Below are 576,716 nucleotides of genomic sequence, written 5' to 3'. Positions count from 1 at the left end.
GATTGAATTCAACAGTCACCATGCACACTTGCCTCCATGGGAGTAATGTCTCAAAGAGTATACGCTTTGATCGTTCCCTGGAAGGCCAGTAGTGGTTTCCGATGCACATCTGGAGGCATTCTGTAATCTGTGGACTATCAGAGTGTTGATGAAACACAGAAATTGCTTCGGGATTGAATACAACAGTCACCATGCGCACTTTCCTTCATGGGAGTAATGTCTCAAACAGTCTATGCTTTGATCGTTCCCTGGAAGGCCAGTAGTAGTTTCTGATGAACATCTGGAGGCATTCTGTTGTCTGTGGACTATCAGAGTGTTGATGATACAGAGAAATTGCATCGGGATTGAATACAACAGTCGCCATGCGCACTTTCCTCCACGGGAGTAATGTCTCACACAGTCTACGCTTTGATCGTTCCCTGGAAGACCAATAGTAGTTTCCCATTAGCATCTGGAGGCATTCGGTAGTCTGTGGACTATCAGAGTGTTGATGAAACACAGATATTGCATCGGGATTGAATACAACAGTCACCATGCGCACTTTCCTCCATGGGAGTAATGTCTCAAACAGTCTACGCTTTGATCGTTCCCTGGAAGACCAGTAGTAGTTTCCGATGCACATCTTTAGGCATTCTGTAATCTGTTTACTATCAGAGTGTTGATGAAACACAGAAATTGCATCGGGATTGAATACAACAGTCACCATGCGCATTTTCCTCCATGGGAGTAAGGTCTCAAGCAGTCTACTATTTTATCGTTCCCTGGAAGTCCAGTAGTAGTTTCCGATGCACATCTGGTGGCATTCTGTAATATGTAGACTATCGGAGTGTTGATGAAACAAAGATATTGCATAGGGATTGAGTACAACAGTCACCATACGCACTTTCAACCATGGGAGTAATGTCTCTAACAGTCTACGCTTTCATCGTTCCCTGGAAGACCAGTAGTAGTTTCCAATGCACATCTGGTGGCATTCGGTGATCTGTGGCGTATCAGAGTGTTGATTAAACACAGAAATTGCATCGGAATAGAATACAACAGTCACCATGCGCACTTTCCTCCACGGGAGTAATGTCTCAAACAGTCTACGCTTTGATCGTTCCTGGTAGACCAGTAGTAGTTTCCGAATCACGTCTGGTGGCATTCTGTAATCTGTGGACTATCAGAGTGTTGATGAAACACAGAGATTGCCTCGGGATTGAATACAACAGTCACAATGCGCACATTCCTTCATGGGAATAATGTCTCAAACAGTCTACGCTTTAATCGTTCCCAGTAAGACCGGTAGTAGTAGTTCCAATGCACATCTGAAAGCATTCTGTAATCTGTGGACTATAAGAGTGCTGATGAAACACAGAAATTGCATCGGGATTGAATATAACAGTCACCATGCGCACTTTCCTCCATGGGAGTAAGGTCTCAAACAGTCTACTCATTGATCGTTCCCTGGAAGACCAGTAGTAGTTTCCGATGCACATCTGGTGGCATTCTGTAATATGTGGACTATCAGATTGTTGATGAAACACAGAAATTGCATCGGGATTGAATACAACAGTCACCATGCGCACTTTCCTCCACGGGACTAATGTCACAAACAGTATACGCTTTGATCGTTCCCCGGAAGACCAGTAGTAGTTTTCGTTGCACATATGGTGGCATTCTGTAATCTGTGGACTATCAGAGTGTTGATGAAACACAGAAATTGCATCGGGATTGAATACAACAGTCACCATGCGCACTTTCCTCCATGGGAGTAATATCTCAAACAGTATACGCTTTGATCGTTCCCTAGAAGACCAGTATTGGTTTCCGATGCACATCTGGAGGCATTCTGTAATCTGTGGACTATCAGAGTGTTGATGAAACACTGAAATTGCATCGGGATTGAATACAACAGTCACCTTGAGCACTTTCCTCAATGGGAGTAATGTCTCTAAGAGTCTACGTTTTGATCGTTCCCTGGAAGACCAGTAGTAATTTCCGATGCACATCTGGTGGCATTTTGTAATCTGTGGAGTATCAGGGTGTTGATTAAACACAGAAATTGCATCGGAATTGAATACAACAGTCACCATGCGCAATCTCCTACACGGGAGTAATGTCTCAAACAGTCTACGCTTTGATCGGTCCCTGGAAGACCAGTAGTAGTTTCCGATGCACATCTGGTGGCATTCTGTAATCTGTGGACAATCAGAGTGTTGATGAAACACCGAAATTGAATGGGAATTGAATACAACAGTCACCATGCGCACTTTCCTCCACGGGAGTAATGTCTCAAACAGTCTACGCTTTGATCGTTCCCTGGAAGACCAGTAGTTGTTTCCGATGCACGTCTGGTGGCATTCTGTAATCTGTGGACTATCAGAGTGTTGATGAAACACAGAAATTGCCTCGGGAGTGAATACAACAGCCACAATGCGCACATTCCTTCATGAGAATAATGTCTCAAATAGTCTACGCTTTGATCGTTCCCTGGAAGACCAGTAGTAGTTTCCGATGCACATCTGGAGGCATTATGTAATCTGTGGACTATACGAGTGCAGATGAAACACAGAATTTGCATCGGGATTGAATACAACAGTCACCATGCGCACTTCCCTCCATGGGAGTCATGTCTCAAAGAGTTTACGCTTTGATCGTTCCCTGGAAGACCAGTAGTAGTTTCCGATGCACATCTGGAGGCATTCTGTAATCTGTGGACTATCAGAATGTTGATGAAGCACAGAAATTGCATCGGGATAGAATACAACAGTCACCATGCGCACTTTTCTCCATGGGAGTAAGGTCTCAAACAGTCTACTCATTGATCGTTCCCTGGAATACCAGTAGTAGTTTCCGATGCACATCTGGTGGCATTCTCTAATATCTGGACTATCAGAGTGTTGACGAAACACAGAAACTGCATCGGGATTGAATACAACAGTCACCATGCGCACTTTCCTCCACGGGACTAATGTCTCAAACAGTCTACGCTTTGATCGTTCCCCGGAAGACCAGTAGTAGTTTTCGTTGCACATCTGGTGGCATTCTGTAATCTGTGGACTATCAGAGTGTTGATGAAACACCGAAATTGAATGGGAATTGAATACAACAGTCACCATGCGCACTTTCCTCCATGGGAGTAATATCTCAAACAGTATACGCTTTGATCGTTCCCTAGAAGACCAGTATTGGTTTCCGATGCACATCTGGAGGCATTCTGTAATCTGTGGACTATCAGAGTGTTGATGAAACACAGAAATTGCATCGGGATTGAATACATCAGTCACCATGCGCACTTTCCTTCATGGGAGTAATGTCTCAAACAGTCTATGCTTTGATCGTTCCCTGGAAGACCAGTAGTAGTTTCTGATGAACATGTGGAGGCATTCTGTTGTCTGTGGACTCTCAGAGTGTTGATGATACAGAGAAATTTCATCGGGATTGAATACAACAGTCACCATGCGCACTTTCCTCCACGGGACTAATGTCTCAAACAGTCTACGCTTTGATCGTTCCCTGGAAGACCAGTAGTAGTTTCCGATGCACATCTTGTGGCATTCTGTAATAAGTAGACTATCAGAGTGTTGATGAAACAAAGATATTGCATCGGGATTGAATACAACAGTCACCATGCGCACTTTCCTTCATGGGAGTAATGTCTCTAACAGCCTACGATTTGATCGTTCCCTGGAAGACCAGTGATAGTTTCCGCTGAACATCTGGATGCTTTCTGTAATCTGTGGACTTTCAGAGTGTTGATGAAACACAGAAATTGCATCGGGATTAAATACAACAGTCTTGATGCGCAGTTTCCTCCATGGGAGTAATGTCTCAAACAGTCTACGCTTTGATCGTTCCCTGGAAGACCACTAGTAGTTTCCGATGCACATCTGGTGGCATTCTGTAATATGTAGACTATCAGAGTGTTGATGAAACAAAGATACTGCATAGGGATTGAGTACAACAGTCACCATGCGAACTTTCAACCATGTGAGTAATGTCTCTAACAGCCTACGATTTGATGGTTCCCTGGAAGACCAGTAGTAGTTTCTGATGCACATCTGTATGCTTTCTGTAATCTGTGGACTATCAGAGTGTTGATGAAACACAGAAATTGCATCGGGATTGATTACAACAGTCACCATGCGCACTTTCCTCCACGGGAGTAATGTCTCAAACAGTCTACGCTTTGATCAGTCCCTGGAAGACCAGTAGTAGTTTCCGATGCACATCTGGTGGCATTCTGTAATCTGTGGACAATCAGAGTGTTGATGAAACACAGAAATTGAATGGGAATTGAATACAACAGTCACCATGCGCACTTTCCTCCACGGGAGTAATGTCACAAACTGTCTACGCTTTGATCGTTCCCTGGAAGACCAGTAGTAGTTTCCGATGCACATCTGGTGGCATTCTGTAATCTGTGGAGTATCAGAGTGTTGATTAAACACAGAAATTGCATCGGGATAGAATACAACAGTCACCATGCGCAATCTCCTACACGGGAGTAATGTCTCAAACAGTCTACGCTTTGATCGGTCCCAGGAAGACCAGTAGTAGTTTCCGATGCACATCTGGTGGCATTCTGTAATCTGTGGACAATCAGAGTGTTGATGAAACACAGAAATTTAATGGGAATTGAATACAACAGTCACCATGCGCACTTTCCTCCACGGGAGTAATGTCTCAAACAGTCTACGCTTTGATCGTTCCCTGGAAGATCAGTAGTAGTTTCCGATGCACGTCTGGTGGCATTCTGTAATCTGTGGACTATCAGAGTGTTGATGTAACACAGAAATTCCCTCGGGATTGAATACAACAGCCACAATGCGCACATTCCTTCATGAGAATAATGTCTCAAATAGTCTACGCTTTGATCGTTCCCAGGAAGACCAGTAGTAGTTTCCGATGCACATCTGGAAGCATTCTGTAATCTGTGGACTATACGAGTGCTGATGAAACACAGAAATTGCATCGGGATTGAATACAACAGTCACCATGCGCACTTTCCTCCACGGGACTAATGTCTCAAACAGTCTACGCTTTGATCGTTCCCCGGAGGACCAGTAGTAGTTTTCGTTGCACATCTGGTGGCATTCTGTAATCTGTGGACTATCAGAGTCTTGATGAAACACAGAAATTGCATCGGGATTGAATTCAACAGTCACCATGCACACTTGCCTCCATGGGAGTAATGTCTCAAAGAGTATACGCTTTGATCGTTCCCTGGAAGGCCAGTAGTGGTTTCCGATGCACATCTGGAGGCATTCTGTAATCTGTGGACTATCAGAGTGTTGATGAAACACAGAAATTGCTTCGGGATTGAATACAACAGTCACCATGCGCACTTTCCTTCATGGGAGTAATGTCTCAAACAGTCTATGCTTTGATCGTTCCCTGGAAGACCAGTAGTAGTTTCTGATGAACATCTGGAGGCATTCTGTTGTCTGTGGACTATCAGAGTGTTGATGATACAGAGAAATTGCATCGGGATTGAATACAACAGTCGCCATGCGCACTTTCCTCCACGGGAGTAATGTCTCACACAGTCTACGCTTTGATCGTTCCCTGGAAGACCAATAGTAGTTTCCCATTAGCATCTGGAGGCATTCGGTAGTCTGTGGACTATCAGAGTGTTGATGAAACACAGATATTGCATCGGGATTGAATACAACAGTCACCATGCGCACTTTCCTCCATGGGAGTAATGTCTCAAACAGTCTACGCTTTGATCGTTCCCTGGAAGACCAGTAGTAGTTTCCGATGCACATCTTTAGGCATTCTGTAATCTGTTTACTATCAGAGTGTTGATGAAACACAGAAATTGCATCGGGATTGAATACAACAGTCACCATGCGCATTTTCCTCCATGGGAGTAAGGTCTCAAGCAGTCTACTATTTTATCGTTCCCTGGAAGTCCAGTAGTAGTTTCCGATGCACATCTGGTGGCATTCTGTAATATGTAGACTATCGGAGTGTTGATGAAACAAAGATATTGCATAGGGATTGAGTACAACAGTCACCATACGCACTTTCAACCATGGGAGTAATGTCTCTAACAGTCTACGCTTTCATCGTTCCCTGGAAGACCAGTAGTAGTTTCCAATGCACATCTGGTGGCATTCGGTGATCTGTGGCGTATCAGAGTGTTGATTAAACACAGAAATTGCATCGGAATAGAATACAACAGTCACCATGCGCACTTTCCTCCACGGGAGTAATGTCTCAAACAGTCTACGCTTTGATCGTTCCTGGTAGACCAGTAGTAGTTTCCGAATCACGTCTGGTGGCATTCTGTAATCTGTGGACTATCAGAGTGTTGATGAAACACAGAGATTGCCTCGGGATTGAATACAACAGTCACAATGCGCACATTCCTTCATGGGAATAATGTCTCAAACAGTCTACGCTTTAATCGTTCCCAGTAAGACCGGTAGTAGTAGTTCCAATGCACATCTGAAAGCATTCTGTAATCTGTGGACTATAAGAGTGCTGATGAAACACAGAAATTGCATCGGGATTGAATATAACAGTCACCATGCGCACTTTCCTCCATGGGAGTAAGGTCTCAAACAGTCTACTCATTGATCGTTCCCTGGAAGACCAGTAGTAGTTTCCGATGCACATCTGGTGGCATTCTGTAATATGTGGACTATCAGATTGTTGATGAAACACAGAAATTGCATCGGGATTGAATACAACAGTCACCATGCGCACTTTCCTCCACGGGACTAATGTCACAAACAGTATACGCTTTGATCGTTCCCCGGAAGACCAGTAGTAGTTTTCGTTGCACATATGGTGGCATTCTGTAATCTGTGGACTATCAGAGTGTTGATGAAACACAGAAATTGCATCGGGATTGAATACAACAGTCACCATGCGCACTTTCCTCCATGGGAGTAATATCTCAAACAGTATACGCTTTGATCGTTCCCTAGAAGACCAGTATTGGTTTCCGATGCACATCTGGAGGCATTCTGTAATCTGTGGACTATCAGAGTGTTGATGAAACACTGAAATTGCATCGGGATTGAATACAACAGTCACCTTGAGCACTTTCCTCAATGGGAGTAATGTCTCTAAGAGTCTACGTTTTGATCGTTCCCTGGAAGACCAGTAGTAATTTCCGATGCACATCTGGTGGCATTTTGTAATCTGTGGAGTATCAGGGTGTTGATTAAACACAGAAATTGCATCGGAATTGAATACAACAGTCACCATGCGCAATCTCCTACACGGGAGTAATGTCTCAAACAGTCTACGCTTTGATCGGTCCCTGGAAGACCAGTAGTAGTTTCCGATGCACATCTGGTGGCATTCTGTAATCTGTGGACAATCAGAGTGTTGATGAAACACCGAAATTGAATGGGAATTGAATACAACAGTCACCATGCGCACTTTCCTCCACGGGAGTAATGTCTCAAACAGTCTACGCTTTGATCGTTCCCTGGAAGACCAGTAGTTGTTTCCGATGCACGTCTGGTGGCATTCTGTAATCTGTGGACTATCAGAGTGTTGATGAAACACAGAAATTGCCTCGGGAGTGAATACAACAGCCACAATGCGCACATTCCTTCATGAGAATAATGTCTCAAATAGTCTACGCTTTGATCGTTCCCTGGAAGACCAGTAGTAGTTTCCGATGCACATCTGGAGGCATTATGTAATCTGTGGACTATACGAGTGCAGATGAAACACAGAATTTGCATCGGGATTGAATACAACAGTCACCATGCGCACTTCCCTCCATGGGAGTCATGTCTCAAAGAGTTTACGCTTTGATCGTTCCCTGGAAGACCAGTAGTAGTTTCCGATGCACATCTGGAGGCATTCTGTAATCTGTGGACTATCAGAATGTTGATGAAGCACAGAAATTGCATCGGGATAGAATACAACAGTCACCATGCGCACTTTTCTCCATGGGAGTAAGGTCTCAAACAGTCTACTCATTGATCGTTCCCTGGAATACCAGTAGTAGTTTCCGATGCACATCTGGTGGCATTCTCTAATATCTGGACTATCAGAGTGTTGACGAAACACAGAAACTGCATCGGGATTGAATACAACAGTCACCATGCGCACTTTCCTCCACGGGACTAATGTCTCAAACAGTCTACGCTTTGATCGTTCCCCGGAAGACCAGTAGTAGTTTTCGTTGCACATCTGGTGGCATTCTGTAATCTGTGGACTATCAGAGTGTTGATGAAACACCGAAATTGAATGGGAATTGAATACAACAGTCACCATGCGCACTTTCCTCCATGGGAGTAATATCTCAAACAGTATACGCTTTGATCGTTCCCTAGAAGACCAGTATTGGTTTCCGATGCACATCTGGAGGCATTCTGTAATCTGTGGACTATCAGAGTGTTGATGAAACACAGAAATTGCATCGGGATTGAATACATCAGTCACCATGCGCACTTTCCTTCATGGGAGTAATGTCTCAAACAGTCTATGCTTTGATCGTTCCCTGGAAGACCAGTAGTAGTTTCTGATGAACATGTGGAGGCATTCTGTTGTCTGTGGACTCTCAGAGTGTTGATGATACAGAGAAATTTCATCGGGATTGAATACAACAGTCACCATGCGCACTTTCCTCCACGGGACTAATGTCTCAAACAGTCTACGCTTTGATCGTTCCCTGGAAGACCAGTAGTAGTTTCCGATGCACATCTTGTGGCATTCTGTAATAAGTAGACTATCAGAGTGTTGATGAAACAAAGATATTGCATCGGGATTGAATACAACAGTCACCATGCGCACTTTCCTTCATGGGAGTAATGTCTCTAACAGCCTACGATTTGATCGTTCCCTGGAAGACCAGTAGTAGTTTCCGATGCACATCTTTAGGCATTCTGTAATCTGTTTACTATCAGAGTGTTGATGAAACACAGAAATTGCATCGGGATTGAATACAACAGTCACCATGCGCATTTTCCTCCATGGGAGTAAGGTCTCAAGCAGTCTACTATTTTATCGTTCCCTGGAAGACCAGTAGTAGTTTCCGATGCACATCTGGTGGCATTCTGTAATATGTAGACTATCAGAGTGTTGATGAAACAAAGATATTGCATAGGGATTGAGTACAACAGTCACCATACGCACTTTCAACCATGGGAGTAATGTCTCTAACAGTCTACGCTTTCATCGTTCCCTGGAAGACCAGTAGTAGTTTCCAATGCACATCTGGTGGCATTCGGTGATCTGTGGCGTATCAGAGTGTTGATTAAACACAGAAATTGCATCGGAATAGAATACAACAGTCACCATGCGCACTTTCCTCCACGGAAGTAATGTCTCAAACAGTCTACGCTTTGATCGTTCCTGGTAGACCAGTAGTAGTTTCCGATGCACGTCTGGTGGCATTCTGTAATCTGTGGACTATCAGAGTGTTGATGAAACACAGAGATTGCCTCGGGATTGAATACAACAGTCACAAAGCGCACATTCCTTCATGGGAATAATGTCTCAAACAGTCTACGCTTTAATCGTTCCCAGGAAGACCAGTAGTAGTAGTTCCAATGCACATCTGAAAGCATTCTGTAATCTGTGGACTATAAGAGTGCTGATGAAACACAGAAATTGCATCGGGATTGAATATAACAGTCACCATGCGCACTTTCCTCCATGGGAGTAAGGTCTCAAACAGTCTACTCATTGATCGTTCCCTGGAAGACCAGTAGTAGTTTCCGATGCACATCTGGTGGCATTCTGTAATATGTGGACTATCAGAGTGTTGATGAAACACAGAAATTGCATCGGGATTGAATACAACAGTCACCATGCGCACTTTCCTCCACGAGACTAATGTCACAAACAGTATACGCTTTGATCGTTCCCCGGAAGACCAGTAGTAGTTTTCGTTGCACATCTGGTGGCATTCTGTAATCTGTGGACTATCAGAGTGTTGATGAAACACAGAAATTGCATCGGGATTGAATACAACAGTCACCATGCGCACTTTCCTTCATGGGAGTAATATCTCAAACAGTATACGCTTTGATCGTTCCCTAGAAGACCAGTATTGGTTTCCGATGCACATCTGGAGGCATTCTGTAATCTGTGGACTATCAGAGTGTTGATGAAACACTGAAATTGCATCGGGATTGAATACAACAGTCACCTTGAGCACTTTCCTCAATGGGAGTAATGTCTCTAAGAGTCTACGCTTTGATCGTTCCCTGGAAGACCAGTAGTAATTTCCGATGCACATCTGGTGGCATTCTGTAATCTGTGGAGTATCAGGGTGTTGATTAAACACAGAAATTGCATCGGAATTGAATACAACAGTCACCATGCGCAATCTCCTACACGGGAGTAATGTCTCAAACAGTCTACGCTTTGATCGGTCCCTGGAAGACCAGTAGTAGTTTCCGATGCACATCTGGTGGCATTCTGTAATCTGTGGACAATCAGAGTGTTGATGAAACACCGAAATTGAATGGGAATTGAATACAACAGTCACCATGCGCACTTTCCTCCACGGGAGTAATGTCTCAAACAGTCTACGCTTTGATCGTTCCCTGGAAGACCAGTAGTTGTTTCCGATGCACGTCTGGTGGCATTCTGTAATCTGTGGACTATCAGAGTGTTGATGAAACACAGAAATTGCCTCGGGAGTGAATACAACAGCCACAATGCGCACATTCCTTCATGAGAATAATGCCTCAAATAGTCTACGCTTTGATCGTTCCCAGGAAGACCAGTAGTAGTTTCCGATGCACATCTGGAAGCATTCTGTAATCTGTGGACTATACGAGTGCAGATGAAACACAGAATTTGCATCGGGATTGAATACAACAATCACCATGCGCACTTCCCTCCATGGGTGTCATGTCTCAAAGAGTTTACGCTTTGATCGTTCCCTGGAAGACCAGTAGTAGTTTCCGATGCATATCTGGAGGCATTCTGTAATCTGTGGACTATACGAGTGCAGATGAAACACAGAAATTGCATCGGGATTGAATACAACAGTCACCATGCGCACTTCCCTCCATGGGAGTCATGTCTCAAAGAGTTTACGCTTTGATCGTTCCTTGGAAGACCAGTAGTAGTTTCCGATGCACATCTGGAGGCATTCTGTAATCTGTGGACTATCAGAACGTTGATGAAGCACAGAAATTGCATCGGGATAGAATACAACAGTCACCATGCGCACTTTTCTCCATGGGAGTAAGGTCTCAAACAGTCTACTCATTGATCGTTCCCTGGAATACCAGTAGTAGTTTCCGATGCACATCTGGTGGCATTCTCTAATATCTGGACTATCAGAGTGTTGACGAAACACGGAAACTGCATCGGGATTGAATACAACAGTCACCATGCGCACTTTCCTCCACGGGACTAATGTCTCAAACAGTCTACGCTTTGATCGTTCCCCGGAAGACCAGTAGTAGTTTTCGTTGCACATCTGGTGGCATTCTGTAATCTGTGGACTATCAGAGTGTTGATGAAACACAGAAATTGCATCGGGATTGAATATAACAGCCACCATGCACACTTGCCTCCATGGGAGTAATGTCTCAAACAGTATACGCTTTGATCGTTCCCTGGAAGACCAGTAGTGGTTTCCGATGCACATCTGGAGGCATTCTGTAATCTGTGGACTATCAGAGTGTTGATGAAACACAGAAATTGCATCGGGATTGAATACAACAGTCACCATGCGCACTTTCCTTCATGGGAGTAATGTCTCAAACAGTCTATGCTTTGATCGTTCCCTGGAAGACCAGTAGTAGTTTCTGATGAACATCTGGAGGCATTCTGTTGTCTGTGGACTATCAGAGTGTTGATGATACAGAGAAATTTCATCGGGATTGAATACAACAGTCACCATGCGCACTTTCCTCCACGGGAGTAATGTCTCACACAGTCTACGCTCTGATCGTTCCCTGGAAGTCCAGTAGTAGTTTCCCATGAGCATCTGGAGGCATTCGGTAATCTGTGGACTATCAGAGTGTTGATGAAACACAGAAATAGCATCCGGATTGAATACAACAGTCACCATGCGCACTTTAGTCCATGGGAGTAATGTCTGACACAGTCTACGCTTTCATCGTTCCCTGGAAGACCAGTAGTAGTTTCCGATGCACATCTGGTGGCATTCTGTAATCTGTGGACTATCAGAGTGTTGATGAAACACAGAAATTGACTCGGGAGTGAATACAACAGCCACAATGCACACATTCCTTCATGAGAATAATGTCTCAAATAGTCTACGCTTTGATCGTTCCCAGGAAGACCAGTGGTAGTTTCCGATGCACATCTGGAAGCATTCTGTAATCTGTGGACTATACGAGTGCAGATGAAACACAGAATTTGCATCGGGATTGAATACAACAGTCACCATGCGCACTTCCCTCCGTGGTTGTCATGTCTCAAAGAGTTTACGCTTTGATCGTTCCCTGGAAGACCAGTAGTAGTTTCCGATGCACATCTGAAGGCATTCTGTAATCTGTGGACTATACGAGTGCAGTAGAAACACAGAATTTGCATCGGGATTGAATACAACAGTCACCATGCCCACTTCCCTCCATGGGAGTCATGTCTCAAAGAGTTTACGCTTTGATCGTTCCCTGGAAGACCAGTAGTAGTTTCCGATGCACATCTGGAGGCATTCTGTAATCTGTGGACTATACGAGTGCTGATGAAACACAGAAATTGCATCGGGATTGAATACAACAGTCACCATGCGCACTTCCCTCCATGGGAGTCATGTCTCAAAGAGTTTACGCTTTGATCGTTCCCTGGAAGACCAGTAGTAGTTTCCGATGCACATCTGGAGGCATTCTGTAATCTGTGGACTATCAGAGTGTTGATGAAACACAGAAATTGCATCGGGATTGAATACAACAGTCACCATGCCCACTTTCCTCCATGGGAGTAATGTCTCTAACAGTCTACGCTTTGATCGTTCCCTGGAAGACCAGTAGTACTTTCAGAGGCTCATCTGGAGGCTTTTCGTAAACTGTGGACTATCAGAATGTTGATGAAGCACAGAAATTGCATCGGGATAGAATACAACAGTCACCTTGCGCACTTTTCAACATGGGAGTAAGGTCTCAAACAGTCTACGCTTTGATCGTTCCCTGGAAGACCAGTAGTGGTTTCCGATGCACATCTGGAGGCATTCTGTAATCTGTGGACTATCAGAGTGTTGATGAAACACAGAAATTGCATCGGGATTGAATACAACAGTCACCATGAGCACTTTCCTTCATGGGAGTAATGTCTCAAACAGTCTATGCTTTGATCGTTCCCTGCAAGACCAGTAGTAGTTTCTGATGAACATCTGGAGGCATTCTGTTGTCTGTGGACTACCAGAGTGTTGATGATACAGAGAAATTTCATCGGGATTGAATACAACAGTCACCATGCGCACTTTCCTCCACGGGAGTAATGTCTCACACAGTCTACGCTTTGATCGTTCCCTGGAAGTCCAGTAGTAGTTTCCCATGAGCACCTGGAGGCATTCGGTAATCTGTGGACTATCAGAGTGTTGATGAAACACAGAAATAGCTTCGGGATTGAATACAACAGTCACCATGCGCACTTTCCTCCATGGGAGTAATGTCTGACACAGTCTACGCTTTCATCGTTCCCTGGAAGACCAGTAGTAGTTTCCGATGCACATCTGGTGGCATTCTGTAATCTGTGGACTATCAGAGTGTTGATGAAACACAGAAATTGACTCGGGAGTGAATACAACAGCCACAATGCACACATTCCTTCATGAGAATAATGACTCAAATAGTCTACGCTTTGATCGTTCCCAGGAAGACCAGTGGTAGTTTCCGATGCACATCTGGAAGCATTCTGTAATCTGTGGACTATACGAGTGCAGATGAAACACAGAATTTGCATCGGGATTGAATACAACAGTCACCATGCGCACTTCCCTCCATGGTTGTCATGTCTCAAAGAGTTTACGCTTTGATCGTTCCCTGGAAGACCAGTAGTAGTTTCCGATGCACATCTGGAGGCATTCTGTAATCTGTGGACTATACGAGTGCAGATGAAACACAGAATTTGCATCGTTATTGAATACAACAGTCACCATGCCCACTTCCCTCCATGGGAGTCATGTCTCAAAGAGTTTACGCTTTGATCGTTCCCTGGAAGACCAGTAGTAGTTTCCGATGCACATCTGGAGGCATTCTGTAATCTGTGGACTATACGAGTTCTGATGAAACACAGAAATTGCATCGGGATTGAATACAACAGTCACCATGCGCACTTCCCTCCATGGGAGTCATGTCTCAAAGAGTTTACGCTTTGATCGTTCCCTGGAAGACCAGTAGTAGTTTCCGATGCACATCTGGAGGCATTCTGTAATTTGTGGACTATCAGAGTGTTGATGAAACACAGAAATTGCATCGGGATTGAATACAACAGTCACCATGCCCACTTTCCTCCATGGGAGTAATGTCTCTAACAGTCTACGCTTTGATCGTTCCCTGGAAGACCAGTAGTACTTTCAGAGGCTCATCTGGAGGCTTTTCGTAAACTGTGGACTATCAGAATGTTGATGAAGCACAGAAATTGCATCGGGATAGAATACAACAGTCACCATGCGCACTTTCCTCCACGGGAGTAATGTCTCACACAGTCTACGATTTGATCGTTCTCTGGAAGACCAGTAGTAGTTTCCCATTAGCATCTGGAGGCATTCGGTAATCTGTGGACTATCAGAGTGTTGATGAAACACAGAAATTGCATCGGGATTGAATACAACAGTCACCATGCGCACTTTCCTCCATGGGAGTAATGTCTCAAACAGTCTACGCTTTGATCGTTCCCTGGAAGACCAGTAGCAGCTTCCGATGCACATCTGGTGGCATTCTGTAATATGTAGACTATCAGAGTGTTGATGAAACAAAGATATTGCATCGGGATTGAATACAACAGTCACCATGCGCACTTTCAACCATGGGAGTAATGTCTCTAACAGCCTACGATTTGATCGTTCCCTGGAAGACCAGTAGTAATTTCTGATGCACATCTGGATGCTTTCCGTAATCTGTGGACTATCAGAGTGTTGATGAAACACAGAAATTGCATCGGGATTGAATACAACAGTCTCCATGAGCAGTTTCCTCCATGGAAGTAATGTCTCAAACAGTCTACGCTTTGATTGTTCCCTGGAAGACCAGTGGTAGTTTCCGATGCACGTCTTTAGGCATTCTGTAATCTGTTTACTATCAGAGTGTTGATGAAACACAGAAATTGCATCGGGATTGAATACAACAGTCACCATGCGCACTTTCCTCCATGGCAGTAAGGTCTCAAACAGTCTACTATTTGATCGTTCCCTGGAAGACCAGTAGTAGTTTCCGATGCACATCTGGTGGCATTCTGTAATATGTAGACTATCAGAGTGTTGATGAAACAAAGATATTGCATAGGGATTGAGTACAACAGTCACCATACGCACTTTCAACCATGGGACTAATGTCTCCAACAGTCTACGCCTTCATCGTTCCCTGGAAGACCAGTAGTAGTTTCAAATGCACATCTGGTGGCATTCGGTGATCTGTGGCGTATCAGAGTGTTGATTAAACACAGAAATTGCATCGGAATAGAATACAACAGTCACCATGCGCACTTTCCTCCTCGGGAGTAATGTCTCAAACAGTCTACGCTTTGATCGTTCCTGGTAGACCAGTAGTAGTTTCCGATGCACGTCTGGTGGCATTCTGTAATCTGTGGACTATCAGAGTGTTGATGAAACACAGAGATTGCCTCGGGATTGAATACAACAGTCACAATGCGCACATTCCTTCATGGGAATAATGTCTCAAACAGTCTACGCTTTAATCGTTCCCAGGAAGACCGGTAGTAGTAGTTCCAATGCACATCTGAAAGCATTATGTAATCTGTGGACTATAAGAGTGCTGATGAAACACAGAAATTGCATCGGGATTGAATATAACAGTCACCATGCGCAATCTCCTACACGGGAGTAATGTCTCAAACAGTCTACGCTTTGATCGGTCCCTGGAAGACCAGTAGTAGTTTTCGTTGCACATCTGGTGGCATTCTGTAATCCGTGGACTATCAGAGTGTTGATGAAACACAGAAATAGCATCGGGATTGAATACAACAGTCACCATACACACTTTCCTCCATGGGAGTAATATCTCAAACAGTATACGCTTTGATCGTTCCCTAGAAGACCAGTATTGGTTTCCGATGCACATCTGGAGGCATTCTGTAATCTGTGGACTATCAGAGTGTTGATGAAACACAGAAATTGAATGGGAATTGAATACAACAGTCACAATGCGCACTTTCCTCCACGGGAGTAATGTCTCAAACAGTCTATGCTTTGATCGTTCCCTGGAAGGCCAGTAGTAGTTTCCGATGCACGTCTGGTGGCACTCTGTAAACTGTGGACTATCAGAGTGTTGATGAAACACAGAAATTGCCTCGGGAGTGAATACAACAGCCACAATGCGCACATTCCTTCATGAGAATAATGTCTCAAATAGTCTACGCTTTGATCGTTCCCAGGAAGACCAGTAGTAGTTTCCGATGCACATCTGGAAGCATTCTGTAATCTGTGGACTATACGAGTGCAGATGAAACACAGAATTTGCATCGGGATTGAATACAACAGTCACAATGCGCACTTACCTCCAAGGGTGTCATGTCTCAAAGAGTTTACGCTTTGATCGTTCCCTGGAAGACCAGTAGTAGTTTCCGATGCACATCTGGAGGCATTCTGTAATCTGTGGACTATACGAGTGCAGATGAAACACAGAATTTGCCTCGGGATTGAATACAACAGTCACCATGCGCACTTCCCTCCATGGGAGTCATGTCTCAAAGAGTTTACGCTTTGATCGTTCCCTGGAAGACCAGTAGTAGTTTCCGATGCACATCTGGAGGCATTCTGTATTCTGTGGACTATCAGAATGTTGATGAAGCACAGAAATTGCATCGGGATAGAATACAACAGTCACCATGCGCACTTTTCTCCATGGGAGTAAGGTCTCAAACAGTCTACTCATTGATCGTTCCCTGGAATACCAGTAGTAGTTTCCGATGCACATCTGGTGGCATTCTCTAATATCTGGACTATCAGAGTGTTGTTGAAACACAGAAATTGCATCGGGATTGAATACAAAAGTCACCATGCGAACTTTCCTCCACGGGACTAATGTCTCAAACAGTTTACGCTTTGATCGTTCCCCGGAAGACCAGTAGTAGTTTTCGTTGCACATCTGGTGGCATTCTGTAATCTGTGGACTATCAGAGTGTTCATGAAACACAGAAATTGCATCGGGATTGAATACAAGAGTCACCATGCACACTTGCCTCCATGGGAGTAATGTCTCAAACAGTATACGCTTTGATCGTTCCCTGGATGACCAGTAGTGGTTTCCGATGCACATCTGGAGGCATTCTGTAATCTGTGGACTATCAGAGTGTTGATGAAACACAGAAATTGCATCGGGATTGAATACAACAGTCACCATGCGCACTTTCCTTCATGGGAGTAATGTCTCAAACAGTCTATGCTTTGATCGTTCCCTGGAATACCAGTAGTAGTTTCTGATGAACATCTGGAGGCATTCTGTTGTCTGTGGACTATCAGAGTGTTGATGATACAGAGAAATTGCATCGGGATTGAATACAACAGTCACCATGCGCACTTTCCTCCACGGGAGTAATGTCTCACACAGTCTACGCTTTGATCGTTCCCTGGAAGTCCAGTAGTAGTTTCCCATGAGCATCTGGAGGCATTCGGTAATCTGTGGACTATCAGAGTGTTGAAGAAACACAGAAATAGCTTCGGGATTGAATACAACAGTCACCATGCGCACTTTCCTCCATGGGAGTAATGTCTGACACAATCTACGCTTTGATCGTTCCCTGGAAGACCAGTAGTAGTTTCCGATGCACGTCTGGTGGCACTCTGTAACCTGTGGACTATCAGAGTGTTGATGAAACACAGAAATTGCCTCGGGAGTGAATACAACAGCCACAATGCGCACATTCCTTAATGAGAATAATGTCTCAAATAGTCTACGCTTTGATCGTTCCCAGAAAGACCAGTAGTAGTTTCCGATGCACATCTGGAAGCATTCTGTAATCTGTGGACTATACGAGTGCAGATGCAACACAGAATTTGCATCGGGATTGAATACAACAGTCACCAATCGCACTTTCCTCCATGGGAGTAATGTCTGACACAGTCTACGCTTTGATCGTTCCCTGGAAGACCAGTAGTAGTTTCCGATGCACATCTGGTGGCATTCTGTAATTTGTAGACTATCAGAGTGTTGATGAAACAAAGATATTGCATCGGGATTGAATACAACAGTCACCATGCGCACTTTCAACCATGGGAGTAATGTCTCTAACAGTCTACGCTTTCATCGTTCCCTGGAAGACCAGTAGTAGTTTCCGACGCACATCTTTAGGCATTCTGTAATCTGTGGACTATCAGAGTGTTGATGAAACACAGAAATTGCATCGTTATTGAATACAACAGTCACCATGCGCACTTTCCTCCTCGGGAGTAATGACTCAAACAGTCTACGCTTTGATTTGTCCCTGGAAGACCAGTAGTAGTTTCCGATGCACATCTGGTGGCATTCTGTAATCTGTGGACTATCAGAGTGTTGATGAAACACAGAAATTGCATCGGGATTGAATACAACAGTCACCATGCGAACTATCCTCCATGGGAGTAATTCTCAAACAGTCTACGCTTTGATCGTTCCCTGGAAGACCAGTAGTAGTTTCCGATGCACATCTGGTGGCATTCTGTAATTTGTGGACTATCAGAGTGTTGATGAAACACAGAAATTGCATCGGGATTGAATACAACAGTAACCATGCGCACTTTCCTCCATGGGAGTAATGTGCTAAACAGTCTACGCTTTGATCGTTCCCTGGAAGACCAGTAGTAGTTTCCGATGCACATCTGGTGGCATTCTGTAATCAGTGGACTATCAGAGTGTTGATGAAACACAGAAATTGCATCGGGATTGAATACAACAGTCACCATGCGAACTTTCCTTCATGGGAGTAATGTCTCAAACAGTCTATGCTTTGATCATTCCCTGGAAGACCAGTAGTAGTTTCTGATGAAAATCTGGAGGCATTCTGTTGTCTGTGGACTATCAGAGTGTTGATGAAACAGAGAAATTGCATCGGGATTGAATACAACAGTCACCATGCGCACTTTCCTCCACGGGAGTAATGTCTCACACAGAATACGCTTTGATCGTTCCCTGGAAGACCAGTAGTAGTTTCCCATGAGCATCTGGAGGCATTCGGTAATCTGTGGACTATCAGAGTGTTGATGAAACACAGAAATTGCATCGGGATTGAATACAACAGTCACCATGCGCACTTCCAACCATGGGAGTAATGTCTCTAACAGCCTACGATTTGATCGTTCCCTGGAAGACCAGTAGTAGTTTCTGATGCACATCTGTATGCTTTCTGTAATCTGTGGACTATCAGAGTGTTGATGAAACACAGAAATTGCATCGGGATTGAATACAACAGTCACCATGTGCACTTTCCTCCACGGGAGTAATGTCTCAAACAGTCTACGCTTTGATCGTTCCCTGGAAGACCAGTAGTAGTTTCCGATGCACGTCTGGTGGCATTCTGTAATCTGTGGCCTATCAGAGTGTTGATGAAACACAGAAATTGCCTCGAGATTGAATACAACAGCCACAATGCGCACATTCCTTCATGGGAATAATGTCTCAAATAGTTTACGCTTTGATCGTTCCCAGGAAGACCAGTAGTAGTTTCCGATGCACATCTGGAAGCATTCTGTAATCTGTGGACTATAAGAGTGCTGATGAAACACAGAAACTGCATCGGGATTGAATACAACAGTCACCATGCGCACTTCCCTCCATGGGAGTCATGTCTCAAAGAGTTTACGCTTTGATCGTTCCCTGGAAGACCAGTAGTAGTTTCCGATGCACATCTGGAGGCATTCTGTAATCTGTGGACTATCAGAGTGTTGATGAAACACAGAAATTGCATCGGGATTGAATACAACAGTCACCATGCCCACTTTCCTCCATGGGAGTAATGTCTCTAACAGTCTACGCTTTGATCGTTCCCTGGAAGACCAGTAGTACTTTCCGAGGCTCATCTGGAGGCTTTTTGTAAACTGTGGACTATCAGAATGATCATGAAGCACAGAAATTGCATCGGGATAGAGTACAACAGTCACCATGCGCACTTTCCTCCACGGGAGTAATGTCTCACACAGAATACGCTTTGATCGTTCCCTGGAAGACCAGTAGTAGTTTCCCATGAGCATCTGGAGGCATTCGGTAAACTGTGGACTATCAGAGTGTTGATGAAACACAGAAATTGCATCGGGATTGAATACAACAGTCACCATGCGCACTTCCAACCATGGGAGTAATGTCTCTAACAGCCTACGATTTGATCGTTCCCTGGAAGACCAGTAGTAGTTTCTGATGCACATCTGTATGCTTTCTGTAATCTGTGGACTATCAGAGTGTTGATGAAACACAGAAATTGCATCGGGATTGAATACAACAGTCACCATGTGCACTTTCCTCCACGGGAGTAATGTCTCAAACAGTCTACGCTTGATCGTTCCCTGGAAGACCAGTAGTAGTTTCCGATGCACGTCTGGTGGCATTCTGTAATCTGTGGCCTATCAGAGTGTTGATGAAACACAGAAATTGCCTCGAGATTGAATACAACAGCCACAATGCGCACATTCCTTCATGGGAATAATGTCTCAAATAGTTTACGCTTTGATCGTTCCCAGGAAGACCAGTAGTAGTTTCCGATGCACATCTGGAAGCATTCTGTAATCTGTGGACTATAAGAGTGCTGATGAAACACAGAAACTGCATCGGGATTGAATACAACAGTCACCATGCGCACTTTCCTCCATGGGAGTAAGGTCTCAAACAGTCTACGCTTTGATCGTTCCCCGGAAGACCAGTAGTAGTTTTCGTTGCAAATCTGGTGGCATTCTGTAATCTGTGGACTATCAGAGTGTTGATGAAACACAGAAATTGCATCGGGATTGAATACAACAGTCACCATGCGCACTTGCCTCCATGGGAGTAATATCTCAAACAGTATACGCTTTGATCGTTCCCTGGAAGACCAGTAGTGGTTTCCGATGCACATCTGGAGGCATTCTGTAATCTGTGGACTATCAGAGTGTTGATGAAACACAGAAATTGCATTGGGATTGAATACAACAGTCACCATGCGCACTTTCCTTCATGGGAGTAATGTCTCAAACAGTCTATGCTTTGATCGTTCCCTGGAAGACCAGTAGTAGTTTCTGATGGACATCTGGAGGCATTCTGTTGTCTGTGGACTATCAGAGTGTTGATGATACAGAGAAATTGCATCGGGATTGAATACAACAGTCACCATGCGCACTTTCCTATACGGGAGTAATGTCTCACACAGTCACTTTCCTCCATGGGAGTAATCTCTCTAACAGTCTACGCTTTGATCAGTACTACTACCAGTAGTACTTTCCGAGGCTCATCTGGAGGCTTTTCGTAAACTGTGGACTATCAGAATGTTGATGAAGCACAGAAATTGCATCGGGATAGAATACAACAGTCACCATGCGTACTTTCCTCCATGGGAGTAAGGTCTCAAACAGTCTCTGATGAAACACAGAAATTGCATCCGGATTGAATACAACAGTCACCATGCGCACTTTCCTCCACGGGACTAATGTCACAAACAGTCTACGCTTTGATCGTTCCCCTGAAGCCGGTAGTGGTTTTTGTTGCACATCTGGTGGCATTCTGTAATCTGTGGACTATCAGAGTGTTGATGAAACACAGAAATTGCATCGGGATTGAATACAACAATCACCATGCGCACTTTCCTCCATGGGAGTAATATCTCAAACAGTATACGCTTTGATCGTTCCCTGGAAGACCAGTAGTGGTTTCCGATGCACATCTGGAGGCATTCTGTAATCTGTGGACTATCAGAGTGTTGATGAAACACAGAAATTGCATCGGGATTGAATACAACAGTCACCATGCGCACCTTCCTTCATGGGAGTAATGTCTCAAACAGTCTATGCTTTGATCGTTCCCTGGAAGACCAGTAGTAGTTTCCCATGAGCATCTGGAGGCATTCGGTAATCTGTGGACTATCAGAGTGTTGATGAAACACAGAAATCGCATCGGGATTGAATACAACAGTCACCATGCGCACTTTCCTCCACGGGAGTAATGCCTCAAACAGTCTACTTTTTGATCGTTCCCTGGAAGACCAGTAGTAGTTTCCGATGCACATCTGGAGGCATTCTGTAATCTGTGGACTATCAGAGTGTTGGTGAAACACAGAAATTGCATCGGGATTGAATACAACAGTCACCATCCGCACTTTCCTGTATGGGAGTAATGTCTGACACAGTCTACGCTTTGATCGTTCCCTGGAAGACCAGTAGTAGTTTCCGATGCACATCTGGTGGCATTCTGTAATCTGTGGACTATCAGAGTGTTGGTGAAACACAGAAATTGCATCGGGATTGAATACCAAAGTCACCATGCGGACTTTCCTCCATAAAAGTAATGTCTAAAACAGTCTACGCTTTGATCGTTCCCTGGAGGTCCAGTAGTAGTTTCCAATGCACATCTGGTGGCATTCTGTAATCTGTGGACTATCAGAGTGTTGATGAAACTCAGATATTGCATCGGGATTGAATACAACAGTCACCATTCGCACTTTCCTCCATTTGAGTTAGGTCTCAAACAGTCTACTCTTTGATCGTTCCCAGGAAGACCAGTAGTAGTGTTTCCGATGCACATCTGAAAGCATTCTGTAATCTGTGGACTATAAGAGTGCTGATGAAACACAGAAATTGCATCGGGATTGAATACAACAGTCACCAAGCACACTTTCCTCCATGGGAGTAATCTCTCTAACAGTCTACGCCTTGATCAGTACTACTACCAGTAGTACTTTCCGAGTCTCATCTGGAGGCTTTTCGTAAACTGTGGACTATCAGAATGTTGATGAAGCACAGAAATTGCATCGGGATAGAATACAACAGTCACCATGCGTACCTTCCTACATGGGAGTAAGGTCTCAAACAGTCTACTCATTGATCGTTCCCTGGAAGACCATTAGTAGTTTCCGATGCACATCTGGTGGCATTCTGTAATATGTGGACTATCAGAGTGTTGATGAAACACAGAAATTGCATCGGGATTGAATACAACAGTCACCATGCGCACTTTCCTCCACGGGACTAATGTCACAAACAGTCTACGCTTTGATCGTTCCACTGAAGACCGGTAGTAGTTTTCGTTGCACATCTGGTGGCATTCTGTAATCTGTGGACTATCAGAGTGTCGATGAAACACAGAAATTGCATCGGGATTGAATACAACAGTCACCATGCGCACTTTCCTTCATGGGAGTAATGTCTCAAACAGTCTATGCTTTGATCGTTCCCTGGAAGACCAGTAGTAGTTTCCGATGCACATCTGGAGGCATTCTGTAATCTGTAGACTATCAGAGTGTTGATGAAACATAGAAATTGCATCGGGATTGAATACAACAGTACCATGAGCACTTTCCTCCATGGGAGTAATGTCTCTAAGAGTCTACGCTTTGATCGTTCCCTGGAAGACCAGTAGTAGTTTCTGATGCACATCTGGATGCTTTCCGTAATCTGTGGACTATCAGAGTGCTGATGAAACAAAGAAATTGCATCGGGATTGAATACAACAGTCTCCATGAGCAGTTTCCTCCATGGGAGTAATGTCTCGAACAATCTACGCTTTGATCGTTCCCTGGAAGACCAGTAGTAGTTTCCGATGCACATCTGGAGGCATTCTGTAATCTGTGGACTATCAGAGTGTTGATGAAACACAGAAATTGCATCGGGATTGAATACAACAGTCACCATGCGCACTTTCCTTCATGGGAGTAATGTCTCAAACAGTCTATGCTTTGATCGTTCCCTGGAATACCAGTAGTAGTTTCTGATGAACATCTGGAGGCATTCTGTTGTCTGTGGACTATCAGAGTGTTGATGATACAGAGAAATTGCATCGGGATTGAATACAACAGTCACCATGCGCACTTTCCTCCACGGGAGTAATGTCTCACACAGTCTACGCTTTGATCGTTCCCTGGAAGTCCAGTAGTAGTTTCCCATGAGCATCTGGAGGCATTCGGTAATCTGTGGACTATCAGAGTGTTGAAGAAACACAGAAATAGCTTCGGGATTGAATACAACAGTCACCATGCGCACTTTCCTCCATGGGAGTAATGTCTGACACAATCTACGCTTTGATCGTTCCCTGGAAGACCAGTAGTAGTTTCCGATGCACGTCTGGTGGCACTCTGTAATCTGTGGACTATCAGAGTGTTGATGAAACACAGAAATTGCCTCGGGAGTGAATACAACAGCCACAATGCGCACATTCCTTAATGAGAATAATGTCTCAAATAGTCTACGCTTTGATCGTTCCCAGAAAGACCAGTAGTAGTTTCCGATGCACATCTGGAAGCATTCTGTAATCTGTGGACTATACGAGTGCAGATGCAACACAGAATTTGCATCGGGATTGAATACAACAGTCACCAATCGCACTTTCCTCCATGGGAGTAATGTCTGACACAGTCTACGCTTTGATCGTTCCCTGGAAGACCAGTAGTAGTTTCCGATGCACATCTGGTGGCATTCTGTAATTTGTAGACTATCAGAGTGTTGATGAAACAAAGATATTGCATCGGGATTGAATACAACAGTCACCATGCGCACTTTCAACCATGGGAGTAATGTCTCTAACAGTCTACGCTTTCATCGTTCCCTGGAAGACCAGTAGTAGTTTCCGACGCACATCTTTAGGCATTCTGTAATCTGTGGACTATCAGAGTGTTGATGAAACACAGAAATTGCATCGTTATTGAATACAACAGTCACCATGCGCACTTTCCTCCTCGGGAGTAATGACTCAAACAGTCTACGCTTTGATTTGTCCCTGGAAGACCAGTAGTAGTTTCCGATGCACATCTGGTGGCATTCTGTAATCTGTGGACTATCAGAGTGTTGATGAAACACAGAAATTGCATCGGGATTGAATACAACAGTCACCATGCGAACTATCCTCCATGGGAGTAATTCTCAAACAGTCTACGCTTTGATCGTTCCCTGGAAGACCAGTAGTAGTTTCCGATGCACATCTGGTGGCATTCTGTAATTTGTGGACTATCAGAGTGTTGATGAAACACAGAAATTGCATCGGGATTGAATACAACAGTAACCATGCGCACTTTCCTCCATGGGAGTAATGTGCTAAACAGTCTACGCTTTGATCGTTCCCTGGAAGACCAGTAGTAGTTTCCGATGCACATCTGGTGGCATTCTGTAATCAGTGGACTATCAGAGTGTTGATGAAACACAGAAATTGCATCGGGATTGAATACAACAGTCACCATGCGAACTTTCCTTCATGGGAGTAATGTCTCAAACAGTCTATGCTTTGATCATTCCCTGGAAGACCAGTAGTAGTTTCTGATGAAAATCTGGAGGCATTCTGTTGTCTGTGGACTATCAGAGTGTTGATGAAACAGAGAAATTGCATCGGGATTGAATACAACAGTCACCATGCGCACTTTCCTCCACGGGAGTAATGTCTCACACAGAATACGCTTTGATCGTTCCCTGGAAGACCAGTAGTAGTTTCCCATGAGCATCTGGAGGCATTCGGTAATCTGTGGACTATCAGAGTGTTGATGAAACACAGAAATTGCATCGGGATTGAATACAACAGTCACCATGCGCACTTCCAACCATGGGAGTAATGTCTCTAACAGCCTACGATTTGATCGTTCCCTGGAAGACCAGTAGTAGTTTCTGATGCACATCTGTATGCTTTCTGTAATCTGTGGACTATCAGAGTGTTGATGAAACACAGAAATTGCATCGGGATTGAATACAAGAGTCACCATGCACACTTGCCTCCATGGGAGTAATGTCTCAAACAGTCTACTCATTGATCGTTCCCTGGAATACCAGTAGTAGTTTCCGATGCACATCTGGTGGCATTCTCTAATATCTGGACTATCAGAGTGTTGTTGAAACACAGAAATTGCATCGGGATTGAATACAAAAGTCACCATGCGAACTTTCCTCCACGGGACTAATGTCTCAAACAGTTTACGCTTTGATCGTTCCCCGGAAGACCAGTAGTAGTTTTCGTTGCACATCTGGTGGCATTCTGTAATCTGTGGACTATCAGAGTGTTCATGAAACACAGAAATTGCATCGGGATTGAATACAAGAGTCACCATGCACACTTGCCTCCATGGGAGTAATGTCTCAAACAGTATACGCTTTGATCGTTCCCTGGATGACCAGTAGTGGTTTCCGATGCACATCTGGAGGCATTCTGTAATCTGTGGACTATCAGAGTGTTGATGAAACACAGAAATTGCATCGGGATTGAATACAACAGTCACCATGCGCACTTTCCTTCATGGGAGTAATGTCTCAAACAGTCTATGCTTTGATCGTTCCCTGGAATACCAGTAGTAGTTTCTGATGAACATCTGGAGGCATTCTGTTGTCTGTGGACTATCAGAGTGTTGATGATACAGAGAAATTGCATCGGGATTGAATACAACAGTCACCATGCGCACTTTCCTCCACGGGAGTAATGTCTCACACAGTCTACGCTTTGATCGTTCCCTGGAAGTCCAGTAGTAGTTTCCCATGAGCATCTGGAGGTATTCGGTAATCTGTGGACTATCAGAGTGTTGAAGAAACACAGAAATAGCTTCGGGATTGAATACAACAGTCACCATGCGCACTTTCCTCCATGGGAGTAATGTCTGACACAATCTACGCTTTGATCGTTCCCTGGAAGACCAGTAGTAGTTTCCGATGCACGTCTGGTGGCACTCTGTAATCTGTGGACTATCAGAGTGTTGATGAAACACAGAAATTGCCTCGGGAGTGAATACAACAGCCACAATGCGCACATTCCTTAATGAGAATAATGTCTCAAATAGTCTACGCTTTGATCGTTCCCAGAAAGACCAGTAGTAGTTTCCGATGCACATCTGGAAGCATTCTGTAATCTGTGGACTATACGAGTGCAGATGCAACACAGAATTTGCATCGGGATTGAATACAACAGTCACCAATCGCACTTTCCTCCATGGGAGTAATGTCTGACACAGTCTACGCTTTGATCGTTCCCTGGAAGACCAGTAGTAGTTTCCGATGCACATCTGGTGGCATTCTGTAATTTGTAGACTATCAGAGTGTTGATGAAACAAAGATATTGCATCGGGATTGAATACAACAGTCACCATGCGCACTTTCAACCATGGGAGTAATGTCTCTAACAGTCTACGCTTTCATCGTTCCCTGGAAGACCAGTAGTAGTTTCCGACGCACATCTTTAGGCATTCTGTAATCTGTGGACTATCAGAGTGTTGATGAAACACAGAAATTGCATCGTTATTGAATACAACAGTCACCATGCGCACTTTCCTCCTCGGGAGTAATGACTCAAACAGTCTACGCTTTGATTTGTCCCTGGAAGACCAGTAGTAGTTTCCGATGCACATCTGGTGGCATTCTGTAATCTGTGGACTATCAGAGTGTTGATGAAACACAGAAATTGCATCGGGATTGAATACAACAGTCACCATGCGAACTATCCTCCATGGGAGTAATTCTCAAACAGTCTACGCTTTGATCGTTCCCTGGAAGACCAGTAGTAGTTTCCGATGCACATCTGGTGGCATTCTGTAATTTGTGGACTATCAGAGTGTTGATGAAACACAGAAATTGCATCGGGATTGAATACAACAGTAACCATGCGCACTTTCCTCCATGGGAGTAATGTGCTAAACAGTCTACGCTTTGATCGTTCCCTGGAAGACCAGTAGTAGTTTCCGATGCACATCTGGTGGCATTCTGTAATCAGTGGACTATCAGAGTGTTGATGAAACACAGAAATTGCATCGGGATTGAATACAACAGTCACCATGCGAACTTTCCTTCATGGGAGTAATGTCTCAAACAGTCTATGCTTTGATCATTCCCTGGAAGACCAGTAGTAGTTTCTGATGAAAATCTGGAGGCATTCTGTTGTCTGTGGACTATCAGAGTGTTGATGAAACAGAGAAATTGCATCGGGATTGAATACAACAGTCACCATGCGCACTTTCCTCCACGGGAGTAATGTCTCACACAGAATACGCTTTGATCGTTCCCTGGAAGACCAGTAGTAGTTTCCCATGAGCATCTGGAGGCATTCGGTAATCTGTGGACTATCAGAGTGTTGATGAAACACAGAAATTGCATCGGGATTGAATACAACAGTCACCATGCGCACTTCCAACCATGGGAGTAATGTCTCTAACAGCCTACGATTTGATCGTTCCCTGGAAGACCAGTAGTAGTTTCTGATGCACATCTGTATGCTTTCTGTAATCTGTGGACTATCAGAGTGTTGATGAAACACAGAAATTGCATCGGGATTGAATACAACAGTCACCATGTGCACTTTCCTCCACGGGAGTAATGTCTCAAACAGTCTACGCTTTGATCGTTCCCTGGAAGACCAGTAGTAGTTTCCGATGCACGTCTGGTGGCATTCTGTAATCTGTGGCCTATCAGAGTGTTGATGAAACACAGAAATTGCCTCGAGATTGAATACAACAGCCACAATGCGCACATTCCTTCATGGGAATAATGTCTCAAATAGTTTACGCTTTGATCGTTCCCAGGAAGACCAGTAGTAGTTTCCGATGCACATCTGGAAGCATTCTGTAATCTGTGGACTATAAGAGTGCTGATGAAACACAGAAACTGCATCGGGATTGAATACAACAGTCACCATGCGCACTTCCCTCCATGGGAGTCATGTCTCAAAGAGTTTACGCTTTGATCGTTCCCTGGAAGACCAGTAGTAGTTTCCGATGCACATCTGGAGGCATTCTGTAATCTGTGGACTATCAGAGTGTTGATGAAACACAGAAATTGCATCGGGATTGAATACAACAGTCACCATGCCCACTTTCCTCCATGGGAGTAATGTCTCTAACAGTCTACGCTTTGATCGTTCCCTGGAAGACCAGTAGTACTTTCCGAGGCTCATCTGGAGGCTTTTCGTAAACTGTGGACTATCAGAATGATCATGAAGCACAGAAATTGCATCGGGATAGAGTACAACAGTCACCATGCGCACTTTCCTCCATGGGAGTAAGGTCTCAAACAGTCTACGCTTTGATCGTTCCCCGGAAGACCAGTAGTAGTTTTCGTTGCAAATCTGGTGGCATTCTGTAATCTGTGGACTATCAGAGTGTTGATGAAACACAGAAATTGCATCGGGATTGAATACAACAGTCACCATGCGCACTTGCCTCCATGGGAGTAATATCTCAAACAGTATACGCTTTGATCGTTCCCTGGAAGACCAGTAGTGGTTTCCGATGCACATCTGGAGGCATTCTGTAATCTGTGGACTATCAGAGTGTTGATGAAACACAGAAATTGCATTGGGATTGAATACAACAGTCACCATGCGCACTTTCCTTCATGGGAGTAATGTCTCAAACAGTCTATGCTTTGATCGTTCCCTGGAAGACCAGTAGTAGTTTCTGATGGACATCTGGAGGCATTCTGTTGTCTGTGGACTATCAGAGTGTTGATGATACAGAGAAATTGCATCGGGATTGAATACAACAGTCACCATGCGCACTTTCCTATACGGGAGTAATGTCTCACACAGTCACTTTCCTCCATGGGAGTAATCTCTCTAACAGTCTACGCTTTGATCAGTACTACTACCAGTAGTACTTTCCGAGGCTCATCTGGAGGCTTTTCGTAAACTGTGGACTATCAGAATGTTGATGAAGCACAGAAATTGCATCGGGATAGAATACAACAGTCACCATGCGTACTTTCCTCCATGGGAGTAAGGTCTCAAACAGTCTCTGATGAAACACAGAAATTGCATCCGGATTGAATACAACAGTCACCATGCGCACTTTCCTCCACGGGACTAATGTCACAAACAGTCTACGCTTTGATCGTTCCCCTGAAGCCGGTAGTGGTTTTTGTTGCACATCTGGTGGCATTCTGTAATCTGTGGACTATCAGAGTGTTGATGAAACACAGAAATTGCATCGGGATTGAATACAACAATCACCATGCGCACTTTCCTCCATGGGAGTAATATCTCAAACAGTATACGCTTTGATCGTTCCCTGGAAGACCAGTAGTGGTTTCCGATGCACATCTGGAGGCATTCTGTAATCTGTGGACTATCAGAGTGTTGATGAAACACAGAAATTGCATCGGGATTGAATACAACAGTCACCATGCGCACCTTCCTTCATGGGAGTAATGTCTCAAACAGTCTATGCTTTGATCGTTCCCTGGAAGACCAGTAGTAGTTTCCCATGAGCATCTGGAGGCATTCGGTAATCTGTGGACTATCAGAGTGTTGATGAAACACAGAAATCGCATCGGGATTGAATACAACAGTCACCATGCGCACTTTCCTCCACGGGAGTAATGCCTCAAACAGTCTACTTTTTGATCGTTCCCTGGAAGACCAGTAGTAGTTTCCGATGCACATCTGGAGGCATTCTGTAATCTGTGGACTATCAGAGTGTTGGTGAAACACAGAAATTGCATCGGGATTGAATACAACAGTCACCATCCGCACTTTCCTGTATGGGAGTAATGTCTGACACAGTCTACGCTTTGATCGTTCCCTGGAAGACCAGTAGTAGTTTCCGATGCACATCTGGTGGCATTCTGTAATCTGTGGACTATCAGAGTGTTGGTGAAACACAGAAATTGCATCGGGATTGAATACCAAAGTCACCATGCGGACTTTCCTCCATAAAAGTAATGTCTAAAACAGTCTACGCTTTGATCGTTCCCTGGAGGTCCAGTAGTAGTTTCCAATGCACATCTGGTGGCATTCTGTAATCTGTGGACTATCAGAGTGTTGATGAAACTCAGATATTGCATCGGGATTGAATACAACAGTCACCATTCGCACTTTCCTCCATTTGAGTTAGGTCTCAAACAGTCTACTCTTTGATCGTTCCCAGGAAGACCAGTAGTAGTGTTTCCGATGCACATCTGAAAGCATTCTGTAATCTGTGGACTATAAGAGTGCTGATGAAACACAGAAATTGCATCGGGATTGAATACAACAGTCACCAAGCACACTTTCCTCCATGGGAGTAATCTCTCTAACAGTCTACGCCTTGATCAGTACTACTACCAGTAGTACTTTCCGAGTCTCATCTGGAGGCTTTTCGTAAACTGTGGACTATCAGAATGTTGATGAAGCACAGAAATTGCATCGGGATAGAATACAACAGTCACCATGCGTACCTTCCTACATGGGAGTAAGGTCTCAAACAGTCTACTCATTGATCGTTCCCTGGAAGACCATTAGTAGTTTCCGATGCACATCTGGTGGCATTCTGTAATATGTGGACTATCAGAGTGTTGATGAAACACAGAAATTGCATCGGGATTGAATACAACAGTCACCATGCGCACTTTCCTCCACGGGACTAATGTCACAAACAGTCTACGCTTTGATCGTTCCACTGAAGACCGGTAGTAGTTTTCGTTGCACATCTGGTGGCATTCTGTAATCTGTGGACTATCAGAGTGTCGATGAAACACAGAAATTGCATCGGGATTGAATACAACAGTCACCATGCGCACTTTCCTTCATGGGAGTAATGTCTCAAACAGTCTATGCTTTGATCGTTCCCTGGAAGACCAGTAGTAGTTTCCGATGCACATCTGGAGGCATTCTGTAATCTGTAGACTATCAGAGTGTTGATGAAACATAGAAATTGCATCGGGATTGAATACAACAGTACCATGAGCACTTTCCTCCATGGGAGTAATGTCTCTAAGAGTCTACGCTTTGATCGTTCCCTGGAAGACCAGTAGTAGTTTCTGATGCACATCTGGATGCTTTCCGTAATCTGTGGACTATCAGAGTGCTGATGAAACAAAGAAATTGCATCGGGATTGAATACAACAGTCTCCATGAGCAGTTTCCTCCATGGGAGTAATGTCTCGAACAATCTACGCTTTGATCGTTCCCTGGAAGACCAGTAGTAGTTTCCGATGCACATCTGGAGGCATTCTGTAATCTGTGGACTATCAGAGTGTTGGTGAAACACAGAAATTGCATCGGGATTGAATACAACAGTCACCATCCGCACTTTCCTGTATGGGAGTAATGTCTGACACAGTCTACGCTTTGATCGTTCCCTGGAAGACCAGTAGTAGTTTCCGATGCACATCTGGTGGCATTCTGTAATCTGTGGACTATCAGAGTGTTGGTGAAACACAGAAATTACATCGGGATTGAATACCAAAGTCACCATGCGCACTTTCCTCCATAAAAGTAATGTCTAAAACAGTCTACGCTTTGATCGTTCCCTCGAAGTCCAGTAGTAGTTTCCGATGCACATCTGGTTGCATTCTGTAATCTGTGGACTATCAGAGTGTTGATGAAACTCAGATATTGCATCGGGATTGAATACAACAGTCACCATGCGCACTTTCCTCCATTTGAGTAAGGTCTCAAACAGTCTACTCTTTGATCTTTCGCTGGAAGACCAGTAGTAGTTTCCGATGCACATCTGGAGGCATTCTGTAATCTGTTGACTATCAGAATGTTGATGAAACACAGAAATTGCATCGGGTTTGTATACAACAGTCACCATGCGCACTTTCCTCCATGGGAGTAATGTCTCAAACAGTCTACGATTTGATCGTTCCCTGGAAGACCAGTAGTAGTTTCCGATGCACATCTGGTGGCATTCTGTAATCAGTGGACTATCAGAGTGTTGATGAAACACAGAAATTGCATCGTGATTGAATACAACAGTCACCATGAGCACTTTCCTCCACGGGACTAATGTCTCAAACAGTCTACGCTATGATCGTTCCCCGGAAGACCAGTAGTAGTTTCCGATGCACATCTGGTGGCATTCTGTAATCTGTTGGCTATCAGAGTGTTGATGAAACACAGAAATTGCATCGGGATTGAATACAACAGTCACCATGCGCACTTTCCTCCATGGGAGTAATGTCACGAACAGTCTACGCTTTGATCGTTCCCTGGAAGACCAGTAGTGGTTTCCGATGCACATCATGAGGCATTCTGTAATCTGTGGACTATCAGAGTGTTGATGAAACAGAGAAATTGCATCGGAATTGAATACAACAGTCACCATGCGCACTTTCCTCCACGGGAGTAATGTCTCACACTGTCTACGCTTTGATCGTTCCCTGGAAGACCAGTAGTAGTTTCCGATGAACATCTGGAGGCATCCGGTAATCTGTGGACTATCAGAGTGTTGATGAAACACAGAAATTGCATCGGGATTGAATACAACAGTCACCATGCGCACTTTCCTCCACGGGAGTAATGTCTCAAACAGTCTACGCTTTGATCGTTCCCTGGAAGACCAGTAGTAGTTTCCGATGCACATCTGGAGGCATTCGATAATCTGTAGACTATCAGAGTGTTGATGAAACACAGATATTGCATCGGGATAGAATACAACAGTCACCATGAGCACTTTCCTCCATGGGAGTAATGTCCCTAAGAGTCTACGCTTTGATCGTTCCCTGGAAGACCAGTAGTAGTTTCCGATGCACATCTGGATGCCTTATGTAATCTGTGGACTTTCAGAGTGTTGATGAAACACAGAAATTGCATCGGGATTGAATACAACAGTCTCCATGCGCAGTTTCCTCCATGGGAGTAATGTCTCAAACAATCTACGCTTTGATCGTTCCCTGGAAGATCAGTAGTAGTTTCCGATGCACATCTGGAGGCATTCTGTAATCTGTGGACTATCAGAGTGTTGGTGAAACACAGAAATTGCATCGGGATTGAATACCAATATCACCATGCGCACTTTCCTCCATAAAAGTAATGTCTAGAACAGTCTACGCTTTGATCGTTCCCTGGAAGACCAGTAGTAGTTTCCGATGCACATCTGGTGGCATTCTGTAATCTGTGGACTATCAGAGTGTTGATGAAACACAGAAATTGCATCGGGATTGAATACAACAGTCATTATCCGCACTTTCCGCCATGGGAGTAATGTCTGAAACAGCCAATTCTTTGATCGTTCCCTGGAAGACCAGTAGTAGTTTCCGATGCACATCTGGTGGCATTCTGTAATCTGTGGACTATCAGAGTGTTGATGAAACACAGAAAATGCATCGGGATTGAATACAACAGTCAGCATGCGCACTTTCCTCCATGGGAGTAATGTCTCAAAGAGTTTACGCTTTGATCGTTCCCTGGAAGACCAGTAGTAGTTTCCGATGCACATCTGGAGGCATTCTGTAATCTGTGGACTATCAGAGTGTTGATGAAACACAGAAATAGCATCGGGATTGAATACCACAGTCTCCATGAGCAGTTTCCTAAATGGGATTAAAGTCTCAAACCGTCTACGCTTTGATCGTTCCCTGGAAGACCAGCAGTAGTTTCCGATGCACATCTGGTGGCATTCTGTAATATGTAGACAATCAGAGTGTTGATGAAACAAAGATATTGCATCGGGATTGAATACAACAGTCACCATGCGCACTTTAACCATGAGAGTAATGTCTCTAACAGCCTACGATTTGATCGTTCCCTGGAAGACCAGTAGTAGTTTCTGATGCAGATCTGGATGCTTTCCGTAATCTGTGGACTATCAGAGTGTTGATGAAACACAGAAATTGCATCGGGATTGAATACAACAGTCACTATGCGCACTTCCCTATATTGGAGTAATGTCTAAAAGAGTTTACGCTTTGATCGTTCACTTGAAGACCAGTAGTAGTTTCCGATGCACATCTGGAGGCATTCTGTAATCTGTGGACTATCAGAGTGTTGATGAAACACAGATATTGCATCTGGATTGAATACAACAGTCACCATGCGCACTTTCCTCCATGGGAGTAACGTCTCAAACAGTCTACTCTTTGATCGTTCCCTGGAAGACCAGTAGTAGTTTTCGATGCACATCTGGAGGCATTCTGTAATCTGTGGTGTATCAGAGTGTTGATGAAACTAAGAAATTGCATCGGGATTGAATATAACTGTCACCATGTGCACTTTCCTCCATGGGAGTAACGTCTGAAACAGTCTACTCTTTGATCGATCCCTGGAAGACCAGTAGTAGTTTCCGATGAACATCTGGAGGCATTCTGTAATCTGTGGACTATCAGAGTGTTGATGGAACACAGAAATTGCATCGGGATTGAATACAACAGTCACCATGCGCACTTTCCTTCATGGGAGTAATGTCTCAAACAGTCTACGCTTTGATCGTTCCTGTGGAAAACCAGTAGTAGTTTCCGATGAACATCGGGAGGCATTCTGTAATTTGTGGACTATCAGAGTGTTGATGAAACAGAGAAATTGCATCGGGATTGCATACAACAGTCACCATGCGCACTTTCCTCAACGGGAGTAATGTCTCAAACAGTCTACGCATTGATCGTTCAATGGAAGACCAGTAGTAGTTTCCGATGCACATCTGGTGGCATTCCGTAATATGTAGACTATCAGAGTGTTGATGAAACAAAGATATTGCATCGGGATTGAATACAACAGTCACCATGCGCACTTATAACCATGGGAGTAATGTCTCTAACAGCCTACGATTTGATCGTTCCCTGGAAGACCAGTAGCAGTTTCTGATGCACATCTGGATGTTTTCTGTAATCTGTGGACTATCAGAGTTTTGATGAAACACAGAAATTGCATTGGGATTGAATACAACAGTCCCTATGAGCAGTTTCCTCCATGGGAGTAATGTCTCAAACAGTCTACGCTTTGATCGTTCCCTGGAAGACCAGTAGTAGTTTCCGATCCACATCTGGAGGCATTCTGTAATCTGTGGACTATCAGAGTGTTGGTGAAACACAGACATTGCATCGGGATTGAATACCAATGTCACCATGCGCACTTTCCTCCATAAAAATAATGTCCTAAACAGTCTACGCTTTGATCGTTCACTGGAAGACCAGTAGTAGTTTCCGATGCACATCTGGAGGCATTCTGTAATCTGTGGACTATCAGAGTGTTGATGAAACACAGAAATTGCATCGGGATTGAATACAACAGTCACCATAAGCACTTTCCTCTACGGGAGTAAAGTCTCAAACAGTCTAGGATTTGATCGGTCCCTGGAAGACCAGTAGTAGTTTCCGATGCACATCTGGGGAAATTCTGTAATCTGTGGACTATAAGAGTGCTGATGAAACACAGATATTGCATCGGGATTGAATACAACTCTCACCATGCGATCTTTCGTCCATGGGAGTAATGTCTCAACAGCTTTGATCGTTCCCTGGAAGACCAGTAGTGGTTTCCGATGCACATCTGGAGGCATTCTGTAATCTGTGGACTATCAGAGTGTTGATGAAACACAGAAATTGCATCGGGATTGAATACAACAGTCACCATGCTCACTTCCCTTCATGGGAGTAATGTCTCAAACTCTCTACGCTCTGATTGTTCAATGGAAGACCAGTAGTAGTTTCCGGTGCACATCTGGAGGAATTCTGTTATCTGTGGACTATCAGAGTGTTGATAAAACACAGAAATTGCATCGGGATTGAATCCAACAGTCACCATGCGAACTTTCCTCCATGGGAGTAATTCTCAAACAGTCTACGCTTTGATCGTTCCCTGGAAGACCAGTAGTAGTTTCCGATGCACATCTGGTGGCATTCTGTAATCTGTGGACTATCAGAGTGTTGATGAAACACAGAAATTGCATCGGGATTGAATACAACAGTCACCATGCGCACATTCCTCCATAGGAGTAATGTCTCTAAGAGTCTACGATTTGATCGTTCCCTGGAAGGCCAGTAGTAGTTTCCGATGCACATCTGGATGCATCCTGTAATCTGTGGACTATCAGAGTGTTGATGAAACACAGAAATTGCATCGGGATTGAATACAACAGTCACCATGCGCACATTCCTCCATAGGAGTAATGTCTCTAAGAGTCTACGATTTGATCGTTCCCTGGAAGGCCAGTAGTAGTTTCCGATGCACATCTGGATGCTTTCTGTAATCTATGGACTTTCAGAGTGTTGATGAAACAAAGATATTGCATCGGGATTGAATACAACAGTCACCATGCGCACTTTCAACCATGGGAGTAATGTCTCTAACAGCCTATGATTTGATCGTTCCCTGGAAGACCAGTAGTAGTTTCTGATGCACATCTGGCGGCATTCTGTAATCTGTGGACTATCAGAGTGTTGATGAAACACAGAAAATGCATCGGGATTGAGTACAACAGTCACCATGCGCACTTTCCTCCATGGGAGTAATGTCTCAAACGGTCTACGCTTTGATCGTTCCCTGGAAGACCAGTAGTGGTTTCCGATGCAGATCTGGAGGTATTCTGTAATCTGTGGACTATCAGAGTGTTGATGAAACACAGAAATTGCATCGGGATTGAATACAACAGTCACCATGCGCACTTTCCTTCATGGGAGTAATGTCTCATACAGTCTACGCTGTGATCGTTCCCTGGAAGACCAGTAGCAGTTTCCGATTATTATCTGGAGGCATTCTGTTATCTGTGGACTATCAGAGTGTAGATGAAACACAGAAAATGCATCGGGATTGAATACAACAGTCACCATGCGCACTTTCCTCCATGGGAGTAATGTCTCAAGAAGTCTACGCTTTGATCGTTCTCTGGAAGACCAGTAGTAGTTTCCGATGCACATCTGGATGCTTTCTGTAATATGTGGACTTTCAGAGTGTTGATGAAACACAGAAATTGCATCGGGATTGAATACAACAGTCTCCATGAGCAGTTTCCTCCATGGGAGTAATGTCTCATACAGTCTACGCATTGATCGTTCCCTGGAAGACCAGTAGTGGTTTCCGATGCACATCTGGAGGTATTCTGTAATCTGTGGACTATCAGAGTGTTGATGAAACACAGAAGATGAATCGGGATTGAATACAACAGTCACCATGGGCACTTTCCTTCATGGGAGTAATGTATCAAACAGTCTACGCTTTGATCGTTCCCTGGAAGACCAGTGGTAGTTTCCGATTAACATCTGGAGGCATTCTGTTATCTGTGGACTATCAGAGTGTTGATGAAACAGAGAAATGGCATCGGGATTGAATACAACAGTCACCATGCGCACTTTCCCCCACGAGAGTAATGTCTCACACAGTCTACGCATTGATCGTTCCCTGGAAGACCAGTAGTAGTTTCCGATGAACATCTGGAGGCATTCTGTTATCTGTGGACTATCAGAGTGTTGATGAAACAGAGAAATTGCATCGGGATTGAATACAACAGTCACCATGCGCACTTTCCTCCACGGGAGTAATGTCTCAAAGAGTCTACTCTTTGATCGTTCCCTGGAAGGCCAGTAGTAGTTTCCGATGCACATCTGGATGCTTTCTGTAATCTGTGGACTATCAGAGTGTTGATGAAACACAGAAATTGCATCGGGATTGAATACAACAGTCACCATAAGCACATTCCTCCATAGGAGTAATGTCTCTAAGAGTCTACGATTTGATCGTTCCCTGGAAGGCCAGTAGTAGTTTCCGATGCACATCTGGATGCTTTCTGTAATCTATGGACTTTCAGAGTGTTGATGAAACAAAGATATTGCATCGGGATTGAATACAACAGTCACCATGCGCACTTTCAACCATGGGAGTAATGTCTCTAACAGCCTACGATTTGATCGTTCCCTGGAAGACCAGTAGTAGTTTCTGATGCACATCTGGATGCTTTCTGTAATCTGTGGACTATCAGAGTGTTGATGAAACACAGAAATTGCATCGGGATTGAATACAACAATCTCCATGAGCAGTTTCCTCCATGGGAGTAATGTCTCAAACAGTCTACGCTTTGATCGTTCCCTGGAAGTCCAGTAGTAGTTTCCGATGCACATCTGGAGGCTTTCTGTAATCTGTGGACTATCACAGTGCTGATGAAACACAGATATAGCACCGGGATTGAATACAACAATCACCATGCGCACTTTCCACCATGGGAGTGACGTCTCAAACAGTCTACGCATTGATCGTTCCCTGGAAGACCAGTAGTAGTTTCCTATGCACATCTGGAGGCATTCTGTAATCTGTGGTGTATCAGAGTGTTGATGAAACTAAGAAATTACATCGGGATTGAATACAACAGTCACCATACACACTTTCCTCCATCGGAGTAACCCTGAAACAGTCTACGCTTTAACCGTTCCCTGGAAGACCAGTAGTAGTTTCCGATGCACATCTGGATGCTTTCTGTAATCTATGGACTTTCAGAGTGTTGATGAAACACAGAAATTGCATCGGGATTGAATACAACAGTCTCCATGCGCACTTTCCTCCATGGGTGTAACGTCTCAAACAGTCTACGCTTTGATCGTTCCCTGGAAGACCAGTAGTAGTTTCCGATGCACATCTGGAGGCATTCTGTAATCTGTGGACTATCAGAGTGTTGATGAAAAACACAGAAATTGTATCGGGATTGAATACAACAGTCACCATGCGCCCTTTCCTCCATGGGTGTAACGTCTCAAACAGTCTACGCTTTGATCGTCCCTGGAAGACCAGTAGTAGTTTCCGATGCACATCTGGCGGCATTCTGTAATCTGTGGACTATCAGAGTGTTGATGAAACACAGAAAATGCATCGGCATTGAGTACAACAGTCACCATGCGCACTTTCCTCCATGGGAGTAATGTCTCAAACAGTCTACGCTTTAATCGTTCCCTGGAAGACCAGTAGTGGTTTCCGATCCAGATCTGGAGGTATTCTGTAATCTGTGGACTATCAGAGTGTTGATGAAACACAGAAATTGCATCGGGATTGAATACAACAGTCACCATGCGCACTTTCCTTCATGGGAGTAATGTCTCATACAGTCTACGCTTTGATCGTTCCCTGGAAGACCAGTAGTAGTTTCCGATTATTATCTGGAGGCATTCTGTTATCTGTGGACTATCAGAGTGTAGATGAAACACAGAAAATGCATCGGGATTGAATACAACAGTCACCATGCGCACTTTCCTCCATGGGAGTAATGTCTCAAGCAGTCTACGCTTTGATCGTTCTCTGGAAGACCAGTAGTAGTTTCCGATGCACATCTGGATGCTTTCTGTAATATGTGGACTTTCAGAGTGTTGATGAAACACAGAAATTGCATCGGGATTGAATACAACAGTCTCCATGAGCAGTTTCCTCCATGGGAGTAATGTCTCATACAGTCTACGCATTGATCGTTCCCTGGAAGACCAGTAGTGGTTTCCGATGCACATCTGGAGGCATTCTGTAATCTGTGGACTATCAGAGTGTTGATGAAACACAGAAGATGAATCGGGATTGAATACAACAGTCACCATGGGCACTTTCCTTCATGGGAGTAATGTCTCAAACAGTCTACGCTTTGATCGTTCCCTGGAAGACCAGTGGTAGTTTCCGATTAACATCTGGAGGCATTCTGTTATCTGTGGACTATCAGAGTGTTGATGAAACAGAGAAATGGCATCGGGATTGAATACAACAGTCACCATGCGCACTTTCCCCCACGAGAGTAATGTCTCACACAGTCTACGCTTTGATCGTTCCCTGGAAGACCAGTAGTAGTTTCCGATGAACATCTGGAGGCATTCTGTTATCTGTGGACTATCAGAGTGTTGATGAAACAGAGAAATTGCATCGGGATTGAATACAACAGTCACCATGCGCACTTTCCTCCACGGGAGTAATGTCTCAAAGAGTCTACTCTTTGATCGTTCCCTGGAAGACCAGTAGTAGTTTCCGATGCACATCTGGAGGCATTCTGTAATCTTTAGACTATCAGAGTGTTGATGAAACACAGAAGTTGCATCGGGATTGAATACAACAGTCATCATGAGCACTTTCCTCCATGGGAGTAATGTCTCTAAGATTCTACGCTTTGATCGTTCCCTGGACGACCAGTAGTAGTTTCCGATGCACATCTGAATGCTTTCTGTAGTCTGTGGACTTTCAGAGTGTTGATGAAACACAGAAATTGCATGGGGATGGGATACAACAGTCACCATGAGCACATTCCTCAATAAAAGTAACGTCTCAAAGAGTCTACGCTTTGATCGTTCCCTGGAAGACCAGTAGTAGTTTCCGATGCACATCTGGATTCTTTCTGTAATCTGTGGACTATCAGAGTGTTGATGAAACACAGATATTGCACCGGGATTGAATACAACAGTCGCCATGCGCACTTTCCTCCATGGGAGTAACGTCTCAAACAGTCTACGATTTGATCGTTACCTGGAAGACCAGTAGTAGTTTCCTATGCACATCTGGAGGCATTCTGTAATCTGTGGTGTATCAGAGTGTTGATGAAACTAAGAAATTGCATCGGGATTGAATACAACAGTCACCATGCGCACTTTCCTCCATGGGAGTAACCCTGAAACGGTGTACGCTGTAATCGTTCCCTGGAAGACCAGTAGTAGTTTCCGATGCACATCTGGCGGCATTCTGTAATCTGTGGACTATCAGAGTGTTGATGAAACACAGAAAATGCATCGAGATTGAATACAACAGTCACCATGCGCACTTTCCTCCATGGGAGTAATGTCTCAAACAGTCTACGATTTGATCGTTCCCTGGAAGACCCGTAGTGGTTTCCGATGCACATCTTGAGGCATTCTGTAATCTGTGGACTATCAGAGTGTTGATGAAACACAGAAATTGCATCGGGATTGAATACAACAGTCACCATGCGCACTTTCCTTCATGGGAGTAATGTCTCAAACAGTCTACGCTTTGATCGTTCCCTGGAAGACCAGTAGTAGTTTCCGATTAACATCTGGAGGCGTTCTGTTATCTGTGGACTATCAGAGTGTTGATGAAACAGAGAAATTGCATCGGGATTGAATGCAACAGTCACCATGCGCACTTTCCTCCACGGGAGTAATGTCTCACACAGTCTACGCTTTGATCGTTCCTTGGAAGACCAGTAGTAGTTTCCGATGAACATCTGGAGGCATTCGGTAATCTGTGGACTATCAGAGTGTTGATGAAACACAGAAATTGCATCGGGATTGAATACAACAGTCACCATGCGCACTTTCCTCCACGGGAGTAATGTCTCAAACAGTCTACGCTTTGATCGTGCCCTGGAAGACCAGTAGTAGTTTCCGATGCACATCTTGAGGCATTCTGTAATCTGTATACTATCAGAGTGTTGATGAAACACAGAAATTGCATCGGGATTGAATACAACAGTCTCCATGAGCAGTTTCCTACATGGGAATAATGTCTCAAACAGTCAACATTTTTGTTCGTTCCCTGGAAGACCTGTAGTGGTTTCCGATGTACATCTGGAGGCATTCTGTAATCTGTGGGCTATCAGAGTGTTGATGAAACACAGAAATTGCATCGGGATTGAATACAACAGTCACCATGAGCACTTTCCTCCATGGGAGTAATATCTCAAACAGTCTACGCTTTGATCGTTCCCTGGTAGACCAGTAGTAGTTTCCGATGAACATCTGGATGCTTTCTGTAATCTGTGGACTTTCAGGGTGTTGATGAAACACAGAAATTGCATCGGGATTGAATACAACAGTCTCCATGCGCAGTTTCCTCCATGGGAGTAGAGTCTCAAACAGTCTACGCTTTGATCGTTCCCTGGATACCAGTAGTAGTTTCCGATGCACATCCGGAGGCATTCTGTAATCTGTGGACTATCAGAGTGTTGATGAAACACAGAAATTGCATCGGGATGGGATACAACAGTCTCCATGGGCATATTCCTCCATAAAAGTAACGTCTCAAACAGTCTACGCTTTGATCGTTCCCTGGAAGACCAGTAGTAGTTTCCGATGCACATCTGGTGGCATTCTGTAATCTGTGGACTATCAGAGTGTTGATGAAACACAGAAAATGCATATGGATTGAATACAACAGTCACCATGCGCACTTTCCTCCATTGGTGTAATGTCTCACACAGTCTACGCTTTGATCGTTCCCTGGAAGACCAGTAGTAGCTTCCGATGAACATCTGGAGTCATTCGGTAATCTGTGGACTATCAGAGTGTTGATGAAACACAGAAATTGCATCGGGATTGAATACAACAGTCACCATGCGCACTTTCCTCCACAAGAGTAATGTCTCAAACAGTCTACGATTTGATCGTGCCCTGGAAGACCAGTAATAGTTTCCGATGCACATCTGGAGGCATTCTGTAATCTGTATACTATCAGAGTGTTGATGAAACACAGAAATTGCAACGGGATTGAATACAACAGTCTCCATGAGCAGTTTCCTCCATGGGAATAATGTCTCAAACAGTCAACGTTTTTGATCGTTCCCTGGAAGACCAGTAGTGGTTTCCGATGTACATCTGGAGGCATTCTGTAATCTGTGGGCTATCAGAGTGTTGATGAAACACAGAAATTGCATCGGGATTGAATACAACAGTCACCATGCGCACTTTCCTCCACGGGAGTAATGTCTCAAACAGTCTACGCTTTGATCGTTCCCTGGACGACCAGTAGTAGTTACCAGTGCACATCTGGTGGCATTCTGTAATCTGTGGTCTACCAGAGTGTTGATGAAACACATAAATTGAATCGGAATTGAATACAACAGTCACCATACGCAATTTCCTCCATGGGAGTAATGTCTCAAACAGTCTACGATTTGATCGTTCCCTGGAAGACCAGTAGTAGTTTCCGATGCACATCTGGAGGCATTCTGTAATCTGTGGACTATAAGGCTGTTGATGAAACACAGAAATTGCATCGGGATGGAATACAACAGTCACCATGCGCACTTTCCTCCATGGGAGTAATGTCTCAAACAGTCTACGCTTTGATCGTTCCCTGGAAGACCAGTAGTAGTCTCCGATGCACGTCTGGTGGCATTCTGTAATCTGTGGACTATCAGAATGTTGATGAAACACAGAAATTGCACCGGGATATAATACAACAGTCACCATGCGTTCTTTCCCTCATGGGAATAATGTCTCAAACAGCCTACGATTTGATCGTTCCCAGGAAGACCAGTAGTAGTTTCCGATGCACATCTGAAGGCATTCTATAATCTGTGGCCAATCAGAGTTTTGATGAGACACAGAAATTGCATCGGGATTGAATACAACAGTCACCATGCGCACTTCCCTATATTGGAGTAATGTCTAAAAGAGTTTACGCTTTGATCGTTCCCTTGAAGACCAGTAGTAGTTTCCGATGCACATCTGGAGGCATTCTGTAATCTGTGGACTATCAGAGTGTTGATGAAACAAAGAAATTGCATCGGCATTGAATACAACAGTCACCATGCGCACTCTCCTCCATGGGAGTAATGTCTCAATCAGTCTACGCTTTGATCGTTCCCTGGAACACCAGTAGTACTTTCCGTAGCACATCTGGAGGCTTTCCGTAATCTGTGGACTTTCAGATTGTTGATGAAACACAGAAATTGCATCGGGATTGAATACAAGAGTCTCCATGCGCAGTTTCCTCCATGGGAGTAGTGTCTCAAACAGTCTAAGCTTAGATCGTTCCCTGGATACCAGTAGTAGTTTCCGATGCACATCTGGAGGCATTCTGTAATCTGTGGACTATCAGAGTGTTGATGAAACACAGAAATTGCATCGGGATGGGATACAACAGTCTCCATGAGCACATTCCTCAACAAAAGTAACGTCTCAAACAGTCTACGCTTTGATCGTTCCCTGGAAGACCAGTAGTAGTTTCCGATGCACATCTGGAGGCTTTCTGTAATCTGTGGACTATCAGAGTGTTGATGAAACACAGATATTGCACCGGGATTGAATACAACAGTCACCATGCGCACTTTCCTCCATGGAAGTAACGTCTCAAACAGTCTACGCTTTGATCGTTCCCTGGACGACCAGTAGTAGTTTCCTATGCACATCTGGAGGCATTCTGTAATCTGTGGTGCATCAGAGTGTTGATGAAACTAAGAAATTGCATCGGGATTGAATACAACAGTCACCATGCGCACTTTCCCCATGGGAGTAACCCTGAAACAGTCTACGCTGTAATCGTTCCCTGGAAGACCAGTAGTAGTTACCGATGCACATCTGGCGGCATTCTGTAACCTGTGGACTATCAGAGTGTTGATGAAACACAGAAAATGCATCGGGATTGATTACTACAGTCTCCATGAGCAGTTTCCTCCATGGGAGTAGTGTCTCAAACAGTCTACGCTTTGATCGTTGCCTGGATACCAGTAGTAGTTTCCGATGCACATCCGGAGGCATTCTGTAATCTGCGGACTATCAGAGTGTTGATGAAACACAGAAATTGCATCGGGATGGGATACAACAGTCTCCATGAGCATATTCCTCCATAAAAGTAACGTCTCAAACAGTCTACGCTTTGATCGTTCCCTGGAAGACCAGTAGTAGTTTCCGATGCACATCTGGTGGCATTCTGTAATCTGTGGACTATCAGAGTGTTGATGAAACACAGAAAATGCGTCGGGATTGAATACAACAGTCACCATGCGCACTTTCCTCCATGGGTGTAACGTCTCAAACAGTCTACGCTTTGATCGTTCCCTGGAAGACCAGTAGTAGTTTCCGAAGCATATCTGGCGGCATTCTGTAATCTGTGGACTATCAGATTGTTGTGAAACACAGAAAATGCATCAGGATTGAATGCAACAGTCACCATGAGCACTTTCCTCCTTGGGAGTAATGTCTCAAACAGTCTATGCTTTGATCGTTCCCTGGAAGAGCAGTAGTAGTTTCCGATGCACATCTGGTGGCATTCTGTCATCTGTGGACTATCAGAGTGTTGATGAAACACAGAAAATGCATCGGGATTGAATACAACAGTCACCATTCGCACTTTCCTCCATGGGTGTAACGTCTCAAACAGTCTACGCTCTGATCGTTCCCTGGAAGACCAGTAGTAGTTTCCGATGCACATCTAGAGGCATTCTGTAATCTGTAGACTATCAGAGTGTTGATGAAACACAGAAATTGCATCGGGATTGAATACAACAGTCACCATGAGCACTTTCCTCCATGGGAGTAATGTCTCTAAGAGTCTACGCTTTGATCGTTCCCTGGAAGACCAGTAGTAGTTTCCGATGCACATCTGGATGCTTTCTGTAACCTGTGGACTTTCAGATTGTTGATGAAACACAGAAATTGCATCGGGATTGAATACAACAGTCTCCATTCGCAGTTTCCTCCATGGGAGTAATGTCTCAAACAGTCTACGATTTGATCGTTTCCTGGAAGACCAGAAGTAGTTTACGATGCACATCTGGTGGCATTCTGTAATATGTAGACTATCAGAGTGTTGATGAAACAAAGATATTGCATCGGGATTGAATACAACCGTCACCATGAACACTTTCAACCATGGGAGTAATGTCTCTAACAGCCTACGATTTGATCGTTCCCTGGAAGACCATAGTACTTTCTGATGCACATCTGGATGCTTTCTGTAATCTGTGGACTATCAGAGTGTTGATGAAACACAGAAATTGCATCGGAATTGAATACACAGTCTCCATGAGCAGTTTCCTCCATGGGAGTAATGTCTCAAACAGTCTACGCTTTGATCGTTCCCTGGAAGACCAGTAGTAGTTTCCGATGCACATCTGGAGGCATTCTGTAATCTGTGGACTATCAGAGTGTTGGTGAAACACAGAAATTGCATCGGGATTGAATACCAATGTCACCATGCGCACTTTCCTCCATAAAAGTAATGTCTAAAACAGTCTACGCTTTGATCGTTCCCTGGAAGACCAGTAGTAGTTTCCGATGCACATCTAGTGGCATTCTGTATTCTGTGGTCTATCAGAGTGTTGATGAAACACAGAAATTGCATCGGGATTGAATACAACAGTCTCCATCCGCACTTTCCGCCATGGGAGTAATGTCTCAATCAGTCTACGCTTTGATCGTTCCCTGGAAGACCAGTAGTACTTTCCGTAGCACATCTGGAGGCTTTCCGTAATCTGTGGACTTTCAGAGTGTTGATGAAACACAGAAATTGCATCGGGATTGAATACAAGAGTCTCCATGCGCAGTTTCCTCCATGGGAGTAGTGTCTCAAACAGTCTAAGCTTTGATCGTTCCCTGGATACCAGTAGTAGTTTCCGATGCACATCTGGAGGCATTCTGTAATCTGTGGACTATCAGAGTGTTGATGAAACACAGAAATTGCATCGGGATGGGATACAACAGTCTCCATGAGCACATTCCTCCACAAAAGTAACGTCTCAAACAGTCTACGCTTTGATCGTTCCTTGGAAGACCAGTAGTAGTTTCCGATGCACATCTGGAGGCTTTCTGTAATCTGTGGACTATCAGAGTGTTGATGAAACACAGATATTGCACCGGGATTGAATACAACAGTCACCATGCGCACTTTTCTCCATGGGAGTAACGTCTCAAACAGTCTACGCTTTGATCGTTCCCTGGAAGACCAGTAGTAGTTTCCTATGCACATCTGGAGGCATTCTGTAATCTGTGGTGCATCAGAGTGTTGATGAAACTAAGAAATTGCATCGGGATTGAATACAACAGTCACCATGCGCACTTTCCTCCATGGGAGTAACCCTGAAACAGTCTACGCTGTAATCGTTCCCTGGAAGACCAGTAGTAGTTACCGATGCACATCTGGCGGCATTCTGTAATCTGTGGACTATCAGAGTGTTGATGAAACACAGAAAATGCATCGGGATTGATTACAGCAGTCTCCATGAGCAGTTTCCTCCATGGGAGTAGTGTCTCAAACAGTCTACGCTTTGATCGTTCCCTGGATACCAGTAGTAGTTTCCGATGCACATCCGGAGGCATTCTGTAATCTGTGGACTATCAGAGTGTTGATGAAACACAGAAATTGCATTGGGATGGGATACAACAGTCTCCATGAGCATATTCCTCCATGAAAGTAACGTCTCAAACAGTCTACGCTTTGATCGTTCCCTGGAAGACCAGTAGTAGTTTCCGATGCACATCTGGTGGCATTCTGTAATCTGTGGACTGTCAGAGTGTTGATGAAACACAGAAAATGCATCGGGATTGACTACAACAGTCACCATGCGCACTTTCCTCCATGGGTGTAACGTCTCAAACAGTCTACGCTTTGATCGTTCCCTGGAAGACCAGTAGTAGTTTCCGATGCACATCTGGCGGCATTCTGTAATCTGTGGACTATCAGATTGTTGTGAAACACAGAAAATGCATCGGGATTGAATGCAACAGTCACCATGAGCACTTTCCTCCTTGGGAGTAATGTCTCAAACAGTCTATGCTTTGATCGTTCCCTGGAAGAGCAGTAGTAGTTTCCGATGCACATCTGGTGGCATTCTGTCATCTGTGGTCTACCAGAGTGTTGATGAAACACAGAAAATGCATCGGGATTGAATACAACAGTCACCATGCGCACTTTCCTCCATGGGTGTAACGTCTCAAACAGTCTACGCTCTGATCGTTCCCTGGAAGACCAGTAGTAGTTTCCGATGCACATCTAGAGGCATTCTGTAATCTGTAGACTATCAGAGTGTTGATGAAACACAGAAATTGCATCGGGATTGAATACAACAGTCACCATGAGCACTTTCCTCCACAAAAGTAACGTCTCAAACAGTCTACGCTTTGATCGTTCCCTGGAAGACCAGTAGTAGTTTCCGATGCACATCTGGAGGCTTTCTGACTCTGTGGACTATCAGAGTGTTGATGAAACACAGATATTGCACCGGGATTGAATACAACAGTCACCATGCGCACTTTTCTCCATGGGAGTAACGTCTCAAACAGTCTACGCTTTGATCGTTCCCTGGAAGACCAGTAGTAGTTTCCTATGCACATCTGGAGGCATTCTGTAATCTGTGGTGCATCAGAGTGTTGATGAAACTAAGAAATTGCATCGGGATTGAATACAACAGTCACCATGCGCACTTTCCTCCATGGGAGTAACCCTGAAACAGTCTACGCTGTAATCGTTCCCTGGAAGACCAGTAGTAGTTACCGATGCACATCTGGCGGCATTCTGTAATCTGTGGACTATCAGAGTGTTGATGAAACACAGAAAATGCATCGGGATTGAATACAACAGTCACCATGCGCACTTTCCTCCATCGGTGTAACGTCTCAAACAGTCTACGCTCTGATCGTTCCCTGGAAGACCAGTAGTAGTTTCCGATGCACATCTGGAGGCATTCTGTAATATGTTGACTTTCAGAGTGTTGATGAAACACAGAAATTGCATCGGGATTGAATACAACAGTCACCATGAGCACTTTTTTTCCATGGGAGTAATGTCTCTAAGAGTCTACGCTTTGATCGTTCCCTGGAAGACCAGTAGTAGTTTCCGATGCACATCTGGTGGCATTCTGTAATATGTAGACTATCAGAGTGTTGATGAAACAAAGATATTGCATCGGGATTGAATACAACCGTCACCATGAACACTTTCAACCATGGGAGTAATGTCTCTAACAGCCTACGATTTGATCGTTCCCTGGAAGACCATAGTACTTTCTGATGCACATCTGGATGCTTTCTGTAATCTGTGGACTATCAGAGTGTTGATAAAACACAGAAATTGCATCGGGATTGAATACAACAGTCTCCATGAGCAGTTTCCTCCAAGGGAGTAATGTCTCAAACAGTCTACGCTTTGATCGTTCCCTGGAAGACCAGTAGTAGTTTCCGATGCACATCTGGAGGCATTCTGTAATCTGTGGACTATCAGAGTGTTGGTGAAACACAGAAATTGCATCGGGATTGAATTCCAATGTCACCATGCGCACTTTCCTCCATAAAAGTAATGTCTAAAACAGTCTACGCTTTGATCGTTCCCTGGAAGACCAGTAGTAGTTTCCGATGCACATCTGTTGGCATTCTGTATTCTGTGGTCTATCAGAGTGTTGATGAAACACAGAAATTGCATCGGGATTGAATACAACAGTCTCCATCCGCACTTTCCGCCATGGGAGTAACGTCTGAAACAGTCTACGCTGTAATCGTTCCCTGGAAGACCAGTAGTAGTTACCGATGCACATCTGGCGGCATTCTGTAATCTGTGGACTATCAGAGTGTTGATGAAACACAGAAAATGCATCGGGATTGATTACTACAGTCTCCATGAGCAGTTTCCTCCATGGGAGTAGTGTCTCAAACAGTCTACGCTTTGATCGTTGCCTGGATACCAGTAGTAGTTTCCGATGCACATCCGGAGGCATTCTGTAATCTGCGGACTATCAGAGTGTTGATGAAACACAGAAATTGCATCGGGATGGGATACAACAGTCTCCATGAGCATATTCCTCCATAAAAGTAACGTCTCAAACAGTCTACGCTTTGATCGTTCCCTGGAAGACCAGTAGTAGTTTCCGATGCACATCTGGTGGCATTCTGTAATCTGTGGACTATCAGAGTGTTGATGAAACACAGAAAATGCGTCGGGATTGAATACAACAGTCACCATGCGCACTTTCCTCCATGGGTGTAACGTCTCAAACAGTCTACGCTTTGATCGTTCCCTGGAAGACCAGTAGTAGTTTCCGAAGCATATCTGGCGGCATTCTGTAATCTGTGGACTATCAGATTGTTGTGAAACACAGAAAATGCATCAGGATTGAATGCAACAGTCACCATGAGCACTTTCCTCCTTGGGAGTAATGTCTCAAACAGTCTATGCTTTGATCGTTCCCTGGAAGAGCAGTAGTAGTTTCCGATGCACATCTGGTGGCATTCTGTCATCTGTGGACTATCAGAGTGTTGATGAAACACAGAAAATGCATCGGGATTGAATACAACAGTCACCATTCGCACTTTCCTCCATGGGTGTAACGTCTCAAACAGTCTACGCTCTGATCGTTCCCTGGAAGACCAGTAGTAGTTTCCGATGCACATCTAGAGGCATTCTGTAATCTGTAGACTATCAGAGTGTTGATGAAACACAGAAATTGCATCGGGATTGAATACAACAGTCACCATGAGCACTTTCCTCCATGGGAGTAATGTCTCTAAGAGTCTACGCTTTGATCGTTCCCTGGAAGACCAGTAGTAGTTTCCGATGCACATCTGGATGCTTTCTGTAATCTGTGGACTTTCAGATTGTTGATGAAACACAGAAATTGCATCGGGATTGAATACAACAGTCTCCATTCGCAGTTTCCTCCATGGGAGTAATGTCTCAAACAGTCTACGATTTGATCGTTTCCTGGAAGACCAGAAGTAGTTTACGATGCACATCTGGTGGCATTCTGTAATATGTAGACTATCAGAGTGTTGATGAAACAAAGATATTGCATCGGGATTGAATACAACCGTCACCATGAACACTTTCAACCATGGGAGTAATGTCTCTAACAGCCTACGATTTGATCGTTCCCTGGAAGACCATAGTACTTTCTGATGCACATCTGGATGCTTTCTGTAATCTGTGGACTATCAGAGTGTTGATGAAACACAGAAATTGCATCGGAATTGAATACACAGTCTCCATGAGCAGTTTCCTCCATGGGAGTAATGTCTCAAACAGTCTACGCTTTGATCGTTCCCTGGAAGACCAGTAGTAGTTTCCGATGCACATCTGGAGGCATTCTGTAATCTGTGGACTATCAGAGTGTTGGTGAAACACAGAAATTGCATCGGGATTGAATACCAATGTCACCATGCGCACTTTCCTCCATAAAAGTAATGTCTAAAACAGTCTACGCTTTGATCGTTCCCTGGAAGACCAGTAGTAGTTTCCGATGCACATCTAGTGGCATTCTGTATTCTGTGGTCTATCAGAGTGTTGATGAAACACAGAAATTGCATCGGGATTGAATACAACAGTCTCCATCCGCACTTTCCGCCATGGGAGTAATGTCTCAATCAGTCTACGCTTTGATCGTTCCCTGGAAGACCAGTAGTACTTTCCGTAGCACATCTGGAGGCTTTCCGTAATCTGTGGACTTTCAGAGTGTTGATGAAACACAGAAATTGCATCGGGATTGAATACAAGAGTCTCCATGCGCAGTTTCCTCCATGGGAGTAGTGTCTCAAACAGTCTAAGCTTTGATCGTTCCCTGGATACCAGTAGTAGTTTCCGATGCACATCTGGAGGCATTCTGTAATCTGTGGACTATCAGAGTGTTGATGAAACACAGAAATTGCATCGGGATGGGATACAACAGTCTCCATGAGCACATTCCTCCACAAAAGTAACGTCTCAAACAGTCTACGCTTTGATCGTTCCTTGGAAGACCAGTAGTAGTTTCCGATGCACATCTGGAGGCTTTCTGTAATCTGTGGACTATCAGAGTGTTGATGAAACACAGATATTGCACCGGGATTGAATACAACAGTCACCATGCGCACTTTTCTCCATGGGAGTAACGTCTCAAACAGTCTACGCTTTGATCGTTCCCTGGAAGACCAGTAGTAGTTTCCTATCCACATCTGGAGGCATTCTGTAATCTGTGGTGCATCAGAGTGTTGATGAAACTAAGAAATTGCATCGGGATTGAATACAACAGTCACCATGCGCACTTTCCTCCATGGGAGTAACCCTGAAACAGTCTACGCTGTAATCGTTCCCTGGAAGACCAGTAGTAGTTACCGATGCACATCTGGCGGCATTCTGTAATCTGTGGACTATCAGAGTGTTGATGAAACACAGAAAATGCATCGGGATTGATTACAGCAGTCTCCATGAGCAGTTTCCTCCATGGGAGTAGTGTCTCAAACAGTCTACGCTTTGATCGTTCCCTGGATACCAGTAGTAGTTTCCGATGCACATCCGGAGGCATTCTGTAATCTGTGGACTATCAGAGTGTTGATGAAACACAGAAATTGCATTGGGATGGGATACAACAGTCTCCATGAGCATATTCCTCCATGAAAGTAACGTCTCAAACAGTCTACGCTTTGATCGTTCCCTGGAAGACCAGTAGTAGTTTCCGATGCACATCTGGTGGCATTCTGTAATCTGTGGACTGTCAGAGTGTTGATGAAACACAGAAAATGCATCGGGATTGACTACAACAGTCACCATGCGCACTTTCCTCCATGGGTGTAACGTCTCAAACAGTCTACGCTTTGATCGTTCCCTGGAAGACCAGTAGTAGTTTCCGATGCACATCTGGCGGCATTCTGTAATCTGTGGACTATCAGATTGTTGTGAAACACAGAAAATGCATCGGGATTGAATGCAACAGTCACCATGAGCACTTTCCTCCTTGGGAGTAATGTCTCAAACAGTCTATGCTTTGATCGTTCCCTGGAAGAGCAGTAGTAGTTTCCGATGCACATCTGGTGGCATTCTGTCATCTGTGGACTACCAGAGTGTTGATGAAACACAGAAAATGCATCGGGATTGAATACAACAGTCACCATGCGCACTTTCCTCCATGGGTGTAACGTCTCAAACAGTCTACGCTCTGATCGTTCCCTGGAAGACCAGTAGTAGTTTCCGATGCACATCTAGAGGCATTCTGTAATCTGTAGACTATCAGAGTGTTGATGAAACACAGAAATTGCATCGGGATTGAATACAACAGTCACCATGAGCACTTTCCTCCACAAAAGTAACGTCTCAAACAGTCTACGCTTTGATCGTTCCCTGGAAGACCAGTAGTAGTTTCCGATGCACATCTGGAGGCTTTCTGACTCTGTGGACTATCAGAGTGTTGATGAAACACAGATATTGCACCGGGATTGAATACAACAGTCACCATGCGCACTTTTCTCCATGGGAGTAACGTCTCAAACAGTCTACGCTTTGATCGTTCCCTGGAAGACCAGTAGTAGTTTCCTATGCACATCTGGAGGCATTCTGTAATCTGTGGTGCATCAGAGTGTTGATGAAACTAAGAAATTGCATCGGGATTGAATACAACAGTCACCATGCGCACTTTCCTCCATGGGAGTAACCCTGAAACAGTCTACGCTGTAATCGTTCCCTGGAAGACCAGTAGTAGTTACCGATGCACATCTGGCGGCATTCTGTAATCTGTGGACTATCAGAGTGTTGATGAAACACAGAAAATGCATCGGGATTGAATACAACAGTCACCATGCGCACTTTCCTCCATCGGTGTAACGTCTCAAACAGTCTACGCTCTGATCGTTCCCTGGAAGACCAGTAGTAGTTTCCGATGCACATCTGGAGGCATTCTGTAATATGTTGACTTTCAGAGTGTTGATGAAACACAGAAATTGCATCGGGATTGAATACAACAGTCACCATGAGCACTTTTTTTCCATGGGAGTAATGTCTCTAAGAGTCTACGCTTTGATCGTTCCCTGGAAGACCAGTAGTAGTTTCCGATGCACATCTGGTGGCATTCTGTAATATGTAGACTATCAGAGTGTTGATGAAACAAAGATATTGCATCGGGATTGAATACAACCGTCACCATGAACACTTTCAACCATGGGAGTAATGTCTCTAACAGCCTACGATTTGATCGTTCCCTGGAAGACCATAGTACTTTCTGATGCACATCTGGATGCTTTCTGTAATCTGTGGACTATCAGAGTGTTGATAAAACACAGAAATTGCATCGGGATTGAATACAACAGTCTCCATGAGCAGTTTCCTCCAAGGGAGTAATGTCTCAAACAGTCTACGCTTTGATCGTTCCCTGGAAGACCAGTAGTAGTTTCCGATGCACATCTGGAGGCATTCTGTAATCTGTGGACTATCAGAGTGTTGGTGAAACACAGAAATTGCATCGGGATTGAATTCCAATGTCACCATGCGCACTTTCCTCCATAAAAGTAATGTCTAAAACAGTCTACGCTTTGATCGTTCCCTGGAAGACCAGTGGTAGTTTCCGATGCACATCTGTTGGCATTCTGTATTCTGTGGTCTATCAGAGTGTTGATGAAACACAGAAATTGCATCGGGATTGAATACAACAGTCTCCATCCGCACTTTCCGCCATGGGAGTAACGTCTGAAACAGTCTACGCTTTGATCGTTCTCTGGAAGACCAGTAGTAGTTTCCGATTAACATCTGGAGGCGTTCTGTTATCTGTGGACTATCAGAGTGTTGATGAAACACAGAAATTGCATCGGGATACAACAGTCGCCAATCGTACTTTCTTTCATGGGAGTAATGTCTCAAACAGTCTACGATTTGATCGTCCCCTGGAAGACCAGTAGTAGTTTCCGATGCACATCTGGAGGCATTCTGTAATCCGTGGAGTATCAGAGTGTTGACGAAACCCAGAAATTGCATCGGGATTGAGTACAACAGTCACCATGCGAACTATCCTCCATGGGAGTAATTCTCAAACAGTCTACGCTTTGATCGTTCCCTGGAAGACCAGTAGTAGTTTCCGATGCACATCTGGTGGCATTCTGTAATTTGTGGACTATCAGAGTGTTGATGAAACACAGAAATTGCATCGGGATTGAATACAACAGTCACCATGCGCACTTTCCTCCATGGGAGTAATGTGCTAAACAGTCTACGCTTTGATCGTTCCCTGGAAGACCAGTAGTAGTTTCCGATGCACATCTGGTGGCATTCTGTAATCAGTGGACTATCTGAGTGTTGGTGAAACACAGAAATTGCATCGGGATTGAATACAACAGTCACAATGCGCACTTTCCTCCATGGGAGTAATGTCTCTAACAGTCTACGCTTTGATCGCTCCCTGGAAGACCAGTAGTAGTTTCCGATGCACATCTGGAGGCATTCTGTAATTTGTGGACAATCAGAGTGTTGATGAAACACAGAAATTGCATCGGGATTGAATACAACAGTCACCATGCGCACTTTCCTCCATGGGTGTAACGTCTCAAACAGTCTACGCTTTGATCGTTCCCTGGAAGACCAGTAGTAGTTTCCGATGCACATCTGGAGGCATTCTGTAATCTGTGGACTATCAGAGTGTTGATGAAAAACACAGAAATTGTATCGGGATTGAATACAACAGTCACCATGCGCACTTTCCTCCATGGGTGTAACGTCTTAAACAGTCTACGCTTTGATCGTTCCCTGGAAGACCAGTAGTAGTTTCCGATGCACATCTTGCGGCATTCTGTAATCTGTGGACTATCAGAATGTTGAAGAAACACAGAAAATGCATCGGGATTGAATGCAACAGTCACCATGAGCACTTTCCTCCATGGGAGTAATGTCTCAAATAGTCTATGCTTTGATCGTTCCCTGGAAGACCAGTAGTAGTTACCGATGCACATCTGGAGGCATTCTGTAATCTGTGGACTATCAAAGTGTTGATGAAACACAGAAATTGCATCTAGATTGTGTACAACAGTCACCATCCGCAATTTCCTCCATGGGAGTAATGTCTGAAACAGTCTACGTTTTGATCGTTCCATGGAAGACCAGTAGTAGTTTCCGGTGCACATCTGGTGGCATTCTGTAATCTGTGGACTATCAAAGTGTTGATGAAACACAGAAATTGCATCTAGATTGTGTACAACAGTCACCATCCGCAATTTCCTCCATGGGAGTAATGTCTGAAACAGTCTACGTTTTGATCGTTCCATGGAAGACCAGTAGTAGTTTCCGGTGCACATCTGGTGGCATTCTGTAATCTGTGGACTATCAAAGTGTTGATGAAACACAGAAATTGCATCTAGATTGAATACAACAGTCACCAAGCGCACTTTACTCCACGGGAGGTATGTCTCATACAGTCTACGATTTAATCGTTCCCAGGAAGACCAGTAGTAGTTTCCGATGCACATCTGAAGGCATTCTGTAATCTGTGGACAATCAGAGTGTTGATGAATCACAGAAATTGCATCGGGATTGAATACAACAGTCACCATGCGCACTTCCCCATATTGGAGTAATGTCTAAAAGAGTTTACGCTTTGATCGTTCCCTTGAAGACCAGTAGTAGTTTCCGATGCACATCTGGGCGCATTCTGTAATCTGTGGACTATCAGAGTGTTGATGAAACACAGAAATTTCATCGGGATTGAGTACAACAGTCACCATGCGCACTCTCCTCCATGGGAGTAATGTCTCTAACAAATTTACGCTTTGATCGTTCCCTGGAAGACCAGTAGTACTTTCCGTAGCACATCTGGAGGCTTTCTGTAATCTGTGGACTATCAGAGTGTTGATGAAACACAGAAATTGCATCGGGATTGAATACAACAGTCACCATGCGCACTTTCCTCCACAGGGATTGAGTACAACAGTCACCATGCGCACTCTCCTCCATGGGAGTAATGTCTCTAACAGTCTACGCTTTGATCGTTCCCTGGAAGACCAGTAGTACTTTCCGTAGCACATCTGGAGGCTTTCTGTAATCTGTGGACTATCAGAGTGTTGATGAAACACAGAAATTGGATCGGGATTGAATACAACAGTCACCATGCTCTCTTTCGTTCATGGGAGTAATGTCTCAATCACTCTACGCTTTGATCGTTACCTGGAATACCTGTAGTAGTTTCCGATGCACATCATGAGGCATTCTGTAATCTGTGGACTATCAGAGTGTTGATGAATCACAGAAATTGCATCGGGATTGAATACAACAGTCACCATGCGCATTTTCTTCAATGGAAGTAATGTCTCAAACAGTCTACGATTTGATCGTCCCCTGGAAGACCAGTAGTAGTTTCCGATGCACATCTGGAGGCATTTTGTAATCTGTGGAGTATCATAGTGTTGATGAAACACAGAAATTGCATCGGGATTGAATACAACAGTCACCATGCGAACTTTACTCCATTGGAGTAATTCTCAAACAGTCTCCGCTTTGATCGTTCCCTGGAAGACCAGTGGTAGTTTCCGATGCACATCTGGTGGCATTCTGTAATCTGTGGACTATCAGAGCGTTGAAGAAACACAGAAATATCATCGGGATTGAATACAACAGTCACAATGCGCACTTACCTCCACCGGAGTAATGTCACAAACAGTCTACGATTTGATCGTTCCCTGGAAGACTAGTAGTAGTTACCGATGCACATCTGGAGGCATTCTGTAATCTGTGGACTATCAAAGTGTTGATGAAACACAGAAATTGCATCTAGATTGAATACAACAGTCACCATCCGCACTTTCCTCCATGGGAGTAATGTCTGAAACAGTCTACGTTTTGATCGTTCCATGGAAGACCAGTAGTAGTTTCCGGTGCACATCTGGTGGCATTCTGTAATCTGTGGACTATCTAAGTGTTGATGAAACACAGAAATTGCATCTAGATTGAATACAACAGTCACCATGCGCACTTTCCTCCACAGGAGTAATGTCTCAAACAGTCTACGATTTGATCGTTCCCTGGAAGACCAGTAGTAGTTTCCGATGCACATCTGGTGGCATTCTGTAATCTGTGGAGTATCAGAGTGTTGATTAAACACAGAAATTGCATCGGGATTGAATACAACAGTCACCATGCGCACTTTACTCCACGGGAGGTATGTCTCAAACAGTCTACGATTTAATCGTTCCCAGGAAGACCAGTAGTAGATTCCGATGCACATCTGAAGGCATTCTGTAATCTGTGGACAATCAGAGTGTTGATGAATCACAGAAATTGCATCGGGATTGAATACAACAGTCACCATGCGCACTTCCCCATATTGGAGTAATGTCTAAAAGAGTTTACGCTTTGATCGTTCCCTTGAAGACCAGTAGTAGTTTCCGATGCACATCTGGGCGCATTCTGTAATCTGTGGACTATCAGAGTGTTGATGAAACACAGAAATTTCATCGGGATTGAGTACAACAGTCACCATGCGCACTCTCCTCCATGGGAGTAATGTCTCTAAGAGTCTACGCTTTGATCGTTCCCTGGAAGACAAGTAGTACTTCCCGTAGCACATCTGGAGGCTTTCTGTAATCTGTGGACTATCAGAGTGTTGTAAAAACACAGAAATTGCATCGGGATTGAATACAACAGTCACCATGCGCACTTTCCTCCATGGGAGTAATGTCTCAAACAGTCTACTCTTTGATCGTTCCCTGGAAGACCATTAGTAGTTTCCGATGCACATCTGGAGGCATTCTGTAGTCTGTTGACTATCAGAGTGTTGATGAAACACAGAAATTGGATCGGGATTGAATACAACAGTCACCATGCTCACTTTCGTCATGGGAGTAATGTCTCAAACACTCTACGCTTTGATCGTTACCTGGAATACCTGTAGTAGTTTCCGATGCACATCATGAGGCATTCTGTAATCTGTGGACTATCAGAGTGTTGATGAATCACAGAAATTGCATCGGGATTGAATACAACAGTCACCATGCGCATTTTCTTCCATGGAAGTAATGTCTCAAACAGTCTACGATTTGATCGTCCCCTGGAAGACCAGTAGTAGTTTCCGATGCACATCTGGAGGCATTTTGTAATCTGTGGAGTATCAGAGTGTTGATGAAACACAGAAATTGCATCCGGATTGAATACAACAGTCACCATGCGAACTTTACTCCATTGGAGTAATTCTCAAACAGTCTCCGCTTTGATCGTTCCCTGGAAGACCAGTGGTAGTTTCCGATGCACATCTGGTGGCATTCTGTAATCTGTGGACTATCAGAGCGTTGAAGAAACACAGAAATTGCATCGGGATTGAATACAACAGTCACAATGCGCACTTACCTCCACCGGAGTAATGTCACAAACAGTCTACGCTTTGATCGTTCCCTGGAAGACTAGTAGTAGTTACCGATGCACATCTGGAGGCATTCTGTAATCTGCGGACTATCAGAGTGTTGATGAAACACAGAAATTGTATCGGGATTGAATACAACAGTCGCCAGGCGCACTTTCCTCCATGGGAGTAATGTCTCTAACAGTCTACGCTTTGACCATAACCTGGAAGACCAGTAGTAGTTACCGATGCACATCTGGAGGCATTCTGTAATCTGTGGACTATCAGAGTGTTGATGAAACACAGAAATTGCATCGGGATTGAATACAACAGTCGCCATGCGCACTTTCTTTCATGGGAGTAATGACTCAAACAGTCTACGATTTGATCGTCCCCTGGAAGACCAGTAGTAGTTTCCGATGCACATCTGGAGGCATTCTGTAATCCGTGGAGTATCAGAGTGTTGACGAAACCCAGAAATTGCATCGGGATTGAGTACAACAGTCACCATGCGAACTATCCTCCATGTGAGTAATTCTCAAACAGTCTACGCTTTGATCGTTCCCTGGAAGACCAGTAGTAGTTTCCGATGCACATCTGGTGGCATTCTGTAATTTGTGGACTATCAGAGTGTTGATGAAACACAGAAATTGCATCGGGATTGAATACAACAGTCACCATGCGCACTTTCCTCCATGGGAGTAATGTGCTAAACAGTCTACGCTTTGATCGTTCCCTGGAAGACCAGTAGTAGTTTCCGATGCACATCTGGTGGCATTCTGTAATCAGTGGACTATCAGAGTGTTGATGAAACACAGAAATTGCATCGGGATTGAATACAACAGTCACAATGCGCACTTTCCTCCATGGGAGTAATGTCTCTAACAGTCTACGCTTTGATCGCTCCCTGGAAGACCAGTAGTAGTTTCCGATGCACATCTGGAGGCATTCTGTAATTTGTGGACTATCAGAGTGTTGATGAAACACAGAAATTGCATCGGGATTGAATACAACAGTCACCATGCGCACTTTCCTCCATGGGAGTAATGTGCTAAACAGTCTACGCTTTGATCGTTCCCTGGAAGACCAGTAGTGGTTTCCGATGCACATTTGGAGGCATTCTGTAATCTGTGGACTATCAGAGTGTTGATGAAACACAGAAATTGCATAGGGATTGAATACAACAGTCACCATGCGCAGTTTCCTTCATGGGAGTAATGTCTCAAACAGTCTACGCTTTGATCGTTCCATGGAAGACCAGTAGTAGTTTCCGATGCACATCTTTAGGCATTCTGTAATTTGTGGACTATCAGAGTGTTGATGAAACACAGAAATTGCATCGGGATTGAATACAACAGTCACCATGCGCACTTGCCTCCATAGGAGTAATGTCTCAAACAGTCTACGCTTTGATTGTTGCCTGGAAGACCAGTAGTGGTTTCCGATGCACATCTGGAGGCATTCTGTAATCTGTGGACTATCAGAGTGTTGATGAAACACAGAAATTGCATCGGGATTGAATACAACAGTCACCATGCGCAGTTTCCTTCATGGGAGTAATGTCTCAAACAGTCTACGCTTTGATCGTTCCCTGGAAGACCAGTAGTACTTTCCGATGCACATTGGAGCTTTCCGTAATCTGTTGACTATCAGAGTGTTGATGAAACACAGAAATTGCATCGAAATTGAATACCACAGTCACCATGCGCACTTTCCTCCATGGGAGTAATGTCTCAAACAGTCTACGCTTTGACCATAACCTGGAAGACCAGTAGTAGTTACCGATGCACATCTGGAGGCATTCTGTTGAAACCTTCCTGTCTAATATTGGATGAACGTTTGCTTGCTGACTGAACGCTGCGTCTCTTAAAATCTTTTAACTACTGCTCTGTCAACACTACCTGCTGATTATTACGACGAAACATAAAATGTGTTGTCGCCGTGGCCCTCAGTCGTTACCTGAAATTATTAAGACTGATTCTTACCTTTAATTATTTATACTGGATCGCCATCTGACTGCTACAGCAAACTGTGGAATGAATATACTTACTTCTCTTTAACATAGTTATAGGCTGCTGGTGGAGTTTTATAATACTTTGTGACTGGAATTCTTTAAGTTGAAGTTAATTTAGATTTGATAAAAGCTGAAGCTCAGTTTAGACTTTTCTTTTAAGATAACGATAAATTCCGTAAATCATTTACGTGAATGATTTTGGGATAGAAAATTCTTAAGGCATTTAATCTGGTAGAAGTTAACTATATTCTGAGAACGATCTTGACAAACAATTACAAGGGGTATAGTTCTTTACAAAAATTCTTAAAAAGTAGCGTTGCGCTACATACCTAATTTTCCATCAAAATTACATAACTATATTCTGAGAACGATCTTGACAAACAATTACAAGGGGCATAGTTCTTTACAAAAATTCTTAAAATATAGCGTAGCGCTACATACCTAATTTTCCATCAAAATTACATAACTATATTCTGAGAACGATCTTGACAAACAATTACAAGGGGCATAGTTCTTTACAAAAATTCTTAAAAACTAGCATTGCGCTACATATAGCGAGTGGCTGGCGAGCACACCGCTTCTTTCAAAGTGTTAATTCATACCTCGCTTACAGCGACCTCCTCTCATGTCTCGCTAGCTACGACTGCCTCGTCTCACATCTTACTCGCAACTGCTCGCTTCCAACGCTCAATGCTACAAAAGTGCGGTCTCGCCGCCAACAATGGTTTTTGGTGCAGACAATCCCTGCTACCATTACAGATGTATTACTGCGCGCTGTTTCCCGCTCTTTCTCAAAATGTATCTATGCGCGGTTTCCCGCTCTTTCTCAATAATACACAATGCAATTTAATGAACAAAACAATTTAAATAAGAAACAGTTCAGATAATTACATGCTAAAACAGTTTAAATACGCCTATTACATAATTACATATGCCGCTACTCGGCTTTCTTAAAATTTTACTACGGTATTGAGTCATATGGACTCAACATAAGTGTAAAATTTGATTATAGAAAATAGTTTGAACAAAGTGTATATACAAATGCTGTCATACGAAATGATTTGTCTATCTCTAATAAAGAGAATATGTAAATAGAAAGGGTTTTAGTAGGAATTGTACATCAAGTAAAATTTGGTTCCCTTAAATTTAACAACAAGAATAAGAGTAAATGTGAAAATCAATATACAGATCATATGAAGCAATTGAAAGTTTACATTATGAAACATTTAATTCAAATTGGCATCTCTTAGTACTACAATTAAGGAAGGTACAAAAGGAATTGGATAGCATGGTCAAAGCACTGGCAACTGTCTGTGAATGCACTCAAAAGTCTGTTCCTTTCCCTCACATCGCACAACACCAGGTTTCGCCATGTGGTTCCATCATCGCCTTGCTCCATAGTTTTAGTGTACCCAAACACTAAGTACGTCGTCGAGTAGCCTGAGTTGCCGCAGCCACATCAGGATTAAGTTCCATCTCCAATGGTCCATTAAGGTTGGTGGTGTGCATCTTGGTATGCAAACACCTATTGTCGTACGTCATACTGTGGTGTGTATCTAGGTAGGCAGGCACCAATTGACATACATCGGGCTGTGGTGTGCATCTAGGTATGCAAACACCTCGTCGAGAACATCATTGGTTGAAGTCACGTGTTTCACAATTCACTGATTCTGTGCTCAATAACCATGGGGATGCACAGGAATTAAGGTACGGGTAAAATTGTTTTGGCAATGGGTTCACGGACATTGTTGGTACCATAATTTGACTACCAAATAATTTTCCCTATGACAAAATATGTTGTGTCGTAATTTGTAACAATATGTAGTTTTAATTTAAGAATTCTTCCAGAAAATTATTCTCATATATAAAACACATAAAAGTTCCTACTTATTCAGTATTTGATAGTATACAGATTTGTTATAGACAAGTACATTATTACTTATTCTGTATTTACATATCTTAGTTTCTTACATCATTAATTATAAATTTTGTTGACAATGCATTTCTTGACTTACTGTCCTAAAATTTTATCTTCCATTCAGGGGTGTAGTCGTCAGTTATGAGTCGTCAAATGTCAGGTCATAATATACAATAAAATTACTGTCATAAAATTATTTAAAGTATTTTTTTGCAGCTGAAAATTAAGGTAAACATTATTCTGGTTAGACATTGTAATGTGTGGTCCCCATCCATAGTGTTGCAATGTGTCACATGCTAGCAAAATTATTTCTTAACATCATACATTTCTTATATACTAACATAACATACACATTCCTCTTCTGCATCTGTGTCAACTCTCTGCATAACCTGTTATAAACATTCAGCATTAATTAACGTCAGCCCACGGCATGACTTATTATAAAACATTCAGTATTAATTATCGTCAGTGCACGGCATGACTTCAATAAACATCTTCTGTTACTTCTCGTCCGCTCCTGGCATGACCTATAAAACACTTTATCATAATATTAACTGCTGCAAAATCACGTCAGCTCTCGGCATGACCTATAAAATTTCTGTAATAACAATTAGCGTCAGCTATCTGCGTGACCTAAAGATTCACATCCTTATTCTAACTAAAACTACGTTTCATTTTGATGACGTGTGACAACAATGCTGCATTCTGGAATAAAGAGTACATGTTAATGTTACCACTAAAATAATTGATTAATGAACGATCTATATTATCAGTTTAGCTATTGCAAAAATCGACATTTTCTTAAGTAATTATGTCACGTTATAAAAAAAATTTCTTTCATTTATGAGCTCTCAGTGCACAAATTCATACGTCGTGTCGTTGTCTGCATGTTCTCTTTAAGTTAGGAAATGTTTCTCGTGTTTTTATTTGTCTTGGCTGGCGTAGCATCATTAAGTACTGCTGTGTTCTTTAAGGTACGGTGAAATATTAGCGGCCCGCTGCGTGTCGCGGCTTTGTTTGTTACTGTAGCGCGCTGAAACTACCATTGTTGCATACTTACGTGTCACGCCGTCCTTTCGTCAGCTGAAATGCAAAAATTTAAGTCAAGAAATGTTTCACGTTGGATACATGATGATTCCCTAATGATTTCTTCTTACGTAGCGTTTCCACATGCACTACATTAGCGTGTGGAATATTACGAACTCTGTAAGGGCCTGCATACAGAAGTTCGAATTTACGGCATCTGTGCTTACCTTTGTTGGAAAGAAAATAAGTGCGAATCAGTACTTTGTCGCCAATCTCGTACTTCTGTAGTCGACTTACCTGCTTCTGTTGTTTCGTCCTCCGATCTGCAGCTCTTTTAGTGTTTGCTAATGCTGTGTCTATTATTTCACAATGTCGAAGCCTACGCGTCTTAGGAAAAGTAATTAGTTCGGTAATTTTGTTCGGTGGGTGTTTGTTTGTCAGTATTACGGTTGGTGATAGCATCGTAGATTCATTGGGTATTGCATTTATCACTTCTTGAAACTGTAAAATATATTTATCCCATGTTGTATGTCTTTTATGACAATAAATTCTGCATAACTTCCCGATCTCTTTCATTATTCTTTCTGATGGGTTGGAAGAACTGTGATATCTTGATATGTAAATAGGTGTTATGTTCTTACTTTCTAACATTTTCTTCCATACGTCTGACCTAAACTGCGGACCGTTATCTGAAATAACCTTCTGTACACGTCCTACTACTGATAGAAAATCTCTTACAAACGCTCTTGATACTGTTCTTGCTGTTGCTTTCCTTAGTGGAGAAAATGTTACAAATTTGGATGTTAGTTCTACAGCTACAAAAATATAACTATAACCATTATTTGTTCTGGGGATTGGACCGAAAAGATCCACTGCTGCCATGTGTCTTAACTTAACCGGTATGATGGGATACAATGGTGGAATGTGTGACACTGTTGATGATTTAGCTTTTTGACATATCTTGCATGATGCTATTACTTTTCTTATGTGTTTTTCCATGTTATTAAAGTGGCAATTTTGTCGCAGAATCAGAAAGCATTTCCTCGCTCCGTAGTGTCCATAACTTAGATGTGTATACCATATCAGTTTATTTACGATCCCTTCCGGAATGCATAAAAGCCAATTATTACCGTCTCGGTATGATCGAATAAAGAGTATATTTTGATGTACAGTGTAATGAAGTCTGACTTTAGCGTTACTTCTGTCTTTCCAAAGCGTTACAATCTCTTTCAGTGTTTCATCTTTCTGCTGTTCTCTCTCTATATCCTGTAATGCTGCTGATATAAAGTTTTCGAAAGCTACTTGTTTAATATACATAATACTATGGTTGTTGTAGCAAAAGGTATTTTCTTTCTCCATGCGTTTATTGTGAATGGACCTCGACAATGCGTCGGCAACAGTATTCTGCGTGCCTGGAATGTGTATAATGGTAAAATCAAACTCTTGTAAGTATAATTTCCAGCGGCTTAATCTATCGTGCGTAAGTTTTGCTGACAATAAAAACTGGATTGCTCGGTGATCGGTATATATTGTTGTATGTCGGCCATATAGAAAATGACGGAATCGCTTAAAAGCGTAAATTACACATAGTGTCTCTAATTCTGTTACAGAATAATTGCGCTCTGCTGGAGAAAGTATCCTGCTTGCAAAAGCAATGTGTTTCACGACTGTCTTATCTTCTTCCTTTATTTCTTGGAAAATATGTACTCCTAGTGCTGTGGTTGAACTATCTGTTGCAACGGAAAAGTTTTGTGTTGGGTCAGGGTGTGATAACAAAGGTGCTTTTAATAACGCTTCTTTCAAGTTCTCGAATTCAGCTTCAACGTCTTCATTCCATGACCAAAGTGTGTTTTTACTTGTAAGCTGGTATAGCAAGGGCGTGTCTAATGCTTTGTAGTGGATAAATTTTCTAAAATAATTGATAAGACCGAAAAAGCTCCGAAGTTCCTTTTTGTTTGTTGGCACGTCGATGTCTTTCAGTGCTTGCAATTTGTCAGGGTCTGGTGCGATACCTGTTTGTGAGATAATGTGCCCTAGAAATTTTATTGACGCTTTACCAAATTCAGATTTACGCAAGTTTATAGTTATACCATTCTGCTCGAATGTATTCAGTAATTGTTGAAGAGTATGATTGTGTTGTTCCCAGTTTTCTGCTGCAATTAAAATGTCATCGACATATGTAGTAATTTTGTTTTTCAGATCTTGTGGTAGAATAGTATTCATGCCTCGTATAAAGGCGGAAGTTTACAAAATTGATAGCATTCCCCAAAGCAAAGGAATGCCGTATATTTTCGGCAATTTGGGTGTAGTTGGATTTGCCAAAACCCTGATTTGAGGTCGAGTGTAGTATAAATGGAGGTGCCATGAAATTTTTGCAGTAACTCTTCTAACGTCTGTGGTCGGTCGGTTTCTGTAATGATTATTTTATTAACTTGACGTGAATCTAAAACTAAACGTAGTGATCCATCCTTCTTTTCAACAATGTGTAGTGGATTTATATATTGGCTGGCTGTTGGTTCTATTATTCCTTGATCGATCATTGCTCGTAATTCTTTCTTAACTGCTTCTGTGTGTATGTGTGGGATTGGATAATGCTTTGCTTTGAAGGTCTCGTGTGGTTTCACCTGAAATTCGTACATAAATCCTGTCATTGTTCCTGGAACATTGGCAAAAACTGCTCTGTGTTGTACCAGAATATTTTCAAGTTCTGTGCGTTCTGCGTCGCATTTTGCTACACTATTGTCTACCTTGCGTGTAATTGTCTCGAACATATTGTACTCCTGTTCCTCTACCAAGTCATTATTAAGTGTGTTCGTGTATAGTGCGATATAACAATCGTTATCTTGAGAATCAGTAATAATCTCGATCCTGTGCATATTTTGTTCTTCGGAGGATACTGTGTTTTGAAATCTTACGATCACTTCCCTGTTTTTCTTTTGTAGTGTGAGGTATGACGATTTGAAGTCAATCTTCGCATCGTACTGAACAAGAAAATTTATTCCTAATATCATGTCTGTTGTTAAATTCGGAACTATCCAACAATCACTGTGGAACGTTTCCCCTGCAAAAACAAATGTTAATTGTGTCTGTCTTTTAACTTCAATGCCTTTTCCTGCAAAAGCTCCCTTGACCTTCGTTCTGTTTAATGGAAATACTGGGTAATCATTATTGCTATTGCATCTGTTAAATGTGTCTTCGTTAATTACGCACATAGGTGAACCTGAATCAATTATCGCTAAAATATTGTGCGACTGTAAATTTATCTCTATTATTGGGTGATATATTGTTTTCTGTAGGATTGGTTTTTCCTGTAACAATGTGTCTCTCACGTCGTCAAATGTAATGGCATTTTCGGTCGTTATGTTTCCTCTGTGTGATTTCATAGTATCGACATTAAGAGATTCATTGCAGGTTTCCTCTAGTCATAATTCTTCCGATATGTGATTTTCAGCTTGAGAGTTTGGTATGTGTTCTATCAACTGTACAGTTCTGCCGTTTTGATTATTAGCAGTGTCTGGTGGATGATATCTGGTGTCTGGTACATTCATACGGTAACGCAGCTGTTGGGCCCTGTTGTAGTTTCCGTTAAAATTGTCATTGTGGAACGTCCTCGGCGGTCTGTGTTCGTTTTCTTTTCTCCTGTCGTTATAACTGTGACTGTACGGCAGCCCACCTGCACCTCGTAGAAACGTTTGTTTTTGTTCATTTTGCGGTCGACCCGCGTAATGGGCTTCCCCGGTCGCATTATCTGAGCGATGATTCATATGGAAATTTGACCTATTCGGTTGCGTGTTAAGTCTCAGATTCTGTTGAAGTCCTGAATATAAATTTACCGTGTCAGTATAATGTTTTTCATTACTCCTGTTTTCGTTGTCATTTTCGCTGCGAAAGCGTTTACTCGGATTGTTATTACCAAATCGTGTTTGTTCAAAAGTAGCTGAGTTTGTTTGTTTTCCGTTCTGTCGTGAAAAATTTTTGTTAACAAATGCGTAGTCTGCCTGGTGTGCTTCTAATAGTTGTAAGATGTCTCTAAAAGCGGATACATTGTCCTTTTGTTGCCCTGTCAGTAATGACACTTTCAAAGCTCTGGGCAGTTTTGAAATGCAAAGCTGTATTAATGCCGATTGACTGTATGGCTCGTTGAGGTACTGGTTCTGTTCCACCATGTACTCGAAAAATTGTGTGATTGTTGGAAAGGTAGAATTTTCAAAGTTTGGCAAACTAAGTAGCCGATCTTTGATGCTGTTTTGTGTAGTGTCAGACCAATATGCTGATAAAAATGCTTCCTCAAATGCTTCTACGGAAAAACATTGTCTAGCAATTGGTCGCATTCGTCGTGCTGGTTCTCCTTCAAGAAAACTGACAATAAATTCTAACTTATGTTGTACTGGCCATGATAGTGGAAGTGCTCCCCTGAACTGTTGGATAAAATCCAACGGATGTATTTGCGCCCTGTCGTTTTTAAATGTTTTAAACTTTCTAACTGAAAGAAAATGTTTGTGATCAAAACTGTCATGTCTGTGTGTGTAAGTGTTGTCGTATTGTCTTGAATATGGATTCGGGTGTCTTTCTTCCTGGGTAAAATCTCTTACTCTCTGAAGTCTACCAACATTATATGTATTATGGATCTGAGGCATTTCGTAACGGTGTGTGTTCTGTTGAAAATGATTATGTGCGGCGGTTTCTTGTGCGTCCGCTATCTCTTGCTGTAGAGAATTTATTTGCTGATGCAATGAATCATTACGCGATTTTAGATCTGTGATACTTTGTTGTATATTTGTCAATGGCGTGTTATTAGTATTAGAGTTCTGTTGCACTGGGACTGGTGCAGTGTCGTCTGATCTCTCGTCATTGTTAGTATCTAAAAGATCTATTCTTGTAGTGAGTTCATTGATCTTTTCTGTCAGTTCGTTTCGTAATTTACGGTTGCTTTTGGTGACTTTCTTAAAATCTGCCTTTAAATTTTCTGTGTCATGGTTAATTTCTATGTGTTCTATTTTGTCAGTTAGTGTCTGAACGTCCTCTGTTAATTTATCTTCAACATTCTGGATTTCATTGTCTGTAGAAGTTTTCACATCGATTGTCTGTGTTTGGATTTCTGTAAGCCTGTCTTGTATTTGATTATTTGTTTCTTTGACCGTTTAGATTTCTTCCGAGATCGACTGTATGTGATTGTCTACATATGTTTTGCCCTGGGCAAACACTTTCTTTTTGTCGTCCTGACGCTGTTTAGTGATTGTTTGTAGTAATTCTTTTCGTTCTTTATCCTGCGATCGCACCAGTTTACGGTGACGTATCTAACAGTTTTCTGTGTGATTGTTAAAACGTTCATCAATCTGAGCGTTTTGTTTAGCAAAGTTTTCTGTCATTGTTTCCCGTATACTAACTGCAAATGTTGCTTGGTTATCGGATATTTCTTGAATTTTGTCGCGTAATTCTTGTGTTGATTGTGAACATTTTTCAGCGACTGTTTGAATTTCTACTTTGATTTCGTGTTTTAGATTTTGGTACATGTTGTCTAATTTCTGATCTGTGTGTGCGTGTTCTGCCTTAATTTCGTTTTTTAGATCTTGTGACCTTTTTTCTAATTCTTGTGACCCTCTGTTAAAGTTTTGATTCATGTCTTGTCTCATTTGTAGCAAAAATGCCATTATTGGATCCGTTTCAGATTGACTTCTGTGTGTATTTGTATTCGTTGTTAAAGGCTGTAGATCTGTGTTCATTTGAACATCCTCAGATGATTGTGACTGCGTCACGTTTTCCGTAATTTCGGAATTTTGGTCATGAGAACTGTTGGATCTGCTACGCAGGTTGTGTAGCTGTGTACCATTTGAATCTAAATCAGTGCTTAATGGAGTCTCTCTGTCTGACTTCATTGTAGTGGTTTCGTTACTGAAACTGTTATGCCTACTATGCGGAATTTGTGACTGTGTACCGTCTGTTGCATTTAATGCCAAATTATTTTGCACTACCGTTTCATTGTCTGTGGGCATTTCTGAAGTTACTTGTTCGTTAAACGCTTCCATATTGTTACAGTTATTAAATGTCTGTTCACCTACCGTTTCAGAATCAGGGTTTTCACACGTATTATTACTTCCTATTCCAGAAAAGAATCTCTCGTCAGTATTTTTACAGTTTTATCAGTTTGAGAACGAGTAATTATTCTGCGGGACATTGTCTATAATCATCACACGCAACAAAAAGTTTTATCAGTTTGAGAACGAGTAATTATTCTGCGGGACATTGTCTATAATCATCAACGCAACAAAATATATCACTGTTCAAAGCGGATTCAACACTGAACAAACACTTTTCCACGCCGAATCAATAAAGCAAACAGAATTGCCGAAGACCTGTGGATAAAAGTTATACACTTTAGTATATGCGTTGCGCCACTTAACAGTAACTTATTCACACTATTATCAAAGTCAGTATATTCATATCCACAGTAGATTCACTAAAATGTCGTACTGAATGGATATCGCCAAGTGAAACCTTCCCGTCTAATATTGGATGAACGTTTGCTTGCTGACTGAACGCTGCGTCTCTTAAAATCTTTTAACTGGTGCTCTGTCAAGACTACCTGCTGATTATTACGACGAAACATAATATGTGTTGTCGCCGTGGCCCTCAGTCGTTACCTGAAATTATTAAGACTGATTCTTACCTTTAATTATTTATACTGGATCGCCATCTGACTGCTACAGCAAACTGTGGAATGAATATACTTACTTCTCTTTAACATAATTATAAGCTGCTGGTGGAGTTTCATAATACTTTGTGACTGGAATTCTTTAAGTTGAAGTTAATTTAGATTTGATAAAAGCTGAAGCTCAGTTTAGACTTTTCTTTTAAGATAACAATAAATTCCGTAAAGCATTTACGTGAATGATTTTGGGATAGAAAATTCTTAATGCATTTAATCTGGTAGAAGTTAACTATATTCTGAGAACGATCTTGACAAACAATTACAAAGGGTATAGTTCTTTACAAAGATTCTTAAAAAGTAGCGTTGCGCTACATACCTAATTTTCCATCAAAATTACATAACTATATTCTGAGAACGATCTTGACAAACAATTACAAGGGGCATAGTTCTTTACAAAAATTCTTAAAAAGTAGCGTAGCGCTACGTACCTAATTTTCCATCAAAATTACATAACTATATTCTGAGAACGATCTTGACAAACAATTACAAGGGGCATAGTTCTTTACAAAAATTCATAAAAACTAGCATTGCGCTACATATAGCGAGTGGCTGGCGAGCACACCGCTTCTTTCAAAGTGTTAATTCATACCTCGCTTACAGCGACCTCCTCCCATGTCTCGCTAGCTACGACTGCCTCGTCTCACATCTTACTCGCAACTGCTCGCTTCCAACGCACAATGCTACAAAAGTGCGGTATCGCCGCCTACAATGGTTTTTGGTGCAGACAATCCCTGCTACCATTACAGATGTATTACTGCGCGCTGTTTCCCGCTCTTTCTCAAAATGTATCTATGCGCGGTTTCCCGCTCTTTCTCAATAATACACAATGCAATTTAATTAACAAAACTATTTAAATAAGAAACAGTTCAGATAATTACATGCTAAAACAGTTTAAATACGCCTATTACATAATTACACTGTAATCTGTGGGCTATCAGAGTGTTGATGAAACACAGAAATTGCATCGGTATTGAATACAACAGTCACCATGCGCAGTTTCCTTAATGGGAGTAATGTCTCAAACAGTCTACGCTTTGATCGTTCCCTGGAAGACCAGTAGTAGTTTCCGATGCACATCTGGTGGCATTCTGTAATGTGTGGACTATCAGAGTGTTGATGAAACACAGAAAATGTATCGGGATTGAATACAACAGTCACCATGCGCACTTTCCTCCATGGGAGTAATGTCTCAAAGAGTTTACGCTTTGATCGTTCCCTGGAAGACCAGTAGTAGTTTCCGATGCACATCTGGAGGCATTCTGTAATCTGTGGACTATCAGAGTTTTGATGAAACACAGAAATTGCATCGGGATAGAATACAACAGTCACCATGCGCACTTTCCTCCATAGGAGTAATGTCTCTAACAGTCTACGCTTTGATCATTCCCTGGAAGACCAGTAGTAGTTTCCGATGCACATCTGGTGCCATTCTGTAATCTGTGGTCTATCAGATTGTTCATGAAACGCAGAAATTGCATCGGGATTGATTACAACAGTCAACATGCGCACTTTTCTCCACGGGAGGTATGTTTCAAACAGTCTACGATTCGATCGTTCCCTGGAAGACCAGTAGTAGTTTCCGATGCACATCTGGTGGCATTCTGTAATCTGTGGACTATCAGAATGTTGATGAAACACAGAAATTGCATCGGGACTGAATACAACAGTCGCCATGCGCTCTTTCTTACATGGGAGTAATGTCTCAAACAGTCTACGATTTGATCGTCCCCTGGAAGACCAGTAGTAGTTTCCGATGCACATCTGGAAGCATTCTGTAATCTGGTGGAGTATCAGAGTCTTGACGAAACACAGAAATTGCATCGGGATTGAATACAACAGTCACGATGCGAACTATCCTCCATGGGAGTAATTCTCAAACAGTCTACGCTTTGATCGTTCCCTGGAAGACCAGTAGTAGTTTCCGATGCACATCTGGTGGCATTCTGTAATTTGTGGACTATCAGAGTGTTGATGAAACACAGAAATTGCATCGCGATTGAATACAACAGTCTCCCTGCGTACTTTCCTCCATGGGAGTAATGTCTCAAACAGTCTACGCTTTGATCGTTCCCTGGAAGACCAGTAGTGCTTTCCGATGCACATCTGGAGGCATTCTGTAATCTGTGGACTATCAGAGTGTTGATGAAACATAGAAATTGCATCGGTATTGAATACAACAGTCACCATGCGCAGTTTCCTTCATGGGAGTAATGTCTCAAACAGTCTACGATTTGATCGTCCCCTGGAAGACCAGTAGTAGTTTCCGATGCACATCTGGAAGCATTCTGTAATCTGGTGGAGTATCAGAGTCTTGACGAAACACAGAAATTGCATCGGGATTGAATACAACAGTCACGATGCGAACTATCCTCCATGGGAGTAATTCTCAAACAGTCTACGCTTTGATCGTTCCCTGGAAGACCAGTAGTAGTTTCCGATGCACATCTGGTGGCATTCTGTAATTTGTGGACTATCAGAGTGTTGATGAAACACAGAAATTGCATCGCGATTGAATACAACATTCTCCATGCGTACTTTCCTCCATGGGAGTAATGTCTCAAACAGTCTACGCTTTGATCGTTCCCTGGAAGACCAGTAGTGGTTTCCGATGCACATCTGGAGGCATTCTGTAATCTGTGGACTATCAGAGTGTTGATGAAACACAGAAATTGCATCGGTATTGAATACAACAGTCACCATGCGCAGTTTCCTTCATGGGAGTAATGTCTCAAACAGTCTACGCTTTGATCGTTCCCTGGAAGACCAGTAGTAGCTTCCGAAGAACATCTGTAGGCATTCTGTAATCTGTGGACTATCAGAGTGTTGATGAAACACAGAAATTGCATCGGGATTGAATACTACAGTCACCATGCGCACTTTGCTATACGGGAGTAATGTCTCAAACAGTCTACGATTTGATCGTTCCCTGGAAGACCAGTAGTAGTTTCCGATGCACATCTGGTGGCATTCTGTAATGTGTGGACTATCAGAGTGTTGATGAAACACAGAAAATGTATCGGGATTGAATACAACAGTCACCATGCGCACTTTCCTCCATGGGAGTAATGTCTCAAAGAGTTTACGCTTTGATCGTTCCCTGGAAGACCAGTAGTAGTTTCCGATGCACATCTGGAGGCATTCTGTAATCTGTGGACTATCAGAGTGCTGATGAAACACAGAAATTGCATCGGGATAGAATGCAACAGTCACCATGCGCAATTTCCTCCATAGGAGTAATGTCTCTAACAGTCTACGCTTTGATCATTCCCTGGAAGACCAGTAGTAGTTTCCGATGCACATCTGGTGCCATTCTGTAATCTGTGGACTATCAGATTGTTCATGAAACACAGAAATTGCATCGGGATTGATTACAACAGTCATGATGCGCACTTTCCTCCACGGGAGGTATGTTTCAAACAGTCTACGGTTCGATCGTTCCCTGGAAGACCAGTAGTAGTTTCCGATGCACATCTGGTGGCATTCTGTAATCTGTGGACTATCAGAATGTTGATGAAACACAGAAATTGCATCGGGATTGAATACAACAGTCGCCATGCGCACTTTCTTTCATGGGAGTAATGTTTCAAACAGTCTACGATTTGATCGTCCCCTGGAAGACCAGTAGTAGTTTCCGATGCACATCTGGAGGCATTCTGTAATCTGTGGAGTATCAGAGTGTTGACGAAACACAGAAATTGCATCGGGATTGAATACAACAGTCACCATGCGAACTATCCTCCATGGGAGTAATTCTCAAACAGTCTACGCTTTGATCGTTCCCTGGAAGACCGGTAGTAGTTTACGATGCACATCTGGTGGCATTCTGTAATTTGTGGACTATCAGAGTGTTGATGAAGCACAGAAATTGTATCGGGATTGAATAGAACAGTCACCATGCGTACTTTCCTCCATGGGAGTAATGTCTCAAACAGTCTACGCTTTGATCGTTCCCTGGAAGACCAGTAGTGGTTTCCGATGCACATCTGGAGGCATTCTGTAATCTGTGGACTATCAGAGTGTTGATGAAACACAGAAATTGCATCGGTATTGAATACAACAGTCACCATGCGCACTTTCCTTCATGGGAGTAATGTCTCAAACAGTCTAAGCTTTGATCGTTCCCTGGAAGACCAGTAGTAGTTTCCGATGCACATCTGGTGGCATTCTGTAATGTGTGGACTATCAGAGTGTTGATGAAACACAGAAAAAGTATCGGGATTGAATACAACAGTCACCATGCGCACTTTCCTCCATGGGAGTAATGTCTCAAAGAGTTTACGCTTTGATCGTTCCCTGGAAGACCAGTAGTAGTTTCCGATGGACATCTGGAGGCATTCTGTAATCTGTGGACTATCAGAGTGTTGATGAAACACAGAAATTGCATCGGGATAGAATACAACAGTCACCATGCGCACTTTCCTCCATAGGAGTAATGTCTCAAACAGTCTACGCTTTGATCATTCCCTGGAAGACCAGTAGTAGTTTCCGATGCACATCTGGTGCCATTCTGTAATCTGTGGTCTATCAGATTGTTCATGAAACACAGAAATTGCATCGAGATTGATTACAACAGTCAAGATGCGCACTTTTCTCCACGGGAGGTATGTTTCAAACAGTCTACGATTCGATCGTTCCCTGGAAGACCAGTAGTAGTTTTCGATGCACATCTGGTGGCATTCTGTAATCTGTGGACTATCAGAATGTTGATGAAACACAGAAATTGCATCGGGATTGAATACAACAGTCGCCATGCGCAGTTTCTTTCATGGGAGTAATGTCTCAAACTGTCTACGATTTGATCGTCCCCTGGAAGACCAGTAATAGTTTCCGATGCACATCTGGAAGCATTCTGTAATCTGTGGAGTATCAGAGTGTTGACGAAACACAGAAATTGCATCGGGATTGAATACAACAGTCACGATGCGAACTATCCTCCATGGGAGTAATTCTCAAACAGTCTACGCTTTGATCGTTCCCTGGAAGACCAGTAGTAGTTTCCGATGCACATCTTTAGGCATTCTGTAATGTGTGGACTATCAGAGTGTTGATGAAACACAGAAATTGCATCGGGATTGAATACAACAGTCACCATGCGCACTTTCCTCCATGGGAGTAATGTCTCAAACAGTCTACGCTTTGATCGTTCCCTGGAAGACCAGTAGTGGTTTCCGATGCACATCTTTAGGCATTCTGTAATCTGTGGACTATCAGAGTGTTGATGAAACACAGAAATTGCATCGGTATTGAATACAACAGTCACCATGCGCAGTTTCCTTCATGGGAGTAATGTCTCAAACAGTCTACGCTTTGATCGTTCCCTGGAAGACCAGTAGTAGCTTCCGAAGAACATCTGGAGGCATTCTGTAATCTGTGGACTATCAGAGTGTTGATGAAACACAGAAATTGCATCGGGATTGAATACTACAGTCACCATGCGCACTTTGCTATACGGGAGTAATGTCTCAAACAGTCTACGCTTTGATCGTTCCCTGGAAGACCAGTAGTAGTATCCGATGAACATCTGGAGGCATTCCGTAATCTGTGGGCTATCAGAGTGTTGATGAAACACAGAAATTGCATCGGGATTGAATACATCAGTCACCATGCGCACTTTCCTCCATAGGAGTAATGCCTCTAACAGTCTACGCTTTGATCATTCCCTGGAAGACCAGTAGTAGTTTCCGATGCACATCTGGTGGCATTCTGTAATCTGTGGACTATCAGAATGTTGATGAAACACAGAAATTGCATCGGGATTGAATACAACAGTCGCCATGCGCACTTTCTTTCATGGGAGTAATGTCTCAAACAGTCTACGATTTGATCGTCCCCTGGAAGACCAGTAGTAGTTTCCGATGCACATCTGGAGGCATTCTGTAATCTGTGGAGTATCAGAGTGTTGACGAAACACAGAAATTGCATCGGGATTGAATACAACAGTCACCATGCGAACTATCCTCCATGGGAGTAATTCTCAAACAGTCTACGCTTTGATCGTTCCCTGGAAGACCAGTAGTAGTTTCCGATGCACATCTGGTGGCATTCTGTAATTTGTGGACTATCAGGTTGTTGATGAAACACAGAAATTGCAACGGGATTGAATTCAACAGTCACCATGCGCACATTCCTCCATGGGTGTAATGTCTCAAACAGTCTACGCTTTGATCGTTCCCTGGAAGACCAGTAGTGGTTTTCGATGCACATCTGGAGGCACTCTGTAAATTGTGGACTATTAGAGTGTTGATGAAACACAGAAATTGCATCGGTATTGAATACAACAGTCACCATGCGCAGTTTCCTTCATGGGAGTGATGTCTCAAACAGTCTACGCTTTGATCGTTCCCTGGAAGACCAGTAGTAGTTTCCGATGCACATCTGGTGGCATTCTGTAATGTGTGGACTATCAGAGTGTTGATGAAACACAGAAAATGTATCGGGATTGAATACAACAGTCACCATGCGCACTTTCCTCCATGGGAGTAATGTCTCAAAGAGTTTACGCTTTGATCGTTCCCTGGAAGACCAGTAGTAGTTTCCGATGCACATCTGGAGGCATTCTGTAATCTGAGGACTATCAGAGTGTTGATGAAACACAGAAATTGCATCGGGATAGAATACAACAGTCACCATGCGCACTTTCCTCCATAGGAGTAATGTCTCTAACAGTCTACGCTTTGATCATTCCCTGGAAGACCAGTAGTACTTTCCGATGCACATCTGGTGCCATTCTGTAATCTGTGGACTATCAGATTGTTCATGAAACACAGAAATTGCAATCGGGATTGATTACAACAGTCATGATGAGCACTTTCCTCCACGGGAGGTATGTTTCAAACAGTCTACGATTCGATCGTTCCCTGGAAGACCAGTAGTAGTTTCCGATGCACATCTGGTGGCATTCTGTAATCTGTGGACTATCAGAATGTTGATGAAACACAGAAATTGCGTCGGGATTGAATACAACAGTCGCCATTCGCACTTTCTTTCATGTGAGTAATGTCTCAAACAGTCTACGATTTGATCGTCCCCTGGAAGACCAGTAGTAGTTTCCGATGCACATCTGGAGGCATTCTGTAATCTGTGGAGTATCAGAGTGTTGACGAAACACATAAATTGCATCGGGATTGAATACAACAGTCACGATGCGAACTATCCTCCATGGGAGTAATTCTCAAACAGTCTACGCTTTGATCGTTCCCTGGAAGACCAGTAGTAGTTTCCGATGCACATCTGGTGGCATTCTGTAATTTGTGGACTATCAGAGTGTTGATGAAACACTGAAATAGCATCGGGATTGAATACAACAGTCACCATGCACACTTTCCTCCATGGGAGTAATGTCTCAAACAGTCTACGCTTTGATCGTTCCCTGGAAGACCAGTAGTGGTTTCCGATGCACATCTGGAGGCATTCTGTAAATTGCGGACTATCAGAGTGTTGATGAAACACAGAATTTGCATCGGTATTGAATATAACAGTCACCATGCGCAGTTTCCTTCATGGGAGTAATGTCTCAAACAGTCTACGCTTTGATCGTTCCCTGGAAGACCAGTAGTAGTTTCCGATGCACATCTGGTGCCATTCTGTAATCTGTGGACTATCAGATTGTTCATGAAACACAGAAATGGCATCGGGATTGATTACTACAGTCAAGATGCGCACTTTCCTCCACGGGAGGTATGTTTCAAACAGTCTACGATTCGATCGTTCCCTGGAAGACCAGTAGTAGTTTCCGATGCACATCTGGTGGCATTCTGTAATCTGTGGACTATCAGAATGTTGATGAAACACAGAAATTGCATCGGGATTGAATACAACAGTCGCCATGCGCACTTTCTTTCATGTGAGTAATGTCTCAAACAGTCTACGATTTGATCGTCCCCTGGAAGACCAGTAGTAGTTTCCGATGCACATCTGGAGGCATTCTGTAATCTGTGGAGTATCAGAGTGTTGACGAAACACAGAAATTGCATCGGGATTGAATACAACAGTCACGATGCGAACTATCCTCCATGGGAGTAATTCTCAAACAGTCTACGCTTTGATCGTTCCCTGGAAGACCAGTAGTAGTTTCCGATGCACATCTGGTGGCATTCTGTAATTTGTGGACTATCAGAGTGTTGATGAAACACTGAAATTGCATCGGGATTGAATACAACAGTCACCATGCACACTTTCCTCCATGGGAGTAATGTCTCAAACAGTCTACGCTTTGATCGTTCCCTGGAAGACCAGTAGTGGTTTCCGATGCACATCTGGAGGCATTCTGTAAATTGCGGACTATCAGAGTGTTGATGAAACACAGAATTTGCATCGGTATTGAATATAACAGTCACCATGCGCAGTTTCCTTCATGGGAGTAATGTCTCAAACAGTCTACGCTTTGATCGTTCCCTGGAAGACCAGTAGTAGTTTCCGATGCACATCTGGTGCCATTCTGTAATCTGTGGACTATCAGATTGTTCATGAAACACAGAAATGGCATCGGGATTGATTACTACAGTCAAGATGCGCACATTCCTCCACGGGAGGTATGTTTCAAACAGTCTACGATTCGATCGTTCCCTGGAAGACCAGTAGTAGTTTCCGATGCACATCTGGTGGCATTCTGTAATCTGTGGACTATCAGAATGTTGATGAAACACAGAAATTGCATCGGGATTGAATACAACAGTCGCCATGCGCACTTTCTTTCATGTGAGTAATGTCTCAAACAGTCTACGATTTGATCGTCCCCTGGAAGACCAGTAGTAGTTTCCGATGCACATCTGGAGGCATTCTGTAATCTGTGGAGTATCAGAGTGTTGACGAAACACAGAAATTGCATCGGGATTGAATACAACAGTCACGATGCGAACTATCCTCCATGGGAGTAATTCTCAAACAGTCTACGCTTTGATCGTCCCTGGAAGACCGGTAGTAGTTTACGATGCACATCTGGTGGCATTCTGTAATTTGTGGACTATCAGAGTGTTGATGAAGCACAGAAATTGTATCGGGATTGAATAGAACAGTCACCATGCGCACTTTCCTCCATGGGAGTAATGTCTCAAACAGTCTACGCTTTGATCGTTCCCTGGAAGACCAGTAGTGGTTTCCGATGCACATCTGGAGGCATTCTGTAATCTGTGGACTATCAGAGTGTTGATGAAACACAGAAATTGCATCGGTATTGAATACAACAGTCACCATGCGCACTTTCCTTCATGGGAGTAATGTCTCAAACAGTCTAAGCTTTGATCGTTCCCTGGAAGACCAGTAGTAGTTTCCGATGCACATCTGGTGGCATTCTGTAATGTGTGGACTATCAGAGTGTTGATGAAACACAGAAAAAGTATCGGGATTGAATACAACAGTCACCATGCGCACTTTCCTCCATGGGAGTAATGTCTCAAAGAGTTTACGCTTTGATCGTTCCCTGGAAGACCGGTAGTAGTTTACGATGCACATCTGGTGGCATTCTGTAATTTGTGGACTATCAGAGTGTTGATGAAGCACAGAAATTGTATCGGGATTGAATAGAACAGTCACCATGCGCACTTTCCTCCATGGGAGTAATGTCTCAAACAGTCTACGCTTTGATCGTTCCCTGGAAGACCAGTAGTGGTTTCCGATGCACATCTGGAGGCATTCTGTAATCTGTGGACTATCAGAGTGTTGATGAAACACAGAAATTGCATCGTGATTGAATACTACAGTCACCATGCGCACTTTGCTATACGGGAGTAATGTCTCAAACAGTCTACGCTTTGATCGTTCCCTGGAAGACCAGTAGTAGTATCCGATGAACATCTGGAGGCATTCTGTAATCTGTGGCCTATCAGAGTGTTGATGAAACACAGAAATTGCATCGGGATTGAATACATCAGTCACCATGCGCACTTTCCTCCATAGGAGTAATGCCTCTAACAGTCTACGCTTTGATCATTCCCTGGAAGACCAGTAGTAGTTTCCGATGCACATCTGGTGGCATTCTGTAATCTGTGGACTATCAGAATGTTGATGAAACACAGAAATTGCATCGGGATTGAATACAACAGTCGTCATGCGCACTTTCTTTCATGGGAGTAATGTCTCAAACAGTCTACGATTTGATCGTCCCCTGGAAGACCAGTAGTAGTTTCCGATGCACATCTGGAGGCATTCTGTAATCTGTGGAGTATCAGAGTGTTGACGAAACACAGAAATTGCATCGGGATTGAATACAACAGTCACCATGCGAACTATCCTCCATGGGAGTAATTCTCAAACAGTCTACGCTTTGATCGTTCCCTGGAAGACCAGTAGTAGTTTCCGATGCACATCTGGTGGCATTCTGTAATTTGTGGACTATCAGGTTGTTGATGAAACACAGAAATTGCAACGGGATTGAATTCAACAGTCACCATGCGCACATTCCTCCATGGGAGTAATGTCTCAAACAGTCTACGCTTTGATCGTTCCCTGGAAGACCAGTAGTGGTTTTCGATGCACATCTGGAGGCACTCTGTAAATTGTGGACTATTAGAGTGTTGATGAAACACAGAAATTGCATCGGTATTGAATACAACAGTCACCATGCGCAGTTTCCTTCATGGGAGTAATGTCTCAAACAGTCTACGCTTTGATCGTTCCCTGGAAGACCAGTAGTAGTTTCCGATGCACATCTGGTGGCATTCTGTAATGTGTGGACTATCAGAGTGTTGATGAAACACAGAAAATGTATCGGGATTGAATACAACAGTCACCATGCGCACTTTCCTCCATGGGAGTAATGTCTCAAAGAGTTTACGCTTTGATCGTTCCCTGGAAGACCAGTAGTAGTTTCCGATGCACATCTGGAGGCATTCTGTAATCTGTGGACTATCAGAGTGTTGATGAAACACAGAAATTGCATCGGGATAGAATACAACAGTCACCATGCGCACTTTCCTCCATAGGAGTAATGTCTCTAACAGTCTACGCTTTGATCATTCCCTGGAAGACCAGTAGTACTTCCGATGCACATCTGGTGCCATTCTGTAATCTGTGGACTATCAGATTGTTCATGAAACACAGAAATTGCAATCGGGATTGATTACAACAGTCATGATGAGCACTTTCCTCCACGGGAGGTATGTTTCAAACAGTCTACGATTCGATCGTTCCCTGGAAGACCAGTAGTAGTTTCCGATGCACATCTGGTGGCATTCTGTAATCTGTGGACTATCAGAATGTTGATGAAACACAGAAATTGCGTCGGGATTGAATACAACAGTCGCCATTCGCACTTTCTTTCATGTGAGTAAAGTCTCAAACAGTCTACGATTTGATCGTCCCCTGGAAGACCAGTAGTAGTTTCCGATGCACATCTGGAGGCATTCTGTAATCTGTGGAGTATCAGAGTGTTGACGAAACACAGAAATTGCATCGGGATTGAATACAACAGTCACGATGCGAACTATCCTCCATGGGAGTAATTCTCAAACAGTCTACGCTTTGATCGTCCCTGGAAGACCAGTAGTAGTTTCCGATGCACATCTGGTGGCATTCTGTAATTTGTGGACTATCAGAGTGTTGATGAAACACAGAAATTGCATCGGGATTGAATACAACAGTCACCATGCACACTTTCCTCCATGGGAGTAATGTCTCAAACAGTCTACGCTTTGATCGTTCTCTGGAAGACCAGTAGTGGTTTCCGATGCACATCTGGAGGCATTCTGTAAATTGTGGACTATCAGAGTGTTGATGAAACACAGAAATTGCATCGGTATTGAATACAACAGTCACCATGCGCAGTTTCCTTCATGGGAGTAATGTCTCAAACAGTGTACGCTTTGATCGTTCCCTGGAAGACCAGTAGTAGTTTCCGATGCACATCTGGTGGCATTCTGTAATGTGTGGACTATCAGAGTGTCGATGAAACACAGAAAATGTATCGGGATTGAATACAACAGTCACCATGCGCACTTTCCTCCATGGGAGTAATGTCTCAAAGAGTTTACGCTTTGATCGTTCCCTGGAAGACCAGTAGTAGTTTCCGATGCACATCTGGAGGCATTCTGTAATCTGTGGACTATCTGAGTGTTGATGAAACACAGAAATTGCATCGGGATAGAATACAACAGTCACCATGCGCACTTTCCTCCATAGGAGTAATGTCTCTAACAGTCTACGCTTTGATCATTCCCTGGAAGACCAGTAGTGGTTCAGGATGCACATCTGGTGCCATTCTGTAATCTGTGGACTATCAGATTGTTCATGAAACACAGAAATTGCATCGGGATTGATTACAACAGTCAAGATGCGCACTTTCCTCCACGGGAGGTATGTTTCAAACAGTCTACGATTCGATCGTTCCCTGGAAGACCAGTAGTAGTTTCCGATGCACATCTGGTGGCATTCTGTAATCTGTGGACTATCAGAATGTTGATGAAACACCGAAATTCCATCGGGATTGAATACAAGAGTCGCCATGCGCACTTTCTTTCATGGGAGTAATGTCTCAAACAGTCTACGATTTGATCGTCCCCTGGAAGACCAGTAGTAGTTTCGATGCACATCTGGAGGCATTCTGTAATCTGTGGAGTATCAGAGTGTTGACGAAACTCAGAAATTGCATCGGGATTGAATACAACAGTCACCATGCGAACTATCCTCCATGGGAGTAATTCTCAAACAGTCTACGCCTTGAACGTTCCCTGGAAGACCAGTAGTGCTTTCCGATGCACAGCTGGAGGCATTCTGTAATCTGTGGACTATCAGAGTGTTGATGAAACACAGAAATTGCATCGGTATTGAATACAACAGTCACCATGTGCAGTTCCCTTCATGGGAGTAATGTCTCAAACAGTCTACGCTTTGATCGTTCCCTGGAAGACCAGTAGTAGTTTCCAATGCACATCTGGTGCCATTCTGTAATCTGTGGACTATCAGATTGTTCATGAGACACAGAAATATCATCGGGATTGATTACAACAGTCAAGATGCGCACTTTCCTCCACGGGAGGTATGTTTCAAACAGTCTACGATTCGATCGTTCCCTGGAAGACCAGTAGTAGTTTCCGATGCACATCTGGTGGCATTCTGTAATTTGTGGACTATCAGAGTGTTGATGAAACACAGAAATTGCATCGGGATTGAATACAACAGTCACCATGCGCACTTTCCTCCATGGGAGTCATGTCTCAAACAGTCTACGCTTTGATCGTTCCCTGGAAGACCAGTAGTGGTTTCCGATGCACATGTGGAGGCATTCTGTAATCTGTGGACTATCAGAGTGTTGATGAAACACAGAAATTGCAAAGGGATTGAATACAACAGTCACCATGCGCACTTTCCTCCATGGGAGTAATGTCTCAAACAGTCTACGCTTTGATCGTTCCCTGGAAGACCAGTAGTGGTTTCCGATGCACATCTGGAGGCATTCTGTAATCTGTGGACTATCAGAGTGTTGACGAAACACAGATATTGCATCGGGATTGAATACAACAGACACCATGAGAACTATCCTCCATGGGAGTAATTCTCAAACAGTCTACGCTTTGATCGTTCCCTGGAAGACCAGTAGTAGTTTCCGATGCACATCTGGTGGCATTCTGTAATTTGTGGACTATCAGAGTGTTGATGAAACACAGAAATTGCAACGGGATTGAATACAACAGTCACCATGCGCACTTTCCTCCATGGGAGTAATGTCTCAAACAGTCTACGCTTTGATCGTTCCCTGGAAGACCAGTAGTGGTTTCCGATGCACATCTGGAGGCATTCTGTAATCTGTGGACTATCAGAGTGTTGATGAAACACAGAAATTGCATCGGTATTGAATACAACAGTCACCATGCGCAGTTTCCTTCATGGGAGTAATGTCTCAAACAGTCTACGCTTTGATGGTTCCCTGGAAGACCAGTAGTAGTTTCCGATGCACATCTGTTGGCATTCTGTAATGTGTGGACTATCAGAGTGTTGATGAAACACAGAAAATGTATCGGGATTGAATACAACAGTCACCATGCGCACTTTCCTCCATGGGAGTAATGTCTCAAAGAGTTTACGCTTTGATCGTTCCCTGGAAGACCAGTAATAGTTTCCGATGCACATCTGGAGGCATTCTGTAATCTGTGGACTATCAGAGTGTTGATGAAACACTGAAATTGCATCGGGATAGAATACAACAGTCACCATGCGCACTTTCACCCATAGGAGTAATGTCTCTAACAGTCTACGCTTTGATCATTCCCTGGAAGACCAGTAGTAGTTTCCGATGCACATCTGGTGGCATTCTGTAATCTGTGGACTATCAGATTGTTCATGAAACACAGAAATTGCATCGGGATTGATTACAACAGTCAAGATGCGCACTTTCCTCCACGGGAGGTATGTTTCAAACAGTCTACGATTCGATTGTTCCCTGGAAGACCAGTAGTAGTTTCCGATGCACATCTGGTGGCATTCTGTAATCTGTGGACTATCAGAATGTTGATGAAACACAGAAATTGCATCGGAATTGAATACAACAGTCGCCATGCGAACTTTCTTTCATGTGAGTAATGTCTCAAACAGTCAACGATTTGATCGTCAACTGGAAGACCAGTAGTAGTTTCCGATGCACATCTGGAGGCATTCTGTAATCTGTGGAGTATCAGAGTGTTGACGAAACATAGAAATAGCATCGGGATTGAATATAACAGTCACGATGCGAACTATCCCCCATGGGAGTAATTTTCAAACAGTCTACGCTTTGATCGTTCCCTGGAAGACCAGTAGTAGTTTCCGATGCACATCTGGTGGCATTCTGTAATTTGTGGACTATCAGAGTGTTGATGAAACACAGAAATTGCATCGGGATTGAATACAACAGTCACGATGCGAACTATCCTCCATGGGAGTAATTTTCAAACAGTCTACGCTTTGATCGTTCCCTGGAAGACCAGTAGTAGTTTCCGATGCACATCTGGTGGCATTCTGTAATTTGTGGACTATCAGAGTGTTGATGAAACACAGAAATTGCATCGCTATTGAATACAACAGTCACCATGCGCAGTTTCCTTCATGGGAGTAATGTCTCAAACAGTCTACGCTTTGATCGTTCCCTGGAAGACCAGTAGTAGTTTCCGATGCACATCTGGTGCCATTCTGTAATCTGTGGACTATCAGATTGTTCATGAAACACAGAAATTGCTTCGGGATTGATTACAACAGTCAAGATGCGCACTTTCTTTCATGTGAGTAATGTCTCAAACAGTCTACGATTTGATCGTGCCCTGGAAGACCAGTAGTAGTTTCCGATGCACATCTGGAGGCATTCTGTAATCTGTGGAGTATCAGAGTGTTGACGAAACACAGAAATTGCATCGGGATTGAATACAAAAGTCACGATGCGAACTACCCTCCATGGGAGTAATTCTCAAACAGTCTACGCTTTGATCGTTCCCTGGAAGACCAGTAGTAGTTTCCGATGCACACCTGGTGGCATTCTGTAATTTGTGGACTATCAGAGTGTTGATGAAACACAGAAATTGCAACGGGATTGAATACAACAGTCACCATGCGCACTTTCCTCCATGGGAGTAATGTCTCAAACAGTCTACGCTTTGATCGTTCCCTGGAAGACCAGTAGTGGTTTCCGATGCACATCTGGAGGCATTCTGTAATCTGTGGACTATCAGAGTGTTGATGAAACACAGAATCTGCATCGGTATTTAATACAACAGTCACCATGCGCAGTTTCCTTCATGGGAGTAATGTCTCAAACAGTCTACGCTTTGATCGTTCCCTGGAAGACCAGTAGTAGTTTCCGATGCACATCTGTTGGCATTCTGTAATGTGTGGACTATCAGAGTGTTGATGAAACACAGAAAATGTATCGGGATTGAATACAACAGTCACCATGCGCACTTTCCTCCATGGGAGTAATGTCTCAAAGAGTTTACGCTTTGATCGTTCCCTGGAAGACCAGTAATAGTTTCCGATGCACATCTGGAGGCATTCTGTAATCTGTGGACTATCAGAGTGTTGATGAAACACAGAAATTGCATCGGGATAGAATACAACAGTCACCATGCGCACTTTCCTCCATAGGAGTAATGTCTCTAACAGTCTACGTTTTGATCATTCCCTGGAAGACCAAAAGTAGTTTCCGATGCACATCTGGTGCCATTCTGTAATCTGTGGACTATCAGATTGTTCATGAAACACAGAAATTGCATCGGGATTGATTACAACAGTCAAGATGCGCACTTTCTTCCACGGGAGGTATGTTTCAAACAGTCTACGATTCGATCGTTCCCTGGAAGACCAGTAGTAGTTTCCGATGCACATCTGGTGGCATTCTGTAATCTGTGGACTATCAGAATGTTGATGAAACACAGAAATTGCATCGGGATTGAATACAACAGTCGCCATGCGCACTTTCTTTCATGTGAGTAATGTCTCAAACAGTCTACGATTTGATCGTCCCCTGGAAGACCAGTAGTAGTTTCCGATGCACATCTGGAGGCATTCTGTAATCTGTGGAGTATCAGAGTGTTGACGAAACACAGTAATTGCATCGGGATTGAATACAACAGTCACGATGCGATCTATCCTCCATGGGAGTAATTTTCAAACAGTCTACGCTTTGATCGTTCCCTGGAAGACCAGTAGTAGTTTCCGATGCACATCTGGTGGCATACTGTAATTTGTGGACTATCAGAGTGTTGATGAAACACAGAAATTGCATCGGGATAGAATACAACAGTCACCATGCGCACTTTCCTCCATGGGAGTAATGTCTCAAACAGTCTACGCTTTGATCGTTCCCTGGAAGACCAGTAGTGGTTTCCGATGCACATCTGGAGGCATTCTGTAATCTGTGGACTATCAGAGTGTTGATGAAACACAGAAATTGCATCGGTATTGAATACAACAGTCACCATGCACAGTTTCCCTCATGGGAGTAATGTCTCAAACAGTCTACGCTTTGATCGTTCCCTAGAAGACCAGTAGTAGCTTCCGATGAACATCTGGAGGCATTCTGTAATCTGTGGACTATCAGAGTGTTGATGAAACACAGAAATTGCATCGGGATTGAATACTATAGTCACCATGCGCACTTTGCTATACGGGAGTAATGTCTCAAACAGTCTACGATTTGATCGTTCCCTGGAAGACCAGTAGTAGTTTCCGATGAACATCTGGAGGCATTCTGTAATCTGTGGAGTATCAGAGTGTTGACGAAACATAGAAATAGCATCGGGATTGAATATAACAGTCACGATGCGAACTATCCCCCATGGGAGTAATTTTCAAACAGTCTACGCTTTGATCGTTCCCTGGAAGACCAGTAGTAGTATCCGATGAACATCTGGAAGCATTCTGTAATCTGTGGACTATCAGAGTGTTGATGAAACACAGAAACTGCATCGGGATTGTACAACAGTCACCATGCACACTTTCCTCCATTGGAGTAATGTCTCAAACAGTCTACGCTTTGGTCGCTCCCTGGAAGACCAGTAGTAGTTTCCGATGAACATCTGGAGGCATTCTGTAATCTGTGGACTATCAAAGTGTTGATGAAACGCAGATATTGCATCTGGATAGAATACAACAGTCACCATGCGCAGTTTCCTCCATGGGAGTAATGTCTCAAACCGTCTATGCTTTGACCGTTCCCTGGAAGACCTGTAGTAGTTTGCGATGCATATCTGGTGGCATTCTGTAATCTGTAGACTATCAGAGTGTTGATAAAACAAAGATGTTGCATCGGGATTGAATACAACAGTCACCATGCGCACTTTCCTCCATGGCAGTAATGTCTCTAACAGCCTACGCTTTGATCGTTCCCTGGAAGACCAGTAGTAGTTTCCGATGCACATCTGGATGCTTTCTGTAATCTGTGGACTATCAGAGTGGTGATGAAACACAGAAATTTGCTCGGGATTGAATACAGCAGTCTCCATGAGCAGTTACCTCCATGGGAGTAATGTCTCAAACAGTCTACGCTTTGATCGTTCCCTGGAAGACCAGTAGTAGTTTCCGATGCACATCTGGTGGCATTCTGTAATCTGTGGACTATCAGAGTGTTGATGAAACACAGAAAATGCATCGGGATTGAATACAACAGTCACCATGCACACTTTCCTCCATGGGAGTAATGTCTCAAAGAGTTTACCCTTTGATCGTTCCCTGGATGACCAGTAGTAGTTTCCGATGCACATCTGGAGGCATTCTGTAATCTGTGGGCTATCAGAGTGTTGATGAAACACAGAAATTGCATCGGGATTGAATACAACAGTCACCATCCGCACTTTCCTCCACGGGAGTAATGTCTGAAACAGTCTACGCTTTGATCGTTCCCTGGAAGACCAGTAGTAGTTTCCGATGCACATCTTTTGGCATTCTGTAATCTGTGGACTATCACAGTGTTGATGAAACACATAAAATGTATCGGGATTGAGTACAACAGTCACCACGCGCACTTTCCTCCATGGGAGTAATGTCTCTAACAGCCAACGCTTTGATCGTTCCCTGGAAGACCAGTAGTAGTTTCCGATGCACATCTGGAGGCATTCTGTAATCTGTGGAGTATCAGAGTGTTGACGAAACACAGAAAATGCATCGGGATTGTACAACAGTCACCATGCACACTTTCCTCCATTGGAGTAATGTCTCAAACAGTCTACGCTTTGATCGTTCCCTGGAAGACCAGTAGTAGTTTCCGTTGCACATCTGGTGGCATACTGTAATCTGTAGACTATCAGAGTGTTGATGAAACACAGAAATTGCATCGGGATTGAATACAACAGTCACCACGCGCACTTTCCTCAATGGGAGTTATGTCTCTAACAGTCTACGATTTGATCGTCCCCTGGAAGACCAGTAGTAGTTTCGATGCACATCTGGAGGCATTCTGTAATCTGTGGAGTATCAGAGTGTTGACGAAACTCAGAAATTGCATCGGGATTGAATACAACAGTCACCATGCGAACTATCCTCCATGGGAGTAATTCTCAAACAGTCTACGCCTTGAACGTTCCCTGGAAGACCAGTAGTGCTTTCCGATGCACAGCTGGAGGCATTCTGTAATCTGTGGACTATCAGAGTGTTGATGAAACACAGAAATTGCATCGGTATTGAATACAACAGTCACCATGTGCAGTTCCCTTCATGGGAGTAATGTCTCAAACAGTCTACGCTTTGATCGTTCCCTGGAAGACCAGTAGTAGTTTCCAATGCACATCTGGTGCCATTCTGTAATCTGTGGACTATCAGATTGTTCATGAGACACAGAAATATCATCGGGATTGATTACAACAGTCAAGATGCGCACTTTCCTCCACGGGAGGTATGTTTCAAACAGTCTACGATTCGATCGTTCCCTGGAAGACCAGTAGTAGTTTCCGATGCACATCTGGTGGCATTCTGTAATTTGTGGACTATCAGAGTGTTGATGAAACACAGAAATTGCATCGGGATTGAATACAACAGTCACCATGCGCACTTTCCTCCATGGGAGTCATGTCTCAAACAGTCTACGCTTTGATCGTTCCCTGGAAGACCAGTAGTGGTTTCCGATGCACATGTGGAGGCATTCTGTAATCTGTGGACTATCAGAGTGTTGATGAAACACAGAAATTGCAACGGGATTGAATACAACAGTCACCATGCGCACTTTCCTCCATGGGAGTAATGTCTCAAACAGTCTACGCTTTGATCGTTCCCTGGAAGACCAGTAGTGGTTTCCGATGCACATCTGGAGGCATTCTGTAATCTGTGGACTATCAGAGTGTTGACGAAACACAGATATTGCATCGGGATTGAATACAACAGACACCATGAGAACTATCCTCCATGGGAGTAATTCTCAAACAGTCTACGCTTTGATCGTTCCCTGGAAGACCAGTAGTAGTTTCCGATGCACATCTGGTGGCATTCTGTAATTTGTGGACTATCAGAGTGTTGATGAAACACAGAAATTGCAACGGGATTGAATACAACAGTCACCATGCGCACTTTCCTCCATGGGAGTAATGTCTCAAACAGTCTACGCTTTGATCGTTCCCTGGAAGACCAGTAGTGGTTTCCGATGCACATCTGGAGGCATTCTGTAATCTGTGGACTATCAGAGTGTTGATGAAACACAGAAATTGCATCGGTATTGAATACAACAGTCACCATGCGCAGTTTCCTTCATGGGAGTAATGTCTCAAACAGTCTACGCTTTGATGGTTCCCTGGAAGACCAGTAGTAGTTTCCGATGCACATCTGTTGGCATTCTGTAATGTGTGGACTATCAGAGTGTTGATGAAACACAGAAAATGTATCGGGATTGAATACAACAGTCACCATGCGCACTTTCCTCCATGGGAGTAATGTCTCAAAGAGTTTACGCTTTGATCGTTCCCTGGAAGACCAGTAATAGTTTCCGATGCACATCTGGAGGCATTCTGTAATCTGTGGACTATCAGAGTGTTGATGAAACACTGAAATTGCATCGGGATAGAATACAACAGTCACCATGCGCACTTTCCCCCATAGGAGTAATGTCTCTAACAGTCTACGCTTTGATCATTCCCTGGAAGACCAGTAGTAGTTTCCGATGCACATCTGGTGGCATTCTGTAATCTGTGGACTATCAGATTGTTCATGAAACACAGAAATTGCATCGGGATTGATTACAACAGTCAAGATGCGCACTTTCCTCCACGGGAGGTATGTTTCAAACAGTCTACGATTCGATTGTTCCCTGGAAGACCAGTAGTAGTTTCCGATGCACATCTGGTGGCATTCTGTAATCTGTGGACTATCAGAATGTTGATGAAACACAGAAATTGCATCGGAATTGAATACAACAGTCGCCATGCGAACTTTCTTTCATGTGAGTAATGTCTCAAACAGTCAACGATTTGATCGTCAACTGGAAGACCAGTAGTAGTTTCCGATGCACATCTGGAGGCATTCTGTAATCTGTGGAGTATCAGAGTGTTGACGAAACATAGAAATAGCATCGGGATTGAATATAACAGTCACGATGCGAACTATCCCCCATGGGAGTAATTTTCAAACAGTCTACGCTTTGATCGTTCCCTGGAAGACCAGTAGTAGCTTCCGATGCACATCTGGTGGCATTCTGTAATTTGTGGACTATCAGAGTGTTGATGAAACACAGAAATTGCATCGGGATTGAATACAACAGTCACGATGCGAACTATCCTCCATGGGAGTAATTTTCAAACAGTCTACGCTTTGATCGTTCCCTGGAAGACCAGTAGTAGTTTCCGATGCACATCTGGTGGCATTCTGTAATTTGTGGACTATCAGAGTGTTGATGAAACACAGAAATTGCATCGCTATTGAATACAACAGTCACCATGCGCAGTTTCCTTCATGGGAGTAATGTCTCAAACAGTCTACGCTTTGATCGTTCCCTGGAAGACCAGTAGTAGTTTCCGATGCACATCTGGTGCCATTCTGTAATCTGTGGACTATCAGATTGTTCATGAAACACAGAAATTGCTTCGGGATTGATTACAACAGTCAAGATGCGCACTTTCTTTCATGTGAGTAATGTCTCAAACAGTCTACGATTTGATCGTGCCCTGGAAGACCAGTAGTAGTTTCCGATGCACATCTGGAGGCATTCTGTAATCTGTGGAGTATCAGAGTGTTGACGAAACACAGAAATTGCATCGAGATTGAATACAAAAGTCACGATGCGAACTACCCTCCATGGGAGTAATTCTCAAACAGTCTACGCTTTGATCGTTCCCTGGAAGACCAGTAGTAGTTTCCGATGCACACCTGGTGGCATTCTGTAATTTGTGGACTATCAGAGTGTTGATGAAACACAGAAATTGCAACGGGATTGAATACAACAGTCACCATGCGCACTTTCCTCCATGGGAGTAATGTCTCAAACAGTCTACGCTTTGATCGTTCCCTGGAAGACCAGTAGTGGTTTCCGATGCACATCTGGAGGCATTCTGTAATCTGTGGACTATCAGAGTGTTGATGAAACACAGAATCTGCATCGGTATTTAATACAACAGTCACCATGCGCAGTTTCCTTCATGGGAGTATTGTCTCAAACAGTCTACGCTTTGATCGTTCCCTGGAAGACCAGTAGTAGTTTCCGATGCACATCTGTTGGCATTCTGTAATGTGTGGACTATCAGAGTGTTGATGAAACACAGAAAATGTATCGGGATTGAATACAACAGTCACCATGCGCACTTTCCTCCATGGGAGTAATGTCTCAAAGAGTTTACGCTTTGATCGTTCCCTGGAAGACCAGTAATAGTTTCCGATGCACATCTGGAGGCATTCTGTAATCTGTGGACTATCAGAGTGTTGATGAAACACAGAAATTGCATCGGGATAGAATACAACAGTCACCATGCGCACTTTCCTCCATAGGAGTAATGTCTCTAACAGTCTACGTTTTGATCATTCCCTGGAAGACCAAAAGTAGTTTCCGATGCACATCTGGTGCCATTCTGTAATCTGTGGACTATCAGATTGTTCATGAAACACAGAAATTGCATCGGGATTGATTACAACAGTCAAGATGCGCACTTTCTTCCACGGGAGGTATGTTTCAAACAGTCTACGATTCGATCGTTCCCTGGAAGACCAGTAGTAGTTTCCGATGCACATCTGGTGGCATTCTGTAATCTGTGGACTATCAGAATGTTGATGAAACACAGAAATTGCATCGGGATTGAATACAACAGTCGCCATGCGCACTTTCTTTTATGTGAGTAATGTCTCAAACAGTCTACGATTTGATCGTCCCCTGGAAGACCAGTAGTAGTTTCCGATGCACATCTGGAGGCATTCTGTAATCTGTGGAGTATCAGAGTGTTGACGAAACACAGTAATTGCATCGGGATTGAATACAACAGTCACGATGCGATCTATCCTCCATGGGAGTAATTTTCAAACAGTCTACGCTTTGATCGTTCCCTGGAAGACCAGTAGTAGTTTCCGATGCACATCTGGTGGCATACTGTAATTTGTGGACTATCAGAGTGTTGATGAAACACAGAAATTGCATCGGGATAGAATACAACAGTCACCATGCGCACTTTCCTCCATGGGAGTAATGTCTCAAACAGTCTACGCTTTGATCGTTCCCTGGAAGACCAGTAGTGGTTTCCGATGCACATCTGGAGGCATTCTGTAATCTGTGGACTATCAGAGTGTTGATGAAACACAGAAATTGCATCGGTATTGAATACAACAGTCACCATGCACAGTTTCCCTCATGGGAGTAATGTCTCAAACAGTCTACGCTTTGATCGTTCCCTAGAAGACCAGTAGTAGCTTCCGATGAACATCTGGAGGCATTCTGTAATCTGTGGACTATCAGAGTGTTGATGAAACACAGAAATTGCATCGGGATTGAATACTATAGTCACCATGCGCACTTTGCTATACGGGAGTAATGTCTCAAACAGTCTACGATTTGATCGTTCCCTGGAAGACCAGTAGTAGTTTCCGATGAACATCTGGAGGCATTCTGTAATCTGTGGAGTATCAGAGTGTTGACGAAACATAGAAATAGCATCGGGATTGAATATAACAGTCACGATGCGAACTATCCCCCATGGGAGTAATTTTCAAACAGTCTACGCTTTGATCGTTCCCTGGAAGACCAGTAGTAGTATCCGATGAACATCTGGAAGCATTCTGTAATCTGTGGACTATCAGAGTGTTGATGAAACACAGAAACTGCATCGGGATTGTACAACAGTCACCATGCACACTTTCCTCCATTGGAGTAATGTCTCAAACAGTCTACGCTTTGGTCGCTCCCTGGAAGACCAGTAGTAGTTTCCGATGAACATCTGGAGGCATTCTGTAATCTGTGGACTATCAAAGTGTTGATGAAACGCAGATATTGCATCTGGATAGAATACAACAGTCACCATGCGCAGTTTCCTCCATGGGAGTAATGTCTCAAACCGTCTATGCTTTGACCGTTCCCTGGAAGACCTGTAGTAGTTTGCGATGCATATCTGGTGGCATTCTGTAATCTGTAGACTATCAGAGTGTTGATAAAACAAAGATGTTGCATCGGGATTGAATACAACAGTCACCATGCGCACTTTCCTCCATGGCAGTAATGTCTCTAACAGCCTACGCTTTGATCGTTCCCTGGAAGACCAGTAGTAGTTTCCGATGCACATCTGGATGCTTTCTGTAATCTGTGGACTATCAGAGTGGTGATGAAACACAGAAATTTGCTCGGGATTGAATACAACAGTCACCATCCGCACTTTCCTCCACGGGAGTAATGTCTGAAACAGTCTACGCTTTGATCGTTCCCTGGAAGACCAGTAGTAGTTTCCGATGCACATCTTTTGGCATTCTGTAATCTGTGGACTATCACAGTGTTGATGAAACACATAAAATGTATCGGGATTGAGTACAACAGTCACCACGCGCACTTTCCTCCATGGGAGTAATGTCTCTAACAGCCAACGCTTTGATCGTTCCCTGGAAGACCAGTAGTAGTTTCCGATGCACATCTGGAGGCATTCTGTAATCTGTGGAGTATCAGAGTGTTGACGAAACACAGAAAATGCATCGGGATTGTACAACAGTCACCATGCACACTTTCCTCCATTGGAGTAATGTCTCAAACAGTCTACGCTTTGATCGTTCCCTGGAAGACCAGTAGTAGTTTCCGTTGCACATCTGGTGGCATACTGTAATCTGTAGACTATCAGAGTGTTGATGAAACACAGAAATTGCATCGGGATTGAATACAACAGTCACCATGAGCAATTTCCTCCATGGGACTAATGTCTCTAAGAGTCTACGCTTTGATCGTTCCATGGAAGACCAGTAGTAGTTTCCGATGCACTTCTGGATGCTTTCTGTAATCTGTGGACTATCAGAGTGTTGATGAAACACAGAAATTGCATCGGGATTGAATACTACAGTCTCCATGCGCAGTTTCCTCCAAAGGAGTAATGTCTCAAACCGTCTATGCTTTGACCGTTCCCTGGAAGACCTGTAGTAGTTTGCGATGCATATCTGGTGGCATTCTGTAATCTGTGGACTATCAGAGTGTTGATGAAACACAGAAATTGCATCGGGATTGAATACTACAGTCTCCATGCGCAGTTTCCTCCATAGGAGTAATGTCTCAAACCGTCTATGCTTTGACCGTTCCCTGGAAGACCTGTAGTAGTTTGCGATGCATATCTGGTGGCATTCTGTAATCTGTAGACTATCAGAGTGTTGATAAAACAGAGATGTTGCATCGGGATTGAATACAACAGTCACCATGCGCACTTTCCTCCATGGCAGTAATGTCTCTAACAGCCTACGCTTTGATCGTTCCCTGGAAGACCAGTAGTAGTTTCCGATGCACATCTGGATGCTTTCTGTAATCTGTGGACTATCAGAGTGTTGATGAAACACAGAAATTTGCTCGGGATTGAATACAACAGTCTCCATGAGCAGTTTCCTCCATGGGAGTATTGTCTCAAACAGTCTACGCTTTGATCGTTCCCTGGAAGACCAGTAGTAGTTTCCGATGCACATCTGGTGGCATTCTGTAATCTGTGGACTATCAGAGTGTTGATGAAAAACAGAAAATGCATCGGGATTGAATACAACAGTCACCATGCACACTTTCCTCCATGGGAGTAATGTCTCAAAGTGTTTACGCTTTGATCGTTCCCTGGATGACCAGTAGTAGTTTCCGATGCACATCTGTAGGCATTCTGTAATCTGTGGGCTATCAGAGTGTTGATGAAACACAGAAATTGCATCGGGATTGAATACAACAGTCACCATGCGCACATTCCTCCATAAAACTAATGTCTAAAACAGTCTACGCATTGATTGTTCCCTGGAAGACCAGTAGTAGTTTCCGATGCACATCTGGATGCTTTCCGTAATCTGTGGACTATCAGAGTGTTGATGAAACACAAAAATTGCATCGGGATTGAATACAACAGTCTCCATGAACAGTTTTATCCATGGGAGTAATGTCTCAAACAGTCTACGCTTTGATCGTTCCCTGGAAGACCAGTAGTAGTTTCCGATGCACATCTGGAGGCATTCTGTAATCTGTGGACTATCAGAGTGTTGGTGAAACACAGAAATTGCATCGGGATTGAATACAACAGTCACCATGCGCACTTTCCTCCATAAAAGTAATGTCTCAAACAGTCCACGCTATAATCGTTCCCTGGAAGACCAGTAGTAGTTTCCGATACACATCTGGAGGCATTCTGTAATCTGTGGACTATCAGAGTGTTGATGAAACACAGAAATTGCATCGGGATTGAATACAACAGTCACCATCCGCACTTTCCTCCACGGGAGTAATGTCTGAAACAGTCTACGCTTTGATCGTTCCCTGGAAGACCAGTAGTAGTTTCCGATGCACATCTTTTGGCATTCTGTAATCTGTGGACTATCACAGTGTTGATGAAACACAGAAAATGTATCGGGATTGAATACAACAGTCACCATGCGCACTTTCCTCCATGGGAGTAATGTCTCTAACAGCCAACGCTTTGATCGTTCCCTGGAAGACCAGTAGTAGTTTCCGATGCACATCTGGAGGCATTCTGTTATCTGTGGACTATCAGAGTGTTGATGAAACACAGAAATTGCATCGGGATAGAATACAACAGTCACCATTCGCACTTTCCTCCATCGGAGTAATGTCTCAAACAGTCTACGCTTTGATCGTTCCCTGTAAGACCAGTAGCAGTTTCCGATGCACATCTGGAGGCATTCTGTAATCTGTGGAGTATCAGAGTGTTGATGAAACAAAGAAATTGCATCGGGATTGAATACAACAGTCACCATGCGCACTTTCCTCCATGGGAGTAATGTCTCTAAGAGTCTACGTTACTTGGAAGACCAGTAGTAGTTTCCGATGCACATCTGGAGGCATTCTGTAATCTGTGGAGTATCAGAGTGTTGACGAAAGACAGAAATTGCATCGGGATTGAATACAACAGTCACCATGCGAACTATCCTCCATGGGAGTAATTCTCAAACAGTCTACGCTTTGATCGATCCCTGGAAGACCAGTAGTAGTTTCCGATGCACATCTGGTGGCATTCTGTAAACTGTGGACTATCACAGTGTTGATGAAACACAGAAATTGCATCAGGATTGAATACAACAGTCACAATTCGCACTTTCCTCCATGGGAGTAATGTCTCTAACAGTCTACGCTTTGATCGTTCCCTGGAAGACCAGTAGTAGTTTCCGATGGACATCTATAGGCATTCTGTAATTTGTGGACTATCAGAGTGTTGATGAAACACAGAAATTGCATCGGGATTGAATACAACACTCACCACGCGCACTTTCCTCCATGGGAGTAATGTCTCAAACAGTCTACGCTTTGATCGTTCCCTGGAAGACCAGTACTGGATTCCGATGCACATCTGGAGGCATTCAGTAATCTGTGGACTATCAGAGTGTTGATGAAACTAAGAAATTGCATCGGGATTGAATACAACAGTCACCATGCGCACTTTCCTCCATGGGAGTAATGTCTCTAAGAGTCTACGCTTTGATCGTTACTTGGAAGACCAGTAGTAGTTTCAGATGCACATCTGGAGGCATACTGTAATCTGTGGAGTATCAGAGTGTTGACGAAACACAGAAATTGCATCGGGATTGAATACAACAGTCACCATGCGAACTATCCTCCATGGGAGTAATTCTCAAACAGTCTACGCTTTGATCGTTCCCTGGATGACCAGTAGTAGTTTCCGATGCACATCTGGAGGCATTCTGTAATCTGTGGGCTATCAGAGTGTTGATGAAACACAGAAATTGCATCGGGATTGAATACAACAGTCACCATGCGCACATTCCTCCATAAAACTAATGTCTAAAACAGTCTACGCATTGATTGTTCCCTGGAAGACCAGTAGTAGTTTCCGATGCACATCTGGATGCTTTCCGTAATCTGTGGACTATCAGAGTGTTGATGAAACACAAAAATTGCTTCGGGATTGAATACAACAGTCTGCATGAACAGTTTTATCCATGGGAGTAATGTCTCAAACAGTCTACGCTTTGATCGTTCCCTGGAAGACCAGTAGTAGTTTCCGATGCACATCTGGAGGCATTCTGTAATCTGTGGACTATCAGAGTTTTGGTGAAACACAGAAATTGCATCGGGATTGAATACAACAGTCACCATGCGCACTTTTCTCCATAAAAGTAATGTCTCAAACAGTCCACGCTATGATCGTTCCCTGGAAGACCAGTAGTAGTTTCCGATACACATCTGGAGGCATTCTGTAATCTGTGGACTATCAGAGTGTTGATGAAACACAGAAATTGCATCGGGATTGAATACAACAGTCACCATCCGCACTTTCCTCCACGGGAGTAATGTCTGAAACAGTCTACGCTTTGATCGTTCCCTGGAAGACCAGTAGTAGTTTCCGATGCACATCTTTTGGCATTCTGAAATCTGTGGACTATCACAGTGTTGATGAAACACATAAAATGTATCGGGATTGAATACAACAGTCACCATGCGCACTTTCCTCCATGGGAGTAAAGTCTCTAACAGCCAACGTTTTTGATCGTTCCCTGGAAGACCAGTAGTAGTTTCCGATGCACATCTGGTGGCATTCTGTAATCTGTGGACTATCAGAGTGTTGATGAAACACAGAAATTGCATCGGGATAGAATACAACAGTCACCATGCGCACTTTCCTCCATCGGAGTAATGTCTCAAACAGTCTACGCTTTGATCGTTCCTGTAAGACCAGTAGTAGTTTCCGATGCACATCTGGAGGCATTCTGTAATCTGTGGAGTATCAGAGTGTTGATGAAACAAAGAAATTGCATCGGGATTGAATACAACAGTCACCATGCGCACTTTCCTCCATGGGAGTAATGTCTCTAAGAGTCTACGCTTTGATCGTTATTTGGAAGACCAGTAGTATTTTCCGATGCACATCTGGAGGCATTCTGTAATCTGTGGAGTATCAGAGTGTTGACGAAACACAGAAAATGCATCGGGATTGTACAACAGTCACCATGCGCACTTTCCTCCATCGGAGTAATGTCTCAAACAGTCTACGCTTTGATCGTTCCTGTAAGACCAGTAGTAGTTTCCGATGCACATCTGGAGGCATTCTGTAATCTGTGGAGTATCAGAGTGTTGATGAAACAAAGAAATTGCATCGGGATTGAATACAACAGTCACCATGAGCAATTTCCTCCATGGGACTAATGTCTCTAAGAGTCTACGCTTTGATCGTTCCATGGAAGACCAGTAGTAGTTTCCGATGCACTTCTGGATGCTTTCTGTAATCTGTGGACTATCAGAGTGTTGATGAAACACAGAAATTGCATCGGGATTGAATACTACAGTCTCCATGCGCAGTTTCCTCCATAGGAGTAATGTCTCAAACCGTCTATGCTTTGACCGTTCCCTGGAAGACCTGTAGTAGTTTGCGATGCATATCTGGTGGCATTCTGTAATCTGTAGACTATCAGAGTGTTGATAAAACAGAGATGTTGCATCGGGATTGAATACAACAGTCACCATGCGCACTTTCCTCCATGGCAGTAATGTCTCTAACAGCCTACGCTTTGATCGTTCCCTGGAAGACCAGTAGTAGTTTCCGATGCACATCTGGATGCTTTCTGTAATCTGTGGACTATCAGAGTGGTGATGAAACACAGAAATTTGCTCGGGATTGAATACAACAGTCTCCATGAGCAGTTTCCTCCATGGGAGTATTGTCTCAAACAGTCTACGCTTTGATCGTTCCCTGGAAGACCAGTAGTAGTTTCCGATGCACATCTGGTGGCATTCTGTAATCTGTGGACTATCAGAGTGTTGATGAAACACAGAAAATGCATCGGGATTGAATACAACAGTCACCATGCACACTTTCCTCCATGGGAGTAATGTCTCAAAGAGTTTACGCTTTGATCGTTCCCTGGATGACCAGTAGTAGTTTCCGATGCACATCTGGAGGCATTCTGTAATCTGTGGGCTATCAGAGTGTTGATGAAACACAGAAATTGCATCGGGATTGAATACAACAGTCACCATGCGCACATTCCTCCATAAAACTAATGTCTAAAACAGTCTACGCATTGATTGTTCCCTGGAAGACCAGTAGTAGTTTCCGATGCACATCTGGATGCTTTCCGTAATCTGTGGACTATCAGAGTGTTGATGAAACACAAAAATTGCATCGGGATTGAATACAACAGTCTCCATGAAAAGTTTTATTCATGGGAGTAATGTCTCAAACAGTCTACGCTTTGATCGTTCCCTGGAAGACCAGTAGTAGTTTCCGATGCACATCTGGAGGCATTCTGTAATCTGTGGACTATCAGAGTGTTGGTGAAACACAGAAATTGCATCGGGATTGAATACAACAGTCACCATGCGCACTTTCCTCCATAAAAGTAATGTCTCAAACAGTCCACGCTATGATCGTTCGCTGGAAGACCAGTAGTAGTTTCCGATACACATCTGGAGGCATTCTGTAATCTGTGGACTATCAGAGTGTTGATGAAACACAGAAATTGCATCGGGATTGAATACAACAGTCACCATCCGCACTTTCCTCCACGGGAGTAATGTCTGAAACAGTCTACGCTTTGATCGTTCCCTGGAAGACCAGTAGTAGTTTCCGATGCACATCTTTTGGCATTCTGTAATCTGTGGACTATCACAGTGTTGATGAAACACATAAAATGTATCAGGATTGAATACAGCAGTCACCATGCGCACTTTCCTCCATGGGAGTAATGTCTCTAACAGCCAACGCTTTGATCGTTCCCTGGAAGACCAGTAGTAGTTTCCGATGCACATCTGGAGGCATTCTGTAATCTGTGGACTATCAGAGTGTTGATGAAACACAGAAATTGCATCGGGATAGAATACAACAGTCACCATGCGCACTTTCCTCCATCGGAGTAATGTCTCAAACAGTCTACGCTTTGATCGTTCCCTGTAAGACCAGTAGCAGTTTCCGATGCACATCTGGAGGCATTCTGTAATCTGTGGAGTATCAGAGTGTTGATGAATCAAAGAAATTGCATCGGGATTGAATACAACAGTCACCATGCGCACTTTCCTCCATGGGAGTAATGTCTCTAAGAGTCTACGCTTTGATCGTTACTTGGAAGACCAGTAGTAGTTTCCGATGCACACCTGGAGGCATTCTGTAATCTGTGGAGTATCAGAGTGTTGACGAAAGACAGAAATTGCATCGGGATTGAATACAACAGTCACCATGCGCACTTTGCTATACGGGAGTAATGTCTCAAACAGTCTACGCTTTGATCGTTCCCTGGAAGACCAGTAGTAGTTTCCGATGCACATCTGGAGGCATTCTGTAATCTGTGGAGTATCAGAGTGTTGACGAAACACAGAAATTGCATCGGGAATGAATACAACAGTCACCATGCGCACTTTCCGCCATGGGAGTAATGTCTCAAACAGTCTACGTTTTGATCGTTCCCCGGAAGCCCAGTAGTAATTTCCGATGCACATCTGGTGGCCTTCTGTAATCTGTGGACCATCACAGTGTTGATGAAACACAGAAATTGCATCAGGATTGAATACAACAGTCACAATGCGCACTTTCCTCCATGGGAGTAATGTCTCTAACAGCCTACGCTTTGATCGTTCCCTGGAAGACCAGTAGTAGTTTCCGATGGACATCTATAGGCATTCTGTAATTTGTGGACTATCAGAGTGTTGATGAATCACAGAAATTGCATCGGGATTGAATACAACACTCACCACGCGCACTTTCCTCCATGGGAGTAATGTCTCAAACAGTCTACGCTTTGATCGTTCCCTGGAAGACCAGTACTGGTTTCCGATGCACATCTGGAGGCATTCTGTAATCTGTGGACTATCAGAGTGTTGATGAAACTAAGAAATTGCATCGGGATTGAATACAACAGTCACCATGCGCACTTTCCTCCATGGGAGTAATGTCTCTAAGAGTCTACGCTTTGATCGTTACTTGGAAGACCAGTAGTAGTTTCAGATGCACATCTGGAGGCATACTGTAATCTGTGGAGTATCAGAGTGTTGACGAAACACAGAAATTGCATCGGGATTGAATACAACAGTCACCATGCGAACTATCCTCCATGGGAGTAATTCTCAAACAGTCTACGCTTTGATCGTTCCCTGGAAGACCAGTAGTAGTTTCCAATGCACATCTGGTGGCATTCTGTAAACTGTGGACTATCAAAGTGTTGATGAAACACAGAAATTGCATCGGGATTGAATACAACAGTCACAATGCGCACTTTCCTCCATGGGAGTAATGTCTCTAACAGTCTACGCTTTGATCGTTCCCTGGAAGACCAGTAGTAGTTTCTGATGGACATCTATAGGCATTCTGTAATTTGTGGACTATCAGAGTGTTGATGAAACACAGAAATTGCATCGGGATTGAATACAACACTCACCACGCGCACTTTCCTCCATGGGAGTAATGTCTCAAACAGTCTACGCTTTGATCGTTCCCTGGAAGACCAGTACTGGTTTCCGATGCACATCTGGAGGCATTCTGTAATCTGTGGACTATCAGAGTGTTGATGAAACACAGAAATTGCATCGGGATTGAATACAACAGTCACCATGCGCACTTTGCTATACGGGAGTAATGTCTCAAACAGTCTACGCTTTGATCGTTCCCTGGAAGACCAGTAGTAGTATCCGATGAACATCTGGAGGCATTCTGTAATCTGTGGACTATCAGAGTGTTGATGAAACACAGAAACTGCATCGGGATTGTACAACAGTCACCATGCACACTTTCCTCCATTGGAGTAATGTCTCAAACAGTCTACGCTTTGATCGTTCCCTTGAAGACCAGTAGTAGTTTCCGATGCATATCTGGTGGCATTCTGTAATCTGTAGACTATCTGAGTGTTGATAAAACAAAGATATTGCATCGGGATTGAATACAATAGTCACCACGCGCTCATTCCTCCATGGGAGTAATGTCTCTAACAGCCTACGCTTTGATCGTTCCCTGGAAGACCAGTAGTAGTTTCCGATGCACATCTGGATGCTTTCTGTAATCTGTGGACTATCAGAGTGTTGATGAAACACAGAAATTGCATCGGTATTCAATACAACAGTCTCCATGAGCAGTTTCTTCCATGGGAGTAATGTCTCAAACAGTCTACGCTTTGATCGTTCCCTGGAAGACCAGTAGTAGTTTCCAATGCAAATCTGGTGGCATTCTGTAATCTGTGGACTATCAGAGTGTTGATGAAACACAGAAAATGCATCGGGATTGAATACAACAGTCACCATGCGCACTTTCCTCCATCGGAGTAATGTCTCAAAGAGTTTACGCTTTGATCGTTCCCTGGAAGACCAGTACTAGTTTCCTATGCACATCTGGAGGCATTCTGTAATCTGTGGGCTATCAGAGTGTTGATGAAACACAGAAATTGCATCGGGATTGAATACAACAGTCACCATGCGCACATTCCTCCATAAAACTAATGTCTCAACCAGTCTACGCATTGATCGTTCCCTGGAAGACCAGTAGTAGTTTCCGATGCACATCTGGATGCTTTCTGTAATCTGTGGACTATCAGAGTGTTGATGAAACACAGAAATTGCATCGGGATTGAATACAACAGTCACCATGCGCACACTCCTCCATGGGAGTACTGTCTCAAACAGTCTACGCTTTGATCGTTCCCTGTAAGACCAGTAGTAGTTTCCGATGCACAGCTGGAGGCATTCTGTAATCTGTGAAGTATCAGAGTGTTGATGAAACTAAGAAATTGCATCGGGATTGAATACAACAGTCACCATGCGCACTTTCCTCCATGGGAGTAATGTCTCAAACAGTCTACGCTTTGATCGTTCCCTGGAAGGCCAGTAGTAGTTTCCGGTGCACATCTGGTGACATTCTGTAATCTGTAGACTATCAGAGTGTTTATCAAACACAGAAATTGCATCGGGATTGAATACAACAGACTCCATATGCACTTTCCTCCATGGGAGTAATGTCTCAAAGAGTTTACGCTATGATCGTTCCCTGGAAGACAGGTACTAGTTTCAGATGAACATCTGGAGGCATTCTGTAATCTGTGGACTATCAGAGTGTTAATGAAACACAGAAATTGCATCAGGATTGAATACAACAGTCACAATGCGCACTTTCCTCCATGGGAGTAATGTCTCTAACAGTCTGCGCTTTGATCGTTCCCTGGAAGACCAGTAGTAGTTTCCGATGGACATCTATAGGCATTCTGTAATTTGTGGACTATCAGAGTGTTGATGAAACACAGAAATTGCATCGGGATTGAATACAACACTCACCACGCGCACTTTCCTCCATGGGAGTAATGTCTCAAACAGTCTACGCTTTGATCGTTCCCTGGAAGACCAGTACTGGTTTCCGATGCACATCTGGAGGCATTCTGTAATCTGTGGACTATCAGAGTGTTGATGAAACTAAGAAATTGCATCGGGATTGAATACGACAGTCACCATGCGCACTTTCCTCCATGGGAGTAATGTCTCTAAGAGTCTACGCTTTGATCGTTACTTGGAAGACCAGTAGTAGTTTCAGATGCACATCTGGAGGCATACTGTAATCTGTGGAGTATCAGAGTGTTGACGAAACACAGAAATTGCATCGGGATTGAATACAACAGTCACCATGCGAACTATCCTCCATGGGAGTAATTCTCAAACAGTCTACGCTTTGATCGTTCCCTGGAAGACCAGTAGTAGTTTCCAATGCACATCTGGTGGCATTCTGTAAACTGTGGACTATCAAAGTGTTGATGAAACACAGAAATTGCATCGGGATTGAATACAACAGTCACAATGCGCACTTTCCTCCATGGGAGTAATGTCTCTAACAGTCTACGCTTTGATCGTTCCCTGGAAGACCAGTAGTAGTTTCTGATGGACATCTATAGGCATTCTGTAATTTGTGGACTATCAGAGTGTTGATGAAACACAGAAATTGCATCGGGATTGAATACAACACTCACCACGCGCACTTTCCTCCATGGGAGTAATGTCTCAAACAGTCTACGCTTTGATCGTTCCCTGGAAGACCAGTACTGGTTTCCGATGCACATCTGGAGGCATTCTGTAATCTGTGGACTATCAGAGTGTTGATGAAACACAGAAATTGCATCGGGATTGAATACAACAGTCACCATGCGCACTTTGCTATACGGGAGTAATGTCTCAAAGAGTCTACGCTTTGATCGTTCCCTGGAAGACCAGTAGTAGTATCCGATGAACATCTGGAGGCATTCTGTAATCTGTGGACTATCAGAGTGTTGATGAAACACAGAAACTGCATCGGGATTGTACAACAGTCACCATGCGAACTTTCCTCCATTGGAGTAATGTCTCAAACAGTCTACGCTTTGATCGTTCCCTTGAAGACCACTAGTAGTTTCCGATGCATATCTGGTGGCATTCTGTAATCTGTAGACTATCTGAGTGTTGATAAAACAAAGATATTGCATCGGGATTGAATACAATAGTCACCATGCGCTCATTCCTCCATGGGAGTAATGTCTCTAACAGCCTACGCTTTGATCGTTCCCTGGAAGACCAGTAGTAGTTTCCGATGCACATCTGGATGCTTTCTGTAATCTGTGGACTATCAGAGTGTTGATGAAACACAGAAATTGCATCGGTATTCAATACAACAGTCTCCATGAGCAGTTTCTTCCATGGGAGTAATGTCTCAAACAGTCTACGCTTTGATCGTTCCCTGGAAGACCAGTAGTAGTTTCCAATGCAAATCTGGTGGCATTCTGTAATCTGTGGACTATCAGAGTGTTGATGAAACACAGAAAATGCATCGGGATTGAATACAACAGTCACCATGCGCACTTTCCTCCATCGGAGTAATGTCTCAAAGAGTTTACGCTTTGATCGTTCCCTGGAAGACCAGTACTAGTTTCCTATCCACATCTGGAGGCATTCTGTAATCTGTGGGCTATCAGAGTGTTGATGAAACACAGAAATTGCATCGGGATTGAATACAACAGTCACCATGCGCACATTCCTCCATAAAACTAATGTCTCAACCAGTCTACGCATTGATCGTTCCCTGGAAGACCAGTAGTAGTTTCCGATGCACATCTGGAGGCATTCTGTAATCTGTGAAGTATCAGAGTGTTGATGAAACTAAGAAATTGCATCGGGATTGAATACAACAGTCACCATGCGCACTTTCCTCCATGGGAGTAATGTCTCAAACAGTCTACGCTTTGATCGTTCCCTGGAAGGCCAGTAGTAGTTTCCGGTGCACATCTGGTGACATTCTGTAATCTGTAGACTATCAGAGTGTTTATCAAACAAAGAAATTGCATCGGGATTGAATACAACAGACTCCATATGCACTTTCCTCCATGGGAGTAATGTCTCAAAGAGTTTACGCTATGATCGTTCCCTGGAAGACAGGTACTAGTTTCAGATGAACATCTGGAGGCATTCTGTAATCTGTGGACTATCAGAGTGTTAATGAAACACAGAAATTGCATCAGGATTGAATACAACAGTCACAATGCGCACTTTCCTCCATGGGAGTAATGTCTCTAACAGTCTGCGCTTTGATCGTTCCCTGGAAGACCAGTAGTAGTTTCCGATGGACATCTATAGGCATTCTGTAATTTGTGGACTATCAGAGTGTTGATGAAACACAGATATTGCATCGGGATTGAATACAACACTCACCACGCGCACTTTCCTCCATGGGAGTAATGTCTAAAACAGTCTACGCTTTGATCGTTCCCTGGAAGACCAGTACTGGTTTCCGATGCACATCTGGAGGCATTCTGTAATCTGTGGACTATCAGAGTGTTGACGAAACTAAGAAATTGCATCGGGATTGAATACAACAGTCACCATGCGCACTTTCCTCCATGGGAGTAATGTCTCTAAGAGTCTACGCTTTGATCGTTACTTGGAAGACCAGTAGTAGTTTCAGATGCACATCTGGAGGCATACTGTAATCTGTGGAGTATCAGAGTGTTGACGAAACACAGAAATTGCATCGGGATTGAATACAACAGTCACCATGCGAACTATCCTCCATGGGAGTAATTCTCAAACAGTCTACGCTTAGATCGTTCCCTGGAAGACCAGTAGTAGTTTCCGATGCACATCTGGTGGCATTCTGTAAACTGTGGACTATCAGAGTGTTGATGAAACACAGAAATTACATCGGGAATGAATACAACAGTCACCATGCGCACTTTCCTCCATGGGAGTAATGTCTCAAACAGTCTACGCTTTGATCGTTCCCCGGAAGACCAGTAGTAATTTGCGATGCACATCTGGTGGCCTTCTGTAATCTGTGGACTATCACAGTGTTGATGAAACACAGAAATTGCATCGGGATTGAATACAACAGTCACAATGCGCACTTTCCTCCATGGGAGTAATGTCTCTAACAGTCTACGCTTTGATCGTTCCCTGGAAGACCAGTAGTAGTTTCTGATGGACATCTATAGGCATTCTGTAATTTGTGGACTATCAGAGTGTTGATGAAACACAGAAATTGCATCGGGATTGAATACAACACTCACCACGCGCACTTTCCTCCATGGGAGTAATGTCTCAAACAGTCTACGCTTTGATCGTTCCCTGGAAGACCAGTACTGGTTTCCGATGCACATCTGGAGGCATTTTGTAATCTGTGGACTATCAGAGTGTTGATGAAACACAGAAATTGCATCGGGATTGAATACAACAGTCACCATGCGCACTTTGCTATACGGGAGTAATGTCTCAAACAGTCTACGCTTTGATCGTTCCCTGGAAGACCAGTAGTAGTATCCGATGAACATCTGGAGGCAATCTGTAATCTGTGGACTATCAGAGTGTTGATGAAACACAGAAACTGCATCGGGATTGTACAACAGTCACCATGCACACTTTCCTCCATTGGAGTAATGTCTCAAACAGTCTACCCTTTGATCGTTCCCTTGAAGACCAGTAGTAGTTTCCGATGCATATCTGGTGGCATTCTGTAATCTGTAGACTATCAGAGTGTTGATAAAACAAAGATATTGCATCGGGATTGAATACAATAGTCACCATGCGCTCATTCCTCCATGGGAGTAATGTCTCTAACAGCCTACGCTTTGATCGTTCCCTGGAAGACCAGTAGTAGTTTCCGATGCACATCTGGATGCTTTCTGTAATCTGTGGACTATCAGAGTGTTGATGAAACACAGAAATTGCATCGGTATTCAATACAACAGTCTCCATGAGCAGTTTCTTCCATGGGAGTAATGTCTCAAACAGTCTACGCTTTGATCGTACCCTGGAAGACCAGTAGTAGTTTCCAATGCAAATCTGGTGGCATTCTGTAATCTGTGGACTATCAGAGTGTTGATGAAACACAGAAAATGCATCGGGATTGAATACAACAGTCACCATGCGCACTTTCCTCCATCGGAGTAATGTCTCAAAGAGTTTACGCTTTGATCGTTCCTGGAAGACCAGTACTAGTTTCCTATGCACATCTGGAGGCATTCTGTAATCTGTGGGCTATCAGAGTGTTGATGAAACACAGAAATTGCATCGGGATTGAATACAACAGTCACCATGCGCACATTCCTCCATAAAACTAATGTCTCAACCAGTCTACGCATTGATCGTTCCCTGGAAGACCAGTAGTAGTTCCCGATGCACATCTGGATGCTTTCTGTAATCTGTGGACTATCAGAGTGTTGATGAAACACAGAAATTGCATCGGGATTGAATACAACAGTCACCATGCGCACTTTCCTCCATGGGAGTACTGTCTCAAACAGTCTACGCTTTGATCGTTCCCTGTAAGACCAGTAGTAGTTTCCGATGCACATCTGGAGGCATTCGGTAATCTGTGAAGTATCAGAGTGTTGATGAAACTAAGAAATTGCATCGGGATTGAATACAACAGTCACCATGCGCACTTTCCTCCATGGGAGTAATGTCTCAAACAGTCTACGCTTTGATCGTTCCCTGGAAGTCCAGTAGTAGTTTTCGATGCACATCTGGAGGCTTTCTTTAATCTGTGGACTGACTGAGTGTTGATGAAACGCAGAAAATGCATCTGGATTGAATACAACGGTCACGATGCATACTTTCCTCCATGGGAGTAATGTCTCAAAGAGTTTACGCTATGATCGTTCCCTGGAAGACAGGTACTAGTTTCAGATGAACATCTGGAGGCATTCTGTAATCTGTGGACTATCAAAGTGTTGATGAAACACAGAAATTGCATCGGGATTGAATACAACAGTCACCATGCGCACTTTCCTCCATGGGAGTAATGTCTCTAAGAGTCTACGCTTTGATCGTTGCCTGGAAGACCAGTAGTAGTTTCCGATGCACATCTGGATGCTTTCTGTAATCTGTGGACTATCAGAGTGTTGATGAAACACAGAAATTGCATCGGGATTGAATACAACAGTCTCCATGTACAGTTTCCTCCATGGGAGTAATGTCTCAAACAGTGTACGCTTTGATCGTTCCCTGGAAGTCCAGTAGTAGTTTTCGATGCACATCTGGAGGCTTTCTTTAATCTGTGGACTGACTGAGTGTTGATGAAACGCAGAAAATGCATCTGGATTGAATACAACGGTCACGATGCATACTTTCCTCCATGGGAGTAATGTCTCAAAGAGTTTACGCTATGATCGTTCCCTGGAAGACAGGTACTAGTTTCAGATGAACATCTGGAGGCAATCTGTAATCTGTGGACTATCAGAGTGTTGATGAAACACAGAAACTGCATAGGGATTGTACAACAGTCACCATGCACACTTTCCTCCATTGGAGTAATGTCTCAAACAGTCTACCCTTTGATCGTTCCCTTGAAGACCAGTAGTAGTTTCCGATGCATATCTGGTGGCATTCTGTAATCTGTAGACTATCAGAGTGTTGATAAAACAAAGATATTGCATCGGGATTGAATACAATAGTCACCATGCGCTCATTCCTCCATGGGAGTAATGTCTCTAACAGCCTACGCTTTGATCGTTCCCTGGAAGACCAGTAGTAGTTTCCGATGCACATCTGGATGCTTTCTGTAATCTGTGGACTATCAGAGTGTTGATGAAACACAGAAATTGCATCGGTATTCAATACAACAGTCTCCATGAGCAGTTTCTTCCATGGGAGTAATGTCTCAAACAGTCTACGCTTTGATCGTACCCTGGAAGACCAGTAGTAGTTTCCAATGCAAATCTGGTGGCATTCTGTAATCTGTGGACTATCAGAGTGTTGATGAAACACAGAAAATGCATCGGGATTGAATACAACAGTCACCATGCGCACTTTCCTCCATCGGAGTAATGTCTCAAAGAGTTTACGCTTTGATCGTTCCTGGAAGACCAGTACTAGTTTCCTATGCACATCTGGAGGCATTCTGTAATCTGTGGGCTATCAGAGTGTTGATGAAACACAGAAATTGCATCGGGATTGAATACAACAGTCACCATGCGCACATTCCTCCATAAAACTAATGTCTCAACCAGTCTACGCATTGATCGTTCCCTGGAAGACCAGTAGTAGTTCCCGATGCACATCTGGATGCTTTCTGTAATCTGTGGACTATCAGAGTGTTGATGAAACACAGAAATTGCATCGGGATTGAATACAACAGTCACCATGCGCACTTTCCTCCATGGGAGTACTGTCTCAAACAGTCTACGCTTTGATCGTTCCCTGTAAGACCAGTAGTAGTTTCCGATGCACATCTGGAGGCATTCGGTAATCTGTGAAGTATCAGAGTGTTGATGAAACTAAGAAATTGCATCGGGATTGAATACAACAGTCACCATGCGCACTTTCCTCCATGGGAGTAATGTCTCAAACAGTCTACGCTTTGATCGTTCCCTGGAAGTCCAGTAGTAGTTTTCGATGCACATCTGGAGGCTTTCTTTAATCTGTGGACTGACTGAGTGTTGATGAAACGCAGAAAATGCATCTGGATTGAATACAACGGTCACGATGCATACTTTCCTCCATGGGAGTAATGTCTCAAAGAGTTTACGCTATGATCGTTCCCTGGAAGACAGGTACTAGTTTCAGATGAACATCTGGAGGCATTCTGTAATCTGTGGACTATCAAAGTGTTGATGAAACACAGAAATTGCATCGGGATTGAATACAACAGTCACCATGCGCACTTTCCTCCATGGGAGTAATGTCTCTAAGAGTCTACGCTTTGATCGTTGCCTGGAAGACCAGTAGTAGTTTCCGATGCACATCTGGATGCTTTCTGTAATCTGTGGACTATCAGAGTGTTGATGAAACACAGAAATTGCATCGGGATTGAATACAACAGTCTCCATGTACAGTTTCCTCCATGGGAGTAATGTCTCAAACAGTGTACGCTTTGATCGTTCCCTGGAACACCAGTAGTAGTTTCCGATGCACATCTGGAGGCATTCTGTAATCTGTGGACTATCAGAGTGTTAGTGAAACACAGAAATTGCATCGGAATTGAATACAAAAGTCTCCATGTGCAGTTTCCTCCATGGGAGTAATGTCTCAAACAGTCTACGCTTTGATCGTTCCCTGGAAGAGCAGTAGTAGTTTCCGATGAACATCTGGAGGCATTCTGTAATCTGTGGACTATCAGAGTGTTGATGAAACACAGAAACTGCATCGGGATTGAATACAACAGTCGCCATGCACACTTTCCTCCATTGGAGTGATGTCTCCAACAGTCTACGCTTTGATCGTTCCCTGGAAGACCAGTAGTAGTTTCCGTTGCACATCTGGTGGCATTCTGTAATCTGTAGACTATCAGAGTGTTTATGAAACGCAGAAATTGCATCGGGATCGAATACAGCAGTCACCATGAGCACTCTCCTCCACGGGAGTAATGTCTCTAAGAGTCTACGCTTTGATCGTTCCCTGGAAGACCAGTAGTAGTTTCCGATGCACATCTGGATGCTTTCTGTAATCTGTGGACTATCAGAGTGTTGATGAAACACAGAAATTGCATCGGGATTGAATACAACAGTCTCCATGCGCAGTTTCCTCCATGGGAGTAATGTTTCAAACCGTTTACGCCTTTACCCTTCCCTGGAAGACCAGTAGCAGTTTCCGATGTATCTGGTGGCATTCTGCAATCTGTAGACCATCGAAGTGTTGATAAAACAAAGATATTGCATCGGGATTGAATACAACAGTCACCATGCGGACTTTCCTCCATGGGAGTAATGTCTCCAACGGCCTACGCTTTTATCGTTCCCTGGAAGACCAGTAGTAGTTTCCGATGCACATCTGGATGCTTTCTGCAATCTGTCCACTATCAGAGTGTTGATGAAACACAGAAATTGCATCGCGATTGAATACAACAGTCTCCATGAGCAGTTTCCTCCATGGGAGTAATGTCTCAAACAGTCTATGCTTTGATCGTTCCCTGTAAGACCAGTAGTAGTTTCCGATGCACATCTGGAGGCATTCTGTAGTCTGTGGAGTATCAGAGTGTTGATGAAACTAAGAAATTGCATCGGGATTGAATACAACAGTCACCATGCGAGCTTTCCTCCATGGGAGTAATGTCTCAAACAGTCTACGCTTTGATCGTTCCCTGGAAGACCAGTAGTAGTTTCCAATGCACATCTGGTGGCATTATGTAATCTGTGGACTATCAGAGTGTTGATGAAACTAAGAAATTGCATCGGGATTGAATACAACAGTCACCATGCGCACTTTCCTTCATGGGAGTAATGTCTCAAACAGTCTACGCATTGATCGTTCCCTGGAAGACCAGTAGTAGTTTCCGATGCACATCTGGAGGCATTCTGTAATCTGTGGACTATCAGAGTGTTGATGAAACACAGAAATTGCATCGGGACAGAATACAACAGTCACCATGCGCACATTCCTCCATAAGAGTAATGTCTCAAACAGTCTACGCTTTGATCGTTCCCTGGAAGATCAGTAGTAGTTTCCAAAGCACATCTGGAGGCTTTCTTTAATCTGTGGACTATCAGAGTGTTGATGAAACACAGAAATTGCATCGGGATTGAATACAACAGTCACCATGCGCACTTTCCTCCATGGGAGTAATGTCTCAAACAGTCTATGCTTTGATCGTTCCCTGTAAGACCAGTAGTAGTTTCCGATGCACATCTGGAGGCATTCTGAAATCTGTGGAGTATCAGAGTGTTGATGAAACTAAGAAATTGCATCGGGATTGAATACAACAGTCACCATGCGAGCTTTCCTCCATGGGAGTAATGTCTCAAACAGTCTACGCTTTGATCGTTCCCTGGAAGGCCAGTAGTAGTTTCCGATGCACATCTGGAGGCTTTCTTTAATCTGTTGACTAACTGAGGGTTTATGAAACACAGAAATTGCATCGGGATTGAATACAATAGTCACCATGCGCACATATCTCTATGGGTGTAATTCTCAAACAGTCTACGCTATGATCATTCCCTGGAAGACCAGTAGTAGATTCCGATGCACATCTGGTGGCATTCTGTAATCTATGGAATATCAGAGTGTTGATGAAACACAGAAAATGCATCTGGATTGAATACAACAGTCACCATGCGCACTTTCCTCCATGGGAGTAATGTCTCTAAGAGTCTACGCTTTGATCGTTGCCTGGAAGACCAGTAGTAGTTTCCGATGCACATCTGGATGCTTTCTGTAATCTGTGGACTATCAGAGTGTTGATGAAACACAGAAATTGCATCGGGATTGAATACAACAGTCTCCATGTACAGTTTCCTCCATGGGAGTAATGTCTCAAACAGTGTACGCTTTGATCGTTCCCTGGAAGTCCAGTAGTAGTTTTCGATGCACATCTGGAGGCTTTCTTTAATCTGTGGACTGACTGAGTGTTGATGAAACGCAGAAAATGCATCTGGATTGAATACAACGGTCACGATGCATACTTTCCTCCATGGGAGTAATGTCTCAAAGAGTTTACGCTATGATCGTTCCCTGGAAGACAGGTACTAGTTTCAGATGAACATCTGGAGGCAATCTGTAATCTGTGGACTATCAGAGTGTTGATGAAACACAGAAACTGCATCGGGATTGTACAACAGTCACCATGCACACTTTCCACCATTGGAGTAATGTCTCAAACAGTCTACCCTTTGATCGTTCCCTTGAAGACCAGTAGTAGTTTCCGATGCATATCTGGTGGCATTCTGTAATCTGTAGACTATCAGAGTGTTGATAAAACAAAGATATTGCATCGGGATTGAATACAATAGTCACCATGCGCTCATTCCTCCATGGGAGTAATGTCTCTAACAGCCTACGCTTTGATCGTTCCCTGGAAGACCAGTAGTAGTTTCCGATGCACATCTGGATGCTTTCTGTAATCTGTGGACTATCAGAGTGTTGATGAAACACAGAAATTGCATCGGTATTCAATACAACAGTCTCCATGAGCAGTTTCTTCCATGGGAGTAATGTCTCAAACAGTCTACGCTTTGATCGTACCCTGGAAGACCAGTAGTAGTTTCCAATGCAAATCTGGTGGCATTCTGTAATCTGTGGACTATCAGAGTGTTGATGAAACACAGAAAATGCATCGGGATTGAATACAACAGTCACCATGCGCACTTTCCTCCATCGGAGTAATGTCTCAAAGAGTTTACGCTTTGATCGTTCCTGGAAGACCAGTACTAGTTTCCTATGCACATCTGGAGGCATTCTGTAATCTGTGGGCTATCAGAGTGTTGATGAAACACAGAAATTGCATCGGGATTGAATACAACAGTCACCATGCGCACATTCCTCCATAAAACTAATGTCTCAACCAGTCTACGCATTGATCGTTCCCTGGAAGACCAGTAGTAGTTCCCGATGCACATCTGGATGCTTTCTGTAATCTGTGGACTATCAGAGTGTTGATGAAACACAGAAATTGCATCGGGATTGAATACAACAGTCACCATGCGCACTTTCCTCCATGGGAGTACTGTCTCAAACAGTCTACGCTTTGATCGTTCCCTGTAAGACCAGTAGTAGTTTCCGATGCACATCTGGAGGCATTCGGTAATCTGTGAAGTATCAGAGTGTTGATGAAACTAAGAAATTGCATCGGGATTGAATACAACAGTCACCATGCGCACTTTCCTCCATGGGAGTAATGTCTCAAACAGTCTACGCTTTGATCGTTCCCTGGAAGTCCAGTAGTAGTTTTCGATGCACATCTGGAGGCTTTCTTTAATCTGTGGACTGACTGAGTGTTGATGAAACGCAGAAAATGCATCTGGATTGAATACAACGGTCACGATGCATACTTTCCTCCATGGGAGTAATGTCTCAAAGAGTTTACGCTATGATCGTTCCCTGGAAGACAGGTACTAGTTTCAGATGAACATCTGGAGGCATTCTGTAATCTGTGGACTATCAAAGTGTTGATGAAACACAGAAATTGCATCGGGATTGAATACAACAGTCACCATGCGCACTTTCCTCCATGGGAGTAATGTCTCTAAGAGTCTACGCTTTGATCGTTGCCTGGAAGACCAGTAGTAGTTTCCGATGCACATCTGGATGCTTTCTGTAATCTGTGGACTATCAGAGTGTTGATGAAACACAGAAATTGCATCGGGATTGAATACAACAGTCTCCATGTACAGTTTCCTCCATGGGAGTAATGTCTCAAACAGTGTACGCTTTGATCGTTCCCTGGAACACCAGTAGTAGTTTCCGATGCACATCTGGAGGCATTCTGTAATCTGTGGACTATCAGAGTGTTAGTGAAACACAGAAATTGCATCGGAATTGAATACAAAAGTCTCCATGTGCAGTTTCCTCCATGGGAGTAATGTCTCAAACAGTCTACGCTTTGATCGTTCCCTGGAAGAGCAGTAGTAGTTTCCGATGAACATCTGGAGGCATTCTGTAATCTGTGGACTATCAGAGTGTTGATGAAACACAGAAACTGCATCGGGATTGAATACAACAGTCGCCATGCACACTTTCCTCCATTGGAGTGATGTCTCCAACAGTCTACGCTTTGATCGTTCCCTGGAAGACCAGTAGTAGTTTCCGTTGCACATCTGGTGGCATTCTGTAATCTGTAGACTATCAGAGTGTTTATGAAACGCAGAAATTGCATCGGGATCGAATACAGCAGTCACCATGAGCACTCTCCTCCACGGGAGTAATGTCTCTAAGAGTCTACGCTTTGATCGTTCCCTGGAAGACCAGTAGTAGTTTCCGATGCACATCTGGATGCTTTCTGTAATCTGTGGACTATCAGAGTGTTGATGAAACACAGAAATTGCATCGGGATTGAATACAACAGTCTCCATGCGCAGTTTCCTCCATGGGAGTAATGTTTCAAACCGTTTACGCCTTTACCCTTCCCTGGAAGACCAGTAGCAGTTTCCGATGTATCTGGTGGCATTCTGCAATCTGTAGACCATCGAAGTGTTGATAAAACAAAGATATTGCATCGGGATTGAATACAACAGTCACCATGCGGACTTTCCTCCATGGGAGTAATGTCTCCAACGGCCTACGCTTTTATCGTTCCCTGGAAGACCAGTAGTAGTTTCCGATGCACATCTGGATGCTTTCTGCAATCTGTCCACTATCAGAGTGTTGATGAAACACAGAAATTGCATCGCGATTGAATACAACAGTCTCCATGAGCAGTTTCCTCCATGGGAGTAATGTCTCAAACAGTCTATGCTTTGATCGTTCCCTGTAAGACCAGTAGTAGTTTCCGATGCACATCTGGAGGCATTCTGTAGTCTGTGGAGTATCAGAGTGTTGATGAAACTAAGAAATTGCATCGGGATTGAATACAACAGTCACCATGCGAGCTTTCCTCCATGGGAGTAATGTCTCAAACAGTCTACGCTTTGATCGTTCCCTGGAAGACCAGTAGTAGTTTCCAATGCACATCTGGTGGCATTATGTAATCTGTGGACTATCAGAGTGTTGATGAAACTAAGAAATTGCATCGGGATTGAATACAACAGTCACCATGCGCACTTTCCTTCATGGGAGTAATGTCTCAAACAGTCTACGCATTGATCGTTCCCTGGAAGACCAGTAGTAGTTTCCGATGCACATCTGGAGGCATTCTGTAATCTGTGGACTATCAGAGTGTTGATGAAACACAGAAATTGCATCGGGACAGAATACAACAGTCACCATGCGCACATTCCTCCATAAGAGTAATGTCTCAAACAGTCTACGCTTTGATCGTTCCCTGGAAGATCAGTAGTAGTTTCCAAAGCACATCTGGAGGCTTTCTTTAATCTGTGGACTATCAGAGTGTTGATGAAACACAGAAATTGCATCGGGATTGAATACAACAGTCACCATGCGCACTTTCCTCCATGGGAGTAATGTCTCAAACAGTCTATGCTTTGATCGTTCCCTGTAAGACCAGTAGTAGTTTCCGATGCACATCTGGAGGCATTCTGAAATCTGTGGAGTATCAGAGTGTTGATGAAACTAAGAAATTGCATCGGGATTGAATACAACAGTCACCATGCGAGCTTTCCTCCATGGGAGTAATGTCTCAAACAGTCTACGCTTTGATCGTTCCCTGGAAGGCCAGTAGTAGTTTCCGATGCACATCTGGAGGCTTTCTTTAATCTGTTGACTAACTGAGGGTTTATGAAACACAGAAATTGCATCGGGATTGAATACAATAGTCACCATGCGCACATATCTCTATGGGTGTAATTCTCAAACAGTCTACGCTATGATCATTCCCTGGAAGACCAGTAGTAGATTCCGATGCACATCTGGTGGCATTCTGTAATCTATGGAATATCAGAGTGTTGATGAAACACAGAAAATGCATCTGGATTGAATACAACAGTCACCATGCGCACTATTCTCCATGGGAGTAATGTCTCAAAGAGTTTACGCTATGATCGTTCCCTGGAAGACCAGTACTAGTTTCCGATGAACATCTGGAGGCGTTCTGTAATCTGTGGACTATCAAAGTGTTGATGAAACACAGAAATTGCATCGGGATTGAATACAACAGTCTCCATGAGCAGTTTCCTCCATGGGAATAATGTCTCAAACAGTCAACGATTTTGATCGTTCCCTGGAAGACCAGTAGTAGTTTCCAATGCACATCTGGAGGCATTCTGTAATCTGTAGACTATCAGAGTGTTGATGAAACACAGAAATTGCATCGGGACAGAATACAACAGTCACCATGCGCACATTCCTCCATAAGAGTAATGTCTCAAACAGTCTACGCTTTGATCGTTCCCTGGAAGATCAGTAGTAGTTTCCAAAGCACATCTGGAGGCTTTCTTTAATCTGTGGACTATCACAGTGTTGATGAAACACAGAAATTGCATCGGGATAGAATACAACAGTCACCATGCGCACATTCCTCCATAAGAGTAATGTCTCAAACAGTGTACGCTTTGATCGTTCCCTGGAAGACCAGTAGTAGTTTCCGTTGCACATCTGGAAGCTTTCTTTAATCTGTGGACTATCAGAGTGTTGATGAAACACAGAAATTGCATCGGGATTGAATACAACAGTCACCATGCGCACTTTCCTCCATAAAAGTAATGTGTCATACAGTCTACGCTTTGATCGTTCCCTGTAAGACCAGTAGTAGTTTCCGATGCACATCTGGAGGCATTCTGATATCTGTGGACTAACAGAGTGTTGATGAAACACAGAAATTGCATCGGGATTGAATACAACAGTCACCATGCACACTTTCCTCCATGGGAGTAATGTCTCAAAGAGTTTACGCTATGATCGTTCCCTGGAAGACCACTAGTAGTTTCCGATGAACATCTGGAGGCATTCTGTAATCTGTGGACTATCAAAGTGTTGATGAAACACAGAAATTGGGAAGGGGATTGAATACAACAATCACCATGCGCACTTTCCTCCACGGGAGGTATGTCTCAAACAGTCTACGCTTTGATCGTTCCCTGGAAGACCAGTAGTAGTTTCCGATGCACATCTGGTGCATTCTGTAATCTGTGGACTATCAGAGTGTTGATGAAACACAGAAATTGCATTGGGATTGAATACAACAGTCACCATAAGCACTTTCCTCCATGGGGGTAATGTCTGAAACAGTCTACGCTTTCATCGTTCCCTGGAAGACCAGTGGTAGATTCCGATTTACATCTCGTTGCATTCTGTAATCTGTGGACTATCAGGGTGTTGATGAAACACAGAAACTGCATCGGAATTGAATACAACAGTCACCATGCACACTTTCCTCCATTGGAGTAATGTCTCAAACAGTCTACTCATTGATCGTTCCCTGGAAGACCAGTAGTAGTTTCCGATGCACATCTGGTGGCATTCTGTAATCTGTAGACTATCAGAGTGTTGATGAAACACAGAAATTGCATCGGGATTGAATACAACAGTCACCATGAGCACTTTCTCCCATTGGAGTAATGTCTCTAAGAGTCTCAGCTTTGATCGTTCCCTGGAAGACCAGTAGTAGTTTCCGATGCACATCTGGATGCTTTCTGTAACCTGTGGACTATCAGAGTGTTGATGAAACACAGAAAATGCATCGGGATTGAATACAACAGTCTCCATGCGCAGTTTCCTCCATCTGAGTAATGTCTCAATCAGTCTACGCTTTGATCGTTCCCTGGAAGCCCAGTAGTAATTTCCGATGCACATCTGGATGCTTTCTGTAATCTGTGAACTATCAGAGTGTTGATGAAACACAGAAATTGCATTGGGAGTGAATACAACAGTCTCCATGAGCAGTTTCCTCCACGGGAGTAATGTCTCAAACAGTCTACGCTTTGATCGTTCCCTGGAAGACCAGTAGTAGTTTCCGATGCACATCTGGTGGCATTCTGTAATCTGTGGACAATCAGAGTGTTGATGAAACACAGAAATTGCATCGGGATTGAATACAACAGTCACCATCCGCACTTTCCTCCATGGGAGTAATGTCTGAAACAGTCTACGCTTTGATCGTTCCCTGGAAGACCGGTAGTAGTTTCCGATGCACATCTGGTGGCATTCTGTAATCTGTGGACTATCAGAGTGTTGATGAAACACAGAAAATGTATCGGGATTGAATACAACAGTCACCATGCGCACTTCCTCAATGGGGGTAGTGTATGAAACAGTCTACGCTTTCATCGTTCCCTGGAAGACCAGTGGTAGATTCCGATTTACATCTCGTGGCATTATGTAATCTGTGGACTATCAGAGTGTTGATGAAACACAGAAACTGCATCGGAATTGAATACAACAGTCACCATGCACACTTTCCTCCATTAGAGTAATGTCTCAAACAGTCTACTCATTGATCGTTCCCTGGAAGACCAGTAGTAGTTTCCGATGCACATCTGGATGCTTTCTGTAATCTGTGGACTATCAGAGTGTTGATGAAACACAGAAATTGCATTGGGAGTGAATACAACAGTCTCCATGAGCAGTTTCCTCCACGGGAGTAATGTCTCAAACAGTCTACGCTTTGATCGTTCCCTGGAAGACCAGTAGTAGTTTCCGATGCACATCTGGTGGCATTCTGTAATCTGTGGACTATCAGAGTGTTGATGAAACACAGAAATTGCATCGGGATTGAATACAACAGTCACCATCCGCACTTTCCTCCATGGGAGTAATGTCTGAAACAGTCTACGCTTTGATCGTTCCCTGGAAGACCGGTAGTAGTTTCCGATGCACATCTGGTGGCATTCTGTAATCTGTGGACTATCAGAGAGTTGATGAAACACAGAAAATGTATCGGGATTGAATACAACAGTCACCATGCGCACTTTCCTCCATGGGAGTAATGTCTCAAAGAGTTTACGCTTTCATCGTTCCCTGGAAGACCAGTAGTAGTTTCCGATGCACATCTGGATGCATTCTGTAATCTGTGGACTATCAGAGTGTTGATGAAACACAGAAATTGCATCAGGATTGAATACAATGGTCACCATGCGCACATTCCCCCATAAGAGTAATGTCTCAAACAGTCTACGCTTTGATCGTTCCCTGGACGACCAGTAGTAGTTTCCGATGCACATCTGGAAGCTTTCTTTAATCTGTGGACTATCAGAGTGTTGATGAAACACAGAAATTGCATCAGGATTGAATACAACAGCCACCATGCGCACTTTCCTCCATGGGAGAAATGTCTCAAACAGTCTACGCTTTGATCGTTCCCTGGAAGACCAGTAGTAGTTTCCGATGCACATCTGGATGCTTTCTGTAACCTGTGGACTATCAGAGTGTTGATGAAACACAAAAAATGCATCGACATTGAATACAACAGTCTCCATGCGCAGTTTCTTCCATATGAGTAATGTCTCAATCAGTCTACGCTTTGATCGTTCCCTGGAAGACCAGTAGTAGTTTCCGATGCACATCTGGAGGCATTCTGTAATCTGTGGACCATGAGAGTGTTAATGAAACACAGAATTTACATCGGGATTGAATGCAACAGTCACCATCTGCACTTTCCTCCATGGGAGTAATGTCTCTAACAGTCTACGCCTTGATCGTTCCCTGTAAGACCAGTAGTAGTTTCCGATGCACATCTGGAGGCATTCTGTAATCTGTGGAGTATCAGAGTGTTGATGAAATTAAGAAATTGCAGCGGGATTGAATACAACAGTCACCATGCGCACTTTCCTCCATGGGAGTAATGTCTCAAACAGCCTACGCTTTGATCGTTCCCTTGGAAGGCCAGTAGGAGTTTCCGATGCCCATCTGGTGGCATTCTGTAATCGGTAGACTATCAGAATGTTGATGAAACACAGAAATTGCATCGGGATTGAATACAACAGTCACCGTGCGCACTTTCCTCCACGGGAGGTATGTCTCAAACAGTCTACGCTCTGATCGTTCCCTGGAAGACCAGTAGTAGTTTCCGATGCACATCTGGTGGCATTCTGTAATCTGTGGACTATCAGAGTGTTGATGAAACACATAAATTGCATTGGGATTGAATACAACAGTCACCATCCACACTTTCCTCCATGGGAGTAATGTCTGAAACACTCTACGCTTTCATCGTTCCCTGGAAAACCAGTAGTAGTTTCCGATTTACATCTAGTAGCATTCTGTAATCTGTGGACTATCAGAGTGTTGATGAAACACAGAAAATGCATCGGGATTGAATACAACAGTATCCATGCGCAGTTTCCTCCATGGGAGTAATGTCTCAAACCGTCTACGCTTTGACCGTTCCCTTTAAGACCAGTAGTAGTTTCCGATGCATATCTGGTGGCATTCTGTAATCTGTAGACCATCAGAGTGTTGATAAAACAAAGATATCTCTTTGGGATTGAATACAACAGTCACCATGCGCACTTTCCTCCATGGGAGTAATGTCTCTAACAGCCTAAGCTTTGATCGTTCCCTGGAAGACCAGTAGTAGTTTCCGATGCACATCTGGATGCTTTCTGTAATCTGTGGACTATCAGAGTGTTAATGAAACACAGAAATTGCATCGGGATTGAATACAATAGTCTCCATGGGCAGTGTCCTCCATGGGAGTAAGGTCTCAAACAGTCTACGCTTTGATCGTTCCCTGGAACACCAGTAGTAGTTTCAGATGCACATCTGGAGGCATTCTGTAATCTGTGGACTATCAGAGTGTTAATGAAACACAGAAATTGCATCGGGATTGAATACAACAGTCACCATGCGCACTTTCCTCCATAAAAGTAATGTCTCAAACAGTCTACGCTTTGATCGTTCCCTGGAAGACCAGTAGTAGTTTCCGATGCACATCTGGTGGCATTCTGTAATCTGTGGACAATCAGAGTGTTGATGAAACACAGAAATTGCATCGGGATTGAATACAACATTCACCATCCGCACTTTCCTCCATGGGAGTAATGTCTGAAACAGTCTACGCTTTGATCGTTCCATGGAAGACCAGTAGTGGTTTCCAATGCACATCTGGTGGCATTCTGTAATCTGTGGACTATCAGAGTGTTGATGAAACACAGAAAATGCATCGGGAAGAATACAACAGTCACCATGCGCACTTTCCTCCATGGGAGTAATGTCTCAAAGAGTTTAAGCTTTGATCGTTCCCTGGAAGACCAGTAGTAGTTTCCGATGCACATCTGGAGGCATTCTGTAATCTGTGGACTATTAGAGTGTTGATGAAACACAGATATTGCATCGGGATTGAATACAACAGTCACCATGCGCACATTCCTCCATAACAGTAATGTCTCAAACAGTCTACGCTTTGTTCGTTCCCTGGAAGACCAGTAGTAGTTTCCGATGCACATCTGGAGGCTTTCTTTAATCTGAGGACTGTCAGAGTGTTGATGGAACACAGAAATTGCATCGGGATTGAATACAACACTCATCATGCGCACTTTCCTCCATGGGAGTAATGTCTCAAACACTCTACGCTTTGATCGTTCCCTGTAAAACCAGTAGTAGTGTCCGATGCACATATGGAGGCATTCTGTAATCTGTGGAGTATCAGAGTGTTGATGAAACTAAGAAATTGCATCGGGATTGAATACAACAGTCACCATGCGCACTTTCCCTCATGGGAGTAATGTCTCAAACAGTCTACGCTTTGATCGTTCCCTGGAAGGCCAGTAGTAGTTTCCGATGCACATCTGGTGACATTATGTAATCTGTAGACTATCAGAGTGTTGATGAAACACAGAAATTGCATCGGGATTGAATACAACAGTCACCATGCGCACTTTCCTCCACAGGATGTATGTCTCAAACAGTCTAAGATTTGATCGTTCAGTGGAATACCAGTAGTAGTTTCCGATGCACATCTGGTGCATTCTGTAATCTGTGGACTATCAGAGTGTTGATGAAACACAGAAACTGCATCGAAATTGAATACAACAGTCTCCATGCACACTTTCCTCCATTGGAGTAATGTCTCAAACAGTCTACGCTTTGATCGTTCTCTGGAAGACCAGTAGCAGTTTCCGATGCACATCTGGTGGCATTCTGTAATCTGTAGACTATCAGAGTGTTGATGAAACACAGAAATTACATCGGGATTGAATACAACAGTCACCATGCACACATCCCTCCATTGGAGTAATGTCTCAAACAGTCTACGCTTTGATCGTTCCCTGGAAGACCAGTAGTAGTTTCCGTTGCGCATCTGGTGGCTTTCTGTAATCTGTAGACTATCAGAGTGTTGATGAAACACAGAAATTGCATCGGGATTGAATACAACAGTCACCATGAGCACTTTCCTTCATGGGAGTAATGTCTCTAAGAGTCTACGCTTTGATCGTTCCCTGGAAGACCAGTAGCAGTTTCCGATGCATATCTGGTGGCATTCTGTAATCTGTGGACTATCAGAGTGATGATAAAACAAAGATATTGCATCGGGATTGAATACAACAGTCACCATGCGCACTTTCCTCCATGGGAGTAATGTCTCAAACAGCCTAAGCTTTGATCGTTCCCTGGAAGACCAGTAGTAGTTTCCGATGCACATCTGGATGCTTTCTGTAATCTGTGGACTATCAGAGTGTTGATGAAACACAGAATTTGCATCGGGATTGAATACAACAGTCTCCATGAGCAGTGTCCTCCATGGTTGTAAGGTCTCAAACTGTCTACGCTTTGATCGTTCCCTGGAACACCAGTAGTAGTTTCCGATGCACATCTGGAGGCATTCTGTAATCTGTGGACTATCAGAGTGTTTATGAAGCACAGAAATTGCATCGGTATTGTATACAACAGTCACCATGCGCACTTTCCTCCATAAAAGTAATGTCTCAAACAGTCTACGCTTTGATCGTTCCCTGGAAGACCAGTAGTAGTTTCCGATGCACATCTGTTGGCATTCTGTAATCTGTGGACTATCAGAGTGTTGATGAAACACAGAAATTGCATCAGGATTGAATACAACATTCACCATCCGCACTTTCCTCCATGGGAGTAATGTCTGAAACAGTCTACGCTTTGATCGTTCCCTGGAAGACCAGTAGTAGTTTCCAATGCACATCTGGTGTCATTCTGTAATCTGTGTACTATCAGAGTGTTGATGAAACACAGAAAATGCATCGGGATTGAATACAACAGTCACCATGCGCACTTTCCTCCATGGGAGTAATGAATCAAAGAGTTTAAGCTTTGATCGTTCCCTGGAATACCAGTTGTAGTTTCCGATGCACATCAGGAGGCATTCTGTAATCTGTGGACTATCAGAGTGTTGATGAAACACAGAAATTGCATCGGGATTGAATACAACAGTCACGAAGCACACATTCCTCCATAAAACTAATGTCTCAAACAGTCTACGCATTGATCGTTCCCTGGAAGACCAGTAGTAGTTTCCGATGAACATCTGGTTGCTTTCTGTAATCTGTGGACTATCAGAGTGTTGATGAAACACAAAAATTGCATCGGGATTGAATACAACAGTGTCCATGAACATTTTTATCCATGGGAGTAATGTCTCAAACAGTCTACGCTTTGATCGTTCCCTGGAAGACCAGTAGAAGTTTCCGATGCACAGCTGGAGGCATTTTGTAATCTGTGGACTATCAGAGTGTTGGTTAAACACAGAAATTGCATCGGGATAGGATTCAACAGTCACCATGCGCAATTTTCCTCCATAAAAGTAATGTCTCAAACAGTCTACGTTTTGATCGTTCCCTGTAAGACCAGTAGTAGTGTCCGATGCACATCTGGAGGCATTCTGTAATCTGTGGAGTATCAGAGTGTTGATGAAACTAAGAAATTGCATCGGGATTGAATACAACAGTCACCATGCGCACTTTCCCTCATGGGAGTAATGTCTCAAACAGTCTACGCTTTGATCGTACCCTGGAAGGCCAGTAGTAGTTTCCGATGCACATCTGGTGCCATTATGTAATCTGTAGACTATCACAGTGTTGATGAAACACAGAATTTGCATCGGGATTGAATACAACAGTCTCCATGCCCACTTTCCTCCATGGGAGTAATGTCTCAAACAGTCTACGCTTTGATCGTTCCCTGGAAGACCAGTAGTAGTTTCCGATGCACATCTGGAGGCTTTCTTTAATCTGTGGACTAACTGAGTGTTGATGAAACACAGAAATTGCATCGGGATTGAATACAACAGTCACCATGCGCCCTTATCTCCATGGGTGTAATTCTCAATCAGTCAACGCTTCGATCGTTTCCTGGAAGACCAGTAGTAGATTCCGATGCACATCTGGTGGCATTCTGTAATCTGTGGACTATCAGAGTGTTGATGAAACGAAGAAAATGCATCTGGATTGAATACAACAGTCACCATGCACACTTTCCTCCATGGGAGTAATGTCTCAAAAAGTCTACGCTATGATCGTACCCTGGAAGACCAGTACTAGTTTCCGATGAACATCTGGAGGCATTCTGTAATCTGTGGACTATCAAAGTGTTGATGAAACACAGAAATTGCATCGGAATTGAATACAACAGTCACCATGCGCACTTTCCTCCACGGGATGTATGTCTCAAACAGACTACGCTTTGATCGTTCAGTGGAAGACCAGTAGTAGTTTCCAATGCACATCTGGTGCATTCTGTAATCTGTGAACTATCAGAGTGTTGATGAAACACAGAAATTGCATTGGGATTGAATACCACAGTCACCATGAGCACTTTCCTCCATGTGGGTAATGTCAGAAACAGTCTACTCTTTCATCGTTCTCTGGAAGACCAGTAGTAGTTTCCGATTTACATCTCGTGGCATTCTATAATCTATGGACTATCAGAGTGTTGATGAAACACAGAAATTGCATCGGGATTGAATACAACAGTCACCATGAGCACTTTCCTCCATGGGAGGAATGTCTCTAAGAGTCTACGCTTTGATCGTTCCCTGGAAGACCAGTAGTAGTTTCCGATGCACATCTGGATGCTTTTGTAATCTGTGGACTATCAGTGTGTTGATGAAACACAGAAATTGCATCGGGATTGAATACAACAGTCACCATGCGCACTTTCCTCCATGGGAGTAATGTCTCAAACCGTCTACGCTTTGATCGATCCCTGGGAGACCAATAGTAGTTTCCGATGCATATCTGGTGGCATTCTGTAATCTGTAGACTATCAGAGTGTTGATAAAACAAAGATATTGCATCGGGATTGAATATAACAGTCACCATGCGCACTTTCCTCCATGGGAGTAATGTCTCTAACAGCCTACGCTTTGATCGTTCACTGGAAGACCAGTAGTAGTTTCCGATGCACATCTGGATGCTTTCTGTAATCTGTGGAATATCAGAGTGTTGATGAAGCACAGAAATTGCATCGGGATTGAATACAACAGTCTCCATGAGCAGTTTCCTCCATGGGAGTAATGTCTCAAACAGTCTACGCTTTGATTGTTCCCTTGAACACCAGTAGTAGTTTCCGATGCACATCTGGAGGCATTCTGTAATCTGTGGACTATCAGAGTGTTAATGAAACACAGAAATTGCATCGGGAATGAATACAACAATCACCATGCGCACTTTCCTCCATAAAAGTAATGTCTCAAACAGTCTACGCTTTGATCGTTCCCTGGAAGACCAGTAGTAGTTTCCGATGCACATCTGGTAGCATTCTGTAATCTGTGGATTATCAGAGTGTTGATGAAACACAGAAATTGCATCGGGATTGAAAACAACATTCACCATCCGCACTTTCCTCCATGGGAGTAATGTCTGAAGCAGTCTACGCTTTGATCGTTCCCTGGAAGACCAGTAGTAGTTTCCAATGCACATCCGGTGGCATTCTGTAATCTGTGGACTATCCGAGTGTTAATGAAACACAGAAAATGCATCGGGATTGAATACAACAGTCACCATGCGCACTTTCCTCCATGGGAGTAATGTCTCAAAGAGTTTACGCTTTGATCGTTCCCTGGAAGACCAGTAGTAGTTTCCGATGCACATCTGGAGGCATTCTGTAATCTGTGGACTATCATAGTGTTGATGAAACACAGAAATTGCACCGGGATTGAATACAACAGTCACCATGCGCACATTCCTCCATTAAACTAATGTCTCAAACAGTCTACGCTTTGATCGTTCCCTTGATGACCAGTAGTAGTTTCCGATGCACATCTGGATACTTTCTGTAATCTGTGGACTATCAGAGTGTTGATGAAACACAAAAATTGCATCGGGATTGAATACAACAGTCACCTTGCGCACTTTCCTCCATAAAAGTAATGTATCAAACAGTCTACGCTTTGATCGTTCCCTGGAAGACCAGTAGTAGTTTCCGATGCACATCAGGTGGCATTCTGTAATATGAGGACTATCAGAGTGTTGATGAAACACAGAAATTGCATCGGGATTGAATACAACAGTCACCATGCGCACTTTCCTCCACGGGAGTAATGTCTCAAACAGTCTACGCTTTGATCGTTCCCTTGAAGACCAGTAGTAGTTTCCGATGCACATCTGGATACTTTCTGTAATCTGTGGACCGTCAGAGTGTTGATGAAACACAGAAATTGCATCGGGATTGAATAAAACAGTCACCATGCGCACTTTCCCTTATGGGAGTAATGTCTCAAACAGTCTACGCTTTGATCGTTCCCTGGAAGGCCAGTAGTAGTTTCCGATGCACATCTGGTGACATTATGTAAACTGTAGACTATCAGAGTGTTGATGAAACACAGAATTTGCATCGGGAATGAATACAACAGTCTCCATTCGCACTTTCCTCCATGGGAGTAATGTCTCAAACAGTCTACGCTTTGATCGTTCCCTGGAAGACCAGTAGTAGTTTCCGATGCACATCTGGAAGCTTTCTTTAATCTGTGGACTAACTGAGTGTTGATGAAACACAGAAATTGCATCGGGATTGAATGCAACAGTCACCATGCGCACTTATCTCCATGGGTGTAATTCTCAATCAGTCTACGCTTCGATCGTTTCCTGGAAGACCAGTAGTAGATTCCGATGCACATCTGGTGGCATTCTGTAATCTGTGGACTAACTGAGTGTTGATGAAACACAGAAATTGCATCGGGATTGAATACAACAGTCACCATGCGCACTTTCCTCCACGGGATGTATGTCTCAAACAGACTACGCATTGATCGTTCAGTGGAAGACCAGTAGTAGTTTCCGATGCACATCTGGTGCATTCTGTAATCTGTGAACTATCATAGTGTTGATGAAACACAGAAATTGCATTGGGATTGAATACAACAGTCACCATGAGCCCTTTCCTCCATGTGGGTAATGTCAGAAACAGTCTACTCTTTCATCGTTCCCTCGAAGACCAGTAGTAGTTTCCGATTTACATCTCGTGGCATTCTATAATCTATGGACTATCAGAGTGTTGATGAAACACTGAAACTGCATCGGAATTGAATACAACAGTCACCATGAGCACTTTCCTCCATGGGAGTAATGTCTCTAAGAGTCTACGCTTTGATCGTTCCCTGGAAGACCAGTAGTAGTTTCCGATGCACATCTGGATGCTTTTGTAATCTGTGGACTATCAGTGTGTTGATGAAACACAGAAATTGCATCGGGATTGAATACAACAGTCACCATGCGCACTTTCCTCCATGGGAGTAATGTCTCAAACCGTCTACGCTTTGATCGATCCCTGGGAGACCAATAGTAGTTTCCGATGCATATCTGGTGGCATTCTGTAATCTGTAGACTATCAGAGTGTTGATAAAACAAAGATATTGCATCGGGATTGAATATAACAGTCACCATGCGCACTTTCCTCCATGGGAGTAATGTCTCTAACAGCCTACGCTTTGATCGTTCCCTGGAAGACCAGTAGTAGTTTCCGATGCACATCTGGATGCTTTCTGTAATCTGTGGAATATCAGAGTGTTGATGAAACACAGAAATTGCATCGGGATTGAATACAACAGTCTCCATGAGCAGTTTCCTCCATGGGAGTAATGTCTCAAACAGTCTACGCTTTGATTGTTCCCTTGAACACCAGTAGTAGTTTCCGATGCACATCTGGAGGCATTCTGTAATCTGTGGACTATCAGAGTGTTAATGAAACACAGAAATTGCATCGGGAATGAATACAACAATCACCATGCGCACTTTCCTCCATAAAAGTAATGTCTCAAACAGTCTACGCTTTGATCGTTCCCTGGAAGACCAGTAGTAGTTTCCGATGCACATCTGGTAGCATTCTGTAATCTGTGGATTATCAGAGTGTTGATGAAACACAGAAATTGCATCGGGATTGAATACAACATTCACCATCCGCACTTTCCTCCATGGGAGTAATGTCTGAAGCAGTCTACGCTTTGATCGTTCCCTGGAAGACCAGTAGTAGTTTCCAATACACATCCGGTGGCATTCTGTAATCTGTGGACTATCCGAGTGTTAATGAAACACAGAAAATGCATCGGAATTGAATACAACAGTCACCATGCGCACTTTCCTCCATGGGAGTAATGTCTCAAAGAGTTTACGCTTTGATCGTTCCCTGGAAGACCAGTAGTAGTTTCCGATGCACATCTGGAGGCATTCTGTAATCTGTGGACTATCATAGTGTTGATGAGACACATTAATTGCATCGGGATTGAATACAACAGTCACCATGCGCACATTCCTCCATTAAACTAATGTCTCAAACAGTCTACGCTTTGATCGTTCCCTTGAAGACCAGTAGTAGTTTCCGATGCACATCTGGATACTTTCTGTAATCTGTGGACTATCAGAGTGTTGATGAAACACAAAAATTGCATCGGGATTGAATACAACAGTCACCTTGCGCACTTTCCTCCATAAAAGTAATGTATCAAACAGTCTACGCTTTGATCGTTCCCTGGAAGACCAATAGTAGTTTCCGATGCACATCAGGTGGCATTCTGTAATATGAGGACTATCAGAGTGTTGATGAAACACAGAAATTGCATCGGGATTGAATACAACAGTCACCATCCACACTTTCCTCCATAGGAGTAATGTCTGAAACAGTCTACGCTTTGATCGTCCCTGGAAGACCAGTAGTGGTTTCCGACGCTCATCTGGTGGCATTCTGTAATGTGTGGACTATCAGAGTGTTGATGAAACACAGAAATTTTTATCGGGATTGAATACAACAATCACCATGCGCACTTTCCTCCACGGGAGTAATGTCTCAAACAGTCTACGCTTTGATCGTTCCCTTGAAGACCAGTAGTAGTTTCCGATGCACATCTGGATACTTTCTGTAATCTGTGGACCATCAGAGTGTTGATGAAACACAGAAATTGCATCGGGATTGAATAAAAGAGTCACCATGCGCACTTTCCCTTATGGGAGTAATGTCTCAAACAGTCTACGCTTTGATCGTTCCCTGGAAGGCCAGTAGTAGTTTCCGATGCACATCTGGTGACATTATGTAAACTGTAGACTATCAGAGTGTTGATGAAACACAGAATTTGCATCGGGATTGAATACAACAGTCTCCATGCGCACTTTCCTCCATGGGAGTAATGTCTCAAACAGTCTACGCTTTGATCGTTCCCTGGAAGACCAGTAGTACTTTCCGATGCACATCTGGAAGCTTTCTTTAATCTGTGGACTAACTGAGTGTTGATGAAACACAGAAATTGCATCGGGATTGAATACAACAGTCACCATGCGCACTTTCCTCCACGGGATGTATGTCTCAAACAGACTACGCTTTGATCGTTCAGTGGAAGACCAGTAGTAGTTTCCGATGCACATCTGGTGCATTCTGTAATCTGTGAACTATCAGAGTGTTGATGAAACACAGAAGTTGCATTGGGATTGAATACAACAGTCACCATGAGCTCTTTCCTCCATGTGGGTAATGTCAGAAACAGTCTACTCTTTCATCGTTCCCTGGAAGACCAGTAGTAGTTTCCGATTTACATCTCGTGGCATTCTATAATCTATGGACTATCAGAGTGTTGATGAAACACTGAAACTGCATCGGAATTGAATACTACAGTCTCCATGCACACTTTCCTCCATTGGAGTAATGTCTCAAACAGTCTACGCTTTGATCATTCTCTGGATGACCAGTAGTAGTTTCCGATGCACATCTGGTGGCATTCTGTAATCTGTAATCTATCAGAGTGTTGATGAAACACAGAAATTGCATCGGGATTGAATACAACAGTCACCATGCACACTTTCCTCCATTGGAGTAATGTCTCAAACAGTCTACGCTTTGATCGTTCCCTGGAAGACCAGTAGTAGTTTCCGTTGCACATCTGGTGGCTTTCTGTAATCTGTAGATTATCAGAGTGTTGATGAAACACAGAAATTGCATCGGGATTGAATACAACAGTCACCATGATCACTTTCCTCCATGGGAGTAATGTCTCTAAGAGTCTACGCTTTGATCGTTCCCTGGAAGACCAGTAGTAGTTTCCGATGCACATCTGGATGCTTTTGTAATCTGTGGACTATCAGTGTGTTGATGAAACACAGAAATTGCATCGGGATTGAATACAACAGTCACCATGCGCACTTTCCTCCATGGGAGTAATATCTCAAACAGTCTACGCTTTGATCGATCCCTGGGAGACCAATAGTAGTTTCCGATGCATATCTGGTGGCATTCTGTAATCTGTAGACTATCAGAGTGTTGATAAAACAAAGATATTGCATCGGGATTGAATATAACAGTCACCATGCGCACTTTCCTCCATGGGAGTAATGTCTCTAACAGCCTACGCTTTGATCGTTCCCTGGAAGACCAGTAGTAGTTTCCGATGCACATCTGGATGCTTTCTGTAATCTGTGGAATATCAGAGTGTTGATGAAACACAGAAATTGCATCGGGATTGAATACAACAGTCTCCATGAGCAGTTTCCTCCATGGGAGTAATGTCTCAAACAGTCTACGCTTTGATCGTTCCCTGGAAGACCAGTAGTAGTTTCCGTTGCACATCTGGTGGCATTCTGTAATCTGTAGACTATCAGAGTGTTGATGAAACACAGAAATTGCATCGGGATTGAATACAACAGTCACCATGAGCACTTTCCTCCATGGGAGTAATGTCTCTAAGAGTCTACGCTTTGATCGTTCCCTGGAAGACCAGTAGTAGTTTCCGATGCACATCAGGTGGCATTCTGTAATATGAGGACTATCAGAGTGTTGATGAAACACAGAAATTGCATCGGGATTGAATACAACAGTCACCATCCACACTTTCCTCCATAGGAGTAATGTCTGAAACAGTCTACGCTTTGATCGTCCCTGGAAGACCAGTAGTAGTTTCCGACGCTCATCTGGTGGCATTCTGTAATGTGTGTCTATCAGAGTGTTGATGAAACACAGAAATTTTATCGGGATTGAATACAACAGTCACCTTGCGCACTTTCCACCACGGGAGTAATGTCTCTAAGAGTCTACGCTTTGATCGTTCCCTTGAAGACCAGTAGTAGTTTCCGATGCACATCTGGATACTTTCTGTAATCTGTGGACCATCAGAGTGTTGATGAAACACAGAAATTGCATCGGGATTGAATAAAACAGTCACCATGCGCACTTTCCCTCATGGGAGTAATGTCTCAAACAGTCTACGCTTTGATCGTTCCCTGGAAGGCCAGTAGTAGTTTCCGATGCACATCTGGTGACGTTATGTAAACTGTAGACTATCAGAGTGTTGATGAAACACAGAATTTGCATCGGGATTGAATACAACAGTCTCCATGCGCACTTTTCTCCATGGGAGTAATGTCTCAAACAGTCTACGCTTTGATCGTTCCCTGGAAGACCAGTAGTAGTTTCCGATGCACATCTGTAGGCTTTCTTTAATCTGTGGACTAACTGAGTGTTGATGAAACACAGACATTGCATCGGGATTGAATACAACAGTCACCATGCGCACTTATCTCCATGGGTGTAATTCTCAATCAGTCTACGCTTTGATCGTTTCCTGGAAGACCAGTAGTAGATTCCGATGCACATCTGGTGGCATTCTTTAATCTGTGGACTATCAGAGTGTTGATGAAACAAAGAAAATGCATCTGGATTGAATACAACAGTCACCATGCACACTTTCCTCCATGGGAGTAATGTCTCAAACAGTCTACGCTATGATCGTTCCCTGGAAGACCAGTACTAGTTTCCGATGAACATCTGGAGGCATTCTGTAATCTGTGGACTATCAAAGTGTTGATGAAACACAGAAATTGCATCGGGATTGAATACAACAGTCACCATGCGCACTTTCCTCCGCGGGATGTATGTCTCAAACAGACTACGCTTTGATCGTTCAGTGGAAGACCAGTAGTAGTTTCCGATGCACATCTGGTGCATTCTGTAATCTGTGAACTATCAGAGTGTTGATGAAACACAGAAATTGCATTGGGATTGAATACAACAGTCACCATGAGCACTTTCCTCCATGTGGGTAATGTCAGAAACAGTCTACTCTTTCATCGTTCCCTGGAAGACCAGTAGTAGTTTCCGATTTACATCTCGTGGCATTCTATAATCTGTGGACCATCAGAGTGTTGATGAAACACTGAAACTGCATCGGAATTGAATACAACAGTCTCCATGCACACTTTCCTCCATTGGAGTAATGTCTCAAACAGTCTACGCTTTGGTCATTCTCTGGAAGACCAGTAGTAGTTTCCGATGCACATCTGGTGGCATTCTGTAATCTGTAATCTATCAGAGTGTTGATGAAACACAGAAATTGCATCGGGATTGAATGCAACAGTCACTATGCACACTTTCCTCCATTGGAGTAATGTCTCAAACAGTCTACGATTTGATCGTTCCCTGGAAGACCAGTAGTAGTTTCCGTTGCACTTCTGGTGGCATTCTGTAATCTCTAGACTATCAGAGTGTTGATGAAACACAGAAATTGCATCGGGATTGAATACAACAGACACCATGAGCACTTTCCTCCATGGGAGTAATGTCTCTAAGAGTCTACGCTTTGATCGTTCCCTGGAAGACCAGTAGTAGTTTCCGATGCACATCTGGATGCTTTTGTAATCTGTGGACTATCAGTGTGTTGATGAAACACAGAAATTGCATCGGGATTGAATACAACAGTCACCATGCGCACTTTCCTCCATGGGAGTAATGTCTCAAACCGTCTACGCTTTGATCGATACCTGGGAGACCAATAGTAGTTTCCGATGCATATCTGGTGGCATTCTGTAATCTGTAGACTATCAGAGTGTTGATAAAACAAAGATATTGCATCGGGATTGAATATAACAGTCACCATGCGCACTTTCCTCCATGGGAGTAATGTCTCTAACAGCCTACGCTTTGATCGTTCCCTGGAAGACCAGTAGTAGTTTCCGATGCACATCTGGATGCTCTCTGTAATCTGTGGAATATCAGAGTGTTGATGAAACACAGAAATTGCATCGGGATTGAATACAACAGTCTCCATGAGCAGTTTCCTCCATGGGAGTAATGTCTCAAACAGTCTACGCTTTGATTGTTCCCTTGAACACCAGTAGTAGTTTCCGATGCACATCTGGAGGCATTCTGTAATCTGTGGACTATCAGAGTGTTAATGAAACACAGAAATTGCATCGGGAATGAATACAACAATCACCATGCGCACTTTCCTCCATAAAAGTAATGTCTCAAACAGTCTACGCTTTGATCGTTCCCTGGAAGACCAGTAGTAGTTTCCGATGCACATCTGGTAGCATTCTGTAATCTGTGGATTATCAGAGTGTTGATGAAACACAGAAATTGCATCGGGATTGAATACAACATTCACCATCCGCACTTTCCTCCATGGGAGTAATGTCTGAAGCAGTCTACGCTTTGATCGTTCCCTGGAAGACCAGTTGTAGTTTCCAATGCACATCCGGTGGCATTCTGTAATCTGTGGACAATCAGAGTGTTAATGAAACACAGAAAATGCATCGGCATTGAATACAACAGTCACCATGCGCACTTTCCTCCATAAAAGTAATGTATCAGACAGTCTACGCTTTGATCGTTCCCTGGAAGACCAGTAGTAGTTTCCGATGCACATCAGGTGGCATTCTGTAATATGAGGACTATCAGAGTGTTGATGAAACACAGAAATTGCATCGGGATTGAATACAACAGTCACCATCCACACTTTCCTCCATAGGAGTAATGTCTGAAACTGTCTACGCTTTGATCGTCCCTGGAAGACCAGTAGTAGTTTCCGACGCTCATCTGGTGGCATTCTGTAATGTGTGGACTATCAGAGTGTTGATGAAACACAGAAATTTTATCGGGATTGAATACAACAGTCACCGTGCGCACTTTCCTCCACGTGAGTAATGCCTCAAACAGTCTACGCTTTGATCGTTCCCTTGAAGACCAGTAGTAGATTCCGATGCACATCTGGATACTTTCTGTAATCTGTGGACCATCAGAGTGTTGATGAAACACAGAAATTGCATCGGGATTGAATAAAACAGTCACCATGCGCACTTTCCCTCATGGGAGTAATGTCTCAAACAGTCTACGCTTTGATCGTTCCCTGGAAGGCCAGTAGTAGTTTCCGATGCACATCTGGTGACATTATGTAAACTGTAGACTATCAGAGTGTTGATGAAACACAGAATTTGCATCGGGATTGAATACAACAGTCTCCATGCGCACTTTCCTCCATGGGAGTAATGTCTCAAACAGTCTACGCTTTGATCGTTCCCTGGAAGACCAGTAGTAGTTTCCGATGCACATCTGGAGGCTTTCTTTAATCTGTGGACTAACTGAGTGTTGATGAAACACAGAAATTGCATCGGGATTGAATACAACAGTCACCATGCGCACTTATCTCCATGGGTGTAATTCTCAATCAGCCTACGGTTTGATCGTTTCCTGGAAGACCAGGTTAGATTCCGATGCACATCTGGAGGCATTCTGTAATCTGTGGACTATCAAAGTGTTGATGAAACACAGAAATTGCATCGGGATTGAATACAACAGTCACCATGCGCACTTACCTCCACGGGATGTATGTCTCAAAAAGACTACGCTTTGATCGTTCAGTGGAAGACCAGTAGTAGTTTCCGATGCACATCTGGTGCATTCTGTAATCTGTGAACTATCAGAGTGTTGATGAAACACAGAAATTGCATCGGGATTGAATACAACATTTACCATGAGCACTTTCCTCCATGGGAGTAATGTCTCTAAGAGTCTACGCTTTGATCGTTCCCTATAAGACCAGTAGTAGTTTCCGATGCACATCTGGATGCTTATGTAATCTGTGGACTATCAGTGTGTTGATGAAACACCGAAATTGCATCGGGATTGAATACAACAGTCTCCATGAGCAGTTTCCTCCATGGGAGGAATGTCTCAAACAGTCTACGCTTTGATTGTTCCCTTGAACACCAGTAGTAGTTTCCGATGCACATCTGGAGGCATTCTGTAATCTGTGGACTATCAGAGTGTTAATGAAACACAGAAATTGCATCGGGAGTGAATACAACAGTCACCATGCGCACTTTCCTCCATAAAAGTAATGTCTCAAACACTCTACGCTTTGATCGTTCCCTGGAAGACCAGTTGTAGTTTCCGATGCACATCTGGTAGCATTCTGTAATCTGTGGATTATCAGAGTGTCGATGAAACACAGAAATTGCATCGGGATTGAATACAACATTCACCATCCGCACTTTCCTCCATGGGAGTAATGTCTGAAGCAGTCTACGCTTTGATCGTTCCCTGGAAGACCAGTAGTAGTTTCCAATGCACATCCGGTGGCATTCTGTAATCTGTGGACTATCAGAGTGTTAATGAAACACAGAAAATGCATCGGGATTGAATACAACAGTCACCATGCGCACTTTCCTCCATGGGAGTAATGTCTCAAAGAGTTTACGCTTTGATCGTTCCCTGGAAGACCAGTAGTAGTTTCCGATGCACATCTGGAGGCATTCTGTAATCTGTGGACTATCATAGTGTTGATGAAACACAGAAATTGCATCGGGATTGAATACAACAGTCACCATGCGCACATTCCTCCAATAAACTAATGTCTCAAACAGTCTACGCTTTGATCGTTCCCTTGAAGACCAGTAGTAGTTTCCGATGCACATCTGGATACTTTCTGTAATCTGTGGACTATCAGAGTGTTGATGAAACACAAAAATTGCATCGGGATTGAATACAACAGTCACCATGCGCACTTTCCTCCATAAAAGTAATGTATCAAACAGTCTACGCTTTGATCGTTCCCTGGAAGACCAGTAGTAGTATCCGATGCACATCAGGTGGCATTCTGTAATCTGAGGACTATCAGAGTGTTTATGAAACACAGAAATTGCATCGGGATTGAATACAACAGTCACCATCCACACTTTCCTCCATGGGAGTAATGTCTGAAACAGTCTACGCTTTGATCGTTCCCTGGAAGACCAGCAGTAGTTTCCGACCCACATCTGGTGGCATTCTGTAATGTGTGGACTATCAGAGTGTTGATAAAACACAGAAATTTTATCGGGATTGAATACAACAGTCACCATGCGCACTTTCCTCCATGGGAGTAATGTCTCAAAGAGTTTACGCTTTGATAGTTCCCTGGAAGACCAGTAGTAGTTTCCGATGCACATCTGGAGGCATTCTGTAATCTGTGGACTATCAGAGTGTTGATGAAACACAGAAATTGCATCGGGATAGAATACAACAGTCACCATGCGCACATTCCTCCATAAGAGTAAAGTCTCAAACAGTCTACGCTTTGATCGTTCCCTGGAAGACCAGTAGTAGTTTCCGATGCACATCTGGAGGCATTCTGTAACATGTGGAGTATCAGAGTGTTGATGAAACTAAGAAACTGCATCGGGATTGAATACAACAGTCACCATGCGCACTTTCCTCCATAGGAGTAATGTCTCAAACAGTCTACGTTTTGATCGTTCCCTGGAAGGCCAGTAGTAGTTTCCGATGCACATCTGGTGGCATTCTGTAATCTGTAGACTATCGGAGTGTTGATGAAACACAGAAATTGCATCGGGATTGAATATAACAGTCACCATGAGCACTTTCCCCCATGGGAGTAAAGTCTCTAAGAGTCTACGCTTTGATCGTTCCCTGGAAGACCAGTAGTAGTTTCCGATGCACATCTGGTGGCATTCAGTAATCTGTAGACTATCAGAGTGTTGATGAAACACAGAAAATGCATCGGGATTAAATACAACAGACCCATTGCGCAGTTTCCTATATGGGAGTAATGTCTCAAACAGTATACACTTTGATCGTTCCCTGGAAGACCAGTAGTAGTTTCCGATGCATATCTGGATGCTTTCTGTAATCTGTGGACTATCAAAGTGTTGATGAAACACAGAAATTGCATCGGGATTGAATACAACAGTCACCATGCGCACTTACCTCCACGGGATGTATGTCTCAAACAGACTACGCTTTGATCGTTCAGTGGAAGACCAGTAGTAGTTTCCGATGCACATCTGGTGCATTCTGTAATCTGTGAACTATCAGAGTGTTGATGAAACACCGAAATTGCATCGGGATTGAATACAACAGTCTCCATGCGCACTTTCCTCCATGGGAGTAATGTCTCAAACCGTCTACGCTTTGATCGATCCCTGGGAGACCAGTAGTAGTTTCCGATGCATATCTGGTGGCAGTCTGTAATCTGTAGACTATCAGAATGTTGATAAAACAAAGATATTGCATCGGGAATGAATATAACAGATACCATGCGCACTTTCCTCCATGGGAGTAATGTCTCTAACAGCCTACGCTTTGATCGTTCCCTGGAAGACCAGTAGTAGTTTCCGATGCACATCTGGATGCTTTCTGTAATCTGTGGACTATCAGAGTGTTGATGAAACACAGAAATTGCATCGGGATTGAATACAACAGTCTCCATGAGCAGTTTCCTCCATGGGAGTAATGTCTCAAACAGTCTACGCTTTGATTGTTCCCTTGAACACCAGTAGTAGTTTTCGATGCACATCTGGTGCATTCTGTAATCTGCGGACTATCAGAGTGTTGATGAAACACAGAAATTGCATTGGGATTGAATACAACGGTCACCATGAGCACTTTCCTCCATGGGGGTAATATCTGAAACAGTGTACGCTTTCATCGTTTCCTGGAAGACCAGTAGTAGTTTCCGATGCACATCTGGTGGCATTCTGTAATCTGTGGACTATCAGAGTGTTGATGAAACACAGAAATTGCATCGGGATAGAATACAACAGTCACCATGCGCACATTCCTCCATAAGAGTAAAGTCTCAAACAGTCTACGCTTTGATCGTTCCCTGGAAGACCAGTAGTAGTTTCCGATGCACATCTGGAGGCATTCTGTAATCTGTGGACTATCATAGTGTTGATAAAACACAGAAATTTTATCGGGATTGAATACAACAGTCACCATGCGCACTTTCCTCCATGGGAGTAATGTCTCAAAGAGTTTACGCTTTGATCGTTCCCTGGAAGACCAGTAGTAGATTCCGATGCACATCTGGAGGCATTCTGTACTCTGTGGACTATCAGAGTGTTGATGAAACACAGAAATTGCATCGGGATAGAATACAACAGTCACCATGCGCACATTCCTCCATAAGAGTAAAGTCTCAAACAGTCTACGCTTTGATCGTTCCCTGGAAGACCAGTAGTAGTTTCCGATGCACATCTGGAGGCATTCTGTAATCTGTGGACTATCATAGTGTTGATAAAACACAGAAATTTTATCGGGATTGAATACAACAGTCACCATGCGCACTTTCCTCCATGGGAGTAATGTCTCAAAGAGTTTACGCTTTGATCGTTCCCTGGAAGACCAGTAGTAGATTCCGATGCACATCTGGAGGCATTCTGTAATCTGTGGACTATCATAGTGTTGATAAAACACAGAAATTTTATCGGGATTGAATACAACATTCACCATCTGCACTTTCCTCCATGGGAGTAATGTCTGATGCAGTCTACGCTTTGATCGTTCCCTGGAAGACCAGTAGTAGTTTCCAATGCACATCCGGTGGCATTCTGTAATCTGTGGACTATCAGAGTGTTAATGAAACACAGAAAATGCATCGGGATTGAATACCACAGTCACCATGCGCACTTTCCTCCATGGGAGTAATTTCTCAAAGAGTTTACGCTTTGATCGTTCCCTGGAAGACCAGTAGTAGTTTCCGATGCACATCTGGAGGCATTCTGTAATCTGTGGACTATCATAGTGTTGATGAAACACAGAAATTGCATCGGGATTGAATACAACAGTCACCATGCGCACATTCCTCCAATAAACTAATGTCTCAAACAGTCTACGCTTTGATCGTTCCCTTGAAGACCAGTAGTAGTTTCCGATGCACATCTGGATACTTTCTGTATTCTGTGGACTATCAGAGTGTTGATGAAACACAAAAATTGCATCGGGATTGAATACAACAGTTACCATGCGCACTTTCCTCCATAAAAGTAATGTATCAACCAGTCTACGCTTTGATCGTTCCCTGGAAGACCAGTAGTAGTATCCGATCCACATCAGGTGGCATTCTGTAGTCTGAGGACTATCAGAGTGTTGATGAAACACAGAAATTGCATCGGGATTGAATACAACAGTCACCATCCACACTTTCCTCCATGGGAGTAATGTCTGAAACAGTCTACGCTTTGATCGTTCCCTGGAAGACCAGCAGTAGTTTCCGACCCACATCTGGTGGCATTCTGTAATGTGTGGACTATCAGAGTGTTGATAAAACACAGAAATTTTATCGGGATTGAATACAACAGTCACCATGCGCACTTTCCTCCATGGGAGTAATGTCTCAAAGAGTTTACGCTTTGATCGTTCCCTGGAAGACCAGTAGTAGATTCCGATGCACATCTGGAGGCATTCTGTACTCTGTGGACTATCAGAGTGTTGATGAAACACAGAAATTGCATCGGGATAGAATACAACAGTCACCATGCGCACATTCCTCCATAAGAGTAAAGTCTCAAACAGTCTACGCTTTGATCGTTCCCTGGAAGACCAGTAGTAGTTTCCGATGCACATCTGGAGGCATTCTGTAACATGTGGAGTATCAGAGTGTTGATGAAACTAAGAAACTGAATCGGGATTGAATACAACAGTCACCATGCGCACTTTCCTCCATAGGACTAATTTCTCAAACAGTCTACGCTTTGATCGTTCCCTGGAAGGCCAGTAGTAGTTTCCGATGCACATCTGGTGACATTCTGTAATCTGTAGACTATCAAAGTGTTGTTGAAACACAGAAATTGCATCGGGATTGAATACAACATTCTCCATGCGCACTTTCCTCCATGGGAGTAATGTCTCAAACAGTCTAACCTTTGATCGTTCCCTGGAAGACCAGTAGTAGTTTCCAATGAACATCTGGAGGCATTCTGATATCTGTGGTCTAACTGAGTGTTGATGAAACACAGAAATTGCATCGGGATTGAATACAACAGTCACCATGCGCACTTATCTCCATGGGTGTAATTCTCAAAGAGTCTACGCTTTGATCGTTCCCTGGAGGACCAGTAGCAGATTCCGATGCACATCTGGTGGCATTCTGTAATCTGTAGACTATCGGAGTGTTGATGAAACACAGAAATTGCATCGGGATTGAATATAACAGTCACCATGAGCACTTTCCCCCATGGGAGAAAAGTCTCTAAGAGTCTACGCTTTGATCGTTCCCTGGAAGACCAGTAGTAGTTTCCGATGCACATCTGGAGGCATTCTGTAATCTGTAGACTATCAGAATGTTGATGAAACACAGAAAATGCATCGGGATTGAATACAACAGACTCCATGCGCAGTTTCCTATATGGGAGTAATGTCTCAAACAGTATACACTTTGATCGTTCCCTGGAAGACCAGTAGTAGTTTCCGATGCATATCTGGATGCTTTCTGTAATCTGTGGACTATCAGAGTGTTGATTAAACACAGAAATTGCATCGGGATTGAATACAACAGTCTCCATGAGCAGTTTCCTCCATGGGAGTAATGTCTCAAACAGTATACACTTTGATCGTTCCCTGGAAGACCAGTAGTTGTTTCCGATGCACACCTGGTGCATTCTGTAATCTGCGGACTATCAGAGTGTTGATGAAACACAGAAATTGCATTGGGATTGAATACAACGGTCACCATGAGCACTTTCCTCCATGGGGGTAATATCTGAAACAGTGTACGCTTTCATCGTTTCCTGGAAGACCAGTAGTAGTTTCCGATGCACATCTGGTGGCATTCTGTAATCTGTAGACTATCAGAGTGTTGATGAAACACAGAAATTGCATCGGGATTGAATATAACAGTCACTATTAGCACTTTCCCCCATGTGAGTACTGTCTCTAAGAGTCTACGCTTTGATCGTTCCCTGGAAGACCAGTAGTAGTTAACGATGCACATCTGGATGCTTTCTGAAATCTGTGGACTATCAGAGTGTTGATGAATCACAGAAAATGCATCGGGATTGAATACAACTGTCTCCATGTGCAGTTTCCTCCATGGGAGTAATGTCTCAAACAGTATACACTTTGATCGTTCCCTGGAAGACCAGTAGTAGTTTCCGATGCACATCTGGATGCCTTCTGAAATCTGTGGACTATCAGAGTGTTGATGAAACACAGAAAATGCATCGGGATTGAATACAACAGTCTCCATGCGCAGTTTCCTCCATGGGAGTAATGTCTCAAACAGTATACACTTTGATCATTCCCTGGAAGACCAGTAGTAGTTTCCGATGCACATCTGGATGCTTTCTGTAATCTGTGGACTATCAGAGTGTTGATGAAACACAGAAATTGCATCGGGATTGAATACAACAGTCTCCATGAGCAGTTTCCTCCATGGGAGTAATGTCTCAAACAGTCCACGCTTTGATCGTTCCCTGGAAGACCAGTAGTAGTTTCCGATGCACATCTGGAGGCATTCTGTAATCTGTGGACTATCAGAGTGTTAATGAAACACAGAAATTGCATCGGGATTGAATACAACAGTCACCATGCACTCTTTCCTCCATAAAAGTAATGTCTCAAACAGTTTACGCTTTGATCGTTCCCTGGAAGACCAGTAGTAGTTTCCGCTGCACATCTGGTGGCATTTGGTAGTCTGTGGACTATCAGAGTGTTGATGAAACACAGAAATTGCATCGGGATTGAATGCAACAGTCACCATCCGCACTTTCCTGGATGGGAGTAATGTCTGAAACAGTCTACCCTTTGATCGTTCCCTGGAAGACCAGTAGTACCTTCCGATGCACATCTGGAGCATTCTGATATCTGTGGTCTAACTGAGTGTTGATGAAACACAGAAATTGCATCGGGATTGAATACAACAGTCACCATGCGCACTTACCTCCATGGGTGTAATTCTCAAACGGTCTACGCTTTGATCGTTCCCTGGAAGACCAGTAGCAGATTCCGATGCACATCTGGTGGCATTCTGTAATCTGTGGACTATTAGAGTGTTGATGAAACACAGAAAATGCATCTGGATTGAATACAACAGTCACCATACACACTTTCCTTCATGGGAGTAATATCTCTAAGAGTCTACGCTTTGATCGTTCCCTGGAAGACCAGTAGTAGTTTCCGATGCACAATTGGTGGCATTCTGTAATCTGTAGACTATCAGAGTGTTGATGAAACACAGAAAATGCATCGGGATTGAATACAACAGTCTCCATGCGCAGTTTCCTCCATGGGAGTAATGTCTCAAACAGTATACACTTTGATCGTTCCCTGGAAGTCCAGTAGTAGTTTCCGATGCACATCTGGAAGCTTTCTGAAATCTGTGGAATATCAGAGTGTTGATGAAACACAGAAAATGCATCGGGATTGAATACAACAGTCTCCATGCGCAGTTTCCTCCATGGGAGTAATGTCTCAAACAATATACACTTTGATCGTTCCCTGGAAGACCAGTAGTAGTTTCCGATGCACATCTGGATGCTTTCTGAAATCTGTGGACTATCAGAGTGTTGATGAAACACAGAAAATGCATCGGGATTGAATGCAACAGTCTCCATGCGCAGTTTCCTCCATGGGAGTAATGTCTCAAACAGTATACACTTTGATCGTTCCCTGAAGACCAGTAGTAGTTTCCGATGCACATCTGGATGCTTTCTGTAATCTGTGGACTATCAGAGTGTTGATGAAACACAGAAATTGGATCGGGATTGAATACAACAGTCTCCATGAGCAGTTTCCTCCATGGGAGTAATGTCTCAAACAGTACACGCTTTCATCGTTCCCTGGAAGACCAGTAGTAGTTTCCGATGCACATCTGGAGGCATTCTGTAATCTGTGGACTATCAGAGTGTTAATGAAACACAGAAATTGCATCGGGATTGAATACAACAGTCACAATGCACACTTTCCTCCATAAAAGTAATGTCTCAAACAGTCTACGCTTTGATCGTTCCCTGGAAGACCAGTAGTAGTTTCCGCTGCACATCTGGTGGCATTTGGTAATCTGTGGACTATCAGAGTGTTGATGAAACACAGAAATTCCATCGGGATTGAATGCAACAGTCACCATCCGCACTTTCCTCCATGGGAGTAATGTCTGAAACAGTCTACGCTTTGATCGTTCCCTGGAAGACCAGTAGTAGTTTCCAATGCACATCTGGTGGCATTCTGTAATCTGTATACTATCAGAGTGTTGATGAAACACAGAAAATGCATCGGGATTGAATACAACAGTCACCATGCGCACTTTCCTCCATGGGAGTAATGTCTCAAAGAGTTTACGCTTTTATCGTTCCCTGGAAGACCAGTAGTAGTTTCCGATGCACATCTGGAGTCATTCAGTAATCTGTGGACTATCAGAGTGTTGATGAAACACAGAATTTGCATCGGGATTGAATACAACAGTCACCATGTGCACATTCCTCCATAAAACTATAGTCTCAAGCATTCTACGCTTTGATCGTTCCCTGGAAGACCAGTAGTAGTTTCCGATGCACATCTGGACGCTTTCTGTAATCCGTGGACTATCAGAGTGTTGATGAAACACAAAAATTGCATCGGGATTGAATACAACAGACTCCATAAACAGTTTCCTCCATGGGAGTAAAGTCTCAAACAGTCTACACTTTGACCGTTCCCTGGACGACCAGTAGTAGTTTCCCATGCACATCTGGAGGCATTCTGTAATCTGTGGACTATCAGAGTGTTGGTGAAACACAGAAATTGCATCGGGATTGAATACAACAGTCACCATGCGCACTTTCCTCCATAAAAGTAATGTCTCAAACAGTCTACGCTTTAATCGTTCCCTGGAAGACCAGTAGTAGTTTCCGATGCACATCTGGTGGCATTCTGTAATCTGTGGACTATCAGAGTGTTGATGAAACACAGAAATTGCATCTGGATTGAATACAATAGTCACCATCCGCACTTTCCTCCATGGGAGTTATGTCTGAAACAGTCTACGCATTGATCGGTCCCTGGAAGACCAGTAGTAGTTTCCGATGCACATCTGGTGGCATTCTGTAATCTGTGGACTATCAGAGTGTTGATGAATAAAAAAAATGCAGCGGGATTGAATACAACAGTCACCATGCGCACTTTCCTCCATGTGAGTAATGTCTCAAAGAGTTTACGCTATGATCGTTCCCTGGAAGACCAGTAGTAATTTCCGATGAACATCGGGAGGCATTCTGTAATCTGTGGACTATCAAAGTGTTGATGAAACACAGTAATTGCATCTGGATTGATACAACAGTCACCATGCGCACTTTCCTCCACGGGAGGTATGTCTCAAACAGTCTACGCTTTGATCGTTCCCTGGAAGACCAGTAGTAGTTTCCGATGCACATTTGGACGCTTTCTGTCATCTGTGGACTATCAGAGTGTTGATGAAACACAAAAATTGCATCGGGATTGAATACAACAGACTCCATCAACAGTTTCCTCCATGGGAGTAATTTCTCTAAGAGTCTACGCTTTGATCGTTCCCTGGAAGACCAGTCGTAGTTTCCGATGCACATCTGGATGCTTTCTGTAATCTGTGGACTATCAGAGTGTTGATGAAACACAGAAATTGCATCGGGATTGAATACAACAGTCTCCATGAGCAGTTTCCTCCATGGGAGTAATGTCTCAAACGGTCCACGCTTTGATCGTTCCCTGGAAGACCAGTAGTAGTTTCCGATGCACATCTGGAGGCATTCTGTAATCTGTGGACTATCAGAGTGTTAATGAAACACAGAAATTGCATCGGGATTGAATACAACAGTCACCATGCACACTTTCCTCCATAAAAGTAATGTCTCAAACAGTCTACGCTTTGATCGTTCCCTGGGAGACAAGTAGTAGTTTCCGCTGCACATCTGGTGGCATTTGGTAATCTGTGGACTATCAGAGTGTTGATGAAACACAGAAATTGCATCGGGATTGAATGCAACATTCACCATCCGCACTTTCCTCCATGGGAGTAATGTCTGAAACAGTCTACGCTTTGATCGTTCCCTGGAAGACCAGTAGTAGTTTCCAATGCACATCTGGAGTCATTCAGTAATCTGTGGACTATCAGAGTGTTGATGAAACACAGAAATTGCATCGGGATTGAATACAACAGTCACCATGTGCACATTCCTCCATAAAACTATAGTCTCAAGCAGTCTACGCTTTGATCGTTCCCTGGAAGACCAGTAGTAGTTTCCGATGCACATCTGGACGCTTTCTGTAATCTGTGGACTATCAGAGTGTTAATGAAACACAAAAATTGCATCGGGATAGAATACAACAGACTCCATCAACAGTTTCCTCCATGGAAGTAATGTCTCAAACAGTCTACACTTTGATCGTTCCCTGGAAGACCAGTAGTAGTTTCCCATGCACATCTGGAGGCATTCTGTAATCTGTGGACTATCAGAGTGTTGGTGAAACACAGAAATTGCATCGGGATTGAATACAACAGTCACCATGCGCACTTTCCTCCATAAAAGTAATGTCTCAAACAGTCTACGCTTTGATCGTTCCCTGGAAGACCAGTAGTAGTTTCCGATGCACATCTGGTGGCATTCTGTAATCTGTGGACTATCAGAGTGTTGATGAAACACAGAAATTGCATCTGGATTGAATACAATAGTCACCATCCGCACTTTCCTCCATGGGAGTAATGTCTGAAACAGTCTACGCATTGATCGTTCCCTGGAAGACCAGTAGTAGTTTCCTATGCACATCTGGTGGCATTCTGTAATCTGTGGACTATCAGAGTGTTGATGAATAAAAAAAATGCAGCGGGATTGAATACAACAACCATGCGCACTTTCCTCCATGTGAGTAATGTCTCAAAGAGTTTACGCTATGATCGTTCCCTGGAAGACCAGTAGTAATTTCCGATGAACATCGGGAGGCATTCTGTAATCTGTGGACTATCAAAGTGTTGATGAAACACAGTTTTTGCATCTGGATTGAATACAACAGTCACCATGCGCACTTTCCTCCACGGGAGGTATGTCTCAAACAGTCTACGTTTTGATCGTTCCCTGGAAGACCAGTAGTAGTTTCCGATGCATATCTGGTGCATTCTGTAATCTGTGGACTATCAGAGTGTTGATGAAACACATACATTGCATTGGGATGGAATACAACAGTCACCATGAGCACTTTCCTCCATGGGGGTATTGTCTGAAACAGTCTTCGCTTTCATCGTTTCCTGGAAGACCAGTAGTAGTTTCCGATTTACATCTCATGGCATTCTGTAAACTGTGGACTATCAGAGTGTTGATGAAACACAAAAATTTCATCGGGATTGAATACAACAGACTCCATTAACAGTTTCCTCCATGGAAGTAATGTCTCAAACAGTCTACGCTTTGATCGTTCCCTGGAGGACCAGTAGTAGTTTCCCATGCAGATCTGGAGGCATTCTGTAATCTGTGGACTATCAGAGTGTTGATGAGACACAGAAAATGCATCGGGATTGAATACAACAGTCTCCATGCGCAATTTCCTCCATGGGAGTAATGTCTGAAACAGTCTACGCATTGATCGTTCCCTGGAAGACCAGTAGTAGTTTCCGATGCACATCAGGTGGCATTCTGTAATCTGTGGACTATCAGAGTGTTGATGAAACACAGAAAATGCATCGGGATTGAATACAACAGTCACCATGCGCACTTTCCTCCATAAAAGTAATGTCTCAAACAGTCTACGCTTTGATCGTTACCTGGAAGACTAGTAGTAGTTTCCGATGCACATCTGGTGGCATTCTGTAATCTGTGGACTATCAGTGTGTTGATGAAACACAGAAATTGCATCGGGATTGAATACAACAGTCACCATCCTCACTTTCCTCCATGGGAGTAATGTCTGAAACAGTCTACGCATTGATCGTTCCCTGGAAGACCAGTAGTAGTTTCCGATGCACATCTGGAGGCATTCTTTAATCTGTGGACTATCAGAGTGTTGATGAAACACAGGAATTGCATCGGGATTGAATATAACAGTCACCATGAGCACTTTCCCCCATGGGAGTAATGTCTCTAAGAGTCTACGCTTTGATCGTTCCCTGGAAGACCAGTAGTAGTTTCCAATGCACATCTGGATGCTTTCTGAAATCTGTGGACTATCAGAGTGTTGATGAAACACAGAAAATGCATCGGGATTGAATACAACAGTCTCCATGCGCAATTTCCTCCATGGGAGTAATGTCTCAAACAGTATACACTTTGATCGTTCCCTGGAAGACCAGTAGTAGTTTCCGATACACATCTGGATGCTTCCTGTAATCTGTGGACTATCAGAGTGTTGATGAAACACAGAAATTGCATCGGGATTGAATACAACAGTCTCCATGAGCAGTTTCCTCCATGGGAGTAATGTCTCAAACAGTCTACGCATTGATCGTTCCCTGGAAGACCAGTAGTAGTTTCCGATGCACATCTGGAGGCATTCTGTAATTTGTGGACTATCAGAGTGTTAATGAAACAAAGAAATTGCATCGGGAATGAATACAACAGTCACCATGCGCACTTTCCTCCATAAAAGTAATGTCTCAAACAGTCTACGCTTTGATCGTTCCCTGGAAGACCAGTTGTAGTTTCCGCTGCACATCTGATGGCATTCGCTAATCTGTGGACTATCAGAGTGTTGATGAAACACAGAAATTGCATCGGGATTGAATGCAACAGTCACCATCCGCACTTTCCTCCATGGGAGTAATGTCTGAAACAGTCTACGCTTTGATCGTCCCTGGAAGACCAGTAGTAGTTTCCAATGCACATCTGGTGGCATTCTGTAATCTGTGGACTATCAGAGTGTTGATGAAAGACAGAAAATGCATCGGGATTGAATACAACAGTCACCATGCGCACTTTCCTCCATGGGAGTAATGTCTCAAAGAGTTTACGCTTTGATCGTTCCCTGGAAGACCAGTAGTAGTTTCCGATGCATATCTGGAGGCATTCAGTAATCTGTGGACTATCAGAGTGTTGATGAAACACAGAAATTGCATCGGGATTGAATACAACAGTCACCATGCGCACATTCCTCCAAAAAAGTAATGTCTCAAACAGTCTACGCTTTGATCGTTCCCTGGAAGACCAGTAGTAGTTTCCGATGCACATCTGGACGCTTTCTGTAATCTGTGGACTATCAGAGTGTTGATGAAACACAAATATTGCATCGGGATTGAATACAACAGACTCCATCAACAGTTTCCTCCATGGGAGTAATGTTTCAAACAGTCTACACTTTGATCGTTCCCTGGAAGACCAGTAGTAGTTTCCGATGCACATCTGGTGGCATTCTGTAATCTGTGGACTATCAGTGTGTTGATGAAACACAGAAATTGCATCGGGATTGAATACAACAGTCACCATCCGCACTTTCCTCCATGGGAGTAATGTCTGAAACAGTCTACGCATTGATCGTTCCCTGGAAGACCAGTAGTAGTTTCCCATGCACATCTGGTGGCATTCTGTATTCTGTGGACTATCAGAGTGTTGATGAAACACAGAAAATGCATCGGGATTGAATACAACAGTCTCCATGCGCAGTTTCCTCCATGGGAGTAATGTCTCAAACAGTATACTCTTTGATCGTTCCCTGGAAGACCAGTAGTAGTTTCCGATGCACATCTGCATGCTTTCTGTAATCTGTGGACTATCAGAGTGTTGATGAAACACAGAAATTGCATCGGGATTGAATACAACAGTCTCCATGAGCAGTTTCCTCCATGGGAGTAATGTCTCAAACAGTCTACGCTTTGATCGTTCCCTGGAAGACCAGTAGTAGTTTCCGATGCACATCTGGAGGCATTCTGTAATCTGTGGACTATCAGAGTGTTAATGAAACACAGAAATTGCATCGGGATTGAATACAACAGTCACCATGCGCACTTTCCTCCATAAAAGTAATGTCTCAAACAGTCTACGATTTTATCGTTCCCTGGAAGACCAGTAGTAGTTTCCGCTGCACATCTGGTGGCATTCGCTAATCTGTGGACTATCAGAGTGTTGATGAAACACAGAAATTGCATCGGGATTGAATGCAACAGTCACCATCCGCACTTTCCTCCATGGGAGTAATGTCTGAAACAGTCTACGCTTTGATCGTTCCCTGGAAGACCAGTAGTAGTTTCCAATGCACATCTGGTGGCATTCTGTAATCTGTGGACTATCAGAGTGTTGATGAAACACAGAAAATGCATCGGGATTGAATACAACAGTCACCATGCGCACTTTCCTCCATGGGAGTAATGTCTCAAAGAGTTTACGCTTTGATCGTTCCCTGGAAGACCAGTAGTAGTTTCCGATGCACATCTGGAGGCATTCAGTAATCTGTGGACTATCAGAGTGTTGATGAAACACAGAAATTGCATCGGGATTGAATACAACAGTCACCATGCGCACATTCCTCCAAAAAAGTAATGTCTCAAACAGTCTACGCTTTGATCGTTCCCTGGAAGACCAGTAGTAGTTTCCGATGCACATCTGGACGCTTTCTGTAATCTGTGGACTATCAGAGTGTTGATGAAACACAAATATTGCATCGGGATTGAATACAACAGACTCCATCAACAGTTTCCTCCATGGGAGTAATGTCTCAAACAGTCTACACTTTGATCGTTCCCTGGAAGACCAGTAGGAGTTTCCCATTCACATCTGGAGGCATTCTGTAATCTGTGGACTATCAGAGTGTTGGTGAAACACAGAAATTGCATCGGGATTGAATACAACAGTCACCATGCGCACTTTCCTCCATAAAAGTAATGTCTCAAACAGTCTACGCTTTGATCGTTCCCTGGAAGACCAGTTGTAGTTTCCGATGCACATCTGGTGGCATTCTGTAATCTGTGGACTATCAGTGTGTTGATGAAACACAGAAATTGCATCGGGATTGAATACAACAGTCACCGTCCGCACTTTCCTCCATGGGAGTATTGTATGAAACAGCCTACGCATTGATCGTTCCCTGGAAGACCAGTAGTAGTTTCCGATCCACATCTGGTGGCATTCTGTAATCTGTGGACTATCAGAGTGTTGATGAAACACAGAAAATGCAGCGGGATTGAATACAACAGTCACCATGCGCACTTTCCTCCATGGGAGTAATGTCTCAAAGAGTTTACGCTATGATCGTTCCCTGGAAGACCAGTAGTAGTTTCCGATGAACATCTGGAGGCATTCTGTAATCTGTGGACTATCAAAGTGTTGATGAAACACAGAAGTTGCATCTGGATTGAATACAACAGTCACCATGCGCACTTTCCTCCAGGGGAGGTATTTCTCAAACAGTCTACGCTTTGATCTTTCCCTGGAAGACCAGTAGTAGTTTCCGATGCACATCTGGTGCATTCTGTAATCTGTCTACTATCAGAGTGTTGATGAAACACAGAAATTGCATTGGGATTGAATACAACAGTCACCATGAGCACTTTCCTCCATGGGGGTAATGTCTGAAACAGTCTACGCTTTCATCGTTTCCTGGAAGACCAGTAGTAGTTTCCGATTTACATCTCGTGGCATTCTGTAATCTGTGGACTATCAGAGTGTTGATGAAACACAGAAATTGCATCGGGATTGAATACAACAGTCACCATGCGCACATTCCTCCATAAAAGTAATGTCTCAAACAGTCTACGCTTTGATCGTTCCCTGGAAGACCAGTAGTAGTTTCCGATGCACATCTGGACGCTTTCTGTAATCTGTGGACTATCAGAGTGTTGATGAAAAACAAAAATTGCATCGGGATTGAATACAACAGACTCTATTAACAGTTTCCTCCATGGAAGTAATGTCTCAAACAGTCTACGCTTTGATCGTTCCCTGGAAGACCAGTAGTAGTTTCCGATGCACATCTAGTGGCATTCTGTAATCTGTGGACTATCAGAGTGTTGATGAAACACAGAAATTGCATCGGGATTGAATACAACGGTCACCATCCGCACTTTCCTCCATGGGAGTAATGTCTGAAACAGTCTACGCATTGATCGTTCCCTGGAAGACCAGTAGTAGTTTCCGATGCACATCTGGTGGCAGTCTGTAATCTGTGGACTATCAGAATGTTGATGAAACACAGAAAATGCATCGGGATTGAATACAACAGTCACCATGCGCACTTTCCTCCATCGGAGTAATGTCTCAAAGAGTTTACGCTTTGATCGTTCCCTGGAAGTCCATTAGTAGTTTCCGATGCACATCTGGAGGCATTCTGTAATCTGTGGACTATCAGAGTGTTGATGAAACACAGAAATTGCATCGGGATTGAATACAACAGTCACCATGCGCACATTCCTCCATAAAAGTAATGTCTCAAACAGTCTACGCTGTGATCGTTCCCTGGAAGACCAGTAGTAGTTTCCGATGCACATCTGGAAGCTTTCTTTAATCTGTGGACTATCAGAGTGTTGATGAAACACAGAAATTGCATCGGGATTGAATACAACAGTCACCATGCGCACATTTCACCATGGGAGTAATATCTCAAACAGTCTACGCTTTGATCGTTCCCTGTAAGACCAGTAGTAGTTTCCGATGCACATCTGGAGGCATTCTGTAATCTGTGGAATAACAGAGTGTTGATGAAACTAAGAAATTGCATCGGGATTGAATACAACAGTCACCATGAACACTTTCCCCCATGGGAGTAATGTCTCTAAGAGTCTACGCTTTGATCGTTCACTGGAAGACCAGTAGTAGTTTTCGATGCACATCTGGATGCTTTCTGTAATCTGTGGATTATCAGAGTGTTGATGAAACACACAAAATGCATCGGGATTGAATACAACAGTCTCCATGAGCAGTTTCCTCCATGGGAGTAATGTCTCAAACAGTCTACGCTTTGATCGTTCCATGGAAGACCAGTAGTAGTTTCCGATGCACATCTGGAGACATTCTGTAATGTGTGGACTATCAGAGTGTTGATGAAACACAGAAATTGCATCGGGATTGAATACAACAGTCATTATGCGCACTTTCCTCCATAAAAGTAATGTCTCAAACAGTCTACGCTTGGTCGTTCCCTGGAAGACCAGTAGTAGTTTCACATGCACATCTGGAGGCATTCTGTAATCTGTGGACTATCAGAGTGTTGGTGAAACACAGAGATTGCATCGGGATTAAATACAACAGTCACCATGCGCACTTTCCTCCATAAAAGTAATGTCTCAAACAGTCTACGCTTTGATCGTTCCCTGGAAGACCAGTAGTAGTTTCCGATGCACATCTGGAAGCTTTCTTTAATCTGTGGACTATCAGAGTGTTGATGAAACACAGAAAATGCATCGGGATTGAATACAACAGTCACCATGCGCACTTTCCTCCATGGGAGTAATGTCTCAAAGTGTTTACGCTTTGATCGTTCCCTGGAAGACCAGTACTAGTTTCCGATGCACATCTGGAGGCAATCACTAAACTGTGGACTATCAGAGTGTTGATGAAACACAGAAATTGCATCGGGATTGAATACAACAGTCACCATGCTCACATTCCTCCATAAAACTAATGTCTCAAACAGTCTACGCTTTGAAGGTTCCCTGGAAGACCAGTAGTAGTTTCCGATGCACATCTGGACGCTTTCTGTAATCTGTGGACTGTCAGAGTGTTGGTGAAACACAAAAATTGCTTCGGGATTGAATACTACAGTCACCATGCGCCCTTTCCTCCATGGGAGTAATGTCTCAAACAGTCTACGCTTTGATCGTTCCCTGTAGAACCAGTAGTAGTTTCCGATGCACATCTGGATGCTTTCTGTAATCTGTGGACTATCAGAGTTTTGATGAAACACAGAAATTGCATCGGGATTGAATACAACAGTCTCCATGAGCAGTTTCCTCCATGGGAGTAATGTCTCAAACAGTCTACGCTTTGATCGTTCCATGGAAGACCAGTAGTAGTTTCCGATGCACATCTGGAGACATTCTGTAATGTGTGGACTATCAGAGTGTTGTTGAAACACAGATATTGCATCGGGATTGAATACAACAGTCACCATGCTCACTTTCCTCCATGGGAGTAATGTCTCAAAGAGTTTACGCAATGATCGTTCCCTGGAAGACCAAGAGTAGTTTCCGATGCACATCTGGTGCATTCTGTAATCTGTGGACTATCAGAGTGTTGATGAAACACAGAAATTGCATTGGGATTGAATACAACAGTCACCATGAGCAGTTTCCTCCATGGGGGTAATGTCTGAAACAGTCTACGCTTTCATCGTTTCCATGAAGACCAGTAGTAGTTTCCGATTTACATTTCGTGGCATTCTGTAATCTGTGGACTATCAGAGTGTTGATGAAACACAGAAGTTGCATCGGGATTGAATACAACAGTCACCATGCGCACATTCCTCCATAAAACTAATGTCTCAAACAGTCTACGCTTTGATCGTTCCCTGGAAGAGCAGTAGTAGTTTCCGATGCACATCTGGACGCTTTCTGTAATCTGTGGACTATCAGAGTGTTGATGAAACACAAAAATTGCATCGGGATTGAATACAACAGACTCCATTAACAGTTTCCTCCATGGAAGTAATGCCTCAAACAGTCTACGCTTTGATCGTTCCCTGGAGGACCAGTAGTAGTTTCCCATGCACATCTGGAGGCATTCTGTAATCTGTGGACTATCAGAGTGTTGGTGAAACACAGAAATTGCATCGGGATTGAATACAACAGTCACCATGCGCACTTTCCTCCATAAAAGTAATGTCTCAAACAGTCTACGCTTCGATCGTTCCCTGGAAGACCAGTAGTAGTTTCCAATGCACATCTAGTGGCATTCTGTAATCTGTGGACTATCAGAGTGTTGATGAAACACAGAAATTGCATCGGGATTGAATACAACAGTCACCATCCGCCCTTTCCTCCATGGGAGTAATGTCTGAAACAGTCTACGCATTGATCGTTCCCTGGAAGACCAGTAGTTGTTTACGATGCACATCTGGTGGCATTCTGTAATCTGTGGACTATCAGAGTGTTGATGAAACACAGAAAATGCATCGGGATGGAATACAACAGTCACCATGCGCACATTCCTCCATAAAAGTAATGTCTCAAACAGTCTACGCTTTGATCGTTCCCTGGAAGACCAGTAGTAGTTTCCGATGCACATCTGGAGGCATTCTGTAATCTGTGGACTATCAGAGTGTTGATGAAACACAGAAATTGCATCGGGATTGAATACAACAGTCACCATGCGCACATTCCTCCATAAAAGTAATGTCTCAAACAGTCTACGCTTTGATCGTTCCCTGGAAGCCCAGTAGTAGTTTCCGATGCACATCTGGAAGCTTTCGTTAATCTGTGGACTATCAGAGTGTTGATGAAACAAAGATATTGCATTGGGATTGAATACAACAGTCACCATGCGCACATTCCACCATGGGAGTAATGTCTCAAACAGTCTACGCTTTGATCGTTCCTTGTAAGACCAGTAGTAGTTTCAGATGCACATCTGGAGGCATTCTGTAATCTGTGGACTATCAGAGTGTTGGTGAAACACAGAAATTGCATCGGGATTGAATACAACAGTCACCATGCGCACTTTCCTCCATAAAAGTAATGTCTCAAACAGTCTACGCTTTGATCGTTCCCTGGAAGACCAGTAGTAGTTTCCGATGCACATCTGGTGGCATTCTGTAATCTGTGGACTATCAGTGTGTTGATGAAACACAGAAATTGCATCGGGATTGAATACAACAGTCACCGTCCGCACTTTCCTCCATGGGAGTATTGTATGAAACAGCCTACGCATTGATCGTTCCCTGGAAGACCAGTAGTAGTTTCCGATCCACATGTGGTGGCATTCTGTAATCTGTGGACTATCAGAGTGTTGATGAAACACAGAAAATGCAGCGGGATTGAATACAACAGTCACCATGAGCACTTTCCTCCATGGGGGTAATGTCTGAAACAGTCTACGCTTTCATCGTTTCCTGGAAGACCAGTAGTAGTTTCCGATTTACATCTCGTGGCATTCTGTAATCTGTGGACTATCAGAGTGTTGATGAAACACAGAAGTTGCATCGGGATTGAATACAACAGTCACCATGCGCACATTCCTCCATAAAACTAATGTCTCAAACAGTCTACGCTTTGATCGTTCCCTGGAAGACCAGTAGTAGTTTCCGATGCACATCTGGACGCTTTCTGTAATCTGTGGACTATCAGAGTGTTGATGAAACACAAAAATTGCATCGGGATTGAATACAACTTACTCTATTAACAGTTTCCTCCATGGAAGTAATGTCTCAAACAGTCTACGCTTTGATCGTTCCCTGGAGGACCAGTAGTAGTTTCCCATGCACATCTGGAGGCATTCTGTAATCTGTGGAATATCAGAGTGTTGGTGAAACACGGAAATTGCATCGGGATTGAATATAACAGTCACCATGCGCACTTTCCTCCATAAAAGTAATGTCTCAAACAGCCTACGCTTTGATCGTTCCCTGGAAGACCAGTAGTAGTTTCCGATGCACATCTAGTGGCATTCTGTAATCTGTGCACTATCAGAGTGTTGATGAAAAACAGAAATTGCATCGGGATTGAATACAACGGTCACCATCCGCACTTTCCTCCATGGGAGTAATGTCTGAAACAGTCTACGCATTGATCGTTCCCTGGAAGACCCGTAGTAGTTTCCGATGCACATCTGGTGGCAGTCTGTAATCTGTGGACTATCAGAATGTTGATGAAACACAGAAAATGCATCGGGATTGAATACAACAGTCACCATGCGCACATTCCACCATGGGAGTAATGTCTCAAACAGTCTACGCTTTGATCGTTCCCTGTAAAACCAGTAGTAGTTTCCAATGCACATCTGGAGGCATTCTGTAATCTGTGGAATATCAGAGTGTTGATGAAACTAAGAAATTGCATCGGGATTGAATACAACAGTCACCATCCGCGCTTTCCTCCATGGGAGTAATGTCTGAAACAGTCTACGCTTTGATCGTTCCCTGGAAGACCAGTAGTAGTTTCCAATGCATATCTGGTGGCATTCTGTAATCTGTGGACTATCAGAGTGTTGATGAAACACAGAAAATGCATCGGGATTGAATACAACAGTCACCATGCGCACTTTCCTCCATGGGAGTAATGTCTCAAAGAGTTTACGCTTTGATCGTTCCCTGGAAGACCAGTAGTAGTTTCCGATGCACATCTGGAGGCATTCAGTAATATGTGGACTATCAGAGTGTTGATGAAACACAGAAATTGCATCAGGATTGAATACAACAGTCACCATGCGCACTTTCCTCCATAAAACTAATGTCTCAAAGAGTCTACGCTTTGATCGTTCCCTAGAAGACCAGTAGTAGTTTCCGATGCACATCTGGTGCATTCTGTAATCTGTGGACTATCAGAGTGTTGATGTAACACAGAAATTGCATTGGGATTGAATACAACAGTCACCATGAGCACTTTCCTCCGTGGGGGTAATGTCTGAAACAGTCTACGCTCTCATCGTTTCCTGGAAGACCAGTAGTAGTTTCCGATTCACATCTCGTGGCATTCTGTAATCTGTGGACTATCAGAGTGTTGATGAAACACAGAAACTGCATCGGAATTGAATACAACAGGCACCATGCACACTTTCCTCCATTGGAGTAATGTCTCAAACAGTCTACGCTTTGATCGTTCCCTGGAGGTCCAGTAGTAGTTTACGATGCACATCTGGTGGCATTCTGTAATCTGTAGACTATCAGAGTGTTGATGAAACACAGAAATTGCATCGGGATTGAATACAACAGTCACCATGAGCACTTTCCCCCATGGGAGTAATGTCTCTAAGAGTCTACGCTTTGATCGTTCCCTGGAAGACCAGTAGTAGTTTTCGATGCACATCTGGATGCTCTCTGTAATCTGTGGATTATCAGAGTGTTGATGAAACACACAAAATGCATCGGGATTGAATACAACAATCTAGATGCGCAGTTTCCTCCATGGGAGTTATGTCTCAAACAGTCTACGCTTTGATCGTTCCCTGGATGACCAGTAGTAGTTTCCGATGCACATCTGGATGCTTTGTGTAATCTGTGGACTATCCGAGTGTTGATGAAACACAGAAATTCCATCGGGATTGAATACAACAGTCTCCATGAGCAGTTTCCTCCATGGGAGTAATGTCTCAAACAGTCTACGCTTTGATCGTTCCATGGAAGACCAGTAGTAGTTTCCGATGCACATCTGGAGACATTCTGTAATGTGTGGACTATCAGAGTGTTGATGAAACACAGAAATTGCATCGGGATTGAATACAACAGTCATTATGCGCACTTTCCTCCATAAAAGTAATGTCTCAAACAGTCTACGCTTGGTCGTTCCCTGGAAGACCAGTAGTAGTTTCCGATGAACATCTGGAGGCATTCTGTAATCTGTGGACTATCAAAGTGTTGATGAAACGCAGATATTGCATCTGGATAGAATACAACAGTCACCATGCGCACTTTCCTCATCGGGAGGTATGTCTCAAAAAGTCTACGCTTTGATCGTTCCCTGGAAGACCAGTAGTAGTTTCCGATGCACATCTGGAGGCATTCTGTAATCTGTGGACTATCAGAGTGTTGATGAAACACAGAAATTGCATTGGGATTGAATACAACAGTCACCATGAGCACTTTCCTCCATGGGGGTAATGTCTGGAATAGTCTACACTTTCATCGTTTCCTGGAAGACCAGTAGTAATTTCCGATTTACATCTCGTGGCATTCTGTAATCTGTGGACTATCAGAGTGTTGATGAAACACAGAAGTTGCATCGGGATTGAATGCAACAGTCACCATGCGCACATTCCTCCATAAAACTAATGTCTCAAACAGTCTACGCTTTGATCGTTCCCTGGAAGACCAGTAGTAGTTTCCGATGCACATCTGGACACTTTCTGTAATCTGTGGACTATCAGAGTGTTGATGAAACACAAAAATTGCATCGGGATTGAATACAACAGACTCCATTAACAGTTTCCTCCATGGAAGTAATGTCTCAAACAGTCTACGCTTTGATCGTTCCCTGGAGGACCAGTAGTAGTTTCCCATGCACATCTGGAGGCATTCTGTAATCTGTGGACTATCAGAGTGTTGGTGAAACACAGAGATTGCATCGGGATTGAATACAACAGTCACCATGCGCACTTTCCTCCATAAAAGTAATGTCTCAAACAGTCTACGCTTTGATCGTTCCCTGGGAGACCAGTAGTAGTTTCCGATGCACATCTGGAAGCTTTCTTTAATCTGTGGACTATCAGAGTGTTGATGAAATACAGAAAATGCATCGGGATTGAATACAACAGTCACCATGCGCACTTTCCTCCATGGGAGTAATGTCTCAAAGAGTTTACGCTTTGATCGTTCCCTGGAAGACCAGTACTAGTTTCCGATGCACATCTGGAGGCATTCACTAAACTGTGGACTATCAGAGTGTTGATGAAACACAGAGATTGCATCGGGATTGAATACAACAGTCACCATGCTCACATTCCTCCACAAAACTAATGTCTCAACCAGTCTACGCTTTGAAGGTTCCCTGGAAGACCAGTAGTAGTTTCCGATGCACATCTGGACGCTTTCTGTAATCTGTGGACTGTCAGAGTGTTGGTGAAACACAAAAATTGCATCGGGATTGAATACTACAGTCACCATGCGCACTTTCCTCCATGGGAGTAATGTCTCAAACAGTCTACGCTTTGATCGTTCCCTGTAGGGCCAGTAGTAGTTTCCGATGCACATCTGGATGCTTTCTGTAATCTGTGGACTATCAGAGTGTTGATGAAACACAGTAATTGCATCGGGATTGAATACAAAAGTCTCCATGAGCAGTTTCCTCCATGGGAGTAATGTCTCAAACAGTCTACGCTTTGATCGTTCCATGGAAGACCAGTTGTAGTTTCCGATGCACATCTGGAGACATTCTGTAATGTGTGGACTATCAGAGTGTTGTTGAAACACAGAAATTGCATCGGGATTGAATACAACAGTCACCATGCGCACTTTCTCCCATGGGAGTAATGTCTCAAAGAGTTTACGCTATGATCGTTCCCTGGAAGACCAGTAGTTGTTTCCGATGAACATCTGGAGGCATTCTGTAATCTGTGGACTATCAAAGTGTTGATGATACACAGAAATTGCATCTGGATGGAATACAACTGTCACCATGCGCACTTTCCTCCACGGGAGGTATGTCTCATAAAGTCTACGCTTTGATCGTTCCCTGGAAGACCAGTAGTAGTTTCCGATGCACATCTGGTGCATTCTGTAATCTGTGGACTATCAGAGTGTTGATGAAACACAGAAATTGCATTGGGATTGAATACAACAGTCACCATGAGCAGTTTCCTCCATGGGGGTAATGTCTGAAACAGTCTACGCTTTCATCGTTTCCTGGAAGACCAGTAGTAGTTTCCGATTTACATCTCGTGGCATTCTGTAATCTGTGGACTATCAGAGTGTTGATGAAACACAGAAGTTGCATCGGGATTGAATACAACAGTCACCATGAGCAGTTTCCTCCATGGGGGTAATGTTTGAAACAGTCTACGCTTTCATCGTTCCCTGGAAGACCAGTAGTAGTTTCCAATGCACATCTGGTGGCATTCTGTAATCTGTGGACTATCAGAGTGTTGATGAAACACAGAAAATGCATCGGGATTGAATACAACAGTCACCATGCGCACTTTCCTCCATGGGAGTAATGTCTCAAAGAGTTTACGCTTTGATCGTTCCCTGGAAGACCAGTAGTAGTTTCCGATGCACATCTGGAGGCATTCAGTAATCTGTGGACTATCAGAGTGTTGATGAAACACAGAAATTGCATCGGGATTGAATACAACAGTCACCATGCTCACATTCCTCCATAAAACTAATGTCTCAAAGAGTCTACGCTTTCATCGTTCCCTGGAAGACCAGTAGTAGTTTCCGATGCACATCTGGTGCATTCTGTAATCTGTAGACTATCAGAGTGTTGATGAAACACAGAAATTGCATCGGGATTGAATACAACAGTCACCATGAGCACTTTCCCCCATGGGAGTAATGTCTCTAAGAGTCTACGATTTGATCGTTCCCTGGAAGACCAGTAGTAGTTTTCGATGCACATCTGGATGCTTTCTGTAATCTGTGGATTATCAGAGTGTTGATGAAACACACAAAATGCATCGGGATTGAATACAACAATCTCGATGCGCAGTTTCCTCCATGGGAGTTATGTCTCAACCAGTCTACGCTTTGAAGGTTCCCTGGAAGACCAGTAGTAGTTTCCGATGCACATCTGGACGCTTTCTGTAATCTGTGGACTGTCAGAGTGTTGGTGAAACACAAAAATTGCATCGGGATTGAATACTACAGTCACCATGCGCACTTTCCTCCATGGGAGTAATGTCTCAAACAGTCTACGCTTTGATCGTTCCCTGTAGGGCCAGTAGTAGTTTCCGATGCACATCTGGATGCTTTCTGTAATCTGTGGACTATCAGAGTGTTGATGAAACACAGTAATTGCATCGGGATTGAATACAAAAGTCTCCATGAGCAGTTTCCTCCATGGGAGTAATGTCTCAAACAGTCTACGCTTTGATCGTTCCATGGAAGACCAGTTGTAGTTTCCGATGCACATCTGGAGACATTCTGTAATGTGTGGACTATCAGAGTGTTGTTGAAACACAGAAATTGCATCGGGATTGAATACAACAGTCACCATGCGCACTTTCTCCCATGGGAGTAATGTCTCAAAGAGTTTACGCTATGATCGTTCCCTGGAAGACCAGTAGTAGTTTCCGATGAACATCTGGAGGCATTCTGTAATCTGTGGACTATCAAAGTGTTGATGATACACAGAAATTGCATCTGGATTGAATACAACAGTCACCATGCGCACTTTCCTCCACGGGAGGTATGTCTCATAAAGTCAACGCTTTGATCGTTCCCTGGAAGACCAGTAGTAGTTTCCGATGCACATCTGGTGCATTCTGTAATCTGTGGACTATCAGAGTGTTGATGAAACACAGAAATTGCATTGGGATTGAATACAACAGTCACCATGAGCAGTTTCCTCCATGGGGGTAATGTCTGAAACAGTCTACGCTTTCATCGTTTCCTGGAAGACCAGTAGTAGTTTCCGATTTACATCTCGTGGCATTCTGTAATCTGTGGACTATCAGAGTGTTGATGAAACACAGAAGTTGCATCGGGATTGAATACAACAGTCACCATGAGCAGTTACCTCCATGGGGGTAATGTTTGAAACAGTCTACGCTTTCATCGTTCCCTGGAAGACCAGTAGTAGTTTCCAATGCACATCTGGTGGCATTCTGTAATCTGTGGACTATCAGAGTGTTGATGAAACACAGAAAATGCATCGGGATTGAATACAACAGTCACAATGCGCACTTTCCTCCATGGGAGTAATGTCTCAAAGAGTTTACGCTTTGATCGTTCCCTGGAAGACCAGTAGTAGTTTCCGATGCACATCTGGAGGCATTCAGTAATCTGTGGACTATCAGAGTGTTGATGAAACACAGAAATTGCATCGGGATTGAATACAACAGTCACCATGCTCACATTCCTCCATAAAACTAATGTCTCAAAGAGTCTACGCTTTCATCGTTCCCTGGAAGACCAGTAGTAGTTTCCGATGCACATCTGGTGCATTCTGTAATCTGTAGACTATCAGAGTGTTGATGAAACACAGAAATTGAATCGGGATTGAATACAACAGTCACCATGAGCACTTTCCCCCATGGGAGTAATGTCTCTAAGAGTCTACGATTTGATCGTTCCCTGGAAGACCAGTAGTAGTTTTCGATGCACATCTGGATGCTTTCTGTAATCTGTGGATTATCAGAGTGTTGATGAAACACACAAAATGCATCGGGATTGAATACAACAATCTCGATGCGCAGTTTCCTCCATGGGAGTTATGTCTCAAACAGTCTACGCTTTGATCGTTCCCTGGAAGACCAGTAGTAGTTTCCGATGCAAATCTGGTGTATTCTGTAATCTGTGGACTATCAGAGTGTTGATGAAACACAGAAATTGCATTGGGATTGAATACAACAGTCACCATGAGCAGTTTCCTCCATGGGGGTAATGTCTGAAACAGTCTACGCTTTCATCGTTTCCTGGAAGGCCAGTAGTAGTTTCCGATTTACATCTCGTGGCATTCTGTAATCTGTGGACTATCAGAGTGTTGATGAAACACAGAAGTTGCATCGGGATTGAATACAACAGTCACCATGCGCACATTCCTCCATAAAACTAATGTCTCAAACAGTCTACGCTTTGATCTTTCCCTGGAAGACCAGTAGTAGTTTCCGATGCACATTTGGACGCTTTCTGTAATCTGTGGACTATCAGAGTGTTGATGAAACACAAAAATTGCATCGGGATTGAATACAACAGACTCCATTAACAGTTTCCTCCATGGAAGTAATGCCTCAAACAGTCTACGCTTTGATCGCTCCCTGGAGGACCAGTAGTAGTTTCCCATGCACATCTGGAGGCATTCTGTAATCTGTGGACTATCAGAGTGTTGGTGAAACACAGAAATTGCATCGGGATTGAATACAACAGTCACCATGCGCACTTTCCTCCATAAAAGTAATGTCTCAAACAGTCTACGCTTTGATCGTTCCCTGGAAGACCAGTAGTAGTTTCCGATGCACATCTAGAGGCATTCTGTAATCTGTGGACTATCAGAGTGTTGATGAAACACAGAAATTGCATCGGGATTGAATACAACAGTCACCATCCGCACTTTCCTCCATGGGAGTAATGTCTGAAACAGCCTACGCATTGATCGTTCCCTGGAAGACCAGTAGTTGTTTACGATGCACATCTGGTGGCATTCTGTAATCTGTGGACTATCAGAGTGTTGATGAAACACAGAAAATGCATCGTAATGGAATACAACAGTCACCATGCGCACATTCCTCCATAAAAGTAATGTCTCAAACAGTCTACGCTTTGATCGTTCCCTGGAAGACCAGTAGTAGTTTCCGATGCACATCTGGAGGCATTCTGTAATCTGTGGACTATCAGAGTGTTGATGAAACACAGAAATTGCATCGGGATTGAATACAACAGTCACCATGCGCACATTCCTCCATAAAAGTAATGTCTCAAACAGTCTACGCTTTGATCGTTCCCTGGAAGACCAGTAGTAGTTTCCGATGCACATCTGGAGGCATTCAGTAATCTGTGGACTATCAGAGTGTTGATGAAACACAGAAATTGCATCGGGATTGAATACAACAGTCACCATGCTCACATTCCTCCATAAAACTAATGTCTCAAAGAGTCTACGCTTTCATCGTTCCCTGGAAGACCAGTAGTAGTTTCCGATGCACATCTGGTGCATTCTGTAATCTGTAGACTATCAGAGTGTTGATGAAACACAGAAATTGCATCGGGATTGAATACAACAGTCACCATGCGCACTTTCCTCCATAAAAGTAATGTCTCAAACAGTCTACGCTTTGATCGTTCCCTGGGAGACCAGTAGTAGTTTCCGATGCACATCTGGAAGCTTTCTTTAATCTGTGGACTATCAGAGTGTTGATGAAATACAGAAAATGCATCGGGATTGAATACAACAGTCACCATGCGCACTTTCCTCCATGGGAGTAATGTCTCAAAGAGTTTACGCTTTGATCGTTCCCTGGAAGACCAGTACTAGTTTCCGATGCACATCTGGAGGCATTCACTAAACTGTGGACTATCAGAGTGTTGATGAAACACAGAGATTGCATCGGGATTGAATACAACAGTCACCATGCTCACATTCCTCCACAAAACTAATGTCTCAACCAGTCTACGCTTTGAAGGTTCCCTGGAAGACCAGTAGTAGTTTCCGATGCACATCTGGACGCTTTCTGTAATCTGTGGACTGTCAGAGTGTTGGTGAAACACAAAAATTGCATCGGGATTGAATACTACAGTCACCATGCGCACTTTCCTCCATGGGAGTAATGTCTCAAACAGTCTACGCTTTGATCGTTCCCTGTAGGGCCAGTAGTAGTTTCCGATGCACATCTGGATGCTTTCTGTAATCTGTGGACTATCAGAGTGTTGATGAAACACAGTAATTGCATCGGGATTGAATACAAAAGTCTCCATGAGCAGTTTCCTCCATGGGAGTAATGTCTCAAACAGTCTACGCTTTGATCGTTCCATGGAAGACCAGTTGTAGTTTCCGATGCACATCTGGAGACATTCTGTAATGTGTGGACTATCAGAGTGTTGTTGAAACACAGAAATTGCATCGGGATTGAATACAACAGTCACCATGCGCACTTTCTCCCATGGGAGTAATGTCTCAAAGAGTTTACGCTATGATCGTTCCCTGGAAGACCAGTAGTTGTTTCCGATGAACATCTGGAGGCATTCTGTAATCTGTGGACTATCAAAGTGTTGATGATACACAGAAATTGCATCTGGATTGAATACAACTGTCACCATGCGCACTTTCCTCCACGGGAGGTATGTCTCATAAAGTCTACGCTTTGATCGTTCCCTGGAAGACCAGTAGTAGTTTCCGATGCACATCTGGTGCATTCTGTAATCTGTGGACTATCAGAGTGTTGATGAAACACAGAAATTGCATTGGGATTGAATACAACAGTCACCATGAGCAGTTTCCTCCATGGGGGTAATGTCTGAAACAGTCTACGCTTTCATCGTTTCCTGGAAGACCAGTAGTAGTTTCCGATTTACATCTCGTGGCATTCTGTAATCTGTGGACTATCAGAGTGTTGATGAAACACAGAAGTTGCATCGGGATTGAATACAACAGTCACCATGAGCAGTTTCCTCCATGGGGGTAATGTTTGAAACAGTCTACGCTTTCATCGTTCCCTGGAAGACCAGTAGTAGTTTCCAATGCACATCTGGTGGCATTCTGTAATCTGTGGACTATCAGAGTGTTGATGAAACACAGAAAATGCATCGGGATTGAATACAACAGTCACCATGCGCACTTTCCTCCATGGGAGTAATGTCTCAAAGAGTTTACGCTTTGATCGTTCCCTGGAAGACCAGTAGTAGTTTCCGATGCACATCTGGAGGCATTCAGTAATCTGTGGACTATCAGAGTGTTGATGAAACACAGAAATTGCATCGGGATTGAATACAACAGTCACCATGCTCACATTCCTCCATAAAACTAATGTCTCAAAGAGTCTACGCTTTCATCGTTCCCTGGAAGACCAGTAGTAGTTTCCGATGCACATCTGGTGCATTCTGTAATCTGTAGACTATCAGAGTGTTGATGAAACACAGAAATTGCATCGGGATTGAATACAACAGTCACCATGAGCACTTTCCCCCATGGGAGTAATGTCTCTAAGAGTCTACGATTTGATCGTTCCCTGGAAGACCAGTAGTAGTTTTCGATGCACATCTGGATGCTTTCTGTAATCTGTGGATTATCAGAGTGTTGATGAAACACACAAAATGCATCGGGATTGAATACAACAATCTCGATGCGCAGTTTCCTCCATGGGAGTTATGTCTCAACCAGTCTACGCTTTGAAGGTTCCCTGGAAGACCAGTAGTAGTTTCCGATGCACATCTGGACGCTTTCTGTAATCTGTGGACTGTCAGAGTGTTGGTGAAACACAAAAATTGCATCGGGATTGAATACTACAGTCACCATGCGCACTTTCCTCCATGGGAGTAATGTCTCAAACAGTCTACGCTTTGATCGTTCCCTGTAGGGCCAGTAGTAGTTTCCGATGCACATCTGGATGCTTTCTGTAATCTGTGGACTATCAGAGTGTTGATGAAACACAGTAATTGCATCGGGATTGAATACAAAAGTCTCCATGAGCAGTTTCCTCCATGGGAGTAATGTCTCAAACAGTCTACGCTTTGATCGTTCCATGGAAGACCAGTTGTAGTTTCCGATGCACATCTGGAGACATTCTGTAATGTGTGGACTATCAGAGTGTTGTTGAAACACAGAAATTGCATCGGGATTGAATACAACAGTCACCATGCGCACTTTCTCCCATGGGAGTAATGTCTCAAAGAGTTTACGCTATGATCGTTCCCTGGAAGACCAGTAGTAGTTTCCGATGAACATCTGGAGGCATTCTGTAATCTGTGGACTATCAAAGTGTTGATGATACACAGAAATTGCATCTGGATTGAATACAACAGTCACCATGCGCACTTTCCTCCACGGGAGGTATGTCTCATAAAGTCAACGCTTTGATCGTTCCCTGGAAGACCAGTAGTAGTTTCCGATGCACATCTGGTGCATTCTGTAATCTGTGGACTATCAGAGTGTTGATGAAACACAGAAATTGCATTGGGATTGAATACAACAGTCACCATGAGCAGTTTCCTCCATGGGGGTAATGTCTGAAACAGTCTACGCTTTCATCGTTTCCTGGAAGACCAGTAGTAGTTTCCGATTTACATCTCGTGGCATTCTGTAATCTGTGGACTATCAGAGTGTTGATGAAACACAGAAGTTGCATCGGGATTGAATACAACAGTCACCATGAGCAGTTACCTCCATGGGGGTAATGTTTGAAACAGTCTACGCTTTCATCGTTCCCTGGAAGACCAGTAGTAGTTTCCAATGCACATCTGGTGGCATTCTGTAATCTGTGGACTATCAGAGTGTTGATGAAACACAGAAAATGCATCGGGATTGAATACAACAGTCACAATGCGCACTTTCCTCCATGGGAGTAATGTCTCAAAGAGTTTACGCTTTGATCGTTCCCTGGAAGACCAGTAGTAGTTTCCGATGCACATCTGGAGGCATTCAGTAATCTGTGGACTATCAGAGTGTTGATGAAACACAGAAATTGCATCGGGATTGAATACAACAGTCACCATGCTCACATTCCTCCATAAAACTAATGTCTCAAAGAGTCTACGCTTTCATCGTTCCCTGGAAGACCAGTAGTAGTTTCCGATGCACATCTGGTGCATTCTGTAATCTGTAGACTATCAGAGTGTTGATGAAACACAGAAATTGAATCGGGATTGAATACAACAGTCACCATGAGCACTTTCCCCCATGGGAGTAATGTCTCTAAGAGTCTACGATTTGATCGTTCCCTGGAAGACCAGTAGTAGTTTTCGATGCACATCTGGATGCTTTCTGTAATCTGTGGATTATCAGAGTGTTGATGAAACACACAAAATGCATCGGGATTGAATACAACAATCTCGATGCGCAGTTTCCTCCATGGGAGTTATGTCTCAAACAGTCTACGCTTTGATCGTTCCCTGGAAGACCAGTAGTAGTTTCCGATGCAAATCTGGTGTATTCTGTAATCTGTGGACTATCAGAGTGTTGATGAAACACAGAAATTGCATTGGGATTGAATACAACAGTCACCATGAGCAGTTTCCTCCATGGGGGTAATGTCTGAAACAGTCTACGCTTTCATCGTTTCCTGGAAGGCCAGTAGTAGTTTCCGATTTACATCTCGTGGCATTCTGTAATCTGTGGACTATCAGAGTGTTGATGAAACACAGAAGTTGCATCGGGATTGAATACAACAGTCACCATGCGCACATTCCTCCATAAAACTAATGTCTCAAACAGTCTACGCTTTGATCTTTCCCTGGAAGACCAGTAGTAGTTTCCGATGCACATTTGGACGCTTTCTGTAATCTGTGGACTATCAGAGTGTTGATGAAACACAAAAATTGCATCGGGATTGAATACAACAGACTCCATTAACAGTTTCCTCCATGGAAGTAATGCCTCAAACAGTCTACGCTTTGATCGCTCCCTGGAGGACCAGTAGTAGTTTCCCATGCACATCTGGAGGCATTCTGTAATCTGTGGACTATCAGAGTGTTGGTGAAACACAGAAATTGCATCGGGATTGAATACAACAGTCACCATGCGCACTTTCCTCCATAAAAGTAATGTCTCAAACAGTCTACGCTTTGATCGTTCCCTGGAAGACCAGTAGTAGTTTCCGATGCACATCTAGAGGCATTCTGTAATCTGTGGACTATCAGAGTGTTGATGAAACACAGAAATTGCATCGGGATTGAATACAACAGTCACCATCCGCACTTTCCTCCATGGGAGTAATGTCTGAAACAGCCTACGCATTGATCGTTCCCTGGAAGACCAGTAGTTGTTTACGATGCACATCTGGTGGCATTCTGTAATCTGTGGACTATCAGAGTGTTGATGAAACACAGAAAATGCATCGTAATGGAATACAACAGTCACCATGCGCACATTCCTCCATAAAAGTAATGTCTCAAACAGTCTACGCTTTGATCGTTCCCTGGAAGACCAGTAGTAGTTTCCGATGCACATCTGGAGGCATTCTGTAATCTGTGGACTATCAGAGTGTTGATGAAACACAGAAATTGCATCGGGATTGAATACAACAGTCACCATGCGCACATTCCTCCATAAAAGTAATGTCTCAAACAGTCTACGCTTTGATCGTTCCCTGGAAGACCAGTAGTAGTTTCCGATGCACATCTGGAGGCATCTGTAATCTGTGGAACATCAGATTGTTGAAGAAACACAGAATATGCATCGGGATTCAATGCAACAGTCACCATGAGCACATTCCTCCATAAAAGTAATGTCTCAAACAGTCTACGCTTTGATCGTTCCCTGGAAGACCAGTTGTAGTTTCCGATGCACATCTGGTGGCATTCTGTAATCTGTGGACTATCAGAGTGTTGATGAAACACAGAAATTGCATCGGGATTGAATGCAACAGTCACCATCCGCACTTTCCCCCATGGGAGTAATGTCTCTAAGAGTCTACGCTTTGATCGTTCCCTGGAAGACCAGTAGTAGTTTCCGATGCACATCTGGATGCTTTATGTAATCTGTGGACTATCAGAGTGTTGATGAAACACACAAAATGCATCGGGATTGAATACAACATTCTCCATGCGCAGTTTCCTCCATGGGAGTAATGTCTTAAACAGTCTACGCTTTGATCGTTTCCTGGAAGACCAGTAGTAATTTCCGATGCACATCTGGATGCTTTCTGTAATCTGTGGATTATCAGAGTGTTGATGAAACACAGAAATTGCATCGGGATTGAATACAACAGTCTCCATGAGCTGTTTCCTCCATGGGAGTAATGTCTCAAACAGTCTACGCTTTGATCGTTCCATGGAAGACCAGTAGTAGTTTCCGATGCACATCTGGAGGCATTCTGTAATGTGTGGACTATCAGAGTGTTGATGAAACACAGAAATTGCATCAGGATTGAATACAACAGTCACCATGCGCACTTTCCTCCATAACAGTAATGTCTCAAACAGTCTACGCTTGGTCGTTCCCTGGAAGACCGTTTGTAGTTTCCGCTGCACATCTGGTGGTATTCTGTAATCTGTGGACTATCAGAATGTTGATGAAACACAGAAATTGCATCGGGATTGAATGCAACAGTCACCATCCGCACTTTCCTCCATGGGAGTAATGTCTGAAACAGTCTACGCTTTGATCGTTCCCTGGAAGACCAGTAGTAGTTTCCAATGCACATCTGGTGGCATTCTGTAATCTGTGGACATTCAGAGTGTTGATGAAACACAGAAAATGCATCGGGATTGAATACAACAGTCACCATGCGCACTTTCCTCCATGGTAGTAATGTCTCAAAGAGTTTACGCTTTGATCGTTCTCTGGAAGACCAGTATTAGTTTCCGATGCACATCTGGAGGCATTCAGTAATCTGTGGACTATCAGAGTGTTGATGAAACACACAAAATGCATCGGGATTGAATACAACAATCTCGATGCGCAGTTTCCTCCATAGGAGTTATGTCTCAAACAGTCTACGCTTTGATCGTTCCCTGGAAGACCAGTAGTAGTTTCCGATGCACATCTGGATGCTTTGTGTAATCTGTGGACTATCAGAGTGTTGATGAAACACAGAAAATGCATCGGGATTGAATACAACAGTCACCATGCGCACTTTCCTCCATGGGAGTAATGTCTCAAACAGTCTACGCTTTGATCGTTCCCTGGGAGACCAGTAGTAGTTTCCGATGCACATCTGGAAGCTTTCTTTAATCTGTGGACTATCAGAGTGTTGATGAAATACAGAAAATGCATCGGGATTGAATACAACAGTCACCATGCGCACTTTCCTCCATGGGAGTAATGTCTCAAAGAGTTTACGCTTTGATCGTTCCCTGGAAGACCAGTACTAGTTTCCGATGCACATCTGGAGGCATTCACTAAACTGTGGACTATCAGAGTGTTGATGAAACACAGAAATTGCATCGGGATTGAATACAACAGTCACCATGCTCACATTCCTCCACAAAACTAATGTCTCAACCAGTCTACGCTTTGAAGGTTCCCTGGAAGACCAGTAGTAGTTTCCGATGCACATCTGGACGCTTTCTGTAATCTGTGGACTGTCAGAGTGTTGGTGAAACACAAAAATTGCATCGGGATTGAATACTACAGTCACCATGCGCACTTTCCTCCATGGGAGTAATGTCTCAAACAGTCTACGCTTTGATCGTTCCCTGTAGGGCCAGTAGTAGTTTCCGATGCACATCTGGATGCTTTCTGTAATCTGTGGACTATCAGAGTGTTGATGAAACACAGTAATTGCATCGGGATTGAATACAAAAGTCTCCATGAGCAGTTTCCTCCATGGGAGTAATGTCTCAAACAGTCTACGCTTTGATCGTTCCATGGAAGACCAGTTGTAGTTTCCGATGCACATCTGGAGACATTCTGTAATGTGTGGACTATCAGAGTGTTGTTGAAACACAGAAATTGCATCGGGATTGAATACAACAGTCACCATGCGCACTTTCTCCCATGGGAGTAATGTCTCAAAGAGTTTACGCTATGATCGTTCCCTGGAAGACCAGTAGTAGTTTCCGATGAACATCCGGAGGCATTCTGTAATCTGTGGACTATCAAAGTGTTGATGATACACAGAAATTGCATCTGGATTGAATACAACAGTCACCATGCGCACTTCCCTCCACGGGAGGTATGTCTCATAAAGTCTACGCTTTGATCGTTCCCTGGAAGACCAGTAGTAGTTTCCGATGCACATCTGGTGCATTCTGTAATCTGTGGACTATCAGAGTGTTGATGAAACACAGAAATTGCATTGGGATTGAATACAACAGTCACCATGAGCAGTTTCCTCCATGGGGGTAATGTCTGAAACAGTCTACGCTTTCATCGTTTCCTGGAAGACCAGTAGTAGTTTCCGATTTACATCTCGTGGCATTCTGTAATCTGTGGACTATCAGAGTGTTGATGAAACACAGAAGTTGCATCGGGATTGAATACAACAGTCACCATGAGCAGTTTCCTCCATGGGGGTAATGTTTGAAACAGTCTACGCTTTCATCGTTCCCTGGAAGACCAGTAGTAGTTTCCAATGCACATCTGGTGGCATTCTGTAATCTGTGGACTATCAGAGTGTTGATGAAACACAGAAAATGCATCGGGATTGAATACAACAGTCACCATGCGCACTTTCCTCCATGGGAGTAATGTCTCAAAGAGTTTACGCTTTGATCGTTCCCTGGAAGACCAGTAGTAGTTTCCGATGCACATCTGGAGGCATTCAGTAATCTGTGGACTATCAGAGTGTTGATGAAACACAGAAATTGCATCGGGATTGAATACAACAGTCACCATGCTCACATTCCTCCATAAAACTAATGTCTCAAAGAGTCTACGCTTTCATCGTTCCCTGGAAGACCAGTAGTTGTTTCCGATGCACATCTGGTGCATTCTGTAATCTGTAGACTATCAGAGTGTTGATGAAACACAGAAATTGCATCGGGATTGAATACAACAGTCACCATGAGCACTTTCCCCCATGGGAGTAATGTCTCTAAGAGTCTACGATTTGATCGTTCCCTGGAAGACCAGTAGTAGTTTTCGATGCACATCTGGATGCTTTCTGTAATCTGTGGATTATCAGAGTGTTGATGAAACACACAAAATGCATCGGGATTGAATACAACAATCTCGATGCGCAGTTTCCTCCATGGGAGTTATGTCTCAAACAGTCTACGCTTTGATCGTTCCCTGGAAGACCAGTAGTAGTTTCCAATGCACATCTGGATGCTTTGTGTAATCTGTGGACTATCAGAGTGTTGATGAAACACAGAAATTCCATCGGGATTGAATACAACAGTCTCCATGAGCAGTTTCCTCCGTGGGAGTAATGTCTCAAACAGTCTACGCTTTGATCGTTCCATGGAAGACCAGTAGTAGTTTCCGATGCACATCTGGAGACATTCTGTAATGTGTGGACTATCAGAGTGTTGATGAAACACAGAAATTGCATCGGGATTGAATACAACAGTCATTATGCGCACTTTCCTCCATAAAAGTAATGTCTCAAACAGTGTACGCTTGGTCGTTCCCTGGAAGACCAGTAGTAGTTTCCGATGCACATCTGGAAGCTTTCTTTAATCTGTGGACTATCAGAGTGTTGATGAAACACAGAAAATGCATCGGGATTGAATACAACAGTCACCATGCGCACTTTCCTCCATGGGAGTAATGTCTCAAAGAGTTTACGCTTTGATCGTTCCCTGGAAGACCAGTAGTAGTTTCCGATGCAAATCTGGTGCATTCTGTAATCTGTGGACTATCAGAGTGTTGATGAAACACAGAAATTGCATTGGGATTGAATACAACGGTCACCATGAGCAGTTTCCTCCATGGGGGTAATGTCTGAAACAGTCTACGCTTTCATCGTTTCCTGGAAGGCCAGTAGTAGTTTCCGATTTACATCTCGTGGCATTCTGTAATCTGTGGACTATCAGAGTGTTGATGAAACACAGAAGTTGCATCGGGATTGAATACAACAGTCACCATGCGCACATTCCTCCATAAAACTAATGTCTCAAACAGTCTACACTTTGATCCTTCCCTGGAAGACCAGTAGTAGTTTCCGATGCACATCTGGACGCTTTCTGTAATCTGTGGACTATCAGAGTGTTGATGAAACACAAAAATTGCATCGGGATTGAATACAACAGACTCCATTAACAGTTTCCTCCATGGAAGTAATGCCTCAAACAGTCTACGCTTTGATCGCTCCCTGGAGGACCAGTAGTAGTTTCCCATGCACATCTGGAGGCATTCTGTAATCTGTGGACTATCAGAGTGTTGGTGAAACACAGAAATTGCATCGGGATTGAATACAACAGTCACCATGTGCACTTTCCTCCATAAAAGTAATGTCTCAAACAGTCTACGCTTTGATCGTTCCCTGGAAGACCAGTAGTAGTTTCCGATGCACATCTAGAGGCATTCTGTAATCTGTGGACTATCAGAGTGTTGATGAAACACAGAAATTGCATCGGGATTGAATACAACAGTCACCATCCGCACTTTCCTCCATGGGAGTAATGTCTGAAACAGCCTACGCATTGATCGTTCCCTGGAAGACCAGTAGTTGTTTACGATGCACATCTGGTGGCATTCTGTAATCTGTGGACTATCAGAGTGTTGATGAAACACAGAAAATGCATCGTAATGGAATACAACAGTCACCATGCGCACATTCCTCCATAAAAGTAATGTCTCAAACAGTCTACGCTTTGATCGTTCCCTGGAAGACCAGTAGTAGTTTCCGATGCACATCTGGAGGCATTCTGTAATCTGTGGACTATCAGAGTGTTGATGAAACACAGAAATTGCATCGGGATTGAATACAACAGTCACCATGCGCACATTCCTCCATAAAAGTAATGTCTCAAACAGTCTACGCTTTGATCGTTCCCTGGAAGACCAGTAGTAGTTTCCGATGCACATCTGGAGGCATTCTGTAATCTGTGGAACATCAGATTGTTGAAGAAACACAGAATATGCATCGGGATTCAATGCAACAGTCACCATGAGCACATTCCTCCATAAAAGTAATGTCTCAAACGGTCTACTCTTTGATCGTTCCCTGGAAGACCAGTTGTAGTTTCCGATGCACATCTGGTGGCATTCTGTAATCTGTGGACTATCAGAGTGTTGATGAAACACAGAAATTATATTGGGATTGAATACAACAGTCACCATCCGCACTTTCCTCCATGGGAGTAATGTCTGAAACAGTCTACGCATTGATCGTTCCCTGGAATACCAGTAGTAGTTTCCGATGCACATCTGGTGGCATTCTGTAATCTGTGGACTATCAGAGTGTTGATGAAACACAGAAATTGCATCGGGATTGAATGCAACAGTCACCATCCGCACTTTCCCCCATGGGAGTAATGTCTCTAAGAGTCTACGCTTTGATCGTTCCCTGGAAGACCAGTAGTAGTTTCCGATGCACATCTGGATGCTTTATGTAATCTGTGGACTATCAGAGTGTTGATGAAACACACAAAATGCATCGGGATTGAATACAACATTCTCCATGCGCAGTTTCCTCCATGGGAGTAATGTCTTAAACAGTCTACGCTTTGATCGTTTCCTGGAAGACCAGTAGTAATTTCCGATGCACATCTGGATGCTTTCTGTAATCTGTGGATTATCAGAGTGTTGATGAAACACAGAAATTGCATCGGGATTGAATACAACAGTCTCCATGAGCTGTTTCCTCCATGGGAGTAATGTCTCAAACAGTCTACGCTTTGATCGTTCCATGGAAGACCAGTAGTAGTTTCCGATGCACATCTGGAGGCATTCTGTAATGTGTGGACTATCAGAGTGTTGATGAAACACAGAAATTGCATCAGGATTGAATACAACAGTCACCATGCGCACTTTCCTCCATAACAGTAATGTCTCAAACAGTCTACGCTTGGTCGTTCCCTGGAAGACCGTTTGTAGTTTCCGCTGCACATCTGGTGGTATTCTGTAATCTGTAGACTATCAGAATGTTGATGAAACACAGAAATTGCATCGGGATTGAATGCAACAGTCACCATCCGCACTTTCCACCATGGGAGTAATGTCTGAAACAGTCTACGCTTTGATCGTTCCCTGGAAGACCAGTAGTAGTTTCCAATGCACATCTGGTGGCATTCTGTAATCTGTGGACATTCAGAGTGTTGATGAAACACAGAAAATGCATCGGGATTGAATACAACAGTCACCATGCGCACTTTCCTCCATGGGAGTAATGTCTCAAAGAGTTTACGCTTTGATCGTTCCCTGGAAGAACAGTAGTAGTTTCCGATGCACATCTGGAGGCATTCAGTAATCTGTGGACTATCAGAGTGTTGATGAAACACAGAAATTGCATCGGGATTGAATACAACAGTCACCATGCTCACATTCCTCCATAAAACTAATGTCTCAAAGAGTCTACGCTTTCATCGTTCCCTGGAAGACCAGTAGTAGTTTCCGATGCACATCTGGTGCATTCTGTAATCTGTGGACTATCAGAGTGTTGATGTAACACAGAAATTGCATTGGGATTGAATACAACAGTCACCATGAGCACTTTCCTCCGTGGGGGTAATGTCTGAAACAGTCTACGCTTTCATCGTTTCCTGGAAGACCAGTAGTAGTTTCCGATTCACATCTCGTGGCATTCTGTAATCTGTGGACTATCAGAGTGTTGATGAAATACAGAAATTGCATCGGGATTGAATACAACAGTCACCATGAGCACTTTCCCCCATGGGAGTAATGTCTCTAAGAGTCTACGCTTTGATCGTTCCCTGGAAGACCAGTAGTAGTTTTCGATGCACATCTGGATGCTTTCTGTAATCTGTGGATTATCAGAGTGTTGATGAAACACTCAAAATGCATCGGGATTGAATACAACAATCTCGATGCGCAGTTTCCTCCATGGGAGTTATGTCTCAAACAGTCTACGTTTTGATCGTTCCCTGGAAGAGCAGTAGTAGTTTCCAATGCACATCTGGATGCTTTGTGTAATCTGTGGACTATCAGAGTGTTGATGAAACACAGAAATTCCATCGGGATTGAATACAACAGTCTCCATGAGCAGTTTCCTCCATGGGAGTAATGTCTCAAACAGTCTACGCTTTGATCGTTCCATGGAAGACCAGTAGTAGTTTCCGATGCACATTTGGAGACATTCTGTAATGTGTGGACTATCAGAGTGTTGATGAAACACAGAAATTGCATCGGGATTGAATACAACAGTCATTATGCGCACTTTCCTCCATAAAAGTAATGTCTCAAACAGTGTACGCTTGGTCGTTCCCTGGAAGACCAGTAGTAGTTTCCGATGAACATCTGGAGGCATTCTGTAATCTGTGGACTATCAAAGTGTTGATGAAACACAGAAATTGCATCTGGATTGAATACAACAGTCACCATGCGCACTTTCCTCATCGGGAGGTATGTCTCAAAAAGTCTACGCTTTGATCGTTCCCTGGAAGACCAGTAGTAGTTTCCGATGCACATCAGGAAGCTTTCTTTAATCTGTGGACTATCAGAGTGTTGATGAAACACAGAAAATGCATCGGGATTGAATACAACAGTCACCATGCGCACTTTCCTCCATGGGAGTAATGTCTCAAAGAGTTTACGCTTTGATCGTTCCCTGGAAGACCAGTACTAGTTTCCGATGCACATCTGGAGGCATTCACTAAACTGTGGACTATCATAGTGTTGATGAAACACAGAAATTGCATCGGGATTGAATACAACAGTCACCATGCTCACATTCCTCCATAAAACTAATGTCTCAAACAGTCTACGCTTTGAAGGTTCCCTGGAAGACCAGTAGTAGTTTCCGATGCACATCTGGACGCTTTCTGTAATCTGTGGACTGTCAGAGTGTTGGTGAAACACAAAAATTGCATCGGGATTGAATACTACAGTCACCATGCGCACTTTCCTCCATAAAAGTAATGTCTCAAACATTCTACGCTTTGATCGTTCCCTGTAGGACCAGTAGTAGTTTCCGATTTACATCTCGTGGCATTCTGTAATCTGTGGACTATCAGAGTGTTGATGAAACACAGAAGTTGCATCGGGATTGAATACAACAGTCACCATGCGCACATTCCTCCATAAAACTAATGTCTCAAACAGTCTACGCTTTGATCGTTCCCTGGAAGACCAGTAGTAGTTTCCGATGCACATCTGGACGCTTTCTGTAATCTGTGGACTATCAGAGTGTTGATGAAACACAAAAATTGCATCGGGATTGAATACAACAGACTCCATTAACAGTTTCCTCCATGGAAGTAATGCCTCAAACAGTCTACGCTTTGATCGTTCCCTGGAGGACCAGTAGTAGTTTCCGATGCACATCTGGAGGCATTCTGTAATCTGTGGACTATCAGAGTGTTGGTGAAATACAGAAATAGCATCGGGATTGAATACAACAGTCACCATGCGCACATTCCTCCATAAAAGTAATGTCTCAAACAGTCTACGCTTTGATCGTTCCCTGGAAGACCAGTAGTAGTTTCCGATGCACATCTGGAGGCATTCTGTAATCTGTGGACTATCAGAGTGTTGATGAAACACAGAAATTGCATCGGGATTGAATACAACAGTCACCATGCGCACATTCCTCCATAAAAGTAATGTCTCAAACAGTCTACGCTTTGATCGTTCCCTGGAAGACCAGTAGTAGTTTCCGATGCACATCTGGAGGCATTCTGTAATCTGTGGAACATCAGATTGTTGAAGAAACACAGAATATGCATCGGGATTTAATGCAACAGTCACCATGAGCACATTCCTCCATAAAAGTAATGTCTCAAACAGTCTACGCTTTGATCGTTCCCTGGAAGACCAGTTGTAGTATCCGATGCACATCTGGTGGCATTCTGTAATCTGTGGACTATCAGAGTGTTGATGAAACACAGAAATTACATTGGGATTGAATACAACAGTCACCATCCGCACTTTCCTCCATGGGAGTAATGTCTGAAACAGTCTACGCACTGATCGTTCCCTGGAATACCAGTAGTAGTTTCCGATCCACATCTGGTGGCATTCTGTAATCTGTGGACTATCAGAGTGTTGATGAAACACAGAAATTGCATCGGGATTGAATGCAACATTCACCATCCGCACTTTCCCCCATGGGAGTAATGTCTCTAAGAGTCTACGCTTTGATCGTTCCCTGGAAGACCAGTAGTAGTTTCCGATGCACATCTGGAAGCTTTCTGTAATCTGTGGACTATCAGAGTGTTGATGAAACACACAAAATGCATCGGGATTGAATACAACATTCTCCATGCGCAGTTTCCTCCATGGGAGTAATGTCTTAAACAGTCTACGCTTTGATCGTTCCCTGGAAGACCAGTAGTAATTTCCGATGCACATCTGGATGCTTTCTGTAATCTGTGGACTATCAGAGTGTTGATGAAACACAGAAATTGCATCGGGATTGAATACAACAGTCTCCATGAGCTGTTTCCTCCATGGGAGTAATGTCTCAAACAGTCTACGCTTTGATCGTTCCATGGAAGACCAGTAGTAGTTTCCGATGCACATCTGGAGGCATTCTGTAATGTGTGGACTATCAGAGTGTTGATGAAACACAGAAATTGCATCAGGATTGAATACAACAGTCACCATGCGCACTTTCCTCCATAACAGTAATGTCTCAAACAGTCTACGCTTGGTCGTTCCCTGGAAGACCAGTTGTAGTTTCCGCTGCACATCTGGTGGCATTCTGTAATCTGTGGACTATCAGAGTGTTGATGAAACACAGAAATTGCATCGGGATTGAATGCAACAGTCACCATCCGCACTTTCCTCCATGGGAGTAATGTCTGAAACAGTCTACGCTTTGATCGTTCCCTGGAAGACCAGTAGTAGTGTCCAATGCACATCTGGTGGCATTCTGTATTCTGTGGACAATCAGAGTGTTGATGAAACACAGAAAATGCATCGGGATTGAATACAACAGTCACCATGCGCACTTTCCTCCATGGTAGTAATGTCTCAAAGAGTTTACGCTTTGATCGTTCTCTGGAAGACCAGTATTAGTTTCCGATACACATCTGGAGGCATTCAGTAATCTGTGGACTATCAGAGTGTTGATGAAACACACAAAATGCATCGGGATTGAATACAACAATCTCGATGCGCAGTTTCCTCCATGGGAGTTGTGTCTCAAACAGTCTACGCTTTGATCGTTCCCTGGAAGACCAGTAGTAGTTTCCGATGCACATCTGGATGCTTTGTGTAATCTGTGGACTATCAGAGTGTTGATGAAACACAGAAAATGCATCGGGATTGAATACAACAGTCACCATGCGCACTTTCCTCCATGGGAGTAATGTCTCAAAGAGTTTACGCTTTGATCGTTCCCTGGAAGACCAGTAGTGGTTTCCGATGCACATCTGGAGGCATTCAGTAATCTGTGGACTATCAGAGTGTTGATGAAACACAGAAATTGCATCGGGATTGAATACAACAGTCACCATGCTCACATTCCTCCATAAAACTAATGTCTCAAAGAGTCTACGCTTTCATCGTTCCCTGGAAGACCAGTAGTAGTTTCCGATGCACATCTGGTGCATTCTGTAATCTGTGGACTATCAGAGTGTTGATGTAACACAGAAATTGCATTGGGATAGAATACAACAGTCACCATGAGCACTTTCCTCCGTGGGGGTAATGTCTGAAACAGTCTACGCTTTCATCGTTTCCTGGAAGACCAGTAGTAGTTTCCGATTCACATCTCGTGGCATTCTGTAATCTGTGGACTATCAGAGTGTTGATGAAACACAGAAACTGCATCGGAATTGAATACAACAGGCACCATGCACACTTTCCTCCATTGGAGTAATGTCTCAAACAGTCTACGCTTTGATCTTTCCCTGGAAGTCCAGTAGTAGTTTCCGATGCACATCTGGTGGCATTCTGTAATCTGTAGACTATCAGAGTGTTGATGAAACACAGAAATTGCATCGGGATTGAATACAACAGTCACCATGAGCACTTTCCCCCATGGGAGTAATGTCTCTAAGAGTCTACGCTTTGATCGTTCCCTGGAAGACCAGTAGTAGTTTTCGATGCACATCTGGATGCTTTCTGTAATCTGTGGATTATCAGAGTGTTGATGAAACACTCAAAATGCATCGGGATTGAATACAACAATCTCGATGCGCAGTTTCCTCCATGGGAGTTATGTCTCAAACAGTCTACGCTTTGATCGTTCCCTGGAAGACCAGTAGTAGTTTCCAATGCACATCTGGATGCTTTGTGTAATCTGTGGACTATCAGAGTGTTGATGAAACACAGAAATTCCATCGGGATTGAATACAACAGTCTCCATGAGCAGTTTCCTCCATGGGAGTAATGTCTCAAACAGTCTACGCTTTGATCGTTCCATGGAAGACCAGTAGTAGTTTCCGATGCACATCTGGAGACATTCTGTAATGTGTGGACTATCAGAGTGTTGATGAAACACAGAAATTGCATCGGGATTGAATACAACAGTCACCATGCGCACATTCCTCCATAAAAGTAATGTCTCAAACAGTCTACGCTTTGATCGTTCCCTGGAAGACCAGTAGTAGTTTCCGATGCACATCTGGAGGCATTCTGTAATCTGTGGAACATCAGATTGTTGAAGAAACACAGAATATGCATCGGGATTTAATGCAACAGTCACCATGAGCACATTCCTCCATAAAAGTAATGTCTCAAACAGTCTACGCTTTGATCGTTCCCTGGAAGACCAGTTGTAGTTTCCGATGCACATCTGGTGGCATTCTGTAATCTGTGGACTATCAGAGTGTTGATGAAACACAGAAATTACATTGGGATTGAATACAACAGTCACCATCCGCACTTTCCTCCATGGGAGTAATGTCTGAAACAGTCTACGCATTGATCGTTCCCTGGAATACCAGTAGTAGTTTCCGATGCACATCTGGTGGCATTCTGTAGTCTGTGGACTATCAGAGTGTTGATGAAACACAGAAATTGCATCGCGATTGAATGCAACAGTCAACATCCGCACTTTCCCCCATGGGAGTAATGTCTCTAAGAGTCTACGCTTTGATCGTTCCCTGGAAGACCAGTAGTAGTTTCCGATGCACATCTGGATGCTTTGTGTAATCTGTGGACTATCAGAGTGTTGATGAAACACAGAAAATGCATCGGGATTGAATACAACAGTCACCATGCGCACTTTCCTCCATGGGAGTAATGTCTCAAACAGTTTACGCTTTGATCGTTCCATGGAAGACCAGTAGTAGTTTCCGATGCACATCTGGAGACATTCTGTAATGTGTGGACTATCAGAGTGTTGTTGAAACACAGAAATTGCATCGGGATTGAATACAACAGTCACCATGCCCACTTTCCTCCATGGGAGTAATGTCTCAAAGAGTTTACGATATGATCGTTCCCTGGAAGACCAGTAGTAGCTTCCGATGAACATCTGGAGGCATTCTGTAATCTGTGGACTATCAAAGTGTTGATGAAACACAGAAATTGCATCTGGATTGAATACAACAGTCACCATGCGCACTTTCCTCCACGGGAGGTATGACTCAAAAAGTCTACGCTTTTGATCGTTCCCTGGAAGACCAGTAGTAGTTTCCGATGCACATCTGGTGCATTCTGTAATCTGTGGACTATCAGAGTGTTGATGAAACACAGAAATTGCATTGGGATTGAATACAACAGTCACCATGAGCAGTTTCCTCCATAGGGGTAATGTCTGAAACAGTCTACGCTTTCATCGTTTCCTGGAAGACCAGTAGTAGTTTCCGATTTACATCTCGTGGCATTCTGTAATCTGTGGACTATCAGAGTGTTGATGAAACACAGAAGTTGCATCGGGATTGAATACAACAGTCACCATGCGCACATTCCTCCATAAAACTAATGTCTCAAACAGTCTACGCTTTGATCGTTCCCTGGAAGACCAGTAGTAGTTTCCGATGCACATCTGGACGCTTTCTGTAATCTGTGGACTATCAGAGTGTTGATGAAACACAAAAATTGCATCGGGATTGAATACAACAGACTCCATTAACAGTTTCCTCCATGGAAGTAATGCCTCAAACAGTCTACGCTTTGATCGTTCCCTGGAGGACCAGTAGTAGTTTCCGATGCACATCTGGAGGCATTCTGTAATCTGTGGACTATCAGAGTGTTGGTGAAATACAGAAATAGCATCGGGATTGAATACAACAGTCACCATGCGCACATTCCTCCATAAAAGTAATGTCTCAAACAGTCTACGCTTTGATCGTTCCCTGGAAGACCAGTAGTAGTTTCCGATGCACATCTGGAGGCATTCTGTAATCTGTGGACTATCAGAGTGTTGATGAAACACAGAAATTGCATCGGGATTGAATACAACAGTCACCATGCGCACATTCCTCCATAAAAGTAATGTCTCAAACAGTCTACGCTTTGATCGTTCCCTGGAAGACCAGTAGTAGTTTCCGATGCACATCTGGAGGCATTCTGTAATCTGTGGAACATCAGATTGTTGAAGAAACACAGAATATGCATCGGGATTTAATGCAACAGTCACCATGAGCACATTCCTCCATAAAAGTAATGTCTCAAACAGTCTACGCTTTGATCGTTCCCTGGAAGACCAGTTGTAGTATCCGATGCACATCTGGTGGCATTCTGTAATCTGTGGACTATCAGAGTGTTGATGAAACACAGAAATTACATTGGGATTGAATACAACAGTCACCATCCGCACTTTCCTCCATGGGAGTAATGTCTGAAACAGTCTACGCACTGATCGTTCCCTGGAATACCAGTAGTAGTTTCCGATCCACATCTGGTGGCATTCTGTAATCTGTGGACTATCAGAGTGTTGATGAAACACAGAAATTGCATCGGGATTGAATGCAACATTCACCATCCGCACTTTCCCCCATGGGAGTAATGTCTCTAAGAGTCTACGCTTTGATCGTTCCCTGGAAGACCAGTAGTAGTTTCCGATGCACATCTGGAAGCTTTCTGTAATCTGTGGACTATCAGAGTGTTGATGAAACACACAAAATGCATCGGGATTGAATACAACATTCTCCATGCGCAGTTTCCTCCATGGGAGTAATGTCTTAAACAGTCTACGCTTTGATCGTTCCCTGGAAGACCAGTAGTAATTTCCGATGCACATCTGGATGCTTTCTGTAATCTGTGGACTATCAGAGTGTTGATGAAACACAGAAATTGCATCGGGATTGAATACAACAGTCTCCATGAGCTGTTTCCTCCATGGGAGTAATGTCTCAAACAGTCTACGCTTTGATCGTTCCATGGAAGACCAGTAGTAGTTTCCGATGCACATCTGGAGGCATTCTGTAATGTGTGGACTATCAGAGTGTTGATGAAACACAGAAATTGCATCAGGATTGAATACAACAGTCACCATGCGCACTTTCCTCCATAACAGTAATGTCTCAAACAGTCTACGCTTGGTCGTTCCCTGGAAGACCAGTTGTAGTTTCCGCTGCACATCTGGTGGCATTCTGTAATCTGTGGACTATCAGAGTGTTGATGAAACACAGAAATTGCATCGGGATTGAATGCAACAGTCACCATCCGCACTTTCCTCCATGGGAGTAATGTCTGAAACAGTCTACGCTTTGATCGTTCCCTGGAAGACCAGTAGTAGTGTCCAATGCACATCTGGTGGCATTCTGTATTCTGTGGACAATCAGAGTGTTGATGAAACACAGAAAATGCATCGGGATTGAATACAACAGTCACCATGCGCACTTTCCTCCATGGTAGTAATGTCTCAAAGAGTTTACGCTTTGATCGTTCTCTGGAAGACCAGTATTAGTTTCCGATACACATCTGGAGGCATTCAGTAATCTGTGGACTATCAGAGTGTTGATGAAACACACAAAATGCATCGGGATTGAATACAACAATCTCGATGCGCAGTTTCCTCCATGGGAGTTGTGTCTCAAACAGTCTACGCTTTGATCGTTCCCTGGAAGACCAGTAGTAGTTTCCGATGCACATCTGGATGCTTTGTGTAATCTGTGGACTATCAGAGTGTTGATGAAACACAGAAAATGCATCGGGATTGAATACAACAGTCACCATGCGCACTTTCCTCCATGGGAGTAATGTCTCAAAGAGTTTACGCTTTGATCGTTCCCTGGAAGACCAGTAGTGGTTTCCGATGCACATCTGGAGGCATTCAGTAATCTGTGGACTATCAGAGTGTTGATGAAACACAGAAATTGCATCGGGATTGAATACAACAGTCACCATGCTCACATTCCTCCATAAAACTAATGTCTCAAAGAGTCTACGCTTTCATCGTTCCCTGGAAGACCAGTAGTAGTTTCCGATGCACATCTGGTGCATTCTGTAATCTGTGGACTATCAGAGTGTTGATGTAACACAGAAATTGCATTGGGATAGAATACAACAGTCACCATGAGCACTTTCCTCCGTGGGGGTAATGTCTGAAACAGTCTACGCTTTCATCGTTTCCTGGAAGACCAGTAGTAGTTTCCGATTCACATCTCGTGGCATTCTGTAATCTGTGGACTATCAGAGTGTTGATGAAACACAGAAACTGCATCGGAATTGAATACAACAGGCACCATGCACACTTTCCTCCATTGGAGTAATGTCTCAAACAGTCTACGCTTTGATCTTTCCCTGGAAGTCCAGTAGTAGTTTCCGATGCACATCTGGTGGCATTCTGTAATCTGTAGACTATCAGAGTGTTGATGAAACACAGAAATTGCATCGGGATTGAATACAACAGTCACCATGAGCACTTTCCCCCATGGGAGTAATGTCTCTAAGAGTCTACGCTTTGATCGTTCCCTGGAAGACCAGTAGTAGTTTTCGATGCACATCTGGATGCTTTCTGTAATCTGTGGATTATCAGAGTGTTGATGAAACACTCAAAATGCATCGGGATTGAATACAACAATCTCGATGCGCAGTTTCCTCCATGGGAGTTATGTCTCAAACAGTCTACGCTTTGATCGTTCCCTGGAAGACCAGTAGTAGTTTCCAATGCACATCTGGATGCTTTGTGTAATCTGTGGACTATCAGAGTGTTGATGAAACACAGAAATTCCATCGGGATTGAATACAACAGTCTCCATGAGCAGTTTCCTCCATGGGAGTAATGTCTCAAACAGTCTACGCTTTGATCGTTCCATGGAAGACCAGTAGTAGTTTCCGATGCACATCTGGAGACATTCTGTAATGTGTGGACTATCAGAGTGTTGATGAAACACAGAAATTGCATCGGGATTGAATACAACAGTCATTATGCGCACTTCCTCCATAAAAGTAATGTCTCCAACAGTCTACGCTTGGTCGTTCCCTGGAAGACCAGTAGTAGTTTCCGATGAACATCTGGAGGCATTCTGTAATCTGTGGACTATCAAAGTGTTGATGAAACACAGAAATTGCATCTGGATTGAATACAACAGTCACCATGCGCACTTTCCTCATCGGGAGGTATGTCTCAAAAAGTCTACGCTTTGATCGTTCCCTGGAAGACCAGTAGTAGTTTCCGATGCACATCTGGAAGCTTTCTTTAATCTGTGGACTATCAGAGTGTTGATGAAACACAGAAAATGCATCGGGATTGAATACAACAGTCACCATGCGCACTTTCCTCCATGGGAGTAATGTCTCAAAGAGTTTACGCTTTGATCGTTCCCTGGAAGACCAGTACTAGTTTCCGATGCACATCTGGAGGCATTCACTAAACTGTGGAATATTAGAGTGTTGATGAAACACAGAAATTGCATTGGGATTGAATACAACAGTCACCATGCTCACATTCCTCCATAAAACTAATGTCTCAAACAGGCTACGCTTTGAAGGTTCCCTGGAAGACCAGTAGTAGTTTCCGATGCACATCTGGACGCTTTCTGTAATCTGTGGAATGTCAGAGTGTTGGTGAAACACAAAAATTGCATCGGGATTGAATACTACAGTCACCATGCGCACTTTCCTCCATAAAAGTAATGTCTAAAACACTCTACGCTTTGATCGTTCCCTGTAGGACCAGTAGTAGTCTCCGATGCACATCTGGATGCTTTCTGTAATCTGTGGACTATCATGGTGTTGATGAAACACAGAAATTGCATCGGGATTGAATACAACAGTCTCCATAAGCAGTTTCCTCCATGGGAGTAATGTCTCAAACAGTCTACGCTTTGATCGTTCCATGGAAGACCAGTAGTAGTTTCCGATGCACATCTGGAGACATTCTGTAATGTGTGGACTATCAGAGTGTTGTTGAAACACAGAAATTGCATCGGGATTGAATACAACAGTCACCATGCCCACTTTCCTCCATGGGAGTAATGTCTCAAAGAGTTTACGCTATGATCGTTCCCTGGAAGACCAGTAGTAGTTTCCGATGAACATCTGGAGGCATTCTGTAATCTGTGGACTATCAAAGTGTTGATGAAACACAGAAATTGCATCTGGATTGAATACAACAGTCACCATGCGCACTTTCCTCCACGGGAGGTATGACTCAAAAAGTCTACGCTTTGATCGTTCCCTGGAAGACCAGTAGTAGTTTCCGATGCACACCTGGAGGCATTCTGTAATCTGTGGACTATCAGAGTGTTGATGAAACACAGAAATTGCATCGGGATTGAATACAACAGTCACCATGCGCACATTCCTCCATAAAAGTAATGTCTCAAACAGTCTACGCTTTGATCGTTCCCTGGAAGACCAGTAGTAGTTTCCGATGCACATCTGGAGGCATTCTGTAATCTGTGGAACATCAGATTGTTGAAGAAACACAGAATATGCATCGGGATTTAATGCAACAGTCACCATGAGCACATTCCTCCATAAAAGTAATGTCTCAAACAGTCTACGCTTTGATCGTTCCCTGGAAGACCAGTTGTAGTTTCCGATGCACATCTGGTGGCATTCTGTAATCTGTGGACTATCAGAGTGTTGATGAAACACAGAAATTACATTGGGATTGAATACAACAGTCACCATCCGCACTTTCCTCCATGGGAGTAATGTCTGAAACAGTCTACGCATTGATCGTTCCCTGGAATACCAGTAGTAGTTTCCGATGCACATCTGGTGGCATTCTGTAGTCTGTGGACTATCAGAGTGTTGATGAAACACAGAAATTGCATCGCGATTGAATGCAACAGTCAACATCCGCACTTTCCCCCATGGGAGTAATGTCTCTAAGAGTCTACGCTTTGATCGTTCCCTGGAAGATCAGTTGTAGTTTCCGATGCACATCTGGATGCTTTCTGTAATCTGTGGACTATCAGAGTGTTGATGAAACACACAAAATGCATCGGGATTGAATACAACATTCTCCATGCGCAGTTTCCTCCATGGGAGTAATGTCTTAAACAGTCTACGCTTTGATCGTTCCCTGGAAGACCAGTAGTAATTTCCGATGCATATCTGGATGCTTTCTGTAATCTGTGGACTATCAGAGTGTTGATGAAACACAGAAATTGCATCGGGATTGAATACAACAGTCTCCATGAGCAGTTTCCTCCATGGGAGTAATGTCTCAAACAGTCTACGCTTTGATCGTTCCATGGAAGACCAGTAGTAGTTTCCGATGCACATCTGGAGGCATTCTGTAATGTGTGGACTATCAGAGTGTTGATGAAACACAGAAATTGCTTCGGGATTGAATACAACAGTCACCATTCGCACATTCCTCCATAAAACTAATGTCTCAAACAGTCTACGCTTTGATCGTTCCCTGGAAGACCTGTAGTAGTTTCCGATGCACATCTGGACGCTTTCTGTAAACTGTGGACTATCAGAGTGTTGATGAAACACAGAAATTGCATTGGGATTGAATACAACAGTCACCATGAGCACTTTCCTCCATGGGGGTAATGTATGGAACAGTCTACGCTTGCATCGTTTCCTGGAAGACCAGTAGTAGTTTCCGATTTACATCTCGTGGCATTCTGTAATCTGTGGGCTATCAGAGTGTTGATGAAACACAGAAGTTGCATCGGGATTGAATGCAACAGTCACCATGCGCACATTCCTCCATAAAAGTAATGTCTCAAACAGTCTACGCTTTGATCGTTCCCTGGAAGACCAGTAGTAGTTTCCGATGCACATCTGGACGCTTTCTGTAATCTGTGGACTATCAGAGTGTTGATGAAACACAGAAATTGCTTCGGGATTGAATACAACAGTCACCATGCGCACATTCCTCCATAAAACTAATGTCTCAAACAGTCTACGCTTTGATCGTTCCCTGGAAGACCAGTAGTAGTTTCCGATGCACATCTGGACGCTTTCTGTACTCTGTGGACTATCAGAGTGTTGATGAAACACAGAAATTGCATTGGGATTGAATACAACAGTCACCATGAGCACTTTCCTCCATGGGGGTAATGTATGGAACAGTCTACGCTTGCATCGTTTCCTGGAAGACCAGTAGTAGTTTCCGATTTACATCTCGTGGCATTCTGTAATCTGTGGACTATCAGAGTGTTGGTGAAACACAGAAATTGCATCGGGATTGAATACAACAGTCACCATGCGCACTTTCCTCCATAAAAGTAATGTCTCAAACAGTCTACGCTTTGATCGTTCCCTGGAAGACCAGTAGTAGTTTCCGATGCACATCTAGTGGCATTCTGTAATCTGTGGACTATCAGAGTGTTGATGAAACACAGAAATTGCATCGGGATTGAATACAACAGTCATCATCGCACTTTCCTCCATGGGAGTAATGTCTGAAACAGCCTACGCATTGATCGTTCCCTGGAAGACCAGTAGTTGTTTACGATGCACATCTGGTGGCATTCTGTAATCTGTGGACTATCAGAGTGTTGATGAAACACAGAAAATGCATCGTAATGGAATACAACAGTCACCATGCGCACATTCCTCCATAAAAGTAATGTCTCAAACAGTCTACGCTTTGATCGTTCCCTGGAAGACCAGTAGTAGTTTCCGATGCACATCTGGAGGCATTCTGTAATCTGTGGACTATCAGAGTGTTGATGAAACACAGAAATTGCATCGGGATTGAATACAACAGTCACCATGCGCACATTCCTCCATAAAAGTAATGTCTCAAACAGTCTACGCTTTGATCGTTCCCTGGAAGACCAGTAGTAGTTTCCGATGCACATCTGGAGGCATTCTCTAATCTGTGGAACATCAGATTGTTGAAGAAACACAGAATATGCATCGGGATTTAATGCAACAGTCACCATGAGCACATTCCTCCATAAAAGTAATGTCTCAAACAGTCTACGCTTTGATCGTTCCCTGGAAGACCAGTTGTAGTTTCCGATGCACATCTGGTGGCATTCTGTAATCTGTGTACTATCAGAGTGTTGATGAAACACAGAAATTACATTGGGATTGAATACAACAGTCACCATCCGCACTTTCCTCCATGGGAGTAATGTCTGAAACAGTCTACGCATTGATCGTTCCCTGGAATACCAGTAGTAGTTTCCGATGCACATCTGGTGGCATTCTGTAATCTGTGGACTATCAGAGTGTTGATGAAACACAGAAATTGCATCGGGATTGAATGCAACAGTCACCATCCGCACTTTCCCCCATGGGAGTAATGTCTCTAAGAGTCTACGCTTTGATCGTTCCCTGGAAGACCAGTAGTAGTTTCCGATGCACATTTGGATGCTTTCTGTAATCTGTGGACTATCAGAGTGTTGATGAAACACGCAAAATGCATCGGGATTGAATACAACATTCTCCATGCGCAGTTTCCTCCATTTGAGTAATGTCTTAAACAGCCTACGCTTTGATCGTTCCCTGGAAGACCAGTAGTAATTTCCGATGCACATCTGGATGCTTTCTGTAATCTGTGGACTATCAGAGTGTTGATGAAACACAGAAATTGCATCGGGATTCAATACAACAGTCTCCATGAGCAGTTTCCTCCATGGGAGTAATGTCTCAAACAGTCTACGCTTTGATCGTTCCATGGAAGACCAGTAGTAGTTTCCGATGCACATCTGGAGGCATTCTGTAATGTGTGGACTATCAGAGTGTTGATGAAACACAGAAATTGCATCAGGATTGAATACAACAGTCACCATGCGCACTTTCCTCCATAACAGTAATGTCTCAAACAGTCTACGCTTGGTCGTTCCCTGGAAGACCAGTTGTAGTTTCCGCTGCACATCTGGTGGCATTCTGTAATCTGTGGACTATCAGAGTGTTGATGAAACACAGAAATTGCATCGGGATTGAATGCAACAGTCACCATCCGCACTTTCCTCCATGGGGGTAATGTATGGAACAGTCTACGCTTGCATCGTTTCCTGGAAGACCAGTAGTAGTTTCCGATTTACATCTCGTGGCATTCTGTAATCTGTGGACTATCAGAGTGTTGATGAAACACAGAAGTTGCATCGGGATTGAATGCAACAGTCACCATGCGCACATTCCTCCATAAAACTAATGTCTCAAACAGTCTACGCTTTGATCGTTCCCTGGAAGACCAGTAGTAGTTTCCGATGCACATCTGGAGACTTTCTGTAATCTGTGGACTATCAGAGTGTTGATGAAACACAAAAATTGCATCGGGAATGAATACAACAGACTCCATTAACAGTTTCCTCCATGGAAGTAATGTCTCAAACAGTCTACGCTTTGATCGTTCCCTGGAGGACCAGTAGTAGTTTCCCATGCACATCTAAAGGCATTCTGTAATCTGTGGACTATCAGAGTGTTGGTGAAACACAGAGATTGCATCGGGATTGAATACAACAGTCACCATGCGCACTTTCCTCCATAAAAGTAATGTCTCAAACAGTCTACGCTTTGATCGTTCCCTGGAAGACCAGTAGTAGTTTCCGATGCACATCTGGAAGCTTTCTTTAATCTGTGGACTATCAGAGTGGTGATGAAACACAGAAAATGCATCGGGATTGAATACAACAGTCACCATGCGCACTTTCCTCCATGGGAGTAATGTCTCAAAGAGTTTACGCTTTGATCGTTCCCTGGAAGACCAGTACTAGTTTCCGATGCACATCTGGAGGCATTCACTAAACTGTGGACTATCAGAGTGTTGATGAAACACAGAAATTGCATCGGGATTGAATTCAACAGTAACCATGCTCACATTCCTCCATAAAACTAATGTCTCAAACAGTCTACGCTTTGAAGGTTCCCTGGAAGACCAGTAGTAGTTTCCGATGCACATCTGGACGCTTTCCGTAATCTGTGGACTGTCAGAGTGTTGGTGAAACAAAAAATTGCATCGGGATTGAATACTACAGTCACCATGCGCACTTTCCTCCATGGGAGTAATGTCTCAAACATTCTACGCTTTGATCGTTCCCTGTAGGACCAGCAGTAGTTTCCGATGCACATCTGGATGCTTTCTGTAATCTGTGGACTATCAGAGTGTTGATGAAACACAGAAATTGCATCGGGATTGAATACAACAGTCTCCATGAGCAGTTTCCTCCATGGGAGTAATGTCTCAAACAGTCTACGCTTTGATCGTTCCATGGAAGACCAGTAGTAGTTTCCGATGCACATCTGGAGACATTCTGTAATGTGTGGACTATCAGAGTGTTGCTGAAACACAGAAATTGCATCGGGATTGAATACAACAGTCACCATGCGCACTTTCCGCCATGGGAGTAATGTCTCAAAGAGTTTACGCTATGATCGTTCCCTGGAAGACCAGTAGTAGTTTCCGATGAACATCTGGAGGCATTCTGTAATCTGTGGACTATCAGAGTGTTGATGAAACACAGAAATTGCATTGGAATTGAATACAACAGTCACCATGCGCAGTTTCCTCCATGGGGGTAATGTCTGAAACAGTCTACGCTTTCATCGTTTCCTGGAAGACCAGTAGTAGTTTCCGATTTACATCTCGTGGCATTCTGTAATCTGTGGACTATCAGAGTGTTGATGAAACACAGAAGTTGCATCGGGATTGAATACAACAGTCACCATGCGCACATTCCTCCATAAAACTAATGTCTCAAACAGTCTACGCTTTGATCGTTCCCTGGAAGATCAGTAGTAGTTTTCGATGCACATCTGGACGCTTTTTGTAATCTGTGGACTATCAGAGTGTTGATGAAACACAAAAATTGCATCGGGATTGAATACAACAGACTCCATTAACAGTTTCCTCCATGGAAGTAATGCCTCAAACAGTCTACGCTTTGATCGTTCCCTGGAGGACCAGTAGTAGTTTCCCATGCACATCTGGAGGCATTCTGTAATCTGTGGACTATCAGAGTGTTGGTGAAACACAGAAATTGCATCGGGATTGAATACAACAGTCACCATGCGCACTCTCCTCCATAAAAGTAATGTCTCAAACAGTCTACGCTTTGATTGTTCCCTGGAAGACCAGTAGTAGTTTCCGATGCACATCTAGTGGCATTCTGTAATCTGTGGACCATCAGAGTGTTGATGAAACACAGAAATTGCATCGGGATTGAATACAACAGTCACCATCCGCACTTTCCTCCATGGGAGTAATGTCTGAAACAGCCTACGCGTTGATCGTTCCCTGGAAGACCAGTAGTTGTTTACGATGCACATCTGGTGGCATTCTGTAATCTGTGGACTATCAGAGTGTTGATGAAACACAGAAAATGCATCGTAATGGAATACAACAGTCACCATGCGCACATTCCTCCATAAAAGTAATGTCTCAAACAGTCTACGCTTTGATCGTTCCCTGGCAGACCAGTAGTAGTTTCCGATGCACATCTGGAGGCATTCTGTAATCTGTGGACTATCAGAGTGTTGATGAAACACAGAAAATGCATCGGGATTGTATACAACAGTCACCATGCGCACATTCCTCCATAAAAGTAATGTCTCAAACAGTCTACGCTTTGATCGTTCCCTGTAAGACCAGTAGTAGTTTCCGATGCACATCTGGAAGCTTTCGTTAATCTGTGGACTATCAGAGTGTTGATGAAACAAAGATATTGCATTGGGATTGAATTCAACAGTCACCATGCGCACATTCCACCATGGGAGTATTGTCTCAATCAGTCTACGCTTTGATCGGTCCCTGTAAGACCAGTAGTAGTTTCCGATGCACATCTGGAGGCATTCTGTAATCTGTGGACTATCAGAGTGTTGATGAAACACAGAAAATGCATCGGCATTGAATACAACAGTCACCATGCGCACTTTCCTCCATGGTAGTAATGTCTCAAAGAGTTTACGCTTTGATCGTTCCCTGGAAGACCAGTATTAGTTTCCGATGCACATCTGGAGGCATTCAGTAATCTGTAGACTATCAGAGTGTTGATGAAACACAGAAATTGCTTCGGGATTGAATACAACAGTCACCATGCGCACATTCCTCCATAAAACTAATGTCTCAAACAGTCTACGCTTTGATCGTTCCCTGGAAGACCAGTAGTAGTTTCCGATGCACATCTGGACGCTTTCTGTAATCTGTGGACTATCAGAGTGTTGATGAAACACAGAAATTGCATTGGGATTGAATACAACAGTCACCATGAGCACTTTCCTCCATGGGGGTAATGTATGGAACAGTCTACGCTTGCATCGTTTCCTGGAAGACCAGTAGTAGTTTCCGATTTACATCTCGTGGCATTCTGTAATCTGTGGACTATCAGAGTGTTGATGAAACACAGAAGTTGCATCGGGATTGAATGCAACAGTCACCATGCGCACATTCCTCCATAAAACTAATGTCTCAAACAGTCTACGCTTTGATCGTTCCCTGGAAGACCAGTAGTAGTTTCCGATGCACATCTGGACACTTTCTGTAATCTGTGGACTATCAGAGTGTTGATGAAACACAAAAATTGCATCGTGATTGAATACAACAGACTCCATTAACAGTTTCCTCCATGGAAGTAATGTCTCAAACAGTCTACGCTTTGATCGTTCCCTGGAGGACCAGTAGTAGTTTCCCATGCACATCTGGAGGCATTCTGTAATCTGTGGACTATCAGAGTGTTGGTGAAACACAGAGATTGCATCGGGATTGAATACAACAGTCACCATGCGCACTTTCCTCCATAAAAGTAATGTCTCAAACAGTCTACGCTTTGATCGTTCCCTGGAAGACCAGTAGTAGTTTCCGATGCACATCTGGAAGCTTTCTTTAATCTGCGGACTATCAGAGTGTTGATGAAACACAGAAAATGCATCGGGATTGAATACAACAGTCACCATGCGCACTTTCCTCCATGGGAGTAATGTCTCAAAGAGTTTACGCTTTGATCGTTCCCTGGAAGACCAGTACTAGTTTCCGATGCACATCTGGAGGCATTCACTAAACTGTGGACTATCAGAGTGTTGATGAAACACAGAAATTGCATCGGGATTGAATACAACAGTAACCATGCTAACATTCCTCCATAAAACTAATGTCTCAAACAGTCTACGCTTTGAAGGTTCCCTGGAAGACCAGTAGTAGTTTCCGATGCACATCTGGACGCTTTCCGTAATCTGTGGACTGTCAGAGTGTTGGTGAAACAAAAAATTGCATCGGGATTGAATACTACAGTCACCATGCGCACTTTCCTCCATGGGAGTAATGTCTCAAACATTCTACGCTTTGATCGTTCCCTGTAGGACCAGCAGTAGTTTCCGATGCACATCTGGATGCTTTCTGTAATCTGTGGACTATCAGAGTGTTGATGAAACACAGAAATTGCATCGGGATTGAATACAACAGTCACCATGCGCACTTTCCGCCATGGGAGTAATGTCTCAAAGAGTTTACGCTATGATCGTTCCCTGGAAGACCAGTAGTAGTTTCCGATGAACATCGGGAGGCATTCTGTAATCTGTGGACTATCAAAGTGTTGATGAAACACAGAAATTGCATCTGGATTGAATACAACAGTCACCATGCGCAGTTTCCTCCATGGGGGTAATGTCTGAAACAGTCTACGCTTTCATCGTTTCCTGGAAGACCAGTAGTAGTTTCCGATTTACATCTCGTGGCATTCTGTAATCTGTGGACTATCAGAGTGTTGATGAAACACAGAAGTTGCATCGGGATTGAATACAACAGTCACCATGCGCACATTCCTCCATAAAACTAATGTCTCAAACAGTCTACGCTTTGATCGTTCCCTGGAAGATCAGTAGTAGTTTCCGATGCACATCTGGACGCTTTTTGTAATCTGTGGACTATCAGAGTGTTGATGAAACACAAAAATTGCATCGGGATTGAATACAACAGACTCCATTAACAGTTTCCTCCATGGAAGTAATGCCTCAAACAGTCTACGCTTTGATCGTTCCCTGGAGGACCAGTAGTAGTTTCCCATGCACATCTGGAGGCATTCTGTAATCTGTGGACTATCAGAGTGTTGGTGAAACACAGAAATTGCATCGGGATTGAATACAACAGTCACCATGCGCACTTTCCTCCATAAAAGTAATGTCTCAAACAGTCTACGCTTTGATTGTTCCCTGGAAGACCAGTAGTAGTTTCCGATGCACATCTAGTGGCATTCTGTAATCTGTGGACCATCAGAGTGTTGATGAAACACAGAAATTGCATCGGGATTGAATACAACAGTCACCATCCGCACTTTCCTCCATGGGAGTAATGTCTGAAACAGCCTACGCATTGATCGTTCCCTGGAAGACCAGTAGTTGTTTACGATGCACATCTGGTGGCATTCTGTAATCTGTGGACTATCAGAGTGTTGATGAAACACAGAAAATGCATCGTAATGGAATACAACAGTCACCATGCGCACATTCCTCCATAAAAGTAATGTCTCAAACAGTCTACGCTTTGATCGTTCCCTGGAAGACCAGTAGTAGTTTCCGATGCACATCTGGAGGCATTCTGTAATCTGTGGACTATCAGAGTGTTGATGAAACACAGAAAATGCATCGGGATTGTATACAACAGTCACCATGCGCACATTCCTCCATAAAAGTAATGTCTCAAACAGTCTACGCTTTGATCGTTCCCTGTAAGACCAGTAGTAGTTTCCGATGCACATCTGGAAGCTTTCGTTAATCTGTGGACTATCAGAGTGTTGATGAAACAAAGATATTGCATTGGGATTGAATTCAACAGTCACCATGCGCACATTCCACCATGGGAGTAATGTCTCAATCAGTCTACGCTTTGATCGTTCCCTGTAAGACCAGTAGTAGTTTCCGATGCACATCTGGAGGCATTCTGTAATCTGTGGACTATCAGAGTGTTGATGAAACTAAGAAATTGCATCGGGATTGAATACAACAGTCACCATGCGCACTTTCCTCCATGGGAGTAATGTCTCAAATGGTCTACGCATTGATCGTTCCCTGGAAGGGCAGTAGTAGTTTCCGATGCACATCTGGTGGCGTTCTGTAATCTGTGGACTATCAGAGTGTTGATGAAACACAGAAATTGCATCGGGATTGAATGCAACAGTCACCATCCGCACTTTCCCCCATGGGAGTAATGTCTCTAAGAGTCTACGTTTTGATCGTTCCCTGGAAGACCAGTAGTAGTTTCCGATGCACATCTGGATGCTTTCTGTAATCTGTGGACTATCAGAGTGTTGATGAAACACACAAAATGCATCGGGATTGAATACAACATTCTCCATGCGCAGTTTCCTCCATGGGAGTAATGTCTTAAACAGTCTACGCTTTGATCGTTCCCTGGAAGACCAGTAGTAATTTCCGATGCACATCTGGATGCTTTCTGTAATCTGTGGACTATCAGAGTGTTGATGAAACACAGAAATTGCATCGGGATTGAATACAACAGTCACCATCCGCACTTTCCTCCATGGGAGTAATGTCTGAAACAGTCTACGCTTTGATCGTTCCCTGGAAGACTAGTAGTAGTTTCCAAAGCACATCTGGTGGCATTCTGTAATCTGTGGACTATCAGAGTGTTGATGAAGCACAGAAAATGCATCGGGATTAAATACAACAGTCACCATGCGCACTTTCCTCCATGGGAGTAATGTCTCAAAGAGTTTACGCTTTGATCGTTCCCTGGAAGACCAGTAGTAGTTTCCGATGCACATCTGGAGGCATTCAGTATTCTGTGGACTATCAGAGTGTTGATGAAACACAGAAATTGCATCGGAATTGAATACAACAGTCACCATGCGCACATTCCTCCATAAAACTAATGTCTCAAACAGTCTACGCTTTGATCGTTCCCTGGAAGACCAGTAGTAGTTTCCGATGCACATCTGGAGGCATTCTGTATTCTGTGGACTATCAGATTGTTGAAGAAACACAGAATATGCATCGGGAATTAATGCAACAGTCACCATGAGCACATTCCTCCATAAAAGTAATGTCTCAAACAGTCTACGCTTTGATCGTTCCCTGGAAGACCAGTTGTAGTTTCCGATGCACATCTGGTGGCATTCTGTAATCTGTGGACTATCAGAGTGTTGATGAAACACAAAAATTACATTGGGATTGAATACAACAGTCACCATCCGCACTTTCCTCCATGGGAGTAATGTCTGAAATAGTCTACGCATTGATCGTTCCCTGGAATACCAGTAGTAGCTTCCGATGCACATCTGGTGGCATTCTGTAATCTGTGGACTATCAGAGTGTTGATGAAACACAGAAAATGCATCGGGATTGAATACAACAGTCACCATGCGCACTTTCCTCCATGGGAGTAATGTCTCAAAGAGTTTACGCTTTGATCGTTCCCTGGAAGACCAGTAGTAGTTTCCGATGCACATCTGGAGGCATTCAGTAATCTGTGGACAATCAGAGTGTTGATGAAACACAGAAATTGCATCGGAATTGAATACAACAGTCACCATCTGCACTTTCCTCCATGGGAGTAATGTCTAGAAGAGTTTACGCTATGATCGTTCAGTGGAAGACCAGTAGTAGTTTCCGATGAACATCTGGAGGCATTCTGTAATCTGTGGACTATCAAAGTGTTGATGAAACACAGAAATTGCATCGGGATTGGATACAACAGTCACCATGCGCACTTTCCTGTACGGGAGTAATGTCTCAAACAATCTACGCTTTGATCGTTCCCTGGAAGACCAGTAGTAGTTTCCGATGCACATCTGGTGGCATTCTGTAATCTGTAGACTATCAGAATGTTGATGAAACACAGAAATTGCATCGGGATAGAATACAACAGTCACAATGCGCACTTTCCTCCATGAGAGTAATGTCTCTAAGAGTCTACGCTTTGATCGTTCCCTGGAAGACCAGTAGTAGTTTCCGATGCACATCCGGATGCTTTCTGTAGTCTGTGGACTATCAGAGTATTGATGAAACACAGAAATTGCATCGGGATTGAATACAACAGTCACCATGCGCACTTTCCTCCATGGGAGGTATGTCTCAAAAAGTCTACGCTTTGATCGTTCCCTGGAAGACCAGTAGTAGTTTCCGATGCACATCTGGTGCATTCTGTAATCTGTGGACTATCAGAGTGTTGATGAAACACAGAAATTGCATTGGGATTGAATACAACAGTCACCATGCGCAGTTTCCTCCATGGGGGTAATGTCTGAAACAGTCTACGCTTTCATCGTTTCCTGGAAGACCAGTAGTAGTTTCCGATTTACATCTCGTGGCATTCTGTAATCTGTGGACTATCAGAGTGTTGATGAAACACAGAAGTTGCATCGGGATTGAATACAACAGTCACCATGCGCACATTCCTCCATAAAACTAATGTCTCAAACAGTCTACGCTTTGATCGTTCCCTGGAAGATCAGTAGTAGTTTCCGATGCACATCTGGACGCTTTTTGTAATCTGTGGACTATCAGAGTGTTGATGAAACACAAAAATTGCATCGGGATTGAATACAACAGACTCCATTAACAGTTTCCTCCATGGAAGTAATGCCGCAAACAGTCTACGCTTTGATCGTTCCCTGGAGGACCAGTAGTAGTTTCCCATGCACATCTGGAGGCATTCTGTAATCTGTGGACTATCAGAGTGTTGGTGAAACACAGAAATTGCATCGGGATTGAATACAACAGTCACCATGCGCACTTTCCTCCATAAAAGTAATGTCTCAAACAGTCTACGCTTTGATTGTTCCCTGGAAGACCAGTAGTAGTTTCCGATGAACATCTAGTGGCATTCTGTAATCTGTGGACCATCAGAGTGTTGATGAAACACAGAAATTGCATCGGGATTGAATACAACAGTCACCATCCGCACTTTCCTCCATGGGAGTAATGTCTGAAACAGCCTACGCATTGATCGTTCCCTGGAAGACCAGTAGTTGTTTACGATGCACATCTGGTGGCATTCTGTAATCTGTGGACTATCAGAGTGTTGATGAAACACAGAAAATGCATCGTAATGGAATACAACAGTCACCATGCGCACATTCCTCCATAAAAGTAATGTCTCAAACAGTCTACGCTTTGATCGTTCCCTGGAAGACCAGTAGTAGTTTCCGATGCACATCTGGAGGCATTCTGTAATCTGTGGACTATCAGAGTGTTGATGAAACACAGAAAATGCATCGGGATTGTATACAACAGTCACCATGCGCACATTCCTCCATAAAAGTAATGTCTCAAACAGTCTACGCTTTGATCGTTCCCTGTAAGACCAGTAGTAGTTTCCGATGCACATCTGGAAGCTTTCGTTAATCTGTGGACTATCAGAGTGTTGATGAAACAAAGATATTGCATTGGGATTGAATTCAACAGTCACCATGCGCACATTCCACCATGGGAGTAATGTCTCAATCAGTCTACGCTTTGATCGTTCCCTGTAAGACCAGTAGTAGTTTCCGATGCACATCTGGAGGCATTCTGTAATCTGTGGACTATCAGAGTGTTGATGAAACTAAGAAATTGCATCGGGATTGAATACAACAGTCACCATGCGCACTTTCCTCCATGGGAGTAATGTCTCAAATGGTCTACGCATTGATCGTTCCCTGGAAGGGCAGTAGTAGTTTCCGATGCACATCTGGTGGCGTTCTGTAATCTGTGGACTATCAGAGTGTTGATGAAACACAGAAATTGCATCGGGATTGAATGCAACAGTCACCATCCGCACTTTCCCCCATGGGAGTAATGTCTCTAAGAGTCTACGTTTTGATCGTTCCCTGGAAGACCAGTAGTAGTTTCCGATGCACATCTGGATGCTTTCTGTAATCTGTGGACTATCAGAGTGTTGATGAAACACACAAAATGCATCGGGATTGAATACAACATTCTCCATGCGCAGTTTCCTCCATGGGAGTAATGTCTTAAACAGTCTACGCTTTGATCGTTCCCTGGAAGACCAGTAGTAATTTCCGGTGCACATCTGGATGCTTTCTGTAATCTGTGGACTATCAGAGTGTTGATGAAACACAGAAATTGCATCGGGATTGAATACAACAGTCACCATCCGCACTTTCCTCCATGGGAGTAATGTCTGAAACAGTCTACGCTTTGATCGTTCCCTGGAAGACTAGTAGTAGTTTCCAAAGCACATCTGGTGGCATTCTGTAATCTGTGGACTATCAGAGTGTTGATGAAGCACAGAAAATGCATCGGGATTAAATACAACAGTCACCATGCGCACTTTCCTCCATGGGAGTAATGTCTCAAAGAGTTTACGCTTTGATCGTTCCCTGGAAGACCAGTAGTAGTTTCCGATGCACATCTGGAGGCATTCAGTATTCTGTGGACTATCAGAGTGTTGATGAAACACAGAAATTGCATCGGAATTGAATACAACAGTCACCATGCGCACATTCCTCCATAAAACTAATGTCTCAAACAGTCTACGCTTTGATCGTTCCCTGGAAGACCAGTAGTAGTTTCCGATGCACATCTGGAGGCATTCTGTATTCTGTGGACTATCAGATTGTTGAAGAAACACAGAATATGCATCGGGAATTAATGCAACAGTCACCATGAGCACATTCCTCCATAAAAGTGATGTCTCAAACAGTCTACGCTTTGATCGTTCCCTGGAAGACCAGTTGTAGTTTCCGATGCACATCTGGTGGCATTCTGTAATCTGTGGACTATCAGAGTGTTGATGAAACACAAAAATTACATTGGGATTGAATACAACAGTCACCATCCGCACTTTCCTCCATGGGAGTAATGTCTGAAATAGTCTACGCATTGATCGTTCCCTGGAATACCAGTAGTAGCTTCCGATGCACATCTGGTGGCATTCTGTAATCTGTGGACTATCAGAGTGTTGATGAAACACAGAAAATGCATCGGGATTGAATACAACAGTCACCATGCGCACTTTCCTCCATGGGAGTAATGTCTCAAAGAGTTTACGCTTTGATCGTTCCCTGGAAGACCAGTAGTAGTTTCCGATGCACATCTGGAGGCATTCAGTAATCTGTGGACAATCAGATTGTTGATGAAACACAGAAATTGCATCGGAATTGAATACAACAGTCACCATCTGCACTTTCCTCCATGGGAGTAATGTCTAGAAGAGTTTACGCTATGATCGTTCAGTGGAAGACCAGTAGTAGTTTCCGATGAACATCTGGAGGCATTCTGTAATCTGTGGACTATCAAAGTGTTGATGAAACACAGAAATTGCATCGGGATTGGATACAACAGTCACCATGCGCACTTTCCTGTACGGGAGTAATGTCTCAAACAATCTACGCTTTGATCGTTCCCTGGAAGACCAGTAGTAGTTTCCGATGCACATCTGGTGGCATTCTGTAATCTGTAGACTATCAGAATGTTGATGAAACACAGAAATTGCATCGGGATAGAATACAACAGTCACAATGCGCACTTTCCTCCATGAGAGTAATGTCTCTAAGAGTCTACGCTTTGATCGTTCCCTGGAAGACCAGTAGTAGTTTCCGATGCACATCCGGATGCTTTCTGTAGTCTGTGGACTATCAGAGTATTGATGAAACACAGAAAAAGCATCGGGATTGAATACAACAGTCTCCATGCGCAGTTTCCTCCATGGGAGTAATGTCTCAAACTGTCCACGCTTTGATCGTTCCCTGGAAGACCAGTAGTAGTTTCCGATGCACATCTGGATGCTTTCTGTAATCTGTGGACTATCAGAGTGTTGATGAAACACAGAAATTGCTTCGGGATTGAATACAACAGTCTCCATGAGCAGTTTCCTCCATGGGAGTAATGTCTCAAACAGTCTACGCTTTGATCGTTCCCTGGAAGACCAGTAGTAGTTTCCGATGCACATCTGGAGGCATTCTGTAATCTATGGACTATCAGAGTGTTAATGAAGCACAGAAATTGCATCGGGATTGAATACAACAGTCACCATGCGCACTTTCCTCCATAAAAGTAATGTCTCAAACAGTCTACGCTTTGATCGTTCCCTGGAAGACCAGTAGTAGTTTCCTCTGCACATCTGGTGGCATTCTGTAATCTTTGGACTATCAGAGTGTTGATGAAACACAGAAATTGCATCGGGATTTAATGCAACAGTCACCATCCGCACTTTCCTCCATGGGAGTAATGTCTGAAACAGTCTACGCTTTGATCGTTCCCTGGAAGACCAGTAGTAGTTTCCAATGCACATCTGGTTGCATTCTGAAATCTGTGGACTATCAGTGTGTTGATGAAACACAGAAAATGCATCGGGATTGAATACAACAGTCTCCATGCGCACTTTCCTCCATGGGAATAATGTCTCAAAGAGTTTACGCTTTGATCGTTCCCTGGAAGACCAGTAGTAGGTTCCGATGCACATCTGGAGGCATTCTGTAATCTGTGGACTATCAGAGTGTTGATGAAACACAGAATTTGCATCGGGATTGAATACAACAGTCACCATGCGCACATTCCTCCATAAAACTAATGTCTCAAACAGTCGACGCTTAGAACGTTCCCTGGAAGACCAGTAGTAGTTTCCGATGCACATCTGGACGCTTTCTGTAATCTGTGGACTATCAGAGTGTTGATGAAACACAAAAATTGCATCGGGATTGAATACAACAGACTCCATGCGCACTTTCCTCCATGGGAGTAATGTCTCAAAGAGTTTACGCTTTGATCGTTCCCTGGAAGACCAGTAGTAGTTTCCGATGCACATCTGGAGGCATTCTGTAATCTGTGGACTATCAGAGTGTTGATGAAACACAGAATTTGCTTGGGGATTAAATACAACAGTCATCATGCGCACATTCCTAAATAGAAGTAGTGTCTCAAACAGTCTACGCTTTGGTCGTTCCCTGGAAGACCAGTAGTAGTTTCCGATGCACATCTGGTGGCATTCTGTAATCTGTGGACCATCAGAGTGTTGATGAAACACAGAAATGGCATCGTGATTGAATACAACAGTCATTACGTGCACATTCCTCCATAAAGTAATGTCTCCAACAGTCTACGCTTTGATCGTTCCCTGGAAGACCAGTAGTAGTTTCCGTTGCACATCTGGATGCTTTCTGTAATCTGTTGACTATCAGAGTGTTTATGAAACACAGAAATTTCATCGGGATTGAATACAACAGTCTCAATATGCAGTTTCCTCCATGGGAGTAATGTCTCAAACAGTCTACGCTTTGATCGTTCCCTGGAAGACCAGTAGTAGTTTCCGATGCACATCTGGATGCTTTCTGTAATCTGTGGACTATCAGAGTGTTGATGAAACACAGAGATTGCATCGGGATTGAATACAACAGTCTCCATGAGCAGTTTCCTCCATGGGAGTAATGTCTCAAACAGTCTACACTTTGATCGTTCCCTGGAAGACCAATAGTAGTTTCTGATGCACATCTGGAGGCATTCTGTAATGTGTGGACTATCAGAGAGTTAATGAAACACAGAAATTGCATCGGGATTGAATGCAACAGTCACCATCCGCACTTTCCTCCATGGGAGTAATGTCTGAAACACTCTACGCTTTGATCGTTCCCTGGAAGACCAGTAGTAGTTTCCAAAGCACATCTGGTGGCATTCTGTAATCTGTGGACTATCAGAGTGTTGATGAAACACAGAAAATGCATCAGGATTGAATTCAACAATCACCATGCGCACTTTCCTCCGTGGGACTAATGTCTCAAAGAGTTTAAGCTTTGGTCGTTCCCTGGAAGACCAGTAGTAGTTTCCGATGCACATCTGGAGGCATTCAGTAATCTGTGGACTATCAGAGTGTTGATGAAACACAGAAATTGCATCTGAATTGAATACAACAGTCACCATGCGCACATTCCTCCTTAAAACTAATGTCTCATACAGTCTACGCTTTGATCGTTCCCTGGAAGACCAGTAGTAGTTTCCGATGCACATATGGAGGCATTCTGTAATCTGTGGACTATCAGATTGTTGAAGAAACACAGAATATGCATCGGGATTTAATGCAACAGTCACCATGAGCACATTCCTCCATAAAAGTAATGTCTCAAACAGTCTACGCTTTGATCGTTCCCTGGGAGACCAGTTGTAGTTTCCGATGCACATCTGGTGGCATTCTGTAATCTGTGGACTATCAGAGTGTTGATGAAACACAGAAATTACATCGGGATTGAATACAACAGTCACCATCCGCACTTTCCTCCATGGGAGTAATGTCTGAAACAGTCTACGCATTGATCGTTCCCTGGAATACCAGTAGTAGTTTCTGATGCACATCTGGTGGCATTCTGTAATCTGTGGACTATCAGAGTGTTGATGAAACACAGAAAATGCATCGGGATTGAATACAACAGTCACCATGCGCACTTTCCTCCATGGGAGTAATGTCTAGAAGAGTTTACGCTATGATCGTTCAGTGGAAGACCAGTAGTAGTTTCCGATGAACATCTGCAGGCATTCTGTAATCTGTGGACTATCAAAGTGTTGATGAAACACAGAAATTGCACCGGGATTGGATACAACAGTCACCATGCGCACTTTCCTGTACGGGAGTATTGTCCCAAACAATCTACGCTTTGATCGTTCTATGGAAGACGAGTAGTAGTTTCCGATGCACATCTGGTGGCATTCTGTAATCTGTAGACTATCAGAGTGTTGATGAAACACAGAAATTGCATCGGGATAGAATACAACAGTCACCATGAGCACTTTCCCCCATGGGAGTAGTGTCTCTAAGAGTCTACGCTTGGATCGTTCCCTGGAAGACCAGTAGTAGTTTCCGATGCACATCTGGATGCTTTCTGTAATCTGTGGACTATCAGAGTGTTGATGAAACACAGAAAAAGCATCGGGATTGAATACAACAGTCTCCATGCGCAGTTTCCTCCATGGGAGTAATGTCTCAAACTGTCCACGCTTTGATCGTTCCCTGGAAGACCAGTAGTAGTTTCCGATGCACATCTGGATGCTTTCTGTAATCTGTGGACTATCAGAGTGTTGATGAAACACAGAAATTGCATCGGGATTGAATACAACAGTCTCCATGACCAGTTTCCTCCATGGGAGTAATGTCTCAAACAGTCTACGCTTTGATCGTTACCTGGAAGACCAGTAGCAGTTTCCGATGCACATCTGGTGGCATTCTGTAATCTATGGACTATCAGAGTGTTAATGAAGCACAGAAATTGCATCGGGATTGAATACAACAGTCACCATGCGCACTTTTCTCCATAAAAGTAATGTCTCAAACAGTCTACGCTTTGATCGTTCCCTGGAAGACCAGTAGTAGTTTCCTCTGCACATCTGGTGGCATTCTGTAATCTGTGGATTATCAGAGTGTTGATGAAACACAGAAATTGCATCTGGATTGAATGCAACAGTCACCATCCGCACTTTCCTCCATGGGAGTAATGTCTGAAACAGTCTACGCTTTGATCGTTCCCTGGAAGACCAGTAGTAGTTTCCAATTCACATCTGGTTGCATTCTGAAATCTGTGGACTATCAGAGTGTTGATGAAACACAGAAAATGCATCGGGATTGAATACAACATTCTCCATGCGCACTTTCCTCCATGGTAGTAATGTCTCAAAGAGTTTACGCTTTGATCGTTCCCTGGAAGACCAGTAGTAGATTCCGATGCACATCAGGAGGCATTCTGTAATCTGTGGACTATCAGAGTGTTGATGAAACACAGAAGTTGCATCGGGATTGAATACAACAGTCACCATGCGCACATTCCTCCATAAAACTAATGTCTCAAACAGTCTACGCTTAGAACGTTCCCTGGAAGACCAGTAGTAGTTTCCGATGCACATCTGGACGCGTTCTGTAATCTGTGGACTATCAGAGTGTTGATGAAACACAAAAATTGCATCGGGATTGAATACAACAGACTCCATGCGCACTTTCCTCCATGGGAGTAATGTCTCAAAGAGTTTACGCTTTGATCGTTCCCTGGAAGACCAGTAGTAGTTTCCGATGCACATCTGTTGGCATTCTGTAATCTGTGGACTATCAGAATGTTGATGAAACACAGAATTTGCTTCGGGATTGAATACAACAGTCATCATGCACACATTCCTAAATAGAAGTAGTGTCTCAAACAGTCTACGCTTTGATCGTTCCCTGGAAGACCAGTAGTAGTTTCCGATGCACATCTGGTGGCATTCTGTAATCTGTGGACCATCAGAGTGTTGATGAAACACAGAAATGGCATCGTGATTGAATACAACAGTCATTACGCGCACATTCCTCCATAAAGTAATGTCTCAAACAGTCTACGCTTTGATCGTTCCCTGGAAGACTAGTAGTAGTTCCCGATGAACATCTGGAGGCATTCTGTAATCTGTGGACTATCAGAGTGTTGATGAAACACAGAAATTGCATCGGGATTGAATACAACATTCACCATGCGCACTTTCCTCCATGGGAGTAATATCTCTAACAGTCTACGCTTTGATCGTTCCCTGGAAGACCAGTAGTAGTTTCCTCTGCACATCTGGTGGCATTCTGTAATCTGTGGACTATCAGAATGTTGATGAAACTAAGAAATAGCATCGGGATTGAATACATCAGTCACCATGCGCAATTTCCTCCATGGGATTAACGTCTCAAACTGTCTGCGATTGATCGTTCCTTGGAAGACCACTAGTAGTTTCCGATGCACATCTGAGGGCATTCTGTAATCTGTGGACTATCATAGTGTTGATGAAACACAGAAATTGCATCGGGATTGAATACAACAGTCGCCATGCGCACTTTCCTCCATGGGAGTAATGTCTCAAAGAGTTTACGCTTTGATCGTTCCCTGGAAGACAAGTAATAGTTTCCGATGCACATCTGGAGGCATTCTGTAATCTGTGGACTATCAGAGTGTTGATGAAACACAGAATTTGCTTCGGGATTGAATACAACAGTCATCATGCGCACATTCCTCCATAGAAGTAGTGTCTCAAACAGTCTACGCTTTGGTCGTTCCCTGGAAGACCAGTAGTAGTTTCCGATGCACATCTGGTGGCATTCTGTAATCTGTGGACCATCAGAGTGTTGATGAAACACAGAAATGGCATCGTGATTGAATACAACAGTCACCATCCGCACTTTCCTCCATGGGAGTAATGTCTGAAACAGTCTACGCTTTGATCGTTCCCTGGAAGACCAGTAGTAGTTTCCGATGCACATCTGGATGCTTTCTGTAATCTGTGGACTATCAGAGTGTTGATGAAACACAGAGATTGCATCGGGATTGAATACAACAGTCTCCATGAGCAGTTTCCTCCATGGGAGTAATGTCTCAAACAGTCTACACTTTGATCGTTCCCTGGAAGACCAATAGTAGTTTCTGATGCACATCTGGAGGCATTCTGTAATGTGTGGACTATCAGAGAGTTAATGAAACACAGAAATTGCATCGGGATTGAATACAACAGTCACAATCCGCACTTTCCTCCATGGGAGTAATGTCTGACACAGTCAACGCTTTGATCGTTCCCTGGAAGACCAGTAGTAGTTTCCAAAGCACATCTGGTGGCATTCTGTAATCTGTGGACTATCAGAGTGTTGATGAAACACAGAAAATGCATTGGGATTGAATACAACAGTCACCATGCGCACTTTCCTCCATGGGAGTAATGCCTCAAAGAGTTTAAGCTTTGATCGTTCCCTGGAAGACCAGTAGTAGTTTCCGATTCACATCTGGAGGCATTCAGTAATCTGTGGACTATCAGAGTGTTGATGAAACACAGAAATTGCATCGGAATTGAATACAACAGTCACCATGCGCACATTCCTCCTTAAAACTAATGTCTCAAACAGTCTACGCTTTGATCGTTCCCTGGAAGACCAGTAGTAGTTTCCGATGCACATCTGGAGGCATTCTGTAATCTGTGGACTATCAGATTGTTGAAGAAACACAGAATATGCATCGGGATTTTATGCAACAGTCACCATGAGCACATTCCTCCATAAAAGTAATGTCTGAAACAGTCTACGCTTTGATCGTTCCCTGGAAGACCAGTTGTAGTTTCCGATGCACATCTGGTGGCATTCTGTAATCTGTGGACTATCAGAGTGTTGATGAAACACAGAAATTACATCGGGATTGAATACAACAGTCACCATCCGCACTTTCCTCCATGGGAGTAATGTCTGAAACAGTCTACGCATTGATCGTTCCCTGGAATACCAGTAGTAGTTTCCGATGCACATCTGGTGGCATTCTGTAATCTGTGGACTATCAGAGTGTTGATGAAACACAGAAAATGCATCGGGATTGAATACAACAGTCACCATGCGCACTTTCCCTCATCTGAGTAATGTGTAGAAGAGTTTACGCTATGATCGTTCAGTGGAAGACCAGTAGTAGTTTCCGATGAACATCTGCAGGCATTCTGTAATCTGTGGACTATCAAAGTGTTGATGAAACACAGAAATTGCACCGGGATTGGATACAACAGTCACCATGCGCACTTTCCTGTACGGGAGTATTGTCTCAAACAATCTACGCTTTGATCGTTCTATGGAAGACCAGTAGTAGTTTCCGATGCACATCTGGTGGCATTCTGTAATCTGTAGACTATCAGAGTGTTGATGAAACACAGAAATTGCATCGGGATAGAATACAACAGTCACCATGAGCACTTTCCCCCATGGGAGTAGTGTCTCTAAGAGTCTACGCTTGGATCGTTCCCTGGAAGACCAGTAGTAGTTTCCGATGCACATCTGGATGCTTTCTGTAATCTGTGGACTATCAGAGTGTTGATGAAACACAGAAAAAGCATCGGGATTGAATACAACAGTCTCCATGCGCAGTTTCCTCCATGGGAGTAATGTCTCAAACTGTCCACGCTTTGATCGTTCCCTGGAAGACCAGTAGTAGTTTCCGATGCACATCTGGATGCTTTCTGTAATCTGTGGACTATCAGAGTGTTGATGAAACACAGAAATTGCATCGGGATTGAATACAACAGTCTCCATGACCAGTTTCCTCCATGGGAGTAATGTCTCAAACAGTCTACGCTTTGATCGTTACCTGGAAGACCAGTAGCAGTTTCCGATGCACATCTGGTGGCATTCTGTAATCTATGGACTATCAGAGTGTTAATGAAGCACAGAAATTGCATCGGGATTGAATACAACAGTCACCATGCGCACTTTTCTCCATAAAAGTAATGTCTCAAACAGTCTACGCTTTGATCGTTCCCTGGAAGACCAGTAGTAGTTTCCTCTGCACATCTGGTGGCATTCTGTAATCTGTGGATTATCAGAGTGTTGATGAAACACAGAAATTGCATCTGGATTGAATGCAACAGTCACCATCCGCACTTTCCTCCATGGGAGTAATGTCTGAAACAGTCTACGCTTTGATCGTTCCCTGGAAGACCAGTAGTAGTTTCCAATTCACATCTGGTTGCATTCTGAAATCTGTGGACTATCAGAGTGTTGATGAAACACAGAAAATGCATCGGGATTGAATACAACATTCTCCATGCGCACTTTCCTCCATGGTAGTAATGTCTCAAAGAGTTTACGCTTTGATCGTTCCCTGGAAGACCAGTAGTAGATTCCGATGCACATCTGGAGGCATTCTGTAATCTGTGGACTATCAGAGTGTTGATGAAACACAGAAGTTGCATCGGGATTGAATACAACAGTCACCATGCGCACATTCCTCCATAAAACTAATGTCTCAAACAGTCTACGCTTAGAACGTTCCCTGGAAGACCAGTAGTAGTTTCCGATGCACATCTGGACGCGTTCTGTAATCTGTGGACTATCAGAGTGTTGATGAAACACAAAAATTGCATCGGGATTGAATACAACAGACTCCATGCGCACTTTCCTCCATGGGAGTAATGTCTCAAAGAGTTTACGCTTTGATCGTTCCCTGGAAGACCAGTAGTAGTTTCCGATGCACATCTGTTGGCATTCTGTAATCTGTGGACTATCAGAATGTTGATGAAACACAGAATTTGCTTCGGGATTGAATACAACAGTCATCATGCACACATTCCTAAATAGAAGTAGTGTCTCAAACAGTCTACGCTTTGATCGTTCCCTGGAAGACCAGTAGTAGTTTCCGATGCACATCTGGTGGCATTCTGTAATCTGTGGACCATCAGAGTGTTGATGAAACACAGAAATGGCATCGTGATTGAATACAACAGTCATTACGCGCACATTCCTCCATAAAGTAATGTCTCAAACAGTCTACGCTTTGATCGTTCCCTGGAAGACTAGTAGTAGTTTCCGATGAACATCTGGAGGCATTCTGTAATCTGTGGACTATCAGAGTGTTGATGAAACACAGAAATTGCATCGGGATTGAATACAACATTCACCATGCGCACTTTCCTCCATGGGAGTAATATCTCTAACAGTCTACGCTTTGATCGTTCCCTGGAAGACCAGTAGTAGTTTCCTCTGCACATCCGGTGGCATTCTGTAATCTGTGGACTATCAGAATGTTGATGAAACTAAGAAATAGCATCGGGATTGAATACATCAGTCACCATGCGCAATTTCCTCCATGGGATTAACGTCTCAAACTGTCTACGCTTTGATCGTTCCTTGGAAGACCACTAGTAGTTTCCGATGCACATCTGAGGGCATTCTGTAATCTGTGGACTATCATAGTGTTGATGAAACACAGAAATTGCATCGGGATTGAATACAACAGTCACCATCCGCACTTTCCTCCATGGGAGTAATGTCTCAAAGAGTTTACGCTTTGATCGTTCCCTGGAAGACCAGTAATAGTTTCCGATGCACATCTGGAGGCATTCTGTAATCTGTGGACTATCAGAGTGTTGATGAAACACAGAATTTGCTTCGGGATTGAATACAACAGTCATCATGCGCACATTCCTCCATAGAAGTAGTGTCTCGAACAGTCTACGCTTTGATCGTTCCCTGGAAGACCAGTAGTAGTTTCCGATGCACATCTGGTGGCATTCTGTAATCTGTCGACCATCAGAGTGTTAATGAAACACAGAAATGGCATCGTGATTGAATACAACAGTCATTACGCGCACATTCCTCCATAAAGTAATGTCTCAAACAGTCTACGCTTTGATCGTTCCCTGGAAGACTAGTAGTAGTTTCCGATGAACATCTGGCGGCATTCCGTAATCTGTGGACTATCAGAGTGTTGATGAAACACAGAAATTGCATCGGGATTGAATACAACATTCACCATGCGCACCTTCCTCCATGGGAGTAATATCTCTAACAGTCTACGCTTTGATCGTTACCTGTAAGACCAGTAGTAGTTTCCTCTGCACATCTGGTGGCATTCTGTAATCTGTGGACTATCAGAGTGTTCATGAAACACAGAAATTGCATCGGTATTGAATGCAACAGTCACCATCCGCACTTTCCTCCATGGGAGTAATGTCTGAAACAGTCTACGCTTTGATCGTTCCCTGGAGGACCAGTAGTAGTTTCCAATGCACATCTCGTTGCATTCTGAAATGTGTGGACTATCAGAGTGTTGATGAAACACAGAAAATGCTTCGGGATTGAATACAACAGTCTCCATGCGCACTTTCCTCCATGGGAGTAATGTCTAAAAGAGTTTACGCTTTGATCGTTCCCTGGAAGACCAGTAGTAGATTCCGATGCACATCTGGAGGCATTCTGTAATCTGTGGACTATCAGAGTGTTGATGATACACAGAAGTTGCATCGGGATTGAATACAACAGTCACCATGCGCACATTCCTCCATAAAACTAATGTCTCAAACAGTCTACGCTTAGATCGTTCCCTGGAAGACCAGTAGTAGTTTCCGATGCACATCTGGACGCTTTCTGTAATCTGTGGACTATCAGAGTGTTGATGAAACACAAAAATTGCATCGGGATTGAATACAACAGACTCCATGAACAGTTTCCTCCATGGGAGTAATGTCTCAAACAGTCTACGCTTTGATCGTTCCCTGGAAGACCAGAAGTAGTTTCTCATGCGGATCTGGAGGCATTCTGTAATCTGTGGACTATCAGAGTGTTGATGAAACACAGAAATTGCATCGGGATAGAATACAACAGTCACCATGAGCACTTTCCCCCATGGGAGTAGTGTCTCTAAGAGTCTACGCTTGGATCGTTCCCTGGAAGACCAGTAGTAGTTTCCGATGCACATCTGGATGCTTTCTGTAATCTGTGGACTATCAGAGTGTTGATGAAACACAGAAAAAGCATCGGGATTGAATACAACAGTCTCCATGCGCAGTTTCCTCCATGGGAGTAATGTCTCAAACTGTCCACGCTTTGATCGTTCCCTGGAAGACCAGTAGTAGTTTCCGATGCACATCTGGATGCTTTCTGTAATCTGTGGACTATCAGAGTGTTGATGAAACACAGAAATTGCATCGGGATTGAATACAACAGTCTCCATGACCAGTTTCCTCCATGGGAGTAATGTCTCAAACAGTCTACGCTTTGATCGTTACCTGGAAGACCAGTAGCAGTTTCCGATGCACATCTGGTGGCATTCTGTAATCTATGGACTATCAGAGTGTTAATGAAGCACAGAAATTGCATCGGGATTGAATACAACAGTCACCATGCGCACTTTTCTCCATAAAAGTAATGTCTCAAACAGTCTACGCTTTGATCGTTCCCTGGAAGACCAGTAGTAGTTTCCTCTGCACATCTGGTGGCATTCTGTAATCTGTGGATTATCAGAGTGTTGATGAAACACAGAAATTGCATCTGGATTGAATGCAACAGTCACCATCCGCACTTTCCTCCATGGGAGTAATGTCTGAAACAGTCTACGCTTTGATCGTTCCCTGGAAGACCAGTAGTAGTTTCCAATTCACATCTGGTTGCATTCTGAAATCTGTGGACTATCAGAGTGTTGATGAAACACAGAAAATGCATCGGGATTGAATACAACATTCTCCATGCGCACTTTCCTCCATGGTAGTAATGTCTCAAAGAGTTTACGCTTTGATCGTTCCCTGGAAGACCAGTAGTAGATTCCGATGCACATCTGGAGGCATTCTGTAATCTGTGGACTATCAGAGTGTTGATGAAACACAGAAGTTGCATCGGGATTGAATACAACAGTCACCATGCGCACATTCCTCCATAAAACTAATGTCTCAAACAGTCTACGCTTAGAACGTTCCCTGGATGACCAGTAGTAGTTTCCGATGCACATCTGGACGCGTTCTGTAATCTGTGGACTATCAGAGTGTTGATGAAACACAAAAATTGCATCGGGATTGAATACAACAGACTCCATGCGCACTTTCCTCCATGGGAGTAATGTCTCAAAGAGTTTACGCTTTGATCGTTCCCTGGAAGACCAGTAGTAGTTTCCGATGCACATCTGTTGGCATTCTGTAATCTGTGGACTATCAGAATGTTGATGAAACACAGAATTTGCTTCGGGATTGAATACAACAGTCATCATGCACACATTCCTAAATAGAAGTAGTGTCTCAAACAGTCTACGCTTTGATCGTTCCCTGGAAGACCAGTAGTAGTTTCCGATGCACATCTGGTGACATTCTGTAATCTGTGGACCATCAGAGTGTTGATGAAACACAGAAATGGCATCGTGATTGAATACAACAGTCATTACGCGCACATTCCTCCATAAAGTAATGTCTCAAACAGTCTACGCTTTGATCGTTCCCTGGAAGACTAGTAGTAGTTTCCGATGAACATCTGGAGGGATTCTGTAATCTGTGGACTATCAGAGTGTTGATGAAACACAGAAATTGCATCGGGATTGAATACAACATTCACCATGCGCACTTTCCTCCATGGGAGTAATATCTCTAACAGTCTACGCTTTGATCGTTCCCTGGAAGACCAGTAGTAGTTTCCTCTGCACATCCGGTGGCATTCTGTAATCTGTGGACTATCAGAATGTTGATGAAACTAAGAAATAGCATCGGGATTGAATACATCAGTCACCATGCGCAATTTCCTCCATGGGATTAACGTCTCAAACTGTCTACGCTTTGATCGTTCCTTGGAAGACCACTAGTAGTTTCCGATGCACATCTGAGGGCATTCTGTAATCTGTGGACTATCATAGTGTTGATGAAACACAGAAATTGCATCGGGATTGAATACAACAGTCACCATGCGCACTTTCCTCCATGGGAGTAATGTCTCAAAGAGTTTACGCTTTGATCGTTCCCTGGAAGACCAGTAATAGTTTCCGATGCACATCTGGAGGCATTCTGTAATCTGTGGACTATCAGAGTGTTGATGAAACACAGAATTTGCTTCGGGATTGAATACAACAGTCATCATGCGCACATTCCTCCATAGAAGTAGTGTCTCGAACAGTCTACGCTTTGATCGTTCCCTGGAAGACCAGTAGTAGTTTCCGATGCACATCTGGTGGCATTCTGTAATCTGTCGACCATCAGAGTGTTAATGAAACACAGAAATGGCATCGTGATTGAATACAACAGTCATTACGCGCACATTCCTCCATAAAGTAATGTCTCAAACAGTCTACGCTTTGATCGTTCCCTGGAAGACTAGTAGTAGTTTCCGATGAACATCTGGCGGCATTCCGTAATCTGTGGACTATCAGAGTGTTGATGAAACACAGAAATTGCATCGGGATTGAATACAACATTCACCATGCGCACTTTCCTCCATGGGAGTAATATCTCTAACAGTCTACGCTTTGATCGTTACCTGTAAGACCAGTAGTAGTTTCCTCTGCACATCTGGTGGCATTCTGTAATCTGTGGACTATCAGAGTGTTCATGAAACACAGAAATTGCATCGGGATTGAATGCAACAGTCACCATCCGCACTTTCCTCCATGGGAGTAATGTCTGAAACAGTCTACGCTTTGATCGTTCCCTGGAGGACCAGTAGTAGTTTCCAATGCACATCTCGTTGCATTCTGAAATGTGTGGACTATCAGAGTGTTGATGAAACACAGAAAATGCTTCGGGATTGAATACAACAGTCTCCATGCGCACTTTCCTCCATGGGAGTAATGTCTAAAAGCGTTTACGCTTTGATCGTTCCCTGGAAGACCAGTAGTAGATTCCGATGCACATCTGGAGGCATTCTGTAATCTGTGGACTATCAGAGTGTTGATGATACACAGAAGTTGCATCGGGATTGAATACAACAGTCACCATGCGCACATTCCTCCATAAAACTAATGTCTCAAACAGTCTACGCTTAGATCGTTCCCTGGAAGACCAGTAGTAGTTTCCGATGCACATCTGGACGCTTTCTGTAATCTGTGGACTATCAGAGTGTTGATGAAACACAAAAATTGCATCGGGATTGAATACAACAGACTCCATGAACAGTTTCCTCCATGGGAGTAATGTCTCAAACAGTCTACGCTTTGATCGTTCCCTGGAAGACCAGAAGTAGTTTCTCATGCGGATCTGGAGGCATTCTGTAATCTGTGGACTATCAGAGTGTTGATGAAACACAGAAATTGCATCGGGATTGAATACAACAGTCACCATGCGCACTTTCCTCCATAAAAGTAATGTCTCAAACAGTCTACGCTTTGATCGTTCCCTGGAAGAATAGTAGTAGTTTCCGATGCACATCTGGTGGCATTCTGTAATCTCTGGACTATCAGAGTGTTGATGAAACTAAGAAATAGCATCGGGATTGAATACATCAGTCACCATGCGCACTTTCCTCCATGGGATTAATGTCTCAAACAGTCTACGCTTTGATCGTTCCTTGGAAGACCAGTAGTAGTTTCCGATGCACATCTGGAGGCATTCTGTAATCTGTGGACTATCAGAGTGTTGATGAAACACAGAATTTGCTTCGGGATTGAATACAACAGTCATCATGCGCACAATCCTCCATAAAAGTAGTGTCTCAAACAGTCTACGCTTTGATCGTTCCCTGGAAGACCTGTAGTAGTTTCCGATGCACATCTGGTGGCATTCTGTAATCTGTGGACCATCAGAGTGTTGATGAAACACAGAAATGGCATCGTGATTGAATATTACAGTCACCATGCGCACATTCCTCCATAGAACTAATGTCTCAAATAGTCTACGCTTAGATCGTTCCCTGGAAGACCAGTTGTAGTTTCCGATGCAGATCTGGTGGCATTCTGTAATCTGTGGACTATCGGAGTGTTGATGAAACACAAAAATTGCATCGGGACTGAATACAACAGACTCCATGAACAGTTTCCTCCATGGGAGTAATGTCTCAAACAGTCTACGCTTTGATCGTTCCCTGGAAGACCAGAAGTAGTTTCCCATGCGGATCTGGAGGCATTCTGTAATCTGTGGACTATCAGAGTGTTGATGAAACACAGAAATTGCATCGGGATTGAATACAACAGTCACCATGCGCACTTTCCTCCATAAAAGTAATGTCTCAAACAGTCTACGCTTTGATCGTTCCCTGGAAGACCAGTAGTAGTTTCCGATGCACATCTGGTGGCATTCTGTAATCTGTGGACTATCAGAGTGTTGATGAAACTAAGAAATAGCATCGGGATTGAATACATCAGTCACCATGCGCACTTTCCTCCATGGGATTAATGTCTCAAACAGTCTACGCTTTGATCGTTCCTTGGAAGACCAGTAGTAGTTTCCGATGCACATCTGAGGGCATTCTGTAGTCTGTGGACTATCAGAGTGTTGATGAAACACAGAAATTGCATCGGGATTGAATACAACAGTCACCATGCGCACTTTAATCCATGGGAGTAATGTCTCAAAGAGTTTACGCTTTGATCGTTCCCTGGAAGACCAGTAGTAGTTTCCGATGCACATCTGGAGGCATTCTGTAATCTGTGGACTATCAGAGTGTTGATGAAACACAGAATTTGCTTCGGGATTGAATACAACATTCATCATGCGCACATTCCTCCATAGAAGTAGTGTCTCAAACAGTCTACGCTTTGATCGTTCCCTGGACGACCAGTAGTACTTTCCGATGCACATCTGGTGGCATTCTATAATCTGTGGACCATCAGAGTGTTGTTGAAACACAGAAATGGCATCGTGATTGAATACAACAGTCACCATGCGCACATTCCTCCATAAAACTAATGTCTCAAACAGTCTACGCTTAGATCGTTCCCTGGAAGACCAGTTGTAGTTTCCGATGCACACCTGGTGGCATTCTGTAATCTGTGGACTATCAGAGTGTTGATGAAACACAGAAATTACATCGGGATTGAATACAACAGTCACCATCCGCACTTTCCTCCATGGGAGTAATGTCTGAAACAGTCTACGCATTGATCGTTCCCTGGAATACCAGTAGTAGTTTCCGATGCACATCTGGAGGCATTCTGTAATCTGTGGACTATCAGAGTGTTGATGAAACACAGAAGTTGCATCGGGATTAAATACAACAGTCACCATGCGCACATTCCTCCATAAAACTAATGTCTCAAACAGTCTACGCTTTGATCGTTCCCTGGAAGACCAGTAGTAGTTTCCGATGCACATCTGGACGCTTTCTGTAATCTGTGGACTATCAGAGTGTTGATGAAACACAAAAATTGCATCGGGACTGAATACAACAGACTCCATGAACAGTTTCCTCCATGGGAGTAATGTCTCAAACAGACTACGCTTTGATCGTTCCCTGGAAGACCAGAAGTAGTTTCCCATGCGGATCTGGAGGCATTCTGTAATCTGTGGACTATCAGAGTGTTGATGAAGCACAGAATTTGCTTCGGGATTGAATACAACAGTCATCATGCGCACATTCCTCCATAGAAGTAGTGTCTCAAACAGTCTACGCTTTGATCGTTCCCTGGACGACCAGTAGTAGTTTCCGATGCACATCTGGTGGCATTCTGTAATCTGTGGACTATCAGAGTGTTGATGAAACACAGAAAATGCATCGGGATTGAATACAACAATCACCATGCGCACTTTCTTCCATGGGAGTAATGTCTAGAAGAGTTTACGCTATGATCGTTCCCTGGAAGACCAGTAGTGGTTTCCGATGAACATCTGGAGGCATTCTGTAATCTGTGGACTATCAAAGTGTTGATGAAACACAGAAATTGCATCGGGATTGTATACAACAGTCACCATGCGCACTTTCCTGTACGGGAGTAATGTCTCAAACAATCTACGATTTGATCGTTCCCTGGAAGACCAGTAGTAGTTTCCGATGCACATCTGGTGGCATTCTGTAATCTGTGGACCATCAGAGTGTTGATGAAACACAGAAATGGCATTGTGATTGAATACAACAGTCATTACGCGCACATTCCTCCATAAAGTAATGTCTCAAACAGTCTACGCTTTGATCGTTCCCTGGAAGACTAGTAGTAGTTTCCGATGAACATCTGGGGCATTCTGTAATCTGTGGACTATCAGAGTGTTGATGAAACACAGAAATTGCATCGGGATTGAATACAACATTCACCATGCGCACTTTCCTCCATGGGAGTAATGTCTGAAACAGTCTACGCTTGATCGTTCCCTGGAAGACCAGTAGTAGTTTCCAATGCACATCTGGTTGCATTCTGAAATCTGTGGACTATCAGAGTGTTGATGAAACACAGAATATGCATCGGGATTGAATACAACAGTCTCCATGCGCACTTTCCTCCATGGGAGTAATGTCTCAAAAAGTTTACGCTTTGATCGTTCCCTGGAAGACCAGTAGTAGATTCCGATGCACATCTGGAGGCATTCTGTAATCTGTGGACTATCAGAGTGATGATGAAACACAGAAGTTGCATCGGGATTAAATACAACAGTCACCATGCGCACATTCCTCCATAAAACTAATGTCTCAAACAGTCTACGCTTTGATCGTTCCCTGGAAGACCAGTAGTAGTTTCCGATGCACATCTGGACGCTTTCTGTAATCTGTGGACTATCAGAGTGTTGATGAAACACAAAAATTGCATCGGGACTGAATACAACAGACTCCATGAACAGTTTCCTCCATGGGAGTAATGTCTCAAACAGTCTACGCTTTGATCGTTCCCTGGAAGACCAGAAGTAGTTTCCCATGCGGATCTGGAGGCATTCTGTAATCTGTGGACTATCAGAGTGTTGATGAAACACAGAAATTGCATCGGGATTGAATACAACAGTCACCATGCGCACTTTCCTCCATAAAAGTAATGTCTCAAACAGTGTACGCTTTGATCGTTCCCTGGAAGACCAGTAGTAGTTTCCGATGCACATCTGGTTGCGTTCTGTAATCTGTGGACTATCAGAGTGTTGATGAAACTAAGAAATAGCATCGGGATTGAATACATCAGTCACCATGCGCACTTTCCTCCATGGGATTAATGTCTCAAACAGTCTACGCTTTGATCGTTCCTTGGAATACCAGTAGTAGTTTCCGATGCACATCTGAGGGCATTCTGTAGTCTGTGGACTATCAGAGTGGTGATGAAACACAGAAATTGCATCGGGATTGAATACAACAGTCACCATGCGCACTTTCCTCCATGGGAGTAATGTCTCAAAGAGTTTACGCTTTGATCGTTCCCTGGAAGACCAGTAGTAGTTTCCGATGCACATCTAGGAGCATTCTGTAATCTGTGGACTATCAGAGTGTTGATGAAACACAGAATTTGCTTCGGGATTGAATACAACAATCATCATGCGCACATTCCTCCATAGAAGTAGTGTCTCAAACAGTCTACGCTTTGATCGTTCCCTGGACGACCAGTAGTAGTTTCAGATGCACATCTGGTGGCATTCTGTAATCTGTGGACCATCAGAGTGTTGATGAAACACAGAAATGGCATCGGGATTGAATACAACAGTCACCATCCGCACTTTCCTCCATGGGAGTAATGTCTGAAACAGTCTACGCATTGATCGTTCCCTGGAATACCAGTAGTAGTTTCCGATGCACATCTGGTGGCATTCTGTAATCTGTAGACTATCAGAGTGTTGATGAAACACAGAAATTGCATCGGGATAGAATACAACAGTCACCATGAGCACTTTCCCCCATGGGAATAATGTCTCTAAGAGTCTACGCTTTGATCGTTCCCTGGAAGACCAGTAGTAGTTTCCAATGCACATCTGGATGCTTTCTGTAATCTGTGGACTATCAGAGTGTTGATGAAACACAGAAAAAGCATCGGGATTGAATACAACAGTCTCCATGCACACTTTGTTGTACGGGAGTAATGTCTCAAACAATCTACGCTTTGATCGTTCCCTGGAAGACCAGTAGTAGTTTCCGATGCACATCTGGTGGCATTCTGTAATCTGTAGACTATCAGAGTGTTGATGAAACACAGAAATTGCATCGGGATAGAATACAACAGTCACCATGAGCACTTTCCCCCATGGGAATAATGTCTCTAAGAGTCTACGCTTTGATCGTTCCCTGGAAGACCAGTAGTAGTTTCCAATGCACATCTGGATGCTTTCTGTAATCTGTGGACTATCAGAGTGTTGATGAAACACAGAAAAAGCATCGGGATTGAATACAACAGTCTCCATGCGCAGTTTCCTCCATGGGAGTAATGTCTCAAACTGTCCACGATTTGATCGTTCCCTGGAAGACCAGTAGTAGTCTCCGATGCACATCTGGATGCTTTCTGTAATCTGTGGACTATCAGAGTGTTGATGAAACACAGAAATTGCATCGGGATTGAATACAACAGTCTCCATGAGCAGTTTCCTCCATGGGTGTAATGTCTCAAACAGTCTACGCTTTGATCGTTCCCTGGAAGACCAGTAGTAGTTTCCGATGCACATCTGGATGCATTCTGTAATCTGGGGACTATCAGAGTGTTAATGAAGCACAGAAATTGCATCGGGATTGAATACAACAGTCACCATGCGCACTTTCCTCCATAAAAGTAATGTCTCAAACAGTCTACGCTTTGATCGTTCCCTGGAAGACCAGTAGTAGTTTCCTCTGCACATCTGGTGGCATTCTGTAATCTGTGGACTATCAGAGTGTTGATGAAACACAGAAATTGCATCGGGATTGAATGCAACAGTCACCATGCACACTTTCCTCCATGGGAGTAATGTCTCAAAGAGTTTACGCTTTGGTCGTTCCCTGGAAGACCAGTAGTAGATTCCGATGCACATCTGGACGCTCTCTGTAATCTGTGGACTATCAGAGTGTTGATGAAACACAAAAATTGCATCGGGATTGAATACAACAGACTCCATGAACAGTTTCCTCCATGGGAGTAATGTCTCAAACAGTCTACGCTTTGATCGTCCCCTGGAAGACCAGAAGTAGTTTCCCATGCGGATCTGGAGGCATTCTGTAGTCTGTGGACTATCAGAGTGTTGTTGAAACACAGAAATTGCATCGGGATTGAATACAACACTCACCATGCGCACTTTCCTCTATAAAAGTAATGTCTCAAACAGTCTACGCTTTGATCGTTCCCTGGAAGACCAGTAGTAGTTTCCGATGCACATCTGGTGGCATTCTGTAATCTGTAGACTATCAGAGTGTTGATGAAACACAGATATTGCATCGGGATAGAATACAACAGTCACCATGAGCACTTTCCCCCATGGGAGTAATGTCTCTAAGAGTCTACGCTTTGATCGTTCCCTGGAAGACCAGTAGTAGTTTCCGATGCACATCTGGATGCTTTCTGTAATCTGTGGACTATCAGAGTGTTGATGAAACACAGAAATTGCATCGGGATTGAATACAACAGTCTCCATGAGCAGTTTCCTCTATGGGAGTAATGTCTCAAACAGTCTACGCTTTGATAGTTCCCTGGAAGACCAGTAGTAGTTTCCGATGCACATCTGGATGCATTCTGTAATCTGGGGACTATCAGAGTGTTAATGAAGCACAGAAATTGCATCGGGATTGAATACAATAGTCACCATGCGCACTTTCCTCCATAAAAGTAATGTCCCAAACAGTCTACGCTTTGATCGTTCCCTGGAGGACCAGTAGTAGTTTCCGATGCACATCTGGTGGCATTCTGTAATCTGTGGACTATCAGAGTGTTGATGAAACACAGAAATTGCATCGGGATTGAATGCAACAGTCACCATCCGCACTTTCCTCCATGGGAGTAATGTCTGAAACTGTCTACGCTTTGATCGTTCCCTGGAAGACCAGTAGTAGTTTCCAATGCACATCTGGTTGCATTCTGAAATCTGTGGACTATCAGAGTGTTGATGAAACACAGAAAATGCATCGGGATTGAATACAACAGCCTCCATGCGCACTTTCCTCCATGGGAGTAATGTCTCAAAGAGTTTACGCTTTGATCGTTCCCTGGAAGACCAGTAGTAGATTCCGATGCACATCTGGACGCTTTCTGTAATCTGTGGACTATCAGAGTGTTGATGAAACACAAAAATTGCATCGGGATTAAATACAACAGACTCCATTAACAGTTTCCTCCATTGGAGTAATGTCTCAAACAGTCTACGCTTTGATCGTTCCCTGGAAGACCAGAAGTAGTTTCCCATGCGGATCTGGAGGCATTCTGTAGTCTTTGGACTATCAGAGTGTTGATGAAACACAGAAATTGCATCGGGATTGAATACAACAGTCACCATGAGCACTTTCCTCCATAAAAGTAATGTCTCAAACAGTCTACGCTTTGATCGTTCCCTGGAAGACCAGTAGTAGTTTCCGATGCACATCTGGTGGCATTCTGTAATCTGTGGACTATCAGAGTGTTGATGAAACTAAGAAATAGCATCGGGATTGAATACATCAGTCACCATGCGCACTTTCCTCCATGGGATTAATGTCTCAGACAGTCCACGCTTTGATCGTTCCTTGGAAGACCAGTAGTAGTTTCCGATGCACATCTGAGGGCATTCTGTAATCTGTGGACTATCAAAGTGTTGATGAAACACAGAAATTGCATCGGGATTGAATACAACAGTCACCATGCGCACTTTCCTCCATAGAAGTAGTGTCTCAAACAGTCTACGCTTTGATCGTTCCCTGGAAGACCAGTAGTAGTTTCCGATCCACATCTGGAGGCATTCTGATATCTGTGGACTAACTGAGTGTTGATGAAACACAGAATTTGCATCGGGATTGAATACAACAGTCACCATGCGCACTTTCCTCCACTGGTGTAATTCTCAAACAGTCTACGCTTTGATCGTTCCCTGGAAGACCAGTAGTAGATTCCGATGCACATCCGGTGGCATTCTGTAATCTGTGGACTATCATAGTGTTGATGAAACACAGAAAATGCATCGGGATTGAATACAACAGTCACCATGCACACTTTCCTCCATGGGAGTTATGTCTGAAACAGTCTACGCTTCCATCGTTCCATGGAAGACCAGTAGTAGTTTCCGATCCACATCTCTTGGCATTCTGTAATCTGTGGACTATGAGAGTGTTAATGAAACACAGAAAATGCATCGGGGTTGAATACAACAGTCATTACGCGCACATTCCTCCATAAAGTAATGTCTCAAACAGTCTACGCTTTGATCGTTCCCTGGAAGACTAGTAGTAGTTTCCGATGAACATGTGCAGGCATTCTGTAATATGTAGACTATCAGAGTGTTGATGAAACACAGAAATTGCATCGGCATTGAATACAAGAGTCGTTACGCGCACATTCCTCCATAAAGTAATGTCTCAAACAGTCTACGCTTTGATCGTTCCCTGGAAGACTAGTAGTAGTTTCCGATGAACATCTGGAGGCATTCTGTAATCTGTGGAATATCAGAGTGCTGATGAAACAAAGAAATTGCATCGGGATTGAATACAACATTTACCATGCGCACTTTCCTCCATGGGAGTAATATCTCTAACAGTCAACGCTTTGATCGTTCCCTTGAAGACCAGTAGTAGTTTCCTCTGCACATCTGGTGGCATTCTGTAATCTGTGGACTATCAGAGTGTTGATGAAACACAGAAATTGCATCGGGATTGAATGCAACAGACACCATCCGCACTTTCCTCCATGGGTGTAATGTCTGAAACAGTCTACGCTTTGATCGTTCCCTGGAAGACCAGTAGTAGTTACCAATGCACATCTGGTTGCATTCTGAAATCTGTGGACTATCAGAGTGTTGATGAAACACAGAAAATGCATCGGGATTGAATACAACAGTCTCCATGCGCACTTTCCTCCATGGGAGTAATGTCTCAAAGAGTTTACGCTTTGATCGTTCCCTGGAAGACCAGTAGTAGATTCCGATGCACATCTGGAGGCATTCTGTAATCTGTGGACTATCAGAGTGTTGATGAAACACAGAAGTTGCATCGGGAAGGAATACAACAGTCACCATGCGCACATTCCTCCATAAAACTAATGTCTCAAACAGTCTACGCTTAGATCGTTCCCTGGAAGACCAGTAGTAGTTTCCGATGCACATCTGGACGCTTTCTGTAATCTGTGGACTATCAGAGTGTTGATGAAACACAAAAATTGCATCGGGATTGAATACAACATACTCTGTGAACAGTTTCCTCCATGGGAGTAATGTCTCAAACAGTCTATGCTTTGATCGTTCCCTGGAAGACCAGAAGTAGTTTCCCATGCGGATCTGGAGGCATTCTGTAATCTGTGGACTATCAGAGTGTTGATGAAACACAGAAATTGCATCGGGATTGAACGCAACAGTCACCATGCACACTTTCCTCCATGGGAGTAATGTCTCAAAGAGTTTACGCTTTGGTCGTTCCCTGGAAGACCAGTAGTAGATTCCGATGCACATCTGGACGCTCTCTGTAATCTGTGGACTATCAGAGTGTTGATGAAACACAAAAATTGCATCGGGATTGAATACAACAGACTCCATGAACAGTTTCCTCCATGGGAGTAATGTCTCAAACAGTCTACGCTTTGATCGTCCCCTGGAAGTCCAGAAGTAGTTTCCCATGCGGATCTGGAGGCATTCTGTAGTCTGTGGACTATCAGAGTGTTGTTGAAACACAGAAATTGCATCGGGATTGAATACAACACTCACCATGCGCACTTTCCTCTATAAAAGTAATGTCTCAAACAGTCTACGCTTTGATCGTTCCCTGGAAGACCAGTAGTAGTTTCCGATGCACATCTGGTGGCATTCTGTAATCTGTAGACTATCAGAGTGTTGATGAAACACAGATATTGCATCGGGATAGAATACAACAGTCACCATGAGCACTTTCCCCCATGGGAGTAATGTCTCTAAGAGTCTACGCTTTGATCGTTCCCTGGAAGACCAGTAGTAGTTTCCGATGCACATCTGGATGCTTTCTGTAATCTGTGGACTATCAGAGTGTTGATGAAACACAGAAAAAGCATCGGGATTGAATACAACAGTCTCCATGGGCAGTTTCCTCCATGGGAGTAATGTCTCAAACTGTCCACGCTTTGATCGTTCCCTGGAAGACCAGTAGTAGTTTCCGATGCACATCTGGATGCTTTCTGTAATCCGTGGACTATCAGAGTGTTGATGAAACACAGAAATTGCATCGGGATTGAATACAACAGTCTCCATGAGCAGTTTCCTCTATGGGAGTAATGTCTCAAACAGTCTACGCTTTGATAGTTCCCTGGAAGACCAGTAGTAGTTTCCGATGCACATCTGGATGCATTCTGTAATCTGGGGACTATCAGAGTGTTAATGAAGCACAGAAATTGCATCGGGATTGAATACAATAGTCACCATGCGCACTTTCCTCCATAAAAGTAATGTCCCAAACAGTCTACGCTTTGATCGTTCCCTGGAAGACCAGTAGTAGTTTCCGATGCACATCTGGTGGCATTCTGTAATCTGTGGACTATCAGAGTGTTGATGAAACACAGAAATTGCATCGGGATTGAATGCAACAGTCACCATCCACACTTTCCTCCATGGGAGTAATGTCTGAAACTGTCTACGCTTTGATCGTTCCCTGGAAGACCAGTAGTAGTTTCCAATGCACATCTGGTTGCATTCTGAAATCTGTGGACTATCAGAGTGTTGATGAAACACAGAAAATGCATCGGGATTGAATACAACAGTCTCCATGCGCACTTTCCTCCATGGGAGTAATGTCTCAAAGAGTTTACGCTTTGATCGTTCCCTGGAAGACCAGTAGTAGATTCCGATGCACATCTGGACGCTTTCTGTAATCTGTGGACTATCAGAGTGTTGATGAAACACAAAAATTGCATCGGGATTAAATACAACAGACTCCATGAACAGTTTCCTCCATTGGAGTAATGTCTCAAACAGTCTACGCTTTGATCGTTCCCTGGAAGACCAGAAGTAGTTTCCCATGCGGATCTGGAGGCATTCTGTAGTCTTTGGACTATCAGAGTGTTGATGAAACACAGAAATTGCATCGGGATTGAATACAACAGTCACCATGCGCACTTTCCTCCATGGGAGTAATGTCTTAAAGAGTTTACGATTTGATCGTTCCCTGGAAGACCAGTAGTAGTTTCCGATGCACATCTGGAGGCATTCTGTAATCTGTGGACTATCAGAGTGTTGATGAAACACAGAATTTGCTTCGGGATTGAATACAACAGTCATCATGCGCACATTCCTCCATAGAAGTAGTGTCTCAAACAGTCTACGCTTTGATCGTTCCCTGGAAGACCAGTAGTAGTTTCCGATCCACATCTGGAGGCATTCTGATATCTGTGGACTAACTGAGTGTTGATGAAACACAGAATTTGCATCGGGATTAAATACAACAGTCACCATGCGCACTTTCCTCCACTGGTGTAATTCTCAAACAGTCTACGCTTTGATCGTTCCCTGGAAGACCAGTAGTAGATTCCGATGCACATCCGGTGGCATTCTGTAATCTGTGGACTATCAGAGTGTTGATGAAACACAGAAAATGCATCGGGATTGAATACAACAGTCACCATGCACACTTTCCTCCATGGGAGTTATGTCTGAAACAGTCTACGCTTCCATCGTTCCATGGAAGACCAGTAGTAGTTTCCGATCCACATCTCTTGGCATTCTGTAATCTGTGGACTATCAGAGTGTTGATGAAACACAGAAAATGCATCGGGATTGAATACAACAGTCATTACGCGCACATTCCTCCATAAAGTAATGTCTCAAACAGTCTACGCTTTGATCGTTCCCTGGAAGACTAGTAGTAGTTTCCGATGAACATGTGCAGGCATTCTGTAATATGTAGACTATCAGAGTGTTGATGAAACACAGAAATTGCATCGGCATTGAATACAAGAGTCACCATGCGCACATTCCTCCATAAAAGTAATGTCTCAAGCAGTCTACGCTTTGATCGTTAACTGGAAGACCAGCAGTAGTTTCCGATGCACATCTGGAGGCATTCTGTAGTCTGTGGACTATCAGAGGGTTGATGAAAGACAGAAAATGCATCGGGATTGAATACAACAGTTACGATGCGCACTTTCCTCCATGGGCGTAATGTCACAAAGAGTTTACGTTCTGATCGTTCCCATGAAGACCAGTAGTAGTTTCCGATGCACATCTGGAGGCATTCTGAAATCTGTGGACTATCAGAGTGTTGATGAAACACAGAAAATGCATCGGGATTGAATACAACAGTCTCCATGCGCACTTTCCTCCATGGGAGTAATGTCTCAAAGAGTTTACGCTTTGATCGTTCCCTGGAAGACCAGTAGTAGATTCCGATGCACATCTGGAGGCATTCTGTAATCTGTGGACTATCAGAGTGTTGATGAAACACAGAAATTGCATCGGGAAGGAATACAACAGTCACCATGCGCACATTCCTCCATAAAACTAATGTCTCAAACAGTCTACGCTTAGACCGTTCCCTGGAAGACCAGTAGTAGTTTCCGATGCACATCTGGACGCTTTCTGTAATCTGTGGACTATCAGAGTGTTGATGAAACACAAAAATAGCATCGGGATTGAATACAACAGACTCTGTGAACAGTTTCCTCCATGGGAGTAATGTCTCAAACAGTCTATGCTTTGATCGTTCCCTGGAAGACCAGAAGTAGTTTCCCATGCGGATCTGGAGGCATTCTGTAATCTGTGGACTATCAGAGTGTTGATGAAACACAGAAATTGCATCGGGATTGAATACAACAGTCACCATGCGCACTTTCCTCCATAAAAGTAATGTCTCAAGCAGTCTACGCTTTGATCGTTCCCTGGAAGGCCAGTAGTGGTTTCCGATGCACATCTGGTGACATTCTGTAATCTCTAGACTATCAGACTGTTGATGAAACACAGAAATTGCATCGGGATTGAATACAACACTCTCCATGCGCACTTTCCTCCATGGGAGTAATGTCTCAAACAGTCTACGCTTTGATCGTTCCCTGTAAGACCAGTAGTAGTTTCCGATCCACATCTGGAGGCATTCTGATATCTGTGGACTAACTGAGAGTTGATGAAACACAGAAATTGCATCGGGATTGAATACAACAGTCACCATGCGCACTTTCCTCCACTGGTGTAATTCTCAAACAGTCTACGCTTTGATTGTTCCCTGGAAGACCAGTAGTATATTCCGATGCACATCTGGTGGCATTCTGTAATCTGAGGACTATCAGAGTGTTGATGAAACACAGAAAATGCATCGGGATTGAATACAACAGTCACCATGCACACTTTCCTCCATGGGAGTAATGTCTCAAACTGTTTACGCTATGATCGTTCCCTGGAAGTCCAGTAGTAGTTTCGATGAACATATGGAGGCATTCTGTAATCTGTGGACTATCAGAGTGTTGATGAAACACAGAAATTGCATCGGGATTGAATACAACAGTCACCATGCGCACTTTCCTCCATGGGAGTATGGTCTCAAAGAGTGTACGCTTTGATCGTTCCCTGGAAGACCAAAAGTAGTTTCTGATGCACATCTGGTGGCATTCTGTAATCTGTGGACTATCAGAGTTTTGATGAAACACAGAAAATGCATCGGGATTGAATACAACAGTCACCATGCTCACTTCCCTCCATGGGAGTAATGTCTCAAAGAGTTTACGTTTTGATCGTTCCCATGAAGACCAGTAGTAGTTTCCGATGCACATCTGGAGGCATTCTGTAATATGTAGATTATCAGAGTGTTGATGAATCACAGAAATTGCATCGGGATTGAATACAACAGTCACCATGCGCACTTTCCTCCATCGGAGTAATGTCTCTAACAGTCTACGCTTTGATCGTTCCCTTTAAGACGAGTAGTAGTCTCCGATGCACATCTGGAGGAATTCTGTAATCTGTGGACTATCAGAGTGTTGATGAAACACAGAAATTGCATCGGGATTGAATATAACAGTCACCATGCGCACTTTCCTCCATGGGAGTAATGTCTCAAAGAGTTCACGCTTTGATCGTTCCCTGGAAGACCAGTAGTAGATTCCGATGCACATCTGGTGGCATTCTGTAATCTGAGGACTATCAGAGTGTTGATGAAACACAGAAAATGCATCGGGATTGAATACAACAGTCACCATGCACTCTTTCCTCCATGGGAGTAATGTCTCAAACTGTTTACGCTATGATCGTTCCCTGGAAGTCCAGTAGTAGTTTCGATGAACATCTGGAGGCATTCTGTAATCTGTGGACTATCAGAGTGTTGATGAAACACAGAAATTGCATCGGGATTGAATACAACAGTCACCATGCGCACTTTCCTCCATGGGAGTAATGTCTCAAAGAGTTTACGCTTTGATCGTTCAATGGAAGACCAGTAGTAGTTTCCGATGCACATCTGGAGGCATTCTGTTATCTGTGGACTATCAGAGTGTTGATGAAACACAGAAATTGTATCGGGATTGAATACAAAAGTCACCATGCGCACTTTCCTGTACGGAAGCAATGTCTCAAACAATCTACGCTTTGATCGTTCCCTGGAAGACCAGTAGTAGTTTCCGATGCACATCTGGTCGCAATCTGTAATGTGTAGACTATCAGAGTGTTGATGAAACACAGTAATTGCATCGGGATTGAATACAACAGTCACCATGCGCACTTTCCTCCATCGAAGTAATGTCTCTAACAGTCTACGCTTTGATCGTACCCTGGAAGACGAGTAGTACTCTCCGATGCACATCTGGAGGCATTCTGTAATCTGTGGACTATCAGAGTGTTAATGAAACACAGAAATTGTATCGGGATTGAATACAAAAGTCACCATGCGCACTTTCCTGTACGGAAGCAATGTCTCAAAGAATCTACGCTTTGATCGTTCCCTGGAAGACCAGTAGTAGTTTCCGATGCACATCTGGTCGCAATCTGTAATGTGTAGACTATCAGAGTGTTGATGAAACACAGAAATTGCATTGGGATTGAATACAACAGTCACCATCCGCACTTTCCTCCATGGGAGTAATGTCTGAAACAGTCTACGCTTCCATCGTTCCCTGGAATACCAGTAGTAGTTTCCGATCCACGTCTCTTGGCATTCTGTAATCTGTGGACTATCAGAGTGTTGATGATCACAGAAGTTGCATCGGAATTGAATACAACAGTCACCATGCGCACATTCCTCCATAAAAGTAATGTCTCAAACAGTCTACGCTTTGATCGTACCCTGGAAGACCAGCAGTAGTTTCCGATGCACATCTGGTGGCATTCTGTAATCTGAGGACTATCAGAGTGTTGATGAAACACAGAAAATGCATCGGGATTGAATACAACAGTCACCATGCACACTTTCCTCCATGGGAGTAATGTCTCAAACTGTTTACGCTATGATCGTTCCCTGGAAGTCCAGTAGTAGTTTCGATGAACATCTGGAGGCATTCTGTAATCTGTGGACTATCAGAGTGTTGATGAAACACAGAAATTGCATCGGGATTGAATATAACAGTCACCATGCGCACTTTCCTCCATGGGAGTAATGTCTCAAAGAGTTTACGCTTTGATCGTTCCCTGGAAGACCAGTAGTAGTTTCCGATGCACATCTGGAGGCATTCTGTTATCTGTGGACTATCAGAGTGTTGATGAAACACAGAAATTGTATCGGGATTGAATACAAAAGTCACCATGCGCACTTTCCTGTACGGAAGCAATGTCTCAAACAATCTACGCTTTGATCGTTCCCTGGAAGACCAGTAGTAGTTTCCGATGCACATCTGGTCGCAATCTGTAATGTGTAGACTATCAGAGTGTTGATGAAACACAGTAATTACATCGGGATTGAATACAACAGTCACCATGCGCACTTTCCTCCATGGGAGTAATGTCTCAAAGAGTTCACGCTTTGATCGTTCCCTGGAAGACCAGTAGTAGATTCCGATGCACATCTGGTGGCATTCTGTAATCTGAGGACTATCAGAGTGTTGATGAAACACAGAAAATGCATCGGGATTGAATACAACAGTCACCATGCACTCTTTCCTCCATGGGAGTAATGTCTCAAACTGTTTACGCTATGATCGTTCCCTGGAAGTCCAGTAGTAGTTTCGATGAACATCTGGAGGCATTCTGTAATCTGTGGACTATCAGAGTGTTGATGAAACACAGAAATTGCATCGGGATTGAATACAACAGTCACCATGCGCACTTTCCTCTATGGGAGTAATGTCTCAAAGAGTTTACGCTTTGATCGTTCCCTGGAAGACCAGTAGTAGTTTCCGATGCACATCTGGAGGCATTCTGTTATCTGTGGACTATCAGAGTGTTGATGAAACACAGAAATTGTATCGGGATTGAATACAAAAGTCACCATGCGCACTTTCCTGTACGGAAGCAATGTCTCAAACAATCTACGCTTTGATCGTTCCCTGGAAGACCAGTAGTAGTTTCCGATGCACATCTGGTCGCAATCTGTAATGTGTAGACTATCAGAGTGTTGATGAAACACAGTAATTGCATCGGGATTGAATACAACAGTCACCATGCGCACTTTCCTCCATCGAAGTAATGTCTCTAACAGTCTACGCTTTGATCGTGCCCTGGAAGACGAGTAGTACTCTCCGATGCACATCTGGAGGCATTCTGTAATCTGTGGACTATCAGAGTGTTGATGAAACACAGAAATTGTATCGGGATTGAATACAAAAGTCACCATGCGCACTTTCCTGTACGGAAGCAATGTCTCAAACAATCTACGCTTTGATCGTTCCCTGGAAGACCAGTAGTAGTTTCCGATGCACATCTGGTCGCAATCTTTAATGTGTAGACTATCAGAGTGTTGATGAAACACAGAAATTGCATTGGGATTGAATACAACAGTCACCATCCGCACTTTCCTCCATGGGAGTAATGTCTGAAACAGTCTTCGCTTCCATCGTTCCCTGAAGACCAGTAGTAGTTTCCGATCCACACCTCTTGGCATTCTGTAATCTGTGGACTATCAGAGTGTTGATGAAACTCATAAAATGCATCGGGATTGAATACAACAGTCACCATGCGCACTTCCCTCCATGGGAGTAATGTCTCAAGGAGTTTACGTTTTGATCGTTCCGTGGAAGACCAGTACCAGTTTCCGATTCACATCTGGAGGCATTCTGTAATATGTAGACTATCAGAGTGTTGATGAAACACAGAAATTGCATCGGTATTGAATACAACAGTCACCATGCGCTCATTCCTCCATAAAAGTAATGTCTCAAACAGTCTACGCTTTGATCGTTAACTGGAAGACCAGCAGTAGTTTCCGATGCACATCTGCAGGCATTCTGTAATCTGTGGACTATGAGAGTGTTGATGAAACACAGATATTGCATCGGGATTGAATACAACAGTCACGATGCGCACTTTCCTCCATGGACGTAATGTCACAAAGAGTTTACGTTCTGATCGTTCCCTGGAAGACTAGTAGTAGTTTCCGATGAACATCTGGAGGCATTCTGTAATCTGTGGACTATCAGAGTGTTGATGAAACACAGAAATTGCATCGGGATTGAATACAACATTCACCATGCGCACTTCCCTCCATGGGAGTAATATCTCTAACAGTCTACGCTTTGATCGTTCCCTGGAAGACCAGTAGTAGTCTCCGATGCACATCTGGAGGCATTCTGTAATCTGTGGACTATCAGAGTGCTGATGAAGCACAGAAATTGCTTCGGGATTGAATACAACAGTCATCATGCGCACATTCCTCCATAAAAGTAGTGTCCCAAACAGTCTACGTTTTGATCGTTCCCTGGAAGACCAAAAGTAGTTTCCGATGCACATCTGGTGGCATTCTGTAATCTGTGGACTATCAGAGTTTTGATGAAACACAGAAAATGCATCGGGATTGAATACAACAGTCACCATGCTCACTTCCCTCCATGGGAGTAATGTCTCAAAGAGTTTACGTTTTGATCGTTCCCATGAAGACCAGTAGTAGTTTCCGATGCACATCTGGAGGCATTCTGTAATATGTAGATTATCAGAGTGTTGATGAAACACAGAAATTGCATCGGGATTGAATACAACAGTCACCATGCGCACTTTCCTCCATCGGAGTAATGTCTCTAACAGTCTACGCTTTGATCGTTCCCTTTAAGACGAGTAGTAGTCTCCGATGCACATCTGGAGGAATTCTGTAATCTGTGGACTATCAGAGTGTTGATGAAACACAGAAATTGCTTCGAGATTGAATACAACAGTCAGCATGCGCACATTCCTCCAAAAAAGTAGTGTCTCAAACAGTCTACGCTTTGATCGTTCCCTGGATGACCAGATGTAGTTTCCGATGGACATCTGGTGGCATTCTGTAATCTGTGGACTATCAGAGTTTTGGTGAAACACAGAAATTGCATTGGGATTGATTACAACAGTCACCATCCGCACTTTCCTCCATGGGAGTAATGTCTGAAACAGTCTACGCTTCCATCGTTCCCTGGAATACCAGTAGTAGTTTCCGATCCACGTCTCTTGGCATTCTGTAATCTGTGGACTATCAGAGTGTTGATGAAACACAGAAGTTGCATCGGGATTGAATACAACAGTCACCATGCGCACATTCCTCCATAAAAGTAATGTCTCAAACAGTCTACGCTTTGATCGTACCCTGGAAGACCAGCAGTAGTTTCCGATGCACATCTGGAGGCATTCTGTAATCTGTGGACTATCAGAGGGTTGATGAAAGACAGAAAATGCATCGGGATTGAATACAACAGTCACCATGCGCACTTTTCTCCACGGGAGTAATGTCTCTAACAGTCTACGCTTTGATCGTTCCCTGGAAGACCAGTAGTAGTTTCCGATGCACATCTGGTGGCATTCTGTAATCTGTGGACAATCAGAGTGTTGATGAAACACAGAAATTGCATCGGGATTGAATACAACAGTCACCATGCGCACTTTTCTCCAAGATATGTATGTCTCAAACAGTCTACGCTTTGATCGTTCCCGGGAAGACCAGTAGTTGTCTCCGATGCACATCTGGAGGCATTCTGTAATCTGTGGACTATCAGAGTGCTGATGAAACACAGAAATTGCTTCGGGATTGAATACAACAGTCATCATGCGCACATTCCTCCATAAAAGTAGTGTCTCAAACAGTCTACGCCTTGATCGTTCCCTGGCAGACCAGTAGTAGTTTCTGATGCACATCTGGTGGCATTGTGTAATCTGTGGACTATCAGAGTTTTGATGAAACACAGAAAATGCATCGGGACTGAATACAACAGTCACCATGCGCACTTTCCTCCATGGGAGTAATTCTCAAGCAGTCTACGCTTTGATCGTTCCCTGGAAGGCCAGTAGTGGTTTCCGATGCACATCTGGTGACATTCTGTAATCTGTAGACTATCAGAGTGTTGATGAAACACAGAAATTGCATCGGGATTGAATACAACACTCTCCATGCTCACTTTCCTCCATGGGAGTAATGTCTCAAACAGTCTACGCTTTGATCGTTCCCTGGAAGACCAGTAGTAGTTTCCAGTCCCATCTGGAGGCATCTGATATCTGCGGACTAACTGAGTGTTGATGAAACACAGAAATTGCATCGGGATTGAATACCACAGTCACCATGCGCACTTTCCTCCATGGGAGTAATGTCTCAAAGAGTTTACGCTTTGATCGTTCCCTGGAATACCAGTAGTAGTTTCCTCTGCACATCTGGTGGCATTCTGTAATCTGTGGACTATCAGAGTGTTGATGAAACACAGAAATTGCATCGGGATTGAATGCAACAGTCACCATCCGCACGTTCCTCCATGGGTGTAATGTCTGAAACAGTCTACGCTTTGATCGTTCCCTGGAAGACCAGTAATAGTTTCCAATGCACATCTGGTTGCATTCTGAAATCTGTGGACTATCAGAGTGTTGATGAAACACAGAAAATGCATCGGGATTGAATACAACAGTCTTCATGCGCACTTTCCTCCATGGGAGTAATGTCTCAAAGAGTTTACGCTTTGATCGTTCCCTGGAAGACCAGTAGTAGATTCCGATGCACATCTGGAGGCATTCTGTAATCTGTGGACTATCAGAGTGTTGATGAAACACAGAAGTTGCATCGGGAAGGAATACAACAGTCACCATGCGCACATTCCTCCATAAAACTAATGTCTCAAACAGTCTACGCTTAGATCGTTCCCTGGAAGACCAGTAGTAGTTTTCGATGCACATCTGGACGCTTTCTGTAATCTGTGGACTATCAGAGTGTTGATGAAACACAAAAATTGCATCGGGATTGAATACAACAGACTCTGTGAACAGTTTCCTCCATGGGAGTAATGTCTCAAACAGTCTATGCTTTGATCGTTCCCTGGAAGACCAGAAGTAGTTTCCCATGCGGATCTGGAGGCATTCTGTAATCTGTGGACTATCAGAGTGTTGATGAAACACAGAAATTGCATCGGGATTGAATACAACAGTCACCATGCGCACTTTCCTCCATAAAAGTAATGTCTCAAGCAGTCTACGCTTTGATCGTTCCCTGGAAGGCCAGTAGTGGTTTCCGATGCACATCTGGTGACATTCTGTAATCTCTAGACTATCAGACTGTTGATGAAACACAGAAATTGCATCGGGATTGAATACAACACTCTCCATGCGCACTTTCCTCCATGGGAGTAATGTCTCAAAGAGTTTACGTTTTGATCGTTCCCTGGAAGACCAGTAGTAGTTTCCGATGCACATCTGGTCGCAATCTGTAATGTGTAGACTATCAGAGTGTTGATGAAACACAGAAATTGCATTGGGATTGAATACAACAGTCACCATCCGCAGTTTCCTCCATGGGAGTAATGTCTGAAACAGTCTTCGCTTCCATCGTTCCCTGAAGACCAGTAGTAGTTTCCGATCCACATCTCTTGGCATTCTGTAATCTGTGGACTATCAGAGTGTTGATGAAACTCATAAAATGCATCGGGATTGAATACAACAGTCACCATGCGCACTTCCCTCCATGGGAGTAATGTCTCAAGGAGTTTACGTTTTGATCGTTCCCTGGAAGACCAGTACCAGTTTCCGATGCACATCTGGAGGCATTCTGTAATATGTAGACTATCAGAGTGTTGATGAAACACAGAAATTGCATCGGGATTGAATACAACAGTCACCATGCGCACATTCCTCCATAAAACTAATGTCTCAAACAGTCTACGCTTAGATCGTTCCCTGGAAGACCAGTAGTAGTTTCCGATGCACATCTGGACGCTTTCTGTAATCTGTGGACTATCAGAGTGTTGATGAAACACAAAAATTGCATCGGGATTGAATACAACAGACTCTGTGAACAGTTTCCTCCATGGGAGTAATGTCTCAAACAGTCTACGCTTTGATCGTTAACTGGAAGACCAGCAGTAGTTTCCGATGAACATCTGGAGTCATTCTGTAATCTGTGGACTATCAGAGTGTTGATGAAACACAGAAATTGCATCGGGATTGAATACAACATTCACCATGCGCACTTCCCTCCATGGGAGTAATATCTCTAACAGTCTACGCTTTGATCGTTCCCTGGAAGACCAGTAGTAGTCTCCGATGCACATCTGGAGGCATTCTGTAATCTGTGGACTATCAGAGTGCTGATGAAGCAAAGAAATTGCTTCGGGATTGAATACAACAGTCATCATGCGCACATTCCTCCATAAAAGTAGTGTCCCAAACAGTCTACGTTTTGATCGTTCCCTGGAAGACCAAAAGTAGTTTCCGATGCACATCTGGTGGCATTCTGTAATCTGTGGACTATCAGAGTTTTGATGAAACACAGAAAAAGCATCGGGATTGAATACAACAGTCACCATGCTCACTTCCCTCCATGGGAGTAATGTCTCAAAGAGTTTACGTTTTGATCGTTCCCATGAAGACCAGTAGTAGTTTCCGATGCTCATCTGGAGGCATTCTGTAATATGTAGATTATCAGAGTGTTGATGAAACACAGAAATTGCATCGGGATTGAATACAACAGTCACCATGCGCACTTTCCTCCATCGGAGTAATGTCTCTAACAGTCTACGCTTTGATCGTTCCCTTTAAGACGAGTAGTAGTCTCCGATGCACATCTGGAGGAATTCTGTAATCTGTGGACTATCAGAGTGTTGATGAAACACAGAAATTGCTTCGAGATTGAATACAACAGTCAGCATGCGCACATTCCTCCATAAAAGTAGTGTCTCAAACAGTCTACGCTTTGATCGTTCCCTGGATGACCAGATGTAGTTTCCGATGGACATCTGGTGGCATTCTGTAATCTGTGGACTATCAGAGTTTTGGTGAAACACAGAAATTGCATTGGGATTGATTACAACAGTCACCATCCGCACTTTCCTCCATGGGAGTAATGTCTGAAACAGTCTACGCTTCCATCGTTCCCTGGAATACCAGTAGTAATTTACGATCCACGTCTGTTGGCATTCTGTAATCTGTGGACTATCAGAGTGTTGATGAAACACAGAAGTTGCATCGGGATTGAATACAACAGTCACCATGCGCACATTCTTCCATAAAAGTAATGTCTCAAACAGTCTACGCTTTGATCGTACCCTGGAAGACCAGCAGTAGTTTCCGATGCACATCTGGTGGCATACTGTAATCTGAGGACTATCAGAGTGTTCATGAAACACAGAAAATGCATCGGGATTGAATACAACAGTCACCATGCACACTTTCCTCCATGGGAGTAATGTCTCAAACTGTTTACGCTATGATCGTTCCCTGGAAGTCCAGTAGTAGTTTCGATGAACATCTGGAGGCATTCTGTAATCTGTGGACTATCAGAGTGTTGATGAAACACAGAAATTGCATCGGGATTGAATACAACAGTCACCATGCGCACTTTCCTCCATGGGAGTAATGTCTCAAAGAGTTTACGCTTTGATCGTTCCCTGGAAGACCAGTAGTAGTTTCCGATGCACATCTGGAGGCATTCTGTTATCTGTGGACTATCAGAGTGTTGATGACACACAGAAATTGTATCGGGATTGAATACAAAAGTCACCATGCGCACTTTCCTGTACGGAAGCAATGTCTCAAACAATCTACGCTTTGATCGTTCCCTGGAAGACCAGTAGTAGTTTCCGATGCACATCTGGTCGCAATCTGTAATGTGTAGACTATCAGAGTGTTGATGAAACACAGTAATTGCATCGGGATTGAATACAACAGTCACCATGCGCACTTTCCTCCATGGGAGTAATGTCTCAAAGAGTTTACGCTTTGATCGTTCCCTGGAAGACCAGTAGTAGATTCCGATGCACATCTGGTGGCATTCTGTAATCTGAGGACTATCAGAGTGTTGATGAAACACAGAAATTGCATCGGGATTGAATGCAACAGTCACCATCCGCACGTTCCTCCATGGGTGTAATGTCTGAAACAGTCTACGCTTTGATCGTTCCCTGGAAGACCAGTAATAGTTTCCAATGCACATCTGGTTGCATTCTGAAATCTGTGGACTATCAGAGTGTTGATGAAACACAGAAAATGCATCGGGATTGAATACAACAGTCTCCATGCGCACTTTCCTCCATGGGAGTAATGTCTCAAAGAGTTTACGCTTTGATCGTTCCCTGGAAGACCAGTAGTAGATTCCGATGCACATCTGGAGGCATTCTGTAATCTGTGGACTATCAGAGTGTTGATGAAACACAGAAGTTGCATCGGGAAGGAATACAACAGTCACCATGCGCACATTCCTCCATAAAACTAATGTCTCAAGCAGTCTACGCTTAGATCGTTCCCTGGAAGACCAGTAGTAGTTTCCGATGCACATCTGGACGCTTTCTGTAATCTGTGGACTATCAGAGTGTTGATGAAACACAAAAATTGCATCGGGATTGAATACAACAGACTCTGTGAACAGTTTCCTCCATGGGAGTAATGTCTCAAACAATCTATGCTTTGATCGTTCCCTGGAAGACCAGAAGTAGTTTCCCATGCGGATCTGGAGGCATTCTGTAATCTGTGGACTATCAGAGTGTTGATGAAACACAGAAATTGCATCGGGATTGAATACAACAGTCACCATGCGCACTTTCCTCCATAAAAGTAATGTCTCAAGCAGTCTACGCTTTGATCGTTCCCTGGAAGGCCAGTAGTGGTTTCCGATGCACATCTGGTGACATTCTGTAATCTCTAGACTATCAGACTGTTGATGAAACACAGAAATTGCATCGGGATTGAATACAACACTCTCCATGCGCACTTTCCTCCATGGGAGTAATGTCTCAAAGAGTTTACGTTTTGATCGTTCCCTGGAAGACCAGTAGTAGTTTCCGATGCACATCTGGTCGCAATCTGTAATGTGTAGACTATCAGAGTGTTGATGAAACACAGAAATTGCATTGGGATTGAATACAACAGTCACCATCCGCACTTTCCTCCATGGGAGTAATGTCTGAAACAGTCTTCGCTTCCATCGTTCCCTGAAGACCAGTAGTAGTTTCCGATCCACATCTCTTGGCATTCTGTAATCTGTGGACTATCAGAGTGTTGATGAAACTCATAAAATGCATCGGGATTGAATACAACAGTCACCATGCGCACTTCCCTCCATGGGAGTAATGTCTCAAGGAGTTTACGTTTTGATCGTTCCCTGGAAGACCAGTACCAGTTTCCGATGCACATCTGGAGGCATTCTGTAATATGTAGACTATCAGAGTGTTGATGAAACACAGAAATTGCATCGGGATTGAATACAACAGTCACCATGCGCACATTCCTCCATAAAACTAATGTCTCAAACAGTCTACGCTTAGATCGTTCCCTGGAACACCAGTAGTAGTTTCCGATGCACATCTGGACGCTTTCTGTAATCTGTGGACTATCAGAGTGTTGATGAAACACAAAAATTGCATCGGGATTGAATACAACAGACTCTGTGAACAGTTTCCTCCATGGGAGTAATGTCTCAAACAGTCTACGCTTTGATCGTTAACTGGAAGACCAGCAGTAGTTTCCGATGCACATCTGCTGGCATTCTGTAATCTGTGGACTATGAGAGTGTTGATGACACACAGAAATTGCATCGGGATTGAATACAACAGTCACGATGCGCACTTTACTCCATGGACGTAATGTCACAAAGAGTTTACGTTCTGATCGTTCCCTGGAAGACTAGTAGTAGTTTCCGATGAACATCTGGAGTCATTCTGTAATCTGTGGACTATCAGAGTGTTGATGAAACACAGAAATTGCATCGGGATTGAATACAACATTCACCATGCGCACTTCCCTCCATGGGAGTAATATCTCTAACAGTCTACGCTTTGATCGTTCCCTGGAAGACCAGTAGTAGTCTCCGATGCACATCTGGAGGCATTCTGTAATCTGTGGACTATCAGAGTGCTGATGAAGCAAAGAAATTGCTTCGGGATTGAATACAACAGTCATCATGCGCACATTCCTCCATAAAAGTAGTGTCCCAAACAGTCTACGTTTTGATCGTTCCCTGGAAGACCAAAAGTAGTTTCCGATGCACATCTGGTGGCATTCTGTAATCTGTGGACTATCAGAGTTTTGATGAAACACAGAAAAAGCATCGGGATTGAATACAACAGTCACCATGCTCACTTCCCTCCATGGGAGTAATGTCTCAAAGAGTTTACGTTTTGATCGTTCCCATGAAGACCAGTAGTAGTTTCCGATGCTCATCTGGAGGCATTCTGTAATATGTAGATTATCAGAGTGTTGATGAAACACAGAAATTGCATCGGGATTGAATACAACAGTCACCATGCGCACTTTCCTCCATCGGAGTAATGTCTCTAACAGTCTACGCTTTGATCGTTCCCTTTAAGACGAGTAGTAGTCTCCGATGCACATCTGGAGGAATTCTGTAATCTGTGGACTATCAGAGTGTTGATGAAACACAGAAATTGCTTCGAGATTGAATACAACAGTCAGCATGCGCACATTCCTCCATAAAAGTAGTGTCTCAAACAGTCTACGCTTTGATCGTTCCCTGGATGACCAGATGTAGTTTCCGATGGACATCTGGTGGCATTCTGTAATCTGTGGACTATCAGAGTTTTGGTGAAACACAGAAATTGCATTGGGATTGATTACAACAGTCACCATCCGCACTTTCCTCCATGGGAGTAATGTCTGAAACAGTCTACGCTTCCATCGTTCCCTGGAATACCAGTAGTAATTTACGATCCACGTCTGTTGGCATTCTGTAATCTGTGGACTATCAGAGTGTTGATGAAACACAGAAGTTGCATCGGGATTGAATACAACAGTCACCATGCGCACATTCCTCCATAAAAGTAATGTCTCAAACAGTCTACGCTTTGATCGTACCCTGGAAGACCAGCAGTAGTTTCCGATGCACATCTGGTGGCATACTGTAATCTGAGGACTATCAGAGTGTTCATGAAACACAGAAAATGCATCGGGATTGAATACAACAGTCACCATGCACACTTTCCTCCATGGGAGTAATGTCTCAAACTGTTTACGCTATGATCGTTCCCTGGAAGTCCAGTAGTAGTTTCGATGAACATCTGGAGGCATTCTGTAATCTGTGGACTATCAGAGTGTTGATGAAACACAGAAATTGCATCGGGATTGAATACAACAGTCACCATGCGCACTTTCCTCCATGGGAGTAATGTCTCAAAGAGTTTACGCTTTGATCGTTCCCTGGAAGACCAGTAGTAGTTTCCGATGCACATCTGGAGGCATTCTGTTATCTGTGGACTATCAGAGTGTTGATGAAACACAGAAATTGTATCGGGATTGAATACAAAAGTCACCATGCGCACTTTCCTGTACGGAAGCAATGTCTCAAACAATCTACGCTTTGATCGTTCCCTGGAAGACCAGTAGTAGTTTCCGATGCACATCTGGTCGCAATCTGTAATGTGTAGACTATCAGAGTGTTGATGAAACACAGTAATTGCATCGGGATTGAATACAACAGTCACCATGCGCACTTTCCTCCATGGGAGTAATGTCTCAAAGAGTTTACGCTTTGATCGTTCCCTGGAAGACCAGTAGTAGATTCCGATGCACATCTGGTGGCATTCTGTAATCTGAGGACTATCAGAGTGTTGATGAAACACAGAAAATGCATCGGGATTGAATACAACAGTCACCATGCACACTTTCCTCCATGGGAGTAATGTCTCAAACTGTTTACGCTATGATCGTTCCCTGGAAGTCCAGTAGTAGTTTCGATGAACATCTGGAGGCATTCTGTAATCTGTGGACTATCAGAGAGTTGATGAAACACAGAAATTGCATCGGGATTGAATACAACAGTCACCATGCGCACTTTCCTCCATGGGAGTAATGTCTCAAAGAGTCTACGCTTTGATCGTTCCCTGGAAGACCAGTAGTAGTTTCCGATGCACATCTGGAGGCATTCTGTTATCTGTGGACTATCAGAGTGTTGATGAAACACAGAAATTGTATCGGGATTGAATACAAAAGTCACCATGCGCACTTTCCTGTACGGAAGCAATGTCTCAAACAATCTACGCTTTGATCGTTCCCTGGAAGACCAGTAGTAGTTTCCGATGCACATCTGGTCGCAATCTGTAATGTGTAGACTATCAGAGTGTTGATGAAACACAGTAATTGCATCGGGATTGAATACAACAGTCACCATGCGCACTTTCCTCCATCGAAGTAATGTCTCTAACAGTCTACGCTTTGATCGTACCCTGGAAGACGAGTAGTACTCTCCGATGCACATCTGGAGGCATTCTGTAATCTGTGGACTATCAGAGTGTTGATGAAACACAGAAATTGTATCGGGATTGAATACAAAAGTCACCATGCGCACTTTCCTGTACGGAAGCAATGTCTCAAACAATCTACGCTTTGATCGTTCCCTGGAAGACCAGTAGTAGTTTCCGATGCACATCTGGTCGCAATCTGTAATGTGTAGACTATCAGAGTGTTGATGAAACACAGAAATTGCATTGGGATTGAATACAACAGTCACCATCCGCACTTTCCTCCATGGGAGTAATGTCTGAAACAGTCTTCGCTTCCATCGTTCCCTGAAGACCAGTAGTAGTTTCCGATCCACACCTCTTGGCATTCTGTAATCTGTGGACTATCAGAGTGTTGATGAAACTCATAAAATGCATCGGGATTGAATACAACAGTCACCATGCGCACTTCCCTCCATGGGAGTAATGTCTCAAGGAGTTTACGTTTTGATCGTTCCCTGGAAGACCAGTACCAGTTTCCGATGCACATCTGGAGGCATTCTGTAATATGTAGACTATCAGAGTGTTGATGAAACACAGAAATTGCATCGGGATTGAATACAACAGTCACCATGCGCACATTCCTCCATAAAAGTAATGTCTCAAACAGTCTACGCTTTGATCGTTAACTGGAAGACCAGCAGTAGTTTCCGATGCACATCTGCAGGCATTCTGTAATCTGTGGACTATGAGAGTGTTGATGAAACACAGAAATTGCATCGGGATTGAATACAACAGTCACGATGCGCACTTTCCTCCATGGACGTAATGTCACAAAGAGTTTACGTTCTGATCGTTCCCTGGAAGACTAGTAGTAGTTTCCGATGAACATCTGGAGGCATTCTGTAATCTGTGGACTATCAGAGTGTTGATGAAACACAGAAATTGCATCGGGATTGAATACAACATTCACCATGCGCACTTCCCTCCATGGGAGTAATATCTCTAACAGTCTACGCTTTGATCGTTCCCTGGAAGACCAGTAGTAGTCTCCGATGCACATCTGGAGGCATTCTGTAATCTGTGGACTATCAGAGTGCTGATGAAGCACAGAAATTGCTTCGGGATTGAATACAACAGTCATCATGCGCACATTCCTCCATAAAAGTAGTGTCCCAAACAGTCTACGTTTTGATCGTTCCCTGGAAGACCAAAAGTAGTTTCCGATGCACATCTGGTGGCATTCTGTAATCTGTGGACTATCTGAGTTTTGATGAAACACAGAAAATGCATCGGGATTGAATACAACAGTCACCATGCTCACTTCCCTCCATGGGAGTAATGTCTCAAAGAGTTTACGTTTTGATCGTTCCCATGAAGACCAGTAGTAATTTCCGATGCACATCTGGAGGCATTCTGTAATATGTAGATTATCAGAGTGTTGATGAAACACAGAAATTGCATCGGGATTGAATACAACAGTCACCATGCGCACTTTCCTCCATCGGAGTAATGTCTCTAACAGTCTACGCTTTGATCGTTCCCTTTAAGACGAGTAGTAGTCTCCGATGCACATCTGGAGGAATTCTGTAATCTGTGGACTATCAGAGTGTTGATGAAACACAGAAATTGCTTCGAGATTGAATACAACAGTCAGCATGCGCACATTCCTCCATAAAAGTAGTGTCTCAAACAGTCTACGCTTTGATCGTTCCCTGGATGACCAGATGTAGTTTCCGATGGACATCTGGTGGCATTCTGTAATCTGTGGACTATCAGAGTTTTGGTGAAACACAGAAATTGCATTGGGATTGATTACAACAGTCACCATCCGCACTTTCCTCCATGGGAGTAATGTCTGAAACAGTCTACGCATCCATCGTTCCCTGGAATACCAGTAGTAGTTTCCGATCCACGTCTCTTGGCATTCTGTAATCTGTGGACTATCAGAGTGTTGATGAAACACAGAAGTTGCATCGGGATTGAATACAACAGTCACCATGCGCACATTCCTCCATAAAAGTAATGTCTCAAACAGTCTACGCTTTGATCGTACCCTGGAAGACCAGCAGTAGTTTCCGATGCACATCTGGAGGCATTCTGTAATCTGTGGACTATCAGAGGGTTGATGAAAGACAGAAAATGCATCGGGATTGAATACAACAGTCACCATGCGCACTTTTCTCCACGGGAGTAATGTCTCTAACAGTCTACGCTTTGATCGTTCCCTGGAAGACCAGTAGTAGTTTCCGATGCACATCTGGTGGCATTCTGTAATCTGTGGACAATCAGAGTGTTGATGAAACACAGAAATTGCATCGGGATTGAATACAACAGTCACCATGCGCACTTTTCTCCAAGATATGTATGTCTCAAACAGTCTACGCTTTGATCGTTCCCGGGAAGACCAGTAGTTGTCTCCGATGCACATCTGGAGGCATTCTGTAATCTGTGGACTATCAGAGTGCTGATGAAACACAGAAATTGCTTCGGGATTGAATACAACAGTCATCATGCGCACATTCCTCCATAAAAGTAGTGTCTCAAACAGTCTACGCCTTGATCGTTGCCTGGCAGACCAGTAGTAGTTTCTGATGCACAGCTGGTGGCATTGTGTAATCTGTGGACTATCAGAGTTTTGATGAAACACAGAAAATGCATCGGGACTGAATACAACAGTCACCATGCGCACTTTCCTCCATGGGAGCATTTCTCAAGCAGTCTACGCTTTGATCGTTCCCTGGAAGGCCAGTAGTGGTTTCCGATGCACATCTGGTGACATTCTGTAATCCGTAGACTATCAGAGTGTTGATGAAACACAGAAATTGCATCGGGATTGAATACAACATTCACCATGCGCACTTCCCTCCAAGGGAGTAATATCTCTAACAGTCTACGCTTTGATCGTTCCCTGGAAGACCAGTAGTTGTCTCCGATGCACATCTGGAGGCATTCTGTAATCTGTGGACTATCAGAGTGCTGATGAAGCACAGAAATTGCTTCGGGATTGAATACAACAGTCATCATGCGCACATTCCTCCATAAAAGTAGTGTCCCAAACAGTCTACGTTTTGATCGTTCCCTGGAGGACCAAAAGTAGTTTCCCATGCACATCTGGTGGCATTCTGTAATCTGTGGACTATCAGAGTTTTGATGAAACACAGAAAATGCTTCGGGATTGAATACAACAGTCACCATGCTCACTTCCCTCCATGGGGGTAATGTCCCAAAGAGTTTACGTTTTGATCGTTCCCATGAAGACCAGTAGTAGTTTCCGATGCACATCTGGAGGCATTCTGTAATATGTAGATTATCAGAGTGTTGATGAAACACAGAAATTGCATCGGGATTGAATACAACAGTCACCATGCGCACTTTCCTCCATCGGAGTAATGTCTCTAACAGTCTACGCTTTGATCGTTCCCTTTAAGACGAGTAGTAGTCTCCGATGCACATCTGGAGGAATTCTGTAATCTGTGAACTATCAGAGTGTTGATGAAACACAGAAATTGCTTCGAGATTGAATACAACAGTCTGCATGCGCACATTCCTCCAAAAAAGTAGTGTCTCAAACAGTCTACGCTTTGATCGTTCCCTGGATGACCAGATGTAGTTTCCGATGGACATCTGGTGGCATTCTGTAATCTGTGGACTATCAGAGTTTTGGTGAAACACAGAAATTGCATTGGGATTGATTACAACAGTCACCATCCGCACTTTCCTCCATATGAGTAATGTCTGAAGCAGTCTACGCTTCCATCGTTCCCTGGAATACCAGTAGTAGTTTCCGATCCACGTCTCTTGGCATTCTGTAATCTGTGGACTATCAGAGTGTTGATGAAACACAGAAGTTGCATCGGGATTGAGTACAACAGTCACCATGCGCACATTCCTCCATAAAAGTAATGTCTCAAACAGTCTACGCTTTGATCGTACCCTGGAAGACCAGCAGTAGTTTCCGATGCACATCTGGAGGCATTCTGTAATCTGTGGACAATCAGAGTGTTGATGAAACACAGAAATTGCAACGGGATTGAATACAACAGTCACCATGCGCACTTTTCTCCAAGATATGTGTGTCTCAAACAGTCTACGCTTTGATCGTTCCCGGGAAGACCAGTAGTTGTCTCCGATGCACATCTGGAGGCATTCTGTAATCTGTGGACTATCAGAGTGCTGATGAAACACAGAAATTGCTTCGGGATTGAATACAACAGTCATCATGCGCACTTTCCTCCATAAAAGTAGTGTCTCAAACAGTCTACGCCTTGATCGTTCCCTGGCAGACCAGTAGTAGTTTCTGATGCACATCTGGTGGCATTGTGTAAACTGTGGACTATCAGAGTTTTGATGAAACACAGAAAATGCATAGGGACTGAATACAACAGTCACCATGCGCACTTTCCTCCATGGGAGTAATTCTCAAGCAGTCTACGCTTTGATCGTTCCCTGGAAGGCCAGTAGTGGTTTCCGATGCACATCTGGTGACATTCTGTAATCTGTAGACTATCAGAGTGTTGATGAAACACAGAAATTGCATCGGGATTGAATACAACACTCTCCATGCTCACTTTCCTCCATGGGAGTAATGTCTCAAACAGTTTACGCTTTGATCGTTCCCTGGAAGACCAGTAGTAGTTTCCGATGCACATCTGGAGGCATTCTGTAATCTGTGGACTATCAGAGTGTTGATGAAACACAGAAATTGCATCGGGATTGAATACAACATTCACCATGCGCACTTCCCTCCATGGGAGTAATATCTCTAACAGTCTACGCTTTGATCGTTCCCTGGAAGACCAGTAGTAGTCTCCGATGCACATCTGGAGGCATTCTGTAATCTGTGGACTATCAGAGTGCTGATGAAACACAGAAATTGCTTCGGGATTGAATACAACAGTCATCATGCGCACATTCCTCCATAAAAGTACTGTCCCAAACAGTCTACGTTTTGATCGTTCCCTGGAAGACCAGAAGTAGTTTCCGATGCACATCTGGTGGCATTCTGTAATCTGTGGACTATCAGAGTTTTGATGAAACACAGAAAATGCATCAGGATTGAATACAACAGTCACCATGCGCACTTCCCTCCTTGGGAGTAATGTCTCAAAGAGTTTACGTTTTGATCGATCCCATGAAGACCAGTAGTAGTTTCCGATGCACATCTGGAGGCATTCTGTAATATGTAGATTATCAGAGTGTTGATGAAACACAGAAATTGCATCGGGATTGAATACAACAGTCACCATGCGCACTTTCCTCCATCGGAGTAATGTCTCTAACAGTCTACGCTTTGATCGTTCCCTTTCAGACGAGTAGTAGTCTCCGATGCACATCTGGAGGAATTCTGTAATCTGTGGACTATCAGAGTGTTGATCAAACACAGAAATTGCTTCGAGATTGAATACAACAGTCAGCATGCGCACATTCCTCCATAAAAGTAGTGTCTCAAACAGTCTACGCTTTGATCGTTCCCTGGATGACCAGATGTAGTTTCCGATGGACATCTGGTGGCATTCTGTAATCTGTGGACTATCAGAGTTTTGGTGAAACACAGAAATTGCATTGGGATTGATTACAACAGTCACCATCCGCACTTTCTTCCATGGGAGCAATGTCTGAAACAGTCTACGCTTCCATCGTTCCCTGGAATACCAGTAGTAGTTTCCGATCCACGTCTCTTGGCATTCTGTAATCTGTGGACTATCAGAGTGTTGATGAAACTCAGAAGTTGCATCGGGATTGAATACAACAGTCACCATGCGCACATTCCTCCATAAAAGTAATGTCTCAAACAGTCTACGCTTTGATCGTTCCCTGGAAGACCAGCAGTAGTTTCCGATGCATATCTGGAGGCATTCTGTAATCTGTGGACTATCAGAGGGTTGATGAAAGACAGAAAATGCATCGGGATTGAATACAACAGTCACCATGCGCACTTTTCTCCACAGGAGTAATGTCTCTAACAGTCTACGCTTTGATCGTTCCCTGGAAGACCAGTAGTAGTTTCCGATGCACATCTGGTGGCTTTCTGTAATCTGTGGAGAATAGAGTGTTGATGAAACACAGAAATTGCATCGGGATTGAATACAACAGTCACCATGCGCACTTTTCTCCACGGGATGTATGTGTCAAACAGTCTACGCTTTGATCGTTCCCGGGAAGACCAGTAGTTGTCTCCGATGCACATCTGGAGGCATTCTGTAATCTGTGGACTATCAGAGTGCTGATGAAACACAGAAATTGCTTCGGGATTGAATACAACAGTCATCATGCGCACATTCCTCCATAAAAGTAGTGTCTCAAACAGTCTACGCCTTGATCGTTCCCTGGCAGACCAGTAGTAGTTTCCGATGCACATCTGGTGGCATTGTGTAATCTGTGGACTATCAGAGTTTTGATGAAACACAGAAAATGCATCGGGACTGAATACAACAGTCACCATGCGCACTTTCCTCCATGGGAGTAATTCTCAAGCAGTCTACGCTTTGATCGTTCCCTGGAAGGCCTGTACTGGTTTCCGATGCACATCTGGTGACATTCTGTAATCTGTAGACTATCAGAGTGTTGATGAAACACAGAAATTGCATCGGGATTGAATACAACACTCTCCATGCTCACTTTCCTCCATGGGAGTAATGTCTCAAACAGTCTACGCTTTGATCGTTCCCTGGAAGACCAGTAGTAGTTTCCAATCCACATCTGGAGGCATCTGATATCTGCGGACTAACTGAGTGTTGATGAAACACAGAAATTGCATCGGGATTAAATACCACAGTCACCATGCGCACTTTCCTCCATGGGAGTAATGTCTCAAAGAGTTTACGCTTTGATCGTTCCCTGGACGACCAGTAGTAGTTTCCGATGCACATCTGGAGGCATTCTGTAATCTGTGGACTATCAGAGTGTTGATGAAACACAGAAATTGCATCGGGATTGAATACAACATTTACCATGCGCACTTCCCTCCATGGGAGTAATATCTCTAACAGTCTACGCTTTGATCGTTCCCTGGAAGACCAGTAGTAGTCTCCGATGCACATCTGGAGGCATTCTGTAATCTGTGGACTATCAGAGTGCTGATGAAACACAGAAATTGCTTCGGGATTGAATACAACAGTCATCATGCGCACATTCCTCCATAAAAGTACTGTCCCAAACAGTCTACGTTTTGATCGTTCCCTGGAAGACCAGAAGTAGTTTCCGATGCACATCTGGTGGCATTCTGTAATCTGTGGACTATCAGAGTTTTGATGAAACACAGAAAATGCATCGGGATAGAATACAACAGTCACCATGCGCACTTCCTCCATGGGAGTAATGTCTCAAAGAGTTAACGTTTTGATCGATCCCATGAAGACCAGTAGTAGTTTCCGATGCACATCTGGTGGCTTTCTGTAATCTGTGGACAATCAGAGTGTTGATGAAACACAGAAATTGCATCGGGATTGAATACCACAGTCACCATGCGCACTTTCCTCCATGGGAGTAATGTCTCAAAGAGTTTACGCTTTGATCGTTCACTGGAAGACCAGTAGTAGTTTCCGATGCACATCTGGAGGCATTCTGTAATCTGTGGACTATCAGAGTGTTGATGAAACACAGAAATTGCATCGGGATTGAATACAACATTCACCATGCGCACTTCCCTCCATGGGAGTAATATCTCTAACAGTCTACGCTTTGATCGTTCCCTGGAAGACCAGTAGTAGTCTCCGATGCACATCTGGAGGCATTCTGTAATCTGTGGACTATCAGAGTGCTGATGAAACACAGAAATTGCTTCGGGATTGAATACAACAGTCATCATGCGCACATTCCTCCATAAAAGTACTGTCCCAAACAGTCTACGTTTTGATCGTTCCCTGGAAGACCAGAAGTAGTTTCCGATGCACATCTGGTGGCATTCTGTAATCTGTGGACTATCAGAGTTTTGATGAAACACAGAAAATGCATCGGGATTGAATACAACTGTCACCATGCGCACTTCCCTCCATGGGAGTAATGTCTCAAAGAGTTTACGTTTTGATCGATCCCATGAAGACCAGTAGTAGTTTCCGATGCACATCTGGAGGCATTCTGTAATATGTAGATTATCAGAGTGTTGATGAAACACAGAAATTGCATCGGGATAGAATACAACAGTCACCATGCGCACTTTCCTCCATCGGAGTAATGTCTCTAACAGTCTACGCTTTGATCGTTCCCTTTAAGACGAGTAGTAGTCTCCGATGCACATCTGGAGGAATTCTGTAATCTGTGGACTATCAGAGTGTTGATCAAACATAGAAATTGCTTCGAGATTGAATACAACAGTCAGCATGCGCACATTCCTCCATAAAAGTAGTGTCTCAAACAGTCTACGCTTTGATCGTTCCCTGGATGACCAGATGAAGTTTCCGATGGGCATCTGGTGGCATTCTGTAATCTGTGGACTATCAGAGTGTTGATGAAACTCAGAAGTTGCATCGGGATTGAATACAACAGTCACCATGCGCACATTCCTCCATAAAAGTAATGTCTCAAACAGTCTACGCTTTGATCGTTCCCTGGAAGACCAGCAGTAGTTTCCGATGCATATCTGGAGGCATTTTATAATCTGTGGACTATCAGAGGGTTGATGAAAGACAGAAAATGCATCGGGATTGAATACAACAGTCACCATGCGCACTTTTCTCCACGGGAGTAATGTCTCTAACAGTCTACGCTTTGATCGTTCCCTGGAAGACCAGTAGTAGTTTCCGATGCACATCTGGTGGCTTTCTGTAATCTGTGGACAATCAGAGTGTTGATGAAACACAGAAATTGCATCGGGATTGAATACAACAGTCACCATGCCCACTTTTCTCCACGGGATGTGTGTCTCAAACAGTCTACGCTTTGATCGTTCCCGGGAAGACCAGTAGTTGTCTCCGATGCACATCTGGAGGCATTCTGTAATCTGTGGACTATCAGAGTGCTGATGAAACACAGAAATTGCTTCGGGATTGAATACAACAGTCATCATGCGCACATTCCTCCATAAAAGTAGTGTCTCAAACAGTCTACGCCTTGATCGTTCCCTGGCAGACCAGTAGTAGTTTCGGATGCACATCTGGTGGCATTGTGTAATCTGTGGACTATCAGAGTTTTGATGAAACACAGAAAATGCATCGGGACTGAATACAACAGTCTCCATGCGCACTTTCCTCCATGGGAGTAATTCTCAAGCAGTCTACTCTTTGATCGTTCCCTGGAAGGCCAGTAGTGGTTTCCGATGCACATCTGGTGACATTCTGTAATCTGTAGACTATCAGAGTGTTGATGAAACACAGAAATTGCATCGGGATTGAATACAACACTCTCCATGCTCACTTTCCTCCATGGGAGTAATGTCTCAAACAGTCTACGCTTTGATCGTTCCCTGGAAGACCAGTAGTAGTTTCCAATCCACGTCTGGAGGCATCTGATATCTGCGGACTAACTGAGTGTTGATGAAACACAGAAATTGCATCGGGATTGAATACCACAGTCACCATGCGCACTTTCCTCCATGGGAGTAATGTCTCAAAGAGTTTATGCTTTGATCGTTCACTGGAAGACCAGTAGTAGTTTCCGATGCACATCTGGAGGTATTCTGTTATCTGTGGACTATCAGAGTGTTGATGAAACACAGAAATTGTAGCGGGATTGATACAAAATTCACTATGCGCATTTTGCTGTACGGAAGTAATGTCTCAAACAATCTACGCTTTGATCTTTCCCTGGAAGACCAGTAGTAGTTTCCGATGCACATCTGGTCGCATTCTGTAATGTGTAGACTATCAGTGTGTTTATGAAACACAGAAATTGCATCGGGATTGAATACAACACTCTCCATGCTCACTTTCCTCCATGGGAGTAATGTCTCAAACAGTCTACGCTTTGATCGTTCCCTGGAAGACCAGTAGTAGTTTCCAATCCACATCTGGAGGCATCTGATATCTGCGGACTAACTGAGTGTTGATGAAACACAGAAATTGCATCGGGATTGAATACAACAGTCACCATCCGCACTTTCCTCCATCGGAGTAATGTCTCTAACAGTCTACGCTTTGATCATTCCCTGGAAGTCCAGTAGTAGTTCCCGATGCACATCTGGAAGCATTCTGTAATCTGTGGACCATCAGAGTGTTGATGAAACACAGAAATTGCATCGGGATTGAATACAACAGTCACCATGCGCACTTTCCTCCATGGGAGTAATGTCTGAAACAGTCTACGGTTCCATCGTTTCCTGGAAGGCCAGTAGTAGTTTCCGTTGCACATCTGGAGGCATTATGTAATATGTAGACTATCAGAGTGTTGATGGAACACAGAAATGGCATCGGGATTGAATACAACAGACACCATGCGCACTTTCCTCCATAAAAGTAATGTCTCAAACAGTCTACGCTTTGATCGTTCCCTGGAAGACCAGCAGTAGTTTCCGATGCACATCTGGAGGCATTCTGTAATCTGTGGACTATCAGAAGGTTGGTGAAAGACAGAAAATGCATCGGGATTGAATACAACTGTCACGATGCGCACTTTCCTCCATGGGAGTAATGTCACAAAGAGTTTACGTTTTGATCGTTCCCATGAAGACCAGTAGTGGTTACCGATGCACATCTGGAGGCATACTGTAATCTGTGGACTATGAGGGGTTTGATGAAACACAGAAATTGCATCGGGATTGAATACAACAGTCACCACGCGCACATTCCTCCATAAAAGTAATGTCTCAAACAGTCTACGCTTTGATCGTTCCCTGGAAGACTAGTAGTAGTTTCCGATGAACATCTGGAGGCATTCTGTTATCTGTGGACTATCAGAGTGTTGATGAAACACAGAAATTGCATCGGGATTGAATACAACAGTCACCATCCGCACTTTCCTCCATGGGAGTAATGTCTGAAACAGTCTACAATTCCATCGTTCACTGGAAGACCAGTAGTAGTTTCCGATCCACATCTCTTAGCATTCTGTAATCTGTGGACTATCAGAGTGTTGATGAAACACAGAAAATGCATCGGGATTGAATACAACAGTCACCATGCGCACTTCCCTCCATGGGAGTAATGTCTCAAAGAGTTTACGCTTTGATCGTTCCCTGGATGACCAGTACCAGTTTCCGATGCACATCTGGAGGCATTCTGTAATATGTAGACTATCAGAGTGTTGATGAAACACAGAAATTGCATCGGGATTGAATACAACAGTCACCATGCGCAGTTTCCTCCACGGGAGGTATGTCTCAAACAGTCTACGCATTGATCGTTCCCTGGAAGACCAGTAGTATACTCCGACGCATATCTGGAGGCATTCTGTAATCTGTGGACTATCAGAGTGCTGTTGAAACACAGAAATTGCTTCGGGATTGAATACAACAGTCACCATGCGCACATTCCTCCATAAAAGTAATGTCTCAAACAGTCTACGCTTAGATCGTTCCCTGGAAGACCAGCAGTAGTTTCCAATGCACATCTGGTGGCATTCTGTAATCTGTGGACTATCAGAGTGTTGATGAAACACAGAAATTGCATTGGGATAGAATACAACAGTCACCATGCGCACTTCCCTCCATGGGAGTAATGTCTCAAAGAGTTTACGTTTTGATCGATCCCATGAAGACCAGTAGCAGTTTCCGATGCACATCTGGAGGCATTCTGTAATATGTAGATTATCAGAGTGTTGATGAAACACAGAAATTGCATCGGGATAGAATACAACAGTCACCATGCGCACTTTCCTCCATCGGAGTAATGTCTCTAACAGTCTACGCTTTGATCGTTCCCTTTAAGACGAGTAGTAGTCTCCGATGCACATCTGGAGGAATTCTGTAATCTGTGGACTATCAGAGTGTTGATCAAACACAGAAATTGCTTCGAGATTGAATACAACAGTCAGCATGCGCACATTCCTCCATAAAAGTAGTGTCTCAAACAGTCTACGCTTTGATCGTTCCCTGGATGACCAGATGAAGTTTCCGATGGGCATCTGGTGGCATTCTGTAATCTGTGGACTATCAGAGTTTTGGTGAAACACAGAAATTGCATTGGGATTGATTACAACAGTCACCATCCGCACTTTCCTCCATGGGAGTAATGTCTGAAACAGTCTACGCTTCCATCGTTCCCTGGAATACCAGTAGTAGTTTCCGATCCACGTCTCTTGGCATTCTGTAATCTGTGGACTATCAGAGTGTTGATGAAACTCAGAAGTTGCATCGGGATTGAATACAACAGTCACCATGCGCACATTCCTCCATAAAAGTAATGTCTCAAACAGTCTACGCTTTGATCGTTCCCTGGAAGACCAGCAGTAGTTTCCGATGCATATCTGGAGGCATTTTATAATCTGTGGACTATCAGAGGGTTGATGAAAGACAGAAAATGCATCGGGATTGAATACAACAGTCACCATGCGCACTTTTCTCCACGGGAGTAATGTCTCTAACAGTCTACGCTTTGATCGTTCCCTGGAAGACCAGTAGTAGTTTCCGATGCACATCTGGTGGCTTTCTGTAATCTGTGGACAATCAGAGTGTTGATGAAACACAGAAATTGCATCGGGATTGAATACAACAGTCACCATGCCCACTTTTCTCCACGGGATGTATGTCTCAAACAGTCTACGCTTTGATCGTTCCCGGGAAGACCAGTAGTTGTCTCCGATGCACATCTGGAGGCATTCTGTAATCTGTGGACTATCAGAGTGCTGATGAAACACAGAAATTGCTTCGGGATTGAATACAACAGTCATCATGCGCACATTCCTCCATAAAAGTAGTGTCTCAAACAGTCTACGCCTTGATCGTTCCCTGGCAGACCAGTAGTAGTTTCGGATGCACATCTGGTGGCATTGTGTAATCTGTGGACTATCAGAGTTTTGATGAAACACAGAAAATGCATCGGGACTGAATACAACAGTCTCCATGCGCACTTTCCTCCATGGGAGTAATTCTCAAGCAGTCTACTCTTTGATCGTTCCCTGGAAGGCCAGTAGTGGTTTCCGATGCACATCTGGTGACATTCTGTAATCTGTAGACTATCAGAGTGTTGATGAAACACAGAAATTGCATCGGGATTGAATACAACACTCTCCATGCTCACTTTCCTCCATGGGAGTAATGTCTCAAACAGTCTACGCTTTGATCGTTCCCTGGAAGACCAGTAGTAGTTTCCAATCCACGTCTGGAGGCATCTGATATCTGCGGACTAACTGAGTGTTGATGAAACACAGAAATTGCATCGGGATTGAATACCACAGTCACCATGCGCACTTTCCTCCATGGGAGTAATGTCTCAAAGAGTTTATGCTTTGATCGTTCACTGGAAGACCAGTAGTAGTTTCCGATGCACATCTGGAGGTATTCTGTTATCTGTGGACTATCAGAGTGTTGATGAAACACAGAAATTGTAGCGGGATTGATACAAAATTCACTATGCGCATTTTGCTGTACGGAAGTAATGTCTCAAACAATCTACGCTTTGATCTTTCCCTGGAAGACCAGTAGTAGTTTCCGATGCACATCTGGTCGCATTCTGTAATGTGTAGACTATCAGTGTGTTTATGAAACACAGAAATTGCATCGGGATTGAATACAACACTCTCCATGCTCACTTTCCTCCATGGGAGTAATGTCTCAAACAGTCTACGCTTTGATCGTTCCCTGGAAGACCAGTAGTAGTTTCCAATCCACATCTGGAGGCATCTGATATCTGCGGACTAACTGAGTGTTGATGAAACACAGAAATTGCATCGGGATTGAATACAACAGTCACCATCCGCACTTTCCTCCATCGGAGTAATGTCTCTAACAGTCTACGCTTTGATCATTCCCTGGAAGTCCAGTAGTAGTTCCCGATGCACATCTGGAAGCATTCTGTAATCTGTGGACCATCAGAGTGTTGATGAAACACAGAAATTGCATCGGGATTGAATACAACAGTCACCATGCGCACTTTCCTCCATGGGAGTAATATCTGAAACAGTCTACGGTTCCATCGTTTCCTGGAAGGCCAGTAGTAGTTTCCGTTGCACATCTGGAGGCATTATGTAATATGTAGACTATCAGAGTGTTGATGGAACACAGAAATGGCATCGGGATTGAATACAACAGACACCATGCGCACTTTCCTCCATAAAAGTAATGTCTCAAACAGTCTACGCTTTGATCGTTCCCTGGAAGACCAGCAGTAGTTTCCGATGCACATCTGGAGGCATTCTGTAATCTGTGGACTATCAGAAGGTTGGTGAAAGACAGAAAATGCATCGTGATTGAATACAACAGTCACGATGCGCACTTTCCTCCATGGGAGTAATGTCACAAAGAGTTTACGTTTTGATCGTTCCCATGAAGACCAGTAGTGGTTACCGATGCACATCTGGAGGCATACTGTAATCTGTGGACTATGAGGGGTTTGATGAAACACAGAAATTGCATCGGGATTGAATACAACAGTCACCACGCGCACATTCCTCCATAAAAGTAATGTCTCAAACAGTCTACGCTTTGATCGTTCCCTGGAAGACTAGTAGTAGTTTCCGATGAACATCTGGAGGCATTCTGTTATCTGTGGACTATCAGAGTGTTGATGAAACACAGAAATTGCATCGGGATTGAATACAACAGTCACCATCCGCACTTTCCTCCATGGGAGTAATGTCTGAAACAGTCTACAATTCCATCGTTCACTGGAAGACCAGTAGTAGTTTCCGATCCACATCTCTTAGCATTCTGTAATCTGTGGACTATCAGAGTGTTGATGAAACACAGAAAATGCATCGGGATTGAATACAACAGTCACCATGCGCACTTCCCTCCATGGGAGTAATGTCTCAAAGAGTTTACGCTTTGATCGTTCCCTGGATGACCAGTACCAGTTTCCGATGCACATCTGGAGGCATTCTGTAATATGTAGACTATCAGAGTGTTGATGAAACACAGAAATTGCATCGGGATTGAATACAACAGTCACCATGCGCAGTTTCCTCCACGGGAGGTATGTCTCAAACAGTCTACGCATTGATCGTTCCCTGGAAGACCAGTAGTAGACTCCGACGCATATCTGGAGGCATTCTGTAATCTGTGGACTATCAGAGTGCTGTTGAAACACAGAAATTGCTTCGGGATTGAATACAACAGTCACCATGCGCACATTCCTCCATAAAAGTAATGTCTCAAACAGTCTACGCTTAGATCGTTCCCTGGAAGACCAGCAGTAGTTTCCAATGCACATCTGGTGGCATTCTGTAATCTGTGGACTATCAGAGTGTTGATGAAACACAGAAATTGCATTGGGATAGAATACAACAGTCACCATCCGCACTTTCCTCCATGGGAGTAATGTCTGAAACAGTCTACGCTTTGATCGTTCCCTGGAAGACCAGTAGTAGTTTCCGATCCACATCTCTTGGCATTCTGTAATCTGTGGACTATCAGAGTGCTGATGAAACACAGAAATTGCTTCGTGATTGAATACAACAGTCATCATGCGCACATTCCTCAAGAAAAGTAGTGTCTCAAACAGTCTGCGCTTTGATCGTTGCCTGGAAGACCAGTAGTAGTTTCCGATGCACATCTGGTGGCATTTTGTAATCTGTGGACTATCAGTGTTTTGATGAAACACAGAAATTGCATTGGGATTGAATACAACAGTCACCATCCGCACTTTCCTCCATGGGAGTAATGTCTCAAACAGTCTACGCTTTGATCGTTCCCTGGAAGACCAGCAGTAGTTTCCGATGCACATCTGGAGGCATTCTGTAATCTGTGGACTATCAGAGTGTTGATGAAACACAGAAAATGCATCGGGATTGAATACAACAGTCACCATGCGCACTTCCCTCCATGGGAGTAATGTCTCAAACAGTCTACGCTTTGATCGTTATTTGGAAGACCAGCAGTAGTTTCCAATGCACATCTGGTGGCATTCTGTAATCTGTGGACTGTCAGAGTGTTGATGAAACACAGAAAATGCATCGGGATTGATTACAACAGTCACCATGCGCACTTTCCTCCATGGGAGTAATTTCTGAAACAGTCTACGGTTCCATCGTTTCCTGGAAGGCCAGTAGTAGTTTCCGTTGCACATCTGGAGGCATTCTGTAATATGTAGACTATCAGAGTGTTGATGAAACACAGAAATGGCATCGGGATTGAATACAACAGACACCATGCGCACATTCCTCCATAAAAGTAATGTCTCAAACAGTCTACGCTTTGATCGTTCCCTGGAAGACCAGCAGTAGTTTCCGATGCACATCTGGAGGCATTCTGTAATCTGTGGACTATCAGAAGGTTGGTGAAAGACAGAAAATGCATCGGGATTGAATACAACAGTCACGATGCGCACTTTCCTCCATGGGAGTAATGTCACAAAGAGTTTACGTTTTGATCGTTCCCATGAAGACCAGTAGTGGTTACCGATGCACATCTGGAGGCATACTGTGATCTGTGGACTATGAGAGGTTTGATGAAACACAGAAATTGCATCGGGATTGAATACAACAGTCACCACGCGCACATTCCTCCATAAAAGTAATGTCTCAAACAGTCTACGCTTTGATCGTTCCCTGGAAGACTAGCAGTAGTTTCCGATGAATATCTGGATGCATTCTGTTATCTGTGGACTATCAAAGTGTTGATGAAACACAGAAATTGCATCGGGATTGAATACAACAGTCACCATGCGCACTTTCCTGTACGGGAGTAATGTCTCAAACAATCTACGCTTTGATCGTTCCCTGGAAGACCAGTAGTAGTTTCCGATGCACATCTGGTCCCATCCTGTAATGTGTAGACTATCAGAGTGTTGATGAAACACAGTAATTGCATCGGGATTGAATACAACCGTCACCATGCGCACTTTCCTCCATGGGAGTAATGTCTCTAACAGTCTACGCTTTGATCGTTCCCTGGAAGACCAATAGTAGTTTCCGATGCACATCTGGTGGCATTCTGTAATCTGTGGACTATCAGCGTGTTGATGAAACACAGAAATTGCATCTGGATTGAATACAACAGTCTCCATGCGCACTTTCCTCCACGGGAGTTATGTCTCTAACAGTCTACGCTTTGATCGTTCCCTGGAAGACCTGTAGTAGTTTCCGATGCACATCTGGTGGCATTATGTAATCTGTGGACTATCAGAGTGTTGATGAAACACAGAAATTGCATCGGGATTGAATACAACAGTCACCATGCGCACTTTCCTCCACGGGAGGTATGTCTCAAACAGTCTACGCTTTGATCGTTCCCTGGAAGACCAGTAGTAGTTTCCGATGCATATCTGGAGACATTATGTAATCTGTGGACTATCAGAGTGCTGATGAAACACAGTAATTGCTTCGGGATTGAATACAACAGTCATCATGCGCACATTCCTCCATAAAAGTTGTGTCTCAAACAGTCTACGCTTTGATCGTTCCCTGGAAGACCAGTAGTAGTTTCCGATGCACATCTGGTGGCATTCTGTAATCTGTGGACTATCAGAGTGTTGATGAAACACAGAAATTGCATTGGGATTGAATACAACAGTCACCACCCGCACTTTCATCCATGGCAGTAATGTCACAAAGAGTTTACGCTTTCATCGTTCCCTGGAAGACCAGTAGTAGTTTCCGATGCACATCTGGTGGCATTCTGTAATCTGTGGACTATCAGAGTGTTGATGAAACACAGAAATTGCATTGGGATTGAATACAACAGTCACCACCCGCACTTTCATCCATGGCAGTAATGTCACAAAGAGTTTACGCTTTCATCGTTCCCTGGAAGACCAGTAGTAGTTTCCGGTCCACACCTCGTGGGATTCTGTAATCTGTGGACTGTCAGAGTGTTGATGAAACACAGAAAATGCATCGGGATTGAATACAATACTCTCCATGCTCACTTTCCTCCATGGGAGTAATGTCTCAAACAGTCTACGCTTTGATCGATCCCTGGAAGACCAGTAGTAGATTCCAATCCACATCTGGAGGCATCTGATATCTGTGGACTAACTGAGTGTTGATGAAACACAGAAATTGCATCGGGATTGAATACAACAGTCACCATGCGCACTTTCCTCCATCGGAGTAATGTCTCTAACAGTCTACGCTTTGATCATTCCCTGGAAGACCAGTAGTAGTTCCCGATGCACATCTGGAGGCATTCTGTAATCTGTGGACCATCAGAGTGTTGATGAAACACAGAAATTGCATCGGGATTGAATACAACAGTCACCATGCGCACTTTCCTCCATGGGAGTAATGTCTGAAACAGTCTACGGTTCCATCGTTTCCTGGAAGGCCAGTAGTAGTTTCCGTTGCGCATCTGGAGGCATTCTGTAATATGTAGACAATCAGAGTGTTGATGAAACACAGAAATGGCATCGGGATTGAATACAACAGACACCATGCGCACATTCCTCCATAAAAGTAATGTCTCAAACAGTCTACGCTTTGATCGTTCCCTGGAAGACCAGCAGTAGTTTCCGATGCACATCTGGAGGCATTCTGTAATCTGTGGACTATCAGAAGGTTGATGAAAGACAGAAAATGCATCGGGATTGAATACAACAGTCACGATGCGCACTTTCCACCATGGGAGTAATGTCACAAAGAGTTTACGTTTTGATCGTTCCCATGAAGACCAGTAGTAGTTACCGATGCACAACTGAAGGGATACTGTAATCTGTGGACTATGAGAGGTTTGATGAAACACAGAAATTGCATCGGGATTGAATACAACAGTCACCACGCGCACATTCCTCCATAAAAGTAATGTCTCAAACAGTCTACGCTTTGTTCGTTCCCTGGAAGACCAGTAGTAGACTCCGACGCATATCTGGAGGCATTCTGTAATCTGTGGACTATCAGAGTGCTGATGAAACACAGAAATTGCTTCGGGATTGAATACAACAGTCATCATGCGCACATTCCTCAAGAAAAGTAGTGTCTCAAACAGTCTGCGCTTTGATCGTTCCCTGGAAGACCAGTAGTAGTTTCCGATGCACATCTGGTGGCATTCTGTAATCTGTGGACTATCAGTGTTTTGATGAAACACAGAAATTGCATTGGGATTGAATACAACAGTCACCATCCGCACTTTCCTCCATGGGAGTAATGTCTGAAACAGTCTACGATTCCATCGTTCGCTGGAAGACCAGTAGTAGTTTCCGATCCACATCTCTTGGCATTCTGTAATCTGTGGACTATCAGAGTGCTGATGAAACACAGTAATTGCTTCGGGATTGAATACAACAGTCATCATCAGCACATTCCTCAAGAAAAGTAGTGTCTCAAACAGTCTGCGCTTTGATCGTTCCCTGGAAGACCAGTAGTAGTTTCCGATGCACATCTGGTGGCATTCTGTAATCTGTGGACTATCAGTGTTTTGATGAAACACAGAAATTGCATTGGGATTGAATACAACAGTCACCATCCGCACTTTCCTCCATGGGAGTAATGTCTCAAAGAGTCTACGCTTTGATCGTTCCCTGGAAGACCAGCAGTAGTTTCCGATGCACATCTGGAGGCATTCTGTAATCTGTGGACTATCAGAGTGTTGATGAAACACAGAAAATGCATCGGGTTTGAATACAACAGTCACCATGCGCACTTCCCTCCATGGGAGTAATGTCTCAAACAGTCTACGCTTTGATCGTTCATTGGAAGACCAGCAGTAGTTTCCAATGCACATCTGGTGGCATTCTGTAATCTGTGGACTATCCGAGTGTTGATGAAACACAGAAATTGCATTGGGATAGAATACAACAGTCACCATCCGCACTTTCCTCCATGGGAGTAATGTCTGAAACAGTTTACGCTTTCATCGTTCCCTGGAAGACCAGTAGTAGTTTACGATCCACACCACGTGGCATTCTGTAATCTGTGGACTGTCAGAGTGTTGATGAAACACAGAAAATGCATCGGGATTGATTACAACAGTCACCATGCGCACTTTCCTCCATGGGAGTAATTTCTCAAGCAGTCTACGCTTTGATCGTTCCCTGGAAGACCAGTATTAGTTCCCGATGCACATCTGGAGGCATTCTGTAATCTGTGGACCATCAGAGTGTTGATGAAACACAGAAAATGCATCGGGATTGAATACAACAGTCACCATGCGCACTTTCCCCCATGGGAGTAATGTCTGAAACAGTCTACGGTTCCATCGTTTCCTGGAAGGCCAGTAGTAGTTTCCGTTGCACATCTGGAGGCATTCTGTAATATGTAGACTATCAGAGTGTTGATGAAACACTGAAATGGCATCGGGATTGAATACAACAGACACCATGCGCACATTCCTCCATAAAAGTAATGTCTCAAACAGTCTACGCTTTGATCGTTCCCTGGAAGACCAGCAGTAGTTTCCGATGCACATCTGAAGGCATTCTGTATTCTGTGGACTATCAGAAGGTTGATGAAAGACAGAAAATGCATCGGGATTGAATACAACAGTCACGATGCCCACTTTCCTCCATGGGAGTAATGTCACAAAGAGTTTACGTTTTGATCGTTTCCATGAAGACCAGTAGTAGTTACCGATGCACATCTGGAGGCATACTGTAATCTGTGGACTATGAGAGGTTTGATGAAACACAGAAATTGCATCGGGATTGAATACAACAGTCTCCATGCGCACATTCCTCCACGGGAGTTATGTCTCTAACAGTCTACGCTTTGATCGTTCCCTGGAAGACCAGTAGTAGTCACCGATGCATATCTGGAGACATTCTGTAATCTGTGGATTATCAGAATGCTGATGAAACACAGTAATTGCTTCGGAATTGAATACAACAGTCACCATCCGCACTTTCCTCCATGGGAGTAATGTCTCAAACAGTCTACGCTTCCATCGTTCCCTGGAAGACCAGTAGTAGTTTCCGATCCACATCTCTTGGCATTCTGTAATCTGTGGACTATCAGAGTGTTGATGAAACACAGAAAATGCATCGGGATTGAATACAACAGTCACCATGCGCACTTCCCTCCATGGGAGTAATGTCTCAAACAGTTTACGCTTTGATCGTTCCCTGGAAGACCTGTACCAGTTTCCGATGCACATCTGGAGGCATTCTGTAATATGTAGACTATCAGAGTGTTGATGAAACACAGAAATTGCATCGGGATTGAATACAACAGTGACCATGAGCACATTCCACCATAAAAGTAATGTCTCAAACAGTCTACGCTTTGATCGTTCCCTGGAAGACCAGCAGTAGTTTCCGATGCACATCTGGTTCAATTCTGTAAACTGTGGACTATCAGAGTGTTGATGAAACACAGAAATTGCATTGGGATTGAATACAACAGTCACCACCCGCACTTTCCTCAATGGCAGTAATGTCACAAAGAGTTTACGCTTTCATCCTTCCCTGGAAGACCAGTAGTAGTTTCCGATCCACACCTCGTGTCATTCTGTAGTCTGCGGACTGTCAGAGTGTTGATGAAACACAGAAAATGCATCGGCATTGAATACAACACTCTCCATGCTCACTTTCCTCCATGGGAGTAATGTCTCAAACAGTCTACGCTTTGATCGATCCCTGGAAGACCAGTAGTAGTTTCCAATCCACATCTGGAGGCATCTGATATCTGCGGACTAACTGAGTGTTGATGAAACACAGAAATTGCATCGGGATTGAATACAACAGTCACCATGCGCACTTTCCTCCATCGGAGTAATGTCTCTAACAGTCTACGCTTTGATCATTCCCTGGAAGACCAGTAGTAGTTCCCGATGCACATCTGGAGGCATTCTGTAATCTGTGGACCATCAGAGTGTTGATGAAACACAGAAATTGCATCGGGATTGAATACAACAGTCACCATGCGCACTTTCCTCCATGGGAGTAATGTCTGAAACAGTCTACGGTTCCATCGTTTCCTGGAAGGCCAGTAGTAGTTTCCGTTGCACATCTGGAGGCATTCTGTAATATGTAGACTATCAGAGTGTTGATGAAAAACAGAAATGGCATCGGGATTGAATACAACAGACACCATGCGCACATTCCTCCATAAAAGTAATGTCTCAAACAGTCTACGCTTTGATCGTTCCCTGGAAGACCAGCAGTAGTTTCCGATGCACATCTGGAGGCATTCTGTAATCTGTGGACTATCAGAAGGTTGATGAAAGACAGAAAATGCATCGGGATTGAATACAACAGTCACGATGCGCACTTTCCACCATGGGAGTAATGTCACAAAGAGTTTACGTTTTGATCGTTCCCATGAAGACCAGTAGTAGTTACCGATGCGCATCTGGAGGCATACTGTAATCTGTGGACTATGAGAGGTTTGATGAAACACAGAAATTGCATCGGGATTGAATACAACAGTCACCACGCGCACATTCCTCCATAAAAGTAATGTCTCAAACAGTCTACGCTTTGATCGTTCCCTGGAAGACTAGTAGTAGTTTCCGATGAACATCTGGAGGCATTCTGTTATCTGTGGACTATCAGAGTGTTGATGAAACACAGAAATTGCATCGGGATTGAATACAACAGTCACCATCCGCACTTTCCTCCATGGGAGTAATGTCTGAAACAGTCTACGCTTCCATCGTTCCCTGGAAGACCAGTAGTAGTTTCCGACCCATATCTCTTGGCATTCTGTAATCTGTGGACTATCAGAGTGTTGATGAAACACAGAAAATGCATCGGGATTGAATACAACAGTCACCATGCGCACTTCCCTCCATGGGAGTAATGTCTCAAAGAGTTTACGCTTTGATCGTTCCCTGGATGACCAATAGTAGTTTCCGATGCACATCTGGTGGCATTCTGTAATCTGTGGACTATCAGTGTTTTGATGAAACACAGAAATTGCATTGGGATTGAATACAACAGTCACCATGCGCAGTTTCCTCCACGGGAGGTATGTCTCAAACAGTCTACGCTTCGATCGTATAGTAGACTCCGACGCATATCTGGGGGCATTCTGTAATCTGTGGACTATCAGAGTGCTGATGAAACACAGAAATTGCTTCGGGATTGAATACAACAGTCATCATGCGCACATTCCTCAAGAAAAGTAGTGTCTCAAACAGTCTGCGCTTTGATCGTTCCCTGGAAGACCAGTAGTAGTTTCCGATGCACATCTTGTGGCATTCTGTAATCTGTGGACTATCAGTGTTTTGATGAAACACAGAAATTTCATTGGGATTGAATACAACAGTCACCATCCGCACTTTCCTCCATGGGAGTAATGTCTGAAACAGTCTACGCTTCCATCGTTCCCTGGAAGACCAGTAGTAGTTTCCGATCCACATCTCTTGGCATTCTGTAATCTGTGGACTATCAGAGTGCTGATGAAACACAGAAATTGCTTCGGGATTGAATACAACAGTCATCATGCGCACATTCCTCAAGAAAAGTAGTGTCTCAAACAGTCTGCGCTTTGATCGTTCCCTGGAAGACCAGTAGTAGTTACCGATGCACATCTGGTGGCATTCTGTAATCTGTGGACTATCAGTGTTTTGATGAAACACAGAAAATGCATCGGGATTGATTACAACAGTCACCATGCTCAATTTCCTCCATGGGAGTAATGTCTCAACGAGTTTACGCTTTGATCGTTCCCTGAAAGACCAGTGGCAGTTTCCGATGCACATCCGGAGGCATTCTGAAATCTGTGGACTATCAGAGTGTTGATGAGACACAGAAATTGCATCGATATTGAATACAACAGTCACCATGCGCACATTCCTCCATAAAAGTAATGTCTCAAGCAGTCTACGCTTTGATCGTTCCCTGGAAGACCAGTATTAGTTCCCGATGCACATCTGGAGGCATTCTGTAATCTGTGGACCATCAGAGTGTTGATGAAACACAGAAATTGAATCGGGATTGAATACAACAGTCACCATGCGCACTTTCCTCCATGGGAGTAATGTCTTAAACAGTCTACGCTTTGATCGTTCCCTGGAAGACCAGCAGTAGTTTCCGATGCACATCTGGTTGAATTCTGTAATCTGTGGACTATCATAGTGTTGATGAAACACCGAAATTGCATTGGGATTGAATACAACAGTCACCACCCGCACTTACCTCCATGGCAGTAATGTCACAAAGAGTTTACGCTTTCATCGTTCCCTGGAAGACCAGTAGTACTTTCCGATCCACACCTCGTGGCATTCTGTAATCTTTGGACTGTCAGAGTGTTGATGATACACAGAAAATGCATCGGGATTGAATACAACAGTCACCATGCGCACTTTCCTCCATGGGAGTAATGTCTCAACGAGTTTACGCTTTGATCGTTCCCTGGAAGACCAGTAGCAGTTTCCGATGCACATCTGGAGGCATTCTGTTATCTATGGACTATCAGAGTGTTGATGAAACACAGAAATTGCATCGGGATTGAATACAACAGTCACCATGCGCAGTTTCCTCCACGGGAGGTATGTCTCAAACAGTCTACGCTTTGATCGTTCCCTGGAAGACCAGTAGTAGTCTCCGATGCATATCTGGAGGCATTCTGTAATCTGTGGACTATCAGAGTGCTGATGAAACACAGAAATTGCTTCGGGATTGAATACAACAGTCATCATGCGCACATTCCTCAAGAAAAGTAGTGTCTCAAACACTTTGCGCTTTGATCGTTCCCTGGAAGACCAGTAGTAGTTTCCGATGCACATCTGGTGGCATTCTGTAATCTGTGGACTATCAGTGTTTTGATGAAACACAGAAATTGCATTGGGGTTGAATACAACAGTCACCATCCGCACTTTCCTCCATGGGAGTAATGTCTGAAACAGTCTACGCTTCCATCGTTCCCTGGAAGACCAGTAGTAGTTTCCGATCCACATCTCTTGGCATTCTGTAATCTGTGGACTATCAGAGTGCTGATGAAACACAGAAATTGCTTCGGGATTGAATACAACAGTCATCATGCGCACATTCCTCAAGAAAAGTAGTGTCTCAAACAGTCTGCGCTGTGATCGTTCCCTGGAAGACCAGTAGTAGATTCCGGTGCACATCTGGTGGCATTCTGTAATCTGTGGACTATCAGTGTTTTGATGAAACACAGAAATTGCATTGGGATAGAATACAACAGTCACCATCTGCACTTTCCTTCATGGGAGTAATGTCTGAAACAGTCTACGCTTTCATCGTTCCCTGGAAGACCAGTAGTAGTTTCCGATGCACATCTGGAGGCATTCTGTTATCTATGGACTATCAGAGTGTTGATGAAACACAGAAATTGCATCGGGATTGAATACAACAGTCTCCAGGTGCACTTTCCTCCACGGGAGTTATGTCTCAAACAGTCTACGCTTTGATCGTTCCCTGGAAGACCAGTAGTAGTTTCCGATGCACATCTGGTCGCATCCTGTAATGTGTAGACTATCAGAGTGTTGATGAAACACAGAAATTGCATTGGGATTGAATACAACAGTAACCATCCGCACTTTCCTCCATGGGAGTAATGTCTGAAACAGTCTGCGGTTCCATCGTTCCCTGGAAGACCACTAAAAGTTTCCGATCCACATCTCTTGGCATTCTGTAATCTGTGGACTATCAGAGTGTTGATGAAACACAGAAAATGCATCGGGATTGAATACAACAGTGACCATGAGCACATTCCTCCATAAAAGTAATGTCTCAAACAGTCTACGCTTTGATCGTTCCCTGGAAGACCAGCAGTAGTTTCCGATGCACATCTGGTTCAATTCTGTAATCTGTGGACTATCTTAGTGTTGATGAAACACAGAAATTGCATTGGGATTGAATACAACAGTCACCACCCGCACTTACCTCCATGGCAGTAATGTCACAAAGAGTTTACGCTTTCATCGTTCCCTGGAAGACCAGTAGTAGTTTCCGATCCACACCTCGTGGCATTCTGTAATCTTTGGACTGTCAGAGTGTTGATGATACACAGAAAATGCATCGGGATTGAATACAACAGTCACCATGCGCACTTTCCTCCATGGGAGTAATGTCTCAACGAGTTTACGCTTTGATCGTTCCCTGGAAGACCAGTAGCAGTTTCCGATGCACATCTGGAGGCATTCCTTTATCTATGGACTATCAGAGTGTTGATGAAACACAGAAAATGCATCGGGATTGAATACAACAGTCACCATGCGCACTTTCCTCCATAAAAGTAATGTCTCAAACAGTCTACGCTTTGATCGTTCCCAGGAAGACCAGCAGTAGTTTATAATGCACATGTGGTGGCATTCTGTAATCTGTGGACTATCCGAGTGTTGATGAAACACAGAAATTGCATTGGGATAGAATACAACAGTCACCATCCGCACTCTCCTCCATGGGAGTAATGTCTGAAACAGTTTACGCTTTCATCGTTCCCTGGAAGACCAGTAGTAGCTTACGATCCACACCACGTATCATTCTGTAATCTGTGGACTGTCAGAGTGTTGATGAAACACAGAAAAAGCATCGGGATTGATTACAACAGTCACCATGCGCACTTTCCTCCATGGGAGTAATGTCTCAACGAGTTTACGCTTTGATCGTTACCTGGAAGACCAGTAGCAGTTTCCGATGCACATCCGGAGGCATTCTGAAATCTGTGGACTATTAGAGTGTTGATGAAACACAGAAATTGCATCGATATTGAATACAACAGTCACCATGCGCACATTCCTAGATAAAAGTATTGTCTCAAGCAGTCTACGCTTTGATCGTTCCCTGGAAGACCAGTATTAGTTCCCGATGCACATCTGGAGGCATTCTGTAATCTGTGAACCATCAGAGTGTTGATGAAACACAGAAATTGCATCGGGATTGAATACAACAGTCACCATGCGCACTTTCCTCCATGGGAGTAATGTCTGAAACAGTCTACGGTACCATCGTTTCCTGGAAGGCCAGTAGTAGTTTCCGTTGCACATCTGGAGTCATTCTGTAATATGAAGACTATCAGAGTGTTGATGAAACACAGATATGGCATCGGGATTGAATACAACAGACACCATGCGCACATTCCTCCATAAAAGTAATGTCTCAAACAATCTACGCTTTGATCGTTCCCTGGAAGACCAGCAGTAGTTTCCGATGCACATCTGGAGGCATTCTGTAATCTGTGGACTATCAGAAGGTTGATGAAAGACAGAAAATGCATCGGGATTGAATACAATAGTCACGATGCGCACTTTCCTCCATGGGAGTAATGTCACAAAGAGTGTACGTTTTGATCGTTCCCATGAAGACCAGTAGTAGTTACCGATGCACATCTGGAGGCATACTGTAATCTGTGGACTATGAGAGGTTTGATGAAACACAGAAATTGCATCGGGATTGAATAGAACAGTCACCACGCGCACATTCCTCCATAAAAGTAATGTCTCAAACAGTCTACGCTTTGATCGTTCCCTGGAAGACTAGTAGTAGTTTCCGATGAACATCTGGAGGCATTCTGTTATCTGTAGACTATCAGAGTGTTGATGAAACACAGAAATTGCATCGGGATTGAATACAACAGTCACCATGCTCAGTTTCCTCCACGGGAGGTATGTCTCAAACAGTCTACGCTTTGATCGTTCCCTGGAAGACCAGTAGTAGACTCCGACGCATATCTGGAGGCATTCTGTAATCCGTGGACTATCAGAGTGCTGATGAAACACAGAAATTGCTTCGGGATTGAATACAACAGTCATCATGCGCACATTCCTCAAGAAAAGTAGTGTCTCAAACAGTCTGCGCTTTGATCGTTCCCTGGAAGACCAGTAGTAGTTTCCGATGCACATCTGGTGGCATTCTGTAATCTGTGGACTATCAGTGTTTTGATGAAACACAGAATTTGCATTGGGATTGATTACAACAGTCACCATCCGCACTTTCCTCCATGGGAGTAATGTCTGAAACAGTCTACGTTTCCATCGATCCCTGGAAGACCAGTAGTAGATTCCGATCCACATCTCTTGGCATTCTGTAATCTGTGGACTATCAGAGTGTTGATGAAACACAGAAAATGCATCGGGACTGAATACAACAGTCACCATGCACACTTCCCTCCATGGGAGTAATGTCTCAAAGAGTTTACGCTTGGATCGTTCCCTGGAAGACCAGTACCAGTTTCCGATGCATATCTGGAGGCATTCTGTAATATGTAGAATATCAGAGTGTTGATGAAACACAGAAATTGCATCGGGATTGAATACAACAGTCACCATGCGCACATTCCTCCATAAAAGTAATGTCTCAAACAGTCTACGTTTTGATCGTTCCCTGGAAGACCAGCAGTAGTTTCCAATGCACATCTGGTGGCATTCTGTAGTCTGTGGACTATCAGAGTGTTGATGAAACACAGAAATTGCATTGGGATAGAATACAACAGTCACCATCCGCACTTTCCTTCATGGGAGTAATGTCTGAAACAGTCTACGCTTTCATCGTTCCCTGGAAGACCAGTAGTAGTTTCCGATCCACACCACGTGGCATTCTGTAATCTGTGGACTGTCAGAGTGTTGATGAAACACAGAAAATGCATCGGGATAGATTACAACAGTCACCATGCACACTTTCCTCCATGGGAGTAATGTCTCAACGAGTTTACGCTTTGATCGTTCCCTGGAAGACCAGTAGCAGTTCCTGATGCACATCCGGAGGCATTCTGAAATCTGTGGACTATCAGAGTGTTGATGAAACACAGAAATTGCTTCGATATTGAATACAACAGTCACCATGCGCACATTCCTCCATAAAAGTAATGTCTCAAGCAGTCTACGATTTGATCGTGCCCTGGAAGACCAGTATTAGTTCCCGATGCACATCTGGAGGCATTCTGTAATCTGTGGACCATCAGAGTGTTGATGAAAAACAGAAATTGCATCGGGATTGAATACAACAGTCACCATGCGCACTTTCCTCCATGGGAGCAATGTCTTAAACAGTCTACGCTTTGATCGTTCCCTGGAAGACCAGTAGTAGTTTCCGATGCACATCTGGAGGCATTCTGTAATCTGTGGACTATCAGAATGTTGATGAAACACAGAAATTGCATCGGGATTGAATACAACAGTCACCATGCGCACTTTCCTCCATGGCAGTAATGTCACAAAGAGTTTACGCTTTGATCGTTCCCTGGAAGACCAGTAGTAGTTTCCGATGCACATCTGGAGGCATTCTGTTATCTATGGACTATCAGAGTGTTGATGAAACACAGAAATTGCATCGGGATTGAATACAACAGTCACCATGCGCACTTTCCTGTACGGGAGTAATGTCTCAAACAATCTACGCTTTGATCGTTCCCTGGAAGACCAGTAGTAGTTTCCGATGCACATCTGGTGGCATTCTGTAATCTGTGGACTATCAGGCTTTTGATGAAACACAGTAATTGCATTGGTATTGAATACAACCGTCATCATGCGCACTTTCCTCCATTGGAGTAATGTCTGAAACAGTCTACGCTTCCATCGTTCCCTGGAAGCCAGTAGTAGTTTCCGATCCACATCTCTTGGCATTCTGAAATCTGTGGACTATCAGAGTGTTGATGAAACAGAGAAATTGCATCGATATTGAATACAACAGTCACCATGCGCACATTCCTCCATAAAAGTAATGTCTCAAGCAGTCTACGCTTTGATCGTTCCCTGGAAGACCAGTAGTAGTTCCCGATGCACATCTGGAGGCATTCTGTAATCTGTGGACCATCAGAGTGTTGATGAAACACAGAAATTGCATCGGGATTGAATACAACAGTCACCATGCGCACATTCCTCCATGGGAGTAATGTCTCTAACAGTCTACGCTTTGATCGTTCCCTGGAAGACCACTAGTAGTTTCCGATGCACATCTGGTGGCATTCTGTAATCTGTGGACTATCAGAGTGTTGATGAAACACAGAAATTGCATCGGGATTGAATACAACAGTCTCCATGCGCACTTTCCTCCACGGGAGTTATGTCTCTAACAGTCTACGCTTTGATCGTTCCCTGCAAGACCAGTAGTAGTTTCCGATGCACATCTGGTGGCATTATGTAATCTGTGGACTATCAGAGTGTTGATGAAACACAGAAATTGCATCGGGATTGAATACGACAATCACCATGCGCACTTTCCTCCACGGGAGGTATGTCTCAAACAGTCTACGCTTTGATCGTTCCCTGGAAGACCAGTAGTAGTTTCCGATGCACATCCGGTGGCATGCTGTAATCTGTGGACTATCAGACTTTTGATGAAACACAGTAATTGCATTGGTATTGAATACAACCGTCACCATGCGCACTTTCCTCCATGGGAGTAATGTCTGAAACAGTCTACGCTTCCATCGTTCCCTGGAAGACCAGTAGTAGTATCCGATCCACATCTCTTGGCATTCTGTAATCTGTGGACTATCAGAGTGTTGATGAAACACAGAAATTGCATCGGGATTGAATACAACAGTGACCATGAGCACATTCCTCCATAAAAGTAATGTCTCAAACAGTCTACGCTTTGATCGTTCCCTGGAAGACCAGCAGTAGTTTCCGATGCACATCTGGTTGAATTCTGTAATCTGTGGACTATCATAGTGTTGATGAAACACCGAAATTTCATTGGGATTGAATACAACAGTCACCACCCGCACTTACCTCCATGGCAGTAATGTCACAAAGAGTTTACGCTTTCATCGTTCCCTGGAAGACCAGTAGTACTTTCCGATCCACACCTCGTGGCATTCTGTAATCTTTGGACTGTCAGAGTGTTGATGATACACAGAAAATGCATCGGGATTGAATACAACAGTCACCATGCGCACTTTCCTCCATGGGAGTAATGTCTCAACGAGTTTACGCTTTGATCGTTCCCTGGAAGACCAGTAGTAGACTCCGACGCATATCTGGAGGCATTCTGTAATCCGTGGACTATCAGAGTGCTGATGAAACACAGAAATTGCTTCGGGATTGAATACAACATTCATCATGCGCACATTCCTCAAGAAAAGTAGTGTCTCAAACAGTCTGCGCTTTGATCGTTCCCTGGAAGACCAGTAGTAGTTTCCGATGCACATCTGGTGGCATTCTGTAATCTGTGGACTATCAGTGTTTTGATGAAACACAGAATTTGCATTGGGATTGATTACAACAGTCACCATCCGCACTTTCCTCCATGGGAGTAATGTCTGAAACAGTCTACGTTTCCATCGATCCCTGGAAGACCAGTAGTAGATTCCGATCCACATCTCTTGGCATTCTGTAATCTGTGGACTATCAGAGTGTTGATGAAACACAGAAAATGCATCGGGACTGAATACAACAGTCACCATGCACACTTCCCTCCATGGGAGTAATGTCTCAAAGAGTTTACGCTTGGATCGTTCCCTGGAAGACCAGTACCAGTTTCCGATGCATATCTGGAGGCATTCTGTAATATGTAGAATATCAGAGTGTTGATGAAACACAGAAATTGCATCGGGATTGAATACAACAGTCACCATGCGCACATTCCTCCATAAAAGTAATGTCTCAAACAGTCTACGTTTTGATCGTTCCCTGGAAGACCAGCAGTAGTTTCCAATGCACATCTGGTGGCATTCTGTAGTCTGTGGACTATCAGAGTGTTGATGAAACACAGAAATTGCATTGGGATAGAATACAACAGTCACCATCCGCACTTTCCTTCATGGGAGTAATGTCTGAAACAGTCTACGCTTTCATCGTTCCCTGGAAGACCAGTAGTAGTTTCCGATCCACACCACGTGGCATTCTGTAAACTGTGGACTGTCAGAGTGTTGATGAAACACAGAAAATGCATCGGGATAGATTACAACAGTCACCATGCACACTTTCCTCCATGGGAGTAATGTCTCAACGAGTTTACGCTTTGATCGTTCCCTGGAAGACCAGTAGCAGTTCCTGATGCACATCCGGAGGCATTCTGAAATCTGTGGACTATCAGAGTGTTGATGAAACACAGAAATTGCTTCGATATTGAATACAACAGTCACCATGCGCACATTCCTCCATAAAAGTAATGTCTCAAGCAGTCTACGATTTGATCGTTCCCTGGAAGACCAGTATTAGTTCCCGATGCACATCTGGAGGCATTCTGTAATCTGTGGACCATCAGAGTGTTGATGAAAAACAGAAATTGCATCGGGATTGAATACAACAGTCACCATGCGCACTTTCCTCCATGGGAGCAATGTCTTAAACAGTCTACGCTTTGATCGTTCCCTGGAAGACCAGTAGTAGTTTCCGATGCACATCTGGAGGCATTCTGTAATCTGTGGACTATCAGAATGTTGATGAAACACAGAAATTGCATCGGGATTGAATACAACAGTCACCATGCGCACTTTCCTCCATGGCAGTAATGTCACAAAGAGTTTACGCTTTGATCGTTCCCTGGAAGACCAGTAGTAGTTTCCGATGCACATCTGGAGGCATTCTGTTATCTATGGACTATCAGAGTGTTGATGAAACACAGAAATTGCATCGGGATTGAATACAACAGTCACCATGCGCACTTTCCTGTACGGGAGTAATGTCTCAAACAATCTACGCTTTGATCGTTCCCTGGAAGACCAGTAGTAGTTTCCGATGCACATCTGGTGGCATTCTGTAATCTGTGGACTATCAGGCTTTTGATGAAACACAGTAATTGCATTGGTATTGAATACAACCGTCATCATGCGCACTTTCCTCCATTGGAGTAATGTCTGAAACAGTCTACGCTTCCATCGTTCCCTGGAAGCCAGTAGTAGTTTCCGATCCACATCTCTTGGCATTCTGAAATCTGTGGACTATCAGAGTGTTGATGAAACAGAGAAATTGCATCGATATTGAATACAACAGTCACCATGCGCACATTCCTCCATAAAAGTAATGTCTCAAGCAGTCTACGCTTTGATCGTTCCCTGGAAGACCAGTAGTAGTTCCCGATGCACATCTGGAGGCATTCTGTAATCTGTGGACCATCAGAGTGTTGATGAAACACAGAAATTGCATCGGGATTGAATACAACAGTCACCATGCGCACATTCCTCCATGGGAGTAATGTCTCTAACAGTCTACGCTTTGATCGTTCCCTGGAAGACCACTAGTAGTTTCCGATGCACATCTGGTGGCATTCTGTAATCTGTGGACTATCAGAGTGTTGATGAAACACAGAAATTGCATCGGGATTGAATACAACAGTCTCCATGCGCACTTTCCTCCACGGGAGTTATGTCTCTAACAGTCTACGCTTTGATCGTTCCCTGCAAGACCAGTAGTAGTTTCCGATGCACATCTGGTGGCATTATGTAATCTGTGGACTATCAGAGTGTTGATGAAACACAGAAATTGCATCGGGATTGAATACGACAATCACCATGCGCACTTTCCTCCACGGGAGGTATGTCTCAAACAGTCTACGCTTTGATCGTTCCCTGGAAGACCAGTAGTAGTTTCCGATGCACATCCGGTGGCATGCTGTAATCTGTGGACTATCAGACTTTTGATGAAACACAGTAATTGCATTGGTATTGAATACAACCGTCACCATGCGCACTTTCCTCCATGGGAGTAATGTCTGAAACAGTCTACGCTTCCATCGTTCCCTGGAAGACCAGTAGTAGTATCCGATCCACATCTCTTGGCATTCTGTAATCTGTGGACTATCAGAGTGTTGATGAAACACAGAAATTGCATCGGGATTGAATACAACAGTGACCATGAGCACATTCCTCCATAAAAGTAATGTCTCAAACAGTCTACGCTTTGATCGTTCCCTGGAAGACCAGCAGTAGTTTCCGATGCACATCTGGTTGAATTCTGTAATCTGTGGACTATCATAGTGTTGATGAAACACCGAAATTGCATTGGGATTGAATACAACAGTCACCACCCGCACTTACCTCCATGGCAGTAATGTCACAAAGAGTTTACGCTTTCATCGTTCCCTGGAAGACCAGTAGTACTTTCCGATCCACACCTCGTGGCATTCTGTAATCTTTGGACTGTCAGAGTGTTGATGATACACAGAAAATGCATCGGGATTGAATACAACAGTCACCATGCGCACTTTCCTCCATGGGAGTAATGTCTCAACGAGTTTACGCTTTGATCGTTCCCTGGAAGACCAGTAGCAGTTTCCGATGCACATCTGGAGGCATTCTGTTATCTATGGACTATCAGAGTGTTGATGAAACACAGAAATTGCATCGGGATTGAATACAACAGTCACCATGCGCAGTTTCCTCCACGGGAGGTATGTCTCAAACAGTCTACGCTTTGATCGTTCCCTGGAAGACCAGTAGTAGTCTCCGATGCATATCTGGAGGCATTCTGTAATCTGTGGACTATCAGAGTGCTGATGAAACACAGAAATTGCTTCGGGATTGAATACAACAGTCATCATGCGCACATTCCTCAAGAAAAGTAGTGTCTCAAACACTTTGCGCTTTGATCGTTCCCTGGAAGACCAGTAGTAGTTTCCGATGCACATCTGGTGGCATTCTGTAATCTGTGGACTATCAGTGTTTTGATGAAACACAGAAATTGCATTGGGGTTGAATACAACAGTCACCATCCGCACTTTCCTCCATGGGAGTAATGTCTGAAACAGTCTACGCTTCCATCGTTCCCTGGAAGACCAGTAGTAGTTTCCGATCCACATCTCTTGGCATTCTGTAATCTGTGGACTATCAGAGTGCTGATGAAACACAGAAATTGCTTCGGGATTGAATACAACAGTCATCATGCGCACATTCCTCAAGAAAAGTAGTGTCTCAAACAGTCTGCGCTGTGATCGTTCCCTGGAAGACCAGTAGTAGTTTCCGATGCACATCTGGTGGCATTCTGTAATCTGTGGACTATCAGTGTTTTGATGAAACACAGAAATTGCATTGGGATAGAATACAACAGTCACCATCTGCACTTTCCTTCATGGGAGTAATGTCTGAAACAGTCTACGCTTTCATCGTTCCCTGGAAGACCAGTAGTAGTTTCCGATGCACATCTGGAGGCATTCTGTTATCTATGGACTATCAGAGTGTTGATGAAACACAGAAATTGCATCGGGATTGAATACAACAGTCTCCAGGTGCACTTTCCTCCACGGGAGTTATGTCTCAAACAGTCTACGCTTTGATCGTTCCCTGGAAGACCAGTAGTAGTTTCCGATGCACATCTGGTCGCATCCTGTAATGTGTAGACTATCAGAGTGTTGATGAAACGCAGAAATTGCATTGGGATTGAATACAACAGTAACCATCCGCACTTTCCTCCATGGGAGTAATGTCTGAAACAGTCTGCGGTTCCATCGTTCCCTGGAAGACCACTAAAAGTTTCCGATCCACATCTCTTGGCATTCTGTAATCTGTGGACTATCAGAGTGTTGATGAAACACAGAAAATGCATCGGGATTGAATACAACAGTGACCATGAGCACATTCCTCCATAAAAGTAATGTCTCAAACAGTCTACGCTTTGATCGTTCCCTGGAAGACCAGCAGTAGTTTCCGATGCACATCTGGTTCAATTCTGTAATCTGTGGACTATCTTAGTGTTGATGAAACACAGAAATTGCATTGGGATTGAATACAACAGTCACCACCCGCACTTACCTCCATGGCAGTAATGTCACAAAGAGTTTACGCTTTCATCGTTCCCTGGAAGACCAGTAGTAGTTTCCGATCCACACCTCGTGGCATTCTGTAATCTTTGGACTGTCAGAGTGTTGATGATACACAGAAAATGCATCGGGATTGAATACAACAGTCACCATGCGCACTTTCCTCCATGGGAGTAATGTCTCAACGAGTTTACGCTTTGATCGTTCCCTGGAAGACCAGTAGCAGTTTCCGATGCACATCTGGAGGCATTCCTTTATCTATGGACTATCAGAGTGTTGATGAAACACAGAAAATGCATCGGGATTGAATACAACAGTCACCATGCGCACTTTCCTCCATAAAAGTAATGTCTCAAACAGTCTACGCTTTGATCGTTCCCAGGAAGACCAGCAGTAGTTTATAATGCACATGTGGTGGCATTCTGTAATCTGTGGACTATCCGAGTGTTGATGAAACACAGAAATTGCATTGGGATAGAATACAACAGTCACCATCCGCACTCTCCTCCATGGGAGTAATGTCTGAAACAGTTTACGCTTTCATCGTTCCCTGGAAGACCAGTAGTAGCTTACGATCCACACCACGTGGCATTCTGTAATCTGTGGACTGTCAGAGTGTTGATGAAACACAGAAAAAGCATCGGGATTGATTACAACAGTCACCATGCGCACTTTCCTCCATGGGAGTAATGTCTCAACGAGTTTACGCTTTGATCGTTACCTGGAAGACCAGTAGCAGTTTCCGATGCACATCCGGAGGCATTCTGAAATCTGTGGACTATTAGAGTGTTGATGAAACACAGAAATTGCATCGATATTGAATACAACAGTCACCATGCGCACATTCCTAGATAAAAGTATTGTCTCAAGCAGTCTACGCTTTGATCGTTCCCTGGAAGACCAGTATTAGTTCCCGATGCACATCTGGAGGCATTCTGTAATCTGTGAACCATCAGAGTGTTGATGAAACACAGAAATTGCATCGGGATTGAATACAACAGTCACCATGCGCACTTTCCTCCATGGGAGTAATGTCTGAAACAGTCTACGGTACCATCGTTTCCTGGAAGGCCAGTAGTAGTTTCCGTTGCACATCTGGAGGCATTCTGTAATATGAAGACTATCAGAGTGTTGATGAAACACAGATATGGCATCGGGATTGAATACAACAGACACCATGCGCACATTCCTCCATAAAAGTAATGTCTCAAACAATCTACGCTTTGATCGTTCCCTGGAAGACCAGCAGTAGTTTCCGATGCACATCTGGAGGCATTCTGTAATCTGTGGACTATCAGAAGGTTGATGAAAGACAGAAAATGCATCGGGATTGAATACAACAGTCACGATGCGCACTTTCCTCCATGGGAGTAATGTCACAAAGAGTGTACGTTTTGATCGTTCCCATGAAGACCAGTAGTAGTTACCGATGCACATCTGGAGGCATACTGTAATCTGTGGACTATGAGAGGTTTGATGAAACACAGAAATTGCATCGGGATTGAATAGAACAGTCACCACGCGCACATTCCTCCATAAAAGTAATGTCTCAAACAGTCTACGCTTTGATCGTTCCCTGGAAGACTAGTAGTAGTTTCCGATGAACATCTGGAGGCATTCTGTTATCTGTAGACTATCAGAGTGTTGATGAAACACAGAAATTGCATCGGGATTGAATACAACAGTCACCATCCGCACTTTCCTCCATGGGAGTAATGTCTGAAACAGTCTACGCTTCCATCGTTCCCTGGAAGACCAGTAGTAGTTTCCGATCCACATCTCTTGGCATTCTGTAATCTGTGGACTATCAGAGTGTTGATGAAACACAGAAAATGCATCGGGATTGAATACAACAGTCACCATGCGCACTTCCCTCCATGGGAGTAATGTCTCAAAGAGTTTACGCTTTGATCGTTCCCTGGATGACCAGTACCAGTTTCCGATGCACATCTGGAGGCATTCTGTAATATGTAGACTATCAGAGTGTTGATGAAACACAGAAATTGCATCGGGATTGAATACAACAGTCACCATGCTCAGTTTCCTCCACGGGAGGTATGTCTCAAACAGTCTACGCTTTGATCGTTCCCTGGAAGACCAGTAGTAGACTCCGACGCATATCTGGAGGCATTCTGTAATCCGTGGACTATCAGAGTGCTGATGAAACACAGAAATTGCTTCGGGATTGAATACAACAGTCATCATGCGCACATTCCTCAAGAAAAGTAGTGTCTCAAACAGTCTGCGCTTTGATCGTTCCCTGGAAGACCAGTAGTAGTTTCCGATGCACATCTGGTGGCATTCTGTAATCTGTGGACTATCAGTGTTTTGATGAAACACAGAATTTGCATTGGGATTGATTACAACAGTCACCATCCGCACTTTCCTCCATGGGAGTAATGTCTGAAACAGTCTACGTTTCCATCGATCCCTGGAAGACCAGTAGTAGATTCCGATCCACATCTCTTGGCATTCTGTAATCTGTGGACTATCAGAGTGTTGATGAAACACAGAAAATGCATCGGGACTGAATACAACAGTCACCATGCACACTTCCCTCCATGGGAGTAATGTCTCAAAGAGTTTACGCTTGGATCGTTCCCTGGAAGACCAGTACCAGTTTCCGATGCATATCTGGAGGCATTCTGTAATATGTAGAATATCAGAGTGTTGATGAAACACAGAAATTGCATCGGGATTGAATACAACAGTCACCATGCGCACATTCCTCCATAAAAGTAATGTCTCAAACAGTCTACGTTTTGATCGTTCCCTGGAAGACCAGCAGTAGTTTCCAATGCACATCTGGTGGCATTCTGTAGTCTGTGGACTATCAGAGTGTTGATGAAACACAGAAATTGCATTGGGATAGAATACAACAGTCACCATCCGCACTTTCCTTCATGGGAGTAATGTCTGAAACAGTCTACGCTTTCATCGTTCCCTGGAAGACCAGTAGTAGTTTCCGATCCACACCACGTGGCATTCTGTAATCTGTGGACTGTCAGAGTGTTGATGAAACACAGAAAATGCATCGGGATAGATTACAACAGTCACCATGCACACTTTCCTCCATGGGAGTAATGTCTCAACGAGTTTACGCTTTGATCGTTCCCTGGAAGACCAGTAGCAGTTCCTGATGCACATCCGGAGGCATTCTGAAATCTGTGGACTATCAGAGTGTTGATGAAACACAGAAATTGCTTCGATATTGAATACAACAGTCACCATGCGCACATTCCTCCATAAAAGTAATGTCTCAAGCAGTCTACGATTTGATCGTTCCCTGGAAGACCAGTATTAGTTCCCGATGCACATCTGGAGGCATTCTGTAATCTGTGGACCATCAGAGTGTTGATGAAAAACAGAAATTGCATCGGGATTGAATACAACAGTCACCATGCGCACTTTCCTCCATGGGAGCAATGTCTTAAACAGTCTACGCTTTGATCGTTCCCTGGAAGACCAGTAGTAGTTTCCGATGCACATCTGGAGGCATTCTGTAATCTGTGGACTATCAGAATGTTGATGAAACACAGAAATTGCATCGGGATTGAATACAACAGTCACCATGCGCACTTTCCTCCATGGCAGTAATGTCACAAAGAGTTTACGCTTTGATCGTTCCCTGGAAGACCAGTAGTAGTTTCCGATGCACATCTGGAGGCATTCTGTTATCTATGGACTATCAGAGTGTTGATGAAACACAGAAATTGCATCGGGATTGAATACAACAGTCACCATGCGCACTTTCCTGTACGGGAGTAATGTCTCAAACAATCTACGCTTTGATCGTTCCCTGGAAGACCAGTAGTAGTTTCCGATGCACATCTGGTCGCATCCTGTAATGTGTAGACTATCAGAGTGTTGATGAAACACAGTAATTGCATCGGGATTGAATACAACCGTCACCATGCGCACTTTCCTCCATGGGAGTAATGTCTCTAACAGTCTACGCTTTGATCGTTCCCTGGAAGACCAGTAGTAGTTTCCGATGCACATCTGGTGGCATTCTGTAATCTGTGGACTATCAGAGTGTTGATGAAACACAGAAATTGCATCGGGATTGAATACAACAGTCTCCATGCGCACTTTCCTCCACGGGAGTTATGTCTCTAACAGTCTACGCTTTGATCGTTACCTGGAAGACCAGTAGTAGTTTCCGATGCACATCTGGTGGCATTATGTAAACTGTGGACTATCAGAGTGTTGATGAAACACAGAAATTGCATCGGGATTGAATACAACAGTCACCATGCGCACTTTCCTCCACGGGAGGTATGTCTCAAACAGTCTACGCTTTGATCGTTCCCTGGAAGACCAGTAGTAGTCTCCGATGCATATCTGGAGGCATTCTGTAATCTGTGGACTATCAGAGTGCTGATGAAACACAGTAATTGCTTCGGGATTGAATACAACAGTCATCATGCGCACATTCCTCCATTAAAGTTGTGTCTCAAACAGTCAACGCTTTGATCGTTCCCTGGAAGACCAGTAGTAGTTTCCGATGCACATCTGGTGGCATTCTGTAATCTGTGGACTATCAGGCTTTTGATGAAACACAGTAATTGCATTGGTATTGAATACAACCGTCATCATGCGCACTTTCCTCCATTGGAGTAATGTCTGAAACAGTCTACGCTTCCATCGTTCCCTGGAAGCCAGTAGTAGTTTCCGATCCACATCTCTTGGCATTCTGAAATCTGTGGACTATCAGAGTGTTGATGAAACAGAGAAATTGCATCGATATTGAATACAACAGTCACCATGCGCACATTCCTCCATAAAAGTAATGTCTCAAGCAGTCTACGCTTTGATCGTTCCCTGGAAGACCAGTAGTAGTTCCCGATGCACATCTGGAGGCATTCTGTAATCTGTGGACCATCAGAGTGTTGATGAAACACAGAAATTGCATCGGGATTGAATACAACAGTCACCATGCGCACATTCCTCCATGGGAGTAATGTCTTAAACAGTCTACGCTTTGATCGTTCCCTGGAAGACCAGTAGTAGTTTCCGATGCACATCTGGAGACATTCTGTAATCTGTGGACTATCAGAATGTTGATGAAACACAGAAATTGCATCGGGATTGAATACAACAGTCACCATGCGCACTTTCCTCCATGGCAGTAATGTCTCAAAGAGTTTACGCTTTGATCGTTCCCTGGAAGACCAGTAGTAGTTTTCGATGCACATCTGGAGGCATTCTGTTATCTATGGACTATCAGAGTGTTGATGAAACACAGAAATTGCATCGGGATTGAATACAACAGTCACCATGCGCACTTTCCTGTACGGGAGTAATGTCTCAAACAATCTACGCTTTGATCGTTCCCTGGAAGACCAGTAGTAGTTTCCGATGCACATCTCGTCGCATTCTGTAATGTGTAGACTATCAGAGTGTTGATGAAACACAGTAATTGCATCGGGATTGAATACAACAGTGACCATGCGCACATTCCTCCATTAGAGTAATGTCTCTAACAGTCTACGCTTTGATCGTTCCCTTCAAGACCAGTAGTAGTTTCCGATGCACATCTGGTGGCATTATGTAATGTGTGGACTATCAGAGTGTTGATGAAACACAGAAATTGCATCGGGATAGAATACAACAGTCACCATGCGCACTTTCCTACACGGGACGTATGTCTCAAACAGTCTACGCTTTGATCGTTCCCTGGAAGACCAGTAGTAGTCTCTATTGCATATCTGGAGGCATTCTGTAATCTGTGGATTATCAGAGTGCTGATGAAACACAGTAATTGCTTCGGGATTGAATACAACAGTCACCATGCGCACATTCCTCCATCAAAGTAATGTCTCAAACAGTCTACGCTTTGATCGTTCACTGGAAGACCAGCAGTAGTTTCCGATGCACATCTGGTGTCAGTCTGTAATGTGTGGACTACCAGAGTGTTGATGAAACACAGAAATTGCATCGGGATTGAATACAACAGGCACCATGAGCACTTTCCTCCATGGGAGTAATGTATCAACGAGTTTACGCTTTGATCGTTTCCTGGAAGACCAGTAGCAGTTTCCGATGCACATCTGGAGCCATTCTGAAATCTGTGGAATATCAGAGTGTTGATGAAACACAGAAATTACATCGATATTGAATACAACAGTCACCATGCGCACTTTCCTGTACGGGAGTAATGTCTCAAACAATCTACGCTTTGATCGTTCCCTGGAAGACCAGTAGTAGTTTCCGATGCACATCTGGTCGCATCCTGTAATGTGTAGACTATCAGAGTGTTGATGAAACACAGTAATTGCATTGGGATTGAATACAACAGTCACCATGCGCACTTTCCTCCATGGGAGTAATGTCTCTAACAGTCTACGCTTTGATCGTTCCCTGGAAGACCAGTAGTAGTTTCCGATGCACATCTGTAGGCATTGTGTAATCTGTGGTCTATCAGAGTGTTGATGAAACACAGAAATTGCATCGGGATTGAATACAACAGTCTCCATGCGCACTTTCCTCCACGGGAGTTATGTCTATAACAGTCTACGCTTTGATCGTTCCCTGGAAGACCAGTAGTAGTTTCCGATGCACATCTGGTGGCATTATGTAATCTGTGGACTATCAGAGTGTTGATGAAACACAGAAATTGCATCGGGATTGAATACAACAGTCACCATGCGCACTTTCCTCCACAGGAGGTATGTCTCAAACAGTCTACGCTTTGATCGTTCCCTGGAAGACCAGTAGTAGTCTCCGAAGCATATCTGGAGGCATTCTGTAATCTGTGGAATATCAGAGTGCTGATGAAACACAGTAATTGCTTCGGGATTGAATACAACAGTCATCATGCGCACATTCCTCCATAAAAGTAGTGTCTCAAACAGTCTACGCTTTGATCGTTCCCTGGAAGACCAGTAGTAGTTTCCGATGCACATCTGGTGGCATTCTGTAATCTGTGGACTGTCAGAGTGTTGATGAAACACAGAAAATGCATCGGGATTGAATACAACAGTCACCATGCGCACTTTCCTCCATGGGAGTAATGTCTCAACGAGTTTACGCTTTGATCGTTCCCTGGAACACAAGTAGCAGTTTCCGTTGATCATCTGGAGGCATTCTGAAATCTGTGGAATATCAGAGTGTTGATGAAACACAGAAATTGCATCCATATTGAATACAACAGTCACCATGCGCACATTACTCCATAAAAGTAATGTCTCAAGCAGTCTACGCTTTGATCGTTCCCTGGAAGACCAGTAGTAGTTCCCGATGCACATCTGGAGGCATTCTGTAATCTGTGGCTCATCAGAGTGTTGATGAAACACAGAAATTGCATCGGGATTGAATACAACAGTCACCATGCGCACTTTCCTCCATTGGAGTAATGTCTTAAACAGTCTACGCTTTGATCGTTCCCTGGAAGACCAGTAGTAGTTTCCGATGCACATCTGGAGGCATTCTGTAATATGTGGCCTATCAGAATGTTGATGAAACACAGAAATTGCATCGGGATTGAATACAACAGTGACCTTGAGCACTTTCCTGTACGGGAGTAATGTCTCAAACAATCTACGCTTAGATCGTTCCCTGGAAGACCAGTAGTAGTTTCCGATGCACATCTGGTCGCATTCTGTAATGTGTAGACTATCAGAGTGTTGATGAAACACAGTAATTGCATCGGGATTGAATACAACAGTCACCATGCGCACTTTCCTCCTTGGGAGTAATGTCTCTTACAGTCTACGCTTTGATCGTTCCCTGGAAGACCAGTAGTAGTTTCCGATGCACATCTGATGGCATTCTGTAATCTGTGGACTATCAGAGTGTTGATGAAACACAGAAATTGCATCGGGTTTGAATACAACAGTCACCATGCGCAGTTTCCTCCACGGGAGGTATGTCTCAAACAGTCTACGCTTTGATCGTTCCCTGGAAGACCAGTAGTAGTCACCGATGCATATCTGGAGGCATTCTGTAATCTGTGGACTATCTGAGTGCTGATGAAACACAGAAATTGCTTCGGGATTGAATACAACAGTCATCATGCGCACATTCCTCCATAAAAGTAGTGTCTCAAACAGTCTGCGCTTTGATCGTTCCCTGGAAGACCAGTAGTAGTTTCCGATGCACATCTGGTGGCATTCTGTAATCTGTGGACTATCAGAGTTTTGATGAAACACAGAAATTGCATTGGGATTGAATACAACAGTCACCATGCGCACTTCCCTCCATGGGAGTAATGTCTCAAAGAGTTTACGCTTTGATCGTTCCCTGGAAGACCAGTAGCAGTTTCCGATGCACATCTGGAGGCATTCTGTAATATGTAGACTATCCGAGTGTTGATGAAACACAGAAATTGCATCGGGATTGAATACAACAGTCACCATGAGCACTTTCCTGTACGGGAGTAATGTCTCAAACAGTCTACGCTTTGATCGTTCCCTGGAAGACCAGTAGTAGTTTCCGATGCACATCTGGTCGCATTCTGTAATGTGTAGACTATCAGAGTGTTGATGAAACACAGTAATTGCATCGGGATTGAATACAACAGTCACCATCCGCACTTCCCTCCATGGGAGTAATGTCTGAAACAGTCTACGCTTTCATCGTTCCCTGGAAGACCAGTAGTAGCTTCCGATCCACACCTCGTGGCATTCTGTAATCTGTGGACTGTCAGAGTGTTGATGAAACACAGAAAATGCATTGGGATTGAATACAACAGTCACCATGCGCACTTTCCTCCATGGGAGTAATGTCTCAACGAGTTTACGCTTTGATCGTTCCCTGGAAGACCAGTAACAGTTTCCGATGCACATCTGGAGGCATTCTGAAATCTGTGGAATATCAGAGTGTTGATGAAACACAGAAATTGCATCGATATTGAATACAACAGTCACCATGCGCACATACTCCATAAAAGTAATGTCTCAAGCAGTCTACGCTTTGATCGTTCCCTGGAAGACCAGTAGTAGTTCCCGATGCACATCTGGAGGCATTCTGTAATCTGTGGCCCATCAGAATGTTGATGAAACACAGAAATTGCATCGGGATTGAATACAACAGTCACCATGCGCACTTTCCTCCATGGGAGTAATGTCTTAAACAGTCTACGAATTGATCGTTCCCTGGAAGACTAGTAGTAGTTTCCGATGCACATCTGGAGGCATTCTGTAATATGTGGCCTATCAGAATGTTGATGAAACACTGAAATTGCATCGGGATTGAATACAACAGTCACCATCAGCACTTTCCTGTACGGGAGTAATGTCTCAAACAGTCTACGCTTTGATCGTTCCCTGGTAGACCAGTAGTAGTTTCCGATGCACATCTGGTCGCATTCCGTAATGTGTAGACTATCAGAGTGTTGATGAAACACAGTAATTGCATCGGGATTGAATACAACAGTCACCATGCGCACTTTCTTCATGGGAGTAATGTCTCAACGAGTTTACGCTTTGATCGTTCCCTGGAAGACCAGTAGCAGTTTCCGTTGCACATCTGGAGGCATTCTGAAATCTGTGGAATATCAGAGTGTTGATGAAACACAGAAATTGCATCGGGTTTGAATACAACAGTCACCATGCGCAGTTTCCTCCACGGGAGGTATGTCTCAAACAGACTACGCTTTGATCGTTCCCTGGAAGACCAGTAGTAGTCACCGATGCATATCTGGAGGCATTCTGTAATCTGTGGACTATCAGAGTGCTGATGAAACACAGAAATTGCTTCGGGATTGAATACAACAGTCATCATGCGCACATTCCTCCATAAAAGTAGTGTCTCAAACAGTCTGCGCTTTGATCGTTCCCTGGAAGACCAGTAGTAGTTTCCGATGCACATCTGGTGGCATTCTGTAATCTGTGGACTATCAGAGTTTTGATGAAACACAGAAATTGCATTGGGATTGAATACAACAGTCACCATCCGCACTTTCCTCCATGGGAGTAATGTCTGTAACAGTCTGCGGTTCCATCGTTCCCTGGAAGACCAGTAAAAGTTTCCGATCCACATCTCTTGGCATTCTGTAATCTGTGGACTATCAGAGTGTTGATGAAACACAGAAAATGCATCAGGATTGAATACAACAGTCACCATGCGCACTTCCCTCCATGGGAGTAATGTCTCAAAGAGTTTACGCTTTGATCGTTCCCTGGAAGACCAGTAGCAGTTTCCGATGCACATCTGTAGGCATTCTGTAATATGTAGACTATCCGAGTGTTGATGAAACACAGAAATTGCATCGGGATTGAATACAACAGTCACCATGCGCACATTCCTCCATAAAAGTAATGTCTCAAACAGTCTACGCTTTGATCGTTCCCTGGAAGACCAGCAGTGGTTTCCGATGCACATCTGGTGGCATTCTGTAATCTGTGGACTATCAGAGTGTTGATGAAACATAGAAATTGCATTGGGATTGAATACAACAGTCACCATCCGCACTTTCCTCCATGGGAGTAATGTCTGAAACAGTCTACGCTTTCATCGTTCCCTGGAAGACCAGTAGGAGTTTCCGATCCACACCTCGTGGCATTCTGTAATCTGTGGACTGTCAGAGTGTTGATGAAACACAGAAAATGCATTGGGGTTGAATACAACAGTCACCATGCGCACTTTCCTCCATGGGAGTAATGTCTCAACGAGTTTACGCTTTGATCGTTCCGTGGAAGACCAGTAACAGTTTCCGATGCACATCTGGAGGCATTCTGAAATCTGTGGAATATCAGAGTGTTGATGAAACACAGAAATTGCATCGATATTGAATACAACAGTCACCATGCGCACATAATCCATAAAAGTAATGTCCCAAGCAGTCTACGCTTTGATCGTTCCCTGGAAGACCAGTAGTAGTTCCCGATGCACATCTGGAGGCATTCTGTAATGTGTAGACTATCAGAGTGTTGATGAAACACAGTAATTGCATCGGGATTGAATACAACAGTCACCATGCGCACTTTCTCCATGGGAGTAATGTCTCAACGAGTTTACGCTTTGATCGTTCCCTGGAAGACCAGTAGCAGTTTCCGTTGCACATCTGGAGGCATTCTGAAATCTGTGGAATATCAGAGTGTTGATGAAACACAGAAATTGCATCCATGTTGAATACAACAGTCACCATGCGCCCATTACTCCATAAAAGTAATGTCTCAAACAGTCTACGCTTTGATCGTTCCCTGGAAGACCAGCAGTAGTTTCCAATGCACATCTGGTGGCATTCTGTAATCTGTGGACTATCAGAGTGTTGATGAAACATAGAAATTGCATTGGGATTGAATACAACAGTCACCATCCGCACTTTCCTCCATGGGAGTAATGTCTGAAACAGTCTGCGGTTCCATCGTTCCCTGGAAGACCAGTAAAAGTTTCCGATCCACATCTCTTGGCATTCTGTAATCTGTGGACTATCAGAGTGTTGATGAAACAAAGAAAATGCATCGGGATTGAATACAACAGTCACGATGCGCACTTCCCTCCATGGGAGTAATGTCTCAAAGATTTTACGTTTTGATCGTTCCCTGGAAGACCTGTAGCAGTTTCCGATGCACATCTGGAGGCATTCTGTAATATGTAGACTATCAGAGTGTTGATGAAACACAGAAATTGCATCGGGATTGAATACAACAGTCACCATGCGCACATTCCTCCATAAAAGTAATGTCTCAAACAGTCTACGCTTTGATCGTTCCCTGGAAGACCAGTAGCAGTTTCCGATGCACATCTGGAGGCATTCTGTAATATGTAGACTATCCGAGTGTTGATGAAACACTGAAATTGCATCGGGATTGAATACAACAGTCACCATGCGCACATTCCTCCATAAGAGTAATGTCTCAAACAGTCTAAGCATTGATCGTTCCCTGGAAGACCAGTAGTAGTTTCCGATGCACATCTGGTGGCATTCTGTAATCTGTGGTCTATCAGAGTGTTGATGAAACACAGAAAATGCATCGGGATTGAATACAACAGTCACCATGCGCACTTTCCTCCATGGGAGTAATGTCTCAACGAGTTTACGCTTTGATCGTTCCCTGGAAGACCAGTAGCAGTTTCCGTTGCACATCTGGAGGCATTCTGAAATCTGTGGAATATCAGAGTGTTGATGAAACACAGAAATTGCATCCATATTGAATACAACAGTCACCTTGCGCACATTACTCCATAAAAGTAATGTCTCAAGCAGTCTACGCTTTGATCGTTCCCTGGAAGACCAGTAGTAGTTCCCGATGCACATCTGGAGGCATTCTGTAATCTGTGGCCCATCAGAGTGTTGATGAAACACAGAAATTGCATCGGGATTGAATACAACAGTCACCATGCGCACTTTCCTCCATGGGAGTAATGTCTTAAACAGTCTACGCTTTGATCGTTCCCTGGAAGACCAGTAGTAGTTTCCGATGCACATCTGGAGGCATCCTGTAATATGTGGCCTATCAGAATGTTGATGAAACACAGAAATTGCATCGGGATTTAATACAACAGTCACCATGAGCACTTTCCTGTACGGGAGTAATGTCTCAAACAATCTACGCTTTGATCGTTCCCTGGAAGACCTGTGGTAGTTTCCGATGCACATCTGGTCGCATTCTGTAATGTGTAGACTATCAGAGAGTTGATGAAACACAGTAATTGCATCGGGATTGAATACAACAGTCATCATGCGCACATTCCTCCATAAAAGTAGTGTCTCAAACAGTCCGCGCTTTGATCGTTCCCTGGAAGACCAGTAGTAGTTTCCGAGGCACATCTGGTGGCATTCTGTAATCTATGGACTATCAGAGTTTTGATGAAACACAGAAATTGCATTGGGATTAAATACAACAGTCACCATCCGCACTTTCCTCCATGGGAGTAATCTCTGAAACAGTCTACGGTTCCATCGTTCCCTGGAAGACCAGTAAAAGTTTCCGATCCTTATCTCTTGGCATTCTGTAATCTGTGGACTATCAGAGTGTTGATGAAACACAGAAAATGCATCGGGATTGAATACAACAGTCACCATGCGCACTTCCCTCCATGGGAGTAATGTCTCAAAAAGTTTACGCTTTGATCGTTCCCTGGAAGACCAGTAGCAGTTTCCGATGCACATCTGGAGGCATTCTGTAATACGTAGACTATCCGAGTGTTGATGAAACACAGAAATTGCATCGGGATTGATTACAACAGTCACCATGCGCACATTCCTCCATAAAAGTAATGTCTCAAACAGTCTACGCTTTGATCGTTCCCTGGAAGAAAAGCAGTAGTTTCCGATGCACATCTGGTGGCATTCTGTAATCTGTGGACTATCAGAGTGTTGATGAAACATAGAAATTGCATTGGGATTGAGTACAACAGTCACCATCCGCACTTTCCTCCATGGGAGTAATGTCTGAAACAGTCTGCGCTTTCATCGTTCCCTGGAAGACCAGTAGTAGTTTCCGATCCACACCTCGTGGCATTCTGTAATCTGTGGACTGTCGGAGTGTTGATGAAACACAGAAAATGCATTGGGATTGAATACAACAGTCACCATGCGCACTTTCCTCCATGGGAGTAATGTCTCAACGAGTTTACGCTTTGATCGTTATCTGGAAGACCAGTAACAGTTTCCGATGCACATCTGGAGGCATTCTGAAATCTGTGGAATATCAGAGTGTTGATGAAACACAGAAATTGCATCGATATTGAATACAACAGTCACCATGCGCACATACTCCATAAAAGTAATGTCTCAAGCAGTCTACGCTTTGATCGTTCCCTGGAAGACCAGTAGTAGGTCCCGATGCACATCTGGAGGCATTCTGTAATCTGTGGCCCATCAGAGTGTTGATGAAACACAGAAATTGCATCGGGATTGAATACAACAGTCACCATGCGCACTTTCCTCCATGGGAGTAATGTCTCTTACAGTCTACGCTTTGATCGTTCCCTGGAAGACCAGTAGTAGTTCCCGATGCACATCTGATGGCATTCTGTAATCTGTGGACTATCAGAGTGTTGATGAAACACAGAAATTGCATCGGGTTTGAATACAACAGTCACCGTGCGCAGTTTCCTCCACGGGAGGTATGTCTCAAACAGTCTACGCTTTGATCGTTCCCTGGAAGACCAGTAGTAGTCACCGATGCATATCTGGAGGCATTCTGTAATTTGTGGACTGTCAGAGTGCTGATGAAACACAGAAATTGCTTCGGGATTGAATACAACAGTCATCATGCGCACAATCCTCCATAAAAGTAGTGTCTCAAAGAGTCTGCGCTTTGATCGTTCCCTGGAAGACCAGTAGTAGTTTCCGATGCACATCTGGTGGCATTCTGTAATCTGTGGACTTTCAGAGTTTTGATGAAACACAGAAATTGCATTGGGATTGAATACAACAGTAACCATCCGCACTTTCCTCCATGGGAGTAATGTCTGAAACAGTCTGCGGTTCCTTCGTTCCCTGGAAGACCAGTAAAAGTTTCCGAACCACATCTCTTGGCATTCTGTAATCTGTGGACTATCAGAGTGTTGATGAAACACAGAAAATGCATCGGGATTGAATACAACAGTCACCATGCGAACTTCCCTCAGTGGGAGTAATGTCTCAAAGAGTTTACGCTTTGATCGTTGCCTGGAAGACCAGTAGCAGTTTCCGATGCACATCTGGAGGCATTCTGTAATATGTAGACTATCCGAGTGTTGATGAAACACAGAAATTGCATCGGGATTGAATACAACAGTCGCCATGCGCACTTTCCTCCATGGGAGTAATGTCTTAAACAGTCTACGCTTTGATCGTTCCCTGGAAGACCAGTAGTAGTTTCCGATGCACATCTGGAGGCATTCTGTAATATGTGGCCTATCTGAATGTTGATGAAACACAGAAATTGCATCGGGATTGAATACAACAGTCACCATGAGCACTTTCCTGTACGGGAGTATTGTCTCAAACAGTCTACGCTTTGATCGTTCCCTGGAAGACCAGTAGTAGTTTCCGATGCACATCTGGTCGCATTCTGTAATGTGTAGACTATCAGAGTGTTGATGAAACACAGTAATTGCATCGGGATTGAATACAACAGTCACCATGCGCACTTTCCTCCATGGGAGTAATGTCTCTTACAGTCTACGCTTTGATCGTTCCCTGGAAGACCAGTAGTAGTTTCCGATGCACATCTGGAGGCATTCTGTAATATGTGGCCTATCAGAATGTTGATGAAACACAGAAATTGCATCGGGATTGAATACAACAGTCACCATGAGCACTTTCCTGTACGGGAGTAATGTCTCAAACAGTCTACGCTTTGATCGTTCCCTGGAAGACCAGTAGTAGTTTCCGATGCACATCTGGTCGCATTCTGTAATGTGTAGACTATCAGAGTGTTGATGAAACACAGTAAGTGCATCGGGATTGAATGCAACAGTCACCATGCGCACTTTCCTCCATGGGAGTAATGTCTCTTACAGTCTACGCTTTGATCGTTCCCTGGAAGAACAGTAGTAGTTTCCGATGCACATCTGATGGCATTCTGTAATCTGTGGACTATCAGAGTGTTGATGAAACACAGAAATTGCATCGGGTTTGAATACAACAGTCACCATGCGCAGTTTCCTCCACGGGAGGTATGTCTCAAACAGTCTACGCTTTGATCGTTCCCTGGAAGACCAGTAGTAGTCACCGATGCATATCTGGAGGCATTCTGTAATCTGTGGACTATCAGAGTGCTGATGAAACACAGAAATTGCTTCGGGATTGAATACAACAGTCATAATGCGCACATTCCTCCATAAAAGTAGTGTCTCAAACAGTCTGCGCTTTGATCGTTCCCTGGAAGACCAGTAGTAGTTTCCGAAGCACATCTGGAGGCATTCTGTAATATGTGGCCTATCAGAATGTTGATGTAACACAGAAATTGCATCGGGATTGAATACAACAGTCACCATGCACACTTTCCTCCATGGGAGTAATGTCTCTTACAGTCTACGCTTTGATCGTTCCCTGGAAGACCAGTAGTATTTTCCGATGCACATCTGATGGCATTCTGTAATCTGTGGACTATCAGAGTGTTGATGAAACACAGAAATTGCCTCGGGATTGAATACAAGAGTCACTATGCGCACTTTCCTCCATGGGAGTAATGTCTGAAACAGTCTACGCTTTCATCGTTCCCTGGAAGACCAGTAGTAGTTTCCGATCCACACCTCGTGGCATTCTGTAATCTGTGGACTGTCAGAGTGTTGATGAAACACAGAAAATGCATTGGGGTTGAATACAACAGTCACCATGCACACTTTCCTCCATGGGAGTAATGTCTCAACGAGTTTACGCTTTGATCGTTCCCTGGAAGACCAGTAACAGTTTCCGATGCACATCTGGAGGCATTCTGAAATCTGTGGAATATCAGAATGTTGATGAAACACAGAAATTGCATCGATATTAAATACAACAGTCACCATGCGCACATACTCCATAAAAGTAATGTCTCAAGAAGTCTACGCTTTGATCGTTCCCTGGAAGACCAGTAGTATTTTCCGATGCACATCTGGAGGCATTCTGTAATCTGTGGCCCATCAGAGTGTTGATGGAACACAGAAATTGCATCGGGATTGAATACAACAGTCACCATGCGCACTTTCCTGTACGGGAGTAATGTCTCAAACAATCTACGCTTTGATCGTTCCCTGGAAGACCAGTAGTAGTTTCCGATGCACATCTGGAGGCATTCTGTAATATGTGGACCATCAGAATGTTGATGAAACACAGAAATTGCATCGGGATTGAATACAACAGTCACCATGCGCACTTTCCTGTACGGGAGTAATGTCTCAAACAATCTACGCTTTGATCGTTCCCTGGAAGACCAGTAGTTGTTTCCGATGCACATCTGGTCGCATTCTGTAATGTGTAGACTATCAGAGTGTTGATGAAACACAGTAATTGCGTCGGGATTGAATACAACAGTCACCATGCGCACTTTCTCCATGGGAGTTATGTCTCTTACAGTCTACGCTTTGATCGTTCCCTGGAAGACCAGTAGTAGTTTCCGATGCACATCTGGTGGCATTCAGTAATCTGTGGACTATCAGAGTGTTGATGAAACACAGAAATTGCATCGGGATTGAATACAACAGTCTCCAGGCGCACTTTCCTCCACGGGAGTTATGTCTCAAACAGTCTACGCTTTGATCGTCCCTTGGAAAACCAGTAGTAGTTTCCGATGCACATCTGGTGGCATTCTGTAATCTGTGGACTATCAGAGTGTTGATGAAACACAGAAATTGCATTGGGATTGAATACAACAGTCACCATGGGCACTTTCCTCCATGGGAGTAATGTCTCAACGAGTTTACGCTTTGATCGTTCCCTGGAAGACCAGTAGCAATTTCCGATGCACATCTGGAGGCATTCTGAAATCTGTGGACTATCAGAGTGTTGATGAAACACAGAAATTGCATCGATATTGAATACAACAGTCACCATGCGCACATTCCTCCATAAAAGTAATGTCTCAAACAGTCTACGCTTTGATCGTCCCTTGGAAGACCAGTAGTAGTTTCCGATGCACATCTGGTGGCATTTTGTAATCTGTGGACTATCAGAGTGTTGATGAAAGACAGAAATTGCATCGGGATTGAATACAAAAGTCACCATGCGCACTTTCCTCCATGGGAGTAATGTCTCAAACAATCACCATTTGATCGTTCCCTGGAAGACCAGTAGTAGTTTCCGATGCACATCTGGTCGCATTCTGTAATGTGTAGACTATCAGAGTGTTGATGAAACACAGTAATTGCATCGGGATTGAATACAACCGTCACCATGCGCACTTTCCTCCATGGGAGTAATGTCTCTAACAGTCTACGCTTTGATCGTTCCCTGGAAGACCAGTAGTAGTTTCCGATGCACATCTGGAGGCATTCTGTAATCTGTGGACTATCAGAGTGTTGATGAAACACAGAAATTGCATCGGGATTGAATACAACAATTTTCATGCGCACTTTCCTCCACGGGAGTTATGTCTCAAACAGTCTACGCTTTGATCGTCCCTTGGAAGACCAGTAGTAGTTTCCGATGCACATCTGGTGGCATTCTGTAATCTGTGGACTATCAGAGTGTTGATGAAACACAGAAATTGCATTGGGATTGAATACAACAGTCACCATCCGCACTATCCTCCATAAGAGTAATGTCTGAAACAGTCTACGCTTTCATCGTTCCCTGGAAGACCAGTAGTAGTTTCCGATAAACATCTCGTGGCATTCTGTAATCTGTGGACTGTCAGAGTGTTGATGAAACACAGAAAACGCATCGGGATTGAATACAACAGTCACCATGCTCACATTCCTCCATGGGAGTAATGTCTCAAAGAGTTTACACTTTGATAGTCCCTTGGAAGACCTGTACTAGTTTCCGATGCACATCTGGAGGCATTCTGTCATCTGTGGACCATCAGAGTGTTGATGAAACACAGATAATGCATCGGGATTGAATACAACAGTCACCATGCGCACCTTCCTGTACGGGAGTAATGTCTCAAACAATCTACGCTTTGATCGTTCCCTGGAAGACCAGTAGTAGTTTCCGATGCACATCTCGTCGCATTCTGTAATGTGTAGACTATCAGAGTGTTGATGAAACACAGTAATTGCATCGGGATTGAATACAACAGTGACCATGCGCTCTTTCCTCCATGGGAGTAATGTCTCTAACAGTCTACGCTTTGATCGTTCCCTGGAAGACCAGTAGTAGTTTCCGATGCACATCTGTTGGCATTATGTAATGTGTGGACTATCGGAGTGTTGGTGAAACACAGAAATTGCATCGGGATAGAATTCAACAGTCACCATGCGCACTTTCCTACACGGGAGGTATGTCTCAAACAGTCTACGCTTTGATCGTTCCCTGGAAGACCAGTAGTAGTTTCCGATGCCCATCTGGTCGCATTCTGTAATGTGTAGACTATCAGAGTGTTGATGAAACTCAGTAATTGCTTCGGGATTGAATACAACAGTCACCATGCACACATTCCTCCATGAAAGTAATGTCTCAAACAGTCTACGCTTTGATCGTTCCCTGGAAGACCAGCGGTAGTTTCCGATGCACATCTGGTGGCATTCTGTAATCTGTGGACTATCAGAGTGATGATGAAACACAGAAATTGCATTGGGAGTGAATACAACAATCACCACCCGCACTTTCCTCCATGGGAGTAATGTCTGTAACAGTCTACGATTTCATCGTTCCCTGGAAGACCAGTAGTAGTTTCCGATGCACATCTGTTGGCATTATGTAATGTGTGGACTATCGGAGTGTTGATGAAACACAGAAAATGCATCGGGACTGAATACAACAGTCACCATGAGCACTTTCCTCCATGGGAGTAATGTATCAACGAGTTTACGCTTTGATCGATCCCTGGAAGACCAGTAGTAGTTTCCGATGCTCATCTGGAGGCATTCTGTTATCTGTGGACTATCAGAATGTTGATGAAACACAGAAATTGCACCGGGATTGATTACAACAGTCACCATGCGCACTTTCCTCCATGGCAGTAATGTCTCAAAGAGTTTACGCTTTGATCGTTCCCTGGAAGACCAGTAGTAGTTTCCGATGCACATCTGGAGGCATTCTGTTATCTATGGACTATCAGAGTGTTGATGAAACACAGAAATTGCATCGGGATTGAATACAACAGTCACCATGAGCACTTTCCTGTACGGGAGTAATGTCTCAAACAATCTACGCTTTGATCGTTCCCTGGAAGACCAGTAGTAGTTTCCGATGGACATCTGGTCGCATTCTGTAATGTGTAGACTATCAGAGTGTTGATGAAACACAGTAATTGCATCGGGATTGAATACAACCGTCACCATGCGCACTTTCCTCCATGGGAGTAATGTCTCTAACAGTCTACGTTTTGATCGTTTCCTGGAAGACCAGTAGTAGTTTCCGATGCACATCTGGAGGCATTCTGTCATCTGTGGACCATCAGAGTGTTGATGAAACACAGAAATTGCATCGGGATTGAATACAACAGTCACCATGCGCACTTTCCTCCATGGGAGTAATGTCTCAAAACAGTCTATGCTTTGATCGTTTCCTGGAAGACCAGTAGTAGTTTCCGATGCACATCTGGTGGCATTCTGTAATCTGTGGACTATCAGAGTGTTGATGAAACACAGAAATTGCATTGGGATTGAATACAACAGTCACTATCCGCACTATCATCCATGGGAGTAATGTCTGAATCAGTCTACGCTTTCATCGTTCCCTGGAAGACCAGTAGTAGTTTCCGATAAACACCTCGTGGCATTCTGTAATCTGTGGACTGTCAGAGTGTTGATGAAACACAGAAAACGCATCGGGATTAAATACAACAGTCACCATGCGCACTTCCCTCCATGGGAGTAATGTCTCAAAGAGTTTACACTTTGATCGTCCCTTGGAAGAACAGTACTAGTTTGCGATGCACTTCTGGAGGCATTCTGTAATCTGTGGACCATCAGAGTGTTGATGAAACACAGAAATTGCATCGGGATTGAATACAACAGTCACCATGCGCACCTTCCTCCATGGGAGTAATGTCTCAAACAGTCTACGCTTTATCCGTTCCCTGGAAGACCAGTACTAGTTTCCGATGCACATCTGGAGGCATTATGTAATCTGTGGAATATCAGAATGTTGATGAAACACAGAAATTGCATCGGGATAGAATACAACAGTCACCATGCGCACTTTCCTCCATGGGAGTAATGTCTTAAACAGTCTACGCTTTGATCGTTCCCTGGAAGACCAGTAGCAGTTTCCGATGCACATCTGGAGGCATTCTGTTATCTGTGGACTATCAGAGTGTTGATGAAACACGGAAATTGCATCCGGATTGAATACAACAGTCACCATGCGCACTTTCTTCCATGGGAGTAATGTCTCAAACAGTCTACGATTTGATCGTTCCCAGGAAGACCAGTAGTAGTTTCCGATGCACATTTGGAGGCATTCTGCAATCTGTGGAGTATCAGAGTGTTGATGAAACACAGAAATTGCATCGGGATTGATTACAACAGTCACCATGCGCACTTTCCTCCATGGGAGTAATGTCTCAAACAGTCTATGCTTTGATCGTTCCCTGGAAGACCAGTAGTAGTTACCGATGCACATCTGGCGGCATTCTGTAATCTGTGGACTATCAGAGTGTTGATGAAACACAGAAATTGCATCGGGATTGAATACAACAGTCTCCATGCGCACTTTCCTCCACGGGAGTTATGTCTCAAACAGTCTACGCTTTGATCGTCCCTTGGAAGACCAGTAGTAGTTTCCGAAGCACATCTGGTGGCATTCTGCAATCTGTGGACTATCAGAGTGCTGATGAAACACAGAAATTGCATTGGGATTGAATACAACAGTCACCATCCGCACTATCCTGCATGGGAGTAATGTCTGAAACAGTCTACGATTTCATCGTTCCCTGGAAGACCAGTTGTACTTTCCGATAAACACCTCGTGGCATTCTGTAATCTGTGGACTATCAAAGTGTTGATGAAACACAGAAATTGCATCGGAATTGAATACAACAGTCACCATGCGCACTTTCCTCCATGGGAGTAATGTCTTAAACAGTCTACGCTTTGATCGTTCCCTGGAAGACCTGTAGTAGTTTCCGATGCACATCTGGAGGCATTCTGTCATCTGTGGACCATCAGAGTGTTGATGAAACACAGAAATTGCATCGGGATTGAATACAACAGTTTCCATGCGCACTTTCCTCCACGGGAGTTATGTCTCATACAGTCTACGCTTTGATCGTCCCTTGGAAGACCAGTAGTAGTTTCCGATGCACATCTGGTGGCATTCTGCAATCTGTGGACTATCAGAGTGCTGATGAAACACAGAAATTGCATTGGGATTGAATACAACAGTCACCATCCGCACTACCCTGCATGGGAGTAATGTCTGAAACAGTCTACGATTTCATCGTTCCCTGGAAGACCAGTTGTACTTTCCGATAAACACCTCGTGGCATTCTGTAATCTGTGGACTATCAAAGTGTTGATGAAACACAGAAATTGCATCGGAATTGAATACAACAGTCACCATGCGCACTTTCCTCCATGGGAGTAATGTCTTAAACAGTCTACGCTTTGATCGTTCCCTGGAAGACCTGTAGTAGTTTCCGATGCACATCTGGAGGCATTCTGTCATCTGTGGACTATCAGAGTGCTGATGAAACACAGAAATTGCATTGGGATTGAATACAACAGTCACCATCCGCACTATCCTGCATGGGAGTAATGTCTGAAACAGTCTACGCTTTCATCGTTCCCTGGAAGACCAGTTGTACTTTCCGATAAACACCTCGTGGCATTCTGTAATCTGTGGACTATCAGAGTGTTGATGAAACACAGAAATTGCATCGGAATTGAATACAACAGTCACCATGCGCACTTTCCTCCATGGGAGTAATGTCTTAAACAGTCTACGCTTTGATCGTCCCTTGGAAGAGCAGTAGTAGTTTCCGATGCATATCTGGTGGCATTCGGTAATCTGTGGACTATCAGAGTGTTGATGAAACACAGAAATTGCATTGGGATTGAATACAACAGTCACCATCCGCACTATCCTCCATGGGAGTAATGTCTGAAACAGTCTACGCTTTCATCGTTCCCTGGAAGACCAGAAGTAGTTTCCGATAAACACCTCGTGGCATTCTGTAATCTGTGGACTGTCAGAGTGTTGATGAAACACAGAAAACGCATCGGGATTGAATACAACAGTCACCATGCGCACTTTCCTCCGTGGGAGTAATGTCTCAAAGAGTTTACACTTTGATCGTCCCTTGGAAGACCAGTACTAGTTTCCGATGCACATCTGGAGGCATTATGTAATCTGTGGACCATCAGAGTGTTGATGAAACACAGAAAATGCATCGGGATTGAATACAACAGTCACCATGCGCACCTTCCTCCATGGGAGTATTGTCTCAAACAGTCTACGCTTTATCCGTTCCCTGGAAGACCAGTTCTAGTTTCCGATGCACATCTGGAGGCATTCTGTAATCTGTGGACTATCAGAATGTTGATGAAACACAGAAATTGCATCGGGATAGAATACAACAGTCACCATGCGCACTTTCCTCCATGGGAGTAATGTCTGAAAGAGTTTACGCTTTGATCGTTCCCTGGAAGACCAGTAGTAGTTTCCGATGCACATCTGGAGGTATTCTGTTATCTGTGGACTATCAGAGTGTTGATGAAACACAGAAATTGCATCGGGATTGAATACAACAATCACCATGCTCACTTTCCTTCATGAAAGTAATGTCTCAAACACTATACGTTTTGATCGTTCCCTGGAAGACCGTAGTAGTTTCCGATGCACATCTGGAGGCATTCTGTAATCTGTGGACTATCAGAGTGTTGATGAAACACGGAAATTGCATCCGGATTGAATACAACAGTCACCATGCGCACTTTCTTCCATGGGAGTAATGTCTCAAACAGTCTACGATTTGATCGTTCCCAGGAACACCAGTAGTAGTTTCCGATGCACATTTGGAGGCATTCTGTAATCTGTGGAGTATCAGAGTGTTGATGAAACACAGAAATTGCATCGGGATTGATTACAACAGTCACCATGCGCACTTTCCTCCATGGGAGTAATGTCTCAAACAGTCTAAGCTTTGATCGTTCCCTGGAAGACCAGTAGTAGTTACCGATGCACATCTGGTGGAATTCTGTAATCTGTGGACTATCAGAGTGTTGATGAAACACAGAAATTTCATCGGGATTGAATACGACAGTCTCCATGCGCACTTTCCTCCACGGGAGTTATGTCTCAAACAGTCTACGCTTTGATCGTCCCTTGGAAGACCAGTAGTAGTTTCCGATGCACATCTGGTGGCATTCTGTAATCTGTGGACTATCAGAGTGTTGATGAAACACAGAAATTGCATTGGGATTGAATACAACAGTCACCATCCGCACTATCCTCCATGGGAGTAATGTCTGAAACAGTCTACGCTTTCATCGTTCCCTGGAAGACCAGTAGTAGTTTCCGATAAACACCTCGTGGCATTCTGTAATCTGTGGACTGTCAGAGTGTTGATGAAACACAGAAAACGCATCGGGATTGAATGCAACAGTCACCATGCGCACTTTCCTCCATGGGAGTAATGTCTCAAAGAGTTTACACTTTGATCGTCCCTTGGAAGACCAGTACTAGTTTCCGATGCACATCTGGAGGCATTATGTAATCTGTAGACCATCAGAGTGTTGATGAAACACAGAAAATTCTTCGGGATTGAATACAACAGTCACCATGCGCACCTTCCTCCATGGGAGTAATGTCTCAAACAGTCTTCGCTTTATCCGTTCCCTGGAAGACCAGTACTAGTTTCCGATGCACATCTGGAGGCATTCTGTAATCTGTGGACTATCAGAATGTTGATGAAACACAGAAATTGCATCGGGATAGAATACAACAGTCACCATGCGCACTTTCCTCCATGGGAGTAAAGTCCCAAAGAGTTTACGCTTTGATCGTTCCCTGGAAGACCAGTAGTAGTTTCCGATGCACATCTGGAGGCATTCTGTTATCTGTGGACTATCAGAGTGTTGATGAAACACAGAAATTGCATCGGGATTGAATACAACAGTCACCATGCTCATTTACCTTCATGAAAGTAATGTCTCAAACACTATACGCTTTGATCGTTCCCTGGAAGACCAGTAGTAGTTTCCGATGCACATCTGGAGGCATTCTGTAATCTGTGGACTATCAGAGTGTTGATGAAACACGGAAATTGCATCCGGATTGAATACAAGAGTCACCATGCGCACTTTCTTCCATGGGAGTAATGTCACAAACAGTCTACGATTTGATCGTTCCCAGGAAGACCAGTAGTAGTTTCCGATGCACATTTGGAGGCATTCTGTAATCTGTGGAGTATCAGAGTGTTTATGAAACACAGAAATTGCATCGGGATTGATTACAACAGTCACCATGCGCACTTTCCTCCATGGGAGTAATGTCTCAAAACAGTCTATGCTTTGATCGTTTCCTGGAAGACCAGTAGTAGTTACCGATGCACATCTGGTGGCATTCTGTAATCTGTGGACAATCAGTGTTTTGATGAAACACAGAAATTGCATTGGGATTGAATACAACAGTCACCATCCGCACTACCCTCCATGGGAGTAATGTCTGAAACAGTCTACGCTTTCATCGTTCCCTGGAAGACCAGTAGTAGTTTCCGATGCACATCTGGTCGCATTCTGTAATGTGTAGACTATCAGAGTGTTGATGAAACACAGTAATTGCATCGGGATTGAATACAACCGTCACCATGCGCACTTTCCTCCATGGGAGTAATGTCTCTAACAGTCTACGTTTTGATCGTTCCCTGGAAGACCAGTAGTAGTTTCCGATGCACATCTGGAGGCATTATGTAATCTGTGGAATATCAGAATGTTGATGAAACACAGAAATTGCATCGGGATAGAATAAAACAGTCACCATGCGCACTTTCCTCCATGGGAGTAATGTCTTAAACAGTCTACGCTTTGATCGTTCCCTGGAAGACCAGTAGCAGTTTCCGATGCACATCTGGAGGCATTCTGTTATCTGTGGACTATCAGAGTGTTGATGAAACACGGAAATTGCATCCGGATTGAATACAACAGTCACCATGCGCACTATCCTGCATGGGAGTAATGTCTGAAACAGTCTACGCTTTCATCGTTCCCTGGAAGACCAGTTGTACTTTCCGATAAACACCTCGTGGCATTCTGTAATCTGTGGACTATCAGAGTGTTGATGAAACACAGAAATTGCATCGGAATTGAATACAACAGTCACCATGCGCACTTTCCTCCATGGGAGTAATGTCTTAAACAGTCTACGCTTTGATCGTTCCCTGGAAGACCAGTAGTAGTTTCCGATGCACATCTGGAGGCATTCTGTCATCTGTGGACCATCAGAGTGTTGATGAAACACAGAAATTGCATCGGGATTGAATACAACAGTTTCCATGCGCACTTTCCTCCACGGGAGTTATGTCTCAAACAGTCTACGCTTTGATCGTCCCTTGGAAGACCAGTAGTAGTTTCCGATGCACATCTGGTGGCATTCTGTAATCCGTGGACTATCAGAGTGTTGATGAAACACAGAAATTGCATTGGGATTGAATACAACAGTCACTATCCGCACTATCATCCATGGGAGTAATGTCTGAAACAGTCTACGCTTTCATCGTTCCCTGGAAGACCAGTAGTAGTTTCCGATAAACACCTCGTGGCATTCTGTAATCTGTGGACTGTCAGAGTGTTGATGAAACACAGAAAACGCATCGGGATTAAGTACAACAGTCACCATGCGCACTTCCCTCCATGGGAGTAATGTCTCAAAGAGTTTACACTTTGATCGTCCCTTGGAAGACCAGTACTAGTTTCCGATGCACTTCTGGAGGCATTCTGTAATCTGTGGACCATCAGAGTGTTGATGAAACACAGAAATTGCATCGGGATTGAATACAACAGTCACCATGCGCACCTTCCTCCATGGGAGTAATGTCTCAAACAGTCTACGCTTTATCCGTTCCCTGGAAGACCAGTACTAGTTTCCGATGCACATCTGGAGGCATTATGTAATCTGTGGAATATCAGAATGTTGATGAAACACAGAAATTGCATCGGGATAGAATACAACAGTCACCATGCGCACTTTCCTCCATGGGAGTAATGTCTCAAAGAGTTTACACTTTGATCGTCCCTTGGAAGACCAGTACTAGTTTCCGATGCACATCTGGAGGCATTATGTAATCTGTGGACCATCAGAGTGTTGATGAAACACAGAAAATGCATCGGGATTGAATACAACAGTCACCATGCGCACCTTCCTCCATGGGAGTAATGTCTCAAACAGTCTACGCTTTATCCGTTCCCTGGAAGACCAGTTCTAGTTTCCGATGCACATCTGGAGGCATTCTGTAATCTGTGGACTATCAGAATGTTGATGAAACACAGAAATTGCATCGGGATAGAATACAACAGTCACCATGCGCACTTTCCTCCATGGGAGTAATGTCTGAAAGAGTTTACGCTTTGATCGTTCCCTGGAAGACCAGTAGTAGTTTCCGATGCACATCTGGAGGTATTCTGTTATCTGTGGACTATCAGAGTGTTGATGAAACACAGAAATTGCATCGGGATTGAATACAACAATCACCATGCTCACTTTCCTTCATGAAAGTAATGTCTCAAACACTATACGTTTTGATCGTTCCCTGGAAGACCGTAGTAGTTTCCGATGCACATCTGGAGGCATTCTGTAATCTGTGGACTATCAGAGTGTTGATGAAACACGGAAATTGCATCCGGATTGAATACAACAGTCACCATGCGCACTTTCTTCCATGGGAGTAATGTCTCAAACAGTCTACGATTTGATCGTTCCCAGGAACACCAGTAGTAGTTTCCGATGCACATTTGGAGGCATTCTGTAATCTGTGGAGTATCAGAGTGTTGATGAAACACAGAAATTGCATCGGGATTGATTACAACAGTCACCATGCGCACTTTCCTCCATGGGAGTAATGTCTCAAACAGTCTAAGCTTTGATCGTTCCCTGGAAGACCAGTAGTAGTTACCGATGCACATCTGGTGGAATTCTGTAATCTGTGGACTATCAGAGTGTTGATGAAACACAGAAATTTCATCGGGGTTGAATACGACAGTCTCCATGCGCACTTTCCTCCACGGGAGTTATGTCTCAAACAGTCTACGCTTTGATCGTCCCTTGGAAGACCAGTAGTAGTTTCCGATGCACATCTGGTGGCATTCTGTAATCTGTGGACTATCAGAGTGTTGATGAAACACAGAAATTGCATTGGGATTGAATACAACAGTCACCATCCGCACTAACCTCCATGGGAGTAATGTCTGAAACAGTCTACGCTTTCATCGTTCCCTGGAAGACCAGTTGTAGTTTCCGATAAACACCTCGTGGCATTCTGTAATCTGTGGACTATCAGAGTGTTGATGAAACACAGAAATTGCATCGGAATTGAATACAACAGTCACCATGCGCACTTTCCTCCATGGGAGTAATGTCTTAAACAGTCTACGCTTTGATCGTCCCTTGGAAGAACAGTAGTAGTTTCCGATGCACATCTGGTGGCATTCTGTAATCTGTGGACTATCAGAGTGTTGATGAAACACAGAAATTGCATTGGGATTGAATACAACAGTCACCATCCGCACTATCCTCCATGGGAGTAATGTCTGAAACAGTCCACGCTTTCATCGTTCCCTGGAAGACCAGTAGTAGTTTCCGATAAACACCTCGTGGCATTCTGTAATCTGTGGACTGTCAGAGTGTTGATGAAACACAGAAAACGCATCGGGATTGAATGCAACAGTCACCATGCGCACTTTCCTCCATGGGAGTAATGTCTCAAAGAGTTTACACTTTGATCGTCCCTTGGAAGACCAGTACTAGTTTCCGATGCACATCTGGAGGCATTATGTAATCTGTAGACCATCAGAGTGTTGATGAAACACAGAAAATTCTTCGGGATTGAATACAACAGTCACCATGCGCACCTTCCTCCATGGGAGTAATGTCTCAAACAGTCTTCGCTTTATCCGTTCCCTGGAAGACCAGTACTAGTTTCCGATGCACATCTGGAGGCATTCTGTAATCTGTGGACTATCAGAATGTTGATGAAACACAGAAATTGCATCGGGATAGAATACAACAGTCACCATGCGCACTTTCCTCCATGGGAGTAAAGTCCCAAAGAGTTTACGCTTTGATCGTTCCCTGGAAGACCAGTAGTAGTTTCCGATGCACATCTGGAGGCATTCTGTTATCTGTGGACTATCAGAGTGTTGATGAAACACAGAAATTGCATCGGGATTGAATACAACAGTCACCATGCTCATTTACCTTCATGAAAGTAATGTCTCAAACACTATACGCTTTGATCGTTCCCTGGAAGACCAGTAGTAGTTTCCGATGCACATCTGGAGGCATTCTGTAATCAGTGGACTATCAGAGTGTTGATGAAACACGGAAATTGCATCCGGATTGAATACAACAGTCACCATGCGCACTTTCTTCCATGGGAGTAATGTCTCAAACAGTCTACGATTTGATCGTTCCCAGGAAGACCAGTAGTAGTTTCCGATGCACATTTGGAGGCATTCTGTAATCTGTGGAGTATCAGAGTGTTTATGAAACACAGAAATTGCATCGGGATTGATTACAACAGTCACCATGCGCACTTTCCTCCATGGGAGTAATGTCTCAAAACAGTCTATGCTTTGATCGTTTCCAGGAAGACCAGTAGTAGTTACCGATGCACATCTGGTGGCATTCTGTAATCTGTGGACTATCAGTGTTTTGATGAAACACAGAAATTGCATTGGGATTGAATACAACAGTCACCATCCGCACTACCCTCCATGGGAGTAATGTCTGAAACAGTCTACGCTTTCATCGTTCCCTGGAAGACCAGTAGTAGTTTCCGATGCACATCTGGTCGCATTCTGTAATGTGTAGACTATCAGAGTGTTGATGAAACACAGTAATTGCATCGGGATTGAATACAACCGTCACCATGCGCACTTTCCTCCATGGGAGTAATGTCTCTAACAGTCTACGTTTTGATCGTTCCCTGGAAGACCAGTAGTAGTTTCCGATGCACATCTGGTGGCATTCTGTAATCTGTGGACTATCAGAGTGTTGATGAAACACAGAAATTGCATCGGGATTGAATACAACAGTTTCCATGCGCACTTTCCTCCACGGGAGTTATGTCTCAAACAGTCTACGCTTTGATCGTCCCTTGGAAGACCAGTAGTAGTTTCCGATGCACATCTGGTGGCATTCTGTAATCTGTGGACTATCAGTATGTTGATGAAACACAGAAATTGCATTGGGACTGAATACAACAGTCACTATCCGCACTATCATCCATGGGAGTAATGTCTGAAACAGTCTACGCTTTCATCGTTCCCTGGAAGACCAGTAGTAGTTTCCGATAAACACCTCGTGGCATTCTGTAATCTGTGGACTGTCAGAGTGTTGATGAAACACAGAAAACGCATCGGGATTGAATGCAACAGTCACCATGCGCACTTCCCTCCATGGGAGTAATGTCTCAAAGAGTTTACACTTTGATCGTCCCTTGGAAGACCAGTACTAGTTTCCGATGCGCTTCTGGAGGCATTCTGTAATCTGTGGACCATCAGAGTGTTGATGAAACACAGAAATTGCATCGGGATTGAATACAACAGTCACCATGCGCACCTTCCTCCATGGGAGTAATGTCTCAAAGAGTCTACGCTTTATCCGTTCCCTGGAAGACCAGTACTAGTTTCCGATGCACACCTGGAGGCATTATGTAATCTGTGGAATATCAGAATGTTGATAAAACACAGAAATTGCATCGGGATAGAATACAACAGTCACCATGCGCACTTTCCTCCATGGGAGTAATGTCTTAAACAGTCTACGCTTTGATCGTTCCCTGGAAGACCAGTAGTAGTTTCCGATGCACATCTGGAGGCATTCTGTTATCTGTGGACTATCAGAGTGTTGATGAAACACAGAACTTGCATCGGGATTGAATACAACAGTCACCATGCTCACTTTCCTTCATTAAAGTAATGTCTCAAACACTATACGCTTTGATCGTTCCCTGGACGACCAGTAGCAGTTTCCGATGCACATCTGGAGGCATTCTGTTATCTGTGGACTATCAGAGTGTTGAATAAACACGGAAATTGCATCCGGATTGAATACAACAGTCACCATGCGCACTTTCTTCCTTGGGAGTAATGTCTCAAACAGTCTACGATTTGATCGTTCCCAGGAAGACCAGTAGTAGTTTCCGATGCACATTTGGAGGCATTCTGCAATCTGTGGAGTATCAGAGTGTTGATGAAACACAGAAATTGCATCAGGATTGATTACAACAGTCACCATGCGCACTTTCCTCCATGGGAGTAATGTCTCAAACAGTCTATGCTTTGATCGTTCCCTGGAAGACCAGTAGTAGTTACCGATGCACATCTGGCGGCATTCTGTAATCTGTGGACTATCAGAGTGTTGATGAAACACAGAAATTGCATCGGGATTGAATACAACAGTCTCCATGCGCACTTTCCTCCACGGGAGTTATGTCTCAAACAGTCTACGCTTTGATCGTCCCTTGGAAGACCAGTAGTAGTTTCCGATGCACATCTGGTGGCATTCTGCAATCTGTGGACTATCAGAGCGCTGATGAAACACAGAAATTGCATTGGGATTGAATACAACAGTCACCATCCGCACTATCCTGCATGGGAGTAATGTCTGAAACAGTCTACGCTTTCATCGTTCCCTGGAAGACCAGTTGTACTTTCCGATAAACACCTCGCGGCATTCTGTAATCTGTGGACTATCAGAGTGTTGATGAAACACAGAAATTGCATCGGAATTGAATACAACAGTCACCATGCGCACTTTCCTCCATGGGAGTAATGTCTTAAACAGTCTACGCTTTGATCGTCCCTTGGAAGAGCAGTAGTAGTTTCCGATGCATATCTGGTGGCATTCGGTAATCTGTGGACTATCAGAGTGTTGATGAAACACAGAAATTGCATTGGGATTGAATACAACAGTCACCATCCGCACTATCCTCCATGGGAGTAATGTCTGAAACAGTCTACGCTTTCATCGTTCCCTGGAAGACCAGTAGTAGTATCCGATAAACACCTCGTGGCATTCTGTAATCTGTGGACTGTCAGAGTGTTGATGAAACACAGAAAACGCATCGGGATTGAATACAACAGTCACTATGCGCACTTTCCTCCATGGGAGTAATGTCTCAAAGAGTTTACACTTTGATCGTCCCTTGGAATACCAGTACTAGTTTCCGATGCACATCTGGAGGCATTATGTAATCTGTGGACCATCAGAGTGTTGATGAAACACAGAAAATGCATCGGGATTGAATACAACAGTCACCATGCGCACCTTCCTCCATGGGAGTAATGTCTCAAACAGTCTACGCTTTATCCGTTCCCTGGAAGACCAGTACTAGTTTCCGATGCACATCTGGAGGCATTCTGTAATCTGTGGACTATCAGAATGTTGATGAAACACAGAAATTGCATCGGGATAGAATACAACAGTCACCATGCGCACTTTCCTCCATGGGAGTAATGTCTCAATGAGTTTACGCTTTGATCGTTCCCTGGAAGACCAGTAGTAGTTTCCCATGCACATCTGGAGGTATTCTGTTATCTGTGGACTATCAGAGTGTTGATGAAACACAGAAATTGCATCGGGATTGAATACAACAGTCACCATGCTCACTTTCCTTCATGAAAGTAATATCTCAAACACTATACGCTTTGATCGTTCCCTGGAAGACCGTAGTAGTTTCCGATGCACATCTGGAGGCATTCTGTAATCTGTGGACTATCAGAGTGTTGATGAAACACGGAAATTGCATCCGGATTGAATACAACAGTCACCATGCGCACTTTCTTCCATGGGAGTAATGTCTCAAACAGTCTACGATTTGATCGTTCCCAGGAACACCAGTAGTAGTTTCCGATGCACATTTGGAGGCATTCTGTAATCTGTGGAGTATCAGAGTGTTGATGAAACACAGAAATTGCATCGGGATTGATTACAACAGTCACCATGCGCACTTTCCTCCATGGGAGTAATGTCTCAAACAGTCTATGCTTTGATCGTTCCCTGGAAGACCAGTAGTAGTTACCGATGCACATCTGGTGGAATTCTGTAATCTGTGGACTATCAGAGTGTTGATGAAACACAGAAATTGCATCGGGATTGAATACAACAGTCTCCATGCGCACTTTCCTCCACGGGAGTTATGTCTCAAACAGTCTACGCTTTGATCGTCCCTTGGAAGACCAGTAGTAGTTTCCGATGCACATCTGGTGGCATTCTGTAATCTGTGGACTATCAGAGTGTTGATGAAACACAGAAATTGCATTGGGATTGAATACAACAGTCACCATCCGCACTATCCTCCATGGGAGTAATGTCTGAAACAGTCTACGCTTTGATCGTACCCTTGGAGACCAGTTGTAGTTTCCGATAAACACCTCGTGGCATTCTGTAATCTGTGGACTATCAGAGTGTTGATGAAACACAGAAATTGCATCGGAATTGAATACAACAGTCACCATGCGCACTTTCCTCCATGGGAGTAATGTCTTAAACAGTCTACGCTTTGATCGTCCCTTGGAAGACCAGTAGTAGTTTCCGATGCACATCTGGTGGCATTCTGTAATCTGTGGGCTATCAGAGTGTTGATGAAACACAGAAATTGCATTGGGATTGAATACAACAGTCACCATCCGCACTACCCTCCATGGGAGTAATGTCTGAAACAGTCTACGCTTTCATCGTTCCCTGGAAGACCAGTAGTAGTTTCCGATAAACACCTCGTGGCATTCTGTAATCTGTGGACTGTCAGAGTGTTGATGAAACACAGAAAACGCATCGGGATTGAATACAACAGTCACCATGCGCACTTTCCTCCATGGGAGTAATGTCTCAATGAGTTTACACTTTGATCGTCCCTTGGAAGACCAGTACTAGTTTCCGATGCACATCTGGAGGCATTATGTAATCTGTGGACCATCAGAGTGTTGATGAAACACATAAAATGCATCGGGATTGAATACAACAGTCACCATGCGCACCTTCCTCCATGGGAGTAATGTCTCAAACAGTCTACGCTTTATCCGTTCCCTGGAAGACCAGTACTAGTTTCCGATGCAGATCTGGAGGAATTCTGTAATCTGTGGACTATCAGAATGTTGATGAAACACAGAAATTGCATCGGGATAGAATACAACAGTCACCATGCGCACTTTCCTCCATGGGAGTAATGTCTCAAAGAGTTTACGCTTTGATCGTTCCCTGGAAGACCAGTAGTAGTTTCCGATGCACATCTGGAGGTATTCTGTTATCTGTGGACTATCAGAGTGTTGATGAAACACAGAAATTGCATCGGGATTGAATACAACAGTCACCATGCTCACTTTCCTTCATGAAAGTAATGTCTCAAACACTATACGCTTTGATCGTTCCCTGGAAGACCGTAGTAGTTTCCGATGCACATCTGGAGGCATTCTGTAATCTGTGGACTATCAGAGTGTTGATGAAACACGGAAATTGCATCCGGATTGAATACAACAGTCACCATGCGCACTTTCTTCCATGGGAGTAATGTCTCAAACAGTCTACGACTTGATCGTTCCCAGGAACACCAGTAGTAGTTTCCGATGCACATTTGGAGGCATTCTGTAATCTGTGGAGTATCAGAGTGTTGATGAAACACAGAAATTGCATCGGGATTGATTACAACAGTCACCATGCGCACTTTAATCCATGGAAGTAATGTCTCAAACAGTCTATGCTTTGATCGTTCCCTGGAAGACCAATAGTAGTTACCGATGCACATCTGGTGGAATTCTGTAATCTGTGGACTATCAGAGTGTTGATGAAACACAGAAATTGCATCGGGATTGAATACAACAGTCTCCATGCGCACTTTCCACCACGGGAGTTACGTCTCAAACAGTCTACGCTTTGATCGTCCCTTGGAGACCAGTAGTAGTTTCCGATGCACATCTGGTGGCATTCTGTAATCTGTGGACTATCAAAGTGTTGATGAAACACAGAAATTGCATTGGGATTGAATACAACAGTCACCATCCGCACTATCCTCCATGGGAGTAATGTCTGAAACAGTCTACGCTTTGATCGTTCCCTGGAAGACCAGTTGTAGTTTCCGATATACACCTCGTGGCATTCTGTAATCTGTGGACTATCAGAGTGTTGATGAAACACAGAAATTGCATCGGAATTGAATACAACAGTCACCATGCGCACTTTCCTCCATGGGAGTAATGTCTTAAACAGTTTACGCTTTGATCGTCCCTTGGAAGACCAGTAGTAGTTTCCGATGCACATCTGGTGGCATTCTGTAATCTGTGGACTATCAGAGTGTTGATGAAACACAGAAATTGCATTGGGATTGAATACAACAGTCACCATCCGCACTATCCTCCATGGGAGTAATGTCTGAAACAGTCTACGCTTTCATCGTTCCCTGGAAGACCAGTAGTAGTTTCCGATAAACACCTCGTGGCATTCTGTAATCTGTGGACTGTCAGAGTGTTGATGAAACACAGAAAACGCATTGGGATTGAATACAACAGTCACCATGCGCACTTTCCTCCATGCGAGTAATGTCTCAAAGAGTTTACACTTTGATCGTCCCTTGGAAGACCAGTACTAGTTTCCGATGCACATCTGGAGGCATTATGTAATCTGTGGACCATCAGAGTGTTGATGAAACACAGAAAATTCTTCGGGATTGAATACAACAGTCACCATGCGCACCTTCCTCCATGGGAGTAATGTCTCAAACAGTCTTCGCTTTATCCGTTCCCTGGAAGACCAGTACTAGTGTCCGATGCACATCTGGAGGCATTCTGTAATCTGTGGACTATCAGAATGTTGATGAAACACAGAAATTGCATCGGGATAGAACACAACAGTCACCATGCGCACTTTCCTATATGGGAGTAATGTCTCAAAGAGTTTACGCTTTGATCGTTCCCTGGAAGACCAGTAGTAGTTTCCGATGCACATCTGGAGGCATTCTGTTATCTGTGGACTATCAAAGTGTTGATGAAACACAGAAATTGCATCGGGATTGAATACAACAGTCACCATGCTCACTTACCTTCATGAAAGTAATGTCTCAAACACTATACGCTTTGATCGTTCCCTGGAAGACCAGTAGTAGTTTCCAATGCACATCTGGAGGCATTCTGTAATCTGTGGACTATCAGAGTGTTGATGAAACACAGAAATTGCATCGGGATTGAATACAACAGTCACCATGCGCACTTTCCTCCATGGGAGTAATGTCTCAAAACAGTCTATGCTTTGATCGTTTCCTGGAAGACCAGTAGTAGTTACCGATGCACATCTGGTGGCATTCTGTAATCTGTGGACTATCAGTGTTTTGATGAAACACAGAAATTGCATTGGGATTGAATACAACAGTCACCATCCGCACTACCCTCCATGGGAGTAATGTCTGAAACAGTCTACGCTTTCATCGTTCCCTGGAAGACCAGTTGTAGTTTCCGATAAACACCTCGTGGCATTCTGTAATCTGTGGACTATCAGGGTGTTGATGAAACACAGAAAATGCATCGGGATTGAATACAACAGTGACCATGCGCACTTTCCTCCATGGGAGTAATGTCTCAACGAGTTTACGCTTTGATCGTTCCCTGGAAGACCAGTAGGAGTTTCCGATGCACATCTGGAGGCATTCTGAAATCTGTGGAATATCAGGGTGTTGATGAAACACAGAAATTGCACCGATATTGAATACAACAGTCACCATGCGCACATTACTCCATAAAAGTAATGTCTCAAGCAGTCTACGCTTTGATCGTTCCCTGGAAGACCTGTAGTAGTTCCCGATGCACATCTGGATGCATTCTGTAATCTGTGGACCATCAGAGTGTTGATGAAACACAGAAATTGCATCGGGATTGAATACAACAGTCACCATGCGCACTTTCCTCCATGGGAGTAGTGTCTTAAACAGTCTACGCTTTGATCGTTCCCTGGAAGACCAGTAGTAGTTTCCGATGCACATCTGGAGGCATTCTGTAATCTGTGGACTATCAGAATGTTGATGAAACACAGTAATTGCATCGGGATTGAATACAACAGTCACCATGCGCAGTTTCCTCCATGGGAGTAATGTCTCTTACAGTCTACGCTTTAATCGTTCCCTGGAAGACCAGTAGTAGTTTCCGATGCATATCTGGAGGCATTCTGTTATCTATGGACTATCAGAGTGTTGATGAAACACAGAAATTGCCTCGGGATTAAATAAAACAGTCACCATGCGCACATTCCTCCATAAAAGTAATGTCTAAAACTGTCTACGCTTTGATCGTTTCCCGGAAGACCGGTAGTAGTTTCCGATGAACATCTGGAGGCATTCTGTAATTTGTGGACTATCAGAGTGCTGATGAAACACAGAAAATGCATCGGGATTGAATACAACAGTCACCATGCGCACTTTCCTCCATGGGAGTTATGTCTCAAACAATCTAAGATTTGATCGTTCCCTGGAAGACCAGTAGTAGTTTCTGATGCACATCTGGTGGCATTCTGTAATGTGTAGACCATGAAAGTGTTGATGAAACACTGTAATTGCATCGGGATTGAATACAACAGTCACCATCCGCACTACCCTCCATGGGAGTAATGTCTGAAACAGTCTACGCTTTCATCGTTCCCTGGAAGACCAGTTGTAGTTTCCGATAAACACCTCGTGGCATTCTGTGATCTGTGGACTATCAGGGTGTTGATGAAACACAGAAAATGCATCGGGATTGAATACAACAGTCACCATGCGCACTTTCCTCCATGGGAGTAATGTCTCAACGAGTTTACGCTTTGATCGTTCCCTGGAAGACCAGTAGCAGTTTCCGATGCACATCTGGAGGCATTCTGAAATCTGTGGAATATCAGGGTGTTGATGAAACACAGAAATTGCACCGATATTGAATACAACAGTCACCATGCTTACATTACTCCATAAAAGTAATGTCTCAAGCAGTCTACGCTTTGATCGTTCCCTGGAAGACCTGTAGTAGTTCCCGATGCACATCTGGATGCATTCTGTAATCTGTGGACCATCAGAGTGTTGATGAAACACAGAAATTGCATCGGGATTGAATACAACAGTCACCATGCGCACTTTCCTCCATGGGAGTAATGTCTTAAACAGTCTACGCTTTGATCGTTCTCTGGAAGACCAGTAGTAGTTTCCGATGCACATCTGGAGGCATTCTGTAATCTGTGGACTATCAGAATGTTGATGAAACACAGTAATTGCATCGGGATTGAATACAACAGTCACCATGCGCAGTTTCCTCCATGGGAGTAATGTCTCTTACAGTCTACGCTTTGATCGTTCCCTGGAAGACCAGTAGTAGTTTCCGATGCATATCTGGAGGCATTCTGTTATCTATGGACTATCAGAGTGTTGATGAAACACAGAAATTGCATCGGGATTGAATAAAACAGTCACCATGCGCACATTCCTCCATAAAAGTAATGTCTAAAACTGTCTACGCTTTGATCGTTTCCCGGAAGACCGGTAGTAGTTTCCGATGAACATCTGGAGGCATTCTGTAATTTGTGGACTATCAGAGTGCTGATGAAACACAGAAAATGCATCGGGATTGAATACAACAGTCACCATGCGCACTTTCCTCCATGGGAGTTATGTCTCAAACAATCTAAGATTTGATCGTTCCCTGGAAGACCAGTAGTAGTTTCCGATGCACATCTGGTGGCATTCTGTAATGTGTAGACCATGAAAGTGTTGATGAAACACTGTAATTGCATCGGGATTGAATACAACAGTCACCATTCGCACTTTCCTCCATGGGTGTAATGTCTCTAACAGTCTACGCTTTGATCGTTCCCTGGAAGACCAGTAGTAGCTTCCGATGCACATCTTTAGGCATTCTGTAATCTGTGGACTATCAGAATGTTGATGAAAGACAGAAATTGCATCGGGATTGAATACAACAGTCACCATGCGCACTTTCCTCCATGGGAGTAATGTCTCAAACAGATTACGTTTTGATCTTTCCCTGGGTGACAAGTAGTAGTTTCCGAAGCACATCTGGAGGCATTCTGTTATCTGTGGACTATCAGAGTGTTGATGAAACACAGAAATTGCATCGGGATTGAATACAACAATCACCATGCGCACATTCCTGAATAAAAGTAATGTCTCAAACAGTGTACGCTTTGATCGTTCCCTGGAAGACCAGTAGTCGTTTCCGATGCACATCTGGTCGCATTCTGTAATGTGTAGACTATCAGAGTGTTGATGAAACACAGTAATTGCATCGGGATTGAATACAACAGTCACCATGCGCACTTTCCTCCATGGGAGTAATGTCTCTAACAGTCTACGCTTTGATCGTTCCCTGGAAGACCAGTAGTAGTTTCCGATGCACATCTGGTGGCATTCTGTAATTTGTGGACTATCAGAGTGATTATGAAACACAGAAATTGCATCGGGATTGAAAACAACAGTCTCCATGCGCACTTTCCTCCACAGGAGTTATGTCTCAAACAGTCTACGCTTTGATCGTCCCTTGGAGGACCAGTAGTAGTTTCCGATGCACATCTGGTGGCATTCTGTAATTTGTGGACTATCAGAGTGTTGATGAAACACAGAAATTGCATTGGGATTGAATACAACAGTCACCATCCGCACTAACCTCCATGGGAGTAATGTCTGAAACAGTCTACGCTTTCATCGTTCCCTGGAAGACCAGTTGTAGTTTCCGATAAACACCTCGTGGCATTCTGTAATCTGTGGACTATCAGGGTGTTGATGAAACACAGAAAATGCATCGGGATTGAATACAACAGTCACCATGCGCACATTCCTCCATAAAAGTAATGTCTAAAACTGTCTACGCTTTGATCGTTTCCTGGAAGACCGGTAGTAGTTTCCGATGAACATCTGGAGGCATTCTGTAATTTGTGGACTATCAGAGTGCTGATGAAACACAGAAAATGCATCGGGATTGAATACAACAGTCACCATGCGCACTTTCCTCCATGGGAGTTATGTCTCAAACAATCTAAGATTTGATCGTTCCCTGGAAGACCAGTAGTAGTTTCCGATGCACATCTGGTGGCATTCTGTAATGTGTAGACCATCAAAGTGTTGATGAAACACAGTAATTGCATCGGGATTGAATACAACAGTCACCATTCGCACTTTCCTCCATGGGTGTAATGTCTCTAACAGTCTACGCTTTGATCGTTCCCTGGAAGACCAGTAGTAGCTTCCGATGCACATCTGGTGGCATTCTGTAATCTGTGGACTATCAGAATGTTGATGAAAGACAGAAATTGCATCGGGATTGAATACAACAGTCACCATGCGCACTTTCCTCCATGGGAGTAATGTCTCAAAGAGTTTACGTTTTGATCTTTCCCTGGGTGACAAGTAGTAGTTTCCGATGCACATCTGGAGGCATTCTGTTATCTGTGGACTATCAGAGTGTTGATGAAACACAGAAATTGCATCGGGATTGAATACAACAATCACCATGCGCACATTCCTGAATAAAAGTAATGTCTCAAACAGTCTACGCTTTGATCGTTCCCTGGAAGACCAGTAGTAGGTTCCGATGCACATCTGGTCGCATTCTGTAATGTGTAGACTATCAGAGTGTTGATGAAACACAGTAATTGCATCGGGATTGAATACAACAGTCACCATGCGCACTTTCCTCCATGGGAGTAATGTCTCTAACAGTCTACGCTTTGATCGTTCCCTGGAAGACCAGTAGTAGTTTCCGATGCACATCTGGTGGCATTCTGTAATCTGTGGACTATCAGAGTGATTATGAAACACAGAAATTGCATAGGGATTGAATACAACAGTTTCCATGCGCACATTCCTCCATAAAAGTAATGTCTCAAACAGTCTACGCTTTGATCGTCCCTTGGAAGACCAGTAGTAGTTTCCGATGCTCATCTGGTGGCATTCTGTAATCTGTGGACTATCAGAGTGTTGATGAAACACAGAAATTGCATTGGGATTGAATACAACAGTCACCATCCGCACTACCCTCCATGGGAGTAATGTCTGAAACAGTCTACGCTTTCATCGTTCCCTGGAAGACCAGTTGTAGTTTCCGATAAACACCTCGTGGCATTCTGTAATCTGTGGACTATCAGGGTGTTGATGAAACACAGAAAATGGATCGGGATTGAATACAACAGTCACCATGCGCACTTTCCTCCATGGGAGTAATGTCTCAACGAGTTTACGCTTTGATCGTTCCCTGGAAGACCAGTAGCAGTTTCCGATGCACATCTGGAGGCATTCTGAAATCTGTGGAATATCAGGGTGTTGATGAAACACAGAAATTGCACCGATATTGAATACAAGAGTCACCATGCGCACATTACTCCATAAAAGTAATGTCTCAAGCAGTCTACGCTTTGATCGTTCCCTGGAAGACCTGTAGTAGTTCCCGATGCACATCTGGATGCATTCTGTAATCTGTGGACCATCAGAGTGTTGATGAAACACAGAAATTGCATCGGGATTGAATACAACAGTCACCATGACCACTTTCCTCCATGGGAGTAATGTCTTAAACAGTCTACGCTTTGATCGTTCCGTGGAAGACCAGTAGTAGTTTCCGATGCACATCTGGAGGCATTCTGTAATCTGTGGACTATCAGAATGTTGATGAAACACAGTAATTGCATCGGGATTGAATACAACAGTCACCATGCGCAGTTTCCTCCATGGGAGTAATGTCTCTTACAGTCTACGCTTTGATCGTTCCCTGGAAGACCAGTCGTAGTTTCCGATGCACATCTGGAGGCATTCTGTTATCTATGGACTATCAGAGTGTTGATGAAACACAGAAATTGCATCGGGATTGAATAAAACAGTCACCATGCGCACATTCCTCCATAAAAGTAATGTCTAAAACTGTCTACGCTTTGATCGTTTCCTGGAAGACCGGTAGTAGTTTCCGATGAACATCTGGAGGCATTCTGTAATTTGTGGACTATCAGAGTGCTGATGAAACACAGAAAATGCATCGGGATTGAATACAACAGTCACCATGCGCACTTTCCTCCACGGTTGTTATGTCTCAAACAGTCTACGCTTTGATCGTCCCTTGGAAGACCAGTAGTAGTTTCCGATGCACATCTGGTGGCATTCTGTAATCTGTGGACTATCAGAGTGTAGATGAAACACAGAAATTGCATTGGGATTGAATACAACAGTCACCATTCGCACTTTCCTCCATGGGTGTAATGTCTCTAACAGTCTACGCTTTGATCGTTCCCTGGAAGACCAGTAGTAGTTACCGTTGCACATCTGGAGGCATTCTGTAATCTGTGGACTATCAGAGTGTTGATGAAACACAGAAAGTGAATCGGGATTGAATACAACAGTCACCATGCGCACATTCCTCCATAAAAGTAATGTCTCAAACTGTCTACGCTTTGATCATTTCCTGGAAGACCGGTAGTAGTTTCCGATGAACATCTGGAGGCATTCTGTAATTTGTGGACTATCAGAGTGCTGATGAAACACAGAAAATGCATCGGGATTGAATACAACAGTCACCATGCGCACTTTCCTCCACAGGAGTTATGTCTCAAACAATCTAAGATTTGATCGTTCCCTGGAAGACCAGTAGTAGTTTCCGATGCACATCTGGTGGCATTCTGTAATGTGTAGACCATCAAAGTGTTGATGAAACACAGTAACTGCATCGGGATTGAATACAACAGTCACCTTTCGCACTTTCCTCCATGGGTGTAATGTCTCTAACAGTCTACGCTTTGATCGTTCCCTGGAAGACCAGTAGTAGTTTCCGATGCACATCTGGAGGCATTCTGTAATCTGTGGGCTATCAGAGTGTTGATGAAACACAGAAATTGCATCGGGATTGAATACAACAGTCACCATGCGCACTTTCCTCCATGGCAGTAATGTCTCAAACAGTCTACGCTTTGATCGTTCCCTGGAAGACCAGTAGTAGGTTGCGATGCACATCTGGAGGCATTCTGTAATCTGTGGAGTATCAGAGTGTTGGTGAAACATAGAAATTGCATCGGGATTGAATACAACAGTCACCATGAGCACTTTCCTCCATGGGAGTAATGTCTCAAACAGTCTAAACTTTGATCGTTCTTTGGAAGACCAGTAGTAGTTTCCGATGCACGTCCGGTGTTATTCTGTAATCTGTGGACTATCAAAGTGTTGATGAAACACAGAAATTGCCTCGGGATTGAATACAACAGTCACCATGCGCTCTTTCCTCCATGGGAGTAATGTCTCAAACAGTCTACGATTTATCCGTTCCCTGGAAGACCAGTAGTAGTTTCCGATGCACATCTGGAGGCATTCTGTAATCTGTGGACTATTAGAATGTTGATGAAACACAGAAGTTGCATCGGGATTGAATACAACAGTCACCATGCGAACTTTCCTCAATGGGAGTAATGTCTCAAAGAGTTTACGCTTTGATCGTTCGCTGGAAGACCAGTAGTAGTTTCCGATGCACATCTGGAGGCATTCCGTTATCTGTGGACTATCAGAGTGTTGATGAAACACAGAAATTGCATCGGGATTGAATACAACAGTCACCATGCGCACTTTCCTCCACGGAGTAATGTCTCAAACCATCTACGCTTTGATCGTTCCCTGGAAGACCAGTAGTAGTTTCCCATAAACACCTCGTGGCATTCTGTAATCTGTGGACTGTCAGAGTGTTGATGAAACACAGAAAATGCATCGGGATTGAATACAACAGTCACCATGCGCACTTTCCTCCATGGGAGTAATGTATCAAAGAGTTTACGCTTTGATCGTCCCGTGGAAGACCAGTAGTAGTTTACGATGCACATTTGGAGGCATTCTGTAATCTGTGGACCATCAGAGTGTTGTTGAACACAGAAAATGCATCGGGATTGAATACAACAGTCACCATGCGCACTTTCCGCCATGGGAGTAATGTCTCAAACAGTCTACGCTTTATCCGTTCCCTGGAAGACCAGTAGTAGTTTCCGATGCACATCTGGAGGCATTCTGTAATCTGTGGACTATCAGAATGTTGATGAAACACAGAAATTGCATCGGGATTGAATACAACATTCACCATGCGCACTTTCCTCCATGGGAGTATTGTCTCAAAGAGTTTACGCTTTGATCGTTCCCTGGAAGACCAGTAGTAGTTTCCGATGCACATCTGGAGACATTCTGTTATCTGTGGACTATCAGAGTGTTGATGAGACACAGAAATTGCATCGGGATTGAATACAACAGTCACCATGCGCACTTTCTTCCATGGGAGTAATGTCTCAAACAGTCTACGATTTGATCGTTCAGAGGAAGACCAGTAGTAGTTTCCGATGCACATTTGGAGGCATTCTGTAATCTGTGGAGTATCAGAGTGTTGATGAAACACAGAAATTGCATCGGGATTGAATACAACAGTCACCATGCGCACTTTCCTCCATGGCAGTAATGTCTCAAACAGTCTAAACTTTGATCGTTCTTTGGAAGACCAGTAGTAGTTTCAGATGCACATCTGGTCGCATTCTGTAATGTGTAGACTATCAGAGTGTTGATGAAACACAGAAATTGCATCGGGATTGAATACAACAGTCACCATGCGCACTTTCCTTCATTGGAGTTATGTATCAAACCATCTACGATTTGATCGTTCCCTGGAAGACGAGTAGTAGTTTCCGATGCACATCTGGTGGCATTCTGTAATGTGTACACTATCAAAGTGTTGATGAAACACAGTAATTGCATCGGATTGAATACAACAGTCACCATGCGCACTTTCCTCCATGGGAGTAATGTCTCTAACAGTCTACGCTTTGATCGTTCCCTGGAAGACCAGTAGTAGTTTCCGATGCACATCTTGTGGCATTCTGTAATCTGTGGACTATCAGAGTGATTATGAAACACAGGAATTGCATAGGGATTGAATACTACAGTTTCCATGCGCACATTCCTCCATAAAAGTAATGTCTCAAACAGTCTACGCTTTGATCGTCCCTTGGAAGACCAGTAGTAGCTCGCGATGCACATCTGGTGGCATTCTGTAATCTGTGGACTATCAGAGTGTTGATGAAACACAGAAATTGCATTGGGATTGAATACAACAGTCACCATGCGCACTTTCCTCCATGGGAGTAATGTCCCTAACAGTCTACGCTTTGATCGTTCCCTGGAAGACCAGTAGTAGTTTCCGATGCACATCTGGTGGCATTCTGTAATCTGTGGACTATCAGAGTGTTTATGAAACACAGAAATTGCATCGGGATTGAATACAACAGTTTCCATGCGCACTTTCCTCCACGGGTGTTATGTCTCAAAGAGTCTACGCTTTGATCGTCCCTTGGAAGACCAGTAGTAGTTTCCGATGCATATCTGGTGGCATTCTGTAATCTGTGGACTATCAGAGTGTTGATGAAACACAGAAATTGCATTGGGATTGAATACAACAGTCACAATTCGCACTTTCCTCCATGGGTGTAATGTCTCTAACAGTCTACGCTTTGATCGTTCCCTGGAAGACCAGTAGTAGTTACCGTTGCACATCTGGAGGCATTCTGTAATCTGTGGACTATCAGAGTGTTGATGAAACACAGAAATTGAATCGGGATTGAATACAACAGTCACCATGCGCACATTCCTCCATAAAAGTAATGTCTCAAACTGTCTACGCTTTGATCGTTTCCTGGAAGACCGGTAGTAGTTTCCGATGAACATCAGGAGGCATTCTGTAATTTGTGGACTATCAGAGTGCTGATGAAACACAGAAAATGCATCGGGATTGAATACAACAGTCACCATGCGCACTTTCCTCCACGGGAGTTATGTCTCAAACAATCTAAGATTTGATCGTTCCCTGGAAGACCAGTAGTAGTTTCCGATGCACATCTGGTGGCATTCTGTAATGTGTAGACCATCAAAGTGTTGATGAAACACAGTAATTGCATCGGGATTGAATACAACAGTCACCATTCGCACTTTCCTCCATGGGTGTAATGTCTCTAAGAGTCTACGCTTTGATCGTTCCCTGGAAGACCAGTAGTACTTTCCGATGCACATCTGGAGGCATTCTGTAATCTGTGGACTATCAGTGTGTTGATGAAACACAGAAATTGCATCGGGATTGAATACAACAGTCACCATGCGCACTTTCCTCCATGGCAGTAATGTCTCAAAGAGTCTACGCTTTGATCGTTCCCTGGAAGACCAGTAGTAGGTTGCGATGCACATCTGGAGGCATTCTGTAATCTGTGGAGTATCAGAGTGTTGGTGAAACATAGAAATAGCATCGGGATTGAATACAACAGTCACCATGAGCACTTTCCTCCATGGGAGTAATGTCTCAAACAGTCTAAACTTTGATCGTTCTTTGGAAGACCAGTAGTAGTTTCCGATGCACGTCCGGTGTTATTCTGTAATCTGTGGACTATCAAAGTGTTGATGAAACACAGAAATTGCCTCGGGATTGAACACAACAGTCACCATGCGCACTTTCCTCCATGGGAGTAATGTCTCAAACAGTCTACGATTTATCCGTTCCCTGGAAGACCAGTAGTAGTTTCCGATGCACATCTGGAGGCATTCTGTAATCTGTGGACTATTAGAATGTTGATGAAACACAGAAATTGCATCGGGATTGAATACAACAGTCACCATGCGCACTTTCCTCAATGGGAGTAATGTCTCAAAGAGTTTACGCTTTGATCGTTCGCTGGAAGACCAGTAGTAGTTTCCGATACACATCTGGAGGCATTCCGTTATCTGTGGACTATCAGAGTGTTGATGAAACACAGAAATTGCATCGGGATTGAATACAACAGTCACCATGCGCACTTTCCTCCACGGAGTAGTGTCTCAAACCATCTACGCTTTGATCGTTCCCTGGAAGACCAGTAGTAGTTTCCGATGCACATCTGGAGGCATTCTGTAATCTGTGGACTATCAGAGTGTTGATGAAACACAGAAAATGCATCGGGATTGAATACAACAGTCACCATGCGCACTTTCCTCCATGGGAGTAATGTATCAAAGAGTTTACGCTTTGATCGTCCCTTGGAAGACCAGTAGTAGTTTACGATGCACATTTGGAGGCATTCTGTAATCTGTGGACCATCAGAGTGTTGTTGAAACACAGAAAATGCATCGGGATTGAATACAACAGTCACCATGCGCACTTTCCTCCATGGGAGTAATGTCTCAAACAGTCTACGCTTTATCCGTTCCCTGGAAGACCAGTAGTAGTTTCCGATGCACATCTGGAGGCATTCTGTAATCTGTGGACTATCAAAATGTTGATGAAACACAGAAATTGCATCGGGATTGAATACAACATTCACCATGCGCACTTTCCTCCATGGGAGTAATGTCTCAAAGAGTTTACGCTTTGATCGTTCCCTGGAAGACCAGTAGTAGTTTCCGATGCACATCTGGAGACATTCTGTTATCTGTGGACTATCAGAGTGTTGATGAGACACAGAAATTGCATCGGGATTGAATACAACAGTCACCATGCGCACTTTCTTCCATGGGAGTAATGTCTCAAACAGTCTACGGTTTGATCGTTCAGAGGAAGACCAGTAGTAGTTTCCGATGCACATTTGGAGGCATTCTGTAATCTGTGGGGTGTCAGAGTGTTGATGAAACACAGAAATTGCATCGGGATTGAATACAACAGTCACCATGCGCACTTTCCTCCATGGCAGTAATGTCTCAAACAGTCTAAACTTTGATTGTTCTTTGGAAGACCAGTAGTAGTTTCAGATGCACATCTGGTCGCATTCTGTAATGTGTAGACTATCAGAGTGTTGATGAAACACAGAAATTGCATCGGGATTGAATACAACAGTCACCATGCGCACTTTCCTTCACGGGAGTTATGTCTCAAACCGTCTACGATTTGATCGTACCCTGGAAGGCCAGTAGTAGTTTCCGATGCACATCTGGAGGCATTCTGTAATCTGTGGAGTATCAGAGTGTTTATGAAACACAGAAATTGCATCGGGATTGAATACAACAATCACCATGCGCACATTCCTCCATAAAAGTAACGTCTCAAACAGTCTACGCTTTGATCGCTCCCTGGAAGACCAGTAGTAGTTTCCGATGCACATCTGGAGGTATCCTGTAATCTGTGGACTGTCAGAGTGTTGATGAAACACAGAAATTGCATCGGGATTGCATACAACAGTCACCATGCGCACTTTCCTCCATGGCAGTAATGTCTCAAACAGTCTACGCTTTGATCGTTCCCTGGAAGACCAGTAGTAGTTTCCGATGCACATCTGGAGGCATTCTGTAATCTGTGGACTTTCAGGGTGTTGATGAAACACAGAAATTGCATCGGGATTGAATACAACAATCACCATGCTCACTTTCCTCCATGGGAGTAATGTCACAAACAGTCTACGCTTTGATCGTTCCCTGGAAGACAAGTAGTAGTTTCCGATGCACATCTGGAGGCATTCTGTAATCTGCGGCGTATCAGAGTGTTGATGAAACACTGAAATTACATCGGGATTGAATACAACAGTCACCATGCGCACTTTCCTCCATGGGAGTAATTCTCAAACAGTCTACGCTTTGATCGTTCCCTGGAAGACCAGTAGTAGTTTCCGATGCACATCTGGTGGCATTCTGTAATCTGTGGACTATCAGAGTTTTGACGAAACACAGTAATTGCATTGGTATTGAATACAACAGTCACCATCCGCACTTTCCTCCATGGGAGTAATGTCTGAAACAGTCTACGCCTCCATCGTTCCCCGGAAGACCAGTAGTAGTTTCCGATCCACATCTCTTGGCATTCTGTAATCGGTGGACTATCAGAGTGTTGATGAAACACAGAAAATGCATCGGGATTGAATACAACAGTCACCATGCGCACTTCCCTCCATGGGAGTAATGTCTCAAAGAGTTTACGCTTTGATCGTTCCCTGGAAGACAAGTACCAGTTTCCGATGCACATCTGGAGGCATTCTGTAATATGTAGACTATCAGAGTGTTGATGAAACACAGAAATTGCATCGGGATTGAATACAACAGTCACCATGTGCACATTCCTCCATAAAAGTAATGTCTCAAACAGTCTACGCTTTGATCGTTCCCTGGAGACCAGCAGTAGTTTCCGATGCTCATCTGGTGGCATTCTGTAATCTGTGGACTATCAGAGTGTTGATGAAACACAGAAATTGCATTGGGATTGAATACAACAGTCACTATCCGCACTTTCCTCCATGGGAGTAATGTCTGAAACAGTCTACGCTTTCATCGTTCCCTGGAAGACCAGTAGTAGTTTCCGATCCACACCTCGTGGCATTCTGTAATCTGTGGACTGTCAGAGTGTTGATGAAACACAGAAAATGCATCGGGATTGAATACAACAGTCACCATGCGCACTTTCCTCCATGGGAGTAATGTCTCAACGAGTTTACGCTTCGATCGTTCCCCGGAAGACCAGTAGCAGTTTCCGATGCACATCTGGTCTCATTCTGAAATCTGTGGACTATCAGAGTGTTGATGAAACACAGAAATTGCATCGATATTGAATACAACAGTCACCATGCGCACATTACTCCATAAAAGTAATGTCTCAAGCAGTCTACGCTTTGATGGTTCCCTGGAAGACCAGTAGTAGTTCCCGATGTTCATCTGGAGGCATTCTGTAATCTGTGGACCATCAGAGTGTTGATGAAACACAGAAATTGCATCGGGATTGAATACAACAGTCACCATGCGCACTTTCCTCCATGGGAGTAATGTCTCAAACAGTCCACGCTTTGATCGTTCCCACGAAGACCAGTAGTAGGTTCCGATGCACATCTGGAGTCATTCTGTAACCTGTGGACTATCAGAGTGTTGATGAAAGACAGAAAATGCATCGGGATTGAATACAACAGTCACGATGCGCAATTTCCTCCATGGGAGTAATGTCTCAAAGAGTATACGTTTTGATCGTTCCCTGGAAGACCAGTAGTAGTTTGCGAAGCACATCTGGAGGTAGTCTGTAATCTGTGGACTATCAGAGTGCTGATGAAACACAGTAGTTGCTTCGGGATTGAATACAACAGTCATCGTATTCACATTCCTCCATAAAAGTACTGTCTCAAACAGTCTACGCTTTGATCGTTCCCTGGAAGACCAGCAGTAGTTTCCGATGCACATCTGGTGGCATTCTGTAATCTGTGGACTATCAGAGTGTTGATGAAACACAGAAATTGCATTGGGATTGAATACAACAGTTACCATGCGCACTTTCCTCCATGGGAATAATGTCTCAAACAGTCTACGCTTTGATCGTTCCCACGAAGACCAGTAGTAGGTTCCGATGCACATCTGGAGTCATTCTGTAACCTGTGGACTATCAGAGTGTTGATGAAAGACAGAAAATGCATCGGGATTGAATACAACAGTCACGATGCGCAATTTCCTCCATGGGAGTAATGTCTCAAAGAGTATACGTTTTGATCGTTCCCCGGAAGACCAGTAGTAGTTTACGAAGCACATCTGGAGGTAGTCTGTAATCTGTGGACTATCAGAGTGCTGATGAAACACAGTAGTTGCTTCGGGATTGAATACAACAGTCATCGTATTCACATTCCTCCATAAAAGTACTGTCTCAAACAGTCTACGCTTTGATCGTTCCCTGGAAGACCAGCAGTAGTTTCCGATGCACATCTGGTGGCATTCTGTAATCTGTGGACTATCAGAGTGTTGATGAAACACAGAAATTGCATTGGGATTGAATACAACAGTCACCATCCCCACTTTCCTCCATGGGAGTAATGTCTGAAACAGTCAACGCTTTCATCGTTCCCTGGAAGACCAGTAGTAGTTTCCGATCCACACCTCGTGGCATTCTGCAATCTGTGGACTGTCAGAGTGTTGATGAAACACAGAAAATGCATTGGGATTGAATACAACAGTCACCATACGCACTTTCCTCCATGGGAGTAATGTCTCAACGAGTTTACGCTTTGATCGTTCCCTGGAAGACCAGTAGCAGTTTCCGATGCACATCTGGAGGCATTCTGAAATCTGTGGAATATCAGAGTGTTGATGAAACACAGAAATTACATCAATATTGAATACAACAGTCACCATGCGCACATAGTCCCTAAAAGTAATGTCTCAAGCAGTCTACGCTTTGATCGTTCCCTGGAAGACCAGGAGTAGTTCCCGATGCACATCTGGAGGCATTCTGTAATCAGTGGCCCATCAGAGTGTTGATGAAACACAGAAATTGCATCGGGATTGAATACAACAGTCACCATGCGCACTTTCCTGTACGGGAGTAATGTCTCAAACAATCTACGCTTTGATCGTTCCCTGGAAGACCAGTAGTAGTTTCCGATGCACATCTGGGGGCATTCTGTAATCTGTGGACTATCAGAATGTTGATGAAACACAGAAATTGCATCGGGATTGAATACAACAGTCACCATGCGCACTTTCCTCCATAGCAGTAATGTCTCAAAGAGTTTACGCTTTGATCGTTCCCTGGACGACCAGTAGTAGTTTCGATGCACATCTGGAGGCATTCTGTTATCTATGGACTATCAGAGTGTTGATGAAACACAGAAATTGCATCGGGATTGAATACAACAGTCACCATGCGCACTTTCCTGTACGGGAGTAATATCTCAAACAATCTACGCTTTGATCGTTCCCTGGAAGACGAGTGGTAGTTTCCGATGCACATCTGGTCGCATTCTGTAATGTGTAGACTATCAGAGTGTTGATGAAACACAGAAATTGCATCGGGATTGATTACAACAGTCACCATGCGCACTTTCCTCCATGGGAGTAATGTCTCAAACAGTCTATGCTTTGATCGTTCCCTGGAAGACCAGTAGTAGTTACCGATGCACATCTGGAGGCATTCTGTAATCTGTGGACTATCAGAGTGTTGATGAAACACAGAAATTGTATCGGGATTGAATACAACAGTCACCATGCGTACTTTCCTCCATGGGAGTAATGTCTCTAACCGTCTACGCTTTGATCATAACCTGGAAGACCAGTAGTAGTTACCGATGCACATCTGGAGGCATTCCGTAATCTGTGGACTATCAGAGTGTTGATGAAACACAGAAATTGCATCGGGATTGAATACAACAGTCACCATGCGCACATTCCTCCATAAAAGTAATGTGGCAAACTGTCTACGCTTTGATCGTTTCCTGGAAGAGCGGTAGTAGTTTCCGATGAACATATGGAGGCATTCTGTAATTTGTGGACTATCAGAATGTTGATGAATGACAGAAATTGCATCGTCATTGAATACAACAGTCACCATGCGCAATTTCCTCCATGGGTGTAATTTCTCTAACTGTCTACGCTTTGATCGTTCCCTGGAAGACCAGTAGTAGTTTCCGATGCACATCTGGAGGCATTCCGTAATCTGTGGACTATCAGAATGTTGATGAAAGACAGAAATTGCATCGTCATTGAATACAACAGTCACCATGCGCAATTTCCTCCATGGGAGTAATGTCTCAACGAGTTTACGTTTTGATCGTTCCCTGGAAGACCAGTAGCAGTTTCCGATGCACATCTGGAGGCATTCTGAAATCTGTGGACTATCAGAGTGTTGATGAAACACAGAAATTGCATCGATATTAAATACAACAGTCACCATGCGCACATTACTCCATAAAAGTAATGTCTCAAGCTGTCTACGCTTTGATCGTTCCCTGGAAGACCAGTAGTAGTTCCCGATGCACATCTGGTGGCATTCTGTAATCTGTGGACCATCAGAGTGTTGATAAAACACAGAAATTGCATCGGGATTGAATACAACAGTCACCATGCACACTTTCCTCCATGGGAGTAATGGTTTAAACAGTCTACGCTTTGATCGTTCCCTGGAAGACCAGTAGTAGCTTCCGATGCACATCTGGAGGCATTCTGTAATCTGTGGACTATCAGAATGTTGATGAAACACAGAAATTGCATCGGGATTGTATACAACAGTCACCATGCGCACTTTCCTCCATGGCAGTAATGTCTCAAAGAGTTTACGCTTTGATCGTTCCCTGGAAGACCAGTAGTAGTTTCCGATGCACATCCGGAGTCATTCTGTTATCTATGGACTATCAGAGTGTTGATGAAACACAGAAATTGCAATCGGGATGGAATACAAGAGTCACCATGCGCACTTTCCTGTACGGGAGTAATATCTCAAACAATCTACGCTTTGATCGTTCCCTGGAAGACCAGAAGTAGTTTCCGATGCACATCTGGTCGCATTCTGTAATGTGTAGACTATCAGAGTGTTGATGAAACACAGTAATTCCATCGGGATTGAATACAACAGTCACCATGCGCACTTTCCTCCATGGGAGTAATGTCTCAAACAGTCTACGCTTTGATCGTTCCCTGGAAGACCAGTAGTAGTTTCCGATGCACATCTGGTGGCATTCTGTAATCTGTGGACTATCAGAGTGTTGATGAAACACAGAAATTGCATCGGCATTGAATACAACCGTCTCCAGGTGCACTTTCCTCCACGGGAGTTATGTCTCAAACAGTCTACGATTTGATCGTCCCTTGGAAGACCAGTAGTAGTTTCCGATGCACATCTGGTGGCATTCTGTAATCTGTGGACTGACAGAGTGTTGATGAAATACAGAAAATGCATCGGGATTGAATCCAACAGTCATCATGCGCACTTTCCTCCATGGGAGTAATATCTCAAAGAGTTTACGCTTTGATCGTCCCTTGGAAGACCAGAAGTAGTTTCCGATGCACATCTGGAGGCATTCTGTTATCTGTGGACCATCAGAGTGTTGATGAAACACAGAAATTGCATCGGGATTGAATACAACAGTCACCATGCTCACTTTCGTTCATGAAAGTAATGTCTCAAACAATCTACGCTTTGATCGTTCCCTGGAAGACCAATAGTAGTTTCCGATGCGCAACTGGAGGCATTCTGTGATCTGTGGACTATCAGAGTGTTGATGAAACACAGAAATTGCATCGGGATTGATTACAACAGTCACCATGCGCACTTTCCTCCATGGGAGTAATGTCTCAAACAGTCTACGATTTTATCGTTCCCAGGAAGACCAGTAGTAGTTTCCGATACACATTTGGAGGCATTCTGTAATCTGTGGGGTATCAGAGTGTTGATGAAACACAGAAATTGCATCGGGATTGAATACAACAGTCACCATGCGCACCTTCCTCCATGGGAGTAATGTCTCTAACCATCTACGCTTTGATCATAACCTGGAAGACCAGTAGTAGTTACCGATGCACATCTGGAGGCATTCCGTAATCTTTGGACTATCAGAGTGTTGATGAAACACAGAAATTGCATCGGGATTGAATACAACAGTCACCATGCGCACATTCCTCCATAAAAGTAATGTCTCAAACTGTCTACGGTTTGATCGTTTCCTGGAAGAGCGGTAGTAGTTTCCGATGAACATCTGGAGGCATTCTGTAATTTGTGGACTATCAGAGTGCTGATGAAACACAGAAAATGCATCGGGATTGAATACAACAGTCACTATGCGCACTTTCCTCCACGGGAGTTATGTCTCGAACAATCTACGATTTGATCGTTCCCTGGAAGACCAGTAGTAGTTTCCGATGCACATCTGGTGGCATTCTGTAATGTGTAGACCATCAAAGTGTTGATGAAACACAGTAATTGCATCGGGATTGAATACAACAGTCACCATTCGCACTTTCCTCCATTGGTGTAATTTCTCTAACAGTCTACGCTTTGATCGTTCCCTGGAAGACCAGTAGTAGTTTCCGATGCACATCTGGAGGCATTCTGTAATCTGTGGACTATCAGAATGTTGATGAAAGACAGAAATTGCATCGTCATTGAATACAACAGTCACCATGCGCAATTTCCTCCATGGTAGTAATGTCTCAAAGAGTTTACGTTTGATCTTTCCCTGGATGACAAGTAGGAGTTTCCGATGCACATCTGGAGGCATTCTGTTATCTGTGGACTATCAGAGTGTTGATGAAACACAGAAATTGCATCGGGATAGTATACAACAATCACCACGCGCACATTCCTCCATGAAAGTAATGTCTCATACAGTCTACGCTTTGATCGTTCCCTGGAAGACCAGTAGTAGTTTCCGATGCACTTCTGGAGGCATTCTGTAATCTGTTTACTATCAGAATGTTGATGAAACACAGAAATTGCATCGGGATTGAATACAACAGTCACCATGCGCACTTTCCTCCATGGGAGTAATGTCTCAAAGAGTTTACGCTTTGATCGTTCCCTGGAAGACCAGTAGTAGTTTCCGATGCACATCTGGAGGCATTCTGTTATCTATGGACTATCAGAGTGTTGATGAAACACAGAAATTGCATCGGGATTGAATACAACAGTCACCATGCTCACTTTCCTTCATTACAGTAATGTCTCAAACACTCTACGCTTTGATCGTTCCCTGGAAGACCAGTAGTAGTTTCCGATGCACTTCTTTAGGAATTCTGTAATCTGTGGACTATCAGAGTGTTGATGAAACATAGAAATTGCATCCGGATTGAATACAACAGTCACCATGCGCACTTTCTTCCATGGGAGTAATGTCTCAAACAGTCTACGATTTGATCGTTCCCAGGAAGACCAGTAGTAGTTTCCGATGCACATCTGGAGGCTTTCTGTTATCTGTGGACTATCAGAGTGTTGATGAAACACAGAAAATGCATCGGGATTGAATACAACAGTCACCATGCTCACTTTCCTTCATTAAAGTAAAGTCTCAAACACTCTACGCTTTGATCGTTCCCTGGAAGACCAGTAGTAATTTCCGATGCACATCTGGAGGAATTCTGTAATCTGTGGACTATCAGAGTGTTGATGAAACACGGAAATTGCATCCGGATTGAATACAACAGTCACCATGCGCACTTTCTTCCATGCTAGTAATGTCTAAACAGTCTACGATTTGATCGTTCCCAGGAAGACCAGTAGTAGTTTCCGATGCACATCTGGAGGCATTCTGTTATCTGTGGACTATCAGAGTGTTGATGAAACACAGAAATTGCATCGGGATTGAATACAACAATCACCATGCGCACTTCCCTCCATGGGAGTAATGGTTTAAACAGTCTACGCTTTGATCGTTCCCTGGAAGACCAGTAGTAGTTTCCGATGCACATCTGGAGGTATTCTGTAATCTGTGAACTATCAGAGTGTTGATGAAACACAGAAATTGCATCGGGATTGCATACAACAATCACCATGCGCACATTCCTCCATAAAAGTAATGTCTCAAACAGTCTACGCTTTGATCGCTCCCTGGAAGACCAGTAGTAGTTTCCGATGCACATCTGGAGGTATTCTGTAATCTGCGGACTATCAGAGTGTTGATGAAACACAGAAATTGCATCGGAATTGCATACAACAGTCACCATGCGCACTTTCCTCCATGGCAGTAATGTTTCAAACAGTCTACACTTTGATCGTTCCCTGGAAGACCAGTAGTAGTTTCCGATGCACATCTGGAGGCATTCTGTAATCTGTGGACTTTCAGGGTGTTGATGAAACACAGAAATTGCATCGGGATTGAATACAACAATCACCATGCGCACTTTCCTCCATGGGAGTAATGTCACAAACAGTCTACGCTTTGATCGTTCCCTGGAAGACAAGTAGTAGTTTCCGATGCACATCTGGAGGCATTCTGTAATCTGCGGCGTATCAGAGTGTTGATGAAACACTGAAGTTACATCGGGATTGAATACAACAGTCACCATGCGCACTTTCCTCCATGGGAGTAATTCTCAAACACTCTACGCTTTGATCGTTCCCTGGAAGACCAGTAGTATTTTCCGATGCACATCTGGAGTCATTCTGTAACCTGTCGACTATCAGAGTGTTGATGAAAGACAGAAAATGCATCGGGAGTGAATACAACATTCACAATGCGCAATTTCCTCCATGGGAGTAATGTCTCAAAGAGTATACGTTTTGATCGTTCCCTGGAAGACCAGTAGTAGTTTCCGATGCTCATCTGGTGGCATTCTGTAATCTGTGGACTATCAGAGTGTTGATGAAACACAGAAATTGCATTGGGATTGAATACAACAGTCACCATCCGCACTTTCCTCCATGGGAGTAATGTCTGAAACAGTCTACGCTTTCATCGTTCCCTGAAAGACCAGTAGTAGTTTCCGATCCACACCTCGTGGCATTCTGTAATCTGTGGACTGTCAGAGTGTTGATGAAACACAGAAAATGCATCGGGATTGATTACAACAGTCACCATGCGCATTTTCCTCCATGGGAGTAATGTCTCAACGAGTTTACGCTTCGATCGTTCCCTGGAAGTCCAGTAGCAGTTTCCGATGCACATCTGGTCTCATTCAGAAATCTGTGGACTGACAGAGTGTTGATGAAACACAGAAAATGCATCGGGATTGAATACAACAGTCATCATGCTCACATTACTCCATAAAAGTAATGTCTCAAGCAGTCTACGCATTGATGGTTCCCTGGAAGACCAGTAGTAGTTCCGATGTACATCTGGAGGCATTCTGTAATCTGTGGACCATCAGAGTGTTGATGAAACACAGAAATTGCATCGGGATTGAATACAACAGTCACCATGCGCACTTTCCTCCATGGGAGTAATGTCTTAAACAGTCTACGCTTTGATCGTTCCCTGGAAGTCCAGTAGTTGTTTCCGATGCACATCTGGAGGCATTCTGTAATCTGTGGACGATCAGAGTGTTGATGAAACACGGAAAATGCATCGGGATTGAATACAACAGTCACCATGCGCACTTTCCTCCATGGGAATAAAGTCTCAAACAGTCTACGCTTTGATCGTTCCCACGAAGACCAGTAGTAGGTTCCGATGCACATCTGGAGTCATTCTGTAACCTGTGGACTATCAGAGTGTTGATGAAAGACAGAAAATGCATCGGGATTGAATACAACAGTCACGATGCGCAATTTCCTCCATGGGAGTAATGTCTCAACGAGTTTACGTTTTGATCGTTCCCTGGAAGACCAGTAGCAGTTTCCGATGCACATCTGGAGGCATTCTCTAATCTGTGGACTATAAGAGTGTTGATGAAACACAGAAATTGCATCGATATTGAATACAACAGTCACCATGCGCACATTACTCCATAAAAGTAATATCTCAAGCAGTCTACGCTTTGATCGTTCCCTGGAAGACCAGTAGTAGTTCCCGATGCACATCTGGAGGCATTCTGTAATCTGTGGACCATCAGAGTGTTGATGAAACACAGAAATTGCATCGGGTTTGAATACAACAGTCACCATGCACACTTTCCTCTATGGGAGTAATGGTTTAAACAGTCTACGCTTTGATCGTTCCCTGGAAGACCAGTAGTAGCTTCCGATGCACATCTGGAGGCATTCTGTAATCTGTGGACTATCAGAATGTTGATGAAACACAGAAATTGCATCGGGATTGAATACAACAGTCACCATGCGCACTTTCCTCCATGGCAGTAATGTCTCAAAGAGTTTACGCTTTGATCGTTCCCTGGAAGACCAGTAGTAGTTTCCGATGCACATCCGGAGTCATTCTGTTATCTATGGACTATCAGAGTGTTGATGAAACACAGAAATTGCAATCGGGATTGAATACAAGAGTCACCATGCGCACTTTCCTGTACGGGAGTAATATCTCAAACAATCTACGCTTTGATCGTTCCCAGGAAGACCAGTAGTAGTTTCCGATGCACATCTGGTCGCATTCTGTAATGTGTAGACTATCAGAGTGTTGATGAAACACAGTAATTCCATCGGGATTGAATACAACAGTCACCATGCGCACTTTCCTCCATGGGAGTTATGTCTCAAACAGTCTACGCTTTGATCGTTCCCTGGAAGACCAGTAGTAGTTTCCGATGCACATCTGGTGGCATTCTGTAATCTGTGGACTATCAGAGTGTTGATGAAACACAGAAATTGCATCGGGATTGAATGCAACAGTCTCCAGGCGCACTTTCCTCCACGGGAGTTATGTCTCAAACAGTCTACGCATTGATCGTCCCTTGGAAGACCAGTAGTAGTTTCCGATGCACATCTGGTGGCATTCTGTAATCTGTGGACTGACAGAGTGTTGATGAAACACAGAAAATGCATCGGGATTGAATACAACAGTCATCTTGCGCACTTTCCTCCATGGGAGTAATGTCTCAAAGAGTTTACGCTTTGATCGTCCCTTGGAAGACCAGTAGTAGTTTCCGACGCACATCTGGAGGCATTCTGTTATCTGTGGACCATCAGAGTGTTGATGAAACACAAAAATTGCATCGGGATTGAATACAACAGTCACCATGCTCACTTTCGTTCATGAAAGTAATGTCTCAAACACTCTACGCTTTGATCGTTCCCTGGAAGACCAATAGTAGTTTCCGATGCACAACTGGAGGCATTCTGTAATCTGTGAACTATCAGAGTGTTGATGAAACACAGAAATTGCATCGGGATTGATTACAACAGTCATCTTGCGCACTTTCCTCCATGGGAGTAATGTCTCAAACAGTCTACGATTTGATCGTTCCCAGGAAGACCAGTAGTAGTTTCCGATACACATTTGGAGGCATTCTGTAATCTGTGGAGTATCAGAGTGTTGATGAAACACAGAAATTGCATCGGGATTGAATACAACAGTCACCATGCGCACCTTCCTCCATGGGAGTAATGTCTCTGACCATCTACGCTTTGATCTTAACCTGGAAGACCAGTAGTAGTTACCGATGCACATCTGGAGGCATTCCGTAATCTGTGGACTATCAGAGTGTTGATGAAACACAGAAATTGCATCGGGATTGAATACAACAGTCACCATGCGCACATTCCTCCATAAAAGTAATGTCTCAAACTGTCTACGCATTGATCGTTTCCTGGAAGAGCGGTAGTAGTTTCCGATGAACATCTGGAGGCATTCTGTAATTTGTGGACTATCAGAGTGCTGATGAAACACAGAAAATGCATCGGGATTGAATACAACAGTCACCATGCGCACTTTCCTGTACGGGAGTAATGTCTCAAACAATCTACGCTTTGATCGTTCCCTGGAAGACCAGTAGTAGTTTCCGATGCACATCTGGAGGCATTGTGTAATCTGTGGACTATCAGAATGTTGATGAAACACAGAAATTGCATCGGGATTGAATACAACAGTGACCATGTGCACTTTCCTCCATAGCAGTAATGTCTCAAAGAGTTTACGCTTTGATCGTTCCCTGGAAGACCAGTAGTAGTTTCGATGCACATCTGGAGGCATTCTGTTATCTATGGACTATCAGAGTGTTGATGAAACACAGAAATTGCATCGGGATTGAATACAACAGTCACCATGCGCACTTTCCTGTACGGGAGTAATATCTCAAACAATCTACGCTTTGATCGTTCCCTGGAAGACCAGTGGTAGTTTCCGATGCACATCTGGTCGCATTCTGTAATGTGTAGACTATCAGAGTGTTGATGAAACACAGAAATTGCATCGGGATTGATTACAACAGTCACCATGCGCACTTTCCTCCATGGGAGTAATGTCTCAAACAGTCTATGCTTTGATCGTTCCCTGGAAGACCAGTAGTAGTTACCGATGCACATCTGGAGGCATTCTGTAATCTATGGACTATCAGAGTGTTGATGAAACACAGAAATTGTATCGGGATTGAATACAACAGTCACCATGCGCACTTTCCTCCATGGGAGTAATGTCTCTAACCGTCTACGCTTTGATCATAATCTGGAAGACCAGTAGTAGTTACCGATGCACATCTGGAGGCAGTCCGTAATCTGTGGACTATCAGAGTGTTGATGAAACACAGAAATTGCATCGGGATTGAATACAACAGTCACCATGCGCACATTCCTCCATAAAAGTAATGTGGCAAACTGTCTACGCTTTGATCATTTCCTCGAAGAGCGGTAGTAGTTTCCGATGAACATATGGAGGCATTCTGTAATTTGTGGACTATCAGAGTGCTGATGAAACACAGAAAATGCATCGGGATTGAATACAACAGTCACCATGCGCACTTTCCTACACGGGAGTTATGTCTCAAACATTCTACGATTTGATCGTTCCCTGGGAGACCAGTAGTAGTTTCCGATGCACATCTGGTGGCATTCTGTAACGTGTAGACCATCAAAGTGTTGATGAAATACAGTAATTGCATCGGGATTGAATACAACAGTCACCATTCGCACTTTCCTCCATGGGTGTAATTTCTCTAACAGTCAACGCTTTGATCGTTCCCTGGAAGACCAGTAGTAGTTTCCGATGCACATCTGGAGGCATTCCGTAATCTGTGGACTATCAAAATGTTGATTAAAGACAGAAATTGCATCGTCATTGAATACAACAGTCACCATGCGCAATTTCCTCCATGGGAGTAATGTCTTAACGAGTCTACGCTTTGATCGTTCCCTGGAAGACCAGTAGTAGTTCCCGATGCACATCTGGAGGCATTCTGTAATCTGTGGACCATCAGAGTGTTGATGAAACACAGAAATTGCATCGGGTTTGAATACAACAGTCACCATGCACACTTTCCTCTATGGGAGTAATGGTTTAAACAGTCTACGCTTTGATCGTTCCCTGGAAGACCAGTAGTAGCTTCCGATGCACATCTGGAGGCATTCTGTAATCTGTGGACTATCAGAATGTTGATGAAACACAGAAATTGCATCGGGATTGAATACAACAGTCACCATGCGCACTTTCCTCCATGGCAGTAATGTCTCAAAGAGTTTACGCTTTGATCGTTCCCTGGAAGACCAGTAGAAGTTTCCGATGCACATCCGGAGTCATTCTGTTATCTATGGACTATCAGAGTGTTGATGAAACACAGAAATTGCAATCGGGATTGAATACAAGAGTCACCATGCGCACTTTCCTGTACGGGAGTAATATCTCAAACAATCTACGCTTTGATCGTTCCCTGGAAGACCAGTAGTAGTTTCCGATGCACATCTGGTGGCATTCTGTAATCTGTGGACTATCAGAGTGTTGATGAAACACAGAAATTGCATCGGGATTGAATGCAACAGTCTCCAGGGGCACTTTCCTCCACGGGAGTTATGTCTCAAACAGTCTACGCTTTGATCTTCCCTTGGAAGACCAGTAGTAGTTTCCGATGCACATCTGGTGGTATTCTGTAATCTGTGGACTGACAGAGTGTTGATGAAACACAGAAAATGCATCGGGATTGAATACAACAGTCATCATGCGCACTTTCCTCCATGGGAGTAATGTCTCAAAGGGTTTACGCTTCGATCGTCCCTTGGAAGACCAGTAGTAGTTTCCGATGCACATCTGGAGGCATTCTGTTATCTGTGGACCATCAGAGTGTTGATGAAACACAGAAATTGCATCGGGATTGAATACAACTGTCACAATGCTCACTTTCGTTCATGAAAGTAATGTCTCAAACACTCTACGCTTTGATCGTTCCCTGGAAGACCAATAGTAGTTTCCGATGCACAACTGGAGGCATTCTGTAATCTGTGGACTATCAGAGTGTTGATGAAACACAGAAATTGCATCGGGATTGATTACAACAGTCACCATGCGCACTTTCCTCCATGGGAGTAATGTCTCAAACAGTCTACGATTTGATCGTTCCCTGGAAGACCAGTAGTAGTTTCCGATACACATTTGGAGGCATTCTGTAATCTGTGGAGTATCAGAGTGTTGATGAAACACAGAAATTGCATCGGGATTGAATACAACAGTCACCATGCGCACCTTCCTCCATGGGAGTAATGTCTCTGACCATCTACGCTTTGATCATAACCTGGAAGACTAGTAGTAGTTACCGATGCACATCTGGAGGCATTCCGTAATCTGTGGACTATCAGAGTGTTGATGAAACACAGAAATTGCATCGGGATTGAATACAACAGTCACCATGCGCACATTCCTCCATAAAAGTAATGTCTCAAACTGTCTACGCTTTGATCGTTTCCTGGAAGAGCGGTAGTAGTTTCCGATGAACATCTGGAGGCATTCTGTAATTTGTGGACTATCAGAGTGCTGATGAAACACAGAAAATGCATTGGGATTGAATACAACAGTCACTATGCGCACTTTCCTCCACGGGAGTTATGTCTCAAACAATCTACGATTTGATCGATCCCTGGAAGACCAGTAGTAGTTTCCGATGCACATCTGGTGGCATTCTGTAATGTGTAGACCATCAAAGTGTTGATGAAACACAGTAATTGCATCGGGATTGAATACAACAGTCACCATTCGCACTTTCCTCCATGGGTGTAATTTCTCTAACAGTCTACGCTTTGATCATTCCCTGGACGACCAGTAGTAGTTTCCGATGCACATCTGGAGGCATTCTGTAATCTGTGGACTATCCAAATGTTGATGAAAGACAGAAATTGCATCGTCATTGAATACAACAGTCACCATGCGCAATTTCCTCCATGGTAGTAATGTCTGAAAGAGTTTACGTTTTGATCTTTCCCTGGATGACAAGTACTAGTTTCCGATGCACATCTGGAGGCATTCTGTTATCTGTGGACTATCAGAGTGTTGATGAAACACAGAAATTGCATCGGGATAGTATACAACAATCACCACGCGCACATTCCTCCATAAAAGTAATGTCTCATACAGTCTACGCTTTGATCGTTCCCTGGAAGACCAGTAGTAGTTTCCGATGCACTTCTGGAGGCATTCTGTAATCTGAATACTATCTGAATGTTGATGAAACACAGAAATTGCATCGGGATTAAATACAACAGTCACCATGCGCACTTTCCTCCATGGGAGTAATGTCTCAAAGAGTTTACGCTTTGATCGGTCCCTGGAAGACCAGTAGTAGTTTCCGATGCACATCTGGAGGCATTCTGTTATCTGTGGACTATCAGAGTGTTGATGAAACACAGAAATTGCATCGGGATTGAATACAACAGTCACCATGCGCACTTTCCTTCATTAAAGTAATGTCTCAAACACTCTACGCTTTGATCGTTCCCTGGAAGACCAGTAGTAGTTTCCGATGCACTTCTGGAGGAATTCTGTAATCTGTGGACTATCAGAGTGTTGATGAAACACGGAAATTGCATCGGGATTGAATACAACAGTCACCATGCGCACTTTCTTCCATGGGAGTAACGTCTCAAACAGTCTACGATTTGATCGTTCCCAGGAAGACCAGTAGTAGTTTCCGATGCACATCTGGAGGCATTCTGTTATCTGTGTACTATCAGAGTGTTGATGAAACACAGAAAATGCATCGGGATTGAATACAACAGTCACCATGCTCACTTCCCTTCATTAAAGTAATGTCTCAAACACTCTACGCTTTGATCGTTCCCTGGAAGACCAGTAGTAGTTTCCGATGCACATCTGGAGGAATTCTGTAATCTGTGGACTATCAGAGTGTTGATGAAACACGGAAATTGCATCCGGATTGAATACAACAGTCACCATGCGCACTTTCTTCCATGGGAGTAATGTCTCAAACAGTCTGCGATTTGATCGTTCCCAGGAAGACCAGTAGTAGTTTCCGATGCACATCTGGAGGCATTCTGTTATCTGTGGACTATCAGAGTGTTGATGAAACACAGAAATTGCATCGGGATTGAATACAACAGTCACCATGCGCACTCTCCTCCACGGGAGTAATGTCTCAAACCATCTATGCTTTGATCGTTCCCTGGAAGAACAGTAGTAGTTTCAGATGCACATCTGGTCGCATTCTGTAATGTGTAAACTATCAGAGTGTTGATGAAACACAGAAATTGCATCGGGTTTGAATACAACAGTCACTATGCGCACTTTCCTCCATGGGTGTAATTTCTCTAACAGTCTACGCTTTGATCGTTCCCTGGAAGACCAGTATTAGTTTCCGATGCACATCTGGAGGCATTCTGTTATCTGTGGACCATCAGAGTGTTGATGAAACACAGAAATTGCATCGGGATTGAATACAAGTGTCACAATGCTCACTTTCGTTCATGAAAGTAATGTCTCAAACACTCTACGCTTTGATCGTTCCCTGGAAGACCAATAGTAGTTTCCGATGCACAACTGGAGGCATTCTGTAATCTGTGGACTATCAGAGTGTTGATGAAACACAGAAATTGCATCGGGATTGATTACAACAGTCACCATGCGCACTTTCCTCCATGGGAGTAATGTCTCAAACAGTCTTCGATTTTATCGTACCCTGGAAGACCAGTAGTAGTTTCCGATACACATTTGGAGGCATTCTGTAATCTGTGGAGTATCAGAGTGTTGATGAAACACAGAAAATGCATCGGGATTGAATACAACAGTCACCATGCGCACCTTCCTCCATGGGAGTAATGTCTCTGACCATCTACGCTTTGATCATAACCTGGAAGACCAGTAGTAGTTACCGATGCACATCTGGAGCCATTCCGTAATCTGTGGACTATCAGAGTGTTGATGAAACACAGAAATTGCATCGGGATTGAATACAACAGTCACCATGCGCACATTCCTCCATAAAAGTAATGTCTCAAACTGTCTACGCTTTGATCGTTTCCTGGAAGAGCGGTAGTAGTTTCCGATGAACATCTGGAGGCATTCTGTAATTTGTGGACTATCAGAGTGCTGATGAAACACAGAAAATGCATCGGGATTGAATACAACAGTCACTATGCGCACTTTCCTCCACGGGAGTTATGTCTCAAACAATCTACGATTTGATCGATCCCTGGAAGACCAGTAGTAGTTTCCGATGCACATCCGGTGGAATTCTGTAATGTGTAGACCATCAAAGTGTTGATGAAACACAGTAATTGCATCGGGATTGAATACAACAGTCACCATTCGCACTTTCCTCCATGGGTGTAATTTCTCTAACAGTCTACGCTTTGATCGTTCCCTGGACGACCAGTAGTAGTTTCCGATGCACATCTGGAGGCATTCTGTAATCTGTGGACTATCCAAATGTTGATGAAAGACAGAAATTGCATCGTCATTGAATACAACAGTCACCATGCGCAATTTCCTCCATGGTAGTAATGTCTGAAAGAGTTTACGTTTTGATCTTTCCCGGATGACAAGTACTAGTTTCCGATGCACATCTGGAGGCATTCTGTTATCTGTGGACTATCAGAGTGTTGATGAAACACAGAAATTGCATCGGGATAGTATACAACAATCACCACGCGCACATTCCTCCATAAAAGTAATGTCTCATACAGTCTACGCTTTGATCGTTCCCTGGAAGACCAGTAGTAGTTTCCGATGCACTTCTGGAGGCATTCTGTAATCTGTTTACTATCTGAATGTTGATGAAACACAGAAATTGCATCGGGATTGAATACAACAGTCACCATGCGCACTTTCCTCTATGGGAGTAATGTCTCAAAGAGTTTACGCTTTGATCGGTCCCTGGAAGACCAGTAGTAGTTTCCGATGCACATCTGGAGGCATTCTGTTATCTGTGGACTATCAGAGTGTTGATGAAACACAGAAATTGCATCGGGATTGAATACAACAGTCACCATGCGCACTTTCCTTCATTAAAGTAATGTCTCAAACACTCTACGCTTTGATCGTTCCCAGGAAGACCAGTAGTAGTTTCCGATGCACTTCTGGAGGAATTCTGTAATCTGTGGACTATCAGAGTGTTGATGAAACACGGAAATTGCATCCGGATTGAATACAACAGTCACCATGCGCACTTTCTTCCATGGGAGTAATGTCTCAAACAGTCTACAATTTGATCGTTCCCAGGTAGACCAGTAGTAGTTTCCGATGCACATCTGGAGGCATTCTGTTATCTGTGGACTATCAGAGTGTTGATGAAACACAGAAAATGCATCGGGATTGAATACAACAGTCACCATGCTCACTTTCCTTCATTAAAGTAAAGTCTCAAACACTCTACGCTTTGATCGTTCCCTGGAAGACCAGTAGTAGTTTCCAATGCACATCTGGAGGAATTCTGTAATCTGTGGACTATCAGAGTGTTGATGAAACACGGAAATTGCATCCGGATTGAATACAACAGTCACCATGCGCACTTTCTTCCATGGGAGTAATGTCTCAAACAGTCTGCGATTTGATCGTTCCCAGGAAGACCAGTAGTAGTTTCCGATGCACATCTGGAGGCATTCTGTTATCTGTGGACTATCAGAGTGTTGATGAAACACAGAAATTGCATCGGGATTGAATACAACAGTCACCATGCGCACTCTCCTCCACGGGAGTAATGTCTCAAATCATCTATGTTTTGATCGTTCCCTGGAAGAACAGTAGTAGTTTCAGATGCACATCTGGTCGCATTCTGTAATGTGTAAACTATCAGAGTGTTGATGAAACACAGAAATTGCATCGGGTTTGAATACAACAGTCACTATGCGCACTTTCCTCAATGGGTGTAATTTCTCTAACAGTCTACGCTTTGATCGTTCCCTGGAAGACCAGTATTAGTTTCCGATGCACATCTGGAGGCATTCTGTAATCTGTGGACTATCAGAGTGTTGATGAAACACGGAAATTGCATCCGGATTGAATACAACAGTCACCATGCGCACCTTCTTCCATGGGAGTAATGTCTCAAACAGTCTACGATTTGATCGTTCCCAGGAAGACCAGTAGTAGTTTCCGATGCACATCTGGAGGCATTCTGTAATCTGTGGACTATCAGAGTGTTGATGAAACACAGAAATTGCATCGGGATTGAATTCAACAGTCACCATGCTCACTTTCCTTCACGAAAGTTATGTCTCAAACACTCTACGCTTTGATCGTTCCCTGGAAGACCAGTAGTAGTTTCCGATGCACATCTGGAGGCATTCTGTAATCTGTGGACTATCAGAGTGTTGATGAAACACGGAAATTGCATCCGGATTGAATACAACAGTCACCATGTGCACTTTCTTAAATGGGAGTAATGTCTCAAACAGTCTACGATTTGATCGTTCCCAGGAAGACCAGTAGTAGTTTCCGATACACATTTGGAGGCATTCTGTAATCTGTGGAGTATTAGAGTGTTGATGAAACACAGAAATTGCATCGGGATTGAATACAACAGTCACCATGCGCACATTCCTCCATAAAAGTAATGTCTCAAACTGTCTACGCTTTGATCGTTTCCTGGAAGAGCGGTAGTAGTTTCCGATGAACATCTGGAGGCATTCTGTAATTTGTGGACTATCAGAGTGCTGATGAAACACAGAAAATGCATCGGGATTGAATACAACAGTCACTATGCGCACTTTCCTCCACGGGAGTTATGTCTCAAACAATCTACGATTTGATCGTTCCCAGGAAGACCAGTAGTAGTTTCCGATGCACATCTGGTGGCATTCTGTAATGTGTAGACCATCAAAGTGTTGATGAAACACAGTAATTGCATCGGGATTGAATACAACAGTCACCATTCGCACTTTCCTCCATGGGTGTAATTTCTCTAACAGTCTACGCTTTGATCGTTCCCTGGAAGACCAGTAGTAGATTCCGATGCACATCTGGAGGCATTCTGTAATCTGTGGACTATCAGAATGTTGATGAAAGACAGAAATTGCATCGTCATTGAATACAACAGTCACCATGCGCAATTTCCTCCATGGTAGTAATGTCTCAAAGAGTTTACGTTTTGATCTTTCCCTGGATGACAAGTAGTAGTTTCCGATGCACATCTGGAGGCATTCTGTTATCTGTGGACTATCAGAGTGTTGATGAAACACAGAAATTGCATCGGGATAGTATACAACAATCACCACGCGCACATTCTTCCATAAAAGTAATGTCTCATACACTCTACGCTTTGATCGTTCCCTGGAAGACCAGTAGTAGTTTCCGATGCACTTCTGGAGGCATTCTGTAATCTGTTTACTATCAGAATGTTGATGAAACACAGAAATTGCATCGGGATTGAATACAACAGTCACCATGCGCACTTTCCTCCATGGGAGTAATGTCTCAAACAGTCTACGAAATGATCGTTCCCAGGAAGACCAGTAGTAGTTTCCGATGCACATCTGGAGGCATTCTGTTATCTGTGGACTATCAGAGTGTTGATGAAACACAGAAAATGCATCGGGATTGAATACAACAGTCACCATGCTCACTTTCCTTCATTAAAGTAAAGTCTCCAACACTCTACGCTTTGATCGTTCCCTGGAAGACCAGTAGTAGTTTCCGATGCACATCTGGAGGAATTCTGTAATCTGTGGACTATCAGAGTGTTGATGAAACACGGAAATTGCATCCGGATTGAATACAACAGTCACCATGCGCACTTTCTTCCATGGGAGAAATGTCTCAAACAGTCTACGATTTGATCGTTCCCAGGAAGACCAGTAGTAGTTTCCGATGCACATCTGGAGGCATTCTGTTATCTGTGGACTATCAGAGTGTTGATGAAACACAGAAATTGCATCGGGATTGAATACAACAGTCACCATGTGCACTCTCCTCCACGGGAGTAATGTCTCAAATCATCTATGCTTTGATCGTTCCCTGGAAGAACAGTAGTAGTTTCAGATGCACATCTGGTCGCATTCTGTAATGTGTAAACTATCAGAGTGTTGATGAAACACAGAAATTGCATCCGGATTGAATACAACAGTCACTATGCGCACTTTCCTCCATGGGTGTAATTTCTCTAACAGTCTACGCTTTGATCGTTCCCTGGAAGACCAGTATTAGTTTCCGATGCACATCTGGAGGCATTCTGTAATCTGTGGACTATCAGAGTGTTGATGAAACACAGATATTGTATCGGTATTGAATACAACAGTCACCATGCCCACTTTCCTCCATGGGAGTAATGTCTCTAACCGTCTACGCTTTGATCATAACCTGGAAGACCAGTAGTAGTTACCGATGCACATCTGGAGGCATTCTGTAATTTGTGGACTATCAGAGTGCTGATGAAACACAGAAAATGCATCGGGATTGAATACAACAGTCACCATTCACACTTTCCTCCATGGGCGTAATTTCTCTAACAGTCTACGCTTTGATCGTTCCCTGGAAGACCAGTAGTAGTTTCCGATGCACATCTGGCGGCATTCTGCAATCTGTGGACTATCAGAATGTTGATGAAACACAGAAATTGCATCGGGATTGAATACAACAGTCACCATGCGCACTTTCCTCCATGGGAGTAATGTCTCAAAGAGTTTACGCTTTGATCGTTCCCTGGAAGACCAGTAGTAGTTTCCGATGCACATCTGGAGGCATTCTGTTATCTGTGGACTATCAGAGTGTTGATGAAACACAGAAATTGCATCGGGATTGAATACAACAGTCACCATGCGCACTTTCCTTCATGAAAGTAATGTCTCAAACACTCTACGCTCTGATCTTTCGTTGGAAGACCATTAGTAGTTTCCGATGCACATCTGGAGGAATTCTGTAATCTGTGGTCTATCAGAGTGTTGATGAAACACGGAAATTGCATCGGGATTCAATTCAACAGTCACCATGCTCACTTTCCTTCATGAAAGTAATGTCTCAAACACTCTACGCTTTGATCGTTCCCTGGAAGACCAGTAGTAGTTTCCGATGCACATCTGGAGGCATTCTGTAATCTGTTAACTATCAGAGTGTTGATGAAACACGGAAATTGCTTCCGGATTGAATACAACAGTCACCATGTGCACTTTCTTAAATGGGAGTAATGTCTCAAACAGTCTACGATTTGATCGTTCCCTGGATAACCAGTAGTAGTTTCCGATGCACATCTGGAGGCATTCTGTAATCTGTGGACCATCAGAGTGTTGATGAAACACAGAAAATGCATCGGGATTGAATACAACAGTCACCATGCGCACTTTCCTCCATGGGAGTAATGTCTCAAACAGTCTACGCTTTATCCGTTCTCTGGAAGACCAGTAGTAGTTTCCGATGCACATCTGGAGGCATTCTGTAATCTGTGGACTATCAGAAAGTTGATGAAACACGGAAATTGCATCCGGATTGAATACAACAGTCACCATGTGCACTTTCTTAAATGGGAGTAATGTCTCAAACAGTCTACGATTTGATCGTTCCCTGGATGACCAGTAGTAGTTTCCGATTCACATCTGGAGGCATTCTGTAATCTGTGGACTATCAGAGTGTTTATGAAACACGGAAATTGCATCCGGATTGAATACAACAGTCACCATGCGCACCTTCTTCCATGGGAGTAATGTCTCAAACAGTCTACGATTTGATCGTTCCCAGGAAGACCAGTAGTAGTTTCCGATGCACATCTGGAGGCATTCTGTTATCTGTGGACTATCAGAGTGTTGATGAAACACAGAAATTGCATCGGGATTGAATTCAACAGTCACCATGCTCACTTTCCTTCACGAAAGTTATGTCTCAAACAGTCTACGCTTTGATCGTTCCCTGGAAGACCAGTAGTAGTTTCCGATGCAAATCTGGAGGCATTCTGTAATCTGTGGACTATCAGAGTGTTGATGAAACACGGAAATTGCATCCGGATTGAATACAACAGTCACCATGTGCACTTTCTTAAATGGGAGTAATGTCTCAAACAGTCTACGATTTGATCGTTCCCTGGATGACCAGTAGTAGTATCCGATTCACATCTGGAGGCATTCTGTAATCTGTGGACTATCAGAGTGTTGATGAAACACAGATATTGTATCGGAATTGAATACAACAGTCACCATGCGCACTTTCCTCCATGGGAGTAATGTCTCTAACCGTCTACGCTTTGATCATAACCTGGAAGACCAGTAGTAGTTACCGAAGCACATCTGGAGCCATTCTGTAATCTGTGGACTATCAGAGTGTTGATGAAACACGGAAATTGCATCTGGATTGAATACAACAGTCACCATGCGCACATTCCTCCATAAAAGTAATGTCTCAAACAGTCTACGCTTTGTTCGTTTCCTGGAAGACCGGTAGTAGTTTCCGATGAACATCTGGAGGCATTCTGTAATTTGTGGGCTATCAGAGTGCTGATGAAACACAGAAAATGCAGCGGGATTGAATACAACAGTCACAATTCACACTTTCCTCCATGGGTGTAATTTCTCTAACAGTCTACGCTTTGATCGTTCCCTGGAAGACCAGTAGTAGTTTCCGATGCACATCTGGCGGCATTCTGTAATCTGTGGACTATCAGAATGTTGATGAAAGAAAGAAATTGCATCGTCATTGAATACAACAGTCACCATGCGCAATTTCCTCCATGGGAGTAATGTCTCAAAGAATTTACGTTTTGATCTTTCCCTGGATGACAAGTAGTAGTTTCCGATGCACATCTGGAGGCATTCTGTTATTTGTGGACTATCAGAGTGTTGATGAAACACTGAAATTGCATCGGGATTGAATACAACAGTCACCATGCGCACTCTCCTCCACGGGAGTAATGTCTCAAACCATCTATGCTTTGATCGTTCCCTGGAAGACCAGTAGTAGTTTCCGATGCACATCTGGTCGCATTCTGTAATGTGTAGACTATCAGAGTGTTGATGAAACACAGAAATTGCATCGGGATTGAATACAACAGTCACCATGCGCCCTTTCCCCCATGGGAGTAATGTCTCAAACAGTCTACGCTTTATCCGTTCCCTGGAAGACCAGTAGTAGTTTCCGATGCACATCTGGTCGCATTCTGTAATCTGTGGACTATTAGAATGTTGATGAAACACAGAAATTGCATCGTGATTGAATACAACAGTCACCACGCGCACTTTCCTCCATGGGAGTAATGTCTAAAAGAGTTTACGCTTTGATCGTTCCCTGGAAGACCAGTAGTAGTTTCCGATAAACACCTCGTGGCATTCTGTAATCTGTGGACAGTCAGAGTGTTGATGAAACACAGAAAATGCATCGGGATTGAATACAACAGTCACCATGCGCACTTTCCTCCATGGGAGTAATGTCTCAAAGAGTTTACGCTTTGATCGTCCTTTGGAAGACCAGTAGTAGTTTCCGATGCACATCTGGAGGCATTCTGTAATCTGTGGACCATCAGAGTGTTGATGAAACACAGAAAATGCATCGGGATTGAATACAACTGTCACCATGCGCACTATCCTCCATGGGAGTAATGTCTCAAACAGTCTACGCTTTATCCGTTCCCTGGAAGACCAGTAGTAGTTTCCGATGCACATCTGGAGGCATTCTGTAATCTGTGGACTATCAGAATGTTGATGAAACACAGAAATTGCATCGGGATTGAATACAACAGTCACCATGCGCCCTTTCCTCCATGGGAGTAATGTCTCAAACAGTCTACGCTTTATCCGTTCCCTGGAAGACCAGTAGTAGTTTCCGATGCACATCTGGTCGCATTCTGTAATCTGTGGACTATTAGAATGTTGATGAAACACAGAAATTGCATCGGGATTGAATACAACAGTCACCACGCGCACTTTCCTCCATGGGAGTAATGTCTAAAAGAGTTTACGCTTTGATCGTTCCCTGGAAGACCAGTAGTAGTTTCCGATAAACACCTCGTGGCATTCTGTAATCTGTGGACAGTTAGAGTGTTGATGAAACACAGAAATTGCATCGGGATTGAATACAACAGTCACCATGCGCACTTTCCTCCATGGGAGTAATGTCTCAAAGAGTTTACGCTTTGATCGTCCTTTGGAAGACCAGTAGTAGTTTCCGATGCACATCTGGAGGCATTCTGTAATCTGTGGACCATCAGAGTGTTGATGAAACACAGAAAATGCATCGGGATTGAATACAACAGTCACCATGCGCACTTTCCTCCGTGGGAGTAATGTCTCAAAGAGTTTACGCTTCGATCGTTCCCTGGAAGACCAGTAGTAGTTTCCGATGCACATCTGGAGGCATTCTGTTATCTGTGGACTATCAGAGTGTTGATGAAACACAGAAATTGCATCGGGATTGAATTCAGCAGTCACCATGCTCACTTTCCTTCATGAAAGTAATGTCTCAAACACTCTACGCTTTGATCATTCCCTGGAAGACCAGTAGTAGTTTCCGATGCACATCTGGTCGCATTCTGTAATGTGTAGACTATCAGAGTGTTGATGAAACACAGAAATTGCATCGGGATTGAATACAACAGTCACCATGCGCCCTTTCCTCCATGGGAGTAATGTCTCAAACAGTCTACGCTTTATCCGTTCCCTGGAAGACCAGTAGTAGTTTCCGATGCACATCTGGTCGCATTCTGTAATCTGTGGACTATTAGAATGTTGATGAAACACAGAAATTGCATCGGGATTGAATACAATAGTCACCACGCGCACTTTCCTCCATGGGAGTAATGTCTAAAAGAGTTTACGCTTTAATCGTTCCCTGGAAGACCAGTAGTAGTTTCCGATAAACACCTCGTGGCATTCTGTAATCTGTGGACAGTCAGAGTGTTGATGAAACACAGAAAATGCATCGGGATTGAATACAACAGTCACCATGCGCACTTTCCTCCATGGGAGTAATGTCTCAAAGAGTTTACGCTTTGATCGTCCTTTGGAAGACCAGTAGTAGTTTCCGATGCACATCTGGAGGCATTCTGTAATCTGTGGACCATCAGTGTGTTAATGAAACACAGAAAATGCATCGGGATTGAATACAACAGTCACCATGCGCACTTTCCTCCATGGGAGTAATGTCTCAAACAGTTTACGCTTTATCCGTTCCCTGGAAGACCAGTAGTAGTTTCCGATGCACATCTGGAGGCATTCTGTAATCTGTGGACTATCAGAATGTTGATGAAACACAGAAATTGCATCGGGATTGAATACAACAGTCACCATGCGCACTTTCCTCCGTGGGAGTAATGTATCAAAGAGTTTACGCTTTGATCGTTCCCTGGAAGACCAGTAGTAGTTTCCGATGCACATCTGGAGGCATTCTGTTATCTGTGGACTATCAGAGTGTTGATGAAACACAGAAATTGCATCGGGATTGAATTCAACAGTCACCATGCTCACTTTCCTTCATGAAAGTAATGTCTCAAACACTCTACGCTTTGATCGTTCCCTGGAAGACCAGTAGTAGTTTCCGATGCACATCTGGAGGCATTCTGTAATCTGTGGACTATCAGAGTGTTGATGAAACACAGAAATTGCATCCGGATTGAATACAACAGTCACCATGCGCACTTTCTTAAATGGGAGTAATGTCTCAAACAGTCTACGATTTGATCGTTCCCTGGATGACCAGTAGTAGTTTCCGATACACATCTGGAGGCATTCTGTAATCTGTGGACAGTCAGAGTGTTGATGAAACACAGAAAATGCATCGGGATTGAATACAACAGTCACCATGCGTACTTTCCTCCATGGGAGTAATGTCTCAAACAGTCTACGCTTTATCCGTTCCCTGGAAGACCAGTAGTAGTTTCCGATGCACATCTGGTCGCATTCTGTAATCTGTGGACTATTAGAATGTTGATGAAACACAGAAATTGCATCGGGATTGAATACAATAGTCACCACGCGCACTTTCCTCCATGGGAGTAATGTCTAAAAGAGTTTACGCTTTGATCGTTCCCTGGAAGACCAGTAGTAGTTTCCGATAAACACCTCGTGGCATTCTGTAATCTGTGGACAGTCAGAGTGTTGATGAAACACAGAAAATGCATCGGGATTGAATACAACAGTCACCATGCGCACTTTCCTCCATGGGAGTAATGTCTCAAAGAGTTTACGCTTTGATCGTCCTTTGGAAGACCAGTAGTAGTTTCCGATGCACATCTGGAGGCATTCTGTAATCTGTGGACCATCAGAGTGTTGATGAAACACAGAAAATGCATCGGGATTGAATACAACAGTCACCATGCGCACTTTCCTCCATGGGAGTAATGTCTCAAACAGTTTACGCTTTATCCGTTCCCTGGAAGACCAGTAGTAGTTTCCGATGCACATCTGGAGGCATTCTGTAATCTGTGGACTATCAGAATGTTGATGAAACACAGAAATTGCATCGGGATTGAATACAACAGTCACCATGCGCACTTTCCTCCGTGGGAGTAATGTATCAAAGAGTTTACGCTTTGATCGTTCCCTGGAAGACCAGTAGTAGTTTCCGATGCACATCTGGAGGCATTCTGTTATCTGTGGACTATCAGAGTGTTGATGAAACACAGAAATTGCATCGGGATTGAATTCAACAGTCACCATGCTCACTTTCCTTCATGAAAGTAATGTCTCAAACACTCTACGCTTTGATCGTTCCCTGGAACACCAGTAGTAGTTTCCGATGCACATCTGGAGGCATTCTGTAATCTGTGGACTATCAGAGTGTTGATGAAACACAGAAATTGCATCCGGATTGAATACAACAGTCACCATGCGCACTTTCTTAAATGGGAGTAATGTCTCAAACAGTCTACGATTTGATCGTTCCCTGGATGACCAGTAGTAGTTTCCGATACACATCTGGAGGCATTCTGTAATCTGTGGACAGTCAGAGTGTTGATGAAACACAGAAAATGCATCGGGATTGAATACAACAGTCACCATGCGTACTTTCCTCCATGGGAGTAATGTCTCAAACAGTCTACGCTTTATCCGTTCCCTGGAAGACCAGTAGTAGTTTCCGATGCACATCTGGAGTCATTCTGAAATCTGTGGACTATCAGAATGTTGATGAAACACAGAAATTGCATCGGAATTGAATACAACAGTCACCATGCGCACTTTCCTCCATGGGAGAAATGTCTCGAAGAGTTTACGCTTTGATCGTTCCCTGGAAGACCAGTAGTAGTTTCCGATGCTCATCTGGAGGCATTCTGTTATCTGTGGACTATCGGAGTGTTGATGAAACACAGAAATTGCATCGGAATTGAATACAACAGTCACCATGCTCACTTTCCTTCATGAAAGTAATGTCTCAAACACTCTACGCTTTGATCGTTCCCTGGAAGACCAATAGTAGTTTCCGATGCACAACTGGAGGCATTCATTAATCTGTGGACTATCAGAGTGTTGATGAAACACAGAAATTGCATCGGGATTGGTTACAACAGTCACCATGCGCACTTTCCTCCATGGGAGTAATGTCTCAAATAGTCTACGATTTGATCGTTCCCAGGAAGACCAGTAGTAGTTTCCGATGCACATGTGGAGGCATTCTGTTATCTGTGGACTATCAGAGTGTTGATGAAACACAGAAATTGCATCGGGATTGAATACAACAGTCACCATGCGCACTTTCCTTCATGAAAGTAATGTCTCAAACACTCTACGCTCTGATCGTTCCTTGGAAGACCATTAGTAGTTTCCGATGCACATCTGGAGGAATTCTGTAATCTGTGGTCTATCAGAGTGTTGATGAAACACGGAAATTGCATCCGGATTGAATACAACTGTCACGATGCGCACTTTCCTCCATGGGAGTAATGTCTCAAAGAGTTTACGCTTTGATCGTCCTTTGGAAGACCAGTAGTAGTTTCCGATGCACATCTGGAGGCATTCTGTAATCTGTGGACCATCAGAGTGTTGATGAAACACAGAAAATGCATCGGGATTGAATACAACAGTCACCATGCGCACTATCCTCCATGGGAGTAATGTCTCAAACAGTCTACGCTTTATCCGTTCCCTGGAAGACCAGTAGTAGTTTCCGATGCACATCTGGTCGCATTCTGTAATGTGTAGACTATCAGAGTGTTGATGAAACACAGAAATTGCATCGGGATTGAATACAACAGTCACCATGCGCCCTTTCCTCCATGGGAGTAATGTCTCAAACAGTCTACGCTTTATCCGTTCCCTGGAAGACCAGTAGTAGTTTCCGATGCACATCTGGTCGCATTCTGTAATCTGTGGACTATTAGAATGTTGATGAAACACAGAAATTGCATCGGGATTGAATACAACAGTCACCACGCGCACTTTCCTCCATGGGAGTAATGTCTAAAAGAGTTTACGCTTTGATCGTTCCCTGGAAGAACAGTAGTAGTTTCCGATAAACACCTCGTGGCATTCTGTAATCTGTGGACAGTCAGAGTGTTGATGAAACACAGAAAATGCATCGGGATTGAATACAACAGTCACCATGCGCACTTTCCTCCATGGGAGTAATGTCTCAAAGAGTTTACGCTTTGATCGTCCTTTGGAAGACCAGTAGTAGTTTCCGATGCACATCTGGAGGCATTCTGTAATCTGTGGACCATCAGAGTGTTGATGAAACACAGAAAATGCATCGGGATTGAATACAACAGTCACCATGCGCACTATCCTCCATGGGAGTAATGTCTCAAACAGTCTACGCTTTATCCGTTCCCTGGAAGACCAGTAGTAGTTTCCGATGCACATCTGGAGGCATTCTGTAATCTGTGGACTATCAGAATGTTGATGAAACACAGAAATTGCATCGGGATTGAATACAACAGTCACCATGCGCACTTTCCTCCGTGGGAGTAATGTCTCAAAGAGTTTACGCTTTGATCGTTCCCTGGAAGACCAGTAGTAGTTTCCGATGCACATCTGGAGGCATTCTGTTATCTGTGGACTATCAGAGTGTTGATGAAACACAGAAATTGCATCGGGATTGAATTCAGCAGTTCACCATGCTCACTTTCCTTCATGAAAGTAATGTCTCAAACACTCTACGCTTTGATCGTTCCCTGGAAGACCAGTAGTAGTTTCCGATGCACATCTGGTCGCATTCTGTAATGTGTAGACTATCAGAGTGTTGATGAAACACAGAAATTGCATCGGGATTGAATACAACAGTCACCATGCGCCCTTTCCTCCATGGGAGTAATGTCTCAAACAGTCTACGCTTTATCCGTTCCCTGGAAGACTAGTAGTAGTTTCCGATGCACATCTGGTCGCATTCTGTAATCTGTGGACTATTAGAATGTTGATGAAACACAGAAATTGCATCGGGATTGAATACAACAGTCACCACGCGCACTTTCCTCCATTGGAGTAATGTCTAAAAGAGTTTACGCTTTGATCGTTCCCTGGAAGACCAGTAGTAGTTTCCGATAAACACCTCGTGGCATTCTGTAATCTGTGGACAGTCAGAGTGTTGATGAAACACAGAAAATGCATCGGGATTGAATACAACAGTCACCATGCGCACTTTCCTCCATGGGAGTAATGTCTCAAAGAGTTTACGCTTTGATCGTTCCCTGTAAGACCAGTAGTAGTTTCCGATGCTCATCTGGAGGCATTCTGTTATCTGTGGACTATCGGAGTGTTGATGAAACACAGAAATTGCATTGGAATTGAATACAACAGTCACCATGCTCACTTTCCTTCATGAAAGTAATGTCTCAAACACTCTACGCTTTGATCGTTCCCTGGAAGACCAATAGTAGTTTCCGATGCACAACTGGAGGCATTCATTAATCTGTGGACTATCAGAGTGTTGATGAAACACAGAAATTGCATCGGGATTGGTTACAACAGTCACCATGCGCACTTTCCTCCATGGGAGTAATGTCTCAAATAGTCTACGATTTGATCGTTCCCAGGAAGACCAGTAGTAGTTTCCGATGCACATCTGGAGGCATTCTGTTATCTGTGGACTATCAGAGTGTTGATGAGACACAGAAATTGCATCGGGATTGAATACAACAGTTACCATGCGCACTTTCCTTCATGAAAGTAATGTCTCAAACACTCTACGCTCTGATCGTTCCTTGGAAGACCATTAGTAGTTTCCGATGCACATCTGGAGGAATTCTGTAATCTGTGGTCTATCAGAGTGTTGATGAAACACGGAAATTGCATCCGGATTGAATACAACAGTCACGATGCGCACTTTCCTCCATGGGAGTAATGTCTCAAAGAGTTTACGCTTTGATCGTCCTTTGGAAGACCAGTAGTAGTTTCCGATGCACATCTGGAGGCATTCTGTAATCTGTGGACCATCAGAGTGTTGATGAAACACAGAAATTGCATTGGAATTGAATACAACAGTCACCATGCTCACTTTCCTTCATGAAAGTAATGTCTCAAACACTCTACGCTTTGATCGTTCCCTGGAAGACCAATAGTAGTTTCCGATGCACAACTGGAGGCATTCATTAATCTGTGGACTATCAGAGTGTTGATGAAACACAGAAATTGCATCGGGATTGAATACAACAGTCACCACGCGCACTTTCCTCCATGGGAGTAAATTCTAAAAGAGTTTACGCTTTGATCGTTCCCTGGAAGACCAGTAGTAGTGTCCGATAAACACCTCGTGGCATTCTGTAATCTGTGGACAGTCAGAGTGTTGATGAAACACAGAAAATGCATCGGGATTAAATACAACAGTCACCATGCGCACTTTCCTCCATGGGAGTAATGTCTCAAAGAGTTTACGCTTTGATCGTCCTTTGGAAGACCAGTAGTAGTTTCCGATGCACATCTGGAGGCATTCTGTAATCTGTGGACCATCAGAGTGTTGATGAAACACAGAAAATGCATCGGGATTGAATACAACTGTCACCATGCGCACTATCCTCCATGGGAGTAATGTCTCAAACAGTCTACGCTTTATCCGTTCCCTGGAAGACCAGTAATAGTTTCCGATGCACATCTGGAGGCATTCTGTAATCTGTGGACTATCAGAATGTTGATGAAACACAGAAATTGCATCGGGATTGAATACAACAGTCACCATGCGCCCTTTCCTCCATGGGAGTAATGTCTCAAACAGTCTACGCTTTATCCGTTCCCTGGAAGACCAGTAGTAGTTTCCGATGCACATCTGGTCGCATTCTGTAATCTGTGGACTATTAGAATGTTGATGAAACACAGAAATTGCATCGGGATTGAATACAACAGTCACCACGCGCACTTTCCTCCATGGGAGTAATGTCTAAAAGAGTTTACGCTTTGATCGTTCCCTGGAAGACCAGTAGTAGTTTCCGATAAACACCTCGTGGCATTCTGTAATCTGTGGACAGTCAGAGTGTTGATGAAACACAGAAATTGCATCGGGATTGAATACAACAGTCACCATGCGCACTTTCCTCCATGGGAGTAATGTCTCAAAGAGTTTACGCTTTGATCGTCCTTTGGAAGACCAGTAGTAGTTTCCGATGCACATCTGGAGGCATTCTGTAATCTGTGGACCATCAGAGTGTTGATGAAACACAGAAAATGCATCGGGATTGAATACAACAGTCACCATGCGCACTTTCCTCCGTGGGAGTAATGTCTCAAAGTGTTTACGCTTCGATCGTTTCCTGGAAGACCAGTAGTAGTTTCCGATGCACATCTGGAGGCATTCTGTTATCTGTGGACTATCAGAGTGTTGATGAAACACAGAAATTGCAACGGGATTGAATTCAGCAGTCACCATGCTCACTTTCCTTCATGAAAGTAATGTCTCAAACACTCTACGCTTTGATCGTTCCCTGGAAGACCAGTAGTAGTTTCCGATGCACATCTGGTCGCATTCTGTAATGTGTAGACTATCAGAGTGTTGATGAAACACAGAAATTGCATCGGGATTGAATACAACAGTCACCATGCGCCCTTTCCTCCATGGGAGTAATGTCTCAAACAGTCTACGCTTTATCCGTTCCCTGGAAGACCAGTAGTAGTTTCCGATGCACATCTGGTCGCATTCTGTAATCTGTGGACTATTAGAATGTTGATGAAACACAGAAATTGCATCGGGATTGAATACAATAGTTACCACGCGCACTTTCCTCCATGGGAGTAATGTCTAAAAGAGTTTACGCTTTGATCGTTCCCTGGAAGACCAGTAGTAGTTTCCGATAAACACCTCGTGGCATTCTGTAATCTGTGGACAGTCAGAGTGTTGATGAAACACAGAAAATGCATCGGGATTGAATACAACAGTCACCATGCGCACTTTCCTCCATGGGAGTAATGTCTCAAAGAGTTTACGCTTTGATCGTCCTTTGGAAGACCAGTAGTAGTTTCCGATGCACATCTGGAGGCATTCTGTAATCTGTGGACCATCAGAGTGTTGATGAAACACAGAAAATGCATCGGGATTGAATACAACAGTCACCATGCGCACTTTCCTCCATGGGAGTAATGTCTCAAACAGTTTACGCTTTATCCGTTCCCTGGAAGACCAGTAGTAGTTTCCGATGCACATCTGGAGGCATTCTGTAATCTGTGGACTATCAGAATGTTGATGAAACACAGAAATTGCATCGGGATTGAATACAACAGTCACCATGCGCACTTTCCTCCGTGGGAGTAATGTATCAAAGAGTTTACGCTTTGATCGTTCCCTGGAAGACCAGTAGTAGTTTCCGATGCACATCTGGAGGCATTCTGTTATCTGTGGACTATCAGAGTGTTGATGAAACACAGAAATTGCATCGGGATTGAATTCAACAGTCACCATGCTCACTTTCCTTCATGAAAGTAATGTCTCAAACACTCTACGCTTTGATCGTTCCCTGGAAGACCAGTAGTAGTTTCCGATGCACATCTGGAGGCATTCTGTAATCTGTGGACTATCAGAGTGTTGATGAAACACAGAAATTGCATCCGGATTGAATACAACAGTCACCATGCGCACTTTCTTAAATGGGAGTAATGTCTCAAACAGTCTACGATTTGATCGTTCCCTGGATGACCAGTAGTAGTTTCCGATACACATCTGGAGGCATTCTGTAATCTGTGGACAGTCAGAGTGTTGATGAAACACAGAAAATGCATCGGGATTGAATACAACAGTCACCATGCGTACTTTCCTCCATGGGAGTAATGTCTCAAACAGTCTACGCTTTATCCGTTCCCTGGAAGACCAGTAGTAGTTTCCGATGCACATCTGGAGTCATTCTGAAATCTGTGGACTATCAGAATGTTGATGAAACACAGAAATTGCATCGGAATTGAATACAACAGTCACCATGCGCACTTTCCTCCATGGGAGAAATGTCCTGAAGAGTTCACGCTTTGATCGTTCCCTGGAAGACCAGTAGTAGTTTCCGATGCTCATCTGGAGGCATTCTGTTATCTGTGGACTATCGGTGTGTTGATGAAACACAGAAATTGCATCGGAATTGAATACAACAGTCACCATGCTCACTTTCCTTCATGAAAGTAATGTCTCAAACACTCTACGCTTTGATCGTTCCCTGGAAGACCAATAGTAGTTTCCGATGCACAACTGGAGGCATTCATTAATCTGTGGACTATCAGAGTGTTGATGAAACACAGAAATTGCATCGGGATTGGTTACAACAGTCACCATGCGCACTTTCCTCCATGGGAGTAATGTCTCAAATAGTCTACGATTTGATCGTTCCCAGGAAGACCAGTAGTAGTTTCCGATGCACATCTGGAGGCATTCTGTTATCTGTGGACTATCAGAGTGTTGATGAAACACAGAAATTGCATCGGGATTGAATACAACAGTCACCATGCGCACTTTCCTTCATGAAAGTAATGTCTCAAACACTCTACGCTCTGATCGTTCCTTGGAAGACCATTAGTAGTTTCCGATGCACATCTGGAGGAATTCTGTAATCTGTGGTCTATCAGAGTGTTGATGAAACACGGAAATTGCATCCGGATTGAATACAACAGTCACGATGCGCACTTTCCTCCATTGGAGTAATGTCTCAAAGAGTTTACGCTTTGATCGTCCTTTGGAAGACCAGTAGTAGTTTCCGATGCACATCTGGAGACATTCTGTAATCTGTGGACCATCAGAGTGTTGATGAAACACAGAAAATGCATCGGGATTGAATACAAAAGTCACCATGCGCACTATCCTCCATGGGAGTAATGTCTCAAACAGTCTACGCTTTATCCGTTCCCTGGAAGACCAGTAGTAGTTTCCGATGCACATCTGGCGGCATTCTGTAATCTGTGGACTATCAGAATGTTGATGAAAGACGGAAATTGCATCGTCATTGAATACAACAGTCACCATGCGCAATTTCCTCCATGGGAGTAATGTCTCAAAGAATTTACGTTTTGATCTTTCCCTGGATGACCAGTAGTAGTTTCCGATGCACATCTGGAGGCATTCTGTTATTTGTGGACTATCAGAGTGTTGATGAAACACAGAAATTGCATCGGGATTGAATACAACAGTCACCATGCGCACTCTCCTCCACGGGAGTAATGTCTCAAACCATCTATGCTTTGATCGTTCCCTGGAAGACCAGTAGTAGTTTCCGATGCACATCTGGTCGCATTCTGTAATGTGTAGACTATCAGAGTGTTGATGAAACACAGAAATTGCATCGGGATTGAATACAACAGTCACCATGCGCCCTTTCCTCCATGGGAGTAATGTCTCAAACAGTCTACGCTTTATCCGTTCCCTGGAAGACCAGTAGTAGTTTCCGATGCACATCTGGTCGCATTCTGTAATCTGTGGACTATTAGAATGTTGATGAAACACAGAAAGTGCATCGGGATTGAATACAACAGTCACCACGCGCACTTTCCTCCATGGGAGTAATGTCTAAAAGAGTTTACGCTTTGATCGTTCCCTGGAAGACCAGTAGTAGTTTCCGATAAACACCTCGTGGCATTCTGTAATCTGTGGACAGTCAGAGTGTTGATGAAACACAGAAAATGCATCGGGATTGAATACAACAGTCACCATGCGCACTTTCCTCCATGGGAGTAATGTCTCAAAGAGTTTACGCTTTGATCGTCCTTTGGAAGACCAGTAGTAGTTTCCGATGCACATCTGGAGGCATTCTGTAATCTGTGGACCATCAGAGTGTTGATGAAACACAGAAAATGCATCGGGATTGAATACAACAGTCACCATGCGCACTATCCTCCATGGGAGTAATGTCTCAAACAGTCTACGCTTTATCCGTTCCCTGGAAGACCAGTAGTAGTTTCCGATGCACATCTGGAGGCATTCTGTAATCTGTGGACTATCAGAATGTTGATGAAACACAGAAATTGCATCGGGATTGAATACAACAGTCACCATGCGCACTTTCCTCCGTGGGAGTAATGTCTCAAAGAGTTTACGCTTTGATCGTTCCCTGGAAGACCAGTAGTAGTTTCCGATGCACATCTGGAGGCATTCTATTATCTGTGGACTATCAGAGTGTTGATGAAACACAGAAATTGCATCGGGATTGAATTCAGCAGTTCACCATGCTCACTTTCCTTCATGAAAGTAATGTCCCAAACACTCTACGCTTTGATCGTTCCCTGGAAGACCAGTAGTAGTTTCCGATGCACATCTGGTCGCATTCTGTAATCTGTGGACTATTAGAATGTTGATGAAACACAGAAATTGCATCGGGATTGAATACAACAGTCACCACGCGCACTTTCCTCCATGGGAGTAATGTCTAAAAGAGTTTACGCTTTGATCGTTCCCTGGAAGACCAGTAGTAGTTTCCGATAAACACCTCGTGGCATTCTGTAATCTGTGGACAGTCAGAGTGTTGATGAAACACAGAAAATGCATCGGGATTGAATACAACAGTCACCATGCGCACTTTCCTCCATGGGAGTAATGTCTCAAAGAGTTTACGCTTTGATCGTTCCCTGGAAGACCAGTAGTAGTTTCCGATGCTCATCTGGAGGCATTCTGTTATCTGTGGACTATCGGAGTGTTGATGAAACACAGAAATTGCATTGGAATTGAATACAACAGTCACCATGCTCACTTTCCTTCATGAAAGTAATGTCTCAAACACTCTACGCTTTGATCGTTCCCTGGAAGACCAATAGAAGTTTCCGATGCACAACTGGAGGCATTCATTAATCTGTGGACTATCAGAGTGTTGATGAAACACAGAAATTGCATCGGGATTGGTTACAACAGTCACCATGCGCACTTTCCTCCATGGGAGTAATGTCTCAAATAGTCTACGATTTGATCGTTCCCAGGAAGACCAGTAGTAGTTTCCGATGCACATCTGGAGGCATTCTCTTATCTGTGGACTATCAGAGTGTTGATGAAACACAGAAATTGCATCGGGATTGAATTCAACAGTCACCATGCGCACTTTCCTTCATGAAAGTAATGTCTCAAACACTCTACGCTCTGATCGTTCCTTGGAAGACCATTAGTAGTTTCCGATGCACATCTGGAGGAATTCTGTAATCTGTGGTCTATCAGAGTGTTGATGAAACACGGAAATTGCATCCGGATTGAATAAAACAGTCACGATGCGCACTTTCCTCCATGGGAGAAATGTCTCAAAGAGTTTACGCTTTGATCGTCCTTTGGAAGACCAGTAGTAGTTTCCGATGCACATCTGGAGGCATTCTGTAATCTGTGGACCATCAGAGTGTTGATGAAACACAGAAAATGCATCGGGATTGAATACAAAAGTCACCATGCGCACTATCCTCCATGGGAGTAATGTCTCAAACAGTCTACGCTTTATCCGTTCCCTGGAAGACCAGTAGTAGTTTCCGATGCACATCTGGCGGCATTCTGTAATCTGTGGACTATCAGAATGTTGATGAAAGACGGAAATTGCATCGTCATTGAATACAACAGTCACCATGCGCAATTTCCTCCATGGGAGTAATGTCTCAAAGAATTTACGTTTTGATCTTTCCCTGGATGACCAGTAGTAGTTTCCGATGCACATCTGGAGGCATTCTGTTATTTGTGGACTATCAGAGTGTTGATGAAACACAGAAATTGCATCGGGATTGAATACAACAGTCACCATGCGCACTCTCCTCCACGGGAGTAATGTCTCAAACCATCTATGCTTTGATCGTTCCCTGGAAGACCAGTAGTAGTTTCCGATGCACATCTGGTCGCATTCTGTAATGTGTAGACTATCAGAGTGTTGATGAAACACAGAAATTGCATCGGGATTGAATACAACAGTCACCATGCGCCCTTTCCTCCATGGGAGTAATGTCTCAAAGAGTTTACGCTTTGATCGTCCTTTGGAAGACCAGTAGTAGTTTCCGATGCACATCTGGAGGCATTCTGTAATCTGTGGACCATCAGAGTGTTGATGAAACACAGAAAATGCATTGGGATTGAATACAACAGTCACCATGCGCACTTTCCTCCGTGGGAGTAATGTCTCAAAGAGTTTACGCTTTGATCGTTCCCTGGAAGACCAGTAGTAGTTTCCGATGCACATCTGGAGGCATTCTGTTATCTGTGGACTATCAGAGTGTTGATGAAACACAGAAATTGCATCGGGATTGATTTCAGCAGTCACCATGCTCACTTTCCTTCATGAAAGTAATGTCTCAAACACTCTACGCTTTGATCGTTCCCTGGAAGACCAGTAGTAGTTTCCGATGCACATCTGGTCGCATTCTGTAATGTGTAGACTATCAGAGTGTTGATGAAACACAGAAATTGCATCGGGATTGAATACAACAGTCACCACGCGCACTTTCCTCCATGGGAGTAATGTCTAAAAGAGTTTACGCTTTGATCGTTCCCTGGAAGACCAGTAGTAGTTTCCGATAAACACCTCGTGGCATTCTGTAATCTGTGGACAGTCAGAGTGTTGATGAAACACAGAAAATGCATCGGGATTGAATACAACAGTCACCATGCGCACTTTCCTCCATGGGAGTAATGTCTCAAAGAGTTTACGCTTTGATCGTCCTTTGGAAGACCAGTAGTAGTTTCCGATGCACATCTGGAGGCATTCTGTAATCTGTGGACCATCAGAGTGTTGATGAAACACAGAAAATGCATCGGGATTGAATACAACAGTCACCATGCGCACTTTCCTCCATGGGAGTAATGTCTCAAACAGTCTACGCTTTATCCGTTCCCTGGAAGACCAGTAGTAGTTTCCGATGCACATCTGGAGGCATTCTGTAATCTGTGGACTATCAGAATGTTGATGAAATACAGAAATTGCATCGGGATTGAATACAACAGTCACCATGCGCACTTTCCTCCGTGGGAGTAATGTCTCAAAGAGTTTACGCTTTGATCGTTCCCTGGAAGACCAGTAGTAGTTTCCGATGCACATCTGGAGGCATTCTGTTATCTGTGGACTATCAGAGTGTTGATGAAACACAGAAATTGCATCGGGATTGAATTCAACAGTCACCATGCTCACTTTCCTTCATGAAAGTAATGTCTCAAACACTCTACGCTTTGATCGTTCCCTGGAAGACCAGTAGTAGTTTCCGATGCACATCTGGAGGCATTCTGCAATCTGTGGACTATCAGAGTGTTGATGAAACACAGAAATTGCATCCGGATTGAATACAACAGTCACCATGCGCACTTTCTTAAATGGGAGTAATGTCTCAAACAGTCTACGATTTGATCGCTCCCTGGATGACCAGTAGTAGTTTCCGATTCACATCTGGAGGCATTCTGTAATCTGTGGACCATCAGAGTGTTGATGAAACACAGAAAATGCATCGGGATTGAATACAACAGTCACCATGCGTACTTTCCTCCATGGGAGTAATGTCTCAAACAGTCTACGCTTAATCCGTTCCCTGGAAGACCAGTAGTAGTTTCCGATGCACATCTGGAGTCATTCTGTAATCTGTGGACTATCAGAATGTTGATGAAACACAGAAAATGCATCGGGATTGAATACAACAGTCACCATGCGCACTTTCCTCCATGGGAGTAATGTCTCAAACAGTTTACGCTTTATCCGTTCCCTGGAAGACCAGTAGTAGTTTCCGATGCACATCTGGAGGCATTCTGTTATTTGTGGACTATCAGAGTGTTGATGAAACACAGAAATTGCATCGGGATTGAATACAACAGTCACGATGCGCACTCTCCTCCACGGGAGTAATGTCTCAAACCATCTATGCTTTGATCGTTCCCTGGAAGACCAGTAGTAGTTTCCGATGCACATCTGGTCGCATTCTGTAATGTGTAGACTATCAGAGTGTTGATGAAACACAGAAATTGCATCGGGATTGAATACAACAGTCACCATGCGCCCTTTCCTCCATGGGAGTAATGTCTCAAAGAGTTTACGCTTTGATCGTCCTTTGTAAGACCAGTAGTAGTTTCCGATGCACATCTGGAGGCATTCTGTAATCTGTGGACCATCAGAGTGTTGATGAAACACAGAAAATGCATTGGGATTGAATACAACAGTCACCATGCGCACTTTCCTCCGTGGGAGTAATGTCTCAAAGAGTTTACGCTTTGATCGTTCCCTGGAAGACCAGTAGTAGTTTCCGATGCACATCTGGAGGCATTCTGTTATCTGTGGACTATCAGAGTGTTGATGAAACACAGAAATTGCATCGGGATTGAATTCAGCAGTCACCATGCTCACTTTCCTTCATGAAAGTAATGTCTCAAACACTCTACGCTTTGATCGTTCCCTGGAAGACCAGTAGTAGTTTCCGATGCACATCTGGTCGCATTCTGTAATGTGTAGACTATCAGAGTGTTGATGAAACACAGAAATTGCATCGGGATTGAATACAACAGTCACCATGCGCCCTTTCCTCCATGGGAGTAATGTCTCAAACAGTCTACGCTTTATCCGTTCCCTGGAAGACCAGTAGTAGTTTCCGATGCACATCTGGTCGCATTCTGTAATCTGTGGACTATTAGAATGTTGATGAAACACAGATATTGCATCGGGATTGAATACAACAGTCACCACGCGCACTTTCCTCCATGGGAGTAATGTCTAAAAGAGTTTACGCTTTGATCGTTCCCTGGAAGACCAGTAGTAGTTTCCGATAAACACCTCGTGGCATTCTGTAATCTGTGGACAGTCAGAGTGTTGATGAAACACAGAAAATGCATCGGGATTGAATACAACAGTCACCATGCGCACTTTCCTCCATGGGAGTAATGTCTCAAAGAGTTTACGCTTTGATCGTCCTTTGGAAGACCAGTAGTAGTTTCCGATGCACATCTGGAGGCATTCTGTAATCTGTGGACCATCAGAGTGTTGATGAAACACAGAAAATGCATCGGGATTGAATACAACAGTCACCATGCGCACTTTCCTCCATGGGAGTAATGTCTCAAACAGTCTACGCTTTATCCGTTCCCTGGAAGACCAGTAGTAGTTTCCGATGCACATCTGGAGGCATTCTGTAATCTGTGGACTATCAGAATGTTGATGAAATACAGAAATTGCATCGGGATTGAATACAACAGTCACCATGCGCACTTTCCTCCGTGGGAGTAATGTCTCAAAGAGTTTACGCTTTGATCGTTCCCTGGAAGACCAGTAGTAGTTTCCGATGCACATCTGGAGGCATTCTGTTATCTGTGGACTATCAGAGTGTTGATGAAACACAGAAATTGCATCGGGATTGAATTCAACAGTCACCATGCTCACTTTCCTTCATGAAAGTAATGTCTCAAACACTCTACGCTTTGATCGTTCCCTGGAAGACCAGTAGTAGTTTCCGATGCACATCTGGAGGCATTCTGTAATCTGTGGACTATCAGAGTGTTGATGAAACACAGAAATTGCATCCGGATTGAATACAACAGTCACCATGCGCACTTTCTTAAATGGGAGTAATGTCTCAAACAGTCTACGATTTGATCGCTCCCTGGATGACCAGTAGTAGTTTCCGATTCACATCTGGAGGCATTCTGTAATCTGTGGACCATCAGAGTGTTGATGAAACACAGAAAATGCATCGGGATTGAATACAACAGTCACCATGCGTACTTTCCTCCATGGGAGTAATGTCTCAAACAGTCTACGCTTAATCCGTTCCCTGGAAGACCAGTAGTAGTTTCCGATGCACATCTGGAGTCATTCTGTAATCTGTGGACTATCAGAATGTTGATGAAACACAGAAAATGCATCGGGATTGAATACAACAGTCACCATGCGCACTTTCCTCCATGGGAGTAATGTCTCAAACAGTTTACGCTTTATCCGTTCCCTGGAAGACCAGTAGTAGTTTCCGATGCACATCTGGAGGCATTCTGTAATCTGTGGACTATCAGAATGATGATGAAACACAGAAATTGCATCGGGATTGAATACAACAGTCACCATGCGCACTTTCCTCCGTGGGAGTAATGTATCAAAGAGTTTACGCTTTGATCGTTCCCTGGAAGACCAGTAGTAGTTTCCGATGCACATCTGGAGGCATTCTGTTATCTGTGGACTATCAGAGTGTTGATGAAACACAGAAATTGCATCGGGATTGAATTCAACAGTCACCATGCTCACTTTCCTTCATGAAAGTAATGTCTCAAACACTCTACGCTTTGATCGTTCCCTGGAAGACCAGTAGTAGTTTCCGATGCACATCTGGAGGCATTCTGTAATCTGTGGACTATCAGAGTGTTGATGAAACACAGAAATTGCATCCGGATTGAATACAACAGTCACCATGCGCACTTTCTTAAATGGGAGTAATGTCTCAAACAGTCTACGATTTGATCGCTCCCTGGATGACCAGTAGTAGTTTCCGATTCACATCTGGAGGCATTCTGTAATCTGTGGACCATCAGAGTGTTGATGAAACACAGAAAATGCATCGGGATTGAATACAACAGTCACCATGCGTACTTTCCTCCATGGGAGTAATGTCTCAAACAGTCTACGCTTAATCCGTTCCCTGGAAGACCAGTAGTAGTTTCCGATGCACATCTGGAGTCATTCTGTAATCTGTGGACTATCAGAATGTTGATGAAACACAGAAAATGCATCGGGATTGAATACAACAGTCACCATGCGCACTTTCCTCCATGGGAGTAATGTCTCAAACAGTTTACGCTTTATCCGTTCCCTGGAAGACCAGTAGTAGTTTCCGATGCACATCTGGAGGCATTCTGTAATCTGTGGACTATCAGAATGATGATGAAACACAGAAATTGCATCGGGATTGAATACAACAGTCACCATGCGCACTTTCCTCCGTGGGAGTAATGTATCAAAGAGTTTACGCTTTGATCGTTCCCTGGAAGACCAGTAGTAGTTTCCGATGCACATCTGGAGGCATTCTGTTATCTGTGGACTATCAGAGTGTTGATGAAACACAGAAATTGCATCGGGATTGAATTCAACAGTCACCATGCTCACTTTCCTTCATGAAAGTAATGTCTCAAACACTCTACGCTTTGATCGTTCCCTGGAAGACCAGTAGTAGTTTCCGATGCACATCTGGAGGCATTCTGTAATCTGTGGACTATCAGAGTGTTGATGAAACACAGAAATTGCATCCGGATTGAATACAACAGTCACCATGCGCACTTTCTTAAATGGGAGTAATGTCTCAAACAGTCTACGATTTGATGGTTCCCTGGATGACCAGTAGTAGTTTCCGATACACATCTGGAGGCATTCTGTAATCTGTGGACCATCAGAGTGTTGATGAAACACAGAAAATGCATCGGGATTGAATACAACAGTCACCATGCGTACTTTCCTCCATGGGAGTAATGTCTCAAACAGTCTACGCTTTATCCGTTCCCTGGAAGACCAGTAGTAGTTTCCGATGCACATCTGGAGTCATTCTGAAATCTGTGGACTATCAGAATGTTGATGAAACACAGAAATTGCATCGGAATTGAATACAACAGTCACCATGCGCACTTTCCTCCATGGGAGAAATGTCTCGAAGAGTTTACGCTTTGATCGTTCCCTGGAAGACCAGTAGTAGTTTCCGATGCTCATCTGGAGGCATTCTGTTATCTGTGGACTATCGGAGTGTTGATGAAACACAGAAATTGCATCGGAATTGAATACAACAGTCACCATGCTCACTTTCCTTCATGAAAGTAATGTCTCAAACACTCTACGCTTTGATCGTTCCCTGGAAGACCAATAGTAGTTTCCGATGCACAACTGGAGGCATTCATTAATCTGTGGACTATCAGAGTGTTGATGAAACACAGAAATTGCATCGGGATTGGTTACAACAGTCACCATGCGCACTTTCCTCCATGGGAGTAATGTCTCAAACAGTCTACGATTTGATCGTTCCCAGGAAGACCAGTAGTAGTTTCCGATGCACATCTGGAGGCATTCTGTTATCTGTGGACTATCAGAGTGTTGATGAAACACAGAAATTGCATCGGGATTGAATACAACAGTCACCATGCGCACTTTCCTTCATGAAAGTAATGTCTCAAACACTCTACGCTCTGATCGTTCCTTGGAAGACCAATAGTAGTTTCCGATGCACATCTGGAGGAATTCTGTAATCTGTGGTCTATCAGAGTGTTGATGAAACACGGAAATTGCATCCGGATTGAATACAACAGTCACGATGCGCACTTTCCTCCATGGGAGTAATGTCTCAAGGAGTTTACGCTTTGATCATCGTTTGGAAGACCAGTAGTAGTTTCCGATGCACATCTGCAGGCATTCTGTAATCTGTGGACCATCAGAGTGTTGATGAAACACAGAAAATGCATCGGGATTGAATACAACAGTCACCATGCGCACTCTCCTCCATGGGAGTAATGTCTCAAACAGTCTACGCTTTATCCGTTCCCTGGAAGACCAGTAGTAGTTTCCGATGCACATCTGGCGGCATTCTGTAATCTGTGGACTATCAGAATGTTGATGAAAGACGGAAATTGCATCGTCATTGAATACAACAGTCACCATGCGCAATTACCTCCATGGGAGTAATGTCTCAAAGAATTTACGTTTTGATCTTTCCCTGGATGACCAGTAGTAGTTTCCGATGCACATCTGGAGGCATTCTGTTATTTGTGGACTATCAGAGTGTTGATGAAACACAGAAATTGCATCGGGATTGAATACAACAGTCACCATGCGCACTCTCCTCCATGGGAGTAATGTCTCAAACAGTCTACGCTTTATCCGTTCCCTGGAAGACCAGTAGTAGTTTCCGATGCACATCTGGAGGCATTCTGTAATCTGTGGACTATCAGAATGTTGATGAAACGCAGAAATTGCATCGGGATTGAATACAACAGTCACCACGCGCACTTTCCTCCATGGGAGTAATGTCTAAAAGAGTTTACGCTTTGATCGTTCCCTGGAAGACCAGTAGTAGTTTCCGATAAACACCTCGTGGCATTCTGTAATCTGTGGACAGTCAGAGTGTTGATGAAACACAGAAAATGCATCGGGATTGAATACAACAGTCACCATGCGCACTTTCCTCCATGGGAGTAATGTCTCAAAGAGTTTACGCTTTGATCGTCCTTTGGAAGACCAGTAGTAGTTTCCGATGCACATCTGGAGGCATTCTGTAATCTGTGGACCATCAGAGTGTTGATGAAACACAGAAAATGCATCGGGATTGAATACAACAGTCACCATGCGCACTATCCTCCATTGGAGTAATGTCTCAAACAGTCTACGCTTTATCCGTTCCCTGGAAGACCAGTAGTAGTTTCCGATGCACATCTGGAGGCATTCTGTAATCTGTGGACTATCAGAATGTTGATGAAACACAGAAATTGCATCGGGATTGAATACAACAGTCACCATGCGCACTTTCCTCCGTGGGAGTAATGTCTCAAAGAGTTTACGCTTTGATCGTTCCCTGGAAGACCAGTAGTAGTTTCCGATGCACATCTGGAGGCATTCTGTTATCTGTGGACTATCAGAGTGTTGATGAAACACAGAAATTGCATCGGGATTGAATTCAGCAGTTCACCATGCTCACTTTCCTTCATGAAAGTAATGTCTCAAACACTCTACGCTTTGATCGTTCCCTGGAAGACCAGTAGTAGTTTCCGATGCACATCTGGTCGCATTCTGTAATGTGTAGACTATCAGAGTGTTGATGAAACACAGAAATTGCATCGGGATTGAATACAACAGTCACCATGCGCCCTTTCCTCCATGGGAGTAATGTCTCAAACAGTCTACGCTTTATCCGTTCCCTGGAAGACCAGTAGTAGTTTCCGATGCACATCTGGTCGCATTCTGTAATCTGTGGACTATTAGAATGTTGATGAAACACAGAAATTGCATCGGGATTGAATACAACAGTCACCACGCGCACTTTCCTCCATGGGAGTAATGTCTAAAAGAGTTTACGCTTTGATCGTTCCCTGGAAGACCAGTAGTAGTTTCCGATAAACACCTCGTGGCATTCTGTAATCTGTGGACAGTCAGAGTGTTGATGAAACACAGAAAATGCATCGGGATTGAATACAACAGTCACCATGCGCACTTTCCTCCATGGGAGTAATGTCTCAAAGAATTTACGCTTTGATCGTCCTTTGGTAGACGAGTAGTAGTTTCCGATGCACATCTGGAGGCATTCTGTAATCTGTGGACCATCAGAGTGTTGATGAAACACAGAAAATGCATTGGGATTGAATACAACAGTCACCATGCGCACTTTCCTCCGTGGGAGTAATGTCTCAAAGAGTTTACGCTTTGATCGTTCCCTGGAAGACCAGTAGTAGTTTCCGATGCACATCTGGAGGCATTCTGTTATCTGTGGACTATCAGAGTGTTGATGAAACACAGAAATTGCATCGGGATTGAATTCAGCAGTCACCATGCTCACTTTCCTTCATGAAAGTAATGTCTCAAACACTCTACGCTTTGATCGTTCCCTGGAAGACCAGTAGTAGTTTCCGATGCACATCTGGTCGCATTCTGTAATGTGTAGACTATCAGAGTGTTGATGAAACACAGAAATTGCATCGGGATTGAATACAACAGTCACCATGCGCCCTCTCATCCATGGGAGTAATGTCTCATACAGTCTACGCTTTATCCGTTCCCTGGAAGACCAGTAGTAGTTTCCGATGCACATCTGGTCGCATTCTGTAATCTGTGGACTATTAGAATGTTGATGAAACACAGAAATTGCATCGGGATTGAATACAACAGTCACCACGCGCACTTTCCTCCATGGGAGTAATGTCTAAAAGAGTTTACGCTTTGATTGTTCCCTGGAAGACCAGTAGTAGTTTCCGATAAACACCTCGTGGCATTCTGTAATCTGTGGACAGTCAGAGTGTTGATGAAACACAGAAAATGCATCGGGATTGAATACAACAGTCACCATGCGCACTTTCCTCCATGGGAGTAATGTCTCAAAGAGTTTACGCTTTGATCGTCCTTTGGAAGACCAGTAGTAGTTTCCGATGCACGTCTGGAGGCATTCTGTAATCTGTGGACCATCAGAGTGTTGATGAAACACAGAAAATGCATCGGGATTGAATACAACAGTCACCATGCGCACTTTCCTCCATGGGAGTAATGTCTCAAACAGTCTACGCTTTATCCGTTCCCTGGAAGACCAGTAGTAGTTTCCGATGCACATCTGGAGGCATTCTGTAATCTGTGGACTATCAGAATGTTGATGAAACACAGAAATTGCATCGGGATTGAATACAACAGTCACCATGCGCACTTTCCTCCGTGGGAGTAATGTCTCAAAGAGTTTACGCTTTGATCGTTCCCTGGAAGACCAGTAGTAGTTTCCGATGCACATCTGGAGGCATTCTGTTATCTGTGGACTATCAGAGTGTTGATGAAACACAGAAATTGCATCGGGATTGAATTCAACAGTCACCATGCTCACTTTCCTTCATGAAAGTAATGTCTCAAACACTCTACGCTCTGATCGTTCCTTGGAAGACCATTAGTAGTTTCCGATGCACATCTGGAGGAATTCTGTAATCTGTGGTCTATCAGAGTGTTGATGAAACACGGAAATTGCATCCGGATTGAATACAACAGTCACGATGCGCACTTTCCTCCATGGGAGTAATGTCTCAAAGAGTTTACGCTTTGATCGTCCTTTGGAAGACCAGTAGTAGTTTCCGATGCACATCTGGAGGCATTCTGTAATCTGTGGACCATCAGAGTGTTGATGAAACACAGAAAATGCATCGGTATTGAATACAACAGTCACCATGCGCCCTTTCCTCCATGGGAGTAATGTCTCAAACAGTCTACGCTTTATCCGTTCCCTGGAAGACCAGTAGTAGTTTCCGATGCACATCTGGTCGCATTCTGTAATCTGTGGACTATTAGAATGTTAATGAAACACAGAAATTGCATCGGGATTGAATACAACAGTCACCACGCGCACTTTCCTCCATGGGAGTAATGTCTAAAAGAGTTTACGCTTTGATCGTTCCCTGGAAGACCAGTAGTAGTTTCCGATAAACACCTCGTGGCATTCTGTAATCTGTGGACAGTCAGAGTGTTGATGAAACACAGAAAATGCATCGGGATTGAATACAACAGTCACCATGCGCACTTTCCTCCATGGGAGTAATGTCTCAAAGAGTTTACGCTTTGATCGTCCTTTGGAAGACCAGTAGTAGTTTCCGATGCACATCTGGAGGCATTCTGTAATCTGTGGACCATCAGAGTGTTGATGAAACACAGAAAATGCATCGGGATTGAATACAACAGTCACCATGCGCACTATCCTCCATGGGAGTAATGTCTCAAACAGTCTACGCTTTATCCGTTCCCTGGAAGACCAGTAGTAGTTTCCGATGCACATCTGGAGGCATTCTGTAATCTGTGGACTATCAGAATGTTGATGAAACACAGAAATTGCATCGGGATTGAATACAACAGTCACCATGCGCACTTTCCTCCGTGGGAGTAATGTCTCAAAGAGTTTACGCTTTGATCGTTCCCTGGAAGACCAGTAGTAGTTTCCGATGCACATCTGGAGGCATTCTGTTATCTGTGGACTATCAGAGTGTTGATGAAACACAGAAATTGCATCGGGATTGAATTCAGCAGTCACCATGCTCACTTTCCTTCATGAAAGTAATGTCTCAAACACTCTACGCTTTGATCGTTCCCTGGAAGACCAGTAGTAGTTTCCGATGCACATCTGGTCGCATTCTGTAATGTGTAGACTATCAGAGTGTTGATGAAACACAGAAATTGCATCGGGATTGAATACAACAGTCACCATGAGCCCTTTCCTCCATGGGAGTAATGTCTCAAACAGTCTACGCTTTATCCGTTCCCTGGAAGACCAGTAGTAGTTTCCGATGCACATCTGGTCGCATTCTGTAATCTGTGGACTATTAGAATGTTGATGAAACACAGAAATTGCATCGGGATTGAATACAACAGTTACCACGCGCACTTTCCTCCATGGGAGTAATGTCTAAAAGAGTTTACGCTTTGATCGTTCCCTGGAAGACCAGTAGTAGTTTCCGATAAACACCTCGTGGCATTCTGTAATCTGTGGACAGTCAGAGTGTTGATGCAACACAGAAAATGCATCGGGATTGAATACAACAGTCACCATGCGCACTTTCCCCCATGGGAGTAATGTCTCAAAGAGTTTACGCTTTGATCGTCCTTTGGAAGACCAGTAGTAGTTTCCGATGCACATCTGGAGGCATTCTGTAATCTGTGGACCATCAGAGTGTTGATGAAACACAGAAAATGCATCGGGATTGAATACAACAGTCACCATGCGCACTTTCCTCCGTGGGAGTAATGTCTCAAAGAGTTTACGCTTTGATCGTTCCCTGGAAGACCAGTAGTAGTTTCCGATGCACATCTGGAGGCATTCTGTTATCTGTGGACTATCAGAGTGTTGATGAAACACAGAAATTGCATCGGGATTGAATTCAGCAGTCACCATGCTCACTTTCCTTCATGAAAGTAATGTCTCAAACACTCTACGCTTTGATCGTTCCCTGGAAGACCAGTAGTAGTTTCCGATGCACATCTGGTCGCATTCTGTAATGTGTAGACTATCAGAGTGTTGATGAAACACAGAAATTGCATCGGGATTGAATACAACAGTCACCATGCGCCCTTTCCTCCATGGGAGTAATGTCTCAAACAGTCTACGCTTTATCCGTTCCCTGGAAGACCAGTAGTAGTTTCCGATAAACACCTCGTGGCATTCTGTAATCTGTGGACAGTCAGAGTGTTGATGAAACAAAGAAAATGCATCGGGATTGAATACAACAGTCACCATGCGCACTTTCCTCCATGGGAGTAATGTCTCAAAGAGTTTACGCTTTGATCGTCCTTTGGAAGACCAGTAGTAGTTTCCGATGCACATCTGGAGGCATTCTGTAATCTGTGGACCATCAGAGTGTTGATGAAACACAGAAAATGCATCGGGATTGAATACAACAGTCACCATGCGCACTTTCCTCCATGGGAGTAATGTCTCAAACAGTCTACGCTTTATCCGTTCCCTGGAAGACCAGTAGTAGTTTCCGATGCACATCTGGAGGCATTCTGTAATCTGTGGACTATCAGAATGTTGATGAAACACAGAAATTGCATCGGGATTGAATACAACAGTCACCATGCGCACTTTCCTCCGTGGGAGTAATGTCTCAAAGAGTTTACGCTTTGATCGTTCCCTGGAAGACCAGTAGTAGTTTCCGATGCACATCTGGAGGCATTCTGTTATCTGTGGACTATCAGAGTGTTGATGAAACACAGAAATTGCATCGGGATTGAATTCAACAGTCACCATGCTCACTTTCCTTCATGAAAGTAATGTCTCAAACACTCTACGCTTTGATCGTTCCCTGGAAGACCAGTAGTAGTTTCCGATGCACATCTGGAGGCATTCTGTATTCTGTGGACTATCAGAGTGTTGATGAAACACAAATTGCATCCGGATTGAATACAACAGTCACCATGCGCACTTTCTTAAATGGGAGTAATGTCTCAAACAGTCTACGATTTGATCGTTCCCTGGATGACCAGTAGTAGTTTCCGATTCACATCTGGAGGCATTCTGTAATCTGTGGACCATCAGAGTGTTGATGAAACACAGAAAATGCATCGGGATTGAATACAACAGTCACCATGCGCACTTTCCTCAATGGGAGTAATGTCTCAAACAGTTTACGCTTTATCCGTTCCCTGGAAGACCAGTAGTAGTTTCCGATGCACATCTGGAGGCATTCTGTAATCTGTGGACTATCAGAATGTTGATGAAACACAGAAATTGCATCGGGATTGAATACAACAGTCACCATGCGCACTTTCCTCCGTGGGAGTAATGTATCAAAGAGTTTACGCTTTGATCGTTCCCTGGAAGACCAGTAGTAGTTTCCGATGCACATCTGGAGGCATTCTGTTATCTGTGGACTATCAGAGTGTTGATGAAACACAGAAATTGCATCGGGATTGAATTCAACAGTCACCATGCTCACTTTCCTTCATGAAAGTAATGTCTCAAACACTCTACGCTTTGATCGTTCCCTGGAAGACCAGTAGTAGTTTCCGATGCACATCTGGAGGCATTCTGTAATCTGTGGACTATCAGAGTGTTGATGAAACACAGAAATTGCATCCGGATTGAATACAACAGTCACCATGCGCACTTTCTTAAATGGGAGTAATGTCTCAAACAGTCTACGATTTGATCGTTCCCTGGATGACCAGTAGTAGTTTCCGATACACATCTGGAGGCATTCTGTAATCTGTGGACCATCAGAGTGTTGATGAAACACAGAAAATGCATCGGGATTGAATACAACAGTCACCATGCGTACTTTCCTTCATGGGAGTAATGTCTCAAACAGTCTACGCTTTATCCGTTCCCTGGAAGACCAGTAGTAGTTTCCGATGCACATCTGGAGTCATTCTGAAATCTGTGGACTATCAGAATGTTGATGAAACACAGAAATTGCATCGGAATTGAATACAACAGTCACCATGCGCACTTTCCTCCATGGGAGAAATGTCTCGAAGAGTTTACGCTTTGATCGTTCCCTGGAAGACCAGTAGTAGTTTCCGATGCTCATCTGGAGGCATTCTGTTATCTGTGGACTATCGGAGTGTTGATGAAACACAGAAATTGCATCGGAATTGAATACAACAGTCACCATGCTCACTTTCCTTCATGAAAGTAATGTCTCAAACACTCTACGCTTTGATCGTTCCCTGGAAGACCAATAGTAGTTTCCGATGCACAACTGGAGGCATTCATTAATCTGTGGACTATCAGAGTGTTGATGAAACACAGAAATTGCATCGGGATTGGATACAACAGTCACCATGCGCACTTTCCTCCATGGGAGTAATGTCTCAAACTGTCTACGATTTGATGGTTCCCAGGAAGACCAGTAGTAGTTTCCGATGCACATTTGGAGGCATTCTCTTATCAGTGGACTATCAGAGTGTTGATGTAACACAGAAATTGCATCGGGATTGAATACAACAGTCACCATGCGCACTTTCCTTCATGAAAGTAATGTCTCAAACACTCTACGCTCTGATCGTTCCTTGGAAGACCATTAGTAGTTTCCGATGCACATCTGGAGGAATTCTGTAATCTGTGGACAGTCAGAGTGTTGATGAAACACAGAAAATGCATCGGGATTGAATACAACAGTCACCATGCGCACTTTCCTCCATGGGAGTAATGTCTCAAAGAGTTTACGCTTTGATCGTCCTTTGGAAGACCAGTAGTAGTTTCCGATGCACATCTGGAGGCATTCTGTAATCTGTGGACCATCAGAGTGTTGATGAAACACAGAAAATGCATCGGGATTGAATACAACAGTCACCATGCGCACTATCCTCCATGGGAGTAATGTCTCAAACAGTCTACGCTTTATCCGTTCCCTGGAAGACCAGTAGTAGTTTCCGATGCACATCTGGAGGCATTCTGTAATCTGTGGACTATCAGAATGTTGATGAAACACAGAAATTGCATCGGGATTGAATACAACAGTCACCATGCGCACTTTCCTCCGTGGGAGTAATGTCTCAAAGAGTTTACGCTTTGATCGTTCCCTGGAAGACCAGTAGTAGTTTCCGATGCACATCTGGAGGCATTCTGTTATCTGTGGACTATCAGAGTGTTGATGAAACACAGAAATTGCATCGGGATTGAATTCAGCAGTCACCATGCTCACTTTCCTTCATGAAAGTAATGTCTCAAACACTCTACGCTTTGATCGTTCCCTGAAAGACCAGTAGTAGTTTCCGATGCACATCTGGTCGCATTCTGTAATGTGTAGACTATCAGAGTGTTGATGAAACACAGAAATTGCATCGGGATTGAATACAACAGTCACCATGAGCCCTTTCCTCCATGGGAGTAATGTCTCAAACAGTCTACGCTTTATCCGTTCCCTGGAAGACCAGTAGTAGTTTCCGATGCACATCTGGTCGCATTCTGTAATCTGTGGACTATTAGAATGTTGATGAAACACAGAAATTGCGTCGGGATTGAATACAACAGTTACCACGCGCACTTTCCTCCATGGGAGTAATGTCTAAAAGAGTTTACGCTTTGATCGTTCCCTGGAAGACCAGTAGTAGTTTCCGATAAACACCTCGTGGCATTCTGTAATCTGTGGACAGTCAGAGTGTTGATGCAACACAGAAAATGCATCGGGATTGAATACAACAGTCACCATGCGCACTTTCCTCCATGGGAGTAATGTCTCAAAGAGTTTACGCTTTGATCGTCCTTTGGAAGACCAGTAGTAGTTTCCGATGCACATCTGGAGGCATTCTGTAATCTGTGGACCATCAGAGTGTTGATGAAACACAGAAAATGCATCGGGATTGAATACAACAGTCACCATGCGCACTTTCCTCCGTGGGAGTAATGTCTCAAAGAGTTTACGCTTTGATCGTTCCCTGGAAGACCAGTAGTAGTTTCCGATGCACATCTGGAGGCATTCTGTTATCTGTGGACTATCAGAGTGTTGATGAAACACAGAAATTGCATCGGGATTGAATTCAGCAGTCACCATGCTCACTTTCCTTCATGAAAGTAATGTCTCAAACACTCTACGCTTTGATCGTTCCCTGGAAGACCAGTAGTAGTTTCCGATGCACATCTGGTCGCATTCTGTAATGTGTAGACTATCAGAGTGTTGATGAAACACAGAAATTGCATCGGGATTGAATACAACAGTCACCATGCGCCCTTTCCTCCATGGGAGTAATGTCTCAAACAGTCTACGCTTTATCCGTTCCCTGGAAGACCAGTAGTAGTTTCCGATAAACACCTCGTGGCATTCTGTAATCTGTGGACAGTCAGAGTGTTGATGAAACACAGAAAATGCATCGGGATTGAATACAACAGTCACCATGCGCACTTTCCTCCATGGGAGTAATGTCTCAAAGAGTTTACGCTTTGATCGTCCTTTGGAAGACCAGTAGTAGTTTCCGATGCACATCTGGAGGCATTCTGTAATCTGTGGACCATCAGAGTGTTGATGAAACACAGAAAATGCATCGGGATTGAATACAACAGTCACCATGCGCACTTTCCTCCATGGGAGTAATGTCTCAAACAGTCTACGCTTTATCCGTTCCCTGGAAGACCAGTAGTAGTTTCCGATGCACATCTGGAGGCATTCTGTAATCTGTGGACTATCAGAATGTTGATGAAACACAGAAATTGCATCGGGATTGAATACAACAGTCACCATGCGCACTTTCCTCCGTGGGAGTAATGTCTCAAAGAGTTTACGCTTTGATCGTTCCCTGGAAGACCAGTAGTAGTTTCCGATGCACATCTGGAGGCATTCTGTTATCTGTGGACTATCAGAGTGTTGATGAAACACAGAAATTGCATCGGGATTGAATTCAACAGTCACCATGCTCACTTTCCTTCATGAAAGTAATGTCTCAAACACTCTACGCTTTGATCGTTCCCTGGAAGACCAGTAGTAGTTTCCGATGCACATCTGGAGGCATTCTGTATTCTGTGGACTATCAGAGTGTTGATGAAACACAAATTGCATCCGGATTGAATACAACAGTCACCATGCGCACTTTCTTAAATGGGAGTAATGCCTAAACAGTCTACGATTTGATCGTTCCCTGGATGACCAGTAGTAGTTTCCGATTCACATCTGGAGGCATTCTGTAATCTGTGGACCATCAGAGTGTTGATGAAACACAGAAAATGCATCGGGATTGAATACAACAGTCACCATGCGCACTTTCCTCCATGGGAGTAATGTCTCAAACAGTTTACGCTTTATCCGTTCCCTGGAAGACCAGTAGTAGTTTCCGATGCACATCTGGAGGCATTCTGTAATCTGTGGACTATCAGAATGTTGATGAAACACAGAAATTGCATCGGGATTGAATACAACAGTCACCATGCGCACTTTCCTCCGTGGGAGTAATGTATCAAAGGGTTTACGCTTTGATCGTTCCCTGGAAGACCAGTAGTAGTTTCCGATGCACATCTGGAGGCATTCTGTTATCTGTGGACTATCAGAGTGTTGATGAAACACAGAAATTGCATCGGGATTGAATTCAACAGTCACCATGCTCACTTTCCTTCATGAAAGTAATGTCTCAAACACTCTACGCTTTGATCGTTCCCTGGAAGACCAGTAGTAGTTTCCGATGCACATCTGGAGGCATTCTGTAATCTGTGGACTATCAGAGTGTTGATGAAACACAGAAATTGCATCCGGATTGAATACAACAGTCACCATGCGCACTTTCTTAAATGGGAGTAATGTCTCAAACAGTCTACGATTTGATCGTTCCCTGGATGACCAGTAGTAGTTTCCGATACACATCTGGAGGCATTCTGTAATCTGTGGACCATCAGAGTGTTGATGAAACACAGAAAATGCATCGGGATTGAATACAACAGTCACCATGCGTACTTTCCTCCATGGGAGTAATGTCTCAAACAGTCTACGCTTTATCCGTTCCCTGGAAGACCAGTAGTAGTTTCCGATGCACATCTGGAGTCATTCTGAAATCTGTGGACTATCAGAATGTTGATGAAACACAGAAATTGCATCGGAATTGAATACAACAGTCACCATGCGCACTTTCCTCCATGGGAGAAATGTCTCGAAGAGTTTACGCTTTGATCGTTCCCTGGAAGACCAGTAGTAGTTTCCGATGCTCCTCTGGAGGCATTCTGTTATCTGTGGACTATCGGAGTGTTGATGAAACACAGAAATTGCAGCGGAATTGAATACAACAGTCACCATGCTCACTTTCCTTCATGAAAGTAATGTCTCAAACACTCTACGCTTTGATCGTTCCCTGGAAGACCAATAGTAGTTTCCGATGCACAACTGGAGGCATTCATTAATCTGTGGACTATCAGAGTGTTGATGAAACACAGAAATTGCATCGGGATTGGTTACAACAGTCACCATGCGCACTTTCCTCCATGGGAGTAATGTCTCAAACTGTCTACGATTTGATGGTTCCCAGGAAGACCAGTAGTAGTTTCCGATGCACATTTGGAGGCATTCTCTTATCTGTGGACTATCAGAGTGTTGATGAAACACAGAAATTGCATCGGGATTGAATACAACAGTCACCATGCGCACTTTCCTTCATGAAAGTAATGTCTCAAACACTCTACGCTCTGATCGTTCCTTGGAAGACCATTAGTAGTTTCCGATGCACATCTGGAGGAATTCTGTAATCTGTGGTCTATCAGAGTGTTCATGAAACACGGAAATTGCATCCGGATTGAATACAACAGTCACCATGCGCACTTTCCTCCATGGGAGTAATGTCTCAAAGAGTTTACGCTTTGATCGTCCTTTGGAAGACCAGTAGTAGTTTCCGATGCACATCTGGAGGCATTCTGTAATCTGTGGACCATCAGAGTGTTGATGAAACACAGAAAATGCATCGGGAATGAATACAACAGTCACCATGCGCACTATCCTCCATGGGAGTAATGTCTCAAACAGTCTACGCTTTATCCGTTCCCTGGAAGACCAGTAGTAGTTTCCGATGCACATCTGGCGGCATTCTGTAATCTGTGGACTATCAGAATGTTGATGAAAGACGGAAATTGCATCGTCATTGAATACAACAGTCACCATGCGCAATTTCCTCCATGGGAGTAATGTCTCAAAGAATTTACGTTTTGATCTTTCCCTGGATGACCAGTAGTAGTTTCCGATGCACATCTGGAGGCATTCTGTTATTTGTGGACTATCAGAGTGTTGATGAAACACAGAAATTGCATCGGGATTGAATACAACAGTCACCATGCGCCCTTTCCTCCATGGGAGTAATGTCTCAAACAGTCTACGCTTTATCCGTTCCCTGGAAGACCAGTAGTAGTTTCCGATGCACATCTGGTCGCATTCTGTAATCTGTGGACTATTAGAATGTTGATGAAACACAGAAATTGCATCGGGATTGAATACAACAGTCACCACTCGCACTTTCCTCTATGGGAGTAATGTCTAAAAGAGTTTACGCTTTGATCGTTCCCTGGAAGACCAGTAGTAGTTTCCGATAAACACCTCGTGGCATTCTGTAATCTGTGGACAGTCAGAGTGTTGATGAAACACAGAAAATGCATCGGGATCGTATACAACAGTCACCATGCGCACTTTCCTCCATGGGAGTAATGTCTCAAAGAGTTTACGCTTTGATCGTCCTTTGGAAGACCAGTAGTAGTTTCCGATGCACATCTGGATGCGTTCTGTAATCTGTGGACCATCAGAGTGTTGATGAAACACAGAAAATGCATCGGGATTGAATACAACAGTCACCATGCGCACTATCCTCCATGGGAGTAATGTCTCAAACAGTCTACGCTTTATCCGTTCCCTGGAAGACCAGTAGTAGTTTCCGATGCACATCTGGAGGCATTCTGTAATCTGTGGACTATCAGAATGTTGATGAAACACAGAAATTGCATCGGGATTGAATACAACAGTCACCATGCGCACTTTCCTCCGTGGGAGTAATGTCTCAAAGAGTTTACGCTTTGATCGTTCCCTGGAAGACCAGTAGTAGTTTCCGATGCACATCTGGAGGCATTCTGTTATCTGTGGACTATCAGAGTGTTGATGAAACACAGAAATTGCATCGGGATTGAATTCAGCAGTCACCATGCTCACTTTCCTTCATGAAAGTAATGTCTCAAACACTCTACGCTTTGATCGTTCCCTGGAAGACCAGTAGTAGTTTCCGATGCACATCTGGTCGCATTCTGTAATGTGTAGACTATCAGAGTGTTGATGAAACACAGAAATTGCATCGGGATTGAATACAACAGTCACCATGCGCCCTTTCCTCCATGGGAGTAATGTCTCAAACAGTCTACGCTTTATCCGTTCCCTGGAAGACCAGTAGTAGTTTCCGATGCACATCTGGTCGCATTCTGTAATCTGTGGACTATTAGAATGTTGATGAAACACAGAAATTGCATCGGGATTGAATACAACAGTCACTACGCGCACTTTCCTCCATGGGAGTAATGTCTAAAAGAGTTTACGCTTTGATCGTTCCCTGGAAGACCAGTAGTAGTTTCCGATAAACACCTCGTGGCATTCTGTAATCTGTGGACAGTCAGAGTGTTGATGAAACACAGAAAATGCATCGGGATTGAATACAACAGTCACCATGCGCACTTTCCTCCATGGGAGTAATGTCTCAAAGAGTTTACGTTTTGATCGTCCTTTGGAAGACCAGTAGTAGTTTCCGATGCACATCTGGAGGCATTCTGTAATCTGTGGACCATCAGAGTGTTGATGAAACACAGAAAATGCATCGGGATTGAATACAACAGTCACCATGCGCACTTTCCTCCGTGGGAGTAATGTCTCAAAGAGTTTACGCTTTGATCGTTCCCTGGAAGACCAGTAGTAGTTTCCGATGCACATCTGGAGGCATTCTGTTATCTGTGGACTATCAGAGTGTTGATGAAACACAGAAATTGCATCGGGATTGAATTCAGCAGTCACCATGCTCACTTTCCTTCATGAAAGTAATGTCTCAAACACTCTACGCTTTGATCGTTCCCTGGAAGACCAGTAGTAGTTTCCGATGCACATCTGGTCGCATTCTGTAATGTGTAGACTATCAGAGTGTTGATGAAACACAGAAATTGCATCGGGATTGAATACAACAGTCACCATGCGCCCTTTCCTCCATGGGAGTAATGTCTCAAACAGTCTACGCTTTATCCGTTCCCTGGAAGACCAGTAGTAGTTTCCGATGCACATCTTTTCGCATTCTGTAATCTGTGGACTATTAGAATGTTGATGAAACACAGAAATTGCATCGGGATTGAATACAACAGTCACCACGCGCACTTTCCTCCATGGGAGTAATGTCTAAAAGAGTTTACGCTTTGATCGTTCCCTGGAAGACCAGTAGTAGTTTCCGATAAACACCTCGTGGCATTCTGTAATCTGCGGACAGTCAGAGTGTTGATGAAACACAGAAAATGCATCGGGATTGAATACAACAGTCACCATGCGCACTTTCCTCCATGGGAGTAATGTCTCAAAGAGTTTACGCTTTGATCGTCATTTGGAAGACCAGTAGTAGTTTCCGATGCACATCTGGAGGCATTCTGTAATCTGTGGACCATCAGAGTGTTGATGAAACACAGAAAATGCATCGGGATTGAATACAACAGTCACCATGCGCACTTTCCTCCATGGGAGTAATGTCTCAAACAGTCTACGCTTTATCCGTTCCCTGGAAGACCAGTAGTAGTTTCCGATGCACATCTGGAGGCATTCTGTAATCTGTGGACTATCAGAATGTTGATGAAACACAGAAATTGCATCGGGATTGAATACAACAGTCACCATGCGCACTTTCCTCCGTGGGAGTAATGTCTCAAAGAGTTTACGCTTTGATCGTTCCCTGGAAGACCAGTAGTAGTTTCCGATGCACATCTGGAGGCATTCTGTTATCTGTGGACTATCAGAGTGTTGATGAAACACAGAAATTGCATCGGGATTGAATTCAACAGTCACCATGCTCACTTTCCTTCATGAAAGTAATGTCTCAAACACTCTACGCTTTGATCGTTCCCTGGAAGACCAGTAGTAGTTTCCGATGCACATCTGGAGGCATTCTGTAATCTGTGGACTATCAGAGTGTTGATGAAACACAGAAATTGCATCCGGATTGGATACAACAGTCACCATGCGCACTTTCTTAAATGGGAGTAATGTCTCAAACAGTCTACGATTTGATCGTTCCCTGGATGACCAGTAGTAGTTTCCGATTCACATCTGGAGGCATTCTGTAATCTGTGGACCATCAGAGTGTTGATGAAACACAGAAAATGCATCGGGATTGAATACAACAGTCACCATGCGTACTTTCCTCCATGGGAGTAATGTCTCAAACAGTCTACGCTTAATCCGTTCCCTGGAAGACCAGTAGTAGTTTCCGATGCACATCTGGAGTCATTCTGTAATCTGTGGACTATCAGAATGTTGATGAAACACAGAAATTGCATCGGAATTGAATACAACAGTCACCATGCGCACTTTCCTCCATGGGAGAAATGTCTCGAAGAGTTTACGCTTTGATCGTTCCCTGGAAGACCAGTAGTAGTTTCCGATGCTCATCTGGAGGCATTCTGTTATCTGTGGACTATCGGAGTGTTGATGAAACACAGAAATTGCATCGGAATTGAATACAACAGTCACCATGCTCACTTTCCTTCATGAAAGTAATGTCTCAAACACTCTACGCTTTGATCGTTCCCTGGAAGACCAATAGTAGTTTCCGATGCACACCTGGAGGCATTCTGTAATCTGTGGACTATCAGAGTGTTGATGAAACACAGAAATTGCATCGGGATTGGTTACAACAGTCACCATGCGCACTTTCCCCCATGGGAGTAATGTCTCAAACAGTCTACGATTTGATCGTTCCCAGGAAGACCAGTAGTAGTTTCCGATGCACATCTGGAGGCATTCTGTTATCTGTGGACTATCAGAGTGTTGATGAAACACAGAAATTGCATCGGGATTGAATACAACAGTCACCATGCGCACTTTCCTTCATGAAAGTAATGTCTCAAACACTCTACGCTCTGATCGTTCCTTGGAAGACCATTAGTAGTTTCCGATGCACATCTGGAGGAATTCTGTAATCTGTGGTCTATCAGAGTGTTGATGAAACACGGAAATTGCATCCGGATTGAATACAACAGTCACGATGCGCACTTTCCTCCATGGGAGTAATGTCTCAAAGAGTTTACGCTTTGATCGTCCTTTGGAAGACCAGTAGTAGTTTCCGATGCACATCTGGAGGCATTCTGTAATCTGTGGACCATCAGAGTGTTGATGAAACACAGAAAATGCATCGGGATTGAATACAACAGTCACCATGCGCCCTTTCCTCCATGGGAGTAATGTCTCAAACAGTCTACGCTTTATCCGTTCCCTGGAAGACCAGTAGTAGTTTCCGATGCACATCTGGTCGCATTCTGTAATCTGTGGACTATTAGAATGTTGATGAAACACAGAAATTGCATCGGGATTGAATACAACAGTCACCACGCGCACTTTCCTCCATGGGAGTAATGTCTAAAAGAGTTTACGCTTTGATCGTTCCCTGGAAGACCAGTAGTAGTTTCCGATAAACACCTCGTGGCATTCTGTAATCTGTGGACTGTCAGAGTGTTGATGAAACACAGACAATGCATCGGGATTGAATACAACAGTCACCATGCGCACTTTCCTCCATGGGAGTAATGTCTCAAAGAGTTTACGCTTTGATCGTCCTTTGGAAGACCAGTAGTAGTTTCCGATGCACATCTGGAGGCATTCTGTAATCTGTGGACCATCAGAGTGTTGATGAAACACAGAAAATGCATCGGGATTGAATACAACAGTCACCATGCGCACTATCCTCCATGGGAGTAATGTCTCAAACAGTCTACGCTTTATCCGTTCCCTGGAAGACCAGTAGTAGTTTCCGATGCACATCTGGAGACATTCTGTAATCTGTGGACTATCAGAATGTTGATGAAACACAGAAATTGCATCGGGATTGAATACAACAGTCACCATGCGCACTTTCCTCCGTGGGAGTAATGTCTCAAAGAGTTTACGCTTTGATCGTTCCCTGGAAGACCAGTAGTAGTTTCCGATGCACATCTGGAGGCATTCTGTTATCTGTGGACTATCAGAGTGTTGATGAAACACAGAAATTGCATCGGGATTGAATTCAGCAGTCACCATGCTCACTTTCCTTCATGAAAGTAATGTCTCAAACACTCTACGCTTTGATCGTTCCCTGGAAGACCAGTAGTAGTTTCCGATGCACATCTGGTCGCATTCTGTAATGTGTAGACTATCAGAGTGTTGATGAAACACAGAAATTGCATCGGGATTGAATACAACAGTCACCATGCGCACTTTCCTCCATGGGAGTAATGTCTCAAAGAGTTTACGCTTTGATCGTTCCCTGGAAGACCAGTAGTAGTTTCCGATGCACATCTGGAGGCATTCTGTTATCTGTGGACTATCAGAGTGTTGATGAAACACAGAAATTGCATCGGGATTGAATTCAGCAGTCACCATGCTCACTTTCCCTCATGAAAGTAATGTCTCAAACACTCTACGCTTTGATCGTTCCCTGGAAGACCAGTAGTAGTTCCCGATGCACATCTGGTCGCATTCTGTAATGTGTAGACTATCAGAGTGTTGATGAAACACAGAAATTGTATCGGGATTGAATACAACAGTCACCATGCGCACTTTCCTCCGTGGGAGTAATGTCTCAAAGAGTTTACGCTTTGATCGTTCCCTGGAAGACCAGTAGTAGTTTCCGATGCACATCTGGAGGCATTCTGTTATCTGTGGACTATCAGAGTGTTGATGAAACACAGAAATTGCATCGGGATTGAATTCAGCAGTCACCATGCTCACTTTCCTTCATGAAAGTAATGTCTCAAACACTCTACGCTTTGATCGTTCCCTGGAAGACCAGTAGTAGTTTCCGATGCACATCTGGTCGCATTCTGTAATGTGTAGACTATCAGAGTGTTGATGAAACACAGAAATTGCATCGGGATTGAATACAACAGTCACCATGAGCCCTTTCCTCCATGGGAGTAATGTCTCAAATAGTCTACGCTTTATCCGTTCCCTGGAAGACCAGTAGTAGTTTCCGATGCACATCTGGTCGCATTCTGTAATCTGTGGACTATTAGAATGTTGATGAAACACAGAAATTGCATCGGGATTGAATACAACAGTCACCTCGCGCACTTTCCTCCATGGGAGTAATGTCTAAAAGAGTTTACGCTTTGATTGTTCCCTGGAAGACCAGTAGTAGTTTCCGATAAACACCTCGTGGCATTCTGTAATCTGTGGACAGTCAGAGTGTTGATGAAACACAGAAAATGCATCGGGATTGAATACAATAGTCACCATGCGCACTTTCCTCCATGGGAGTAATGTCTCAAACAGTCTACGCTTTATCCGTTCCCTGGAAGACCAGTAGTAGTTTCCGATGCACATCTGGTCGCATTCTGTAATCTGTGGACTATTAGAATGTTGATGAAACACAGAAATTGCATCGGGATTGAATACAACAGTCACCACGCGCACTTTCCTCCATGGGAGTAATGTCTAAAAGAGTTTACGCTTTGATCGTTCCCTGGAAGACCTGTAGTAGTTTCCGATAAACACCTCGTGGCATTCTGTAATCTGTGGACAGTCAGAGTGTTGATGAAACACAGAAAATGCATCGGGATTGAATACAACAGTCACCATGCGCACTTTCCTCCATGGGAGTAATGTCTCAAAGAGTTTACGCTTTGATCGTCCTTTGGAAGACCAGTAGTAGTTTCCGATGCACATCTGGAGGCATTCTGTAATCTGTGGACCATCAGAGTGTTGATGAAACACAGAAAATGCATCGGGATTGAATACAACAGTCACCATGCGCACTATCCTCCATGGGAGTAATGTCTCAAACAGTCTACGCTTTATCCGTTCCCTGGAAGACCAGTAGTAGTTTCCGATGCACATCTGGAGACATTCTGTAATCTGTGGACTATCAGAATGTTGATGAAACACAGAAATTGCATCGGGATTGAATACAACAGTCACCATGCGCACTTTCCTCCGTGGGAGTAATGTCTCAAAGAGTTTACGCTTTGATCGTTCCCTGGAAGACCAGTAGTAGTTTCCGATGCACATCTGGAGGCATTCTGTTATCTGTGGACTATCAGAGTGTTGATGAAACACAGAAATTGCATCGGGATTGAATTCAGCAGTCACCATGCTCACTTTCCTTCATGAAAGTAATGTCTCAAACACTCTACGCTTTGATCGTTCCCTGGAAGACCAGTAGTAGTTTCCGATGCACATCTGGTCGCATTCTGTAATGTGTAGACTATCAGAGTGTTGATGAAACACAGAAATTGCATCGGGATTGAATACAACAGTCACCATGCGCACTTTCCTCCATGGGAGTAATGTCTCAAAGAGTTTACGCTTTGATCGTTCCCTGGAAGACCAGTAGTAGTTTCCGATGCACATCTGGAGGCATTCTGTTATCTGTGGACTATCAGAGTGTTGATGAAACACAGAAATTGCATCGGGATTGAATTCAGCAGTCACCATGCTCACTTTCCCTCATGAAAGTAATGTCTCAAACACTCTACGCTTTGATCGTTCCCTGGAAGACCAGTAGTAGTTCCCGATGCACATCTGGTCGCATTCTGTAATGTGTAGACTATCAGAGTGTTGATGAAACACAGAAATTGTATCGGGATTGAATACAACAGTCACCATGCGCACTTTCCTCCGTGGGAGTAATGTCTCAAAGAGTTTACGCTTTGATCGTTCCCTGGAAGACCAGTAGTAGTTTCCGATGCACATCTGGAGGCATTCTGTTATCTGTGGACTATCAGAGTGTTGATGAAACACAGAAATTGCATCGGGATTGAATTCAGCAGTCACCATGCTCACTTTCCTTCATGAAAGTAATGTCTCAAACACTCTACGCTTTGATCGTTCCCTGGAAGACCAGTAGTAGTTTCCGATGCACATCTGGTCGCATTCTGTAATGTGTAGACTATCAGAGTGTTGATGAAACACAGAAATTGCATCGGGATTGAATACAACAGTCACCATGAGCCCTTTCCTCCATGGGAGTAATGTCTCAAATAGTCTACGCTTTATCCGTTCCCTGGAAGACCAGTAGTAGTTTCCGATGCACATCTGGTCGCATTCTGTAATCTGTGGACTATTAGAATGTTGATGAAACACAGAAATTGCATCGGGATTGAATACAACAGTCACCTCGCGCACTTTCCTCCATGGGAGTAATGTCTAAAAGAGTTTACGCTTTGATTGTTCCCTGGAAGACCAGTAGTAGTTTCCGATAAACACCTCGTGGCATTCTGTAATCTGTGGACAGTCAGAGTGTTGATGAAACACAGAAAATGCATCGGGATTGAATACAATAGTCACCATGCGCACTTTCCTCCATGGGAGTAATGTCTCAAACAGTCTACGCTTTATCCGTTCCCTGGAAGACCAGTAGTAGTTTCCGATGCACATCTGGTCGCATTCTGTAATCTGTGGACTATTAGAATGTTGATGAAACACAGAAATTGCATCGGGATTGAATACAACAGTCACCACGCGCACTTTCCTCCATGGGAGTAATGTCTAAAAGAGTTTACGCTTTGATCGTTCCCTGGAAGACCTGTAGTAGTTTCCGATAAACACCTCGTGGCATTCTGTAATCTGTGGACAGTCAGAGTGTTGATGAAACACAGAAAATGCATCGGGATTGAATACAACAGTCACCATGCGCACTTTCCTCCATGGGAGTAATGTCTCAAAGAGTTTACGCTTTGATCGTCCTTTGGAAGACCAGTAGTAGTTTCCGATGCACATCTGGAGGCATTCTGTAATCTGTGGACCATCAGAGTGTTGATGAAACACAGAAAATGCATCGGGATTGAATACAACTGTCACCATGCGCACTTTCCTCCGTGGGAGTAATGTCTCAAAGAGTTTACGCTTTGATCGTTCCCTGGAAGACCAGTAGTAGTTTCCGATGCACATCTGGAGGCATTCTGTTATCTGTGGACTATCAGAGTGTTGATGAAACACAGAAATTGCATCGGGATTGAATTCAGCAGTCACCATGCTCACTTTCCTTCATGAAAGTAATGTCTCAAACACTCTACGCTTTGAACGTTCCCTGGAAGACCAGTAGTAGTTTCCGATGCACATCTGGTCGCATTCTGTAATGTGTAGACTATCAGAGTGTTGATGAAACACAGAAATTGCATCGGGATTGAATACAACAGTCACCATGCGCCCTTTCCTCCATGGGAGTAATGTCTCAAACAGTCTACGCTTTATCCGTTCCCTGGAAGACCAGTAGTAGTTTCCGATGCACATCTGGTCGCATTCTGTAATCTGTGGACTATTAGAATGTTGATGAAACACAGATATTGCATCGGGATTGAATACAACAGCCACCACGCGCACTTTCCTCCATGGGAGTAATGTCTAAAAGAGTTTACGCTTTGATCGTTCCCTGGAAGACCAGTAGTAGTTTCCGATTAACACCTCGTGGCATTCTGTAATCTGTGGACAGTCAGAGTGTTGATGAAACACAGAAAATGCATCGGGATTGAATACAACAGTCACCATGCGCACTTTCCTCCATGGGAGTAATGTCTCAAAGAGTTTACGCTTTGATCGTCCTTTGGAAGACCAGTAGTAGTTTCCGATGCACATCTGGAGGCATTCTGTAATCTGTGGACCATCAGAGTGTTGATGAAACACAGAAAATGCATCGGGATTGAATACAACAGTCACCATGCGCACTTTCCTCCATGGGAGTAATGTCTCAAACAGTCTACGCTTTATCCGTTCCCTGGAAGACCAGTAGTAGTTTCCGATGCACATCTGGAGGCATTCTGTAATCTGTGGACTATCAGAATGTTGATGAAACACAGAAATTGCATCGGGATTGAATACAACAGTCACCATGCGCACTTTCCTCCGTGGGAGTAATGTCTCAAAGAGTTTACGATTTGATCGTTTCCTGGAAGACCAGTAGTAGTTTCCGATGCACATCTGGAGGCATTCTGTTATCTGTGGACTATCAGAGTGTTGATGAAACACAGAAATCGCATCGGGATTGAATTCAACAGTCACCATGCTCACTTTCCTTCATGAAAGTAATGTCTCAAACACTCTACGCTTTGATCGTTCCCTGGAAGACCAGTAGTAGTTTCCGATGCACATCTGGAGGCATTCTGTAATCTGTGGACTATTAGAATGTTGATGAAACACAGAAATTGCATCGGGATTGAATACAACAGTCACCACGCGCACTTTCCTCCATGGGAGTAATGTCTAAGAGAGTTTACGCTTTGATCGTTCCCTGGAAGACCAGTAGTAGTTTCCGATAAACACCTCGTGGCATTCTGTAATCTGTGGACAGTCAGAGTGTTGATGAAACACAGAAAATGCATCGGGATTGAATACAACAGTCACCATGCGCACTTTCCTCCATGGGAGTAATGTCTCAAAGAGTTTACGCTTTGATCGTCCTTTGGAAGACCAGTAGTAGTTTCCGATGCACATCTGGAGGCATTCTGTAATCTGTGGACCATCAGAGTGTTGATGAAACACAGAAAATGCATCGGGATTGAATACAACAGTCACCATGCGCACTTTCCTCCATGGGAGTAATGTCTCAAACAGTCTACGCTTTATCCGTTCCCTGGAAGACCAGTAGTAGTTTCCGATGCACATCTGGAGGCATTCTGTAATCTGTGGACTATCAGAATGTTGATGAAACACAGAAATTGCATCGGGATTGAATACAACAGTCACCATGCGCACTTTCCTCCGTGGGAGTAATGTCTCAAAGAGTTTACGCTTTGATCGTTCCCTGGAAGACCAGTAGTAGTTTCCGATGCACATCTGGAGGCATTCTGTTATCTGTGGACTATCAGAGTGTTGATGAAACACAGAAATTGCATCGGGATTGAATTCAACAGTCACCATGCTCACTTTCCTTCATGAAAGTAATGTCTCAAACACTCTACGCTTTGATCGTTCCCTGGAAGACCAGTAGTAGTTTCCGATGCACATCTGGAGGCATTCTGTAATCTGTGGACTATCAGAGTGTTGATGAAACACAGAAATTGCATCCGGATTGAATACAACAGTCACCATGCGCACTTTCTTAAATGGGAGTAATGTCTCAAACAGTCTACGATTTGATCGTTCCCTGGATGACCAGTGGTAGTTTCCGATTCACATCTGGAAGCATTCTGTAATCTGTGGACCATCAGAGTGTTGATGAAACACAGAAAATGCATCGGGATTGAATACAACAGTCACCATGCGTACTTTCCTCCATGGGAGTAATGTCTCAAACAGTCTACGCTTAATCCGTTCCCTGGAAGACCAGTAGTAGTTTCCGATGCACATCTGGAGTCATTCTGTAATCTGTGGACTATTAGAATGTTGATGAAACACAGAAATTGCATCGGGATTGAATACAACAGTCACCACGCGCACTTTCCTCCATGGGAGTAATGTCTAAAAGAGTTTACGCTTTGATCGTTCCCTGGAAGACCAGTAGTAGTTTCCGATAAACACCTCGTGGCCTTCTGTAATCTGTGGACAGTCAGAGTGTTGATGAAACACAGACAATGCATCGGGATTGAATACAACAGTCACCATGCGCACTTTCCTCCATGGGAGTAATGTCTCAAAGAGTTTACGCTTTGATCGTTCCCTGGAAGACCAGTAGTAGTTTCCGATGCTCATCTGGAGGCATTCTGTTATCTGTGGACTATCGGAGTGTTGATGAAACACAGAAATTGCATCGGAATTGAATACAACAGTCACCATGCTCACTTTCCTTCATGAAAGTAATGTCTCAAACACTCTACGCTTTGATCGTTCCCTGGAAGACCAATAGTAGTTTCCGATGCACAACTGGAGGCATTCTGTAATCTGTGGACTATCAGAGTGTTGATGAAACACAGAAATTGCATCGGGATTGGTTACAACAGTCACCATGCGCACTTTCCTCCATGGGAGTAATGTCTCAAACAGTCTACGATTTGATCGTTCCCAGGAAGACCAGTAGTAGTTTCCGATGCACATCTGGAGGCATTCTGTTATCTGTGGACTATCAGAGTGTTGATGAAACACAGAAATTGCATCGGGATTGAATACAACAGTCACCATGCGCACTTTCCTTCATGAAAGTAATGTCTCAAACACTCTACGCTCTGATCGTTCCTTGGAAGACCATTAGTAGTTTCCGATGCACATCTGGAGGAATTCTGTAATCTGTGGTCTATCAGAGTGTTGATGAAACACGGAAATTGCATCCGGATTGAATACAACAGTCACGATGCGCACTTTCCTCCATGGGAGTAATGTCTCAAAGAGTTTACGCTTTGATCGTCCTTTGGAAGACCAGTAGTAGTTTCCGATGCACATCTGGAGGCATTCTGTAATCTGTGGACCATCAGAGTGTTGATGAAACACAGAAAATGCATCGGGATTGAATACAACAGTCACCATGCGCCCTTTCCTCCATGGGAGTAATGTCTCAAACAGTCTACGCTTTATCCGTTCCCTGGAAGACCAGTAGTAGTTTCCGATGCACATCTGGTCGCATTCTGTAATCTGTGGACTATTAGAATGTTGATGAAACACAGAAATTGCATCGGGATTGAATACAACAGTCACCACGCGCACTTTCCTCCATGGGAGTAATGTCTAAAAGAGTTTACGCTTTGATCGTTCCCTGGAAGACCAGTAGTAGTTTCCGATAAACACCTCGTGGCCTTCTGTAATCTGTGGACAGTCAGAGTCTTGATGAAACACAGACAATGCATCGGGATTGAATACAACAGTCACCATGCGCACTTTCCTCCATGGGAGTAATGTCTCAAAGAGTTTACGCTTTGATCGTCCTTTAGAAGACCAGTAGTAGTTTCCGATGCACATCTGGAGGCATTCTGTAATCTGTGGACCATCAGAGTGTTGATGAAACACAGAAAATGCATCGGGATTGAATACAACAGTCACCATGCGCACTATCCTCCATGGGAGTAATGTCTCAAACAGTCTACGCTTTATCCGTTCCCTGGAAGACCAGTAGTAGTTTCCGATGCACATCTGGAGGCATTCTGTAATCTGTGGACTATCAGAATGTTGATGAAACACAGATATTGCATCGGGATTGAATACAACAGTCACCATGCGCACTTTCCTCCGTGGGAGTAATGTCTCAAAGAGTTTACGCTTTGATCGTTCCCTGGAAGACCAGTAGTAGTTTCCGATGCACATCTGGAGGCATTCTGTTATCTGTGGACTATCAGAGTGTTGATGAAACACAGAAATTGCATCGGGATTGAATTCAGCAGTCACCATGCTCACTTTCCTTCATGAAAGTAATGTCTCAAACACTCTACGCTTTGATCGTTACCTGGAAGACCAGTAGTAGTTTCCGATGCACATCTGGTCGCATTCTGTAATGTGTAGACTATCAGAGTGTTGATGAAACACAGAAATTGCATCGGGATTGAATACAACAGTCACCATGAGCCCTTTCCTCCATGGGAGTAATGTCTAAAAACAGTCTACGCTTTATCCGTTCCCTGGAAGACCAGTAGTAGTTTCCGATGCACATCTGGTCGCATTCTGTAATCTGTGGACTATTAGAATGTTGATGAAACACAGAAATTGCATCGGGATTGAATACAACAGTCACCACGCGCACTTTCCTCCATGGGAGTAATGTCTAAAAGAGTTTACGCTTTGATCGTTCCCTGGAAGACCAGTAGTAGTTTCCGATAAACACCTCGTGGCATTCTGTAATCTGTGGACAGTCAGAGTGTTGATGAAACACAGAAAATGCATCGGGATTGAATACAACAGTCACCATGCGCACTTTCCTCCATGGGAGTAATGTCTCAAAGAGTTTACGCTTTGATCGTCCTTTGGAAGACCAGTAGTAGTTTCCGATGCACATCTGGAGGCATTCTGTAATCTGTGGACCAACAGAGTGTTGATGAAACACAGAAAATTAATCGGGATTGAATACAACAGTCACCATGCGCACTTTCCTCCATGGGAGTAATGTCTCAAACAGTCTACGCTTTATCCGTTCCCTGGAAGACCAGTAGTAGTTTCCGATGCACATCTGGAGGCATTCTGTAATCTGTGGACTATCAGAATGTTGATGAAACACAGAAATTGCATCGGGATTGAATACAACAGTCACCATGCGCACTTTCCTCCGTGGGAGTAATGTCTCAAAGAGTTTACGCTTTGATCGTTCCCTGGAAGACCAGTAGTAGTTTCCGATGCACATCTGGAGGCATTCTGTTATCTGTGGACTATCAGAGTGTTGATGAAACACAGAAATCGCATCGGGATTGAATTCAACAGTCACCATGCTCACTTTCCTTCATGAAAGTAATGTCTCAAACACTCTACGCTTTGATCGTTCCCTGGAAGACCAGTAGTAGTTTCCGATGCACATCTGGAGGCATTCTGTAATCTGTGGACTATCAGAGTGTTGATGAAACACAGAAATTGCATCCGGATTGAATACAACAGTCACCATGCGCACTTTCTTAAATGGGAGGAATGTCTCAAACAGTCTACGATTTGATCGTTCCCTGGATGACCAGTAGTAGTTTCCGATTCACATCTGGAGGCATTCTGTAATCTGTGGACCATCAGAGTGTTGATGAAACACAGAAAATGCATCGGGATTGAATACAATGGTCACCATGCGTACTTTCCTCCATGGGAGTAATGTCTCAAACAGTCTACGCTTTATCCGTTCCCTGGAAGACCAGTAGTAGTTTCCGATGCACATCTGGAGTCATTCTGTAATCTGTGGACTATCAGAATGTTGATGAAACACAGAAATTGCATCGGAATTGAATACAACAGTCACCATGCGCACTTTCCTCCATGGGAGAAGTGTCTCGAAGAGTTTACGCTTTGATCGTTCCCTGGAAGACCAGTAGTAGTTTCCGATGCTCATCTGGAGGCATTCTGTTATCTGTGGACTATCGGAGTGTTGATGAAACACAGAAATTGCATCGGAATTGAATACAACAGTCACCATGCTCACTTTCCTTCATGAAAGTAATGTCTCAAACACTCTACGCTTTGATCGTTCCCTGGAAGACCAATAGTAGTTTCCGATGCACAACTGGAGGCATTCTGTAATCTGTGGACTATCAGAGTGTTGATGAAACACAGAAATTGCATCGGGATTGGTTACAACAGTCACCATGCGCACTTTCCTCCATGGGAGTAATGTCTCAAACAGTCTACGATTTGATCGTTCCCAGGAAGACCAGTAGTAGTTTCCGATGCACATCTGGAGGCATTCTGTAATCTGTGGACTATCAGAATGTTGATGAAACACAGAAATTGCATCGGGATTGAATACAACAGTCACCATGCGCACTTTCCTCCGTGGGAGTAATGTCTCAAAGAGTTTAAGTTTTGATCGTTCCCTGGAAGACCAGTAGTAGTTTCCGATGCACATCTGGAGGCATTCTGTTATCTGTGGACTATCAGAGTGTTGATGAAACACAGAAATTGCATCGGGATTGAATTCCACAGTCACCATGCTCACTATCCTTCATGAAAGTTATGTCTCAAACACTCTACGCTTTGATCGTTCCCTAGAAGACCAGTAGTAGTTTCCGATGCACATCTGGAGGCATTCTGTAATCTGTGGGCTAACAGAATGTTGATAAAACACAGAAATTGCATCGGGATTGTATACAACAGTCACCATGCGCACTTTCCTCCGTGGGAGTAATGTCTCAAAGAGTTTACGCTTTGATCGTTCCCTGGAAGACCAGTAGTAGTTTCCGATGCACATCTGGAGGCATTCTGTTATCTGTGGACTATCAGAGTGTTGATGAAACACAGAAATTGCATCGGGATTGAATTCAACAGTCACCATGCTCACTTTCCTTCATGAAAGTAATGTCTCAAACACTCTACGCTTTGATCGTTCCCTGGAAGACCATTAGAAGTTTCCGATGCACATCTGGATGCATTCTGTAATGTGTGGACTATCAGAGTGTTGATGAAACACAGAAATTGCATCCGGATTGAATACAACAGTCACCATGCGCACTTTCTTAAATGGGAGAAATGTCTCAAACAGTCTACGATTTGATCGTTCCCTGGATGACCAGTAGTAGTTTCCGATTCACATCTGGAGGCATTCTGTAATCTGTGGACCATCAGAGTGTTGATGAAACACAGAAAATGCATCGGGATTGAATACAACAGTCACCATGCGTACTTTCCTCCATGGGAGTAATGTCTCACACAGTCTACGCTTTATCCGTTCCCTGGAAGACCAGTAGTAGTTTCCGATGCACATCTGGAGGCATTCTGTAATCTGTGGACTATCAGAATGTTGATGAAACACAGAAATTGCATCGGAATTGAATACAACAGTCACCATGCGCACTTTCCTCCATGGGAGAAATGTCTCGAAGTGTTTACGCTTTGATCGTTCCCTGGAAGACCAGTAGTAGTTTCCGATGCTCATCTGGAGGCATTCAGTTATCTGTGGACTATCAGGGTGTTGATGAAACACAGAAATTGCATCGGAATTGAATACAACAGTCACCATGCTCACTTTCCTTCATGAAAGTAATGTCTCAAACACTCTACGCTTTGATCGTTCCCTGGAAGACCAATAGTAGTTTCCGATGCACAACTGGAGGCATTCTGTAATCTGTGGACTATCAGAGTGTTGCTGAAACACAGAAATTGCATCGGGATTGATTACAACAGTCACCATGCGCACTTTCCTCCATGAGAGTAATGTCTCAAACAGTCTACGATTTGATCGTTCCCAGGAAGACCAGTAGTAGTTTCCGATGCACATCTGGAGGCATTCTGTTATCTGTGGACTATCAGAGTGTTGGTGAAACACAGAAATTGCATCGGGATTGAATACAACAGTCACCTTGCGCACTTTCCTTCATGAAAGTAATGTCTCAAACACTCTACGCTCTGATCGTTCCTTGGAAGACCATTAGTAGTTTCCGATGCACATCTGGAGGAATTCTGTAATCTGTGGTCTATCAGAGTGTTGATGAAACACGGAAATTGCATCCGGATTGAATACAACAGTCACGATGCGCACTTTCCTCCATGGGAGTAATGTCTCAAAGAGTTTACGCTTTGATCGTCGCTTGGAAGACCAGTAGTAGTTTCCGATGCACATCTGGAGGCAATCTGTAATCTGTGGACCATCAGAGTGTTGATGAAACACAGAAAATACATCGGGATTGAATACAACAGTCACCATGCGCACTTTCCTCCATGGGAGTAATGTCTCAAACAGTCTACGCTTTATCCGTTCCCTGGAAGACCAGTAATAGTTTCCGATGCACATCTGGAGGCATTCTGTAATCTGTGGACTATCAGAATGTTGATGAAACACAGAAATTGCATCGGGATTGAATACAACAGTCACCATGCGCACTTTCCTCCATGGGAGTAATGTCTCAAAGAGTTTACGCTTTGATCGTTCCCTGGAAGACCAGTAGTAGTTTCTGATGAACATCTGGAGGCATTCTGTTATCTGTGGACTATCAGAGTGTTGATGAAACACAGAAATTGCATCGGGATTGAATTCAACAGTCACCATGCTCACTTTCCTTCATGAAAGTAATGTCTCAAACACTCTACGCTTTGATCGTTCCCTGGAAGACCAGTAGTAGTTTCCGATGCACATCTGGAGGCATTCTGTAATCTGTGGACTATCAGAGTGTTGATGAAACACGGAAATTGCATCCGGATTGAATACAACAGTCACCATGTGCACTTTCTTAAATGGGAGTAATGTCTCAAACAGTCTACGATTTGATCGTTCCCTGGATGACCAGTAGTAGTTTCCGATTCACATCTGGAGGCATTCTGTAATCTGTGGACTATCAGAGTGTTGATGAAACACAGATATTGTATCGGGATTGAATACAACAGTCACCATGCGCACTTTCCTCCATGGGAGTAATGTCTCAAAGAGTTTACGCTTTGATCGTTCCCTGGAAGACCAGTAGTAGTTTCCGATGAACATCTGGAGGCATTCTGTAATTTGTGGACTATCAGAGTGCTGATGAAACACAGAAAATGCATCGGGATTGAATACAACAGTCACCATTCACACTTTCCTCCATGGGTGTAATGTCTCAAACAGTCTACGCTTTATCCGTTCCCTGGAAGACCAGTAGTAGTTTCCGATGCACATCTGGAGGCATTATGTAATCTGTGGACTATCAGAATGTTGATGAAACACAGAAATTGCATCGGGATTGAATACAACAGTCACCATGCGCACTTTCCTCCGTGGGAGTAATGTCTCAAAGAGTTTACGCTTTGATCGTTCCCTGGAAGACCAGTAGTAGTTTCCGATGCACATCTGGAGGCATTCTGTTATCTGTGGACTATCAGAGTGTTGATGAAACACAGAAATCGCATCGGGATTGAATTCAACAGTCACCATGCTCACTTTCCTTCATGAAAGTAATGTCTCAAACACTCTACGCTTTGATCGTTCCCTGGAAGACCAGTAGTAGTTTCCGATGCACATCTGGAGGCATTCTGTAATCTGTGGACTATCAGAGTGTTGATGAAACACAGAAATTGCATCCGGATTGAATACAACAGTCACCATGCGCACTTTCTTAAATGGGAGGAATGTCTCAAACAGTCTACGATTTGATCGTTCCCTGGATGACCAGTAGTAGTTTCCGATTCACATCTGGAGGCATTCTGTAATCTGTGGACCATCAGAGTGTTGATGAAACACAGAAAATGCATCGGGATTGAATACAACAGTCACCATGCGTACTTTCCTCCATGGGAGTAATGTCTCAAACAGTCTACGCTTTATCCGTTCCCTGGAGGACCAGTAGTAGTTTCCGATGCACATCTGGAGTCATTCTGTAATCTGTGGACTATCAGAATGTTGATGAAACACAGAAATTGCATCGGAATTGAATACAACAGTCACCATGCGCACTTTCCTCCATGGGAGAAATGTCTCGAAGAGTTTACGCTTTGATCGTTCCCTGGAAGACCAGTAGTAGTTTCCGATGCTCATCTGGAGGCATTCTGTTATCTGTGGACTATCGGAGTGTTGATGAAACACAGAAATTGCATCGGAATTGAATACAACAGTCACCATGCTCACTTTCCTTCATGAAAGTAATGTCTCAAACACTCTACGCTTTGATCGTTCCCTGGAAGACCAGTAGTAGTTTCCGATGCACATCTGGAGGCATTCTGTAATCTGTGGACTATCAGAATGTTGATGAAACACAGAAATTGCATCGGGATTGAATACAACAGTCACCATGAGCACTTTCCTCCGTGGGAGTAATGTCTCAAAGAGTTTATGTTTTGATCGTTCCCTGGAAGACCAGTAGTAGTTTCCGATGCACATCTGGAGGCATTCTGTTATCTGTGGACTATCAGAGTGTTGATGAAACACAGAAATTGCATCGGGATTGAATTCAACAGTCACCATGCTCACTTTCCTTCATGAAAGTAATGTCTCAAACACTCTACGCTTTGATCGTTCCCTGGAAGACCAGTAGTAGTTTCCGATGCACATCTGGAGGCATTCTGTAATCTGTGGACTATCAGAGTGTTGATGAAACACAGAAATTGCATCCGGATTGAATGCAATAGTCACCATGCGCACTTTCCTCCGTGGGAGTAATGTCTCAAAGAGTTTACGCTTTGATCGTTCCCTGGAAGACCAGTAGTAGTTTCCGATGCACATCTGGAGGCATTCTGTTGTCTGTGGACTATCAGAGTGTTGATGAAACACAGAAATTGCATCGGGATTGAATTCCACAGTCACCATGCTCACTTTCCTTCATGAAAGTAATGTCTCAAACACTCTACGCTTTGATCGTTCCCTAGAAGACCAGTAGTAGTTTCCGATGCACATCTGGAGGCATTCTGTAATCTGTGGGCTATCAGAATGTTGATAAAACACAGAAATTGCATCGGGATTGGATACAACAGTCACCATGCGCACTTTCCTCCGTGGGAGTAATGTCTCAAAGAGTTTACGCTTTGATCGTTCCCTGGAAGACCAGTAGTAGTTTCCGATGCACATCTGGAGGCATTCTGTTATCTGTGGACTATCAGAGTGTTGATGAAACACAGAAATTGCATCGGGATTGAATTCAACAGTCACCATGCTCACTTTCCTTCATGAAAGTAATGTCTCGAACACTCTACGCTTTGATCGTTCCCTGGAAGACCATTAGTAGTTTCCGATGCACATCTGGAGGCATTCTTTAATCTGTGGACTATCAGAGTGTTGATGAAACACAGAAATTGCATTTGGATTGAATACAACAGTCACCATGCGCACTTTCTTAAATGGGAGAAATGTCTCAAACAGTCTACGATTTGATCGTTCCCTGGATGACCAGTAGTAGTTTCCGATTCACATCTGGAGGCATTCTGTAATCTGTGGACCATCAGAGTGTTGATGAAACACAGAAAATGCATCGGGATTGAATACAACAGTCACCATGCGTACTTTCCTCCATGGGAGTAATGTCTCACACAGTCTACGCTTTATCCGTTCCCTGGAAGACCAGTAGTAGTTTCCGATGCACATCTGGAGGCATTCTGTAATCTGTGGACTATCAGAATGTTGATGAAACACAGAAATTGCATCGGAATTGAATACAACAGTCACCATGCGCACTTTCCTCCGTGGGAGTAATGTCTCAAAGAGTTTACGCTTTGATCGTTCCCTGGAAGACCAGTAGTAGTTTCCGATGCACATCTGGAGGCATTCTGTAATCTGTGGACTATCAGAGTGTTGATGAAACACAGAAATTGCATCGGGATTGATTACAACAGTCACCATGCGCACTTTCCTCCATGAGAGTAATGTCTCAAACAGTCTACGATTTGATCGTTCCCAGGAAGACCAGTAGTAGTTTCCGATGCACATCTGGAGGCATTCTGTTATCTGTGGACTATCAGAGTGTTGGTGAAACACAGAAATTGCATCGGGATTGAATACAACAGTCACCATGCGCACTTTCCTTCATGAAAGTAATGTCTCAAACACTCTACGCTCTGATCGTTCCTTGGAAGACCATTAGTAGTTTCCGATGCACATCTGGAGGAATTCTGTAATCTGTGGTCTATCAGAGTGTTGATGAAACACGGAAATTGCATCCGGATTGAATACAACAGTCACCATGCGCACTTTCTTCCATGGGGTAATGTCTCAAACAGTATACGATTTGATCGTCCCAGGAAGACCAGTAGTACTTTCCGATGCACATCTGGAGGCATTCTGTTATCTGTGGACTATCAGAGTGTTGATGAAACACAGAAATTGCATCGGGATTGAATACAACAGTCACCATGCGCACTCTCCTCCACGGGAGTAATGTCTCAAACCATCTATGCTTTGATCGTTCCCTGGAAGACCAGTAGTAGTTTCCGATGCACATCTGGTCGCATTCTGTAATGTGTAGACTATCAGAGTGTTGATGAAACACAGAAATTGCATCGGGATTGAATAAAACAGTCACCATGCGCACTTTCCTCCATGGGAGTAATGTCTCAAACAGTCTACGCTTTATCCGTTCCCCGGAAGACCAGTAGTAGTTTCCGATGCACATCTGGTCGCATTCTGTAATCTGTGGACTATTAGAATGTTGATGAAACACAGAAATTGCATCGGGATTGAATACAACAGTCACCACGCGCACTTTCCTCCATGGGAGTAATGTCTAAAAGAGTTTACGCTTTGATCGTTCCCTGGAAGACCAGTAGTAGTTTCCGATAAACACCTCGTGGCATTCTGTAATCTGTGGACAGTCAGAGTGTTGATGAAACACAGAAAATGCATCGGGATTGAATACAACCGTCACCATGCGCACTTTCCTCCATGGGAGTAATGTCTCAAAGAGTTTACGCTTTGATCGTCCTTTGGAAGACCAGTAGTAGTTTCCGATGCACATCTGGAGGCATTCTGTAATCTGTGGACCATCAGAGTGTTGATGAAACCCAGAAAATGCATCGGGATTGAATACAACAGTCACCATGCGCACTTTCCTCCATGGGAGTAATGTCTCAAACAGTCTACGCTTTATCCGTTCCCTGGAAGACCAGTAGTAGTTTCCGATGCACATCTGGAGGCATTCTGTAATCTGTGGACTATCAGAATGTTGATGAAACACAGAAATTGCATCGGGATTGAATACAACAGTCACCATGCGCACTTTCCTCCGTGGGAGTAATGTCTCAAAGAGTTTACGCTTTGATCGTTCCCTGGAAGACCAGTAGTAGTTTCCGATGCACATCTGGAGGCATTCTGTTATCTGTGGACTATCAGAGTGTTGATGAAACACAGAAATTGCATCGGGATTGAATTCAACAGTCACCATGCTCACTTTCCTTCATGAAAGTAATGTCTCAAACACTCTACGCTTTGATCGTTCCCTGGAAGACCAGTAGTAGTTTCCGATGCACATCTGGAGGCATTCTGTAATCTGTGGACTATCAGAGTGTTGATGAAACACAGAAATTGCATCCGGATTGAATACAACAGTCACCATGCGCACTTTCTTAAATGGGAGTAATGTCTCAAACAGTCTACGATTTGATCGTTCCCTGGATGACCAGTAGTAGTTTCCGATTCACATCTGGAGGCATTCTGTTATCTGTGGACTATCAGAGTGTTGATGAAACACAGAAATTGCATCGGGATTGAATTCAACAGTCACCATGCTCACTTTCCTTCATGAAAGTAATGTCTCAAACACTCTACGCTTTGATCGTTCCCTGGAAGACCAGTAGTAGTTTCCGATGCACATCTGGAGGCATTCTGTAATCTGTGGACTATCAGAGTGTTGATGAAACACAGAAATTGCATCCGGATTGAATACAACAGTCACCATGCGCACTTTCTTAAATGGGAGAAATGTCTCAAACAGTCTACGATTTGATCGTTCCCTGGATGACCAGTAGTAGTTTCCGATTCACATCTGGAGGCATTCTGTAATCTGTGGACCATCAGAGTGTTGATGAAACACAGAAAATGCATCGGGATTGAATACAACAGTCACCATGCGTACTTTCCTCCATGGGAGTAATGTCTCACACAGTCTACGCTTTATCCGTTCCCTGGAAGACCAGTAGTAGTTTCCGATGCACATCTGGAGGCATTCTGTAATCTGTGGACTATCAGAATGTTGATGAAACACAGAAATTGCATCGGAATTGAATACAACAGTCACCATGCGCACTTTCCTCCATGGGAGAAATGTCTCGAAGAGTTTACGCTTTGATCGTTCCCTGGAAGACCAGTAGTAGTTTCCGATGCTCATCTGGAGGCATTCTGTTATCTGTGGACTATCAGAGTGTTGATGAAACACAGAAATTGCATCGGAATTGAATACAACAGTCACCATGCTCACTTTCCTTCATGAAAGTAATGTCTCAAACACTCTACGCTTTGATCGTTCCCTGGAAGACCAATAGTAGTTTCCGATGCACAACAGGAGGCATTCTGTAATCTGTGGACTATCAGAGGATTGATGAAACACAGAAATTGCATCGGGATTGATTACAACAGTCACCATGCGCACTTTCCTCCATGAGAGTAATGTCTCAAACAGTCTACGATTTGATCGTTCCCAGGAAGACCAGTAGTAGTTTCCGATGCACATCTGGAGGCATTCTGTTATCTGTGGACTGTCAGAGTGTTGGTGAAACACAGAAATTGCATCGGGATTGAATACAACAGTCACCATGCGCACTTTCCTTCATGAAAGTAATGTCTCAAACACTCTACGCTCTGATCGTTCCTTGGAAGACCATTAGTAGTTTCCGATGCACATCTGGAGGAATTCTGTAATCTGTGGTCTATCAGAGTGTTGATGAAACACGGAAATTGCATCCGGATTGAATACAACAGTCACGATGCGCACTTTCCTCCATGGGAGTAATGTCTCAAAGAGTTTACGCTTTGATCGTCGCTTGGAAGACCAGTAGTAGTTTCCGATGCACATCTGGAGGCATTCTGTAATCTGTGGACCATCAGAGTGTTGATGAAACACAGAAAATACATCGGGATTGAATTCAACAGTCACCATGCTCACTTTCCTTCATGAAAGTAATGTCTCAAACACTCTACGCTTTGATCGTTCCCTGGAAGACCAGTAGTAGTTTCCGATGCACATCTGGAGGCATTCTGTAATCTGTGGACTATCAGAGTGTTGATGAAACACAGAAATTGCATTGGGATTGAATACAACAGTCACCATCCGCACTATCCTCCATGGGAGTAATGTCTGAAACAGTCTACGCTTTGATCGTTCCCTGGAAGACCAGTAGTAGTTTCCGATGCACATCTGGAGGAATTCTGTAATCTGTGGTCTATCAGAGTGTTGATGAAACACGGAAATTGCATCCGGATTGAATACAACAGTCACGATGCGCACTTTCCTCCATGGGAGTAATGTCTCAAAGAGTTTACGCTTTGATCGTCGCTTGGAAGACCAGTAGTAGTTTCCGATGCACATCTGGAGGCATTCTGTAATCTGTGGACCATCAGAGTGTTGATGAAACACAGAAAATACATCGGGATTGAATTCAACAGTCACCATGCTCACTTTCCTTCATGAAAGTAATGTCTCAAACACTCTACGCTCTGATCGTTCCTTGGAAGACCATTAGTAGTTTCCGATGCACATCTGGAGGAATTCTGTAATCTGTGGTCTATCAGAGTGTTGATGAAACACGGAAATTGCATCCGGATTGAATACAACAGTCACGATGCGCACTTTCCTCCATGGGAGTAATGTCTCAAAGAGTTTACGCTTTGATCGTCGCTTGGAAGACCAGTAGTAGTTTCCGATGCACATCTGGAGGCATTCTGTAATCTGTGGACCATCAGAGTGTTGATGAAACACAGAAATTGCATTGGGATTGAATACAACAGTCACCATCCGCACTATCCTCCATGGGAGTAATGTCTGAAACAGTCTACGCTTTCATCGTTCCCTGGAAGACCAGTAGTAGTTTCCGATAAACACCTCGTGGCATTCTGTAATCTGTGGACTGTCAGAGTGTTGATGAAACACAGAAAACGCATCGGGATTGAATACAACAGTCACCATGCGCACTTTCCTCCATGGGAGTAATGTCTCAAACAGTCTACGCTTTATCCGTTCCCTGGAAGACCAGTAATAGTTTCCGATGCACATCTGGAGGCATTCTGTAATCTGTGGACTATCAGAATGTTGATGAAACACAGAAATTGCATCGGGATTGAATACAACTGTCACCATGCGTACTTTCCTCCATGGGAGTAATGTCTCAAAGAGTTTACGCTTTGATCGTTCCCTGGAAGACCAGTAGTAGTTTCTGATGAACATCTGGAGGCATTCTGTTATCTGTGGACTATCAGAGTGTTGATGAAACACAGAAATTGCATCGGGATTGAATTCAACAGTCACCATGCTCACTTTCCTTCATGAAAGTAATGTCTCAAACACTCTACGCTTTGATCGTTCCCTGGAAGACCAGTAGTAGTTTCCGATGCACATCTGGAGGCATTCTGTAATCTGTAGACTATCAGAGTGTTGATGAAACACGGAAATTGCATCCGGATTGAATACAACTGTCACCATGTGCACTTTCTTAAATGGGAGTAATGTCTCAAACAGTCTACGATTTGATCGTTCCCTGGATGACCAGTAGTAGTTTCCGATTCACATCTGGAGGCATTCTGTAATCTGTGGACTATCAGAGTGTTGATGAAACACAGATATTGTATCGGGATTGAATACAACAGTCACCATGCGCACTTTCCTCCATGGGAGTAATGTCTCAAAGAGTTTACGCTTTGATCGTTCCCTGGAAGACCAGTAGTAGTTTCCGATGAACATCTGGAGGCATTCTGTAATTTGTCGACTATCAGAGTGCTGATGAAACACAGAAAATGCATCGGGATTGAATACAACAGTCACCATTCACACTTTCCTCCATGGGTGTAATTTCTCTAACAGTCTACGCTTTGATCGTTCCCTGGAAGACCAGTAGTAGTTTCCGATGCACATCTGGCGGCATTCTGTAATCTGTGGAAAATCAGAATGTTGATGAAAGACAGAAATTGCATCGTCATTGAATACAACGGTCACCATGCGCAATTTCCTCCATGGGAGTAATGTCTCAAAGAGTTTACGATTTGATCTTTCCCTGGATGACAAGTAGTAGTTTCCGATGCACATCTGGAGGCATTCTGTTATCTGTGGACTATCAGAGTGTTGATGAAACACAGAAATTGCATCGGGATTGAATACAACAGTCACCATCCGCACTTTCCTTCATGTAAGTAATGTCTCAAACACTCTACGCTCTGATCGTTCCTTGGAAGACCATTAGTAGTTTCCGATGCACATCTGGAGGAATTCTGTAATCTGTGGTCTATCAGAGTGTTGATGAAACACGGAAATTGCATCCGGATTGAATACAACAGTCACCATGCGCACTTTCTTCCATGGGGTAATGTCTCAAACAGTATACGATTTGATCGTCCCAGGAAGACCAGTAGTACTTTCCGATGCACATCTGGAGGCATTCTGTTATCTGTGGACTATCAGAGTGTTGGTGAAACACAAAAATTGCATCGGGATTGAATACAACAGTCACCATGCGCACTTTCCTTCATGAAAGTAATGTCTCAAACACTCTACGCTCTGATCGTTCCTTGGAAGACCATTAGTAGTTTCCGATGCACATCTGGAGGAATTCTGTAATCTGTGGTCTATCAGAGTGTTGATGAAACACGGAAATTGCATCCGGATTGAATACAACAGTCACGATGCGCACTTTCCTCCATGGGAGTAATGTCTCAAAGAGTTTACGCTTTGATCGTCGCTTGGAAGACCAGTAGTAGTTTCCGATGCACATCTGGAGGCATTCTGTAATCTGTGGACCATCAGAGTGTTGATGAAACACAGAAAATACATCGGGATTGAATACAACAGTCACCATGCGCACTTTCCTCCATGGGAGCAATGTCTCAAACAGTCTACGCTTTATCCGTTCCCTGGAAGACCAGTAATAGTTTCCGATGCACATCTGGAGGCATTCTGTAATCTGTGGACTATCAGAATGTTGATGAAACACATAAATTGCATCGGGATTGAATACAACAGTCACCATGCGCACTTTCCTCCATGGGAGTAATGTCTCAAAGAGTTTACGCTTTGATCGTTCCCTGGAAGACCAGTAGTAGTTTCTGATGAACATCTGGAGGCATTCTGTTATCTGTGGACTATCAGAGTGTTGATGAAACACAGAAATTGCATCGGGATTGAATTCAACAGTCACCATGCTCACTTTCCTTCATGAAAGTAATGTCTCAAACACTCTACGCTTTGATCGTTCCCTGGAAGACCAGTAGTAGTTTCCGATGCACATCTGGAGGCATTCTGTAATCTGTGGACTATCAGAGTGTTGATGAAACACGGAAATTGCATCCGGATTGAATACAACAGTCACCATGTGCACTTTCTTAAATGGGAGTAATGTCTCAAACAGTCTACGATTTGATCGTTCCCTGGATGACCAGTAGTAGTTTCCGATTCACATCTGGAGGCATTCTGTAATCTGTGGACTATCAGAGTGTTGATGAAACACAGATATTGTATCGGGATTGAATACAACAGTCACCATGCGCACTTTCCTCCATGGGAGTAATGTCTCAAAGAGTTTACGCTTTGATCGTTCCCTGGAAGACCAGTAGTAGTTTCCGATGAACATCTGGAGGCATTCTGTAATTTGTGGACTATCAGAGTGCTGATGAAACACAGAAAATGCATCGGGATTGAATACAACAGTCACCATTCACACTTTCCTCCATGGGTGTAATTTCTCTAACAGTCAACGCTTTGATCGTTCCCTGGAAGACCAGTAGTAGTTTCCGATGCACATCTGGCGGCATTCTGTAATCTGTGGACTATCAGAATGTTGATGAAAGACAGAAATTGCATCGTCATTGAATACAACGGTCACCATGCGCAATTTCCTCCATGGGAGTAATGTCTTAAAGAGTTTACGTTTTGATCTTTCCCTGGATGACAAGTAGTAGTTTCCGATGCACATCTGGAGGCATTCTGTTATCTGTGGACTATCAGAGTGTTGATGAAACACAGGAATTGCATCGGGATTGAATACAACAGTCACCATGCGCACTTTCCTTCATGTAAGTAATGTCTCAAACACTCTACGCTCTGATCGTTCCTTGGAAGACCATTAGTAGTTTCCGATGCACATCTGGAGGAATTCTGTAATCTGTGGTCTATCAGAGTGTTGATGAAACACGGAAATTGCATCCGGATTCAATACAACAGTCACCATGCGCACTTTCTTCCATGGGGTAATGTCTCAAACAGTATACGATTTGATCGTCCCAGGAAGACCAGTAGTACTTTCCGATGCACATCTGGAGGCATTCTGTTATCTGTGGACTATCAGAGTGTTGATGAAACACAGAAATTGCATCGGGATTGAATACAACAGTCACCATGCGCACTCTCCTCCACGGGAGTAATGTCTCAAACCATCTATGCTTTGATCGTTCCCTGGAAGACCAGTAGTAGTTTCCGATGCACATCTGGTCGCATTCTGTAATGTGTAGACTATCAGAGTGTTGATGAAACAGAAATTGCATCGGGATTGAATAAAACAGTCACCATGCGCACTTTCCTCCATGGGAGTAATGTCTCAAACAGTCTACGCTTTATCCGTTCCCCGGAAGACCAGTAGTAGTTTCCGATGCACATCTGGTCGCATTCTGTAATCTGTGGACTATTAGAATGTTGATGAAACACAGAAATTGCATCGGGATTGAATACAACAGTCACCACGCGCACTTTCCTCCATGGGAGTAATGTCTAAAAGAGTTTACGCTTTGATCGTTCCCTGGAAGACCAGTAGTAGTTTCCGATAAACACCTCGTGGCATTCTGTAATCTGTGGACAGTCAGAGTGTTGATGAAACACAGAAAATGCATCGGGATTGAATACAACAGTCACCATGCGCACTTTCCTCCATGGGAGTAATGTCTCAAAGAGTTTACGCTTTGATCGTCCTTTGGAAGACCAGTAGTAGTTTCCGATGCACATCTGGGGGCATTCTGTAATCTGTGGACCATCAGAGTGTTGATGAAACCCAGAAAATGCATCGGGATTGAATACAACAGTCACCATACGCACTTTCCTCCATGGGAGTAATGTCTCAAACAGTCTACGCTTTATCCGTTCCCTGGAAGACCAGTAGTAGTTTCCGATGCACATCTGGAGGCATTCTGTAATCTGTGGACTATCAGAATGTTGATGAAACACAGATATTGCATCGGGATTGAATACAACAGTCACCATGCGCACTTTCCTCCGTGGGAGTAATGTCTCAAAGAGTTTACGCTTTGATCGTTCCCTGAAAGACCAGTAGTAGTTTCCGATGCACATCTGGAGGCATTCTGTTATCTGTGGACTATCAGAGTGTTGATGAAACACAGAAATTGCATCGGGATTGAATTCAACAGTCACCATGCTCACTTTCCTTCATGAAAGTAATGTCTCAAACACTCTACGCTTTGATCGTTCCCTGGAAGACCAGTAGTAGTTTCCGATGCACATCTGGAGGCATTCTGTAATCTGTGGACTATCAGAGTGTTGATGAAACACAGAAATTGCATCCGGATTGAATACAACAGTCACCATGCGCACTTTCTTAAATGGGAGTAATGTCTCAAACAGTCTACGATTTGATCGTTCCCTGGATGACCAGTAGTAGTTTCCGATTCACATCTGGAGGCATTCTGTTATCTGTGGACTATCAGAGTGTTGATGAAACACAGAAATTGCATCGGGATTGAATTCAACAGTCACCATGCTCACTTTCCTTCATGAAAGTAATGTCTCAAAGACTCTACGCTTTGATCGTTCCCTGGAAGACCATTAGTAGTTTCCGATGCACATCTGGAGGCATTCTGTAATCTGTGGACTATCAGAGTGTTGATGAAACACAGAAATTGCATCCGGATTGAATACAACAGTCACCATGCGCACTTTCTTAAATGGGAGAAATGTCTCAAACAGTCTACGATTTGATCGTTCCCTGGATGACCAGTAGTAGTTTCCGATTCACATCTGGAGGCATTCTGTAATCTGTGGACCATCAGAGTGTTGATGAAACACAGAAAATGCATCGGGATTGAATACAACAGTCACCATGCGTACTTTCCTCCATGGGAGTAATGTCTCACACAGTCTACGCTTTATCCGTTCCCTGGAAGACCAGTAGTAGTTTCCGATGCACATCTGGAGGCATTCTGTAATCTGTGGACTATCAGAATGTTGATGAAACACAGAAATTGCATCGGAATTGAATACAACAGTCACCATGCGCACTTTCCTCCATGGGAGAAATGTCTCGAAGAGTTTACGCTTTGATCGTTCCCTGGAAGCCCAGTAGTAGTTTCCGATGCTCATCTGGAGGCATTCTGTTATCTGTGGACTATCAGAGTGTTGATGAAACACAGAAGTTGCATCGGAATTGAATACAACAGTCACCATGCTCACTTTCCTTCATGAAAGTAATGTCTCAAACACTCTACGCTTTGATCGTTCCCTGGAAGACCAATAGTAGTTTCCGATGCACAACTGGAGGCATTCTGTAATCTGTGGACTATCAGAGTGTTGATGAAACACAGAAATTGCATCGGGATTGATTACAACAGTCACCATGCGCACTTTCCTCCATGAGAGTAATGTCTCAAACAGTCTACGATTTGATCGTTCCCAAGAAGACCAGTAGTAGTTTCCGATGCACATCTGGAGGCATTCTGTTATCTGTGGACTATCAGAGTGTTGGTGAAACACAGAAATTGCATCGGGATTGAATACAACAGTCACCATGCGCACTTTCCTTCATGAAAGTAATGTCTCAAACACTCTACGCTCTGATCGTTCCTTGGAAGACCATTAGTAGTTTCCGATGCACATCTGGAGGAATTCTGTAATCTGTGGTCTATCAGAGTGTTGATGAAACACGGACATTGCATCCGGATTGAATACAACAGTCACGATGCGCACTTTCCTCCATGGGAGTAATGTCTCAAAGAGTTTACGCTTTGATCGTCGCTTGGAAGACCAGTAGTAGTTTCCGATGCACTTTTGGAGGCATTCTGTAATCTGTGGACCATCAGAGTGTTGATGAAACACAGAAAATACATCGGGATTGAATACAACAGTCACCATGCGCACTTTCCTCCATGGGAGTAATGTCTCAAACAGTCTACGCTTTATCCGTTCCCTGGAAGACCAGTAATAGTTTCCGATGCACATCTGGAGGCATTCTGTAATCTGTGGACTATCAGAATGTTGATGAAACACAGAAATTGCATCGGGATTGAATACAACAGTCACCATGCGCACTTTCCTCCATGGGAGTAATGTCTCAAAGAGTTTACGCTTTGATCGTTCCCTGGAAGACCAGTAGTAGTTTCTGATGAACATCTGGAGGCATTCTGTTATCTGTGGACTATCAGAGTGTTGATGAAACACAGAAATTGCATCGGGATTGAATTCAACAGTCACCATGCTCACTTTCCTTCATGAAAGTAATGTCTCAAACACTCTACGCTTTGATCGTTCCCTGGAAGACCAGTAGTAGTTTCCGATGCACGTCTGGAGGCATTCTGTAATCTGTGGACTATCAGAGTGTTGATGAAACACGGAAATTGCATCCGGATTGAATACAACAGTCACCATGTGCACTTTCTTAAATGGGAGTAATGTCTCAAACAGTCTACGATTTGATCGTTCCCTGGATGACCAGTAGTAGTTTCCGATTCACATCTGGAGGCATCCTGTAATCTGTGGACTATCAGAGTGTTGATGAAACACAGATATTGTATCGGGATTGAATACAACAGTCACCATGCGCACTTTCCTCCATGGGAGTAATGTCTCAAAGAGTTTACGCTTTGATCGTTCCCTGGAAGACCAGTAGTAGTTTCCGATGAACATCTGGAGGCATTCTGTAATTTGTGGACTATCAGAGTGCTGATGAAACACAGAAAATGCATCGGGATTGAATACAACAGTCACCATTCACACTTTCCTCCATGGGTGTAATTTCTCTAACAGTCTACGCTTTGATCGTTCCCTGGAAGACCAGTAGTAGTTTCTGATGCACATCTGGCGGCATTCTGTAATCTGTGGACTATCAGAATGTTGATGAAAGACAGAAATTGCATCGTCATTGAATACAACGGTCACCATGCGCAATTTCCTCCATGGGAGTAATGTCTCAAAGAGTTTACGTTTTGATCTTTCCCTGGATGACAAGTAGTAGTTTCCGATGCACATCTGGAGGCATTCTGTTATCTGTGGACTATCAGAGTGTTGATGAAACACAGAAATTGCATCGGGATTGAATACAACAGTCACCATGCGCACTTTCCTTCATGTAAGTAATGTCTCAAACACTCTACGCTCTGATCGTTCCTTGGAAGACCATTAGTAGTTTCCGATGCACATCTGGAGGAATTCTGTAATCTGTGGTCTATCAGAGTGTTGATGAAACACAGAAATTGCATCGGGATTGATTACAACAGTCACCATGCGCACTTTCCTCCATGGGAGTAATGTCTCAAACAGTCTACGATTTGATCGTTCCCTGGATGACCAGTAGTAGTTTCCGATTCACATCTGGAGGCATTCTGTAATCTGTGGACTATCAGAGTGTTGATGAAACACAGATATTGTTTCGGGATTGAATAAAACAGTCACCATGCGCACTTTCCTCCATGGGAGTAATGTCTCAAACAGTCTACGCTTTATCCGTTCCCCGGAAGACCAGTAGTAGTTTCCGATGCACATCTGGTCGCATTCTGTAATCTGTGGACTATTAGAATGTTGATGAAACACAGAAATTGCATCGGGATTGAATACAACAGTCACCACGCGCACTTTCCTCCATGGGAGTAATGTCTAAAAGAGTTTACGCTTTGATCGTTCCCTGGAAGACCAGTAGTAGTTTCCGATAAACACCTCGTGGCATTCTGTAATCTGTGGACAGTCAGAGTGTTGATGAAACACAGAAAATGCATCGGGATTGAATACAACAGTCACCATGCGCACTTTCCTCCATGGGAGTAATGTCTCAAAGAGTTTACGCTTTGATCGTCCTTTGGAAGACCAGTAGTAGTTTCCGATGCACATCTGGAGGCATTCTGTAATCTGTGGACCATCAGTGTGTTGATGAAACCCACAAAATGCATCGGGATTGAATACAACAGTCACCATGCGCACTTTCCTCCATGGGAGTAATGTCTCAAACACTCTACGCTTTGATCGTTCCCTGGAAGACCAGTAGTAGTTTCCGATGCACATCTGGAGGCATTCTGTAATCTGTGGACTATCAGAGTGTTGATGAAACACAGAAATTGCACCCGGATTGAATACAACAGTCACCATGCGCACTTTCTTAAATGGGAGTAATGTCTCAAACAGTCTACGATTTGATCGTTCCCTGGATGACCAGTAGTAGTTTCCGATTCACATCTGGAGGCATTCTGTAATCTGTGGACTATCAGAATGTTGATGAAACACAGAAATTGCATCGGGATTGATTACAACAGTCACCATGCGCACTTTCCTCCATGGGAGTAATGTCTCAAACAGTCTATGCTTTGATCGTTCCCTGGAAGACCAGTAGTAGTTACCGATGCACATCTGGAGGCATTCTGTAATCTGTGGACTATCAGAGTGTTGATGAAACACAGAAATTGCATCGGGATTGAATTCAACAGTCACCATGCTCACTTTCCTTCATGAAAGTAATGTCTCAAACACTCTACGCTTTGATCGTTCCCTGGAAGACCAGTAGTAGTTTCCGATGCACATCTGGAGGCATTCTGTAATCTGTGGACTATCAGAGTGTTGATGAAACACAGAAATTGCATCCGGATTGAATACAACAGTCACCATGCCCACTTTCTTAAATGGGAGTAATGTCTCAAACAGTCTACGATTTGATCGTTCCCTGGATGACCAGTAGTAGTTTCCGATTCACATCTGGAGGCATTCTGTAATCTGTGGACTATCAGAATGTTGATGAAACACAGAAATTGCATCGGGATTGATTACAACAGTCACCATGCGCACTTTCCTCCATGGGAGTAATGTCTCAAACAGTCTATGCTTTGATCGTTCCCTGGAAGACCAGTAGTAGTTACCGATGCACATCTGGAGGCATTCTGTAATCTGTGGACTATCAGAGTGTTCATGAAACACAGAAATTGCATCGGGATTGAATACAACAGTCACCATGCGCACATTCCTCCATAAAAGTAATGTCTCAAACAGTCTACGCTTTGATCGTTTCCTGGAAGACTGGTAGTAGTTTCCGATGCACATCTGGTGGCATTCTGTAATGTGAAGACCATCAAAGTGTTGATGAAACACAGTAATAGCATCGGGATTGAATAAAACAGTCACCATTCGCACTTTCCTCCATGGGTGTAATTTCTCTAACAGTCTACGCTTTGATCGTTCCCTGGAAGACCAGTAGTAGTTTCCGATGCACATCTGGAGGCATTCAGTAATCTGTGGACCATCAGAATGTTGATGAAAGACAGAGATTGCATCGTCATTGAATACATCAATCACCATGCGCAATTTCCTCCATGTGAGTAATGTCTCAAAGAGTTTACGCTTTGATCTTTCCCTGGATGACAAGTAGTAGTTTCCGATGCACATCTGGAGGCATTCTGTTATCTGTGGACTATCAGAGTGTTGATGAAACACAGAAATTGCATCGGAATTGAATACAACAATCACCATGCGCACATTCCGCCATAAAAGTAATGTCTCAAACAGTCTACTCTTTGATCGTTCCCTGGAAGACCAGTAGTAGTTTCCGATGCACTTCTGGAGGCATTCTGTAATCTGTGGTCTATCAGAAAGTTGATGAAACACAGAATTTGCATCGGGATTGAATACAACAGTCACCATGCGCACTTTCCTCCATGGGAGTAATGTCTCAAAGAGTTTACGCTTTGATCGTTCCCTGGAAGACCAGTAGTAGTTTCCGATGCACATCTGGAGGCATTCTGTTATCTGTGGACAATCAGAGTGTTGATGAAACACAGAAATTGCATCGGGATTGAATACAACAGTCACCATGCGCACTCTGCTCCACAGGAGTAATGTCTCAAACCATCTATGCTTTGATCGTCCCTGGAAGACCAGTAGTAGTTTCCGATGCACATCTGGTCGCATTCTGTAATGTGTAGACTATCAGAGTGTTGATGAAACACAGAAATTGCATCGGGATTGAATACAACAGTCACCATGCGCACTTTCCTCCATGGGAGTAATGTCTCAAACAATCTACACTTTATCCGTTCCCTGGAAGACCAGTAGTAGTTTCCGATGCACATCTGGAGGCATTCTGTAATCTGTGGACTATCAGAATGTTGATGAAACACAGTAATTGCATCGGGATTGAATAAAACAGTCACCATTCGCACTTTCCTCCATGGGTGTAATTTCTCTAACAGTCTACGCTTTGATCGTTCCCTGGAAGACCAGTAGTAGTTTCAGATGCACATCTGGAGGCATTCTGTAATCTGTGGACCATCAGAATGTTGATGAAAGACAGAAATAGCATCGTCATTGAATACAACATTCACCATGCGCAATTTCCTCCATGGGAGTAATGTCTCAAAGAGTTTACGTTTTGATCTTTCCCTGGATGACAAGTAGTAGTTTCCGATGCACATCTGGAGGCATTCTGTTATCTGTGGACTATCAGAGTGTTGATGAAACACAGAAATTGCATCGGGATTGAATACAACAATCACCATGCGCTCATTCCGCCATAAAAGTAATGTCTCAAACACTCTACGCTTTGATTGTTCCCTGGAAGACCAGTAGTAGTTTCCGATGCACTTCTGTAGGCATTCTGTAATCTGTGGTCTATCAGAAAGTTGATGAAACACAGAAATTGCATCGGGATTGAATACAACAGTCACCATGCGCACTTTCCTTCATGGGAGTAATGTCTCAAAGAGTTTACGCTTTGATCGTTCCCTGGAAGACCAGTAGTAGTTTCCGATGCACATCTGGAAGCATTCTGTTATCTGTGGACAATCAGAGTGTTGATGAAACACAGAAATTGCATCGGGATTGAATACAACAGTCACCATGCGCACTCTGCTCCACGGGAGTAATGTCTCAAACCATCTATGCTTTGATCGTTCCCTGGAAGACCAGTAGTAGTTTCCGATGCACATCTGGTCGCATTCTGTAATGTGTAGACTATCAGAGTGTTGATGAAACACAGAAATTGCATCGGGATTGAATACAACAGTCACCATGCGCACTTTCCTCCATGGGAGTAATGTCTCAAACAATCTACACTTTATCCGTTCCCTCGAAGACCAGTAGAAGTTTCCAATGCACATCTGGAGGCATTCTGTAATCTGTGTACTATTAGAATGTTGATGAAACACAGAAATTGCATCGGGATTGAATACAACAGTCACCACGCGCACTTTCCTCCACGGGAGTTATGTCTCAAACAGTCTACGCTTTGATCGTCCCTTGGAAGACCAGTAGTAGTTTCCGATGCACATCTGGGGGCATTCTGTAATCTGTGGACTATCAGAGTGTTGATGAAACACAGAAATTGCATTGGGATTGAATACAACAGTCACCATCCCCACTATTCTCCATGTTAGTAATGTCTGAAACAGTCTACGCTTTCATCGTTCATTTGTAGACCAGTAGTAGTTTCCGATAAACACCTCGTGGCATTCTGTAATCTGTGGACTGTCAGAGTGTTGATGAAACACAGAAAATGCATCGGGATTGAATACAACAGTCACCATGCGCACTTTCCTCCATGGGAGAAATGTCTCAAAGAATTTACGCTTTGATCGTCCCTTGGAAGACCAGTAGTAGTTTCCGATGCACATCTGGAGGCATTCTGTTATCTGTGGACTATCAGATTGTTGATGAAACACAAGAAATTGCATCGGGATTGAATACAACAGTCACCATGCTCACTTTCCTTCATGAAAGTAATGTCTCAACCGTTCTACGCTTTGATCGTTCCCTGGAAGACCAGTAGTAGTTTCCAATGCACATCTGGAGGCATTCTGTAATCTGTGGACTATCAGAGTGTTGATGAAACCCAGAAATTGCATCGGGATTGATTACAACAGTCACCATGCGCACTTTCCTCCATCTGAGTAATGTCTCTAACAGTCTACGATTTGATCGTTCCCAGGAAGACCAGCAGTAGTTTCCGATGCACATTTGGAGGCATTCTGTAATCTGTGGAGTATCAGAGTGTTGATGAAACAAAGAAATTGCATCGGGATTGATTACAACAGTCACCATGCGCACTTTCCTCCATGGGAGTAATGTCTCAAACAGTCTATGCTTTGATCGTTCCCTGGAAGACCAGTAGTAGTTACCGATTCACATCTGGAGGCATTCTGTAATCTGTGGACTATCAGAGTGTTGATGAAACACAGAAATTGTATCGGGATTGAATACAACAGTCACCATGCGCACTTTCCTCCATGGGAGTAATGTCTCTAACCGTCTACGCTTTGATCATAACCTGGAAGACCAGTAGTAGTTACCGATGCACATCTGGAGGCATTCTGTAATCTGTGGACTATCAGAGTGTTGATGAAACACAGAAATTGTATCGGGATTGAATACAACAGTCACCATGCGCACATTCCTCCATAAAAGTAATGTCTCAAACAGTCTACGGTTTGATCGTTTCCAGCAAGACCGGTAGTAGTTTCCGATGAACATCTTCAGGCATTCTGTAATTTGTGGACTATCAGAGTGCTGATGAAACACAGAAAATGAATCGGGATTCATTACAACAGTCACCATGCGCACTTTCTTAAATGAGAGTATTGTCTCAAACAGTCTACGATTTGATCGTTCCCTGGATGACCAGTAGTAGTTTCCGATTCACATCTGGAGGCATTCTGTAATCTGTGGACCATCAGAGTGTTGATGAAACACAGAAAATGCATCGGGATTGAATACAACAGTCACCATGCGCACATTCCTCCATAAAAGTAATGTCTCAAACAGTCTACGCTTTGATCGTTTCCTGGAAGACTGGTAGTAGTTTCCGATGCACATCTGGTGGCATTCTGTAATGTGAAGACCATCAAAGTGTTGATGAAACACAGTAATTGCATCGGGATTGAATAAAACAGTCACCATTCGCACTTTCCTCCATGGGTGTAATTTCTCTAACAGTCTACGCTTTGATCGTTCCCTGGAAGACAAGTAGTAGTTTCAGATGCACATCTGGAGGCATTCTGTAATCTGTGGACCATCAGAATGTTGATGAAAGACAGAAATAGCATCGTCATTGAATACAACATTCACCATGCGCAATTTCCTCCATGGGAGTAATGTCTCAAAGAGTTTACGTTTTGATCTTTCCCTGGATGACAAGTAGTAGTTTCCGATGCACATCTGGAGGCATTCTGTTATCTGTGGACTATCAGAGTGTTGATGAAACACAGAAATTGCATCGGGATTGAATACAACAATCACCATGCGCTCATTCCGCCATAAAAGTAATGTCTCAAACACTCTACGCTTTGATCGTTCCCTGGAAGACCAGTAGTAGTTTCCGATGCACTTCTGCAGGCATTCTGTAATCTGTGGTCTATCAGAAAGTTGATGAAACACAGAAATTGCATCGGGATTGAATACAACAGTCACCATGCGCACTTTCCTTCATGGGAGTAATGTCTCAAAGAGTTTACGCTTTGATCGTTCCCTGGAAGACCAGTAGTAGTTTCCGATGCACATCTGGAAGCATTCTGTTATCTGTGGACAATCAGAGTGTTGATGAAACACAGAAATTGCATCGGGATTGAATACAAAAGTCACCATGCGCACTCTGCTCCACGGGAGTAATGTCTCAAACCATCTATGCTTTGATCGCTCCCTGGAAGACCAGTAGTAGTTTCCGATGCACATCTGGTCGCATTCTGTAATGTGTAGACTATCAGAGTGTTGATGAAACACAGAAATTGCATCGGGATTGAATACAACAGTCACCATGCGCACTTTCCTCCATGGGAGTAATGTCTCAAACAATCTACACTTTATCCGTTCCCTCGAAGACCAGTAGAAGTTTCCAATGCACATCTGGAGGCATTCTGTAATCTGTGTACTATTAGAATGTTGATGAAACACAGAAATTGCATTGGGATTGAATACAACAGTCACCATCCCCACTATTCTCCATGTTAGTAATGTCTGAAACAGTCTACGCTTTCATCGTTCCCTTGTAGACCAGTAGTAGTTTCCGATAAACACCTCGTGGCATTCTGTAATCTGTGGACTGTCAGAGTGTTGATGAAACACAGAAAATGCATCGGGATTGAATACAACAGTCACCATGCGCACTTTCCTCCATGGGAGAAATGTCTCAAAGAATTTACGCTTTGATCGTCCCTTGGAAGACCAGTAGTAGTTTCCGATGCACATCTGGAGGCATTCTGTAATCTTTGGACTATCAGAATGTTGATGAAACACAGAAATTGCATCGGTATTGAATACAACAGTCACCATGCGCACTTTCCTCCATGGGAGAAATGTCTCGAAGAGTTTACGCTTTGACCGATCCCTGGAAGACCAGTAGTAGTTTCCGATGCACATCTGGAGTCATTCTGTTATCTGTGGACTATCAGATTGTTGATGAAACACAAGAAATTGCATCGGGATTGAATACAACAGTCACCATGCTCACTATCCTTCATGAAAGTAATGTCTCAACCACTCTACGCTTTCATCGTTCCCTGGAAGACCAGTAGTAGTTTCCAATGCACATCTGGAGGCATTCTGTAATCTGTGGACTATCAGAGTGTTGATGAAACCCAGAAATTGCATCGGGATTGATTACAACAGTCACCATGCGCACTTTCCTCCATCTGAGTAATGTCTCTAACAGTCTACGATTTGATCGTTCCCAGGAAGACCAGCAGTAGTTTCCGATGCACATTTGGAGGCATTCTGTAATCTGTGGAGTATCAGAGTGTTGATGAAACAAAGAAATTGCATCGGGATTGATTACAACAGTCACCATGCGCACTTTCCTCCATGGGAGTAATGTCTCAAACAGTCTATGCTTTGATCGTTCCCTGGAAGACCAGTAGTAGTTACCGATGCACATCTGGAGGCATTCTGTAATCTGTGGACTATCAGAGTGTTGATGAAACACAGAAATTGTATCGGGATTGAATACAACAGTCACCATGCGCACTTTCCTCCATGGGAGTAATGTCTCTAACCGTCTACGCTTTGATCATAACCTGGAAGACCAGTAGTAGTTACCGATGCACATCTGGAGGCATTCTGTAATCTGTGGACTATCAGAGTGTTGATGAAACACAGAAATTGTATCGGGATTGAATACAACAGTCACCATGCGCACATTCCTCCATAAAAGTAATGTCTCAAACAGTCTACGGTTTGATCGTTTCCAGCAAGACCGGTAGTAGTTTCCGATGAACATCTTCAGGCATTCTGTAATTTGTGGACTATCAGAGTGCTGATGAAACACAGAAAATGTATCGGGATTCATTACAACAGTCACCATGCGCACTTTCCTCCACGGGAGTTATGTCTCAAACAATCTACGATTTGATCGTTCCCAGGAAGACCAGTAGTAGTTTCCGATGCACATCTGGTGGCATTCTGTAATGTGTAGACCATCAAAGTGTTGATGAAACACAGTAATTGCATCGGGATTGAATACAACAGTCACCATGCGCACTTTCCTCCACGGGAGTAATGTGTCAAACCATCTATGCTTTGATCGTTCCCTGGAAGACCAGTAGTAGTTTCTGATAAACACCTCGTGGCATTCTGTAATCTGTGGACTGTCAGAGTGTTGATGAAACACAGAAAATGCATCGGGATTGAATACAACAGTCACCATGCGCACTTTCCTCCATGGGAGTAATGTCTCAAAGAGTTTACGCTCTGATCCTCCCTTGGAAGACCAGTAGTAGTTTCCGATGCACATCTGGAGGCATTCTGTAATCTGTGGACCATCAGAGTGTTGATGAAACACAGAAAATGCATCGGGAATGAATACAACAGTCACCATGCGCACTTTCCTCCATGGGAGTAATGTCTCAAACAGTCTACGATTTGATCGTTCCCAGGAAGACCAGTAGCAGTTTCCGATGCACATTTGGAGGCATTCTGTAATCTGTGGAGTATCAGAGTGTTGATGAAACACAGAAAATGCATCGGGATTGAATACAACAGTCACCATGCGCACTTTCCTCCATGGGAGTAATGTCTCAAAGAGTTTACGCTTTAATCGTTCCCTGGAAGACCAGTAGTAGTTTCCGATGCACATCTGGAGGCATTCTGTTATCTGTGGACTATCAGAGTGTTGATGAAACACAGAAATTGCATCGGGATTGAATACAACAGTCACCATGCTCACTTTCCTTCATGAAAGTAATGTCTCAAACACTCTACGGTTTGATCGTTCCCTGGAAGACCAGTAGTAGTTTCCGATGCACATTTGGAGGCATTCTGTAATGTGTGGAGTATCAGAGTGTTGATGAAACACAGAAAATGCATTGGGATTGATTACAACAGTCACCATGCGCACTTTCCTCCATGGGAGTAATGTCTCAAACGGTCTATGCTTTGATCGTTCCCTGGAAGACCAGTATTAGTTACCGATGCACATCTGGTGGCATTCTGTAATCTGTGGACTATCAGAGTGTTGATGAAACACAGAAATTGTATCGGGATTGAATACAACAGTCACCATGCGCACTCTCCTCCATGGGAGTAATGTCTCTAACCGTCTACGGTTTGATCATTACCTGGAAGACCAGTAGTAGTTACCGATGCACATCTGGAGGCATTCTGTAATCTGTGGACTATCAGAGTGTTGATGAAACACAGAAAATGCATCGGGATTGAATACAACAATCACCATGCGCACATTCCTCCATAAAAGTAATGTCTCAAACAGTCTACGCTTTGATCGTTTCCTAGAAGACCAGTAGTAGTTTCCGATGCACATCTGGAGTCATTCTTTAATCTGTGGACTATCAGAGTATTGATGAAACACAGAAATTGCATCGGGATTGAATACAACAGTCACCATGCGCACTTTCCTCCATGGCAGTAATGTCTTAAAGAGTCTACGCTTTGATCGTTCCCAGGAAGACCAGTAGTAGGTTCCGATGCACATCTGGAGGCATTCTGTAACCTGTGGACTATGAAAGTGTTGATAAAAGACAGAAAATGCATCGGGATTGAATACAACAGTCACGATGCCCAATTTCCTCCATGGGAGTAATGTCTCAAAGAGTTTACGTTTTGATCGTTCCCTGGAAGACCAGTAGTAGTTTCCGATGCCCATCTGGAGGTATTCTGTAATCTGTGGTCTATCAGAGTGTTGATGAAACACAGAAATTGCATCGGGATTGAATACAACAATCACCATACGCACTTTCCTCCATGGGAGTAGTGTCTCAAACAGTCTACGCTTTGATCTATCCCTGGAAGACAAGTAGTAGTTTCCGATGCACATCTGGAGGCATTCTGTAATCTGTGGAGTATCAGAGTTATGATGAAACACTGAAATTACATCGGGATTGAATACAACAGTCACCATGCGCACTTTCCTCCATGGGGGTAATTCTCAAACAGTCTACGCTTTAATCGTTCCCTGGATACCAGTAGTAGTTTCCCATGCACATCTGATGGCATTCTGAAATCTGTGGACTATCAGAGTGTTGATGAAACACAGAAATTGCATCGGAATTGAATACAACAGTCACCATGCGCACTTTCCACCATGTGAGTAATGTCTCAAAGAGTTTACGATTTGATCGTTCCCTGGAAGACCAGTAGTAGTTTCCAATGCACATCTGGAGGCATTCTATTATCTGTGGACTATCAGAGTGTTGATGAAACACAGAAATTGCATGGGGATTGAATTCACCAGTCACCATGCGCACTCTCTTCCACGGGAGTAATGTCTCAAACCATCTATGCTTCGATCGTTCCCTGGAATACCAGTAGTAGTTTCCGATGCACATCTGGTCGCATTCTATAATGTGTAGACTATCAGTGTGTTGATGAATCACAGTAATTGCATCGGGATTGAATACAACAGTCAACATGCGCACATTCCTCCATAAAAGTAATGTCTCAAACAGTCTACGCCTTGATCATTTCCTGGAAGACCAGTAGAAGTTTCCGATGAACATCTGGAGGCATTGTGTAATTTGTGGACTATCAGAGTGTTGATGAAACACAGAAATTGCATCGGGATTGAATACAACAGTCACCATGCACACTTTCTTTCATGGGAGTTATGTCTCAAACAATATACGATTTGATCGTTCCCTGGAAGACCAGTAGTAGTTTCCGATGCCCATCTGGTCGCATTCTGTAATGTGTAGACTATCAGAGTGTTGATGAAGCACAGAAATTGCATCGGGATTGAATACAACAGTCACCATGCGCACTTTTCTTCACGGGAGTTATGTCTGAAACAATCTACGATTGGTCGTTCCCTGGAAGACCAGTTGTAGTTTCTGATGCACATCTGGTGGCATTTTGTAATGTGCAGACTATCAAAGTGTTGATGAAACACAGTAATTGCATCCGGATTGAATACAACAGTCACCATGCGCACTTTCCTCCATGGGTGTAATGTCTCTAACAGTCTACGCTTTGATCGTTCCCTGGAAGACCAGTAGTAGTTTCCGATGCACATCTGGAGGCATTCTGTAATCTGTGGAGTATCGGAGTGTTGATGAAACACAGAAATTGCATCTGGATTGAATACAACAGTCACCATGCGCACTTTCCTCCATGGGAGTAATGTCTAAAACAGTCTACGCTTTGATCGTTCCCTGGAAGACCAGTAGTAGTTTCCGATGCACATCTGGAGGCATTCTGTTATCTGTGGACTATCAGAATGTTGATGAAAGACAGAAATTGCATTGGGATTGAATACAACAGTCACCATGCGCACTTTCCTCCATGGGAGTAATATCGCAAAGAGCTTACGCTTTGATCGTTCCCTGGATGACCAGTAGTAGTTTCCGATGCATATCTGGAGGCATTCTGTAATCTGTGGAGTATCAGAGTGTTGATGAAACACAGAAATTGCATCGGGATTGAATACAACAATCACCATGCGCACATTCCTCCATAAAAGTAATGTCTCAAACAGTCCACGCTTTGATCGTTCCCTGGAAGACCAGATGTATTTTCCGATGCACATCTGGAGGCATTCTGTAATTTGTGGACTATCAGAGTGTTGATGAAACACAGAAATTGCATCGGGATTGAATACAACAGCCACCATGCGCACTTTCCTTCACGGGAGTTATGTCTCATACAATGTACGATTTGATCGTTCCCTGGAAGACCAGTAGTACTTTCCGATGCCCATCTGGTCGCATTCTGTAATGTGTAGACTATCAGAGTGTTGATGAAACACAGAAATTACATCGGGATTGAATACAACAATCACCATGCCCACTTACCTTCACGGGAGTTATGTCTGAAACAATCTACGATTGGTCGTTCCCTGGAAGACCAGTAGTAGTTTCCGATGCACATCTGGTGGCATTTTGTAATGTGTAGGTTATCAAAGTGTTGATGAAACACAGTAATTGCATCGGGATTGAATACAACAGTCACCATGCGCACTTTCCTCCATGGGTGTAATGTCTCTAACAGTCTACGCTTTGATCGTTCCCTGGAAGACCAGTAGTAGTTTCCGATGCACATCTGGAGGCATTCTGTAATCTGTGGAGTATCGGAGTGTTGATGAAACACAGAAATTGCATCTGGATTGAATACAACAGTCACCATGTGCACTTTCCACCATGGGAGTAATGTCTAAAACCGTCTACGTTTTTGATTGTTCCCTGGAAGACCAGTAGTAGATTCCGATGCACATCTGGAGGCATTCTGTTATCTGTCTACTATCAGAATGTTGATGAAAGACAGAAATTGCATCGGGATTGAATACACCAGCCACCATGAGAACTTTCCTCCATGGGAGTAATGTCGCAAAGAGCTTACGCTTTGATCGTTCCCTGGATGACCAGTAGTAGTTTCCGATGCACATCTGGAGGCATTCTGTTATCTGTGGACTATCAGATTGTTGATGAAACACAGAAATTGCATCGGGATTGAATACAACAGTCAACATGCGCACATTCCTCCATAAAAGTAATGTCTCAAACAGTCTACGCCTTGATCATTTCCTGGAAGACCAGTAGTAGTTTCCGATGAACATCTGGAGGCATTCTGTAATTTGTGGACTATCAGAGTGTTGATGAAACACAGAAATTGCACCGGGATTGAATACAACAGGCACCATGCGCACTTTCCTTCACGGGAGTTATGTCTCAAACAATGTACGATTTGATCGTTCCCTGGAAGACCAGTAGTAGTTTCCGATGCCCATCTGGTCGCATTCTGTAATGTGTAGACTATCAGAGTGTTGATGAAACACAGAAATGGCATCGGGATTGGATACAACAGTCACCATGCGCACTTTCCTTCACGGGAGTTATGTCTGAAACAATCTACGATTGGTCGTTCCCTGGAAGACCAGTTGTAGTTTCCGATGCACATCTGGTGGCATTTTGTAATGTGCAGACTATCAAAGTGTTGATGAAACACAGTAATTGCATCGGGATTGAATACAACAGTTACCATGCGCACTTTCCTCCATGGGTGTAATGTCTCTAACAGTCTACGCTTTGATCGTTCCCTGGAAGACCAGTAGTAGTTTCCGATGCACATCTGGAGGCATTCTGTAATCTGAGGAGTATCGGAGTGTTGATGAAACACAGAAATTGCATCTGGATTGAATACAACAGTCACCATGCGCACTTTCCTCCATGGGAGTAATGTCTAAAACCGTCTACGTTTTTGATCGTTCCCTGGAAGACCAGTAGTAGATTCCGATGCACATCTGGAGGCATTCTGTTATCTGTGGACTATCAGAATGTTGATGAAAGACAGAAATTGCATCGGGATTGAATACAACAGCCACCATGAGCACTTTCCACCATGGGAGTAATGTCGCAAAGAGCTTACGCTTTGATCGTTCCCTGGATGACCAGTAGTAGTTCCCGATGTACATCTGGAGGCATTCGCTAATCTGTGGACTATCAGAGTGTTGATGAAACACAGAAATTGCATCGGGATTGAATACAACAGTCATCATGCGCACTTTCCTCCATGGGGGTAATGTCTCAAAGAGTCTACGCTTCATCCGTTCTCTGGAAGACCAGTAGTTGTTTCCGATGCACATCTGGAGGCATTCTGTAATCTGTGGACTATTAGAATGTTGATGAAACACAGAAATTGCATTGGGATTGAATACAACAGTCACCATGCGCACTTTCCTCCATGGGAGTAATGTCTCAAAGAGTTTACGCTTTGATCGTTCCATGGAAGACCAGTAGTAGTTTCCGATGCACATCTGGGGGCATTCTGTAATATGTGGAGTATCTGAGTGTTGATGAAACACAGAAATTGCATCTGGATTGAATACAACAGTCACCATGCGCACTTTCCTCCATGGCAGTAATGTCTCAAACAGTCTACGCTTTGATCGTTCCCTGGATAACCAGTAGTAGTTTCCGATCCACATCTGGATGCATTCTGTTATCTGTGGACTATCAGAGTGATGATGAAACACAGAAATTGCATCGGGATTGAATACAACAATCACCATGCGCACTTTCCTCCATGGGAGTAATGTCTCAAACAGTCTACGCTTTGATCTTTCCCTGGAAGACAAGTAGTAGTTTCCGATGCACATCTGGAGGCATTCTGTAATTTGTGGACTGTCAGAGTGTTGATGAAACACAGAAATTGCATCGGGATTGAATACAACAGTCACCATGCGCACTTTCCTTCACGGGAGTTATGTCTCAAACAATGTACGATTTGATCGTTCCCTGGAAGACCAGTAGTAGTTTCCGATGCACATCTGGTGGCATTCTGTAATGTGTAGACTATCAAAGTGTTGATGAAACACATGAATTGAATCAGGATTAAATACAACAGTCACCATGCGCACTTTCTTCCATGGGTGTAATGTCTCTAACAGTCTACGCTTTGATCGTTCCCTGGAAGACCAGTAGTAGTTTCAGATGCACATCTGGAGGCATTCTGTAATCTGTGGAGTATCAGAGTGTTTATGAAACACAGATATTGCATCTGGATTGAATACAACAGTCACCATGCGCACTTTCCTCCATGGGAGTAATGTCTCAAACAGTCTACGCTTTGATCGTTCCCTGGAAGACCAGTAGTAGTTTCCGATGCACATCTGGAGGCATTCTGTAATCTGTGGACTATCAGAATGTTGATGAAAGACAGAAATTGCATCGGGATTGAATACAACAGTCACCATACGCACTTCCCTCCATGGGAGTAATGTCTCAATAAGTTTACGCTTTGATCGTTCCCTGGATGACCAGTAGTAGTTTCCGATGCACATCTGGAGGCATTCTGTTATCTGTGGACTATCAGAGTGTTGATGAAACACAGAAATTGCATCGGGATTGAATACAACAATCACCATGCGCACATTCCTCCATAAGTAATGTCTCAAACAGTCTACGCTTTGATCGTTCCCAGGAAGACCAGTAGTAGTTTCCGATGCACATCTAGAGGCATTCTGTAATCTGTGGATTATCAGAGTGTTGATGAAAAACAGAAATTGCATCGGGATTGAATACAACAGTCACCATGCTCAGTTTCCTCCATGGGAGTAATGTCTCAAGCAGTCTAAACTTTGATCGTTCTTTGGAAGACCAGTAGTAGTTTCCGATGCACGTCTGGTGGTATTCTGTAATCTGTGGACTATCAAAGTGTGGATGAAACACAGAAATTGCATCGGGATTGAATACAACAGTCACTATGCGCACTTTCCTCCATGGGAATAATGTCTCAAACAGTCTACGTTTTGATCGTTCCCAGGGAGACCAGTAGTAGGTTCCGATGCACATCTGGAGGCATTCTGTAACCTGTGGACTATCAGAGTGTTGATGAAAGACAGAAAATGCATCGGGATTGAATACAACAGTCACCATGCGCAAATTCCTCCATGGGAGTAATGTCTCAAAGAGTTTACGTTATGATCGTTCCCTGGAAGACCAGTAGTAGTTTCCGATGCATATCTGGAGACATTCTGTAATCTGCGGACTATCAGAGTGTCGATGACACACAGAAATTGCATCAGGATTGAATACAACAATCACCATGCGCACTTTCATCCATGGGAGTAATGTCCCAAACATTCTACGCTTTGATCGTTCCCTGGAAGACCAGTATTAGTTTCCGATGCACATCTGGAGGCATTCTGTAATCTGTGGACTATCAGAGTGTTGATGAAACACAGAAATTGCATCGCGACTGAATACAACAATCACGATGCGCACTTTCCTCCATGGGAGTAATGTCTCAAACAGTCTACGCTTTGATCGTTCCCTGGAAGACAAGTAGTAGTTTCCGATGCACATCTGGAGGCATTCTGTAATCTGTGGAGTATCAGAGTGTTGATGAAACACTGAAATTACATCGGGATTGAATACAACAGTCACCATGCGCACTTTCCTCCATGGGAGTAATTCTCAAACAGTCTACGCTTTGATCGTTCCCTGGAAGACCAGTAGTAGTTTCCGATGCACATCTGACGGCATTCTGTAATCTGTGGACTATCAGAGTGTTGATGAAACACAGAAATTGCATCGGGATTGAATACAACGGTCACCATGCGCACTTTCTTCCACGGGAGATATGTCTCAAACAGTCTACGCTTTTGATCGTCCCCTGGAAGACCAGTAGTAGTTTCCGATGCACATCTGGTGTCATTATGTAATCTGTGGACTATCAGAGTGTTGATGAAACACAGAAATTGCATCGGTATTGAATACAACAGTCACCATCCACACTTTCCTCCATGGGAGTAATGTCTGAAAGAGTCTACGCTTTGATCGTTCCCTGGAAGACCAGTAGTAGTTTCCGATGATCATCTCGTGGCATTCTGTAATCTGTGGAGTATCAAAGTGTTGATGAGACACAGAAATTGCATCGGTATTGAATACAACAGTCACAATCCGCACTTTCCTCCACGGTAGTAATGTCTCAAACAGTCTACGCTTTGATCGCTCCCTGGAAGACCATTAGAAGTTTCCGATGAACATCTGGCTGCATTCTGTAATCTGTGGACTATCAGAGTGTTGATGAAACACAGAAATTGCATCGGGATTGAATATAACTGTCACCATGCGCACTTTCCTACACGGGAGGTATATCTCAAACAGTCTACGTTTTGATCGTTCACTGGAAGACCAGTAGTGGTTTCCGATGCACATCTGGTGGCATTCTGTAATCTGAGGACTATCAGAGTGTTGATGAAACACAGAAATTGCATCGGGATCGAATACAACAGTCACCATGCGCACATTCCTCCATAAAAGTAATGTCTCAAACAGTCTACGCTTTGATCGTTCCCTGGAAGACCAGTAGTAGTTTCCGATGCACATCTGGTGGCATTCTGTAATGTGTTGACCATCAAAGTGTTGTTGAAACACAGTAATTGCATCGGGATTGAATACAAATGTCACCATGCGCACCTTCCTCCATGGGTGTAATGTCTCTAACGGTCTAAGCTTTGATCGTTCTTTGGAAGACCAGTAGTAGTTTCCGATGCACTTCTGGTGGTATTCTGATATCTGTGGACTATCAAACTGTTGATGAAACACAGAAATTGCATCGGGATTGAATACAACAGTCACCATGCGCACTTTCCTCGGTGGGAATAATGTCTCAAACAGTTTACGCTTTGATCGTTCCCACGAAGACCAGTAGTAGGTTCCGATGCACATCTGGAGTCATTCTGTAACTTGTGGACTATCAGAGTGTTGATGAAAGACAGAAAATGCATCTGGATTGAATACAACAGTCACGATGCGCAATTTCCTCCATGGGAGTAATATCTCAAAGAGTTTACGTTTTGATCGTTCCCTGGAACACCAGTAGTAGTTTCCGATGCACATCTGGAGGCATTCTGTAATCTGTGGACTATCAGAGTGTTGATTAAACACTGAAATTACATCGGGATTGTATACAACAGTCACCATGCGCACTTTCCTCCATGGGAGTAATTCTCAAACAGTCTACGCCGCGATCGTTCCCTGGAAGACCAGTAGTAGTTTCCGATGCATATCTCGTGGCATTCTGTAATCTGTGGACCATCAGAGTGTTGATAAAACACAGAAATTGCATCGGTATTGAATACAACAGTCACCTTTCGCACTCTCCTCCATGGAGGTAATGTCTGAAAGAGTCTACGCTTTGATCGTACCCTGGAAGACCAGTAGTAGTTTCCGATGCACATCTGATGGCATTCTGTAAACTGTTGACTATCAGAGTGTTGATGAAACACAGAAATTGCATCGGGATTGAATACAACAGTCACCATGCGCACTTTCCTCCATGGGAGTAAAGTCTCAAACAGTCAACGCTTTGATCGTTCCCTGGATGACCAGTAGTAGTTTCCGATGCGCATCTGGATGCATTCTCTTATCTGTGGACTATCAGAGTGTTGATGAAACACAGAAATTGCATCGGTATTGAATACAACAGTCACCATGCGCACTTTCCTCCATGGGGGTAATGTCTCAAACAGTCCACGCTTCATCCGTTCACTGGAAGACCAGTAGTAGTTTCCGATGCACATCTGGAGGCATTCTGTAATCTGTGGACTGTCAGAGTGTTGATGAAACACAGAAATTGCATCGGCATTGAGTACAACAGTCACCATGCGCACTTTCCTCCATGGGGGTAATGTCTCAAACAGTCTACGCTTCATCCGTTCACTGGAAGACCAGTAGTAGTTTCCGATGCACATCTGGAGGCATTCTGTAATCTGTGGACTATTAGAATGTTGATGAATCACAGAAATTTCATCGGGATTGAATACAACAGTCACCATGCGCACTTTCCTCCATGGGAGTAATGTCTCAAAGAGTTTACGCTTTGATCGTTCCCTGGAAGACCAGTAGTAGTTTCCGATGCACATCTGCAGGCATTCTGTAATCTGTGGAGTATCAGAGTGTTGATGAAACACAGAAATTGCATCTGGATTGAATACAACGGTCACCATGCGCACTTTCCTCCATGGGAGTAATGTCTCAACCAGTCTACGCTTTGATCGTTCCCTGGATGACCAGTAGTAGTTTCCGATGCACATCTGGATGCATTCTGTTATCTGTGGACTATCAGAGTGTTGATGAAACACAGATATTGCATCGGGATTGAATACAACAATCACCATGCGCACTTTCCTCCATGGGAATAATGTCTCAAACAGTCTACGCTTTGATCGTTCCCAGGAAGACCAGTAGTAGGTTCCGATGCACATCTGGAGGCATTCTGTAACCTGTGGACAATGAGAGTGTTGATGAAAGACAGAAAATGCATCTGGATTGAATACAACAGTCACGATGCGCAATTTCCTCCATGGGAGTAATGTCTCAAAGAGTTTACGTTTTGATCGTTCCCTGGAAGACCAGTAGTAGTTTGCGATGCACATCTGGAGGCATTCTGTAATCTGTGGAGTATCGGAGTGTTGATGAAACACAGAAATTGCATCTGGATTGAATACAACAGTCACCATGCGCACTTTCCTCCATGGGAGTAATGTCTAAAACCGTCTACGTTTTTGATCGTTCCCTGGAAGACCAGTAGTAGATTCCGATGCACATCTGGAGGCATTCTGTTATCTGTGGACTATCAGAATGTTGATGAAAGACAGAAATTGCATCGGGATTGAATACAACAGCCACCATGAGCACTTTCCTCCATGGGAGTAATGTCGCAAAGAGCTTACGCTTTGATCGTTCCCTGGATGACCAGTAGTAGTTCCCGATGTACATCTGGAGGCATTCGCTAATCTGTGGACTATCAGAGTGTTGATGAAACACAGAAATTGCATCGGGATTGAATACAACAGTCATCATGCGCACTTTCCTCCATGGGGGTAATGTCTCAAAGAGTCTACGCTTCATCCGTTCTCTGGAAGACCAGTAGTTGTTTCCGATGCACATCTGGAGGCATTCTGTAATCTGTGGACTATCAGAGTGTTGATGAAACACAGAAATTGCATCGGTATTGAATACAACAGTCACCATCCACACTTTCCTCCATGGGAGTAATGTCTGAAAGAGTCTACGCTTTGATCGTTCCCTGGAAGACCAGTAGTAGTTTCCGATGATCATCTCGTGGCATTCTGTAATCTGTGGACTATCAAAGTGTTGATGAGACACAGAAATTGCATCGGTATTGAATACAACAGTCACAATCCGCACTTTCCTCCACGGTAGTAATGTCTCAAACAGTCTACGCTTTGATCGTTCCCTGGAAGACCATTAGAAGTTTCCGATGAACATCTGGCTGCATTCTGTAATCTGTGGACTATCAGAGTGTTGATGAAACACAGAAATTGCATCGGGATTGAATATAACTGTCACCATGCGCACTTTCCTACACGGGAGGTATATCTCAAACAGTCTACGTTTTGATCGTTCACTGGAAGACCAGTAGTGGTTTCCGATGCACATCTGGTGGCATTCTGTAATCTGAGGACTATCAGAGTGTTGATGAAACACAGAAATTGCATCGGGATCGAATACAACAGTCACCATGCGCACATTCCTCCATAAAAGTAATGTCTCAAACAGTCTACGCTTTGATCGTTCCCTGGAAGACCAGTAGTAGTTTCCGATGCACATCTGGTGGCATTCTGTAATGTGTTGACCATCAAAGTGTTGTTGAAACACAGTAATTGCATCGGGATTGAATACAAATGTCACCATGCGCACCTTCCTCCATGGGTGTAATGTCTCTAACGGTCTAAGCTTTGATCGTTCTTTGGAAGACCAGTAGTAGTTTCCGATGCACTTCTGGTGGTATTCTGATATCTGTGGACTATCAAACTGTTGATGAAACACAGAAATTGCATCGGGATTGAATACAACAGTCACCATGCGCACTTTCCTCGGTGGGAATAATGTCTCAAACAGTTTACGCTTTGATCGTTCCCACGAAGACCAGTAGTAGGTTTCGATGCACATCTGGAGTCATTCTGTAACTTGTGGACTATCAGAGTGTTGATGAAAGACAGAAAATGCATCTGGATTGAATACAACAGTCACGATGCGCAATTTCCTCCATGGGAGTAATATCTCAAAGAGTTTACGTTTTGATCGTTCCCTGGAAGACCAGTAGTAGTTTCCGATGCACATCTGGAGGCATTCTGTAATCTGTGGACTATCAGAGTGTTGATTAAACACTGAAATTACATCGGGATTGTATACAACAGTCACGATGCGCAATTTCCTCCATGGGAGTAATGTCTCAAAGAGTTTACGTTTTGATCGTTCTCTGGAAGACCAGTAGTTGTTTCCGATGCACATCTGGAGGCATTCTGTAATCTGTGGACTATCAAAGTGTTGATGAGACACAGAAATTGCATCGGTATTGAATACAACAGTCACAATCCGCACTTTCCTCCACGGTAGTAATGTCTCAAACAGTCTACGCTTTGATCGTTCCCTGGAAGACCATTAGAAGTTTCCGATGAACATCTGGCTGCATTCTGTAATCTGTGGACTATCAGAGTGTTGATGAAACACAGAAATTGCATCGGGATTGAATATAACTGTCACCATGCGCACTTTCCTACACGGGAGGTATATCTCAAACAGTCTACGTTTTGATCGTTCACTGGAAGACCAGTAGTGGTTTCCGATGCACATCTGGTGGCATTCTGTAATCTGAGGACTATCAGAGTGTTGATGAAACACAGAAATTGCATCGGGATCGAATACAACAGTCACCATGCGCACATTCCTCCATAAAAGTAATGTCTCAAACAGTCTACGCTTTGATCGTTCCCTGGAAGACCAGTAGTAGTTTCCGATGCACATCTGGTGGCATTCTGTAATGTGTTGACCATCAAAGTGTTGTTGAAACACAGTAATTGCATCGGGATTGAATACAAATGTCACCATGCGCACCTTCCTCCATGGGTGTAATGTCTCTAACGGTCTAAGCTTTGATCGTTCTTTGGAAGACCAGTAGTAGTTTCCGATGCACTTCTGGTGGTATTCTGATATCTGTGGACTATCAAACTGTTGATGAAACACAGAAATTGCATCGGGATTGAATACAACAGTCACCATGCGCACTTTCCTCGGTGGGAATAATGTCTCAAACAGTTTACGCTTTGATCGTTCCCACGAAGACCAGTAGTAGGTTTCGATGCACATCTGGAGTCATTCTGTAACTTGTGGACTATCAGAGTGTTGATGAAAGACAGAAAATGCATCTGGATTGAATACAACAGTCACGATGCGCAATTTCCTCCATGGGAGTAATATCTCAAAGAGTTTACGTTTTGATCGTTCCCTGGAAGACCAGTAGTAGTTTCCGATGCACATCTGGAGGCATTCTGTAATCTGTGGACTATCAGAGTGTTGATTAAACACTGAAATTACATCGGGATTGTATACAACAGTCACCATGCGCACTTTCCTCCATGGGAGTAATTCTCAAACAGTCTACGCCGCGATCGTTCCCTGGAAGACCAGTAGTAGTTTCCGATGCACATCTGATGGCATTCTGTAAACTGTTGACTATCAGAGTGTTGATGAAACACAGAAATTGCATCGGGATTGAATACAACAGTCACCATGCGCACTTTCTTAAACGGGAGGTATGTCTCAAACAGTCTACGGTTTGATCGTTCCCTGGAAGACCAGTTGTAGTTTCCGATGCATATCTCGTGGCATTCTGTAATTTGTGGACCATCAGAGTGTTGATAAAACACAGAAATTGCATCGGTATTGAATACAACAGTCACCTTTCGCACTCTCCTCCATGGAGGTAATGTCTGAAAGAGTCTACGCTTTGATCGTACCCTGGAAGACCAGTAGTAGTTTCCGATGCACATCTGATGGCATTCTGTAAACTGTTGACTATCAGAGTGTTGATGAAACACAGAAATTGCATCGGGATTGAATACAACAGTCACCATGCGCACTTTCCTCCATGGGAGTAAAGTCTCAAACTGTCAACGCTTTGATCGTTCCCTGGATGACCAGTAGTAGTTTCCGATGCGCATCTGGATGCATTCTCTTATCTGTGGACTATCAGAGTGTTGATGAAACACAGAAATTGCATCGGTATTGAGTACAACAGTCACCATGCGCACTTTCCTCCATGGGGGTAATGTCTCAAACAGTCTACGCTTCATCCGTTCACTGGAAGACCAGTAGTAGTTTCCGATGCACATCTGGAGGCATTCTGTAATCTGTGGACTATTAGAATGTTGATGAATCACAGAAATGTCATCGGGATTGAATACAACAGTCACCATGCGCACTTTCCTCCATGGGAGTAATGTCTCAAAGAGTTTACGCTTTGATCGTTCCCTGGAAGACCAGTAGTAGTTTCCGATGCACATCTGCAGGCATTCTGTAATCTGTGGAGTATCAGAGTGTTGATGAAACACAGAAATTGCATCTGGATTGAATACAACAGTCACCATGCGCACTTTCCTCCATGGGAGTAATGTCTCAAACAGTCTACGCTTTGATCGTTCCCTGGATGACCAGTAGTAGTTTCCGATGCACATCTGGATGCATTCTGTTATCTGTGGACTATCAGAGTGTTGATGAAACACAGATATTGCATCGGGATTGAATACAACAATCACCATGCGCACTTTCCTCCATGGGAATAATGTCTCAAACAGTCTACGCTTTGATCGTTCCCAGGAAGACCAGTAGTAGGTTCCGATGCACATCTGGAGGCATTCTGTAACCTGTGGACAATGAGAGTGTTGATGAAAGACAGAAAATGCATCTGGATTGAATACAACAGTCACGATGCGCAATTTCCTCCATGGGAGTAATGTCTCAAAGAGTTTACGTTTTGATCGTTCCCTGGAAGACCAGTAGTAGTTTGCGATGCACATCTGGAGGCATTCTGTAATCTGTGGAGTATCGGAGTGTTGATGAAACACAGAAATTGCATCTGGATTGAATACAACAGTCACCATGCGCACTTTCCTCCATGGGAGTAATGTCTAAAACCGTCTACGTTTTTGATCGTTCCCTGGAAGACCAGTAGTAGATTCCGATGCACATCTGGAGGCATTCTGTTATCTGTGGACTATCAGAATGTTGATGAAAGACAGAAATTGCATCGGGATTGAATACAACAGCCACCATGAGCACTTTCCTCCATGGGAGTAATGTCGCAAAGAGCTTACGCTTTGATCGTTCCCTGGATGACCAGTAGTAGTTCCCGATGTACATCTGGAGGCATTCGCTAATCTGTGGACTATCAGAGTGTTGATGAAACACAGAAATTGCATCGGGATTGAATACAACAGTCATCATGCGCACTTTCCTCCATGGGGGTAATGTCTCAAAGAGTCTACGCTTCATCCGTTCTCTGGAAGACCAGTAGTTGTTTCCGATGCACATCTGGAGGCATTCTGTAATCTGTGGACTATTAGAATGTTTATGAAACACAGAAATTGCATTGGGATTGAATACAACAGTCACCATGCGCACTTTCCTCCATGGGAGTAATGTCTCAAAGAGTTTACGCTTTGATCGTTCCATGGAAGACCAGTAGTAGTTTCCGATGCACATCTGGAGGCATTCTGTAATCTGTGGAGTATCTGAGTGTTGATGAAACACAGAAATTGCATCTGGATTGAATACAACAGTCACCATGCGCACTTTCCTCCATGGCAGTAATGTCTCAAACAGTCTACGCTTTGATCGTTCCCTGGATAACCAGTAGTAGTTTCCGATCCACATCTGGATGCATTCTGTTATCTGTGGACTATCAGAGTGATGATGAAACACAGAAATTGCATCGGGATTGAATACAACAATCACCATGCGCACTTTCCTCCATGGGAGTAATGTCTCAAACAGTCTACGCTTTGATCTTTCCCTGGAAGACAAGTAGTAGTTTCCGATGCACATCTGGAGGCATTCTGTAATTTGTGGACTATCAGAGTCTTGATGAAACACAGAAATTGCATCGGGATTGAATACAACAGTCACCATGCGCACTTTCCTTCACGGGAGTAATGTCTCAAACAATGTACGATTTGATCGTTCCCTGGAAGACCAGTAGTAGTTTCCGATGCACATCTGGTGGCATTCTGTAATGTGTAGACTATCAAAGTGTTGATGAAACACATGAATTGAATCAGGATTAAATACAACAGTCACCATGCGCACTTTCCTCCATGGGTGTAATGTCTCTAACAGTCTACGCTTTGATCGTTCCCTGGAAGAAAAGTAGTAGTTTCAGTTGCACATCTGGAGGCATTCTGTAATCTGTGGAGTATCAGAGTGTTTATGAAACACAGATATTGCATCTGGATTGAATACAACAGTCACCATGCGCACTTTCCTCCATGGGAGTAATGTCTCAAACAGTCTACGCTTTGATCGTTCCCTGGAAGACCAGTAGTAGTTTCCGATGCACATCTGGAGGCATTCTGTAATCTGTGGACTATCAGAATGTTGATGAAAGACAGAAATTGCATCGGGATTGAATACAACAGTCACCATACGCACTTCCCTCCATGGGAGTAATGTCTCAATAAGTTTACGCTTTGATCGTTCCCTGGATGACCAGTAGTAGTTTCCGATGCACATCTGGAGGCATTCTGTTATCTGTGGACTATCAGTGTGTTGATGAAACACAGAAATTGCATCGGGATTGAATACAACAATCACCATGCGCACATTCCTCCATAAGTAATGTCTCAAACAGTCTACGCTTTGATCGTTCCCAGGAAGACCAGTAGTAGTTTCCGATGCACATCTCGAGGCATTCTGTAATCTGTGGATTATCAGAGTGTTGATGAAAAACAGAAATTGCATCGGGGTTGAATACAACAGTCACCATGCGCAGTTTCCTCCATGGGAGTAATGTCTCAAGCAGTCTAAACTTTGATCGTTCTTTGGAAGACCAGTAGTAGTTTCCGATGCACGTCTGGTGGTATTCTGTAATCTGTGGACTATCAAAGTGTTGATGAAACACAGAAATTGCATCGCGACTGAATACAACAATCACGATGCGCACTTTCCTCCATGGGAGTAATGTCTCAAAGAGTTTACGTTATGATCGTTCCCTGGAAGACCAGTAGTAGTTTCCGATGCATATCTGGAGACATTCTGTAATCTGCGGACTATCAGAGTGTTGATGACACACAGAAATTGCATCAGGATTGAATACAACAATCACCATGCGCACTTTCATCCATGGGAGAAATGTCCCAAACATTCTACGCTTTGATCGTTCATTGGAAGACCAGTATTAGTTTCCGATGCACATCTGGAGGCATTCTGTAATCTGTGGACTATCAGAGTGTTGATGAAACACAGAAATTGCATCGCGACTGAATACAACAATCACGATGCGCACTTTCCTCCATGGGAGTAATGTCTCAAACAGTCTACGCTTTGATCGTTCCCTGGAAGACAAGTAGTACTTTCCGATGCACATCTGGAGGCATTCTGTAATCTGTGGAGTATCAGAGTGTTGATGAAACACTGAAATTACATCGGGATTGAATACAACAGTCACCATGCGCACTTTCCTCCATGGGAGTAATTCTCAAACAGTCTACGCTTTGATCGTTCCCTGGAAGACCAGTAGTAGTTTCCGATGCACATCTGACGGCATTCTGTAATCTGTGGACTATCAGAGTGTTGATGAAACACAGAAATTGCATCGGGATTGAATACAACGGTCACCATGCGCACTTTCTTCCACGGGAGATATGTCTCAAACAGTCTACGCTTTTGATCGTCCCCTGGAAGACCAGTAGTAGTTTCCGATGCACATCTGGTGTCATTATGTAATCTGTGGACTATCAGAGTGTTGATGAAACACAGAAATTGCATCGGTATTGAATACAACAGTCACCATCCACACTTTCCTCCATGGGAGTAATGTCTGAAAGAGTCTACGCTTTGATCGTTCCCTGGAAGACCAGTAGTAGTTTCCGATGATCATCTCGTGGCATTCTGTAATCTGTGGAGTATCAAAGTGTTGATGAGACACAGAAATTGCATCGGTATTGAATACAACAGTCACAATCCGCACTTTCCTCCACGGTAGTAATGTCTCCAACAGTCTACGCTTTGATCGCTCCCTGGAAGACCATTAGAAGTTTCCGATGAACATCTGGCTGCATTCTGTAATCTGTGGACTATCAGAGTGTTGATGAAACACAGAAATTGCATCGGGATTGAATATAACTGTCACCATGCGCACTTTCCTACACGGGAGGTATATCTCAAACAGTCTACGTTTTGATCGTTCACTGGAAGACCAGTAGTGGTTTCCGATGCACATCTGGTGGCATTCTGTAATCTGAGGACTATCAGAGTGTTGATGAAACATAGAAATTGCATCGGGATCGAATACAACAGTCACCATGCGCACATTCCCCCATAAAAGTAATGTCTCAAACAGTCTACGCTTTGATCGTTCCCTGGAAGACCAGTAGTAGTTTCCGATGCACATCTGGTGGCATTCTGTAATGTGTTGACCATCAAAGTGTTGTTGAAACACAGTAATTGCATCGGGATTGAATACAAATGTCACCATGCGCACTTTCCTCCATGGGTGTAATGTCTCTAACAGTCTAAGCTTTGATCGTTCTTTGGAAGACCAGTAGTAGTTTCCGATGCACTTCTGGTGGTATTCTGATATCTGTGGACTATCAAACTGTTGATGAAACACAGAAATTGCATCGGGATTGAATACAACAGTCACCATGCGCACTTTCCTCGGTGGGAATAATGTCTCAAACAGTTTACGCTTTGATCGTTCCCACGAAGACCAGTAGTAGGTTCTGATGCACATCTGGAGTCATTCTGTACCTTGTGGACTATCAGAGTGTTGATGAAAGACAGAAAATGCATCTGGATTGAATACAACAGTCACGATGCGCAATTTCCTCCATGGGAGTAATATTTCAAAGAGTTTACGTTTTGATCGTTCCCTGGAAGACCAGTAGTAGTTTCCGATGCACATCTGGAGGCATTCTGTAATCTGTGGACTATCAGAGTGTTGATTAAACACTGAAATTACATCGGGATTGTATACAACAGTCACCATGCGCACTTTCCTCCATGGGAGTAATTCTCAAACAGTCTACGCCGCGATCGTTCCGTGGAAGACCAGTAGTAGTTTCCGATGCACATCTGATGGCATTCTGTAAACTGTTGACTATCAGAGTGTTGATGAAACACAGAAATTGCATCGGCATTGAATACAACTGTCACCATGCGCACTTTCCTCCATGGGAGTAATGTCTCAAACAGTCAACGCTTTGATCGTTCCCTAGAAGACCAGTAGTAGTTTGTGATGCACATCTGAAGGCATTCTGTAATCTGTGGACTATCAGAGTGTTGATGAAACACAGAAATTGCATCGGGATTGAATACAACAGTTACCATGCGCACTATCCTCCGGGCGAGTAATATCTAAAACAGCCGAAGCTTTGATCGTCCCCTGGAAGACCTGTAGTAGTTATTGATGCATATCTGAAGAAATTCTGTAATCTGTGGACTATCAGAGTGTTGATGAAACACAGTAATTGCATCGGCATTGAATACAACAGTCACCATGCGCACTTTCCTCCATGGGAGTAATGTTTCTAACAGTCTACGCTTTGATCGTTCCCTGGAAGACCAGTAGTAGTTTTCGATGCACATCTGGAGGCTTTCTGTACTCTGTGGACTATCAGAGTGTTGATGAAACACAGAAATTGCATCTTGATTGAATACAACAGTCTCCATGCGCAGTTTCCTCCATGGGAGTAATGTCTCAAACAGTCTACGCTTTGATCGTTCGCTGGTAGACCAGTAGTAGTTTCAATTGCATATCTGGAGGCATTCTGTAATCTGTGGACTACCAGAGTGTTGATTAAACACAGAAATTGCATCGGGATTGAATACAACAGTCACCATGCGCACTTTACTAAATGGGAATAATGTCTCTAACAGTCTACGCTTTGATCGTTCCCTGGAAGACCAGTAGTAGTTTCCGATGCACATATGGAGGCTTTCCGTAATCTGTGGACTTTCAGAGTGTTGATGAAACACAGAAATTGCATCGGGATTGAATACAACAGTCAACATGCGCACTTTCCTCCATGGGAGTAATGTTTCAAAGAGTTTACGCTTTGATCGTTCCCTGGAAGACCAGTAGCAGTTTCCGATGCACATGTGGTGGCATTCTGTAATCTGTGGAGTATCAGAGTGTTGATGAAACACAGAAATTGCATCGGGATTGAATACAACAGTCACCATGCGCACTTTCCTCCATGGGAGTAATTCTCAAACAGTCTATGCTTTGATCGTTCCCTGTAAGACCAGTAGTAGTTTCCGATGCACATCTGGTGGCATTCTGTAATCTGTGGACTATCAGAGTGTTGATGAAACACAGAAATTGCATCGGGAATGAATACAACAGACACCATGCGCAGTTTCCTCCATGGGAGTGATGTCTCAAACAGTCTACGCTTTGATCGTTCCCTGGAAGACCAGTAGTAGTTTCAGATGCACATCTGGGGGCATTCTGTAATCTGTGGAGTATCAGAGTGTTGATGAAACACAGAAATTGCATCGGGATTGAATACAAGAGTCTCCATGTGCAGTTTCCTCCATGGGAGTAATGTCTCAAACAGTCTACGTTTTGATGGTTCCCTGGAAGACCAGTAGAGGTTTACGATGAACATCTGGATGCATTCTGTAATCTGTGGACTATCAGAATGTTGATGAAACACAGAAATTGCATCGGGATTGAATACAACAGTCACCATGCGCACTTTCCTCCATGGGAGTAATTCTCAAACAGTCAATGCTTTGATCGTTCCCTGTAAGACCAGTAGTAGTTTCCGATGCACATCTGGTGGCATTCTGTAATCTGTGGACTATCAGAGTGTTGATGAAACACAGAAATTGCTTCGGGAATGAATACAACAGACACCATGCGCAGTTTCCTCCATGGGAGTGATGTCTCAAACAGTCTACGCTTTGATCGTTCCCTGGAAGACCTGTAGTAGTTTCAGATGCACATCTGGGGGCTTTCTGTAATCTGTGGACTATCAGAGTGTTGATGAAACACAGAAATTTTCCTCGGGATAGAATACAGCAGTCACCATGCGCACTTTCCTCCATGGGAGTAATTCTCAAACACTCTATGCTTTGATCGTTCCCTGTAAGACCAGTAGTAGTTTCCGATGCACATCTCGAGGCATTCTGTACTCTGTGGACTATCAGAGTGTTGATGAAACACAGAAATTGCATCGGGATTGAATACAACAGTCACCATGCGCACTTTCCGCCATGGGAGTAATGTCTCAGGCAGTCTACGCTTTGATCTTTCCCTGGAAGAGCAGTAGTAGTTTCCGATGCACATCTGGAGGCATTCTGTAATCTGTGGAGTATCAGAGTGTTGATAAAACACAGAAATTGCATCGGGATTGAATACAAGAGTCTCCATGCGCAGTTTCCTCCATGGGAGTAATGTCTCAAACAGTCTACGTTTTGATGGTTCCCTGGAAGACCAGTAGTAGTTTCCGATGCACATCTGAAGGCATTCTGTAATCTGTGGACTATCAGAGTGTTGATAAAATACAGAAATTGCATCGGGATTGTATACAATAATCACTATGCGCACTTTCCGCCATGGGAGTAATGTCTCAGACAGTCTACGCTTTGATCTTTCCCTGGAAGACCACTAGTAGTTTCTGATGCACATCTGGTGGCATTCTGTAATGTGTAGACTATCAGAGTGTTGATGAAACACAGTAATTCAATCGGGATTAAATACAACAGTCACCATGCGCACTTTCCTCCATGGGGGTAATGTCTCTAACAGTCTACGCTTTGCTCGTTCCCTGGAAGACCAGTAGTAGTTTCCGATGCACATCTGGAGGCATTCTGTAATCTGTGGACTATCAGAGTGTTGATGAAACACAGAAATTGCATCGGGATTGAATACAACTGTCACCATGCGCACTTTCCTCCATGGGAGTAATGTCTCAAACAGTCTACGCTTTAATCGTTCCCTATAAGACCAGTAGTAGTTTCCGATGCACATCTGGAGGCATTCTGTAATCTGTGGACTATCAGAGTGTTGATGAAACACAGAAATTGCATCGGTATTGAATACAACAGTCACCATGCGCACTATCCTCCATGCGAGTAATATCTAAAACAGCCTACGCTTTGATCGTTCCCTGGAAGACCTGTAGTAGTTATTGATGCATATCTGAAGAAATTCTGTAATCTGTGGACTATCAGAATGTTGATGAAACACAGTAATTGCATCGGGATTGAATACAACAGTCACCATGCGCACTTTCCTCCATGGGAGTAATGTTTCTAACAGTCTACGCTTTGATCGTTCCCTGGAAGACCAGTAGTAGTTTCCGATGCACATCTGGAGGCTTTCTGTACTCTGTGGACTATCAGAGTGTTGATGAAACTCAGAAATTGCATCCTGATTGAATACAACAGTCTCCATGCGCAGTATCCTCCATGGGAGTAATGTCTCAAACAGTCTACGCTTTGATCGTTCCCTGGTAGACCAGTAGTAGTTTCAATTGCACATCTGGAGGCATTCTGTAATCTGTGGACTACCAGAGTGTTGATTAAACACAGAAATTGCATCGGGATTGAATACAACAGTCACCATGCGCACTTTACTAAATAGGAATAATGTCTCTAACAGTCTACGCTTTGATCGTTCCCTGGAATACCAGTAGTAGTTTCCGATGCACATCTGGAGGCTTTCTGTACTCTGTGGACTATCAGAGTGTTGATGAAACACAGAAATTGCATCCTGATTGAATACAACAGTCTCCATGCGCAGTATCCTCCATTGGAGTAATGTCTCAAACAGTCTACGCTTTGATCGTTCCCTGGTAGACCAGTAGTAGTTTCAATTGCACATCTGGAGGCATTCTGTAATCTGTGGACTACCAGAGTGTTGATTAAACACAGAAATTGCATCGGGATTGAATACAACAGTCACCATGCGCACTTTACTAAATAGGAATAATGTCTCTAACAGTCTACGCTTTGATCGTTCCCTGCAAGACCAGTAGTAGTTTCCGATGCACATATGGAGGCTTTCCGTAATCTGTGGACTATCAGAGTGTTGATGAAACACAGAAATTGCATCGGGATTGAATACAACAGTCAACAGGCGCACTTTCCTCCATGGGAGTAATGTTTCAAAGAGATTACGCTTTGATCGTTCCCTGGAAGACCAGTAGCACTTTCCGATGCACATGTGGAGGCATTCTGTAATCTATGGAGTATCAGAGTGTTGATGAAACACAGAAATTGCATCGGGATTGAATACAACAGTCACCATGCGCACTTTCCTCCATGGGAGTAATTCTCAAACAGTCTATGCTTTGATCGTTCCCTGTAAGACCAGTAGTAGTTTCCGATGCACATCTGGTGGCATTCTGTAATCTGTGGACTATCAGAGTGTTGATGAAACACAGAAATTGCATCGGGAATGAATACAACAGACACCATGCGCAGTTTCCTCCATGGGACTGATGTCTCAAACAGTCTACGCTTTGATCGTTCCCTGGAAGACCAGTAGTAGTTTCAGATGCACATCTGGGGGCTTTCTGTAATCTGTGGAGTATCAGAGTGTTGATGAAACACAGAAATTGCATCGGGATTGAATACAAGAGTCTCCATGTGCAGTTTCCTCCATGGGAGTAATGTCTCAAACAGTCTACGTTTTGATGGTTCCCTGGAAGACCAGTAGAGGTTTACGATGAACATCTGGAGGCATTCTGTAATCTGTGGACTATCAGAATGTTGATGAAACACAGAAATTGCATCGGGATTGAATACAAAAGTCACCATACGCACTTTCCTCCATGGGACTGATGTCTCAAACAGTCTACGCTTTGATCGTTCCCTGGAAGACCAGTAGTAGTTTCAGATGCACATCTGGGGGCTTTCTGTAATCTGTGGACTATCAGAGTGTTGATGAGACACAGAAATTGCCTCGGGATAGAATACAGCAGTCACCATGCGCACTTTCCTCCATGGGAGTAATTCTGAAACGGTCTATGCTTTGATCGTTCCCTGTAAGACCAGTAGTAGTTTCCGATGCACATCTCAAGGCACTCTGTACTCTGTGGACTATCAGAGTGTTGACGAAACACAGAAATTGCATCGGGATTGAATAAAACAGTCACCATGCGCTCTTTCCTCCATGGGAGTAATGTCTCTAACAGTATACGCTTTGATCGTTCCCTGGAAGACCAGTAGTGGTTTCCGATGCACATCTGGAGGCTTTCTGTACTCTGTAGACTATCAGAGTGTTGATGAAACACAGTAATTGCATCGGGATTGAATACAACAGTCACCATGTTCACTTTCCTCCATGGGAGTATTTCTCAAACCGTCTATTCTTTGACCGTTCCCTGTAAGACCAGTAGTAGAGTCCGATGCTCATCTGGAGGCATACTGTTGATTATTAGAGTGTTGATGAAACACTGAAATTGCATCGGGATTGAATACAATAGTCACTATGCGCACTTTCCGCCATGGGAGTAATGTCTCAGACAGTCTACGCTTTGATCTTTCCCTGGAAGACCAGTAGTAGTTTCCGATGCACACCTGGAGGCATTCTGTAATTTGTGGACTATCAGAGTGTTGATGAAACACAGAAATTGCATCGGGATTGAATACAACAGTCACCAGGCGCACTTTCCTCCATAGGAGTAATGTCTCAAACAGTCTACTCTTTGATCGTTCCCTGGAAGACCACTAGTAGTTTCTGATGCACATCTGGTGGCATGCTGTAATGTGTAGACTATCAGAGTGTTGATGAAACACAGTAATTCCATCGGGATTAAATACAACAGTCACCATGCGCACTTTCCTCCATGGGAGTAATGTCTCTACCAGTCTACGCTTTGATCGTTCCCTGGAAGACCAGTAGTAGTTTCCGATGCACATCTGGAGGCTTTCTGTTCTCTGTGGACTATCAGAGTGTCGATGAAACACAGAAATTGCATCGGGATTGAATACAACAGTCTCCATGCGCAGTTTCCGCCATGGGAGTAATGTCTCCAACAGTCTACGCTTTGATCGTTCCCTGGAAGATCAGTAGTAGCTTCCGATTCACATCTGGACTCATTCTGTAATCTGTGGACTATCAGAGTGGTGATGAAACACAGAAACTCCATCGGGATTGAATACAACAGTCACCATGCGCACTATCTTCCATGCGATTAATATCTAAAACAGCCTACGCTTTGATCGTTCCCTGGAAGACCAGTAGTAGTTATTGATGCACATCTGAAGAAATTCTGTAATCTGTGGACTATCAGAGTGTTGATGAAACACAGTAATTGCATCGGGATTGAATACAACAGTCACCATGCGCACTTTCCTCCATGGGAGTAATGTCTCTAACAGTCTACGATTTGATCGTTCCCTGGAAGACCAGTAGTAGTTTCCGATGCACATCTGGAGGCGTTCTGTACTCTGTGGACTATCAGAGTGTTGATGAAACACAGAAATTGCATCGGGATTGAATACAACGGTCTCCATGCGCAGTTTCCTTCATGGTAGTAATGTCTCAAACAGTCTACGCTTTGATGGTTCCCTGGTAGACCAGTAGTAGTTTCAATTGCACATCTGGAGGCATTCTGTAATCTGTGGACTACCAGAGTGTTGATGAAACACAGAAATTGCATCGGGACTGAATACAACAGTCACCATGCGCACTTTACTCCATGGGAGTAATTTCTCTAACAGTCTACGGTTTGATCGTTCCCTGGAAGAGAAGTAGTAGTTTCCGATGCACATCTGGAGGCATTCTGTAATCTGTGGAATATCAGAGTGTTGATGAAACATAGAAATTGCATCGGGATTGAGTACAACAGTGACCATGCGCACTTGCCTCCATGGGAGTAATGTATCAAACAGTCTACGCTTTGATCGTTCCCCGGAAGACCAGTAGTAGTTTCCGATGCACTTCTGGAGCCATTCTGTAATCTGTGGAGTATCAGAGTGTTGATGAAACACAGAAATTGCATCGGGATTGAATACAACAGTCACCATGCGCTCTTTCCTCCATGGGAGTAATTCTCAAACAGTCTATGCTTTGATCGTTCCCTGTTAGACCACTAGTAGTTTCTGATGCACATCTGGTGGCATGCTGTATTGTGTAGACTATCAGAGTGTTGATGAAACACAGTAATTCCATCGGGGTTAAATACAACAGTCACCATGCGCACTTTCCTCCATGGGAGTAATGTCTCTAACAGTCTACGCTTTGATCGTTCCCTGGAAGACCAGTAGTAGTTTCCGATGCACATCTGGAGGCTTTCTGATCTCTGTGGACTATCAGAGTGTTGATGAAACACAGAAATTGCATCTGGATTGAATACAACAGTCTCCATGCGCAGTTTCCGCCATGGGAGTAATGTCTCCAACAGTCTACGCTTTGATCGTTCCCTGGAAGACCAGTAGTAGCTTCCGATGCACATCTGGAGGCATTCTGTAATCTGTGGACTATCAGAGTGTTTATGAAACAAAGAAACTGCATCGGGATTGAATACAACAGTCACCATACGCACTATCCTCAATGCGATTAATATCTAAAACAGCCTACGCTTTGATCGTTCCCTGGAAGACCAGAAGTAGTTATTGATGCACATCTGAAGAAATTCTGTAATCTGTGGACTATCAGCGTGTTGATGAAACAGAGTAATTGCATCGGAATTGAATACAACAGTCACCATGCGCACTTTCCTCCATGGGAGTAATGTCTCTAACAGTCTACGATTTGATCGTTCCCGGGGAGACCAGTAGTAGTTTCCGATGCACATCTGGAGGCTTTCTGTACTCTGTTGAATATCAGATTGTTGATGAAACACAGAAATTGCATCGGGATTGAATACAACAGTCTCCATGCGCAGTTTCCTTCATGGTAGTAATGTCTCAAACAGTCTACGCTTTGATCGTTCCCTGTTAGACCAGTAGTAGTTTCAATTGCACATCTGGAGGCATTCTGTAATCTGTGGACTACCAGAGTGTTGATGAAACACAGAAATTGCATCGGGATTGAATACAACAGTCACCATGCGCACTTTACTCCATGGGAGTAATTTCTCTAACAGTCTACGGTTTGATCGTTCCCTGGAAGAGAAGTAGTAGTTTCCGATGCACATATGGAGGCTTTCCGTAATTTGTGGACTATCAGAGTGTTGATGAAACTCACAAATTGCATCGGGATTGAATACAACAGTCACCATGCGCACTTTCCTCCATGGGAGTAATGTTTCAAAGAGTTTACTCTTTGATCGTTCCCTGGAAGACCAGTAGCAGTTTCCGATGCACATATGGAGCATTCTGTAATCTGTGGAGTATCAGAGTGTTGATGAAACACAGAAATTGCATCGGGATTGAATACAACAGTCACCATGCGCACATTCCTCCATAAAAGTAATGTCTCAACAGTCTACGCTTTGATCGTTCCCTGGAAGCCCAGTAGTAGTTTCCGATGCACATCTGGAGGCATTCTGTAATCTGTGGAATATCAGGGTGTTGATGAAACACAGAAATTGCATCGGGATTGAATACAACAGTCACCATGAGCACTTGCCTCCATGGGAGTAATGTAACAAACAGTCTACTCTTTGATCGTTCCCTGGAAGACCAGTAGTAGTTTCCGATGCACTTCTGGAGGCATTCTGTAATCTGTGGAGTATCAGAGTGTTGATGAAACACAGAAATTGCATCGGGATTGAATACAACAGTCACCATGCGCAGTTTTCTCCATGGGAGTGATGTCTCAAACAGTCTATGCTTTGATCGTTCCCTGGGAGACCAGTAGTAGTTTCAGATGCACATCTGGGGGCTTTCTGTAATCTGTGGACTATCAGGGTGTTGATGAAACACAGAAATTGCCCCGGGATAGAATACAGCAGTCACCATGCGCACTTTCCTCCATGGGAGTAATTCTCAAACAGTCTATGCTTTGATCGTTCCCTGTACGACCAGTAGTAGTTTCCGATGCACATCTCGAGGCATTCTGTACTCTGTGGACTATCAGAGTGTTGATGAAACACAGAAATTGCATCGGGATTGAATACAACAGTCACCATGCGCTCTTTCCTTCATGGGAGTAATGTATCAAGAGTCTACGCTTTGCTCGTTCCCTGGAAGACCAGTAGTAGTTTCTGATGCACATCTGGAGGCTTTCTGTACTCTGTGGACTATCAGAGTGTTGATGAAACACAGTAATTGCATCGGGATTGAATACAACAGTGACCATGCGCACTTTCCTCCGTGGGAGTAATGCTCAAACAGTCTATTCTTCGATCGTTCCCTGTAAGACCAGTAGTAGTTTCCGATGCACATCTGGAGGCATTCTGTTGACTATTAGAGTGTTGATGAAACACAGAAATTGCATCGGGATTGTATACAATAGTCACTATGCGCATTTTCCGCCATGGGAGCAATGTCACAGACAGTCTACGCTTTGATATTTCCCTGGAAGACCAGTAGTAGTTTCCGTTGCACATCTGGAGGCATTCTGTAATTTGTGGACTATCAGAGTGTTGATGGAACACAGATATTGCATCGGGATTGAATACAACAGTCACCAGGCGCACTTTCCTCCATGGAAGTAATATCTCAAACAGTCTACGCTTAGATCGTTCACTGGAAGACCACTAGTAGTTTCTGATGCACATCTGGTGGCATTATGTAATGTGTAGACTATCAGAGTGTTGATGAAACACAGTAATTCCATCGGGATTAAATACAACAGTCACCATGCGCACTTTCCTCCATGGGAGTAATGTCTCTAACAGTCTACGATTTGATCGTTCCCTGGAAGACCAGTAGTAGTTTCCGATGCACATCTGGAGGCTTTCTGTACTCTGTGGACTATCAGAGTGTTGATGAAACACAGAAATTGCATCGGGATTGAATACAACAGTCTCCATGCGCAGTTTCCTTCATAGTAGTAATGTCTCAAACAGTCTACGCTTTGATGGTTCCCTGGTAGACCAGTAGTAGTTTCAATTGCACATCTGGAGGCATTCTGTAATCTGTGGACTACCAGAGTGTTGATGAAACACAGAAATTGCATCGGGATTGAATACAACAGTCACCATGCGCACTTTACTCCATGGGAGTAATTTCTCTAACAGTCTACGCTTTGATCGTTCCCTGGAAGAGAAGTAGTAGTTTCCGATGCACATCTCGAGGCATTCTGTAATCTGTGGAATATCAGAGTGTTGATGAAACATAGAAATTGCATCGGGATTGAGTACAACAGTGACCATGCGCACTTGCCTCCATGGGAGTAATGTATCAAACAGTCTACGCTTTGATCGTTCCCTGGAAGACCAGTAGTAGTTTCCGATGCACTTCTGGAGGCATTCTGTAATCTGTGGAGTATCAGAGTGTTGATGAAACACAGAAATTGCATCGGGATTGAATACAACAGTCACCATGCGCACTTTCCTCCATGGGAGTAATTCTCAAACAGTCTATGGTTTGATCGTTCCCTGTTAGACCACTAGTAGTTTCTGATGCACATCTGGTGGCATGCTGTATTGTGTAGCCTATCAGAGTGTTGATGAAACACAGTAATTCCATCGGGGTTAAATACAACAGTCACCATGCGCACTTTCCTCCATGGGAGTAATGTCTCTAACAGTCTACGCTTTGATCGTTCCCTGGAAGACCAGTAGTAGTTTCCGATGCACATCTGGAGGCTTTTTGTTCTCTGTGGACTATCAGAGTGTTGATGAAACACAGAAATTGCATCTGGATTGAATACAACAGTCTCCATGCGCAGTTTCCGCCATGGGAGTAATGTCTCCAACAGTCTACGCTTTGATCGTTCCCTGGAAGACCAGTAGTAGCTTCCGATGCACATCTGGAGGCATTCTGTAATCTGTGGACTATCAGAGTGTTAATGAAACAAAGAAACTGCATCGGGATTGAATACAACAGTCACCATACGCACTATCCTCCATGCGATTAATATCTAAAACAGCCTACGCTTTGATCGTTCCCTGGAAGACCAGTAGTAGTTATTGATGCACATCTGAAGAAATTCTGTAATCTGTGGACTATCAGCGTGTTGATGAAACAGAGTAATTGCATCGGGATTGAATACAACAGTCACCATGCGCACTTTCCTCCATGGGAGTAATGTCTCTAACAGTCTACGATTTGATCGTTCCCGGGAAGACCAGTAGTAGTTTCCGATGCACATCTGGAGGCTTTCTGTACTCTGTTGAATATCAGATTGTTGATGAAACACAGAAATTGCATCGGGATTGAATACAACAGTCTCCATGCGCAGTTTCCTTCATGGTAGTAATGTCTCAAACAGTCTACGCTTTGATCGTTCCCTGGTAGACCAGTAGTAGTTTCAATTGCACATCTGGAGGCATTCTGTAATCTGTGGACTACCAGAGTGTTGATGAAACACAGAAATTGCATCGGGATTGAATACAACAGTCACCATGCGCACTTTACTCCATGGGAGTAATTTCTCTAACAGTCTACGGTTTGATCGTTCCCTGGAAGAGAAGTAGTAGTTTCCGATGCACATATGGAGGCTTTCCGTAATTTGTGGACTATCAGAGTGTTGATGAAACTCAAAAATTGCATCGGGATTGAATACAACAGTCACCATGCGCACTTTCCTCCATGGGAGTAATTCTCAAACAGTCTACGCTTTGATCGTTCCCTGGAAGACCAGTAGTAGTTTCAGATGCACATCTGGGGGCTTTCTGTAATCTGTGGACTATCAGAGTGTTGATGAAACACAGAAATTGCCTCGGGATAGAATACAGCAGTCACCATGCGCACTTTTCTCCATGGGAGTAATTCTCAAACGGTCTATGCTTTGATCGTTCCCTGTAAGACCAGTAGTAGTTTCCGATGCACATCTCGAGGCATTCTGTACTCTGTGGACTATCAGAGTGTTGACGAAACACAGAAATTGCATCGGGATTGAATAAAACAGTCACCATGCGCTCTTTCCTCCATGGGAGTAATGTCTCTAACAGTCTACGCTTTGATCGTTCCCTGGAAGACCAGTAGTGGTTTCCGATGCACATCTGGAGGCTTTCTGTACTCTGTAGACTATTAGAGTGTTGATGAAACACAGTAATTGCATCGGGATTGAATACAACAGTCACCATGTTCACTTTCCTCCATGGGAGTATTTCTCAAACCGTCTATTCTTTGACCGTTCCCTGTAAGACCAGTAGTAGAGTCCGATGCTCATCTGGAGGCATTCTGTTGATTATTAGAGTGTTGATGAAACACAGAAATTGCATCGGGATTGAATACAATAGTCACTATGCGCACTTTCCGCCATGGGAGTAATGTCTCAGACAGTCTACGCTTTGATCTTTCCCTGGAAGACCAGTAGTGGTTTCCGATGCACACCTGGAGGCATTCTGTAATTTGTGGACTATCAGAGTGTTGATGAAACACAGAAATTGCATCGGGATTGAATACAACAGTCACCAGGCGCACTTTCCTCCATAGGAGTAATGTCTCAAACAGTCTACGCTTTGATCGTTCCCTGGAAGACCACTAGTAGTTTCTGATGCACATCTGGTGGCATGCTGTAATGTGTAGACTATCAGAGTGTTGATGAAACACAGAAATTGCATCGGGATTGAATACAACAGTCTCCATGCGCAGTTTCCTCCATGGGAGTAATTCTCAAACAGTCTATGGTTTGATCGTTCCCTGTTAGACCACTAGTAGTTTCTGATGCACATCTGGTGGCATGCTGTATTGTGTAGCCTATCAGAGTGTTGATGAAACACAGTAATTCCATCGGGGTTAAATACAACAGTCACCATGCGCACTTTCCTCCATGGGAGTAATGTCTCTAACAGTCTACGCTTTGATCGTTCCCTGGAAGACCAGTAGTAGTTTCCGATGCACATCTGGAGGCTTTTTGTTCTCTGTGGACTATCAGAGTGTTGATGAAACACAGAAATTGCATCTGGATTGAATACAACAGTCTCCATGCGCAGTTTCCGCCATGGGAGTAATGTCTCCAACAGTCTACGCTTTGATCGTTCCCTGGAAGACCAGTAGTAGCTTCCGATGCACATCTGGAGGCATTCTGTAATCTGTGGACTATCAGAGTGTTAATGAAACAAAGAAACTGCATCGGGATTGAATACAACAGTCACCATACGCACTATCCTCCATGCGATTAATATCTAAAACAGCCTACGCTTTGATCGTTCCCTGGAAGACCAGTAGTAGTTATTGATGCACATCTGAAGAAATTCTGTAATCTGTGGACTATCAGCGTGTTGATGAAACAGAGTAATTGCATCGGGATTGAATACAACAGTCACCATGCGCACTTTCCTCCATGGGAGTAATGTCTCTAACAGTCTACGATTTGATCGTTCCCGGGAAGACCAGTAGTAGTTTCCGATGCACATCTGGAGGCTTTCTGTACTCTGTTGAATATCAGATTGTTGATGAAACACAGAAATTGCATCGGGATTGAATACAACAGTCTCCATGCGCAGTTTCCTTCATGGTAGTAATGTCTCAAACAGTCTACGCTTTGATCGTTCCCTGGTAGACCAGTAGTAGTTTCAATTGCACATCTGGAGGCATTCTGTAATCTGTGGACTACCAGAGTGTTGATGAAACACAGAAATTGCATCGGGATTGAATACAACAGTCACCATGCGCACTTTACTCCATGGGAGTAATTTCTCTAACAGTCTACGGTTTGATCGTTCCCTGGAAGAGAAGTAGTAGTTTCCGATGCACATATGGAGGCTTTCCGTAATTTGTGGACTATCAGAGTGTTGATGAAACTCAAAAATTGCATCGGGATTGAATACAACAGTCACCATGCGCACTTTCCTCCATGGGAGTAATTCTCAAACAGTCTACGCTTTGATCGTTCCCTGGAAGACCAGTAGTAGTTTCAGATGCACATCTGGGGGCTTTCTGTAATCTGTGGACTATCAGAGTGTTGATGAAACACAGAAATTGCCTCGGGATAGAATACAGCAGTCACCATGCGCACTTTTCTCCATGGGAGTAATTCTCAAACGGTCTATGCTTTGATCGTTCCCTGTAAGACCAGTAGTAGTTTCCGATGCACATCTCGAGGCATTCTGTACTCTGTGGACTATCAGAGTGTTGACGAAACACAGAAATTGCATCGGGATTGAATAAAACAGTCACCATGCGCTCTTTCCTCCATGGGAGTAATGTCTCTAACAGTCTACGCTTTGATCGTTCCCTGGAAGACCAGTAGTGGTTTCCGATGCACATCTGGAGGCTTTCTGTACTCTGTAGACTATTAGAGTGTTGATGAAACACAGTAATTGCATCGGGATTGAATACAACAGTCACCATGTTCACTTTCCTCCATGGGAGTATTTCTCAAACCGTCTATTCTTTGACCGTTCCCTGTAAGACCAGTAGTAGAGTCCGATGCTCATCTGGAGGCATTCTGTTGATTATTAGAGTGTTGATGAAACACAGAAATTGCATCGGGATTGAATACAATAGTCACTATGCGCACTTTCCGCCATGGGAGTAATGTCTCAGACAGTCTACGCTTTGATCTTTCCCTGGAAGACCAGTAGTGGTTTCCGATGCACACCTGGAGGCATTCTGTAATTTGTGGACTATCAGAGTGTTGATGAAACACAGAAATTGCATCGGGATTGAATACAACAGTCACCAGGCGCACTTTCCTCCATAGGAGTAATGTCTCAAACAGTCTACGCTTTGATCGTTCCCTGGAAGACCACTAGTAGTTTCTGATGCACATCTGGTGGCATGCTGTAATGTGTAGACTATCAGAGTGTTGATGAAACACAGAAATTGCATCGGGATTGAATACAACAGTCTCCATGCGCAGTTTCCTTCATGGTAGTAATGTCTCAAACAGTCTACGCTTTGATGGTTCCCTGGTAGACCAGTAGTAGTTTCAATTGCACATCTGGAGGCATTCTGTAATCTGTGGACTACCAGAGTGTTGATGAAACACAGAAATTGCATCGGGATTGAATACAACAGTCACCATGCGCACTTTCCTCCATGGGAGTAATGTCTCTAACAGTCTACGCTTTGATCGTTCCCTGGAAGACCAGTAGTAATTTCCGATGCACATCTGGAGGCTTTCTGTTCTCTGTGGACTATCAGAGTGTTGATGAAACACAGAAATTGCATCTGGATTGAATACAACAGTCTCCATGCGCAGTTTCCGCCATGGGAGTAATGTCTCCAACAGTCTACGCTTTGATCGTTCCCTGGAAGACCAGTAGTAGCTTCCGATGCACATCTGGAGGCATTCTGTAATCTGTGGACTATCAGAGTGTTAATGAAACAAAGAAACTGCATCGGGATTGAATACAACAGTCACCATACGCACTATCCTCCATGCGATTAATATCTAAAACAGCCTACGCTTTGATCGTTTCCTGGAAGACCAGTAGTAGTTATTGATGCACATCTGAAGAAATTCTGTAATCTGTGGACTATCAGAGTGTTGATGAAACACAGTAATTGCATCGGGATTGAATACAACAGTCACCATGCGCACTTTCCTCCATGGGAGTAATGTCTCTAACAGTCTACGATTTGATCGTTCCCTGGAAGACCAGTAGTAGTTTCCGATGCACATCTGGAGGCTTTCTGTACTCTGTGGACTATCAGAGTGTTGATGAAACACAGAAATTGCATCGGGATTGAATACAACAGTCTCCATGCGCAGTTTCCTTCATGGTAGTAATGTCTCAAACAGTCTACGCTTTGATGGTTCCCTGGTAGACCAGTAGTAGTTTCAATTGCACATCTGGAGGCATTCTGTAATCTGTGGACTACCAGAGTGTTGATGAAACACAGAAATTGCATCGGGATTGAATACAACAGTCACCATGCGCACTTTACTCCATTGGAGTAATTTCTCTAACAGTCTACGCTTTGATCGTTCCCTGGAAGAGAAGTAGTAGTTTCCGATGCACATCTGGAGGCATTCTGTAATCTGTGGAATATCAGAGTGTTGATGAAACATAGAAATTGCATCGGGATTGAGTACAACAGTGACCATGCGCACTTGCCTCCATGGGAGTAATGTATCAAACAGTCTACGCTTTGATCGCTCCCTGGAAGACCAGTAGTAGTTTCCGATGCACTTCTGGAGGCATTCTGTAATCTGTGGAGTATCAGAGTGTTGATGAAACACAGAAATTGCATCGGGATTGAATACAACAGTCACCATGCGCACTTTCCTCCATGGGAGTAATTCTCAAACAGTCTATGCTTTGATCGTTCCCTGTTAGACCACTAGTACTTTCTGATGCACATCTGGTGGCATGCTGTATTGTGTAGACTATCAGAGTGTTGATGAAACACAGTAATTCCATCGGGGTTAAATACAACAGTCACCATGCGCACTTTCCTCCATGGGAGTAATGTCTCTAACAGTCTACGCTTTGATCGTTCCCTGGAAGACCAGTAGTAGATTCCGATGCACATCTGGAGGCTTTCTGTTCTCTGTGGACTATCAGAGTGTTGATGAAACACAGAAATTGCATCTGGATTGAATACAACAGTCTCCATGCGCAGTTTCCGCCATGGGAGTAATGTCTCCAACAGTCTACGCTTTGATCGTTCCCTGGAAGACCAGTAGTAGCTTCCGATGCACATCTGGAGGCATTCTGTAATCTGTGGACTATCAGAGTGTTAATGAAACAAAGAAACTGCATCGGGATTGAATACAACAGTCACCATACGCACTATCCTCCATGCGATTAATATCTAAAACAGCCTACGCTTTGATCGTTCCCTGGAAGACCAGTAGTAGTTATTGATGCACATCTGAAGAAATTCTGTAATCTGTGGACTATCAGCGTGTTGATGAAACAGAGTAATTGCATCGGGATTGAATACAACAGTCACCATGCGCACTTTCCTCCATGGGAGTAATGTCTCTAACAGTCTACGATTTGATCGTTCCCGGGAAGACCAGTAGTAGTTTCCGATGCACATCTGGAGGCTTTCTGTACTCTGTTGAATATCAGATTGTTGATGAAACACAGAAATTGCATCGGGATTGAATACAACAGTCTCCATGCGCAGTTTCCTTCATGGTAGTAATGTCTCAAACAGTCTACGCTTTGATCGTTCCCTGGTAGACCAGTAGTAGTTTCAATTGCACATCTGGAGGCATTCTGTAATCTGTGGACTACCAGAGTGTTGATGAAACACAGAAATTGCATCGGGATTGAATACAACAGTCACCATGCGCACTTTACTCCATGGGAGTAATTTCTCTAACAGTCTACGGTTTGATCGTTCCCTGGAAGAGAAGTAGTAGTTTCCGATGCACATATGGAGGCTTTCCGTAATTTGTGGACTATCAGAGTGTTGATGAAACTCACAAATTGCATCGGGATTGAATACAACAGTCACCATGCGCACTTTCCTCCATGGGAGTAATGTTTCAAAGAGTTTACTCTTTGATCGTTCCCTGGAAGACCAGTAGCAGTTTCCGATGCACATATGGAGCATTCTGTAATCTGTGGAGTATCAGAGTGTTGATGAAACACAGAAATTGCATCGGGATTGAATACAACAGTCACCATGCGCACATTCCTCCATAAAAGTAATGTCTCAACAGTCTACGCTTTGATCGTTCCCTGGAAGACCAGTAGTAGTTTCAATTGCACATCTGGAGGCATTCTGTAATCTGTGGAATATCAGAGTGTTGATGAAACACAGAAATTGCATCGGGATTGAATACAACAGTCACCATGAGCACTTGCCTCCATGGGAGTAATGTAACAAACAGTCTACTCTTTGATCGTTCCCTGGAAGACCAGTAGTAGTTTCCGATGCACTTCTGGAGGCATTCTGTAATCTGTGGAGTATCAGAGTGTTGATGAAACACAGAAATTGCATCGGGATTGAATACAACAGTCACCATGCGCAGTTTTCTCCATGGGAGTGATGTCTCAAACAGTCTACGCTTTGATCGTTCCCTGGGAGACCAGTAGTAGTTTCAGATGCACATCTGGGGGCTTTCTGTAATCTGTGGACTATCAGAGTGTTGATGAAACACAGAAATTGCCCCGGGATAGAATACAGCAGTCACCATGCGCACTTTCCTCCATGGGAGTAATTCTCAAACAGTCTATGCTTTGATCGTTCCCTGTACGACCAGTAGTAGTTTCCGATGCACATCTCGAGGCATTCTGTACTCTGTGGACTATCAGAGTGTTGATGAAACACAGAAATTGCATCGGGATTGAATACAACAGTCACCATGCGCTCTTTCCTTCATGGGAGTAATGTATCAAGAGTCTACGCTTTGCTCGTTCCCTGGAAGACCAGTAGTAGTTTCTGATGCACATCTGGAGGCTTTCTGTACTCTGTGGACTATCAGAGTGTTGATGAAACACAGTAATTGCATCGGGATTGAATACAACAGTGACCATGCGCACTTTCCTCCGTGGGAGTAATGCTCAAACAGTCTATTCTTCGATCGTTCCCTGTAAGACCAGTAGTAGTTTCCGATGCACATCTGGAGGCATTCTGTTGACTATTAGAGTGTTGATGAAACACAGAAATTGCATCGGGATTGTATACAATAGTCACTATGCGCATTTTCCGCCATGGGAGCAATGTCTCAGACAGTCTACGCTTTGATATTTCCCTGGAAGACCAGTAGTAGTTTCCGTTGCACATCTGGAGGCATTCTGTAATTTGTGGACTATCAGAGTGTTGATGAAACACAGATATTGCATCGGGATTGAATACAACAGTCACCAGGCGCACTTTCCTCCATGGGAGTAATATCTCAAACAGTCTACGCTTTGATCGTTCCCTGGAAGACCACTAGTAGTTTCTGATGCACATCTGGTGGCATTATGTAATGTGTAGACTATCAGAGTGTTGATGAAACACAGTAATTCCATCGGGATTAAATACAACAGTCACCATGCGCACTTTCCTCCATGGGAGTAATGTCTCTAACAGTCTACGATTTGATCGTTCCCTGGAAGACCAGTAGTAGTTTCCGATGCACATCTGGAGGCTTTCTGTACTCTGTGGACTATCAGAGTGTTGATGAAACACAGAAATTGCATCGGGATTGAATACAACAGTCTCCATGCGCAGTTTCCTTCATGGTAGTAATGTCTCAAACAGTCTACGCTTTGATGGTTCCCTGGTAGACCAGTAGTAGTTTCAATTGCACATCTGGAGGCATTCTGTAATCTGTGGACTACCAGAGTGTTGATGAAACACAGAAATTGCATCGGGATTGAATACAACAGTCAACATGCGCACTTTACTCCATGGGAGTAATTTCTCTAACAGTCTACGCTTTGATCGTTCCCTGGAAGAGAAGTAGTAGTTTCCGATGCACATCTGGAGGCATTCTGTAATCTGTGGAATATCAGAGTGTTGATGATACATAGAAATTGCATCGGGATTGAGTACAACAGTGACCATGCGCACTTGCCTCCATGGGAGTAATGTATCAAACAGTCTACGCTTTGATCGTTCCCTGGAAGACCAGTAGTAGTTTCCGATGCACTTCTGGAGGCATTCTGTAATCTGTGGAGTATCAGAGTGTTGATGAAACACAGAAATTGCATCGGGATTGAATACAACAGTCACCATGCGCACTTTCCTCCATGGGAGTAATTCTCAAACAGTCTATGCTTTGATCGTTCCCTGTTAGACCACTAGTAGTTCCTGATGCACATCTGATGGCATGCTGTATTGTGTAGCCTATCAGAGTGTTGATGAAACACAGTAATTCCATCGGGGTTAAATACAACAGTCACCATGCGCACTTTCCTCCATGGGAGTAATGTCTCTAACAGTCTACGCTTTGATCGTTCCCTGGAAGACCAGTAGTAGTTTCCGATGCACATCTGGAGGCTTTCTGTTCTCTGTGGACTATCAGAGTGTTGATGAAACACAGAAATTGCATCTGGATTGAATACAACAGTCTCCATGCGCAGTTTCCGCCATGGGAGTAATGTCTCCAACAGTCTACGCTTTGATCGTTCCCTGGAAGACCAGTAGTAGCTTCCGATGCACATCTGGAGGCATTCTGTAATCTGTGGACTATCAGAGTGTTAATGAAACAAAGAAACTGCATGGGATTGAATACAACAGTCACCATACGCACTATCCTCCATGCGATTAATATCTAATACAGCCTACGCTTTGATCGTTCCCTGGAAGACCAGTAGTAGTTATTGATGCACATCTGAAGAAATTCTGTAATCTGTGGACTATCAGCGTGTTGATGAAACAGAGTAATTGCATCGGGATTGAATACAACAGTCACCATGCGCACTTTCCTCCATGGGAGTAATGTCTCTAACAGTCTACGATTTGATCGTTCCCGGGAAGACCAGTAGTAGTTTCCGATGCACATCTGGAGGCTTTCTGTACTCTGTTGAATATCAGATTGTTGATGACACACAGAAATTGCATCGGGATTGAATACAACAGTCTCCATGCGCAGTTTCCTTCATGGTAGTAATGTCTCAAACAGTCTACGCTTTGATCGTTCCCTGGTAGACCAGTAGTAGTTTCAATTGCACATCTGGAGGCATTCTGTAATCTGTGGACTACCAGAGTGTTGATGAAACACAGAAATTGCATCGGGATTGAATACAACAGTCACCATGCGCACTTTACTCCATGGGAGTAATTTCTCTAACAGTCTACGGTTTGATCGTTCCCTGGAAGAGAAGTAGTAGTTTCCGATGCACATATGGAGGCTTTCCGTAATTTGTGGACTATCAGAGTGTTGATGAAACTCACAAATTGCATCGGGATTGAATACAACAGTCACCATGCGCACTTTCCTCCATGGGAGTAATGTTTCAAAGAGTTTACTCTTTGATCGTTCCCTGGAAGACCAGTAGCAGTTTCCGATGCACATATGGAGCATTCTGTAATCTGTGGAGTATCAGAGTGTTGATGAAACACAGAAATTGCATCGGGATTGAATACAACAGTCACCATGCGCACATTCCTCCATAAAAGTAATGTCTCAACAGTCTACGCTTTGATCTTTCCCTGGAAGCCCAGTAGTAGTTTCCGATGCACATCTGGAGGCATTCTGTAATCTGTGGAATATCAGAGTGTTGATGAAACACAGAAATTGCATCGGGATTGAATACAACAGTCACCATGAGCACTTGCCTCCATGGGAGTAATGTAACAAACAGTCTACTCTTTGATCGTTCCCTGGAAGACCAGTAGTAGTTTCCGATGCACTTCTGGAGGCATTCTGTAATCTGTGGAGTATCAGAGTGTTGATGAAACACAGAAATTGCATCGGGATTGAATACACCAGTCACCATGCGCAGTTTCCTCCATGGGAGTGATGTCTCAAACAGTCTACGCTTTGATCGTTCCCTGGGAGACCAGTAGTAGTTTCAGATGCACATCTGGGGGCTTTCTGTAATCTGTGGACTATCAGAGTGTTTATGAAACACAGAAATTGCCCCGGGATAGAATACAGCAGTCACCATGCGCACTTTCCTCCATGGGAGTAATTCTCAAACAGTATATGCTTTGATCGTTCCCTGTACGACCAGTAGTAGTTTCCGATGCACATCTCGAGGCATTCTGTACTCTGTGGACTATCAGAGTGTTGATGAAACACAGAAATTGCATCGGGATTGAATACAACAGTCACCATGCGCTCTTTCCTTCATGGGAGTAATGTATCAAGAGTCTACGCTTTGCTCGTTCCCTGGAAGACCAGTAGTAGTTTCTGATGCACATCTGGAGGCTTTCTGTACTCTGTGGACTATCAGAGTGTTGATGAAATACAGTAATTGCATCGGGATTGAATACAACAGTGACCATGCGCACTTTCCTCCGTGGGAGTAATGCTTAAACAGTCTATTCTTCGATCGTTCCCTGTAAGACCAGTAGTAGTTTCCGATGCACATCTGAAGGCATTCTGTAATCTGTGGACTATCAGAGTGTTGATGAAACACAGAAATTGCATCGGGATTGAATACAATAGTCACCATGCGCACTTTCCGCCATGGGAGTTATGTCTCCAACGGCCTACGCTTTGATCGTTCCCTGGTAGGCCAGCAGTAGTTATTGATGCACATCTGAAGAAATTCTGTAATCTGTGGACTATCAGAGTGTTGATGAAACACAGTAATTGCATCGGGATTGAATACAACAGTAACCATGCGCACTTTCCTCCATGGGACTAATGTCTCTAACAGTCTACGTTTTGATCTTTCCCTGGAAGACCAGTAGTAGTTTCCGATGCACATCTGGAGGCTTTCTGTACTCTGTGGACTATCAGAGTGTTGATGAAACACAGAAATTGCATCGGGATTGAATACAACAATCACCATGCGCACTTTCCTCCACGGGAGTAATGTTTCAAAGAGTTTACGCTTTGATCGTTCCCTGGAAGACCAGTAGCAGTTTCCGATGCACATGTGGAGGCATTCTGTAATCTGTGGAGTATCAGAGTGTTGATGAAACACAGAAATTGCATCGGGATTGAATACAACAGTCACCATGCGCACATTCCTCCATAAAAGTAATGTCTCAACAGTCTACGTTTTGATCGTTCCCTGGAATACCAGTAGTAGTTTCCGATGCACATCTCGAGGCATTCTATAATCTGTGGAATATCAGAGTGTTGATGAAACACAGAAATTGCATCGGGATTGAATACCACAGTCACCAGGCGCACTTTCCTCCATGGGAGTAATGTCTCAAACAGTCTACGCTTTGATCGTTCCCTGGAAGACCACTAGTAGTTTCTGATGCACATCTGGTGGCATTATGTAATGTGTAGACTATCAGAGTGTTGATGAAACACAGTAATTCCATCGGGATTAAATACAACAGTCACCATGCGCACTTTCCTCCATGGGAGTAATGTCTCTAACAGTCTACGTTTGATCGTTCCCTGGAAGACCAGTAGTAGTTTCCGATGCACATCAGGAGGCTTTCTGTTCTTTGTGGACTATCAGAGTGTTGATGAAACACAGAAATCGCATCGGGATTGAATACAACAGTCACCATGTGCACTTTCCCCCATGGGAGTAATGTCTCAAACATTCAACGCTTTGATATTTCCCTGGAAGACCAGTAGTAGTTTCTGATGCACATCTGAAGGCATTCTGTAATCTGTGGACTATCAGAGTGTTGATGAAACACAGAAATTGCATCGGGATTGAATACAATAGTCACCATGCGCACTTTCCGCCATGGGAGTTATGTCTCCCACAGTCTACGCTTTGATCGTTCCCTGGAAGACCAATAGTAGTTTCCGGTGCACATGTGAACGCATTCTGTAATCTGTGGACTATCAGAGTGTTGATGAAACACAGAAACTGCATCGGGATTGAATACAACAGTCACCATGCGCACTATCCTCCACGCGAGTAATATCTAAAACAACCTACGCTTTGATCGTTCCCTGGAAGACCAGTAGTAGTTATTGATGCACATCTGAAGAAATTCTGTAATCTGTGGAGTATCAGAGTGTTGATGAAACACAGTAAATGCATCGGGATTGAATACAACAGTCACCATGCACACTTTCCTCCATGGGACTAATGTCTCTAACAGTCTACGCTTTGATCGTTCCCTGGAAGACCAGTAGTAGTTTCCGATGCACATCTGGAGGCTTTCTGTACTCTGTGGACTATCAGAGTGTTGATGAAACACAGAAATTGCATCGGGATTGAATACAACAGTCTCCATGCGCAGTTTCCTCCATGGGAGTAAAGTCTCAAACAGTCTACGCTTTGATCGTTCCCTGGAAGACCACTAGTAGTTTCTGATGCACATCTGGTGGTATTATGTAATGTGTAGACTATCAGAGTGTTGATGAAACACAGTAATTCCATCGGGATTAAATACAACAGTCACCATGCGCGCTTTCCTCCATGGGAGTAATGTCTCTAACAGTCTACGTTTGATCGTTCCCTGGAAGACCAGTAGTAGCTTCCGATGCACATCTGGAGGCTTTCTGTTCTTTGTGGACTATCAGACTGTTGATGAAACACAGCAATTGCATCGGGATTGAATACAACAGTGACCATGCGCACTTTCCTCCGTGGGAGTAATTCTCAAACAGTCTATTCTTTGATCGTTCCCTGTAAGGCCAGTAGTATTTTCCGATGCCCATCTGGAGGCATTCTGTTGACTATTAGAGTGTTGATGAAACACAGAAATTGCATCGGGATTGAATACAATAGTCACTATGCGCATTTTCCGATATATGAGCAATGTCTGAGACAGTCTACGCTTTGATCTTTCATTGGAAGACCAGTAGTAGTTTCCGATGCACATCTGGAGGCATTCTGTAATTTGGGGACTATCAGAGTGTTGATGAAACACAGAAATTGCATCGGGATTGAATACAACAGTCACCAGGCGCACTTTCCTCCATGGGAGTAATGTCTCAAACAGTCTACGCTTTGATCGTTCCCTGGAAGACCACTAGTAGTTACTGATGCACATCTGGTGGCATTATGTAATGTGTAGACTATCAGAGTGTTGATGAAACACAGTAATTCCATCGGGATTAAATACAACAGTCACCATGCGCACTTTCCTCCATGGGAGTAATGTCTCTAACAGTCTATGTTTGATCGTTCCCTGGAAGACCAGTAGTAGTTTCCGATGCACATCTGGAGGCATTCTGTAATCTGTGGACTACCAGAGTGTTGATGAAACACAGAAATTGCATCGGGATTGAATACAATAGTCACCATGCGCACTTTTCTCCATGGGAGTAATGTCTCTAACAGTCTACGCTTTGATCGTTCCCTGGAAGACCAGTAGTAGTTTCCGATGCACATATGGAGTGTTTCCGTAATCTGTGGACTATCATAGTGTTGATGAAACACAGAAATTGGATCGGGATTGAATACAACAATCACCATGCGCACTTTCCTCCATGGGAGTAATGTTTCAAAGAGTTTACGCTTTGATCGTTCCCTGGAAGACCAGTAGCAGTTTCCGATGCACATGTGGAGGCATTCTGTAATCTGTGGACTATCAGAGTGTTGATGAAACACAGAAATTGCATCGGGATTGAATACAACAGTCTCCATGCGCAGTTTCCTCCATGGGAGTAATGTCTCAAACAGTCTACGCTTTGATCGTTCCTTGGAAGACTACTAGTAGTTTCTGATGCACATCTGGTGGCATTATGTAATGTGTAGACTATCAGAGTGTTGATGAAACACAGTAATTCCATCGGGATTAAATACAACAGTCACCATGCGCACTTTCCTCCATGGGAGTAATGTCTCTAACAGTCTACGTTTGATCGTTCCCTAGAAGACCAGTAGTAGCTTCCGATGCACATCTGGAGGCTTTCTGTTCTTTGTGGACTATCAGACTGTTGATGAAACACAGCAATTGCATCGGGATTGAATACAACAGTGACCATGCGCACTTTCCTCCGTGGGAGTAATTCTCAAACAGTCTATTTTTTGATCGTTCCCTGTAAGGCCAGTAGTAGTTTCCGATGCCCATCTGGAGGCATTCTGTTGACTATTAGAGTGTTGATGAAACATAGAAATTGCATCGGGATTGATTACAATAGTCACTATGCGCATTTTCCGATATGGGAGCAATGTCTGAGACAGTCTACGCTTTGATCTTTCATTGCAAGACCAGTAGTGGTTCCCGATGCACATCTGGAGGCATTCTGTAATTTGTGGACTATCAGAGTGTTGATGAAACACAGAAATTGCATCGGGATTGAATACAACAGTCACCAGGCGCACTTTCCTCCATGGGAGTAATGTCTCAAACAGTCTACGCTTTGATCGTTCCCTGGAAGACCACTAGTAGTTACTGATGCACATCTGGTGGCATTATGTAATGTGTAGACTATCAGAGTGTTGATGAAACACAGTAATTCCATCGGGATTAAATTCAACAGTCACCATGCGCACTTTCCTCCATGGGAGTAATGTCTCTAACAGTCTATGTTTGATCGTTCCCTGGAAGACCTGTAGTAGTTTCCGATGCACATCTGGAGGCTTTCTGTTCTTTGTGGACTATCAGAGTGTTGATGAAACACAGAAATTGCATCGGGATTGAATACAACAGTCACCATGCGCAGTTTCCTCCATGGGAGTAATGTCTCAAACAGTCAACGCTTTGATCGTTCCCTGGAAGACCAGTAGTAGTTTTCCGATGCACATCTGAAGGCATTCTGTAATCTGTGGACTATCAGAGTGTTGATGAAACACAGTAATTCCATCGGGATTAAATACAACAGTCACCATGCGCACTTTCCTCCATGGGAGTAATGTCTCTAACAGTCTACGTTTGATCGTTCCCTGGAAGACCAGTAGTAGTTTCCGATGCACATCTGGAGGCTTTCTGTTCTTTGTGGACTATCAGAGTGTTGATGAAACACAGAAATTGCATCGGGATTGAATACAACAGTCACGATGCGCACTTTCCTCCATGGGAGTAATGTCTCAAACAGTCAACGCTTTGATCGTTCCCTGGAAGACCACTAGTAGTTACTGATGCACATCTGGTGGCATTATGTAATGTGTAGACTATCAGAGTGTTGATGAAACACAGTAATTCCATCGGGATTAAATACAACAGTCACCATGCGCACTTTCCTCCATGGGAGTAATGTCTCTAACAGTCTATGTTTGATCGTTCCCTGGAAGACCTGTAGTAGTTTCCGATGCACATATGGAGGCTTTCCGTAATTTGTGGACTATCAGAGTGTTGATGAAACTCACAAATTGCATCGGGATTGAATACAACAGTCACCATGCGCACTTTCCTCCATGGGAGTAATGTTTCAAAGAGTTTACTCTTTGATCGTTCCCTGGAAGACCAGTAGCAGTTTCCGATGCACATATGGAGCATTCTGTAATCTGTGGAGTATCAGAGTGTTGATGAAACACAGAAATTGCATCGGGATTGAATACAACAGTCACCATGCGCACATTCCTCCATAAAAGTAATGTCTCAACAGTCTACGCTTTGATCGTTCCCTGGAAGACCAGTAGTAGTTTCAATTGCACATCTGGAGGCATTCTGTAATCTGTGGAATATCAGAGTGTTGATGAAACACAGAAATTGCATCGGGATTGAATACAACAGTCACCATGAGCACTTGCCTCCATGGGAGTAATGTAACAAACAGTCTACTCTTTGATCGTTCCCTGGAAGACCAGTAGTAGTTTCCGATGCACTTCTGGAGGCATTCTGTAATCTGTGGAGTATCAGAGTGTTGATGAAACACAGAAATTGCATCGGGATTGAATACAACAGTCACCATGCGCAGTTTTCTCCATGGGAGTGATGTCTCAAACAGTCTACGCTTTGATCGTTCCCTGGGAGACCAGTAGTAGTTTCAGATGCACATCTGGGGGCTTTCTGTAATCTGTGGACTATCAGAGTGTTGATGAAACACAGAAATTGCCCCGGGATAGAATACAGCAGTCACCATGCGCACTTTCCTCCATGGGAGTAATTCTCAAACAGTCTATGCTTTGATCGTTCCCTGTACGACCAGTAGTAGTTTCCGATGCACATCTCGAGGCATTCTGTACTCTGTGGACTATCAGAGTGTTGATGAAACACAGAAATTGCATCGGGATTGAATACAACAGTCACCATGCGCTCTTTCCTTCATGGGAGTAATGTATCAAGAGTCTACGCTTTGCTCGTTCCCTGGAAGACCAGTAGTAGTTTCTGATGCACATCTGGAGGCTTTCTGTACTCTGTGGACTATCAGAGTGTTGATGAAACACAGTAATTGCATCGGGATTGAATACAACAGTGACCATGCGCACTTTCCTCCGTGGGAGTAATGCTCAAACAGTCTATTCTTCGATCGTTCCCTGTAAGACCAGTAGTAGTTTCCGATGCACATCTGGAGGCATTCTGTTGACTATTAGAGTGTTGATGAAACACAGAAATTGCATCGGGATTGTATACAATAGTCACTATGCGCATTTTCCGCCATGGGAGCAATGTCTCAGACAGTCTACGCTTTGATATTTCCCTGGAAGACCAGTAGTAGTTTCCGTTGCACATCTGGAGGCATTCTGTAATTTGTGGACTATCAGAGTGTTGATGAAACACAGATATTGCATCGGGATTGAATACAACAGTCACCAGGCGCACTTTCCTCCATGGGAGTAATATCTCAAACAGTCTACGCTTTGATCGTTCCCTGGAAGACCACTAGTAGTTTCTGATGCACATCTGGTGGCATTATGTAATGTGTAGACTATCAGAGTGTTGATGAAACACAGTAATTCCATCGGGATTAAATACAACAGTCACCATGCGCACTTTCCTCCATGGGAGTAATGTCTCTAACAGTCTACGATTTGATCGTTCCCTGGAAGACCAGTAGTAGTTTCCGATGCACATCTGGAGGCTTTCTGTACTCTGTGGACTATCAGAGTGTTGATGAAACACAGAAATTGCATCGGGATTGAATACAACAGTCTCCATGCGCAGTTTCCTTCATGGTAGTAATGTCTCAAACAGTCTACGCTTTGATGGTTCCCTGGTAGACCAGTAGTAGTTTCAATTGCACATCTGGAGGCATTCTGTAATCTGTGGACTACCAGAGTGTTGATGAAACACAGAAATTGCATCGGGATTGAATACAACAGTCAACATGCGCACTTTACTCCATGGGAGTAATTTCTCTAACAGTCTACGCTTTGATCGTTCCCTGGAAGAGAAGTAGTAGTTTCCGATGCACATCTGGAGGCATTCTGTAATCTGTGGAATATCAGAGTGTTGATGATACATAGAAATTGCATCGGGATTGAGTACAACAGTGACCATGCGCACTTGCCTCCATGGGAGTAATGTATCAAACAGTCTACGCTTTGATCGTTCCCTGGAAGACCAGTAGTAGTTTCCGATGCACTTCTGGAGGCATTCTGTAATCTGTGGAGTATCAGAGTGTTGATGAAACACAGAAATTGCATCGGGATTGAATACAACAGTCACCATGCGCACTTTCCTCCATGGGAGTAATTCTCAAACAGTCTATGCTTTGATCGTTCCCTGTTAGACCACTAGTAGTTCCTGATGCACATCTGATGGCATGCTGTATTGTGTAGCCTATCAGAGTGTTGATGAAACACAGTAATTCCATCGGGGTTAAATACAACAGTCACCATGCGCACTTTCCTCCATGGGAGTAATGTCTCTAACAGTCTACGCTTTGATCGTTCCCTGGAAGACCAGTAGTAGTTTCCGATGCACATCTGGAGGCTTTCTGTTCTCTGTGGACTATCAGAGTGTTGATGAAACACAGAAATTGCATCTGGATTGAATACAACAGTCTCCATGCGCAGTTTCCGCCATGGGAGTAATGTCTCCAACAGTCTACGCTTTGATCGTTCCCTGGAAGACCAGTAGTAGCTTCCGATGCACATCTGGAGGCATTCTGTAATCTGTGGACTATCAGAGTGTTAATGAAACAAAGAAACTGCATGGGATTGAATACAACAGTCACCATACGCACTATCCTCCATGCGATTAATATCTAATACAGCCTACGCTTTGATCGTTCCCTGGAAGACCAGTAGTAGTTATTGATGCACATCTGAAGAAATTCTGTAATCTGTGGACTATCAGCGTGTTGATGAAACAGAGTAATTGCATCGGGATTGAATACAACAGTCACCATGCGCACTTTCCTCCATGGGAGTAATGTCTCTAACAGTCTACGATTTGATCGTTCCCGGGAAGACCAGTAGTAGTTTCCGATGCACATCTGGAGGCTTTCTGTACTCTGTTGAATATCAGATTGTTGATGAAACACAGAAATTGCATCGGGATTGAATACAACAGTCTCCATGCGCAGTTTCCTTCATGGTAGTAATGTCTCAAACAGTCTACGCTTTGATCGTTCCCTGGTAGACCAGTAGTAGTTTCAATTGCACATCTGGAGGCATTCTGTAATCTGTGGACTACCAGAGTGTTGATGAAACACAGAAATTGCATCGGGATTGAATACAACAGTCACCATGCGCACTTTACTCCATGGGAGTAATTTCTCTAACAGTCTACGGTTTGATCGTTCCCTGGAAGAGAAGTAGTAGTTTCCGATGCACATATGGAGGCTTTCCGTAATTTGTGGACTATCAGAGTGTTGATGAAACTCACAAATTGCATCGGGATTGAATACAACAGTCACCATGCGCACTTTCCTCCATGGGAGTAATGTTTCAAAGAGTTTACTCTTTGATCGTTCCCTGGAAGACCAGTAGCAGTTTCCGATGCACATATGGAGCATTCTGTAATCTGTGGAGTATCAGAGTGTTGATGAAACACAGAAATTGCATCGGGATTGAATACAACAGTCACCATGCGCACATTCCTCCATAAAAGTAATGTCTCAACAGTCTACGCTTTGATCGTTCCCTGGAAGCCCAGTAGTAGTTTCCGATGCACATCTGGAGGCATTCTGTAATCTGTGGAATATCAGAGTGTTGATGAAACACAGAAATTGCATCGGGATTGAATACAACAGTCACCATGAGCACTTGCCTCCATGGGAGTAATGTAACAAACAGTCTACTCTTTGATCGTTCCCTGGAAGACCAGTAGTAGTTTTCGATGCACTTCTGGAGGCATTCTGTAATCTGTGGAGTATCAGAGTGTTGATGAAACACAGAAATTGCATCGGGATTGAATACACCAGTCACCATGCGCAGTTTCCTCCATGGGAGTGATGTCTCAAACAGTCTACGCTTTGATCGTTCCCTGGGAGACCAGTAGTAGTTTCAGATGCACATCTGGGGGCTTTCTGTAATCTGTGGACTATCAGAGTGTTTATGAAACACAGAAATTGCCCCGGGATAGAATACAGCAGTCACCATGCGCACTTTCCTCCATGGGAGTAATTCTCAAACAGTATATGCTTTGATCGTTCCCTGTACGACCAGTAGTAGTTTCCGATGCACATCTCGAGGCATTCTGTACTCTGTGGACTATCAGAGTGTTGATGAAACACAGAAATTGCATCGGGATTGAATACAACAGTCACCATGCGCTCTTTCCTTCATGGGAGTAATGTATCAAGAGTCTACGCTTTGCTCGTTCCCTGGAAGACCAGTAGTAGTTTCTGATGCACATCTGGAGGCTTTCTGTACTCTGTGGACTATCAGAGTGTTGATGAAATACAGTAATTGCATCGGGATTGAATACAACAGTGACCATGCGCACTTTCCTCCGTGGGAGTAATGCTTAAACAGTCTATTCTTCGATCGTTCCCTGTAAGACCAGTAGTAGTTTCCGATGCACATCTGAAGGCATTCTGTAATCTGTGGACTATCAGAGTGTTGATGAAACACAGAAATTGCATCGGGATTGAATACAATAGTCACCATGCGCACTTTCCGCCATGGGAGTTATGTCTCCAACGGCCTACGCTTTGATCGTTCCCTGGTAGGCCAGCAGTAGTTATTGATGCACATCTGAAGAAATTCTGTAATCTGTGGACTATCAGAGTGTTGATGAAACACAGTAATTGCATCGGGATTGAATACAACAGTAACCATGCGCACTTTCCTCCATGGGACTAATGTCTCTAACAGTCTACGTTTTGATCTTTCCCTGGAAGACCAGTAGTAGTTTCCGATGCACATCTGGAGGCTTTCTGTACTCTGTGGACTATCAGAGTGTTGATGAAACACAGAAATTGCATCGGGATTGAATACAACAATCACCATGCGCACTTTCCTCCACGGGAGTAATGTTTCAAAGAGTTTACGCTTTGATCGTTCCCTGGAAGACCAGTAGCAGTTTCCGATGCACATGTGGAGGCATTCTGTAATCTGTGGAGTATCAGAGTGTTGATGAAACACAGAAATTGCATCGGGATTGAATACAACAGTCACCATGCGCACATTCCTCCATAAAAGTAATGTCTCAACAGTCTACGTTTTGATCGTTCCCTGGAATACCAGTAGTAGTTTCCGATGCACATCTCGAGGCATTCTATAATCTGTGGAATATCAGAGTGTTGATGAAACACAGAAATTGCATCGGGATTGAATACCACAGTCACCAGGCGCACTTTCCTCCATGGGAGTAATGTCTCAAACAGTCTACGCTTTGATCGTTCCCTGGAAGACCACTAGTAGTTTCTGATGCACATCTGGTGGCATTATGTAATGTGTAGACTATCAGAGTGTTGATGAAACACAGTAATTCCATCGGGATTAAATACAACAGTCACCATGCGCACTTTCCTCCATGGGAGTAATGTCTCTAACAGTCTACGTTTGATCGTTCCCTGGAAGACCAGTAGTAGTTTCCGATGCACATCAGGAGGCTTTCTGTTCTTTGTGGACTATCAGAGTGTTGATGAAACACAGAAATCGCATCGGGATTGAATACAACAGTCACCATGTGCACTTTCCCCCATGGGAGTAATGTCTCAAACATTCAACGCTTTGATATTTCCCTGGAAGACCAGTAGTAGTTTCTGATGCACATCTGAAGGCATTCTGTAATCTGTGGACTATCAGAGTGTTGATGAAACACAGAAATTGCATCGGGATTGAATACAATAGTCACCATGCGCACTTTCCGCCATGGGAGTTATGTCTCCCACAGTCTACGCTTTGATCGTTCCCTGGAAGACCAATAGTAGTTTCCGGTGCACATGTGAACGCATTCTGTAATCTGTGGACTATCAGAGTGTTGATGAAACACAGAAACTGCATCGGGATTGAATACAACAGTCACCATGCGCACTATCCTCCACGCGAGTAATATCTAAAACAACCTACGCTTTGATCGTTCCCTGGAAGACCAGTAGTAGTTATTGATGCACATCTGAAGAAATTCTGTAATCTGTGGAGTATCAGAGTGTTGATGAAACACAGTAAATGCATCGGGATTGAATACAACAGTCACCATGCACACTTTCCTCCATGGGACTAATGTCTCTAACAGTCTACGCTTTGATCGTTCCCTGGAAGACCAGTAGTAGTTTCCGATGCACATCTGGAGGCTTTCTGTACTCTGTGGACTATCAGAGTGTTGATGAAACACAGAAATTGCATCGGGATTGAATACAACAGTCTCCATGCGCAGTTTCCTCCATGGGAGTAAAGTCTCAAACAGTCTACGCTTTGATCGTTCCCTGGAAGACCACTAGTAGTTTCTGATGCACATCTGGTGGTATTATGTAATGTGTAGACTATCAGAGTGTTGATGAAACACAGTAATTCCATCGGGATTAAATACAACAGTCACCATGCGCGCTTTCCTCCATGGGAGTAATGTCTCTAACAGTCTACGTTTGATCGTTCCCTGGAAGACCAGTAGTAGCTTCCGATGCACATCTGGAGGCTTTCTGTTCTTTGTGGACTATCAGACTGTTGATGAAACACAGCAATTGCATCGGGATTGAATACAACAGTGACCATGCGCACTTTCCTCCGTGGGAGTAATTCTCAAACAGTCTATTCTTTGATCGTTCCCTGTAAGGCCAGTAGTATTTTCCGATGCCCATCTGGAGGCATTCTGTTGACTATTAGAGTGTTGATGAAACACAGAAATTGCATCGGGATTGAATACAATAGTCACTATGCGCATTTTCCGATATATGAGCAATGTCTGAGACAGTCTACGCTTTGATCTTTCATTGGAAGACCAGTAGTAGTTTCCGATGCACATCTGGAGGCATTCTGTAATTTGGGGACTATCAGAGTGTTGATGAAACACAGAAATTGCATCGGGATTGAATACAACAGTCACCAGGCGCACTTTCCTCCATGGGAGTAATGTCTCAAACAGTCTACGCTTTGATCGTTCCCTGGAAGACCACTAGTAGTTACTGATGCACATCTGGTGGCATTATGTAATGTGTAGACTATCAGAGTGTTGATGAAACACAGTAATTCCATCGGGATTAAATACAACAGTCACCATGCGCACTTTCCTCCATGGGAGTAATGTCTCTAACAGTCTATGTTTGATCGTTCCCTGGAAGACCAGTAGTAGTTTCCGATGCACATCTGGAGGCATTCTGTAATCTGTGGACTACCAGAGTGTTGATGAAACACAGAAATTGCATCGGGATTGAATACAATAGTCACCATGCGCACTTTTCTCCATGGGAGTAATGTCTCTAACAGTCTACGCTTTGATCGTTCCCTGGAAGACCAGTAGTAGTTTCCGATGCACATATGGAGTGTTTCCGTAATCTGTGGACTATCATAGTGTTGATGAAACACAGAAATTGGATCGGGATTGAATACAACAATCACCATGCGCACTTTCCTCCATGGGAGTAATGTTTCAAAGAGTTTACGCTTTGATCGTTCCCTGGAAGACCAGTAGCAGTTTCCGATGCACATGTGGAGGCATTCTGTAATCTGTGGACTATCAGAGTGTTGATGAAACACAGAAATTGCATCGGGATTGAATACAACAGTCTCCATGCGCAGTTTCCTCCATGGGAGTAATGTCTCAAACAGTCTACGCTTTGATCGTTCCTTGGAAGACTACTAGTAGTTTCTGATGCACATCTGGTGGCATTATGTAATGTGTAGACTATCAGAGTGTTGATGAAACACAGTAATTCCATCGGGATTAAATACAACAGTCACCATGCGCACTTTCCTCCATGGGAGTAATGTCTCTAACAGTCTACGTTTGATCGTTCCCTAGAAGACCAGTAGTAGCTTCCGATGCACATCTGGAGGCTTTCTGTTCTTTGTGGACTATCAGACTGTTGATGAAACACAGCAATTGCATCGGGATTGAATACAACAGTGACCATGCGCACTTTCCTCCGTGGGAGTAATTCTCAAACAGTCTATTCTTTGATCGTTCCCTGTAAGGCCAGTAGTAGTTTCCGATGCCCATCTGGAGGCATTCTGTTGACTATTAGAGTGTTGATGAAACATAGAAATTGCATCGGGATTGATTACAATAGTCACTATGCGCATTTTCCGATATGGGAGCAATGTCTGAGACAGTCTACGCTTTGATCTTTCATTGCAAGACCAGTAGTGGTTCCCGATGCACATCTGGAGGCATTCTGTAATTTGTGGACTATCAGAGTGTTGATGAAACACAGAAATTGCATCGGGATTGAATACAACAGTCACCAGGCGCACTTTCCTCCATGGGAGTAATGTCTCAAACAGTCTACGCTTTGATCGTTCCCTGGAAGACCACTAGTAGTTACTGATGCACATCTGGTGGCATTATGTAATGTGTAGACTATCAGAGTGTTGATGAAACACAGTAATTCCATCGGGATTAAATACAACAGTCACCATGCGCACTTTCCTCCATGGGAGTAATGTCTCTAACAGTCTATGTTTGATCGTTCCCTGGAAGACCTGTAGTAGTTTCCGATGCACATCTGGAGGCTTTCTGTTCTTTGTGGACTATCAGAGTGTTGATGAAACACAGAAATTGCATCGGGATAGAATACAACAGTCACCATGCGCAGTTTCCTCCATGGGAGTAATGTCTCAAACAGTCAACGCTTTGATCGTTCCCTGGAAGACCAGTAGTAGTTTTCCGATGCACATCTGAAGGCATTCTGTAATCTGTGGACTATCAGAGTGTTGATGAAACACAGAAATTGCATCGGGATTGAATACAACAGTCACCATGCGCTTTTTTCTCCATGGGAGTAATGTCTCAAACAGTCTACGCTTTGATCGTTCCCTGGTAGACCAGTAGTAGTTTCCGATGCACATATGGAGTGTTTCCGTAATCTGTGGACTATCATAGTGTTGATGAAACACAGAAATTGGATCGGGATTGAATACAACAATCACCATGCGCACTTTCCTCCATGGGAGTAATGTTTCAAAGAGTTTACGCTTTGATCGTTCCCTGGAAGACCAGTAGCAGTTTCCGATGCACATGTGGAGGCATTCTGTAATCTGTGGAGTATCAGAGTGTTGATGAAACACAGAAATTGCATCGGGATTGAATACAACAGTCACCATGCGCACATTCCTCCATAAAAGTAATGTCTCAACAGTCTACGCTTTGATCGTTCCCTGGAAGGCCAGTAGTAGTTTCAATTGCACATCTGGAGGCATTCTGTAATCTGTGGACTACCAGAGTGTTGATGAAACACAGAAATTGCATCGGGATTGAATACAACAGTCACCATGCGCTTTTTTCTCCATGGGAGTAATGTCTCTAACAGTCTACGCTTTGATCGTTCCCTGGAAGACCAGTAGTAGTTTCCGATGCACATATGGAGTGTTTCCGTAATCTGTGGAATATCAGAGTGTTGATGAAACACAGAAATTGCAACGGGATTGAATACAACACTCACCATGCGCACTTTCCTCCATGGGAGTAATTTATCAAACAGTCTACGCTTTGATCGTTCCCTGGAAGACCAGTAGTAGTTTCCGATGCACATCTGGAGGCATTCTGTAATCTGTGGAGTATCAGAGTGTTCATGAAACACTGAAATTGCATCGGGATTGAATACAACAGTCTCCATGCGCACTTTCCTACACGGGAGTAATGTCTCAAACAGTCTACGTTTTGATCGTTCGCTGGAAGTCCAGTAGTAGTTTCCGATGCACAAGTGTAGGCTTTCCGTAATCTGTGGACTATCAGAGTGTTGATGAAACACAGAAATTGCATCGGGATTGAATACAACAGTCACCATGCGCACTTTCCTCCATGGGAGTAATGTTTCGAATAGTTTACGCTTTGATCGTTCCCTGGAAGACCAGTAGCAGTTTCAGATGCACATGTGGAGGCATTCTGTAATCTGTGGAGTATCAGAGTGTTGATGAAACACAGAAATTGCTACGGGATTGAATACAACAGTCACCATGCGCAATTTCCGCCATGGGAGTTATGTCTCCCACAGTCTACGGTTTGATCGTTCCCTGGAAGACCAGTAGTAGTTTCCGGTGCACATCTGGACGCATTCTGTAATCTGTGGACTATCAGAGTGTTGATGAAACACAGAAACTGCATCGGGATTGAATACAACAGTCACTATGCGCACTATCTTCCATGCGATAAATATCTAAAACAGCCTACGCTTTGATCGTTCCCTGGAAGACCAGTAGTAGTTATTGATGCACATCTGAACAAATTCTGTAATCTGTGGACTATCAGAGTGTTGATGAAACACAGTAATTGCATCGGGATTGAATACAACAGTCACCATGCGCACTTTCCTCCATGGGAGTAATGTCTCTAACAGTCTACGATTTGATCGTTCCCTGGAAGACCAGTAGTAGTTTCCGATGCACATCTGGAGGCTTTCTGTTCTCTGTGGACTATCAGATTGTTGATGAAACACAGAAATTGCATCGGGATTGAATACAACAGTCTCCATGCGCAGTTTCCTTCATGGTAGTAATGTCTCAAACAGTCTACGCTTTGATCGTTCCCTGGTAGACCAGTAGTAGTTTCAATTGCACATCTGGAGGCATTCTGTAATCTGTGGACTACCAGAGTGTTGATGAAACACAGAAATTGCATCTAGGATTGAATACAACAGTCACCATGCGCACTTTACTCCATGGGAGTAATTTCTATAACAGTCTACGCTTTGATCGTTCCCTGGAAGAGAAGTAGTTGTTTCCGATGCACATATGGAGGCTTTCCGTAATTTGTGGACTATCAGAGTGTTGATGAAACTCACAAATTGCATCGGGATTGAATACAACAGTCACCATGCGCACTTTCCTCCATGGGAGTAATGTTTCAAAGAGTTTACGCTTTGATCGTTCCCTGGAAGACCAGTAGCAGTTTCCGATGCACATATGTAGCACTCTGTAATATGTGGAGTATCAGAGTGTTGATGAAACACAGTAATTGCATCGGGATTGAATACAGCAGTCACCATGCGCACATTCCTCCATAAAAGTAATGTCTCAACAGTCTACGCTTTGATCGTTCCCTGGAAGACCAGTAGTAGTTTCCGATGCACATCTGGAGGCATTCTGTAATCTGTGGAATATCAGAGTGTTGATGAGACACAGAAATTGCATCGGGATTGAATACAACGGTCACCATGCGCACTTGCCTCCATGGGAGTAATGTAACAAACAGTCTACGCTTTGATCGTTCCCTGGAAGACCAGTAGTAGTTTCCGATGCACTTCTGGAGGCATTTTGTAATCTGTGGAGTATCTGAGTGTTGATGAAACACAGAAATTGCATCGGGATTGAATACAACAGTCACCATGCGTAGTTTCCTCCATGGGAGTGATGTCTCAAACAGTCTACGCTTTGATCGTTCCCTGGAAGACCAGTAGTAGTTTCAGATGCACATCTGGGGGCTTTCTGTAATCTGTGGACTATCAGAGTGTTGATGAAACACAGAAATTGCCTCGGGATTGAATACAGCAGTCACCATGCGCACTTTCCTCCATGGGAGTAATTCTCAAACAGTCTATGCTTTGATCGTTCCCTGTACGACCAGTAGTAGTTTCCGATGCACATCTCGAGGCATTCTGTACTCTGTGGACTATCAGAGTGTTGATGAAACACAGAAATTGCATCGGGATTGAATACAACAGTCACCATGCGCACTTTCCTCCATGGGAGTAATGTATCAAGAGTCTACGCTTTGATCGTTCCCTGGAAGACCAGTAGTAGTTTCTGATGCACATCTGGAGGCTTTCTGTACTCTGTGGACTATCACAGTGTTGATGAAACACAGTAATTCCATCGCGGTTAAATACAACAGTCACCATGCGCACTTTCCTCCATGGGAGTAATGTCTCTAACAGTCTACGTTTGATCGTTCCCTGGAAGACCAGTATTAGTTTCCGAGGCACATCTGGAGGCTTTCTGTTCTTTGTGGGCTATCAGAGTGTTGATGAAACACAGAAATTGCATCGGGATTGAGTACAACAGTCACCACTCGCACTTTCCTCCATGGGAGTAATGTCTCAAACAGTCAACGCTTTGATCGTTCCCTGGAAGACCAGTAGTAGTTTCCGATGCACATCTGAAGATATTCAATAATCTGTGGACTATCAGAGTGTTGATGAAACACAGAAATTGCATCGGGATTGAATACAATAGTCACCATGCGCACTTTCCGCCATGGGAGTTATGTCTCCAACAGCCTACGCTTTGATCGTTCCCTGGAAGACCAGTAGTAGTTATTGATGCACATCTGAAGAAATTCTGTAATCTGTGGACTATCAGAGTGTTGATGCAACACAGTAATTGCATCGGGATTGAATACAACAGTAACCATGCGCACTTTCCTCCATGGGACTAATGTCTCTAACAGTCTACGCTTTGGTCTTTCCCTGGAAGACCAGTAGTAGTTTCCGATGCACATCTGGAGGCTTTCTGTACTCTGTGGACTATCAGAGTGTTGATGAAACACAGAAATTGCATCGGGATTGAATACAACAGTCTCCATGCGCAGTTTCCTCCATGGGAGTAATGTCTCTAACAGTTTACGCTTTGATCATCCCCTGGTAGACCAGTAGTAGTTTCAATTGCACATCTGGAGGCATTCTGTAATCTGTGGACTACCAGAGTGTTGATGAAACACAGAAATTGCATCGGGATTGAATACAACAGTCACCATGCGCACTTTTCTCCATGGGAGTAATGTCTCTAACAGTCTACGCTTTGATCGTTCCCTGGAAGACCAGTAGTAGTTTCCGATGCACATATGGAGGGTTTCCGTAATCTGTGGACTATCATAGTGTTGATGAAACACAGAAATTGCATCGGGATTGAATACAACAATCACCATGCGCACTTTCCTCCACGGGAGTAATGTTTCAAAGAGTTTACGCTTTGATCGTTCCCTGGAATTCCAGTAGTAGTTTCCGATGCACATCTGGAGGCATTCTGTAATCTGTGGAATATCAGAGTGTTGATGAAACACAGAAATTGCAACGGGATTGAATACAACAGTCACCATGCGCACTTTCCTCCATGGGAGTAATGTATCAAACAGTCTACGCTTTGATCGTTCCCTGGAAGACCAGTAGTAGTTTCCGATGCACATCTGGAGGCATTCTGTAATCTGTGGAGTATCAGAGTGTTGATGAAACACTGAAATTGCGTCGGGATTGAATACAAAAGTCACCATGCGCACTTTCCTACACGGGAGTAGTGTCTCAAACAGTCTACGTTTTGATCGTTCCCTTGATGACCAGTAGTAGTTTCCGATGCACATCTGGAGGCATTCTGTAATTTGTGGACTATCAGAGTGTTGATGAAACACAGAAATTGCATCGGTATTGAATACAACAGTCACCAGGCGCACTTTCCTCCATGGGAGTAATGTCTCAAACAGTCTACGCTTTGATCGTTCCCTGGAAGACCACTAGTAGTTTCTGATGCACATCTGGTGGCATTATGTAATGTGTAGACTATCAGAGTGTTGATGAAACACAGTAATTCCATCGGGATTAAATACAACAGTCACCATGCGCACTTTCCTCCATGGGAGTAATGTCTCTAACAGTCTACGTTTGATCGTTCCCTGGAAGACCAGTAGTAGTTTCCGATGCACATCTGGAGGCTTTCTGTTCTTTGTGGACTATCAGAGTGTTGATGAAACACAGAAATTGCATCGGGATTGAATACAACAGTCACGATGCGCACTTTCCTCCATGGGAGTAATGTCTCAAACAGTCAACGCTTTGATCGTTCCCTGGAAGACCAGTAGTAGTTTCCGATGCACATCTGAAGGCATTCTGTAATCTGTGGACTATCAGAGTGTTGATGAAACACAGAAATTGCATCGGGATTAAATACAATAGTCACCATGCGCACTTTCCGCCATGGGAGTTATGTCTCCAACTGTCTACGCTTTGATCGTTCCCTGGAAGACCAGTAGTAGTTTCAGATGCACATCTAGGGGCTTTCTGTAATCTGTGGACTATCAGAGTGTTGATGAAAGACAGAAATTGCATTGGGGTTGAATACAAGAGTCTCCATTTGCAGTTTCCTCCATGGGAGTAAGGTCTCAAACAGTCTACGCTTTGATCGTTCCCCGGTAAACCAGTAGTAGTTTACGATGAACATCTGGAGGCATTCTGTAATCTGTGGACTATCAGAATGTTGATGAAACACAGAAATTGCATCGGGATTGAATACAACAGTCACCATGCGCACTTTCCTCCATGGGAGTAATTCTCAAAGAGTCTATGCTTTGATCGTTCCCTGTAAGACCAGTAGTAGTTTCCGATGCACATCTGGAGGCATTCTGTACTCTGTGGTCTATCGGAGTGTTGATGAAACGCAGAAATTGCATCGGGATTGAATACAACAGTCACCATGAGCACTTTCCTCCATGGGAGTAATGTCTCTAACAGTCTACGCTTTGATCGTTCCCTGTAAGACCAGTAGTAGTTTCCGATGCACATCTGGAGGCATTCTGTACCCTGTGGACTATCAGAGTGTTGATGAAACACAGTAATTGCATCGGGATTGAATACAACAGTCACCATGCGCACTTTCCTCCACGGGAGGTATGTCTCAAACAGTCTACGCTTTGATCGTTCCCTGGAAGACCAGTAGTAGTTTCCTATTCACATCTGGCGGCATTCTGTAATCTGTGGACTATCAGAGTGTTGATGGAACACAGAAATTGCATCGGGATTGAATACAACAGTCTCCATGCGCAGTTTCCTCCATGGGAGTAATGTCTCAAACAGTCTACGCTTTGATCGTTCCCTTGTAGACCAGTAGTAGTTTCCGATGCACATCTGGTGGCATTCTGTAATCTCTGGCCTATCAGAGTGTTGATGAAACACAGAAATTGCATCGGGATTGAATACAACAGTCACCATGCGGACTTTCCTCCATGTGAGTAATGTCTCTTACAGTCTACGATTTGATCGTTCCCCAGAAGACCAGTAGTAGTTTCCTATGCACATCTGGAGGCTTTCTGTACACTGTGGAATATCAGAGTGTTGAAACACAGAAATTGCATCGGGGTTGAATACAACAGTCTCCATGCGCTGTTTCCTCCATGGGACTAATGTCTCAAACAGTCTACGCTTTCATCGTTCCCTAGAAGACCAGTAATAGTTTACGATGAACATCTGGAGGCATTCTGTAATCTGTGGTCTATCAGAATGTTGATGAAATACAGAAATTGCATCGGGGTTGAATACAACAGTCTCCGTGTGCAGTTTCCTCCATGGGAGTAATGTCTCAAACAGTGTACGCTTTCATCGTTCCCTGGAAGACCAGTAATTGATTACGATGAACATCTGGAGGCATTCTGTAATCTGTGGACTTTCAGAATGTTGATGAAACACAGAAATTGCATCGGGATTGAATACAACAGTCACCATGCGCACTTTCCTCCATGGGAGTAATGTCTCTAACAGTCTACGCTTTGATCTTTCCCCAGAAGACCAGTAGTAGTTTCCTATGCACATCTGGTGGCATTCTGCAATCTGTGGCCTATCAGAGTGTTGATGAAACACAGAAATTGCATCGGGATTGAATACAACTGTCACCATGCGGACTTTCCTCCATGTGACTAATGTCTCTAAAAGTCTACGCATTGATCGTTCCCCAGAAGACCAGTAGTAGTTTCCTATGCACATCTGGAGGCTTTCTGTACACTGTGGACTATCAGAGTGTTGATGAAACACAGAAATTGCATCGGGGTTGAATACAACAGTCTCCATGCGCAGTTTCCTCCATGGGAGTAATGTCTCAAACAGTCTACGCATTCATCGTTCCCTGGAAGACCAGTAATAGTTTACGATGAACATCTGGAGGCATTCTGTAATCTGTGGACTATCAGACTGTTAGTGAAATACAAAAATTGCATCGGGGTTGAATACAACAGTCTCCATGCGCAGTTTCCTCAAAGGGAGTAATGTCTCAAACAGTCTTCGTTTTCATCGTTCCCTGGAAGACCAGTAATAGTTTACGATGAACATCTGGAGGCATTCTGTAATCTGTGGACTATCAGAGTGTTGATGAAACACAGAAAATGCATCGGGATTGAATACAACAGTCACCATGAGCACTTTCCTCCATGGGAGTAATGTCTCAAACAGTCTATTCTTTGATCGTTCCCTGTAAGACCAGTAGTAGTTTCCGATGCACATCTGGAGGCATTCTGTTTACTATTAGAGTGTTGATGAAACACAGAAATTGCGTCGGGATTGAATACAACAGTCACCATGCGCACTTTCCTCCACGAGAGTACTGTCTCAAACAATCTACGATTTGATCGTTCCCTCGACGACCAGTAGTAGTTTCCGATGCACATCTGGTGGCATTCTGTAATGTGTAGACTATCAGAGTGTTGATGAAACATAGTAATTGGATCGGGATTGAATACAACAGTCACCATGCGCAGTTTCCTCCATGGGAGTAATGTCTCGAACAGTCTACGCTTTTAACGTTCCCTGGAAGACCAGTAGTAGTTTCCTATGCACATCTGGAGGCTTTCTGTACACTGTGGACTATCAGAGTGTTGATGAAAGACAGAAATTGCATCGGGGTGTAATAGAAGAGTCTCCATGCGCAGTTTCCTCCATGGGAGTAAAGTTCTAACAGTTTACGCTTTGACCGTTCCCAGGAAGACCAGTAGTAGTTACCGATGCACATCTGGAGGCTTTCTGTTCTCTGTGGACTATCAGAGTGTTGATGAAACACAGAAATTGCATCGGGATTGAATACAACAGTCACCATGCGCACTTTACTCCATCGGAGTAATGTTTCAAAGAGTTTACGCATTGATCGTTCCCTGGAAGACCAGTAGCAGTTTCCGATGCACATCTGGAGGCATTCTGTAATCTGTGGAGTATCAGAGTATTAATGAAACACAGAAATTGTATCGGGATTCACTACAACAGTCACCATGCGCTCATTCCTCCATAAAAGTAATGTCTCAACAGTCTACGCTTTGATCGTTCCCTGGAAGACCAGTAGTAGTTTCTGATGCACATCTGGAGGCATTCTGTAATCTGTGGAATATCAGAGTGTTGATGAAACACAGAAATTGCATCGGGATTGAATACAACAGTCACCATGCGCACTTTCCTATATGGGAGTAATGTCTCAAACAGTCTACGCTTTGATCGTTCCCTGGAAGACCAGTAGTAGTTTCCGATGCACATCTGGAGGCTTTCTGTTCTCTGTGGACTATCAGAGTGTTGATGAAACACAGAAATTGCATCGGGATTGAATACAACAGTCACCATGCGCACTTTTCTCCATTGGAGTAATTCTCAAACAGTCTATGCTTTGATCGTTCCCTGTAAGACCAGTAGTAGTCTCCGATGCACATCTGGTTTGCATTCTGTAATCTGTGGACTATCAGAGTGTTGATGAAACACAGAAATTGCATCGGGAATGAATACAACAGTCACCATGCGCAGTTTCCTCCATGGGAGTAATGTCTCAAACAGTCTACGCTTTGATCGTTCCCTGGAAGACCAGTAGCAGTTTCCGATGCACATCTGGGGGCTTTCTGTAATCTGTGGACCTTCAGAGTGTTGATGAAACACAGAAATTTCCTCGGGATTAAATACAACAGTCACCATGGGCAGTTTCCTCCATGGGAGTAATGTCTCAAACAGTCTACGCTTTGATCGTTCCTGGAAGACCAGAAGTTGTTTCCGATGCACATCTGGTGGCATTCTGTAATCTCTGGCCTATCAGAGTGTTGATGAAACACAGAAATTGCATCGGGATTGAATACAACAGTCACCATGCGGACTTTCCTCCATGTGAGTAATGTCTCTTACAGTCTACGATTTGATCGTTCCCCAGAAGACCAGTAGTAGTTTCCGATGCACATCTGAAGGCATTCTGTAATCTGTGGACTATCAGAGTGTTGATGAAACACAGAAATTGCATCGGGATTAAATACAATAGTCACCATGCGCACTTTCCGCCATGGGAGTTATGTCTCCAACTGTCTACGCTTTGATCGTTCCCTGGAAGACCAGTAGTAGTTTCAGATGCACATCTAGGGGCTTTCTGTAATCTGTGGACTATCAGAGTGTTGATGAAAGACAGAAATTGCATTGGGGTTGAATACAAGAGTCTCCATTTGCAGTTTCCTCCATGGGAGTAAGGTCTCAAACAGTCTACGCTTTGATCGTTCCCCGGTAAACCAGTAGTAGTTTACGATGAACATCTGGAGGCATTCTGTAATCTGTGGACTATCAGAATGTTGATGAAACACAGAAATTGCATCGGGATTGAATACAACAGTCACCATGCGCACTTTCCTCCATGGGAGTAATTCTCAAAGAGTCTATGCTTTGATCGTTCCCTGTAAGACCAGTAGTAGTTTCCGATGCACATCTGGAGGCATTCTGTACTCTGTGGTCTATCGGAGTGTTGATGAAACGCAGAAATTGCATCGGGATTGAATACAACAGTCACCATGAGCACTTTCCTCCATGGGAGTAATGTCTCTAACAGTCTACGCTTTGATCGTTCCCTGTAAGACCAGTAGTAGTTTCCGATGCACATCTGGAGGCATTCTGTACCCTGTGGACTATCAGAGTGTTGATGAAACACAGTAATTGCATCGGGATTGAATACAACAGTCACCATGCGCACTTTCCTCCACGGGAGGTATGTCTCAAACAGTCTACGCTTTGATCGTTCCCTGGAAGACCAGTAGTAGTTTCCTATTCACATCTGGCGGCATTCTGTAATCTGTGGACTATCAGAGTGTTGATGGAACACAGAAATTGCATCGGGATTGAATACAACAGTCTCCATGCGCAGTTTCCTCCATGGGAGTAATGTCTCAAACAGTCTACGCTTTGATCGTTCCCTTGTAGACCAGTAGTAGTTTCCGATGCACATCTGGTGGCATTCTGTAATCTCTGGCCTATCAGAGTGTTGATGAAACACAGAAATTGCATCGGGATTGAATACAACAGTCACCATGCGGACTTTCCTCCATGTGAGTAATGTCTCTTACAGTCTACGATTTGATCGTTCCCCAGAAGACCAGTAGTAGTTTCCTATGCACATCTGGAGGCTTTCTGTACACTGTGGAATATCAGAGTGTTGAAACACAGAAATTGCATCGGGGTTGAATACAACAGTCTCCATGCGCTGTTTCCTCCATGGGACTAATGTCTCAAACAGTCTACGCTTTCATCGTTCCCTAGAAGACCAGTAATAGTTTACGATGAACATCTGGAGGCATTCTGTAATCTGTGGTCTATCAGAATGTTGATGAAATACAGAAATTGCATCGGGGTTGAATACAACAGTCTCCGTGTGCAGTTTCCTCCATGGGAGTAATGTCTCAAACAGTGTACGCTTTCATCGTTCCCTGGAAGACCAGTAATTGATTACGATGAACATCTGGAGGCATTCTGTAATCTGTGGACTTTCAGAATGTTGATGAAACACAGAAATTGCATCGGGATTGAATACAACAGTCACCATGCGCACTTTCCTCCATGGGAGTAATGTCTCTAACAGTCTACGCTTTGATCTTTCCCCAGAAGACCAGTAGTAGTTTCCTATGCACATCTGGTGGCATTCTGCAATCTGTGGCCTATCAGAGTGTTGATGAAACACAGAAATTGCATCGGGATTGAATACAACTGTCACCATGCGGACTTTCCTCCATGTGACTAATGTCTCTAAAAGTCTACGCATTGATCGTTCCCCAGAAGACCAGTAGTAGTTTCCTATGCACATCTGGAGGCTTTCTGTACACTGTGGACTATCAGAGTGTTGATGAAACACAGAAATTGCATCGGGGTTGAATACAACAGTCTCCATGCGCAGTTTCCTCCATGGGAGTAATGTCTCAAACAGTCTACGCATTCATCGTTCCCTGGAAGACCAGTAATAGTTTACGATGAACATCTGGAGGCATTCTGTAATCTGTGGACTATCAGACTGTTAGTGAAATACAAAAATTGCATCGGGGTTGAATACAACAGTCTCCATGCGCAGTTTCCTCAAAGGGAGTAATGTCTCAAACAGTCTTCGTTTTCATCGTTCCCTGGAAGACCAGTAATAGTTTACGATGAACATCTGGAGGCATTCTGTAATCTGTGGACTATCAGAGTGTTGATGAAACACAGAAAATGCATCGGGATTGAATACAACAGTCACCATGAGCACTTTCCTCCATGGGAGTAATGTCTCAAACAGTCTATTCTTTGATCGTTCCCTGTAAGACCAGTAGTAGTTTCCGATGCACATCTGGAGGCATTCTGTTTACTATTAGAGTGTTGATGAAACACAGAAATTGCGTCGGGATTGAATACAACAGTCACCATGCGCACTTTCCTCCACGAGAGTACTGTCTCAAACAATCTACGATTTGATCGTTCCCTCGACGACCAGTAGTAGTTTCCGATGCACATCTGGTGGCATTCTGTAATGTGTAGACTATCAGAGTGTTGATGAAACATAGTAATTGGATCGGGATTGAATACAACAGTCACCATGCGCAGTTTCCTCCATGGGAGTAATGTCTCGAACAGTCTACGCTTTTAACGTTCCCTGGAAGACCAGTAGTAGTTTCCTATGCACATCTGGAGGCTTTCTGTACACTGTGGACTATCAGAGTGTTGATGAAAGACAGAAATTGCATCGGGGTGTAATAGAAGAGTCTCCATGCGCAGTTTCCTCCATGGGAGTAAAGTTCTAACAGTTTACGCTTTGACCGTTCCCAGGAAGACCAGTAGTAGTTACCGATGCACATCTGGAGGCTTTCTGTTCTCTGTGGACTATCAGAGTGTTGATGAAACACAGAAATTGCATCGGGATTGAATACAACAGTCACCATGCGCACTTTACTCCATCGGAGTAATGTTTCAAAGAGTTTACGCATTGATCGTTCCCTGGAAGACCAGTAGCAGTTTCCGATGCACATCTGGAGGCATTCTGTAATCTGTGGAGTATCAGAGTATTAATGAAACACAGAAATTGTATCGGGATTCACTACAACAGTCACCATGCGCTCATTCCTCCATAAAAGTAATGTCTCAACAGTCTACGCTTTGATCGTTCCCTGGAAGACCAGTAGTAGTTTCTGATGCACATCTGGAGGCATTCTGTAATCTGTGGAATATCAGAGTGTTGATGAAACACAGAAATTGCATCGGGATTGAATACAACAGTCACCATGCGCACTTTCCTATATGGGAGTAATGTCTCAAACAGTCTACGCTTTGATCGTTCCCTGGAAGACCAGTAGTAGTTTCCGATGCACATCTGGAGGCTTTCTGTTCTCTGTGGACTATCAGAGTGTTGATGAAACACAGAAATTGCATCGGGATTGAATACAACAGTCACCATGCGCACTTTTCTCCATTGGAGTAATTCTCAAACAGTCTATGCTTTGATCGTTCCCTGTAAGACCAGTAGTAGTCTCCGATGCACATCTGGTTTGCATTCTGTAATCTGTGGACTATCAGAGTGTTGATGAAACACAGAAATTGCATCGGGAATGAATACAACAGTCACCATGCGCAGTTTCCTCCATGGGAGTAATGTCTCAAACAGTCTACGCTTTGATCGTTCCCTGGAAGACCAGTAGCAGTTTCCGATGCACATCTGGGGGCTTTCTGTAATCTGTGGACCTTCAGAGTGTTGATGAAACACAGAAATTTCCTCGGGATTAAATACAACAGTCACCATGGGCAGTTTCCTCCATGGGAGTAATGTCTCAAACAGTCTACGCTTTGATCGTTCCTGGAAGACCAGAAGTTGTTTCCGATGCACATCTGGAGGCATTCTGTAGTCTGTGGACTATCAGAGTGTTGATGAAACACAGAAATTGCGTCGGGATTGAATACAACAGTCATCATGCGCACCTTACTCCATGGGAGTAATGTCTCTAACAGTCTACGCTTTGATCGTTCCCTGGAAGACCAGTAGTAGTTTCAATTGCACATCTGGAGGCATTCTGTAATCTGTGGACTAAAAGAGTGTTGATGAAACACAGAAATTGCATCGGGATTGAATACAACAGTCACCATGCGCACTTTACTCCATCGGAGTAATGTTTCAAAGAGTTTACGCTTTGATCGTTCCCTGGAAGACCAGTAGCAGTTTCCGATGCACATCTGGAGGCATTCTGTAATCTTTGGAGTATCTGAGTATTGATGAAACACAGAAATTGCATCGGGATTGAATACAACAGTCACCATGCGCTCATTCCTCCATAAAAGTAATGTCTCAACAGTCTACGCTTTGATCGTTCCCTGGAACACCAGTGGTAGTTTCCGATGCACATCTGGAGGCATTCTGTAATCTGTGGAATATCAGAGTGTTGATGAAACACAGAGATTGCATCTGGATTGAATACAACAGTCACCATGCGCACTTTCCTCCATGGGAGTAAAGTCTCAAACAGTCTACGCTTTGATCGTTCCCCGGAAGACCAGAAGTAGTTATTGATGCACATCTGAAGAAATTCTGTAATCTGTGGACTATCAGAGTGTTGATGAAACACAGTAATTGCATCTGGATTGAATACAAGTCACCATGCGCACTTTCCTCCATGGGAGTAATGTCTCAAACAGTCTACGCATTGATCGTTCACTGGAAGACCAGTAGTAGTTACCGATGCACATCTGGAGGCTTTCTGTTCTCTGTGGACTATCAGAGTGTTGATGAAACACAGAAATTGCATCGGGATTGAATACAACAGTCAACATTTTAACTTTCCTCCATGGGAGTAATTCTCAAACAGTCTATGCTTTGATCGTTCCCTGTAAGACCAGTAGTAGTTTCCGATGCACATCTGGTGGCATTCTGTAATCTGTGGATCAGAGTGTTGATGAAACACAAAAATTGCCTCGGGATTGAATACAACAGTCACCATGCGCACTTTCCTCCATGGGAGTAATGTCTCTAACAGTTTACGCTTTTATCGTTCCCCAGAAGACCAGTAGTAGTTTCCTATGCACATCTGGAGGCTTTCTGTACACTGTGGACTATCAGAGTGTTGATGAAACACAGAAATTGCATCGGGATTCAATACAACAGTCACCATGCGCACTTTTCTCCGTGGGAGTAATTCTCAAACAGTCTACGCTTTGATCGTTCCCTGGAAGACCAGTAGTAGTTTCCGATGCACATCTGGAGGCTTTCTGTACACTGTGGACTATCAGAGTGTTGATGAAAGACAGAAATTGCATGGGGGTGTAATACAAGAGCCTCCATGCGCAGTTTCCTCCATGGGAGTAAAGTTCTAACAGTTTTTGCTTTGACCGTTCCCAGGAAGACCAGTAGTAGTTACCGATGCACATCTGGAGGCTTTCTGTTCTCTGTGGACTATCAGAGTGTTGATGAAACACAGAAATTGCATCGGGATTGAATACAACAGTCACCATGCGCACTTTCCTCCATGGGAGTAATTCTCAAACAGTCTATGCTTTGATCGTTCCCTGTAAGAATCAGTAGTAGTTTCCGATGCACATCTCGAGGCATTCTGTACTCTGTGGACTATCAGAGTGTTGATGAAACAGAGAAATTGCATCGGGATTGAATACAACAGTCACCATGCGCACTTTCCTCCATGGGAGTAATTCTCAAACAGTCTACGCTTTCATCGGTCCCTGGAAGACCAGTAGTAGTTTCCGATGCACACCTGGGGGCTTTCTGTAATCTGTGGACTATCAGAGGGTTGATGAAGCACAGAAATAGCCTCGGGATTGAATACAACAGTCAACATGCCCACTTTCCTCCATGGGAGTAATTCTCAAACAGTCTATGCTTTGATCGTTCCCTGTAAGACCATTAGTAGTTTCCGATGCACATCTCGAAGCATTCTGTACCCTGTGGACTATCAGAGTGTTGATGAAACACAGAAACTGCATCGGGATTAAATACAACAGTCACCATGCGCACTTTCCCCCATGGGGGTAATTCTCAAACAGTCTACGCTTTGATCGTTCCCTGTAAGACCAGTAGTAGTTTCCGATGCACATCTGGAGGCATTCTGTAGCCTGTGGACTATCAGAGTGCTGATGAAACACAGTAATTGCTTCGGGATTGAATAAAACAGTCACCATGCGCACTTCCCTCCACGGGAGTAATGTCTCTAACAATCTACGCTTTGATCGTTCCCTAGAAGACCAGTAGTAGTTTCCGATGCACATCTGGAGGCTTTCTGTTCTCTGTGGACTATCAGAGTGTTGATGAAACACAGAAATTGCATCGGGATTGAATACAACAGTCACCATGCGCACTTTCCTCCATGGGAGTAATTCTCAAACAGTCTATGCTTTGATCGTTCCCTGTAAGAATCAGTAGTAGTTTCCGATGCACATCTCGAGGCATTCTGTACTCTGTGGACTATCAGAGTGTTGATGAAACAGAGAAATTGCATCGGGATTGAATACAACAGTCACCATGCGCACATTCCTCCGTGGGAGTAAAGTCTCAAACAGTCAACGCTTTGATCGTTCCCTGGAAGACCAGTAGTAGTTTCCGATGAACATCTGGAGGCATTCTGTAATCTGTGGACTATCAGAGTGTTGATGAAACACAGAAATTGCATCGGGATTGAATACAACAGTCTCCATGCGCAGTTTCCTCCATGGAAGTAATGTCTCAAACAGTCTACGATTTGATCGATCCCTGGAAGACCAGTAGTAGTTTCCGATGCACATCTGGGGGCTTTCTGTAATCTGTGGACTATCAGAGTGTTGATGAAACACAGAAATTGCATCGGGATTGAATACAACAGTCACCATGCGCACTTTCCTCCATGGGAGTAATTCTCAAACAGTCTATGCTTTGATCGTTCCCTGTAAGAATCAGTAGTAGTTTCCGATGCACATCTCGAGGCATTCTGTACTCTGTGGACTATCAGAGTGTTGATGAAACAGAGAAATTGCATCGGGATTGAATACAACAGTCACCATGCGCACTTTCCTCCATGGGAGTAATTCTCAAACAGTCTACGCCTTCATCGGTCCCTGGAAGACCAGTAGTAGTTTCCGATGCACATCTGGGGGCTTTCTGTAATCTGTGGACTATCAGAGGGTTGATGAAGCACAGAAATAGCCTCGGGATTGAATACAACAGTCAACATGCCCACTTTCCTCCATGGGAGTAATTCTCAAACAGTCTATGCTTTGATCGTTCCCTGTAAGACCATTAGTAGTTTCCGATGCACATCTCGAAGCATTCTGTACCCTGTGGACTATCAGAGTGTTGATGAAACACAGAAACTGCATCGGGATTAAATACAACAGTCACCATGCGCACTTTCCCCCATGGGGGTAATTCTCAAACAGTCTACGCTTTGATCGTTCCCTGTAAGACCAGTAGTAGTTTCCGATGCACATCTGGAGGCATTCTGTAGCCTGTGGACTATCAGAGTGCTGATGAAACACAGTAATTGCTTCGGGATTGAATACAACAGTCACCATGCGCACTTCCCTCCACGGGAGTAATGTCTCTAACAATCTACGCTTTGATCGTTCCCTAGAAGACCAGTAGTAGTTTCCGATGCACATCTGGAGGCTTTCTGTTCTCTGTGGACTATCAGAGTGTTGATGAAACACAGAAATTGCATCGGGATTGAATACAACAGTCACCATGCGCACTTTCCTCCATGGGAGTAATTCTCAAACAGTCTATGCTTTGATCGTTCCCTGTAAGAATCAGTAGTAGTTTCCGATGCACATCTCGAGGCATTCTGTACTCTGTGGACTATCAGAGTGTTGATGAAACAGAGAAATTGCATCGGGATTGAATACAACAGTCACCATGCGCACATTCCTCCGTGGGAGTAAAGTCTCAAACAGTCAACGCTTTGATCGTTCCCTGGAAGACCAGTAGTAGTTTCCGATGAACATCTGGAGGCATTCTGTAATCTGTGGACTATCAGAGTGTTGATGAAACACAGAAATTGCATCGGGATTGAATACAACAGTCTCCATGCGCAGTTTCCTCCATGGAAGTAATGTCTCAAACAGTCTACGATTTGATCGATCCCTGGAAGACCAGTAGTAGTTTCCGATGCACATCTGGGGGCTTTCTGTAATCTGTGGACTATCAGAGTGTTGATGAAACACAGAAATTGCCTCGGGATTGAATACAACAGTCAACATTCGAACTTTCCTCCATGGGAGTAATTCTCAAACAGTCTATGCTTTGATCGTTCCCTGTAAGACCAGTAGTAGTTTCCGATGCACATCTGGTGGCATTCTGTAATCTGTGGATCAGAGTGTTGATGAAACACAGAAATTGCGTCGGGATTGAATACAACAGTCACCATGCGCACTTTCCTCCACGGGAGTACTGTCTCAAACTATCTACGCTTTGATCGTTCCCTCGACGACCAGTAGTAGTTTCCGATGCACATCTGGTGGCATTCTGTAATGTGTAGACTATCAGAGTGTTGATGAAACACAGTAATTGGATCGGGATTGAATACAACTGTCACCATGGGCAGTTTCCTCCATGGGAGTAACTCTCAAACAGACTATTCTTTGATCGTTCCCTGTAAGACCAGTAGTAGTTTCCGATGCACATCTGGAGGCATTCTGTTGTCTATTAGAGTGTTGATGAAACACAGAAATTGCGTCGGGATTGAATACAACAGTCACCATGCGCACTTTCCTCCACGGGAGTACTGTCTCAAACAATCTACGCTTTGATCGTTCCCTCGACGACCAGTAGTAGTTTCCGATGCACATCTGGTGGCATTCTGTAATGTGTAGACTATCAGAGTGTTGATGAAACACAGTAATTGCATCGGGGTGTAATACAAGAGTCTCCATGCGCAGTTTCCTCCATGGGAGTAAAGTTCTAACAGTTTACGCTTTGACCGTTCCCAGGAAGACCAGTAGTAGTTACCGATGCACATCTGGAGGCTTTCTGTTCTCTGTGGAATATCAGAGTGTTGATGAAACACAGAAATTGCATCGGGATTGAATACAACAGTCACTATGCGCACTTTCCTCCATGGGAGTAATGTCTCTAACAGTCTATGCTTTGATCGTTCCTGGAAGACCAGAAGTTGTTTCCGATGCACATCTGGAGGCATTCTGTAGTCTGTGGACCATCAGAGTGTTGATGAAACACAGAAATTGCGTCGGGATTGAATACAACAGTCACCATGCGCACTTTACTCCATCAGAGTATTGTTTCAAAGAGTTTACGCTTTGATCGTTCCCTGGAAGACCAGTAGCAGTTTCCGATGCACAGGTGGAGGCATTCTGTAATCTGTGGAGTATCAGAGTATTGATGAAACACAGAAATTGCATCGGGATTGAATACAACAGTCACCATGCGCTCATTCCTCCATAAAAGTAATGTCTCAACAGTCTACGCTTTCATCGTTCCCTGGAAGACCAGTAGTAGTTTCCGATGCACATCTGGAGGCATTCTGTAATCTGTGGAATATCAGAGTGTTGATGAAACACAGAAATTGCATCGGGATTGAATACAAAAGTCACCATGCGCTCATTCCTCCATAAAAGTAATGTCTCAACAGTCTACGCTTTGATCGTTCCCTGGAAGACCAGTAGTAGTTTCCGATGCACATCTGGAGGCATTCTGTAATCTGTGGAATATCAGAGTGTTGATGAAACACAGAAATTGCATCGGGATTGAATACAACAGTCACCATGCGCACTTTCCTCCATGGGAGTAAAGTCTCAAACAGTCTATGCTTTGATCGTTCCCTGTAAGACCAGTAGTAGTTTCCGATGCACATCTGGTGGCATTCTGTAATCTGTGGATCAGAGTGTTGATGAAACACAAAAATTGCCAAGGGATTGAATACAACAGTCACCATGCGCACTTTCCTCCATGGGAGTAATGCCTCTAACAGTCTACGCTTTTATCGTTCCCCAGAAGACCAGTAGTAGTTTCCTATGCACATCTGGAAGCTTTCTGTACACTGTGGACTATCAGAGTGATGATGAAACACAGAAATTGCATCGGGATTGAATACAACAGTCACCATGCGCACTTTCCTTCGTGGGAGTAATTCTCAAACAGTCTACGCTTTGATCGTTCCCTGGAAGCCCAGTAGTAGTTTCCGATGCACATTTGGAGGCTTTCTGTACACTGTGGACTATCAGAGTGTTGATGAAAGACAGAAATTGCATCGGGGTGTAATACAAGAGTCTCCATGCGCAGTTTCCTCCATGGGAGAAAAGTTCTAACAGTTTATGGTTTGACCGTTCCCAGGAAGACCAGTAGTAGTTACCGATGCACATCTGGAGGCTTTCTGTTCTCTGTGGACTATCAGAGTGTTGATGAAACACAGAAATTGCATCGGGACTGAATAGAACAGTCACCATGCGCACTTTGCTCCATGGGAGTAATTCTCAAACAGTCTATGCTTTGATCGTTCCCTGGAAGACCAGTAGTAGTTTCAATTGCACATCTGGAGGCATTCTGTAATCTGTGGACTAAAAGAGTGATGATGAATCAAAGAAATTGCATCAGGATTGAATACAGCGGTCACCATGCGCACTTTACTCCATCGGAGTAATGTTTCAAAGAGTTTACGCTTTGATCGTTCCCTGGAAGACCAGTAGCAGTTTCCGATGCACATCTGGAGGCATTCTGTAATCTGTGGAGTATCAGAGTATTGATGAAACACAGAAATTGCATCGGGATTCAATACAACAGTCACCATGCGCTAATTCCTCCATAAAAGTAATGTCTCAACAGTCTAAGCTTTGATCGTTCCCTGGAAGACCAGTAGTAGTTTCCGATGCACATCTGGAGGCATTCTGTAATCTGTGGAATATGAGAGTGTTGATGAAACACAGAAATTGCGTCGGGATTGAATACAACAGTCACCATGCGCACTTTCCTCCATGGGAGTAATGTCTCAAACAGTCTACGCTTTGATCGTTCCCTGGAAGACCAGTAGTAGTTTCTGATGCACATCTGGAGGCTTTCTGTTCTCTGTGGACTATCAGAGTGTTGATGAAACACAGAAATTGCATCGGGATTGAATACAACAGTCACCATGCGCACTTTCCTCCATGGGAGTAATTCTCAAACAGTCTACGCTTTGATCGTTCCCTGGAAGACCAGTAGTAGTTTCCGATGCACATCTGGGGGCTTTCAGTAATCTGTGGACTATCAGAGTGTTGATGAAACACAGAAATAGCCTCGGGATTGAATACAACAGTCAACATGCCCACTTTCCTCCATGGGAGTAATTCTCAAACAGTCTATGCTTTGATCGTTCCCTGTAAGACCAGTAGTAGTTTCCGATGCACATCTGGTTTGCATTCTGTAATCTGTGGACTATCAGAGTGTTGATGAAACACAGAAATTGCATCGGGAATGAATACAACATTCACCATGCGCAGTTTCCTCCATGGGAGTAATGTCTCAAACAGTCTACGTTTTGATCGTTCCCTGGAAGACCAGTAGTAGTTTCCGATGCACATCTGGGGGTTTTCTGTAATCTGTGGACTATCAGAGTGTTGATGAAACACAGAAATTGCCTCGGGATTGAATACAACAGTCACCATGCGCAGTTTCCTCCAAGGGAGTAATGTCTCAAACAGTCTACGCTTTGATCGTTCCCTGGAAGACCAGTAGTAGTTTCCGATGCACATCTGGAGGCATTATGTAATCTGTGGACTAAAAGAGTGTTGATGAAACACAGAAATTGCATCGGGATTGAATACAACAGCCACCATGCGCACTTTACTCCATGGGAGTAATGTCTCTAACAGTCTACGCTTTGATCGTTCCCTGGAAGACCAGTAGTAGTTTCAATAGCACATCTGGAGGCATTCTGTAATCTGTGGACTAAAAGAGTGTTGATGAAACACAGAAATTGCATCGGGATTGAATACAACAGTCACCATGCGCACTTTACTCCATCGGAGTAATGTTTCAAAGAGTTTACGCTTTGATCGTTCCCTGGAAGACCAGTAGCAGATTCCGATGCACATCTGGAGGCATTCTGTAATCTGTGGAGTATCAGAGTATTGATGAAACACAGAAATTGCATCGGGATTGAATACAACAGTCACGATGCGCACATTCCTCCATAAAAGTAATGTCTCACTAGTCTACGCTTTGATCATTCCCTGGAAGACCAGTAGTAGTTTCCGATGCACATCTGGAGGCATTCTGTAATCTGTGGAATATCAGAGTGTTGATGAAACACAGAAATTGCATCGGGATTGAATACAACAGTCACTATGCGCACTTTCCTCCATGGGAGTAATGTGTCTAACAGTCTACGCATTGATCGTTGCCGGAAGACCAGAAGTTGTTTCCGATGCACATCTGGAGGCATTCTGTTGACTATTAGAGTGTTGATGAAACACAGAAATTGCGTCGGGATTAAATACAACAGTCACCATGCGCACTTTCCCCCACGGGAGTACTGTCTCAAACAATCTACGCTTTGATAGTTCCCTCGACGACCAGTAGTAGTTTCCGATGCACATCTGGTGGCATTCTGTAATGTGTAGACTATCAGAGTGTTGATGAAACGCAGTAATTGGATCGGGATTGAATACAACAGTCACCATGGGCAGTTTAATCCATGGGAGTATTTCTCAAACAGTCTATTCTTTGATCGTTCCCTGTAAGACCAGTAGTAGGTTCCGATGCACATCTGGAGGCATTCTGTTGACTATTAGAGTGTTGATGAAACACAGAAATTGCGTCGGGATTGAATACAACAGTCACCATGCGCACTTTCCTCCACGGGAGTACTGTCTCAAACAATCTACGCTTTCATCGTTCCCTCGACGACCAGTAGTAGTTTCCGATGCACATCTGGAGGCATTCTGTAATGTGTACACTATCAGAGTGTTGATGAAACACAGTAATTGCATCGGGGTGTAATACAAGAGTCTCCATGCGCAGTTTCCTCCATGGGAGTAAAGTTCTAACAGTTTACGCTTCGACCGTTCCCAGGATGACCAGTGGTAGTTACCGATGCACATCTGGAGGCTTTCTGTTCTCTGTGGACTATCAGAGTGTTGATGAAACACAGAAATTGCATCGGGATTGAATACAACAGTCACCATGCGCACTTTGCCCCATGGGAGTAATTCTCAAACAGTCTATGCTTTGATCGTTCCCTGTAAGACCAGTAGTTGTTTCCGATGCACATCTCGAGGCATTCTGTACTCTGTGGACTATTAGAGTGTTGATGAAACACAGAAATTGCTTTGGGATTGAATACAACAGTCACGATGCGCACTTTCCTCCATGGGAGTAATGTCTCTAACAGTCTACGTTTTGATCGTTCCTGGAAGACCAGAAGTTGTTTCCGATGCACATCTGGAGACATTCTGTAGTCTGTGGACTATCAGAGTGTTGATGAAACACAGAAATTGCGTCCGGATTGAATACAACAGTCACCATGCGCACTTTACTCCATCGGAGTAATGTTTCAAAGAGTTTACGCTTTGATCGTTCCCTGGAAGACCAGTAGCAGTTTCCGATGCACATCTGGAGGCATTCTGTAATCTGTGGAGTATCAGAGTATTGATGAAACACAGAAATTGCATCGGGATTGAATACAACAGTCACCATGCGCACATTCCTCCATAAAAGTAATGTCTCAACAGTCTACGCTTTGATCGTTCCCTGGAAGACCAGTAGTAGTTTCCGATGCACATCTGGAGGCATTCTGTAATCTGTGGATCAGAGTGTTGATGGAACACAAAAATTGCATCGCGATTCAATACAACAGTCACCATGCGCACTTTCCTCCACGGGAGTACTGTCTCAATTAATCTACGCTTTGATCGTTCCCTGGAAGACCAGTAGTAGTTTCCGATGCACATCTGGTGGCATTCTGTAATGTGTAGACTATCAGAGTGTTGATGAAACACAGTAATTGCATCGGGATTGAATACAACAGTCACCATGCCCACTTCCATCCATGGGAGTAATGTCCTAACAGTCTACGCTTTGATCGTTCCCTAGAAGACCAGTAGTAGTTTCCGATGCACATCTGGAGGCTTTCTGTACTCTGTGGACTATCAGAATGTTGATGAAACATAGAAATTGCATCGGGATTGAATACAACAGTCTCCATGCGCAGTTTCCTCCATGGGAATAATGTCTCAAACAGTCTACGCTTTGATCGTTCCCTGGAAGACCAGTAGTAGTTTCAATTGCACATCTGGAGGCATTCTGTAATCTGTGGGCTAAAAGAGTGTTGATGAAACACAGAAATTGCATTGGGATTGAATACAACAGTCACCATGCGCTTTTCACTCCATGGGAGTAATGTCTCTAACAGTCTACGCTTTGATCGTTCCCTGGAAGACCAGTAGTAGTTTCCGATTCACATATGGAGGCTTTTCGTAATCTGTGGACTATCAGAGTGTTGATGAAACACAGAAATTGCATCGGGATTGAATACAACAGTCACCATGCGCACTCTCCTCCATCGGAGTAATGTTTCAATGAGTTCACGCTTTGATCGTTCTCTGGAAGACCAGTAGCAGTTTGCGATGCACATCTGGAGGCATTCTGTAATCTGTGGAGTATCAGAGTATTGATGAAATACAGAAATTGCATCGGGATTGAATACAACAGTCACCATGCGCACTTTCCTCCACGGGAGTACTGTCTCAAACAATCTACGATTTGATCGTTCACTGGAAGACCAGTAGTAGTTTCCGATGCACATCTGGTGGCATTCTGTAATGTGTAGACTATCAGAGTGTTGATGAAACACTGAAATTGCATCGGGACTGAATACAACAGTCACCAGGCGCACTTTGCTCCATGGGAGTAATTCTCAAACAGTCTATGCTTTGATCGTTCCCTGTAAGACCAGTAGTTGTTTCCGATGCACATCTCGAGGCATTCTGTACTCTGTGGACTATTAGAGTGTTGATGAAACACAGAAATTGCTTTGGGATTGAATACAACAGTCACTATGCGCACTTTCCTCCATGGGAGTAATGTCTCTAACAGTCTACGCTTTGATCGTTCCTGGAAGACCAGAAGTTGTTTCCGATGCACATCTAGAGGCATTCTGTAGTCTGTGGACTATCAGAGTGTTGATGAAACACAGAAATTGCGTCGGGATTGAATACAACAGTCACCATGCGCACTTTACTCCATCGGAGTAATGTTTCAAAGATTTTACGCTTTGATCGTTACCTGAAAGACCAGTAGCAGTTTCCGATGCACATCTGGAGGCATTCTGTAATTTGTGGAGTATCAGAGTATTGATGAAACACAGAAATTGCATCGGGATTGAATACAACAGTCACCATGCGCTCATTCCTCCATAAAAGTAATGTCTCAACAGTCTACGCTTTGATCGTTCGCTGGAAGACCAGTAGTAGTTTCCGATGCACATCTGGAGGCATTCAGTAATCTGTGGAATATCAGAGTGTTGATGAAACACAGAAATTGCATCGGGATTGAATACAACAGTCACCATGCGCACTTTCCTCCATGGGAGTAATGTCTCAAACAGTCTACGCTTTGATCGTTCCCTGGAAGACCAGTAGTAGTTTCCGATGCACATCTGGAGGCTTTCTGTTCTCTGTGGACTATCAGAGTGTTGATGAAACACAGAAATTGCATCGGGATTGAATACAACAGTCACCATGCGCACTTTTCTCCATTGGAGTAATTCTCAAACACTGTATGCTTTGATCGTTCCCTGTAAGACCAGTAGTAGTTTCCGATGCACATCTCGAGGCATTCTGTACCCTGTGGACTATCAGAGTGTTGATGAAACACAGAAATTGCATCGGGATTGAATACCATGCGCACTTTCCTCCATGGGAGTAATTCTCAAACAGTCTACGCTTTGATCGTTCCCTGGAAGACCAGTAGTAGGTTCCGATGCACATCTGGGCGCTTTCTGTAATCTGTGGACTATCAGAGTGTTGATGAAACACAGAAATAGCCTCGGGATTGAATACAACAGTCAACATGCCCACTTTCCTCCATGGGAGTAATTCTCAAACAGTCTATGCTTTGATCGTTCCCTGTAAGACCAGTAGTAGTTTCCGATGCACATCTGGTTTGCATTCTGTAATCTGTGGACTATCAGAGTGTTGATGAAACAAAGAAATTGCATCGGGAATGAATACAACAGTCACCATGCGCAGTTTCCTCCATGGGAGTAATGTGTCAAACAGTCTACGCTTTGATCGTTCCCTGGAAGACCAGTTGTAGTTTCCGATGCACATCTGGGGGCTTTCTGTAATCTGTGGACTATCAGAGTGTTGATGAAACACAGAAATTGCCTCGGGATTGAATACAACAGTCACCATGCGCAGTTTCCTCCATGGGAGTAATGTCTCAAACAGTCTACGCTTTCATCGTTCCCTGGAAGACCAGTAGTAGTTTCCGATGCACATCTGGAGGCATTCTGTAATCTGTGGACTAAAAGAGTGTTGATGAAACACAGAAATTGCATCGCGATTCAATACAACAGTCACCATGCGCACTTTCCTCCACGGGAGTACTGTCTCAATTAATCTACGCTTTGATCGTTCCCTAGAAGACCAGTAGTAGTTTCCGATGCACATCTGGTGGCATTCTGTAATGTGTAGACTATCAGAGTGTTGATGAAACACAGTAATTGCATCGGGATTGAATACCACAGTCACCATGCGCACTTCCATCCATGGGAGTAATGTCCTAACAGTCTACGCTTTGATCGTTCCCTAGAAGACCGGTAGTAGTTTCCGATGCACATCTGGAGGCTTTCTGTACTCTGTGGACTATCAGAGTGTTGATGAAACACAGAAATTGCATCGGGATTGAATACAACAGTCTCCATGCGCAGTTTCCTCCATGGGAATAATGTCTCAAACAGTCTACGGTTTGATCACTCCCTGGAAGACCAGTAGTAGTTTCAATTGCACATCTGGAGGCATTCTGTAACCTGTGGGCTAAAAGAATGTTGATGAAACACAGAAATTGCATCGGGATTGAATACAACAGTCACCATGCGCTTTTCACTCCATGGGAGAAATAACTCTAAGAGTCTACGCTTTGATCGTTCCCTGGAAGACCAGTAGTAGTTTCCGATTCACATATGGAGGCTTTTCGTAATCTGTGGACTATCAGAGTGTTGATGAAACACAGAAATTGCATCGGGATTGAATACAACAGTCACCATGCGCACTTTCCTCCATCGGAGTAATGTTTCAATGAGTTCACGCTTTGATCGTTCTCTGGAAGACCAGTAGCAGTTTCTGATGCACATCTGGAGGCATTCTGTAATCTGTGGAGTATCAGAGTATTGATGAAATACAGAAATTGCATCGGGATTGAATACAACAGTCTCCATGCGCACATTCCTCCATAAAAGTAACGTCTCAACAGTCTACGCTTTGATCGTTCCCTGGAAGACCAGTAGTAGTTTCCGATGCACATCTGGAGGCATTCTGTAATCTGTGGGATATCAGAGTGTTGATGAAACACAGAAATTGCATCGGGATTGAATAGAAGAGTCACCATGCGCACTTTCCTCCATTGGAGTAATGTCTCAAACAGTCTACGCTTTGATCGTTCCCTGGAAGACCAGTAGTAGTTTCAATTGCACATCTGGATTCATTCTGTAATCTGTGGACTAAAAGAGTGTTGATGAAACACAGAAATTGCATCGGGATTGAATACAACAGTCACCATGCGCACTTTCCTCCACGGGAGTACTGTCTCAAACAATCTACGCTTTGATCATTCCCTGGAAGACCAGTAGTAGTTTCCGATGCACATCTGGTGGCATTCTGTAATGTGTAGATTATCAGAGTGTTGATGAAACACAGTAATTGCATCGGGATTGAATACAACAGTCACCATGCGCACTTCCCTCCATGGGAGTAATGTCCTAACAATCTACGCATTGATCGTTCACTAGAAGACTAGTAGTAGTTTCCGATGCACATCTGGAGGCTTTCTGTACTCTGTGGACTATCAGAGTGTTGATGAAACACAGGAATTGCATCGGCATTGAATACAACAGTCTCCATGCGCAGTTTCATCCATGGGAATAATGTCTCAAACAGTCTACACTTTGATCGTTCCCTGGAAGACCAGTAGTAGTTTCAATTGCACATCTGGAGGCATTCTGTAATCTGTGGGCTAAAAGAGTGTTGATGAAACACAGAAATTGCATCGGGATTGAATACAACAGTCACCATGCGCTTTTCACTCCATGGGAGTAAGGTCTCTAACAGTCTACGCTTTGATCGTTCCCTGGAAGACCAGTAGTAGTTTCCGATTCACATATGGAGGCTTTTCGTAATCTGTGGACTATCAGAGTGTTGATGAAACACAGAAATTGCATCGGGATTGAATACAACAGTCACCATGCGCACTTTCCTCCATCGGAGTAATGTTTCAATGAGTTCACGCTTTGATCGTTATCTGGAAGACCAGTAGCAGTTTCCGATGCACATCTGGAGGCATTCTGTAATCTGTGGAGTATCAGAGTATTGATGAAATACAGAAATTGCATCGGGATTGAATACAACAGTCACCATGCGCACATTCCTCCATAAAAGTAATGTCTCAACAGTCTACGCCTTGATCGTTCCCTGGAAGACCAGTAGTAGTTTCCGATGCACATCTGGAGGCATTCTGTAATCTGTGGAATATCTGAGTGTTGATGAAACACAGAAATTGCATCGGGATTGAATACAAGAGTCACCATGCGCACTTTCCTCCATTGGAGTAATGTCTCAAACAGTCTACGCTTTGATCGTTCCCTGGAAGACCAGTAGTAGTTTCAATTGCACATCTGGAGGCATTCTGTAATCTGTGGACTAAAAGAGTGTTGATGAAACACAGAAATTGCATCGGGATTGAATACAACAGTCACCATGCGCACTTTCCTCCACGGGAGTAATGTCTAAACAGTCTACGCTTTGATCGTTCCCTGGAAGACCAGTAGTAGTTTCCGATGCACATCTGGAGGCATTCTGTAAATGTGGGCTATCAGAGTGTTGATGAAACACAGAAATTGCATCCGGATTGAATACAACAGTCACCATGCGCACTTTCCTCCATGGGAGTAATATCTCACACAGTTTACGCTTTGATCGTTCCCTAGAAGACCAGTAGTAGTTTCCGATGCACATTTGGAGGCATTCTGTAATCTGTGGAATATCAGAGTGTTGATGAAACACAGAAATTGCATCGGGATTGAATACAACAGACATCATGCGCACTTTCCTCCATGGGAGTAATTCTCAAACAGTCAATGCTTTGATAGTTATCTGTAAGACCAGTAGTAGTTTCCGATGCACATCTCGGGGCATTCTGTACCCTGTGGACTATCAGAGTGTTGATGAAACACAGAAACTGCATCGGGATTGAATACAACAGTCACCATGCGCACTTTCCTCCATGGGAGTAAAGTCTCAAACAGTCTACCCCTTGATCGTTCCCTGGAAGACCAGTAGTAGTTTCCGATGAACATCTGGAGGCATTCTGTAATCTGTGGACTATCAGAGTGTTGATGAAACACAGAAATTGCATCGGGATTGAATACAACAGTCTCCATGCGCAGTTTCCTCCATGGGAGTAATGTCTCAAACAGTCTACGATTTGATCGTTCCCTGGAAGACCAGTAGTAGTTCCCGATGCACATCTGGGGGCTTTCTGTAATCTGTGGACTATGAGAGTGTTGATGAAACACAGAAATAGCCTCGGGATTGAATACAACAGTCAACATGCCCACTTTCCTCCATGGGAGTAATTCTCAAAGAGTCTATGCTTTGATCGTTCCCTGTAAGATAAGTAGTAGTTTCCGATGCACATCTGGTGGCATTCTGTAATCTGTGGACTATCAGAGTGTTGATGAAACACAGAAATTTCATCGGGAATGAATACAACAGTCACCATGCGCAGTTTCCTAGATGGGAGTAATGTCTCAAACAGTCTACGCTTTGATCGTTCCCTGGAAGACCAGTAGTAGTTTCCGATGCACATCTGGAGGCATTCTGTAATCTGTGGAATATCAGAGTGTTGATGAAACACAGAAATTGCATCGGGATTGAATACAAGAGTCACCATGCGCACTTTCCTCCATGGGAGTAATGTCTCAAACAGTCTACGCTTTGATCGTTCCCTGGAAGACCAGTAGTAGTTTCAATTGCACATCTGGAAGCATTCTGTAATCTGTGGACTAAAAGAGTGTTGATGAAACACAGAAATTGCATCGGGATTGAATACAACAGTCACCATGCGCACTTTCCTCCACGGGAGTACTGTCTCAAACAATCTACGCTTTGATCGTTCCCTGGAAGACCAGTAGTAGTTTCCGATGCACATCTGGTGGCATTCTGTAATGTGTAGACTATCAGAGTGTTGATGAAACACAGTAATTGCATCGGGATTGAATACAACAGTCACCATGCGCAGTTCCCTCCATGGGAGTAATGTCCTAACAATCTACGCATTGATCGTTCACTAGAAGACCAGTAGTAGTTTCCGATGCACATCTGGAGGCTTTCTGTACTCTGTGGACTATCAGAGTGTTGATGAAACACAGAAATTGCATCGGGATTGAATACAACAGTCTCCATGCGCAGTTTCCTCCTTGGGAGTAATGTCTCAAATAGTCTACGCTTTGATCGTTCCCTGGAAGACCAATAGTTGTTTCAATTGCACATCTGGAGGCATTCTGTAATCTGTGGACTAAAAGAGTGTTGATAAAACACAGAAATTGCATCGGGATTGAATACAACAGTCACCATGCGCACTTTACTCCATAAAAGTAATGTCTCAACAGTCTACGCTTTGATCGTTCCCTGGAAGACCAGTAGTAGTTTCCGATGCACATCTGGAGGCATTCTGTAATCTGTGGAATATCAGAGTGTTGATGAAACACAGAAATTGCATCGGGATTGAATAGAAGAGTCACCATGCGCACTTTCCTCCATCGGAGTAATGTTTCAATGAGTTCACGCTTTGATCGTTCTCTGGAAGACCAGTAGCAGTTTCCGATGCACATCTGGAGGCATTCTGTAATCTGTGGAGTATCAGAGTATTGATGAAATACAGAAATTGCATCGGGATTGAATACAACAGTCACCATGCGCACATTCCTCCATAAAAGTAATGTCTCAACAGTCTACGCTTTGATCGTTCCCTGGAAGACCAATAGTAGTTTCCGATGCACATCTGGTGGCATTCTGTAATGTGTAGACTATCAGAGTGTTGATGAAACACAGTAATTGCATCGGGATTGAATACAACAGTCACCATGCGCACTTCCCTCCATGGGAGTAATGTCCTAACAATCTACTTATTGATCGTTCACTAGAAGACTAGTAGTAGTTTCCGATGCACATCTGGAGGCATTCTGTAATCTGTGGGCTAAAAGAGTGTTGATGAAACACAGAAATTGCATCGGGATTGAATACAACAGTCACCATGCGCATTTCACTCCATGGGAGTAAGGTCTCTAACAGTCTACGCTTTGATCGTTCCCTGGAAGACCAGTAGTAGTTTCCGATTCACATATGGAGGCTTTTCGTAATCTGTGGACTATCAGAGTGTTGATGAAACACAGAAATAGCATCGGGATTGAATACAACAGTCACCATGCACACTTTCCTCCATCGGAGTAATGTTTCAATGAGTTCACGCTTTGATCGTTCTCTGGAAGACCAGTAGCAGTTTCCGATGCACATCTGGAGGCATTCTGTAATCTGTGGAGTATCAGAGTATTGATGAAATACAGAAATTGCATCGGGATTGAATACAACAGTCACCATGCGCACATTCGTCCATAAAAGTAATGTCTCAACAGTCTACGCTTTGATCGTTCCCTGGAGGACCAGTAGTAGTTTCCGATGCACATCTGGAGGCATTCTGTAATCTGTGGAATATCAGAGTGTTGATGAAACACAGAAATTGCATCGGGATTAAATACAAGAGTCACCATGCGCACTTTCCTCCATTGGAGTAATGTCTCAAACAGACTACGCTTTGATCGTTCCCTGGAAGACCAGTAGTAGTTTCAATTGCACATCTGGAGGCATTCTGTAATCTGTGGACTAAAAGAGTGTTGATAAAACACAAAAATTGCATCGGGATTGAATACAACAGTCACCATGCGCACTTTCCTCCACGGGAGTACTGTCTCAAACAATCTACGCTTTGATCGTTCCCTGGAAGACCTGTAGTAGTTTCCGATGCACATCTGGTGGCATTCTGTAATGTGTAGACTAACAGAGTGTTGATGAAACACAGTAATTGCATCGGGATTGAATACAACAGTCACCATGCGCACTTCCCTCCGTGGGAATAATGTCCTAACAATCTACGCATTGATCGTTCACTAGAAGACTAGTAGTAGTTTCCGATGCACATCTGGAGGCTTTCTGTACTCTGTGGACTATCAGAGTGTTGATGAAACACAGAAATTGCATCGGGATTGAATACAACAGTCTCCATGCGCAGTTTCCTCCATGGGAGTAATGTCTCAAACAGTCTACGATTTGATCGTTCCCTGGAAGACCAGTAGTAGTTCCCGATGCACATCTGGGGGCTTTCTGTAATCTGTGGACTATGAGAGTGTTGATGAAACACAGAAATAGCCTCGGGATTGAATACAACAGTCAACATGCCCACTTTCCTCCATGGGAGTAATTCTCAAACAGTCTATGCTTTGATCGTTCCCTGTAAGATAAGTAGTAGTTTCCGATGCACATCTGGTGGCATTCTGTAATCTGTTTACTATCAGAGTGTTGATGAAACACAGAAATTGCATCGGGAATGAATACAACAGTCACCATGCGCACTTTACTCCATAAAAGTAATGTCTCAACAGTCTACGCTTTGATCGTTCCCTGGAAGACCAGTAGTAGTTTCCGATGCACATCTGGAGGCATTCTGTAATCTGTGGAATATCAGAGTGTTGATGAAACACAGAAATTGCATCGGGATTGAATACAAGAGTCACCATGCGCACTTTCCTCCACGGGAGTAATGTCTCAAACAGTCTACGCTTTGATCGTTCCCTGGAAGACCAGTAGTAGTTTCAATTGCACATCTGGAAGCATTCTGTAATCTGTGGACTAAAAGAGTGTTGATGAAACACAGAAATTGCATCGGGATTGAATACAACAGTCACCATGCGCACTTTCCTCCACGGGAGTACTGTCTCAAACAATCTACGCTTTGATCGTTCCCTGGAAGACCAGTAGTAGTTTCCGATGCACATCTGGTGGCATTCTGTAATGTGTAGACTATCAGAGTGTTGATGAAACACAGTAATTGCATCGGGATTGAATACAACAGTCACCATGCGCATTTCCCTCCATGGGAGTAATGTCCTAACAATCTACGCATTGATCGTTCACTAGGAGACCAGTAGTAGTTTCCGATGCACATCTGGAGGCTTTCTGTACTCTGTGGACTATCAGAGTGTTGATGAAACACAGAAATTGCATCGGGATTGAATACAACAGTCTCCATGCGCAGTTTCCTCCTTGGGAGTAATGTCTCAAATAGGCTACGCTTTGATCGTTCCCTGGAAGACCAATAGTTGTTTCAATTGCACATCTGGAGGCATTCTGTAATCTGTGGACTAAAAGAGTGTTGATAAAACACAGAAATTGCATCGGGATTGAATACAACAGTCACCATGCGCACTTTACTCCATAAAAGTAATGTCTCAACAGTCTACGCTTTGATCGTTCCCTGGAAGACCAGTAGTAGTTTCCGATGCACATCTGGAGGCATTCTGTAATCTGTGGAATATCGGAGTGTTGATGAAACACAGAAATTGCATCGGGATTGAATAGAAGAGTCACCATGCGCACTTTCCTCCATCGGAGTAATGTTTCAATGAGTTCACGCTTTGATCGTTCTCTGGAAGACCAGTAGCAGTTTCCGATGCACATCTGGAGGCATTCTGTAATCTGTGGAGTGTCAGAGTATTGATGAAATACAGAAATTGCATCGGGATTGAATACAACAGTCACCATGCGCACATTCCTCCATAAAAGTAATGTCTCAACAGTCTACGCTTTGATCGTTCCCTGGAAGACCAATAGTAGTTTCCGATGCACATCTGGTGGCATTCTGTAATGTGTAGACTATCAGAGTGTTGATGAAACACAGTAATTGCATCGGGATTGAATACAACAGTCACCATGCGCACTTCCCTCCATGGGAGTATTGTCCTAACAATCTACTTATTGATCGTTCACTAGAAGACTAGTAGTAGTTTCCGATGCACATCTGGAGGCTTTCTGTACTCTGTGGACTATCAGAGTGTTGATGAAACACAGAAATTGCATCGGGATTGAATACAACAGTCTCCATGCGCAGTTTCATCCATGGGAATAATGTCTCAAACAGTCTACGCTTTGATCGTTCCCTGGAAGACCAGTAGTAGTTTCAATTGCACATCTGGAGGCATTCTGTAATCTGTGGGCTAAAAGAGTGTTGATGAAACACAGAAATTGCATCGGGATTGAATACAACAGTCACCATGCGCTTTTCACTCCATGGGAGTAAGGTCTCTAACAGTCTACGCTTTGATCGTTCCCTGGAAGACCAGTAGTAGTTTCCGATTCACATATGGAGGCTTTTCGTAATCTGTGGACTATCAGAGTGTTGATGAAACACAGAAATAGCATCGGGATTGAATACAACAGTCACCATGCGCACTTTCCTCCATCGGAGTAATGTTTCAATGAGTTCACGCTTTGATCGTTCTCTGGAAGACCAGTAGCAGTTTCCGATACACATCTGGAGGCATTCTGTAATCTGTGGAGTATCAGAGTATTGATGAAATACAGAAATTGCATCGGGATTGAATATAACAGTCACCATGCGCACATTCCTCCATAAAAGTAATGTCTCAACAGTCTACGCTTTGATCGTTCCCTGGAAGACCAGTAGTAGTTTCCGATGCACATCTGGAGGCATTCTGTAATCTGTGGAATATCAGAGTGTTGATGAAACACAGAAATTGCATCGGGATTAAATACAAGAGTCACCATGCGCACTTTCCTCCATTGGAGTAATGTCTCAAACAGTCTACGCTTTGATCGTTCCCTGGAAGACCAGTAGTAGTTTCAATTGCACATCTGGAGGCATTCTGTAATCTGTGGACTAAAAGAGTGTTGATAAAACACAAAAATTGCATCGGGATTGAATACAACAGTCACCATGCGCACTTTCCTCCACGGGAGTACTGTCTCAAACAATCTACGCTTTGATCGTTCCCTGGAAGACCAGTAGTAGTTTCCGATGCACATCTGGTGGCATTCTGTAATGTGTAGACTAACAGAGTGTTGATGAAACACAGTAGTTGCATCGGGATTGAATACAACAGTCACCATGCGCACTTCCCTCCATGGGAATAATGTCCTAACAATCTACGCATTGATCGTTCACTAGAAGACTAGTAGTAGTTTCCGATGCACATCTGGAGGCTTTCTGTACTCTGTGGACTATCAGAGTGTTGATGAAACACAGAAATTGCATCGGGATTGAATACAACAGTCTCCATGCGCAATTTCCTCCATGGGAGTAATGTCTCAAACAGTCTACGATTTGATCGTTCCCTGGAAGACCAGTAGTAGTTCCCGATGCACATCTGGGGGCTTTCTGTAATCTGTGGACTATGAGAGTGTTGATGAAACACAGAAATAGCCTCGGGATTGAATACAACAGTCAACATGCCCACTTTCCTCCATGGGAGTAATTCTCAAACAGTCTATGCTTTGATCGTTCCCTGTAAGATAAGTAGTAGTTTCCGATGCACATCTGGTGGCATTCTGTAATCTGTGGACTATCAGAGTGTTGATGAAACACAGAAATTGCATCGGGAATGAATACAACAGTCACCATGCGCAGTTTCCTCCATGGGAGTAATGTCTCAAACAGTCTACGCTTTGATCGTTCCCTGGAAGACCAGTAGTAGTTTCCGATGCACATCTGGTGGCATTCTGTAATCTGTGGACTAAAAGAGTGTTGATAAAACACAGAAATTGCATCGGGATTGAATACAACAGTCACCATGCGCACTTTACTCCATAAAAGTAATGTCTCAACAGTCTACGCTTTGATCGTTCCATGGAAGACCAGTAGTAGTTTCCGATGCACATCTGGAGGCATTCTGTAATCTGTGGAATATCAGAGTATTGATGAAATACAGAAATTGCATCGGGATTGAATACAACAGTCACCATGCGCACATTCCTCCATAAAAGTAATGTCTCAACAGTCTACGCTTTGATCGTTCCCTGGAAGACCAATAGTAGTTTCCGATGCACATCTGGTGGCATTCTGTAATGTGTAGACTATCAGAGTGTTGATGAAACACAGTAATTGCATCGGGATTGAATACAACAGTCACCATGCGCACTTCCCTCCATGGGAGTAATGTCCTAACAGTCTACTTATTGATCGTTCACTAGAAGACTAGTAGTAGTTTCCGATGCACATCTGGAGGCTTTCTGTACTCTGTGGACTATCAGAGTGTTGATGAAGCACAGAAATTGCATCGGGATTGAATACAACAGTCTCCATGCGCAGTTTCATCCATGGGAATAATGTCTCAAACAGTCTACGCTTTGATCGTTCCCTGGAAGACTAGTAGTAGTTTCAATTGCACATCTGGAGGCATTCTGTAATCTGTGGGCTAAAAGAGTGTTGATGAAACACAGAAATTGCATCGGGATTGAATACAACAGTCACCATGCGCTTTTCACTCCATGGGAGTAAGGTCTCTAACAGTCTACGCTTTGATCGTTCCCTGGAAGACCAGTAGTAGTTTCCGATTCACATATGGAGGCTTTTCGTAATCTGTGGACTATCAGAGTGTTGATGAAACACAGAAATAGCATCGGGATTGAATACAACAGTCACCATGCGCACTTTCCTCCATCGGAGTAATGTTTCAATGAGTTCACGCTTTGATCGTTCTCTGGAAGACCAGTAGCAGTTTCCGATGCACATCTGGAGGCATTCTGTAATCTGTGGAGTATCAGAGTATTGATGAAATACAGAAATTGCATCGGGATTGAATACAACAGTCACCATGCGCACATTCCTCCATAAAAGTAATGTCTCAACAGTCTACGCTTTGATCGTTCCCTGGAAGACCAGTAGTAGTTTCCGATGCACATCTGGAGGCATTCTGTAATCTGTGGAATATCAGAGTGTTGATGAAACACAGAAATTGCATCGGGATTAAATACAACAGTCACCATGCGCACTTTCCTCCATTGGAGTAATGTCTCAAACAGTCTACGCTTTGATCGTTCCCTGGAAGACCAGTAGTAGTTTCAATTGCACATCTGGAGGCATTCTGTAATCTGTGGACTAAAAGAGTGTTGATAAAACACAAAAATTGCATCGGGATTGAATACAACAGTCACCATGCGCACTTTCCTCCACGGGAGTACTGTCTCAAACAATCTACGCTTTGATCGGTCCCTGGAAGACCAGTAGTAGTTTCCGATGCACATCTGGTGGCATTCTGTAATGTGTAGACTAACAGAGTGTTGATGAAACACAGTAATTGCATCGGGATTGAATACAACAGTCACCATGCGCACTTCCCTCCATGGGAATAATATCCTAACAATCTACGCATTGATCGTTCACTAGAAGACTAGTAGTAGTTTCCGATGCACATCTGGAGGCTTTCTGTACTCTGTGGACTATCAGAGTGTTGATGAAACACAGAAATTGCATCGGGATTGAATACAACAGTCTCCATGCGCAGTTTCCTCCATGGGAGTAATGTCTCAAATAGTCTACACTTTGATCGTTCCCTGGAAGACCAATAGTTGTTTCAATTGCACATCTGGAGGCATTCTGTAATCTGTGGACTAAAAGAGTGTTGATAAAACACAGAAATTGCATCGGGATTGAATACAACAGTCACCATGCGCACTTTACTCCATGGGAGTAATGTCTACAACAGTCTACGCTTTGATCGTTCCCTGGAAGACCAGTAGTAGTTTCCGATGCACATATGGATGTTTTCCGTAATCTGTGGACTACCAGAGTGTTGATGAAACACAGAAATTGCATCGGGATTGAATACAACAGTTACCATGCGCACTTTCCTCCATCGGAGTAATGTTTCAAAGAGTTTACGCTTTCATCGTTCCCTGGAAGACCAGTAGCAGTTTCCGATGCACATCTGGAGGCATTATGTAATCTGTGGAGTATCAGAGTATTCATGAAACACTAAAATTGCATCGGGATTGAATACAACAGTCACCATGCGCACATACCTACATAAAAGTAATGTCTCAACAGTCTACGCTTTGATCGTTCCCTAGAAGACCAGCAGTAGTTTCCGATGCACATCTGGAGGCATTCTGTAATCTGTGGAATACCAGAGTGTTGATGAAACACAGAAATTGTATCGGGATTGAATACAACAGACATCATGCGCACTTTCCTCCATGGGAGTATTTCTCAAACAGTCAATGCTTTGATCGTTCCCTGTAAGACCAGTAGTAGTTTCCGATGTACATCTCGGGGCATTCTGTACCCTGTGGACTATCAGAGTGTTGATGAAACACAGAAACTGCATCGGGATTGAATACAACAGTCACCATGCGCACTTTCCTATCTGGGAGTAAAGTCTCAAACAGTCTACCCCTTGATCGTTCCCTGGAAGACCAGTAGTAGTTTCCGATGAACATCTGGAGGCATTCTGTAATCTGTGGACTATCAGAGTGTTGATGAAACACAGAAATTGCATCGGGATTGAATACAACAGTCTCCATGCGCAGTTTCCTCCATGGGAGTAATGTCTCAAACAGTCTACGATTTGATCGTTCCCTGGAAGACCAGTAGTAGTTCCCGATGCACATCTGGGGGCTTTCTGTAATCTGTGGACTATGAGAGTGTTGATGAAACACAGAAATAGCCTCGGGATTGAATACAACAGTCAACATGCCCACTTTCCTCCATGGGAGTAATTCTCAAACAGTCTATGCTTTGATCGTTCCCTGTAAGATAAGTAGTAGTTTCCGATGCACATCTGGTGGCATTCTGTAATCTGTGGACTATCAGAGTGTTGATGAAACACAGAAATTGCATCGGGAATGAATACAACAGTCACCATGCGCAGTTTCCTCCATGGGAGTAATGTCTCAAACAGTTTACGCTTTGATCGTTCCCTGGAAGACCAGTAGTAGTTTCCGATGCACATCTGGAGGCATTCTGTAATCTGTGGAATATCAGAGTGTTGATGAAACACAGAAATTGCATCGGGATTGAATACAAGAGTCACCATGCGCACTTTCCTCCATGGGAGTAATGTCTCAAACAGTCTACGCTTTGATCGTTCCCTGGAAGACCAGTAGTAGTTTCAATTGCACTTCTGGAAGCATTCTGTAATCTGTGGACTAAAAGAGTGTTGATGAAACACAGAAATTGCATCGGGATTGAATACAACAGTCACAATGCGCACTTTCCTCCACGGGAGTACTGTCTCAAACAATCTACGCTTTGATCGTTCCCTGGAAGACCAGTAGTAGTTTCCGATGCACATCTGGTGGCATTCTGTAATGTGTAGACTATCAGAGTGTTGATGAAACACAGTAATTGCATCGGGATTGAATACAACAGTCACCATGCGCAGTTCCCTCCATGGGAGTAATGTCCTAACAATCTACGCATTGATCGTTCACTAGAAGACCAGTAGTAGTTTCCGATGCACATCTGGAGGCTTTCTGTACTCTGTGGACTATCAGCAGAGTGTTGATGAAACACAGAAATTGCATCGGGATTGAATACAACAGTCTCCATGCGCAGTTTCCTCCATGGGAGTAATGTCTCAAATAGTCTACGCTTTGATCGTTCCCTGGAAGACCAATAGTTGTTTCAATTGCACATCTGGAGGCATTCTGTAATCTGTGGACTAAAAGAGTGTTGATAAAACACAGAAATTGCATCGGGATTGAATACAACAGTCACCATGCGCACTTTACTCCATGGGAGTAATGTCTCGAACTGTCTACGCTTTGATCGATCCCTGGAAGACCAGTAGTAGTTTCCGATGCACATCTGGTGGCATTCTGTAATGTGTAGACTAACAGAGTGTTGATGAGACACAGTAATTGCATCGGGATTGAATACAACAGTCACCATGCGCAGTTTCCTCCATGGGAGTAATGTCTCAAACAGTTTACGCTTTGATCGTTCCCTGGAAGACCAGTAGTAGTTTCCGATGCACATCTGGAGGCATTCTGTAATCTGTGGAATATCAGAGTGTTGATGAAACACAGAAATTGCATCGGGATTGAATACAAGAGTCACCATGCGCACTTTCCTCCATGGGAGTAATGTCTCAAACAGTCTACGCTTTGATCGTTCCCTGGAAGACCAGTAGTAGTTTCAATTGCACATCTGGAGGCATTCTGTAATCTGTGGAATATCAGAGTGTTGATGAAACACAGTAATTGCATCGGGATTGAATACAACAGTCACCATGCGCAGTTCCCTCCATGGGAGTAATGTCCTAACAATCTACGCATTGATCGTTCACTAGAAGACCAGTAGTAGTTTCCGATGCACATCTGGAGGCTTTCTGTACTCTGTGGACTATCAGCAGAGTGTTGATGAAACACAGAAATTGCATCGGGATTGAATACAACAGTCACCATGCGCAGTTTCCTCCATGGGAGTAATGTCTCAAATAGTCTACGCTTTGATCGTTCCCTGGTAGACCAATAGTTGTTTCAATTGCACATCTGGAGGCATTCTGAAATCTGTGGACTAAAAGAGTGTTGATAAAACACAGAAATTGCATCGGGATTGAATACAACAGTCACCATGCGCACTTTACTCCATGGGAGTAATGTCTCGAACTGTCTACGCTTTGATCGATCCCTGTAAGACCAGTAGTAGTTTCCGATGCACATCTGGAGGCATTCAGTAGTCTGTGGACTATCAGAGTGTTGATGAAACACAGAAATTGCGTCGGGACTGAATACAACAGTCACTAAGCGCACTTTACTCCATGGGAGTAATGTCTCGAACTGTCTACGCTTTGATCGATCCCTGTAAGACCAGTAGTAGTTTCCGATGCACATCTGGAGGCATTCAGTAGTCTGTGGACTATCAGAGTGTTGATGAAACACAGAAATTGCATCGGGAATGAATACAACAGTCACCATGCACAGTTTCCTCCATGGGAGTAATGTCTCAAACAGTCTACGCTTTGATCGTTCCCTGGAAGACCAGTAGCAGTTTCCGATGCACATCTGGAGGCATTCTGTAATCTGTGGAGTATCAGAGTCCAGAATGAGATTTTCACTCTGCAGCGGAGTGTGCGCTGATATGAAACTTCCTGGCAGATTAAAACTGTGTGCCCGACCGAGACTCGAACTCGGGACCTTTGCCTTTCGCGGGCAAGTGCTCTACCAACTGAGCTACCGAAGCACGACTCACGTCCGGTACTCACAGCTTTACTTCTGCCAGTATCCGTCTCCTACCTTCCAAACTTTACAGAAGCTCTTCTGCGAACCTTGCAGAACTAGCACTCCTGAAAGACAGGATATTGCGGAGACATGGCTTAGCCACAGCCTGGGGGATGTTTCCAGAATGAGATTTTCACTCTGCAGCGGAGTGTGCGCTGATATGAAACTTCCTGGCAGATTAAAACTGTGTGCCCGACCGAGACTCGAACTCGGGACCTTTGCCTTTCGCGGGCAAGTGCTCTACCAACTGAGCTACCGAAGCACGACTCACGTCCGGTACTCACAGCTTTACTTCTGCCAGTATCCGTCTCCTACCTTCCAAACTTTACAGAAGCTCTTCTGCGAACCTTGCAGAACTAGCACTCCTGAAAGACAGGATATTGCGGAGACATGGCTTAGCCACAGCCTGGGGGATGTTTCCAGAATGAGATTTTCACTCTGCAGCGGAGTGTGCGCTGATATGAAACTTCCTGGCAGATTAAAACTGTGTGCCCGACCGAGACTCGAACTCGGGACCTTTGCCTTTCGCGGGCAAGTGCTCTACCAACTGAGCTACGGAAGCAGGACTCACGTCCGGTACTCACAGCTTTACTTCTGCCAGTATCCGTCTCCTACCTTCCAAACTTTACAGAAGCTCTTCTGCGAACCTTGCAGAACTAGCACTCCTGAAAGACAGGATATTGCGGAGACATGGCTTAGCCACAGCCTGGGGGATGTTTCCAGAATGAGATTTTCACTCGGCAGCGGAGTGTGCGCTGATATGAAGCTTCCTGGCAGATTAAAACTGTGTGCCCGACCGAGACTCGAAATCGGGACCTTTGCCTTTCGCGGGCAAGTGCTCTACCAACTGAGCTACCGAAGCACGACTCACGCCTGGTACTCACAGCTTTACTTCTGCCAGTATCCGTCTCCTACCTTCCAAACTTTACAGAAGCTCTTCTGCGAACCTTGCAGAACTAGCACTCCTGAAAGACAGTATATTGCGGAGACATGGCTTAGCCACAGCCTGGGGGATGTTTCCAGAATGAGATTTTCACTCTGCAGCGGAGTGTGCGCTGATATGAAACTTCCTGGCAGATTAAAACTGTGTGCCCGACCGAGACTCGAACTCGTGACCTTTGCCTTTCGCGGGCAAGTGCTCTACCAACTGAGCTACCGAAGCACGACTCACGTCCGGTACTCACAGCTTTACTTCTGCCAGTATCCGTCTCCTACCTTCCATATTTTAAAGAAGCTCTTCTGCGAACCTTGCAGAACTAGCACTCCTGAAAGACGGATTGAATACAACAGTCACCATGCGCACATACCTACATAAAAGTAATGTCTCAACAGTCTACGATTTGATCGTTCCCTGGAAGACCAGTAGTAGTTTCCGATGCACATCTGGAGGCATTCTGTAATCTGTGGAATATCAGAGTGTTGATGAAACACAGAAATTGCATCGGGATTGAATACAACAGTCACCATGCGCATTTTCCTCCATGGGAGTAATGTCTCAAACAGTCTACGCTTTGATCGTTCCCTGGAAGACCAGTAGTAGTTTCCGATGCACATCTGGAGGCTTTCTGTTCTCTGTGGACTACCAGAGTGTTGATGAAACACAGAAATTGCATCGGGATTGAATACAACAGTCGTCATGCGCACTTTCCTCCATGGGAGAAATTCTCAAACAGTCAATGCTTTGATCGTTCCCTGTAAGACCAGTAGTAGTTTCCGATGCACATCTCGGGGCATTCTGTACCCTGTGGACTATCAGAGTGTTGATGAAACACAGAAACTGCATCGGGATTGAATACAACAGTCACCATGCGCAGTTTCCTCCATGGGAGTAATGTCTCAAACAGTCTACGCTTTGATCGTTCCCTGGAAGACCAGTAGTAGTTCCCGATGCACATCTGGGGGCTTTCTGTAATCTGTGGACTATCAGAGTGTTGATGAAACACAGAAATAGCCTCGGGATTGTATACAACAGTCAACATGCCCACTTTCCTCCATGGGAGTAATTCTCAAACAGTCTATGCTTTGATCGTTCCCTGTAAGACCAGTAGTAGTTTCCGATGCACATCTGGTGGCATTCTGTAATCTGTGGACTATCAGAGTGTTGATGAAACACAGAAATTGCTTCGGGATTGTATACAACAGTCACCATGCGCAGTTTCCTCCATGGGAGTAATGTCTCAAACAGTCTACGCTTTGATCGTTCCCTGGAAGACCAGTAGTAGTTTCCGTTGCACATCTGGGGGCTTTCTGTAATCTATGGACTATCAGAGTGTTGATGAAACACAGAAATTGGCTCGGGATTGAATACAACAGTCACCATGCGCACTTTCCTCCATGGGAGTAATGTCTCTAACAGTCTACGCTGTGATCGTTCCCCAGAAGACCAGTAGTAGTTTCCTATGCACATCTGGAGGCTTTCTGTACACTGTGGACTATCAGAGTGTTGATGAAACACAGAAATTGTATCGGGGTGTAATACGAAAGTCTCCATGCGCAGTTTCCTCCGTGGGAGTAATGTCTCTAACAGTTTACGCTTTGATCGTTCCCAGGAAGACCAGTAGTAGTTTAGGATGACATCTGGAGGCTTTCTGTTCTCTGTGGACTATCAGAGTGTTGATGAAACACAGAAATTGCATCGGGATTGAATACAACAGTCGCCATACGCACTTTCCTCCATGGGAGTAATTCTCAAACAGTCTATGCTTTGATCGTTCCCTGTAAGACCAGTAGTAGTTTCCGATGCACATCTCGAGGCATTCTGTACTCTGTGGACTATCTGAGTGTTGATGAAACACACAAATTGCATCGGGATTGAATACACCAGTCACCATGCGCACTTTCCTCCATGGGAGTAATGTCTCGAACTGTCTACGCTTTGATCGATCCCTGGAAGACCAGTAGTAGTTTCCCATGCACATCTGGAGGCATTCAGTAGTCTGTGGACTATCAGAGTGTTGATGAAACACAGAAATTGCGTCGGGATTGAATACAACAGTCACCATGCGCACTTTCCTCCACGGGGGTACTGTCTCAAACAATCTACGCTTTGATCGTTCACTGGAAGACCAGTAGTAGTTTCCGATGAACATCTGGAGGCATTCTGTAATCTGTGGACTATCAGAGTGTTGATGAAACACAGAAATTGCATCGGGACTGAATACAACAGTCACCATGCGCACTTTCCTCCATGGGAGTAATGTCTCTAACAGTCTACGCTTTGATCGTTCCCTAGAAGACCAGTAGTAGTTTCCGATGCACATCTGGAGGCTTTCAGTACTCTGTGGACTATCAGAGTGTTGGTGAAACAGAGAAATTGCATCGGGATTGAATACAACAGCCTCCATGCGCAGTTTCCTCCATGGGGGTAATTCTCAAACAGTCTTCGCTTTGATAGTTCCCTGGAAGACCAGTAGTAGTTTCAATTGCACATCTGGAGGCATTTTGTAATCTGTGGACTACCAGAGTGTTGATGAAACACAGAAATTGCATCGGGATTGAATACAACAGTCACCATGCGCACTTTACTGAATGGGAGTAATGTCGCTAACAGTCTACGCTTTGATCGTTCCCTGGAAGACCAGTAGTAGTTTCCGATGCACATATGGAGGCTTTCCGTAATCTGTGGACTATCAGAATGTTGATGAAACACAGAAATTGCATCGGGATTGAATACAACAGTCACCATGCCCACTTGTCTTCCTTGGGAGTAATGTTTCAAAGAGTTTACGCTCTGATCGTTACCTGGAAGACCAGTAGCAGTTTCCATTGCACATCTGGAGGCATTCTGTAATCTGTGGAGTATCAGAGTATTGATGAAATACCGAAATTGCATCGGGATTGAATAAAACAGTCACCATGCGCACATTCCTCCATAAAAGTAATGTCTCAACAGTCTACGCTTTGATCGTTCCCTGGAAGACCAATAGTAGTTTCCGATGCACATCTGGTGGCATTCTGTAATGTGTAGACTATCAGAGTGTTGATGAAACACAGTAATTGCATCGGGATTGAATACAACAGTCACCATGCGCACTTCCCTCCATGGGAGTAATGTCCTAACAATCTACTTATTGATCGTTCACTAGAAGACTAGTAGTAGTTTCCGATGCACATCTGGAGGCTTTCTGTACTCTGTGGACTATCAGAGTGTTGATGAAACACAGAAATTGCATCGGGATTGAATACAACAGTCTCCATGCGCAGTTTCATCCATGGGAATAATGTCTCAAACAGTCTACGCTTTGATCGTTCCCTGGAAGACCAGTAGTAGTTTCAAATGCACATCTGGAGGCATTCTGTAATCTGTGGGCTAAAAGAGTGTTGATGAAACACAGAAATTGCATCGGGATTGAATACAACAGTCACCATGCGCTTTTCACTCCATGGGAGTAAGGTCTCTAACAGTCTACGCTTTGATCGTTCCCTGGAAGACCAGTAGTAGTTTCCGATTCACATATGGAGGCTTTTCGTAATCTGTGGACTATCAGAGTGTTGATGAAACACAGAAATAGCATCGGGATTGAATACAACAGTCACCATGCGCACTTTCCTCCATCGGAGTAATGTTTCAATGAGTTCACGCTTTGATCGTTCTCTGGAAGACCAGTAGCAGTTTCCGATGCACATCTGGAGGCATTCTGTAATCTGTGGAGTATCAGAGTATTGATGAAATACAGAAATTGCATCGGGATTGAATACAACAGTCACCATGCGCACATTCCTCCATAAAAGTAATGTCTCAACAGTCTACGCTTTGATCGTTCCCTGGAAGACCAGTAGTAGTTTCCGATGCACATCTGGAGGCATTCTGTAATCTGTGGAATATCAGAGTGTTGATGAAACACAGAAATTGCATCGGGATTAAATACAACAGTCACCATGCGCACTTTCCTCCATTGGAGTAATGTCTCAAACAGTCTACGCTTTGATCGTTCCCTGGAAGACCAGTAGTAGTTTCAATTGCACATCTGGAGGCATTCTGTAATCTGTGGACTAAAAGAGTGTTGATAAAACACAAAAATTGCATCGGGATTGAATACAATAGTCACCATGCGCACTTTCCTCCACGGGAGTACTGTCTCAAACAATCTACGCTTTGATCGTTCCCTGGAAGACCAGTAGTAGTTTCCGATGCACATCTGGTGGCATTCTGTAATGTGTAGACTAACAGAGTGTTGATGAAACACAGTAATTGCATCGGGATTGAATACAACAGTCACTATGCGCACTTCCCTCCATGGGAATAATGTCCTAACAATCTACGCATTGATCGTTCACTAGAAGACTAGTAGTAGTTTCCGATGCACATCTGGAGGCTTTCTGTACTCTGTGGACTATCAGAGTGTTGATGAAACACAGAAATTGCATCGGGATTGAATACAACAGTCTCCATGCGCAGTTTCCTCCATGGGAGTAATGTCTCAAATAGTCTACACTTTGATCGTTCCCTGGAAGACCAATAGTTGTTTCAATTGCACATCTGGAGGCATTCTGTAATCTGTGGACTAAAAGAGTGTTGATAAAACACAGAAACTGCATCGGGATTGAATACAACAGTCACCATGCGCACTTTCCTATCTGGGAGTAAAGTCTCAAACAGTCTACCCCTTGATCGTTCCCTGGAAGAGCAGTAGTAGTTTCCGATGAACATCTGGAGGCATTCTGTAATCTGTGGACTATCAGAGTGTTGATGAAACACAGAAATTGCATCGGGATTGAATACAACAGTCTCCATGCGCAGTTTCCTCCATGGGAGTAATGTCTCAAACAGTCTACGATTTGATCGTTCCCTGGAAGACCAGTAGTAGTTCCCGATGCACATCTGGGGGCTTTCTGTAATCTGTGGACTATGAGAGTGTTGATGAAACACAGAAATAGCCTCGGGATTGAATACAACAGTCAACATGCCCACTTTCCTCCATGGGAGTAATTCTCAAACAGTCTATGCTTTGATCGTTCCCTGTAAGATAAGTAGTAGTTTCCGATGCACATCTGGTGGCATTCTGTAATCTGTGGACTATCAGACTCTTGATGAAACACAGAAATTGCATCGGGAATGAATACAACAGTCACCATGCGCAGTTTCCTCCATGGGAGTAATGTCTCAAACAGTTTACGCTTTGATCGTTCCCTGGAAGACCAGTAGTAGTTTCCGATGCACATCTGGAGGCATTCTGTAATCTGTGGAATATCAGAGTGTTGATGAAACACAGAAATTGCATCGGGATTGAATACAAGAGTCACCATGCGCACTTTCCTCCATGGGAGTAATGTCTCAAACAGTCTACGCTTTGATCGTTCCCTGGAAGACCAGTAGTAGTTTCAATTGCACATCTGGAAGCATTCTGTAATCTGTGGACTAAAAGAGTGTTGATGAAACACAGAAATTGCATCGGGATTGAATACAACAGTCACAATGCGCACTTTCCTCCACGGGAGTACTGTCTCAAACAATCTACGCTTTGATCGTTCCCTGGAAGACCAGTAGTAGTTTCCGATGCACATCTGGTGGCATTCTGTAATGTGTAGACTATCAGAGTGTTGATGAAACACAGTAATTGCATCGGGATTGAATACAACAGTCACCATGCGCAGTTCCCTCCATGGGAGTAATGTCCTAACAATCTACGCATTGATCGTTCACTAGAAGACCAGTAGTAGTTTCCGATGCACATCTGGAGGCTTTCTGTACTCTGTGGACTATCAGAGTGTTGATGAAACACAGAAATTGCATCGGGATTGAATACAACAGTCTCCATGCGCAGTTTCCTCCATGGGAGTAATGTCTCAAATAGTCTACGCTTTGATCGTTCCCTGGAAGACCAATAGTTGTTTCAATTGCACATCTGGAGGCATTCTGTAATCTGTGGACTAAAAGAGTGTTGATAAAACACAGAAATTGCATCGGGATTGAATACAACAGTCACCATGCGCACTTTACTCCATGGGAGTAATGTCTCGAACTGTCTACGCTTTGATCGATCCCTGTAAGACCAGTAGTAGTTTCCGATGCACATCTGGAGGCATTCAGTAGTCTGTGGACTATCAGAGTGTTGATGAAACACAGAAATTGCGTCGGGACTGAATACAACAGTCACTAAGCGCACTTTACTCCATGGGAGTAATGTCTCGAACTGTCTACGCTTTGATCGATCCCTGTAAGACCAGTAGTAGTTTCCGATGCACATCTGGAGGCATTCAGTAGTCTGTGGACTATCAGAGTGTTGATGAAACACAGAAATTGCATCGGGAATGAATACAACAGTCACCATGCACAGTTTCCTCCATGGGAGTAATGTCTCAAACAGTCTACGCTTTGATCGTTCCCTGGAAGACCAGTAGCAGTTTCCGATGCACATCTGGAGGCATTCTGTAATCTGTGGAGTATCAGAGTCCAGAATGAGATTTTCACTCTGCAGCGGAGTGTGCGCTGATATGAAACTTCCTGGCAGATTAAAACTGTGTGCCCGACCGAGACTCGAACTCGGGACCTTTGCCTTTCGCGGGCAAGTGCTCTACCAACTGAGCTACCGAAGCACGACTCACGTCCGGTACTCACAGCTTTACTTCTGCCAGTATCCTTCTCCTACCTTCCAAACTTTACAGAAGCTCTTCTGCGAACCTTGCAGAACTAGCACTCCTGCAAGACAGGATATTGCGGAGACATGGCTTAGCCACAGCCTGGGGGATGTTTCCAGAATGAGATTTTCACTCTGCAGCGGAGTGTGCGCTGATATGAAACTTCCTGGCAGATTAAAACTGTGTGCCCGACCGAGACTCGAACTCGGGACCTTTGCCTTTCGCGGGCAAGTGCTCTACCAACTGAGCTACCGAAGCACGACTCACGTCCGGTACTCACAGCTTTACTTCTGCCAGTATCCGTCTCCTACCTTCCAAACTTTACAGAAGCTCTTCTGCGAACCTTGCAGAACTAGCACTCCTGAAAGACAGGATATTGCGGAGACATGGCTTAGCCACAGCCTGGGGGATGTTTCCAGAATGAGATTTTCACTCGGCAGCGGAGTGTGCGCTGATATGAAGCTTCCTGGCAGATTAAAACTGTGTGCCCGACCGAGACTCGAAATCGGGACCTTTGCCTTTCGCGGGCAAGTGCTCTACCAACTGAGCTACCGAAGCACGACTCACGCCTGGTACTCACAGCTTTACTTCTGCCAGTATCCGTCTCCTACCTTCCAAACTTTACAGAAGCTCTTCTGCGAACCTTGCAGAACTAGCACTCCTGAAAGACAGGATATTGCGGAGACATGGCTTAGCCACAGCGTGGGGGATGTTTCCAGAATGAGATTTTCACTCTGCAGCGGAGTGTGCGCTGATATGAAACTTCCTGGCAGATTAAAACTGTGTGCCCGACCGAGACTCACACTCGGGACCTTTGCCTTTCGCGGGCAAGTGCTCTACCAACTGAGCTACCGAAGCACGACTCACGTCCGGTACTCACAGCTTTACTTCTGCCAGTATCCGTCTCCTACCTTCCATACTTTACAGAAGCTCTTCTGCGAACCTTGCAGAACTAGCACTCCTGAAAGACAGATTGAATACAACAGTCACCATGCGCACATACCTACATAAAAGTAATGTCTCAACAGTCTACGATTTGATCGTTCCCTGGAAGACAAGTAGTAGTTTCCGATGCACATCTGGAGGCATTCTGTAATCTGTGGAATATCAGAGTGTTGATGAAACACAGAAATTGCATCGGGATTGAATACAACAGTCACCATGCGCATTTTCCTCCATGGGAGTAATGTCTCAAACAGTCTACGCTTTGATCGTTCCCTGGAAGACCAGTAGTAGTTTCCGATGCACATCTGGAGGTTTTCTGTTCTCTGTGGACTACCAGAGTGTTGATGAAACACAGAAATTGCATCGGGATTGAATACAACAGTCGTCATGCGCACTTTCCTCCATGGGAGTAATTCTCAAACAGTCAATGCTTTGATCGTTCCCTGTAAGACCAGTAGTAGTTTCCGATGCACATCTCGGGGCATTCTGTACCCTGTGGACTATCAGAGTGTTGATGAAACACAGAAACTGCATCGGGATTGAATACAACAGTCACCATGCGCAGTTTCCTCCATGGGAGTAATGTCTCAAACAGTCTACGCTTTGATCGTTCCCTGGAAGACCAGTAGTAGTTCCCGATGCACATCTGGGGGCTTTCTGTAATCTGTGGACTATCAGAGTGTTGATGAAACACAGAAATAGCCTCGGGATTGTATACAACAGTCAACATGCCCACTTTCCTCCATGGGAGTAATTCTCAAACAGTCTATGCTTTGATCGTTCCCTGTAAGACCAGTAGTAGTTTCCGATGCACATCTGGTGGCATTCTGTAATCTGTGGACTATCAGAGTGTTGATGAAACACAGAAATTGCATCGGGATTGTATACAACAGTCACCATGCGCAGTTTCCTCCATGTGAGTAATGTCTCAAACAGTCTACGCTTTGATCGTTCCCTGGAAGACCAGTAGTAGTTTCCGTTGCACATCTGGGGGCTTTCTGTAATCTATGGACTATCAGAGTGTTGATGAAACACAGAAATTGGCTCGGGATTGAATACAACAGTCACCATGCGCAGTTCCCTCCATGGGAGTAATGTCCTAACAATCTACGCATTGATCGTTCACTAGAAGACCAGTAGTAGTTTCCGATGCACATCTGGAGGCTTTCTGTACTCTGTGGACTATCAGAGTGTTGATGAAACACAGAAATTGTATGGGGATTGAATACAACAGTCTCCATGCGCAGTTTCCTCCATGGGAGTAATGTCTCAAATAGTCTACGCTTTGATCGTTCCCTGGAAGACCAATAGTTGTTTCAATTGCACATCTGGAGGCATTCTGTAATCTGTGGACTAAAAGAGTGTTGATAAAACACAGAAATTGCATCGGGATTGAATACAACAGTCACCATGCGCACTTTACTCCATGGGAGTAATGTCTCGAACTGTCTACGCTTTGATCGATCCCTGTAAGACCAGTAGTAGTTTCCGATGCACATCTGGAGGCATTCAGTAGTCTGTGGACTATCAGAGTGTTGATGAAACACAGAAATTGCGTCGGGACTGAATACAACAGTCACTAAGCGCACTTTACTCCATGGGAGTAATGTCTCGAACTGTCTACGCTTTGATCGATCCCTGTAAGACCAGTAGTAGTTTCCGATGCACATCTGGAGGCATTCAGTAGTCTGTGGACTATCAGAGTGTTGATGAAACACAGAAATTGCATCGGGAATGAATACAACAGTCACCATGCACAGTTTCCTCCATGGGAGTAATGTCTCAAACAGTCTACGCTTTGATCGTTCCCTGGAAGACCAGTAGCAGTTTCCGATGCACATCTGGAGGCATTCTGTAATCTGTGGAGTATCAGAGTCCAGAATGAGATTTTCACACTGCAGCGGAGTGTGCGCTGATATGAAACTTCCTGGCAGATTAAAACTGTGTGCCCGACCGAGACTCGAACTCGGGACCTTTGCCTTTCGCGGGCAAGTGCTCTACCAACTGAGCTACCGAAGCACGACTCACGTCCGGTACTCACAGCTTTACTTCTGCCAGTATCCGTCTCCTACCTTCCATACTTTACAGAAGCTCTTCTGCGAACCTTGCAGAACTAGCACTCCTGAAAGACGGATTGAATACAACAGTCACCATGCGCACATACCTACATAAAAGTAATGTCTCAACAGTCTACGATTTGATCGTTCCCTGGAAGACAAGTAGTAGTTTCCGATGCACATCTGGAGGCATTCTGTAATCTGTGGAATATCAGAGTGTTGATGAAACACAGAAATTGCATCGGGATTGAATACAACAGTCACCATGCGCATTTTCCTCCATGGGAGTAATGTCTCAAACAGTCTACGCTTTGATCGTTCCCTGGAAGACCAGTAGTAGTTTCCGATGCACATCTGGAGGTTTTCTGTTCTCTGTGGACTACCAGAGTGTTGATGAAACACAGAAATTGCATCGGGATTGAATACAACAGTCGTCATGCGCACTTTCCTCCATGGGAGTAATTCTCAAACAGTCAATGCTTTGATCGTTCCCTGTAAGACCAGTAGTAGTTTCCGATGCACATCTCGGGGCATTCTGTACCCTGTGGACTATCAGAGTGTTGATGAAACACAGAAACTGCATCGGGATTGAATACAACAGTCACGATGCGCAGTTTCCTCCATGGGAGTAATGTCTCAAACAGTCTACGCTTTGATCGTTCCCTGGAAGACCAGTAGTAGTTCCCGATGCACATCTGGGGGCTTTCTGTAATCTGTGGACTATCAGAGTGTTGATGAAACACAGAAATAGCCTCGGGATTGTATACAACAGTCAACATGCCCACTTTCCTCCATGGGAGTAATTCTCAAACAGTCTATGCTTTGATCGTTCCCTGTAAGACCGGTAGTAGTTTCCGATGCACATCTGGTGGCATTCTGTAATCTGTGGACTATCAGAGTGTTGATGAAACACAGAAATTGCATCGGGATTGTATACAACAGTCACCATGCGCAGTTTCCTCCATGGGAGTAATGTCTCAAACAGTCTACGCTTTGATCGTTCCCTGGAAGACCAGTAGTAGTTTCCGTTGCACATCTGGGGGCTTTCTGTAATCTATGGACTATCAGAGTGTTGATGAAACACAGAAATTGGCTCGGGATTGATTGCAACAGTCACCATGCGCACTTTCCTCCATGGGAGTAATGTCTCTAACAGTCTACGCTGTGATCGTTCCCCAGAAGACCAGTAGTAGTTTCCTATGCACATCTGGAGGCTTTCTGTACCCTGTGGACTATCAGAGTGTTGATGAAACACAGAAATTGTATCGGGGTGTAATACGAAAGTCTCCATGCGCAGTTTCCTCCGTGGGAGTAATGTCTCTAACAGTTTACGCTTTGATCGTTCCCAGGAAGACCAGTACTAGTTTAGGATGACATCTGGAGGCTTTCTGTTCTCTGTGGACTATCAGAGTGTTGATGAAACACACAAATTGCATCGGGATTGAATACAACAGTCACCATACGCACTTTCCTCCATGGGAGTAATTCTCAAACAGTCTATGCTTTGATCGCTCCCTGTAAGACCAGTAGTAGTTTCCGATGCACATCTCGAGGCATTCTGTACTCTGTGGACTATCTGAGTGTTGATGAAACACACAAATTGCATCGGGATTGAATACACCAGTCACCATGCGCACTTTCCTCCATGGGAGTAATGTCTCGAACTGTCTACGCTTTGATCGATCCCTGGAAGACCAGTAGTAGTTTCCCATGCACATCTGGAGGCATTCAGTAGTCTGTGGACTATCAGAGTGTTGATGAAACACAGAAATTGCGTCGGGATTGAATACAACAGTCACCATGCGCACTTTCCTCCATGGGAGTAATGTCTCTAACAGTCTACGCTTTGATCGTTCCCTGGAAGACCAGTAGTAGTTTCCGATGCACATATGGAGGCTTTCCGTAATCTGTGGACTATCAGAGTGTTGATGAAACACAGAAATTGCATCGGGATTGAATACAACAGTCACCATGCCCACTTGTCTTCCTTGGGAGTAATGTTTCAAAGAGTTTACGCTCTGATCGTTACCTGGAAGACCAGTAGCAGTTTCCGATGCACATCTGGAGGCACTCTGTAATCTTTGGAGTATCAGAGTGTTGATGAAACACAGAAATTTCATCGGAATTGAATACAACAGTCACCATGCGCACATACCTCTATAAAAGTAATGTCTGAACAGTCTACGCATTGATCGTTCCCTGGAAGACCAGTAGTAGTTTCCGATGCACATCTGGAGGCATTCTGTAATCTGTGGAATATCAGAGTGTTGATGAAACACAGAAATTGCATCGGGATTGAATACAACAGTCTCCATGCGCAGTTTCCTCCATGGGAGTATTGTCTCAAATAGTCTACGCTTTGATCGTTCCCTGGAAGACCAATAGTTGTTTCAATTGCACATCTGGAGGCATTCTGTAATCTGTGGACTAAAAGAGTGTTGATAAAACACAGAAATTGCATCGGGATTGAATACATCAGTCACCATGCGCACTTTACTCCATTTGAGTAATGTCTCCAACAGTCTACGCTTTGATCGTTCCCTGGAAGACCAGTAGTAGTTTCCGATGCACATATGGAGGTTTTCCGTAATCTGTGGACTATCAGAGTGTTGATGAAACACAGAAATTGCATCGGGACTGAATACAACAGTTACCATGCGCACTTTCCTCCATCGCAGTAATGTTTCAAAGAGTTTACGCTTTGATCGTTCCCTGGAAGACCAGTAGCAGTTTCCGATGCACATCTGGAGGCATTCTGTAATCTGTGGAGTCTCAGAGTATTCTTGAAACACAGAAATTGCATCGGGATTGAATACAACAGTCACCATGCGCACATACCTACACAAAAGTAATGTCTCAACAGTCTACGATTTGATCGTTCCCTGGAACACCAGTAGTAGTTTCCGATGCACATCTGGAGGCATTCTGTAATCTGTGGAATATCAGAGTGTTGATGAAACACAGAAATTGCATCGGGATTGAATACAACAGTCACCATGCGCACTTTCCTCCATGGGAGTAATGTCTCAAACAGTCTACGCTTTGATCGTTCCCTGGAAGACCAGTAGTAGTTTCCCATGCACATCTGGAGGCTTTCTGTTCTCTGTGGGCTATCAGAGTGTTGATGAAACACAGAAATAGCCTCGGGATTGAATACAACAGTCAACATGCCCACTTTCCTCCATGGGTGTAATTCTCAAACAGTCTATGTTTTGATCGTTCCCTGTAAGACCAGTAGTAGTTTCCGATGCACATCTGGTGGCATTCTGTAATCTGTGGACTATCAGAGTGTTGATGAAACACAGAAATTGCATCGGGAATGAATACAACAGTCACCATGCGCAGTTTCCTCCATGGGAGTAATGTCTCAAACAGTCTACGCTTTGATCGTTCCCTGGAAGACCAGTAGTAGTTTCCGTTGCACATCTGGGGGCTTTCTGTAATCTATGGACTATCAGAGTGTTGATGAAACACAGAAATTGCCTCGGGATTGAATACAACAGTCACCATGCGCACTTTCCTCCATGGGAGTAATGTCTCTAACAGTCTACGCTGTGATCGTTCCCCAGAAGACCAGTAGTAGTTTCCTATGCACATCTGGAGGCTTTCTGTGCACTGTGGACTATCAGAGTGTTGATGAAACACAGAAATTGTATCGGGGTGTAATACAAAAGTCTCCATGCGCAGTTTCCTCCGTGGGAGTAATGTCTCTAACTGTTTACGCTTTGATCGTTCCCAGGAAGACCAGTAGTAGTTTAGGATGCACATCTGGAGGCTTTCTGTTCTCTGTGGACTATCAGAGTGTTGATGAAACACAGAAATTGCATCGGGATTGAATACAACAGTCACCATGCGCACTTTCCTCCATGGGAGTAATGTCTCGAACTGTCTACGCTTTGATCGATCCCTGGAAGACCAGTAGTAGTTTCCCATGCACATCTGGAGGCATTCAGTAGTCTGTGGACTATCAGAGTGTTGATGAAACACAGAAATTGCGTCGGGATTGAATACAACAGTCACCATGCGCACTTTCCTCCACGGGAGTACTGTCTCAAACAATCTACGCTTTGATCGTTCCCTGGAAGACCAGTGGTAGTTTCCGATAAGCATCTGGAGGCATTCTGTAATCTGTGGACTATCAGAGTGTTGATGAAACACAGAAATTGCATCGGGATTGAATACAACAGTCACCATGCGCACTTTCCTCCATGGGAGTAATGTCTCTAACAGTCTACGCTTTGATCGTTCTCAAGAAGACCAGTAGTAGTTTCCGATGCACATCTGGAGGCTTTCTGTACTCTGTGGACTATCAGAGTGTTGGTGAAACAGAGAAATTGCATCGGGATTGAATACAACAGTCTCCATGCGCAGTTTCCTCCATGGGGGTAATTCTCAAACAGTCTTCGCTTTTGATAGTTCCCTGGAAGACCAGTAGTAGTTTCAATTGCACATCTGGAGGCATTCTGTAATCTGTGGACGACCAGAGTGTTGATGAAACACAGAAATTGCATCGGGATTGAATACAACAGTCACCATGCGCACTTTATTCCATGGGAGTAATGTCTCTAACAGTCTACGCTTTGATCGTTCCCTGGAAGACCAGTAGTAGTTTCCGATGCACATATGGAGGCTTTCCGTAATCTGTGGACTATCAGAGTGTTGATGAAACACAGAAATTGCATCGGGATTGAATACAACAGTCACCATGCCCACTTGTCTTCCTTGGGAGTAATGTTTCAAAGAGTTTACGCTTTGATCGTTACCTGGAAGACCAGTAGCAGTTTCCGATGCACATCTGGAGGCATTCTGTAATCTTTGGAGTATCAGAGTGTTGATGAAACACAGAAATTGCATCGGGATTGAATACATCAGTCACCATGCGCACATTCCTCTATAAAAGTAATGTCTCAACAGTCTATGCTTTTATCGTTCCCTGGAAGACCAGTAGTAGTTTCCGATGCACATCTGGAGGCATTCTGTAATCTGTGGAATATCAGAGTGTTGATGAAACACAGAAATTGCATCGGGATTGAATACAAGAGTCACCATGCGCACTTTCCTCCATGGGAGTAATGTCTCAAACAGTCTACGCTTTGATCGTTCCCTGGAAGACCAGTAGTAGTTTCAATTGCACATCTGGAAGCATTCTGTAATCTGTGGACTAAAAGAGTGTTGATGAAACACAGAAATTGCATCGAGATTGAATACAACAGTCTCCATGCGCAGTTTCCTCCATGGGGGTAATTCTCAAACAGTCTTCGCTTTGATAGTTCCCTGGAAGACCAGTAGTAGTTTTAATTGCACACCTGGAGGCATTCTGTAATCTGTGGACTACCAGAGTGTTGATGAAACACAGAAATTGCATCGGGATTGAATACAACAGTCACCATGCGCACTTTACTCCATGGGAGCAATGTCTCTAACAGTCTACGCTTTGATCGTTCCCTGGAAGACCAGTAGTAGTTTCCGATGCACATGTGGAGGCTTTCCGTAATCTGTGGACTATCAGAGTGTTGATGAAACACAGAAATTGCATCGGGATTGAATACAACAGTCACCATGCCCACTTGTCTTCCTTGGGAGTAATGTTTCAAAGAGTTTACGCTTTGATCGTTACCTGGAAGACCAGTAGCAGTTTCCGATGCACATCTGGAGGCATTCTGTAATCTTTGGAGTATCAGAGTGTTGATGTAACACAGAAATTGCATCGGGATTGAATACAACAGTCACCATGCGCACATTCCTCTATAAAAGTAATGTCTCAACAGTCTACGCTTTGATCGTTCCCTGGAAGACCAGTAGTAGTTTCCGATGCACATCTGGAGGCATTCTGTAATCTGTGGAATATCAGAGTGTTGATGAAACACAGAAATTGCATCGGGAATGAATACAACAGTCACCATGCGCAGTTTCCTCCATGGGAGTAATGTCTCAAACAGTCTACGCTTTGATCGTTCTCTGGAAGACCAGTAGTAGTTTCCGTTGCACATCTGGGGGCTTTCTGTAATCTATGGACTATCAGAGTGTTGATGAAACACAGAAATTGCCTCGGGATTGAATACAACAGTCACCATGCGCACTTTCCTCCATGGGAGTAATGTCTTCAACAGTCTACGCTGTGATCGTTCCCCAGAAGACCAGTAGTAGTTTCCTATGCACATCTGGAGGCTTTCTGTGCACTGTGGACTATCAGAGTGTTGATGAAACACAGAAATTGTATCGGGGTGTAATACAAAAGTCTCCATGCGCAGTTTCCTCCGTGGGAGTAATGTCTCTAACAGTTTACGCTTTGATCGTTCCCAGGAAGACCAGTAGTAGTTTAGGATGCACATCTGGAGGCTTTCTGTTCTCTGTGGACTATCAGAGTGTTGATGAAACACAGAAATTGCATCGGGATTGAATACAACAGTCACCATGCGCACTTTCCTCCATGGGAGTAATGTCTCGAACTGTCTACGCTTTGATCGATCCCTGGAAGACCAGTAGTAGTTTCCCATGCACATCTGGAGGCATTCAGTAGTCTGTGGACTATCAGAGTGTTGATGAAACACAGAAATTGCGTCGGGATTGAATACAACAGTCACCATGCGCACTTTCCTCCACGGGAGTACTGTCTCAAACAATCTACGCTTTGATCGTTCCCTGGAAGACCAGTGGTAGTTTCCGATAAACATCTGGAGGCATTCTGTAATCTGTGGACTATCAGAGTGTTGATGAAACACAGAAATTGCATCGGGATTGAATACAACAGTCACCATGCGCACTTTCCTCCATGGGAGTAATGTCTCTAACAGTCTACGCTTTGATCGTTCTCAAGAAGACCAGTAGTAGTTTCCGATGCACATCTGGAGGCTTTCTGTACTCTGTGGACTATCAGAGTGTTGGTGAAACAGAGAAATTGCATCGGGATTGAATACAACAGTCTCCATGCGCAGTTTCCTCCATGGGGGTAATTCTCAAACAGTCTTCGCTTTTGATAGTTCCCTGGAAGACCAGTAGTAGTTTCAATTGCACATCTGGAGGCATTCTGTAATCTGTGGACGACCAGAGTGTTGATGAAACACAGAAATTGCATCGGGATTGAATACAACAGTCACCATGCGCACATTCCTCTATAAAAGTAATGTCTCAACAGTCTACGCTTTGATCGTTCCCTGGAAGACCAGTAGTAGTTTCCGATGCACATCTGGAGGCATTCTGTAATCTGTGGAATATCAGAGTGTTGATGAAACACAGAAATTGCATCGGGATTGAATACAAGAGTCACCATGCGCACTTTCCTCCATGGGAGTAATGTCTCAAACAGTCTACGCTTTGATCGTTCCCTGGAAGACCAGTAGTAGTTTCAATTGCACATCTGGAAGCATTCTGTAATCTGTGGACTAAAAGAGTGTTGATGAAACACAGAAATTGCATCGGGATTTAATACAACAGTCACCATGCGCACTTCCCTCCATGGGAGTAATGTCCTAACAATCTACGCATTGATCGTTCACTAGAAGACCTGTAGTAGTTTCCGATGCACATCTGGAGGCTTTCTGTACTCTGTGGACTATCAGAGTGTTGATGAAACACAGAAATTGCATCGGGATTGAATACAACAGTCTCCATGCGCAGTTTCCTCCATGGGAGTAATGTCTCAAATAGTCTACGCTTTGATCGTTCCCTGGAAGACCAATAGTTGTTTCAATTGCACATCTGGAGGCATTCTGTAATCTGTGGACCAAAAGAGTGTTGATAAAACACAGAAATTGCATCGGGATTGAATACAACAGTCACCATACGCACTTTACTCCATGGGAGTAATGTCTCCAACAGTATACGCTTTAATCGTTCCCTGGAAGACCAGTAGTAGTTTTCGATGCACATATGGAGGTTTACCGTAAATTGTGGACTATCAGAGTGTTGATGAAACACAGAAATTGCATCGGGATTGAATACAACTGTTACCATGCGCACTTTCCTCCATCGGAGTAACGTTTCAAAGGGTTTACGCTTTGATCGTTCCCTGGAAGACCAGTAGCAGTTTCCGATGCTCATCTGGAGGCATTTTGTAATCTGTGGAGTATCAGAGTATTCATGAAACACAGAAATTGCATCGGGATTGAATACAACAGTCACCATGCCCACTTGTGTTCCTTGGGAGTAATGTTTCAAAGAGTTTACGCTTTGATCGTTACCTGGAAGACCAGTAGCAGTTTCCGATGCACATCTGGAGGCATTCTGTAATCTTTGGAGTATCAGAGTGTTGATGAAACACAGAAATTGCATCGGGATTGAATACAACAGTCACCATGCGCACATACCTACATAAAAGTAATGTCTCAACAGTCTACGATTTGATCGTTCCCTGGAAGACCAGTAGTAGTTTCCGATGCACATCTGGAGGTTTTCTGTTCTCTGTGGACTACCAGAGTGTTGATGAAACACAGAAATTGCATCGGGATTGAATACAACAGTCGTCATGCGCACTTTCCTCCATGGGAGTAATTCTCAAACAGTCAATGCTTTGATCGTTCCCTGTAAGACCAGTAGTAGTTTCCGATGCACATCTCGGGGCATTCTGTACCCTGTGGACTATCAGAGTGTTGATGAAACACAGAAACTGCATCGGGATTGAATACAACAGTCACCATGCGCAGTTTCCTCCATGGGAGTACTGTCTCAAACAGTCTACGCTTTGATCGTTCCCTGGAAGACCAGTAGTAGTTCCCGATGCACATCTGGGGGCTTTCTGTAATCTGTGGACTATCAGAGTGTTGATGAAACACAGAAATAGCCTCGGGATTGTATACAACAGTCAACATGCCCACTTTCCTCCATGGGAGTAATTCTCAAACAGTCTATGCTTTGATCGTTCCCTGTAAGACCAGTAGTAGTTTCCGATGCACATCTGGTGGCATTCTGTAATCTGTGGACTATCAGAGTGTTGATGAAACACAGAAATTGCATCGGGATTGTATACAACAGTCACCATGCGCAGTTTCCTCCATGGGAGTAATGTCTCAAACAGTCTACGCTTTGATCGTTCCCTGGAAGACCAGTAGTAGTTTCCGTTGCACATCTGGGGGCTTTCTGTAATCTATGGACTATCAGAGTGTTGATGAAACACAGAAATTGGCTCGGGATTGAATACAACAGTCACCATGCGCAGTTCCCTCCATGGGAGTAATGTCCTAACAATCTACGCATTGATCGTTCACTAGAAGACCAGTAGTAGTTTCCGATGCACATCTGGAGGCTTTCTGTACTCTGTGGACTATCAGAGTGTTGATGAAACACAGAAATTGTATCGGGATTGAATACAACAGTCTCCATGCGCAGTTTCCTCCATGGGAGTAATGTCTCAAATAGTCTACGCTTTGATCGTTCCCTGGAAGACCAATAGTTGTTTCAATTGCACATCTGGAGGCATTCTGTAATCTGTGGACTAAAAGAGTGTTGATAAAACACAGAAATTGCATCGGGATTGAATACAACAGTCACCATGCGCACTTTACTCCATGGGAGTAATGTCTCGAACTGTCTACGCTTTGATCGATCCCTGTAAGACCAGTAGTAGTTTCCGATGCACATCTGGAGGCATTCAGTAGTCTGTGGACTATCAGAGTGTTGATGAAACACAGAAATTGCGTCGGGACTGAATACAACAGTCACTAAGCGCACTTTACTCCATGGGAGTAATGTCTCGAACTGTCTACGCTTTGATCGATCCCTGTAAGACCAGTAGTAGTTTCCGATGCACATCTGGAGGCATTCAGTAGTCTGTGGACTATCAGAGTGTTGATGAAACACAGAAATTGCATCGGGAATGAATACAACAGTCACCATGCACAGTTTCCTCCATGGGAGTAATGTCTCAAACAGTCTACGCTTTGATCGTTCCCTGGAAGACCAGTAGCAGTTTCCGATGCACATCTGGAGGCATTCTGTAATCTGTGGAGTATCAGAGTCCAGAATGAGATTTTCACTCTGCAGCGGAGTGTGCGCTGATATGAAACTTCCTGGCAGATTAAAACTGTGTGCCCGACCGAGACTCGAACTCGGGACCTTTGCCTTTCGCGGGCAAGTGCTCTACCAACTGAGCTACCGAAGCACGACTCACGTCCGGTACTCACAGCTTTACTTCTGCCAGTATCCGTCTCCTACCTTCCATACTTTACAGAAGCTCTTCTGCGAACCTTGCAGAACTAGCACTCCTGAAAGACGGGTTGAATACAACAGTCACCATGCGCACATACCTACATAAAAGTAATGTCTCAACAGTCTACGATTTGATCGTTCCCTGGAAGACAAGTAGTAGTTTCCGATGCACATCTGGAGGCATTCTGTAATCTGTGGAATATCAGAGTGTTGATGAAACACAGAAATTGCATCGGGATTGAATACAACAGTCACCATGCGCATTTTCCTCCATGGGAGTAATGTCTCAAACAGCCTACGCTTTGATCGTTCCCTGGAAGACCAGTAGTAGTTTCCGATGCACATCTGGAGGTTTTCTGTTCTCTGTGGACTACCAGAGTGTTGATGAAACACAGAAATTGCATCGGGATTGAATACAACAGTCGTCATGCGCACTTTCCTCCATGGGAGTAATTCTCAAACAGTCAATGCTTTGATCGTTCCCTGTAAGACCAGTAGTAGATTCCGATGCACATCTCGGGGCATTCTGTACCCTGTGGACTATCAGAGTGTTGATGAAACACAGAAACTGCATCGGGATTGAATACAACAGTCACGATGCGCAGTTTCCTCCATGGGAGTAATGTCTCAAACAGTCTACGCTTTGATCGTTCCCTGGAAGACCAGTAGTAGTTCCCGATGCACATCTGGGGGCTTTCTGTAATCTGTGGACTATCAGAGTGTTGATGAAACACAGAAATAGCCTCGGGATTGTATACAACAGTCAACATGCCCACTTTCCTCCATGGGAGTAATTCTCAAACAGTCTATGCTTTGATCGTTCCCTGTAAGACCAGTAGTAGTTTCCGATGCACATCTGGTGGCATTCTGTAATCTGTGGACTATCAGAGTGTTGATGAAACACAGAAATTGCATCGGGATTGTATACAACAGTCACCATGCGCAGTTTCCTCCATGGGAGTAATGTCTCAAACAGTCTACGCTTTGATCGTTCCCTGGAAGACCAGTAGTAGTTTCCGTTGCACATCTGGGGGCTTTCTGTAATCTATGGACTATCAGAGTGTTGATGAAACACAGAAATTGGCTCGGGATTGAATACAACAGTCACCATGCGCACTTTCCTCCATGTTAGTAATGTCTCTAACAGTCTACGCTGTGATCGTTCCCCAGAAGACCAGTAGTAGTTTCCTATGCACATCTGGAGGCTTTCTGTACACTGTGGACTATCAGAGTGTTGATGAAACACAGAAATTGTATCGGGGTGTAATACGAAAGTCTCCATGCGCAGTTTCCTCCGTGGGAGTAATGTCTCTAACAGTTTACGCTTTGATCGTTCCCAGGAAGACCAGTACTAGTTTAGGATGACATCTGGAGGCTTTCTGTTCTCTGTGGACTATCAGAGTGTTGATGAAACACACAAATTGCATCGGGATTGAATACAACAGTCACCATACGCACTTTCCTCCATGGGAGTAATTCTCAAACAGTCTATGCTTTGATCGCTCCCTGTAAGACCAGTAGTAGTTTCCGATGCACATCTCGAGGCATTCTGTACTCTGTGGACTATCTGAGTGTTGATGAAACACACAAATTGCATCGGGATTGAATACACCAGTCACCATGCGCACTTTCCTCCATGGGAGTAATGTCTCGAACTGTCTACGCTTTGATCGATCCCTGGAAGACCAGTAGTAGTTTCCCATGCACATCTGGAGGCATTCAGTAGTCTGTGGACTATCAGAGTGTTGATGAAACACAGAAATTGCGTCGGGATTGAATACAACAGTCACCATGCGCACTTTCCTCCACGGGAGTACTGTCTCAAACAATCTACGCTTTGATCGTTCACTGGAAGACCAGTAGTAGTTTCCGATGAACATCTGGAGGCATTCTGTAATCTGTGGACTATCAGAGTGTTGATGAAACACAGAAATTGCATCGGGACTGAATACAATAGTCACCATGCGCACTTTCCTCCATGGGAGTAATGTCTCTAACAGTCTACGCTTTGATCGTTCCCTAGAAGACCAGTAGTAGTTTCCGATGCACATCTGGAGGCTTTCAGTACTCTGTGGACTATCAGAGTGTTGGTGAAACAGAGAAATTGCATCGGGATTGAATACAACAGTCTCCATGCGCAGTTTCCTCCATGGGGGTAATTCTCAAACAGTCTTCGCTTTGATAGTTCCCTGGAAGACCAGTACTAGTTTCAATTGCACATCTGGAGGCATTTTGTAATCTGTGGACTACCAGAGTGTTGATGAAACACAGAAATTGCATCGGGATTGAATACAACAGTCACCATGCGCACTTTACTCCATGGGAGTAATGTCTCTAACAGTCTACGCTTTGATCGTTCCCTGGAAGACCAGTAGTAGTTTCCGATGCACATATGGAGGCTTTCCGTAATCTGTGGACTATCAGAGTGTTGATGAAACACAGAAATTGCATCGGGATTGAATACAACAGTCACCATGCGCACATACCTACATAAAAGTAATGTCTCAACAGTCTACGATTTGATCGTTCCCTGGAAGACCAGTAGTAGTTTCCGATGCACATCTGGAGGCATTCTGTAATCTGTGGAATATCAGAGTGTTGATGAAACACAGAAATTGCATCGGGATTGAATACAACAGTCACCATGCGCACTTTCCTCCATGGGAGTAATGTCTCAAACAGTCTACGCTTTGATCGTTCCCTGGAAGACCAGTAGCAATTTCCGATGCACATCTGGAGGCATTCTGTAATCTGTGGAGTCTCAGAGTATTCTTGAAACACAGAAATTGCATCGGGATTGAATACAACAGTCACCATGCGCACATACCTACATAAAAGTAATGTCTCAACAGTCTACGATTTGATCGTTCCCTGGAAGACCAGTAGTAGTTTCCGATGCACATCTGGAGGCATTCTGTAATCTGTGGAATATCAGAGTGTTGATGAAACACAGAAATTGCATCGGGATTGAATACAACAGTCACCATGCGCACTTTCCTCCATGGGAGTAATGTCTCAAACAGTCTACGCTTTGATCGTTCCCTGGAAGACCAGTAGTAGTTTCCCATGCACATCTGGAGGCTTTCTGTTCTCTGTGGGCTATCAGAGTGTTGATGAAACACAGAAATAGCCTCGGGATTGAATACAACAGTCAACATGCCCACTTTCCTCCATGGGTGTAATTCTCAAACAGTCTATGTTTTGATCGTTCCCTGTAAGACCAGTAGTAGTTTCCGATGCACATCTGGTGGCATTCTGTAATCTGTGGACTATCAGAGTGTTGATGAAACACAGAAATTGCATCGGGAATGAATACAACAGTCACCATGCGCAGTTTCCTCCATGGGAGTAATGTCTCAAACAGTCTACGCTTTGATCGTTCTCTGGAAGACCAGTAGTAGTTTCCGTTGCACATCTGGGGGCTTTCTGTAATCTATGGACTATCAGAGTGTTGATGAAACACAGAAATTGCCTCGGGATTGAATACAACAGTCACCATGCGCACTTTCCTCCATGGGAGTAATGTCTCTAACAGTCTACGCTGTGATCGTTCCCCAGAAGACCAGTAGTAGTTTCCTATGCACATCTGGAGGCTTTCTGTGCACTGTGGACTATCAGAGTGTTGATGAAACACAGAAATTGTATCGGGGTGTAATACAAAAGTCTCCATGCGCAGTTTCCTCCGTGGGAGTAATGTCTCTAACAGTTTACGCTTTGATCGTTCCCAGGAAGACCAGTAGTAGTTTAGGATGCACATCTGGAGGCTTTCTGTTCTCTGTGGACTATCAGAGTGTTGATGAAACACAGAAATTGCATCGGGATTGAATACAACAGTCACCATACGCACTTTCCTCCATGGGAGTAATTCTCAAACAGTCTATGCTTTGATCGTTCCCTGTAAGACCAGTAGTAGTTTCCGATGCACATCTCGAGGCATTCTGTACTCTGTGGACTATCTGAGTGTTGATGAAACACAGAAATTGCATCGGGATTGAATACACCAGTCACCATGCGCACTTTCCTCCATGGGAGTAATGTCTCGAACTGTCTACGCTTTGATCGATCCCTGGAAGACCAGTAGTAGTTTCCCATGCACATCTGGAGGCATTCAGTAGTCTGTGGACTATCAGAGTGTTGATGAAACACAGAAATTGCGTCGGGATTGAATACAACAGTCACCATGCGCACTTTCCTCCACGGGAGTACTGTCTCAAACAATCTACGCTTTGATCGTTCCCTGGAAGACCAGTGGTAGTTTCCGATAAACATCTGGAGGCATTCTGTAATCTGTGGACTATCAGAGTGTTGATGAAACACAGAAATTGCATCGGGATTGAATACAACAGTCACCATGCGCACTTTCCTCCATGGGAGTAATGTCTCTAACAGTCTACGCTTTGATCGTTCTCAAGAAGACCAGTAGTAGTTTCCGATGCACATCTGGAGGCTTTCTGTACTCTGTGGACTATCAGAGTGTTGGTGAAACAGAGAAATTGCATCGGGATTGAATACAACAGTCTCCATGCGCAGTTTCCTCCATGGGGGTAATTCTCAAACAGTCTTCGCTTTTGATAGTTCCCTGGAAGACCAGTAGTAGTTTCAATTGCACATCTGGAGGCATTCTGTAATCTGTGGACGACCAGAGTGTTGATGAAACACAGAAATTGCATCGGGATTGAATACAACAGTCACCATGCGCACTTTATTCCATGGGAGTAATGTCTCTAACAGTCTACGCTTTGATCGTTCCCTGGAAGACCAGTAGTAGTTTCCGATGCACATATGGAGGCTTTCCGTAATCTGTGGACTATCAGAGTGTTGATGAAACACAGAAATTGCATCGGGATTGAATACAACAGTCACCATGCCCACTTGTCTTCCTTGGGAGTAATGTTTCAAAGAGTTTACGCTTTGATCGTTACCTGGAAGACCAGTAGCAGTTTCCGATGCACATCTGGAGGCATTCTGTAATCTTTGGAGTATCAGAGTGTTGATGAAACACAGAAATTGCATCGGGATTGAATACATCAGTCACCATGCGCACATTCCTCTATAAAAGTAATGTCTCAACAGTCTATGCTTTTATCGTTCCCTGGAAGACCAGTAGTAGTTTCCGATGCACATCTGGAGGCATTCTGTAATCTGTGGAATATCAGAGTGTTGATGAAACACAGATATTGCATCGGGATTGAATACAAGAGTCACCATGCGCACTTTCCTCCATGGGAGTAATGTCTCAAACAGTCTACGCTTTGATCGTTCCCTGGAAGACCAGTAGTAGTTTCAATTGCACATCTGGAAGCATTCTGTAATCTGTGGACTAAAGAGTGTTGATGAAACACAGAAATTGCATCGAGATTGAATACAACAGTCTCCATGCGCAGTTTCCTCCATGGGGGTAATTCTCAAACAGTCTTCGCTTTGATAGTTCCCTGGAAGACCAGTAGTAGTTTCAATTGCACACCTGGAGGCATTCTGTAATCTGTGGACTACCAGAGTGTTGATGAAACACAGAAATTGCATCGGGATTGAATACAACAGTCACCATGCGCACTTTACTCCATGGGAGCAATGTCTCTAACAGTCTACGCTTTGATCGTTCCCTGGAAGACCAGTAGTAGTTTCCGATGCACATGTGGAGGCTTTCCGTAATCTGTGGACTATCAGAGTGTTGATGAAACACAGAAATTGCATCGGGATTGAATACAACAGTCACCATGCCCACTTGTCTTCCTTGGGAGTAATGTTTCAAAGAGTTTACGCTTTGATCGTTACCTGGAAGACCAGTAGCAGTTTCCGATGCACATCTGGAGGCATTCTGTAATCTTTGGAGTATCAGAGTGTTGATGTAACACAGAAATTGCATCGGGATTGAATACAACAGTCACCATGCGCACATTCCTCTATAAAAGTAATGTCTCAACAGTCTACGCTTTGATCGTTCCCTGGAAGACCAGTAGTAGTTTCCGATGCACATCTGGAGGCATTCTGTAATCTGTGGAATATCAGAGTGTTGATGAAACACAGAAATTGCATCGGGATTGAATACAAGAGTCACCATGCGCACTTTCCTCCATGGGAGTAATGTCTCAAACAGTCTACGCTTTGATCGTTCCCTGGAAGACCAGTAGTAGTTTCAATTGCACATCTGGAAGCATTCTGTAATCTGTGGACTAAAAGAGTGTTGATGAAACACAGAAATTGCATCGGGATTTAATACAACAGTCACCATGCGCACTTCCCTCCATGGGAGTAATGTCCTAACAATCTACGCATTGATCGTTCACTAGAAGACCTGTAGTAGTTTCCGATGCACATCTGGAGGCTTTCTGTACTCTGTGGACTATCAGAGTGTTGATGAAACACAGAAATTGCATCGGGATTGAATACAACAGTCTCCATGCGCAGTTTCCTCCATGGGAGTAATGTCTCAAATAGTCTACGCTTTGATCGTTCCCTGGAAGACCAATAGTTGTTTCAATTGCACATCTGGAGGCATTCTGTAATCTGTGGACCAAAAGAGTGTTGATAAAACACAGATATTGCATCGGGATTGAATACAACAGTCACCATACGCACTTTACTCCATGGGAGTAATGTCTCCAACAGTATACGCTTTGATCGTTCCCTGGAAGACCAGTAGTAGTTTTCGATGCACATATGGAGGTTTACCGTAAATTGTGGACTATCAGAGTGTTGATGAAACACAGAAATTGCATCGGGATTGAATACAACTGTTACCATGCGCACTTTCCTCCATCGGAGTAACGTTTCAAAGGGTTTACGCTTTGATCGTTCCCTGGAAGACCAGTAGCAGTTTCCGATGCTCATCTGGAGGCATTTTGTAATCTGTGGAGTATCAGAGTATTCATGAAACACAGAAATTGCATCGGGATTGAATACAACAGTCACCATGCCCACTTGTGTTCCTTGGGAGTAATGTTTCAAAGAGTTTACGCTTTGATCGTTACCTGGAAGACCAGTAGCAGTTTCCGATGCACATCTGGAGGCATTCTGTAATCTTTGGAGTATCAGAGTGTTGATGAAACACAGAAATTGCATCGGGATTGAATACAACAGTCACCATGCGCACATACCTACATAAAAGTAATGTCTCAACAGTCTACGCTTTGATCGTTCCCTGGAAGACCAGTAGTAGTTTCCGATGCACATCTGGAGGCTTTCTGTTCTCTGTGGACTACCAGAGTGTTGATGAAACACAGAAATTGCATCGGGATTGAATACAACAGTCGTCATGCGCACTTTCCTCTATGGGAGTATTTCTCAAACAGTCAATGCTTTGATCGTTCCCTGTAAGACCAGTAGTAATTTTCGAATTACATCTCGGGGCATTCTGTACCCTGTGGACTATCAGAGTGTTGATGAAACACAGAAACTGCATCGGGATTGAATACAACAGTCACCATGCGCAGTTTCCTCCATGGGAGTAATGTCTCAAACAGTCTTTGCTTTGATCGTTCCCTGGAAGACCAGTAGTAGTTCCCGATGCACATATGGGGGCATTCTGTAATCTGTGGACTATCAGAGTGTTGATGAAACACAGAAATAGCCTCGGGATTGAATACAACAGTCAACATGCCCACTTTCCTCCATGGGAGTAATTCTCAAACAGTCTATGCTTTGATCGTTCCCTGTAAGACCAGTAGTAGTTTCCGATGCACATCTGGTGGCATTCTGTAATCTGTGGACTATCAGAGTGTTGATGAAACACAGAAATTGCATCGGGAATGAATACAACAGTCACCATGCGCAGTTTCCTCCATGGGAGTAATGTCTCAAACAGTCTACGCTTTGATCGTTCCCTGGAAGACCAGTAGTAGTTTCCGATGCACATTTTGGGCCTTTCTGTAATCTATGGACTATCAGAGTGTTGATGTAACACAAAAATTGCCTCAGGATTGAATACAACAGTCACCATGCGCACTTTCCTCCATGGGAGTAATGTCTCTAACAGTCTACGCTGTGATCTTTCCCCAGAAGACCAGTAGTAGTTTCCTATGCACATCTGGAGGCTTTCTGTACACTGTGGACTATCAGAGTGTTGATGAAACACAGAAATTGCATCGGGGTGTAATACAATAGTCTCCATGCGCAGTTTCCACCGTGGGAGTAATGTCTCTAACAGTTTACGCTTTGATCGTTCCCAGGAAGACCAGTAGTAGTTTAGGATGCACATCTGGAGGCTTTCTGTTCTCTGTGGACTATCAGAGTGTTGATGAAACACAGAAATTGCATCGGGATTGAATACAACAGTCTCCATACGCACTTTCCTCCATTGGAGTAATTCTCAAACAGTCTATGCTTTGATCGTTCCCTGTAAGACCAGTAGTAGTTTCCGATGCACATCTCGAGGCATTCTGTACTCTGTGGACTATCTGAGTGTTGATGAAACACAGAAGTTGCATCGGGATTGAATACACCAGTCACCATGCGCACTTTCCTCCATGGGAGTAATGTCTCGAACTGTCTACGCTTTGATCGATCCCTGGAAGACCAGTAGTAGTTTCCGATGCACATCTGGAGGCATTCAGTAGTCTGTGGACTGTCAGAGTGTTGATGAAACACAGAAATTGCGTCGGGATTGAATACAACAGTCACCATGCGCACTTTCCTCCACGGGAATACTGTCTCAAACAATCTACGCTTTGATCGTTCCCTGGAAGACCAGTAGTAGTTTCCGATGAACATCTGGAGGCATTCTGTAATCTGTGGACTATCAGAGTGTTGATGAAACATAGAAATTGCATCGGGATTGAATACAACAGTCACCATGCGCACTTTCCTCCATGGGAGTAATGTCTCTAACAGTCTACGCTTTGATCGTTCCCTAGAAGACCAGTAGTAGTTTCCGATGCACATCTGGAGGCATTCTGTACTCTGTGGACTATCAGAGTCTTGGTGAAACAGAGAAATTGCATCGGGATTGAATACAACAGTCTCCATGCGCAGTTTCCTCCATAGGGGTAATTCTCAAACAGTCTTGGCTTTGTTAGTTCCCTGGAAGACCAGTAGTAGTTTCATTTGCACATCTGGGGGCATTCTGTAATCTGTGGACTACCAGAGTGTTGATGAAACACAGAAATTGCATCGGGATTGAATACAACAGTCACCATGCGCACTTTACTCCATGGGAGTAATGTCACTAACAGTCTACGCTTTTATCGTTCCCTGGAAGACCAGTAGTAGTTTCCGATGCACATATGGAGGCTTTCCGTAATCTGTGGACTATCAGAGTGTTGATGAAACACAGAAATTGCATCGGGATTGAATACACCAGTCACCATGCCCACTTGTCTTCCTTGGGAGTAATGTTTCAAAGAGTTTACGCTTTGATCGTTACCTGGAAGACCAGTAGCAGTTTCCGATGCACATCTGGAGGCATTCTGTAATCTTTGGAGTATCAGAGTGTTGATGAAACACAGAATTTGCATCGGGATTGAATACAACAGTCACCATGCGCACATTCCTCTATAAAAGTAATGTCTCAACAGTCTACGCTTTGATCGTTCCCTGGAAGACCAGTAGTAGTTTCCGATGCACATCTGGAGGCATTCTGTAATCTGTGGAATATCAGAGTGTCGATGAAACACAGAAATTGCATCGAGATTGAATACAACAGTCACCACTCCCACTTTCCTCCATGGGAGTAATGTCTCAAACAGTCTACGCTTTGATCGTTCCCTGGAAGAGCAGTAGTAGTTTCCGATGCACATCTGGAGGCTTTCTGTTCTCTGTGGACTATCAGAGTGTTGATGAAACACAGAAATTGCATCGGGATTGAATACTACAGTCACCATGCCCACTTGTCTTCCTTGGGAGTAATGTTTCAAAGAGTTTACACTTTGATCGTTACCTGGAAGACCAGTAGCAGTTTCCGATGCACATCTGGAGGCATTCCGTAATCTGTGGACTATCAGAGTGTTGATGAAACTCAGAAATTGCATCGGGAATGAATACAACCGTCACCATGCGCAGTTTCCTCCATGGGAGTAATGTCTCAAACAGTCTACGATTTGATCGTTCCCTGGAAGACCAGTAGTAGTTTCCGATGCACATCTGGGGGCTTTCTGTAATCTGTGGACTATCAGAGTGTTGATGAAACACAGAAATTGCCTCGGGATTGAATACAACAGTCACCATGCGAGCTTTCCTCCATGGGAGTAATGTCTAACAGTCTACGCTGTGATCGTTCCCCAGAAGACCAGTAGTAGTTTCCTATGCACATCTGGAGGCTTTCTGTACACTGTGGACTATCAGAGTGTGGATGAAACACAGAAATTGCATCGGGGTGTAATACAATAGTCTCCATGCGCAGTTTCCTCCGTGGGAGTAATGTCTCTAACAGTCTACGCTTTGATCGTTCCCTAGAAGACCTGTAGTAGTTTCCGATGCACATCTGGAGGCTTTCTGTACTCTGTGGACTATCAGAGTGTTGGTGAAACAGGGAAACTGCATCGGGATTGAATACAACAGTCTCCATGCGCAGCTTCCTTCATGGGGGTAATTCTCAAACAGTCTACGCTTTGATAGTTCCCTGGAAGACCAGTAGTAGTTTCAATTGCACATCTGGAGGCATTATGTAATCTGTGGACTACCAGAGTGTTGATGAAACACAGAAATTGCATCGGGATTGAATACAACAGTCACCATGCGCACTTTACTCCATGGGAGTAATGTCTCTAACAGTCTACGCTTTGATCGTTCCCTGGAAGATCAGTAGTAGTTTCCGATGCACATATGGAGGCTTTCCGTAATCTGTGGACTATCAGAGTGTTGGTGAAACAGAGAAATTGCATCGGGATTGAATACAACAGACTCCATGCGCAGCTTCCTCCATGGGGGTAATTCTCAAACAGTCTACGCTTTGATAGTTCCCTGGAAGACCAGTAGTAGTTTCAATTGCACATCTGGAGGCATTCTGTAATCTGTGGACTACCAGAGTGTTGATGAAACACAGAAATTGCATCGGGATTGAATACAACAGTCACCGTGCGCACTTTACTCCATGGGAGTAATGTCTCTAACAGTCTACGCTTTGATCGTTACCTGGAAGACCAGTAGCAGTTTCCGATGCACATCTGGAGGCATTCTGTAATCTGTGGAGTATCAGCGTGTTGATGAAACACAGAAATTGCATCGCGATTGAATACAACAGTCACCATGCGCACTTTCCTCCATGGGAGTAATGTCTCAAATAGTCTACGCTTTGATCGTTCCCTGGAAGACCAGTAGTAGTTTTCGATGCACATCTGGAGGCATTCTGTAAAATGTGGACTATCATAGTGTTGATGAAACACAGAAATTGCATCCGGATTGAATACAACAGTCACCATGCGCACTTTCCTCCACGGGAGTACTGTCTCAAACAATCTACGCTTTGATCGTTCCCTGGAAGACCAGTAGTAGTTTCCGATGCACATCTGGTGGCATTCTGTAATGTGTAGACTATCAGAGTGTTGATGAAACACAGTAATTGCATCGGGATTGAATACAACAGTCACCTTGCGCACTTTCCTCCATGGGAGTAATGTCTCTAACAGTCTACGCTTTGATCGTTCCCTAGAAGACCAGTAGTAGTTTCCGATGCACATCTGGAGGCTTTCAGTACTCTGTGGACTATCAGAGTGTTGTTGAAACACAGAAATTGCATCGGGATTGAATACAACAGTCTCCAAGCACAGTTTCCTCCATGGGTGTAATGTCTCAAACAGTCTACGCTTTGATCGTTCCCTGGAAGACCAGTAGTAGTTTCAATTGCACATCTGGAGGCATTCTGTAATCTGTGGACTACCAGAGTGTAGATGAAACACAGAAATTGCATCGGGATTGAATACAACAGTCACCATGCGCACTTCACTCCATGGGAGTAATGTCTCAAATAGTCTACGCTTTGATCGTTCCCTGGAAGACCAGTAGTAGTTTTCGATGCACATCTGGAGGCATTCTGTAAAATGTGGACTATCATAGTGTTGATGAAACACAGAAATTGCATCCGGATTGAATACAACAGTCACCATACGCACTTTCCTCCATTGGAGTAATTCTCAAACAGTCTATGCTTTGATCGTTCCCTGTAAGACCAGTAGTAGTTTCCGATGCACATCTCGAGGCATTCTGTACTCTGTGGACTATCTGAGTGTTGATGAAACACAGAAATTGCATCGGGATTGAATACACCAGTCACCATGCGCACTTTCCTCCATGGGAGTAATGTCTCGAACTGTCTACGCTTTGATCGATCCCTGGAAGACCAGTAGTAGTTTCCGATGCACATCTGGAGGCATTCAGTAGTCTGTGGACTATCAGAGTGTTGATGAAACACAGAAATTGCGTCGGGATTGAATACAACAGTCACCATGCGCACTTTCCTCCACGGGAGTACTGTCTCAAACAATCTACGCTTTGATCGTTCCCTGGAAGACCAGTAGTAGATTCCGATGAACATCTGGAGGCATTCTGTAATCTGTGGACTATCAGAGTCTTGATGAAACACAGAAATTGCATCGGGATTGAATACAACAGTCACCATGCGCACTTTCCTCCATGGGAGTAATGTCTCTAACAGTCTACGCTTTGATCGTTCCCTAGAAGACCAGTAGTAGTTTCCGATGCACATCTGGAGGCATTCTGTACTCTGTGGACTATCAGAGTGTTGGTGAAACAGAGAAATTGCATCGAGATTGAATACAACAGTCTCCATGCGCAGTCTCCTCCATGGGGGTAATTCTCAAACAGTCTTCGCTTTGTTAGTTCCCTGGAAGACCAGTAGTAGTTTCGATTGCACATCTGGGGGCATTCTGTAATCTGTGGACTACCAGAGTGTAGATGAAACACAGAAATTGGATCGGGATTGAATACAACAGTCACCATGCGCACTTCACTCCATGGGAGTAATGTCTCAAATAGTCTACGCTTTGATCGTTCCCTGGAAGACCAGTAGTAGTTTTCGATGCACATCTGGAGGCATTCTGTAAAATGTGGACTATCATAGTGTTGATGAAACACAGAAATTGCATCCGGATTGAATACAACAGTCACCATACGCACTTTCCTCCATTGGAGTAATTCTCAAACAGTCTATGCTTTGATCGTTCCCTGTAAGACCAGTAGTAGTTTCCGATGCACATCTGGAGGCATTCCGTAATCTGTGGACTATCAGAGTGTTGATGAAACTCAGAAATTGCATCGGGAATGACTACAACAGTCACCATGCGCAGTTTCCTCCATGGGAGTAATGTCTCAAACAGTCTACGATTTGATCGTTCCCTGGAAGACCAGTAGTAGTTTCCGATGCACATCTGGGGGCTTTCTGTAATCTGTGGACTATCAGAGTGTTGATGAAACACAGAAATTGCCTCGGGATTGAATACAACAGTCACCATGCGCGCTTTCCTCCATGGGAGTAATGTCTCTAACAGTCTACGCTGTGATCGTTGCCCAGAAGACCAGTAGTAGTTTCCTATGCACATCTGGAGGCTTTCTGTACACTGTGGACTATCAGAGTGTTGATGAAACACAGAAATTGCATCGGGGTGTAATACAATAGTCTCCATGCGCAGTTTCCTCCGTGGGAGTAATGTCTCTAACAGTTTACGCTTTGATCGTTCCCAGGAAGACCAGTAGTAGTTTAGGATGCACATCTGGAGGCTTTCTGTTCTCTGTGGACTATCAGAGTGTTGATGAAACACAGAAATTGCATCGGGATTGAATACAACAGTCACCATGCGCACTTTCCTCCATGGGAGTAATTCTCAAACAGTCTATGCTTTGATCGTACCCTGTAAGACCAGTAGTAGTTTCCGATGCACATCTCGAGGCATTCTGTACTCTGTGGACTATCTGAGTGTTGATGAAACACAGAAATTGCATCGGGATTGAATACACCAGTCACCATGCGCACTTTCCTCCATGGGAGTAATGTCTCGAACTGTCTACGCTTTGATCGATCCCTGGATGACCAGTAGTAGTTTCCGCTGCACATCTGGAGGCATTCAGTTGTCTGTGGACTATCAGAGTGTTGATGAAACACAGAAATTGCATCGGGATTGAATACAACAGTCACCATGCGCACTTTACTCCATGGGAGTAATGTCTCTAACAGTCTACGCTTTGATCGTTACCTGGAAGACCAGTAGCAGTTTCCGATGCACATCTGGAGGCATTCTGTAATCTGTGGAGTATCAAAGTGTTGATGAAACACAGAAATTGCATCGCGATTGAATACAACAGTCACCATGCGCACTTTCCTCCACGGGAGTACTGTCTCAAACAATCTACGCTTTGATCGTTCCCTGGAAGACCAGTAGTAGTTTCCGATGCACATCTGGTGGCATTCTGTAATGTGTAGACTATCAGAGTGTTGATGAAACACAGTAATTGCATCGGGATTGAATACAACAGTCACCATGCGCACTTTCCTCCATGGGAGTAATGTCTCTAACAGTCTACGCTTTGATCGTTCCCTAGAAGACCAGTAGTAGTTTCCGATGCACATCTGGAGGCTTTCAGTACTCTGTGGACTATCAGAGTGTTGTTGAAACACAGAAATTGCATCGGGATTGAATACAACAGTCTCCAAGCACAGTTTCCTCCATGGGTGTAATGTCTCAAACAGTCTACGCTTTGATCGTTCCCTGGAAGACCAATAGTAGTTTCAATTGCACATCTGGAGGCATTCTGTAATCTGTGGACTATCAGTGTGTTGATGAAACACAGAAATTGCATCGGTATTGAATACAAAAGTCACCATGCGCACTTTCCTCCATGGGAGTAATGTTTCAAAGAGTTTACGCTTTGATCGTTACCTGGAAGACCAGTAGCAGTTTCCGATGCACATCTGGAGGCATTCTGTAATCTATGGACTATCAAAGTGTTGATGAAACACAGAAATTGCATCGGGATTGAATACAACAGTCACAATGCGCACTTTCCTCCATTGGACTAATGTCTCAAACAGTCTACGCTTTCATCGTTCCCTGGAAGACCAGTAGTAGTTTTCGATGCACATCTGGAGGCATTCTGTAAAATGTGGACTATCATAGTGTTGATGAAACACAGAAATTGCATCCGGATTGAATACAACAGTCACCATGCGCACTTTCCTCCACGGGAGTACTGTCTCAAACAATCTACGCTTTGATCGTTCCCTGGAAGACCAGTAGTAGTTTCCGATGCACATCTGGTGGCATTCTGTAATGTGTAGACTATCAGAGTGTTGATGAAACACAGTAATTGCATCGGGATTGAATACAACAGTCACCATGCGCACTTCCCTCCATGGGAGTAATGTCCTAACAATCTACGCATTGATCGTTCACTAGAAGACCAGTAGTAGTTTCCGATGCACATCTGGAGGCTTTCTGTACTCTGTGGACTATCAGAGTGTTGATGAAACACAGAAATTGCATCGGGATTGAATACAATAGGCTCCATGCGCAGTTTCCTCCATGGGAGTAATGTCTCAAATAGTCTACGCTTTGATCGTTCCCTGGAAGACCAATAGTTGTTTCAATTGCACATCTGGAGGCATTCTGCAATCTGTGGACTAAAAGAGTGATGATAAAACACAGAAATTGCATCGGGATTGAATACAACAGTTACCATGCGCACATTACTCCATCGGAGTAATGTTTCAAAGAGTTTACGCTTTGATCGTTCCCTGGAAGACCAGTAGCAGTTTCCGATGCACATCTGAAGCCATTCTGTAATCTGTGGAGTATCAGAGTATTCATGAAACACAGAAATTGCATCGTGATTGAATACAACAGTCACCATGCGCACATACCTACATAAAAGTAATGTCTCAACAGTCTACGTTTTGATCGTTCCCTAGAAGACCAGTAGTAGTTTCCGATGCACATCTGGAGGCTTTCAGTACTCTGTGGAATATCAGAGTGTTGATGAAACACAGAAATTGCATCGGGATTGAATACAACAGTCACCATGCGCACTTTCCTACATGGGAGTAATGTCTCAAACAGTCTACGCTTTGATCGTTCCCTGGAAGACCAGCAGTAGTTTCCGATGCACATTTGGAGTCTTTCTGTTCTCTGTGGACTACCAGAGTGTTGATGAAACACAGAAATTGCATCGGGATTGTATACAACAGTCACCATGCGCGCTTTCCTCCATGGGAGTAAAGTCTCAAACAGTCTACCCCTTGATCGTTCCTTGGAAGACCAGTAGAGGTTTCCGATGAACATCTGGAGGCATTCTGTAATCTGTGGACTATCAGAGTGTTGATGAAACACAGTAATTGCATCGGGATTGAATACAACAGTCTCCATGCGCAGTTTCCTCCATGGGAGTAATGTCTCAAATAGTCTACGCTTTGATCGTTCCCTGGAAGACCAGTAGTAGTTTCAGATGCACATTTGGAGTCTTTCTGTTCTCTGTGGACTACCAAAGTGTTGATGAAACACAGAAATTGCATCGGGATTGTATACAACAGTCACCATGCGCGCTTTCCTCCATGGGAGTAAAGTCTCAAACAGTCTACCCCTTGATCGTTCCTTGGAAGACCAGTAGAGGTTTCCGATGAACATCTGGAGGCATTCTGTAATCTGTGGACTATCGGAGTGTTGATGAAACACAGAAATTGCATCGGGATTGAATACAACAGTCTCCATGCGCAGTTTCCTCCATGGGAGTAATGTCTCAAACAGTCTACGCTTTGATCGTTCCCTGGAAGACCAGTAGTAGTTCCCGATGCACATCTGGGGGCTTTCTGTAATCTGTGGACTATCAGAGTGTTGATGAAACACAGATATTGCATCGGGAATGAATACAACAGTCACCATGCGCAGTTTCCTCCATGGGAGTAATGTCTCACACAGTCTACGCTTTGATCGTTACCTGTAAGACCAGTAGTAGTTTCCGATGCACATCTGGTGGCATTCTGTAATCTGTGGACTATCAGAGTGTTGATGAAACACAGAAATTGCATCTGGAATGAATACAACAGTCGCCATGCGCAGTTTCCTCCATGGGAGTAATGTCTCAAACAGTCTACGCTTTGATCGTTCCCTGGAAGACCAGTAGTAGTTTCCGATGCACATCTGGGGGCTTTCTGTAATCTGTGGACTATCAGAGTGTTGATGAAACACAGAAATTGCCTCGGGATTAAATACAACAGTCACCATGCGCACTTTCCTCCATGGGAGTAATGTCTCTAACAGTCTACGCTGTGATCGTTCCCCAGAAGACCAGTAGTTGTTTCCTATGCACATCTGGAGGCTTTCTGTACACTGTGGACTATCAGAGTGTTGATGAAACACAGAAATTGCATCGGGGTGTAATACAATAGCCTCCATGCGCAGTTTCCTCCGTGGGAGTAATGTCTCTAACAGTTTACGCTTTGATCGTTCCCAGGAAGACCAGTAGTAGTTTAGGATGCACATCTGGAGGCTTTCTCTTCTCTGTGGACTATCAGAGTGTTGATGCAACACAGAAATTGCATCGGGATTGAATACAACAGTCACCATGCGCACTTTCCTCCATGGGAGAAATTCTAAAACAGTCTATGCTTTGATCGTTCCCTGTAAGACCAGTAGTGGTTTCCGATGCACATATCGAGGCATTCTGTACTCTGTGGACTATCTGAGTGTTGATGAAACACAGAAATTGCATCGGGATTGAATACACCAGTCACCATGCGCACTTTCCTCCATGGGAGTAATGTCTCGAACTGTCTACGCTTTGATCGATCCCTAGAAGACCAGTAGTAGTTTCCGATGCACATCTGGAGGCTTTCAGTACTCTGTGGACTATCAGAGTGTTGTTGAAACACAGAAATTGCATCGGGATTGAATACAACAGTCTCCAAGCACAGTTTCCTCCATGGGTGTAATGTCTCAAACAGTCTACGCTTTGATCGTTCCCTGGAAGACCAATAGTAGTTTCAATTGCACATCTGGAGGCATTCTGTAATCTGTGGACTATCAGTGTGTTGATGAAACACAGAAATTGCATCGGGATTGAATACAAAAGTCACCATGCGCACTTTCCTCCATGGGAGTAATGTTTCAAAGAGTTTACGCTTTGATCGTTACCTGGAAGACCAGTAGCAGTTTCCGATGCACATCTGGAGGCATTCTGTAATCTATGGACTATCAAAGTGTTGATGAAACACAGAAATTGCATCGGGATTGAATACACCAGTCACCATGCGCACTTTCCTCCATTGGAGTAATGTCTCGAACTGTCTACGCTTTGATCGATCCCTGGAAGACCAGTAGTAGTTTCCGATGCACACCTGGAGGCATTCAGTAGTCTGTGGACTATCAGAGTGTTGATGAAACACAGAAATTGCGTCGGGATTGAATACAACAGTCACTATGCGCACTTTCCTCCACGGGAGTACTGTCTCAAACAATCTACGCTTTGATCGTTCCCTGTAAGACCAGTAGTAGTTTCCGATGCACATCTGGTGGCATTCTGTAATCTGTGGACTATCAGAGTGTTGATGAAACACAGAAATTGCATCGGGAATGAATACAACAGTCACCATGCAGAGTTTCCTCCATGGGAGTAATGTCTCAAACAGTCTACGTTTGATCGTTCCCTGGAAGACCAGTAGTAGTTTCCGATGCACATATGGAGGCTTTCCGTAATCTGTGGAATATCAGAGTGTTGATGAAACACGGAAATTGCATCGGGATTGAATACAACAGTCACCATGCCCACTTGTCTTCCTTGGGAGTAATGTTTCAAAGAGTTTACGCTTTGATCGTTACCTGGATGACCAGTAGCAGTTGCCGATGCACATCTGGAGGCATTCTTTAATCTGTGGAGTATCAGAGTGTTGATGAAACACAGAAATTGCATCGGGATTGAATACAACAGTCACCATGCTCACATTCCTCTATAAAAGTAATGTCTCAACAGTCTACGCTTTGATCGTTCCCAGGAAGACCAGTAGTAGTTTAGGATGCACATCTGGAGGCTTTCTGTTCTCTGTGGACTATCAGAGTGTTGATGAAACACAGAAATTGCATCGGGATTGAATACAACAGTCTCCATGCGCAGTTTCCTCCATGGTGGTAATTCTCAAACAGTCTACGCTTTGATAGTTCCCTGGAAGACCACTAGTAGTTTCAATTGCACATCTGGAGTCATTCTGTAATCTGTGGACTACCAGAGTGTTGATGAAACACAGAAATTGCATCGGGATTGAATACAACTGTCACCATGCGCACTTTACTCCATGGGAGTAATGTCTCTAACAGTCTACGTTTGATCGTTCCCTGGAAGACCAGTAGAGGTTTCCGATGAACATCTGGAGGCATTCTGTAATCTGTGGACTATCAGAGTGTTGATGAAACACAGAAATTGCATCGGGATTGAATACAACAGTCTCCATGCGCAGTTTCCTCCATGGGAGTAATGTCTCAAACAGTCTACGCTTTGATCGTTCCCTGGAAGACCAGTAGTAGTTCCCGATGCACATCTGGGGGCTTTCTGTAATCTGTGGACTATCAGTGTGTTGATGAAACACAGAAATAGCCTCGGGATTGAATACAACAGTCAACATGCCCACTTTCCTCAATGGGAGTAATTCTCAAACAGTCTATGCTTTGATCGTTACCTGTAAGACCAGTAGTAGTTTCCGATGCACATCTGGTGGCATTCTGTAATCTGTGGACTATCAGAGTGTTGATGAAACACAGAAATTGCATCGGGGTGTAATACAATAGTCTCCATGCGCAGTTTCCTCCGTGGGAGTAATGTCTCTAACAGTTTACGCTCTGATCGTTCCCTGGAAGACCAGTAGTAGTTTCAATTGCACATCTGGAGTCATTCTGTAATCTGTGGACTACCAGAGTGTTGATGAAACACAGAAATTGCATCGGGATTGAATACAACAGTCACCATGCGCACTTTCCTCCTAGGGAGAAATTCTCAAACAGTCTATGCTTTGATCGTTCCCTGTAAGACCAGTAGTAGTTTCCGATGCACATCTCGAGGCATTCTGTACTCTGTGGACTGTCTGAGTGTTGATGAAACACAGAGATTGCATCGGGATTGAATACACCAGTCACCATGCTCACTTTCCTCCATGGGAGTAATGTCTCGAACTGTCTACGCTTTGATCGATCCCTGGAAGACCAGTAGTAGTTTCCGATGCACATCTTGGAGGCATTCAGTAGCCTGTGGACTATCAGAGTGTTGATGAAACACAGAAATTGCGTCTGGATTGAATACAACAGTCACTATGCGCACTTTCCTCCACGGGAGTACTGTCTCAAACAATCTACGCTTTGATCGTTCCCTGTAAGACCAGTAGTAGTTTCCGATGCACATCTGGTGGCATTCTGTAATCTGTGGACTATCAGAGTGTTGATGAAACACAGAAATTGCATCGGGAATGAATACAACAGTCACCATGCAGAGTTTCCTCCATGGGAGTAATGTCTCAAACAGTCTACGCTTTGATCGTTCCCTGGATACCAGTAGTAGTTTCCGATGCACATCTGGGGGCTTTCTGTAATCTGTGGACTATCAGAGTGTTGATGAAACACAGAAATTGCCTCGGGATTGAATACAACAGTCACCATGAGCACTTTCCTCCATGGGAGTAATGTCTCTAACAGTCTACGCTGTGATCGTTCCCCAGAAGACCAGTAGTAGTTTCCTATGCACATCTGGAGTCTTTCTGTACACTGAGGACTATCAGAGTGTTGATGAAACACAGAAATTGCATCGGGGTGCAATACAATAGTCTCCATGCGCAGTTTCCTCCGTGGGAGTAATGTCTCTAACAGTTTACGCTTTGATCGTTCCCAGGAAGACCAGTAGTAGTTTAGGATGCACATCTGGAGGCTTTCTGTTCTCTGTGGACTATCAGAGTGTTGATGAAACACAGAAATTGCATCGGGATTGATTACAACAGTCTCCATGCGCAGTTTCCTCCATGGGGGTAATTCTCAAACAGTCTACGCTTTGATAGTTCCCTGGAAGACCAGTAGTAGTTTCAATTGCACATCTGGAGTCATTCTGTAATCTGTGGACTACCAGAGTGTTGATGAAACACAGAAATTGCATCGCGATTGAATACAACAGTCACCATGCGCACTTTACTCCATGGGAGTAATGTCTCTAACAGTCTACGTTTGATCCTTCCCTGGAAGACCAGTAGTAGTTTCCGATGCACATCTGGAGGCATTCTGTAATCTGTGGAATATCAGAGTGTTGATGAAACACAGAAATTGCATCGGGATTGAATACAACAGTCACCGTGCGCACTTTCCTCCATGCGAGTAATGTCTCAAACAGTCTACGCTTTGATCGCTCCCTGGAAGACCAGTAGTAGTTTCCGATGCACATCTGGAGTCTTTCTGTTCTCTGTGGACTACCAGAGTGTTGATGAAACACAGAAACTGCATCGGGATTGAATACAACAGTCACCATGCGCGCTTTCCTCCATGGGAGTAAAGTCTCAAACAGTCTACCCCTTGATCGTTCCTTGGAAGACCAGTAGCAGTTGCCGATGCACATCAGGAGGCATTCTTTAATCTGTGGAGTATCAGAGTGTTGATGAAACACAGAAATTGCATCGGGATTGAATACAACAGTCATCATGCTCACATTCCTCTATAAAAGTAATATCTCAACAGTCTACGCTTTGATCGTTACTTGGAAGACAAGTAGTAGTTTCCGATGCACATATGGAGGCTTTCCGTAATCTGTAGAATATCAGAGTGTTCATGAAACACGGAAATTGCATCGGGATTGAATACAACAGTCCCCATGCCCACTTGTCTTCCTTGGGAGTAATGTTTCAAAGAGTTTACGCTTTGATCGTTACCTGGAAGACCAGTAGTAATTTAGGATGCACATCTGGAGGCCTTCTGTTCTCTGTGGACTATCAGAGTGTTGATGAAACACAGAAATTGCATCGGGATTGAATACAACAGTCTCCATGCGCAGTTTCCTCCATGGGGGTAATTCTCAAACAGTCTACGCCTTGATAGTTCCCTGGAAGACCAGTAGTAGTTTCAATTGCACATCTGGAGTCATTCTGTAATCTGTGGACTACCAGAGTGTTGATGAAACACAGAAATTGCATCGGGATTGAATACAACAGTCACCATGCGCACATTCCTCCATGGGAGTAAAGTCTCAAACAGTCTACGCTTTGATCGTTCCCTGGAAGACATGTAGTACTTTCCGATGAACATCTGGAGGCATTCTGCAATCTGTGGACTATCAGAGTGTTGATGAAACACAGAAATTGCATCGGGATTGAATACAACAGTCTCCATGCGCAGTTACGTCCATGGGAGTAATGTCTCAAACAGTCTACGCTTTGATCGTTCCCTGGAAGACCAGTAGTAGTTTACGATGCACATCTGGGGGCTTTCTGTAATCTGTGGACTATCGGAGTGCTGATGAAACACAGAAATTGCCTCGGGATTGAATACAGCAGTCAACATGCGCACTTTCCTCCATGGGAGTAATCCTCAAACAGTCTATGCTTTGATCGTTCCCTGTAAGGCCAGTAGTAGTTTCCGATGCACATCTGGTGGCGTTCTTTAATCTGTGGAGTATCAGAGTGTTGATGAAACACAGAAATTGCATCGGGATTGAATACAACAGTCACCATGCTCACATTCTTCTATAAAAGTAATGTCTCAACAGTCTACGCTTTGATCGTTCCCAGGAAGACCAGTAGTAGTTTAGGATGCACATCTGGAGGCTTTCTGTTCTCTGTGGACTATCAGAGTGTTGATGAAACACAGAAATTGCATCGGGATTGAATACAACAGTCTCCATGCGCAGTTTCCTCCATGGGGGTAATTCTCAAACAGTCTACGCTTTGATAGTTCCCTGGAAGACCAGTAGTAGTTTCAATTGCACATCTGGAGTCATTCTGTAATCTGTGGACTACCAGAGTGTTGATGAAACACAGAAATTGCATCGCGATTGAATACAACAGTCACCATGCGCACTTTACTCCATGGGAGTAATGTCTCTAACAGTCTACGTTTGATCCTTCCCTGGAAGACCAGTAGTAGTTTCCGATGCACATCTGGAGGCATTCTGTAATCTGTGGAATATCAGAGTGTTGATGAAACACAGAAATTGCATCGGGATTGAATACAACAGTCACCGTGCGCACTTTCCTCCATGCGAGTAATGTCTCAAACAGTCTACGCTTTGATCGTTCCCTGGAAGACCAGTAGTAGTTTCCGATGCACATCTGGAGTCTTTCTGTTCTCTGTGGACTACCAGAGTGTTGATGAAACACAGAAATTGCATCGGGATTGAATACAACAGTCACCATGCGCGCTTTCCTCCATGGGAGTAAAGTCTCAAACAGTCTACCCCTTGATCGTTCCTTGGAAGACCAGTAGAGGTTTGCGATGAACATCTGGAGGCATTCTGTAATCTGTGGACTATCAGAGTGTTGATGAAACACAGAAATTGCATCGGGATTGAATGCAACAGTCACCATGCGCAGTTTCCTCCATGGGAGTAATGTCTCAAACAATCTACGCTTTGATCGTTCCCTGGAAGACCAGTAGTAGTTCCCGATGCACATCTGGGGGCTTTCTGTAATCTGTGGACTATCAGAGTGTTGATGAAACACAGATATTGCCTCGGGATTGAATACAACAGTCACCATGCGCACTTTCCTCCATGGGAGTAATGTCTCTAACAGTCTACGCTGTGATCGTTCCCCAGAAGACCAGTAGTAGTTTCCTATGCACATCTGGAGGCTTTCTGTACACTGAGGACTATCAGAGTGTTGATGAAACACAGAAATTGCATGGGGGTGTAATACAATAGTCTCCATGCGCAGTTTCCACCGTGGGAGTAATATCTCTAACAGTTTACGCTTTGATCGTTCCCAGGAAGACCTGTAGTAGTTTAGGATGCACATCTGGAGGCTTTCTGTTCTCTGTAAACTATCAGAGTGTTGATGAAACACAGAAATTGCATCGGGATTGAATACAACAGTCTTCATGCGCAGTTTCCTCCATGGGGGTAATTCTCAAACAGTCTACGCTTTGATAGTTCCCTGGAAGACCAGTAGTAGTTTCAATTGCACATCTGGAGTCATACTGTAATCTGTGGACTACCAGAGTGTTGATGAAACACAGAAATTGCATCGGGATTGAATATAACAGTCACCATGCGCACTTTCCTCCATGGGAGAAATTCTCAAACAGTCTGTGCTTTGATCGTTCCCTGTAAGACCAGTAGTAGTTTCCGATGCATATCTCGAGGCATTCTGTACTCTGTGGACTATCTGAGTGTTGATGAAACACAGAAATTGCATCGGGATTGAATACACCAGTCACCATGCGCACTTTCCTCCATGGGAGTAATGTCTCGAACTGTCTACGCTTTGATCGATCCCTGGAAGACCAGTAGTAGTTTCCGATGCACATCTGGAGGCATTCAGTATTCTGTGGACTATCAGAGTGTTGATGAAACACAGAAATTGCGTCGGGATTGAATACAACAGTCACTATGCGCACTTTCCTCCACGGGAGTACTGTCTCAAACAATCTACGCTTTGATCGTTCCCTGTAAGACCAGTAGTAGTTTCCGATGCACATCTGGTGGCATTCTGTAATCTGTGGACTATCAGAGTGTTGATGAAACACAGAAATTGCATCAGGAATGAATACAACAGTCAAAATGCACAGTTTCCTCCATGGGAGTAATGTCTCAAACAGTCTACGCTTTGATCGTTCCCTGGAAGACCAGTAGTAGTTTCCGATGCAGATCTGGGGGCTTTCTGTAATCTGTGGACTATCAGAGTGTTGATGAAACACAGAAATTGCCTCGGGATTCAATACAACAGTCACCATGCGCACTTTCCTCCATGGGAGTAATGTCTCTAACAGTCTACGCGGCGATCGTTCAACAGAAGACCAGTAGTAGTTTCCTATGCACATCTGGAGGCTTTCTGTACACTGAGGACTATCAGAGTGTTGATGAAACACAGAAATTGCATCGGGGTGTAATACAATAGTCTCCATGTGCAGTTTCCTCCGTGGGAGTGATGTCACTAACAGTTTACGCTTTGATCGTTCCCAGGAAGACCAGTAGTAGTTTAGGAAGCACATCTGGAGGCTTTCTGTTCTCTGTGGACTATCAGAGTGTTGATGAAACACAGAAATTGCATCGGGATTGAATAAAACAGTCTCCATGCGCAGTTTCCTCCATGGCGGTAATTCTCAAACAGTCTACGCTTTGATAGTTCCCTGGAAGACCAGTAGTAGTTTCAATTGCACATCTGGAGTCATTCTGTAATCTGTGGACTACCAGAGTGTTGATGAAACACAGAAATTGCATCGGGATTGAATACAACAGTCACCATGCGCACTTTACTCCATGGGAGTAATGTCTCTAACAGTCTACGTTTGATCGTTCCCTGGAAGACCAGTAGTAGTTTCCGATGCACATATGGAGGCTTTCCGTAATCTGTGGAATATCAGAGTGTTGATGAAACAAGGAAATTGCATCGGGATTGAATACAACAGTCACCATGCCCACTCGTCTTCCTTGGGAGTAATGTTTCAAAGAGTTTACGCTTTCATCGTTAGCTGGAAGACCAGTAGCAGTTGCCGATGCACATCTGTAGGCATTCTTTAATCTGTGGAGTATCAGAGTGTTGATGAAACACAGGAATTGCATCGGGATTGAATACAACAGTCACCATGCTCACATTCCTCTATAAAAGTAATGTCTCCACAGTCTACGCTTTGATCGTTCCCTGGAAGACCAGTAGTAGTTTCCGATGCACATATGGAGGCATTCTGTAATCTGTGGAATATCAGAGTGTTGATGAAACACAGAAATTGTATCGGGATTGAATACAACAGTCACCATTCCCACTTTCCTCCATGGGAGTAATGTCTCAAACAGTCTAAACTTTGATCGTTCCCTGGAAGAGCAGTAGTAGTATCCGATGCACATCTTGGGGCTTTCTGTTCTCTGTGGACTATCAGAGTGTTGATGTAACACAGAAATTGCATCAGGATTGAATACAACAGTCACCATGCGCACTTTCCTCCATAGGAGTAATTCTCAAAGAGTCTATGATATGATCGTTCCCTGTAAGACCAGTAGTAGTTTCCCATACACATCTCAAGGCGTTGTGTACTGTGTGGACTATCTGTGTGTTGATGAAACACAGAAATTGCATCGGGATTGAATACAACAGTCACCATGCGCACTTTCCTCCATGGGAGTAGTGTCTCTAACATTCTACGCTTTCATCGTTCCCTGGAAGACCAGTAGTAGTTTCCGATGCACATCTGGAGGTTTTCTGTACTCTGTGGACTATCAGAGTGCTGATGAAACACAGAAATTGCATCACGATTGAATACAACAGTCACTATGCGCACTTTCCTCAACGGGAGTAATGTCTCTAACAGTCTACGCTTTGATCGTTCCCTAGAAGACCAGTAGTAGTTTCCGATGCACATCTGGAGGCATTCTGTAAAATGTGGACTATCAGAGTGTTGATGAAACAAAGAAATTGCATCCGGATTGAATAGAACAGTCACCATGCGCACTTTCCTCCACGGGAGCAATGTCTCAAACAATCTACGATTTGATCGTTCCCTGAAGACCAGTAGTAGTTTCCGATGCACATCTGGTGGCATTTTGTAATGTGTAGACTATCAGGGTGTTGATGAAACACAGTAATTGCATCGGGATTGAATACAACAGTCACCATGCGCACTTTCCTCCATGGGAGAAATGTCTCTAACAGTCTACCCTTTGATCGTTCCCCAGAAGACCAGTAGTAGTTTCCTATGCACATCTGGAGGCTTTCTGTACACTGTGGACTATCAGAGTGTTGATGAAACACAGGAAATGCATCGGGGTTGAATACAACAGTCAACATGCGCACTTTCCTCCATTTGAGTGATTCTCAAACAGTCTATGCTTTGATCGTTCCCTGTTAGACCTGTGGTAGCTTCCGATGCACATCTGGTGGCTTTCTGTAATCTGGGGACAATCAGAGTGTTGATGAAACTCAGAAATTGCATCGGGATTGAATACAACAGTCACCATGCGCACTTTCCTCCATGGGAGTAGTGTCTCAAACTCTTTGATCGTTCCCTGGAAGACCAGTAGCAGGTTCCGATGCACATTTGGTGGCATTCTATAATCTGTGGCCTATCAGCGTGTTGATGAAACACAGAAATTGCATCGGGATTGAATATAACAGTCAGCATGCGCACTTTCCTCCATGGGAGTAATTCTCAAACAGTCTATGATTTGATCGTTCCCTGTAAGACCAGTAGTAGTTTCCGATGCACATCTGGAGGCATTCTGTAATCTGTGGACTATTAGAGTGTTGATGAAACACAGAAATTGCATCGGGATTGAATACAACAGTCACCATGCTCGAATTCCCCCATAAAAGTAATGTCTCAAACAGTATACGATTTGATCGTTCCCAGGAAGACCAGTAGTAGTTTCCGAAGAACATCTGGAATCATTCTGTAATCTGTGGACTATCAGAGTGTTGATGAAACACAGAAATTGCATCGGGATTGAATACAACAGTCACCATGCGCACTTTCCTCCATTGGAGTAATGTCTCAAACATTCTACGCTTTCATCGTTCCCTGGAAGACCAGTAGTAGTTTCCGATGCACATCTGGAGGCATTCTGTAAAATGTGGACTATCAGAGGGTTGATGAAACACAGAAATTGCTTCCGGATTGAATACAACAGCCACCATGCGCACTTTCCTCCACTGGAGTAATGTCTCAAACAATCTACGATTTGATCGTTCCCTGGAAGACCAGTAGTAGTTTCCGATGCACATCTGGTGGCATTCTGTAATGTGTAGACTATCACGGTGTTGATGAAACACAGTAATTGCATCGGGATTGAATACAACAGTCACCATGCGCACTATCCTCCATGGGAGTAATGTCTCTAACAGTCTACGCTTTGATTGTTCCTCTTAAGACCAGTAGTAGTTTCCTATGCACATCTGGAGGTTTTCTGTACACTGTGGACTATCAGAGTGTTGATGGAAGACAGAAATTGCGTCGGGATTGAATACAACAGTCACCATGCGCACTTTCCTCCATAAAAATAATGTCTCAATTAGTCTACGCTTTGATCGTTCCCTGGAAGACCAGTAGTAGTTTCCGATGAACATCTGGCGGCATTCTGTAATCTGTGGACTATCAGAGTGTTGATGAAACACTGAAATTGCATCGGGATTGAATACATCAGTCACCATGCGCAAAATAATCCATGGGAGTAAAGTCTCAAACAGTCTACACTTTGATCGTTGCCTGGAAGACCAGTAGTAGTTTCCGATGAACATCTGGAGGCATTCAGTAATCTGTGGACTACTAGAGTGTTGATGAAACACAGAAATTGCATCGGGATTGGATACAACAGTCTCCATGCGCAGTTTCCTCCATTGGAGTAATTCTCAAACAGTCTATGCTTTGATCGTTCCCTGTAAGACCAGTAGTAATTTCCGATGCACATCTGGTTTCATTCTTAATCTGTGGACTATCACAGTGTTGATGAAACACAGAAATTGCATCGGGAATGAATACAACTGTAGCCATGCGCAGTTTCCTCCATGGGAGTAATGTCTCAAACAGTCTACGCTTTGATCGTTCCCTGGAAGACCAGTAGTAGCTTCCGATGCACATCTGGAGGCATTCTGTAATCTGTGGACTATCAGAGTGTTGATGAAACACAGAAATTGCATTCGGATTGAATACAACAGTGACCATGCACACTTTCTTCCATGGCAGTAATGTCTCAACCAATCTACGCTTTGATCGTTCCCTGTAAGACCAGTAGTAGTTTCCGATGCTCATCTGGTGGCATTCTGTAATCTGTGGACTATCAGAGAGTTGATGAAACACAGAAATTGCATCGGGATTGAACACAACAGTCACCATGCGCACTTTCCTCCATGTTAGTAATGTCTCAAAGAGTCTACGCTTTGATCGTTCCCTGGAAGACCAGTAGTAGTTTCCGATTAATATCTGGATTCATTCTGTATTCTGTGGAGTATCAGAGTGTTGATGAAACACAGAAATTGCATCGGGATTCAATACAACAGTCACCATGCGCACTATCCTCCATGGGAGTAATGTCTAAACAGTCTACGCTTTGATCGTTCCCTGGAAGACCAGTAGTAGTTTCCGATGCACATCTGGAGGCATTCTGTATAATGTGTAGTATTAGAGTGTTGATGAAACACAGAAATTGCGTCCGGATTGAGTACAACAGTCACCATGCGCACTTTCCTCCACGGGAGTAATGTCTCAAACAAACTACGATTTGATCGTTCCCTGGAAGACCAGTAGTAGTTTCCGATGCACATCTGGTGGCATTCTGTAATGTGTAGTCTATCAGGGTGTTAATGAAACACAGTAATTGCATCGGGATTGAATACAACAGTCACCATGCGCACTTTCCTCCATGGGAGTAATCTCTCTAACAGTCTACGCTTTGATCGTTCCCCAGAAGACCAGTAGTAGTTTCCTATGCACATCTGGAGGCTTCTGTACACTGTGGACTATCAGAGTGTTGATGAAACACAGAAATTGCATCGGGGTTCAATACAACAGTCTCCTTGCGCAGTTTCCTCCATGGCAGTAATGTCTCAAACAGTCTACGCTGTGATCGTTCCCTGGTAGACCAGTAGTAGTTTACGATGAACATCTGGAGGCATTCTGTAATCTGTGGACTATCAGAATGTTGATGAAACATAAAAATTGCATCGGGATTGAATACAAAAGTCACAATGCGCACTTTCCTCCATTTTAGTAATGTCTCTAAGAGTCCACGCTTTGATCGTTCCCTGGAAGACCAGTAGTAGTTTCCGATGCACATCTGGAGGCTTTCTGTACTCTGTGGACTATCAGAGTGTTGATAAAACACATAAATTGCATCGGGATTGAATACAAAAGTCACAATGCGCACTTTCCTCCATTTTAGTAATGTCTCTAAGAGTCCACGCTTTGATCGTTCCCTGGAAGACCAGTAGTAGTTTCCGATGAACATCTGGAGGCATTCTGTAATCTGTGGACTATCAGAGTGTTCATGAATCACAGAAATTGCATCGGGATTGAATACAACAGTCACCATGCGCTCTTTCCTCCATGGGAGTAATGTCTCTAACAGTCTACGCTTTGATCGTTTCCCAGAAGACCAGTAGTAGTTTCCTATGCACATCTAGAGGCTTTCTGTACACTGTGGACTATCAGAGTGTTGATGAAAGACAGAAATTGCATCGGGGTTGAATACAAGAGTCTCCATGCGCAGTGTCCTCCATGGGAGTAATGTCTCAAACAGTCTACGCTTTGATCGTTCCCTGGAAGACCAGTCGTAGTTTCCGATGCACATCTGGAGGCATTCTGTAATCTGTGGACTATCAGAGTGTTGATGAAACACAGAAATTGCATCGGGATTGAATACAACAGTCACCATGCGCACTTTCCTCCATGTTAGTAATGTCTCAAAGAGTCTACGCTTTGATCGTTCCCTGGAAGACCAGTAGTAGTTTCCGATGCACATCTGGAGGCATTCTGTAATCTGTGGACTATCAGAGTGTTGATGAAACACAGAAATTGCAACGGGATTGAATACAACAGTCACCATGCGCACTTTCCTCCACGCTAGTAATGTCTCAAACAGTCTACGCTTTGATCGTTCCCTGGAAGACCAGTAGTAGTTTCCGATGAACATCTGGCGGCATTCTGTAATCTGTGGACTATCAGAGTGTTGATGAAACACAGAAATTGCATCGGGATTGAATACAACAGTCACCATGCGCATTTTCCTCCAGGGGAGTAATGTCTCTAACAGTCTACGTTTTGATCGTTCCCTGGAAGACCAGTAGTAGTTTCCGATTAACATCTGGAGGCATTCTGTATTCTGTGGAGTATCAGAGTGTTGATGAAACACAGAAATTGCATCGGGATTGAATACAGCTGTCACCATGCGCACTTTCCTCCATGGGAGTAATGTCTCTAACAGTCTACGCTTTGATCGTTCCCCAGAAGACCAGTAGTAGTTTCCTATGCAAATCTAGAGGCTTTCTGTACACTGTGGACTGTCAGAGTGTTGATGAAAGACAGAAATTGCATCGGGGTTGAATACAAGAGTCTGCATGCGCAGTGTCCTCCATGGGAGTAATGTCTGAAACAGTCTACGCTTTGATCGTTCCCTGGAAGACCAGTAGTAGATTCCGATTAACATCTGGAGGCATTCTGTATTCTGTGGAGTATCAGAGTGTTGATGAAACACTGAAATTGCTTCGGGATTGAATACAGCTGTCACCATGCGCACTTTCCTCCATGGGAGTAATGTCTCTAACAGTCTACGCTTTGATCGTACCCCAGAAGACCAGTAGTAGTTTCCTATGCAAATCTAGAGGCTTTCTGTACACTGTGGACTGTCAGAGTGTTGATGAAAGACAGAAATTGCATCGGGGTTGAATACAAGAGTCTGCATGCGCAGTGTCCTCCATGGGAGTAATGTCTGAAACAGTCTACGCTTTGATCGTTCCCTGGAAGACCAGTAGCAGTTTACGATGAACATCTGGAGGCATTCTGTAATCTGTGGACTATCAGAATGTTGATGAAACACAGAAATTGCATCGGGATTGAATACAACAGTCACCATGCGCACTTTCCTCCATGGGAGTAATGTCTCAAATAGTCTACGCTTTGATCGTTCCCTGGAAGACCAGTAGTAGTTTCCGATGCACATCTGGAGGCATTCTGTAATCTGTGGACTATCAGAGTGTTGATGAAACACAGAAATTGCATCGGGATTGAATACAACAGTCACCATTCGCACTTTCCTCCACGGTAGTAATGTCTCAAACAGTCTACGCTTTGATCGTTCCCTGGAAGACCAGTAGTAGTTTCCGATGAACATCTGGCGGCATTCTGTAATCTGTGGACTATCAGAGTGTTGATGAAACACAGAAATTGCATCGGGATTGAATACAACTGTCACCATGCGCACTTTCCTCCACGGGAGTAATGTCTCTAACAGTCTACGCTTTGATCGTTCCCCAGAAGACCAGTAGTAGTTTCCTATGCACATCCAGAGGCTTTCTGTACACTGTGGACTATCAGAGTGTTGATGAAACACAGAAATTGCATCGGGGTTCAATACAACAGTCTCCTTGCGCAGTTTCCTCCATGGCAGTAATGTCTCAAACAGTCTACGCTGTGATCGTTCCCTGGTAGACCAGTAGTAGTTTACGATGAACATCTGGAGGCATTCTGTAATCTGTGGACTATCAGAATGTTGATGAAACACAAAAATTGCATCGGGATTGAA

This window comes from Schistocerca gregaria, unplaced genomic scaffold, assembly GCF_023897955.1.
Source record: "Schistocerca gregaria isolate iqSchGreg1 unplaced genomic scaffold, iqSchGreg1.2 ptg000285l, whole genome shotgun sequence".
NCBI lineage: Eukaryota > Metazoa > Arthropoda > Insecta > Orthoptera > Acrididae > Schistocerca > Schistocerca gregaria.
Note: the sequence above shows the minus strand (reverse complement) of the source record.